This window comes from Netta rufina (genome assembly GCF_964035555.1).
Source record: "Netta rufina genome assembly, chromosome: 2".
Lineage (NCBI taxonomy): Eukaryota > Metazoa > Chordata > Aves > Anseriformes > Anatidae > Netta > Netta rufina.
Genome location: NC_140124.1, coordinates 20,766,373 through 21,204,693, shown reverse-complemented (window position 1 = coordinate 21,204,693; position 438,321 = coordinate 20,766,373). Strand labels below are relative to the sequence as shown.

The 438,321-nt window shown below is 36.6% G+C and overlaps 4 protein-coding genes across 11 annotated transcripts; 3 read left to right on the top strand and 1 right to left on the bottom strand.

The window, feature by feature from the left end:
* Positions 1–10,522: 10,522 nt before the first annotated feature.
* On the top strand, positions 10,523–43,055 carry SLC39A12 (solute carrier family 39 member 12; the record flags this gene model as incomplete). Its single annotated transcript, XM_084283140.1, has 12 exons — positions 10,523–10,792; positions 14,801–15,082; positions 18,343–18,550; positions 20,674–20,876; positions 25,271–25,442; positions 27,654–27,826; positions 29,178–29,330; positions 30,512–30,619; positions 33,063–33,126; positions 35,861–36,019; positions 37,363–37,550; positions 42,927–43,055. The coding sequence occupies 12 exons, from the start codon at positions 10,523–10,525 to the stop codon at positions 43,053–43,055; spliced, it is 2,109 nt and encodes a 702-aa protein (XP_084139266.1).
* Positions 43,056–74,236: 31,181 nt separating this feature from the next.
* CACNB2 (calcium voltage-gated channel auxiliary subunit beta 2) lies at positions 74,237–314,271 on the top strand (the record flags this gene model as incomplete). 8 transcript variants are annotated; one of them, XM_084281287.1, is made up of 14 exons in its annotated part: positions 74,237–74,496; positions 85,554–85,646; positions 237,179–237,298; positions 277,959–278,081; positions 282,064–282,200; positions 283,897–283,973; positions 288,502–288,578; positions 291,310–291,390; positions 291,712–291,770; positions 294,093–294,202; positions 306,506–306,657; positions 307,469–307,564; positions 308,930–309,115; positions 313,786–314,271. In XM_084281287.1, 14 exons carry the CDS (start codon positions 74,401–74,403, stop codon positions 314,269–314,271), a joined length of 1,893 nt encoding a protein of 630 aa, XP_084137413.1. The 8 variants fall into 8 exon arrangements, with proteins under 8 accessions (XP_084137413.1, XP_084137415.1, XP_084137412.1 ...); XM_084281289.1 differs by lacking the exon at positions 288,502–288,578 and adding an exon at positions 288,049–288,068; XM_084281286.1 differs by lacking the exon at positions 288,502–288,578 and adding an exon at positions 287,770–287,903.
* A 7,406-nt stretch (positions 314,272–321,677) lies between these two features.
* Positions 321,678–342,314, bottom strand: NSUN6 (NOP2/Sun RNA methyltransferase 6). Its single transcript, XM_084283265.1, has 13 exons — positions 342,231–342,314; positions 341,832–341,998; positions 340,929–341,037; positions 340,025–340,180; positions 338,287–338,366; positions 337,362–337,471; positions 334,566–334,719; positions 332,839–332,920; positions 330,221–330,340; positions 329,160–329,304; positions 327,199–327,347; positions 325,139–325,264; positions 321,678–322,196 (listed from the first exon to the last, which is right to left on the bottom strand). The coding sequence occupies exons 3-13, from the start codon at positions 341,001–341,003 to the stop codon at positions 321,984–321,986; spliced, it is 1,410 nt and encodes a 469-aa protein (XP_084139391.1). The 5' UTR covers positions 341,004–341,037; positions 341,832–341,998; positions 342,231–342,314; the 3' UTR covers positions 321,678–321,983.
* A 346-nt stretch (positions 342,315–342,660) lies between these two features.
* On the top strand, positions 342,661–358,565 carry ARL5B (ARF like GTPase 5B). The gene is made up of 6 exons (XM_084283093.1): positions 342,661–342,777; positions 349,830–349,890; positions 351,173–351,320; positions 354,154–354,237; positions 355,445–355,596; positions 356,641–358,565. The coding sequence occupies exons 1-6, from the start codon at positions 342,732–342,734 to the stop codon at positions 356,687–356,689; spliced, it is 540 nt and encodes a 179-aa protein (XP_084139219.1). The 5' UTR covers positions 342,661–342,731; the 3' UTR covers positions 356,690–358,565.
* Positions 358,566–438,321: the final 79,756 nt, after the last annotated feature.

The window sequence follows — 438,321 nt, the reverse complement described above, 5'->3', positions numbered from 1 at the left end:
TGTTTAACTAGTCAACAGATTAATCCATATTTATACGTTATTGTCATGTCAGCAGCAAGAGGCAGCTCCCTTTAGCTTCTATTGCAATGAACTGGCTGTAGGACTGCACTCTTGGAAATAAAGGTATGTTTTTTCCTGCCCTCAGCTTCTCTAGTCATAAGCTTCAGTGTAAGTCAATACTATATTCATCTACCGCCCCAACCTCAATACACATTTTACTTGTGTTGATTTTTAGAAGCAAGTACCTTGAAGAATGTATATGAGAATGATATAAACTGCTTCAGACTACTGCCTTTATGCATCACTACCAAAGTTAAGATGACCTACAAAACAATATAATGATTCCAGGAACTAACTAAATCAAATGTCTGCTACCAGTAGTCACTAAGAAATACATAAGGAGAAGAAAGGGTTCTGCTAGTTCTGCTAAAATCTGATCAAGAAAATTCTGTTTCAGCTATGCCAGACTGGGGTACTATCCTCATCTTGAGTATTTTCTGAAGTTGTGGTTGGTCTCCACATCTCAGAAGTACATGGGCTTAAAATAGGTACAAAGATTAAGGGATAGAGCAACTGTCTTAAGAAACTGAAAGAAAAATACATAATTATAGTCTGGAAAAAAATGATGAGGTATATTGTTGGTGGCTGAAAAACTATTAAGGTTGTGTATAAAATGGATGCACAACTGTTATCGTTCCAATTTTATAATATATGAACTGAAACTAGGAGATTGTGGTTTAAAAGGGAATTTAAAGGGAACAGACCATGGTGCTAGGCTTGCATGCACTAATAACATCATCTGTTGTTGATACAGAATAGTGAAATAGATAAAGCATTTCCTCAGAGCCAGTGGGACATTTCTTAGCCTTTATGGTTCTCTTTCTAGGTGTCTTTTTGGTTATTTCTTTCATTTCACTTCCATCCTTCTCTTCACAAGGTTCATCTCGCATTTTGATTCTCAATCCAGCCAAAAAGTCATGTATTAAATAGAATAAAAATAACTAATGTCATGGACTTTAGAAGGGTTTTCAACAAAACCATAAATCCTTCTGAAAATCTAAGGGTAGAAAGAGAATTTGCTCGAAAAGTGTCTCATATTTGTGATTGTGGCTAACTTACTGATGAAGCTAAGCTAAGCTTCATGCTGGAAAACCAAAACACTTTATAGTTTTTTGTTTCTGTTAAGAATATGTGACAAGCATCATGTAGGTGTCTATGGCTTTCATTGCTAAATACAAGGGTGGTTTGATGTGTACCTATTTGAGGGTGTCCTTCCAAAGGTATATTACCTCATGAGGTAAGTCATTCTTCTTTGCAAAACAAATTTGAGAATATATTTCTTCTATATAATAAAACTAATATTGGCTTTGGTAACAATTTTAAGTTGTACTTTCACATTCTTCTGTTGCCAGAACTTTAATTGAACGTTAAAGGAATGAACAAAAGCAATCTTGTCATATACATTTGAATATCTGCCTCTAACACTAATCAGTCACCAGCTTTGTAGGAAATACATGCACTTGGAAATTGTTCCATACAGCAGAGGGCAGCAGTGGTAAAATGGCATGTCAAGTAGTGATTACTGTATGTCTACTTTTATCATCTTTAATATGACTATTAGTTCCACAGTTCCAAGATTGTTTTATTACATCCTAGTAGGCAATATCCCATTAGAATTCACTAATTTAAAAGAAGTATTTCTCATAAGTATAAAAATAATTGGAAATCCATTAAAAATTAATCAAACGCCAAATCTAATGAATATTGATTTTGTCAAATGGATTATTTTCTTTGGATTCTTTGTTTTGAATAAGCTGGTTTCTGGCATTCATAACACTGCTCTTCCATTTCTTTCATGTCTATAGCTGAGTTTGCAGCTTTCAGATATGAAGACTTTAGTAGAGTATTCCATCTACCCCTTGGTTTTGCACAAAACTTGCAGAAATGAAATATCTTTGAGCATTCTACTACTCCATCAAATATATTTGAAATGGGAAAAATTGTTCAAGACTTACTGTGGTGGAAGAAGAGGGGGAATTCGTACAGAGGCATGGAGGGGTTCAGCTGGCAAAATGTAGTTCCATGGTACAGATGTCTACAACAGAGACAAGCCCTACAGGCTCTCTTAATTTTAAAGGAAGCTATATATATGAATATATAACACTTCTTTTGTAATTTATGTAAAAATATATAAATACAATCTCTGACTGCAGAGTGCAATTCCCCTCTTCCAAAAGTAGACTATCAGAATAGGCCAGATAAAGTCTGTCTTACATCTGTTTCTTCCAACGACTAGCCCAGACATAGACTTCTACATACACCAAATTTAAATAAGGCTAATCCTGCTTGATCTTTACTGCTTAAGCATCACTTCCTTTTTTCAATGTGGGAAATCACACTGAGAAAAGAAACAACCCTTCCCCCCCCCCCCCCCCCCCTTTAAATGAGGAAGAAATGGAAACAGAATAAGAAAAATACAATAAGGAAAAAAGGTAAATAATTGAGACTATGCTCATATATATATATAAAATAAATGTAGGATTTTATTATTTTATTTTATTTTTACAAAAAGGTGAAAGAGTTAATGAGCCTTATGCGTATAATACAAAGGCTCTCTGGAACAGCATATTAGCTTTTTGGGGAAACATTCAGATCAAAGACAAAAGAGTAGCAAGCATGGTAAGAGTGGCAGCTTTACTGTAAAGTTTGACTTTTTAAAAAAAATGGTTAATTGACATACACCTACATATTTTCATTCTGAAAGATTTGATTTGGCTTTATGGCTGTATTAAAGAAAAGATGATATAAAGGAACATGCCAAGAGGGATCATGGAATATTTTCTTCTCTCTTGTATGCATATACTTCCCTCTCGCACAATGTCAATAAAGACAGTCTTTGGAGGGTGTATCTCTTTTTTATTATTATTTTTTTTTTTTTTCTGCAGTAAGAGAGCAAACTAATACATAGCCAGTTATCCCAGCTTGCAGACAGTCATTCTCTTTGTTTATGTTTATTCCCTTTAGTAGGTAAGATTTCCTAGTAGGACAGTTCCATGTCACTCAAAAGGATGAAGAGAAGCAATGCAAGGAGACTCATCACTGAGAAGATAGGGATGCATCCAGTACATTGGATGCATCCATTCTCCAGACTTTTGTCTGAAGGTACATGCAGAGTATGGGTTCTTAAACCCAGAACTCCCACCTCCCTTTTTAAACCTTGCCACTGGTTTAAAAGGAACCTTAGTTTTCCTGATGTTAAAGAAATTTGCATCAGCTTACTCTAGTTCTTGTGAGGATTTCGGGGGGGGGGGGGGGGGGGGGGGGGGGAAGAGAGAGAGAACTCTAGGTAAAAAGAAAACCAGACCTCTTTATAAAGAGTTAATTAAAAATTTAACCTCAATGTGCTAACGCTCTGCATACTAATCCACACGCTTTCTTTGTCCAGCTAACAACTGCCAGGCACTGACTCGTTCTACTAGGCTACTTTGAACTTTACACTGTGCTGCAGATTGTATGTTGTTAATTGTAAGTAACTGTATCTAATGGTTAATAAATACACATCTTAAGCTCAGCTAAATTGTGAAAAGTGAGATTATACTTTGCATTTATGATTTTCCGGACTCATGTGGTTCTGTATGTGTGCATGCATGCAGTACTTCAAAAAGTACTGTAATGCTGGAAACAACACTGAGCAAAACTAAATGAGTAGAGTTTTAAAAAAATTAAAATGTGAGTAATTATTGATAACTAAGAAGGCTGTATTAAACAGAAATAGCACAAATTCTGCAATTAATAAAAAGGTCAAATTTGACTTAAGAAGTATTAGTATGGGAGAATGCAATAAAAATTGTAACAAAAATTTAGAAAGGCAATCACATATTTTGTTTTATCATTTTTTGAACATTGTAAGGTAATTTGTACTGTGTCTTCTCCTCTTCCAGTTGTACTTCTGTACAGAAAAGTATAAATATAATGCCATCAAATAATGTATAAAATAAGATGGAAAAAAGAATGGTTGATGGGAATGTAAACAAGTAAATAAACACAGTCATCATTTATGATAAAAAGAGAAAAAAAGAAGAGCACAAATATGAAAGAAAAAAAAAAAAAGCTATCAAATGCTAAGGTTAAGGACAAAGAAAGGTTTAATACTGTATCAAAACCAAAGTAACCAGTATGAAATCAAAGTAATCAGTAGTAAGTATGAAGAGGTATATCAAAGCCAAAGTAAATTCTAGCCCAAGTGTAAGGTTTAGATAAGTCTGTTTAAAAGTGTATGTAAAGTACATATAAGTATATTGATATTCTACCTTTCAAAAGAAATAATGTAGTGCCTTATTCTGATATGAAGGTGTTTTCTACTCTATCATAAGCAAGCAATTATTTGAGTTAAATATTTCTGCATCTGCCAGACAGGATAGCATACTCTTAACCAGCAGCACTGGTCACAGAGAATTATGAAACATTAATGTTGCTTTTTAATAAATTTGTTAATATGTTCAGAAGCATGGAGAAATTTCAAAGAATGGAATAAAATCTTAAATGTTTTCAATATTTTAAAAGGGGTAAACAGGATGAGAGGGTAACAGTAGGCTATTTCACCAGATGTCAATCCCAGCCAACAGCAGAGAAGGGCACTGTAGAATGTAAGGAGTTTAAAGATGGTAAAATAGTTAATATTAGTCAAGATGATTTTATGGGAAATAGATCTGGAAAAACAAACTGTGATAATTCTCTTCTAAAATTATAAATTTGTATGAAAGAGTTAACAAGGCAGAAGCCGAGGCTTCTATGAGGCTTTCACCTGATTCCTGAATGATTCTGCAATTTAAAATTACTTTGTGGGATCCCATAAAGCAATATTGACTCAGTTAAACAAATAGTGAATGGTGAGTTAGCAAAACAGGTTTTCAGAAGGGTCTTTTTGATCCATTGCCATTCAATATTTCTCTCAGCACTGAGAAAGTATAAAACAGCTGAGGGCAAAATTTATAGACAAGGCAGAAATTCATAGGGTTGTGAGCAATGGTGGAACATTGTAAGAGGAATTCATTGAACAGTCATAACCTTAGCAAGCTTCCAAACTCAGAAAAAAATTGGGTCATCATCCCAGATACTCTTATCTCCATGGACCAAGTTACTGTAGTCTTTTTATTTATTTTATTTTTTGTTTTCCTGACCAGAAAGTCATCAACAGAAAAGTTGTATGAGGGGCAAATTCCTTGTAAAATGAAGGCATTAGATTGCACTTTCCATATAAATGAACATTTTGTTAACCAAATAAAAGCTTTCATGCCAGGACAGGAACATCTTAAAACAATAAATGTCACAGATTAATTCTTCAGTATTTGAAAAAAAATACTTTGGAAGGTATTTTTTGCAAAACGTGAAGCTTCACTTACCCATAGTCAAAATAATCCATGAATTCTTTTCTTCTAGTATAAATAGATTTGCAATTCTTGCTCAGGAACCTTTCTGTAACAGGTGAATTTTGCAATCTTAAAGTAATACAAGGCTTGTTCCAGAGACATATATTAATATATAAAACTGTATTAATGTCTGGCTCTGTTCATTTCAATAGCATTCATTTATTTTAATTCATTGGTGCTCAATATATGTGATATTGTGAGGATTGGCATGTGAAGCCAATGAAGCTGAATAGACTGTGGTAATTTTAAAGTACTGACATTTTTTATTACAGCACTGTGGCATTAATTCTTTGGCAAGTATATTTTATATAAAGAAATTCTACATAAATTACATGCAAAATATAGTCTTTTCGCATGTCAGTATGCTGCCTATGGCTGTAATTATAGTAATGTGCACACTTCACATTAATAACATGGAGGAAATTTGCAGTACTACGGGATTCTCTTCTATTTGCCAAAATTTCTGTGATTAGTAAAAGGGCAAAAAATACATTTGCTTAGTCCATCAAAACAAGTAATAGACTAGTTAAAGAAAAAAAAAAAAAAGTTATATGGCTGCATTTCTCAGTAAGCTGTGAAGTTCATCAAGGGGTCTTGCAAAAATGATGTTTGCATTGCCTCCCATTCTGTTGCACGAAAAAATAAAATAAATAAAAAAAATATTAAGTGGTTTGCCTGGTTGATAGAACTCATAGGAATGTCCTTGTCATCTCTGAGTGAGTTCTCTAAAGAGTTTTCCTATTCCCACATAATTTTATTCACTGATCTTTTGAAAACCAGTAAATTGCAGAGTGCAGTTATTCATGGCATTTGTGAATGGGCAACTTGCTTTTGTTCTCGCAGCAGGTGCGTAGGTGGGAGAAACAACAAGACAAGCTGCGGTAAGTCGTATTGGCTCACTTAAAGTGAAAATCAAATAAATAAAAATCCTGTAACCAAAGATGGCTTGCTGCATGTATTAATGTTCTGTGTCTGGTATGCTATTGGGAAATTGCCTTTACTCCTACTCACTAAAAGTCATAAAAGATTGCATTTGTATGTGAAGATGATTTGCTATAGAGTTGTCTGAGATCATGATACCAAACATTAAATAAAATATGAATTCTGAGAAGTTCCTTTTCTTTTTTTCTCCCCACTCTTTTCCATTACTCACTTTCCTCCAACACTCAGCAGTTTCTGTCAGCAATCAGTTACTCTTTCAAGTATCTCTCCATGGTATATGTTCAAATTGATTTAAAATAGTGGTTTATCTCTGCAGATTCTTGACCTCATGTCCTTGCTTGAGCATGCCAAGGTTGTTAACTAAGTGTAGAATAGATTAAAAAACAAAACAAAACAAATAAAATCATTTCATTTACTTATTTAATCAGGAAGTTTACCTTACCTCTGGTTCTGATACATATTTGTTGTCGTGTTAGAATGGCAAGCTATGTGGATTTGAGTTACCCCAGTTCTGCAGTACCTGAGGGCTTTTTCTTCCATACACACTATCACTCTACAACAAGCAGAGACTTACTGGATTATGTGCATTGTGCAGACTTTCTGCTCACCCTTCCCCCCTTATTAAAAATCACCAAAAGACACGCAATCACTTTCAAGCCAAAATGGCAGAGACTGTTACAACTAATGAAAGAACGATGTTAATGAGAGGTACTCTGTGAGGTTTTGAGCCGTTTTTGAACTGTATCATTGAATCTCTCTATCTCAGCAAACTTACAATAGGCATCTACATAGCTCTGTTGTTATCAATATCCCATTTTATCAGGTGAATGGTGTCAGCATGGGTGGGTTGTAGGGGAGCAATGCTATTACAGAAAGGTTTCAAAAAAGGAGTTAGCAATTGGTTTTAGAAATTACTTTAAAAATAGTCCTCCAAGTGTTGTGCTGACAGAAAAATTATTTGATGACAGCTCATGACAGAAAGCAGAGGCAATGCCTTGTCAGGGGGTAAAGCAGAGGTGGAAGGTTGAGTCGCCATCAGTAACTTTGCCACCTCTGAGGAACTCATTTGCAAGCCAGAGAAGAAGGGTTGCAACACTTAGCCTTAAAAAGGGAAGTGAATTCTCATTTGAAATCAGTCATAGTACCCTCTACCAATTTTTATTTGTTGTTTTTTAATGCATATGATTTGTAATAATGAGCATCTCCTTTTACCATCACTCTGTAATATAAATGTTAATGTGTAAGATACTGTCAGTATTATTATGTAAATCTTCTCTCAGCAGCTTTCAATAGTTATAAATCATCAAATGTGTGATTTTTAAATGATAGCTTCTCTCAAATTGAAGCAATTCACCCTCTGTTTATACACATTAATTGGATAGAATAAATTCTTTTTTTCAATTAGTAATTACATACAAACCACCAAATTATATATGGATAAACCTATTCTATGTTTGTTTCAAGATTGAGCAATCCACAGAATTAAATGCTGGAAGCTATTCCCTCATTATCTGAGGAACTATTTTTATTAGTGGAACAAATGTGGATGTAGTTAGCTTTGTTTCACAGAGCAAATTACATAAAGGCTAGAGGAGATGTATCTTATGTGTTTCTGCTTTTCAGTCATTCATATTTAAAAAAAAAAAAAAAAAAAAAGGAGTTTGGGAAAGTAAAATAAAATGTATTTTGATATTGATGTCTGAGGGTTTATGTACTTGAGTAACTAATAGTGATTCTTAAAAATGCTCAGCTTTGATCACAAAAGAGTTTGTGCATAGTTCCATGTACTTGTACTTTGTATTTTTGAGAACATTTGTTTATATTTTGCACTTCACTCAAGCTGCTGTAGTTGGTTTCTTTTATTTTTGTTGGCAGTGTCCGTTGCCAGCTCTCAGCTTTACTAACACAGGACTGTTCCCTTTCAGCTGACCACCTTGGAAGAAGCATTAGCAGCATTTTAAAACTCAGGATTTTGTCAACATGGCTTTAAAGAGAATTACAGCATTTCTATTACTAGTAAGGTAGGCAGCCTTACTGTTTCACAGGACTTGAAGAGACAAATTTGATTCTAATTCTTCATTACCACACTGAATGTGTGGAAGGTGGGAGAATGATATGACTGCTGTACTTGTTACTATGGAAATCTGTCAGTCATGAGTTTTCACTAACTTCCAGTGCAATGACATTGTAACACCATGGTGACATATATGTCAACTTTGCAACAGCATCCCTCAGGAAAACCTGAATATGTATTTTTTTCTTTTCACCAGAGTCTGAGCTACCCGTTTTTAATTGGTGCAGTTGTGGTACAGAATGAGTTTGGATAAAAGAGCCTGTTCTTCCCAGTGTTTCCCCCCAGAAAATTGCATTTTCTTAATGGAGGTGCTTGAAAAGATTTCAGTTTCTATTCTGTTCTGGTATTTGCAAAAAGACAGAAAGTTTTGATGGAAGAAGAAATTCAGGTGCATTATGAAATTGCTCCAATAATGTGGTAAAATAGAGAACAGCTATGTTGTGCTTGCATGTATTATTCATTGTAGTGAAAGATTCTTCAATATATTTTATACATCTTGTTTGCTACAATAAAGCAGGGACCGTTTACATAAACTGATAACTACCAAAGTATGAGAAATACATTTAATAATGTGATGCTTAGAACTTGCCAAGAAGAACATGTACTAATTCCTATCCACCTCCATTGTTACCTTAAGAGCAGCTCTCTCCATAGCAACTGAAAACTTTTCAAGGCAGCAATAAACTAATCCTCTCCAGCTTCCAGAGCACCATCAAGAATTTTAAAAACATTGGACTTCCAGCAGCTAAATACTTCTGAGGATTCAAAAGGCCACAAAGCTAGATACACAAGCATTCTTTTTCCCTTCAGAAGGTAAGGAAATAATGTTTAGAAATCAATGTATCCCCATAACAATGATACATATTCATAAATGTTAACAGTAAAATATAACTAAATATAAATATATCAAAAGATTTCCTAGAATCTAAAACATACTAACCTTTAGTTAGTGAATTAATGTTGGTTTGAATTCGGCAGTCTTTTATATATATATATATATATATATATATATATATATACATATATATATATATATATATTTTTTTAATTTTTTCTTTTTAAATACTGATTTAGCAGAGTTTCCTCTAAAATAAACCACGCATGTATCGTATTGCATTTAAAAGATGATGATTGTGTTTGTGGTTGTTTAACACATGCGCATTATCATCTGTAAATGTATATTGCTGCCAGCATCAAGAGAGTGAAAATGTCCTTTTTGAGAACATAATTGAAACTCTTTTTATTTTTCTTCTACATTGGGATAGATTATTATTAAAGCAAAGATAATGATGTATTAGGAAAGATAGTGTCAAGACAGATTTACAGTGCAAAATGTCTTTTGTATCTAGAGTTTTAAAAAGTTGAACTTGTTGCTTGTGATGTGATTTTCTTGTTTGTTCACTGAGTTCTATGAATGAAATTATGTCAGTCTTGAAACTTTCCTCTGATCATAAAATAGCACTAATCTTTAAGTACATCCTGCTCATTCTTGTTTTGTGTTGTATAGCTGGAGTTTGGTAACGTTGATAAAGTGTTTTGAAAATAAAACCTGCTCTATATTGCTGCTTTGTAATATAATTACTATGCAGTTGTATCAGAAATAGACTAGTAATCTTTATTTACAGCTATTTTGCTACTAAAAAGCTGTTTCATAATGGAATGAAAGTGAAAGCTACAGTATTTTCCTTTTCTTACTGAAGAGGATTATTAGTGAATGCAATAACATAACACTGAAATGAAAACCATACACTTTACTTTTATGAGGAGGGAAGGGCAGTTTGAGTCAACCTCTTTTTGGTAATTCTACAGAAATTTTAAGGCCATGGTTGTCTTAGTTTCCTGCTGTTCTGGGCTGTAAACCCTTACAGGCTCCCTGTTGTTCAAAAACAGCTTGTCACTGCAAATCAGCTTAGCCGACCAATTAATAAATCCTTTCAAACATATTGCATTCACACTAATTAAGGGGTTGGTTTTTTTTTCCCCTTTACTATTCAGATTCCTCAGGTTTCAAGTTTAAGCTGGAAGTGCAAACAACAGTCCAACATTCAGTGCATATCACTCACTGCAGGAAGAGGAGATGCATTCTCTGACCAAGCATCCAGCTCTTGGGGTGGTATGTTCTGCTTTCATATTCAGCGTGCTCATTGCTGAAGGACAGCTTGGGAAAGAGCATGGGCAGGATGGCAGCTATGCTCCCAGCCGAGGCAATCTGATGGAAGTTTTACGCGTTCTTTCAGCTGACAACACTGAGCTCCACATGAACCACTCACAACAACTGATCAAAATGTTACTGGAGAGAACTGAGTGCCCACAGCGGATTTATGGCATGCAAGAGGATTGTAATCTGGTTAGTGCTTCAATTAATGAGGGTATATCTTTACAGGATTGTCAGTGAGTTCTAAAATTGTTTATTAGAGTAAAACCCTCCTAAATACAAAACCTAAAGATGTAAAAGACGTGTTGTTGCAGCCAAAAATTGATAGTCCCCATTTTAATTGTTTCATTGTAAATTATTAATGTTAATTGTTTGATCTTGTAAAAAGGAGATATTCCAGACACGACAAGTATGCCTTAAAAAGCCCATGGTTCAGTCACATAACAGTAATAATTTTCCTTTAAAGTTTTCAACTCTTTATTTTCCAGCAAGGTTTTTCTATTTTAATTCTTACCTAACTATTAAGTCATGAGTTTGAATTTGGGGTACAGATTTCCACTGTGGAAAGACATAGGTAAAAGCTAGGCTCCAGCTCTGTCACTTTTTGTTGTTGTAGTAGATTTAGTTCATAAAAATAAAACCCAGACAGGATTCTCACAGATTCATCTGCCAATTCACTGAAATGTTGAAAATTCAGGGAAAGTTTTGGTAAGCAGTTCAGGTCAAGGAAAATCAAAGACAGAACAATGAATCTGCAAATCCAAATTGAAACTGGAAATAGTCCAAGGTACAGTTTCACAGAACGTTTGACTGTCTAGTTGAATTGAGACTATTTTCAGAACTGATTCCTGATTTGACAAGAAAAGGAACAAAAGTAATAAGATCATAGGTTCTGGTAGGAGGGAGACAGTGACAAGTGAGCGACTTAGCTGAAAGTAAGTACAAAGGGCTTGGTCAGTCTTGGCTTTGATTAATGTTATTCTAGCTCTGGCTTGGTTCAGTGACCTACATGCAGCTGACTGTCTCTTTACATCAGAATTACAAGGATGCTCATAAAGGTGATTGCTTTGAGAATATACTATTCTTGTCAATCAGATTAGCCAATGAAATTGAGATATTTTTCTCCTGTGCAGAAGAAAACTACTCACTTCATTGTCTCTTCCTTCAAATGTTCTCCTTTTTTATATGATACCCAATGTGAAATTTTGTACATAAATAATATAGGTGTCAGTTATTCCCTGTGGGTATTTGTTATAAAAGAATTGAGGCAGGAGCTTTTCCTCAGTTTACATATAATTCTCAGTTACAATATGGACCCAGATCAAAATCTGGGAAAGTATTAACTGGTAATGGATATAGATGTCTCCTAAACTTCACAAAACAGGGGTCTAGGCTTTCTTGTTCTCCCTCTTTGTCTTGCTTCTTTGGGTTGCCATAGTTTTTCTTCTATTGGTGATCTTTTTTTTTGTGGAGAGCATAACCACTGTGTCCCTGAATGGAAGAAATTGAAGTGAAACTTGTCTGGGGCTTACTTTAGTTAGGACTTCCATGCTCTTTAGGCTTCTTCTTGAAACATTTGTGTGGGAAAAACATGAAGAATTTCACCATTTCCAGTACTTCTCAGTGTTGGATGTACCAGTAATACTGCACACATCCTTCAGTGCCACATGAACACAGTTCACAATAGAAAAACCATGAGAGAGACAGACGGAATCTTCAGTCACATGCAACCCGCACGGAGCTGTGTTGAAGTATTTCAATATGTTTTAACAACATTGGGTAAGCCGAGATAGCAAAAGCTGTGTGAGAAGTCCTGTCTTTCAAGATCTCCAAAACTTGAAACAGAATGCCCCACCTTACGTTGGCATTTTCTTTCTCATGCTCGTTGGGAATAACTAATTGATTTCAGACAATACTTTCCCTTCTAAATCCAGGATCCTTGTCATACCAGATGACTTTGGGTTTAGATTTCTTTCCTTTTTAATGATGTCTCCAATAGATATTTAAAATGAATGAAGTTTAACACTTTTTAGATCCTCTTCTGGCTTGTCATTACATATTGGCTCCCAAGACTCTTTAGATAGGGGCTGACAGCTCTTGATTGAACATGTGACAGTCCTTTATCTCCTAAGCACACAAAGGTCAGGTATTTCCTGCAATTGTACGGGTGGTGGTTTTTTGTTGTTTGCTTTGCTTTGTTTTGTTTTTAATAAATTCTGGTCTCAAACAAAGAAAGTCAGCTCGTGGTTCCCAGTTTCAAAGATGAGCTCTTTTTTTTTTTTTTTTTTTTTTTTTTTTTTTTTTTTTGTGGCAAATAAGTTTTTCTAAACCAAGACCATGCAGGAGGAGGTTATACCTATAAAATATTTCTACAAGAAATATTTCTACTTATATTTCTAATCTTGACAGCAAGATTAGAAATGATGAACCTATTTATTTTCTCACGATATCTCCTTAACAATTACCTTTTATAGGCTGACCATATACTACGGAATAACAGCATCTTTTACAATGCACCTGATTCCTTCTAATAAGCAATTTCCTTTTTAGTTATCTTCCTTGCAAGAGCAAACAAAAGCTTCGCTTGATTAAAATTTATCCTTACTGGGTTTTGAAATGTTATAGAAACCTTTGAAAATCTTTCCACTACATTCAGGATATTTACTCTACTACTGTTGGGTATTTGAAAAGGTTAGTTAACTAACTTAAGGTCTTTACAGACAGAAAACAGAATAGCTACGTTCTCATAGCTGAAATACTAATGTTTAGAGATGTAGACTAGAAAAAGTTCAGCTTCTAGATCTTGATAAACAATTTAGGCAGGGCACAGTCGATCATATTTTAATCTAGTTTACGTATGAGTATAAATATTTAATTTGGAGATTACAGACACAGTTGTCTTTTTTTAGATTATTTGTGACAATTTTTGCTGGAATTATTTCTGTTAAAATGTGGCAGCTCTCTCGATTCCTCCAGGGAACATTGGCTTCTGAATACGACAAAGTGTGTTTGATTCTACTCTGCTTCTGTGTAGGAAAATGAACTAACATACAAGGTGAGCCACACTGCTGAACACATCATGCTTGTAGCCATAAGCAATTTAGTCTGACAAAATAGGTTCTTTCTAGGTCACATGAATTTATTTGAGTGTAATTATGGTCCTTCTGGACCTTATGGACCTTCACATGTTGTAGTGTCTTCTCATAAACATACAGTCTGTCTGCTCTGCCACAGTGGTTGAGATTAGCTGGTATGGCTATAAAATGGTTGGAAAGAGACAGTTGGGAAAAATAAATAAGTTAGCTACAGAATGAATGACAATAGTTACAGGATCTCTTCAAGAAAGACTCTTTATTCTGGAATTCACTATCTTATTTCCTGTAGCCTGACTTAGAGCCTTATTGGTCTTTTGGCCTAGTTTTAAAGGCTGACTTTAGTTTGAGCTAGCAAAAAATTCTGGAAAAATGTTTGTTGCATCAAGAACAATGGAGTTTTATATACATATTTTTATATTTTAAATCTATGACTGCTCAGATAGAAAGCCTACACACAGTGAGTGTATCAGTTCAGTCCTTCTTGAAATCCATTTAAAGGACTAAATGATGTTGAGATGACTTTCTGCACTGGACTGAATTGTTCCAGTTATCAGGATTCACTGAGAAAAAATAAAGATATGCATATGATCGTAGGGTCAGTTAAGTCTCTTAACAGTGCACTGAATATGATATAACTTCTGTTCACATACCTTGAATTAACGACAGTGCAGATATGGTCTTTTTCTCATAACAGAAACACATACAGCATGCGGAGGTGAAAATATGATTAAACTGTAGACCTTATCTAATATATTAGTAAAATCTGTTGAAGCCAGTAGAAGACTTTCAGTTCTCCACAGTGAAATTTTGATCAGAATTCTTTCTGTTTTGTAGTAAATCTTAAATCCCTTGGATGCTTAATGTTTCTTAAAAATAGAAGAGGCTCTGGAAAAAGACACAAGGCATGATCTTGCAGCAATAGAACTGCAATGACTTACACATGCCTTCCTACTGTATATCCATCAGCCTGCATCCACATAGTCTTAGGTTTGATCCCTTATATTTAAGAGATGAATTCTCCTATTACCCTCACTAATCAAATTTGCAGATGACTGGCAATGTGTTACTTGAATTGAATTTCCATTTATTTTAATTTTTTTTGCAGTGCCTTGAACCAGATGCTGTGTTACTAATAGCTGGTGGAGGTTTAGAAGACCATCTCAGTGAAGAAGTATTTGAGAGAATTTCTCTTATTCTCCTCTACTACATTCTTCATCATAAAGATGTGTGTTCTTCAGAAGTCAGCTTGAGTAATAAGGATTATAAATTTTACCTACAGAGTATGCTCAGTTTAAGGCATGATGAAGACTGCTATTATTTTTCACGGAATGAAACAGAAGATACGTTAGCTGCAGTAAAGCTACATTTTAAAACTCCTGAAACCCAGGTAAAGAAATTTAAAATAACTTCATATTTGCTACTGATAAGCCTGTAAGCTAGTTCAGATATCATGTCTATATGATGGCTCTCCAGACTACTGGTAAATAGCAGTGTGAGATCACAGGCTGAATGTTGGTCTTTTGTTGTACATGTTGCTCAATGCTAGCCTTCTTGACTTGCTTTTGTCATGTGCTACCTAACACTTCCACAGACTGCTGAGAAGTGGTTGGGGAAGTAGCATGTTAGCGACTATTCCCAGTAGATAATTTAGAAAAAATTGCTTTGCTTAAGACAGCTATAAAGAGTGTAGGTATGTTACCAATGATTGTACCTAAATGGCATAAACCAGAGCAGTTCTAAAACTGGTCTTGCTGTATAACAAAAATGATAAATCAGTCTGCTGTAATGAGATCCTTGCCAGAACATTTACTTCCATATCCATCCAAAGTAGGGTGGAATGAGGAATCTGTCCAAAGATCTTATGGCCTCCTTTAGTTGGGACACACATCTAATTATCTGTGAGAATGAATATGCCTTGCAGAGACTGATACAGATAAACTTAAATGTTAAATTTTATTATTAGTATTATTATTTTAAGTAGTCTATTGAGTATATTAAAATTAAAACATACTTTTAAAGTCAGGAAACAGGCACCAAGTTTTCTCAACACTATTTATTATTCCTTATCTCAAGTAGGACCTATAAAATAATAAGATATTATTCATGATTTCACAATCTAAAAAAAAAAAAATGTTTTCTTTGTAAAGGGCAATAAAATAAGGTTTTGCCTGATTAGATAACTCTTAAAGTACAAGTTGACCTGCTGTGAGAAGCCCGTTAGATCTGCTCATGATATATATTTAAATTTGGAAATTAAAATTGCAAACTTTGAATTTACCCTTTTTTTTTTTTTCATTCAGTTGTAATATATATCATACTGTAGTACGAGTTTCTTATGTGAGCAGAAGATGGTGAGGAGTCCTAGCTGTGCAGCAGGATGCTGAGGGCCTCCGGTCCCTTTTTCTGTGTTCTTTGTGTAATCGTTTCCCATCATAAATTATTCATTGACCCGTACTTTTGGTTCTAAGTCTTGGTGAACGTGCTGATTTCCCCCAAAAAATCCAATGGTATCTGGGCAACTGTAAAGAGACATTGGTGGGTATTTGGCATGTCAAGATAGAACAACAATCCATAAAGTGCTTTACTGTGTAGTCTGTTTGTTTGTGCTGGCAGTATATTCAATTATTAAGTCTCTTCACTATGTGGGACTTATCCGCTTACTGGCACGGGAGGGGGAGGGGAAGGAAGGGACAGAAGAGCTTGTTTGTTTGTTTTTTTGTTTTAATGAAAGGTACTCAAAACATTATAGGCTATCTAATGTTTAGAATCACAACACTTGTGTAATGGGAAAGAGCCAATAATGTAAGACAGTGATAGAAGAAAGACATTTTTAATGCCTCTTTATATGTTTTTGTCTTCACAGAAAATATCTTCAGTCATAACAGCTAATATGTTATTTATCATAGAGTCATGGAATGGTTTGGGTTGGAAGGGACCTTAAAGATAACCCGGTTCCAACCCCTGCCATGGGCAGGGACACCTCCCACCAGACCAGGCTGCTCAAAGCCACATCTCACCTGGCCTTGAACACCTCCAGAGACAGGGCATCCACAGCTTCTCTGGGCAGCCTGTGCCAGTGCCTCACCACCCCCTGAGTGAAGATTTTCTTCTTTATATCTAATCTAAATCTCCCCTCTTTTAGTTTAAAACTACTACTCCTTGTCCTATCCCTACACTCCCTGACAAAGAGTCCCTCCCCAGCTTATAAGGTTTATAGTTATATAAGTAATTAGGGCCGCTATAAGTTATAAGGCTGCTATAAGGTTTCCCCAGAGCCTTTTCTTCTCCAGGCTGAAAAAACCCCGCTCCCTCATCTTCTGTTCATAGGAGCTTGAGCCCCTTGATCATCCTCATTGCTCTCCTATGGACTCACTCTAATAGCTCCATGTCCTTATGCTGGGGATCCCAGGGCTGAATGCAGCACTCCAGGTGGGGTCTCACAAGAGCAGAGCAGAGGGGCAAAATCCCCTCCCTTGCCCAAAAGTGACCATGCTGCTTTTGATGCAGCCCAGGATACGGTTGGCTTTCTGGGCTGTAGGCGCATGTTGCCAGCTCATGTTGAGATTCTCATCAACCAACACCCTCAGGTCCTTCTCCTCAGGCCTGCTCTCAATCCAGCCTGTATTTTTGATTGGGATTGCCCTGGCCCATGTGCAGGACCTTGCACTTGGCCTTGTTGAACCTCATGAGGTTTGCACAGGCCCACCTCTCAAGCTTGCCAAGGTGAAAATTTCAAATGAGAGATGAAATTTCAGGTTCTGGAAATTAAAATGTGTAATGAAAGGACAGGAAAAAATGCCAGCCTTCTCCCCACAGTGTTTAAGGCATATATATAGACAGATGTAAAATATATGTAAAATAAATGAACACTGTATTGGCTTATCTAGCTGACTTTTCAAATTAATTTATATGGAAAAAGATAAATCAACTTTTATAATTTTCACTCAATTTTTGTTGTTGTTTCTCTCAAACCCAAAGCATTTGCAGTGCATAAACAAGAAAGGCAGAAATAGAGGAAAACAGGGATACATTTCCAGGTAAATAAGAGAGCTGTAGCCTGCTCCCTCACTTCAGACCTGCACACATCCATATACGTAGGTGTTGTATATGACTGTCTATTACATCTCTTTGATCACACAGGAGGGAAATCACCTTTTATCTGTAGAATAATTGCTTTCCGTATTGTCCTAGATAAGTGCCCTATAACAAATTATTGATTTCGTTTAATAAATAGGGAATGAAAATCACTAAGAAAATTCTTTCTGAAGTCTGAAATAGAGTTGAAATTACATTTTTTGAGTAAATGCCTTGTACCTCCACAAAAATTTCACCCTTTCCTGCCAATTTCTGGAGTTAGTTGTGGAAGCAATTGATGATGACATAGGAATAGCAGAAACAACATGAAAATACTGCTAAAGAAAAACATTTTTCAAGCCTTTTTTATTTTATCACCATTCTCCTGAAACTGTTCTCTGTTCCTTATTTGCTGTCCTGCTGTCAACTGCAGCTTTAATCCTAGTATTTTTTATTTTTTTTTTTTTACCCTGGTTGCTTGTGAAAATGTTCTCTCCAGTTTCTTCTCCTGTCACTCATTATTTAAATGGAGGTGACCAGGACTGTCTTTATGCTGTTTTGTCCTGATTTCAGTGTGTTGATGTGAGTACTCTGGAGAAAAATGCTGATATAATGGACAGAGATGGCGCTGATGAAAACACTCTTCCACGCCTGGCTGCTTTAATCATTACTCTGGCTCTCCAAGGAGTCTGTATGGGGAAAGCAAATTTGCCCTCTCCAGAATTCTTTATGAAATACATTTTCAATTCTTTAAACAGTACCACTGAGCTTCAAGTGACAGGTAAGCTATTTATTCATCTTTAGGTGCCTTTCACAACACACATTTTATGTAAACTATGTTTAAATGCCTAAAGGACTTTCTGCACTTCATTTTAGCCTTTTCATCAAATGCCATTTCATTTGTTAGCTGTTAAGTAGACCCTTCTAAATTTAGAAAATAAACTCTTTGATAATTCTCTGGGAGATATAAAATAGTGTTACTGTGGTAAGTACTGTCATCAGAATTTATGAGTTAGTTTCTCAGTGTAGTCTGAACTCCAAGGGTGGCACTCTAGCTGTGAGGGCAAAGTTTGCTGAGGCTTCATTTACATTGCTTCTTTATGCAGTTCATTATGCTACTGCAACTATATCACAAGATTAATCTTGGCGTAGAGGGGATAATTCATGTATCGTAGCCAGGTTAGGCACTTTAGTCCCTCACACTTCACCGCAGACATACCCCCAGAGGAGAAGTAGATGCAGTCCACTCTTATTTGAGCAAATATATATCTGCCTGATATATATATCTCTCTGATATCTGCCCACTGTAACTTAAAACGTCTTTATGGTTTGTGTTTCCCTACCTGGAAACACAAGGACCCATTTTCTTCAGGAGTTCTATTGCTAGACATATTAGAAATGCTACTTGACCATAAATAAATAGATGCATTTGAGATTTCTAAGTGGTCCAATAAAATAAAATAAAATAAAATAAAATAATGGAAGCATCAAGCTCTCAGTAGCTGCTACTAAGTCCTGTAAAAGATTCTGGATGCTTAGCAGTTTACGAAGCTAAACCATCAACTTGAGCCTACTAGGGGTTTAGAAGGCTATTATAAGATACCTACTTTGTGGTAATTACTAAAAGCAACACTTACAAGATATTCAAAGCACTTTTTTAAAGTTACATTAAATAAGTGTTAAAACAGTTAAAAAAGGTTTAATTAAGCGTAGGTAAACATGTTTTACCACTCTTAGAGTGCAAAGAACTTTATTGAATCACATAAGTAAATCATAAAGCAAAGAACAAAATTCTCAGTCCTAAACCTAGATTGCATTTGCATAAACTAGTTTTGCAGCAAAACCATTCCTTTAAAATTGCCAGTGTAGATCTTATAAAATAGTTGACTCACAAGAATGGATGGAGCCAGCTGGGTAGAGTGCTTCTAAATAGCTATATATGGTAAAATCCAGTCCCCAGTGAAGACAATAGAAAGACTTCCCTTATGGTTAGTAGAGTTAGAATGCCATTCAGAGAAGCTGAAAAATACTCTTAACTGGTTTGTTACAGTGTAAGAATATTTTAAGCTTAAGCTAATTAAATTGTTCCTTTAAATTTATTTAAATTCATAATAGAAACTGGAGAAAAAAAGCAAGAAATGAGCAGTGTGGGAAAAAAAAATAGAGTTGACTACATTTAGAAAACAAATGCAGCTTGAGCTGTGTTCAGATCTGTTTGTTTAAGACAAAGAAAGTAGACAGATAACTGAGCACAAGCCTTTTTATAAGATTTACTATTAAGATTATATCATTTGCTCTTTCTGAATGATAACATTAAAAACAGAGGATTATCACATGGAAACATTTTTAATCTGATTGATCTAAATTCCTTTGAAATTTTGTGGACTGCTTATGTTCTTAATGAACAAACTTGGATTTACAGAAACAATCATAATGACTTCATCCTGAAAATGAAGGGGGGAAGGAAAGTAACCAGACTGAAAATAATGGAAGGGAAAAATAAGGAATGATGGACCATGCTCCTCATAAAACTAAGCATTTCATTAGCAGACACATCCATTGCACTCAGTTATGTCTTTGGTAGAGGAATATGAACTGCTTTTCAGTCACATCTCTTTTCCTCCGAGATAGCCATAGGCAAAATATTATCAGTGTGGTACCGTAAAGGTGGAAATGCTGAATATGTAGTGGCTTCTAGAGGTGTTAAACTGAAATTATATGCGGTACCAAACTGAGGAAAGAAAAATATTAGAATGAGGAATCAAATTAATAGTAAGGTTTATATAATTATATAATTAAGGTTTATAACCTTAATGTATAAAGTTTTGTCTGTTTAAATGTGTGTTTTCCCATTGTAACATTTCCTTTTATTTATTTATTTATTTATTTTTTATAAATAACAAGATCTAGAACAACTCCTGAATGTGCTTACAGCCAGAAAGACCTGCACTGTAAATGGACAATTCCACAGTCACAAAAGACGACGTTATAGTATGACAGGTAGAGATATTGGAACCAGAAATATTTCAGTCAAAGCAAATTATACAAAAGAAGACTACCTGAAAGGTTATTTTGAAGATCACGAAAGTAACACAGATTGGGATCAGGTTATTTTATTTTTATGTTTTTATAATGTTAGTGACATAATGTCAGTGATAAAAATTGAAGTTTTGTTGTTGTTGTTGTTTTTAGTTATGAATTTCAGAAAGTCACATAGTTATCAAATTATATTTTAATTATTTATATTTATTTAAACGTTAATAGGCAGAAGAACTTTATGACTGCTGAGTATATAATGAACATATGTTGTAAACTGTTAGGAGGGGCTAAGAGAATGATGAGTATTAGATAGAATCAACTGCTCCTTCAAGACAGAGGACTGTGGCTTCAATATTTTCACATATTTTTTTCATTCTTATATCTCAGAGTTTATAGGGCCCCTTTGTAGAAAGAAAACTGGTTATGTACAAAGTAAAATATATCACAGAATCACAGAATCATCTAGGTTGGAAGAGACCTCCAAGATCACCGAGTCCAACCTCTGACCTAACACTAACAGGTCCTCCACTAAACCATATCACTAAGCTTTACATCTAAATGTCTTTTAAAGACCTCCAGGGATGGTGACTCAACCACTTCCTTGGGCAGCCTATTCCAATGCCTAACAATCCTTTCAGTAACAAAGTTCTTCCTAAACTTCCCCTTGTTCTATATGACTTCTTTTTTTTAAAAAAGGTCTTTGTAAACTGAAGTATATTTCCAAACACTTTTGTTATCCACCTATGGTGTCCAGAAGCTCCGTTTAGAAAACGTGTGAAGTCTGTAAGACAAAACTTTAGCTGACAGCCAGTACCCTAGTTGAGGAGTTTGAAGGACAGTGGTTCATTACAGATGACATCATCCTTATCCTAAAAATTAAATAATAAATAATTGTTGCTTATAACAGCGATTAAGATTGTAATTTACTTCCATCCTTTAAACTGAAAGACATTCCTTGGACAGAAACAGGAGACTTCAAAGTATATATACTCTGTATATATTTTGAAGTATACATTTGAAATATATGTTTCAAATAATATGTTTCCATTGTTTTTCACTCTTTATACTTTAGCTTAACTCAAAGGCAATTTTTCTTCTCCCTGGAGATGTGCAGTTGTCTTTTGCTGAATGGTCATTTTGTGATGTGGAACTGAGACAAATGGCATCTGGTTAAATACCATTCTGATAGATGTTTATCTGCATAATTTTATTGTATTTGGGAGTAAATAGCCTTTCAAGCATTTAACAGGGTCTCAAAATAACTTTAAATGAAGGCCACTTTAAGTCTATTTCCTATTAATTTTAAATTATAAAGCTCAGATATCAATAATATTTGTACAAGAAGCAAAGTCATTCCCCAGTAATAGAAGAATTTATAAAACAGAAGTTCTGATTTCTTGAACTTCTGAGAAAATAAGACTATAGAAAGATAGTTGTGCAAGGGAGTTATTTGAGGCTTCGGAGTCAAACTGAGAGCCAAATACTCTGTACAGATGCTGAGAAATCACGAAGGAACATCTGGACAGAAAATACTTTTTTCTTTATTGATTCCTAGCTTTTATTTTTTATTCCATTCCTCTTCCTTTTAGATATATCTATTTTCTTTGACATATCATTCTATCAGGGAGCTTTTTGTCTCAGTGTTGTTGCTAATTTTGTCTCTTGTTTTCTGCACATATCTGTGATAGCCATTGTGCTCCATGATTAACAGATGCTGCTACATATGAGACATTGACTGGTTTACAGCTTCTGTTTACTAACTAGATTAAGATCTGTAATTTGATTTTTAGATAGGAATTATATTTTGAAACATCATTCCAAAAAAATAAAGGTCACTGCTTTCTTTTTTAAACCATCATTGTCTCTACAGATTTTAAAAATGCATTTAAAACAAATAAGTAGTAGAAGGTCAAATAACAGCAATAATATTAAGTTCCATTAAACTATATCACAACAGCTGTGGATTCATTTATGATTCCTCATTAAAGAAACATTTTGGGGTGGAAACAAATCCATCCATCCATGTAGCCAGCTTTTCATATGACTGCAAATTCTGTTTTCATGTTTATTCACTATCACTCTCCTTATGTCTTGCTCCCTATGTTATAAAGTTTAAAAAGCTGGCAACTGGAAAAGCTGCACGTCCTTATGCCCCAAGACTCACAAGAACACTTTACTAAATGAGTATTAAGGATTATTTATGTTTGTGCATGTGTGTATTTTCCAGATGAGATTTTTTTTTTTCATTTAATATTTGTCATCATAAAATGACATGAAAATTTATGATAATATAGGTTCCTCTAACCTTCTCAAAACAGGGTCAACATCAAAGTCAAATCAGGTTTCACAGGGCCATGTCCAGTTGAATTCAGAATGTCTCTAAAGATGGTTTCTGGGAAACTTGCACAAGTGATTTATTGCCTTTTTTTTATTAATTAAATATAATTGGAATTTCACATGCTGCATCTAATACCTATTTCCTCTCACCCTTTTGCTGTACACCTCTGAGAAGGCTGTCTCTCCATCTACTATATAACCCCCATTAAGTAGGTGAAGATCTCCTGCATGACGTCTCTCCTGCAAAGAGAAAAAACCCACTAACCCACTGTCCTCAGCCTCTCCTTGCTGCTGCTCCCTGGTTGTCCTGGTGGCCTTCCCCTGTTCGCCAGTATCTTTCTCCTTCTGCTGGTTATTAGACTGGGAATAGTCCATATGTGAGCTCACATGTGCTACTTAGAAGGCAGTAATCATTCTCCACTACCTGTTGGCTATGCTCTTGCTAATGCAGCCCAGTATGCAGTTATCCTTCATTGCCACAAGGGCCCACTGGTGACTCATTCAAATTGCCAGTTGGGACCCCAGGGACTTTTTTTTTTTTTTTTTGGTGCCATAAGGTTGTCCTTGCTAATCTTCATGAAGGGCTTGTCAGCCTTTGGTGTGTCAAGATACTTGTGAATGGCAGCCATACCTGTCACCATATTGGCTACTTCTCTCTACAGGGTTTCATGAGTGTGTATGATGCACTCTGTTCCACCACTCATGTCACTGACGAAGGCATTAAATTATACCACTATTAACCTTTGAGGAATACTGTTCATAATCACCTACTCTTCCAAGTGTTGATACCACTCATTGGTGTTGCACGCGTTTAGTCAAAAAACGTTTAGAACAGACAAACTGACCTATACTTCTAATTCAGTAGTTCCTGAATTCTCTAATTCTCTTCCTGCTGTCCTTGTTCTTGAAGGCAGGACAGAATAAATCCAGGCAGCAAGATCACCTACTGCCCTGAAGGGGTATTAAGGGGTATCAGATTAAATGTACCAGTACTCAATTCATTCAACTTAGTGAGCAACCAGCCATATTTTAATTTACAAAGATGAACAAAGGCAGGAAGACTTTGCTCTTCAAATAGGTCGTTTAAAAGTAAGGATAATCATTATTATTATTATTATTTAAATAATATTTTTTCTTAAAAACAAATAATAAAAAAAAAAACACCAACCAACCAACCAAAAAATATCTAAGCATTTTACAAGCTCCAGTGACTAAAAAAAGTAATATTTAGGAATTGTTTGATTCTCAGTTGCAGACTATTTTAAGTGAAAGAAACAAAACAGGTGGCATTAAGAAATGAAGACTTTTCCTATAAGTGAGATAACATATTTGATATGAACTTCTTTCTAAAAGTTCTTAAAGAATTTTTCACTGGAACTATTTTAATGTTAACTGTTCATGTTTTAACCAGGAGTTTCAACCTGTAGATGAAAAAACAATTATTCATGAAAATATTTCAAAATAAATCTTCACAAGAAAACTTTCAATTTTCACAGAGACTTTATAAAAAGAACAAAAAGTAGATAAAGTTCTTGTGTGCCTCTAATAATAAAATTAAGTAGTCTTTAAACCGAATCTAGAGTATGTAGCATCTAGTGTACTGACCCTGAAGTGATATGCCATTGTTAAAACAATTTGAAAACCATCTTAGTCCCATACCTTACTAAAAATACAAGCATGTAGCTTGGAAAAAATTCAGTACTGCATTGATACAGAGCAAGACATTCATTTTTACACTAATAGCAAAGAACATGATTTGTGTTAGCATTAAAATATTTTTGTTAGCATGTACGATAATAAAACATTTAGAGATACTATTGTGTCAGATCCTCAGGTGCTATTAATAGGCTTCAGTAGAAATTGTGCTTCATACCAAAGATTCTGAAATATCTATATATCTATCTGAAATATCTATTTGAAATATAAAATAGTATCAAGTTTAAATTGGGAAAAAGAAGAATTAGAAGCGATTGAAGTTATTGAAATAATTTAACCTGAAGAGTGTATATGGAAAACAAAATTTTCTAGGTTGTATAACCCTCTTTCCTTCAACAATTGCATATTTCACCTCAGCATTAAATGCAAATGTGACATATTCAGTAATTTTGTATACTTTTCTATATAGGTTTGTTTCTCTGCCAATGAACTTGTGAAGATATTTTTAAAAAATAGTTCAACATCCATTTCTAAGGAGCACTTCAAGCAAATCAGTCCAGCTATCATTCAGCAACTATTAAGTTGTTCATGTCAGCTTTCTGAATCCAAACAGTCAAAGCTTCCACCAACAACTTTGGAAAGTGAGTTACATTGTTGTTATCATCATATATAGTGTTCGAACTCAGGTGAAAGGGTGCAGGGGCTTAACTTTTGGAGACATTTCAGTCATTATTAACCTTAAACCAAAACAGGATGAGGTTCTCTGTAATTTCTCACTCTGATTTCATAGCATACGTGTCAGATAATAACACTATACTGAGAAGTGAAGGAATCAAAATGTTTCAATTTTATATTAGACAGAATTCTTTTTTAATGTGTGACGGGTTTGGTGGTGATTTTTTTTCCTTTTTTTTTTTTTTTTTTTTCCCATTTCATAGAGGACTGCAGATGAGCCATAGGAGGCCCTCATCAGTGTGTTGCTGGGCAGTGATTTTGCACAATTTCCACCAAGTTTATACTGGAATCATTACACTAATTATGTGGTTAGAAACATAGGTATGCTGATGCAATGGCAGGGAACATTAATTTCTGGAAGGGGATTTGGGAGCCAGGGATGAGCAACAGGGTTGAGTACCTAGCAATAATCAGCTATACTGAGAGCATCTCTTTTGATGCTCCTAGAAAAGTTTTGTGGGCTACAAATCAGTGCCTTCGTTACCTTTACCTTATTACCTACATTGCTAACTCTAGATGACTAGATCCATTAGGAAGTAGTAAACTTTCCTCATATCCTAGCTGGCCAATGATCCTTAGTTAGTTTATGGGAATGAGCTGAGCTATCATTCTGTGGTGTGCAAATTAATTGAATTTATGAACATGAATTAAAATAGATTAGATAAGGACGTGGAAGACATTCATGTATATCCCAAGAACAGTTACAGGAGTAAGAAACATGCAAAATAGGGTGAATCATTAAATCTCCCCAGAAGGTGACTGTCCTTTCTTGTTATATCTCTTCTCATTACCTGAACACCTTGCAATCTTAACTGCTTTTATATGCCTGTTTTTCAGATGGGGAATCAAGGGACAAAGTAAAGAACTTATCCAGGTCATATACAAGTTTCATAGCAGATTCACAGTTAGAGTGAGAGTCTCCCAACTCTAAGACTATCAGCCCAATCATCAATATTTTAGTAATCTCATAAAGGTGAGAGATCTGTGTAGATGAGAAAAACGGAACTATTCAAATACATAGTGGAAGGAGTAAGAGCTCTTTCTACAGCCTTTTTCCCATGCTGTTTGGTTAAGGAAGGTTTCCATGACCACAGAGATTTTCTGGCTTGAGACAGACAAAGGGCTTCGTGTTTGACCTACATGTGACATAATGACCTGAGCATAGTCTCATTAATTTTATTCTCAGTTCTATTTTACTGACATGCTGTGCTGTTTTGGATAAGTCACCAAGGCTTGACCTTTCATGAGTATCTACTATAACCTTGTATTTGGATGTGCAGTCTGTGAAATTTACTGTCTGATTTTATGAGGTGCTGAGCACTTGCAGTGCTATTAAAGTGTGAAACATTAAGTGACGCTTTGGAATATTTTGGCATTAGTTCCTTAATGTCTGTTTTTCATCAGTTTTACCTCCATCATAAGACTCCCATACAGATTAATCAGGATTCATATTGTGCAAAAGGCTGGAAACGTGAGCAGCATATAACTTTCAAGAATTTTAAAAGAAACCTTTCAAAAATCCCAGTAAACTGGGAAAAATAGGTTGCTGGTCCTGATGCGATAACTAAAGGGATATATTCTCACAACACACTAGTAAACAATGTTCTGACCAGACATTTTATGCTTAGATCCTAAACAAAATGCTTACATTCATTTGAGGTTTTAGGTCTCAGTCTGTTTACTGAATATAGTTTGGTTAATAATGTGGTGTTGACTGTAAAAATACACAGGTGATGACATAAGATAACAAGCACAAATCTGTTGAGACAGGGAACAAATGCAGACCAGCATTCACTGTGCTGCTTTAAGTGTCTCTAATCTGTACAGTTACAGTCTACTTAAGGCCTGAAATTTGAAGATATTGGAATGTATTACCTGTAAAATCTGAAAAAAAGTTAATTTTTTTAGGCTTCCAACTCTGTCATTTGAATCACACATGACTAACAAAATGTATGTAGAACAGTGATTTACTTCTCTGTGTGCTTGTAGACAGAGGTGGTAAAGCAGCCTCAAAAGCAAAAACAAATACAAAACAAAGACTCAAATACAAACACAAATACAGATACTGAAGGTACCAAAGGTGCCCTTGGTTTATTTTGTTTCCTTTTTCCCTACAGAATATGGTTACAGCACTGTTGCAGTTTTACTTATTACTATTGGATCTATGTTTGGTACAACCCTCATTTTATTTAACTCCTGTCAAGAAATCTATACACTCATTTTACAGCTGTTTGTTGGTTTGGCTGTTGGGACTCTTTCTGGAGATGCATTGCTACACCTTATTCCTCAGGTAGGTAATACACTCTTTTATGTTTTTGAGATCTTCACACAAGCACTTACACACACACAGTCACACACATGCACACACATTCACACATGGAGGAAAGTTTCATTTAAACTTGGCTAATGATAATCTGTTTAAAAATAACGCTTTCCACGAAATCTGTGAATCAACTATCAACATTCAAATTACATCTGCAATTTGTAGTTCAGAGAGAAATTCCAAGTAATCAGAAGCAGAATTCAATAAATGATTAATACAGAGAAAATAAGGTATCTATTTTCACAAACAAACAAACAAACAAACAAACAAACAAACACCTTTTCAGATAACCCAGAAGTTGTGTGAAAGTCAGGTTCTCTAAAAATTCTTTCCTGAGGGAGTTTCTTTAACACATGTTGGGAAAAATTGTTCATATGTTCTACAAAGCATCAACAGTTCCCTCAAATACTTCCAGAGGTCTAGGGGCTCTCAGCCAAGTTAATACTGCTGCCTTAAACTGTAATAACATGAATGGTACATTTTTTTTCCTAAATTCATAGAATAAATTCTAAGAATAGGATAGCATGAAAAACAGAACCATATTTTCCATTGTGTATTCATTTATTTTTGACTGAGTCTCCTCTGATATGACACAACTATTACAAGGAGACTTCCACTGGTCCTGTAAAGAGATCTTCACACCTTCACACGAGATTCTGGTCAAAATGTTCTTTGTACTCTATACATGATCTCTGGAAGATGGACTGAGAGAGTGGTTTGAGGAAGGCAATTCTCAGTGAACATCAGACAAATAACTCCCTTTAATAAACACCTTTTAAGTTTGAAGGCAGTCTTCACCACTTTTAAGTGATATATCCAGTAGCTTTTAAAGTTACTCCTTCCAGAAAGGATGCAAAGAAAGGCTACTACGCCCTTCTGCTGGGGAAAAAATTGAAGCATGCTCATCTTCTGCTGGGGAAAAAATGGAAGCATGCTCTTCAGCAGAAAGCCTTAAAGATTATTTTCAGAATGACTTCTGAAGATGAAGTAACTTTTTAGATTGTAAAGATCAAGTAACAGCCAAGTAACTTTTTAGATTGTAAAGATCAATATACTCCAAAAATATATACTCAAAAATGTATAAACGACAATTTCATAAAACTGTTTCTGAAAATAATAGAGCTTTCAACACTGAAAGATGATGAAGTGTAGTAGAAACTCATGATAATTCATTTAATCCATCTATTATTCAGCTGATTAGCTCAAAACAATTTAAAAAGGTGGCAAATTTGGGGAAGAAAATGAATTAATATTCACGATGCATTATTCTAGGAAAAGCACTTTGATTTTAAATGTTTTGCTTTATCTGTTTTTTTAGACTCTTGGTTTGCATAAACATGAAGTACAAGAGGTAGAACATTTCTATGAGGGGAAAGAATATATATGGAAACTTTTGGGAATAATTGGAGGAATTCATGGATTTTTTCTGATAGAAAAGTGTTTCTTTCTTTTGGTAACACCACATGACCAGGTACAATTTTGTACATTTTATCCTTTTACAAATCAATTCTATTTAGAGATTTTACAGTTTGAAAAGTGTTAAGTGTTAAGTGTGGAAAACAGTTATCACTTGTATGAGTGAAATGAAGCTTTCTAAACTATTCCTACCGGACTGACCTTCAATTTCTATTTTGCTTTGCTCCATAGATTTTTTATGCTCTGTGAATGTGCTCCATATATTTGTAACTCAAAAAATTAATTGAATGTGGTCTGTAAGCATACTTTATGGCTAGCAGTGGAACAGGGGAAGAGTCTTTGTCCATATGAAATGGATCATAATCATTTACTCTAGTCTAGGTTTGAAGAGGAGAAAGACATAGATGTAAGCACAAGATGTTTTAAAGATATCTTAATTTTTCCAAATGGTTTTTGACCCCTATCCCAATGTTTTTGAAAATCCAATATAAATGTTGCGGTCAGTGGAACCCAATCTTATATTAATAATACCTCCCTGCTCAGTTCCATGCTTATAGTAATTCTCTTATTTTATTTCAATGTGGCTGATGTCTGAAAATATAACTATGCACAAGGATATAATGTAACACAGTGTGATGGCTCGTTAAGTTTCTCAGCATGGGAGATTATGTTAATGTCTCTTAAGAAGGCTAAGCCTCTGCTTGTTTTGTTTTACAGAGTGTTTAATGACTGGCCCGATTTATATATTTAGTACTGAGTCCCTGGTCCCCCTGTCTTCGAGTTTTCCATAAGCATAATATGAAAAATTAATAGAATGAGAATGTTTTGATAATATTGATATTCACTTTGGTAAAAATAATAGTTATTATGTTACATACTTGGAGAGAATTATGTATCATCATCCCACAATTTTTTTAAACATGTTTAAAACATATTTAAATGTGTAACATATTTAAAATGTGTAAACATTTAAACAATTTTAATCTTCAGCTTTAAAATGAAATAAATTTCAACAAACCATTATGGTCATTTATGATCTCTTTGATTCGACTTTTTTTTTTTTTAAACCAAATAAAGATTAGGAGATGCAGATGCCAACCAACAATCTTTTTTTTAATAGTTGTTTTGAAAAAAAAATAATTCTTATAAATGCCAAACTTTCACAAAAGTCTGAGAAAGACTGCATCTGTGTTCATTGGGTTTCGGAACTAATTGCAAAGCATCTTCATTCAGCAGGGCCTTTCTTTAGTTAATGGGCACTGGGAACATTCCCATGATCTTCCAGTGGAATCTGAATTAAATGAACATTCAGTCAGAGGCAAATCTACTTCAACCATACAGTTGGTAGGTTACCAATGTGAAATACTTCCCTATTTTTATATCCTTCTTTCTCTGCTCCTCAACAAAATGAACCAAATAAATATAATAATCAATATTATTTTTCAGTCTTTATTGATTTGTCTTTTATTATATGACATGATTGAAAGGAATCTATAGATTTTGGAGCTTAAAATAAGCTTTTACAGAGACTTTTCAAACACAAATTTTTCCAATGACTTCTCTTAAGTGTTTCAGATTAATATAACAATACACTTCCCGTACTACCTTTTGTTGAGAATTTGTACCAAATTCTTGAAGATTTCACTCCTCTCTTCTTTTCAAAAACATCCTATATATAAGGGCAGACTCTCCCATGGGAAAAACTTTAGGATTTTCTGCAGTGAGAGCTAAGTTTACAGTTACTGAACAGAGGAAATCTTGGAATGTTCTTGAATATTTTTTCCACAAATTTGAAGAGTAATACAAACAAGCTGGATATCTGGGAAGAGTGCTTGCCTATAAGAAATTACGTAATTTCCTCTCCATCTGTGGAGAGTGTATGGACAGATGTATCTTTGCAAAGTAAAGTGACTCATACCTTTTAACCTGTTTTCTCTTTTTCCAACCAACCTCTTCAGTTTATATGTAATACTTTGATGCATAGGTTTCTGCTTATTTAAGTCAAAGATCATCCATAGTGTTAACTCCATTTTAACAAAGCACTTGTGATGGGTAAGAGTCTCATATCTCTGAAGCATGGTTGGGAAATTGTCAAGTGAATGCAGAGCAAACAGCCTAGAGAAGAATGTTTACTAATTTGTGAGCCCTGTCATAGCTTCCTGTTTATGGTAATGAACAATCTAGTCATTCCTTTCAGCTGCAAGATCACCCTAAAGTTATGTATATCACATGAACTAGCCTGACTTAGCTAGTTTGTGCAAGAGCAGCCAATTTTTCAGAACCATGTGAGTAACAGTAAGAAAAACACTGATCAACTAAGAAAAGCTTATAAATCCTTCAGGTCAGTGATTAGTCTTGCAGTTTTGACTCAGAGTTCAAAGAAGTGGCATGTGAATAAATATTATAGGAGAAGTGAAACAGTTACTGGAATTCATATGACTGGCTGCAATCATGGGAATTAAAGACTTTTATTTTTCCTTTAAAATCTAGAATTTAAAAAACAAATCCTTTCTTTTCCCTCCTCATGCCTCTACAGCACAAATCCCACTTCTCAACCAACCTAGTACCAGCCAAGAAACATGTTCTGTTTTGCAGCCAGTACGCTATAGTTTTTGGAGTGCTTCTTGCTGACCCTAACAAAGCACTTTTCTGTGCTGTTGTCCGTTGTTGACTCTTCACTAGCTGCCAAGCTGTAGCTTTTTTTTTTTTTTGGAGGGGAGGGAGGGGGGAAGAGAGAAGATAGTGATTAGAACTAAGCCCCAGGAATCTAAGGGGTCAGAGGGAGAGATTCCTCACCTTCTTTCTTCTCTTTCAACAATCTCTCAGTCTTTGTTAATTAAACATTAGGGCTGATGCATCAGTTTAACTATCTGGGGTAGGGACAAAACTACTGTCTCTTTCCTCACATGAAATAAGGCTAATTTTCATTCCTCATAGTGGACTGTACTCATAAGCTATTATGCTTGACCAGGGATGCCTGGTGCCAAGACAAAGACAAACTGACAGGCCAAGAGGCAGGGCACTGGAGGTTGTGCCACTCTGAAGGGAAAAAAAAAAAAAAAATACCCCCCCTTTTAATTTTTTTTCCCTATTTTCTGAAAGTGTTACAAGAGTTCTGTTTGACAGAACAGTTTTCAGTCTCAATGTAAACAAAACACATCCTGATGGACTACAGTTTAATAATTGCATATGCTGTGTTTTCTGCTTTTAAAATAAAAGCCTTACAAACAACAGGAAGAGCAGGGAAGGAGGACTCAGCTACAGTGCTTGCAGCTATTATGAAACCTACCTATGATCATCTTTTTTAGTCTTGTGTTTTCACAGAGCAAATGTGAAGAACATGGAATACCAAGGATATTCTGATATATACACATTTTTCCTTGGAAATCCCATAGACACACTGTCCACCAGGAAACTACAATCATCCTGTTACGAAAAAATTGAAAGATAAAGTTTGAATTAAGATGTTCTTTTTAGTTCTGCATTTGGCTTGGATTTTTGTGTATTAAAACAGAAACATGATTTTTGGGGGTTACAACAGTGCTTATGAATGTCTTTCTTCTTACTTTAATTAGACTGTAATCTTTTCTGATCAAGGGAGGTTTCTTTTTTATGTCTCTGCAGTATCACATTGTCAGCACTCAATAAATAATCCTAATGATATCTATGCAAAAAGTAGCAGCTATCTTTATAAATATAAATGCATGAATTTATTTGATATTTTCCTATATTTGTAGCATCAGCTGGAAGAGCCCCGTAACACTGTTCATCTTTTCCTTTTTATTAGAGAAGCCCAGAAGATTCTGAGGCTACTGAAGTTCCTCCTGACAGTAAGGTGATCAGCACAAAAAGTTAGTATCAATAAAAAGGCTAGGCAAGCAATAAGAGAAGTCTTAAGACCTAAGATGGAATTGAAAGTGTGAAGTTGGCTTAGCTCAGTGTTTGCTATGTGCACACCACATCTGATGGTGCTTGGCGACATAATTAAATCTCTGCTTAAAGACCTTTACAGCTGCCAACTCTGTAATTGTGAAGTTCATTAATCTTACAATGTCCATGCTTTAGTGTTTGTTTACTCACCGTTCCAAACTACTTTTTCTAAATCCTTTGCTTAAAAAGAAACATTCAAAATTTAATATAAACCAAATAGTTATAATTGAAAACTTTGATGGGGTCTTTACTTTTAAAGGTAGTGTAGTTATTTTGTTTTGTTTTTCTTTTTTTTTCCTTTTTATTTTTTTTTCTTCTTTTTCTTCTTTTCTTTTCTGCTCATTATACTAATATAATTCTGTTTCCTTCTTCTCTTACATGGTAAAGCAATAGCCCCTTTAAACTAGAAGCGGTTTATTACACATATAGAATTCTGCACTCAGAATGGCTCTCTGGCTCTGTTTTAGGATAACCAGTGTTCTTCAGAGAGTTTCAAAGTAATTCTTATATTCTCTGTTTTGGTGATATTGATAAGTATTTGCTTTAAACTCTTATTCAAAACTTAAAAAGCATTGGTGGGAGTCCTGCACCTATTAGCTTTATGAAAATTATGGAAGAGAATTTGCTATGAGTATCAACCCTCTTATTAAAGCAGAGAAAATAAAGTTAGGATTGTTTAAGAAGAGGCTTTGTAGAAATAGTTATGGTAGTAATTTGATAGTTAATAGTTAGACTTGCAGCAACATAATTCAGTGAGATAATTGCTAGTAGCAAAGTTGCTTTAAAATAGGCTGAAAGTAAACGAAGAAAAGCATTCAGATTTGTTTATATATGAATCTTAACTTTCAGTCAAGTAAGTTCACTATGCTTACATTTGTAATTGCTCTATCATGTTAACCTGACCCCTCTGTTATATTATAGACAATGCACTGGAAAGACTTCCAGTAATTATACTATGTCTTTTTCAACAATCACCTACTTGAGTAAAAAAGACTAATAATATCTCAGGGCAGACCCTGATTTCATCTTCACCGGTGCTTATTACAAGTCACAAACTTAATGTAGTGCAGCAATCTATTACTTCTCTGTAACTCACGTTCTGCACTATTGATTATAAACTGCCTATAGTGTTTAGAAAGAACTGTGCAAACTGGGGACATCCATGTCTGGCTCTGTAAGCTGGCAGGAAAATCTAACAAGCCTGCCAATTTTTCTGAACCCACAGAGCTCACAGGCAACTGGGCAGGATTTTCTGAATACAGTTGTTAGGCTTTTATGTGCAGTGTGTTGGTTTTTCTTTTTTCTTTTTATTTTCTTTTTATTATTTTTTTATAATAGCCTGAAAGCTTCAGTTCTAGCCAGTCTGTGTAAGAAAAACATCTCCCCCATCACCATAAAATTGTCATATCTGGAAAAACATTGCTGAAGTAAAACCTTGTAATAACAACAGAGCTGGTTCTGCATACATCCTTAGACTGTCATATTATGTCTGTGTGGGACCAGGAAAAAACGTGATGCTTAAGATCCAAATTGTGACCCTGCTTTTTCAGTCATAAAAGTAACCCTCTGCAAAGTGTGCTGTCTATTCTGCATAGAGGTAAGGTGGATGAGTTTCCTGGGAGGCATTAGAAAGCCCTGCTTTTAGGATTGCGGATAAAATAGCGGTGCCTATGAAACGTGTTGCAAAGCCTAGACATTGAGCCTAAATATTGAGCTTCATTGCTACTTGAAGAGATATAATCCCTCCCCATGAATCCACTCAGCATGCTACCCAACTGTCTGGATTACAGGCTAGACAGAGAGACTGTCCAATTCCCTAGCTTGATTTTAGTACTTGTATCACCAGTAGCGCCTTTCCTCTCAAGAAGTCTGGTTTGATGTTGTGAGCATCAAATGTGCTGTTCCACACTAAGCTCACAGAACAGTATGGGAAGGAAAAACAGCCATCTGTGTCCAAGAGTGATGCTGTAGACAGGAATACTATGAGCCTAACTGCTATTAATTGATTGGAACAAAAGTTAGAAATGAGCATGCTGTGATACTGAGCTAATAGTGACACTCTGGGGCTTATTGCCTTTCATCTCTATTTTTCCACTTAATACAATCTCATAAAAAACAGACCCTGAAAAACTCAGTATTGAAATGCTTTACAGTATCAAAACAGTCAGCTGCATGAGACTTCATCTTCATTGCAGTTGTGCAATTCTGAGAGTGATGGTGGAAAAGCTCCCAATTTTAAGGAAAAAAAAATAATGTAGGATGCAGGAAAATTTGTGTGAATTTCACCAACCAAAAAAAGAGTATGGAAACCCTTAGGGTTTATCACAAGATTGGACTCAAACTGAACTCTAGCTTTTAGTCCAAAGAGTTGACCTAAAAAAAGAAAAAATAAAATAAAAAAAATATCTTCCTGGTATTTTAATTTCTGAATTGTTCTACAATCTCCCTTTTCATTTCAAGTGTATTGAAGGAAGTACAATTTCAAGGACATAACAGATAAGCACAATTGTCTTCTAACTGTTGTGACTTTTCATGATGTTATATGTGAATTCATAAATAAATAAATAAATTTTAACCTAGCAAAAATTACAATACTTTTTTATGTTTAAACTTCTGGGCTTTTTTTGTTGTTTGATTCTTTTTCCTTTTTCCTAGGTAAGAAAATTAGCTTGTTAGCAATAATGGTTCTGGTAGGTGACAGTCTTCACAATTTTGCTGATGGTTTGGTAATAGGAGCAGCTTTCTCATCCTCAACAGAAACAGGTGTGACAACGACTATTGCTATATTATGCCATGAAATTCCTCATGAAATGGGTAAGAAATATGTATGTGTATTTTTCCTATTTCCTGATTGGCTTTGTAGTTACAGCTTTTCCACACAATTCTTTCCTGTATGATGTCAGTAGAAATTGCTTATAGCGTCATGAACTTTAATGGGTGAGGTGGAATGTATCAGATGGGTATATGAAGAGGTTATGCACTTCTCTTTCCCCTCCACAAAAAGAAGAGGAGACTTCTGCCATAATTCTTGGCTACCGTCTCATCTCACCTTCTTCAGATGTAAATGGTGTCAGACCTGACTGACCCTTTATTCTCATGTCTATAGAAACAAAAAGATAGTAAGTTGTGAGAAAGAGCCATGTGTGCAAAAATGGGCATTCCTGACACAATGGGCTATCTGAGTTTTCATATACAGCAGAGCTATTTAACAATGCAACCTTTGTGCTACCCTCATTCCTGCTACTAATCAAGAATACCAAGATAACAAAAGAAGATGTATGACCTATTTTACTAGCAGACAGGACAGTAAGATAGTTCTGTTGAAAAATTTCCCCAATTATCGCCTTACTGTAAATCTTTCAACATGGCTGAAGTTCCTGATATTGTGCTGATGAACATATATATAATGGCAAGACTGAGTTGAGAATTTTAGGTTCTCCTTCCTTCCTCTCCCCCTCCCTCCCTTCCCCTCTCTCTCTCCTTTCCTCCCTCCCTTCCCTTGTAAAAGTACTGAATACCTAACTCCAAAGCCAGACTTTAATTCTGGTGCAATGGTACCACAGTGTCTAAGTCATATTTCCACATGGATACAGAAAAAAAAAAATAAATCTATTGCTGTGGACCCCTGATAAGATCATTTAATTTACAAGGAAAAATATGGAATAGGATTCTGATATATAGTTTAAAAAATCTAAAATCAGTGCAATCAATCAGTGAACTCAATCTGGAATCGGGCAGACGTAGTTTTTTTCTGACTTGCAGCACCTGTAAAACACTCAAAGACCTTGTAAATATACTCACATGATTTAACTGGCAAGTTCCCAATCAAAAAAAGATTTAGAAACTCTGGGAAAGCATGTGACTTCACTTTTGCATGTATCCAAGTTGGAAATATCACAGAACATCAAGAACTAACAGAAGCCACTCCTGTATACTGTATGCTATCTTTAGGAACAGCTAAACAAATACTTTTTTTTTTTTTTTTTTTGGTTGAGTTCATAACCAATTCTATAGAAATCTAAGGGCAATCCTCCATCCTTCACTGTCTTCTTTGTACATATCTTAATTATTTTACTTCATGTTTTATTACAAAGAATCCTACAAATACATTTATGAGCTAAATAATAATTTTTCTGTCTTATTTTTTCTCTTTGCAGGAGATTTTGCTGTGCTACTAAGTACTGGGCTCCCCACAAAGATTGCAATTTTGATGAATTTTATAAGTGCACTAACAGCATTCTTAGGGCTCTATATTGGCCTTTCTGTTTCAACTGACCCATGCATTCAAAACTGGATTTTTACAGTTACCGCTGGAATGTTCTTGTATTTATCTTTAGCAGAAATGGTGAGAAATTCTGTCTATTGTTATACTTTCCATTTAACATATCCACATTACAGATGAGTGTCAGATGAACTTAGAGGGAAAAAAATATTCACATAGGCTTCTTGGGAAGAACACATCTGCCATGTATGTGTACAGGGCTTAGATCAATAGTCTGGTTTTATTTGGTGTCACTGCCATTACAGGTGTGATTAGTAATAAAAAGGTGAAATAAAAGCTATAAAAAGAGTAATATATGAGAAAGGCACAGAGGACTTTTAAAAGAGGATTTATATATTGATATAAATCGATATATATTTAGGTCTGGAAGAATTGCTTAAAGGTAAATTAAAATAACATTTTAAAAAATTGAACCTGTACTTTTTTTTTTGCCCTTTTTTTTTTTTTTTTTAAAATCTTATATAACTATAAGATTTAGATAGTTATATAACTATAAAATTTAACTTGTATATAACTTATATATCTATAACTTTGTTATATTTGGTCACATTTTTCTTGGTACTTTTTTTTTTTTTTCCCTCCGTATATTATTCACCCATTATTTCAACATGAATTTGTAGTTTCTGAACTAAAATACAAGATGCTTATCCTGTGCTCTCTGAGGCCTGCCTTTCTATCTCAGAGAGGTTTGGATGAGTTCCTAAGCAATTAAAAACCTGTTATATTGTCTATTTTTTCATATTTTCCATCACTTTTTATAATGCCAGTTCAATAACAATGATCAAACTATAGAAAATAAAATCTGAAGACAAAAAAAAAAAAATTGGGAGAGAGAATTGGGAGAGGTCTAAGGGCTGTGGAAGAACATAGTGGAGTCACTCATGCCTCTGGACACATCATTTATTGAAGAGATGCCTAAATGTTACACTCATAACAACACAGACATTAATTACCTTGCCAGATTATTATAATTTTAAGTGTCACAAGGCTCTTTAACTAATGTTTGTTAAGATAAATTTGTTTTCAAGCTTCTGAACAAAGACTGAGTATATTGAGTCATTAGGTCCAGAGGTTGAAAAAAAATAAATGAAAAAAAAAAATAAGAGGTTTCTCTCCTCATAAACTGTTACCATGCCTTTCCCAAGTCTGGCTGTCTCTGTTTTGTTTACTACCACCCCTCATCTCATGCCTATGATATCATTTCCCAGGTTCAGAAACTATACTTGAAACCTCATATGCCATGTCAGTATTATAACCCATTAAAAAATCTACTTGTAATCATTGGCCTTAGACCTTGGGTGTTTTATGGTCCATTTTTTTCCTCCTGTAACATAAGTAATGTGAATATAAAATGCACCTAAGAGCTTATGAAGGAACTGACTGAGGACTGTGGATGTGTCAACTGTCCTGACTGAGGTTGTGAATAGCAGACAAGAACATTGTGTACCAAGATACCATTGTGTATCTTCTTCTGACACAGAGAAATTTGGAGGTGAGGTTGCCTTCCTATTGAATAATAGACATGGATTTATTAACTTGGTTAAGGACTTAGTCATATCTTTCCTTCAGAGAAGGATCAGGAGGATAAAGTTCCCAGAACAACACCACATTTTTTTCCCAAGTCTTCAAAACAATGTGCCAGCTGTAAAGCCCAAGAAAATACACGAATTTACGCAGAAAGAGAGCGCACATTTTTTTCTTGTTCTCAGGTCAACACTGTAACCTTGTTCTTGATGTGAGGAGAAGGAGAAGGAGAGAAAGAGAAAGATCTTGCTTCTCTCACCTCCCTGCTATGAACAGTAGGGTTTCCAATCAACTTTTGAAAAGTTCTTTTCACTTTGTGAAAAGAACTGCTATTGGGTTGTTCATCTCTTTGCCAGAAGTGCAAGTACTAAGTATCACAGATATTTTATTTCAAAAAATTCCTCTGGCATGGCAGGAATCTATAGATCTGAAAAAAATCATATGTTTGTATAGTACATCTCAAAAGATAATCAGCCATGCTTTATATATTTTTCAATTTTCTGCATGCAAATAACTTTCACTTTCTGTTGCATTCTCATCTACAAACAGCAATCATCAGTGTTCCTTCCAAAGGTGCACAAATACCTAAGGGTGTGCAAAGCATAACAATAATTTTCAGAATCTGTTTTATGGACTTTCACATACTTCCATGTTAGTTAAATAAGACTGAACAGTTTCACTGATCTCTGCATTGTGGAACATTGAGGGATATGAGATGGAGGTTCAGTCACAAGACAGCACTGTGAGATTGCTGCACAATCAAGATTGCACAAAAGTACTTTTGTGCTTAACTAAATAATTTTCATTCTTAAAAATGGCATTCTAGTTCCATTAATAAGCAGCATAGACTAATCATTTTAAAAATCTGAGGGGAAGGACAGTGGATAAAATGATTTATAGCCTTCATCATTTTTCCCCAAGGAATTTTGCAAAATTTTTCATCTTCCTAGCAATTAGGGAAGGTAGAATGGAGGAATGTTTTGATTTGCAAATGTGTATGCACAGGTGAAATATTACAATGTGAACTGATTGTTGGCTTCAAGATATGCATGTAAGTAAAAGCCCGTAATAATCTTGTCTTTAGATTCTGTTTAACCAAAATTAAATCCCCTGAAAAGCAGCTTTTTTATGAAAAGTATAATGAGATTTTTATGTTTGCCCTCTGTTTAGAGGTCATAACTATAATCATATCATTGCACTATTTCCAAAGATGTTTTCATCAAAAGCATATCTTTTCTTTAACATTCATTTAATCTGAAACAAAACTTGAGACACCTATACATGTAACAGAACAGACCAACTCACTCCTAATGAATTGTTTCTTTGATAAAACATGTCCTCTTTTCCTCTTGAGAAACAAACCTGCAAATCCTTAATCAGTCTTTAAAATGAGTATCTATGAAGTAATCATTATGGATAAATATTTATGAAATCACTTGCATTGTATTAAACCCTAAGGGCTAGGAGATCATTTCTGAGTGATTGCTCAAATCCTATAGGATTATATAGTTACTGACCAAAAAGACTTACTGTCTAATTTGAAAGGTGGAAGATAGAAGCAAGAAAGAGAATAAAGGTATCAAAGTAGTGTGAGCTAGCCAACCACTCCATGAGGTACCTAATTGAAGTATTCTCTGACTAACCTTAAACTTATCTTTTGGATTTTGGCGTCAAAGGAGTATTTTCAAAGAGGCTTATTGTGCTGTTGTGGCACAGCAGCACAGCTGTACCATATGTGCCCCAGCTTGGCAGAACTCATGTTTAACCAGCCCATGGCTTAGAGCCCTCATTCCTTCATTCAGAATGGTGCTTGCTGATTCTTCCTGTACTCACGGATAAAAATATAAGCTGAAGTAGGAATAAAGTAGTCCTTCAGTTAACAGTGACTCTTTGGCCTCAAACAGATTTCAAGCTTTAGCAAGTGTGATGGCATCCAACATCTTGGTTATGGTGCTATTAAATTCTGGTGTTGTGCATCTGCCAATTGAATAGTCTTATGCTCCCCAACTGGAAGCACTTCCCTGCTGTGCCACACACATTCTGTGCATGCAAGTTCACAAAGAATAGGGGAACCATCAATGATACTGTGGCAGCAGTTGGCTTTTATTTTCAAAGAGATAAAGAGGGATGTCACACTAGGTAAGGCTATAAAAATTATCTGTGCATTTGGTAATAAGCACATAGGTTAGGTGGAGGGAGTAGAGATCTACACTGGACACAGGAATGATACAGCCTGTGGAGAATTACTTTTTTAAACTTTCTTAGCAACTTATTTTACCCTGTGTATACCATAACTCAGCAGTGACACCAATAACAGAAAATAGTGACTTTTGCAGTGGAAGGGGGAAAAGTTTCCTCTTGTACACGGTCAGAGAACTTGTTCATCCATGTACTGGGGAAGAAAATAAAATAGACTGATTATAAAGATAAATTAGAAAGAACAAAGGTCTGGACTGAAAGCCTGGATTCAGGCCTAAGCTGTAATTAACCATTTTAATTTATATACAAAACAAAAACCACATGCTCTGAACACTTACAAGATGACAGTTTAGATTTTGATTTACATCAGAATTCTGAGGTGTTTACATTTGCTCTAGGTTAAATGCTTCTGAAGCCCCTTAAATATAAATTAAATATAACTACATGAGTTTTTAAGATGCACATTTGTAACATAATTTAAACTGCTGCCCAGTAGTTTCAAAGATCTAGGGCTTCTGCATTTGCCTGTTATTTTTATGCAAAATGTTAAAGTGTGGGCAGACTTTTCACTCCAATGCCTTCATCTGGGCTCACTCCTCTTTCCAGAGAAAGAGGAGTGCCAAAGAAGCAGACCCAGAGACCCCACTCTGAAATAGGTGTAAATGTGCCCCATCAGCCTCCTTGCTCAGCACCACTCCACTGTCTCCCAGTGGCTGATGTTACAACGTGTGTGAGGAGACTCTAAAAGAGCAAAGGAAATAAGTGGCTTCATTCCAGCACAGGCTGTGAGTGGAGCAGGAAGGCAAGGCAATGGGAGAGTGCCAGGACAACTCACTCATTTTTTTGCATATTTTGTTTTGAAGTTCTCAAAAAAACAGACAAAAACAAACAAACAGCAACAGCAAAATAAAAATTAAAAAGTGCAGTGCCAGGCTGTTACTCTATCTTTATTTCCAAAATGGATGTGAAAATAGCAGCAGTTGTTGGTATCTCCCTTGGTGTCCACAATACACAAAGCATGAATACTAAGAGAGTCTGAGCCCGAGGCATTATTTTCACAGGCTCTATTGAGACATACTTTTTGTTTAAAACTTTGATAAAAGATCATGTATGGTGGAAGGTCAACGTGTAAGTAGCTTCTAATATGATTATAAACAGATGCTGCTCTTTTACTTGATTGAAAACTTTCATAGAAAAATATTAAAGGTATTTTCTTTCTAGCATATTAAAAAAAAATAAAAAATCTGCTTTCTACTTATGTACTTACCAAAGCCCAAGTAAATAGGAGCTCTGCCAGTTATTTCAGCAAGAGCAGGATTGACCCTATATATAGTACAGAAACAAAATAACTCAAACTCATTTATTCCCACAAAAGGGAATCACTAATTTTACTAAATAAGAATTTCCTTACAGACAGCTGTATAAAATTACTAAAAACTATTGAGAAGTTAAGAAATTTTGTAATCTCATTTATATTTCTTTTTGGTATTAGTAAAAGAACCAAAATGGGTAGAATTTTATTAAATTAAATATTTCACTGTCAAGATCTGTGTCATTACAATGTACAGAACATGTAACAGATTAATAGCTATATTCAGAAGCGCAGTATTTTGAAACTCTTTTTTTTTAATGAAGTTTGTCTTGTTTTCCCATAAGACTTTTTTCCCAGAGATGAATATATCTGGCTCTCATTCTGGTGTCTTATTCTTTTTTTAGCTTCCTGAAATGACTCATATTCAGACACGGCGACCCTGGTTGATGTTTCTCCTACAGAACCTTGGATTACTATTAGGCTGGCTCTGCCTCTTACTTTTGGCTGTATATGAACAGAAAATTAAAATATGAGTTTTCCATCGGAAATCTTGAAGTACCACTTACGACAGTGGATAGCATTATTCACAGTTTTGTCATGTCTGTTATAGTGATATATAAATTAAGTTGTTGGTATTTTTATATCTGAACAGTAGATAACTATTTTACTTTATTAACTTATTGTTCAGATTTTTTTTTTTTTTTTTTTTTTGTAGACATGAATGTTTAGAATTATGTTTCATTTGTTACTGAGTTTACCAGATCCCATGCTCAAACTCACAGGAGCTTTTGATTAGTTTTTATTAAGACTGTTCTAGCTGAATGCTCTAAGTGATCTCTGCCAGTCTGATTGAAGAAAGAATAAAACACTTTTATATGCAATAATTAAAGTGGACTAACCATATTTGAATAATTTGAAACAGAAAAGTTTGTTGCCTCATAGTATAAGGAATAAATGTATTTACATAAAGCTAAAACGCATAACAAAACTAAACTGTTAAATGCATACAGCAATCTCTGTATAGTATATTCATTATTTATTTTGCCATCATAATGATCCTTGGTAGTCATATCTCACTGGTCCACTGTAGTAGGTACAAAATTTTGAGTGTAAGTGCTTTTCTGACTGTTGCATAGTTTGTCATACATGTGATGGAACTGTGACACTCAAGCACTGGACCATAATAACTGTCATAGTAACCACTTTCTGCATTATCCTACTCCTGACAGATGTTTGAGGAAGATTTTAAGAAAAGTTGAAAGGATTTCTTCACGAATATCCCTTCCAGCCTTCTCAAATCAAGGGATTCCTTGAGCCAGATGTTGCTTTTGAGCCATCATGTTTAATAAACTCCAATAGTGCCTTCCAGCCAGCAATTAGCTTATTCATACAAATACGATGTGCATAGTGGAAAGAGCTTTTTCAATTGTCTAAAGTGTATATAGTTGTGCTCTCTTAGGGTCTGATTCCTCCTAACTGAGTGATTTTTGTGTAATTAGTCCTCTTGATTTTATGGGAATTCTACGTAAGTTACAGATGACTCATTTAATTTTGTGTTACAGAATCAAGCCTGAAACAAATATATAGATTCTGTCCTGATTCTGAGGTGCTGAGCAGCTTCCAGGAGGAACTGAGCAGCACTCAGCTCTGTGATTTCTATTATTAAGATGCCATTTTTTGGCATAAGGAATCCTCCCCTACCTAATTTACGCTTTTATTGGAAAGTTGAGGTGCATTCTTTCTCCCTTCCTTCATGTGTGTTAATAAGGAGAGCAAGTTACAGAACAAACCTATATTCTTTATTCAAAAGGGTGCATACTTTTCTTCTTTGTCTTAATTAATCCTGAAAAACAGCTACATTGTGATACTTTTTGACTCTCAAAATGTTTTTTGCATGTATTTGGCAGCTTCTATTGAAGGTACAATATTCTCATATTACAGAGATCATACTCTATACTAGAGCGTTGTCAGTTCTTAAAGGCTTCATGGGCACCACACTACCTTAACATCAAAATTTAAAATAAGTGTGATTTTTATCATTTAGAACAGCCTGGGTTTGTGGGCTTGTGGACTTCTGGTCCGTCACAGGCCACCCTTAGGAAAAACACAAAAATCATTTTAAAGGTAGCTATGCACTCATTTTCAGTGCCTGTAAATTATGGGAATCTCTAGCAAATACCCTAATGCACATCTAAGTGTACATACACATACCTTCAAAAACCTTGTCACAAACAATTTATCCAAGGTCACACAGGAAGTTTCTGTGTGGCTAGGGAAATGAACCAAGCTGTTTAAAGTCCCAAAGTAAAATACAAACCTGTTTTATGTAGGTGTGCAAATATTATGACTGCTTTTTTCTGTGAGTTTAACTTTGAAAGCTGCCTAGTCAGCTAAGGAGTCCTAGCTAATGCTTCTCTTTTCAAAGGTTTCATTTTTCAGGAGTTTGTGCTTGTTTGTAGGAAGGTAAGATTTTTTTTATTTTTTTTTAATGTTTTTCCAGTATTTCATCTGTTTGTATTGGCATGAATTCAATGACCTTCAGCTGCAGCAGTCAATTCAAGCAATAGAAGGACACCACTGGACGTAAGCAAAATCTATTCTTGTATCAGATGGTGCAAATGAATATTGGAAACTTGTTATTTCAAAGAGCAGAATTACTGTGCTTTGTTTATATATGCTTAATGCTCACTAGAACAGGAAACAAGATTACCAACATGATCATGTTTTGGCAATATTATTATATTCTGAAATATTTTTTTATCATCAATGTGTCAGAGAGAGGTCAAGTAATTTCTGGCAGTGTGTTCTTTACAGTTGCATACAAGCATAGGTTCACGTCCTGAGGAGATCTGGGAGCATACTGCATTTACATAAATCCATTCAGAAAATACTATCTTTTGTGTATATGTATATATATTTATCAGATTTTTTCATCACACTTAACAAGCAAGTATATTCATACAGCTTCCACCTCATACACAAATGCATCAATCAGAATGCCAGTTACTCTATTTCTGTTGCAGAGTTCTCACGTTTCCGTGGTGTTTATCAGTATGTGAGCAATTTGGTCACCATTTTGACTTGGTACCAAGTCTGAATACCCAGTCTCATTAGCCCACAGATGTTTGAATTCTTACGATACCTATGAGAGAACTTTTGCTTCTGCTTAAAGTTGGTTACTCTGCTTTTATTCTCCTGGCATTAGTATGTTTAAAATTGGATACTGAAGATGGAGCATTACCAGACATAAAGCAAAACTAGATTGTATTTCAGGAACAATGCATTTTACAGAGTATTGGAAACTATTTTATAGGTCACTGAATTTGAAAACTAGATCAGTTTAAATCTGAAGAATTCATCTTTTTGTCAATGGTCTCTGGAAAGCCCAAGAAAAAAGAGAGAATATGGTTTTGTGTCCTCACAAGAGGAAAGGTGGTACAAAAGTATTCCTACGATGCATTCTCTTTTTGTTTGTTTTAAATGCTGTAGAGTTTATTCATACAGATTTCAAACAAGTCTCTATTTAAAGCCAGATATTTCTTTCTGTTCCTCCAAACCTAACAGACAAAGAGCATAATATGCCAATGTTTTCATTGAGTCAAATCCTGAGTAAGGGCTGCAGAACTTCATCACTTGCAGCCTCTAAATCATGGCTGGGTATCTCTCTAAGAGGTATGCAATTACTCAAACAGATGTTATGTGCTTGATGGAGAGATTACTTGGTGAGGTTTTACAGCCTGTCAGGCAGTTCTGACTAGATAATCATAATGTTCCTTTGAAACCCTAAAATACATGAATCTATAGATACAGGATTTTTTTCTGCAAGAAGAGGGTTAGTATTTCTCTCTTTCATCTATTCTTAGTTTTCAGACACTCTCATGATGAAAAAAAAAAAAAAATTGCTTTCCTACATACACAGAAAATGAGATAAGAAGAAAAGTTGAAAGAATTTGTTTGCTACAGTATCTTTTCCTGGAAGTAAAGTGGTAGAAGGCCTCGTAAAAAATGCTTCCAACTCCAAATTATAAGGGATCCTAAGCATAAGAGAGTTGACTTTGTACCTCTCTCTCTCTTTTTTTTTTTTTTTTTTTTTTTTTTGTATATGTTACACATTACCCAGTGACTCTTAAGATAAATAGTACCTTCTTTGCAGCCAGCTATCCCAATGCCCTTAGAAAGTTTCTGGAGCTCATCTGCATGTTTTAAATACTGCCATCTATTCCACTGTTGTATTTTATGCTTTAAACAGGAAGGTGGCATTTCTCCAGAGACAAAAAAATGCCGTTTTTAATGTAGGAGAACATGGTTGCTTTTGATATAGCAACCCTTAGCAAATACATTTGGATTGTTTTTCTTTTACCTTGCCATTGCATGGGAGAAAGTGTATTATCATTGTAACAATGTTTGGCCTGCATCTGGAAACCAACAACAGATTTACTTCAAAGTGAGGATTAGGGATGATAATTTTATAATAAGGGATTACTTTGTCAATGTTATTAGCTTCTCTTGCTTTACTGTAACCTGTTGTCCAGTCTTATCTTAAAAATAAGCTGCCTTCTATTGTGATTGCAGCCTTAGGAATGTGAATGCAGAAAATACAAGCAGTAGTTACACAACGGCTTTAATCAAAACAAAAACTCCTGTAATTTATTTTACTAGGGCTACCTTCATTCCCTTCTCCCCAGAGAAGCAAAAGATCCACACGCAGCGCTGCTGCTGCGGGTCACACAGGGGAATGTAAGAAGTGCCTTCTTCCTTTTATGTCTCTGATAACGGGCCGGAGCACAACAGGAGACGCCGTAGAGCAGCCCCATCGTATTGAAGTCACTGCCAAGCTCCCATTGCTGGCAGTGCAGAACAACATCCTGGAGCTAGTGGGGGTGAGGGAATCGTAGAGGGCTGGTGCTGCTTCCTCTGCAGAGATGACAGGAGACAGAGCAGGCAGGGTGGCTCCTCAGCTCTCCCTGAGAGGCCTTCCTGCAGCTCCCCCGTACTGCAGCGGGCATTTTGACAGCTGCAGAGAAAGGATCAAAGGTTTTATAGCCGTCTCTGCGGCGTCCTGAAGGGGCTCACTTCAGGGCAAATTCTCAGACGGTACGTGTAGTCTTGGCTTTGGATGCCAAGGATATCATGAAAGCGATCTGGCTGATAACCCTGTGAGTGCAGGCTCAGGCTGTGCACTCCACAGCACTCCAGTGATCCAGTGCTTTAGACATGTCTGTATGTGACATCATTTTCATCCCACTGAAGCTGGCTTGGGAATCCTTCCTCATCCTTTTCCCTGGGGTCAGCAGAGACTATCCTGGCCTATCCCATAACAGAGAGGAGGTGGGTATAAGTGACTAGAGTAGGCAATTTTTGTGACACATCTCAGTCTTAATTTAAGACCACAGTGATTTCTGCTCTCTTTTCATGGCCTCTACACTGAAGTGGAATCATCAGGACAATGTCTGCACTGGTCTGTTGGGTAGGTGCCCAGGTTTCCCTCACCAAGGTAGGTGGTGGACAAGTAGAACCCATGTCCCAGGCCAGACAACTGTTTCAGAGTATCCCAGGTGTCTCTGTCATTGCCTACCAGGCACAACATCCACCAGCACACCACCTCTCACAAAAACTCTTCTCTGACAAGGACTTTCTAGAATTTGCCATATCACCTTGTCTCTGGTATACAAATATCACAATCCATAAAATAGTCCTATATATGTGCTCTTACCTGTCATTCTCTTTCAACATCCATACTGATGGTTTTGGAGCTATGTGTTGCACATACTTGTGACTTCTGAATTTCAGAAAGAGCAATACAACACTGGAAATTTCACTGAGAACTATACAGAAGTAGAGATTATTATCTACACCACGGTACCAGCAATTTGATTCTTCTTATTCGAGAGACACTGCTATGAGTACTAGATATAAGGACAAGTCCTTTTTTTGTTTCTGTGCTGAAGTGTGTTGGTTTAGCCTTGGTGGTCTTGGGTGGTTTTATCAGTAGCAACTATACTGTGTCCTAATTTCAAGCCTTCAAAGTCATTTTCATATTTCTGTGCAAATGTTTAGTTTTAGCTCTGGAGCAAGAGCACACCTACTTTCTGGATGCTGTCCTAATCCAAAAGGGTATGGGCATTGCATTTGTGAAGTTCACACACAGAAGTCACCTATACGCATGATACAGCAGTTCAAAAGCAAGTAGCTGTAATCATCAGCAAGTTCAGAAGGGCATAATTGGACAGTATACATCTGTTTAATATGTCCAGGACAGCATAGCAGCATAGATAGAAAATGACACTGCTGAGCTAAAGGAAGAATGCAATTCATTCTGTAAGTACTATACACATGAGGAGTCCAACAAGTACTAGAACCATTCTGTCATTCTCCAGGACCTCACTAATGATATTTCTAGTGCACCTTGAATAAGGCTTCAGAAGGAAAGATGCAATGGAAAATAAGTCTGCTTCTTTAATTTGGTGAAGAAATGAATGCAAGTGGTGATGCACTCTAAATTGCATTGTGATTCATCATCGTGTACAAATGCAAAGCATCTCCTTTTCCACTTGGAGACAAACAAGGCAAAACAGATACATACCAGAAAAGCCAGAACAAGGAAACGTCTAAGGAGAAAGTTCTTGTAGTTGATAGGGTAAATGCCAAAAGAAACAACAAATATATAAAGCAAATCAGCTCCTCCGCATTGTAGTTCATTCTCTTTGGCAAACATTAAACCCACACAATTCTCTACAAATATTGCTTGAAAATATCGTGTCTAAGAAGTAGAGTTTCAACACTGGAAATAGTTTAAATATTACAAAACAGATGACTTTTAATAACTCTCAAACTTGAGACATGCATTGCAAATATGATCCATATGTTCATAGCCATATATTTTGGAAAATACATATTCATAGTTGATTAAATCAGTACAATTTCATTTGCAAGATTTAAATTCCATCTGAAGTAATGAGAAATGAAAAACTTATGAAAGCATGGTCCATCTTCTAACATTTCCTACTACCAAACCCCCTACTTCTTAATTTGGCTTGTTGTGCTTGTAATTAACATGAATATGCTGTTTGTCTAGACAACAGAGTAGCTGACTGTCTGGCATAGTGTTATGTGGCATTATTAGAGTGTACTAAGAAAGCACATGACTGTTGAAAATTCTTTTCCAGTACGTAATATTTTTATATGCCATCAAAATTCTTAGGTTGAATTGTACTTAAATAACACTCCACCCTCGACCTTGATTCTCCTTTATGGAGAAATAATTACATGCACTTTACTGAAGGGCTATAGAAGGGCTATAGTGTCTTCCTTCCTTCCTTCCTTCCTTCCTTCCTTCCTTCCTTCCTTCCTTCCTTCCTTCCTTCCTTCCTTCCTTCCTTCCTTCCTTCCTTCCTTCCTTCCTTCCTTCCTTTCTTTCTTTCTTTCTTTCTCTTTCCCTTCCTCTCCTTGCCTCTCTTCCCCCAGAATAAGCTCTGCTATGTGTTAAATTTCAGTATTGTGGACAAAACCTAATTTGTTAGATCTTTTTCCAGACATTTCATAATTACAGCATGTGTAGGATTAGGGGCTGGAGGGACCTCAGAAAGGATGCTCTGAATTCTGAGGAAGCATAACTAGAGCTAGAGCAGTTCCTACCCACTTTCTGTTGATATCAGAAAACACATTCCAGCTTTCTGAGCATACCTAACAAAAGAAAAATAAGAAGATTTAATTGACGGTACAAATACCAGCACTGGTATTCAGCAGTAAGTTTACATCAGAATGCAAAAGATCAGAACTCCTGCACTTCTTCAATCACTGTTTTTTTGAAGTCTTTGCTTCCCAGATGAGATTTATAAGCTGACAATGGATATGTGCCTAATCTTTTTTTTAATTATTTCTCTGCAAAACAATAACTAACCACTTTCACTTTTACAGCATGCTAGCATTATATGAAGATTATATGAAGACATAGAAAAACAGTTTTTAATAATGGATAGTCATCTGATTTGAGTGATGTGAACTGGAAATTGCTGATGACCTGAAGTAGCTACTAATGAACCTACAATACAGTCTTGCAGCTTACAATTTTGGCATGAATGTAAACCATAGCCTTAACAAGAGACTCTTTAATTCTCTTGTATCTCTCATATATGATATATTTCATATCTTTCTCTCTTTCTCTAGGATTTACAACACAAAAGGTATCCCAGGTTCAAGACAATAAGAACAAACCTATAGGTCCATAGTTTACTAGAGAACTACTTGTCTGTATGTTCAAAATGGATATTTTAATAGTAAAAAGTCCTCTTCCTTTTTTCTGCACTTATTTATGCCCTATTTATGTCAGAAGTGGCTGCATTTGACAACAAATTGTCAAGTTTGTTCCCCAGCGTGGAACAAGCTCAGCTTCGTGGTTTGCATGGTAAGAAACAGAAAGCCTTGGCAGAAGAGACATTCACATTCACTGTATATATGTTTATAAAATAGCCTTAGATTCAGGGTTCACTCTCTAACCATTTTAATAATCAGTGAGAATTACTGAGAATTATAGTGTGTAAGTGCATAAACCACTTCTGAGTTCTCATGTCATTTTTTTACTGGTGAAACATTACTAAAAGTGGTAATTTCTGCTTTGTACTATTTGAAACAAAAGCAAACATACGCTTTTTCATGTCTTTGTAACAACAACAACAAAATAAATAAATAAAAAACATAAGTCCACAGAGAGCCTCTATTGCTGTGATCTACATGATAAGGAGATCATCTGAAATACAGCCGACAGCCAGTACGGTTTCTCAAGCACTGAAAGTTCCTAGGCAGTATGTTTGATGAAAAACACATTGCATGTTCATTTATCCCCTATGTCTATTTAAAATGTAAGATATAAACATCTTTTCTATGAACACACTCAACAAACCTGTATCTGGTTTGCATCCTTCAGTCACTACAATGACATTTCATTAGCTAATCCACTGTGGAACTGATTTTTAGCAAAATAGAAGCAAACTCAATTTGTTAAGTTTAACCTGATCATATAATACCCTTCCAGTAAGTCTACCACTGTAATTTTGCCTGCCTTATGTTATTGCATTCTGGTGACAGATAGGCTGATGCAAATACTTCTTCCCTAATTAATCTTTTCCAAGAGGAAGGAAGGAAGGAAGGAAGGAAGGAAGGAAGGAAGGAAGGAAGGAAGGAAGGAAGGAAGGAAGGAAGGAAGGAAGGAAGGAAGGAAGGAAGGAAGGAAGGAAGGAAGGAAGGAAGGAAGGAAGGAAGGAAGTTAGTTGAAAGTAATGTTCTAAATGCATGGTATTACACCTTGTATTGTAAAAGGGTCCTTGTGACTTTTAGCTCTATGAAGATCAAATAAGAAAATACAAAACCCCTTGCAATGAAAGAGAAAAGCAGTGCTTGATATCTCTGTGACTATGTGTCTACTAAATAATTATCATGAGTGACAGCATAATGATTTTGGCACTACATTGCTTTTCTTTACCTGTTGGCTACATGCTCACATACCGCTATCACTCTAATTATACAGTTTTTTTTTATTTACCTACTTAAATGATAAAGAAATTAATCAAGCTCTTTCAGGGAAAATCTAATGAAGAGGGAAGCTCCTCCCCAAGACAGATTTTTCCATGACTTTTCAGTCATATTATCCTATCAGCTGAACTCTGGATCTAGTAAACTGGATATAAATCTCTCCTGAGGATATTCATCTTATCTTTCAAAGATCTGAACAAAGTTACTCTTCTCTTCTAGAGGCTGTCTGAAGGAGTTTTTTCTACCAAATTTTATAAATCAGCATGACAAATTAGAATGCTCACCAGTTAGGGGGATTCTAGTCCCAACACCAGAGATTTCTTATGCGTTTTCTCTGAGGAGTATGCAACATAACAAACAGAAACTGTTATTGGAGCAGACTAGAGTCTAGACACAAGTCTAGACACCTGAGAAACAAAGTGGAGTCAGGTCTGGAGGTTGACTAGTCCAATCCATTTGCTCAGAGCATTCTCAGCTACAGCAAATTACTCAAGGTTTTGTCAAGTTCAATTTTGAGAATTTCTGAGGATGATAACTGTATACCCTCTCTGGGCAATGTGTGTTCAGTTACCTTCATAGCAAAAATTTTTTTTTTTCTTATGCTTAATTAAAATTTCCTGTATTTCCAGGATGACATATCTTGTCACTAGATACCACTGAGAATAGTCTGGCTCCATCACCTTTTCTCTTTCATGTCTAGGATAGGATAGGATAGGACAGGACAGGACAGGACAGAATAGGACAGGACAGGACAGAGCAGGACAGTTGGAAAAGACATACAAAAATCAAGTCCTGCTGCCTGACCCCTTCAAGGCTGACCATAAGCTGAAACATCACTGAGGACATTGTCCAAGCATCCCTTGATGCTTGATGGGCAAGGGGCACCACCTGCCTTTCCAGGATGCCTGTCCCGGTGTGTGACCACCCTCATGGCACTGACATTTCTCCTCATGCCCAGCCTGGCCCTCTCCTGACACAGCTCTGTGCTCTTTCCACCTCCTGCCATTCCTCACCAGGGAGCAGAGGCCAGCACCTCCCTTTGTGCCTCCCTTCCTCAGGAGGCTGCTCAGAACCATGAGGCTGCCTCTTGGCCTCCTCTTCTCCACACCAGACAACCCAGGTGACCTCAGCTTCTCCTCACAGGACAGACCTTCTAATCCTTTTACCAGCTTTGGTGTCCTACTGTGGATTCATTCAAGTAATTTAACATCCTGTTTATATTGGGAAGCACAGAACTCATGCGATATTCAAGGTGAGGCTACACCATTGCCAGATATAGTGGAATAATCACCAATTTCCTATTCATGGATAAGATCCCCTGAAACCTTCTTTTCTCTGTGTTGAACAGTCCCAAGCCTCTCAGTTTCTCCTTGTACAGCAGATGCTCCAAGCCCTTCACCACCTATGTGGCTTTTCTATGAGCTTGCTCCAGACTGTCTATGTGTCTATTTTCCTGGGGAGCCCAGCAGTGGGCACAGTAGTCCAGGTGTGTCTCAGCACTGATTAGAAGAAGGGAAGCGTGACGTTGCTCAACCTGCTAGCAATGAATGATCTTTCTAATGTAGCCTGGGAGGCTTTTGGCTTTCTTTGATGCAAGGATATGTTTCTGGCTGACGTCCAATTTGTTGTACAACAACATCCCCAAAGGCTTTGCTGTAAAGCTGCAAAGATGCTTTCCATCTAGTCCCCAGCCTGTGCATGAGGTAATTTCTCCCCAGAGGCAGGATTTAGCATTTACTTTTGTTGAGCTTCATGAGATTCCTTTTTGCCTGTTTCTCCAGCCTGTCAAGATCTCTAAATGCGAGCACAACCCCTAGGAGTACCACCCTTCCCAATCTGTACCATGTTAGTCCTATTCCTTCATTGCCTTCTCTCTGGCCTACTACCTTAAATCAATCTTTATGGAGTGTTAATGGGAATATAGAAGCACCATTCCTTAGAATGGCCAATAAGCTTGATGTAGTGCAGCACAGTCCTTTGAGGAGTAAGAGACGGGGATTTCAACCTCCTCCTAATGAAAACAACAACCCATTATCCCCAGCAAAATTCTCCAGTTCTCCTTCTCCCCAAAGGCATTAGACACCTTGCATAAGGAAGGGGATCTGTGTTTCTCTCAACTATCTCTAGAAAAGATAGCAACCACACTTACTTATTTAGAGGCCAGCTCACACATTGGCCTCTTCAAACTTGAAAAGTTTGATGCATGTCTTCACTGGGCCCTACAGAAAATGCTTAGTTTCTAGATCCTGAATCCTTAAGAGGTACTTTCTGATTTGCTCAGACTGTGAAGAAAACAAACAAACAAACAAACAAACAAAAACCAACACCCACTCGCCCACTTTATGAAGCTTACAATTCAAATTAGAGCTATTCATTACACTTATGTACCTCCAGAGATTATTCATTAATTGAGTGGATGCTCCAGTGTTGCAACTTTTAAACTAGGTGCCTGAATTCTGCTTAACTCCTGCTCCAACCATCTTAATAGTTTAGGAGCTCTGGCATTACAGAAACAAAACCAAATCTTGCAAGCTTTTGGTCCAAGGTCATGACATACAGGAACTTTCCCCCCACCTTTTTCCTTTTCATCCAGCATTGTACAGCTCCCCCAGTGTACAATATTCACTGTATACTGCTATAGATTATAGAGAAAGGAGAATGAGAGATGAAATGGACTGCAAACATGTAGTTATTTCATCTTTTCTAACACACCCAACCAGTCCACAACCCTGAAAATTGGTACAGTTTATGCTGTACAAAGAGTATTAGAACTACAGATTGTTATGTTTAAAAGTTTAAACAAGTAAGCCTTTTTGAAAAACAAAAATTGCAAATTGTACCTACTATCAACTCCAGTGATATCCGTTTCTACCAAAGCTACACAAACAAGAGAATGAACCAAAAATCAGTTCATTAATATGCTTGTTTGGAAATCTGAAGTTCAAAAAATAACATCTTATTTTCAAAAGTTAACAATTTAATTGCTATCAATAAACTTCTTCAGTTTCCTGCACTGCACAGTTCTAACTGTGCTGTGAGCTTTCCATGCTTTTGTTAATCCTCAGATGTGCCCATCAGATAAAGTTTTCTATTTGGATAGCACTTCTTGTCTTTCCAAAGTTGTTCATAACTCTGGAACCTATGCTTAAAAATGCCAAGTTGCTAAGATGTCTCTTTATCTGAGTGAATGCATCCTCAGTTAAAGCAATAGTCCCCAGTATTTCAAAGATTGCCTTGAGAGAAAACAAGAAGAAATTGAAGATAAACATGAATAATGAAATACAATAGTGAAACTAATATATCTCAAAGGTGAGCTTAATGCAATTTAATTGTTTAATTTAATTTAATACAATTTTTATAAACACCAGACCTTTAGATTAGAACAGCTTTCAGAGTGCCTGGATCAGTCCTGTAACAGTTTCAGGCCTGACATCTATGTGAAGTCTTTGAATTTCATCTGTATAAAGCAATGCTAGAACCCTGGAGGGACTCAAGGGGATTGTTTCAACTGAAAAAAAACAACACAGCTGGAAGACATCAGGGCTCCCCTGGTGTCCTCCAGGGTCCTAATATAAGATGAGAAATCTGTACTCACTGAAGAGAAATGTTTTAGTACAATGAGATGATGTGTACAACTGTGATTCTTTCAGAAGACCTGTAGATATCTGTGAGTGGAATTAAAGCAGCATTTTTGCCTTATTTAGTATGTCATCAGTGCAGAAAATAACCAGTACTCAGGTAAAATATGGGACATGAGAAGACTAAAGACTGAGACATTGGCCAAGAAGGTCAATAGTATCCTGGCCTGTATTAGAAATAGTGTGGCCAACAGGAACAGAGAGGTGATTGTCCCCCAGTACTCTGCTCTGGTGAGGCTGTACCTCAAGTACTGTGTTCAGCTTTGGACCCCTCACTACAAGCAGGACATTGAGGCCCTGGAGCATGTCCATAGAAGGGCAACAAAACTGGTGAGGGGTCTAGAGCACAAGTCTTACAAGGCGTGGCTGAGGGAGTTGAGATTATTTAGTCTGGAGAAGAGGAGGCTCAGGGGAGACCTCATTGCACTCTACAACTTCCTGAAGGGAGGTTGTGATGAGGAGGAGGTCAGCCTCTTCTCCCAGACAGCTAATGATAGGACTCCAGGAAATGCCCAGAAGTTAAGCCTGGGGAGATTTAGATTAGATATCAAGAAAAACATTTTCTCTCAGAGTGGTCAGGCACTGGAATGGACTGCCCAGGGAGGTGGTGGAGTCATCATCCCTTGTAGTGTTCAAGAAGCGTCTGGGTAAGGTGCTATGAGATATGATTTAGTAGTTTAGTGTGTATCATTGGTGATAGGAGGATGCTTGGACTGGATGATCTCATAAGTCCTATCCAACATTGTGTTTCTATGATTTTATGACTCTATGATTCTAAAAGGTGCTTAACAAGGCAGACTATACATGAGAAAATGGCTCTCTAACAAGCAAAAGCTTCTGTACCTGCAGAATTAACTGACTGTGACTTTGTTACTTACACAAGCATTTTTCTGTTGTTTCAAGTACTTCTAATACTTCAATCACATATTTTCTCAAAGATTTTCCAGGTGACTACAACTAGTTAGCACTTCACAAAGGTGTTAAAAGTTAAAGTGGAGGACATTCAGTTGGTTTACTGCATCAGTGTTTGCTCCTGTTATTCTTTTAACAAAATGTTCAACATTCAGCTACTCATGAAGAGCTTTTGGTCACCTTCAGACTCAATCATATTTTGCTGTGGTAAAATGAAATATAATTTCTTTCATATGATGTAAACAACTACAGAACTGCAAACAATTCTAAGTACTCAAAGGAATGTTAAGTTTCAGTAATACTTAAATCCCTAATAAATATATCAAAAGATTTATTTAAAGTGAAATATTTAAAACACTATTTCCATACGAAGCATAACCCCTACCCTTTTCATGACAGGATAGAGGGTTTAGCATGAAATCCATTATAATCTCACTGGTTTGTAATCCCCTCTGATTTCACCATGGAATTTTTCAGATATTGTTTCCTAACATCTATTAAATATAGGGAAATAAATCAGAAGCTGATGCTATGGCTTCTATAAAGAAACAAATATCTATTTCTCAAATGTAATTCCTTCAATACATGGCACTCATAAATTCACAGCAAACAATATTTGATGTCACAAACCAAGTGAAAATACTAACTTTTTTTGTAAAGTGACCCCTACCTGTATATTGCATGTTTACCCACAGAACGCATTTACAGTCTGGAAAATCTGGAGCTAATGAAAATGGTAGTAAATGCATTCTTAGGAATACTCTATACTTCATGCTAACCATTTGTTTATGATGTGGGCCAGATCCAAGATAGTAGAAAAGAAAATTAATAGCTATTTTCTGGCAGGAGAACTTACTCCATTATTATGCACTGGATATCACAACAAAGAAGGCCTGTTTCTATTTGGGATCTCCCAATGAATTGACAAGACATTTGGCTGTCATCCTCAGGATTTTTAGATATACAGAGCCAGACTTTGCAATAAATATTTACATTCGTTGTTTCATGTAAAGCACTGTGCCAAGACCAAATGAGAAAACGGCTTTAAACCTTCAAAAATGTTGAAGTAATATTTAGTTTTTTTTTTTTTTTTTTTTTTTTATTGTAAAACATTCTTTTCTTTTAACTGTATTTGTGCTTTTCATTTGGGAATTCCTTGCAAGATCAAATTGCCTGAGGCTTTTAAGATAATGGAAGAGAAAATTTGGAAGTTGTGTGGCAAATGGGTTATTATCCTGCAAATTTGTTTTCTACCCAATATTATATAGAGGTTTGGAATCTTAAATAGATATTTCAAACCTCTACAATTTTTTTTTTAATTATTTTTTTTTTGTAAGGAGATAATAATATCTATCTGATATGCTCTTATTTTAGGATTTACATAATTTAAATAAAGGTTGCTACAAAATCTTTAAAGATTTTTTTTCCTTAGAGGATCACAGCCTAAGTAAGCTAAGCTGCATTCACATGAAGTTACTATAGAGAAATGGGGAAAAAAAAAAAAAAAAAGACAGTAAATGTACCTGTACTATTTCCTGCTTTGTCCTTCAACCTGCAATATAACAGAATATTGGGGTGAGGGTGGTGGATTTCCCTGGAGTACCCAGATCAGACAGGTAGGGCACTGCTACTTTACTGTCCCAGATTTAAAGTTTCCACCAGTTGTGACTGTACAAGTAAGTTATATAAGGTAGGAATGAGATAAATGTATCACTCAGGCTTGTTGATTATAAGCCAAACTTTGGTTCTTTAGTACTGTAGTATGACGTTATTACATCCATAAAGGCAAACAATGTCGACTCAATACCTCAACCTGTTTTTCAGGCTACTGCACGAAAAGGGCTGTTTAATAGTCAATGTTATAAATTATCTGAAGAACAATAGTTCCAGCAAATATAGAGAAATGAACAATAAACCAGCTTCATTTTATGGTAATTTTAATACAGATTTTTCTGCCTAATCACTTCATAGAAGCCCAGAGCACTGGAACAATCACGCTCTAAAAATCTGATCTCCTTTCTGGAGTGACTGATCTGGTAATGCTCAGAGAACCTGACCTAATTTTCAGCAACCCTACTTGCACTCGTGCTAATATGAAATGTGACAAGAGCACTTAAAAACCATTGCTGATAAAATCTAAGGGGCAAAAGGTGGCTTGTGTCTGTATCCTATCTCATTACCCCAGCAGGCAACTATACAAACTGATCTGTCTTAGCTGGAATCCAAGTGACTCATTACTTTAAAGCCAATTGCAATGCTAGCATATATTTAAAGCAGGCATTCTATAGTAGCTTGAAACATTCCCTATGACCTGTAAAGGAGATGACAATTTAGAAAGAGTGAATGTTTACATCATTAATGTTTTATCTTTCTCTTAAAGATTTATGATAACCTTTCCAAAATAGTTCATCTATATAGAATATATGAGGGATTTGACAAGAATTGATTGTTCTAAATGACTGTTAAAATAGTTAGAACTTGGATAGTCTCTGCCTCAATTCAGAGCTTTTCTACAGGAGTTTATCAGTGGAAATAACAAGATATCACAAATAGATTTTATTGAGCTGGCCTACTTGTAAAGGTGTAGTCATTCCAAGACAGCTGAATTCACAGAAAGTTTGTTTGTTTGTTTTCTTTTTTTAATTAGTAATATTTTTGTATGGTCAACTCAGATATAATTTATTAAGCTTGATTTGAGTTTTTGGATATGAAATAAAGACCACCTTTTCAAAAAGTTATTTCTACACCTGTTACAGCATGGTGTGATCATCCATCAGTATCAGCTAGAAACACAACCACTGGTAACATGGGTATGATGGTTACAAGTCTCTCAGGAGAGTTTTGTTGCTTATGAGTAACACTACTGAAATGTTATTTTTGGAAATGTTACCATGTGTAGTGTTTTTAATAGCATCATTCTCGCTCAGCATAGTGTTGTTAGAAGTGTGTTCACAGCATTGTAGTTAATCTGAGAAGGTTATGACTGCTAAAACCCATCTACATTTAAAACAATCACAATGAAAATTCTCTAAAGCTCTAGTAACAACACGCACACACTGGTGAAAGAGCACTGATAACAAAAATTAAAGTGAGATTAAATACCAGAGCACATGAACATGGAAGAGCGTGTAAAAACATAGAGCAACAGAGATACTGTTGGTTTGATGAAAAGGCAAGAGCCACCACTGAGTTGACTGCAGTATTTAACCTCAAGAAAATGACCAGACTCATTAGGCAACAAATTATATTTTCACTCTGTAAGGTCTCCTTCTATGTTTGATGGCTTCAGCAGCTATTGGATCAGTGTTTCCAACATGCTGCACTTGATTGGGTGTTACTCAATATACCAACTTGGTGGGTGTGTATAAGCAACTGTCAAATAAATTTCAAACTCTTAAATGGAGAATAACTAATCTGTGTCAATGAGCCTTGTTCTTTGATGCTGTTCCCCTTATAGCTATTTTTTTTTCCATGATATATATCAGCAGAATGTAGCTTTTTGACATTTTGGCCCTTTCTAAATGGGATGTATAGCTCTCACTATGTTTTCCTTTTAAAGTTCTTGCTGTAGAGGCAAAGGTCTTTTGGCATATGCATAATATTTTGCTAGAGTGAAAGGGAATTAGTCATGTAAGCCAACATTTAAAAAATCTTTCCAAACTAAGATTAATTGTCAGATGTTCCAGGAACTTTATCATCAATCCAGTCAGTCCTGATGTCCTTGCTTTGTGGTATATGTGGTAGTTGCTTTTTTGGCACAGTATATTACTTCCTAAACAGCTTCAAGAGCTGTAGTTACATGGCTTTTTGAGTGAACTGATTTTGCTGTATGCATTTTTAGGCTGCAGGAAATGTGACAATTCTGTACGGATTCTCTTGATTATAGTACAATCTGGAAAGTACCACCACAGGAGTCTAATCTGTCTTTGCTCTAAATGCATGCAGATTAGTGCTAACAGAAGTTGCGTGTCAGACTCACTCATAATATCCAGAGAATACACTCTTTAACAAGCATCACTTCCCATTCATGAAATCCTGATATATTTATTTCAGGCATTTTGGCCTCATAGTTTCCGTGTATGTAGTCATAGCCACAGGGAGAAATCTTCAGTTAAACCAACTCCCCTTGAAAACAAAAAGGAAAATATACAGAAGAAATGTTAGAGGTAGCATGTAGTCACTACAACCAGAGATCACACAGGCTACAACCATAAATCAGAGATGGTTTTTAAATAGCTGGCCAGCATAGAAGAAGCATACTTGTAGCAGGACAGAGCACAGTCCCTACCAGACACCTGAGCACTACCAGCCTGGGCAGGATTTACAGCCCTAGCTGTGCCCCATTGCTTTTTATTATCTGAGCTGGATCTCTTTGCCTGTTTGCAGTACAGTCTTCCTTCTACTGCTGAAGGGGCCTTCCTGAGACACCTTCACTCACACAGTCAAATCATCTTGTCACAGGACAACTGCTGTTCCACAGCAGGCTTTCATTTACCCTTGGCTTCATAAATCTTTGTGGATCAGCAGTGCTGTTTCAAAATCGTTTTGAAACAGGGAAGAATGTGATGAAATAATTTGGATTTCTAATTTGCAACAATTTGCTTTCAGTGAAGCCACTTACTGACAAATATTTAACAATTTATGGTTGTTTTTTTTTCTTCTTTTTTTTTTCTTTTTTCTTTTTTCCCTAGAAATGTGAAGATGCAATCCATCTGAAGTTGTAATTTATTAGAAGTACTAATAGCATATTGGGGTATTTTTACAAAGATCAATATAAGTCCATGCAGGGATTATGAAAATGCCTCTTGACAAGGCTGACAGCTGTTAATCACAGATGCCATGGAGAACTGTAGGTTCTGATTGACAAAAATACAAAGAAATTTCACAGATCACACGGTCGACGTTGTCAGACTCTGATTGGTTCACATGTTAACAATCTGATTTATTTGTTGCTAGCTTGGATGGTTAAATAAAGACTAAAACTATTTGGAAAATGTTTTATATTCTATAGAAAACAATAACTTTTCATCAAAATCTCATTTAAACTCAATTTGAATGGGGAAAGGGATAAAACCGGGCTTAACAGAGACAAGCCTTGGGGTGATATAAGAATGGTTATATGATGGTGTGCAAGGTCCATCAGTCTGCTGCCCCTGCGGTAGGGGATGGACAGCAATGCAGCAGCAAAGGCACAAGGGACATTGATGGGTTAGAAGTCACCAAAGTGCCTGGGAATGGTCATGCAGTAACTGGGGCTTCTCACCCCAAAAATGTGGCAGGATCGCCACCCTAACTGAAGTACATCTATGCCAATGCACACAGCATGGGCAACAACCTGGAGGAGCTGGAAGCTGCTGTGCAGCAGGAAAACGATGACATAGTTGCCATCACAGAAACAAGGTGGGATAGCTTGCATGACTGAAGGGCTCCAATGGATGGCTACAAACTCTCCAGAAGAGATAGGCTAGGAAGGAGAGGTAGTGGAGTAGCCCCGTGTGTTAGGTGTGTTTGGATTGTCTTGAGATTAATAATGGTGATGACTGGGTTGAATGTTTATGGGTAAGAATTGAGGGGAAGGCCAGTGAGGCAGATGTCCTGGTGGGACAGGCCTAACCATGCCAAAGAGACAGTTGAAACATTCTACAAGCAGCTGGGAGAAGTCTCGCAATCACTAGCCCTTGTTGAAGTCTTGTGAGGGACTTCAACTTACCAGATGTCTCATGGAAATACAACACAGCAGAGAGGAAATGGTCTAGGAGGTTTCTGGAATGTGTGGAAGACAACTTTCTGACACAGCTGGTGAATGAGGCAACAAAGGGCAGTGCCCTGCTGGACCTTTTGCTTGTAAATAGAGAAGGACTTGTGGGTGATGTGAAGGTTGGATGCCATCTCGGTCACAGTGGTCATGAATTAATACAGTTCTCAATTCTTAGAAAAGTCGGGGGTTGTTTTGATGTTGGCAGAACTACCATCTTGGACGTCCAGAGGGCAGACTTTGTCCTGTTAAGGATAGTGGTTGATTGAGTCCCTTGGGAGGCAGTCCTGAAGGGCAAAAGAATCCAGGAAGGCTGGACACTCTTCAAGAAAGAAATCCTAAATGCATAGGACCAGACTGTCCTCACATTTTGAAAAATGAGCCAGTATGGAAGAGCACCGGCTGAACAGAGTGCTGTGGCTAGAGCTCAGGGAGAAAAAGAGGGTTTATGACCCTTGGAAGTACTAGAAGGAGTACTACAAAGATGTCATGAGGCTGTGCAAGGTGAAAATTAGAAGGGCTAAAGCCCATCTGAAGCTCGATCTGGCTACTGCTGTTATAGACAATAAAAAATGCTTTTATAAATACATAAACAAGAAAATGAGGTCTAAGGAGAATCTTCATCCTTTATTGTATGTGGTGTCCCCCAGGGCCAGAGCCAGTCACTGGGGCCAGTTTTCTTCAATATCTTTATCAATGATCTGGATGAAGGAATCCAGTGCACCCTCAATAAGGTTGGGCTCTTCTCCCAAGCAATAAGCAATAGGACAAGAGGAAATAGCCTCAAGTTCCCCAAACAGGGATTTGGATCACAAAGAGCGTAACCTGGGTTAAGTTTTACAGGTAGGTTTTGCTGTATGCTTTTGTTAATAAAGTTGGCCAGTCAAACCTAGTTCTCTCTTTTTTTTTTTTTTTTTTTTTTTTTTTTCAAATATAATAAGCACAGCGATTAATTGCATCTAATTATTCTAAATATGTTTGAGTCCACCTGTTTGTGTGATGACAATAGTTAGGCAGTAAATAAATTTAAGAAACTAACCCTTATAATAAAGTGGTTGTTGTTTTGTTTTGTTTTGTTTTATATAAACTTCTTTATAAAGGAATTTGTCCTTTACACTTGTTGAATATGGCTCCAAATCTGATCCCTAACTTTGAATGTAATGAAATGGTACTTGTAATGCATCAGTCTTCCCTTTCATAGTGTTGTATCTGTTATTCTTAAGTATTTTGCTTACAGAAGCTTATGCTTAGTTGTGGAAATGTTAGTCAATACAGTATGTTACCTTACATTGATGGTTTGCAATACATCATTTTACCTCCTGGACATTGTTTTTTTTTTTTTTTAAGAATTGTTTCTGGAAACGGAATTATTTTTTTAAATATTTTCAGATATAATGTTGGTACTTGCACACTACATTTACAAGGAAACTACACTACATTTACAAAAAATCTGTATTTTTAATATTTATGTTGCTCATCAGTAAAAATGTATATTTGCACAGACAAACTAGATATACAGTAACTGTATTAATAGAGTTTTCTTTCTGTTTTTAAGGATTTTTTGGTTTCTATTCTGACAATTGTTTTACCCCCCAAAAAAACACAAAGGGGCATTCTAAGGAATGCAATATCAGTTTTGTGTTTTATGTTTTCCATGCTCTTTGTCTTATTTTTCTGCTTGGAGATGGATTTTTTTTGTTTTGTTTTATTTGACAATCATAATGGATTTCCTCTAAAAGATGTCATGTAGTATTTCTGCAATTTAATCTAATTCTACAAGATAAAGTTTGATCTAAAATTGGACTATGCACATTTAATGTGATCTAAAGTGTATTGAGGTTGCACAATACTAAAATGCAAACCTGAAAAGCTCTGCTGGGGTGCCAAGTGGTCTCAGAAGCACTAAACTCAAATCTATATTTCCTTTTAGGGTTGCACTTGTGAGTAAGGTAACTTTTTAATTTTTATTTTATTTTTTTTCTCTCTAAGAAACACCTCTACAGATGCTTAGATCTACAGTCTTTATCTGTCAGCAGAATCCTGTAACCATCAAGAGTAGTCTCTTCTGCAAAAAAAGGCTCCTTGGGACCAGGGATGAGGGGAAGAATAAATATTAGTTTTTAATCTAATGGTTAAATATTCCAAGAAGACAAAAATCTGGAGATCTGATTCCTGTCATTAAGGACATTTTAATTTATTCAATGCCTGTTTTGGTTAAAATACAGGAACGAGCTCACCTTAGAAACATTTAACTGCTCTGTACTTCTGTTTCCTGATCTGCAAGTTGTAATTTAACTGGCTTATTATACTATTATTTCTAATCAACATTTGACATCTGTGAATGGTTTCTTTCTGTTCAAGAAACCATAAATAAAAATGCTTGAAAAAAGATTGCATTTAAATTATACAGTGCAAGACAATTAGAAAAATCAGAAATTCAGTGTAATGAAAGCATTAAATGTGCCGGAATACATACTCTTTCTGCATATAAGACACTTATCTTGAAGTTGTTTTTCTCTTTCTGATTGAAGCATGGTAGCAAGTGTAGAAGACTGGTGAATTTTCTTACAACACAGAATTTTGGTATGCAAATGAAGAGATATATAAACACTGTTCTGGTTTATGGTAAACAAACTTTTATTGCAGTTGCAAACAGCACCATGAACGCTAATTAAATAGAGTTTATAGACTGTTATTGCACAATAGCATATGTGCAATCCAAAAAAAAACAGAGCAGAGACTCAGATACATAGTGAAGTGAGAGTACGGTGTGGAGTAGCATGCGTTTTTACAGCAGCACTTTATGAAGAGTACTTATATGCAGCACATGGTTTTGAAATCTCTGAACTACAGGCATATAAGAAGTTTCTTTCTCCTGTGTGATCTTCACTTTCTCCCTTATAGATTGATATGCACTCTTTTTGCATTATTGTCAGGTAAGAAAAGCGAGTAAGAGTCCTTATTACAACTTTAAGCTTTCTTATTTAGAAAAAGAAAGAAAAAAGATTGTATGTTGTATACATACACTGGTGAAAGTTTCTATGGGGTTCTTTTAGTTTATAGTAGTGGCTGAACAAGTACTGCAGTCAAAACAATACTTTCTCCTGAAAGAGCCATGCAGCCTTTGAAGTTGGAGGGGCTGAATGGGTGACCGTCCTCAGATGTCTGCTTTAGGACATTGCTGCCTTTGCCAAAAGAGTGAACAAATAGACACTTTTATGGTTTGAGAACTATTGCACTCAACATATGAGTGAGAAACAAAAATTAGTCTTGGTTTATATTACTGTGCTGGATTTGAAACAGCAGGAGTCCAGGAGTTGATTCATGAACAATAGTTTGGCTGCAAAAAGCTGAAATTTCTATCCTGACTATCTCACTCTGTCTACTGTCATTGTTTCCTCTATGCTGGGTGACATATATAGCAAAACTGAATTAAGCAGTATTGTTTTTGGTAAAAGCACGTGGTAGAGATTTTTCTCAAAGAGAACAACCTCACAGTGGACCAAACTGCAAATCCCTGAGCAGATAGTCATATGATTCACTTTGATAAGTAATTTTTATGACATTGGCCATACTACTTATGTAAGTAACATTCACCAATGTATTATTCAATTGTTAGGAAACTTACCCTAGTACACAGTGTTGCTTTTTTCAAGTGCATTTTATCTATTCTGAATGTTCTGTGTCAACCTGTAGAAAGGATAACATATTTTTACTATGCGTTTAATAGTAGATGAGCTTTTAGAAGATATCAAAATATTTGCTACAGTAAATATTTAATTAGTTTGTATAAAGTGCTTTGGAATACTTGTATGAAGGAAGAATTGTGTTACTGTTTATAAGCCATAGTGAATTATATCCAATAGAAGAGAAAACTCATTGTTTGGCATTCTGGCATCCAATTAAAAACTGGTGTATAGCACATTGTAACTTATGAAGAGTTCTGTGAAACTAATGAAACTACTTACATGAATGATTTACAAGAATCCTTTTGGTACTAATTTATATACAGCTCATTCACAAATCAGGAATACTCAAACTGTAGAAACATCCAGTGCTCAATTAATAGATAAACATGAATTATTCTCTTTTTTGATGCTTCTGTATTTGGGTGAACATGAACATTTCCACTGCAGTCAGTAGGGCCAGGCTTCAGGATTCCATCCAAACATGCTTTTCTTAGCCACTAGAACATGGCTAACTTTGGGATTCTCCCCAAGTTTATCTGGCCAAATCTGGATGCCAGCAAATGAAAGATCAGGTGATCCTGTTGAAAGATCAGCTAAGAAGCCAACAGGATTCATTTGGAAAATATTTGACTTCATCAACCTTCAGAAAATTCTTTCGTGTTACTCAAACTAGGTTATTTTAGAGTAATATCAATGTTGAGCCTTACTTAAGGAAGCTATGATATAAAATTGTCTCTGACTAGGTATTTTGAGGATCTTAAATATATCCATCTCACTGAAACCACATTAAAAGAAAATAAAACACATTGATGATTGAGTTTCTTAGCTTTCATGGGCTCCACAGTGATTCACTCATGGGGAAACATGGGTTAATGTATGTTACTATCAAATCTGCAACAACTGATTTAAAGCCATTTATTTTTGTGGTGGGGTAATGGGAGTGTCAAATCTAAAATGTTAAGATTTGTCTTATGCAACAAACTCTTTCTTAATGTTGGCTTTGGTTAATGTGATATTAAAAAATATCTGTTTTCAATGACTCCTTGAACAAAAATAGTCCCCTCATGCTGGTCTAGGAATACATGACTGACACTCTCCTTCTAGCAATTCCTAGTTCAGGACTTCTTAAGTTGAGAGTAAATAAACAGATGCACACTGAGGATATTTAAGAAAATGAAAAGAATCAAGACAACTGTATTAAGTTGATTTGAATGTTGCCCAAATAAAGACTGTAAAATCTCATCCCAAAATAATTTTGTTCTCAGAAAAAAAAAAAAAAAAATCGTTTAGTGTACAGAAAACTTACTAATTACCAAAGACTGTGATCATCTTCCAGTCTTGAGAAGGAGATTATCAAGACTTTGCTTTCTATCACTATCTGAAATTAGATTTCCTTCCTGTTTTGCTAAAAGGGAAAGCCCACCTGGCTCTAACTTCCACTCATGCACAGAAGTTAATTAAACCTGGCAGTAACACGTCTTCAGTGACCATTTGCACCACAGAATATCATAAAGAATGTAAACAGAAGCAAGTTCTACAGAAGCAATTTTCCTATTAAGGGACATTTTAAAGCAAAATTAAAGATTTATTTTTGTGTTGCATGCTTTGTTGCATGGATAACCTAACACTCCGTCACCGAAGAAACAATGCTTCAAGGCTCTTATTTTCTCTCCTTTGAGAATTATTCATTGAGGAAACTAATCAAAGAGAGAATGTGGATGGGTTTAATGGCTTTCACCATGAGCAGCAGTTCCTGTTGTACCCAGCAGGGGTAGTACTGTCTTGCTAGATTTGGCATGTCATGTGTGGTACAGGCTTACACACCATTAAGAATCAACATTAGCTGTTGATTCTTAATGGAATCCTAATTTTAAAAGTTGACCCATCCTATCACTTTTGTCAGTGCAATTCAATAATGGGACAAAAAAAGGTTGTTTCAAAAGAAGGTATATTTATTTCAAGCTGTTTCTCCTATAAAATGGAAACAAGAACAAAATTGATTTTGTTTTGTTTTGTTTTAGCTTCTAATAATTTTAAGAAACCATTCAGATTTGAGAAAAGTGTCATGAAAAGTATTTGAAAGAGTGTTATAGAATACATGATTTCAAAATAGTTTTAAAAAATATATTAAGCTACAAAATGTAGAGCTTGATGCTTGCCAGTTTGTTTTATTTTCATGTGACAAGGAATATAATACTACTGTTAGACTTCTAGTAATTTTATTTTTTTTTCTACTAAAGTCATAGGGTATCCCATAGTGATAGGGACAAGATATAGGACAAGAGGAAATGTCCTCATTTGCACCAGGGGTTGGAGATTTAGGTTGGATATTAGGAAAGATTTCTTCACTGGAAGGGTTGCGAGGCTTTGGAGCAGGCTGTCCAGGGAAGTGGTTGTCTTACCCCTGGAGGAATTCAAAAGATGTGTAGATGCAGTGCTTAGGGACATGGTTTAGCAGTGCTATATTAACAGTTAGACTAGATGATCTTGCAGGTCTTTTCTAATCTAAATGATTCTATGATTCTATGATGTTCTAATAAAAACTATCATCTCAGCCCAATCTTTAATTTTTAAGCTTTTGAAGGACACTTTAAGGACAGTTATCCTAACAAAATATAACAGGCTTGGTATGGCTCATACTAAATCAGTGCTTTTGATTTAATGTAGGATGTTGGAGCAGGATAGCACAGAATCAGAGGGGAGAATGGCAAGGTCTTATGCACTGTTTCATGTTTCAGGCAGACAAAAGTTTCTCTCAACATTTTACTTTGGAAATGCATAAGTAAAGATGAGTTTAATGGCAACTAATTGACTGTGGCCAATACAGAATATACATCATGGCATTAATGTGACTGCTGATACCTTCTTTTCCAGAATCACTTTTCTTATGAAACTTGAAGGCTGGTAAAGATTTATTTGCTTTCTCACAAAATGAGAAAATTGCTTTCTCACAAAATGAGAAAACTTCAATTTTGGTCAGGATAGTGGGGCAACTGAGTAAAAGAAGTTTAGCAATAGGGGAGAAAAAAAGAGGCACAAATAAAAGCTTTAAGACTTGTCTTCCTCCCCCTCATTTTGCTGCATAAACTCTAAGTGCTTACCAAATATTACTTTTCAGAAGCCAAAGCAACGTTATTCTGCAGTAATGTTTTCAAAATTGACCCTGTTTGCAGCTTGATGTTTATAGCTGAGCTGTTCTCAGGACTGGTGTGCTGCCAGGAAGGAATTCCTGCAGCCCTGCTTGGAGTGCTGTGCTCCTGCTGCCCCCCCTGCTCCACCCGGCAGCTGCACTTATCTGACAGTATGATGGCTCATGAAGATAGAGCAGCAGAGAATTAACCATATGGAAAGGTAATTCATTTTCTGCTATATTTTAATTTCAGTTCCTGAACGGAGTGCTTCATGCTGGGAGAAGCACAATGGTGTGCAGTGGAGAATCAGGTTAGCACAACCAAGGTGAAGAGTGAGGGAAGCAACTTCTGGCAAACGCCAGGCGTTGAAGTCAGCTCGATGCTACTGTGCAGCTGTGCCACCAGTGACCTGTGCTTCAGATCCATGAAGTATAAATCTGCAAGCTCTGAGGCATATTAACTCTGCTAACTATCTTGGTAGCAATGAGTTAACTGTCAGCCATGTTGATGGTTTTGCAATCCTCATATAGATTAGAGGCTGTCATTGTCTTTTCTTACACCATTCATTGTGAATGAAGTCCTGCTTTGCTGTCACAAATTAGTGATTGTTGGGTGGGGAACAACAAAAAAGAAAGTCCTCCCTAAAACAGAAAAACCCAAGCTGAGCATGGGGCTCAATGAAGGGTAGAGGAAAGGCCAACACTACAGAGCTGAGAAGAGCTCAGATGCTTGCTGTCCTTGGACACAGTCCGCATGGTCTATTAAAAGCTGTCTCTCATGTTAGTAACTCACATGGGCTCAGCATATTTGTGGGTGAGAGTGTTATAAAGCCTTTTTGTGCTCTTGTGATTCAAGTATTTAATAATAAGAGAGCAATAACACTATAAATAGGAACACCATAGTTGGTAAGGACTGGAGATACAAAGGAGATATGTGGTCTTAGTTATGACAGGAGGGCGAAGAAAAAGGAAAGAAAATATTAACGGAATCAAGCAACTTCTGCAGAAGTGCTTCATCAAACACGAGCTTTGTACACAACCCATTGACAACAAAATTGCCGTTTGTAAAATGAACAGCTAGCGAGCAGGAGCGTGCCTTTTTTGGTCACGTTTTGAAAAGGGTTGAAAAATATGTGCTTAGTAGGTGTTGTGGCTGTTGCAAGTGTTGCGAGCCTTCTTGTGCATTAAGAACATTTTTGCCAGTATCTTGCTCATATATTCCATCATGGAGAAAACTGGCTCCTCCTAATACTGTCCTATGTCCTGTTCCCCCCTTTCCCCTTACCCCAAATATACCAAATGTATCATAACCATATAAATGAAGGTTTTGTTGCATATCACCTATACCCCACAGACTAAAGCACAGTGAACGCAAGCTGGAAGGACAGATCCACTCATTAAATTCTGCCAGCCAGTGTTGTGTCTTGAGACAGACTGATAATAGATTCATAAGTAAGCTTGTCTGGACATTAGCTGAGTGCTTTTGTTCAGACTTGTTGTGGGAAAGATAAAGTACAAAAATAAGGAGAATCTCTTTAGTTTGCACTTCTGACAGCCAGCTTGCAATTTATCGCCAGAGAAGATGGACTGTGTCTGTTCCGAGATATTAAATCCAGGTAACCAATTGAATTTGTGTTTTCACAGTATTGAATTTACTAGCTACAATGCATTTTAAGCAGAAAGTAGCACAGAGTAATAGGTAGCCAGCACTTCTTTTTAACTGATACTCCTAATGAATTTGTTGTATCAGGGCTTTAAACACACATTCATTTACAAGCATTTTAGTAGTTTCATAGCAGTCATTCTAAGCTCACAGGCCTATATGCAAGTTTTTAATCACCTCCCTTGGGCCTAAGCATTTAGCTTTTAGCTGCATTTACAGAAATATCAGAAAACCATTCTAGGCCTATTTGTACACACTCGGGTGATTGCTATAGATAATATCAATCCTGCACATGCATGCATAGTTACCTATAGAACACAATGCTGGACACCGACATTCTTGTACTGGTGGCAAAGGACAGTTACATGTGCAACGTGAAATACTCCTTGCTGTAGAACAACATCTAATTTCAAACAGTAAGAACAATTTTCTAATTTTTTTATTTTTTTTTGGGGGGGGGGGGGAGAGGGTTATCTTCTCTGCCAGCCTAAGGTTTTGTTGTTGTCGTTGTTGTTTCCCAACAACCCCCCCCCCCCCCCGACAAACAGCTTATTTTTTCTTCTGGTGTCCTAAAATTTGCATGTTTAAAAAAGTCCAAATAAGCATGCACAACACCTCTCCATTGCAGATAAAAGTCTAAAAGAGAAATGCAGCAGAGTGATTTTCTGCTGAGAAGTGGTTAGGCATAGCAGGTTGTTTTCCCCTTGAGAAAGACTAGCAATTTGGGATCTCTGCATATTGTTTTTACACTTTGACCCTTATCCTGGAGCAGATGTGGCCAAAAACAGCATGCAGAGGGATGACAGCATGGGTATGTGTTCAGCTGAAGGATTTTCATTGCACATTTCAAGGTTAGAGAACTCCGTTCAACTGCTAAACAGAAGGGGTGGAACAGTTATTTTTTGAGGTTAACTGTGGCCATTCACTGCATCAAGGCAATAAATGATAATTATTGTTAAAGAATAGTTAGGTAGAATATCAGGACGAAAAATGAAATAAACTTACTAGAAATTTGTAGATGATTGATATTTTTTGTTGTGTTGTTGCTGTTTCATTTTGGTATACAGCATAACTCTCTGTATTTATCTTTATCTATAGTTACTGAGTCCCTGTTTTCTGCAGCCCTTGTATGTCTGTATATAAACAAAGTAAATCATTTTTATATTTTATAAAGGAAAGAAAAGAAGAAAAAGCAATCATAAAAGATATAGCCCTTAGAAGAAAAGTGAATTTCATTTGATATACTCCAGCTTTAATTTATGAGGAAGTGAAAAAACTTTTTCAACACAAATGTACAATTTACGCTTTCAGAAACTGTAATGCTTTCAAAACAATCTGTTACTCTTAAAGAAATGGTATACTTTAAAGGAAAAAAAATGGGATACCCTGCATGTAGTGAAAAATTCAGAGAACAATATGAAGGACAACTGCTACATGAATAAATAAATACCACTCCCTTCTTTGTGTGAGAGGAGGCTGACTTTGAAGGATGCCTGAAAATCCACCAAGTCCAGGCTGTATGGAGTCACATTGGATCATGAGCCGTTCATACAGAATGTTTTGAAATAGAAGGATAAATGGTTCTGAAGCTATAAAGGTGTTAGAAATAAAAGCCAACATCGTTCAATAAAAGCACTCTGCTTAGCAATCATAAACAGGAATATTGTGTTAGGTTCTTCTGTAAATATTTGCTTATGATCTATGCCATTATGATCTATGCTTATGATCTATGCCCTTCTTTAATTGTTGAGGTGGTCACAAAAAGTAACTCCATTAAAACAATCTAATTTGGAAGCGACAAAGAAATAATTACTGCAAGGCCTATGTTAGAAGATGAAATGTGCATTCTTCTCACCAAAAGTGTAAAGAGAAAACATCTTTTTGCTTATGGTCATCAAGAGAACATCTGGAAGCAGCCCAGGCTCTAGCACCTTTATAGTTTCAAGATACAGCAGCCTCTCTATTTAGCTATTTGAATGACATGTAAACACATCAGACATATTTTTCACTTATACTTAAGGTTCTGTTCTGCCATACACAACAACTTGTACAAAAGTACTTTTTGAAAATACTATGACAACTTTTCAAAACAAAACAAAACAAACACATGCACACACAAAAAAAACCTTTTTGGTTTGTGAAACTTTTTGGACAAGTGGAGTATCTGAAGCTTCTTCAGATCTCAGAGCTCTTCCATTTGGAGGGAAAGCCAATTCCCTCACAAAAAGTAGGTGGTTTCTGCAGGATATTTTCATATAAGAAAATCTGCAGGGCTAAGCTTATTCGCAGAGGAAGTTTATTGCTGCTATGAAAAAAGAGATAACCCCACAGTTGGGAAAAAGCTTGAAAGTGTTTCTTGAAGTTGAACTAGCTTTTGTGCTGTTTTTGGTTTGTTGGCTCTTTTTCCTGCACATGACTATTATGTTACTCTTAGTTATTGTGATTGTAAATATAAGGTGCCATAGGCCATAGGCCGTAAAAAGTTTATTTACTGATTGTTCATTGTTTTCAATGAACTGATAAGAGACTTCATGAATGCAAAGCGGTATCAGAAAGACCAGCTTCTCTCTTGTGCTGTCTGGAGCTTCGCCTGGTCCAGTCCAAAGACAACGAGGAGATGTAACAAGTCTTCCTCTACAAAACATGCTCTGCCTGTGGGAGTTGTGTTGTGTGCTGATGTGCTCAGACGCTGCATCTCTCCAGCCCAGTCGTCATCTCGGGTGTGCGTTTTTTTTTTTTTTTCCTGGTTTTGAAGAGATCTTTCAACCACCTGCCACGAGGAACACGATAACTACATTGAAATTTCCCTACTGTAGGCAGCGGGCTCCATCTCACCTGCCAGCTAGGAATTCCACCTCCCTTGTCGAGGTATGCGTGGAGATGTCCGAGGACGGGAAGAAGGAGTACCCTCGGGGCAGGGGACCAAGAGTTTCGGAGGAGCTCTGTGAGCAGCACAGCCCCAGCTGTGGCAGGGGGGCGAGAGCGCTGAGAGGGGGGTCGGGGGAGGGCGGGCAACCGACCCCCAGCAAGCCTGCGGGAAGGTGCTGCCGTCCCGGAGGCTCCATGAGCACCTCACCAACGGCTCGCCCACCACCTCGAGGGGAAACCACAGCGCCCGCATCCCTCTCCCCCCGCTTCACCCCCGGGGCCCAACTTCTCCGCCCGCCCCCGCGGCGCCCGGCGGGGAGGCAGGCGCCGCCCCGCTGCCGCCGCCCGGTAGGTGCCGGGAGGGAGATGTTCGCTGTCACTTTCCCTCTCCCCCACGCACCGCCCCCTGCCCTCCCTCCATCCCTCCCTCTCTCCCTCCCTCCCTTCCTCGCCCGCCGCCGGCGGTGCCCCGTCCCCCGGCGCCGCGCTGCGCGCTCCCCGCCGGCTGCAGGCAGGGCCGCGCCGCCGCCCGCTTCCCCCCCAAAAAGAAAAAAAAAAAAAAAAAAAAAAAAAAAAAAAAAAAAAGGGGAAAAAAAAAAAATCCTACTCCGGGCATGGCCGGGCGCTGAGGGGCGCCCCCCCGGCTCGGCTCGGCTCTGCCCCGCCGAGGGGGCTCGGCAGGCAGCTCCACTCCAATGGTGCAGAGCGACATGTCCAAATCGCCCCCCAGCCCGGCGCAGGAGGTGCAGATGGAGCTGCTGGACAACCCCCCGCCCGCGGCGGCGGCACAGGTAGGGCCGGGGGTGGCACGGCTCGGCCGGAACCCCGGGGCTGCGGAGGCAGCGGGGAGGGCTCGGGGCGCTGCCGGCCAGGCAAGGGGGTGACTGCCCGGGGGGGTACCGGAGCGCCCGGCCCTTCAACTTGCCCCCCCCCCGCTGGCACAACAAAGTTTGATGCCTCTGCTCGGCCGCCCCCCTCCCCTAAAGGGCGTTTGGGTAAGGCGTCCGGCGGGATGCTCGGCGCCGCAGACCCAAGAAGCCTGCGGTTTGGTTACCCGTTGGTTAGGTGCGTAGGGATGTGCTGCCGCTGGGATGTTCGCGGTGCACGTATAAATCACGGCTGAGGTTCTGCAGGGACCTGTTGTGCCTCTACCTGATGCTCGCCCCGCGCTGCTGCCGTGGCCCCATCGGGTACCCAGGCTGGGAACAGCCTCTGTGGTTGGGGGAAGGATCCCTGCTGCTGGCCCAGCACCACTGCCAGGTGGCCGGAGGTGCTGAGCACGCTGCAAATTTCAGCTGCTTGATTACCGTGCCGAAGGTGGTTGTACAGTCAGCTCGGAGATTTTAACAACTCAGGCCAAGCACACTGCCTTCATGTGGAGGGGTATGGAGAAGGAGACAGGGAGGGGATGTCAGCGTGCCTGGTGAAAGCTCTATTTTGAAAGGTGGTTCCTGTTTAATATACAAACGTTGCATAATATCTTCGAGTTTGCAATAGTTGGCTACAAAGACTTTCGGTGCTATTTTTAAACCCAGTAAAAGGGTGGTAAAATCTGATTGCGTGCGTTTTAAATTACAAACATGCTTGTTCTCGTTTGGACGGAGTTTTTTCCCTTTTGGGGTGGCAGTTTTATTTGCTGCTGCCAAAGCTATCCCTGATGCTTTATTTTATTTGAAAAGGCAGTCCAGTGTCATCACAGGAGTGCTTGATTGCCACAGGAAAATGCTGACAGTCTCAAAGGAATCACTGAGTGATCTTTAGGTACTGGGGATTGGTGACAGACGAACAAAATCCAAGCATTGAAACAGAGGCTAGATTAAGCTGAAAAAGTGTCTCTTTGGATGTGAATTTGACTGCAGTCTCCAAGCGCAGAACAGATATTGCAGTAGGGCCATATGCTTTGCCAGCTTCTCCAGAAGTGGTGGCAAGGGAACTAATTTCTGACCTACAAATAGCCCCCTTTTTATATCTTTTCAGCCCTAAGCACAGATTGGTGACTGTGAAATCATATGGTGCCTCGCTACTATGGATACGTGTCAAATACTGATCATAAAATTGGTTTTCACCCCTCCTTTTAACTAGGTATAAAGAACCTCTGTTTAGAGAGGAAGGATAGTTTGTGAACACCTACAGTATTTGTGTTTCAGATAAAGTACTTCTAATTTATAGAATTGGTTTCTGAACACTTACAGCCAAAAAGATCCACTTTTTAAGAGAGTGGTAATGCAGCTTTTTGGCTCAGTGGGTAATTTTCAGGTTTTGGAACCAAAGTCTATCAGGCAAAACAAGAATCACATCTTCTCCATATATACATATTCCAGTTGTACATAAACCTTTGGTGTGGAAGGAATAAGATTATGGAAACAAAAGAGCTTTTTGTCTGAATAATAACGTTCAGTTAATTCCATAGCACGCACTGCACTGAGACAATTACTTTGATTTGGGTTTTTGCTCCATTAACGTGATTTCCAGAAAATCAATATGGTAAGATCTTGCTGCTTTAGAAAATGCTCACAGTGAGAAGGAGAAGCTTAATGACTGCATGTGAATCATTAAGTAGATTGCCTACAGGTCCTTCAGTTATGCCCACTGCTATCTTTTTCACTGAGGAACATGAGTATCAATCCTAGAAACATTTCATGCCAAGTAAGTAATGCATCTGGAAGAAAAAAAGCATGCAAGCTTACAGAGTGATATCACTCCTAAAAGTGTTCACTCCGAAGTACTACTTCTGGTAATTAGGATTTAGCAAAATATAATTAAAGAGCCTTTGTATACTTGTAACAAGCCTCAAAATTTCTTTTATCTAAGAATTTTACTTTTGCGAAGCTGAGGATTTCTTTTAATCTGGCTGTACATCATGGTTGATATCTTGGAGTATATCAAGGCTGTCCATAGATTTTGGCCAAACTTGTCACTGCTTGGCAGGGGCACAAATATAGTTAACATTCTGAAAGCAATTTCTCTGAAAAGATTCTTAAATATGTGAGCTATTCCTGGATAGTCTTTGAAAAAAATCTATTTCTTATTTTTATAATGTATTTTTTCTAATAACATCTGCAAACAAATAAAATCCCTATAGGTGTTGATCCTGGCAGTAACACCATACTTTTCCAGAGAACTTCTTTGCCATAGAATACCTTGGGGACAAAGTATTTATGTTTCTTTCTGTATTACCTAGAATAGGTAATAGAAAAGGTGGCTTTTAGTTCTATATTACTATAAATATATAGTTCTAGGTACTCTCTGTGATTTGAGTCCATACAGGGCTTGTGATATACCTTTAGATGCCCGCTTTTGTCCACATGTCTGCACTTGCTAACAGTTACACTGCTCACAACATCCGTGCATATGTCAGTGCAACGTAGTAGTTTTAGGTGTGACCCTTCTGTAATACACTCAGCAATTGCTTTTCAAAAATCACAAAACAAGCAAACAGTTGAAATATATTAGTGTGGTGATCTATATCTGATTTTTAAAAAATCAAATTAATTGCCTTATTTAAATCTTTATTTCAAGTACCTCTCAAACGTAGAAGTCTGAATTACTAGAATATTCAAATTAGTCATTTTAATTAACGGAGATGGTATGCTGATTTGTTTATAAGATGTTACAGCATAGCGTATTAATTCCTTTCATGGTAATTCTTGGTTCCTCTTCTCCTTTCCTCCCCTCATATTTATTTATATTTATTTTCTGATCCTACTTCAGACTCCATCAATTCCCAGAAATCATTGGATTCAATTTCTATTTTCTCATCCTACAGCTTCCCGGGTTGTGTCATAGGAATGGTCAAAGCAAGTCAGATCAGGAAATTACATGGGATATTTCAAAGAAAATATAATGAAACCTTGTACCAGGCAACTATAGGCTACCTTGCTGAGGGAGGAGGTAGCCTTCCCTGGATGAATTCCTCCCTATTCCCCATTATCATTTTCCTCCTGTTCTTTTCCTTGCCTTGTTATCTATCATCTGTCAATGCAGGTCGTAACAACCTGACACATTTTAAATGAAAACAGTTCCCTTCTTGATTGTTTTCCTCAGCGCCTTCACTTGCATTTAGATTTCTCCTATGCTCTGATACTGTTCCATGTCAGAGTCTGAAGGCTTCCCTTCCCAGTCTAAAGGAGCACTTGCTTGTGGCACGTGGAGGCTGCCCTCTGCCCTGATCCCAGCTGCAGCTGAAGCTTGCATTGCTGAAGGTGAACTGCAGTCATGGGGTTAGAGATGGGCTTGCTCATTTTTCATTCTGTATTGACCACAACTGATGCTGACATGAATTTTAGAGCAGCGTGCATGCTGGTGGCTCCAGAACATCAGCTTAGTTATTTGGCCCTGGCTATGGCTGTTTTCCTTCCTGGACCTCCAGCTGTCTTTTCAGTTGCATAGCACCATCCCCTCCCTGCCTGTCTTGTGGTAATGAGAAATAAAGGGAATAACCAGAGATTTATTCTCCACAGATTAATCACAGTGCCCTCTGCTGCTCTGTTCCAGCTAAGCTGATTTATCACAATTCACACCCTGTTTACCTGTTCTTCAAATAAACATTTTGCAATAACATATTTCCCAGTACTAACTTGTGAGAATACATTGTAAGTGATAAACAAACAAAATTTATATCCCTTTTCTTATTTAAACAATAACAATAGCCATTTATTATGGAGGCATGGAAGGTTTTACTCTCTTCTGGCAGCATTCCTACAAGCCAGATACAATCTTGCTGGAGCCTAACAGAGCATATACAAATGAAGAAGAGATGAAGTCAAACTCCCATTAATTGGACTTTCTCATGGTCCTAGGCAAGAGGTAGTGTTTTCTCTCCCAACGTGTTAACCTCCTTTCGGCATCGTAGTCCTTGCTGACAAAAATACATTTTATTAGTCTTTGACTAAAGAAAGCCCTCCAAGTTTCAGCTGTTACTTTTCTGATGATTCTTCTTAGCTCTGAGGGGTTGATTTATATTGTCCCAAACTTCACCAATAATAGGTAGGGCTCTTGTGTGGTCATCTCTTCCAGAAACATTTACTTGCCACTTGGGTATTGCACATTATCAGCATATGTGGGTTACAGTTATTGTTCTTTACATTTTTCTAGACTGTGAAATCCCTCTGAAACAATTCAGCAGCTTCACTCCTAACTTGTTTGAGTATGTTAGCCATTTTCTAGAGGCAATCTCTGTTTTTGTCTTGTTTTGTCTCTGGGTTTATAATTTCAAACTGTTATGGATGAAAAGTTCCTGTATGCTTCCAAGCTTGGCTTCTCTGGAGTCTCAGATACTTTTACTTTTGCTTCTTTTTCTCAGTTCTTTTCTGTGCCAGGATAGAAGAGTTTCAAAATAACACAAAGCAACTGAAATCAACCTTCCTGCCCTCCAAGGGCTTGTCTTAGTCTCTGTCAGCAAGGCAGGGGGAAGCTTCCCTGTAGCTGGCTATGCTTCCCTGAAAATCTCTTTCTGTCACAGAGTCAGATCTTTTCTGCTGTTTACTTGTGTAAGAGAAATACAGAAATCCCTGGAGAGCACACGGGGAGGAGCAGGCACGTGGCCTACAACTATAGCATCCAACCTTAAGAAGCTGCAGGAGGCACAGTGGGACTTGTATATGATCTCCAATGCCTAGTGATGTTATCTGCTCCTGTTTTGCCAAGTGAGGAGCAGACATCTTCATCATTGATTTAATGGGGGGACGGGCAGCAGATTTTGACCAAGGTGGTTTTTTGGGTTACTGGGGAGGAGGAGAGCAGGCCAGGTCTGGTGGAGTAGAAAATATGGGTGACCTGGCCTGGGGCCAGGGCAAGAGCACTGGGAGATGGCTCAGAAGCATAGAGCCTGGTGAGGATCGGGCTATTTCTAGTTGCATTGTTGGCAAGCCAGCACCAGTCAGCAGAGAGGAGCATCGAAGGTTTCTCAGCAGATTTGTGTGTGTGTGTGTTTCTTTTGTTTTATTTTGGTTTGTTTGTTTGATTGATGTAGGTATAAGATTTTAAAGGACTGTGGAATGGACTTAGCAGACTCAGCACTGTAGCTCGTGTGAACTCAATGACTGTATATGGAGATCCTCACCTTGATAGTATTTCTCAAGGGAACCCATTGTCTTCTCTGAACTGTGTTATAGCAAATGGTGTTTGCTTGAAGAAACACCTTTGCTTGAAGGTTAGGTTTTGACACCTAACCTTGGGATTTTTCCCTGCTATAGGAACATGAGTCTATGCTCCTCAGGCAATTTCTTCACTGAAGGTATGTCACGGGGCTGAGTACCTATCACAGGGCTGAACTATAGTTGGGTGCATAGGGTGACCTGAAACCCCAGCCTTGAGACAGAGGCAAGCCGGGATATGTTTCTATGCCAATCATTTCCTTATTGTCCCCATTCTTATTGTGGAATGGAGCTGTGGAGTCCTGGGAAGCTTATCACTGATGTCTGTGTACGTCTTTCAACATTCAGCTGTACTGTCTGAAGGCTGACCACCCATCCTTTATGAAACTAGTGAGATTTGAGGTGCAAAGATGAGAAATATTCATGCCTCTTTCTGTAGTTGACCCATTATACCTAAAGACTTGATATATATATATATATATATATTATTTATATATAAGATACATATTTTTTAAGTGATAAGTGTGAGGTTTTACAGTTACTCACCAGATGACTATGCCATCCAGTCACTGAACGGTGTTGTTCCTGAGTGGTGGCATGCCTGGCTGTTGACCAGAGCATGGTCAACAGTTCAGGAGCACTGCAGGACCTACAGGACTGTTGCCATATCACAAGGAACTGATTGAAATAGCTAATGATTGTTTTTTCTAAGAGATGAATAGAGATGAACGTACATATTCTGCACTGACTTGGGATACTATTCTTCAACTGGGACATGGGCATTTTAAAATATCTTTCAAAGTTTTTGCACAGGAAGGAAAAACACACATTAATTTCTCACTTTTCTAGAAATTCTTTATTCTTTCATGAGGTCAATCAATTCCCTTACCTCTAGGTATTCTATTAATCCTTGTAATTGATCATTTGTTCATCTGAGATCATGTAAGCTTCATTCCAGCACTGGATTTTATTTTTTATTTTCTAGTTTTGTTCTCTCCAGTTACTTCCTTGCATCATCTGCTGTTTCAAGACCGGAATCCAATTTGATTTTGATGCGTAAATCTTCCACACCTTCTTTTATTCTTCAAATAGGACCAGTGGGCTAGTTTTTTAACAGTTCATCTTTGCCACTAACCATGGTATCAGTATCAATGACTGACGCTATTCTATCCATTGTAGTTAGTAAAGGTTCAGGCTTACCCTGTGTATACTTCCCTTTGTATAAAATACCATTGGAGTGGTTGCTTGGGAAGGGCATTTTTAAGACTTTCACTGAAGATCAGTTCCTTAGATGTAGATAGTTGGTCATTTGAAATGTTTTATTACCTCTTCCAGATGATAGTATTTTGCTGTAGTGATAAACCATGCCTCCTGCTTGTCATGTGTGTTAGAGGATTAAATGTAACAGATGGATGCTTTTCATGTGTTGAGGCAGAACCTCATTAAAATTAAAGGGTTTCACTGAGCAACACTAATCTCATCTGTTTGCAATAACTTGAGGTAGTTGTATATGAAACTGTTAATTATCAGGAAACTGCTGTGCATGCCTTTAATACTTCATATGATTCCCATATTTTGTTTGATCACATGGGACGAATAAAAGTTGCACAATGTACTTTCATGTCAGAGTTGGAAAGCTTTGCTTCGTTAAGGCTCTGTTGATGAAATGTTTTTTGCAAGATGACTTTGGTAGAATTTGTTTGTTTGTTTTTGTTTGTTTGATTTTAAGGCTTCACATATTCTGCTAGATACTTTAAGAAGCTGTAGAACATAAATGCATGTATTGTGTTTCTCTGGCAACTCCACCAATTTTAAAAGAACTTCACACATCTGATAAGCCATGCTACAGTTCTGATCTTCTAAACACATGTATACATAAGTTCATTTGTGTAAGAAGTTATGTTGAAATCCAGTCAGAATGTTTTCATCAGCAAACTTTCTATGTAAACAGTCTTGTTTATAGGGCTGAAATCTGTTGTATTAAAATTAGCTGAGTCAAGTTACAGGATGGCATAGGCAGCTGGTTGTGCAGGGTTTATGGCTGTTCTGGTAGGCAGGACTACTGTGTAGTTTAAGGAAGGCTGCCCCAGGTTGCTGCTTTTGCTGGCCAATGTCCGCACGTCGTGATTCAGCCCTTTATTTTTAGCTACCTAATTACAGCCAACTGCTGCACAGAACATAGATAAGGCAACTAATTTTAATATGAAAATCACAGTAACATAATGGGTTCATTGTGGATTTTTTTTTCCAGAATTGTAAGTAACTGTAAGATTTTTATTTTTTTATTATTATTATTATTTTGGTATAAAGGTCTTCTTCTTGCAATAAGCACTTATGGATTAAAAAAAAAAAAGCAAAACATAATGAATATGAGACAATGACTATTCATGATTTTCCATATGACAGAGATGTTTAATCATTTTTTAAAACCTGTTTGTTTGTGGAAGACTCATCATATGCTTAGAACAAAGTTTCAGACATTTCTGACTTTGGAAAATAACTTGGAAGGCCTAGAAGACAAATATAATCCCAGATTGCTAACCTTTAAAATAACAAAACCAGCTGTCAAGTCACATATGCTGAAATTGACCTCCTTTCCTCTAATTCAGAATCAGTCCATGCAAAAAAGCAGCTGTTAGAACAACCGTCCCTACACCCTGTAGACATGGCCTGCCATCCTGTCAAACATTTCTTCTGTGTGAAGTTAGCATTCAGTTTGTGTCCTTGAATAGTCTTCACTTAAATAAGGCTAGAACAAAAATGTGCAGGCTGCTGTGCACACAAAATAAAGTAAATAAATAATTAAATAAATAAAAACCAGCAACTGAAAAATCAAGGTAAGCACAAGTTTGAGGTGGATTTGCACTGTGATGTTGCCTGAAATAAATCTTCTTAGTCGTTGCTACACAGGTAGAGAAGTAGTTTGTCTGTGCTTGTAATGCATTTTTATTCAGGTCTTTTTTATTTTACCCTCATAACTCTAGATACAGTCTCTGTTTTGCCATTGTAGTAATATTTTGCATTATAAAACTTGTAATATGATTCTATAAGTATATATTGAAGAAACTAGGTACAAATACAGGAATGTGACTGTAAAAGAGAATATATGTACATTTTTTCTATTATCTCCTTGGGGATTACACAATATTATAGTGTACATTATGAAATTGCCTAGATACTGTGATCTTTATGTAGTTTCTTTATACTCCTGAACTGCTATGTGGATGTTTTGAATTCTTCTTTTTTTTTTTTCTTAAAATATTTTAGTATCCTTCCACAAAAAATGGAGAAAAGATGGTCAGAATGTTGACAAGTAACTGTGCCATCATTGTCACTTCAGTAGTAGCAATTTTTAATAACTGGTAAATTTTTATTAAAATCAGTTGTTTTATTTAAAGACCATCAATGTCAAAGATTTTTTTTTTTAATATTTTACGTACCTTAGTATTCTGTACCTTAGTATTCTTGTATTGTGTAGAAAAAGACAGTACTCTAAGAACTGTCTATTCTAACAGTAATTGGAAAATAATTTGAATAATGTTCTGTTAACAGTGCTTCCAATCTACTTTTTATTCTTACAGATCTATGAAGCCCTTTGTATTAGCAAAATGTTCTTCTGTTGTCAAAGAGCCCTTTTAGAAATGCAACCATGTGAAATCATTCCTCATTCAATTTTCATTTTACATTTTGTGACTTACTTGACTCATCAGCAAGCCATATTTTCATCCCGATAATGTGCAGCATGCTGATTTTTGTATAGTTCTGCCTTAAACAACATGTATATAGTATGAAATCACGTGCAGTTAGTTTTCACAGAATAACAGAGTGGTTGAGACTGGAAGGGACTGCTTGAGGTCATCTGGTCCAGCCCACTGCTCAAGCAGGGACACCAAGGCTGCTCAGATGTCTAGATGGCTTCTGTAGACCTCCAAGGACAGAGATTCCACAACCTCTCTTTTTAAAAAATCATTAATTTGGCAAAATAGCTTGGCTATAAATCCATGTTTTTGGGAAAATTGTTTCTCTTAAGTTATCTGTTATGCTACTGAAATAGCAATATTAAGTTATTTTATTGACAATCAGTGTCAGGTTGACAGATCTATTGTTACTTGAGTCATTCTTTTGAAAATATTGGTATAATACTAGAGTTCAGCCAGTGCTCTGGAGTCCCCCAGAGTCAACATTAATGGTTCACATACAGCCTGAGATCGTTCTGTTGCATCTCTTGGAGACAAGTTATCTGCATTTATTGATTTGAAAAATTATCTTAAGTTAGTAGTGGCTATTTGTCCTCCTTCACAGTTATTTCTAGACTCCAAACTATTCTGTCATATTTATCATGTGTTAGCTATGAGTTAAAGCTCAGATTTTGAGGTCATGATCTTAGAAATCTGCCAGTATGAGATTTTAAGAGTGCCTCCAAGCCTGCACAGGAACCCATCCTTCCCTGTTATGAAAACTGATGGGACTCATGCCTGAAACTCAGCATGGTGCTCTGAAGATTGCCCAAACTCAGGGAAGAACATTCTTGATGCACCCAAGCAGAGTTTTATCCTGGGGTTTGCTGTCTCAGAGCCAGCTTGCCAGGAGTGTTGTGTTGTAATACATTCATAGGCATGTTCACCAATAAGCTGATCATATTTTCTTATGGTGCCTAAATGCAGGACCAATAGCAGCAGCTTAGGGCCAAAGACAGAAACAGGATGTGAATTCATGGACTTGGAATTCTAGGAAATAATAACGGATAAATAATGGATAAATAGTATAACTAATTAGTATATTGTTGTGGAGATATCAGCACACTAGCACACTCTTATCAAGAGGATTTTTTGTTGTTGTTATGTTTTAAGGAGAACAATGAGATTTCTGTAAAGGAATTTTTATTCTTGGGAGAAGGATTGTGAGATAGTCTGGGGGAAGATATGAAACAATTCACTGAAAATTTAGCATGTAGGTGATGAAGGCTGGTAGTTGTTTTTTGTTTGATTGTTTGGTTGGTTTTGTTTTCTCCCTGACTTATTGTAGAACTTGAAAGTTCAGTGCTGAATGCAAGATGAGAGCTAAGATTGGGAATAAGCCAAGGCAGACCTTGAAAGTGAAGACAAAGACCCTATTTATTGCAGGGAACTGTGGGAGGTATTTAAAGACAGGAGACGTGATCTAGAGAGATGGATTAGTAAAATGACCTTTACAGCAGAGTGATGAGCGAGACAAAATTGCGTTTATCAGTCTCGAGGAAAATAATATTTGAAGTAGTCAAGACATGGTTTTATTGCAAATTTAGATGAAGTTAAGAAACATGACTAGATACAAAGGGGTGTATCTCAATGTAGTTGTGCAGAATCAATCTTTGGAATTTTGCTTTACCTGGAAGGCTCGTAGCTGTGGTGTACTGGAGACTGGTCCAGTATCACCTTTCCTAGTTTGTGTATTTAAGCTAGCTGCAAAACAAACTGTGTTTTTTAATCGTTATGACTTGTGTGAATAATACTACAAGTCTACACGTCTATAAATGGTCCTTCAAACCTGAATGTGAAAAATAAACATTCACAGCTCAATTGGCCAAACCTAGTTGTGTTAGTGAGTACTTACGCACGTAGTCCCATCAGTTACTGAATGCGTGCTTATTAATTGGCACAAAGCTGATCATTTGAATCCCTGCTAGCCTAGCAGACGTCAATAATGCTTGTACTGAGAGCTGTCTGTGTAACATAAACTAACTCATATCTCTTTTTTTTTTTTTCTTTTAACAGTCTTACAGTAAAGGGGCAAGAAGAAAAAATCGATTTAAAGGTTCAGATGGGAGTACATCTTCTGACACTACCTCTAACAGTTTTGTACGCCAGGTATGTGTTTTTCAGCTTCTTAGACTGGAAGACTTGCTGATGTTAATGTTCAAATTATTTTCTTTTACAAATTGTAAAATCAAAGAGTGATACTGTAGCCTGAGAAATAGCAAAGGTCTCTGCCAAGACAAGGAAAAATACTTGGTTGCTATTGTTTTGATCTTGGCAGAAAAATACTTTTTTATTTCTTATTCATTTCCATGTATAGTAGTTTTCTATTACTTTTATTTCTGTAATGCTGTCAGGTGATTAAGGCTGGAGAAGGAGGAGGTGGAGTCTGATGGAAGCGCCTAAAGTTGCAACATTTGGGAGAAAGCATCAAAACCCTACCAGTCCTAGGGATTTCCTGCTTAAAATAGTGCTGTGCAAGGCAGTGTTAACTTCAAAGTTTTCCACCTACATGCCAGTGTTATTTTAAGACATGGGTTGGAGGGGAAATCCCTGGCAGCATTGTGCCCATTGTAAGGATGCTGAAAGGCCTGTGGAGGATGGAGGGGTGCTATAGGCTCCCATAGCCTGTGCCTATTCATGTGTGTTTGGGGTGCTCCCTCACACAGAGCCTCATGGACCCACCCAGAACTGTGTGGGTGCTTGGAGAACAGATCAAGCAGGTAAACAGAGGTGATGAAAAATGCAGTGAAGAGCACCCAGAGCCTGGTGTGGTCTTTGGCTGCAGGCCAGTGCTACTGAGGCTGTGTTTGCATGGAAGGAAATTGAATTTCTGAATGCTTATGTTGGAGAAAAACCTGAAGAGCGTGAAAGGTACTCTGACCATGCTTGTCCAAAGAGAAATACAGGTTTTCATGCCCTCCTGATTTAAGCTGTGGTTTTACAAGTGTAGACTTTGTCATCTTTTTTTGAGGGTTTCTGGAATTCAGGAGGTTTCATTGCAGAGTTTTTGGTTTTACCATAAGGAGACACCAGACTTACTTCTCACTGGCTTGCCTTCTTGTGTTTCTCCAGCTCATTCAGTGACTCCACTGCTGTTGCACTGGTTGTTTCAGTATGCATCTTCTGTTTACAAAATATTTCTGATTTTTCCTGCTGCAGTCATGCTGGCAGGTTTTGTGATAGGCTGTGGATTTGATAAAGGCAGGTCCCTATTAAATTTCAATGTCTGTTGGACATAGGTTTGAAATGTTACTTGATCATGAGAATTCATCAGTGGCAATAAAAAACATGAAGGTAGAAACCCTGGTTCAATAAATTATTAATATATACTAATATATACTAATAATATATTTAAAATACTCTGAAAAACAAACAAAAAAAAACAACAGTCAAAGTAGCGTTTAGGGGTGGCAGCAGATCTCTCTGTCCCAAGCATTCTTTGTAAGGAAATCTGTGTTGCTGTTTTCCTTAGCCTCCTCATGAATGTTGAGCTCAGCTTGGAACATTTTTAGCAGACTACGAGTGTTTATTTTACACCAGCTGCACACAGTTCTTTGCCTTTCTCGTTTACTTAAATGAGTTCTGAAATTGGTCTTAAATATCCCTTGTTGCTGTCATTCATGGGAGCAGGACAAGGAGGATGGATGATCAAACTCCATATAGATGTTGAGGTGGATTCCTGTAGCCAATGGCGATCTGACAGACTCTATAGAGTGTGGGGCATGATTAATCAAATCTTTGAAAGCAAACTTACAAATCAGGGTAAGTGAGCTACAGTCTAAAAGTGTCTGTATCTTTTCCACTGCTACGAGGGGAACATAGACCATGACTATGTCAAGCACAGATTTTTAGAGAGGAGATTTATATATTTCCATGAAGTAAATCTAAGTTTAGTAGTTAAAGTGATATAATACAAATGACTGAAGGGTGAAATGAGCTTCAGGGAACAATCAGATTTAATAGATTGCTGAAGCAAAGCTCGGTATTGAGATGGTACCGTGACTGAAGATAACGAAGGGATGTTAACAGATAAATGTTGTTATTTTGCATTGTCCAAAAATTATATATATATATATAAATACAAAACATTCCTAGTAAATCACATACAGGTACAGATTGAGTTGAAGCAGGTGTATAGGAGAAGTGCATCTTCACAGTTGAGTTTATTTCAGAGCTTAGATTGCGTCTTCAAGAGGCTTACCTGCTCTGATCCTCCCCCCGGGACAGCTTGCTTTTCTCCTGTATTAATGAAGATGTGCCACCAGCCACTGCGTAGAGTCACTTGCTGCTGTCTCAGCTGCTCCGCCCTTCCCTCAGTGCTGCATATTGGATGGATGTGTCTGTCTTCCTTGGAGGATATTTTACATGCTATAAGTGAATGTAATTGTGGAAAAAGTGAGTGCAAGACATTGCTGTTTCTACTGAGATGGGTGAATTTTGCAGAAAAGCAGCAGAAAAATAATCCACAAGCCAGTAGAATCAATGATGCATCCATTTAGTTTACTTTTATTTTATTTTAGTGTTACCTTAAAACTGGAAAGTAATTTTTTTGCATGGAGAGATGTTTGCAGTTTTTTTTTGCAGTTGCTGTGATCTATACATGGTTACACACAACCTCTTTGTTTTAGCAGTGCTCATGATGCCTATAGCTGCCTTTTTTTCCTCCACTTTTTTCCTTCCCCCTCACTTCCTGTCTCCTTTTACATTTACTTTGAACTTGTCCTGCAACTTTTATATGCATCTCTACAAATACTCCCTTCTGCAGTCAAGAAGGAATCCTGATTGTCCTGAACATTTATTGCTAAGGGCTGTCTACATTACTCATAAAGAAGGAGGTATGTCTGGAAGGCGTTTTTGCGTCTTCTTTAGCTGATCTTAAACTAGGAGAGATGGGAAAGTCGTGCAGGTTCTTGTTGCAGGAATTGATGGGAAATGGTGCTGGAAGAGAGAAGTATGTCTAGTCCTGAAAGAATGTTCTGTATGTGTAAGGCAGTGGAGATGCTGTGCAAGAACAAGTTGTGTATAGGATTCAGTCATCTGAATCCAGGGAAGCACTGGCCATTTAAGTTAAAGCTGCTGCAAGGGAAGGGAGTTGGTGTCTATTACTTACATTGACAAAGCTTTGTTGTGTTTGCATTTTATTATTTCCTTAAGGACATATGCACCTCTGGCTCCAATATGTGCACCTGGCAATTTTCTTGCAATGCATACTAAATGCTATGCAGTAAAAGCTATGCCAACTTAGTTTTATTTGAATGACGAAGAACAAAGTGACATTTTATTCAAATTGCTTGAAAATTCCTGCTGTTGTATAAGGAGTATGAAATGCACCCTGCACAACTGTATGCACAATGATCTTTTCCATTTAAATTTGTTTTTCAAAGTACTGAAATAGGGAAGAGCCTTATATAAAAGAAGCATTAAACTGAAACAAGAGCAAATTTTAAAATGGTTCTGTTCCATCCAATTGAATCTCATCTGTACTGTGAATTTTATCTGTTACAGATTTTTATTTCTATTTTTCTCGTGATACTGAAAATCTATAAGGTTTTAGGATAATGCTTTGGATTATGTCCCAATCTGTTAATATTAGCAGAATTATTTGTTTAGTTTTGTCTCCAGAATGTTATTTATGAAGTTGGAGCTTAAGAAAATAACAACTTGGCGTTCCTTCCACTTGCAAGCAGCTCCTGCTTGACTTTTCAGTAGCAGGAGAGGGAGAGGGAGGGAAGCAATTTTTTTTTCCTTGTGTCGTGTTGTGAACTCGTATCGGCAATTACGCAGTGTATTTGGAAAGGAGAAGCCTCACTGCACACCACGCTTTAATCAGCTCCTAACTAACTTTAATCAGTTGTCTTCAGGGAGATAAAGAACATTGTGTTACATAGTTTTCATCATCTTTTCTGAGCTTTGGAGTGATAAGCAGCTTGTTCTTGGGGTTAGCTATGAAAGACTGAATTGAATCTGATCTGTACTTGCTGCCATTTTGACTGATGCATGGTAATGATTTTGTTCCCAAGGGTTTTTCAAAATACGGATCAGACAAAATATTTTGCAGACAACACTGTGGCACTTCCCAGCAACATTATTTTAAGCAAATTGCATGTTCTGATAGCATTACATATTTTGTGGTTGCACTTCAGGACCTGTATTTGTCAAGGTTTTATTTTAAATCCTAATGATTAATCACAGAGGCAGTCTGAGTTGTTGGGATTTCTATGTATTGCAAAAACAGATTAGGTTGTGAAATAGACTGTGGACTATGGACTTGCTTACTGAAATATTTAACGTTTTACAAATCTATTTTTTTTTCCCTTTAAATATTGGCTTGATGCCTGTTACACTGTGTTCACTCAAAAACACAGCTATAAATAATTATGTAGGGAATTCATTATTCTGCTACTTTCCTCTAAGGACATGTGCCTAGCTGTGTAATTACCTATTGAATTTTATGAATGGTAAAACTAAGATTTGCACTGAAAAACTATTTGAAAATATTGACTAAGTTTTGCTCATAAACAAGCCTCTTAGTCTTGAGTTCACCAGAGATTTGGGCTGTGTCAGAAATTTCTTCCCATTCTTTTAATTGATTTTCTTCCAGATATAGAGCTTAGCTTTGATTTTCCTTTTTTGCGAGTGGAAGAGCTGTTATATTCAGATCGTACATGCAGCCTGCCAGTCTGTGCATTTACAGGCTGAGCCACAAAGAGGTAGTGCAGCCTGGGGACAGGTGTTAGCTTTGGTCTTACTGCCTAGGACTAGCAGTTGTCTGCTGAAAAACTGCATGTGCTTTTTCTGCTAGCACTATCCTTGCTTCATGAAGACTGTGTGTGAACAAGATAGATATTCTGGCTAGCCAGAATATCTAAATTTAAAAAGGCTCATTTGCAATTAAATATATTCTTACTGTCTTTGTGTGCCTTTAATTATGAGATATGTTTGGCTTGTAGAGAAAAAAGGAGCTTTTCAGGCTTGCCTGTAGCTTTTATACATAACAAAATGATGTGTGTCAGAACTTTCTAGAGGTATTGTGCAAACACTGATTCTAATACACGAAAACATATACCTACTGCTCTGCTTAATTTTTATCATCTTTTATTCCTGAAACTTCTGTCTGGGAATATTTTGTTAAGTTCATCGTGTTTCTGGTCTGACTTATATTGATTCACTGAAGGCAATGCCAGTGATGCCTGTGGCCTGTACTTGCTATTGTGGCTGCAGTGAAGCTGTACATGACACACACTACAGCATCTGCTCATTTGAAACAGATTAAAACCTTTTGTGGTTTTGTGGGTTTTAAATTTGATGGAATTGCAGTATCTTATGTTTTTCACTGTGAAATACAACGTTTTGAAGGGAATGTATTGAACTTGGACAAAGCCACCTTAAGTCATGGTTTGTATATAGAGTGTGATTTTGGTACAGCTTTGTTCTTTTGGCAGTAGTGGGAGCTGGCAAGCTTCGCTGTTAAGGCCAGCATGCGACCATAAATCATGGTCAGGCAGTGTTGTTTCAGAGTGATGTGCGTTTTGTGTCAAGCAATATTAATTTGTCTTTAGTCAAATCTAGTGATTCTCTATTTGTTATGATACGAAATTAGATAATGTCTCTAAAAGTAGTGCTGGTATAGGAAATACAGTATATTTTATGTATTTCTTGTCATATGAAACATACCAGGTTGATAAAAGAAGAGTGGGTAAAGCATTTAGAGCAATGTAGGGATTCATAAGAATATGTCATTTCAGCTGTTGATTTAGGGTTTCATTCATGGCTGATAAATCACTTCCTCTGTCATGTGGTAAAAGGTAGCTAGACGGGGAGTAGTAGGAGGAAAGATTCGAGGAAAGGAATGGATTGGGAGTGTGTGGCTGGAGGAAGGAAGTGGGGAGGGAGGAGGAAGGCACTTTCCTTTTCGTGGCAGTTGTGAAACTGCACTCTGTGTAGTACTCTGTGTACATGGGAAAACTTCAGTAGGCTCATTGGGCTATACATTTCCTCATCTGTAGTAAGGGTTTGAAAAGTCTCCTTTTTTGGCCTGGAGAGAATAGAACAGATGCCCCTATAAAGCATGGGATTTTGGCATGCGTGACTGGAGGGGACATGGCTGAGAAAAAAAAAAACAGCGGAAAGGAAGTTCATCTGCGGCCTTCAATTCTTTCATGGGCCCTTTTTGCCTCAAATGGTTACTAAGAATAGAAATCAAACTGCTGCCATGTGTTTAAAAAAATAACAACAAACACACACACACATAAAAACACACCCTCTAACCAAAACAAACAGGCAAGACATCATAAAAAGTCTTCTTATACATCTGTTTACTCTTTCCATAGTTATAGCAGGGTATGAGAAAATTACAGGGGAGAACAACTAAATATAATATTTTATTAAAAACTGAAGGCTATGAGTCTTTCTTATTGCCTTGAACTGACGTACATGTTTGATATTACTTTGCAAACAGCTGAAGTCAACATATCCTTTTCCAAGCAGCAGTGAGAATGATGAAATTTTGAAGATGGGGCTTACACTTGTTGGCTGCTGAGATGATTGCCAGAGCTGCTTTTCAGATTGCTGAGGTGATGAGGGAGTGTTCAGAGGCATCTGAGAGGATGTATATGGCCCCCTGTGAGAGGACATGGGGAGATGTGAGCTTGAGGTGAGAGATGACACCTGCGTGGGTGGCAGCTATTGGACCTGCTGTCATGTCTGTGTCTTCAGTGCTCCCATTGCTGCCATCTTATGCATGCCTCCTGGCTCTGTGCTTTTCCTCTGTGTATGCCAGGGTGAGAAGAAATGTCTTTTGCTGGCTGCTCAGGGTATACCACAGCTGGCACCCAAATTTGGCAGCATCGCATGCATCCCTTTGTAGCAAGACATTTGAAGGACATGACAGGACTTGTGTGTCCCAGAGATTTCTGCAGGTGAGATTTCTGCAGGTGACAGGGCTGCCTCTGTGCCATGGGCACGGCTGCTCAGGCAGATGTGAGGTGTTTTAAGCAGTTAGGCAAACTGGGAGACAGTTGCATCATCTTTGCAACGTTGCTGAATGTACAGTTGGAGATTTCCATCATAATGAACTGTATAGGGAAAGGCTTCAAATGTCTTCATGAATGGTGATTAGTCTCTGGCTGTCTCTTTTGCAGTTTTACATTAATTGCAGTGTATTTTTGCATGACCTAAACGTACAAAAGCCTTACAGCTGCTCTGAGAACCTCCTTGCCTCTGTTTGTTGATCCTTTGGATGCAGGAGCTATGAGAAAAAACTGCACAGTTGTAAAGAGTTATGAACAAAATTAGGAAAAGGATTGAACAAGAATCAAGTGTTTTGTTTATTTTGTCCCCTGGTTCTCCCAGGAAATTCACTGTGGTTTCTGGTTCTCATGTGCAGCATTGTCTTACTTGAAATAATAATTTTGAACATTGTGGTTAGATGTAAGGTTCTATTATATGCTATCATAGCTGTCTTCTACTTATAATAAACAGACTTACAAAATATCTGCAATAGGATGAGATTTCCACTGCATATGTTTAACTATATTTAATGCAAAACCTGTCAAAAATAAGTTATGAAGTTAAATTTTGACATTCTTACAGGCCTATTTAGTTGGAGTGGATTTGTTTTGGGGTTGTTTTTCTGATTTATTTATTTATGTTAATGGAGCAGGCCACTATAAAAAGAACATTTTTAACACTTTTTTTTTTTTTATTTTTTTGAGAAATAAAGTATTATAAGCCACTTTTAAAATTCAAGCTTATACTTATATGTTAATGTGTAGTAAATGTAGCTGCTGACTTAATTCTTTTCACAGAAAAGTAAATTTGAAATTGTTTTTGTTATTTTAAATATTACATTGATTTTCAGGACTTGCGTTTGTGCTCTATGGTTTTGATTGGGAACAAATATTTAATGCAAAGAAACAGTTTGTCCTTCGGTAAAGCAAATGTCAGCTTAGACTCCAAAATACAAGCAATTTCAAGGAAAAATGAACCCTGGTTGGATGCTGTGCAGCAAGCTGCTTCACATTCACTTCAGCAAGGAGCAGAGCCCATCCTAGTCACTGTCAGGGCTCAGGGAGTGAAGAAATGCACTTTGCAATTAGCCAGAGGGATCTACTGAGTCTTTTGCCTTTCACAATGCCAGTGCATTCCTGCTCAAACTCTGGAGTGCTTGTTTTCATATGTCACTAAGGAGGTACATTACAAGGTATACAAGTGACATCTCTGTCCAATTACAAAGTTACCAGCTTTATGGGCAGTAGCAGCAGAGAGCTATCTTCTCCTGGCCTATTTATTCAGACAGTACTTCCAACACTGATTATATGTTTCTGTAGATTTGTATGTTGCTTTTTTCATCTGATCGCACTCAGCCTTTTCTTTGCTGGAACAGCAGTTGCATAGAAAAGCTTTGTGTTCCACTGCTGCTAAAAGTAACTGCAAATCTTCAAATGAATTTATAGTAAAAGGTTTCCTGGGCATTGAATTGAGGAATGACATCCATGTGTGCACAATTAGTGCATGTCCTTTCACTACTAGGCACGTAATATTTTAGTTCCCAAATACGATTGACATGAAAAATTGTAAGACCTGAAGCTATCCTGTGTATGTGAAAAACTGGAAAGCTGCCCTTCCTTACCATTCGATCTTGTGGAATATCTGAGTTGTTTGATCTCTTTTCAAATGCATAGCGTTAATTCTAAGCTTCATATAAACTGGTAGCCGCCTAAGTGATAAATGATTGTCATTAAATGGTTTACTCACAGAATAACCAAGCCTTGGGTAGGAAAGTGAAGTGGTTCTTGCAGATGAGTAGGGAGCTGAAAGAAGGAGTGAGGGGTGAAGTGAGGGGAGAAATATATCTGTATCTGCCTTTTATATCTTTCTTCTTATTGTCTCCAGTGGTATTTCTGAATTTTCAGTTATTTTGCAGAATGAACCTGAAAATATTTGTGAAATTTGGAAAGGCTGTTACATCATGATAACTAGACTTCTGGTTCTACACTGAAGGAGATTGCTATCTCTTTTGTGACAGAAATTCAGCTGTAAGCCACTGTTGATCAGTTGGCTTTCAAAGGGCTGTATATCACATCCTGCTTTTGGAGGCATTGACCTGAAGTCAGACACCAGTGAACAACTTCACCTAGAAAGTGAAGTGTGGCTAGTTGACATTACTTTTTCCTACAAACTATTAAAATTACAGTACATATCAGTAATGTCCCCTTACTACATTTCAACACGTTACTTGTATGCATACCTCTCTGAAAAACAAATATTTTTTTCCACCTTTTTTTACATTAGGAAGAAATTCTTTTGAAAACAGTAGTGTGTCAAGAAAATGTTTGGTTATAATAAGAAAAGATCAAAGCTTACTTCAGCCTTGTTCTGGAAGTAGTTTCAGAGGAAACAGCCAGAGTTAGTAACAGAGCATAATCAGAAATCAGTTGGTTTTACACAGCTCGTCCTGATATTAATTACAATTTATCCATCATATCCCATTTATACTGAAATGGAAAAACATTTTCCGAAGTGGCTTGTGTTGTTACAATAACAGGCCAAAGTGAAATGATAAAATTTCACAGAATCACAGGATCATCTAGGTTGGAAGAGACCTCCAAGATCACCTAATCCAACTCATGAGCTAACACTAACGAGTCCTCAAATAAACCATATCACTAGGCTATACATCTAAATGTCTTTTGCAGACCTCCAGGGGCAGTGACTCAACCACTTCCCTGGGCAGCCCACTTCAATGCCTAACAACCCTTTTGGTAAAGAAGTTTTTCATAATATCCAACCTAAATCTCCCCTGGCACAACGTTAGCACATTCCCCCTTATCCTGTCTTCAGGCATGTGGGAGAATAAATCAATCCCCACCTCACTACAGCCTCCTTTAAGGTACCTGTAGAGAGCGGTAAGTTCGCCCCTGAGCCTCCTTTTCTCCAGGCTGAACAACCCCAGCTCCCTCAGCTACTCCTTGTAAGACTTGCTCTCCAGACCCCTCACCAGCTTCATAGTCCTTCTCTGGACATGCTCTAGGGCCTCGATGTCCTTCTTGTAGTGAGGTGCCCAAAACTGAACACAGTACTCAAGGTGTGGCCTCACCAGAGCTGAGTACAGGGGATAATCACTTCCCTAGACCTGCTGGCCACACTGTTTCTTATACAAGCCAGGATGCTGCTGGCCTTCTTGGCCACCTGAGCACACTGCTGGCTCATATTCAGCCGACTATCAACCAATACTCCCAGGCCCTTCTCTTCCAGGCAGCTTTCTAACCGCTCTCCCAAACTGCAGCACTGCTTGGGGTTGTTTTGTCCCAAGTACAGGACCTGGCACTTGGCCTTGTTGAATTTCATACAGTTGGCCTCAGCCCATCAGTCCAGCCTATCCAGATCATCCTGCAGAGCCTTCGTACCCTTGAGCAGAACAACACATGCACCTAACTTCGTGTCATCTGCAAACTTACTGAGGGTGCACTTGATCCCCTCATCCAGATCATTGATAAAGACATTAAAGAGAACTGGCCCTAGTACTGAGCCCCAGGGGACGCCAGTACTGACCAGACTCCAACTGGATTTAAGTCCACTCTCCATGACTCTTTGGGCCCAGAAACCCAGCCAGTTTTTAGCCCAACAAAGCATACGCCAGTCCAAGCCATGAGCAGACAGTTTCTTCAGGAGAATGCCATGGGAATGTTGTGTCTGTATTTCCCATACTTAATATTTGCTCAAAGTTCATCAGCAGTTTGAAGATATCAAAGGGTAAAATTTGCAAAGTGTTTATGTTCTTGTTATTTTCCAAGAAAAGTGAACAGTATTTAAGCTGCTGTTAGCAAAAAGACAAAGAAATGAAAGCACAGTAACAGATTTGACCAATTCAAATGTCGTTATACTTTGCAATCTGAATGTAGAAAATGAGTTAACACCTTACATAAATGTGGTGATAAAGTATGTTTTTAAGATAAAGCCTCTGAGTCAGATGATACAACCAAGAGGAAGAGATACAGCTTTGGTTTAAGGCCTAGGAAGCAGTGATTCATTGGAAGTAGTCTGGAAAAATTGGCAGTGTGCTGCGTGCTTTTTTTTACTTTTTTTTTTTTTTGTGGAAATGACTTAACCCTTGAAGGTTTAAGATTTTTCTGATTGTTTGATCAATTGTTCATAAGCAAGGGCTACTTAAAACGATACTTACATCTTATACACATTGTTCAGCCTGCACGCAATATTTATTTCTTTTAGAAAGCCTGCATGCAGTGTAAAGTAATTCGAATTTGCATTGCTAGGTAAAATATTGCTAAGGGTTTGGAATTGAGAAACCTCTTAAAGGCTATAATGCTGTGTCGAGACCTGCAGAAAATCTGGGGACTGCCTCCCATAGCTATTACTATTATTATAAGAGATAATCATAAGAAATTTATTTCTAGCTGGGAAAATCTTTTACAATAAGATACTTGGGCTGTTTCTATCCTCCCTCAAACTAACTTTCTCTGTAGTAGAAAGAAATATTCAGGTAAATTGCAGCTTCTCTTATAACTTCCATGTTTTCTGCAGATAAATATTTGAATCTTGCTAATACATCACATCTGTTGGATTTCAGAGCTTTGAGACTCTTTCAAGAAAGTTCAAAACAATGTATACATTTTTCTGGAATTTCTTCCAGAACTAGTTTAAAATGTTACAGATTTTTTTTTTCCAGTTTAATGTATCTGCTTTAATAGCCTCTCAAATAGACAAAACTACCGTAAATCCTGTAGAAACCCTATGAACAGATTATGTGATTTGTTCTGTGTTGAAAAAGAGCCAAGAAATGTAATTTTTCTTCCAGTGGGGCTAGATTATTTTATTCTCACTCACAGATAGGATCTCTCAGGGCACAGTTGAAAATGAATAATCTAAGCTACAATTTAAATATATAACAAAAGATTGAGAAGCAAAACATATTTTTGTACACTGCCTGTAAATCCTAAATGTAGTTTCCCTTATATGCAAATAACACCTGTTAACTTATATGAGCCACAGTCACATTTCTTATAAGACTCTGAAGACAGGTGCTCCTTAAGTTAAAATAATTTATTAAAGTTTTGTTAACTGATGGTTCTTGAATGATGAAAAAAATACTTTTCAAAGTTTACATCTAAGGTTTCTGCAAATCTGTTTGATTTATGGATTGCACGTTAACTCATGAACTCCCGATCATAATGTGTAGTAAGTTTTGTGGAGTTCATGGATGTGGCACTGACCAAGAGGTTAAAGACACTGTGATGGTCTTTGTCTGGGCAGGTGAGTGAATACAGAGTTCTCTCAAGCCCTTCAGATTGGTTTGAAGATCTATGAACTATGCTTTATTCCATCAAAGTCACTCTTACAAAGAAATATATTATCTAAGCTTTCTCATATATCCTTCCTATTCTTGTATTATGTATCCCTGGCAGGCCACTTTTGTTTTTTAATTTCTTGGAACTTGGCAGAGTTTACTAGAAGGAAATAGTAATTTTAGAAAAGATAGTAATAATTCCTTTGTTGTCTGCTTTTAGGTTGTCACTTAACAGGATTTCCATCCCTTATTTCTGTCAGTCAGTTAACTTTCTTCAAGTGTCTATACTGTCATTGTCTCGGTCTAATGGATATGAGATAAAATTACAATGGGATAGTTCACATACACCTACCTATTTCAATCTCTTCTTGCATACTTTCTGAAAAACCCATATCTCAAAGACTGATACCATAAATAATTACAATATATTTCCAAGAGAAAGATTTTTAATTTAAACACTGACTCCTTCCAAAAGAAGAAAAAGCAGATAGCAGTCAACTCAGACCAAGGATTTGAATCTTTTTGTGACAAAATAAAACTCTATGGTTACGTTTACATTTATAATTCTCTAAAATGTGGAAACTTATTCTGGATTCGTCAGGGCTGTGCACTTACAAAAATTGATAATTCTAGAAATTTTACATACTTATAGTTTGATCATGAACACTTAAAGTGTTTTAACTTTTCATCCTTCCAGCAAATTTTTGCTTTTCAGAGTGCAAATCAGAATTTACTTCATTTGGTCCCCATTCTATGCTTGACAGTCAATGTGGTGAAATCCTATTTAACATCACTTGAGAATTTGGCATTTATTCTGGTATTCTTCTTTCTGTCAGTAGTTGGCTTTCTACCTTGGCAAGTTTTGTCATGTCAGTCTGGAGCTAAATACTTACACCATACTCAGAAAATCCTTTGGTCTCCTTTGGCATGTGATGTCATGCACTTTTTGTTATTCTACAGCTTGTACTTTCTGTCAAAGCAGGGTCAGCTAAATCTAGGGTTTATTTTCAGCATTCATCAACTGCGCTTTGGAGAAATCCTACCAGTTCTTACTTTCAGAAATGGCTAAAGGAGACCAGTAACTTAAAAAAAAATAAAATATCTGTACCTTTTGTACTTCATCTCATGATAGTAAATCTAGCTATGGTAGTTTCATTGCTGATGTGTGGAAGCACTTGCGGGTGAGGTATATTTGGCTGAGTTACTAGTCACCAAGGGAAACAGAAAGATGTGTTAATAATAACGAAAAACTCTGTTTCAGTATTTCCTTGATTAAATAAGAGGAAAAGTTCATCCACAGGAAAAAGTAGGGTCTGAAATGTCATGATTTTAGCATATCTTTACTTAATTTGTGTTTTTCTCACTTCCACAAAACAACTGATAGGCAAAAAGTGCACAGCTTCCCTCATTGCCCCCTGTCTGGAATAGGAGTTGGTCCTCTCTGTAGTGTTTCCCCTGGGGTTGCTTTGAGCTGTACCTATTTGTACTGCACTGCTGGCTTAACACTGAAGCATGGTGTTCAGATGGTGGCATTGATCTCCTTGTTTGTTTGTTTGTTTCTAATCTTTGGGCTGCAAAATACTAGCCCATTTAGGCTTACCAGTTCTGTTGATCATGCAGGCCATCTACTAGTATATATAGAACTGGGCTGTATGAAATTATTAATTTTGCTGTTTCCAAGGTAGTTTTAATTTTCCATCAATGCAAAATTTGTCAGCATATGTCAGTGTATGATTCTGGGTCAATTTTCACATTTGAGAAGGAGAAACATTGAATTGTCATTTAGACATTGAATCCTTTGCTGTTATTGCCTGTTGGTAGATGGCTTTGGACTTGGGGAAATCCCATTCCTAGTTTACACAAATCTTAAATAGTAAGTTTTTAGGCAGATTTTCCTGGCAGCATACAGAAGATTTGTGTTTGTGTGTGTGTTATAAATGTTCACTGTATTTATAAGAACAGTATTATTCATGGTTATTCAGAACACATACTTGAAGTCAAGCAGCTGCATCTTACACTTAATCTGGCAAACATTTACCTCTCTGTTTACTTAGAGCATAATCCTGTGATTTTTCTCTTCTAGCTCTTTATAAGGCTTTATTTTAGAGATCTCACTAATGTGGTTCTGCCAGTTATGCAGAATATTAGGGCAACCTGATCTAGGGGGTGGTATTCTTTCCCATGGCAGGGGGGTGGAATTGGATGATCTTTAAGGTCCCTTCCAACACAAGCCATTCTATGATTCTATGGGACAGGACCGTAACTTGGTCTTAGTTGTACTAACAGACCTTACTTTCAAATCTGTTTAACTTTGTATGCGTTGATACATACTCTGTGAAAGTGGTATTTTAATGGTCTCTCAAGAATTAGAAATACAATAGCTCTTCAGTTTCCAGTAGAACTGAATCACTCTCCAATCGTCAAGCATTGGAATGGGCTGCTCAAGGAAGTGATGAGTCCTCATTCCAGGAGGGATTTAAGAGACATGTGGACATGGCACTAAGGGATATGGCTTAGTGGTTGGACTTCATAGGTCAGGCTGATGATTGGACTTGGTGATCTTGAAGGTCTTTTCCAACCTACATGATTCTGTGAACTTGGGGCACCTCAGTCCCTCTTGTTTTAGCCAAACTGTGGGAAAACCCAGGGTTTGGAGTACACCTTACTTGCACGCAGGCAGGAAGAGGTGTGCATGGACATCATCACCTCATGTGCCCGTGAAGGAAACTGGAGTTTGCAAGGCATACACAATCTGCTGTGTACTTCCAGAAGGTTCTGAGATTAGCCAGCGAAGGTACCACTCTCTGACGCTGAAGGGTGTTCCACACATTTATGTTTGTCTTGTTGGCGTGTGTGTCCCCATCTACGAAAAGGAGAAATCCAACCCTGTTTTGAAAGAGAGTTTTGACCATAAATAAATAAATAAATAAATAAATAAATATATATGTAAAGAAACAGCATTGTAAATTGTGAGGTAAGCAGGTGATAACATAGTTTTGGAAACAGAAATGGAAATTAAGTTAATGTGTCAATACAGAGATTAATTCCAGCCTTTGTGAACAGAAGACCAAGAATATTAGGCTGAATGAAGTGAAATTTTCCCACTGCAACTACAAACATATTATATTGCCCAGTTACTGTATAGAGTATGTGATTTCTAGATAGAAATGATTTATCTTACTGCTAGCAGTCTGTAGTTTGTTGAGTCTCTAGGTACCTTTATGGTTGTGATTATTCACCTTTATGAAGGTGACTAAAGCATTTGGGTAAATGTTGCTTCTTCTGTTTAGGGTACATCCTTACCATCTAAGAGAGTGTCTATTAATTATTATCTACATTGAAAAACTTGCTTGCTTTTTTCATGAAACAATAGGATACAATTTGTACTAGCCTGTTTTAGACTTTTAAACTTTTTTTTTTTTCTTTTTGCTTGTTTTTATCTTGCTTTAGGAGAAAAGGTACAAAGTCAAACCTCACTGTTGCTTATCACAATTTGTATATCTTCAGTGGATGCTGTTGGGAATAGTCAAGGCAGAAAGTGCCACTTCAGCTCTCACCCCAGCTAGCAGGACTCCTGCTTGTGCTTGACAGTCATGGTGAAAGACTAGTTCCTCCAGAAGTTGATTTGTATTACCTAAATTAATCTTCTGCTATGAATTATGCTCCAGAAGAGGGTAATTTTAGTTAAACTGGTACAGGAGGAACATCAGCAAACCAGCTATCTCATTTGTCTGCCTTTGGTTGGTGGTTGTGAATGGCCTCTTTTGTTCATACCTGTATCTGATGGTCAGGCTCTCTTCTCAGCTGATGTTGCTGCAGCTGTTTAGCATTAGTTTTATCTCTGAGTACAGATTCAGCACACATTGCTACAGTGTTTTCTGTGTCTATGTAGCTTACTTATTTCTATGGGACATTTCTGCATCTGTTCTACTATATTGAAATCATATGGTCTTTACCTACAGAGTGTAGAATACAGCAGCACATAAGCTGTTTTTAATTTTATTGCTGTTTTGCATTTAGGAATGACTCATGACTCTGGAGATTGAGTTGATAAAACATTTGCACATCTCATTAATCTAATACTGTAATTCCCAAGAAACATTACAGTGAAAAAGCCTATTGTTCAGATGTTGCATGTTGAGCTTTACTTTATTGATAATACCATGGTCCACATATAACAATCCTAGGTGTAATTTTCTAACAAATGAAAATACAATGCAAGGACTCCATTACAGAATCCAAAAAATGATGTCTTGGAACTCAGACCTCAGGGAGCATTGGATCAAGAGTTTTAAAAGGCTGCACTTTAATTTGGTTACTCATACCATTCATTGTCATTAATATCAACCTTGGTGCTTTTCTGAGCAGTGATATTTTTCTTTCTTTTTTTCACTACAAAGCTTGGAAATTGGTGACAGCTACCTGATTTAGCAAGAGATTGGTTTGAAAGCTATTTTAACACTCTTATTTTATGTAATGGTAGTCTATAATGTTATGCAGAATAATAAAACAAATGGAAAACCTCATACAGCCTTGCTTCCCTGTAGTTTTATGATTCTCATTTAGACAAGAATTTTAATGTATAGCATAGCTAGTGAGCTACTTTTAAATTTTGAGGACTAGATTCAATTATATTCTTGTTTGGCTGTCTATGTCTTTCTACTTTGTCTTGGAGTATAATGTCTCCTGTCTCCCCTGCTTCCCTTCCTGTCCAAAAAATCACCCCAAAACTCCAAAGAGAGCTAGTGAATGATCTATATATAGTCTGGTGTTTTTGTTTTTTGCAGTATAAGAGAATCTGAAAGTGAGGAGAAACAGAAGTTAATGTGGACCCTGGCAAACAATCATTCCCAATATTAATTGCAATGGAATGTGCCTACTGCAGATACAAGTAAAAAGTAGGAAACAAAATCAGTGGAGAGTCTACTAGGAGAGACTTGGCCATAACTGGGATTCAAATCTCTCCCTTCAGAGACAGTAGGTTTAGGCCAGGTTTAGGAGCATCCTGTTTTTGTATATGTGTGTGTGTATATATCTTATTTGATTTTTTTTTTTTTTTCCTCTGGAGGACATAAAAATATATCTCTTGTCTTGAAAGTTCCAGTAAGGCTGGTGGGCAACTGATGTGTGAATTTGCCCCACAGTTGCTGGAGGGCAATGTTCCCTGACCTGCAGTGAGTTTTTGGGGGGCTCGTGTAAACGACATTTGCTCTGTTCAACATTGTATGCATTCCAGGGACTTTCTGTTTATTGCAAGTACAAGACTGGGCACAGACATTCCAGTTTAAGAAATACTTCTTAAACATCCTATAAGTTCAGATTTTGACTTCCAGTTTAGGTTGCAGATCAAGCCTACAAGCAATGAAATCTAATGCATAGTATTATCACGTCTTTGCTATAGCAAATGTAAAAAGAAACATAAAAGAGCAACTGAGCAACAGGTAAACTGTATGAACAAATGTGCATATAATTAATATGTATTAAGTTACCTGAGATCTATGGACGACCTTGGATATTTTCCCTGTAGTCAGTCTTCCTTATCTGCATGGATTTCTTATGATAAATGCCGAAAAGTCACCTTTTTTTCATTTTGATGATTTTGCCTTTTATTCTTTTATTGTGACTTAAGACATAGTGTTGGTCTGTGGATAAACTCTAGTAAGGGTTTTCCTCAATAAAATGGGAATTTTATCAGAATGTTATGTCCCAAATACTATCAGATTTACAGTAAAAATGATGCATACGTGACTATACCTTTCTGAAATTAATAGCCAGATAATCTTTGTAAGACTAAATAACGGTATGTTTGTAACATATGTTCAAAAATGCAGTTTTATCTTAGCTTTATTGTTTTTAAATTTCTGTAGAAGTTTTTTTTTTTTTTTTTTTAGCTTTTAATAGCAACATTCACTATGTGCTGCAGGCAATAAAACAGAGTAAATAATCTTTTTAGAATGTGTTGGACACACTTTCACATCACTGCTCTCTAAAATATTTACATGAATTACAATAGGTTGTTTTCTTTTTCTTTTTTTGAAAGTACATCTTCTTGGACCTTTTATTTCCTTTTTTATCCTTTAACAAAAAATAATAATTAAAAAAACATTGTATATTATGTAAATGATTAAAATGTGAATTGAATATCCTTTGATCTAGAAGCAGCTTTGGTTGAGGCCCCTACATGAGGCAGACGCTTAGGAGCAAGGGAAGTTGGAAGAATAATTAGAGGGAGCCAGAACATGATGAAAACTTGATGAGGTGCTGAGACAAGTGCTTCAGAGCCAGGACTCATCTCACGATTTGCTGGATTTGGGGAGAATCTCAACAGCTGCTAGACCAGGCAGTGTGAAGAAGGTGAGGAGCAGCGCCATGAGTGGGCAGGGAGTGAGGACAAGGAGGAGAGCAGAACCCTGAGCAGCTCCTGGTGTCCCACGTGGGCCCTTCTTTCCCCTGGGGCCTCATGAAGGCTTTGGAAAGGTGCCTTGTCTTTAAGCAGTGAGCGAGTGGAAAAAAATGGTGGAAGAGAAGGTTATTGGGGGTGAAAATCTCAAACATTGAGGAAATGCACCTCCTTGTGATTTCTTTGATGTGTGGGGCCAGCTCTGTGAAGAATGAGCTGTGGATGGTTGTCCAAGCAAAGCAAATGTATGCTGTGTTTTGTTTTTTATCTTGAAAAGCAAACAGCAGTGATTTTTTCTTCACAGCCTCTGTCAGCATATGGGCAAGGCGTATGTGTCAGGCTGTAGTATCGCTGTGTGAGCGGAAGCAGGGCGTCCCTTTTATACATGACCCTTTCTATTGTGGTGCATGGGCGGAAGGGAGGGAAAAATGTGAAGTGCTTGAACAGCTGACAGTATTTAATATCCTTATCTGCTCAGAAATTTAAGCACTAAAGAGGCACGATCTGTAACAGCCATTTTCCCCTCTTGGAGCTGTCATCTGGACTGTAAGTAATGGATTATTTTGAGGGGAAAAATGCCACGAAGACGCAACTTGCTGCCCTCACAAATGACTTAATATCTTTTTTTTTTTTTCTTTTCCACATATGTTTGAATTATTTATATCAGAGATTCTGAAATACTGCCCTGGCACAGAAGTTGTAGGAGAGTATTGGAAGAGCTGGTTGGTTTTGCATTCTGGAGAGTGACTTGCCCTGATCTTGATGAAATGCAGACTTGATAACCACTGATGAGCACTACAGTGTCTTGGAGAAAAAGCCCGTGCCCCCTTGGAGCAGAGGTAGCTCATGCCATGCAACGGCTGTGGTTGCAGTCCTGTGTGGGCTTTGTGTAAGCATTCAGTCAAATGGGGGAGATGTAGAGGCAGTGATTGGCAAACTATTACTTTCTACTATTACACTTTCTTTTGGAGGTCTGTTTCATAATGTTTTCAGCCATTGGTGCTTTTGACTTAGAATACAGTTATTACTGTGTTAACAGCAGCAGAACAAGAAGCATCCATCATTCAAAATCTTTACATCTAAAATTTTATGCATTGCAATTAATTTATTGATTAATAAATAAATGTGTTATTCAAAATAATATGAAACATTTTGGTTTTATTTAGCAGTACTGTCCAATGATTTTGTATCAGGCTTTAAACCTTGTCCGTCAGTGGGCTTCCCCTTGTTGGTGCCATACCATGTTGTGTTGTCCACCTGTTTCTTTAATTGACAATTTTATTATTTATGTGTGAGCATACACCTATTCACAGAATATTGAGTGTAATAATGCTATTGAAATACACTTCACATTTAATTATTATTATTTATAATAATAATAATAATAATAATAATAATAATAATAATAATAATAATAATAATTTTCCCTTTTCATCATTCCAGGCTTATGCTAGTTCTTTTATTCATTTAGCCTGTGGGATGATAGGCACTTTCTGCTCCTGTCTAAGGGCACTGACTGTCATGGTAGTCTAACAAAGGCTACCGCTACTTTCTAAAGATGATTGCTAAAGTTTAAAATACTTCATTGCTTTTCCTTTTGTATTTTTCCTTTTTTTGTTGTTGTTGTTTTGTTCTTAGATATGCAGACTGGCTCCAGTCATGATGTTTTTAAATTTATGCTTTTGTTTCTACCTTAAGTTAAAGGAAACCAAACTCTCTAACAAAATAAAATGTTTTCTCTTTGCTGAGATCAAGATGTAGTAGATCTACTATATCATGCAGAAATCTGTACTTTGTTTTCCAAGTTGTTCCCAGTTGTTTCCAAAAGTAAGCAAAACTAGATATGGGAAGAACAAAGAACAACAACAAAAACACCACCACCAACAACAAAAACACCTTGAACAGGAAGTGAATCAGGAATTTTAAATTTTTCTTGCCAATGTCGGAAGTTAACATCATAAGTGTCTGTTTCTAGATAAGGGAGAAATCACCAAAAGTACGTTTTGATGTCATCACTGTTTAGAAGTCCAGGTGGCATTGTGCCTTGGTCCTTGCAGATAAAAAAGAATAGATCTCAGATATTTAACTGTCTGGACGATTCATGAAAAGCAATGAGACATGCATGATGATTCAAAGAAGTGATCATGGACTTGCTAAAACTTAACCCATGTTAGCCTATTGTTTTATTCACATTTTAAGTAATAAAAAACAAATTGCAGTATCTTATTAATTGTTAGTCTTTGTGCATTGTTTAATATGATACCAGATGTTTCCTCTTCTAATTAATCCTACAGGAAAAATATTTGAGCTCTATTAACAATATTATTAACTGACAATCCTGACTCTATAAAGCTTCCATCAATACTTTGATAAAGACAGTTCATTTATGTAATCTGTTTTTAATATATTTTAAGATACACTTTTAGCTAAAGAGTTGTGACAAAAGTGGGTTTTTGTTTTGTTTTGTTTTGTTTTTCCCCTAGAGATTCAAATGATACCCATTTTTACTGCAATTCAGGTAGCTCAGTAAGATGTTAATTAAGTACACCCAATTGACTGAAGATGTAGTGACATTTTCCCCTTTGCCCTTTCCATTTGCCCTTTTCATTCTTCTTTTCTAATATTATGTATTTGATCTTACACTTTAAATTGGCAATCCCCTTAGCAGAATCTTGCATCATCTTCTACTTAAACTGGATAAATCTAATCAGCAAATTCCTGCTCCAGCAGCTCATGTTTGATATAACACTAAATTGAACACAAACTGGATAACTCTTGTTCGTGTTATTTATGTATGAGTGTGAGAGCTCCAATGCTGTTGCTGGTTCCATTACACTGGGCAGAGTTTGGTACAAGGGAGGCATTTCCTTTCCCTCTGCTCTCCGTGTTATCCTGATACTTGCACAGTGGAAGAAGTTTGTTCTCGGTTCTGTTCCTGACCCACTTTTGGTATTACTTTAAGCTGTAGGGCTGGTTACTGACTGCTTAAAACACACTCCTCAGAGCACACAGGTATCAATAAACCTGCATGACTGGCCTCAGTTTTGACTCTGTATCGCCACTGCAATGCCTAGAGCTTGCTTCCTGTAGGACACTGTGCTATTTGTTACCCATAATCTGCTTTTAAAATAATTCCTTCAGGTAAAATTAAATCTAATCTTTAATAGATACAGCTCATGAATATAGTAAGAGATTGCTAGTTTAGCATTTTAAAATACAACTACTTTAAAACAGAAGGGTTTATTGTTTTATTTACTTGCTAGGAGGAGATCTCAGGTGTCTGTAATCTGTCCCTGCCAGAGCTGATGCTATCATTACCAGGTTGCTTCTGCAAGGAGCACACCTCCTTTCACCATGCTAGGGCAGGCGATGGAAGCATCTCTTGCAGAAGAGACACGGGGCCCAACGCCTGACAGTCTGAAGGAATCAAATAGTTCAGACTTCCCAGAGGAAAGTCCAAATCTTAGACCTGAGCATGAGCTGGAAGCAAATCCTGTGGAAGAAATTCAAGACCTCGAACCAGAGAACTTGCAGGAGTTTGCTGCTGCTGAAACTACACAGGACACTAAACCTGAGAACGGGCAGGTACAGCAAGGGGATACTTTAGGTTAAAGGCTTTTGGCATGTTTTTATGGTAACAATAATGCCTTTCTTCACAATTGTAAACTGATTGTTTTCTGAATTGTACTTGAGAAAGCTTACCTGAATTTCATAGACTTAGTGTGTTATTTCCATAGGGTTAGGAACTGTGAAGCCCCAGAAAAGACTGTGGTGCAGAATTGGTCAGTGCATGCGATGCAGACCTTCTTTAGTCTTTGCTAGGCAGTAAACATCAGTGTATGCTGCTAACATTTTCAAATGCTTGGATGGAATTAAGGTCTCTTCATAAGCTGACCAGTATACCTAACACATAGGTGTAACGCTGGACACTATCCATAGTGGATAAATTGAAGTTGTTCTAATGTAAGATGGACTTTTGTGTGCAATTTGAAATTATGTGCCTCTTTTCAGATTAAGGCTAAAAAGGCCTTTTTTTCTATCTGCAACATAGTTTGTATGTGGTGGTGTCTGTGTCTTTCTGCAGAAAGTTGCACTCCACCCTGCCATAGCACAGCTCAAGGAGATACATGTATATTGGGACTTAAAGCAGAGCAGATGAAAAATAATCTTTCTACATCAGAACAAACTTAAGGTCTTATTTAGTGTCATTCCTAACAAAGAAAAAATAAAAAAATATCAGGAATGAGAGACAGGCCTTGGTGAAGAGTCCTGGTGATCAGATCCTTTGCTCTGAGTCATTGTTCTCCTGCATTGGTGGAAGCAGATGTGTCCTAAACACTAGGACTGCTCTTCCCCAGAAATTTGCTCCTCTTCATGTTTCTTTCCCATTTGTGTGAAGTGTTCATCACTCGCTGCAGCAGGCACATATTCCCCATCGTATGAGAAATGTGGGCTAGTAGGTCTGTATCTTTTCCTCCAAGTCAGTAGTCCAAATCTAGCAGAAGCTAGGTAACAGCCTGCTTATGCACAACCTGCATGGGTGTCATCCTGTTCCTTGAATGCCTGAATGCCTGTTTTGTGATGAGGGCTTTGTCTTGTTTTTTTTTTTTTTTTTTTTCTTTACTTTAAATTTTCATCAGCTGTCCTATCCTGAACTTGAAAATTCTGTCCCAAATACATTTTGTTAAAAATAGAATATTGCAAAAAGTCAGCACGGACAGATTGACTGCTTTTATCTGAAGGATTGTTCTTTTCAGAAACTCCTAATCTAGAAATGTTAGGAAGAATTCCGTGTCACAAAGAAAAGATGACTGGCTCCTGGATGAAAGAATACTTACTAATACGACAAAAAAATTAACAAGTGTCTAACATTATAACAATTCAGGAATCTAAAACCGTCTTTTTACAGAATGCTTTGATGCTCTGTCAGAAAAACCTTAACTTCTGATGTTCAGAGGGTTTTCTTTTCACTTGATGAGGATTTTTCTGTGCTTTAGAGAAAAAAAAAAAAAAAAAAGGATCAGGATGGGACAGCAGTCCTCTTAGTAAGGAACTGTTTGAACCACCTCAGTGTGACCTCCAGAAGCTTGTTTAGGTATTACAATTTTGAAAAATTGACTACTCTTAAAAAGGGACTTTGTTTTTACTTATGAAAATTTTGTCTTAGTATGAGCAGACTTCATTATAAATCTCAGTATTTAATATTTGATTCTCCTGTTTATCAATATTCTTACTCTCTACTAAATTACAATATTATTTCATCTATAAAGTTGAAGTGTGAAGAAATTCACAGAATCATCTAGGTTGGAAAAGACCTCCAGGATCACCTAGTCCAACCTCTGACTAACAAGTCCTCCACTAAACCGTATCACTAATCTCTAAATCTAAACATCTTTTAAAGACCTTTAGCAGCCCATCTTTTCTATCTTTCATCTAGGTAAAATTTCTATAAAGCTTTAATGATGAAATACGAAAACATTTGTTCATTATTTTAACAGTCAGCTATTTTTTGTTGTTGTTGTTGCCAGAATCAGGTGCTCACCTGATAGATTTCTCCATTTGCATGCAATTCTGCAGTTTCCACCAGAATTTCATCTGCAGTAATTCAAAGAAGCACATGTGCCATTGTTGGTGCTCTTTTTTGGTATGACATATACCACATGCTACCACATGTTTGTGCTTAGCGTTGCAGAATCTAACAGCGTGCTTGATTAATGAGCAGTTGTGATCTTATTACATGTGTCCTACATTCTCTAGGCTGGTTTCTAAAGTAGCAATTGACAGGAAATCAGCCCTGATGGGTGTCCTCCAGTATGTTAGTCAGAAAAGGACAATGGCTATTTTCAAAACCTGGCCATTAAATCTTGGCATAGTTTATTACTTTGCTTTGGCACAGCTAAACGTACAGTTTTAAAACATTCGTAATGCAGAGCATAGGAGTAAAGCTCCATGAAAGCACTCACCCCTTTTCTTTGTCTAATAGCTGGGAACAGTTCTTGCTGTTAGTTCTGTAATGTTTTCTGAGTTCATTTTACTGTTGCTGACTATGTGTGTGGGACCTCATATGTTACGGGGTTCTATGTGGACATGGTCCCTTTCAAAATGAAACAATTAATCATGTTGATAAAGTTGCAAAAATCTTGGAGCATTTACAGGACTTCTTTGCTTATGTTCAGAAGCTCTTTTTATTGTTTTTAAAATTTGTCTGAAGTGCATCCCAATGCTTCTTTAAATTCTCTAGTGAACATTTTAATTAGCTGAAGAAAAAAGGGATTCACTAGAAAATAAGATCACTCTTAGGAAATTTCTTAGTCTTAATACTTTGAATTTGATATAAATAAGATTAGGAGTGATTTCCATTAGTGTTTTGATGTGACGTAAATAAAAATAAAGAGCCATTTATAAAGAACTAAAGAATGCTATTGTTAGTAATGATACAGAATGCTCAATCTATGCTTTTAAAAATATTTCTGCCTTTTTAGGAATGTCAAGAGGCAAACTTTCAGTGTATTCTGGAAACTAAGTACTTGCATTATATAATGATGTGTGTGTAGTTCTTGAACTTTTAAAATAATGTTTAGTTTATGAACTTTTCAACTTGAGATACAGCAGATTCTGCCTGGTGACAGAAAGTAAACAAAAGTTACAACCTGCAGTTTCATTAGATGCCTGGACTAAATACAGTTTGTTTTCTAACACATCAGTATGAATGCCATTCATTCCCCAGCCTTTATATTCAGGGATGTCTGGTAGATTTATGGACCTTGAGTGTCTTTTTCTTTTGGTCTCTTTGTCTCTCTCTCCTTCTCTCCCTCCCTTCCTCCCTCCCTCCCCTTCTTTTCTGGCATCATTTTGTAATGATTCAGATATTCCACTATTATTCTCTCTTTAAAGTGAAAGTACTGCTTGTAAGAAGTGCCAGACAAAAGGGGTAGGAAATTCTGTTTTCTTGTATCTAGAACCATTACAGGATAGGCAGTGGCCAGCCCTACCTCCTCATCCAGATGAGAAAGCCACCATTTCCCATCAGTCTCGGTCTATGAGTGGGGAGTCCTCAGTAGTAAATGAGAGAAGATTGTTTTCTCTGAAGGTTGTGTTTGTCCTTGTAAAATGTGCTTACAAGTGAAGTGCTTACCCAAGTATTTGGGTAACCCAGAAGGGTTTGAAGACTTGCTTGGCCATATCAGCCATCTGGCACTGTGCTCCATGGGCATACTCCTGGTGCAGTGTAACTCTCGGTGATACTCAGCACCTTACCTGATCACTCTTTTACGTTTTGTTCTGTTTGCTCTGCTCCTTATCTTCATGAAAATAACTTTGATGGCTGGACCATGTGGTGGATAAGGAATTCGCTGGATGGTTGCACTCAAGGAGTTGCAGTCAATGGCTCAATGTCCAAGTGGAGATCAGTGACAAGTGGTGTTCCTCAGGGGTTGGTATTGGGACAGGCACTGCTTAACATCATTGTCAGTAACATGGACAGTGGGATGAAGTATACCCTAAGCAAGTTTGCCAATGACCCCAAACTGTGTGTTTATGTCAACATGCTGGAGGGAAGGGATGCCATCCAGAAGGACCTGGGCAAGCTTGAGAGGTGGGCCTGTGCGAACCTGAAGAGGTTCAACAAGGTCAAGTACAAGGTCCTGCACCTGGGCTGGGGCAATCCCAAGCATAAATACAGGCTGGATAGAGAATGGATTGAGAGCAGCCCCGAGGAGAAGGCCCTGGGGGTGTTGGTTGGAGAGTCTCAACATGAGCTAGCAACATGCGCTTGCATCCTAGAAAGCCAACTGTATCCTGGGGTGCATCAAAAGCAGCATAGCTAGCAGGGTGAGGGAGGGGATTTTCCCCCTCTGCTCTGCTCTTGTGAGACCCCACCTGGAGTGCTGCATTCAGCTCTGGGGCACCCAGCACAAGGACATGGAACTGTTGGAGTGAGTCCAGAGGAAGGCCACGAGGGCTGCAGAATTTTTCCTGTGAAGACAGGCTGAGGGATCTGGGGATGTTCAGCCTGGAGAAGAGAAAGATCTGAGGAGACCTTATAGTGGCCTGCCCCTAAAGGGGGCCTACAGGAAAGCTGGGAAGGGACTCTTTGTCATGGAGTATAGTGATAGGACAAGTAATGGCTTTAAATGAAAAGTGGGGAGATTAAGCTTAGATAAAAGGAAGGAAGAAGTTCTTTATTCAGTGGGTGGTGAGGTACTGGAGCTGGTTGCCCAGAGAAGCTGTGGATGCCCCATCCCTGGAAGAGTTCAAGGCCAAATTGGATGGGGCTTTGAGCAATCTGTTCTAGTGCGGGTCTAGATGACCTTCAAGGTCCTTTCTAATCCAAACCATTCTATAATTCTACCTTCACTGGTTACCCCAAGTTTGTTCAATAGGTCTCACACAAAAAACCATTAGTTTGCCTCTGACTGGCTCCTTGTTTTAACGTATGAATTCATACCAGTAGTTTCTTCTGTCTATGTTATCTTCAGATGCAAACAAAAATTAGCCTGAAAAGGACCTGTAGACTGCACCATTGTCTCATTCCCAACATTTGTTACATCATACCTTCTTCGGGGAGTGAAATCACGTCATCTTCACACATGTTCAGAGTACATTAGAATGAGTAGATATTCTTCCCCAAAAGAATATGAAGCTCTTGTTTCTTTCTGTGATCAAGACCATGTTAAGATTGATAATACCCTTGGGGGAAGGCAAAATATATTCACAGTCAGGGATTTGAAGCAGCCTGATGTCTGTTTTCTATTCTTAATAGCATCTTATTTGTTAGAATTTACAGTGCCTGTGGTGGTTCATGTCTAACTTTTGTCAGATTGCCTAATGCTTAGTGAGTTTTCTGTGAATTCTTTTAATTGTATTTGAGATAGCTCCCCTGATCTTTGTCTTTTCGTATGGTCTGTATTAGTTGCTGTACTGGGGTTCACAGTGTGTTCCCCTGCATCTGAATGTGTCCTGTTTTATAAATGTGTAACTTGCTGAATCTGAACCAGCAAATTAAAATAAGTTTGACTTGTTCAAGCTGGTCCACGGTTTATTGGCACGTATTTGAACCTATGTAAGCTATTAGTTTCAAAACAGATTATTGCATTAGAAAGCTAATGCTTCTTTCAAGCTAAATTTTGCTGTCTATACTCCTGAGCATTGGTAAGCTGGTGCTAAAACAGTTGAAGCAAGTGCCCTGCATTACTTACCGTACCATGCAGAAAACCCTTTATGATCACAGCCTGCCCAAGGTCCTATGTGAAGCCTGGGTGAGCAGCTGGAGAATTATGAATCACTAGCCATAATGAGGAGCCATCACTTAGGCAAATATAAGTGGTGACTCAAGGGGCCCTGTGAACTGTGAAAACAGACCACAGCAGATTGGTTTCAGAGGGGCAGGTAGCTGAATGCCCAGCAACCTCGCTTCAGCAAACCAAGTAGTGAAAATGAGACTTAGCGTTAAATGCCAAGTGATCCAAAACACAAACATGAATTCTGTGTGTGATATCAGATTCTAAATGAAAATTGGAAGCTTTCATAAATCAATAACAAGTTTTTAGGAGGAAAAGAAAGCATGAGGTTAAGCTTGGTTTTATAAAAGGCTTCTTTAGAGAGTATAGCATTGAGAATCATATTTATTATTGTCTCTCAAAAAAAAGTAATTTAGGCCTCACATTGCCTAAACTACTTAAACACATCAATGGGTGATATATTTCTCTACATTCCAGTATTTTTGGGTTAACGGTGTTCATTGCAAATGTCTTCTGTACTTTTTAATGCTAAAAAAAACCCACCATCTAACATCTTTCTTCTTCTTCTTCCCCTTTCCTTCTCCCTCCCCTCAAATAGCCTTTTCTATCAAAAAAAAATATAAATAGTTCCACCTTTATTCTTGAAAGGCTGTTCAACATTCAGTTACTTTTACCTAATTTGTCTAGCTTTGGTTACTAATCCTTTGCTTTTGTTGTGACTTTTTCTAGGAGATGAAGGAACTGTTTACTGTTAGGAGCCTTTCCGGCTCTAGCTGACATGTAGTCCTTGTTTAAGTCATTTCTTAACTTTCTCACTGAAATAAACAGACTCAACTGCTTTAACATGGCTGAAGTCATTTTTCTAGCACTTCTCTAAACTTTTAGAGCTTTCATCAGCCAGCCTAAAGGATGTTTGGACACATATTACCTCAATAATCTTGCTAATACTGTAATACTACCTACCTGCCTTCTCTGGACATTTCTTTTATAGGTTAAAAGACCAGGTTGATCTTCTAAGCTACAGGCTGGTAGAGTTTGTGTGAACTGCCATTGTTCAGCATCCATAAGTACTTCCTAGGTTGCTGCTTTCCTAGGTACATTATTACCCACTGCCCCTTTTTAAATATTTCTGGGTTAAATTAACTTATTTTAAGCACACCAGATTCCATGTGAGTTGTCCATCATTGTTTATTTGTTCCCGAGTTTTTCAGATGACCCCACCAGCGAAGTAGGTTTTATGCAGAGACACTTTTCTTCCACTTTGTTGAATAGCTTTTTCTTGCAATCTTGCTGGCTCATTTCAATGAAGTTGGCAGAACAGTGGAGGTCATTATGTGAGCATACAGGTGAAATCTGGCCTTTGCCCACTCAGTATTTCAATAACTGGACAGTTAGTAAATGTGAAGCTTGTGGAGGGCCAACAAATATGTGCATAGCATCAGAAAAGACTCTGCCTTCTGCATCTTGCTCTTGCAAAGACGGGATAGGCTACAGGAGAGCAGCAGAGCTGCTGACAGTAGGGATTTGGCATGACGGAGACAGGAGACAGTGGGATGGCATGGTGGTTGTGGTAGGGAAACATTTGAGGATGTAAAATGGACAAATGTAGTTTTTGCTGGTTTAGGCTTCCATTAACTTCACTGAGCCAGTCTGATCCCATGCACCCATGGTTGCACTCACTGCTCCCAGAAGAATGTTATGAATATCTTGCTGTAAATGTGTTCACAAAATAACATAGGGGCTAGGTTAGATGTCTTGTGTGTGTTAGCTGTGTATTTAGCTTGAAACGTAATTGCTTGCACTTTGCTTTCCTGTTGAACATTGCTTATTTGTCAGAGTAGTAAACACCCAACTATATCTGAGAAGAATGTTTTTATTTAGGATAAAAATGATTGTACTATCCTACTTCTTCACAGGGATAAAGTTCAAACAGGACATAGCTGTGGCTGGAAGCACTAAGTGAATATTTTTAAAACAGCAGAAGAAACCTAGCATTGCATTAGTTCAGGTACCATGTGACAAAACTAATTATAGTTCTGTGTGAGACCTAGCCTGTGTTTTTGAAGATAAATCCTACATGGTTACGCAGCTGATGCATTATTCATGTGATTCCAGGGAGAGGTATAGATTTCTACTGATAGTTACATATGGATGGCCAGAACAGTAGTAGATAGTCTTGCTTGCTGTTGCTTGCTTGTGGCAAGATGAGTAGGCAGGCATCCTGCTGTTACTAGGCATTTTAGAATATATCCTCTGCTGTATAGAAAGCCACCAGACTATACAATACAAAGGGCTCAGTAAAAAGAAGAACACTTTTCAATGAATTTTTCAGTGACATTGATTCAGTTTCAACTAATATCTTTTAACAATGGTGTGCTTGTGTATTTGATATTTTTGGTCTAATTTATATTTTCTTTCTTAAAAATACCCTAGTAGAAATGTGTGTAAGCACGTAAAAAGAGAAGAAATATTAAATGGCATTCAATCATATTTTTCAGAAGAAATTTTAAAAAAAGTTTTCAGGTTTTCAGGCCAGATTACTTGAGTTTATATGTGTTACTTTCTCTTGCCCCTCCCCCCCCTTTTTTTTGATTAATAGCTTCTAAATAATAATACATTCTGATATAAATATAGAAGTTAACTCATGTTGCCTGTCCTTTTTAAATTATTTGCCCATTGAATTTGCTCTACCAAAGCTATCTGTTATAAATATTTTGCTGGTGTCCAAGCACTGTTCAAATAAACTTTGTAATAACGTCTCTCAAGTCTGACATAGCAGGAGATTTGTTTTGGTTATATAAAGGTGGAACTTGACAAGATTAAGACACTGGGCCATGGAGCATTTGAATTTGAAGTTCAAATGTTCAGTTTGAGTGGAGTGTATACAATTACTTTGTACCACTGAAAACACTTTCTGTAATGGTAGGTTTCACTTATAATAAAATTACTATGAAATCAGGTCATGGTGGAGTATTTTATTTATACTGAAGATTGTGCTTCTCTTAATGGGATGGAAATTGGGTTAGTCATATCTCCCCAACCTTCTGTGATCCACTGATACCTAATTAAGCTTTAAATATCTACTCTCTTTTACCCTATAGGTGTCCACTCCCATATAGACTTAATGTTGTTCTCTGTAGAAATACCAGGAACAGTTCTGATTATGAGACCATTGAGGCCAGTATTGTATTATATACATCTGTGTAGTGCCTGTGATGTTTGTTAAAGTCTATGCATGGCATTTGAGGCTGAATTTTTACTATGCCTACTATTGGCAATAACTGGTTGGAGTGTGAGCTAATATTTTTCAATTTTATTAATAGAGATGTTTTGTTTTATTTTTTTTTTTTTTGTCAAGACCTTTTGTTACAGAATGCTGTTTTGTCTAAGGAGTTTAATGAGAAATATATTTTCTCCTAGTAGTTTTCACTTTATTTTCTTCTTCCTCCCCCCCCCCCCCCCCCTTCTTTGGTGTTATTGAGAAAATTCCTTTGCCTGCTTGGAAAAGCACATCAAGTCCATTGGGTGGTCTACAAAGGGGCTGCCATCAGCTGCTTCTACAGTTCAAATAATCAGATTCTGAAGATCAGTGCACACAGAGCCACTCTTTTCTTTGCTTGTTTCAGAAGGTTTTGTGATCATATATAAGGAAAATACTTTAATAAATAAATAATAATAAAGCAACAAGCACATTTGAAAATGGGCAGTGAAATTTAATGTGAGTTCATTTCTGTGAATGGCAATTAATTCACCAGAATTCACATTTCATTTCTTGTCAAATACAAACACACTGAGTGTAAACTTGACGAAGTTGATCTAAAACTTCAATTAGTGTCTTCTGGAAATCATGCTGAATGATAAAAAGTGCTTAAAAGTGCTATTGAATGTCACGAAGACAGAGAAGGAAGTAATATTCCAAATGTGTGAGCATGATAGATTCATATGTTGAATATAAAGTTCAATAAAATGTGTTTTTGTTTTTTTTTGATCAAGATATTAAATAGGTTATTTTATATATATATATATGTATATGTGTATATAAATGTATAAATATGTTTTTAAAATAAATCTTTGGTTAACCTGAATTATTTTAATTCTTGTGGCTGCAAATATAATCAACTATGTTAATTACTGTAACTGAAGATATGTGACTGAGCAATCAAGCAAAAGAGGATAAAAAGTCATCATCACTTAGGTAATAGTTGGGCAAAACATACTGCAAATGCAAAATATAGTCCAAACAGGGGTGCATATGGAGATATTTTAGAGATGCTGTTTGAAATGGGTGCTGTAACTCTGTCTGATCACTGCTGAAATACGGTTATGTGTCCACGTGTTTATCACACAAGGGATAGCACTTTGTGGTCGTTATTGCCTATGACTTAGAAGCTATTTACAGGGTAAAGTGGCATTAAATTTTTACACTATGTATCATAATAGTAAATAAAAAAGATTCAGAATATAGTAATAAGTACTAATGTTCTTCTGCCAACTACAGTGTTGTTGTTTTTTTTTTTTTTTAATGGTATTAGCAATGTTTATTCAGGTAAACAGGAAAAATATAGTCATCGATAGTTTCTAAAATATAAATTGCTGATAGAAAAACTTACAATACATGTATAATCTATGTAACTTTTAATAACTGTGCAGAGGCATGTTTATTCATTTAAATAAAACTAAAACATTTTTGAATAGTAAATTGCAGGATTTCTTTGCAAAATAAGTTTGTTATTTTTTATGCTCAGCAATCAGACTTAGGTCCCTTTGAGTGTAGTTTATCTTTGTCATTTTTGCACTACAGCAGCACAGAGATAAATGTGATAGAACTGAGATTACTACACGCTGCCAGTACGTGTGTATTTCTTTTTCCTAATATTTATTCTGTTGTACGTACTGATCAGCAGCCTGTGTGTGTTTCCTCTTTTTGTGTTTTCATATACGCTTGAGTAAAAATCCTTTGCTGTGTGTAATTGTAATCTTCAGTAATATTCTGTCAGTAACATCGAATGTTAAGTTTTGTCATGATTGTAGTGTTGCTACCAGCTTAAGGGATGTCTAAGGTTAAGGACACAAATAGATAAAAATGTGCTTCCAGAATTCCAATTTTGTCCTTTGTATTTTAATATTTTGTAAAGATTCTTAGTACAGTGAAAAACAAAGCATGGCAGTTATACAGTTCTATTTGAATTAGGCTGCAAGTACCTCTAGAGCTTAGTGTACTAAATCACTGTTGCAAAATGGTTTTAGAACGTCATGTCAGTTGTATTGACTGATTGATTCTCTGATGAAATGAAAACTGATGTTGCCTACAATGCAAATGTATTGTGTGTTTTAAATTTTGCAGTTGCAAGTCAACAACATATGTGAAGTTTTATTAATGACTGTTGAAAACAGCCCTTTATGTTATTTAAAACAATTTAAATTAATTACAATAAAGACTTAATGTGCAGAAGCCGTTGTTAAATTGTTATTTAGCATACTCAAGGAGGAGATGAAGAAGAATAGTTTATCTTTTGTATACTTGCATAGTCTGTTTTGGAATTTAAAGAGTTACAGTAAAAAAGCAACTTTAAGAAATCATATTACAGTCATAAACATCCCAACAAGGAATTCATGCTTTCCGTCAGCTTCCATGTAATTATATGCAAGTTCTAGGTGAAATGTAAGTACAATCAGAAGATGAATAGTGAACTGGTTAATATTTGTGGATTTATATTCTTGGATACAGAACTGTTGCTCTTTTGTTGGTGTGGAAAATTAAATTCCATTTTTTATTTCTAAATATATGGCTGTTCCTCCTGCTCTCTGAATTTTATATTTAGTCCAATACACATGACATGGATACTAAGTTTACCTAAAACAAGTATCAATCTTGCCAGCCTTGACAAGGTTAGGGGAATTGTTCTGACCTTTTGCAGTGTCATATAAAATGGGATATATCTCATGATAGAGTTTTGCAGATGTCAGAGATGAAGTAAAACTTTCTGATAAGAACAGTTTTGATTTCATCTTTTAGTTCACCATCCTGTGGTAGAAGTAGATCTCTGTTCCAACAGAATTATCTGTGGCTAAAACTGATACATTTTATTTTTCACATTTTCATAGGTTTTAATTTCTCTGGTAGTGCACATATATTTATGATGCATACAGTCCCAAAGCAATTAAGTCATAATGGATAAAGCAATATAGAATTCTCAGATATCATAAATTTGATGTTATTTACACAACTGCAGGGAAGAAATCCTGTTGTACTGTGAACATCTGAGAATATAATTAGTATTTATTAATGATGGTCATTAACTCAGTAAGAAAAATATTTTGAAAATATGAAGCAAATTGCAGTAAACTATTTTGTCACTATATGAAATGTTTTCATATTAATTTTACGAAGGTTGGTTTAAATCTATTAGTTTTGTTTGTTTGTTTGTTTGTTTATTATCCCCCCAAATAGTCTGTTTGCTCTCATGTTCCCACTTTTGCTGTGAGATTTGAACACATCAGAAATCAAAACTAAACAGAACTCATGAATTTCCATGACTTGGTTCTGAAAATTTTCACATCATTTTATTAGAAATATAAATGAACTCTAGTTTACTGTGAGATTTGAGGGTTTTGGTTTTTTTTATATATTCAGAGTATTAAAAAAAAAAAAAAAAAAAAAGGTTACAGAATGATTTTGGTAGGCATCATAGGCATGGTAGTCCTTAACTAGGAATTTAAAGTGGACACTGCACTCCAGGTGTGTCCCAAAATGTTCCCCAATATTTTATAGGGCCAGAAGGGTCAAAATAATGACCGGAAATATTTTACCTAGGGGACCAGACTACATCTGGTCTGAAATAAAAACATTTCTATGTACAGTGGAAGCAGGTAGGGGCTTTGACATGAACTTCTTTGAACTACTGAATGGCTCCCATTAGCTAATATAGACACAGCCAAGAATATAACCTCCTGTGGATGTTACTGGCTTCCTCAGATAAACCGTTGCAAGACTCCTCCTTAGCATCCCACAACCTCCCCAGTTCTTGTTTGTATAAGTGCTATCACATTTTGTTAAACCTATTATCGGAGTTAATTAAAAGTTAATATTATTTTGTTAGACTTTGATTCCTTATACAGTGTACAAACCTATTGGAATATATGTTCTTGCTTTGACTTTTGGATAAAAAAGAATAAGGGTTGTTAGCAGTATGAGGCTCTTGTAAAGCCTTTGCTGGAAGTAAAGGATCTCAATCTTTTTGTTGTTTTATTCCCATTGCACCTAGATGTCTGGGTGTGTCCATGTTCCTTTTTTGTATGGTGTGAGAAGACAAGATACTGTGGAGCTTTTGTGCCCCCTGGGAGACAAACTGTCCCCAGTCGCTAGATTTTCTCATGGGCCATTCCCTGTGGTGTCTGAAGAAAGGATGGTGGCAGGGCATATGCAGTCATTGCCACAGCAATTCACCTAGCCTGTGCATTTTTTCCAGTGCTCATTGGATGTGGGCAAGGAGTAGGTTTTCAGGAGTGGTAAATATTTGGCCATAATTCTTTTCTCTTGGCTGCCATCTTGTATGGAGGTTTTTGATTGTTTGTTTGTTTGTTTTCTCATCTCAGTCCCTCAGGCTTTGCAGAGAAGGATGGTGTGTGCTGGAGCAGTCACCAGCACTGCAGTCCAGCCACCTTGCTCCCAGGGAAGTGAGTCGGGGGATGCACAGACCATAGCGGTAGTAGGCTAAGAATCCGTGTTTTAGTTCATCCAGATGGTGAGGAAATGGGCTTAAGCAGCTGTCATGCAAGCTCTGGGACAAGTGTCATGCAAGAACAAATATCTGTCAATGTCAGATCCCTGTGTTGGTTTCTATAGTGCCCTTTCCCCATACTGGGGAGGTGGTTTTACAGTTATTCCAGGCTGCCCCCTTTCTAATTCATATGAACCCAGAGGGCTGTAAATACCTGCCCTCATCATAAGTGATGTTCTACAAATCAGCATCTTACCATGCCAAACAAATACTGCAATCATTTTTTTTTTCCACTGATTTCTGGTTCTACAAGTTATTAAAGCCTATTTATAGGCAGTTAATTTCCACCCAAAATCACTTGTAATAGAAAAGTATTTTCCCACCTGAGTATAATGGTTTCTCTGATTTTCTCAAGATTTAAAATACTGAAAGGTAAAAATACTGAAAGGTAAAGATACATTCCCTTGATAACATTTAATTTACCTTTTGTTTGTGTGTGCTGTGCCTTAATACAGTAATATTCTGTTCAGTGCACGAACTGCGCCACACAGGTATCTCTGTGGTTATAGAGGAAAATGTATCTTAGTGAAGTGTTTTTTTTTGTTTGTCTGTTTGTTTTTATCCTTTGTTGTTTTCTCATATCCTAATTTCTTTGGCTTACAGAACCCAATTTTCAAAAGCCAAACAAGCCTTTATATTTTAGAAACAGGCTGGCTAAATATTGCTGTCTGAAATTATATGATGTTCTAAAGCAGTTCTGCAAAGTAAACAATAAGAAATGTTATACTAGTAACTCTCAGAATATTTCAGTTTCAAACTAAAATAGTAACCAAATATTTTATTAGCATATGGGTTATGCATCACAAGGGTTATATATATTTGGTGTCTAAAAAAACATTGCTGATTTTTATGTGTCATTTGTGTTTAGGGATATAGAACTGGCAAATTTTAATTAGTGTTCTATTAAGTAAAGATTTTTTTTTCAGCAGTTTATGTAGATTTCTTGCATTTAAATATTATTTTAACACTAGAGTTGAGCATGAAGCTGCAATGCATTAGTCTCCCACTACGCTGAACCCCCCATTTTGTTTCCCGTGCTACAATTCCTTTTGATTACAGATGGTCTGTGTGATAGTTGCTATAGGAACCAGACCGTTTTACTTCAATCTCTTCCCGTTGCTATGGTGTGTAGGGAGCTGCTATGTGTAAGGTGTCATTTAGATGTTTCGTGATAGTCCCTGTAATAGTCAACTCACAATCAATATTCTCTAACAGCAGATAGACTAATGTGGCACACTAATACTTTCTACCACCAACTGTTGGACACAACAGAAATTACTTGCAAAGTTAGTTTAATGACTTCTGCAGATACAGCCTTCTTTAAATGCTTGGCATCGGGAAACAACATAAAAATAACAACAAACATCTAAACACCTCAGTTAACTCACTGTTAGGCAGAATTATTTTTCTTGCCATAGTGAATTCCCTAACCAGGCACAAGGCACCCAGAAACTCTGAAGGAGAACCTGCAGCTGCGAGGCTGTTGCTGATGGCAGCTCCAGTTAGGACTGCAGAGTGGGAAGGGGAAGGGGGCAGCACTGCACCCACCCTGCCCTCCCACCAGCACCTGTCTGCCACCCTAAAGAGGCAAACCCCTGCAGAGCTGCTTGTGACGCTCCTAACACTACCATGTTGCTGCTTTCCTTGTTGGATTTGGCACCTAAAAATCAAAAACCAGTTTCTGTTGGATTTCAAAAATTAGATTTTCAGGAAATGAGTTAAGGATGGCATGAGAGAGTCCTTAGTGAAACTGAAGAAGCTATATTGTACTGAAAGAATAATAAATCATCGTCATTACTGTGAGATGATCAGGTTCTTTTTCATGCAGAACAGCTGTATCCAGAACAAAAGCCTCTGAAGCAGGTTAGGGAGGATGTCTGAATCCCATTGCAGATTTTCACTAATTACTTGCCTGCCATGATCGTCATTCCACTTTTCCTGCATCACTGCAGTAATGAATATCAAGGAGATTGGTGGATATTAGTTTTGTCCTGAAGCTTGCTCAACCAGCTGCTCTGCAGTTCTGTGTCTAGTAGTGGAAAATGGTACCGTTGGAGCACATCCGCATGCAGCTTTGTTTAAAGGGAGTTGTTTCAAGGGAGAGCCTTTGAGTTATGAAGTGGAAGTCATTCTGAGAAAGGAAAACTTGACAGTAGTCCCTTCTGACATGTAAAATGTTCTTTAATGTTATTTAACTGCTGGTAAAGGGGAGTGAAGAGAAATTCTTTGTTCTGGGGAAATTCTGTTTGTTCTTTGGAAACATAAGGAGCTAGACCTTTGCAAACATTTGGATTCCACTGTCAGTCTATGTATTATGCACTATTTATACATTAGTATAACTCCTCTGATTGTGGTTAATTGTTCAGATTAAGTCTACTATAAGTTCAATCAGAATTCTTCTCCAGCACAGCCAACTGCCTCACAGCTCACACTTCATCTTGTTTTACATTTTGCAAGGCATTTGCATAATAAATATATGGAGTTAAATGTGGTGAATTGAATTTTTTCTTAATCTGACTTGCAGTGCTAACATTGAGTAGCAGATGTGCCTATTACCTACCATCTGAGCAGCTGAATCAGTCACAGCACGTACACTTCCCACTGTTTTTTATCACTTCTCTTCCTGTTTGTTCTTGTGACTCAGCTTAAAATGAAATAACTGAAACTTTTGATTTAGGTCCCATGCCTTTGTTCAGGAAAAAAAAAAAAAGTATCTTCAAAAAAAAAACACTGGGTCACATAGCTATGATTACAAAGCACACTTCTTATACTTCTTGGTTCTTTGTCAGAGTTATGCATTTATCATGTTTTATTAACCGGTTCTAAATTTTACCCTTTCCAACACACAAATGTGTACAAGCCTTGCACTTGCAAGGTTTATATTTCACATACATGCTTCTGTGTGAGAAGGGGAACCTTCTGTCAAAGCCTGTGTGGATCTTAGGTTTGGGCCCATTAAAAGAATCGCCACTGTCTTATGATATAGCATGTCATGCTATAATAATATAGATTTTTATAGTCTTAATACTTTTTTAATATTTGCAAAGGAAAGGATAAACTCTATTAAAGAGTCAATACTGTACTGGCCCTCTACTGGTAAAATAGGTGCACATTTCAACATGATTCTTCATATTAAAAGTTAAATAGTCTGCTTAATTAAAATTTAAATCACCCAAGATACTTCAGCATAGAGAAAATCTGAAGCTGTTGCTGTAATAGTCAAAATAGGAAAGAAAAGAAAAAAAAACAACCACAAACAAAAACACCAACCAGCATATATTTTACCCTCCATTTCAATCTAATTCATTCTTTTTGTTGTTGTTACTGTAGCATGTGAGCTAATGAAAACGGAAGACCACTATTCCTGATAATTGAGCCTAGTCATTCAAGAGGCAATATCTGACATCTGATTCATTAAGATATCTGACATCTGGAACCATTAAGATATGTTAATTAATTTCAAGTGTTTGTGTTTTAAAAGACACTGTAAAGAGTGCTGTGCTGTATTTATGCTTTGGTTTATTTCCCAAATCAATCTCTATCTTAAAACATTTGTTTGTATGAATGGTACCAAAGGCAGGTAGGCAGGTGAATACATAGGGACAGAATCTTTTTTTTTTTTAATTCCGGTGCTGGACTGTTCATCTGGCTTTGGTTCTCTCAAAGAAATGCTGGATTTAAAAGTTATAGCATAACAGTCTCAATTTTACCTTTTATTTTTCTATTTTTTTGTATTATTTATTTCTATTTTTGTTTTATTTTATTTAGAAGGAAGTTCCAGTGACGTATTTGGTATCATATAAAATGTACTCCAGAGCTTGCTCTTAAAACATGATTATTATTATTATTTTTATTTTGTAATGTATTATGTAATATATTATGTTATTGTATATGTTTATTATATATGCATATATGTTTATATATTGTAAACTATGTAAATTATGTATCACATCAAAGCAAAAAATAAGTCACAACTTATTACCACTGTATTACATTACATTGTAGTTTATGTGCATAGGTCTGTCCATTTCTATCTTAATCTATCTTCAGCAAAAGAGAGATCATGACACCTCTTGCTTCTTTAATTGTGTACTTGTTTGGTTTGTAAAAAAAAAAAAAAAAAAAAAAAAAAAGGAATGTTGCCTTGAGGTTGTAGAAATGCAGAATATGAAGGAGATGTAATGAAGAGTGCCATGTGAGATAAGGAGCAAGAGAAGCTTATTTGTGCCATTTCAGGGAGAGACACTTATTGTCCAGTTGCAAGTTCTTTAAACTTCTTTACCGAAAGGGTTGTTAGGCATTGGAACAGGCTGCCCAGGGAAGTGGTGGAGTCACCATCCCTGGAAGTCTTTAAAAGACGTTTAGATGTAGAGCTTAGGGATATGGTTTAGTGGGGACTGCTAGCGTTAGGTCAGAGGTTGGACTCGATGATCTTGAGGTCTCTTCCAACCTAGAAATTCTGTGATTCTGTGAAGTTAGTGTGGAAATAGGCTGTGTGCATATAGTTATTTATTTATTAAATTATTTATTTATCTTAAAAGATGTTTAGATTCAAAATAGGACATGGAAAGCAAAACCACAAAGTCATGCCTGTGTGTTTTGTGGGGTTTACGTCAGTTTTACTGTAGGCAATGTATTACCAGGAACATATCTTTTTTTTTTTTTTTTTTTTTTTTTTTTCTTTTCAAGAGATGTTTGATACTTGATACAATAGTGCTTTATGGTTTACCAAAGAGGTAGTTTTTTCTAACACTTGTCTCAGTAGAAAAACAGTCATAGCATGGTTATTGGATGTTCTTATATTTCTAGAAGTGAAGTTTACCTCAGTTAAAGAGTTGAGACAAAATGAAAAGAAGTTTCCTCTGTGATCATGATGTTTGTTGCTTCTTTGCTGAGAATGGCCATAGATTTAAATCTATCTTTTTTTTTTTTTTTTTTTTTTTGTATGTGTGGAATTGACTTTAATGACTCAACATGCTGTGAATATTAAGTAAACATTCATTGTATTGGTTTGTCAACCAAAGTGTTTTATGTATTATTAGCACTAGAGTTCTTGTTGGTTTAATGAATGTCTTTCCTCTGTCCTCATGCTTTTATTTTCTCTTTATGATACTTTTAAAAATTGTATGGTAATCTCTTTGGAACCCATGTTTGCTCTGTTTGAGTTCTGTCAAGTACTTATGGTTGGACTTGGTCTTTTCTAACCTCAATGATTCTATAAAAGCAGACAAGATAAAACTAAGATTTAAGTAAATAAAATGGAAAAAATATACATAAAACTTAGGGAAAAAAAGAAAAGCAAAGTAAAAATTATCTTTATCTGTTTCCTCCCAGAATTCGGGAGACATTTTGGTCTATAACTTTATTACTCCTACTGCTGCTCAGCTTTTGCAATTTGTTTGTGAGATATGGCAGGTAGAATAACTTATGAAAGAAATTTGTAGGAAGCACAATTTACTTCAATAAATAAATAAATAAATATACTATTGAGGCCCCTAGTGATGATCAAATCTACACAATCTGATAGAGCACAATATAAGTAATCCATCTTTGACAATTTCTTCATTCAAGAGAAAACTCCCTCCTCTTTTGTTTCATGTAAATCATTCTGTGTCTATTGTATATTTGGCAGCAGCTGTATAAAAAGATTTCCTATACTGTGAATGTAGTCGATTGCTACAGCTGTCATTTCCCTTGGTGGAAGAAACAAAATAAATCAAAACAAAACATGCCATCTGAAGGGGAAAATTAAAAAACAAACAAACAGAAAAACAACAACAACAAAAAGGATCTTCAGGATTTGAATTGTAATTGTGGATTTGTTTTCTCTATTCTTTGTCAAAGTAGCTGGGTACTGAAAAGATAAACCTGTCATTGAGATTGAAAGTGGCTCTGGTACTGGAAGGTTGCTATCCTATTGATTAATGCAATGCCAACAACATGACATCTGTGAAAGCTGTACCAGCTACCCGTCTCAATGAGTCACTTACTGGTATGACTGTTCTTGGTTATTCTAAGACATAGGACTGTGTTGAGAAATGTCTTCCCTTTTCATGAACAGGGTGGACCTGTTTGCCACTTATGCCTTTAATTTTGCTGAGGGAAGAAACAGCCTGGTGTACAAGACACATCCTCCTTCACCTACCTTAAAAAGTAGTCATGCAGTTCAAAAGTGAAAGATGTACTGAGCTCTTTCTTCTCTTCTGCCATTTACCCCACTTGTCTGAAGATTAGGCTACTGCCTGATTATATTAACGTATAGATTTTAGCCTATAACTTTGATTTTGTTCATTTTTTTCTGCATTTGCTCCATATAAAATAACCATAACAGGTAGTTGTGTAAAACATGACAGTTTTTATGTTGATTATTATGATTCCATTTAGAAACAACAGGTGCGTTTTGAAGGGGAAATAGTTGTAAATGCAGAACCAGTTTCAGTTCCTGGTATAAAAAGATTTAAGTTAAAAATATTTAAATTTTAAAATATTTTAATAATTCCCTTTCTGGATGTTATTTTTCTTTTTTTTATCTGATTACTCAAAAATAATCTCATTATCTTGTTCGGTCACAGTGGCATGTTATGGACAAACTCGAGAGTCTGGCTAAGTGTAAGATGTACAAATTCTCCTGTGTCCTGGCAGCAATCATCTCTCTTGTAACGGAGTGTCCTAAAAGGAATGAATTATGTCACAGGATGGAAGAAAGCAAGATTAATGTAACTACTTTTAGTGACCTGTTAAAACTGTGATGAAGGAAAGTAAAGGCTGTATTGCTTTTAAAAAGAGCTATAGCCTACTCTTATAGAAGAGATCATCCTTAAATAAAGATAAAACAGTCCTGAAATAGAAGCAGTTAGGATTGTTATGCATTGTGAAGAGTAGGTGAGAGACTGGAAGGGATAACAGACCATCTTTTTGCATAAAGATGTGTTCTCTTTTGACTTTTATGAAGCTGTAAATTGGAATACCAGCTCTGCATTCCCAGCACTCATGTATTCTCTAGCAGTGTGAAAGGGTATGATGTACTCACTTTGCAACATTTTTTAGCTATTTAAGACCAAACCTAGTGGTGTTGAATAGGAATGACATTAGACATTCTGGGGCCTCCCCAGGCCTTCTCCAGATTCTGCAGGGATAATTTAAACTGAGCAAACTGGGCCATCAGGGCAGCTGCTGGGAGCAGATTTCAGGTCCAGAGATGTTCTTGTAGGCTGCACTACAGAGCCTAGGACTAGTCCAGGCTGTGCGTGGTCAGGGGGAGATGGCTCCTGTTCCCAGCTCTCTGGTAACACTGGTGGCTGCTTAGCAGCCAGGCTGGACTGCTGGAGCATGCAGGAAGGTTCATGTTTGTTTTACTATGAGCAAGGCTGGGGGAGATTCCCAGCCTTCTCTGTGAAGGAGGCAGTGGGCAGTGGGGAAGCATGGGGCCAGCAGCCAACATGGTCCTGCAGAAAGCTAAGCTACAATACAAATTGCTTAACTAGGTGAAGTGGAACTAAAAATGTATACATTCAGTGATTTCAGAATACAGAAACTAAACATTTCATTGAAGATGAAATGAAAGACTTGGGGTCATGTTTATGTCAATGTATACAACCTGATTTTTCTTTTATTGGAACCCAATTTACCTTCTTCATCTGCGACTGTATGGAGATTATTTTCTTGGAGAATATCTTTAAATGTGTGTAATCCTTTTAGCTTTTCATTCTCTTAGAATGGAGTTGCTGCTTTCCTGTTATGGTGGATGGTGACTCCACCACTTCCCTAGGCAGCCCATTCCAATGTCTAACAACCCTTTTGGTAAAGAAGTTCTTCCTAATATCCAACCTAACACACCCCTGGTGCAACTTTAGCCCATTCCCCCTCGTCCTGTCACCAGGCACGTGGGAGAACAGATCAACCCCCACCTCACTACAGCCTCCTTTAAGGTACCTGTAGAGAGCAGTATGGTCACCCCCGAGCCTCCTTTTCTCCAGGCTGAACAAACCCAGCTCCCTCAGCCACTCCTTGTAGGAAAAAACATGGAAGCCAGGATTACTCAGACAAGTAATTTTGTGCACAATCTGTTAGGTGGCAAAAACTTTCTGACACCACATCAGGTTTAAAGCAAAGTAGGGCTGCAAAGTTTAAAATGTTTTCAAGTGAAATGCTTTGGTACCAACTGAATTTGTCCAGGCAACAAGTAGCTGGAGGAAGTAGAAATTTCATTACTTAATACCCCAGGGATGTCTTATTTGAGTTCACAAGATGTGCCATCTGGAAATTCTTGTTCATTCACATGATGCAGCCTTTTTTGGACACTAAAGAGCTCCAAGGTGCTTGGTTTGAGTTGGTTTGGGAGAGTCCAAATAAAATGGAGAGAAATATTTGAAAGTCTTAACAAACAAACAAAAAAAAGTTTCCATCTGAGTTGCCCAGGTTGCTGTCCATGAAGCTCGTCCAAACTTTGCTGCTGCATGTTGCTATTCCCCAAGTGCTGCCTCTTTTCTTTCTCCTACTTTTCAACCAGTTATCACTCTGAGTTCATCAGAGGTCACCGACAGCAGGGTATCTTTCTCTTTCCCCATCTCTTTTTTTCTTCACTCAAAACTTTCAGCCACCAGAGGCTGTGGCAGGATCCCTATGGACTGTGGGTCCTCTGCCAACTCCAGCTGAGCACGCTCAGCACAGTCATTATGACACCCTAAAGTAATGTGGGCATCCTTTTTGGGTCTTGTGTCAGGTTGGAGAAGACTTTAATGTTCTGAAGGATGCCAAAATTTTAATAATAAAGCAGGATTTATTTTTCTTATTAAAAAGTATTGTTATCCACTTAGCCTCTAGTTTCTAAGGATTTTTGTCTTAATATTGAGGCTCTTTGTGACTTGTTTTAGTGATGGGTGTGTTTATCCCTCAATGTTTCCTACAGAATTTATAGTTTCTTTTTACTTGGCTACTTATTTAAGCAAATCTGTAAGAAATTAATTTTATTGACATTCTTTTCAGTGAACCACTACCAAAACTGGCAAATGAGCCCGGTACTTAATGATGGAAGGAGTCAGGTAGCCATGAATGGTGAAATGTTTTATTTCTTTAGGACACTGGGCTACAAGTCAATTATTTTCTTATTTCCGTTTGATTAGAAACTTGACTTTTGTCAGCAAATAATAAAGTCTTCATTATGTGCAGAAACTCCAGTGACTACTTTTACCTTACTAGATTGTTTATTGTTTGTTTTAAGGAGAAGTGTGTTTTATACAAGCAATGATATATATATATATATATTTATATATATATATATAAAAGTGTTTTCTAGTTTAGGAAGAAAGAAATATGATGTTTCGCTGAGTAGTCTGAACCTCTTAAAAAATGTGTTTTATGCTGCATTTGAACTCCTCACTTCCTTATGTTATGGTTTGCCGACCAATATAAGAAAATTCTGTAGAAATACTTTAGACAGCTATTTTTTAAGAGTCCAGCAAGTTTTTTTAATCATTCAGGGAATAGTTGAAGTAGGCTTTGGAAGATACTGTAACTACTGTAAAAGAAAAGTTTTGTTGGATTTTTATCTTTGTATTTTATGTTTATTTTTTACATTGTAGCTTATGTTTACTTTTTTTCATAGCAGAGCAGTACATTCTTGAAAATTTCCAGTCATCTTAATAGCTAAAAAAGCTTGGCCAAATAATTGTAAAACATCATGTAGTAATTATTTTTTTTTTTGAATGCATTTCTTCTTGAATTAGTAATAATGACAGGTTTAGAGACAGACTTTTTTTCAATAAAATTAAAGAGCTTATGTCCTTTCTTATTATTTATAATGTATAATTAGTAGAGAATTACTTTCCCATTGTTTTCTATACACTGTATGTTAAGTATTATAAGGAATGGAGATTGACAATTGTTTCTTTAAACAAGAAGGCTACTGCAAGTTAAGTTTGGCTAAAACCTCTGTGGAATTTTACATATTTTGTGTTCATAGAATCAAAGAACGGTGCCCATGGGAAGGCACCTTTGGAAATCATCAAGTCCAACCCACTGCGCAGAGCAAGCTCAGCTACAGAAGGTGGCTCACAGCCATATCCAATTTGATTTTGAGTATCTGCAAGGACAGAGACTTGCACACCCTCTCTGGGCAACCTATGGCAGTACTTGATCACCATCACAATAAAATAATTTTCTTATATTTAATTGGGATTGCCTGTATTTCAATTTGTACCCATAGTTTCTTGTCCTGTCCATGGACACTACTGAGAAGAGTCAGGCTCCATCTTCTTTACTTCTTTTCTTCAGATACTTATAGACCCGGATCAGATCCTCTGAGCCTTCTCTTTTCCAGTCCAAACAGTCCCACCTCTCTCAGCCTCTCCTTGCATGTCAAATGCCCTTCTTCAATTTAATGGCTTTTGGCTAGACTCACTCTGGTGTGACTCAACCTCTCTTGATGTGTGTGTGTTTTTGTAGGAAAGAAGACTTGCAAGATTGTACCCTGTTGGAGATATGTGGTGAGCTACCTGAGAGAGTATCTGTCTCTTGTCTGCTCTAGAAACTGGACTTTCTAAATGTGCTTAGTAGGTGGTGTGTCTTTTGTTCCTCTGGGTCACCCTCCTGCAGTGCCCTCTGGAAACTGCAAGATGTGGTTAGAGAGCTGCAGCAGTTTAAGTTAAAATCTTTACAGTTTGAGCTAGGGTTAAGGTAGGATTCTGCCAATGTGGTTCTGTCTGTTTATTTTAACCTCTCCTGTGACACAGAAACTCATAGATTTTATAGATACGTCACTGCAATCAGCAGTTTACTGACATGTTAAGTGACACAGATCTAGGAATGGGAGTGGATGCTACTGGGCAAAAATACATTCCACATCTACTGCGTGTAGCTGGTAACTTTCCAACTGGGCAGTGCAAATTGCTTTGGAATGACTCGTTCTCAGTCTGGTTTATTCTGTTCTCTTTCCTCCTTTCATCCTTCTGAGTGGGATGATTTTTATTGACTTTCACTTAGAGAAAAAAAAAAAAAAAAAACAAAAACAAAACCACACACACACAAAACAACTAAATAGTGTCAATACTCAGCATTAGCATTAGTTTTTTCCACTTTACTGTAAAGAGTACAATCAAAACTGCCAAGCACCTAATATCTGCAGTAGTTGGTTCCTCTTTGATGCTCGCATTCCCTCTTCTCTCGTCTTGGTCCCTTGATGCAGTGATGCTCTAGCCCCAGTGACTATTAAAGACTTTGAACTGGGTACAAGAAGAGGATGTGGTTTGCACTTGACATACTGCTGGTACACAAACACACAGTAAGCCCAGTAAGACTATCATTTTATGAGTGGGTAAATTGCTTAGTACTGTTGTTCACCGTACTCATGCCTTGGAGCTAGCCAAATTTGTCCTGAAAAAAAAAATAAATAAAATAAAAACACCCAAAAAACTCAGGATCCTCTGAATCCTCAGGATACTGCTTGGGCACTTCTTGCTACTGGCCCATGAATTTATTGGAAATGAGAGTATATATTATAATATTGAGAACAGATATTTGGAAAGTGATTGTTTAGTAGATCTATGACGATTGAGGGACTAGAAATCCTTTCTTTCACATGTTCCTGAAAGTCAGATGGGGTTTGGTCTGCAGTATATTTGCAGTGAGTTTATGAACGTGAGTCAACAAACAGATGTGCAGAAATAAAGGAGAAAAAATAAGAATATCAAGAAAAGGTTAAAGAAAATGAAGAACTGCAAGAAAAGGTTAAAAAACTGGCTGTCTTTCTAAAATATTTGCTAGAATTTAACCATATGGAGGAAAAGCATGCTTATGTTTCTCCTTGAGAGACATAAGGGGTGTTATGTCCTCTACCGTCAAAAGATAGCATTAAAAGAGAATCATCATGCCTGGTGTCAAGACACAAGACAGCATATGTGTTCATAGGTATTCTTTTCTAAACTTAAAATTTTTATTCAATATTTTCATTGTTTCCTAGTGCAGTAATTTCTCCATGTGTTTCAAACATATTAGCTAAAAACATTTTGCTTTCAGTGTTTTGAGACTTTTTTTGAGATAAATGAAGTAGTTAAATAATATTTACAGATAATCTCATAAAAATAAGTGTATGATTATTGACTTTTTATTATTTCACACAGGTTTTACTTTCTGGGGCATTTTATTTGAAACACTGTATTCAACTATAAAGATGCAAAGTCTAGTTTCAAGTCGCTTAGTTACTGGTAATTGTTCTTTGGCCAACTTTGCCACCTAGTGGCTGTAATTAAACAGAACATTTCTTCGATTTCTTCGATTAAAAAAAAAAAAAAAAAAAAAAAAAAAAAGTAATATAGCACGGTACTGCTATATTTTTTCCTTTGCATTGAATCTTCTGTCACTTGTGTATTTGCATAACTTTCTGATGCATCTGAAACATCTCAAAATATTTCTGTGATAATCAACACTTTTTTTCTAATACTTTTAAAAGCTTAGTAAATGAGTGACTGCAAATATAGAGAAGTTCAACACTATACAATTTTTTATTTTATTTTATTTTTTAAGGAAGGAAACTTCTCATAATAGTATCAAAAGAAAAATTCTGAGCCCATTTAAAATCCCACATGAGAAAGACAATTTTAGGTCTACTTTTATATCTACTACAGAATGATTTTCCTCTAATACCCTTGAAAGATATGTAAAATATATCATCCTTTTTCAGAGACAGCCACTAAAAAGTAGAGAAAGGAAAAACCTGTGTCAGTAATGCTTTTGCTTCAGTATGCTATAAAGATATCCTTGGAGGCTGGTACATCCATGAATGGAGGAATAAAGACTATAAATATTGTTTTTTTCTCCCCTTCAGTGTGCTCCTAGTTTTGATGTAAAAACAGATCAAAGAACAATAAATTACTAGAGCCCTAAATTGCACTTTAGTATGTTGTAGTACCCTTATTTCTATGAAATACAATTAAGATAGAAACTCTGCAACAATTGTTTTCTCAGCATCCTGGTATCCTGTGATGGTGTACATGCTGTGAGCAACTGCGGTAGACAAGAAGTGGTGGGGCACTGATGAACCCTAAAACCTTTGGGCAATAATCCAGCTGCCATCTCACCTCTGGGCTACATCAAGCTACTGTCAAGGCAGCTATCCAGTCTGTAAATTTAATATAATATTTTTATTTTCTTTTTATATACACACACACATATATATAAATATGTGTGTTTTTTACCTTAACATATATATAAATATGTGTGTTTTTCACCCTTTTTTACCTTAATCAAGTGTTTGCAGCTGGCTTTCTTTAATACATTTTCTGTAAATTATAAATGAAACGTTGAGGGGAAAACAATTCTTTCAACAAGAAAAAGACATCTTTACGCCATAATATGGGCATTTTAAATTAACAGAGATATTTAATGTTGGAAAATGTTATGACCATGGTTGCAGGAAGCTGTTTTTTGTATATGGGTTATCTTCTTTCAATCTCTTTGAGATTCCAAAGCAAAAAAAGTTCTTGTTCTCTTAGCAGAAGAGTTACAGAAGCTTGATTTCCTTTTGATATAAGTACTTTTTTTTTTCTTTTACTTATCCTTGTGACAATAATGATTTCTAGGCAAGGGACAGTAAGCTCTGTTACTGATCAAATTTATATGTATGATGGTTGGCCAAACATATAGGCATGACACAGTTTAATTGCCTTGGCACAGCATGTGATGTTTGTTTATAATTTAAGCTTTTTCTCAATAATTTGGTAATTAACAGGGTTTTGGGTGTTTCTTATTTTATCCGTCTTGAAACTTCCACTTTTGAAACCAATTTAAAATGGAATGGCATGCAGAAACTGAGATGGTGAAAGGAAGGAGGATCTGCTAGGTGAAAAGAAAGAACAAGCAATCACATAAAGCTTTGTTCCCTAAGAAACGTGAGATAAAAATTTACAGAAAAGGCCATCACGCATCAATATGGCCTAGAGAGCATTCTCCACATAAAAAGAAACTAAAATAGCATAGTCATCTTGCTAATGTTGTCATAATAATATTCATATTATCAGATTCAATATATTAAATTATGTAACTGCTGGAAAACGTTCAATAAATCCCTAAACTAGAGGAATGAGTAAACATAGCAACAGGAAAAAAAGAGGGGAGGTCATACAGAATTTGCTTGTAATGAGAAAGAAGCGAGTCCCTGATTTCTGAGTTGAAGATTAAGGAGAGAGATTGTTAGTCTCTGAGATGCCATTCAAGATGACCTTAACGATGAAGGAGAAAACTAAGATGATTATATGTAGAAGCTGACAAATGTGTGTTGTTAATGAGATTTCTGATAACATCTGTGTATGCATGGTATGATCTGAACTCCTGGCAGAACATGCCTGAGAGTTCTCAGTGGAAACAGTGGGATTGTACACAAATTGAAGGAAAGAAGAGAGGATACTGCATAGAAATGTGGTGTGTTCAAAAACCATCAGACAGGAAAATCTGAAAAGCAGGCTGACAATAGATGATGAATACAGGTAGAGGATCACAAGAGAAAGCAGTCTGGTGAGAACTGGGATAATGAAGAGATTTAGCATGTTAGCTAACTAGTTAGGATATGATAGGATATTTAGCACTAGTTAGGACATGAGAAAGGCTGTTGGCTTTATGAGGTCCCTTGTCCTATGACTACATTCACAACCGTTGTGTTTTGTTAGATGGTAGATCCCTAACTATTTGCATTTGTATCAGTTTATGGATCTGCTCTTCTTGAATTTGCCCAGTCTCCTGTTCCCTTGGTAGTGTTCTTAATACCACCAGCGGTAGCAAATTCCAGAAGTTTATGTTGCTGTCATAAAAAGTATTTTGTTTAACTTTGTTTACTTCATCACTGATCTAGGAAATTAAAACTATGACATGCTGATTACAATTTGCTGACAGATCTATATGAGGACAACTGCGCTTCTAGACAGATCATGAGGAATTTGGCTAAAATGAACACTATCCTGGTCTGTATGAAGCTGTCAAGCTACCACACTATCTTGGAGACCTTTTAACATGTTGCAAAATGATCTTGCAAAAATTTTGTTTTGCAAAAATTTCAGTTTGTGTTATCTCTCTAGATTAACAGGCACAATAAGAATTTTATGTATTGCTTCTTTCAGGATCAAATATGGTAACAATGAAGGATTGCATTATTAGAAGATAATTTGATTGCCTTATTAAAAGATAATTTGAAAATTGTTTTTCAGCAATTATGTATGAATACAAGATATAAACACGAAGGTTTTAAATATTGCTAATTAATATATGCTAACTACCAAAAATAGCATAGTGATCACTAAATTAAAAGATTTGAGTCTAAATGTGCTTTGTACATTTAGTACACTCAGTGTATATTGAGAAATAGTTGTCTGCAGCTTCAGCATCTATATAAAAAATAGAAAAAAGAAAAGAGCAGTAACGCTCTGAAGTAAAGCCAAACAACATGAAACCCTTTTAATGAAAATGAAGACTCCTTAGTGCTAATATTCTTTTCCAGAGAAGGGCTGGCAGAGAAGAAGACATTTATAACATTAATAGAAAGTCAACAACATTCATTTCTGGTGGAAGACAGGAAGGTGGGAGCCATAGCTGGCAAAAGCTCATTGTCAATGATTAAATCAGCAAACTGTTAAGAATGTTAACTGAATACAGAAGCCCTGAACTAGTATTGCATATATATATTTTTAATTAAATTTAGTTGCTTAGATATTTCCTGGATGATACAGATCATATATGTATGATGCAGTAGAGGTTATCCATTTGGAATACCATAAATAAGTAGTTGAGAGAATGGCATTGTGCTGTTCCAAGTGGTGGGAGAGTTTCTGAACATCAACAAAAGTAGATTCTCGGAAAGCCTTGAGACAGTCCAGTATGTGATCAATAATACATCCCATACAGAAAGATGACACTGCTGGAAAGATGTCATATTATTAAGGTTATTTTCAGCAGTTTCCAAGAACCCTATTTTTCATACTAATCTTTTGTGTGTGTGTGCAATATATTGCATAATTTTTATCAAACGTTTTGTAAAAATATGACTTGGCCTATTTTTGAGAATTTTATATAAGGTTTATAGCTCCATTTTTGTAGGCAAAAGGTTTTGTTTTGTCTTTGATTTTTTGAAGGGGAGGGCCTGCATCTCTTTTTCTACAAATCATAAAATATAGACAAAATCAAGGGTTTCAGAAACATCTTATTCTGCCAAAAAGTCTTAGATGTATTTGTCACAATTTCTCTGTCACCATAGACCCATCATACAGTTTTCCGTGGATGCTTAATATGCTTTATTTATATATAGCTGACTGACTTAAAATATCTCCAAATGAGTTTCTCTGAAGTTCTACATGGAAAGAATGTTAAATAGTACCGAGTAAATTCATCCATTTAACAACTGGAAAATAAGCCAAAAATCTTTAGCTAAAAATAATATGTTATTTCATAAATGCTGACTCTGATAAACTATCTAATGGATCTGAAAAGCTTTATAAGAACGATTACAGTTAGAAGCAAATTAAACATTTTGATGTGAATTTAAGAATGCTTTCAAGTACTTGAAGTTGTTATGATGTAACTGAGAAAATCAGACCTAAATATTTGTGTGTATAAATTCTAGGGAGAAAAGCCTTTCTGAGTATCTATACCACTAAGCTGAGGTCCTAGAAAAACAGCTCTCAATCTCTGGAGTGTCACGGGGATTGACCAAGATATGTGAGTGGGGGAAGCAAATTTAACCACAGTGTTCAGGAGGGACAAAAAGTAGGATCTGGGGAGCTACAAGCTGTCTAGCCTCACTTCCATGCCTGTGAGGATGATGGAGCAAATCCTTTTGGTAACCATTACCAAGCATATGAAAGACAAGTAGGTGACTGGGAGTAGTCAGCGTAGATTTATGAAGGGCATACGAGACTGGACCAACTTTACAGCTTTTACAAGGAGATGATTGGCTCAGAGGACAAGGGATGTCCTTGTCAAGGACAAGGACACACAGCGGATGTTATTTATCTCATTGTTGGCAAAGTTTTCAAGACTGTTTCCAGGTCATCCTCACAGACAAAATGATGGACTAAATAAGGGCATAGTGAACTGTCAGCCTCAAATGGTTGTGATCAGCATCAGGAAGTTCATCCCAGCTGGAGGGCAGTCATTAGTGCTGTGCCCTAGGAGTAGATCTTGGGGCTAGTACAGTTTCATATTTAGTCTTACAGTTTCATCAGTGGTATGGATGATGGGGCAGAGTGTACCCTCTGCAATTTTTACAGATACTACAAATTTGGGAGGACTGGCTGATAACACCAGAGGGTTGTGCTGCCATCCAGAGGAACCTTGACAACCTGGAGAACCTGACAGGAACCTCATGAATTTCAACAAAATCCTGCATCTGGGAAACAATAACCCCATGCACCAATACAGTCTGGGGCTGACCATATGGAAAGCAGCTTTGCAGAAAAGGTACTGGGTGGACTCTAAGTGAACATGAGGCAGAGGTATGTCCTTGCAGCAAATGCCAACAGTCTCCTGGACTGTGTTACAAAGGGCAGTGCCAGCAGGTCAAGGAGGGTGATTACCTCCATTCTAGTCAGCACAGGGCGAGACACATCTGGAGTGCTTGGTTCAGTTCTGGGCTCCCCAGGATAAGAGATATGGACCTACTGCAGCAAGTATAGCCAAGGAACACAGATTTGATTAAGAGCTTGAAGCATGTGTCATATGAGGACAGGCTGAGAGCTGGGACTGTTCAGACTTGAGAAAGAGAAGTCTCACGTGGATCTCATCCAGGTGTATGAATACTTGAAGGAAAGAAATAGAGAAGTAAACAAGATGGAACAAGACTCCTCTTAGTGGTGTCCAGGGACAGGACAAGGGGCAACAGGCGTAAATTGAAATACAGGCAATCCTAATTAAATGTGAGAAAAATATTTTTATTGTGACAGTGGGCAAGCACTGCAACAGGTTTCTGAGACGGTGTGCAAATTTCTGTCATTGGATATACTCAGAACCAATCTGGACAAGGCTACTAGCTACCTGCTGTAGCTGAGCCTGCTCTGATCAGTGGCTTGGACTTGATGATTTCCAACAGTGCCTTCCCACCTCCACCATTCTGTGATGCTATGGATAAATCAAAATAAAAATTTAATGAAACTTTTTAATAAAGGATCCTAAAGGTAGCAATAGGACAGTCATTTTTCTGTGACTTGTCAACATTTTTATTTTTTTTTTAACTCAGAAAAAGTATTCTGTCACTGCTCTCATTTGAACTGATGTGATGCCATTTGAGGTAGTTGAGGCAGCTTGCACTTGCTGGCACTGAACATTTCAGATCCATCTCATTAGCTCTAGGCAGTCACTTGATCAGATTATGGAAAGTCTGGCAGGAGCTTTGAGTGACCATGAGCTGGCAGAGGCCTTATCCAGATAGTGCTGGTTAGCTGAGGAAGCCAATCAAAGTAAATGATAACAATTTTCTGACAGTCTCTTTTACTTTTCCCACCTTTCAGTTTATATAACATGCAAAATTTAGCACTTGAGGAGAATACAAATAGCTGTATCACTCATTTACCCTCTAAGGGTTCATTCCTACTCAACCTTTCATGCCAGCCTGTTCATTTAATTTCAGTTAAAAACATTTGTCCTTTCTTTCATGCTGCTTCAAAATGTTGGAGAAGCCTTCTCTAGACATTTGAAAATCAGCCTCATGGATTAGTTTAAAACAGTTCTAAATTTCCTTCTTTTTAATGTACAAGTTGTTATATTTAACATCATTGTGTTACTGTTTCTTCCTGCTCCTCAAATGTCTGTACTAGCCTTTTGAATATTTCTTTATTATCTGCTAACCTCCTTTTTTGGAGGTGCTATCTCTTTGACCTCCATGTAAAGCCAAAATTATTCCCTGAGAATATTAACATTTGTATTGTCTCAATGATAATAGCTAACTAGAAGTTCATTTAAAAACACATTTCACAAGAAACCCAAAATTAGAAGGCTTAATTTGTTCATAGAGCTATCATTTTTAATGTTAGAGAATGGAAAAAATATCTTTCACTAGCTTGGTAGTATTTTGTCTTTTAGTGGTGTTTCCCAAGTTTTAGTTATTCTGGGATTAGATCTCTTCTTGCATCTTCAAGTTAAGGTAGCGTGGAAGTATTTTTGTTTGTTTGTTTGTTTTAGACATAGTTAAGAAGTTAGGATTATTATTATTATTATTATTATTATTATTATTATTATTATTATTATTATTATTATTATTATGGTTGCAGACATGCCAAGAATCATAAGATTAGATTGTTGCGGTTTGCCTAAGGACTAAGCTCGCTCAGAACGTATAAGAAGGAGAGTGATAAAAATTGCTGCCTGACTAGTCATCATTAAGTAAACACATCATGCAATAAACACTATTTTAAAATCATAGATGTGGTAATGAGAAAGGGGAAGACTATCAGCCACAAAAGAAAGTAAAATCCAGTGTGTGTGTGTGTTGAAGTAAATTTAACAGATAATGTATATGGTATGCTTTTGTATTCACTACATTTTCTTATGGGAACTGTAAACAAAGTCATATTTGCAGAATATAAAATTTTACTGGGTTTCAATTACAGATAAATTTGACTTGGACATGCTTACGTTTCTTCTATTCCCCAAATATTCCTCCCTCTCCCACCCCTCCATAAAAGGCAACTTAGACTCATGTTAAAAAAAAAAAAAACAACAAAACAACAGAAGTTTTTGTCATGGCAGTACTTTAGATGATAACCAAAGTATTCTAATCATTTGGGAGAAGGGGTCAGAGGGGCAACGAAATGATTTTTCCTGTGTTGAAAGTAGAGATTTCATGGTTGGATTATGTAGCTTTTTTTTTTTTTTTTTTTTTTGAGAATACATGCAGATGCACAGCAATTTCAGTAAGAGTTGTAGTACTGCTTTTTTAAGGGATGCTTCTGGATGCTCTGGGTAGTAATGATGAATTTTAGGAAGAGTTAGAAACATAGATGCATTTATCTACTTCAGAAAAAATTGAAACTTCAAAAATAATTTCTGCTTATTCATATTCTCGGCCTTAAGAATTCAAGAAACATATATGCAAAACCTGTATTATTATTGATAATTTCCAAACTTAACTTAAAAAAAAAGAAAGAAAGAAAGAAAGAAAGAAGTAAGTAAAGTATATAAAATTTAAGTGAACTGTGGTTTTCATACTGATATTAATTTATGTATGGGTCTCCCATAAGAGAAGAAAATGATAATTAAAATATAGAGAATGAATTGTTATGTGTATGTATACAACTGCTATATTATTCTTTCTAGCTTTAGATTAGTTGCTTTGAACAAATAATTCTTTTTTATGGTAATGTTCAGTATGTCTTGACTTCCAAAAGCTTTTTTCTTCCCAGTATTTGTTAGTATTGCTATATTATTGCTAATGGCTTTGTTAAAATCACTCTAAGCAGTCCTGATCTGAAGAGTTGCATAGTCTGCATTGTTTGTTGGACTGATAAATTGCTTTTGGACTGTGAAATGGTTATGAGGATACTTTCTTTTGTGTCTCTGTGAACTACCAACTTCTGTCATCCTGCTAAAAATAGCTTATTGCCTATATGACTGCTTGTTAGGATGTAAAACAAAGCTTACATGTAGGTTTGGGTGTATAGATGAGGTCCCTACATCCACAGTTTCCTAGTTTTAATTATATTAGTCTGATTACATATATTCTTAAGATCCTGTGAGCATCTGCAGATCCAGCTGAGATGAGTTAGTAGCCATACATTTTCTCTCTAACTGTGGCTTTACATCAAAATTACATTGGGCTTAGAGAGGCCAGTCAACCCACTGGTGTACATGGGAGCTGCTGCTGGTTGTTAGATGGTCTGGGGAAAGGAAAAAAAAAAAAAAAGGAGAGAGACAAAATATGCTAAATATGCATTTATATCCCCCAAATGCATAGATACTTAACACTTACTGATTTATTTATTTATTCAGAGTTGGACAGAATACTTGAAAAAGGTACTTGACATTGGCAGGTGTTAGTTGCATAAATGAAGTTGTGGCCAGTTTTTGGCTTCTAAAAGTTAACTTTTTTTGGTTACTTTATTTACTTGATAGCAGCACTGAGTCAGAGTACTTCTTTCTGATGTGGGCAGATCTTCATTATCTTTAGCTAGAAGAAAACTCCTGACTGTTCAGCTAGTTTAGGTTCTTGATGCCATTTTACCTACATACAGATAGCATCCTTGGCATCTTCACTATCAAGCTGGGGAGCCAAACTAATCTCCAAGAGGCACAACCTTCTTTTCCTCTACTCTTTTGAAGATGCTTCAAAAGAATTTTCTTGGCCATCATGACACAGCCTACATAAAAGTGAGATAGAAATATCACATAATATATGTAATTTTTCCATTGTAGATTTTAATAATAAATTCAGTCATGAAATTCAAATGAAAAATATATACTTTTAAAAAGTAATATACTGGTCCCCTGTTTAATTATGTTGAGGATATTGTATATCCTATTTTCCAGCTAAGTGTTAGTGGTGAAAGAGTTAAGTTTGTGTCAGTGTTTAAAAAAAAAAAAAAAAAGTAAGTGAATCATGTATTCATCTGACCGGAGATGTACAGTTCTGGAGATGTTTGAGACTCTTAGACCACTGCCATAAAGTACTAAAAGATTTAATTTTAAGATATAATATTGCTATTAAGCCTTTTCAGTACTGGAATATTCAGTCACTCCCAGAAGGACTGCCTAAATGATGACCTGTGACCATAAACAGGTTAATTGAATCTGACCTGATTTCAGATGTATGCCCTTATTGCTTTAAGGATAATAATTTGTCATGATTTTTATATTTGCCAAAACATTATCTCAATTATCCAAGTATTTAATTAGCTCTGTTAGTGTTTTAGGGAAAAAAAAAAAAAAAAAAGGTGGTGCTGGTGGGGGGGGTGTTAATCACAAAGTATAAGTGTATATTCTGAGTTTTGATCTTCTCTCAAGTTCTTTTTGTATCAGCAAAAGAGCCTATGCCTCTGATGTGAATCAGGTAGTAAGGACACTCAGCAGTCCTGCCTACAATTCATGTGAAACACGTATTGCCAGACAAAGCATCTGACTATTTGGAGGGTGGTTCTGTAGTCCTGAGAATCCAGAGTGAATTAAAGTCTAGACTTCGTCATTTTTTCAGGCTGTTGGGAAGGGATAAATAACAAATCAAATATGCCCAAAATAGAACAGAGGTAACACTGAAGCAAGGATGCTCTTCCTAGGCTGTGCATTGGGAAAAAAGCTGTAGTAGCAGCAGCAGCAATAACAACAGCAGCAGCAGCAGCAGCAGCAGCAAGAGACCTTCGGAAAGCCGTGTGTTGCAGTAGTCTGAGATATAAAGATCCTGTTACATCTGTCTTTCCTAAGTTCAGAATGGTTGATACAAACCTTACGCCACGTGTAGTAAAAGATGTATATGAACTCGGAATTTGCTTTGTAATAACTGGATGCTGAGGAAATAAAGACGTGCCTCTGTTTTTGTTGTCGGGGTTTTTTTCTGCCTTTTTTTTTTTTTTTTTTTTCATCTGAAAAAGAAGAGCTTGATTTACTCAGAGAAAGTAAGTTTCATCCGTCTTCAAGATAATTTAAAAGGACAGCTTTGGAGATGGAGGGTGACTGCTTTTCTACCTGTTTCCTTGCACCTGGGGCTGAAAAGTGAGGAGAGATGGACAGTGTCTCAGAGGAGACAGGAGTGACCGAAGCTTGGTGAAACCATACACTGATTGTTGCCTGCTGTCCTCTTCATGCAGTGCTGTGGGCTGGTGCACCGACGGCGAGTACGGGTTTCCTATGTAAGTTTTTATTTGTATTGGAATGATGCTAACCTGTATGTTCAACTCCTAATATATTAGATGGTGTGGTATGTCTCAGTCAGGTATTTTAATGTATATCTGAGTGACCAGTTGGTGCACTAAACATCTGTGAAATAAGTGTTTACAGCACAGAGACACAAGAATTATTTTCACAGGTATGAGTGTTATCTATTTTTTCAGAACTTGTTCGTACCAAGAATTAATTTTATTTCAAAATAACCTGAAGTGTTAACAGACTGCAAGTCTGACCCTTCTGACTTTTTGTTTGTTTGTTTAACTGTGTATTTTTTTCTTTGTAATAGCCTGTGTAAGTGGAGTCATTAGAATAGGTCATCTGTGTTTACCCATATATGATAACTGAAAATCAATGTAAGTTATAAAGAATGATAGGCTGGCACACACACACACACACAAAATGTACAAAAGACCATGAGTAACATAAAAATCCTGTTGTGAGGTAGTTCTTTTGAAAAAGAGCAGTAGCACAGTGGCAGAGGTATGGCCTGATGCTTTGCATGGTTTGTTTGCTTTCCAGAACAGGGTATTTCAATACTCTGGTGTGATAAGACTGCTCTGTATTGCAAAATGGCTGTCTCTAATAAATTCCACAAGGAAGGCTAGCGCCAAAGCTTAAGTATTAGTAATGAAAAAGATTGGCTATTAGCTGAAATATGTCTGAACTATACTCAGCTGACATGATAATCTCCTAATTCATTTATGTTTTAACATTCCTTTTCTATTCTGCTATTCAGTTGTCAGATAGATGTGATAAGAAGCAGGAGGTTCAAACGATGTGGCTAAGCTGCAAATTGAAATTGCTGAGTATTTGCAACAAGCAGCTTGTAGCATGTTGCACAAGAGCAAATGTATCAGGAGAAATAGTTCTGCTGTCAGGAGAAATACCCAGTGTGTTTCTCTGTCATATAGAAAGCTCTTATACAGAATGTTTAAAATAACCACAGAACAAGCAGGGTCATAAATAGGTGTGATCTAAATCAAGATTTGCATAGGGGATTGATGGAGAGAGTAAAATTACTGGAAACACTTTGCTCCTGTGGATCATATTTCAGAGACGTAAACAATTGGAAAGGTGAATGTGGCCATAGTAGTTTTGCATGGCTAACTTGACTTTGGATATATTTTTTTCTTTCAGATGCAACAGATGATACTGTTCTGTAAAAAAAAAAAAAAAAAAAAAAAAGTCAGGCAGAAGAATGGAGATTAAAATAAAATTTTTGGCCAATAGTAGAACATAAACAGCACAATATTTTGCATGAAATATGCACAATCCGATGTGTAGTTCATTTTAACAATCAATCAATATAAAATCAAAAGTTGGATGTTTGTTATACAGCTATTTATTTGATGTATAGCTAGTCCCGCTGTTAAGCAGAAATTGAAATATGAATAAATTAAAAGCACTTATTTGTTAGTTCTCAGGCCAGTGGAGGTTGGACCATGTGAAAATAATGACATCTTGAGATGCATCACCCATCCTTTCATTTTTACTTATTACTTTTATTTAGCAGTAACACCAACCATTGTGAATAACATTATCTGGACAGAATAAAATATTTACCTGTTTGTAAAGTATGTTTCACAATCTGAAAGCGTCAGAATGCTCATTTGTAAACCACAATGACATCTACTCATGTTTAGTCTCATACTAAACACATTAAAGTCCATGAACTCAAAACATCGCTTTTTGAGTGTTTGTGGGTAATGGGGAGAAACATGCTTGGTGATTGTCTTATAAAATACTTAGGTTTCTACCTTACTTGTTATAGCTGTTGTATAACAATTACTGCGCATATGCTGCTAGGCCTTGGGGGTATTCTGAGTATCTTTAGCACCATTTATTGCTAACTGTATACAGAAATGGTACTTCGTCTTGGTTAGGATAAGTGAAATAGAATTTGCCCTTGATCTTTTTGGTCTTTACATGAAAGATGACCGTGTTCTCAAATGACTTAATTACAATGGAGATTATCTCTGTTTTTTTGAATCCTTGATTATCCAAACCCGTTATTATTGAATTTTTTGGTGGTCCCCATGGCATTGGGCTAATTGAGGTTATATTGTAAGATTCTTTTGGGATGAAAGCACTGAAATTAAAGTGAGCTAAGATATGACCCTTTTTATTAATGTCTGGTTCACTGGGGAAAAACACCAGACTTGTATTCTGGGTTATTAGTTTACAGTTCTTAAGTTGGCTATGGTTGGAGTGGTGAATGATCCAGCTTAGAAGATTTTGGTTTATTTTAGAGGGTGGTTAGGCATTCTTTAGGCATTCAGAAATGTAGGATCAAGTCTAACTATTGTTTTATGACTAATTCAGCTCTTGCTGGTCCAGACCCTATAAAGTTGGGCAGATTTTGGGCATAATCAATCCCTTTGATTGGCTTTTGATTGGCTTTTCAGAAATGGACAGATCACTGCAATTAGTTATGTTGTTTGCATTGTTTGGAGGAGCAGCATTATGGTAGGAGGAGATGGTTATATTCTTACATGGCTCCTTTCTGTGGTCTCCGTGTTAGACTAATGCGCAAGGAGATTAGTCCTGCACCTATGTGCAAAGATAAAATTGAAGGCCTGAGTAGAATGTATCCATCCTCAACTTCTGTTCACTCAACACCACCAAAACATGATGTGCGGACAACACAACATTGACAAGATTAAATCAGTGTTAGGTGTCCTGGGGCTTTCCTGCTCTTTCTTCTGCTTAGCTCCATGTACAACCTGCATCCACATGTTTACAGTCTTTCTGTTCCTGTTTTGACAATTTCTCACTGTGGGTCAATAATCAGAGCATGGGGGAAGCTGTCATCCATTTAATACTCTGTGGCATAATCTGCAGCTCCTAAAGGTAGGGTGTATCATGTGGACATTATAGCTGTGTGTAAACACTCAATTCAAGAAATAAAAACTCTTATACTGAACATTTTCATGGTGAAATATGGAGATAATTCTGAATAACATCTTAACATTATGCCTTTAGTTGTGTCTTTGAGGTGGGACAATGACATTTATGTTGGATATTGGGAGAAATTTCTTTACTGAAAGAATTGTGCAGCTGTAGTTGAAAGAGTTGTGCAGTTGTGCATTTGGAATAGGCTACTCAGGGAAGTGGTTGAGTCACCAGCCCTGGAGGTCTCCAAGAAATGTGTAAATTTTGAACTAAGTAGCATGGTTTAGCACTGAGCTTCAGTACTAGGTTAAAGGCTGGACTAGATGATCTTAGAGATCTTTTCCTGCCTGAATGATTACAGAATCACAGAATTTCTAGGTTGGAAGAGACCTCAAGATCATCGAGTCCAACCTCTGACCTAACACTAACAGTCCCCACTAAACCATATCCCTAAGCTCTACTATGAATCTAAATGGGATCCATTTTAGGTAGTATGGAGGAGCAGTTGCGTGGAACTTTTCCAGCAGACAATCTCATCTCCTTCAGGAGCATGGAGTCTAAAACATTAGTACTAATTATATGTTGCCCAAAAATGTTTTCACAACTCTCACTGCCAGCATGTTGGTGAGCATCTAACTGCACTGAAACCTAAAGACTAGCTAGTATATTCTACCTTTCAAACTTTAGTCCAGTCTGCCCATCTGTTGCTCCAGCCTTCAGGAGAAGTTGCAATCTGGTGGAAGTTACTTAAAAATTCTGAGCTGTCTTCAGCACTCAGCTGTTCTCCTAGAAAGGCACCATGAAGGCTGTTCAAATGCAGAGTCCAAGATGTTTCCTGGACATTTCTGGATAGACCTACTAGTTGTCAACCAATTTGCCTTTCTGTACATACTCCATCCTTTTTCTGCTGTGAGAGTGGTCTTATTTCCAGTGGTACAACATTCCTGTCCTACAGAAAAAGAAATGCTTATCAGGCAACAAGGTAGTAGTTGAGTATAAACTGGCATGTGAAAACACTGATAGGTATAGGAGAAGGGTCTGCATACTTTCTTGAAAAGTTCTTCAAAATGGTGAACTTGGAAGTGATGCAATGCATAGGTGGAAGCAACCTACTGGATCATATAAGACTGGCAAATCCAAATGCACAGAACACATTACTATGCTACAAAGCATACCTGGGCTGCCTGGATTCTCAGAGGGCATTTGATGCCTCTCTTAGAACTGTACAACAATTAGGGGATTGTAGCCAGGGACGACCAACATGTTTTTCTGGATAGACAAGCCACAGGCTGGACTCCAGTTGTATTTTTAATAACAGCTTAAAATCCTCTGTTTTCTATTCTTCCCAATGTTATATTTAATACTTATTCAGTAATAGTTTGAAAAGTAGTAGTTTGAAAACTCATCTTGTTCACTTTTTTTTTTTATTATTTTTTTATTTTTTTTAGAATTATAAAATGAGATTTTTGCTTAGCTGAAAGGACCATTCAGAATAAGTTTGAGTAAATGTTTTAAAGATTTTTCTCAGATACAGAACTAATTTGATAAAGGATGGAGATGATGTCTGGAAGGCAAATACTCATTATTATGACTAAAATCCTTTCCAAAAAACCGTTACAACTTGATATTAAACCAACCAACCAAAACTAAACAACCTTAAAAAATGCATTCCAAAACAATAGAAACTTTATTGAAAGATTGGAAGTGAAATTTATGATATGGCTTGCACTGTGTGTTTTAGTTTAATGTAATTAAGGAGCTTAGTACTGTTGTGTTTTAAGATGCTTCTTTTCTAATGGTGGGGACTGTAATTGGAGAGCATTCTGCCTGCAGCAGCAAGCAGGATACAGACAGCAGGCTTTTTGTGCCTGTGTCTGGAGGATATGTTAGACTTCCTGAGGGAATGTTCTCTTTTGGTTTTGTTAGGTTTTGACCAGTGTTTTTTGTCTGTTCCCTTGATACTGTAATCTTATCCATCTATCACTTAATCACGTTTCTCAACAGACCACTCTGTATCATAGCAGATTCTGTCCTTCTCCTTCTTCCTTTTGTTCACTGCCTCTATATCTCTTCTTCACTGCTGATTTATAGTGTGTTTTTTTTTTTTCCACATTTAACTACTTTTTTTTTTTTTTCTTTTTACCACCACACACTCTCTGTGATTTTGACAAGCAGAAACCTTGCTTCACGTTTGCAAAATTTTCTGTTGACTTTAGTCAGAGTCTTGTATTTTCTCTTCATGGGACTGCACCTGCCAGGGCTAATCTGTGACCCTTTCTGCTCTCATACCATCCACCTTAGCCTTCCATCTATCCCACTCTTCTCTGTTGCTCTTGTAGTGGAAACCACATCTATTCTCAAGCAGAAGTTGCAGGCTATGGCAGTTATTATTATGAAGATTTTCCTCCATGTTTCTTTACTATGTGTATTATAGAAAGAAAACCAAACTGTTGGGAAGGAGGAAAGGAAGAACAGAGAAATTGTGGTTTTCGGATAGATAATGAGACTGAAGTGACATCTTTTATCATTACCATGGAATATCTACACCTTAAAGGAGTTGGCTGGACTAGCAAAAATAGCTTTAGCTTTTTATGTGATTGGATTATATTTGGTTCTGTGTGGGTCTGACTGACATAAAACTGTCTAGGAGCAATTTATAATCTCTGGATTCAAGGGAAAGTGTGCATTTTAAATATCTATTGGAAGTTCTTTAGCTTTATTTTTTTCTGCAGCCTACTTTTATAATATTTTACTTTGGTAATATGGGAAGAAAACAGTAAATGAATAAATTGGAGTAAACTAGTGTGGAAATATTTAAAGGGAAAATGATGTGAATCAAGACTCTGTGCCAGTCATTGTATACTAGCCAGAACAAGGACAAATGTTGCACTGTCCAAATTAAATGGAAATAAGTGTCCTTCATAAGTGTGAACCCCAACCCTCCCACCTCCATTTACATAAAGATGTCTGCAAGACTATTATGGTTATGTTGTGGATTATTACTGAAGCTAAACTGTTTTTGTTGTAGCTCCAGTTCTTTCAAGTGAAATTTCACACACCTTTTCTAATTAGCTTTTTGTTGTTATTATTTTTTAATCTATTTTATATAGTAGGTGGTCCTAATTTCTTATTTTTGACTCCTGTGGCTGCATTTAAATGACTGTTCCATTTTTCCAGCTTAGAGTTGAACAAAATAAGAATACATTTTCCTGTGCCCCTTCTTTAAATTCTTCTTTCTGCATTCCCAAGGTACGACCTTTGAATTTAATTTACTAGTGAAATGAGCTTCTTTTGAAAAACTTCTTACATTTACAAGTATTAAATGGAACATTTATAGCTCATTATGCATTCTGAAGTAAAATTATATAACAATATAGCTGATAGATAAAATATTGTGACAATAAGGGCCTGCTCTCTTTCATTCTGCATGTAACATAACTGTGCTTGAATAATAGATTAAAAATGTTTAAAATGTCAAGTCATCAGCAATATCATAGTTTTAAATACACTGAAATAGAGAACTCCTCTTTACTTATGTTCCTCTATCCTCATCTGTTAAAGATTAATTCATATTTCTACTAGTAATACTATAACTTACTGCTAAACTGGATCATCCCTCCACTAATTTGGAAATATAAAAGTAATGACATTGTTTGCATTGCTCCCGGCAATCTGTGTTACATTCTTGACAATAATTTACCAATTTGCAGCTATAAGTCGTACACTTATAGTATAGTATAGTATTGTGTGCTCTACTGCTAGTGTCTTAGAGATAACAAGTGGGAATCAGGATATGTAACCCCTGTCTCTAGACCTGTCAGTGATTCATCCCGTGACTGGGGACAAACCAGGTAAAAAGAGGCCCGAGGTGCGTGCTTTCCATAAAGCTGTGATTCTTTGACGGAAGGAGAATCCTGCTACTTAAGTATATGTGTAGAAGTACACTGTTGTATACAAAACCTGAATAAATTAGTATTAAAAATGGACACAAGTATTTTAAGAGATTGTTACAAGTAAGATGTTTCTTACTTGTCATCCTTCACCCTTTTCATCCTTCCTAGCTGCACAATACCTCTTTACAGCTCAAAATCTGTTTACCCTCTGCCTTTTCCCCCACACTCTACACAGTGGGTTTTGGTAAAAATACTTACTTGGGAAAAATATTTTTCACCTTTCTTCTTAGCCATTAATTGCTTTTTACTTATTTATTTATACTCTCCTGCTTTTGCCCTGCTTCTATTGGCTATGATTTTTTATTTATTTATTTATTTATTTATTTATTTATTTTTATCTTTTATCTATTTTCTCATTCTCTTGTTCCCTGCTTCCTGATTTCAGTTGTGGAGGAAAAACATAAGTATTCTTGTCAATTTTAATACTTTTTTTTTTTGATAAGTTGGCATTCCATAACAATTTTATGAGGCTGTGAAGTAATGATAAATCACCTGTCTGTCTTATAATGCTTATTGAGACTCCTGACTTCTCTGAGGACAGATGCCATCTTTAATGTCTTTGCTGATATCTTTATATCAAACCAGAATAGCAAAGTGAATAAATTACTAAAGGGAAATGAGAGAAAAATAAATAAATAATACTTTTAGATTTGAATCGTAAAATAGATTTGGTAAAGTGTTGAACACAGCAAGGCTGCTTCTACGAGTAGAAACTTATCTGCAAAAGTCTTGAAATGGTTCTGATACGATCAAATATCCCCTTTCAGCAGGGATGTTGAAAGAAAAGGTACCTGTTGGCTAGTGAATGAGAGAAGAAATGCAGAGTCAGGGTACGCATACCTAGGCTGGAACGGGCAGATTAAGATGACTGGAAAGAGATCAGTTCTTTCTTCTTCATAAGAGCTGAAAGAACATTTTGTTTAATTAACGGCTTAACACTGAACTTTTATGTATAGTAAAAAAAGAAACTTTCTACTTTTGTGGAATCTTTTAAATGTTTGATAGTGAAGGCAAGAAGAAACGAAATTAGGGCTGAGAGTTTTGATTTGCATTTATTTGAACTGTTCATAGGACTATGACATGAGGCTCTTTATCCCAGTTGTGCTGTGTTAATAGTTTTTGCCTATTCTTTATTTAAAACCTAGTAGTCATCAGAGACTAGTAGTTTTTACACGCTCTTCCTCTAGATGGAACCACACTGCTGCTTCACTTGGCTGAAATACTGTAATAGCTGAAGAAAATGCTGCAACATGTTCTTACAATTGTGCATCTATGTTGAAGTGCACATGCCTGGCTAGGAGCATACAGTGTGGCATTAGAGGCATGATGCAAAAGAAGGAATACTCTTGGGTTTTGCATTGTTTCTGGAAATAACTAATTTGAAGGTAGTATTTGCAAATTTTGATCTATTATAGAGTAGTGAACATGATTATCTTTATGGGAATATTGCCCTCCTTATTCTGCATCTGGCAAAATGCAGTCAGATTCTTCATACTGTCCCTGGTTTCTGTAAACTCTATTTCAGAGTTTATAACCAGACTGTTAGCAATAACATTCACCATCCTCACATTTTATAACCTTTTCTGCTTATGGGCTTCTGCACAGAACCAGGTCTACTATACCAGGCATTGCTTCATTTGAACATCTTGCTTCTTTTATTGTTTCTCTATTTCCTTTTTTTTTTTTTTTTTTTACCAATAACTGTTCTTGTTAATATAGCTTTCATTTTCTTTACTAATGTTTTTTTCCCATATTTGTGATTATGTGTTTTTTCAGTAAATTGCATATGTTTGTTTTCATCTGACTTTGAAATAGTGAAGGATGTTCAACTCATATCTTCCTAGTTGTAAATGTGAGCTAAATGTATTACATAGTATGCTTTCCATGTGTTTTTATTGAATTAATTTGGCGGCACAAGATTTTACTGAAACTGGATCTTTTACTATTTCTAAGAAAAGCATTTTTGAACAAGAAGTAGCCCATTGCGGGCCATTTAAAAGATTCAGAAAATAAACTAGTTTGGTTAGTTATCTGCCTAATCAGAATTAAAAGTAGTAAAAGATTACCCAAAAGAGAAGAAGAGAAAAAAGGTCTACTAGAGTTAATCTCATGTTTTCAGTCCTGTTCTCCTGGAACATTGAAGATATTCCAAAATAGTGTGGCCCCACATAAAACCAGCACCAGTAAATAAATATAAGAAGGTGGTTCTTGGGCCCCAGCAGTTAAAGAAAGAAAGGCTTAGTCATATGATTGCTTTAGGACAGTATAAATTGATTGATGTTACCCTATTTGTTTTGTGAGCCAAAAGAAATGAGGCAATGGATTATCATCCATTTCATTGAATGTCTATTACCACATAATAATATTGAAATAACAAGTGATTAAATGTTGTTACAGGCTATAGATTTGTAGAAAATAAAATACTACTTAGCAGTGATATGACTACTATTCATGTATCTTTACTTTTCCAAATTTTGGTAAAAAAAAAATATATATATATACCTAAGGAATGCCAATATTCATATATCATTATATTACAAAAACTCATCCAAAAATGTTCAAACGTGGGGCTAGAAGTGAGTGTAGTCTAGACTCTGTTTGTGTGAAATAATAAAACTCTTCAAATGAAGACAATTAGAGAAAGGATAAAAGAAACATTTGGAAAGGATGCCAAACAAGAATTCAGGAGACACTGAGAAGGAATGTCATGTACAGAAAAACTAAATGAAGAGAGGTCACATATGTGGAACCTTCTGGTATGAAAGAAATTGTTACTATTTTTATGAGTTCATTTCATTTAAGATATATGTATTAAATATTAACAAAAAGTACAATTCAAGTAATGTGAACTACTGATTTTTTTTTTTTTTTACACTTTTTAGTTAAATGATATTGTCTAAAAACTGCTGGTGGTCATTAAGTGTTGCCATGTTTGATATACTGAGCCAGCTGTATGCCATGATTCATTAATCCCATCTATATGCATTTCATTAATCAGTTTAAAAAGTAATGCAATATTTGTCTATTTTTACTAATAGTTGACCTATACATATGATAATGTATTTGTGTGGATTATGTATAAACTGAAATACAAACCTTAGGAGAAGACACAAATTCATCAAATGGCAGGAGAAGGAAATAAATGTTTCCCTGAGTGAGGTAAAGAAATGCTCATTAAACCAGGCAACTACATGAGATAATATCTCTGAGAAGGAGATATTTACATCTCAGAGGAAATGAAACAGCATTTATTTTAATAAGAAGAATGACCATGCAGTTCTGTAAATCAAGAGGCAATAAATTCTCAATGACAAAGATGGAAGGGGGTTTCAATGATTGGAGTGGTTATGGAAGCTAAGTGCTTCACCAAAAAGAGGTGCTCAGTGAGGGCTGTGGCCTGAGGGCTAAGAGATGCAGAAAGAGGAAGAGTGGAGTAGAAACACAGGAAAGTCTGTGGAAAGTTTGCTGGAGAAAAAATGTCTTCATAAATGTTTTTAACTGTTGTTTGCTTCCAAAGTTGTAAGGAAGAATTTTTCTATTTGTTTTTACCTTAACCTGGCTTGTATTAGCTGTTGGAAAGTGCCTGAGTCAAAGCATGGGCAAACTCAAGCCTATCGTGAGTCAAACATCCCAATGTATTTACCACATATTTTGAAATATATTCTCTTTGTCCAAAATATCCAGATTGTGCAAGAATAATAAAAGTGTGACCTAGAAAAGCTTCCGGACAGTAAGTGTGTCCCAGAATCAAGTGGGTCTGCAAGTCCAAGGTGCTGGTAGGAACCAACACAGCAAAGTATGAACAGATCTTCATGATCTTCAATGACTTTGACACAAACCATTTCAGAACTGTTTTGCATTTTATGATCTATGGTGATACGCTTGCCATTGCTGAGCTCCTGCCAGCCCTGGGCACAGGAGTTACTGTGACCCTTCCTCCAGGCATTTGCAAATGTGTTGTTCAGGCCAAACATTCTCTCCTTATTTTATACTTGGTTTTGAAACTGCTTTGCATTCAAAGAGATATGGCATCACCTAATAGTTTTTTTTTTTATGCTAGTACTTACAGTTAAGGGGTTGACCTCAATCATACCATCATTTTTAAGGTGGATGGAGTGATCCTTGTAAATTTAAAAGAACCCTAGAGCCCCATATATTGAAATGTATTTGAAACACGAAATGCAATATCTTTTTCTTAAAAGAGAATAATTAAAAGTAGAACAGAGAAGATAGAAAACCTTTCCAGAAATAGTGATCTTAGTTGTCTAGGCTGAGGTCCCTGAAGTGTGTTCTGTTCTGTGAACTCTCTGCAGTCACTCATGGCCAAGCACTGACCAGATTCAAAGGAAATCTCTGCCTTCATATGCAAAGCTTTGTCACAGTAACAGTTCTTATTGTGAGACTCTATCACAGGAACACTGAACAAAAATGCTTTATGTACCCTTTGAGGAATGGCATAATTATAGGGGAAAAAAAAAAAAAACTTTGCTTTTCTAGGATTCCATAAAAGTACCAGAAGAATAGGGCAGATGTTTTGCATTAAGGAAGTCATATATATTGGGGGGGGGGGGGAGGGGGGAAGGGGGAAGGAACTTTCAGATGGAGAATATGGATGATTGGTGATACAGAAGAGGATTTTTTTCATTGACTATTACATCAAAAAAAAAAAAAATACTGTCCAAGAACAGTTAAACCAGCTGTAAATAAAATTTTTGTTAAACTGCCGAGGTCAGAGACCCAAAGCAGTTTACTAGTTTACTGATAAAGTGGTGGTCATGTGTTCTTTAGTCTGTGGTTTGCATTGAACTTATATACTTCCATGCTTCAAAGTTAAAAGCATGCTAAAAAAACAAAACAAATTAGACTACAAAATAAAACTTGAATTTGCAGTCATTTCTTTAGAAGTTGTATCTTTTTTTATGTGTGTACCTGGCAAGTTTCTGGGGTGCTCTCCCAGTCCAAAGTTGTGTGAATTGCAAATGGATTTGAAAGTAACTTTTATGTCACTTTCATGTCATGTAAAATGTGAATTTCTGGTCTAGAAGGTAAAAAGGTGTTTTATTTTATTTTTTATATAAATGATTACTTTCTTTATCCTTGATTCAATCTAGCAAATTAGATAAACATTAGAGAAATAATATAAGCAATTAATTTACTCATGTATAAACTCATACCACAATTTCAATAGATTATCTTTTTCAGTTCAATCTTCAGAGATTCTTAAGCATATTTCCTAAACTGAATATGTATAACATGCTGTTGTTATCATAGCATCACACTGTGTTATATAATTTGTCCAGTTGGTAGGATTGGCATGACACAGTGAACATTAGGACCTAGGAAAAACTGATTTGTAAGAAATTCCTTCTATCTGGAATGGAGAATTGTTTAGATTTCTTAATAAGAATTGGATAAGAAAGTAAAACATACGAGTTACTCACAGCTCAGGAGGATAAGATCTCTTGCTCAAGACAAGCAAGCAGATTAATTTAAGGCCTGTTTGAGGGAATATAATGGAGTATTGCTTGCCAAAGCTAGATAGACAACAAGCTGGAGAATATGTGCTTGGGACTGTTTTTAGTCCATTTTTAGCTTGTTCAAAGCTGGCATCTGTAACTGGCCAGCAGCAGGGATGTTGGTACACACCAAAAGGAGTACCTAGTAAGCTGTGGGTCTCTACTGTGCAAGGGAGACCCATCTCCAAATGTACATCATTCTCAAGTCTTGGAGATTGAATCAAATATCAGAGTTCATGCAATTTATTAAAATGAAGTTTCCCAGTGTTGCTGATGCTGCCATTGTGGTTTCACATTTCTGTGAAGGAGGATAGAGGAGATACTTTGGAAGAGGCCACCAGCCCCACAACTTCTGCCTACCTCTTGTTGCCCTACTTCCCAACGTTACCCATGTTGCAGGCAAAGGTCGGAGTATTCTCTTCTATAAGAAGAGGTGACCTGAAAAAAATGAGTTTGCTAGTGTTTGTGAAGGCTAAGTAGACTTCAAATGGAGGGGTCTTGCATGAGCTAGGGCATAGCCTAAATTTAAGATATATTGCAGTCCCAGTGTTATGTATTGTGCATATTGTTGGGTAGAAATGTTTGTGTTAAATTATGGAGTTTACAAGAATCTGTCCTGTTTTTTCTTTACCTTTCCATTTTCCAGAGGTGTTTGGTCCCACTTACTATCATTTCAGCTCAGGAGTATGCACTCTGTGATGCCATGCACAACTCAACAGTCCTGTTAGCAGGACATATAAATTGCTGAACATTGCTCTACCACATGCTAGTCCCAATTGCTTTCATCCATCAAACCCTGAGACACGCTCCTGAGCTAGCTCTGCTAGCAGAACATTTATTTCAGTGCATGAAGGATGATGCAATTTGTGGCCTTTTTCCAATACAATACTTCGGATTATATTGGATTGTGTTTGGCAGCCCAGAAGTATAATATATGTATGTAATATACAAATATTACCTGGACAAACTGAACTTTATTTAATTACCTTTATTTTTATTTATTTATTTTTTTCCTTTCCCTTCCCTCAGTTTTGCCTCTTCTCTTCAGAGCCTTTCTTGTTGACTTCAATTACAACTATGCTTTTAACCAGCACTAGGTGTTTTCCCTCAATCTTTTCAGGTCTGGCTGCTCCTACACTTCCTGTCTTCTCTGCCTGTAGATGCTTAAATACGAGAAGCAGAAATACAGACCCATCATATCATTTCATTTACAGCAAACACAAATAAGGATGAGTAAAGATGAGGTTAAAAAAGAAAAGATACAAGCCAGTATCATTCTTAACACACAGATGCCAAATGCTGTCATCTTTAAGAGCATGCTGTCATCTAAGAGCATGCTTTAGAGTGTTTTTGTTTTTAAATTCTTGCCTCATAGTATGTTGCTTGTCCTTAAGGAGAAATATAACATGGTTGAACAGATTCTAATTTATACAGGCTGATATACGCTGATAATTTCATTGATTTAAATACAACACTGTTTAAAATGAAATTCTTTTCTCAAAGACTTGCACAGTTCAAGTAGTGATTTTGAGTATCTCCAAGCTTTGTTGCCCGGTTTTAGCAATTTGGGTTTGAGTATTTTACAAAGTTGTGCAATAACAACAGAGAAGAAAATCCTACCAGTGGCAGAAAGGCTTGAATTCATCAATGCTATCTACTGGTATATATATACATATGTATCAGTATATATAATAAAAGTTAAAAGTTGAATAAATTCAGTATGTAGTCCTTTAAAACTTGGGGTGTGTTTAAAAGTTTCATAATCTTGGTTATTGCTGTAGTCTAGGTTATCTGGCTTTTCAGTCAGTGAAATTTCAATCAATACAAGACATGGCCAGAGGACATCAATATCAGCTGAGGGTGTATTTAATAGTGTTAGAAATAAAGCCAAAGTTAAAATACTTTCATGGCTTTGCTTATGTGTGTAGAATGTTCCTGTTGTTCTATTATATCTAAAATAAATGAAATTGGCTTATCTTCTATTTCTTATGTGTGTGCTCTAAAGTAAATGTTGGAGTAGTCGTAAGGCAAATAACAGAAAAATAAAAAGGAAAATATTCAAGGAATTATGCCAGTAAGTCATAGTAAAGGATATTGCCCTACTATTTAAATAAATGCAGTGAAAAGCATTTACTTAACATATATATAATTCATGTGAAATCCATACAAAAGATGCATACAAATATCTCTTCCCATACACATTGGCTCTGAAAACCCATAACTTGGAAGTTTACTAAACATCTGGAAGAGAGCAGAGTGGAGGCACGAAGCTGATCCATGCAGTCACAAGTCACTTGGTAGAGGGAGGAGATGATTACCGAGATATGGAGCTGGCAGGGACAGCAGGAGGAGGAAGAGGAGTGACCACTGTCTGAGCTGCACTATATTTCTGGCATCAGAAAGAAGACCATGTGCCTTGCCTTTTTTGAGGGCCTGCCCTATGTAAAGAATAACAAGTAGCATTTGGCAGCCCATGGCACAGGTTCCTATGTTATGCCTGTGAAAGCTTTACTGTAATGATTTTCTCTGAGTGTTGCAGTCCTGTATAATGTTCAACTAATTGCTTCAGAAACTTTGATGAGAAAATTAACAATACTTTTTTTTTTCAATGTTACGTTGTCATTTCTGTTTTATATCTGGAGAGCAGAGGTTAATTTCAGTGCCTGCTTAGTTTGAGGAGCCAAAGTGAAATGACTCTGGCAATGTGCTCCTGTTTCAGACAGCTCTGAACTGGGGACAGTTGCAGACAGCCTCCTGAAGTATCTTGCAATCAGAAGTATTCCATGCATTTATATGTTTTGTTTGTTTATTTTTTTTTCCTGCTTGTGATAGTGCTAGGAATTTTATTAAAACCTATAAATTAAAAAAAAAAAAAAAGGCAAAAAACACTGCATTAGGTGTTTGGATAAGGAAATCAGTTATTGGAAAACTGAAATACGTTAGAGCTGTATGAATATATACTGCAATACAGTATTTAAAGATCAAGAACTGCATTCTGATTTTCCAAACATACCAGCTACATACACAATAGGATGGCTGATACTTAAAAAAGAAAATGCAGTTCTCTTTATATGAGGCTACAGCCTCACTTTGTTGGTGGAGCAGAAGCTTAGTAAAGCGAGCATAAGACAAGAAGAGAGACGATGGTCTAATGATGAACACATGCAGAGTATGTCTATGTTTATTGTTCAGTGGAGTTCATCAGCTGAGGACCTCCTGTTTTCTGTAAAGAAATTCATGTCCTTTTCGAAAATAAAATAAAGATTCCACCACAGGTACCTACAACAGGGCTAATTTCTGGACTTTCCAGTCATGTCAACATGTGTCAACCTCTGTGTCCATTAATTCGTTATTTTTTCAAGCAGGAATTTGTAATGCACTCTGATGGCATTAAAATTAGCTGCTTTACATAAAGTTCAGTAAAGCCTTCTGTGTGAGGGAATAAATTTAGTTCATTTTACTTGAGCACATCTCGCAAGCCATCAGCAGCTGCGGCTCTAAAATTCTGTGAACTAGGTTAATATTAAGAAGGAAGAAACTCAAATGCCAGCTGTTTTCCAACTCGTTTGTATGGGATGAAGTTTATGTTTAATAGCAGAATATATAGGGTCATGTCTGATCAGTCGCTTAATCTCTTTTACTAGTGACAGGGTAGCTTTGTGTTAGGTACAAATGTGAAAAGCTATATTTATATCCTTTGACTTTCAGAATGGAATAAAGTCATCAATTTCTCTGTGAAATATTTTTTTCTTCTTTAATATGTCTAGACATGGTGCATTTGAAAGAGAACTGCTTCTAATAACTGCTTAACATCTCACTGGGAATCTTTCTTGTACTTTTAAGTGCTTCACTGTGGAAAATTGCCACGCTGCTGTAGGGATGTCTATCCAACCTTTTACTTCACCAGTCCAACTATTACAATTTGAACCTCTGGGTACTTATTGGAGGTAATGATCAAGTTTCATTTGAACCCAAATCATTCAAAAATTAAACATAGCTTTACAGACAGAATTCTTCCCAAGGAAGCTATTGCCCTTCTGCTGCAGGACCAGACCAAGAGCCTGGTCTGTAGAGTAACCACTGTGCTGAGGTCTGTGGATGTTGCAATGCACTTGGACGCTGCGAAAAGCCATGTTAGCTTTCTACTGTGTTAGTGGTGACTCACTTCACATTTTTAAATTGGCATCTAATTGAGTCTCTAACAGTTTGTTTCATTGGGGACATATGTATCATATTAAAATCACAGAAACTGTATAAATTCAACTGGGAAGTAGAAATTTATGCTTTTATGAGTACACAAATGTATGTTTATACTGTTTGCATCTGTGCAAGAATGCAGTACGTAGATGCATTCTATTAGCATTCTGAGAAGCCCAGAAGCTCTGAGCTTTTTAATTTATTTGCAGGTAATTTTGTTAGGTGGAACTGAGATTACCCTGGTGACATACTCAATTATGTAAGACGACCTTATTTATGTTAATGTTTCTTTTGGTTTATGTATACTGGTTTGTGCCATTCCTTCCTTTTTCCAGGCTCAAGTAGGACTTGTACTCTTCAGCGCCTGCTCTTTCCAGAACCTGGCTGCAGACAGATTTGTCTCAGCCTAGTCCTTTATCAGATATAGTTTGACTGTAGTGGGGATTCAGCAAGAATCACAAAACCACAGGTTCAAGCCTGCTTAAGGATGCTCCAGGTTGCTCTTGCTTACATCAACCTATTAGTTTCAATGAATTGGGATTACAGGGATTATAGAGAATAACTGGAAATAATAATGAAACAAGTGTTATGAGTTTAATGTATCTGTTCGATTCTCAACCAGTGGAAAGAAAATTAGTTTCTGAGGTTTTTTATCCTATGTTAAAAACTAACTTGCTGCAGAATGGCACTGAAAGTATCTCCTATGCATTTATTTTCTATAACTTTCATCTGTTTTATTCGTCCCAGTATTAACTCCTTTTGTTTGTTTTTTTGGCTTTTTTTTTTTTTTTAATTATTATTGTTATTACTTTAATGTTTCCTCTTTTTATGGTCAAAGTCACAATAAGGGGAAATAATAATTTGATATCAAAGTATATGGAAATTGTGTTGTGGTATTTGCCTGTTACATATGTATAAAGAAATGTTCATGCGTACAATAAATATCTTATGTAAGAGAAGATTTGTCACCATAACAAGAGAATGTTAACGGCAGTTTCCTACTGCTATTAAAACTGTATTATGAGATGAAACAATGCATTCATCTCACACAAGTAATTTATGTTTTACTAGAGCTCTATTCCAGTGATGTTAAGAGAGAATGAAGATGTGTAGCACACAGTTATTCATAAAATACATACTTTTTTGCTTTTGGTGAGGATCACATGATAGATTATAAATGTTTCAAAAGAAATGAATGGGTAAAAATACAACGGTCTTCACTGGTACTGAAACAGAATCCCATGAGCTTCAGCACAGGCCTCTAACAGACACAAAAGCACGGCCTAAAAAGCTTCCTATGATGAGGTGTCACCGATGAGTGAAAGGCAGCCACAACCAGTAAACCATGCTAAAGTGTTCAAGATTGGCTTGTACTTTTATTGTTTCCAGGCAATTTTACCTTGTAGGCTTCTACTCACGGCATTTTATGTTCGGAAAACTATCGCTTGCGCGTTGCCATCTGTGGATAATCTCTTCCTCTCTCTCTCTCTTTCTCTCTCTCTCTTTTTCTCTCTCTCTCTCTCTCTCACACTCTCTGGAGAGGCTTTTGTTTGGCCATCTTAATTACATTGATAGTCTAGAGAATTTTTCCAGAAGTTTTTTTTTTACTGTTTCTGCCTTTCAGTGTTAGTTTTTAAAGTTGATGGTTTCTTTCTCAAGATGAGTGATATATATCTTTTCTGGTTGAAAAGATAAAATATTATCAGCATGGAGTACTCCTGTGGTTAGGACTGAACAAGAAGTATATCCTCTGACTTGTTTCAGCCAGCTCTGAATATCATGTCAGATATTTGAATGATCCTTCTCCTTGTGATGCAACAGCTTGTCCAGACAGGGGAAAATCATCGCTGGAAAAGTGCATAAATCCTGAGCTTCTGTTTGTCATTGTGCATCTGTTAACTTTGTATATCATGACGGATTGGTTCATGGTCTGCTTGCAAATGATTCTGTGGTCAGCATTAATAGCAAAGGGGATGATATGTGATTCATTTAAGAATGAATACAAGAAGAATGATCCTTAAAAATGAATGCCAGAGTTGTTCTAAGACTGAGCAAAGTTATTCCATATGCCACATGAGAGAACAGTTAAAGATTTTGGATAGTCTGTATCCCAGAAGGGATGCATAGTTTATCAGAATATAGGTGTTCCTCTGCCTACACATGCATCTTCAAACTATTTTACCTAATTGGGTTATACAGTTATTAGCAACAGGTTATAAATGAGCTTCTGTTTTAACATTGATCTGTATAGGTTTCATTGAAACTTTCAAATGTATACATTTCATAAGTGGTCTACTTGTTCAAAGGATGATGTGGAATGTATTAGTGAAATTTAGGGCTACATTGTGTATTTTCCTGTTATTGCTGTGATTGACATGATCTGTCATGATGTAAGGCAGCCAACATATAGTACACCAATTTTCAAAACTTTTCTGTACCTCGTTATTTTTGATATACTTTTTTTTTGTTTTTCAAAATACAGTCAACATTCAATAGCTGCATTCTTTGCATATTATGTATATATATTTAAATTGAGTTACAGTTTCCTTAACTCCAGCAGAATTTCTGCTGGTTGGATTATACTTCAACATCTACAGGATAAAAATTATGTTCCTCTTAAAGAAAAAAACACAACCAAACAAACAAACCTACTGTTAAACTGCCCAATGATTCATACTGGGAAATTATGAATTATGTACTATATACTATATATACTGTGAAATTATGAATTATTATTATGCAATAATTCATACAGATAGGTGTGGTTCTGCCTCATGAACTTCTAGACTCTACCAGCTGCTGATTTCCTAAATAGCAGTCAAGGCCCTCTGATTCTCCTAGTTAAAGCTGCTGATGAGCTGGTGATGAGTACTGTTTCAGCTCCGTGAAATTGAACGGACTTATTGAAAGAGGAGGGATCCACTAAAAATCTGCATATCCCCCTTCATTCTAGCATATGTAAAACAGAGTGTACCAAACTTTTGCTAGTTATTTTCAGTATGGACAACAAATTTCTAGAAGACAATAATTGTTTTGAAATCAGATGATTATCTCAACTGGAAAATAAATGTTTGCTTTTCTGTCTGCCCCAGTCAGTGTAAGCAGTTTCTAAGGCTTCTTTTAACAACAACAACAAAAATGTTTATGCTGCTGTCTTTGAAAGGTGTTAATAATACATTAAGAATCCTCCACAATAAATGGACAATTCATAAACTAAATTTATGGAATCACGGACTCCTTGCATTTATACAAGTACATTAAATAATGAGTGTAAAGTGGCAGATGATGGCTGAGCATAATTTAGGTCTGTATCACATGTAGGTAATATTATTAAGCTAGGAAGTCCTAGAAAAATGGTATTCAGTAATGCATACTACACCTGTGTATCACATTCATGGTGTCCTTCAGCTGAACTTAAACGATTTTTTTTTTTTTTAATTTATTTCATTGTCTCAGCCTCTTGTTCTGTTTGACCAATCTCCTTTTATATGTTAAGTTTTGTTTTCTTCTTTTCAAGATTCCCTACCACAGATAGGAGGCACAATTAGAGGTGGCACTATAATTTTTGTAATACGTACTACCTTTGTACTTGGTAGCCTGAGTTTGTATTTAAATAACTAACTGAATATTCATATTTAAGTATAGTAAGGTCACTGTCTCATACGTTTAATGATATGCTTTTGGAAAGAGCACATTTGAATGTTTGTGAGTTGTATAGATACCAGCAGCAAGCTTCTGCAGGCTTTACCCTGGGAAAGGATGATGCTTCTCACGCATTCGGTGCTCAGATGCCACACACATACTTTTGCATGGAATCCACATTTGAGCAGCAGTGACCAGGTACACAGAGCACTTTAGGTACATAACACTGCTCTCTGCTATACCATGCTGTCTGGGTAATCTGTGAGACCCCAGTGAACTCTTCCATCTGGAAATGGTTTGAAACATTTCCCTATAAATTCATGCAGCTATGAAAAGCAGGATACTTTTTCCTTTTTTTTTTTTTTTTTTTTTTTTTTTTTCCCTCTTTAATGAATGTGCAGCCTCGTTTGTTTTTGCTGCACCATTTCTCTTAAAATGGACTGCTCCAAATGCTTTGATCCTGTGCGGTGAAGCGTAAGTATTTTGCAAATGGTGCTGGCCTGAGTGCTGAGTGAGAAGGCAGAGGTCCTCTTGTATAATCCGATTTCAATCAACTCACTCTAATCACTACTGATAGTTGCAAAATTTAGCCTGGATCTGCTCTGGTAATCTAGATTGACAGGAGGTAAAAGTAAAGGGACAGAAGGACAGAGGAACAAAGAGAAACGAGCAGGGAGGGTGATTTTTTGCTCTTGCGTGAGCTCCTGGGACGCCTGGCTGTGCACGCACATCACCACGGCAGAGGTGAAGCGACAGCAGGTGCCTGCTCAGAGTGGCAGTCCCCATCCTGCACCCAGGTGCCACACTGCCCAGAAGCATGCCTTGTGTACTGACACGGGTCCTGACTCGTTTTGTTACTCGGAAGATCCTGGGGTTGTGAAATATTCAGACAGCAGCAGTTAAACAGCACCAGCGGGCTCTTTGACATCCTCTGCACATGCATTGCTCCCAGCATTGGGCATAATTCTCCTGCAAGCTCCAGGGCTGGAGCTTTAGGAAAGCTGGGTGAGTAGCCAGTACTGTGTTTTCCTGGTGTGTAAGTGAAGTGTCTGGGAGACTGAGTCCTTCTGAATTTCAGTTCTAACTTTTTCCAAGAGGAGAGCCAACTTTGGGTTTCATGGATATACAGAAATACAGCCAGCTTCTGCTGAAGACATATATTTCACAAAGATCTGCTTTTTTCTGACTGGACTATACATCAGGAAGAAAAAATGACTTTTTTTATTGTTACCTGACCACATGCTCAGTGTGCCTGTGCTATTCAGGCACAGGGACTCCGTACACGGGGGTACAGAGGCACTGGGACTATCCCTCCATCCGACTTTCCATGCTGGTGGGGCTGCTGTTGGTCATCTCAGCCTTGCATGTTGCCATGCTAAAAACACCCAAGGCTAAAAATGTGTCCTGGGTAAGTACAGAAGGATGAACAAAATTCCCTTAAATATATGTATTTCTTGTAGGAATTACTTGTAGAAAAGTACACTTCTCTCTCAAAACATAAATAGATCATTGTAGATGGTAGATTAAAAAGTAACGAGTGATTAAATACCATAATTATTTCTTATTTCTAAGAATTAAGAGCAATAAAAATACATAAATTGGAGCATTGATATTTTGAAGGATCTTTTTTAGGAAAATTTTTAAATGGTAGGCTTTCAACTTGCTTGTTTTTGATGTATAATTTTCATTTCTGCTAGTAAAGGTTTTGTGCTACTTCTAAATCAATTGCAAAACCAGTATGGCTTTCAGTATACAAGGTCAAGGCCTAAGAGTAAGGTTTAAAAACTTTTTTTTTTTTGAGGGATTAATGATTTTAGTTATATTTTAATTTCTATTTTTATATATTTCAATGGTTTGTGGCTGTGGACATTCTCATATGTAATATGATACAGATCTTTAAATGCTATTGAAAAAGCCCTAGGAGTTGTTTCCAAATGATCGATATGTTGTAATAAGTTGTAACACACAGTGGGATAAAGCAGACTGCGTTCAGTATATTTTTGTTGATTTTCTTCATCTTTACTAAGAAAGTACATTGCTGTTTTGTCCTTGTGCATTATTTCTGTGTCAGATAGCCAGATTCCCTGCTGGGGAATAAAGTAACACATGAAATATAATTCCAGAGTAAGTAACAGTGGCCTTTCCTAACCCCATTGCATATGATTATATAATGCTGCCAGGGTACAGCCTGCTGGACCCAACTAGCAGAATATCAAACTGTGGCTCCATGCAGAAAGCTGGACACACAGGCAGCTGCTCAGTGGATGGCTTTAGGGCTTCTTCTGTGAGCATACTGAGCCTCAAATCTTGCCTCAATAGTGTTGCCTGCAACTATATGACCTTGTCCAGAGAGTAGGGGTTATTCAGGAATAAAAGGACATATCTGCCAGGTACAGTGTTACAGATATCTTCTTCTCCCTGCTCAGTGATTAGAATCTATGAAAATGTGTTAAGTCTCAGACAACTTAGAAATATGTGTCCCCATGATGTATTTAATCATAGTTGTATTTGTATTCCACAACTTAAGTACTGGGGCATAAACTACTAACATTTATGGTGTTTCCTCCTGGAGGGAGAGATCTCCCATCTTTTCAGCTGTGATTGTCACCAGGTTTAGACATTTTGTATACTATTTCTGTTGGTTGTGTTGAGATCACCAAGGTCCTTGGTCTTACCTGGAGTTTTGCACTGTGGAAAAATCACCAAGAATAAAATAAATATGAACTGTCTCCCTCTTGATACTTTCATTACTGATTTGCATACAAAAGGAAATATTGTATGGTGTCATGGAAGTAGTAAATTTTGGTACTCTGTTCAGTTGAACAATTGATCCAGGGTGTACCTATGATAGCATATCCCTGTGCTGTAAATATTAATGGCCTTTAGTTGTCTCACTAAAACCATAAACATGCATGTGAAATTGAACGACAATTTATGTGATTTGACAAATCTAGTGTAAAAATTGCTGGAATGACTTACAGGTCTGGAACTGAGTGCTACATAAAGAAATATATTCATCATCCAAGCCACTGTAGCTTTCAGAATTACTTCTACTTTATGTAACGTTTTCCCCCTTCATAAATAAATAAATAAAACTGCAAGAGTTATTCTTGAGGAGTTTTGATTTAATTTGAATTCAGTGTGTTCTAGTAGTAGTTGCTGGATATTTGAGATAGAAAGAGCAAAAGGAAGAAATTCAAAGTTTTATAAAAAGATGAAATTGTTTTATGCAACTCTGTTGCATTCACCTTATTTTCTGTGCTCATTCCCCTTAGTTTTCTTGATTTATTTTTTGTTGTTATTGTCTTGTTTTAAATTCCTTTCTCCATCTTCGGAAATAAAACTCACTCATTGCTAAGAAATGGAAGGTATAATTTTCATAGTAAGTCTAAAGATAATTTTATGACCAGTATTTTAAATGAGAATAAGTTTACCATAGGTATTACAATGAGGATGTTTAAAACAATTAATGAGAATTTTCAGTATGTAATGGTGATTATTTTTTTAGTGCTATAATGTATTGAAAACCTGAGGTAGCCTGCAGTGAGGCATAAAGGCACCTTACAGAATCAGATTTGTGGTCGAAGTATCTCTTGGTTTAAATCCCAACAAGTGGAGATTATCTTCAACTCCTGAAAATCTGGAATTTGACTTTGGAAGTTTTACCTATCTGGTGATTTCATCTTGACTTTTATCCATATTCAGTGGAAATATGAGGGCTGAAAACTAAATAATGAGTGTAAGAAAAAATTTTGGCTATAGTCGAGCAAAGCATTTCAACGTCTGCTGAAATTTCAGCATATTACCCACCTGCTTAAAACTTAAGCCTGTGGTCAATGCTTTTCCAAACCAGGGTGTTTCATAAATTTACGTTATTCTATAATTAAAGCTGGTGTTTGATCCCTGTGTCTTTAGAATACAAGTTTCTAAGGACAGGAAACATGCTGTGCTTGTGTATCATTGTACAAATGATTGCTACCTACACAAGTCATATTTCTCATGTAGAGTTTCAGACTGCCTACCTGGGTGCCTTCCCCTGGGAAAAACAAAACAAAAAACAGGCCAAACCAAAACTTTCTACAGTGTTTAAAAGCTAGGAGGTTCCTAAGATCTTTGCCAAAATTTAGCACCAACACGTCTGACAGAACCCTGACTGATGTAAGATGTAAGGACCATCACTTCAGAAATCACAAGACCGAGAAGTGAAAGTCTCATGGCTTTCAAGAGCTGAGGTACTGACAACTTTTAGTGTTTTTTTTTTTTTTTTTTTTTTCCATGCTACAGAAACCTTTCACATACCATTTGATAGATCTGCATGATTTCAGTAAGGCTGCAGGGTTTCCAGATGCAAGCCTTGGTTTCATGTATGTGGTCTTGAGGAATGCTTTGGTCACTGCTGCATATGATGTGTGACATTCTTTAAAGTTCATTAAATGGTCATGAAGGAGATGTGGTGACTTCAGTTTTAAGTTATATACAGAATATTTTTACTCTATCTCTAAAGGATGGTGCTGACACATGTGAATGCTTTTGAAAAGTCACTGGGAAGATCTGAGTCTGTCTAGACAACATGACTGTAAAATCTGTTTGTCATCTAATGCCTTGTGGTTGATTTTTGTTGTTGTTTTGTTTTGTTTTAATTTATTCTGTAAAATGCATCCATTTAATTATCCCTAAGGAGATCATTTTATTGAACTGTCTTCTATCGACATGTATTTCATTTTTATTGGACAGTGTAAGCGTTTTTATTATTTGTTACTTTATGTCCATAGAAGAAATCTACAACCTACACCTGTGAAAAAGCCACTAGATTGCAATCTTGAGACAAAATAAAATGCAGGACATGGTGGATTTTTTTAAACCATGTTTTTGACCTGCGCAGCAGATGATGGGGAGAATTTAAAGAAACTTTTAATTTTGAAGTACCACAGGGTGTTCAAAATAATGTTTTATGCCTGTTAATGAAATATTCCTCTCTGTATTTCTTTTAAAATATTTGGCCAGTCTATTATACTAGAATATTACAAAAAGTAAACACCTTTTAGTATTTTGTGACAGGCACTTAATTTTGTACCTTATGTCATTTTCAATGGTAGCATTCATTTTACAGAGTTCCACATACAACTTTTTTTTCCCCAACCAAATGTCCTTTGGCCTTTGGAGCCACGCAAGCCCTGCTGGAGGGCTGCAGGCTTTGACTCAGTGAGCAGAAAGGTCATCGAGCCACAGAAACCCCTAAATAAATTCCAGTTCTGTAGCTGAAAGCCTCCTGCCATACTTTGCTGTCAGTAGTTGTAGATCATGGTGTCCATTGCAAAACAAGTCAAGTCTGTGTGCCACAATGTTAGAGTAACCCTCCTTCCTTGGAAGACGGGTTTGGGTGGGTAGAAAATTTGCTGCATTGCTATTACCATAAGTAGGATGCTTGAAAGTGCATAGACAGTATGTTTCTGCTTTTATTAATATTTAAATTGAGTTGTCACTGTTGGTATTTAAGAGAGAAATCTTCTTGACTGCAAATTATCTATTATATCTGTCCTCTTACTTATTAGCACTCTTTGTCACACATCTCTTACCACTCAAATTCAAAGGAGTGGAATTTACAGAGAAGGAAGACTGACTTTATGTAATTAACTAAATTACAATTCCTGATGAATTCCCTGAGCTAATAAAAGTGAGTGATACTTCTATCTCACTTTATTACTTAAGAAGTTATATGATGGTGCATGTAGATTTGCAATGGTAAAGACAGTGATGAATGAAGGAGGAAAGATAGGATATAAATAATGAAATATGCTTTTTCCAGCTCAGAATGTTTCAATGGTGGATGGGACATCTGTGGTAAATATACAGAATACAAATTCAGTTATACTGATTACTGATCCAGAAACTTGCAATATACAGTATCTTGAGGGGAAAAAAAAAAAAAAAAGTAAGAGAAAATGGAGATAAAGAAAATGACAAATTAGAGTTTTGAATGTTAAGAAAAGTGATAGTGTTAGAAAGGAAAGATTAAACAAATATGGAAATACAAGGAGGAAAGTGCAACTACAGTAGGAGTTCTATTTTTGTGTCTGCATTTTGGGTCAGTTTGGAAATAGGAATTTATATAAGTTTTTTGAAGAACAGACAGTGGAAAAACGTGAAAAGAATTGAAAAATTATCTGAGCACAGATTCTACTCTAAAACATGGAGGATAATGAGAAGAGAAATTTGCTGTACTCTTCCTAAGAGAAAGGACAAAAGATTCCCTCAGAGGGGTTCTTTTTGCATGAGGTACATGGAAGAGAGAAGCTTGGAGAGAAGCAGTCACTATTTACCGGCATGCTGTTGTTCTGGATGGATTAGTATTGATCTCATGAGGAGATTGCTTATAGCTACAAAAGTGGGTGAAGTGAGGAAATATTAGATTTCCATCTATATATAACATGGACCAGTAATAAAGCTGTTGCTCATTTCAAGGGTTTTTAAGATGTTATTGAAAGAGACTAGGCAAAGATCTGATAGAAGTTCTAAGTTCTAAGACTGCTGAGTGCAGCAGTATCTCTGTGGGCTTGAAGATCTGGCTGTGCAATAATCAGAGCAGTCCATGGCAATTGATTTCTCAACTCTGGCTTGCACAGAGACTTTATCCTTTGATAAACCATGGCCAATGTCATTAGAAGATTGAGATAGCTCAAACAGCTGCAGATATTTTTGGCTGAAATGCACCACTGTCAGCAAAACAAGAACAAACAAGAACCACAAAAACAAAACCAACCAACCAAAAACATTCTTACATTTGTTACATTGCTTATAAAGAGGTGTTTCTTTCCAGTGAATCAATAGGCTACTGGTTTGGTTCTGTCTTGTCCAGGCTTAATGTGCGCTAATGTGATACTAAATCTGTCAAATAACCATGGACTAAAACGACATTGTCATTTGCTTTCCTTCCAGTTGTTATCAAGTCCTCCTTATTTGTTGGTGACAGCTCTTAGCATTCTTGCAAGATAGAGCAAGCTTCCTCGGCAAAGCTCTGATTAGGACTTTGGCTCTGGCTGCCAGTAGTCCAAGTTTTCTATTAATAGAGACAGGCTTGGGCTGGCTCCACGCTTCAAACACAAACCTGTGGGAAAGCTGCTGTGGCCACCAGGTTGTCTCTCCTTGCTTGCACAGACTCAGTGGTGCAGTGCAGAAAGTTTGGGAGATTTGAAGCATTAGGAAACAAAAGTTTACTTCCATACTACTGCCTCCTCTATTTTTTTCTTATTTCTTGGTGTAATCACCACTGATTTTGGTTGGAATTAGATGCATAATCCAGTTAGCATGAAGGCTGTCTGCACACGCAGAACATCAAGTGGTCTGTCAGCTGGTGGACTTGCTTCCCTGGAAATTTCTTAAAGTTTTGCCATGGATAAAGGAAGCTAGGATTCTGCACACATCCCCACAGCCTGTGTGTGGGGATGTGTGCATGTGGGCAGGACCTGTCTGCATATGTTGCAGGCTGGTGTTTGGGCTCAGCAGTGGGATGTGGCTGGTGTCAGGGATACCCTCCTGCTGATAAACATTCCCGGAGTACTTTTTCTCAATATCATATAATAGCAAGTATATAGCATATATCACAGAACCTAATTGCTACTTCTAATCTCTACAGACTTCGAAATCACATAGATACAGAAGGGAAAGTCAGAGAGATGTTTTTCCCTTTATAAGAAGTAAACTTTGGTTTGTTTTTCAGTATCAAGAGTTAACAAAAAGACAGAAGAAGTTACCGGTTGCCACAGTCACAATCAATTTGAGTTGACCTAAACTGTCTAGATTAAGAGATTTAATTTTATTTTTTTTCCTTGGTTTATTCTGTTTATTCTGGGATAGAGAGAGCACAGGAAAAAGTATACTCCTGTCTTTGAAGGTAATGTTGTCTGAAATGAAATAAAAAGTGAAGTAACAGAAGCTTCTGTGGATAAAAGGGAATTATGCCTGTTTCTCTCGGTGGTATTTGACATTCAGTTCTGGACAGAGGAATGCCAGTGTATATTCCACTGGGTTAGTTATTTCTGTTGTCACTTCTCCTTTTCTTTTCTTTGCAGCTGCTAAAATCAGAGAAGCTCATGATATAAATTTGCAATGTAATTTTCCTCTATTTGAATTGCAAAGTATAAGGTTGACTGAGGTCTGCCTGTTACTTAAATTTATGACAAATTGCCAGATACATCTTGCATTTCTCTAGGCATAAGTGGACCCAGAGAGTTTAAAGTTTAAATGGTTTATTTTTCCACTGATGCATGACAAATTTAAACATGTAACTGCATAAGCATTTATGAGGTCTTCACTCAAATCTTTAGTGCATTAGTGGGAGAATTATTCCTAAAAATGTGGTAGCCAAGGGAAATAAAAAGGGAGAGTAGAGACCAGCTACTGGGTATTTAGGACTGAGAACATACTGTATTAGGAAGGTTCCAGAAATATAGAAGATGGGGAAGCATTTCCTCTTCATATTCAAATATATTATTCATATATATTCATCCCCTTCATATATTATAGATGACATAGATCTGTTATGTTGTCTGAGACTAGCCCTGGATGTTATGGTCTTAAAGTTTTCTGCTTGGATTCATCTTGCTCCCTTTCTCAAATCTTTGTGCTGGTCATAGTTGCCAAACTTCAACTGGAATCCTGGATTTTGTAATGTCCTGCAGTTATTTTATACCATCAAGTTATTTTGCCCTTCAAATAATGTGTGATGCCATAAAAAAATAAAAAATAAAAATAAAAAAGCATAAAATAAGAAGGGCTCATGAGAAATATTCAAGAAATGTGTCCATATTTTAGTCATAAACTTTTGGATACAGTTGGCCAGAATTTCGTGGAAATTTAGTAATTGTATTCTCGGGCTTTTGTGCTTTTGTGTATCTGTTTATTTCTTGCTGTCTATACTCATTCATAAGAGGATATTTATATTTAACTTTGAATTCATAGGGGATGTCAGTTCCCTTGAAAGCCTTCCTAAGTTCCATTTTCATTAGGTAGTCTGTTCTTGAAGAAAACTAAAGACAGTTTTTCCCATGTGGAAATTATTTCTGAGTATTTAGACCTAATCTGAATGTCTGTCTGTGCAGACAACGAAAGCAAGCAAAGTATGCATTTATATTATCAATGTTGTAGAAATAACTTTTTTAAAATTTCCATGATTAAAACAAAACAAAATGAAAAAAAACACACACACACACAAAACAAACAAACAAACAAAAACAAACAAAAAACAAACAAACAAACAAAAAACAGTTACCATAGCTTCTCTGAATGATCATGAGGAATACAATTACAAAGATACTAAGAAATGTTTATTTCTTGCCTCTTAAAGGGACGTTGGTTAGAAGGCTTCAAAAGTGGGGTGAAAACTGTATTGTCACTTGTTAACACAGAATATAACTGTTAATTGCTAGACTAGATACATCTGGGCAAACTGCCATCAGCTCAGTTACATTTTTGGTGTTGTCATATAAGAGTAAGAAATTATCTCAGAATGTTTATTTAAAGTCAGTAAATTCATACAAAAGTATGTCATGCAGAGAATGTATATGTACAAATAATGTGCAAACAGTTACCTGTGTGGAAGTATGTGTTCCATTCACATGAAGGCCTTTGGCAATGTGGATGTATTTCTTTTTCATTATACAACTCCTAAATACTTTCAGTCACAAGTGAAAGCATCTTGGAAATGAGAGGAGAGATTCAAAATCATTAACAATTCAAAGTAATTTGCCCTAGGAAAAAACAAAGAAAAAAAAAAAAAAGCATAAAACAGCAGAGAAGTAAATACAGCTCAAAAAGCTTTAGGGTTCAAGAATTCAAAAATCCAGACCTTTGCTTGAAGTCTTTCGACATGCCTTCTCAGCAGAGTCCTAAAGAGTTACCATTCTGTCTGACTTCCCACTGTCTCTGCTTCCTAATTTCCTTACCTTCATGTTGGCTTTGGTAAATAAGTATTTGGCTACTCTAATGGATTCAGTTCTATACAGCATATTTATTTTTTGCCCTATTTCCATGCCAAATGCTGTTTTCTCATTTTAGCATGTCCTTGGCCACTCTTCAGGCCAAATCCCTCTCCTTTATGCTCCTGCTATGTTCTTGAATGCAAAATATTAGTAGTCAACTGTGTGAGAATTCATTAAGTAAATTTGATGAACTTCAATAGGCACTTTGATAGTTACTGTAATATATTGTTATCTTTAGATTTTTTAGAAACTAATACTCAAGAGATGCTTTGAAAGAAACACAAATCTTTAAATATTCAACATTTCAAATCAATACTGTATTCTTCAGGTCTGAATTACTTTTTATTGCAGGGCTCATCTATGTTCAGTGTGTTCAGATTTTACTGTCTTTTTTTTTTGTTTTATCTTCCACTGGAAGACTTACTTCCAATTTGAAATCTACCCTGTGGCAAAGAGTGAATTGCACTTCTTTTTTTACTATGATTTCCCTTGAGCCATCCAGTCATTTTGAGGTTTTACTGTCAGATTTCCCTCTACATCTACCCTGTGTTGAATAAAAAATACATATTCACCATAGGAGAAAATGACTCAAGCAAAAGAGAAGGCATAAGGAAAGATGTTATTTTACAGATTCTTGTAATTGCTGCACACCTCAGTGTGGTTTCCAATTGTTAAACTACAAAGGCTGTCTTACTCTTTCTTTGGCTATCAAAGTGCATGAACATCTAAAAATATTAAGGAAAAGATTATGAAATGCACAAAGGGAACAGAGAAATTGCACTGATGTTATCTCAGTTGTTGATATCTACCTCTCTATTTATTTCTCACTGGGAGGTATGGGTCAGATATGACACCTTATGACAAACTGCTTCCTCTTCATAAATCATCATCTCAGTCTGCTCCTAGAACTGTTCCTTTTGTTTTTGTTTTGTTTTTGTTTTTTATTTTTGTGTGTGTGTGTGTAAATAGGATGTTACTGGAATGGCTTAGCGTATTTATGGCCTCTATTGGTCATCAAAAACTTAGAGCACTAGCTAAATACACTTCACTTTTATTCAGAATCATCTTAACATACAGGAGAAACTTCAGAGGACAACCTCCAGTTTTAGGGACTTGGGGCTTCTTCTCCATAAAGCCCTGATTTGCAGCCTTGGTAGTTAGTCTTGTACCATGACTTGCTTCTCTCAAAGCAGACAACTGATTTGTTTGGTATTTGGTTGACCACTTAGGACAGAGTGTACTTTTCACTTTTGCTGTAATCTCTATTTTAAGTGATTGAAAAACAAACAAACACACACTGTAACTAATAATTATTTAGTCTGTTTCTGAACACTTGCAAAACATGAATGCACAAGTACTCAGAGTGCATAAGTGGATTCTATACTAGACCTGGAAGACATTAATACATGGTGAATTCTTTGGAGTCACCAACCATTGATATAAAATAGGAGCTAATGAGGCAAAACATAACTAGAGAATGGACATTAATTTTATTCTAAAATAGCATATTTTGGAGCAGATTTTTATTTTATTTTATTTTATTTTATTTTATTTTATTTTATTTTATTTTATTTTATTTTTTATTTTGGGGGTAAAATATTTCTTAGTATCCCAGAGACTCATGTGAAGAGATTTTTCCCATTGTAAATAGAAAATAAAACAAGCTGCATGCCAGTTATTTCAATGCTGACAATTGGACTCTTGCAAGGTCACTTTCAAAAGCCCATAAACTTAATTAAGTTCTATTGTGAGGTTTGAAATGAAGAGTAAGTTGAAAAATGTTGGACTGCCAGAAATTTTGAACTGTTCCCAGTACTGCAGCCAACAAAACTGCAGTAGAGAGGACAGGGCAGAACACGGCTATGATCCTTAGTTCCTGGCAAAATGACATAGAGATAGAGCAAAATCTCTTAAGTGACTTTCCAACTTTCTTTTGAACAGACTGTTCTCTCAAGTAGAGTTTTGAATGCCATCAGCTCAGTTACATTTTTGGTGTTGTCATATAAGAGTAAGAAATTATCTCAGAATGTTTATTTAAAGTCAGTAAATTCATTCTGATTTAAACTCAGCATGCTTTGTAACAGTGCGAGGAAAATACTTGATATAATATGATTATACTGTATTTCTGATTAATAAAATAAAATCATTCACACAACTTCCTTCTGCACTATCATCAGAACAGGCATGCAGGTATGCATCTTTTCACCTGCACAGAGCATGTGGGCTGCACTGGACAAGTCCGTTAGTGGGACCGTCTTTCTCCATCAGCTTTGCAGTCAATCACCTCTTTGAACTGTTGGACTGGCATCCTTTATAAGCAACCCTCTGAATGTCCTGCCTTTCAAAAACCAATGGGAAGCTTTTTTCAGATCAACAAATCCAGTGACCAGCTCTTGATAGTCATGGTCCTGGGACTGGGACTGGCTGGTGTGGCGGGGGAGCATTAAGGTTCAGGGGCTGAAAGGAAACCCAGGGCTCCAGCTGGGATGTGACGTTTAGCTGCTGTGCTTCCATGGAGTGAGCTTGGTGTGATGAGGGAAGTTATTTACCTGTCTGAGGCAAAGCCAGTAATAGACTTCCCCTAATTACCTTTATTCCCCATCTGTCCCAAGATTGGTATGTCTGACAGTGTCGACCAGGTTATCTTGGCCTTGTATCCATTGTTGATATGGTTGCTGGCATCAGGTTATGTGCATGAGCAGTACAGAGGTCACAGAAATGGATCCATCATGCATAAGTGAGGCAGTGGTATCTCTGTAACTCTTGCTGCTAGTGGGAAAGAAGTGTGCTAAGTGATCAGATCCAGGTAAGCATGTGGATTTTAATTTGGACTGTTTCTGTGGGTGATTTGAGCACTCATTAAGAAATAGCTGCTCTTTTTTTTTGGAGCCATAATCAGAATTTATCTTCAGCATGAGATTATTTTATTTCTTTAAAAAAACGCAGAAAGTCAGGGCACTTTTTTTGGATGACGAGCAGTTGTGAAACTTCTATGTGTGTATGTAACTGCATCAGAGAGGGAAGGAGAGGGAGAGAGCTTTTCAATTGCAGACTTTACTGTAAATTTCCCTTAACACGTTGGTAAATTTGAAAGAGGTTACTTTAAGAGATGTTTGTAGGTTACCTCTTCCAAGGAACAACACATCTGGTGTGTTCTTAAAGTACCTCCTCTGACTTTGTGTTTGCAACTAAAATCATACAAATGTTCACATTGCCTCCTTTAAAAAATAAATGAGTCACTTAAGTTGAAATCTAAACCCAATTGGTCTAAACTACTGGAGTCATTTCTTCATTTTTAGGAGCTGAGCAGTGTTAGACTAATTCATGGTAGTGAATTAAGGACTTTTTTCACTTGCAGCCAATACTTTTAACTACTCCCTTGTATCTTTTTCCGTAGATTTATTGTTGCTAAGGGAAATTCTTTGAATCCTCTGAGAAATGTGGTATGTTCCCACACTAATGGAAACTACTGTATTCTTGTAGTATACAGTTTTCAAGGAACTCCTCATGCTGTGAGTTACATCATGAGTCATGAACGCGTTGGCTCTGGGAACGGGTGTTCTCCTAGTGACGGTGTAAACTCACTGGTGTAAATATTGCATTTTTAAGAAAAACGAAGGAAAAAGCTCTTCAGCATCAACCTATATATTCCAGATTAGTTAATTGTGATGCTGGATGGCAGGCTTTGAATTCAGTCTCTTCCTGAAGTACTAGTACTTGTTCTATTGTAGTACAGTCCTACCAGTGGGCTTAAGCAATGTGATTTTATAGCTCTACAGCTGTTGGACAGTTATAGTAACAGTCAAATAGTATCCACATTGCATGGCATTACATATCTGAAACTGCATAGAAAATTGGGCTATTGAAGATTTGGGGATAAAGTGTGTGGAAAAGGAGGGCAGTCAACTTAGTACAGATCTTTCATGTATAATGTGCAAAGATGATAAATGTTAAATACTGTAATAATGTTGAAGCATATTTTGAAAAAAAAAAAAAAAAGGATAAAGTATCTCTGAAGTGTGTTGTGTTTTGTCGTCTATCCATCATTAACAATGGCACTGTTATAATTGTAGTTTAGGTTGAAATTTTCAAGACTTACCAAATTTAATAATTTGTAAAATCCGTAGATAATTCTTCACTTCCAGACAGTAAAACCTCTTCAGTGTTTCATGCTGTCAGTGTCTTTAAAAACAGACTAGGAACGTGCTCATAATTAACTGCTTAATGACCTTGCAAAGAGGTCAGAGGTGTTCATCTCTCTTTTGCATCCCCCAGTGCATCCATGACTAGCAGAGGTGTCCCACTTGAGCTAGGTGTTGAGCTGATGCCAAGCCCATGGAGGCACAGAATAGCCTTCCTGTGGTCATCAGGGGAAATGTTCTGCACTCAGTAAGCAACTGGGGCATGTTCTTGGATGCTGAGTGTCACAGAGATCACAGATTCACTGTGATTCAGTGAATCACATTAGTGTGGCCACTAAACATTTTAGGTTATAGCTTCTCCATATAGCTTCTCTATAGCTTCTTCCATAGTAAATGGTTAGAATCGAGGCTTAACTTTTAAGACTGGGGAAGACAACACAACCTTGGTCTGATCCCACACTCTTTGAGACAGCAACCAATTCCAGTTACGAGTTAGTTTAAGGGTGGAAAAATAGGTATAATAAAGCTCTGAGCTTTTCCTCCTTATCCCTGCCTGTTAAGTAATTGCAGTTGGGATTAGAGTAGTAACATAAATGTAAAACTCAACTTTAGCAATCATAAAAAATATCTCTTCCTTGCTAGCAGAAAACCACCTAGAAGTGGTTAAGAAGTGGCTAAGACTGTAGAGCAAAAACATTAAAAAAAAAAAAAAAAAAAAAAAAGCTGAATTACAAAATAATTCAGCCATAGAAATAGAATTCTTATACGTTATTTATTGGTAGTTTTAAGGCCATTATCAATTTCTACTTGTACATTTATTTTCAGGGATACTTTGTACAGGTTTTTGTCACAGTTTATTTGAAGAATGCATTCAATAAAGATTAAACATAGAATGAGCAGGTGTTGTAATATTTTCTGATCATGGACTTCAAGTTATTTACAATAATTTGTGCTACTTTTGCAATTCTGTGCCTAAGGTTATTTTATTCTTCCATTAATGCATTCTTAATCCTTTGAAGTGTGACTGAGTGGATCTGTTACATGAAGTGTAAAACTGAGACATTATCCAGAACATCCTGTAAGAAACAGGTTCCTATTTTAAAGGTACTCATGGCACTTTCATCCCTTGCAGGCAATGTTTGTGTTTTGTTACTGGTCCAGTATTATTAGGGAGCTGATCAGTTCTCTAACTAAGTGGGTGCAACTTCTCTGCACCATTACTGACAAATTCTGCTCTCTGTTTATGAGGTTTCTAGTTTTTAATTTGCATGAATAAGCATCGTTTCATCTGTTTACAGCTGTCAATTAGAACAGTTGAATGCTTTTGTTTTCACAGAACTGAGCAAATGCCGGTTATCCACGGGTATTTATCATGGCATAGAGGATGGGGTTTGGGACTGTTGACTGCATCCACCAGTTCTCCCCAGGTGAACTCCTCAGACAGTCAGCCCAGCCGTGGGGTTTTGGGTGTTGAGTGGGAAAATCTTCCGTCATGGATGGTCAATCCATGGTCAAAAAGGGGAGTCAGAACTTTAAATCTGATAATTTTGCAGAGTTCTTAGGTGTGGTCACTCCTGACAAAATGTTAGTAAATATCATCCATCTTTTCAGTGTGTCTCATCCTGTTGAAAGATAACCTCCAGGTCCAGAAGCACTTTAGCTTCATGTATTTGTGAATGTCAGCTGAGGACTCTGTTGATCCAAAGGAAGGATGTGAGAAATAACTTCAACAAGACTGGTTTCTGGAATTTTTTAGACATAAAGTCAGCATATTAACAGGGGCTATATTTTTAGCCAACATTGCTTCCTAGCAACAGACCATTTACTGTACTATGGGCTTAAAATGTATTAAATAATTTTAGCTTTCCTACTTTAACCTCTGTGGATTACAGTAATGCCTCAAGGCTCTTTTCCTGTGCTGTTCTATATGCCTTCCGGTACAAGGCAACAAACTACAGTCAAGGCCATATTGTACTTAACCCCAAATGCTGTTAAACTTTTTTTTTTTTTTTTTTTTTTTTTTTTTTTTAGCATCAGGGTGATGACATTTTTTCTGCTACCTTCTTACTAAGCAGCTAGCTAAGTAAATATTTAGGAACTCAGAGAGACTGTTATCCAAAAGCTGTCCTGGTTTATGTTCAACACATTTTCAAAATATAAAAAATAGCAAGTCATTCTGTAAAAGTTGTGAGTAAGAATGAAAGATATAATAAGAATGGGGGTGGTCTGATAATTTTTCAAATTGTGTAGTTATTTCCACGGGATAATGAAGGAATATATTTCTTCTAAAATAATAATTATTAATAATTATTAATATTTCTAAATACTTCTAAATATTTCTAAATACTTCTAAATATTTCAGACTTATCACTGAGTGATTTTCACATTATGGTTTATTTTTATATTCAAGTTACCATATTGTTTTGCAGAACTAACTCTAAATAGTTTTGATTTTCATCTGTAACCAAAGTGCATATTATGCTGAAGGCAAGTTGGAAACCTGTCTCGCTTGAGCAGCTTATTGCCTAAATAAAGACTGTACTGTTTAAAGAGGATACTTTGACTGAAGTATTTAAATGGTCTAGACCTGATAGTGCAAGAAGGCAAAGGTCATTAAAGTCATTTTCTCATTATCCTCTAGCCTTCTAAGTGCTGATTAAATCTGAAGAAAATCATCACCTCCAGTGAGGAACCTGCCTTTCCATCACCACAGTGCAACCACTGAGGTTAAAGCAAAAAATACTTTTCCATTCAACTTAAATGGATAGGAATGGCTATAGAAAGAAGAAAATAATAATCCTTCACCAAGTTCAGGACAAGGATGGCTATTCATTGTAGACTTCTCAAAGTAACTGAAAGTCTAACTGAAGAATAGATTAGCCAAAGTCTTTTGAAATGCTTTAATTACTGTACAGTTCTAAAAGTATTTTGAAATGTTTAAATTTGGTATTTAATTGATTTAAATATATATATATGTTTGAAAGATGTTAATATTTTCCAAATACACAAATACTTGGATATTTGAAATATTCTAAACTTCCAAATACATTTTTAATTACTTTTTACCGTTTGAAAGAAATATACATTGATTTAGCCCATGTAACTGTAGTTCTGTCCCACTCAGCAATGAATTCACAAGGTACTAAACTCCGGAGGTTTAGGAGTTTCATGTTGTTGATTTATTTTCATCTTTTGACCTGTTTTATTTGCTAGTGTAAACTTTAAGAGATACCTTTTAACACGAGATTTCTGGCAAATTATCTTAACTTAAATCAACTTGTGATTTTGTTTGTTTGTTTGATTTATTAGATCTAAGCTAAGTGCTTTTCCAGTATTCCTGGAAGTTATAACCTTCTCCTTTACCCTTTCAGAATTCCTATGTAAAATGTGAAGTACAATCCTTGGGGTAATTTTGTTGTTATTTATGCATGGGTAAAGAAAATTACAGCTGTCAGGCTTTGAGCACACCATGGAAGATGTTTATGCAAATCACTGAGTTATTCTGCATGCTTAATATTATTTTGCATATAATCAAACACTTCCATTTGAAAAATAGAGGTGCTGACGGAAAATGGCTATTCACTCTAGTTGGTAAAGTCTTTTATTTTATATAAATAGGGTATATAAAAAGTAAACATATTGCCTTATTGCCACATCTCAGTTATTGCCTGGTAGAAATAAAAAGGATATTTTTGTCTTGTTTCTCTGTTTCAGGTGCTTTTCTGTTTGATTACCAATTAATATTAACTGTGCTAATGACTATGTAGTATGGAAGTTGAAACTGAGATCTCGGCTGTTGGGCAGATCTTTAACTGTTACTGAGGAAAGGAAAATCAGCAGTGCGTTCATGACCTACGTCCAAATAAGTGTAAATTTCTGATGAGTGGCTGTACAAATAGCATACATTCTTAATTCATAAATCTCATAAAACTGAGTCCTGTATCAGATATCAATTTTTAAAATGCTAATCTTGTGAGTGCATTTTTCATTTTGTACTTGCACTTCAGTAAAAGTAAACTGGAAAAAAAAAAAAAAAAAGTGTATTCCTGGTATTGTACAAGATATTACGTAATGTTACAATACATTGATTTGGCCCCTGCTTCCAAAAATGAATTATTCAAGTAGCTCTGATTAGGAATGATAGAGCACGATCATTAACATTGCTTTCTCAGTTTTCAGGCTGACAGAGCAGGTGCTTGAAGTCCACTAGTTTTCTGTACTTTTCATGTAGCAACATGTCATTATTTTTATTTTGTTAACCTTTGTCTCCATTTGGGTCTTAATATCTCACAAGTTTACATCTTGTTTCAGTAGCTCACTCCTGTTTGTGCATACTCTGAAGCTGCCAGATGAAATCTGGCAGGAGAACGAGGCAGAGATATTCTGGGATCAAAATGTTAGGAGCTGAGCTCTTGTGTCAAGATCAAGATACTTCTTTCCCATAAGAAATTCTGGAGTCTTGAAGGACAGAGCTTTCAGGGTTGAAACACTGAGTTTGGACTCTGTCTTCTTTCTGGGTCCTTTTCTGGATCTGGTGCTTCTCACCCATCCATCATGAGCAGGTGGTACCCACCAGGCACTTCTAGGTGTGGATATAACCTGAAGGCAGTCAAGGAGGGCTGCTCAAAATTCAACCAGGAGCAATGCTGTGATACTCCCCTTGTGTGTTACTCTGAATACACAGCTCAATGTAAATGTGCCCATATTTAATCAATACCATTTAAGGAAAGGTTGGACATGGTGCTTAGGGACATGGTTTAGTGGGTGACATTGGTAGTAGGGTGATGGTTGGAGCAGATGATCTTGGAAGTCTTTTCCAATCTTAATGATTCTATGATGGAAGATTATGCAGATCAGTTCTCTAGTGTTGTCCCTGAATTTTGCTTTTTTTTCAATCTAAAAATGCTGTATAACAAATGTTAGGATTGTACTAAGCTTGAAACATTATGTAGTGTTTTCTATATTGTGCCAGAAGGATGTCAACCCATATAAAAGCTATAGTTACTTAATGTAAATTATGTGTTGACTTTCTGATTTTCTCGTTTGTGTGTAATTTGACATAAGAAAAGATGAAATCATCAGATTTATTTCAAAACAAAAAGGAATAGAGAAATGAAGTGTCCATAATGATATGGTGATGGGACATCAGTGTGAGAACTGTGAGTGATGAGCTAAAAAACAGTTTGGAAAGTCTAAGGTTGTATTTTTCAGGTGCTATGTTTTCCGAGAGAGATGTTTTGACTGCAGTTTTCTATAGGCTTGAAGAATCTAAACTGTTCCTTGTGCAGCTGAGATGCAGCCTGCCCAGGCTGGTGGCTGCTGTGTGCTGGGAGGGGCAGAGCTCCTTACTCTGCTGCTTGCTTCTGCCACGTACAAAATCCTGACATGAAGTGAGTTTATGCTGTTGACAGCACTTGGTGTTTTTATCCTTCCATATTTTGTTTTGTTCCAGTTACAAGGTGAATTCTAGCAAGATTGTAGTAAAAACATGTCTTTTAAATTTAATTTAGTAAATCTAAATAGAGTACTCTGAATCATACATAAAAAATCTAGTAGTATTAAGATCCCAAGGATGAAGCATCACCTTGAGTTTCACTGAAAAGTAGCCTTGCCTGCTTTGTTAAAATAACCTTCTTAATGCCCACTTCTTTCTCTGCTCTAAAGCATTTTCTTATTCTACTGCACACAATCTTCACTTACCTGACCCCTCTCTAAGGATTTTGGTGAACTTCAGAAATGTTTGTAGTGGGCACTGTTTTATGATAAGCTATTATCATTCTGATGGTATAGGAAGACCTCCATGTTCCCCAGTCTTTTAAGACTGTCTGATACGATATGTTTTGTGGGGAGGAACGTGCAGAACTTTTTCAATGTTTCTGTGTCAATATAGTTAGTCAGATTGTGTTCTTATATCATTCTTGGTTCCTAACACTGTATTACTATTAAAGCAGAACTTAGACAATTATTTTTCAACTGAATGTAATTTATTTACCAAGATAAATTTTAAAAAATATTGGTCAATGGTGAATATGAAATAGTTGAATGCTCATCAGAATCTCTGTTGTTGCACATACACCTAAGCATTTGTTTGGAAATGAGTCTGACTTGAAGAAAGCTACATACTTAAATCAGTTGACATTGATTTTTCATACTAAAATTGTCTTCAAGGAAATGTGAGGGAGTATAGAGTGCTGGGAAGCAGTTACAAATTTTCTTATGCTGCTGTAATTCATACTTCAAGGTTTTATATATTACTGCTTTGCTAATAAAAAAAATAAATCAGTGTGGTAGTCTCATAAGTGGAAGAGTTAAAAAAAGTTTTATCAAAAATACTAACTTTGAGTACTTTACACAAGGCAAGAGAAAACAGGGAAAAAAAAAAAAGTGAAATAAAAAAATAAGATGTAACAAAATCAATGATCTTTAAATGATACCAAGGTGTGCCAAGGAGACAACAATGAAAAGGAATAGAAGAAAAAATGTCATGGCACTTAGACAATAAGGACACGTATATCCTGAAAAGTATAGTTATTGGTGTAATGCTCCTGGCTTCAATATCAGGCATAGCAGTGCCTCCTTTTAGCCTTGCTGGGCCCTCCCCTTTTTGTAGAGATGCAGATGTGAAGAAGTAACAAGTGCACCAGGGTCAGCTCTTCTTGTGCTGCATGGATGGTAGGATGGTGCACTGGACCTCATGCAGAAGCTAACCCTGTTGAATGGCATAATTAGAGACTGAATTTAGAGTATGGGAATGATGGTACTCTCCCCTGAGGCTGCAGCACTGCAGATGTCACTTTATTCCATGCAGGTTACAGCAAAGAGCTGAACTTGGATATATTTGTAAGAGTGGTCTTAATTTAGTAAAGACCTATTTGTTTGCAGGATCTGGTTTTATTTATATCATAAAGCTTAGTTTCCTGTGCTAAACCCTCAGCTTTATATCCAGGGTTAGAGATAATGAGCCCTAAGTGCAGCTCAGGCAAGGAGGTGCAAAATGGCCCTAAGCCTGATGGCCTCGGGACAATGACGTGACCTAATCTCAACTTTCCCCAGCTCTGCTCCAGTAGCCAGTGGGATGCTCAGTGCAACTCTTCTCCCTATGCCCCCCTGCCCTCGCTGGCCACTTTTCTGGGAGCCAGAAGGCAAATACTGCTGAAACAGCTGCTCTGTTCTAGCTGAGCCAGAGTTTCATTTTTATGCAGTCTGGAGACGCTAAACAAAATTATTACTTTTATCTTAAGCATTAGGTTGTATGCTTTCTGTCTGATACTCCCCTCCCCAATGTTGTGCTTGCATTTTATAATTAGTAATGCATTTTGTAAACATACAACAAATGAGTGAAGATGCTGCCCTTGCAAAGACTGGGTTTGGAATAAATGCTGAAACATAAAGGCTAAAATACTCATCTTTTTGACTTTTTTTCTCAAAAAAAGATATTGTTACTATTTGTATGTTGTAATACAAGCACAGTCAAGTGGAAAAGGTTTGGAAAATAAATTATAGCACTAGACAAACTGATTCAGTAGCATTGAAATGTCATTTCTAGAATTATCCGGCTTACTGGGGAGTGTTTCAAGGAATAACCTTCTGGCATGGCAGAATACAGTACAGGGATTAGACAGGGCTTGCTTGGTGGGCCAGATTCTGCCCTGTGTTAATTAGGATTGTGTGAGCATAAGTGAAGACAAGAACTGTGCTACCAATTGCTTTGTTATTTTTGATCTGTGTGGTATGTTTGGGACATTATTTTTACCTGTTAGGAGTGGTATCAGGGAAGGGAAGGGAAGAGGGAAGGGAAGAGGGAAGGGAAGAGGGAAGGGAAGAGGGAAGGGAAGGGAAGGGAAGGGAAGGGAAGGGAAGGGAAGGGAAGGGAAGGGAAGGGAAGGGAAGGGAAGGGAAGGGAAGGGAAGGGAAGGGAAGGGAAGGGAAGGGAAGGGAAGGGAAGGGAAGGGAAGGGAAGGGAAGGGAAGGGAAGGGAATCAGATGATGTGCTCACACAATTGTTTTACTAAGTCACAGTTACGGTTTAGTTTACAGAAATCTAGTGTATGTTTAGAACCCTGCTTTCCAGAGAAATGTGTTTGATTTTGACTTTGTCTAAGAAATGCTTCAATAATATCCTGTGAGCAGAACTTGGATTTTTGAAGGTTTTTGAAAACGTCCTTACAGCATGATAGGATGCTTTTACAGAGATTTTGCAGAAAAGCAAGAAGGCTCCTAAGGAAGACACAGAATGAAAAATAGTTGTTCAGCATCTGGGATAGGCTACCTGATATAACAACCATCCCTGCTTGGGGTTGAAGGAAGGGAATAGAAAGTCAGAGCTAGACTTCTGGATTCGACTCCCAAGATGTGAGCAGAATAACATGAGAAGTTAAGATGGGCAAGCTTGACTCCAGAAGGTTAGCATGGGGCTTTGCACGCCTCCCTGATTGCTACTGAACAGTGTCAGAATGAAATACTCAGGCACAGCTTTTTTGACTTTTGAATCAGTCCAAATGTAGAATACAGTATGCAGCACACTGCCTTGCACTTCGAGAGGCTGGAAGAAATTGGAGCTGATTATATAGCATTAATACTGTTATTTTCAATAATGTGCTTTTGATCTAGGAGTCTTTGCTATTTTTAAGAAATTAGATCAGAAGTTCAAGTGCTAAGAGGTACTATAATTGTGATAAGCTTCTAACATCATGAACTCAACTTTTGGAAGTGTTGCTAAAAGGATTAATGCAACTGAGCTAATGGTGTTCGGTGGGAGCTACCAAACAGCTTATTTAAAGGAGGATCTAGGACATAGAAGAAATACTCACATTTAAATTATTTTATGAAAAAATAAGAGAATATATGAACTATATTTTACCCATTTCATTTCTACCTGAAGAAACGCCCTTCCGTGATGTTGGCAAATGGTGTGTGGATGGGAGTGAGGAAGAGAAATGCACCCAGCCCTGCCACTGAGCTAATGAGTGGCAGGTCATTTGGAGAGCAAACTGCTAATTTCCTGCTGATTTCCTGAAGTTTGTTGTGGGAATGATTGGGCCAGTTTTTAAAGAATTCATAATTCAATTTTGTAATTGTCTGGTTGGCAAGTATGTATTGAACATAACCAGATTTAAAAAACAAAAGCTATTGCTTGTAAAAACAAGCTTATTTTGTCTTGATATTGTGATCTGAAACAACTAATTTCAAGTTATTTTATAATTATTATTCATTTCTTCGCTGAAAAAAGGTGATATGAAAAGACTTAAAGCCAGATGTGTGTACTATTTTCAGCCATAGTTCTGCAAATACATTAGATATATATAATCCATGGAATTATAGAATAATTTATGAGTTAGGTTATACCAGTTTCCTTGTTGAGATAGTTGGAGAAATTTAATGATTAGCTATGCTTACTCTGTTTATGTTTATGTTTATTTTTTTATTTTTATTTTTTGGTACTCTATATGTAATTCTGTGTTAATTCTAAACATTTAATATTGTTATTCATAAGAATTCACATTTTATGTCCATCTTTATGGTATTTTTAAATAGTTTTTCTACTGGGAAAAAATGAGGACCTTTAAAATGGGTCCTATGATTAAAGTACAGGATTAGGTTGTATGTTTAAAAGTAGCAAATACACCAGAAATGACTAACTTTGATAATTTTTGCCAGCCGCCCATGCACCCTGAGATCATCAAGGAAGGTGCTGGCAGCTGTTTGTGTTAAGAGAGGATGGCATTTATGTCTCTTGTTAAATCCTTGATTGACGCAAACTGCCTAAATCTCTTTAGGAAGAAACAAGCACTGTGAGGCATGTTGGGATGGGTGGGCAGGAGACTTCTCTCATACACAGAGCAGTGCCAGGACAAATGTGTGTCGTATGTTGCCTGCATGTATCTGAGGTGTTTTGCTGAAGGAGATGTCTGAGGAGTTGCAATCAATCCACTGTACACTGCCTTGGCCAAGCAGGCTGGATGGCTTGTGCAAGGGAGTAAACTTTGGCTCTAAAGGATTTCTTAAAATGTGATTGTACCTGAATTTGCTTACACAGTAAGATAAGGAGTAAGTTGTAAAAATGACAACTGAAATGGAAAATTATTTTTTTCTGATCTCTGTAGGAATTTCCTTTGATGGATCAATGATCCCAGGAAATTTGTTGTTTCTGAATGGCATTGAAGCATTGTGCTTTCTTTAAGTAAGCTGACCGTGTGCAAAGGGGAAAAACTGAAATCACATTTCTTAACAGCAAGAATATCTTTCTGTTTCTGTTTAAAGATAATGGATCATGACCCAAAGTGATACCTGGCTCTTGTCACTCTTTTGTGCATCCTTCCTCACTGAGGGGTGGGCTTGCCAGCTCAGCAATCTGTCAGCAAGGGGAGAGGATGGCTCTGAACACCTCCGTCAGAAGGGACCTGTCAAAAACATCCCACAAAGCAGATGTAAAACAAAGATGTTAGAGATGCAGCAGCTTCCAAATGAACCTGAGTTTTCCAAGTACTTAAATGTTTTATATTCTCCATTGCAAATTAGTTATTTTTTGTCTGGTTTTATCTAATTGATTTACTATTGAAGTAATTTCACAAGTAGCTAGTCTGTCTTTAGTGGACAGGATTTCATAAGAAAACAAGGATTAAGATATATATTAAAGTGAATTATGTTGCCTGAAAGATCTCTGGAGAGGTTTCAGGTATTTAACAGAACAGGTCTGGTACTGTCAGTTAGTGCTTCTCCTTTCTCTTTGGTTAGTTTCTTACTGCCTGGGTGTTTTGAGAAAGTAGGATCTGGAGATGAGGTTTCCTTGCAGGGTTTTGTTTGTCTGGCTGGCTTTTGTGGAGTACCAATATAGAAAAATAATAAGAAAAAGTAAAACACTACTGGAAGGAAAATAAAATTAATTAGTAAATAAAAATTCAAAATACAATGCGAACAGCAAGAGATGCAGAGAGAGAAGAGGATGATGTGAGTGAGTGACAGAAGATGGAAGCAGAGAGAAGACAGAGAAAGGAATTAATCCAGAGTTGAAGGTGAGCTGTTAAACCAGCTTGAGTAACAGCTGCTATTGAAAACATGTGACATTAGAAATAAGCAGTTGTCATTTTAATCAGAAGTAATCTGAATGATCTAATTCTTAAAAAATCATTTTAAGACTTACAGATATTTGTTTGAGGTGATGTGGTTGAGAACTTAATGTTTTGAGATGTACCAAACTGAGATTTGGGATTCTAATAATAAGCTACCACTGAATAACAGTTCTGTAAAAAAAATAAATAAAAATCTGTAACTCGGGGTTCAGTGTTGTAACTCAGGGCTCACTGTTGTCAGACACCATGAAACTGAACTTCTGCTTTCCTGCACTGCCAGTAGCATGTGCAGAGTGCATGGAAAACAACACAACACAAACGAGTGCTTCATATCTGATTTCTATCTACTATCAATGAAAGAAAATGTAACTCAAAATTCAAAACCAATATTTAGATAAGTATTTATTTAGTTAAATTCTCAGTAGGTATTTCCAAACATCTACTGAAGATGTCTTCAGTGTCTATTGAAATCAAAAAGTTGAATTCCCTATTTCTTTCCCATCCAGGAGCTGAAAAAAGGGGGTCTCTCCAACCCCTTCTGCCTCAGCTTGGAGGCAGGCAGAAGATTTTGGATGGGCAGAAGGGTACAGAGCATGCCGCAGCCTCACAAAGGCTCAGGGATGCAGAGTGATGTGATTTTCAGACTTTTCTGTGTCTCTCTCAAGCCTATGAATTTTCTCCAGAAAGAATAAGTGTAGAAGATAGCTGCTAGTTATCTATATATTTTTTTTTCTATGTATTTTTCTTTTTGCTTAGTCCTTTGTTTCAGATTCAAAAATGTTTCTGTAGGAAAATGTGTTCTTTTAAATACCCTTGTGTTTTACTTTATTCTCTTTTCTTCCTTAATCCCTTTCCCTTCTTTTATTTCTTTTACACAAGTAGCTTAATTGCATTTAGAATTCACAGCATTTCTTTTCTAGAGAGTACACCTCTACATCAGGAGTAAAACCTGGAATATCTGTTTTGTACCAGAAATAGCAAATGGAAATTACATTTTTGTTGTTTGTGTTTGTTTGTTTTTTTCTTTTTCTAGAAGCTTCTTTCTAGCAGCCTCTTGTCTAAATGTTGCCCAGCAATCCTGCGGCATTCACCAGATCTGGGACACAAAATCATTCTCTTAATTCCCGCCTCTGATTACTTTCTGCTTCTGACTGTGCTCTGGAGCTGATGCACGCAGATTTAGTAGGTTTGATTTGCTGCACCACTGAAACCTTTTATCGGCCAAGAATAATAAAATAAAATTAAACAACAAAAAGCCTGTTCTCTCAGCAAATTGCAGACTCAGAGCAGCCCTGTGTTGAGGGGTGCAGTTACCTGCTTTGCAGGTCCACTGGTGGCCAGCAGCTTCCCCTCCAGGAGAAAGCATGGTCATCTGGAAGCCTCAAAACTTGAAATCCTGTCCAGGTGACTCAAAGGCAATGTATGCCTTTATTTGTATTATAACATAGTGATCTGAATATTGACTGTGTTTACAAGGGGAATTAAACTATGTGTGGAAAGGTGAGAAAGGGAACAGTGATTGGCAAGTGTCAGTGTCACAAGAGGTTCATGGAAATAACACCAATTACAATGAAATGTGTTCATTTTTTTTTTTTTTTGATTGTTTTGTGTCTTTTGTTTCTTTGTTTGTTTGTTTTTTTGTAAGGTGCCTGCGAGTGTAGCAGATGTGTGTGGTAACCCAGGCCTTAAACCACCATCACCTGCATTAAACTAACCAGGCATCTAAACATCAGTGCTGTGTCCAGCACAGTTTGGTTTTCTAAATCTCTTTCCACACACTTTACCAAAGCTTTATAGAATTAATTAACTGAACTGAGTTAAGGTGGACAGGGAAGAAGATTCAGAAGGAAAACACTGGGATAGCAGCGGTGCTCAAATCAGAGGGGAGGTTTCCCAGGCTGTGAGAGCAGTGTGAGGTGCTCAGTGCACAGCTGCTGGCCTCCCCTGCCTCCTGAGGCTGGCTGCCAGAGATGGAGGGCAGTCTCTGAGGAGAAGGCAGGGAGGTTCACCAGAAAGGCAGGTGTCTGGGCTGATGTTGTGCAGTGCCAGCTGGAAGGAAAGCTCTAGACAAACAGGTGAGGTTATAAAATGAAAATACTCCAGTTGGCTTAGGATCGATGGTGAAACGATCATCTGAGTGCACCTTAAAATATATTTGTGGCCATAAATGAGGCTTTGCTTTGCCTTTAGGAGTTGCTGAAGCTGTCTGGCACTCAGGCTGCTTCGGTCCTCGAGAGAGGAGGAGCATCAGGCACAGGTTCCTGCCACAGCTCGACCATTGTTGAGTTGTCAGAGTGGTCCCCGGTGTGTGGTTGGCCTGGGCTACCCTGCAGTCTTCCAGACAGCTCTTTGGCATCATCTGTGAGGCAGCACAGGCCAGGTAGTATTTCTGTGAGGCAGTTTGGCTTCAGCCATCCTCTTCTGAAGGGAAAGAGCATTAGTTTAATACCATGGACTTTGCAACTCCAAGCCAGTTGGCTTTGGTTTGAGAGAATGGTTCAGGCACATTGGATTTATTGGTCTCCAGCATGAGGAGCCAGAAGTAGTGTCCTATATTGTAGTCACTGATTTATCTTCTGGGGCCTTGTAAGTGTGCTGCTGACTGCTAGGAGTGGATCAGGAGCTGAAGGAGCCAGGAGAAAAGTCCTGGTCTTCCTCCAGCCCTTGGAGGTCCCCTCATGTTCATTGAGAAAGTGCGACTGTTTTCACCCTTCTATAAATGACAGGCATTTGCATGGTAGAGATTACATTTTAGCAATCACTTGTAAGTCATGTTGTGCTTGATATTTTACAGAGCAGCAGCTTTTTTTGCTGTGTAATTTTCTTGGTTTACTCTATAGCTACTCTGAAATGCATTACCTAATTCCACTGTGTTTAAAAAAATAAGACTCTTTTGGTTAGATTGTTTTCCATATTCTTCTGCTTTTTAAAAATAATACTTTCTGCAGATATGTTGTGTACTGAAAGTGAAACTTTTCAAACAAAATACCAAAATTGGCTATATAACAATGTTTAATAGGAAGTGCAGTGTCTACTATTACTTCTGGTTACAGGCAAAATCAGGTTTAAAGCAGGGTATGTTATGTCCTTGGCTCTTGGAGAATATTAAGGAAGTAATCATGGGAAATAAATGGACTGAATTATATTAGGAGGGAAAATAAAATAACACTATCAGCTGAAGTCTCTATTTGCAGAGATAATGTAACCTTCTGAGCAGCTCCTGCTGTTGTGGGCTGTCCCTCTGCAGCTTGGTTCGTTGTGGAAAGCACTGTTTAATGCTCCAGGGAAAACTCCTTCCCATAACCTGGTATTTGACATGACTACCATTCGTATTGACCCATGTAGTTTAATAGAAATGCATACTAGTTCCTTGAATGTCCTTTTTAGTTTGTTTGGTTTTGCCCTCCTGTGTACAGTCATCTAAAGGGATTGCTCTAATACAACAAAAGGTGGCTTGTGGCTTTTTATTTTACCAGAGGGACAGGTAATTCAGTCCTTGATCACAAAACCAGAACCAGAGTTAAAAAAGAAAACATAAAAGCAATGAAAAGGAAACTTTAAGTATATTTAACACCAGCCTCCTTTCCTGGAATTCATTCAAGATTTTGCAGAGGCATCTCAGTCCTAAAGCCTTAGGGGCAGCTTAGCACCACTGAACGTCCTGGGAGCTAAGTTTCAAATTACCCTTTAAGCTAATTTTGGAAGCTGGAAAACTCCTTTTCTGTGCTTCTTCTTTTCTTCTTTCTTTTTTCCTTTTTTTTTTTTTTTTTTTTTTTTTTTTCCCCTCATCAATGTAATTTAGCATTTGACATAAAATAAGCTCTACCAAGTTAGACAAAGGACTTACCTTGCGGTTTCCAACAGTAGGCAGTAGGAGAAATACAAAGAAATAAAAGCACAAAGCAAGCATCTAGTGATGCCCTTCCACAGTACAGTTTATTCCCCATGAAATATGGCAGAACTGGAATGGTGGTACTATTAAGTTAGGTACTACTAAAGATTTATTTCATGTGTACTCAGTGGTTCTCTATGCATTTGTATTGCAAGAACATGTTCACCTGGTTTTTGGGTTAATTTCTGTCATTTGTATGTTATTTACTCAAGAGAAATATAGTTTCTGAACTTTCACTGCAGATGGTTGTGATGCCTCAAGGTCTTTCCTGTGCTGTTCTGTGGGACTGATCAAAATGCAACAGTAAGAACACTTCTGCCTTGAGGAGTTTATCTGCATCTAAATTCTGTTTTATCCATTAATTACCACCTTTATTCTACTGTAAAAAAGCTTTCAACAATTTGAAAGATTGCAACACTTTGAAGATTGTTATAGTGCTGTGAAATCACTTATCAAAAGAAGTATTCTATGTACCTACTGAATTTCTGGTTCCTCAATCCTTTCCTTTCCTCTCATGCAGAGACTGTGATAAACTGTGCAAAAGAGGGATTTCAGCACTCTAAATGCCAGCTTTAACAACTTTCCCTTGATCCTATGTCGGTTTGAGGACTTGGCTATCCTGAGACAGAGGAGGTGCGATTTGTTCAACTGAAAGATGCTTCTGATCTTGTTTCCATATAAAACTTGCTATGCAGCAGAGGGGAAAACTGCAGGAAAGTCCTGACAATCTGGATAGACGTGGTCATATTGAAAGTGAGTGACATATTGTGCATATCTTACAAAGATGTCAGGCCTTTGTAGGGGGGTCTCTCACAGCTATCAATTACTTTGATGCAGTAGTAAATAGGGAAAAAATGGGAAAAATTACCCCTTCATCCTCCGGTGCTGGTACATTGTGAAGATAAATTCTTTTTGAAGATATGGTAGTGATGAGCATCTCAGAAAATTCAAAGAACAAGTTAACAGTCTTCAGAACAATAAAAGAGGCCTGGGGCCCAAACACTGAGGAGAACAAAGAGAGAAAAAAAAATATATATATATATATAAAGTAGCAGTTCAGTAAACATTCTCTGCACTGAAAAGTTTAGGAGTTGTCCGGAAATCAAAATATGATTAGGTAGGTGAGGAAAAGAGAATTCAATTAAAGCTGACCGAATGGTTAATTGCTTTATTTTGCAGTCTCACTAATCTTCTTTCAAAGTTAGCTCTGTGTATAATATATTTTAGCTTAACCTTGGTGTGAATGTTTTTTGTCATTCTTTTCCCACTTTAAAATGAAAACAAACAAAAAAAAACATTAGACTGTTTATTATTATTAAAAGGAATGTTATTTGTTGTTGTTGTTGTTTTCTGTGTTACTTTCTGTTTTCTTGATCCTATTTGTATGTCTTAATTGGCAAGTAATTGCTTTCCTAATCCGGATAAGTAGTGTTGAGCTGTGAACTGCAAAGTCACAGTCTTTTAGATTGATATGTGGAGACTCTGCTATTGGAGCAATGTCTGAGAAGGATCAATGAATATTCTGAACTGCCAGATGAATTAGCTATAACTCCTATTGGTATAGAAAGATAATCTCAGATATCTGTGGGCTGTAGCATTTCATGATAAATGTTTCTTCAACAGAGAATGTGAAATACCTGAAATAGAAGGAAATAGATAGGAGTGTGAATAATCCACTCTTAATGCATTGATAAAAAAAAATAAAAATAATTTAGAAATAATTTGTCTTTAGTCACTTCAAGGAATTGTACTCTTTTTCTCAAGAAACTCTCAGAGGACGTAATCTGAAGACTGTTCTCTGATTCACAGTAACCAGTGCATACTACTAGATAGTAGTTCTGGCATATCTAACTACTCAGAGAGACTAAATCAACAATACTTTTCTGCAATAGGAATACTGAATTCTTCAGAAGGACCTAGTGGTAATCTTGCTAATATTTTATTGTTTGTGTAGTTACCTAGTTACCACGATTCATATAGATATCCTTTTGTGATATTTTTATTGCTGGTAGGAAAAAAAAAAAAAAAAAAAAAGTAGCAACTTAACAAGAAATTATAATTGCTCTTTACTTCGGGGAAAAGTATGATTAATAAGAAAGATTATAACAGTTCACCATGCTTCTTCATTACATTTAGCTGAACTGTCTATTTTATGAAGAATTTTCACTGATTTATAGCAATCCCTTCCAACTTATATTCACATATTCACAACTGCATAACGTGGGCTATGCTATGGTAGTTTAGCTTTTATACCTTAGCATTAGGTAGCCCCTGAGCAAAAACACAAATTAGTCTAGAATTTGTACAGTACAGGGAATAATGTAGGAGAAGCGTACTGACCTTGGACCTTTTCCCTCCCAGTAGTTCCAGAAGCAGCAATAATGATCTGCTGTGTTTTTTATCCCCTGTTCAGAGATGGACATGAACTTGTTGAGCACAGAAATAAAAAATACACTGGAATACATTAAAGATATAGAAGATTGCATTATTTATTTCATTATTTTTTGGGAGAATATGTACTATATTTTCAGTTGAACTGAATTGTGTATCAGCTCTACTTTTCTGAAACACATGCTTCTGTTAAACAGAAATGAATTTATACATGCAGAAATTGTGTCTGTTTGAACTTGCAAAGTAGAAAAGGGCCCCAGATGTTACAGTTATGTAAGGGCCTAATCTAAAGCCAAGCAAAGAGCGCCTCGTGAGCTTCATATCATGCCAATAAGAATGTTTTCGGGAGAATTAACATCAAAGGAGATTTCAGTGAGCTGACATTGTCCATAGCTATTGTAAATGTAAAATCAAAATGTGTGCATGGACAGTGTGCCTTTATTCACTGTGGCTGGAGTTAAATTTATACTTTAGTGGGGGAAATGTGACATGACTTACCTTTAATATAAACATGCTTCATTTAGATGTTAAGTACAACTGTCTGTTTCTTAAAGCTTTTTTTTATTTTTTTTTTATTTTTTGTATATACTTTGGTAAAACTTACAATTTCTGTTTTTAAAATTGGAAGAAAAGGAGAAACAGAAGAATCCACGTTTATATCAGATTTAGACATATGGATTGACAAGTTACCAGGCTTTATCTAGTCATGTATTTTTCCATCAGCAAATGCCAGATAACATAATCCTTTATGAGGCAGTATTACAATAAATTCTCTTAATTTGTTTGCCATATGCTAAGAGTGCCCACATGTCTACATATAGATCAGTTGATGATGAGAAAAATTACTCATATTTCTAAAGTTTTATTACTTCTGAGATATTGCCTATTGTGATCTCTAGCAACTCGTTATCTGGTTTGTCAACAAGGATTTTTTTAGATAGGTATTCATTTTCAGCTTGGGGCAGAAAGAGTCCAAATACATCATTTTATCAATTAAAGAAGTAAAATAAAAATAGTACAATAAAATAAAATCAGACATCCACTAATGAGTTTCTTTTAGACTGAGTATTTAGGCTTTCAGTGCTTCTACTGACTTGTTTGGTCTATAATCCAAACATATAGTAAAATTTCATAAGGTTGTATTTAAAATTGATAGAAAGTTCTGATGAAAACACTGTGTAAATAGACAATATTGATATTTATTGTTAAAGCTACTTCTCTTCTCCATGAGTGCCATACAGGATTAAACAATAAAGGAAAATAGTAGTCATTGGATGAATTGTGTCCCTATTCTATTAATAAAGACCTTACATTTTTCTGTAAGTGACTGAGGATCACTCACTTTTGTTCTAAGGCACTTTAATTAATTTGTCAGGAAATGCACAGCACACAGCTTTTAATAGACCTGGTACTTCCCAGGTGACAATTCACCCTCTTCGGCAAGAAAGGGCAGAAGTCAGCTGGCATTTTTCCTCTCTAGTTTTGTTACAATCTGTTGCTCAGAAGTTTTTTTTTTTTTTTTTTTTTGTTTTTTTTTTTTTTTTTGTTTTTTTTTTTTTTAAGTATTTCCTATTCTGTGTCTAGAAGATTTAGGGAGATTAGGGAGATTTTGAAACTTTATGATCAGTACCAGGGAATTTCTTTGTTACTTTGTCTACAGTTTAAGTTATCTTTTTACTGTGTTTTCTAGTACAAAGTTCTTATGTTTCAGTATTGTGATGCTGAAATTTGCCATAATTACAGCCTGGTCTTGAAAGCTTGGTTTTGGTGTTCTGTAAAATCTGCTGAAGGACAGAAAGTACGCCTCTGGAATCAGGGCTGCCCTGTACTAAATGTGATATTCCAGCTGGGACTATGATTGTGTATTCAGAACAGTTCTGATTTGCCCCAAAGTATTTCTGTCCCACAGCATGTGTTTAAACTCTTTAAGGATGTTGATTTTGCCAAAAAGCTAGCTCAGTAATTGTACTTAAAAAAAAACAAACAAACAAACAAACAAACAAAAAAAAACTTTATAACTTTATTAATATAGTATTGCATCAGAAATTGCTATACTTCTCACAGCCTTCTAAAATTGTAGCTTGGAGTTTTCTGTTTGGTTCCTCTGAAAAACAGTAGTGGTTTCAACATTTCCAGTTTAATAATGCAGCCTAGAAGTGCCTCCTGGAAGTCAAATTAAATTATACAAGCATTTGTTGATCTTCTGCGTATTTGTTATGTTTTCCTGAATCAATTTCACGTAAATAGAAGTATCTATTTCATGAGAAATAAATCTTTGGCTATCATATATATATGATAGGTCTCTGCTGATTTAATTCTACTGTTTTAATTTAATTTGCCATCTCAACATCTAAGATGAATATTGGCATCTGAAACTGTGGTAAGATTTTAACAATCTTCCCAGACTCTACCTTCCAAAAAACAACAAATGAGTAATCGTGTATAAACTAAAAACCAGATCTAGCTTCAGTGAGTTCGAATTTTTAATAATGTGGTATGCAGCTGTTGTAAATAATAAATAAATAAATAAATCACATCTACAGTGATTTTTGTTGGGGGAAAGTAAAGAGGATAACTTTATATTGACCTTGGTACACCTTAGAAGTGACTGTATAAAAATATATGTAGAAACCAATTAATATAAATGGAAATCATTCTGAAGTCCTTATCTCTCTATATATCTATATCTTATCTATATCTATATCTACATCTATATCTATATCTATCTATCTACCTATATATATATGCTTTGATTCTTGTAGTGAGAGAAGTAGGTGTCCCTCTCCAACTACCTTAGACTTTATAGAGTCTCCTTACAAAGTCAGTATTATGGGTTTGGCCTTTGGAAATGCAAAATGTTTTCAGCTCTCACAGACCAGTTTTGACTTGATGAGACTTTGCTTCACATACTAAAAGTCTGTCTCCAAGTACAATCAGAAGAGATTGCCTGGCTCACTGAGCAGCTGGAGCCCTCCAAAATGGTTGTGCTTCTGCTACTCTCAGGAGTCGCTGCCTTGTCATTTATTGTCTTGGTGGTAGCAGGGGCAGAAAGCTGGCTCCCTGCAGTTCTTTGTTCATACCTGTTGCTCCCTGTACCTTATTCCTCTTTGCTACACCTTTGGAAGCCTCTGAATAAATACAGACATTTATTCTTCTTTCTTCTTATTTACATTTACCCTATACTCTTAATTTAAGCTGGTTGACCCTAATCCTGCAAACTCTTAAACGCATTAAGGGCCAATAATGGCATGTATGGAAGTTTTCCTGACACTTTGAGTGGACCAGCTAATGCATGGAAGTACTAGAATATGGATGTGGTAATATTTTATTTTATTTTATTTTATTTTATTTTATTTTATTTTATTTTATTTTATTTCATTTTATTTTATTTTATTTTATTTTATTTTATTTTATTTTTATTTTTTGGAATGGTAGCTTTTATAAGCAACCATAGTTGAGGTTCATTAAAATGTATCATCTGCTTAATTGTAGTCAAGCTTAATTTTCCTTTTACTTGGGAGATTTCCCACCTGACTTGAGATTTCCAACCTGACATACTAGTGCCTAAAATCTCTGTTCAGAAAGGGGAGAAAAAAAGTAAAAAAAAAATCCATATCCACAAACATAAATAAATCTGATTATCTGTTTTTCACATTCAGACACTTCTCCGTGAGTTGTTTATTACTGCATAGCTAGTTGTTGGACGTTAACAGGAGTCCATGTGCGCTGCAAGGCATGCATCTGAGATTAATAAAACGTTGTATTACTCCAGCAAGCGTGCAGGCTTCTTTCCTAAAGCGTCAGACGTTGCTGGGAGCACAGAGCCCTCCCACTCCTACTTGTTAATTGCTGGTGACGGGTTCTCTGCTGAGCTGTAACCTAACATAGGAACTGAATCAGATCAACAGCTGAGAGAAATCTCCAACAAAGAGTATCACTTTGTATAGGCAAAAGCTTGGCATTTTAAACCAGGCCTTAGGAGGAGAAGAAACTCAAATGTTGGTTAATGCAGGCTGATTTGCTGGAGTTTTTGCCAGTTTGTTGCTCTGTTTTGGAGATTTCGCTCCTGGAGGAAGTGTTGCTGCTGCTGGAAGGGCTGGCCCACTTGGAGCAAGCCTGACATGCTCGACAGACGCCTGATGGCTCCTCAAGCTAAGCACGTTATGCTGGGGGTAAGCATATGCTGAAGGAGTGCAGGCCAGATGCTGGGGAGAGCTTTAATTTTAATATGAAGTGTACAGGCTGGCTAACAAATTAACTTAATTGCAATTAAATTGTTTCACTTTGCTCTCATCTAGCCAATAAATAGTGTTTAAAAATGTGCCTGCCATACAGTGGAAGTCCAAATTATACTTTTGAGCTTGTTTTTTTTTTTTTTTTTCTCTTTTTAAACAGGTACTAAATTGCTGTCTTTCTGAAAAACTACAACTACTGGAGTTGAGCAGAAGTGAAAGCCTGGCTGCTGCTGCGAGCGCTTCTGCCTGTAACCCTGTTAACCATAGCTGAAATGAAGTAGCTTGCTGTTTGTCCTGTGCTCTTAGGATTGCGCTAAACGATTGTTTTCTCCTCAATTTGAGAGCAATGGGACTCTCTGCTGGCAGTACTTTGAAGTACATTCTCTGGACAGGCACAAGTGTTATGCTCTGATATTTCTGCTTTGGGTTGGGTTGTACAGCTGTCACAAGTGTCGGTTTGGCAGCATCTTCCCAGGTGTGTGTCCCTAGTGCCAGGGAATGATACCAGCAGGTATCCCAGCACCAGCAGTGCTTCTGAAATAAATTATAAATGGACAACAAATATGTTTTAAAAATTGTAATTGGGTGTGCATGGTTTTCCTTTTTGTGCCATAGGAAACAGAGGATGGAGATTTAAAATAGTAGAAATAACGTATTTCTGTAATAGTAAAAACAAACTTTAGCCAAATGCTTGGATCAAAAACTTGCTATATGAGAGATTTGAATATGGTTGCAGTGAAGAAGTATACCAGAGGCATGATGGTCACTTTTCAGAGTTATTCCAACAAAGCTCAGGGACAGTGCCTTGTGTAACAGCTGTGCTGCATCTCTCTTCCTGATGGAAAACAACTCTGAATTGTTCCTTTCTCTGGATTATTTGGGGATCTCCAAGTGGAAAGCGGAGTGATTATTGCTAACTTCCCTTCTGTCCACCCATGGACAACTGCTCTTCACTCAGGATCTAAATCCACACCTATGTTTGGGGGACAGAGGGGACTAATTCATCAGTGGGTTTTATAGGCATGTCGTGATGTAGGAAGGTATACAACTGTTGTCTACAGCTACGCAGAACTGTTTTTGGCATAGATGTTCAGGATAGTGGAAATCAGCTATTACACTTGTAACTGTACCTGCCTTTTGCATCTTCTAATATTATTAACATAGTTAAATGCTTAATTCTTTAGGTCTTAATATATCTTTTCCAATCACTTCTTAAAAATTGTGATGAATGAGTGTCTTTTGGCATTCTCCTACAATCCCAGTACAGTTACAAATGGAGAAAATCTGGGAGATTAATTCTGTATGGCAGCATGAAGCAGTCTTGAGCTCTACCTGGCACCATCATAGAGGTGCTGGTGGAAGGAGGAGAGCCACTGCTTGAAAGGGCGAGGGGGCCCAGGGGGCTATGCTGTGGATGTACAGGACTTGTGTAGCAAGAAAGCTGGATAGGTAAAACGGAAGACAGGTGGAAAGGAATGAAACTTGACTAAAGCAATTCATCAACATTCATCGTGCGGATTTCAACTTCATGGCAGACCCTTATTAAGGAGAATGGACTGGGGAAAGGAAGAAAAAAAAAAAAAAAAGAGGCAGTTTTATCTGTGCAGCTTAATCTGCGTTTCTGAACATTTGGTCAACCCTTCTTTCAAAATGACAGTTGAGGACTCTTCTTTTCCTGTTCCCTCAGTTTTTCTCCTAGTTTTTGGATATGTTTTGAGAGGGAGTGGACTGTTTAGCTTGGCTGATATGAATTTTGGCTATAGTCACTCATTGTTCAGAAGCATTTTATAGAAAACTGTGCTGGCGAATTAGCTTCTTTTCAGCAGTAACAGTCTGCAAACACTACATAACTGAAAAATGTATTGTTTAGGTGGATAAGTAGAAATCAATGGGAGGATTGGGAAGATTAAAAGATACAGCCTGATTTCTCTTTCATATTTTTGACATGTATAATTAAGTACAGTGACTACTGGTGATAGTCTCTTAATGACAGATGTCCCTTGTAACAAGTTAACCACTGAGGTATTCTAGTCAAAATGTTACAATAAGATAAAATAATACTTATTGCATAACCACTGACATGTTTTCACCACCAACACAGTCCTTGTGACACAAAATTCTACAATATGGAAAGTTCTGTAACTGCCAGAAACTGTAAGCACATCAGGCGCAGTAATTCCTTATGGTCTGCTGAGGCTGTCATTGCATCGCGGGTGAGGTGAGGACACAGTGAAGTGATATCCTGACTTTTGTCAATTTATCCCAATATTCCTGAATTTGTTTTCAGCATCAGTGGTGTATGAAATTTCTGCTGCTGTTTTTAGTTCAAATTGTAATGAACAAGCCTGGAAATTCATAAAATCAAACAGGTTAGTTTTGTTATTTTCTTACTAGGATGGACAGTGCAGAAATGCAGAATAAAAAGGGTGTGAAAGAAGGGGAGGTAAAGGGCCTTTAAACTTCCATTACATTAAGGTTTACATTTAAACCTCAATGTTTACATTACATTGAGGTTACATTTACATTACCCAGTGGCTGTTGAGCCACTGGGCTGCTCTCTTGTAAAGTGATTTTTTGCTATGAGATAAAATGCAGAAGATATAATTGTGAAAACAGGTTTTCTAGTTACATATGCACATGTGATTTTTGCAGTCTCTTTATTACTGATCCCTACAATCCAATCCAAATGTAAAATTTACATTTTTACGTAAAGAAATACGTAAAGTACGGTATTTCTTTACGTATTTTAATGCTCCACTGTTTCTGTGCATGCACTGCATGAAACCATGCTTACATTATGCTTGCAACTGCTTAATAACAGCAATCAATGTTCTGAGAAAAGAGTATAAAAAAAGTATATTTGTTTACATTGTTGCTCATGCAGCATTTTACATTTAAACAAGCTTCTGAGTATTAAAGCGTATGGACAGTCTTTGTGTAACAGCTCTGAATTTTAGGTTGGTTCCCTATAACAAGATTTATGCGATCCCACTTTCCATCTGTTAGTTGTGCTTCTCTGTAACTTCAGTCCAATGGCCAATTTAAATAAGTCTTACAGAAGTCTCAGAGTTACTGAGACCTTCTTGGGGGACTGGCTGAAGCTGCTAAAGCTATTTGCTCCACATGCCAGTGTTTAAGTCAAGGCTCTCTCTGGGGGTCTTCTGGCATCTAAAAGATAGCATCCTGCCAGCTGATTAGCACAAACTAATTTAACTCCAGAGTAGCTAAACCAAATGCTGCGTCTTGTTCAACCAGTAACTCATGGAAAGAGAAGTGAAGTTTGGTGAGGGGAGGGGAACTGAGTGTGCAGAGCATGTGGTGTGTAGGGAAATGAGAGCGAGCTAAAGGTATTGTGGAGGTGTGAGTGGGAAACCAGGCTTCATTACTTCTGCTGTTCACAAAACAACTTGTTTTTCTGCAGCTCGTCATTAATGATACATTGCATTTTGCAGTCTTTTAATGGATTTTTTTTTTCTCTGAATCGTTTGAGGCTGCTGAAAAGATGCTGACAGATTGACAAGTTAGAATACTCGTTGCTTAAAAATTATTAATTTGACAGTAAACTAAATTTGTAGACTATTAGTATCAGAAAATCATTTTTTAAGATATGATAACAATTCTTGGTAAAAGTTAAATTTCCTTTTGAATGGGCTTGTTCTTATCCAGGTGTGTCATTGGTAGGACTTGCTCCCATTGCGATAGTTTTCACTCAGCATCTTCTCAGTCTGACAAAGTCCTCAGTAAAGTAAGCATCATCATTTCCATGCAATTTGTACTTGGTCAAAGCTTTTCTTTGCAAATTTGTGAGACCCAGACATGCATAGGCTTTGTTTTTCACCTTATGAAGAGACTATGATTTTGCTTACTTAAGCACCACTCAGTAGCTATGTTTCATTTGAAAAATTTTGGTGGTTTCTCTTTGTCATATCCACATACACTTTATTATTATATGATAATAAAATAGGCATATATTTCCTTTTTTTTCCTTTCTAATATCGTAACAATGGAAAAAAAATGGATTTGAAAGAGTAATCTCGTCAGTATTTGCTCTCTAAAAACTAATAGATTGTAATATAAGGTATTCAAAAATGTAAGATTTGAAGTCTAAGTATTGCTTTTCAACGTTATTTCCAGCTCATCTTGGAAGCAGGATCACTGTGTACAAGGAATGAGTTACCAATGTGCTTAATTAGGTAACAGTTTCAGGAGCTCATGCTACAGTGGAATGCTATAAAAGTCAATTTCAAGCTAAGCACTTTGAGAACTTTCTGCCAGATTTCAAGTAAATTGGTGAGTTCCCAGAACATTGCGATATTTCTGGCTTTCATATTTTCTGGCTGGATATTTTCTGTTAAGAAAATATGAGCAGCTTCTATTGCTGTGCTTTCAAATGAGTCTCAGCTTTGTTATAATTTGTATAGACTTCGTGTAACTAGCAGCATAATTGCAGAAATCTTTTGTTTCAGGTGGAGAAGCTTAAGGTTTCTGAAGTGAACTGCTTGAGAGAATCTTTTTCTTAAGTTTTAAAAGCAACTCTGCATTGATGCTGGCTTAGTGTAAATCCATTATTCAGGTCATCTCATGCCCAACATGATAAACTCCTTAGGTTCAGTTTTGTGATGATAGGAGAGGAGAAATTAATGTAGCTTGGGATTAAAATAATGTTTTTATAGGTTACTACCATATTAAGATAAACAATTATGTATTTGATTAGAATCTTATGATATTCACTTTTTGTTGTCATTGTAGTAAATCAATTGTTTAGTAAACTTTTTGTACTCAGTAGGAGTTTCTTGGTGACTGCAGAAGTCGTCACCAAACTCACCTTAGTGTCACATATCTGAACCTGAAAAATGTGTGGAGATGTCTGCTGAAACACCAGAAGGTTCACCTTTAAAAGACCAGCTGAGGTGTACAAAGTTCAAAAGCCTCTCTCAGAGGATCATGACCTTGCAGTCTCAGGTTAAGAAGGCAAACCCAGTAGAGAAATATAGTTTGAGGTACACATTTTGAATTCTCAGCAATGACAACACTGAAGAACCAGGATGTTTGAAGCACTTATTTAATCAATGTTAACTGTGAATTGTAGCAACAGGGAATTAAAAAAATGTACAAACCAGAAAATTGTAGTTTAAAAATCACAAATTTATTCTGATCTAAAAGAATATAACTGACTTGGAAACAATATATATATTTTCAGTGTAGGAGAGAAAAGACTCTGGAACCCTATCCCTTATATTCAGGATCTAACACTTTTACTCCCTGCCAATGAGATTTCTGTTAATTAGGGTGGACAGGGCAGCAGGACTGCAAGTATATTACCTGCTGCATTTCATCAGGGGAGTTCTGAAAATGCCTTTCTCACATATTGCATTAAATCTGTGCATGGTATAACTTAACTATTCAAATTATCTCCATTACCTTACTAACTTCTCGCTTCACTTAGCAGACTGCTTCTTCTGACTGTTTTCACCGCAACACACTGAGAGTTATAGTTACTGCTCCTATTAGCCAGGGTTATGCTTCTGGCTCCCTGCTCATTAAACTGAAGTATGTTTCTGCAGTGCCAGGGTGACATTCATACTCAGAGGTGCGAGAGGTCATTACAACAGCACATATGCTGCCTAAATTCCACTTAATTCCTATTCTGAGCTCTGAAGTGGGTCTCAAGTGATACATAGTCCTTTCTGCCGAGCAGAGCTTTTCCAGCTTTTGCATTGCACCAGAACTCATTTCACTGGAACTCGTTAAATTGTACAAACCAGTTCTCACAAAAATTAAACATAATTAATAACGCTTCTAGGGGTGCCAAAAATGCAGGCACCAGAAATATTACAAATGTAGTAAAAATTAGGAATGGGAACTGAGATTTGAAGACATGATGAGGCCAAAGAAACCACATTTGGTGAGAATCAATAACTTAAATTGATGGAAATATGGAATGATGGCTTGTGCCAAAAATGAATAAACAAAAGCAAATTGAGCCAAAATGCCTTCTGTGGCCTGCTGTTATAGCTCTGCTAATCAGATATGCTTTCGCTTCTGAAATAAGAACAGAATGCAGAGTTATCAATAGCTCAAGTTTTACATGGACTTTTATAAATATGACTTTAAGGTATGATTGGGTTTGGTATATGAATTAGTGCCTCATTTTAAAAAACAAAACAGTTTTAAAGGACCCAGCACTTGGACTGTTCCACTGTGAAATATCACTTGATAAATGAATGTCCTGAGGACCCAGAGGACAACCTCTAACTTTAGCATAATTTTCAGGATGTGGAGATGTGGCAGAGGTAGTTAATATCCATGGCAGTTCATGGTGGCTTCTGTACAAGGCTACAAGCCGAAGGGATTCCCACAGTCGCTTCTCAGTCACTAGTGCTGGGAGGTCAGTGTTTGGTGATCATCAAGTTGCCTGAGGCACTTGAAATATAGTGCGCACCCATGAGCAGACATGTTCCATATATGAGAGTTGAAAGCCTCTCACTGGGAATAAATCCCAGTTTTAATTTAATGTAGCATTTGATGTAGCAGATCACCAGCATGTACTGGTGACTTTAAAGAGTTAAATTGCTATTTTTTCAGTGGAAATCTGTATTTTCTAAGGAACATTAGCCATCACAGGCTATTTTTTCCAAGTTGTATAGATTTTATATATTTTACTTCAAAGATTGGTTCTTATTATTGCTGTTCTTGTGCTCCAAAGCATATACATTTCTCTTCTTGCAATTATTTTTTTCCCCAGCCTCATAAAGCTCTGAGAAAGGTTACAGCTGTTTCAGAAATGTTTGGCTACACTTTGAGTTGCACGTGTCTTAGACCAGGAAGGGCATGTTGACCACTTGACTTGCTCCTCAAGTTTGTATCCCCATTCTCTATGCTTCACTGCTGCAAGAGTGAAAGAATATGATATTCCCCATGACTGCACTATATTAAAACAAACAGACAAAACCATACAAATAAATCTTGCCCACACATGGGAACAATCACCTGTGGACCAATCTTTCACCTTCATAACACCTCTCCAATATCAGGGTGATGCAGAGGACCTATAATAAACTAAAATGGTACCAAAACTTTGCTATGTTCCTCCTGACTCTCATTGCAAGTTGGGTTAAATGTTTTAGTATTTGACTGCAAGAATGACAGCCACATGTAGCTTGTTATTTCTGTGACACTTTGAGAACATGCTCATGTTATCTTCTAATGCAGGAGGAGATAGCATGTGCCCTGAATGTATGTATATTTGCAAGATGAGAAGTCTAGTCTGCTGTTAATGTTATCACTGCTGTAGCCTGAAATAGAAAACTGCAGGCAGATTGGATTGTGTTAGAGAATGGTAACCATAATAACCAATAACAATCTGCAAATGATAAGCAGCTTCAGTGTTTAAAAATAAAATTGAAATGGCTTTCCAATAGTTCCATGGGCATACTTTCAAACTTTATTATTCATCAATTGTAAGGTTGTTATGAGGATCTAAGATGTGACAATAATCTTAAAGAGGTCTTTAATTATGGCATCTTCATTTAGTTGCCATTGTTTAGTAATATACCTGAATGAAATAGTATCTCATCAAATAAAATGTTACTTATCAACACTTTTTCAGATGTACACCATATGTAGAACATTAAAAATATCCTATGTAGTGTATGGACTTTTATGTAAGGAGTGAACTTTAAATTTATGTATATGTAATACAATACACTGAAAAGAAATACAAAGTCTTCTGGATTTGAATGCAGAGCATCTCTGTGGTTTGGAGTTTGCATCATATTCTGGGATGCTGCCCAACACTTCTGAAATGAAAATCTAAGAAAAAACAATATCCAGTGAACCTTTTAATTGATTTAAACTATGTATTTTCAGGAGGTGCTTTAAAAAGAAAGGAAGGTGTTATCCAAGAGAACTGGAAGAAGAGGTCTGTGTCAAGTTGTCCTCCCCTCCCACCATAATTTACAGATAGGAACATTTAGCAGGGGCTGAATTATATACTGGTAGTGAAAGGATATGAGCCTTCGTGCAGCAGCGTGGTTCTCTGACCAATTCTAACTCTTCTGGGTTAGTTTGCTTCCAGTCTCCTTTGCTGAGAGAGTCCGATCTACTTCCATAAAGTACTCAGATATTTCTTAGAACATAGTCTCATTTGCTTGTTGCTTTAACTACTGGAACACTGATTGCTTTGGTAGTTCATTCAAGAAGTAACTGGCTATAGGAGTTGAAGAAGACCCATTCTTCAAAACATTCCTAAGGACAGGAACACACAGGCTTCAGTTTCTTTTGGTAGCTCTTTCATGGATCAATAACACTTCTGGAGATGCAATTGGGCACAGTTTATGCCAATGTAAATGCAGTGCCCACAGTTTTAGTGAGCACCATAGGAGAAAATGAATGGGACAGCTAAATTGCTAAATTTCATTGGAAAAAATGAAAAAATTACTTGCTAATTATCGTTTTCCAATTTAAGTAGCACTGTTAAACACCTATGTAGTATTGATGCAGGAGAGGATAGTTTGGAAGGCAGGTAATTGAAGAGAAATAGCTCTTGTTCTTCAGTCTTGTATGTGAAAGGGAATGAATTTTCTGGAGTTTTCTGCCACAGGTAAATGAAAAATGAAAATAGGAACATTGCCAACATTCCCTTAAGCACGAAGCACTCCTTGTGTTTACAAGAAAATTCTTATTGCTAGCTGTGCAAAAGAAAGTTACAAGCTATTGATGCTCTTCACTGGGATTTGAATGTGAATCTGAATTAGGTAAGAGGGAGTCAATTGCTTTCCATTAGAGTTCTTGAAGGAAAAAATAGTTGTTACTACTGGATGCAAGTTGAAAGATTTGTGTTTATCAAGGAGCGTCTGTTTAGTCTATTAACCTTGACAACCGTGTCAGCAGTTTTTTCTGTTTGTTTTCCCAAAGGCACTATGTTGAAGTAGTATGATATACAAGGTTATTTATAGTGGAGACGATTCATAGCTATGCTTAAAAGACATGGGTCAGAGTTTAAATACTGGAGTTGAATGCTGTCCTAGACAATTTGAAAAGTCATTATGTTTAATCTTTCAAAAGTAAAATCAAGGGGTGGAATCAATAACATCTCAGCATGAACTAGATTTTATTTATTTTTTTTTTAATATATACAAGTTTGTTATGGTTTCACAGGTTTCTTGAGGTAGGAAGGCACCTCTTGAGATAAGCTAGTCCAATTGCCTGCCTGGAGCAAGGTCAGCTAGGGCTGGTTGCCCAAGATCAGATCCAGGCAGCTTCTGAGTATTTCCAAAGATGGAGACTCCACAACCTCTCCAGACAACCTGTTCTAGTGCTCAGTCACACTTACAGTAAGAGGAAAAATATAATATTTTTTTTCCTGGTGTTGCATCTGAATTTCTTGTATTTTAATCTGCACCCATTGCTTCTTGCCCTGTCACTGGGAATCACTGAGAAGAGTCTGGCTCTGTCTTTTTTTACTCCTTCCCATTAGGGATTATACACATGAATAGATTTGTATGAAAGGAACAAAATTTACAAAAACAAACAGAGCAAACAGTCCACATTCATTGACACACCTATGGTTTAGATTGCTTACCTTTATTAACAGATGTTTCATATTGCTACTGCTGTCCTTGATTCCATGGATGAGTAAGGACTACTCTACAAGTAACTGAACACATTAGAACACTTAAGAGATAATTTCTTTTATTCTTGTGATTTACTCATCATTTCAGACTATAGTCTTGACTCTCATGGCCAAGCCTTCAGGTAGCTTGTTTTTCTTTAGTCTGAAGGCTGAATCTTAAGGTGCAGTCTGAATCAAGTTGTGTTTGTTTTCCTGTGTAGCTCTTTGTCACACATACTTAAAAGCATGTGTCATGCTGGAAGGTACCAGTGGAAGAGAGGAGTAATTCCACACTGTGGCAGACTCTTTTGCTTTGTTTCCACATTCTTTCTTTGCAGAGCTGTTGTTTGTTTGCAGAACTGTCCTTTTGTCACTCTGTGTTTATTCCAGCTCCATTGATATCTTAAACTTGCTTTCTTGCTGAATTCTCTATCCTATAGGATTTTAGGTAGTCCCTAATTGGTTGATCAGGCAGTTCTCCTCGGGCATCCCAGTTCTGGGTCAGCATCTTTCTGAGCTGCTCCACGGTATTCCCCTGTTCCCTGGTTATCCTAGCCTGGCTTTAGGCTAGTCAGCTAGCTATGCAGGTCTTTCCAAATCCTATTGGATTCCATGCCCTACCTTGAACACTTTTATCAGTCAATCTTCATATGTCTGCTGGCCTAGCTTTTAGTGTGTCCTTCCTGTAGGGCACGCTGCTTACTTTCCTAGTTCTGCACTTTTTTTTTTTCTTTTTTTACCTTCCCATTCCCACTACTGCTGCTGTCCCATCACTGCCTGATTCCCATTTCCAACCCACTCCTCTCTCTGCCATTTCCACTTCTGTGTTTACTCTTTCTACACTGATCCTGAGATTTTTCATCTGTACTGCCTTGTGGCAAGGATCAGTACTGGAGAGACACTGTCCTTCAAGTGCTGTCCAGTCCCATGCTACACTGAGCCACCAGAGAAGGGATGCACAGAGAAAATCCACTGCTGTCACTTAGCCATGGACTAGGAGTGGAGGCCATTCACATGTTGTTATAAGTTTAAACATCCTCAACAGGGGTGACATTTTTGCAGACTTTAACTCTTGAACCATAAAAGCTATATACAGACTTGCTTTCTGGAGCCCTAAGATAGACTTGGGTACCTGTCATGATGTTTCAGTTCAAGAGAGCAATGAGCAATTCAGCTTATTTACCGTCCAAGCTGCCAGACTCTGGCTGCTTGTACTGTCGGTAGTGAGAATTGCTTGTGACATGTAAGTCACTTATGGTGACAGTCTGAATAAAGCCCTTAGTCTCTGCTGAGTGTATGTGAACTGTAATCCCCCCTGCCCCCTGATTTCATATTCATGCCCTAAGTACAGGAGCTGATGAAACTGTTCAGAAAAAGATCACCACAATTGTTTAATACATGGAGAGCAATATGCTTTCCTTATTCTTGATAGTAGGAACACTTGTGACAGTTCTGTTGGTTTTTTTTTTTTTTTTTTCTGTGTTTATTTGGTTTTTGTTGTTCTGTTTTGTTTTGTTTTGTTTTTCAATTGCTTATAAGAGCTGTATGAGACAAGTAAAGTAATAGGCGATGACACTACCTTTGCCTAGTATTGACAGGTGTGGTTTCACATTAAGAAGCTGTGCAGTAAAGCTGAGACAATTATGTTCAAATTAATAAGCGTATGTAACCATGCTCTTTCAGCATCAGTAGTGGCAACTGTCTTGGATGAGTGATAATTGCATTCTGTTAACAGTGTTTTATAGCTGTTATTTACCTTGATGCAGGAATGGTGCATGTTTTGTTTATTTGTGGCAACACGATATTATGATATTCCTTGTTTGAAGCATAATTCGCAATTGATATAATGTGAAGTGACCAGTTTGGCTGACAGATTAAACTACTGCTATTTTGTAAACATATGGCTGGAGGATAGTGAAAGGAAAGAAAATTAATATCTTTTGATCTCTAATTTGCTCTTTCCAAGAGTACCTAGCTTGGTTTTAACTCTGCATTTGAATATATACACTAACTTAAATCATAATTTATGAATCATGTCACATACAGTCAACAGAGGCCCAAAGGTCTGTTTTGACAGCGAAGGCAGATTGAGAGAAGAGTATTGTAACTCATGCAAAGAAACTGAGATAGTCAAGATCTGTTTAAAATAAGCAGGGGGCTGGGGGAGGAAGAATGGGGAAGATGTCTACACCATACTTGAAGTGCATCATTTGGTGTTTTTCTTAGGGAAGAGCTCTGGTCCTCTTTTCTATGTGGAAGACAAAGAAGTTAAGCAAGACAAACTGTTTTTCAGTGCTGTGTGTGTTCATGGTGTCTTATCATGGTACATTGTGTGTTACACTCATATAATAGATATATATATATGGGTAAGTATACACACACATCTATTTTCTTCAGGTATTACATGCTCACAACACTAGTAATTTTTCCTAGAGCTTATGTATAGTCCTGAGTACAGGATATAATGCCAGCAGCACTATGAGCTCTAAGGAAGAGCTCATATCAGAGGGTTGAGCAGGGAGGATATGGGTTTCCTAGTGCTGCTTTAAAGCTGTTACTCGATGCCAACTGGTGGCCTCTTCCCAGCTGTGGAGGTCAGCCTCTAACAGTGGGCAATTCCGTATACCTGACTTATTTTGTATTCCTAAACCAGTTTTAATGAGATACATTTTTAAAGTGCTGTTTTAGTATGATATTTGGAATGCTGGCAGTGAATCAGTCTCCGAGGACTTTTAGTCTCTGGTGTTTTACCCTGCTCTTTGGCTGCTTCTCCCCTTTCTTGCCTGCCTTTCCTCGGGCATTCCTCTCTACCTGGTTTGGAGCTAGGGCAGGAGCCAGGTGTGGCCTCAGGTGTCCCTGCCACGGGCAGCAGGGATCGCTGGAGCCACGTCCTGTACCAGGAGGGTGCTGGGCACAGGTTGTCTGGTACCTGAGTGCCATCATGCTACAGAGATTAAGTTGCACCACGCTTCTCTAGCAGAGCAATCTGGGATTAATCAGCAGAAGGAAGCGATGGAGTGAAACATAGCAACGGAAAACAATCCTGGAGTGATTTTTTTTTTTTTTTTTTATGAGAGAAACAGCGGGACAGATACCTCCCAGGCTTTCTGCAGAGCCTTCAGAGGACTCAGAGCAACCTTTAGGTGAGCTCGGGAATCCAGACCCGATTTCCACCTCCTGCGACTTCAAGCAGTCGCTGTGGCTCACAGGGCGATTCGCTTCACTTCGCTTCACTTCGCTTTGCTTCACTTCGTCTCTCTCCCCCCTGCCGCGGCCGCCCCGCCGCCATCTCCCCGAGGGCTCTGCCCTCACCACAGCGGGGCCCGGGGGGCTCTGCCCCTCCACAGGCCGCAGCCGCGGAGCCAGTCGGCGCCTGACAGGCGGCAGGAGTTCGCCGGGCCGCCCCGGTCCCGATCCCGATCGCGATCCGGGTCCCGGTCCTGATCCCGATCCCGGCCCCCGGCGCCGCGGGGCTCCGGGCAGCGCCTCCCCGGCCGCTCGCAGCGAGGAGCTGCAGCTGCGCGGCGGCACAGGCAGGGGCAGCGAGGGGCAGAGCCCGCCTGGCTGAGGCGGAGAAGTTGGAGATGCAGCCGGAGCCGGTGCCGTAGGCGGTCGGGGCGGCCGGGAAGGGGTAGCGATGTACCTTTTTGGCAGCGAGGAATACGAAGCGGTAAGAGAACGCGTGGATTTTCTTCTTAAGGTTTCTTGTAACGCTGGATTTACCGGGCAGCTTTGAAATTCTGCTGGTGCTCTGCTTTCTGTGGTTGGACTTAGTACTCGCCAGTTTGCTTTGCAAAGTGGCATTGCTCTGCAAGTCCTTCAAGTAGCGAGGTAGCTAAAACTGAATTTCCTTTCCTTGTCACGTTTATTGATGCTGAAAATACCAAAATACTGGCTGTTATGAGGCTAGCCAGACTTTGGGCTGCATTTCCAGATAATTGAGAATTCTTCTCAGACTTTGCACTCTAGATGGACTACAAGTAGGTTGCAGAGCTGACCTTAATTGTATATTTGTGGGAGCGTTGCCAAGCCATTTCTTTTGTCCAGTTCATAACATGCCATTGTAATGTAATGTTACGTCCATCATAAGAGCTAGCTTAACAAAAACCCACAGCACACCCGTGTTAAGATCTGACGCTGTTTTTACTCCAGCATTAGTGTAAAATGACACTTTAAATTAGTTGGTGATGTAAGAGGAGATGAGAAGAAAACCGCAAATAACTCCGCATTGTTGCATAGCATTGGTATCTGACATAAAAGTTGCAGTTTTGCAGCCTGAGGCTCAAGCGCTGTGTTGTAAGCGGCGTGGATGGATTCTTCCACCCCCACACAACTCGTGACCAAGGCACGACCTGAGGAGCTATGGAGAAAAATAATGAGACCAAAGGAATTGTTTATGAACTTTGCTATAGGAAAGCAAAGCAAATTTTGCATGTTAAAAAGCGGCACATTCTTTGCATACAACTTGCAGTTGCAAATGTTTTGTTTTGATTATTGAAATTGTTCTTTGAAGTATGAAAGCGCCTTTTATGGCGTTCTGGGTTCTCCAACACATTTCAAGGAATTAATTTAGTTACTTTGGATTTTTTCCCCCTTGTTTTGTAATGCCAAACAGCTCTGTTTTTGAGATGCAGGAAACGTAGAAGAAGTTGTTGAGGAAAATAATTTAAATGCAGCTGTCTGCACATTGAACTCATTTGTGTGTGCAAGTCACACAAACTTTCACAGACCAAGCAAGGAAACTGAAAAGAGCTTGGTTTCTTCAAAGCAGTAAACAACATGGCATTACAGCAATTATGTTGCAGATTCACTGATTGTTTAAAAAAGTAGACAAGCAAGAAAGTTTCCAACTATAAGCTTTTAATAGACTGTTTTTCTTTACTCCATTGCATTGTTGTAGTTATGTGTAAAGGGTTGCAAATCTGTATTGGTTGTTTTTGTTTTGTTTTGCAGTCTCAGTGTTCCTCTACACCTTTTGCAGTTACTGTTTAGTAAAGGGAGTGGGAGCTTTGGGTCTGAAATATTCAAGTACATTGAAAGTCACCTAAATAGCTGAAGAATGGTGCTAGGGCTGTGGAGCCCAGTGCATCGCTCAATCGCTTGTCCTGATACTGTTTCAACTTTATTAAAAATATAGAAGTTCTCTGTCATAGAAAATAGTTTAATGCTTAAGACACCTGTCCCAGGCGGGTGGGACATCGCATTCCAGTTCTTCCACGTAATTAAGCAAAGTGAAGTGGCATCAGTAGAAAAATGTAGGAAGTCCACAATGAATTGCATGGGTTTTGGTGTGTGTATGTTTGTTTTACCTTCAGTATCTCTAGAGGTCCATGAAACCAAAGTTTATTGCTTTGCCCAAACAAAATGTTTCATTAAGTCCATACCAAAATATCTTTTTTTCTCTCTTTTAAGCAAGATTATTCTGGGGAAAATATGGGTCTGCTTTTTTTAGTGTTATTTTGGCAGCCAAACTTACCAAGATGTTTGTTTACTCAGTGATAAGATTGTAATGGGGCTATTCTTAAAATCACCAAAAATAGAAAAGGTGGCCTATGAAAGCTTGAAGAACAGTTTTATTGTTCAATAAAACCTAGAATCAATGGAAAATTTCTCTTTGTACAGATCTGTAGTTCATGAAGCCATATGCTCTGTGCTGTGGAAAAGGCATTTGTTTTATCTTCCCACACAAACAATTACTTATGAATCACTGAAGGACAAAGACAGTGAAAAGAATGACAATGAAGAATCTTGAGATTTTGTTTAAAGTTCACTATAAATTTCAGACAATTTAAAATGAGTGTGAGACATTCTAGCTGTGAAAGTAAAATGTAACTTTTGTCCTAGAAAGATTACTAATAAAATTAAACATTGCATGATTAAACTCTCTCTTAAAGGAATTCAATAAAGCCCTCTTAGAAGCCCAGCCCTTGAATAACTCTCTCTTTGACCACTGTGTGTTTCATATGCACACCTGTATATCTATGTGTGTACACGTTTGAAGCAACAGGAGCACGTGAAGTGATATTCCAACTCAGTTAACTTCAACAGCATAACTTTAGCTATTTAGACTGGTACATCCAGGTTTTGCATGTGGTTTTGAAAACCTCATTGGTTTTCTTTTTATTGCAGTGCATAAACAAACATCCACTATTATTTAATTCTGAGTGCATAATAAGTCTAGATACCTGTCAGCACTGATACTCAATTTGTGTACTACCCGCAAACCTTGGATAAACAAAGATAATGTTACTTAAAGATCAGATATCAAAGGCAATGCTGGGGTTTAGAACGACTCAAAATTCAGAAAAAAAATTGCTCATATCATGAAATAGAAATATTTTTTTAAAATGACTTGATAGAACCATGTGGCTATTGTCCTCTCCTGTTTGAATGCTTATTTTTTCATAAATGCTGACTCGGGATATTAAATGTCTTTAGCATTGCATTTTAGCACTTTAGGTAAAATGCGTAACCTCTTAAGAACTGATGGAATAAACATTTTTTTTGTGCCATAAACTGGAAATGCTGAAATGTTCGAGTCTAGCAAGCAATTTTATTTCATAAATAGAGGAATCCATAAAAAGCTATAGGCCAAGCTATCTTATTTGTGGCTACAACTTTTTTTTTTGTGTAGGGATTTCCTGTTTGCAAAATAAACTTCTGGAACAGAACAGAATTGGAATAGCTCGTCAAAACCAATGAAGAGTGGGAACTCCTTTTCATGGCTGTCTGGTAAATCATACTCAGCATTAACCTCCCAGAGCAAAAACATTTGAAAATTACTCCAGACAGCCTTTTTAGTCACTACATAAAGGATAAGGGAAATGTAGGGTTGCTTGGCTCTCACTATGGACTGCGTTTGGCCCAGCAGGGCTTTTCCCACAGCCACAGATCCTCTGCTCCTGCTGTTGGGTGAGCTTTGTGCGGGCCGTAGGTTATCTGCAGCCGTGTCCCACCACTGCCGTCTTCCTAGGCCCCCGGGTTGAGGTGCACAAACCAAGACTGTCAGGGGTTGCTTGTCTGTCTGTCATCGGGTCTGGGACATGTCGGTGTCTCCCTGCATCCCTCTGGGGTAGAGATATTGGGCTGTCTGCTAGCAGGATGTTCAGGCACCATGTTTGGATTAATTCAGATTTCTTCTGAAGACAGGTTGACTGTTGAAAAGGTGTTTTGTAGCAGCGTATTTCTGAAGTAGGGAGGAGTTTTCTCAGTAATTTCTCATTTAATGAAAATCACTGAATTTCCTTCCCTTTTGGTTTCATATGTCCTTCCTGAGGTCAATTAGGTGAATTTATATTTATTTACATGTAAATATTCATTAAATTTATAGCCAATCTAAAATGAAATGACAAAGGGAAGGGTATGTGCTAGTTTAGGAGAAAGCGTGGTGGTCTGGGAAAAGATTTAACTCCTCAGAACTGCAGTTCATTTTAACTACTCCAAAACCTCTGCAGTTGAGATAAAGTGCTGATAACTGAATTCACAGTTTAAAACACTATCCTTCTCTGTCCCCATTAATCGCATTAACCCTTTGAACCCAACTTAGAGGGGGTTTGAACTGTATCTGTTGAACTTCCCGCTACAAAATGGTAGGCATGCAAGTTTCTTCTTTGTCTTCAGAAATAATTTGAAGTGAAAGGCTCTAATAGTCTATTGCTACAACAGAATTTGTCCCAAAGGAGCAGTATCAACACTTGGAGTGTGTGTTTGCAGGCACCTTGCTTTCTTTTTCTGCACCAATGAGTCTTTATTATTACTTACTATTACTTCTACCCAGTGGAAAAAAATCAATACAAAAGTTGAAAAGTCCTGCAGCCCCAGAATAGCCTGGTGGGATGAGGGAGATGGCAAACACAAAAGATCTCCATCAGAAGAAAAGCTAGGCCTGTAAATGTAAAGGGAAAGGGCAGTGCAGCTCAGAGGACTGAATAACCTGCACAAACAGGGAAATGGAAAACACTTTCACCACTTGGCACTGCAGTGCCTACAGTTTGCTTCTTGCTCTTCTTTAGTTGCCTATCTAAAGATTGACCAAGATCTAATGAGTAAAACTGCTGGTAAATTTGATGATTACTTCTTTGTTAGTAAACACTATTTCTAGAAATTTTAGAAGTATCACAAAAATGAAATACTCATAATTTCTTGCAATTAGAGATAAATGGTGTTTTGACAAAGGTGACAGGCCATCTATATACCATCTATATTACTTTATATTATGAGCCTGTTGGGGGAGAAGGGGGGTAGAAACACCAGAAAAACATCTGATAGCTTTCTAATTCTTTTTTGGAGTAATAGTGGTTTGTTTACTCAAGTTTTTGTAAAATACATGCCAGGTGATGGAGCATATAGGTACAGGATCATGCTTTTAAGAAATTATATCTGGTGTTCAGTACTTTGAACAGTATTCTCCTTTACATTTTTTTTCCTTTTAACTTTTAGCTACACTACTACTGAAATACATTTTCTCAAATATCACATGCAACTTCCAAACTTTTGCAGAAAAATAGCTGTTTTTTAACTGAATAAACTCAAAATTTGATTCTCAAAATCATTTACTCTTCCTAGATTTCTCTATGAAAATATCTGTAGGAGAAATGTAAAAACCTCCTTATAATTTTGGTGATGTGTTCGTGAGGTCCAGAGCAAGTGTTCTGTTTGTCTTATAAATCCAGCATTTGTCACTTGAATTCTCCAAGCAAAAGTTTTGAAGTTGTCAATTTAAATTAAATCTTCAGTTCCCTGGAGTTTGCTTATGTCCTTTTGCAGGATGGAGCACTTTGCGTAGAATATTAAGGATGATGTTGACAGATGCCAGTTATGGTTCCTGCAGGGCAGCCTGATCTGCTAAGAAGTATGAAAGTCTGTCTGCTACATTTCTGAAGGAGTGGAAGGTCTTGCAGCAGTCTAATATTCCAACTGAGAATAGGTGCTTTTTGAGTGCTATTAGTGAATCAGTCAAACCCTGATTCCATTTGCAGCAGGCATACTGCTTACAGGGCTAATTTTGCTATAAAAAGGGGAAAAAAAAAACACACCTATTCTAGAAACTTGCTATTGTAAGTCCTAGAAATCGGTCAGGCAAACACATTTATGCATTTTCAGTGTTTATTCTGAGTCATTGTTAATTACCTTATTTCATAAACTGAGTAAAGGGAGAAAGGATAATCAGGGTATTGTTACGAATGGAAAGAGTCACATATCAGTGTTGAGCAATGTTGTGTTTGTTGGTTTTTAAATTATATTGCAGATTTACACAGGACCATGCCATGTCTACAAATCATACATCAGGATTGCATGTTTGGGAAACTCACTCACTCGAATTGCAAGCACGGTTCTGCAAATTACCTGTGGGAGAATACTTAAAATGAAACCCTGAGATTTGGAAAGACTTTTGTTGTTTATCTTAGGTCAGCCTAAGGCAGCAACATCTTGTGTCAGGTGAATATGTCATGAGGCACACGTGAGAGTAACTTGGAGGGCAGACTTGAAAGGACAGAAAACTGAACTTGTGATTTGTCTATCCTCATACAAATCACTTGACATTTTGGTTTGCTGCCTTTAAACTTTAGACGATATTTGGTTCTCTTCGCTTAATGATAGAGGTTTAACCTGTTAAGGCTGGTAAGTTGCTTTAAAGTTACTGGCCTTACACATATCAAATGCTGATATTTGATTAAGTTGCAACTGCAAATGATGTATGCATGTACTAGGAATGAAGTTAGTTATTCATGCCTAAAACAGGGTGTTTAGTGAGAAGAACGCTACGTGAAAGATGTGTTCACAGCCAGAGCTGGATGTGGGTTTGTGAAATAGATGCACTTAGCAGCCCTTTGCACGTGGATCCTCTGCAGCAGCCAAAGTGGAGAAGCAATACAGTTTTTCTTTCCTAAATTGGAAAAATAAGGGTCATTCTGCATGGCATCATTCCCCACAGCTAGCTTGGAGATGTCTCAGCTGCGCTTTAGGCATTGCATGTGAGCTCTGGGATTCCCCCAAGGGAGAGCTGTGGGCTCTAAGCATGCACTGGGACAGCCCCTGAACTGGTGTCAGCTGCTACAGTGAAATGCTGAGGAGGAAAACTGTGCTAAACTCATGCACAGAGAGGTCATGGTCACTTCTGTGTTACTGCCAGGGTGCACAGCATGCTTTCCAGTTAATGATCTGTGCAATTGTACTGAAAATATTTTTTCCCCAGAGTCAAACAAGTGTTTAACCTCCTGTAGTGCCAAATTAGATATTTTTTTTTATTAATGACAGCAATCTTCGTATATTTTTCTTGTCTCCTTTCTTTAATTTGATTCTTACTGACTGAAAATGGAGCCATTCTGATTATTGATAGTGTATTAGAATAGAATAGTATCACAGAATCATTCAGGTTGGAAAAGACCTCTGAAATCATTTAGTCCAACCTTTAACCTAGTACTGACAAGTCCACCACTAAACCATGCTACTACATTCTACATCTTCATGTTTCTTGAAGACCTCCAGGGATGGTGACTTAACCACCTCCCTGGGCAGCCTCTTCCAATGCTGTACAACCCTTTCAGTAATGATTTTTTTCCTAATATCCAACCTAAACCTCCCCTGGTGCAACTTGAGACTATTTCTCCTCATTGTACCACTTGGTGCTCGGGAAAAGAGCCCAATTCTCACCTCACTATAGCCTCCTTTAAGGTAATTGTACAGAGCCTCCCCTGAGGACCCCGTATAAGGTGTCACCTGAGCCTCCTTTTCTCCAGGCTAAACAACCCTAGCTCCCTCAGATGCTCCTTGTAAGACTTGTTCTTAAGACCCTTCACCAAATATTAGAGGGATGCACACTGTGTCTGGCCTTCCCCTCCCTCCATCTCCCCATCATGACACACATGCCAGCCTGTCGACTGTAGCTCAGCCATCCCTCACGTGGAATGTAACTCATTTGTTTCTAAGTGTGGTGTCTTGGAGTATGCTCTGCTCTCTGAAACTTAATACGAGGATCTGCAATTAACTTATAGTAACAGGGATTTCTGACAGTGAATATGAGGCAAATTGATGGCAAAAATTAACCCAGACCTTTTCATACCAGGTTAATGCTGAGTGTCTGAAGGCAATGAATGTACCTCTTGCTGTGGAAATGAGACACAAGTAGCTCACCATAGCTGAGAAACAGGTTTGTAACCGAGGCATGCACAGGAGGGAGCCATGGGAAGTGAAGAAGGCCAAGTGGTTTCTGGCATTTAGAAACCAGCCATGCTGCCCAACTCCAGATGATCCAGTAGCAAGGGAGAAGTTGTATCCTTCCTCCTTCAAGGACTAGAAAATATGAGTTTTTGGAGGCGAGAGGAAGAGATGAAGAGTGTGCAGGCTGGCCTGGGTTGGCAGGAATAGTGCAGTTCATTTCACAGTTATGAAGGAAAAAACAATGAAATGAAACCAAGTATTTTCAAGTTGCACACACAGATAACTATGGGTGAGCATCCTCATGTTGTTTTCATAGCTCCCTCATTTGCTTCTCACTTTTTTCTCCCAGTTTGTACTAAGTGCTCATGGGGAAAAAAACCCACAAGGACTGCACATGAGTGCAGAGCCCCGTCTCTGTGTTCCCTCCATCAAACTGCACGAGGTAGCCCTGTACCTCGCATCTCCTTTTCCATGTCTCAGATAGCATCAGGAAGGACGGGAGGAAGCCTTGCTCAGGACCTGGTTAAAGGAGAAGCTAATATTAGATCTAAGCCTGTAATTTGTTCCATTTTTTTTTTTTTTGTGAGAATTTACTAATACGGAAAAGTACAAATCTGTGTGTGTGTAAAATACAGAACTATTTTTCTTTAGCAAGTTTATTTAAGACAGTATCAAATACTTTTTTTTTTTTTTTAAGTGAAATATCCTACTGCAGCTGATCTCATAAAGAATTTACTGTTTTTACGTGTTAGATGAAACCACACGGTCTCTGACTTCCTTCATAATTAACAATAGATCTGTATACAAGTGAAAACAAAGGAACAGAAAACTAAAGTAAATTCTCAGTGTCCCAGATCTCTGATAAGGCAAACCAGGCCAGCCAAAACCAAGTGCATGAGCTCACAACAAAACAGAGGTGTTCCAGAAAGCCTGTCATGACTAGGGGCAGGTATTGAAAACACTTATTCAGTTGTGATTGTGTAGATTTGTTTTCAGAAATGTGGTATGAATGTATGATAAAGTAGCATTACCTTTGAGTAATTCAGTGATATTCCTTGTACTTTTAGGAAGAATATTTACTGATTTGTTCAGTGGTTCTGTGGTGTCTTGAAATCTGGCAAAGCACTGCTCAACATCTCTTTCTGGACAGTTTACCTCAGTGAAGTCAACCAGCATGAACTTTTACAAGAAAACACAAGCAAACATAGAAACATAGAATGGTTTGGTTTGGAAGGGAACTTAAAGATCACCCAGTTCCAACCCCCTGCCATGGGCAATGATACCTCCCACCAGACCAGGTTGCTCAAAGCCACAGCCAACCTGTCCTTGAATATAACTTCATGATTAGGAATAACTGAGTTTTTCCCTTCTGTATTGTCATCTGTTGTACAGGTCTCGCTATTTAAAAAATGGCTATTTTTCAGTGACAAATTTGAATGGAGTGTAACATAGCCAAAACAAACATTAGCAGGAGAGGCACCAAGCTGGCTACAGCAGCACAGAACTAATGATGAGCTAATTCCTTGTGCTTCTCTGATTTAGGTAGCTACAACAATGCAGAATTGGCTTGGATTTCCCTGCACACATCTGTGTATGTGTGTGTATATAGGTCCGCAGGCTTTTGGGAATTATTTACAACTTGCTCCCTGTTACGCCACATACATTCATACTTCATATTTAATTAGATGTCAGGAGACATCTCTAGTTAGAGAAGTCTTGTGGGTAAGAGATATTAATGTCACACCTGTTTTAAGTCATTAATTTATAACTCTCATGGTGGAACCCTATGCAGAAAAGTCACAGCTATTTAGAAGCAGGCAACCTGAATGTCTCTTGTTAAAGAAATGGGACTTGTATGTGCTGTGCATGGATATGATACAAGAAATTTCCAGAATTTGCAGGGGCCCCAGTGTGGTGTTTCTAAAAATAGAGTTATTTTAAAGTCTGTTCTCCAGTTAAGTATTTGTGACATGCATTTTGATTTCTGTGTTTTTTAGTCCACGGATAGATGGGAGTTAGCGAAAGGGGTACACATATAACCTGTTTTATGTGAAAAATTGAAATCGTGACTCCCCTGCAGCACATACGGGAAGTTAAAGTCACAAAGGCATGTTCATGCTGTCTGCCGTACGTGCCCGGCTGCCTGCTGTGGCAGACTGCCTGGTTTAGATGCTCTATCTCGGGTGGTGCAGCTCTGTTTCTCCCATCTACAGTGTATGATGCTGTGTCTGGCAGCCTAGATCGCTCGTTGCTCCCTTGACCTTTCAACACCACAGTAGTTATGACAGTTAGATTAAACACTCCTGGCAGGCGGGCTGAATATAGTCTGACATCATTTTGATAGGAACCTTCCACACAGGTGAATCAAAAGCCAGAAAAATCTGTTTCAGATCATGCGATCTGGAAGTTCACCCCTTTCAGGCACAATTCCCTTTATTTCTTTTCTTCTTTTGCAGTTGAGTTTGTGTGTTCATGCCTGGATGGAAATAGAATTTTGTTTTCCAATCGGTTATGCTAAGTAGGTCTGATGAACCAGTTCCGAACAACTTATCAGATTAAACTTATTACTTACTTTTCTTCAATACTGGCTGTCAGGAAGTCTATCTTAGAAAAATCTATCCAGCTGTTTAACAAAGCTGTGGGCATCTGTCTTTATGAAGATTTGCCTTCTCTAAATAATAAACAAGCTCTGAACAATTGGGTTGACAAAATGAAGCACTGTTTGTTTACTCAGGCTACGTGTTACTTCCCAGATAGCAACTTCAGCTGATGAATAGGAATAACAAAATGCCGGGGATAGTTACTGCATTTTCTATAAGAATCACTAATTCTTCTTTCAGCAAATCTTTTATTTATGTAGAAACAGGTAATGCTAACCATGACAAGCTTGTTTATTATTTTGTGCGTGTCTGACCATATTAATAACTAGGATTTTTTGCAGGGGAAAATTTAGTGAAACTTGGGTGTTTTGACAACTGTAATTACAGGACTGTAAAAACCAGCAATTTTAGAAGCTTTTCTCTGAGGAATGAATGAATGAAAGCCCTGAAAAGTTCTGAGTGTGTTTCTTTCTCATTTGTAACACAATGTGAATCTACATATTTTAACTTAGCAATACATGATTGCATATCCATACAGTTTTAGGCATTTACAGTTCTAGGATAATGTACTGTCTTCTTTTATGATATGCAGTATAGTTTTATTGCTCTGATAAAAGTTGCAAACAAGTCAAATGGACTTAATAAGCATAATTTTTAATACAGTTTTGTCCTTTTTTAAGTCAGTTGCTGTGTTTTGTTCCAAATATCTCAGCAAATATTCTTATTAAAAAGAATTTGTTCAAATCAGAGTATTTGTGTTTTAGTGCAAGCAAAGTAATGCTGTTGCACAGGTCCAAAAAAAAAAAAAGTTTCCTACTAATATGAATTCTTAAGTCTAAGGTCAGTTAGACCATTACAGGAATTTTAAGCAGAGGGAAAAATAGTAGATGGTTCATAGAAGCAAAGCTGACACATGTATAACTATTATTAGTGTATTATGTTATAATAATATGACTGTATTCCTTTAAGGAACAGCTCAAGATTGAAAGGAAAAGGTCCTTGCATGTCTTGTTATAATCTATATTTGCCCAAAAGTACATGAGATATTTACTTTCCTTACTGGAAGTGACTGCTTTTTCTATGTGATGAAGCTGGCTTTAATGAAAGTGGCTGTGTTGAACTCAATGCAGTTGTATTTCTTTGCATGTGCAAGCTGCTCAGCAAGATAAATTGTGAGGCTAAATGTCATTTAACTTCATAAATTATTATTTTAAGATGCTAGATTACTTTTAGAGTTCATTTATATATATATTTTTGGTATAGGAGGTTAACAAGGAAAATTATGTATTAAGTTGCAAAATTTCCACCCAGGGAGATTTTCAAAACTCAACTAGACAAGGCCCTGAGCAGCCTAACCTAGATTTCAATATGGCCCTGCCTTGAGCAGGAGGTTGGACTAGATGTCCTCCAGAGGTCCTCTCCAGCCTAATTTCTCATGTGATTCTCTTCAGAGCATATAGGCTATAGAGAAATATTGATGGCATTGAAATGGAAATTCCCATGTTTTATGGTATGAATAAAAACTCAGTCACAGAAGTCAGCAATTGCCAATGATTTAGTTCCCATTGCTGAAAGATGCCTTATATAGGTCTGAGACTGTAGACATTTGATCTGTAATTAATCCTAATTCTTTTGTCTTCGTATGCATTCTATATAAACATGGTTATGCACCTATACAGAGAGAATTGAAGGACAGGGGTATTAGGTTGTTGCTCAAATATAGTCAATTTATCATATATATCATATTGTGGTTTACCACTTATATTTAAGAAAGTTGTGTTCTGCTTTCCTTAATTATCTTGTGGTCTTTCTAAGATGGAATAATTCTTATTGTTCACTATAATTCTGTTGTTTGTTATACAGGCATCCTGGCAGGAACATGGGTGGCCTTCAGAGATGCTTAAATAAAATCATAAGGCTCATTGTACAAGACTCTAATACCATATGTGAAATTATGCTTTTGCTGATTGACTTTCCACTAAAATTTAACAGCAAGAAAATGATTTTTTAATCTAGTTATCACATACACTTATTTGTCGATACCAGCTAATAATTTAACCTGCTTTGCCTTCTGGTTATGAGTTTTGCCGTGCATGCATGGATGCTATTGCCCTCTCCCCATCAGTTATGTAAATTTTAAGAAAAAATGAATAATTTTGCTCAGCCATATCTTATTAGTACAAAAGAATTCTCAGATCAACTTGTATTCAGAGGTTTGATGGATTTCACAGAGAAGAACATCTGGGAAATGGTCAAGATAGGGCTCTTCTTAGTGTATTGAGGGAGAAAATACAGTCCAAGTGATACCATTTCCTCCAACCATTGTGGCCTTGTCAGCATAGGACTAGGAAGATTTGAGCACTTTCTGTAATCAAATGCCTCCCAGTTATAAGCATACATTAAAAAAAAGGCAAATTAAAAAAAGGAAAAAAAAATGGTAAAAAAAATAACCATGAGTTATGCTGTTTTGCTTACGGCTATTTTAAATAAACCTGGACATCTGTGTTTGTAAGTGTGGTGGGAGAGATTAGTCCTGCCGGTTACACAACATGTTTTGTGGATCAGCTTGCCTTGTGACAATTGACAGCGTTGTCCCTGCAATTCTGTGGTAGATTTTATGGCGTGAATAAAATGCTATTCCATTTAAATGAGATCTTTTTTACTGTGATCAAAGGGGGAACAAGAAGGACCTACTCTTGAGATCATTGGCTATCCTGATTGTGAAAACAAACAGAGCTTTAAAATACATGATGCCTTTTGAAATCACAAAAGGATCCAAGCCTGCAGACAGCCAACAGAACACGAAAGGTTATAAAAGAGCACATTTGTGTTACTGTGCCAAGTTCAGCAACAAGCGTTTCCTTTTATTCTCCATGAAGAGAGAAATAATAGACTGTAATTTTTGTTTCACCCCCTGTGAACTCAGAAACTTTAAGAGTTAAGGGGATGCTAAGTGTATGAGTTACCACTGATTACAGACTGAATTAACTCTTGCAGAAGGAAGGATGGAAGAAGGAAAGCTCATGTCTGGAGGGAGAAGTTCTGGTTTTCTAAATAAAAAGTTACAATACTTTGTAACAACTGCTTTAGCTTTATTTAAATCAGTTAAGGAAAAATGTAAAATAATAAATAAATGAGTTACTAAATTCCTTTTTCCAAAACAGAGATGAACTGGAATGCATCTTGCATTTATTGGTGACTTCTGGATTTAACCTGACCAAGGAAGCCAGCTTTGTGTCTCTGGAGAATATTCCAGGGGGGTTGAGTGTGAAGATACCTGAGTTGTGGCCTAGCAACACATATACTATGCGTCCACTGAGGTTTTGGTGGCAATTTTTTAAGCAGAAACTGGAGGAAACTTATAAAACTCCCTCATAAACTGAAGGAAATAATGAATTTTAAATCAGCATAACCAAATGTATTTAATTTCGTTTCTGAACAATAGAGCAAGAGAAAAAGGCGGCCTTTGCCCAGTGCAGCTCCAGAAGGCCAAAAATTGGCAGGGAGGACATGGACTTGTTTTAATTTCTTTGGTGAGAGTTAGCACAACATGTTTTGAGACCTGGGATTTCCATTCTTGAGTTTGTCATCATTGCAGGTGCTGAAGGCTGTCTTGTCCTCTGTGACCAGCGGCCGGGTAGGGATGTGGTGTTCCAAAGTTGCTTGATGCTAGTAACATATTAGTGATGTTACTTTACAGTGATGTGTAGCATTGTTAATCTTAACATTTTTAAATGAGCTGATTATTGTGTAGCACAGCTAGAAATACAGGCTTGCCACGGTGCAAGTTCTGCAAGGAGTATTTTGTTAGATTTCCAAAGCTGCAGATTCATCTAAAATCCTGAGCTCCTGAATACAGCATCTTGTGCAGTAAGCACAGGTGCTACATCCAGGGGAATTATCACCCCACTCTGCTCATTACACCATAGACTACATCTGGATTAGTGTGACCAATTTTGATGCCCCCCAAAAAGAAAAATATGTACAAACTGGGATGGACTCAGCAGAGGGCTCCTGGAAGGTTGGAGCTCGAGCCCTCGTGCTGCAATGAGAGGCTGAGGGACCAGGATTTGTTCAGCTTGGAGATGAGATGGCTTCTTGGGGGCAGGTTGGACTTCAGATGTCCTGAGGCCCCTTTCTGCCTGAAATACCTTGTGGCCTTGAGAATAAGATGGAGTATGTTAAGTCTCTGACACCGGAGAGAGCTCATGCAGGTGTTTTAGTCCTCGGGCGTTCTTTCTGAGAATTTTGGATTTGTGAGCAAATCAAGCATATTTTGTATGCTTGATATTCAGTATTGTATGCTTTGTATGCTTTGTATTCAGTTTTGTATTCAGTTTTGTATGCTTTGATATTCAGTATTGCAGCAGTAGATAAAAGAGCAACCACTGGTTCACAATTTGTTGCTTCCTCTCAAGGAGGAAATAGCTTGGAGAGGGATATGATGTAATGTGCTCTCTTGACCCAGACAAAGTCTGTTCTGAATCAGAAAGAAGTCTGGTCCTGATGTTTCTCATATGTCTGAAAGAGAGAAAATGTTTGGTCTTGTAGGTCAAATCTAGAGTTCACTTATTATCCTGGAAAGTGGCTGTTGTGTTCTACAAAACTTTGAACATTCTGGAGTATGAAAAATATTTCAACATTGAGTTCAAAAAGATCACAATATCTTGTGATTTTTTTAATGATTTCCTTTAAATTTTCTGTTGCAATTCATTTATGTTTTATTTTCCTTCAGGTTAGCATCTAATCATTGTCTCCAGTAGCTGATACATTTCTGTTACCAGGTTGCCTCAAATATTTATTCCTCTTCTAACCCTTCCATTTTTATTTAAATGGTCATATCTCAGGGATGCTACTACAAATCCAAAGTACAAGATCTGTTTTAGCAGTAATAAAAATGCACATAGATTTGTTCATTATTAGAGAACATATATTATCAGGTGGCACACTTTCTACCCTCACCCTTTCTGTGTGGGTGCGCTGGGCTAGATACAGATTAGAGTTAAATCTGAAAGAGCCAACAAATGTGAACCTTTGACATGATGCAATCCATACATCAGCTGGTATATTTTGGATTTAGAACAATAATGTTAAAGGTAGGAAATGCTGGAGAGATACAATTTTCCAAGATTATTTCGGTATATGATAGGCAAGAGGGGCAGGAAGTCTTTCCAGAGAGACTTCTGCATTGCGGTTAAAGTATTATGCGCTGTTGAATTCTTGAAATCCGATGAGATTAATTATTAGAAATCTGGTAATATCTAAATAGTGTAAGGAGCCTCATCGTCTCAAAAAACTGCAAGCGGTTTGTTTTGCCTTATGCTAGACCTGGAGGATAGGTAATGGGTGTGAAGCACCAGTCCTGATGTTTCCCAAGCAGCACACACAAGGGTGAAAGCTGGAGCTAACACCTGAAACCACAAGGACCCACGTGGCTCAGGATACACTTGGAAACTGAGCTTACAATTAGCCCACCGATGAGGCTATTTGTATTGTAGGTAGTGTTTATGGCTTGGAATAAATGGTGCCACGCAGTGTGTAAGCAGCTCACTTGGTGTTTCTGGCACTAATGGAGAGAGCAAAGCTGCAGATGCTTAAAGGACAGTCATGCCTGCTAGCGATACCTGGGCTGAGTCACAGCCAGCCAGACAGACCGCTGGTTGACAAGTTTTAAGTGAGCCTGAGTTAGCGAACACTTCATTAATTATTTCATTAGTCTTCACTGTGTGTAATTTGACAACGGGGTTGAGAAGAAAAGCCCTCCTAATATAAGCAGTGAGCAAATTGCAGTGTTTTATGTCATGACAGTTGCTGATTACTGTTAACAAAAGATCATGACTGGAAGAATCAAGATTTCAGCAGTAGAAGGTGAGCTGGAAAATAAACTTGTCAGAGGTAGAAAAATGTTGTTTCTGACAACTAATCTATGACAGCAGCTTCTTCAGAGTGCACACTTGCCAAACTAACTTGAGTAGATATATGGAAATAAAATAATTAGTTAAACAGATGAGTATGTTTACAGTAGAGAAAGGAAGGGTAGCAAGCATAAATACGTATTCAAAACAGCTGTTGCATTTGAAATAGAATATGGAAGACTTCACTCTATATGCTTAATTTCAACGTTTTTAAAAATTAAAAAAAAACAAACCCAAACCTTCCGTTAGTTATCTGGAGTAGATTTAAAATATTAAATTAGAAAACCAAGTAGGGCTTGTATATAGAGAGATAATTTGGTGAAATGCAAAGGCAATATTTTTTTCTTCAAAATTCTCCATTGCTAACAGCATTTCATGCTAAATTTTATAGGAAGTTATTTTTAAGTATGCAGAAAATCTTAATGACTTGAACCAAAATCCCAGATAAAAATATACTGAAGATCTGGAACAGAGAATCTAAATTGGCACTTTTAACTGAGCTGAGACAAATTGAGATGATGGTTGCCATGCTTTTCTGTAAATTCTTTCCTTTTCTAGTTGTCTTTCTGTTTCCTTGGTGTCATCTCAGATGTGTTCTCCATTTTTTCTCTTTTTAATTGAGAGCCCTTGCGATTTTGTATCTGACCTAATTTTTTTCTCTCTCTCTGTTCTTTCTTGTATATCATCTCATACCATTTTATATTTTAAATCCTTCTTTTTCTGTGTTGTCTTTCTGCAATTTAAAATCCTTCCTTTGTGATATCAGCTGTTGATTAATGCAGTCAAAATCGGTATTTTTTTTCTTTCCTGAAAACCTTATTTATTTTTTTTTTACCTGTTTCTGTCTTAGTAAACAACACCACAATGGAACTTGTTATTACTAATAATCTTGGTTTACCTTTGCCTAGGGGCTTGCACATATGGGTAAGTTACCATAGCTTTAAAAAGTTGTCACGAGTCAACCAAGTTGTGCTCAGATCCCTGTGTGTGCTGGCAGTCTGAGACAAAAGTGAGATGATTCAAGTTCAAGCAGCTTGCAATCATGTCCTTGGTGTATTTTTGTTACTCTGACACCTCTCTCTGAGTTGTTCCACTGGCAACATCTTACCTCTGTCGGTGTTCTGGCTTTTTCTTACAGCTCAAAATCATCGATAATTTAATGTCATCCTTTATATCCAATTAATTGTCTCAATGAAAACTCAAATTATATTTTTTTAAAAAAACAAAACAAACTAAAGTTTTTGACTATGTGATTATTGTTGATAAACCCTATTTTGGTGAGCTAGGAGACCTCCTTGGTTTCCTATCATTGCCCTCTTCCTAAAAAGCACTCTAAACTTTCTCTTCTCTCATAAGTGGGAGAATCTCTCTGTCAGAATATACAGAGCTACCAGATTATCCTCCTTCAGAGGCTTTCACAGAACTAATCTCTGCCATAATACATATAGAAAACTTGCTTAAACAACAACCCACCATGGTTATGCAATGATGAGTCATAATGCTGTTACTGAATGGTTAAAATTGCTTTTTCTATTGCGCTTGTTACCTTGATCCCTTTCTTACTCCCATTTTTTTCTGCTGACATCCTTCAGACTGCAGATTCTTTTAAGCAGGGTATGTCATTCACTTCACGACTGTACAATGCTTAGTACAACGGGGCCTCCAAGTTGTCTCTTTTAGTTGGTTTTTGCAAAATATGGTAAACTGTAACACACCAGAACATCCCACAGATTTGGGAAAGTTTGGCTTTGGTTGAGGGGTCTATGTGTTTGTTTGATCACTGTTCTAAGGTCCGCAGCTGCCCTTTTGGAAACAGTTTGCATGTTGCCAATAGTTTTCCAAGGAGTAGCCACAAAAAGCCAATCAGTCCTCTAAACATACGAACTCATGCTACTTTCTCTTAACAAAGCAACAACAGAAAGGCAAACATTTAGGCTAGTATTGTGAAAATGTTAGTGCAAATGTGTGCCTTTTTTGGGTGTGTGTGTGTGATTTTTATGGTTTTTCGTTTGTTTGCTTGATAAAGTACCTGATACAACTGTTTCCCTGGTCTAAGAATGCCAAAATCTATCTAGGTTTCTGCAAAGCTAAGGTCTGTTTTTAAAAAACTCTTTCATCCAGCTGTTGATTGGATTAGCATCCTGGAAACCTGTTAATGTCCAGCTGGGTGCTGCGATTAAGCTTGCCAAAGTCATGTTAAGGGTAAAGAGAAGACTGGTTTTCTATATAATCTCCTTTTTAATCACATTGCCACCCTAAAGCTCCCAGCTGTTCTAAAATTTCACTCCTCCTGCTATATGAATGTCCCCTGTGGATGTAGATTCTGCTGCAATGCCCAATTTGCTGTAAACCAAAAAATAAAGAAAAATTCTAATCACTGTTGCTTTTGTTCTTAAATGCAAGCAAAGCATGTCAGTGACTGTTCTAAGAGTTGTTTGCATTGCCTATATGGTGCCTGTGGGAGAGCAGCTTTACAGCATTTAAGTGGAAATGGGCGTGTGGTGGGCAAACGGCCAGCCTCCGCTTGTGCCAAGGACTGGAGAGGGCACGAGGACTGACTAGCCTTTGAGCCTGCCAGGCTGTGAAGTGTCCATGGCCCTTACCCAAAGAGTCAAAAATTCCTGCCTCATATCCCCTTAATGAATGCATGCTCGCCTTCCTTTTCCAAAATATGTTTCATATTGCACGTACCACAGGTACATGCCAAACAATCAGAATTACTTTGGTATTTCCTTAAAAATACAACCCTTGAGTAATTAATTTTCCAATCTGTACAACATTGTATAGCACTTTTGGAATCAAGCCGTGTTTTGGGCTTTGAAGAACATCTTTCAAAATAATGACATTGCTTAGAGGTCTAGAGAAATCTCCCTAAATAAGAAATTTTCACATTTGCCATCTCTGGCCATTGTGCCAGACTGAGGTACCCGTTGTATTGGTGGTGTTTTTCTAATTGTATGGCCCACAGATTGCAGGTTGGTCAGTCTGTGAGGAAACATGACAATCTGTGTTCATTGTTAGCATGTTATAATTGAAATTTGCCCATGTCAGCAGTTTCACTTCATGCTAGATCTTAATATTTCACATTTTGCTTGTGTTTTGCATCACTTTTAAAGATTTTTAAATTAACTGAAAATTTTACAGAAATAACCTTTCAACATTTTCTTTTATGTTAACTTATTTTTGGCATTCCAGATGTAGTAGTGCATCAGATACATGGTGTATCATCTCAAATCATGCCCTAACCTAGTGAGACCTAGCTCAGGTCTCACTGTGCAAACAAAGAATAATTAAAAGTATGAAGGCATACAGATCTTTCTCCTTTTGGATTTAAAATTCTCTTCAACATGAAATAAGTGAAGAGATGAAAAATAGATCTGAGAGGAAATCCTAGCATTATAAATGAGGACTGTGTCTGCATTCACATGTACTCCTTTTTTCTTGTAAAAGCTTGTATGTTTGCACACTGTTTCATGTCTTCATTTAATAAATAATGCCATAAAAAGTCCCTACCTGAAGGAACTTGTTTGATAATTCTAACAAGATAATTATTTGAGAATTTTCAGGAGTTTGGAAAGTTACCTGTCCTAATGATATTCAATTCATAACTGGATTACCAAGCTAAAGAAAAACCCTGTGTTCTCAAAGGACCACTTTTATTTTTCATGAGAAAGGCGTAATATAAAGTCCATGACTGAATTTGCAAGTCTAATTATAGCTGTATTAATCCGGGGAGAATTACAGAAAATCCAGTAACAGACCAAACACATCAGATTTTGCACTATGAACGTAACCTTGCAGACAAAATCTGTGCCTAGGCTCCCACTGTACTGACCAAAGTTACAGGTGGGTAAAGAAAATTAGCATGAAAAATAAGATCTCTAGAGGCACCACCTCATTTAACTAAGGAATTTCTACCTACAAGTAAAGGAAAATAACAACAAAAATAATCTTTACTGAGCAGCGTTTTTTTACCTGGGAGACACGGTCTTAAGAAAATGATATACCCTTACTACAAAATGTAAGATGTTTGGTCTTGAGGAAAAAGGACCTCAAATATGATCACATGATTTTACACTAAGGGTGTGAAAAGTATGGCTTCGTAGTAAAAAAATACCTTATAGAAGCTACTCTAGTAGAATAAGTGATAAGATAGTTGGTAAATATTTGTCAAGCATGTCATTAAAACAGGGAATGATTTTTAAAACAAACACATTTTATAAACCTGCCATGCAAGGAGAAGAAGAAAAGGGAAAAAAGAGTAAATAGATGGGATAATTATTAACATAAGATATCTCACTTTTCTTAGACAGCTTTCCATGAAAGATGAGGAACTGGGGGCTACAGCAGCATGTATTATTGCAGCTCTCTTATATGCAGTGGAATAAGATGAATACCTGCAGGAACACAAAATTTCAGAAGCACTTAGGAAAAGTCTCTGCTAGTCTCCAGAGCAAGCCCTAAAACTTAGTATAACCGAGGGAGGTGGTGCAGTTTCCTTACCTGTAATGAATGGACAATAAGCATCCATGTAGCAATATTTTCCTTGAATAGTCGGGGTACTTCCAAGTTAGATTTAAAAAACTTAAAAAAAAAAAAAAAGTGAAACTAAAGTGAACTACGTTTTTTTGTTTTGTTTTGTTTGTTTGTTTGTTTGTTTGTTTGTTTTTTTTTCACATGAAAGTAGTTGAAAGCATTCCTAGTTTGTATAAAAATAGTCACTAGCTTATAAAATGAATTAATTGTATGATCCTCCTTTTCTGGATTGCCCTGATGTCAGACTTCCAATTTTTTTCTGTGCTCAGGAATTTACATGACCATGTCGGTCCCAGTGGGGAAATAAAATCAATGTTGAGTTTGATACATGTGATTTGTCAATATAATTAAAATAAATTGAATCATTATTATTATTTTTGAATGTATGTTGGGTTTGCAGCCAACACGAGACATGACCAGCACTACAAATGATCTCTGCAGCTGGAAAGATAAAATTCCAGTTTTAATAATGCTGACCTAACATCTGGCTTCTCTAGGGCCACAGGAATTACTTTTCTGTGCTTTGTGCCTTTTTTATAGTCTGAGGACCAGTTAGGCAGCATCCCTTCTGGACAGCAGGATGAAGGACAGTAAAAGTGGTGCCATGCCACTTCGTCAGTGGAAAATGTGATGCATTCACTGTGGAACCACTGTAGAAAGCTAACACCCCCAGTGTCAGTTGTGTGATTGCGGTGTCAGGCTTGCTCATTGGTTTTCCTCTTGCTTAAAGACAGTATTGCCTAGGGGTTGATCTGTGACCAGGTGCCCTGCTCTGCTTCAGAGGAGCACCATGGAGCTGCAGAGCTGGGGAAGGGTTTGGAGGTGCCATCATTGCTGCAATGAATGGGTGCTGGGGGACCCTGGAGTGTTGGGGGCTGGGACTCTGTGGGTGTGGCTTTGTCATAGTCTCAGCTTTTGTTACTGCTTGATAATATCAATGGTTTTGACCAATGGTCACTATTGTGTTAACCGTAATAGCCTTTAATGTCTAGGCTAAACTTCTGGCCACTTGTTGCTGCTGTCCTTTGCCACTGTTACCCCCAGCTCCACTGGTGCAGTCACAATAAAAGGGAAATTTAAACAATAGGCACCTTTGAAATGTGCTTACAACGACTGGGCATTTCCCTAATGGACAAGATCTTTTAAAAATTCCAAGGAAAGTTTATTTTATTGTTTTATTCTGTTGCTTTAGCTCACTTGGCATTTTAGTTTTAGAAGATCACTGTAACATAGTAGATGTATTTGGACTCCTGTAAGCCCTTAATTTTCTTAATGTAATTTCCTTGATGTCTGTTCAAGGACAGGTTATTAAACTTTTAGCTGTAACTGATCTTTTTTATTTTATTTTATTTTATTTTATTTTATTTTATTTTATTTTATTTTATTTTATTTTATTTTGACAAGAATTCTGCATATCTGCCAGGGAACTGTAAATGTTCAGGATAATCATGTTTATGATTCAGTTTATGAAAGGATGGAAGGTGGCTCTGGAAAGCAGAATGTGGAAATGAAACGTTTCCTTTTGTTTTAGTCCTATTAGCATCTAATATTTATGCAGTAAGCGGTACATTGCAGCGTCCTTCCTTTTCTCATCTGTCAATGTCAGAAAAATGCAAGCAGTGACTAGGGGGTTAAATTCCGGTTCAACAGGCACATTTGGGGCTTTATGTCTCTGCAAGGGAGCTCGGTGCCTTACAGTGACGGGAAGCTCTGCGTGACAGGAGCAGGGCTTGCAGCAGACACGCATGACAGCAGCGAGACACTGTACCAGCTATTCCAGCTTTGCAGGGACCTCACGTTTTCCAGCTGTTTACCCTTGAGATGTAAAATGGCAATTTGGCATAGGCTACCAGCCTGGTGTGATGTGAGCATCTGCGTAAAAGGCTGCACATATGGAGCATGCCCAGTGCTCTGAACAGCCTGTTACCCCACCCCCAGCCAATCTAGGAAGAGATGAAATGAACTTTGCACTTGCAAATGTCACTGAATACATTTTGCACAGGATTTTAAAAGGTTCTCTTATAAGCACTATTTTTAACAGCCAAATCCGCCCCCCCAAACGCAAAGGAAAAAGCCCTAGGTATTTTTCTGTGGTCGATCTCAGTTATCATCAATTGAAGCCTCTCTCACAACATCTACCTGAAGTCTGGCTTATTTTACCTTTTTATCATTCAAGTCGATTTTTTTTTTTTTTTGGAGGTGGTGTGGATTTTTATTTTTTTATTTTTTTGCCTTTTTACTGGCATGAGAAAATTTGAGAATTTAATTGCACTAGAATACTTGGAAGCAGTGAGGCTGCAAGCTTGAAAGGCAGAGGGAAGAGAAGGAAGGCTCTCACAGCAGAGCATGGATAGGAAAGGAGCCGTGATTCTGCGGTGCTCAGTGTGCACATGTTTTATGAGATCAGTGCCGGGCGCTGCAGCTGCGGACAATAACTGAGCTGTCTGGCTAATGAAGGCCACCTGGATCAGGCTTCTGAAAAGAGCCAAAGGAGGACGTCTGAAGAATTCTGATATCTGTGTAAGCCCTATGTTTTCATTACTGGCATATATTATATGTATTGCAGAGAGGGAGGAAAAAAAATACAGTGAGGAGAGTACAGTTGTTTTCTGATTGAATTAGCAGAACTCTGTTTTGTATGCAGGGAGATGCAGGGGGAAATCAGAGCTGTCATTATTTATAGAGCTGTTCTGGCATTGTGACTGCTTCCATTGTGGCGATACGTGGACGTGTGTTGAGTCCAGACAGATTTTATTAGTTGGAAGTTGATTTGTGGTCATTTACATGTTTTGCTGAGGGGCAGAGATGGATATGAGCCATTTGCAGTTCTGATGGGGAAAGTGTGTCAGGTAAAGAGGTTGCCCTAAAACAAAAATGGATAGCAGAGTTTAAATCTGCTAGCAGGGATATTGTGTAATGGTAATTATTGATACTGAAGTTACATCTTGGGTATAAAAATCTGTTTCCTTGCTAATAATGTCATTGCTTAGAGTTTACATCTATATGGAGCCATCGTTGAAGCTGCTGTGTGTCCTTCAGCCCTGCACTGCACCACTGCTGTAACTCTACAGAGCAACTGGCTCTGCTTACTAAAATGCATATGAATAAGGACAGAGGCATAGTGCAGGAAATATAACACTGGGGAAGACACCTGCACTTTTGCAAAGTGTCCAGAAGAAAATATTTACTTAGATGTAATTTTACTAAGTGATTTTCCCTTTTTGGCAGTTATTCTCTTTTCAGGGATACAGATTTAATAGGAAAGGCAAGGTGCGTAGCCACTTGTGCTTTTTTTGAACACTGAAACGACTTGTGACATTATTTTTCCTTTCATTGTGCAGGGTTCGGCGGACTCCTACACCAGCCGTCCATCCGATTCAGATGTATCTCTGGAAGAAGACAGGGAAGCAGTGCGGAGAGAGGCAGAGCGACAGGCCCAGGCACAGCTGGAAAAAGCAAAGGTAAGGTGTTATTTCCCCTTATAAAATTCATAAAGAATAAGATTCATAAAATGTTCTGCTTTAAAGAGCTGTCATCTCATCCATTACTGGTACAAATGTTTATAATGTGTTAACATACACTGTAAGACCTGTTATAAAGATTTTCCAGACAACAGTAGGAATTATGTTTTTCAGGAAAAATCACTTAGAATCTGAATTTGCCATAAAAGGCATTCAGTTACTATAATCAGTAAGAATAATCTTATTTAAATGTGTACACTTTTTTTTTTTCTGAATATACTTATTAATTTTTAATGCATGTGCTCAAAGCTTAGAGTTTTTACTGAAGATGCTCATGGAAGTTTGCCTGTGGATCCCTATGACACTTAAAACTTAGAGTTCTAGAAATCAGCCCTCAAACATCCTGTTCACTTGAGCAAAGGATTGGTCCCTAAAAGTCATGTGTAAATAGAGTCTGTTGGAAAGATTTTTTTATTTTTTTCTTCTGAAGATTTCACTGGCTTCACTGGCTTTCTTTACAGTTTGAGTGTTAAATGACCCTGTGAGTAATATGCTCTAGGACTTGTTAAGATTTCTGCTTCTAACTCCATACTCCTGGCAGATAGTGACAGATTAGTAAGAAAATGCTAAATGAGCTTCAGATTCTTTCTGTGTGTTTAGTTAGGACTGTAAGGCTTTTAGCAGTAATACAATGAAAGAGCATGGGCTTGTCTTTCTCTCATATGTACTATATATTTAAATATTATTGCACCTGTAAAAATGGGGCTCATCTTGTTTGTTATTATTCATTTATCACTTCATTCTGATCTTTCCTTTTGTGTGCTGCCAGTCAAATCTTGCTGCATTGTTGTTTTCCAAGATCTGTTTTTCAATATAATTTCTCATATTTATATACTAAAATGCACTATTGAGATTCCTCCTCAGATGTATACCTTTTTTTCCTCTTGTGTTCTCTGTGTTTCTCTCCGATTCCCCTCCTCCATTTTGCCTCGTTTTTTATTTCCTTATCTCTGATCTATCTCCTGTTCTGTTTCCTTCTCCGCTGCCCATTTACGCCACCTGTTTTACAAGGTTTCCTCATAAATTCAGAAGTCCACATCACTGAGGTATTCATCTGATTGTTTAGCAAGGGCCAGCTCCATAAATAAAACAATAGTGTAATCCACAAGCAGACAACCTGAATAGGGAAGCTGAAGATGTTTTTTGGAAAATGAAGTTGATGACCTATATTTGATAAGAGTTCCTAATGCAGCTTTTTGATGTGCTGCTGGAACTTGCCAACCACAGGAGATGCTGAACATCTCTTTGAAGTCGGGTCCTGCTGCCCTGGAATCGGTACAGCAGAAATACCCCCAAATCAGCCTGTTACTTCCCTTTCCCTTTGTATCCCACAGCTATTGCCATTTGCAATCAGGATTGCTTTTAGTTATTTTTTTTCCTGTTAGGAAAGATGATAAAGACTGCTCTGAAATTTGGGTTAAATGTGGAATTTTATCAGTAAATGCACAATCTTTAAAAGAAGAGTTGAAGTAATAATATCCTGCAGACTAATCAGGGTAGCACTACAGCACTTACTGCTGAACTGATGCATCTCAGTGATGAGTAAATCTATGCGAGTGTTGCTATGGGAATTTGGCTTACTGATGCTGGCTTGAATGCATGGACAGCCCTTATGTAATATTCATGACCTCTAGCACAGCTGCCATTGTAGTTCATAGAGAAAAATGCTACCAGATCCTGAGTTTTTAAAACTGTATTTCTATACATCAAGGCAATGTTCTCACTCCAGCTGGCATAAGATACAGTCTCTAGGTCTAACACCGTCTGAGACTATAAGACAACTTGTGAACAGTCAAAGTAGCAAAGGCAACTGCCAAAATCAGCCTGCTATAACAATGGGTAGTTCTAGCAGTATATAAAACACAAAATGAATTATTTAAAACTCTTGTGTTTTGAAATAGATTAAAGCTCAAACTGTATGAGCAGTTTTGTTCCTTAAGCCAAGTGTTAAAAAAATAAAATAAAAACATTCCAGGCTATAATGCATGGAAATAACTTTATTTAGTGGCTATTGCCATGCAAAATGTAGTGTAAGTACTAAAACTTAATAATATTAAATAAAATGTTACACCTATTTGTCAGTTTCATTTGAAATAAATGTTTTAAAAGACTTAAATTAAACCTAACCCAGTAGCTCTGAAATATTATAGGGTGTGCTTTTCTGTCTTTGCTGGTGATTCAATTCTTCACCTCCCTGAAACACAGTGAAATCAATGGAGCAGTAACTTCTGCTGGCGCTGCCTGGCTCCTGCGTGCACCCAGACTTGTTCCCCGCAGGCAGCAGCTCCCTGGCTGCCTCGCCATCACCATCACCAGCTATCAGGCAGAGCCAAGTGACACAGCTGCTTTAACTTTTCACCTTTTAATACTATGAGTGGAAATGTTGATCCTAAATAAAGTCATTATAATTCTGTTTGTCACAAGAATTAGAAAAGGCTGACATACATGAATAATGCAGCAGTGGAGAGAAAATGATAGTGAATTAAGGGTAGATTAAAAAAAAAACTGTTGAACTGTGTCACGCACTCGGTGAAAACACTTTAATGACATCCATTTTCCTTTCTTACAGCTAGGGAAAACACCTAAACTGTAGAGGAAAACTATACTAATAAAGCACACAATGGCAAATTGTTAGGTAGATTGTAGGGTTTTTAATTTTGACTTTTTCTGTATTCTAATATCACATCCAATACGCACCCAGATAGGGTAATAAATAAAACAAATAAAAACTAAAAAGACTGTAAGAAAATATGCATTCTGGCACCTGGATTTTTAAAAGCATTGCTTCTCTAGAAAGTGGTTAAGCAGATTTTGCTGACTCACTTTGGCATGAGATTTACTGTAAGGAAGCAGGGGGCACGATGCATCTACGGAATCATCCAGGGATGGAAAATGAAGAGGCAACAGATGAGGGTACCTGTGGGCCAGCAGCTATTCCCAGGGGAAACAATTCTCCAAATGAAGCTGTTAAGCCTGAAGATAAAACGTTCTTGGTTAGAACAGTTTTACAATGCAAATTCTGAAAGGTGGATTATTTATTTATTTATTTATTTATTTATTTATTTATTTATTTATTTATTTATTTATTTTGGTGTGGACTCCAGTCTGTATCATGAGTGCTAGGTTAAAGTAGATGTGTGCTGTGGCTGATGATGGCACCCTAACGATGCTGTGATCTAAGGACTTCTTCTGATGCTCTTTCCGAATTTCATACTTACATAAAAATTAGGATCTTATGCATTGCTAAGTCAAAAAATAAGTTAGCCTGATGACACTACTTGCTTTTTAGTGATTATATTTTTAAAAATGGTCATTTCTACAGTCAGTAATTGTGTCCAGAATAGGAAATCTCAGTTCCTCTCAACTCTACTTTGTTTGCAAGCCACCAACTAATCTACTGCCAGCATCCTTTTAGGAGTTTGTTAAAACTTGAAATATCCGTAATCCTGGTTTAAAAATTAATTTTGATCATTTTTACACTAGGACTGTGAACCACTAAAATTTTGGTACCAGGTATCCCTTTGCTGACTTTTAGGCAAAAATACAGAGCAATAATGAAAGCTGACGTGTTGCTTTCTTGATGTGTGCTGTAGTAGTTGTGAGGGCTTGTGACTGTAATAGTGCAACATCTTAATGTGCAACACATTGCCCCGTGCATGGTTTGGGGACCATTGCTTTGAAATATCTAGAAGGCTGGGATAATGCCTACATATCCCTTCAAAGCTGAAGGCATGAAAAAGATTGTCAGATGTAATTATCCAGTGCAGTGTGCCAAGACTAGTTATTTAAGTATTTATTCACTCTCAGGCAGGTTTCACAGCCTCTGAATGACCCCACGCTGCTAGCAGGCAGCTGCAAAGCTAGTTAAGGTATGTCTACTTAAGCTGCAGCAGCACTTTTGACAGACCAGAAGTGCCCATCATCTTGATGTGTGTCCTTATATTATGTCAGCATGTTACAGCATAGAGACCCTTTCCATTCTCTCTTAATTATGAGGACGCTGTGGTGCTGAACAGCATCCAAAGCCATAGCAACATAGGGTAGTGCTTTGTGTCAGCTGTTGTGTATGGTAATATTTCTTCATTGATTTCTTCTCATTTGCCATTTTGTTTTAGAATACTTCCACTGCATGTTATCATTTAGACAGCTAATGTTGCGTATCAGAGTTGCTGGGATTACATGTGAGCTGGCACAGTAGTCTAGCTAGGAATAAATGAGTTGTTGATCTAAAAGTACAGTTGCAAATCTGGTTGTTGCTTAGCTGGGGGCGAGTTCTGCATTGCTGGATCTACTTGAATCAGGCTGCAGATACTTATTTTTTTCTTCTTCATTTTCTTCAGTCATTTCTGCTACTTTTTCTTAAGATTGTGACACTGGGGCATCAAGCGGTTCTCTTTACACTGCTGTCTGTGACCTATAGTTTTCTTTTTGTCTCTGTTCCTGACCTATTTTTTTCTTCAACTTCAGTGCATAAGCTTGTTTTACATTAGTGCCTGTCATTGTGGGGATTATTTCCCTGAACGTTTTATCCATTCTCACTGTTTGACTGCATTGTTTTGGGGACTAGAATAGTTTCTTCCAGTGGGGTCTCATGTAACCTGGAACCAAGTGCTCCAGAAATAGTACCGTCTCTAAAAAACATCTGTCACATCCCATTCATACTGTGATTACAGAGTGATTGAATCTGTTTCATAAGTATCCTTTCCTCTTCTGCTTCTTGAAGCTGAGTAGGGAAAAAAGTGCGGTGATACATTAATGCAGCCTAAATTTAGATACCTAACTTGAGATAGATCTTTTAGTATCCTGCAGCTCCTTGAATAATCAACAGAAAGAGATGGATTGTCTCTGAGGAACAGAGACAGTTCTAAGAAAGTCCTGAGACAAGTATAGCTCATAGCTCTCTGCCAGCAGTTCACCTGCTGCTTTCGCACACTCCTGCTCTCTTAAGTAAGGATGCTTGGACCAGCCCTTGGTGTGGTTCAAGTGGCTGTGACCAGGGGTTCCAGGTGTGGGGCCAGATGCTGGTGTGTGCCTCAGCAGAGGCTGCACAGGCTTGTTGTGGGAATCATAGGAGAGGATGAGAAGTGTATTTGGGGACACTATCTGTGGCTGGTGCAGAGTGAGTGTGTTTGATGAGGCATGGGAAAGGAGGAATTAAGATATGCCTTTGCATGCTGTTCAGGCTGGCACAAAGCTGAGCAGTTCCGCTGATACAGATGTAGGTAGATGCTTCTGGTGGTTCCAAACAAAGTAATTTCCAGTTAAGACATATATTACCTGGTTCATTAACTTTCTTGAGGTTTATTTTAGTGTCTGACTTACATCTCAGACAGTATGCCATATTCCAGAACTTGACTCTTCTCAGCAGATGGTCCAGCTATCTCATGCCATTGTTTGTTTGTTTGTTTTTGAGAAGTTAACATATGCCTTTTTTACTTAGAGATTACTGTCTCAAAAATAGAGGGGAAAATAAGATTGCAAGACATAGGCCATTGTTAAAGGTAACTAAAATGTTTGTAATCACCTTAAGATAAATGTTGAGATCTTGTATCTGTATTATCTATTTTCGGGACAATTTATATAATTTTGTCTTTTGTACTCTAAATGAGTGATGTGTATTTCATACTTCAGCTCCAGCTTAATGTAAAATCTATCTGGAGATTTTATCTTTTGTCTTTTATCTTTTAAAAACTACTTTTAAAAAGTATGTACATACAAAATATATTCAAGTTAGGCATTATTGATGCAGCCTTATAGTAGCTGTATACACTTATACATATATTTTTGCATTTTATACATTCATGTACAAATACATGTGTGTATATATTTTTGCATGTATTAGGTAAACAGAACAGGTGACTTGAGTTGGCCATATTCTACAGTTGGTAACTTTCAGTTATAAAGTATTTATTTTGTACACAAGGAGGACTGTTGTACTAAAGGATAAACTTCTGATGAAGTAGAAGTGTTTTATCAGAAAACAAAGTTTTCCTGTAATCAAAGCTGACAAGGGACTGCCAGGGGATTTATGGGAGCAGGAATGAGATGGAGAAAGGACTTCAGTGTAGCTGCAGGTAGATCACCATGCAGAGGTGCCCCAGCTTGCACTGCTGGAAATGATGAGGTTCTGTGTCTTGGAGAATAGTACAGTGGCGGAAAACAAAAACTTTAGTTGTCTAACCTAGCCAAAGTGCACATTTTTCAGCCCCCAAATATGGTTCTTGAGTCCTTGGCAAAGATCTGTCAAATCTCCCCTTCCTCCTCTTTTAAAAAAAAAAAAAAAAAAAAAAAAGTTTTTGTGGGGGTGGGGAGAGAATTATCTATTTCTGTTTTTATGCTTAATCAGGGGAAAAATGGTTAGAAGGTTGAAAAATAAGTTTTGTTGTGTTTTTTTTTTCTTCACAATTACATCTTGTTTTATAACATTATACATAAGATGCCAATGAGTTCTAACTATAGGTAGCAGTAGAGTGTTTTGGTACAAAATTAGACTGACATCAGATGCTAATTCAAAAGTGTTTTCTTAGGAAACTTTAATTACATAAACTAGTTGTTGGCTGTGTAAAATCTAAAGAGAAAATCAGTAGGAGCCCAATGTAAACCAATGATACCTGGGAGGAAGATGTATTCCCAGGTTAGGAACATCTTAAGTGCAAGACTCAGCTTGAACTGTGAACAGTGTCTGGTTTCCACATTATTCATAGTATGACAAAAATTCATCAAAAACATTTGAAGATTCAGAGAAGGCCCCAGTGAAGAACTTCTGGTTGTTTTCCTGTCATCTTTTCTTCTATATTCTATGTAAAACCAGTGCATACCCTAGAGAGAGAGAAAAACAACAACAATAACAAAAAACACACAGCCATGGTATAAACTTATCCTAACATTCACTTGTGGAGCCTATACAAACCTCAGAATACCTTCTCTGTACCTCCAATCCTGCATTGACATTTTCCTCCGGGATTTCATATTCACCTGGCAATCAAATACTTTTATTGGATCTGATATGAAATCTTAAATAACTTCTAGGTGGTATTCTCTAGCTTTATCTGAGAAAGATATCCACTGAAATATTAATTGTTGCACTCATTTTTCTTGAAAACTCTTCTTTATATAGTTAGCAAGGAGGAGATGATAATTTCATCCAGGATTTTATTTTAAATCCAGCATTATTGATAGCATCACATGTGCAAATGCTACCTAAGTTTTAAAACGTGGTACAATGATGATCAATACAGCTGTGCAGACAACTAAGGTGCTACTGATAGTGGTTGAGAGAATACTATGATTTCTTCCATTTTCATTTTCCTTACAATATCCAGCTGTACTGTACGTGGTCTCCTCCCTGTCCATATCAGGAAAATTGTACCATGCTGTAATTGTTATATTACTTTTTTATTCTTTCAGTTGCCTCCAACTATTGGCATGAAATAATGAATTTCTGGTTTCTTTATTATTCTTAGAGATGAGACTCCATTCTTGCTTCTTTCTAACTCTTACAAAATTCTCTTTCCCTGTGAACAATTAACCCATTTTTTTCTTATGATCATAAAATTTGTTCTTTTTGTTCCTGGAAAAATATCATACTATCGTACATCAGCGACAAATTACAATATTTAAGATAAATGTATGACTGAAATACATATCAAAAAGATTGTCCTTTATTCTTTTTTTGGGAGTCTTATCGGGTAGATGCCTATTTTCAAGGTGACCTGCTGTTTATTATATTTGGAATCCAAAATACAGTTTGAAACTCCAGCCTTGTTTGCAGTACTTTGAACTGATCTGCATTTGACGAGTATGGAAAGCAGGGATCCACCCCCTGGTTTGGGCTTTTATTTTGCAAGTATTCTTGTGTTATTGATCTGCAAACTGTCCTTTTTTCAGTTACTGAAGGAAAAGTGAAGGCAAAAAACATCTTTAAAGGGAAGATGAAGGCTCAAGCTGCAGCTGCTTTGATTATTTTGACTAGAGATGTCAGAATGTTGAAGTAAGGGAAGAGATGCGCTTGCTGCTTTTTGACTCCATCTTTTCTGCCAATTATTTGTAAATTGAGTTTTAAAATGCTGCTGGCTTCTAATATTTTACTTGAAATGAAATGGATGAACAAAAGCACTTGGGGTTCCTATAACTCCAGGTCAGCTCTGTCTGTCATGAAAGAGATGCTTCCTGACTGAAATAAAAATGAGGAGAAATGCCGAGTACCTGCCATCTTGAGACTCAGCTGTACATGTTGCTTTTAGTAATCATCAGTAATAAATGGCAGTAATTGGAAAGGGAAATACATTTCTGACTTTCAATAATAGTCAAATTACAGTTGAAAGTATCCCTCCCAGAGGAGCTGTAAGGAAGCTCACTACATTTATCACAGTTTGTTGTTTTTTTTTTTTCATTATTTTGACTCCTTACTCCCTTTTTTTTTGCAGCAAGTCAAATGACTCATACACAAAAGAGCATACTTTCTTTAGTTCTCCCCCGGTGTTAATCCAGCAACTGTGGTATTGCTTGATATTTTCTGCCCTTAACAGCAGGTCTCGTGTGCTCCGTGGACTTGAACTTGTGTGGCTGCCCCCTGTCTGGTGGGGCTAAGCATGGGCCTACCTCGTCTTGTTGCCTTTCCTGGCACTTGAGTTGTCAAATGCAGGATCAAGGAGCATAGAATCATAGAGATTGGAAAAGCCCTCCGAGATCATCTGGTCCAACTACCACCAATATTGCACACTAAACCATGTCCCTGAGTACCACATCCAACCTTTCCTTAAGTGCCCCCAGCAATGGTGACTCCACCGCCTCCCTGGGTAAACAGTTCTAACATCTAACCACTCTTTCTGAGAAGAAATTTCTCCTAATTTCCAGCCTAAACCTCTCCTGCAACAACTTGAGGCTATTCCTATTCCCTCTAGTCCTATTGCTAGTTACCTGTGAGAAGAGGCGGACCCCCAGCTCCCAACACCTTCCTTTCAGTAAGATATAGAGAGCAATAAGGATCCCCTGAGCCTCATCTTCTCCAGACTGAACAACCCCAGTTTTCTCAGGCACTCCCCATAAAACATATGCTCCAGGTCCTTTACCAGCTTCATAGCCCTTGTCTGGACATGTTCCAGGGCCTCGATGTCTTTCCTGTAGTGAGGGGCACAAAACTGAACACAGTACTTGAGGTGCAGCCTCACCAGAGCTGAGTACAAGGGGATAATCACCTCCCTGGTCCCGCTGGCTACACTATGTGTCATCATAAGCTGCTGAAGGACTATTGACAGAGCTCCCCATCTATTGGATGATGGGCAGTATTGCCGCACCACTTCGTAGTTTTCAGATAATAATAAGTACCAACTCAAAGACATTTAGACATCTCTAACCACTCTCAAAACTCCTTTATTCCAGAAGAGAGATTTGCAGCAAATAGTCCATTCCAACCATCTTAGGTGTTGCACAGAGTCCTTATCCTTGGTTCCCTGACAGGAGGATGAGGAAGAGTTGTGTTTCCAGTGTTTGTTCCTGTTCTGCTGGGAGTGACTTTAGGAATGGGATGGCTCCAAAAGCCTGTGACAAAGGAGGTTGGTGCCTCCTTCTTGCAAGGGTAAAGCTGTGGAGCTGTGCTGCCATAGATGTGTTGTGCGTGTGTGAACTCACAGAGGGACAGATTCCCTACTCCTACTTTTAAACTCCCTCAACATAAAATCTTCCAGAGCAATAACTCATCTTGGAATTTGGCTTAGTGCTAGGTAAAAGCTTCAAGGCAATCTCTCAAACCGAGTTTCACTAGAAAGCCTGTGACTGAGTTGCAGGCCTGAGAATGAGTGATGGGCAAACAAGGCAAAATATTTTTTGGAAAGAAATACGGACATAATGTGGATTGATTCATGCAGATTTGTTCTGTGCTTCAATTTGAAGATCTGAGGAAAGGAGGAGATGGAAAGAATTGAGCATTGACGTTCTTGACCAATGTTCAGATTTGGGAGACTCAATTTTATTTTGCATTTCTCAGACTTGACTGTCTTTCCATCACACTTTTTGGTCGTGCTTTGTCTCTGTCAATGTGGTTTTATGACAGCATCTTTGTTCAGCAGCTGTTCTGATCATTTATTTCAGTAGTGTTATTTCATAGTTGTGTCAGTGGACCACACTGATGGTCAGCTGACCATGATGGAGCCTCACAGGCAGCAATGTGCAGTAGCATGGGAATGTGGACTGAGACTGAAAGCTCCATATGACAACAACTGGAAAAAAACAAAACAAAACAAACAAAACAAAACAAAAACTGTTCAGCTGATGACAGGAGCCCAGACAAATATAAATCAACAGTTGGAACATATGCATACCGTTCTGCATGCATCTTTCATGTCACTGCAGAGAGACTGATTTCTGTTTATTCATGACTGGGGTCTTGAAGCCATGATCATTAATCCTAGGCACAGTGAATATGTGTCCTGGTACACGACTTCCCACAGATTTTCCCTGTATGTTTTAATCCTGATTTGAAGCTCTCACCACAGTGGTCTTTTATCAGGAGGGGGAAAAAAAAAAAAAAAAAAAAAAAAAAAAAAGGCGCTAGATGTAATAAACCATGCCCACAAAAGCAAACTCCTTTATAAGAGCCTGGAATTGCCAAGATGAAAAGCTGCTGAATATGCCATAACATCTTCAAACGTTTGAAAAAAATAAAATTCATCATACTGTGCATCAGTAGTATAATTTAGTATACTAGTAATAATTGTGGACACAGGAAATAGTTCCCTTTCTGAAAAGTAATAATTAATTCCTTACTGATACTGTCAGATTTCATATGCACATATGTAAAACAAAATTTCTTCATGTTTTAAATCAGTTTCTTTGAGATGTTGCATCAAGCACATTTTTCTGAGATGGATCATTTACATGGTCATATGAAGTGTTCAGTGACAGTATTGCTATGATGTTGTATATTTATATTGTTTATCTTTCTAAATAATCATAGCATCAAGCTCTAGAAATTATAAAATATACTATTCCAAATCTTGAATTTCATCAATAAACTCACTTCTTTTCATGACCTTCTGTAAACTAGAACTAATTCAAAAACCTCGGTGAAAAGACCTAAACAATTGTTTTCTTTGTTATTAAAATGGGTATTTTTGTTTTGAATGTTTTAAGTAGAAGTAAAAGAAATTAAGTGATAACATAAACACAAGCATTTATGCAGCTAGAGAAAAGAAAATGCACTGAGCCCACCTCTAATTCAGGGCTAAGAAATATCTTAGTATTTATTAGAAATATTGGAGAAATGGGTTGGATTCCATTTCTCATCATTTATAGCAAACACTTCAGTTTGTCTATCTTGCTCATTTCCATTTTTCCATCTTTTATTTTAAAGACATTCTGCTTGGATAAAATATGTTTATAGAAACAAGTCATCTACTTTGAATGTCCTGACATTCTTTCTTTCTTTAACTTGGTTGACACATTTTCTAACAAGCTGAAAGTTAGGTGGAAATAAAAGGGGGAGGATGTCTTATCAAATTACTGAAATCTGTTGATGCTCTTTTGAGTGGAATAACTTTGAATGGGAATAGCAGATAACATGTTGGGGGCAGTTCAGAGCATATTGTTTGAATTTAACTGGTAAATTAAGCAGTTACTCAAGGTTTAAGAACCCAAATTTATCTTGTTCAAAGAATATAAATTAATTCAGCATTGTGGTCACACATATTACTTTAAGAGTGTCAAAATATATTTTTGCAGTTTTTTATCACTTATTGCAGAATTCTAAACCTTAAAAATGTATTCTTTAAGTTCTCCTTATTGTAGATTTTTGCTCAGCTAAAGAGGTTTTCAGTTACTTTTTGATTGTCATTCTCATTTTGGACTTAGTTTTTTCATGCTTTATATAAGGTTTGAGTTTTTTAGTACAGTAGAAGGAAATGAAGTTGTTAAAAATCCAGCAAATTAAGTGCATGATTCCTTTTAGCAGCAGCTGAATAGCTGCTGTGTGTTGCTTTAACTATATTAAGGACAGTAACAGCTTCAGTACATGCTGGGTCCTGTGTGAAATCAGTATCAAATATGCACAGGAAAAAAACCTTTTGCAGAGGTGGGGGATGCACATGCTCTTGCATAACACTGTCAAATTTAGCAGTGAGTTGAATAACACCCAAAGAAATTTCAAGTGTAGAGAGTAAAACTTCTCTAAGTATCTGTAAAATGACAAATGATGACTATGAAACTATGTATTTTAGCAACAAGCATCTCTGCTCCAATGCATCAGTCACTGTTTATCCTATGAAAGAGTGTTGGGTGTGTGAGGTCGGTGGTGTTGCAGGGTGTTACAGAGCTCTTCTGAAGCTCAGGCTCCTGGTCTAGTGGGAGGTGTCCCTGTCTATGGCAGGGGGTTGAAACTGGGTGATCTTTAAGATCTCTTCCAGCCCAAACTGTTCTGTGATTTTATTTCTGCACTTTGGCTATTGCCAAATATCCTTTTGAGTGTCAACTGTCTCTAGCCGGGCTGTCTGAAACATATATTCTGATTTTGGGTGACCTTCATCAAAATGAGATGACAAGAAAATATGGGAAAATAGCCACTGTCTATGCCATATCTCTGTTGCATAAAATGCACTTGTAATGGAAGTATTAACACTTCTGCCTTGCTTATTCTTTTCATAAATTTTCTTTACGCATTTGCCTTCTTTGAATTTTTCAAAGTAGGTAGACTTGTCTGTATGTCTGTTGGTACATGTTTTGTAATAGCTTTTGTTCAGTTATGTTTATGGTGTCTTTTGATGCCAAATTCTTGTTTGACATCATATGTAAACATGCTAAATACTTGCGGTTCACTGTACATTGTCTATCATTACATAAAGTTACTTCATTTTGGGAAGTGACATAAAATAAAAGGTAAAATCTCACAATTTTTCAGTGAACATTCTGTAAGTATTTCTAATGCCTTTCTCATTTTTTATTCCCTTCTGAGTCCCAACATGCATTTCCTGAGCATCTCCCCTCCTGGGATGACCAACAGAAGCTTTAACAGCTTTTAGAGTCTGCTTTTAGAGATGGAAACGATTAAGGTTGCTTCCACTCCCTGACCATCAGTTCAAAGATTTTAACAACCTTGCTAAAAGCCAGCTCAGGCTGGTGTGCTGGAAGCCAGCTGTGGCTAGTGGGTAGTATTTAGACCCACACTGACACTGTCCTGCTTCCAGTAACCTGCTTTGAAACCTGATTTCAGCACAATCAGAAGGAAAATTCATTGGATTGACTTCATTGCAAAGCACATTTAATAGATTTGTTTAGTGACACATAGATAATGCTTAAATGATTATTTCATCTTAGGGTCACAGTTGGATGAATAGGAGAAACATATATTTTAGTGTTATTCTAGAACTTGAAGGGAAAAAAAATATCTGTCATATATTAAATGGCCTCTAAATCACTCCTACTTTCCCTAACATGGAAAGGTGGTAGGTAGGCTGCATGTGCAGAAAGCCAGTTTTGAGTAACATATTTTGTTTACTGTTGAACTTTTAAATTGTAATATAAATCTGTATTCAAGCCTGGGATTAGTCATTAAATTTAGCCTAGTTAAAGTAGAAGGCAGCAGATAGAATTTAGCAATTTATTTTTAATGACTCCAATCAGCTCAGAATGTCTATCAGTGCTGGCATTTATTACGTTTATAATGTATGTATGCAAATGATAGATACAGGTAAAGAAATGAGCCTACCTTGATTGTGGAAGAACTCTAAAAGTGGCCACTCATGTTTTTACTAGCAAATTGTCAAATCAGCTTCAAAAAAGAAGCTGAATTCACATGAAAGAAATGGAAAGTTTCATTTTTATAGCAGAAGAGAAATCTAGACTTTAAATTTCACCAGTAAATGTCTTAAAACTTTTTTCATTTGTCTGGATTCCCTGTCAAGGCATGGACCTCATTTTCCAGGATTCATGTAAGACTTTGCGGGCTCTGGATACTCTGCATGCTCACCAAACAGGAAGTCAATGAAGTGGACTTTTGGCCTTAGCCTTTGAAATGATTGCTATTTCTTTATTCCCCATGTTGTTTCCCTATATTCTCATGTTCTTTAAGTAGTATTTTGTTTTTGTTGTTTTTCTTTGCTTTTTTCTTTTACATCTACCTTTGGTACTTAAATCTTCCTGAGCATGCATTTTTTGCCATGCTGGAATGGTTAACATGAGTAGGCATTGTAATGTATGATTTTTGTGTTCCATTTTTCAATTTTTTTTGTATGTATCTGTAGTTTTCCTGTGTTTTTTTTTTTGTTTGTTTGTTTGTTTTTTCCCCAAAATAAAATATCCTAGTTTGAATTAATGGTCATGTCTAGTGCAACATATGTAACATATTCAGTGGAGACTTTTAAGTGAATTTGCTGTATCTGGATAGAGCCAAGCAGAGTGACCAGTGCTCTTAATTCCTTCCCATGTACTGTACAACAACTCTGCCTCCCTCTCATTCAAGCCTTGTTTCTCTTGAATTTCGTTTGCAAACTTCTTATGTTCTTTATGCAAACTTTCTTATGTTCTGCTGTTCTTTAAAAATGCTGTATTATTTTGTTTATTATTTTTAATACTCTTCGATATTGTAGCTTGTGGAAATAAAATGTCAAAATGGTTACCTTTTGCTTAGTACCTTGGTTAACATTTTCTGGCAATCCTGTATCCCTTATGTCAATGTACTGTATAAACAGGGTGAGATGCAGCTGTTTTTTCTTTACTAAACTTGTTCTTCAAGATTGACAAAGACTCTTACATGATTACATGTATTACTGAGTTGTCCCCCTGCCATGCTTGCAGTTGTTCTTCTGGTCATTTTTAAAACAGGGAATCAGTGGTGACATTGGCAATATTGCTTACATTTGTGAGCAATAATAACTGTGAGAGAATAAGTCACAGTTGAGTTATTCTCTCATGCTAAAACATGGAAGCCTCAAAATGATGAAAGCCTTGTGGTCCTGATTTTGGCACCTCTCTTTCATTATGTACCATCCACTTAATATCGAATGTGTTCAAAATCCACTTTGGATGTTTCTCAAGAACTTCGTAGCTTCTTCAAGATTTGGAAGTTGTGAATAGATTTCTACTTGTATTATTTATTTTTATAGTTTGTGGAAGTTCAGCTGTTTTAAAGTCTTCTAATGTCAGATACTTCTTTCCTTGAAGATAACCACTGTTCCACAGTGTCTGAGTGTCATGTTACTGTTGCTTCATTATTTTGTCGGTTGGTTTCTTTCCTTCTTTGCTTTCTTGCTTAAAGTTGAAACATCTCCTGCTCTCCAATTAGTGCCTTATGATGGCAAAGACTTCAGGGTATGCATAATACCGGTAAATGCAACTGCCCGCAGGACTATCAAATGGAAAAGGCCATATCTATAGTTGATAGCTTTTAAATGACAATGCTCTTTTGTGCTGATGAAAAATCACAAAAGCTTAGCTTTCCCGTATTTTAAGGTGGTATAGTGTTAATGTTTGGTGTATAGAGGTAGAATGGAATGTTCATAATTTTTTGAAGAATGTAGAATCAGAAAGTGCGCGCTTCTAAATTTTGCATTTAGGTAAAAAAAAAAAAAAAAAAGGGTTACGGCATTTTGAGGCAAAAATGGGTTATGGACATGGTGCTGGAAGCTGCAAGCTTTCTTGAATATGAGATAGCATGTATAGCATCCATTACTTAATTAATGTAACCTCTTTCTGGGAATTATCCTGTGACAAAATTGCTTCAGAATTTTTAGAAACTTGTTGAAGACATTAGCAGTGATTTGCCAGTACAGATAATGCCACCTCAGCTATCTCTGTTGCATTTGATTTCCTTACAATGAATTTCCCTTGGCATTCTCCCTTAGCATATAGTTCTTAATAAGGGAGGAATATTGTCTTTCTGTGGAAAGTAGGTGTAATGATTGAAAATCTGCTGGTCTGGGTGTTATTGAACTGTGGATAATGTTCATACATGAAGCACATTTATATGTATCTCCCTTTCAACGTGACTATGTAAAGGCTCATTGGATAATAAACGTTGGATCTCTGAGCTTGCAAAGGTACTTAATGTCTTCCTTCAGCAAACATATTCTCTAAGTTTATGTAATAGTGGGCAGTAGCTTGCAAATCAGGAACACTGAAAGGGCTGTTCTCTTTACTGCAAAAGAGAATTTGCAAACACTAAAATCAGACAAAATTACAGTTATCAGCATTATGCATGAAAAGGATAAAGGCAGCGACAATATTTGCCTCGAATTCTGGATGTGACTCTATCTTTATTCTTCTGTTTAGGAACGTTTCGTACTTTTAAGAGCTAAATACAGCTCTTAACAATGTAAAACTGAACATTTTTACCCAAAAGATTCCTCTTATTCTTGTCCTTTCCAGATATGTGAGTGTGCACAGGAGAAAAAAAAAAAAAAAATCTGATTGAAAATCTGATTTACAGTCTTGCGGGGGCAGAATTTGTTACATGTTTGCCTTATTTATTTTTTTTTTGATGTAGCTTGGTTTGAAATTTCAGGAGACCAAGGAAAAGTTTAACTGCAATGTCTACCTGCTTGGAAAAAACATGCAGCATTTCAAACCTAACTTTGTATAGAAGAAAACTGGTGCAGCATGATCGGATCTATTCCTGTTTTCTTTGCTTTACCTCTGCATTTAGTAATTTGTTTTAAGAAGTACAACTTCAACAGTTTGCCCACATTTCCACAAATGAAGTTTCTCTTTATAACAGAAAAATGCATAAATCCAGTAAACTTTGGGTTTGGGTTATTTATTAGTTTTAGTAATTAAAAATGAATGCATTGCAAATCCTGAACCTTGAAAAGAGTTGAACGAAAATATGAGAAGTATGACTTTAAAAAGACCCGTCTGGATCATTCTTAGACAACTTCAAAGCAAATAATTTGAGTGATATGGGGAAAAAGCAACCCCACACCCCACTCCACCCTACCCCCCATGCAAAAAAAAAAAAAAAAAAGTCCCACAGTGAATTAATGCTGTCCATTTGTTAAGCTCGGTTTTGCTAGCAACATGCATTTTTCAAGGAGGCAAAAAATGTTGAGCTTTTGCTATTGTAATCTGTAGGAAAAATGAGCCAGATTTTTCTTTTCCCTACCAATACCAACATGATTTAGGTGGACTGACCTTTTGGGAGGCAGTCCTGATGTTCCAGCTGCTTTCATACAGGGATGTTTTCTCAGAAAGGATGTTCTTTTTATCACATTTTTTTTTCTTGTTATCAATTTGTTGCATCTCAGTTACAGAATAGGTTGGTTGAATTATGACCAATTTATGGCTCACAGATTGGCTTTGGAGAAAAGAAAGCTTTATTGTTTGGAAAGCCAAGAATGCATTGCTAGCTCAATGAATTAACTATTATTTCAATTTCAAAAGTTTCAAATTACATGGAATTACATTATAGATACACAAACTTTCTAATATCTATCCTATTCCTCTTTTTTTTTTTTTTTTTTTTTTTTTTTCCCTCCCCAGTGCACCTCTGGGTCCCAGCACTGAAGGGAACAGCTGGGATTAGGGTTGGGATACAGGGATCAGCATTGGGTCTTGTGACAGGAGGAGTATGGTGCTGATGTTGGTGCTTTCTTCTTCCTCAGCATAGCATCCATCTTGGGTTGTACTCTGTCAGCGCGCTTTGTGGTTTTCACTTCCTTTGTTGGGCTGTAACTCCACTTTACATCCAAAGATGCTATTTTATGCTGGATACTGGTTCTTTGCTCTATTTTTACCCCTAAGACTATGTATATGGGTTGTGATGGATGGGTTGCATCTACATGTAGGTTGCTTCTAGCCATTGGACTTCCATGGTTGTCCTGTGCCTGCACATTCAGGGCTCTGCCTTCCTCCTGTGTCTGTACTGTCTGCTGCATTTTATTCTAAAGTCATACCCTGTGTAGAGCGCACTGCCTAATTCCTTGTTATTACTATCTATAAGTTGCAGAAGTATATTTAATAGGCATTCTACAACACAGTTGTAAAAAGCTAAGAGAAAGGTAAAGCCAACTATTTGTGCCAGTCACCTGAATACTAGGTAATTTCTGTTACAAGCTAAAGCAAGTCTCCAGACATGGCAAGTTAAGATCCTCATGTCTGTGTTACTAACATGCAGTCTGTGGCCTGTTACAAGAAACAACAGCGCTTTATCTGCCCTGTTGTAAGGCTGGATAGCATTTCTCCTATTTTCTCTCCTAAGCTGCTGAAAGCAGTAGCTTTGCACAGATACCACACAGGTGTCATGGTAGCACAGAGTTCTTGAGGGGCTGGGCAGAATTTTGTGCAGTTCCTCCTGACAGAGTTAGATGAGGAGAGAGCATGTGGCAAGTGCCTGTTGAAAGAGGGGAGGGAGAAAACCCCAAGATACTTCAAAGCAAAAAAGCAAAACATAGGACATCTGAGAACCATAGTTGGTGATGATGAATCAGCCATGAAGGGAAGAAAAGTAATGGGAAAAAAGATCAGAGAAGTAAATGCAATTTCCCTGTTTAGTTGCAGACCTCAAGAAGTCACAAGCTGAACACTGAAAACAATGTCATTTATGAAATTCACTCCAAAGTTTCTGAGCCTTTAGGCAAGGTTTGGGAAATATCTTCAAACCTTCTTTCACAATTGCAAGGACTGGAATACTAGCTTTTTTTTAATTTTATTTTTAAATGAAAGCTGACATTCTAGCTAAATCATATTTTTTTTTTTAAGACTACAGGCTATAAGAATAAGGACTAAATAATCCAGCACTTATAAAATTATGCATATGGCAATACTACTTGCTTACTTTCAGAAAGCTAACAGGGAGGATTGAGAAATGCAAACGTTCTGTTTGTTTCACCCTTGAAAACTCTTGCCCAGGCGATGCAGCCATCTGTACATCTCCTGCTCGATTTTTTTCATCCTGCTCTTTTTTGTTTTAAATCTTAAAAGCTGAATAACTGCAGCAAGTAACTTAGCCAGCCTTAGATACTTCAGCACGTTAGGGACTTCTTGAGTTCAAGTGTTCTGGGAATAAATGGAGTTGGTGAAGATAATAGATGAAACACTAAGAGATTTCTGACATTTAGAAAGATGATAGTATCTGTTTATATTTTGTGACAAAGGCTATAGATAGATCTCTCCTTTTTCTCTCTCTCTCTTTTTTTTTTTTCTTCCCCCCCTACAGTGCGTTTGTATCTCTAAAACCATTTTGAAAATCATATTTAAAATGTACAAATGCCTTGATGGGAGACTAAATTACCAAAAAGGAAACCAGTTTTCTTGTGAGAAACCTTAATGCTGTCTGTCCAGTGACTGTAGTCAGATTTAAGTGAAGAACCTCACAGAAGAACCATAAAGCATCTAGATTTAGTCACTGCTGTCATATTTCTATATTTAATCAAGAGTTATTATAGAAATACTCCTTTTAAAGTAGTAACAGTGTCATATGAGGATTATCTCAGAGGACTGCTTGTATCTCTTATGGTTATGACCTAAATTATCTATATCTAGAGCACACCACAGATCTTAATACCTGTGATTTCACGGTTTCTACTGGGCACTTCAAGGTTTAGTCAGTCCTGCATATGTGCAAGTAGCAACATAAGCTTCCTTACTGTGGCTTTTTAGGCCTGTGCAGCATCTTGCCATGCTTCCATTCTTCAAATTGGCTATCCTGCAGAGGAAGAACAAAGACAAAACTGTTTGACACCATCTTAATCTATGTATGCTTTGTAGTTATCCTTGTTTTGTTTCAAAAAAAATGGTAGGGTTAGTAAGTTTGTGTTCTTAAAGAGGAGATTTACCTTTTCCTCCAAAGAAAACAAATGACTTGAGATTGCTTTTTCACCAGCTTCCCCTCTGACACTGTTTCTTCAATGTAATATTTTTTGCACTAGAGGTGCAAAAAGATATAATTTATTAACTACCCTATGTGATGATTGGTCATTTTTTTTCTCCAGGATTAATGTTGAATGAAAAGTCATTTATAATCATTGCATTCAATTAATAGCTCTCACAACAGATATGTTCTTGTATATTAGTTATAAATGTTGCTAATGGAAATAGTAACGTTGAGTGGAGGACACTAACCCTGCTAAATTGATATGGAGTATACAGTTATATAATTGGAGAGCTAATTGAGAATCAAGGATATTGTAGTAAATGCAAGATTGTTGGTGGCCATTCAGTGAAAGAAGAGACTTTGTTTTGAGCACTCACTTGATTAGCGTATCTTTATAAAACATAATTTTATATTACATTAACAATAGATAAGATTTCAAAATGGCTGGTTTATCACATTTCTAAAATAGTTGATTAGTTACTTATGTTCTGTTGTCACAATGGTACACTGTAGGATACTTTATTTTAGATTTTTATCCAATAGGTTATTTTGTCTTGATTAGTTGTTCTTCTAATTGTATTGAAACTTTCTGACACATATGAAAGTTTTCTGACAGTGTTTACAGGTAAAACTGAATGTCTGCTTTCTAACAGGTTTGTGTGAAGCTACATAAAGAAATAAAATTATGTTTCCCTATCGTTTCACTGAAAGGTTGAGAACTTTCCCTAGAATAGAATAACTTCTGGAAAGGTGTTGTTATTGTTCATATTTTTTCTTATTTAACTTACTTAAAACTATTCTTACACTTCTCTAAAACTCATTTACTATTAATTTGATTTGAACTCATTAACCCCTAATCCAAATGAATTTTTAATCATCGTTTGAGGTGAGTGTATACCTTAAGATCAATACAGCTTAGTTGCATATTGGAACAAGAAAATGAAGTAAAAATTTGCAGCCCATATTACAATTATTTCACTTCTTATTACCTATTTATTTTTTTTCCCTGTGTTTCTTTGTGAAAATTCTCCTGTCCTTCAGTGGAAATAGTTGTCTTTGGTTTTGTTTTCTGTTTGCTTGTTTGTTTGTTTCTGTCTCCAATATCTTTTATAGCAATGAAATTTTGGAAGACTTTCATCTATCTAAACAGAAAATAAACCTCCAGTGTGAATATTGATGACTTTTCAAAAGGCAGTAACAGACTTATGCCAGTGTCATCTAGTAGAAGAGTTTTGAAAAAGAACAGAAAAGGTGAAATCTTGAGAAACAGCTCATGAAATGTTGAAGGGAGAGAAATAACGAGGTCGAGGCTTCTAGTAGTTTGGGAGGTTATGGGATGAGAAAGCCAGTAAGCTACCATTACCCTTGGGTTGACCACTTTGATACAGTGAACAGAAAGGGTGAAGGTTTTATGTTGTTTGCTCCTTCCCTCTTCCTTCTGGGAATAGTGCATCCCTTTTCTTGGCTTGGTCAGCAGTAATCTCCTGACCTCAAGAGGCATTTTCCCAGGAATTGAAGTCTCCTCCCTCTCTTCATTCCCCTCCCATGTCTCATGGGATGGTGCTTGTCTCGGCAGCCTGACTAAATATCCCCCTCGGAGAAGAAGGATACATCTTCCAAGGTCTTTTCATTGTGGTGGTGGGATTTTCTCTTCCCAGAGAGGAAACTGTTTATGATGGAGGATCTGCTAGGTGCTTGTCTGCTATGCTTTTAAAGGCTCTAAGCTTGTCCTAAGCCTCTCAAGGATTACTGGGTCAGCTACGGCTTCTGCTTCCTGAGGAATTCATTGGTTGCTTTCAGTGCTAATGGTTCAAATCTGGTATAATGTGATTTAGCCAGTGCCAGCAGCATGCTCATCACTGCTTGCTTGTAGCATAGGGCAGAAAAACACTCCTGCAGGTTGCTCAAAAGAACACAGCTTTTTCACAGAATGTCTAGACGTTTCCTTTTGTTGAGTTTACTACCTAACTTGATTTGCATTTAGGGTAGCAAATGTAGTTTGTAAACCCTAGATCCTTTTTCATACTGGATTTCTCTTTGCTGAGGCTGTCATTTTACCATGCTACCATCAAAACAGAGAAGTTCTCCAGCACTAGAATTAAATATTCTTTTTCTATGACTTTGAATTTTGATTGATTGCAAAGTATAGTTGACATTTGTACATTAGTGGCACTGTTATATACTTGTAGTGTTTTTTTTTTGTTGTTGTTGTTGTGTGGTTTGTTTTTTTTTTTTTTTTTGATTTGCTTTTGCTTGCTCACCTATCATAAAACTTAAAAGAACTTACTTTGTGTAGATTTTTACCCTATCTATCAAATTTGTGTGAAAGATTGGAAACTTACTGGGAGAAGGGGTCATGGTGTGTGGGATGGCAAGCCAAGGAAGCACCAGAACACAGTCATGCACAGCCACTATTTTAATGCTGTGAGTTCATTCCGTTGCTTATGCATTGTCTCAGAAACACCTTGGGTCTGTGCAGCTGGCTTAATTCCAGTGCTTCTGGATTTCAGAAGCAAAGGAAAATACAGTCTTGATACAAACACCAATATAAAAACAATACCCTCTCATTGTGAATTAAGAAATGGCTAATGTGATCCTGTGTAAGGAAAAAAAAAAAAAAAGTGGAATAAAAATGAAACAAATAATATTGATGCTAGTAAATCAGAAAGGGTTGGAGCTCTAGGGCTTTTATAAGAACAATCAGTTACATGGACAGAATAGGTAATACAGTGCTAGATTGAAGAAAAGGGGGAATAAATTAGCTATTTCTGCCCTAAAAACTGTTTGTATCTTTTGTCTTGTTACATAAAATAAGAATAAATGATAGGAGACAACTTAGAATAATAGTTGATAAGGAAAGTTAAATGGTGATGGCTTTGTACCTTTAGTTGCAAAAGTGCGAATGTCTGGAAAAGATATGATTTGTACTGGATTTTTTATTTTATTTTTAATACTATAGCAACAAACAAACCAACCAACCAAAAACCACAGGCAGGGTGGTAGAATTTCTAATCCCAAGCCCAGAGCCAGCATTAACTCCTCTGCAGTTAGTGCTGTCTCAGGCTGAGCAGCAGTTATAGCACACAGGCCTTGGTCAACTTTCCTTGTAGAGCAGTCTGCCTGCAGTACACAAGGGTTTGTTTGCTTCTCCTTTCTGGTGAGTCCATTCCATAGTCCATTCCATAGTCTATCCTTGTGGTGACAAAGAGCGGAGCAAAACAGAGATCTTTCTCATTTTTCAGCGTGCCTGAGATCTGCTCAAAACTCCCTAAAAACTTAAACTAGAACAATGAACTTCATGAAACTGAGAAGACTGGAAATGAGAAAGATGACTTCTGCCCTGAGTACAGATGGTCTTTTTTTTTTAAGGGTTGTTTTCTGCCCAAGAACTTAGTAGCTTCCTGAGTTGTTATAAACTCCATCTCGTCTGTTTTGGGATCCAAGAAAAAAATCTTTCCTTCTGTCACTTTGGGTCTTTCATTTTTTTTATTCATCTTTCTCGGCCTGCATATTGCCACTGCAAACTGCATATGAATGCTTTTTGAATTTTTGTGTGGCATTTAGATGCCACATAATAAACACATGAGAAGCTTGTTGATTATCAGAGATAATCAGAGAATCAACTTAACTAACCTCTATATATTCATATAGAGTCTGTCTGTTTGCTTTGGAAACAAAACCAAAAAAAAAAAAAAAATCACTAGTAATATCTCTGTTTTGATAAAACAATATTATGAGATATGCAAGAGCAAAGAGATTAGCTTTTCTGGTGACTCCATGAAGTCCAGCATGTGTTTGACTGGGTGAGTGGAAGTAGCAAAACAGAGAAATTTTGACTGTTTTGTGACTATTAAGTTCTACAGTCCATTGCCTGGTAGTTAAAGTAATCTTTATTGTTTGTTTGTTTGTTTGTTTTGGTAAAGATTTAAATAGTGGCAAATGATCCCACTTTTGACATAATAGCTGGCCAAGACTGGAGATTAAAATATATATTTACATTTAAATGGGTTTAATGAGGTTGATATTTTATTTTTTAAAATAAACCCATGTAAATGTGAGAGTTTAGGTTAAAATGAAGTGAAGACTTAAAGGGTTTTCAGAAGATCCTCAGGAAGTCTGTTCTCCATCAGTTCAGTATGAGTTGTACCTAAACAATTCCTGGTAAGTATTTGTGTAACTCATTCTTAAAACTTCTGACAGTTAGCAGAGAACGTTCTTATATTCTGTTTTCTACAACTCTATAATCATCTTTGCTGTTCCTGTCCAAACCAATTCTGTTCTCATACACCCTATGGAAGCACTATGCACAAGGTTGGGCAGCACATGTTTCTTGTTGCCCCAACCCTCTCAAATCACATGGAAGAATTGTTCTGTCCCCTTCAGGCTGTATTCTTGCCTACTCATCCTCCACAGGGTACTGCCTCTCACGTGTGTCTGACCATCATTTCTAATTGTGATCCAGTCCTTAGATCCTGTTGTTAGGACAACTGTCAAGTCAGTTATATATTTAGCAGTCGCCAACTCTACAAATATGAAGCCTGCTCATCTGCTGTGCTCCTGATTAAATTGTGGCCTATTTTTAATTTGAATAATTCAGAAAGACAATTTTTGAATTCTTGTCCTTTCTTACACTTTTTTGTTGTTGTTGTTTCTCCCAGTTTGCTATCATCTGTAGACCTAAAAAGGACTTTCTGTATCCTATCATCTAAATAGTTAAATACTGACTAGAAATGGACAAAGGACACAAAGCTGCAGAAAATCAATTAACCCGTCTTCCATATTTGATGTCAACCTACCATCAGCTTTTCCAATCCATTGAGCAGTCCCCTTACTTAAGCACTTTTAGAGCTTGCTTGTTTAGACTGTTTCAGGTGCAAAGTTCAGAGTATCAATCAGAGCAGCAGAGAGAGAATCCTCACTATCTGCGTGTTCTCCTACAGAAAGAAGTTAGGACTACGTGGACTTGTTAAAGATGTTTTTCTTGTTATCTTCCAGCATTTTCTGCATAACCTTTTCATTTGAATTACGTTTTTCTAGAAACTGAACATAGCCTTATTGTTCTTCTGGTGGTCCTTTATCCCCTCTTCCTATGGATCAAAGATTGCCTGAGAAAGATATACTGTAGCTTGAGTGCTATTAAACCTCTGTCTCTCACCTGTGTTTTTCCTTCCCTATCCTTAATTTTTTATTCATTTGCTAGCAGGGTGTTTGTTTCATTACTGCATTTTTAAAATTATTAAATATGCAGGAGTAGAGAACTTTTAAAAAATTGAAGACTAAACCAGAAATGCATTGTGTTTCTGCTTTGTTAGGAACATTGGGTTTTAATGTTTGTTGTTTGTTTATTTATTTATTTTTTACTTTGGGTGAGAGCTCTCTCTTCTTGATCATCCTTTTACTATTAATACACATTACAAGTAGGAGGAAAAATGTCTGAATATTCCTAACTAATTGTATATAATTTTATGCTGCCTTTTTGTAAAAACAAAACAAAACAAAACAAAAAAACAACAACAACAACAACAACAACAAAAAACCACTTATCTGTTGTTTTTGTGTTATTCACGTTTTCATATTAGTTTTACCCTTTAGTATTCTTTCCTAAATTTCAGGTTATGTACCTGCTATCTTTTTTCATATAGGTTAGTTTGTGCTTCTGCCCTTAATATTATTTCACTAAGGACCTGTCACTTTCCTGAACTAATTTTTCCTTGAGATCTGCTTCCCGTGGGAAGCAGTTTTACTTGAGAATATACTGAAAGTATATTAAAATCTACTTTCCCAGAGATCATTGCATTTGTTCTTCTATTATCATTCTTTCCTCACTGTTGGTGAGTTTCTTCATTTTATGAGAACTGCAACATCTCTCCCTTCCCTTTCTTAGACAGTTTGTAGCATTTGGTTAGAAACAAATGTAGAAGATCCCCCTCTATGTTGTTTTCCCTACTTGGGTTTTCCAGAATGTTCAAAGGCATTACTCTGTATCGTCGTTTGCTCCATTCTCAGTAAATCTTTGTTTTAATGGCATATTTAAACTACTTTTATATGATTTGTATTAATTCAAATAAAATTGTCATCAATCACTTCCTTCTCCAGACTTGATAACATCTCTTCCATTTCACTTCTCTTGTTTTATTTTTTCCATTTTATCCTTAAATCAGGTACTTTAAGTGAGCTATCTCAGTCTCCATTTTGAACCCTAGAGGAGGTCCATGTGTTTGTTATGCTAGACAGCATCTTGCTTTTCCTTTCCAGAAAATGTTCATGTGAATTCTAATTATGCAAATTGTTATCACACAATAATTTTTGTTAATTAAGACATAATTTTGGTTACATAGTGGACTTCCAGTTCGTTTCACTTCCCATATTGGTGACATTGCAAAGTGACAACACAAGATGTATGCAGTTTGTTGTGATGAATAAACTGATGAGTTAGTCTTCTTCAGTTCTTAACAAATGGAAGGATGCTACTTAATTTGGTACACAGTCTGCACTGTTTCATGTGAAACCAATCTTTGTATCATCATGATGTGCTATATTAAATAACAATGTTTTACAATGAATATTTTAAAAATCAAGCTGGTTGTGTGTTAAAGTCATAAAAATTACAAAGCTATGTAATGTTAGTATTGTATTCATTGATTGATTCATTTTAAGTAGTTTTTATTCCTATTGTGCACAAAAGGATTCAGTTTATATGTAAGCTGGTAAACAATACTTTTGTCTTCTAATGTGGCCTCAAAAATGAGCAAAGTCATAGGAATAAATGAAAGGAATCTTGCGTTTGATAACAAATAACCAACAGGTTTAAATAATCTTCTTTGCCAATGTGAACACCTGTTCACTTTGGGGAAGAAATACAAAGATAAAATTAGAAGAAAATATATTAAATTATGCCTACAGATTTTTTGTTGTTGTTCGCTCTCCATTCTCCATAGTTTATAAACAGTTTTTTTTTTCACAGAAATAGACTGTTTTAACGGTATTGTGGGTTAATATCCTCCCTTTAAGTTTGACTACAGTCTCCTAATTTCTTTAAGTAAATTGAGAAACACAATATCACTACTAATAAAATTAACTTAAATTAAATACATAATTAAAAAGCAGAAATCTACCATCTGTTTCCCTGCATCCCTAGTATTACCGTGTACACATGAATTGTGCCACAATGGCCATTTCCAAATGGCACTAATGCACAAAGGGTGCTGAGTCAGACCTGCGTACACAAGGCCTTATCACCAGGTCCATAGGCGATGACCTAGATCAACTCTTTCTAGCAAAAGGTACTTGTGGAAGGAAAAAAATAACACACGCACAAAAAAAAAGCCAGAAGTGAGGGACAGAGGAGGCAGAGGAAACAAAACAAAACAAAAAACAAACAAACAAAAAAAGGACATCTGTTGGCCAGCTGGAAAAAGAAGTAAAGAAGTGATGGGGTCCCCAGATGAATGTCCTCCTCTGGGCATCCCCCCAGTGCATCTGTTGGTGATAACAAATAATGTGGTTTCCCTAAGGTAAACTCTGTGTAGAGCAGCAGCTGTATCGTACAAGGGTATTATCCTACTCAGGCTCATTCTCTGGTAAGACTGTGTGTGGTCTGCTCCACTTGCTTTGGTTCAGTCCAAGGAACTACCTCCCAGCATACCCACAGAAAATGTAGTCCACTGAGGAATGTAAAGAATAGTGTAAATTAATTATTTCAAGAAACCCAAATTGGATTTGTCACCACTTTCCATTTTGATGCCATGCCTCTTTCTTATGAAGAATGCAATTCTGTGTCGCTCTGTTTCATGCTTTTGTAGTAACTCTTGCTGCATGCAACCTGGAATTAAACACTAGCAGTTCTACATCTATAAGAGGAAGGTTTATTGCCAGCCAGTGTTTCATCTGCTGGTTTGATGACTAGCTGTGCACCAGCTGTATAATATATTCTGTAAGGATAGCGTCATCACCGCATTTCACTCTTGGATCTCATACACCCACCAGGAAACCTGTTTTATCTTGTGCTGGGAGCAAAGAATCCAAATGAGATGTTATAAGGAAAAGGATTTTAGGAATGTTAGGAAATACTAAAGAGAAGTAAATCCATTTCTAGTATGTTACTTTGAGGGATTGTTTTTGGAATGGGATGAGAGCTCTTTTAAATCTTTAGGCCCTGATTAGGGGCTGCTCTTGGCACAGCTTAGATGAAGAATGGCCCAGATCCTGGCTTTTAGCCACTCTTATGTTGGCTTCTCCCCAGCACGATTCTGACTAGTTCCTGGCTTATGTCAGAGAAGTCTTAATGTTGCTCTGACTTAATTCTCAATCTCCAGGGGTCTTTTCTGGCAGAAAGGGATCACCAGAACATATGGGTAAGGCCGTGACCCTGCTATAAAAGGGCAGGAGAACTGCAGTGCAACAGCAGCTCTGCTGGTGCTCAGCTTCGCAGAAACTCTTCTATGCAAGGAGAAGGAGTAGGGAGGGATGAGTGTTCACAGGTGTTCCCAGGTGTGCATGGCCACAGCGATGGCTGGTCTGAGGACCTGAGATCATGGGTCTCACCTGAGGGTTGAAATTATTAGTTGATTATAATAGCTACAGGAGGACAAATAAACAAATAAACTTTACAGCAGATAAAGCTGGTGTCACAGAATCTATTTTGTTTTTGTTTGTCATTCTGCCAAAATTAAGATATTTGCCCTAATATTTTTTTGTGCTTCATGTTGCCTTCAGCTGAATATTATTTAAAATATATATAAAGATCATATAAAACTATGTGTTTCTGATTAGCTTTGCTTTAAATAGCTCTAGTTCCCAAGTCTCACAGTTGTTCTGCTTTCAGCAAATATTTGAAAAGATCACAGCCAAAGCAGGCCTCAACTCTGTGTAGGGCTATTCCTATTACAGAGCTGTAAACCATTTGCGGTCTGTTAATTCTGCAGTTGGAGTTGCAAGGAGTTTTTGGCAATGAATATAAAGATTTTAGTTGTCCTGTCAATAAATGCAAATGTCAACACAACACTAAAATGTATTATTAGTTCAGGGATCTTTTTGTTGTTTGTTTTATTTAAACATAGAAAATTGTGCACTGGCCAAAACAAAACAACAAATACATAAATAAGCATTATCGGGTGTTCTAAAACTAGAAAATTGAGGTGGTTTGTGTTAGCTTAACTTTCCTTCTAGTGTGAATATATAATGCTATAGTTTTTACCATGTAGTTTGATCATATTTAACACACAGTTGTTGATTATTTTTGGTTTTCTTTCTTGTTGTGGCCCAATGTTGTATGTATTGCATATTGAGAATAGGGAAGTACTGATTTCTGTAACATTTTCTAGTTTTTGTGGGGCCTTACTGAGAAGCTGAATGTTATGTGAACAATGATTTATCTTTATAGGATAGCAGTTGGGCAGCTAAATCTCAGCTCGAGATCAAAAGTTTCCATTAATACTGAGTGTCAAATTCAAGAAACCTTTCAATCATAACACTGAGTACTGGGTAGGGTTTCATATGCTTTGACAGCTAAGGATTGGTGCTTTAGTTCACTAGTTGGGGAAGAAAGAAGCAAAATGTGATTTGTGCTATTTTTAAAGATAAACCACTCCTTACTGACTGCTTACCTCTTTTTGTTGGACTCGGTAAGCCCAACTCTTTAGCCACAGTTAATCCCTCAGAGGAATTTAGGATGCTATAGATAGGCCTTTACGTTTCATATATTTTTGATCTATCTATCCCAAGGGGAGATCCATCCTGCATGCAAATAAGATATACTAGGGTGGAAGACAGCATATCATTATGAAGTTAATGGCTGTACCATAATAATGTACAAAATTAGAGCTTTGTTAAAGATACCACTGTTTGCCTAAGTTAAAAGCAACTCCATTTTGACTTTTCCAAGGTCTGGAATGCTTAACTTTCAACTTTAAGAAATGTTCTTTCAGCAGAACTTTAAATGTATGTGTCATGCTATAATTTCTGTAATCTGTATCTAGGCTGTCATGGAGACTTGGAGTAGAGATTCCATTTGAATTTAGATATGGAAAGTATCTCAGATAGTGCAGGATTTAAGAAACTGCACTTAGTTGATGAGTGGGATAACATAAGCTATGCACATAAATTGTAATCATTTGAAAGGCCCACTGAATGAGATGTAGAGTTTACCATCTTCTGAAATAACTTCTAAGTTTTTGTTCGGTGTACTAAGAGCTAATATGACATTTGACTTTTCAAGCTCTAAAATATCACCCCTTAAACTTATATTCATATCACTTCTGTAAATAGGGCAGTCTAGCTATGAAATGTATGTTTCTAACCAAGAAAGAATTTTTTAGAATAGTTTTTTTAAAAATGCATGCTTAACATATCATGTAAAAATAAAATGTTTTAATAACATTAACCTTTGACTCTAGTGGTCATACAGATTTTCTGATCCAATTGAAAAAGAATGAAGTGTGAAATTATTTAAATACTGGAACTAGCAATAAAATTTGCAAGCATAATACTGAATTAAGAAACATTTTCAATTCTGTACCTCTTTCAGAAGGTTTTGAAAATAGCATCTTAATTTTTAACAGCCATTGCATTATTGATTTATTTAGTGTTTGCTTTAGTTTGCTGTGTCACAGATTTATGCTTTTCCTGGACAATTTTCTGTTTGTGAATCGTCTGAAAATGCTAATGCAGATCTTTTCTCTGTGTGAACCTTGGTTTAGCCAACATGCTAAGATTACTAAAATGCTGTCTCATAAGCTTAAAATGTCTCATAAGCATAAAATGTCCTCACTTGTGACATTGAAAAAAGAACTTGAAATCCCAGCACAGTATTTTTATTGCAAATGACAGCTTTCATCTGCTGGATTTTGCTGCCAGAATAAGCATGTTTTCAGTAAGCACAAACAGACTTCAGCTGTGCTGTTTCCAGTTGTTCCCATCGGCTCCCCATGAGGGTTGTACGGCAGATCCACCTTTCTGGCATACTTACATGCAAACAACACCATGCCACCGATGAGTTTTGACTGATGGCATTATGCTCTAACAAAAAAAGACCCAGCTCATATGAAAAAGCTTTGTGTGCGTCACTAAAGCTATTTCAGTCTTTGCTGCCTCCTGAGCTGAATGTAAACCGACATCGGTGACTCTCTATTCAAATATGATTTCGTAAAAGGAAGTAGGAAGCATGACTTTCAAGCTGTATGTGAAGAGGAGCTAAAATAGTAACAAATGTATCTCTAGAGAGTATGAGAGGACAAAAAATTCTCTTAAGCATACCTATTGTTAAGAAAAAAAAAAAAAAGATCTGGCAGACTCTTTTGTGCCAGCTGGATGTGTTAAACTTTCCTTCCTTTCTTTGAGAATGGGCCTCCCAGTCGCAGACAGCCTCAGTAACCGAAAGGATTCAGAGATTTCCTCAGTGGATTTCAACGGTGGGCCTCGATCCTAAGGACAATCACACTTAAGCTTTAAAAACTCAGTTTCCATGTTGTTCCCTTACAGCCTGTTTGGAGAGGCCAAAAAGGCTGATGGCAGCTGTGGCTTGTGTAATGGGGGTATCTCCTCACTTGCTGCTCTCCTGTCAGGGTGCACAAGCTCCTAGGTGAGAATTTGGCAAGTCAGCCTGCTGTAAGATGGCAGTGCAAGCACCAGTAACAGCTGCCCATAGTTCACGTTGCCTTTGTCTGGAAAATATGTGATAAAATACACTCAGATCCAATTACTGACTTGGACACTGAGAAATGATGAAAGTTGGCTCCAGAATGAAATGTTCTGGCTGACTGTCTCCCAGGTCCCTCAAGACAGATCCATAATATCAAAAGTCTTAATAATTCAAGAGTTTGAATCTCATTATACAGTAGCTATACTTAGGCGGCTTCTTGTTAACTACAATTTTGTTGTGTTTTGTTCTCCCAGCATATTTTTGTTTTTCAGCTTTGTAAGAAGTGCTGAGTACAGCACCTTGCACTGGGAGGCACAAATTCAAGAGCTGAGCCTCAGGCATTAGATAAGTTATGGAAGCACTGCTGTCTGCTGTAGTGAAGTAATAAAATTGCTGTGTTAACCTGAAATAATACCCCCTCGCCCTCCAATACCCACGTAATGGTGGTAATAATAATAATAATAATAAATGTATATATTTTTAAATATTCGTTTTAGGCCACTTGCAATTAAAACTGGAAAATGGTGATTTCCACTTGTAATACTGCTTGATTTTCCTTGTAGTGCAGCATAAAATCCAGTATTTGTGATCCATTAGTGATTTTACATCCTTAATCATAAATATGTGGCTACTTTATGGTCTTTTTCTTAGCAAGAGGGTGGTCAAATACTACAGCAGGATGCACAGAGAGGTGCTGGTGTCTCTGTCCTTGCAGGCACTTAAGACTCACCTGTACACAGCCCTGAGCAGCATGGTCTAAGCAGACCTACTTGGTCAGAGGGATGGATTGGACAACTCCAGAGGCTGCTTCCAATCAAAGTTACTCAGTGATTCTGTCTTGTTACCAGCTTTGTCTGATGCATACACCCACACAAATAAAAGAGGGCTGAGTCTTTGCTGGGAAGTTATATTATTGATCGCTACTTTTACAACAGGTTTACTCTGATTTTCCATTGGGACATCCATGAACTGTTGTTGATTCCTTAGCAATGAGGTTGCTGAGCAGAGGTTGGGCGATTATTTAACCGTAATGTGGCTCCAACAATAATCAGTGTTTAGGATGTAAATTTGTGAATTGTATGTATACTCAGGTGATTTTGATTTGTTTCTTTTGTTACAGCATTATAAATTATTACCAAATAATGAATTTAAAAGCTAAAAGTTCTTTTGTTAGTTTTATTTTTCCATTCTTCACTTGAGCTACTTTTGTTTACCATGTTTATTTCATAACATGGCAAACTCCCTTAAAGTAATTGAGTTGTTCACAAAAATCTTGTAATTCTCTAAAACATTTGGCTTTTGCACTATATGTTTGACTCTCAGCCATCAGCAGGGCAAAACAAAATGACGTATTTTAAGACTGCAGCTATTGCACTGTCACATTCCTATTGATCTTTGTCCTATGTGGTGTATAAGTTTCGTTTATGGCACAAACAGTATGTATGGGGTTGTTCTGCAGAAATAGTGCCAAATGTAGGTCATCGCTTGACATATTTACTCCTGACCAAGACTACTAAAGAGAAGTTTGGGAGTAGTATCATCTTTCCTTAGCTGAAAAAAAAAAAAAAAAAAAAAAAAAGTGTTTTTTTAAATTTTCATGAGTGCAAACCTGGTAGTGTTTCAAGTGAGACCCATTATATTCATTACCCAAGAGAAAAATAACTCGTTGCTTTCAAGCTAAAGTTACAGGCATCCATGAAAAGTGGATATGAAAGATGCATAACATTATATATAAATAGCAAGGGAGGTGACTTGCTTTAAGATGAATTTTCTGAACTTTAACACAGATGCCAACATCAACAAGCACTTCGTCAAAATTATAACTGAAGTCGTTTTCTGAGTCATTTCTGGACTTAACTGGCATTATCTTCATAAAACATGCAGTCTGATCAGCATTCAGTTTTCATTTAAGCTTGTGTAAATGCAGCATACCTCTACTCTGGGTACAATGAAGTAAAGTGAGAAATGAGATGGATCTGAGACCCTAGATTCTCATCACCTACTGCTGAAAAAAGGAAAGGCAGCTTTAATTCCTGCTTGTGTTCCTTCAACATTGCTTTGTGTAGGACAGCCTCAGGTGTAAATGAAAATGTCTTGGAGAATGCTTTAACCAGGGAATGGAGATACCTTGATTATCAAGCACCTTTCCCAAAATTAGTGACCATGAGGGAGATGACCTGTTCTGTGAGCAAATTCTGCGTCAGAAAATTTACCTACTTGGCGAGGATCCCTAGGGGCTGCATGCACTGGGTTTATGGCACAGTATAAAAAATCTAAAATGAGTTATCGGAAAAAGATGGTCCTGTCATGTTTTAAGTACTTTACTAGAAAACAGGTTGTATTTTTTAGGGTGTAATATTTCTCAAGTACAGATTGAGCCAAGCAGGTGCTAATTTGCTTAAATCAACAGAGTGAGATAGATACTGTGCAAATGCTTGTGTACGTATTGAATGCAAGTTAGTCATAAAACAGATGATAAGGAATATAAGTAGTAGAGTATAATAATACTGTAAATAGTATTGACTTAATAGTGAGAGTTTGCACAAAGATGTTTAAAAGTGAATATAGTTTGTGAACGAAAAGGAAGAAATGAGATCCAGACAGGAAAAAAAAAAAAAAAAAAAAAATACTAAGTCAGGTCCCCCTAGTCCCACTTTAATTTATTTCTGTTACAAAAAACTCCTCAGCCAAAGTTTGCTTAACAGTTGGTGAATATGGTTTCATTGATTTACGTTCTGCATTTAAATCAGAAGCTGAAACTGGTTTGTGAAGAATGCCACACCAGAGTATGCCACCTGCTGCCCCAGTGGTACAGATTATGGTGATGTTAACAGACTAGCTATTGTTCTCCTTGTGGGTTATTCTGTCTGTTGAGGGAAAAATAAAAAGAAGTCACAAATCTTCATTTTGAAGATGTGTACATTTTCAAGCTGCGTTATTCCTTTCAGGAGAGAGAAAATTTTAGTGTTGAACATCTAGGAATATCTGTCCCTGCAGTCCTGCCTGTGGATTAAGTGAGTGCTAAACTACCATCACATTTTCCTGGAGATTTGGAGAATGAACTGAAAGTACTTAACTGTTTTGACCAAGTTTAATTTTAGAACTGTACAATATGTAGGCAAATGCTAGATATATTTTAAAACATACATATGTGTATGTTTCAAAAAAAAGTTTTTTTTGTTGTTTTGTTTTGTTTTTAATTTTATTTAATATAAGGTCCTATATATTTTTTTGAGATCCTTAGGAAAGTAAGGAATTGCATAACAGACTTGGATTATTTTACTCCAAGACAGTAGAGTTAAAGAAAAGAAAAGGCACTGAATTCTACAGTTCTGTGGAAGTTTCAGAATTATTTATCTATGTAAAAAAGCTAGCATTTAAATTTTATGAATTAATTAGTTTTAAATGTTCGGCAAGGTTAATTATTGTTGTCTAATCCCATGGTAATTTAGTCTCCCTTTGTACCAGTATGATGAGTGTCTAAAATGGGACATGAACTGTTTTGGAAGCTAAATGTTCTGCTTTGCTTTCTACTTACATTTTCACATTAATTTTTCAATTGCAGAAAATGAAAAAGGATTTTTTTTTTTCCTGCTACTTAACTTTCATGTTCAGATGGGTATGGAGTAGTTTTCATTTTTTCTTTTTTTCTTGAGTAGCCTCTAATAGGAAATTTTAGAATACTGAGAAGTATGTCAAGGACATTAGCTTGCTGAAGTTGTCTGTTTGTTGCAATGCAGCAGAGATTTTAAAGTCTTTAGTCAGCCTAAAGTCCTTCATCCACTGATACTATTAGAAGTAAGTCACAATACTCTGCTGAGCATTCTTTTATATTTGCTAGAGGATATAGGAAATGTGAGATAGGATAAGTAAGTGTATTATCCCCCCTACCAGTGTTTGGCAGAGATTGTTCCTTAATATTTTCATTCTTGTTCTGAGTTACAGAACAAGAATGCAGAACAAGCTTTGCAGAAAACTTGTTCTTTGTAACAATGAATGATATGTTCAATTCTCTGCTATTCAATGATAATGTATTATTTAGGAGATTTGACAACTTAATGCTTACTCATATCCATATTTTCCGATATTGAAATGAATAATAGCATATAAAGCATCAACTCTGTTAGTGTAGAATTTTTATATTGAAGAAAGTTGTGAAGTTTTCTATGAATATGTATATTTAAAAAAAAAAAAAAAGGAACCGATAATTTGTGTTGGCTTTTATTTTTAAGGAAGATACTTGATACCAGTGAATTCAGTATCTATATGACTACTTTTTTTCTTTCTGGCATACTTAATTCTACCATCTCATAGATACTTAGCTATCTGTGGCATAGGAACTGAGTGCTTGTTGAAACTAAGAATGTTAGAGGAATTGAATCAGATATGATGTTGGGTTGCTAGGAATCGGACATCCGTGTTGCATCAACACTGTAATGTTTTTAAATTGTTATGGAGGAATCGCCAAATTTTATTTTGTGGATGATCATTCTCATAAATGCCCATTTTCAGAAATGTATTCATGAATGCATAGTCATGTTTTGATGCCCTTCTAACAGTTCATCTGTTTAATGACAAGGTGAACTTATTAAAGGACCTGGGTGTCTAGCTTTTACATACATCTCACTTGTACTGGAATCCAGAAATCCTGTTAGGTGTCCTTCTGCATCAAAATGGAATAGTTCAGGATATTAAAAAGTTGCAAAGCAAAATAAGCATCTGCTCATTTTTGATTGTGTTGTTATATGTATATATTATATATATATGTATATATATATATAATGTATATTTACATATAATTGTTTATATGCAAATAATGTTTATCATTGTGGCTATCATTCTCTAATATAGGGTGGTATCTAATAAGAACATCTAGTAAAATAATCTTAATCAATCAGTTCCCTTGCCATACATATTTTGCTACAAATTTCCTGTTAATGGATGAATTTGATCAGAATAATGTAACCAGTGTGTCCACGTATGTTTTAAATGTAAATTCTGATTTGAGCTTTATTCTGTTGCACAATGCAAATGCAGTCAAGCTTTTCATATAATTTACCTCCTGACTAGCATCTCTAACGTGTTCCAACAGCAATAGGATTTTTCTCATTGAAAGAAGACTTAGATATTTTAAATTATTGGCTATTTGATTGTTGCTTTTTGCATAGTACTCTACTTTTTTTTTTCTAGTTTGTTAATTTTTGTTTAAAAATTTATGTTGTTGTTTCAACAACACTTGAAGAAGTGATCTCCAAAAAAGCAATTAAGTGTTTGTAATATTCTAACTGTAGCTAAACAAGAAATACAATGAACTGTTGGGATGTGTTATTTTGAAAGCTGGGAGGCAAGCAGAAAATATAGGCAGTGGTTCATAGCCACAGTATATATGATGCATAATACATACCTAAATTCACAGGCAAAGAGAACCAGAGTAGGAAAAATAAATAAATAAATAAATAGTTTTTCTGAGAAGATAAAGAAGCACTAAGATGTACTGCATGAAAAGTCTGAATAATGTGATGTCAATACACAAGTGCCAAAACTTACTCTTTAATTATTTCCATGTGTGTTTGTTGTTGTTGTTTATTATAACGTATGACTTATCTCCAAAGAAAACATGTTTTTGATTTGTGTATTAAAGGAGGTCCCTTAAGGAAAAAGAAGTCCTAAAACATTCCATTTTCCCTTAAAAGCAAGAGAAAAACAGAGTCACTTCCCTATTTTCATCTCTATCCGTTTTGCTATTTGTAACTAAAAGCACGTGAGGATTTGTGGAGTTTATTCTGAACTTGTTGCTGATATGGAAGGTAAATTGTAAATTGTCTTTTGCCAGACAATCACATGGGTTGGGATAAGTGTTACTTTCTGTCCATAATACTATCTGAAAGTGAATTTTTAGGCTTCTGGAAGAATATGCAAAGATGGTTTAAGTAGGTTTTTGTTAATTAATGTCCCATTGCACAAGGAAAAAAAAAAAAAAAAAAAAAGAAAGAAAAAACCAAACAACTTTTTTTCTCCAGAAAGTTTCAGGAAACTGTACTGAGCAGATTTGTTTTCAACTATAATTGTTTTCCATGTTTAAGTGTGGCTTCTGTAATAACATAATCCTGCGGTCATGTGTAAGAATTATGTTGAAATGATCACTTATTTTTCACTCAGGTGACTGATATAACAGTTTTTTAAAACCTCAGATCTAGTCATCAACTCCTTTTAGACACTGAGATGGGGAGGAGAGGAATTAGTAGCAGAACAATCACAGCCAGGTAACTCATAAATATGTTCAGCCTCACAGTTTAAATGGTGCCAGTTTCAGCCTGGAGAGCCCTTCATCCATAGCCTTTACAATTTTTCCACTAACTCTCAAAGAATGAACAGAATTGATAAAGGCTTTTTCTGATAGTTTCCTGAGGATCTCTTTGTACAAATGCCTATTTAGATTTTAAATACCACATAAATATGAAGCCCATGCCTATTTAGATTTTAAATACCACATAAATATGAAGCCCATTCCACAACTTATTGCTAGTGAAACTGTTTCATTTTTGGACACTGAGACAATCTTGACCCAATGTTATGAAAAAGCATACTATTTCTCCTTCTAAATTAAAAATCCTCCCTAGAATATGCACTTAGATGTAAATTGTTTGACTGCGGCAGTTCATTCAAATACAGGCCTATTTAAGCGGTTTTAAAATGTGCTTTATTGGAACCCCATGGCTTTTATAGCACATTAGACCTAAATTAAGCAGCAGGGAACCTTTTCCCCCTGTCATTTCCAACTGTCCTTTCCAGGCCAGGTAGCATGATATTGTTTTTAGAATTATTTATATGTCTCCATCACTATTTTATCATGGTTTTAAATGCTGCAGATTTCTGACCTCTAGCATGGTGCAAGTTGTCAGAATCAACCTGGGTGGAACAGTCAAGGATTTTTGGTAATCAGAAAAATATTGCATGATTCTTGGTCTCAGGCTTTTGGGTCTTCATTCATGAAGTATGCAATGTGTTTTCATATCTTCCTTCTCAAGAAGAAATGTAAGCAATTCCTTACATAGGAAATGAGGTGGTTGTTATTGTTGTTTTCACCTTGTCATCTTAGCAAAATATCGTACTCTTTACCCAAACCATAAAATGATGACCCGTATCAACTATGTCTGCTCTTGGTTGTATTCAAATTGGTATCAATGAAATCATTACGAATAAAACTAAAACTGTTGTCTGGCAAAAGTTCTAATATATTTTGAGATGAAAAGTTTTGTCACACCCTCCTCAACCAGTTGTGAGCACCCGTGGGTCTCAGTTCACAAAGATATACCAGCCATAATGTGTGGAGCCTTTAGACCAGACCTGGCAAGCAGTGTGGAGGATTTGGGGTGGGACAACGGTGGGTCCTAGGAATGCTGTGCTTCGTATCCTCTGCCAGGAGAGCAAGCTCAAGGCATTTTTGGGGGGAGAATAAACCACAGTGGAGGTTTTTCTCCTGTGTTCTGGTTGCAGCTCCAAGAGGAGGAAGCCCTCTATATAGGCTTGTATAGGCTGCACTGAACTGGATAGCAGCTCTTGCTACCTGCTTAACCCTTCCTGTGCAGAAAGGCTTTCAGCCTCAGTGTGGGCCCACAGGACCCACTGGCTGTTCCTGCAACTGCTTCTTGAAAATAAAACTTGAAAAAATCCTGTAACCTACCGATACTGACTACCGGTATAGGTATGAGTTACGGGAATCAACCAGTCTCTCTGTGGCCAGTATTTGGTGATGGCCTGACATAACCCACACTCTCAGAATGCCTCTGCAGCGAGGCACCTTGCTCAGGGTCCCTGATGGGTGCTGGATCCTCCTCATTGTGGAGTTTCCTGAAGGCTGTGTTGGGGCTGACATGGGACTCTTCATAGTGCAAGGTAGCTGTAGGCAAGCATGGCAACAGAACTGCAAGCAGACTTTCATCTCAGCTGAGGAGGAAGTGCTCAACTTCTGTTTTAGTGCTGGGGATAGGTAACAGATTAGTGCTGCTGATGAAATCTCAGGACTCCATTTGGCTTCCTTAAAAATAAATGTAAATGTGCCTCATACTTCTTATTCTTCCTTCCATTGCTGATGTGAGTGGGATTACAGTGTGTAGGCAGTGGAGCCAAATTACAATAGGTTTGGCCATAACCATGTTTGAATTTCATGACTTATATTGTGTATATCTAAATTCTCATTATTATATACATTTTAATTGTATTTCTATGTATATTAGCAAAACATAGTAAACCATTGCAATTTAAACTTCAAGAACCAAGTACTAGGCAAACCTGAAGTCTGACTCCCTTGTTCTAATTCCCTTCTGAAGTCAACAGGGGCCTTGTAATTGCTTTGAAAGCAGAATAAATGTTGCATGCAAGTGCAAGCACACCTATTAAATATACTGCAATGCAAGTGAGATGCATGACCACTTCAGTACAGAACTATGGTTAGAAATCTCCAATAAATCTCAGCCAAATGAAGATCTATTGTGCAATTCCATCATAACTGAGCATAGTATATGGCTTGCCAACTGTTTTATGATTCTAATTCCTGATTTGGTTTAACCCAAATGAGTTCAGAGTGCTAGTAGCTAGAAAAAAAAATCTTGCAATCCATAAAATGTGTTGATATTAAATAACAAAGGTAAGTAAACATGACCCTTCATAATGTTTTAAATGGATAGTTTATAGCATAAAGCATTTTGAGCTTCTCTGTTTAACAACAGGAAAAAAAATTATGCTGTCCTTTAGTTCCTAGTGTGATTTGTAGAATGTTGATTTTTCACAACATGTTGATCCAGCGTACATTTAATATGGACTTTCGCTCTGAGTTTTCCATGGCAACTAGAGATTTTAGGTGCTTCAGTCTTTCTGTGTTCTCAGTTGCTAGTAACTTTTGAAGACTTTGACCTTCTGGATGAGCCTAACACAAGCATTCCTGATGATTCAGTTGCTTTGGAACAAAGCGTCAGCCATTTGCCTCACATAAATTGACTGTCATATGATCAGCAAATATTTTGAGAAGAACAGCATATGTTTTGAAAGTTCCTTGTCATTTTTATTATTTTAAAAAGACAACTTACAGAAATCATCTTCTGTGTGTACAATTGTATATATGCACATTTGTGAGGGAAATCCTTATGGTTTTTTTCTTTACTTTGCAGACAAAACCTGTTGCGTTTGCAGTTCGGACAAATGTTGGTTACAGTGCAGCTCATGATGACGATGTTCCAGTCCCAGGCATGGCCATCTCATTTGAGGCTAAAGATTTTCTTCACGTTAAAGAAGTAAGTAAAACTTAAGGAGTAAGTGAATCTCTTTAAAGATCTGTTTGAGTAACAGTGCTACCATTTCTTAATGGTTAGATTAACCTCCCAAATCTTCAGGTCCTGTTTTTCATGAAAGTTATTTCCCTGACACAGAAAATATTTTATTGTTAAGAGCTACATACTGAAGAATTGAAGTCATAAATTTCAAGATATACATATCAATTGTCAAAAAACGTACTTTGAGTTTGCTGCATTGCTTTTCTTTTTCTGTAGTTTTTCTTTGAAAATTTTCAGGTTTTGTGGACTTTCAAACACTTAAACTCTTGTTCTTTCTCTCCTCCTTGCAAGATAATTAAAACTTGGTAACTTTCCTTTACAAACCTTCCTAAGCACCCTACTGCTCTATTTTGAATGATTTCATTTTACCAGATCTCCCAGGTTCTGGTCATATTCCATTGTATTTTGCCACAAAGTGGTCCATCCGACAACAGAGATTTGTAGCAGAAGAACTGGAAAATTTGCTTGAGGAGAACAGCTTAGTCATACACTTGAAATTATATGTTAGACCCATTTTAGATTATCCAGTTTTTTGATGCTGAAAAAATCCCTCAGTCACTACAATTCATGATGCATAGCAATTTCTGCTGGACAGGTATTTTGTAGAAGCAAGAAGCTTTCCCTAATACACAGACAGAAATGCAGGTGGACAAATACAAAGGAAACACGAGAAGTGGACTTTTAGTACCCTGATGATTAGTGATCAGCATTTTCCATATATATGAAACACATAGAAAAAAAGGATGATTTGGATTCCAAGCAAGTGTATATAGCAAAGACAATGTTTGAAGTCTGATGATAGTGCAAAAAAGAATTGCTTTACTTCTTATGACAGAAGTAGGGATGAGCAGGCACAGTCTTGGCAAAAGAAAGCCATCAGCATTTTCTGATTAATCTGGTGTAGTTTGGTTAGATTCAATGATTTTGTATGATTATCTATTCCATCTATATGTCAAATGAGCTGGTAGTCGCTGACTTCACATCAAGCCTTTCCCCTGTTTCCATGTGAACCAGAAACAGGCTGTCAGCATATTTCTGTTAGAATATATATTTTTTTCCTCATAGCTGAACTTAGTCTTTGGTGTAAAAATACATGGAAGATAATGAGGAAGACAGAGTTTCCCGAACTATTCCTAATCTTCAGAAATACCTTGAAAGGAAGCTTAACTCAGCTGAGGTGTTATATTGTCTGTGGGTGGGTGCATGTAGCGCTGTGGAATGAAAAACAAGATGAGACTGCAGTTCTTTATGCAGCTTCAGGTGTAATACAACAAGCACTCTGCACTAATTGCCTTTAAAAATCAAAAACCTTTTTTCCCCTCTGAGCAGTTCAGGGAATTTGGCTGTCTAGTGATGTTAGGCCAGAGCAGGGATGTGGCTGGGACCCTGCGCCCCAGGTCAGGCTCACTGCCAGGCTGGGAGCCCAAGGAATCAGACTCATTGGGCAGTGGCTGCTGCTTCTGGGGGGCTCCGACCTCTTCTGGAGGGTGCTCAAGCAGCACCCCTTCCTCAGCCTACGCATTCCCCTGTGGTGGCCCTCGCGTACTTGCTCTCCAAGGCTCTGTAACCAACCAGACATCTCTCCTTCATTCATTTTGGTGCTCTCTAGAGTTAATGTAGGGAGAACTGAAATCTCTAAAATTTAATTATTTCTGCAGATGAAAGTAAAAAATATCATATTATATACACTGCTATAAAATGTAGCGTTGCTTTTCACATCACAAATATTTAAGAAAAACAGCAACAACAACAACAAACAGCAGTACGACAATCTCTTGTGATGTTTGACTGCACAGCAATACCATATAGGATTGATGTTGTCCTGTTCTTATCTGTGAGGAGTTTTCTCCAATTTATGCTGCTAAGAGGGCTCAAGCAAGGAAAACCTCATTTTTTTCTTGAGGGCTGCACTGATTAAATATGAGGGAAATTTGTTTTTATTATTAAGTTAGAGTCATTAAAGCTCAGTATATATAAAGATGACAGATTGCGTCCTGCGTCACAGTCAATACTGAATTTTTCAGGGCTTAAATGCATGGCCATAATTCTACTTTGCATTTAATTCCTCTTTGTATTTCACTTGGCTCTCCAAGCTCTCCAAGTCTTAAAGAGAATCACTGATCCCATCCAGCACCCTGAGAGCTGGTCACATCACTACCAAAATTCCCGCTATTGCTTTGTAATATTAGGAAGTGTTATTTGTGGTATTACTTTCTCATAAAACTACCTTATCCTCCTTTTCATATACTGACAACAGCAGTTAGCGTTGAGACTTTGCAAGTATGACTGCTTTTATTTTTGTAAGAAGAAAAATTCCTATAGATTTAGTACTTCTATTAAATTCAGAATCGCAGAATCACAAATTAAGACTAGTTTTGTCTGTTGTTTGATAGGAAAGTTTTAATAAGTACTGACTGTTCAGATTTTAATATAATGGTGTTGTTTTTTTTTGTTTTGTTTCGTTTTTTGATTATCTGTCTCTTCCTTTTACCAAGCTAAGCAATACTACTTCTGCAGATTTTGTGTATAACGTAGGCCAGATCCGTATAATGGCAACCTCTGTTGACTCAATTACTATAGTCTTCCTCCACCTATATTGTCTTACAGAGTATTTGAAATACACATGCATGTCTTTAATTAGCATGTTGTAGCAAAAAGTTATAATTTTAATAAGATGTTTGAACTAACACAGCTTTCAGAAAAGTCTGCTCCTAAGGGGCCTCTGCATAGGCCACAGCCTCCTCCAGGCCACATCCACCTGCTCCACAGAGGGCTCCTCCACGCGCTGCAGCGTGGAGATCTGCTCCATGTGGGACCCATGGGCTGCAGGGGGACAGCCTACTCCACCAGGGGCCTTTCCACAGGCTGCAGGGGAACTGCTGCTGCATGCCTGGAGCACCTCCTGCCTTCCTGCTACGCTGACCCTGGAGTCAACAGTGTTGGCTCTCACCCCTCTCTCCAAGCTGCTGTTGCACAGCAGTTTGTATTTTTTCCCCCCATTCCTTAAATCTGCTTTCCCAGAGGCCCACCCGGTGTTGCACTCTGGCTCAGCTCTGGCTAGCGGTAGGTCCCTTCTGGAGCCAGCTGGAGGTGGCTCTTCTCTGACATGGGGCAGCTGCTGGGCTGTGCTCACAGAGACTATGCCTGCAGCCTTCTGCTACCAAACCATTGCCACATAAGCCCAATACAATGTATGAATAAATATTATTAAATTGGAGCACTCATTATCTCATACTTAAATGGCTGAAATTCAGTTAATTGAAATATGTGCATATGTATAACTGTAATTTTTTTTAGTTGTCCAAAGATATCCATTCCTTGTGGATCTGTCACTGTCTGCTTAACATACAGATCACATGAGCGGTATTTAGGTAGGTAGTAGAAGATATATAGGAAGTGGAATGTTTTCATATTTCAGAAGGTAGTAGTGAGTTCAGAGAAGCAGTAGAGTTTAAGAAGTGGTATTTTATTTAAAGTATAGAACTGATTTTAATACAGTAAGAAAAAAATAGATTGTAAAAATTGTTCAATAAGAACAGATCAGAAGAAATCTCAGGTGTCCACTGAGGAGAAAGATCAAGGGAGAACAAAAGAAACTCTAATGTATGAAGAGAAAAGACTGTGAAGCAGGAAGAAATAAAGATGGTGAAATGGGTGGAATTAACAGCCAGGGAGAATCATGATGTTTTGTGAGAGAAAGTTTCTGCTTAAGTACTGTAGCATTTTAATAATTTGGAAGGTATAATTATTTTAATGTATTTCTGAACATTACCACTATTCTTCATTGCCATAATAACATAGTACAATGATTAACTGCAGGGAAGAATTACATAAAATAACTTAGCTGCAAGTTAAAAATAATAACAAAATGATCACAAATACAGTAATTTCATAGTACATGACTTTTTCTTTCTTTTTTTTTTTTTTTTTTTTTTTTTTGTAGAAATTTAATAATGACTGGTGGATAGGACGGTTGGTAAAAGAAGGCTGTGAAATAGGATTCATACCAAGCCCAGTCAAACTAGAAAACATGAGGCTGCAGCATGAACAAAAGGCAAAGCAAGGGAAATTCTACTCCAGGTAACAACAACAAAACATTAGAAGTAGTAGCACTCCTTGTAGCAGTTATTTTGGAAATCAATGCTGTGTATGCTGTAGATCTTTTTAATTGTTAAAATTGATGGTTTCAAAAATTATGAGTCAATTAAAAAAGTAGTATTTATGTATACGATTAATAATGTCATTGCCATTGCAGAGTGCAAGTGGGTGCTTAGGTTGGTGGCCTGTGATGGCCTGTGATTTTGATTCTGGTTTAGTTTCATACAGTATTTGTAGATACACATTGCAGTTAGTACATTCGTTATGTGCAAGCACAATTTTTGAGCTAAAAATCAATCCCCCTAAGTTCTATAACATTTTTTTTTTCACAATACTATATGTACTATACTAAACTATTTTAAAGATGATTTCAGAAATTTCAGAGGATGTTAATATGATTTTTTTTTTTCATAAAGCGAAGCCCGTGGCTGTTATCTAGCTCTCAGAGAAAAATGTTTTGGTCTGTCTCATTTGTTGTGTCTGACTGCAGCCATAATGACATAAAAATACAGATTCAGTATCTAACCGTATTGTACAATAATGTAAGATCTAATACCGTGATCTTTCTGTGGAATTCTTAATACAGTATTTTTCCATCAAAAGGTAACACATAGAAACAAATGCCATTTGCTTCTCCTTGATTATATAGGATACAGAAATATTTCTATTATGTTTGAGTGGGATGGAGCTGGAGCTGAGAAAACATCTGGGAAACATTTGGGAAGTAAGAAAGGCTTTTCTGCTCCAATGGGAAGGGCAGCAGTGTCTGAAGAGCAAGTCAACATGAGGAGGAGACCAGGATGCTGCAGCGTCAGCTGTCTTTACTGGCTGGGAAATGCTTTCCCTGAGTGTCCCATCCTCAGCAGGAGGAATCTGGTTCCTTACTTGTCTCCTGGCCTTTCTGATGCAGCCACATCTGACCCAATGATTTGGTCACTTCCCAAATTGTAAAACCTTCTGTTCACCAGAACTTCTCGCTGGAGATAACACTGTCCTACACTACAAATGAATTTACTTAGTGATTATAAATATTTTTAGATAGAGAAAGTATCAACTAGTACTGCCGCATTAATTGTTTGAAGAGAGAAATATACATTCTTACCTTCATTTCAGTGCTTTTCTAGTTACAGTAACAAAAATAAAGTTGCTAAAAATATTTTTCCATTTGAAACACTTGGGTAGGCTTTCACAAAGCCTGACAAAATCTTAGGCTGTTTTGTCTTCATTGGACGGGCTTCTTTTACCGAAGTGCTACCTTGTACCAAGACAGCAAACAAATTTGTAGCTTAATTAAATTGAAAAGACGCTAGACAAACACACTGTCACTTTCATTAGGACGCTCTTAATAATTATTCTGTTAAACAGATATTCTTATTGGTTTAAAAATTATGTATAGTAATAATATTAATTGTCAGTAATGATCAGATCACATTAAGATCACAGTAAGAGCATATGTAGCAGAATGAAGTTGCACAGAGCAAGGAGCGTGATTGGTGTTTGCACTTCCTCAGTCTTAAAAATGTACATGCGTTTAGTGTAAGATGTATATTTTATACCACTGTCAGAAATACTGTTTGCTTCTGGTCTAGCAGCTCATTTATAAAACAAGTAATAAATAGGCTAGAATAAATACTGATAAAGCTATAAAACTTCAAACTAATTTGTTGCTTTACTCCAGTAAATCAGGAGGAAACTCTTCATCCAGTCTGGGTGATATAGTTCCTAGTTCCAGAAAATCGACGCCTCCATCATCTGGTGAGTAGGTCATGAACCCTCCAGATTACAGAATCAGGCATTTCATCTGCTAAAATTTATATTACTTTTAGTTCTGTTTTTCTTATTTCCAGTGTGTTTGTGTTGCCCTCTTGGTCTGATTTGGGTTCATTTGAAGTAGTAGAGTTAATGTCTGCAAGGGTAGGCAATGATAGGCTCTTAGCAATCCACAGAGTTCCTTCTTTGCTTCTCCTGCAAGGTTTTATAGCAGAGGAATAGTCAAGTGGTGATATAGTCTTGCGATGAGATAGTTAAAGACTTGGTCTGGGGAATCCTGCTGAACAAGAAATATATTCTGGTAGAGGAGGAAAAACAGCAATAAGAATAAAAATGCTCATGAAGTCTCTGCCATAGCATCAACAACGACTTTTTTTTTTTTTAACAGGAGTTTTCAGTTTCACAGTTCTGATAATGAAAATCTGCTTCACATAACTATAGCATACTGGTTATCTTTTTTTTCTTTTCTGACAGAAGACTTTTTTCATGAGTATTGTTTTGAATTTAGAGCATCAACAGACTTAACTTTGGTTATGTTAGATTTAAGAAGTATGAAGCAAATTCTTCATGAGTTCATGTAGGACACTGGCGTGTAATCTTTTTCTCCTCAGAGAAAAAAAGGACAGTTGGAATACTTGAAATCACAAAAAAATAGTGAATATTGCTAGCACCTTGCCTACAGAGACAAAGATGAGTGTTTTCATGTCACGTTAGTTTATATGGAGCTGGCATACAGAGCAGGCATCTTAAAATGGTCCTGAAGATTTTAAAGCATTTACATGGACATTAAGAGAGAGACAGGAGTTCAGTCAAGTTATGATAGTAGCTTCATGTGGTTAAATTAATTGAAAAATGTATCTGTCCTTGTGAAATCATAAATTTGTTTGTAATGACCAACTTTATTACAGTTGTGGTTTGTTTATCAAAATTCCACTTATGTTCCCTATCTGCCATTTTTGTAAGAAAATACGTAGTTTGCTAATATGTGTCTGTCACAAGTTGGTAGAACACACTTTAATCTTTTGTGGCTTTACAAAGGCCTTTAACTGTCCTATTTACTGCTAAGGCCCCTTTTTCAATGACTGCGTTTTTGCAGTAGAAAGTGTCCATAGACCTATATTGTAATTTTCTAATTAGAGCATCTGAAATGTTATAATATTTTTATATACTAAACCCACTTAGATAGCAGTGCATATGAAATTTTCAGAATGTTGCACAGAATTTAAAGGTAAGGGAACAGATAGCATAATTAGGTTGCCCACTCACTGATTGCTAGTGATGCTGTAATTTTCATTGCATTGAGTCATTTCTTCAGACAGTAGTTTTCAGAAACATAGTTTTCTGGAGAAAGAAGAAAATGTATTTAAGTTGTTTCAGTTACATTGCAAATTTGGAGAGTATTTATGAGTAGATTGTGTTTGCTTATACTATGATCTTTATATTTGGGATCTGCAGTATTTTGTTGCTTATCTTAAAACATACCAAGGGTGAAAGAAGCATAATTTGTAACTAACGAACTCAAAAGTCAAGAACTCACTTGACTTTGAAGTGCAGTTCGATTCTGACCTGGTCCATTTCTGCTATTCCCAGGCCTCCTCTTTGTGAAAGTGTAGTAAATGGCAAACACATCAATTATTTAATAATTTGAAGAAAAGATAACAAAAATAAGGTAACTTCATGTTTTGACTTTGAGTTAGGGTTTGTTTTTTTCCCCAATATAAACTAGTGCCACAAAAGCATGGAACACAGTGAAGAAAGACTGAAAACAGGTAAATAAATCAACCCATACAGTCCTCACTGACTACCAAGCAGGATGTGGATAATTGGGAAAATGAGTTTGGGAAAAAAAAGAAAAAAAAAGACACAAAAAATCAGCTAACTAAAAATAATTGACAATTAAAAAAAAAACAACACACCTGTCACAGATGTTATGTAATGGGAAAACTGAGAATGAAAAATGAAGATATTGATAGCTGATCAAATGCTGCATTTCTCTTTTACAGGAAAAACTTAACAATCCCAATTTTCTTTACAGATGATTTTAGTGGAGGTGTTCTAATATGTCTTATTATGAGGGGTTTATATAGCGGCTGTGCTGGCCTGTATTCAAGAAAAGATAATATGTTCTTTTTATAATTATGAAGAGGATGAAGGAACAGCTTTGCTAGAAGAAAATGTTACGTGATTTCTGTGGCTGTTTTTAGGAGCAGAAGTATAGAAACAGGCTGCAGATCTGCTCATGGGCTTTCCTGGCAAGGTCAGCCTCAAAGGGAGAGGTATAAACTCAAGGCATGTCAGGGATTGTGGCATTAGATGTGTAGACAATTCAAATGGGAAAATATACTCCTCTCAAACGGAGGAGATCACTGTCCCAAGTGTCCCTTAAATCAGCAGTTGCACATAGCCTTGACAGAAATATTTGTGTGTTGCATAATTTATTGGCACAGGCTGCTGTATTAATTGATGTCCCACTCATCAAACAGCTGAAAGCAGGTCACTAAGGTGGTTTCATAATAGTTTACACTGATTAATTATAGTTTTGGATAAAGTCTATGCAAACGATACTGCTTACAGATTATTTAGGGTTACATTCAATGCATGATAATGGCAGGAGATGATGGGCCTGTTACCAGCAGGTGTCAAGAGATGGGTAAGATCTTTTCACGCAAGGGTGATGTTGTACAGCATGTTTGTGGATCACTTTTGTGTATGTACTTGCTTTATGAAAACAATGGTAATACAGTACCTAAGATCAGGATTGGGTGCTGTAAACAAGAAGGCGTATAAGCTGTCTGATTTTTTGGTTGTCAGGTATTCATTGGGCTTTGCCTTCAGGATGGCCTTGCATTTTGAAGATGTGTTTCTTTCTGAGTCTCTGATGATACTTTGCAAGCTAGTTACTTGCTAAAGAGGGTAGCTATTTTATATTTATGGTACAGGCTTTGAGTGCTGTTTATTCCCTTGGGAAAGGTTGAAAGAGGTTTGTTGTATTCAGCTCCATTTTGCTCTGCCTATATCCTCACTCTTCATACAGGATCCAGGTCTCTGAGATAACTTGGATCTATTTTCTCTCTTCTGATACCTCTTTTTTTTTAGTTTTCATTATCAGTAGGTCTGTTTATATTATTTTTAATAAATGTATCTTATGCCTACTGTGCATTTTTAGTTAAGGTGACTTAAAAATGCCAACTGTAGTATGCCCTAAGATAAATGTTTGTATTACTGTACCACTATTAGGCTGATTTTTATTTTTTTGGCTCCAAAAATTATTATTATTATTATTATTTTGATTTCCAAGTACACACCGGTAACATTTCAAATTTCAATTGATGATGCACATTTTTTATTTAGTGTTTATCACTATAAAACAATGCAAATATTGTTGGCCAAATGTTGTTGGTCAGATTCTGTTTTTTACTTTTGTGCAAGTCTCGTTTATTCCAGTGAATTAGTTTGGATTTACACTGGTATAACAAAAAAACTTGGCCACTCCTCTGTTTTCTAAGAGTAATTATGTGTATGTCTGATTTAATTCTGTAATAAGGGATCAGAGGAAAATGTTACAGTAGCTGTTACAGACTGCCTCGTGTTTTCTAATCCTAATGTACTGCACCTTAAATTTTTTCCCATTGTTTTATTGTGTTTTGTATTCATGGTTGGTTTTTTAAATTTTTATTTTACTCTGGACAGGATTTTTCTTTATTTTTTTTTTATTTCCTTTTTAACCTTTTTTTTACTTTCCCTGTCATCTGATAATTCTGAATTGTTTGTCTGTATATAGCTATAGACATAGATGCCACTGGCTTAGATGCAGAAGAAAATGATATTCCAGCAAACCATCGCTCCCCCAAACCCAGTGCAAACAGTGTAACATCACCCCACTCCAAAGAGAAAAGAATGCCCTTCTTTAAGAAGGTAACACCAACTTCCAAGCTCCCATTTGTCCACCTGCTCACCTGCACTGCGTCACATTTCTAGTCCTGTTAATTGTCTGCGTCCTTTGACAAGCCAATAACATGCATGCTTTGTTGTTCTTTGTTTCTTTTCCATGCTGCTGTAGCTAAGCAGAAGCAGAAATCGGTAAGTTTATATCAGCATTACCTATGTTTATCCTGCCACTGGCATCATTAGCATTATTACCCCAGTTTAACAATGCAGCTATCCTAAACTGAAAGAAGAGATTAATCAAGCTATTAGAGGATTCAGTACACTAAAAGATAAAGTCCTAAGTTCAGTGAGCATCCATGAAACCCTGCTACAGTACTTATCCTTTTTGATGGAATGAATAGACACACTTAGAAGGCCTTCTAAATCTCTGAGGAATTTATTTCTTATAAATATATATAATACACCCCTCTAGTGCATGCTTGTTCTTTCTATCTCTTTTTCAGAGTATTTTTTTTTTCATTAGAACTCAGTCTATTGAAATAATTCTTGGAATCTAATCAGATACTCAGATTGGATTTACACAACAAATAGTCAGAATCCTTGAATTTTTTACTTAGTATTTCAGCTTCTAATTTACTTGTTGCAAAATCTGCAGATGAACAAGACCAGTGGAAAACTGCAGACTTGTTTTGGCAGCTTACTGTGAGTTTATCCTATTGTCATGTATAAATTACTAGACAAACGTTCTTGCTTTCCATCGGTCAGATTTTTTTAGTATCTCAGCTATTGGAAATGGTACTGATGGCTCACAGGAGAGCCAATGTCTCCCCATATACAGCCCAAAGCACTGCAGAATTAGGCCATTGGCAACCTGTTACAGCAAACTGTGCCATATGCTTCTAGGATCTTTGCTGGAATATGTTATCAAGACACTAGCTAGCAGCCAAACTATGAAACTGGATATTACATTTCTACTTTTGTTTTAAATCTTCTAATTCTTCATAGCTCTTCTTCATTTGTTTTAACCACTCACATCTAAAGTAACAACAGACTATATATGGTGCTTAGAAACAGTACCAAGTGACACTGGTGCCAGTGCTATTGGATGCTCTCCTGTTTAGCTGAATAAAGCATTTTATTCTCTCATGAGCTCCTTTACATACTATATCCTTCTCATCTTCAGTCACTAGTATTTTCTTCAGTAGGGTGTGTTAAGTACCATGTCATTCACAGCCCACTGTGGAACTTAACAGCAGTTTCTTGCTTCTGAATAATTTATTCATTAATCGTATTTCTAACCAAGTATAAATGCTAAGGAAGCATGTTGATGTATATTAGATGCTAATCTGCATAATGCATCTTTAGAAGATGTGTTTTGTGGACAAAAAAGCATGTTGCTGGCTAGTGACAAATTCTATCTCTCTTAACTGTGTGGGGCCTCTTTTCTTCCATATCACAGTCTTTACTGGTTATAGTTGCTTTTCTAATGCTGCCATTTACAGTAAAAACTGAATGGGCATCCCAAACTAGTCATTCATGGTCAAACCACTAAGGTATATAATCTGAACTACATTAGTTTTTATTCCAGGTTCGTGTTTGAACTTGACTCTGCAAGTGAAAACTGTATAGCTTAGTGCCAGGCCCTTAGAATATTAAATTCACTAGTACTGAATTACTTAGGCGCTTCTATTAGATTGCTTAGTCAATTTTCTGCTGATATCTTTGTTACTTCAAGCTGCAAAAATTAAAAATAATATTAATAAAGCCTGTTTCAGCAGAACAGATCTTAAATATAACCCATATTCCATCAAATAAGATAGCTTCTGTACTTTTCCTAATTTTCAAATAGCTGGTTAAGTTCTAGTATGAATATCTTCAGTTGAGTTTGCTGCATTAAAATAAAGATCTGTTGCATCAGGACACTCATACTATAAGCACTGTCACATCTGTAACTGTTTTCTCTTAGGAGCTGACTCTAATACATTTATCAGATTATTAGTAATATCAGCAAGAACGTTGGAGGGCTGCATTTTAATACTGGAATGGTGTAATTGCAGGGTTTTGCTTTGAAATGTGTTGAGTTAGATTCTGCCCTGTTTAAGATAAGTTCATTTGACATGCTTATGATGCCTTGGGCACCGGTATTCATTCTTATGTTACTAATTATCTGGTGAAGCTACAGGTAACAAAAAAGAAGATAAACTATATTTAAAAACATTCGCAAAAATGTTTTCCATGTTTTAGACTGCTTTAGACTGCTGCTTGTGTAGCATTTTGTGCTGTCATTGTATTAATGTCTGTCTGTGTTTTTGTGTTTGGAATGTATATACTTTAATGTTATTGTGAAACATCTTGGGATATGTTGAGTACTGAAACAATGAACAATGACTGTCTTCTACAGTCTTGACTGATGTATTTGTACTATGTAAGCATCTGAAAAATGGATCTGGTATACCATCTTTCTGTATCACCCACAGGCTCCTGGGTTTGGATTTGAAACATTTTTCCCCTAGACAAAGATAAACCAAACGCTTTCTGAAAAACAAAAAGCCATTTCTGATAAGACAACATTAGTCATTCTTGGATATATATATATTGGATAGCCATTTATTAAAGAAAATAAAATTTTAATCTGCTTATATTTTGTTTCAATAACAATATAAAAATGTTGGCAGTCTTTGGAAACAGGCAATCTTTTTTACATTTCTAATTCAAAATGTTTTTTTGTAAATCATGCATGATACATCAGTAAGTAGTTTGGTGGATATTGTACTAACATAATCCACTCTTGGGTGGTTATGGAAACTTCCTAAAGTGGAAGTATTGCTATCCCAAGTTCTGTTTATGAAATTTTTCTGTAAATACTAACTTGATCAGTCATTATTTTGTTTTCTTTTGGAAGTGAATTGTGGATGCAAATGTTGAAGTCAGATTATGAGTGCTTCCATTAGAATTTGCAGTGGTGTCATGATGTTTTGCAAAGCGGTACGCAGATTGGAGCGCAAAGGATATGTTAGACTTCTCTCCTCCCTTCTTGTTTTATTTTTCTCTTCTGTAATTTGCCTAATAAAATTTGTTGGGAAAACAGATGTCACCTCTCTAGAGTCAATCGTATCAAGTCATTAACTATTGGAAATAACATTTTCAATTAACCAGTCAGGAATTATGGGGTGGCACATCCACACATCTCCAGAATAACAGTTTTCGAGCTACCCAGAGCAAACATGAAAATAGTAAGAAAACTGAAAGTCAGTTAAAAGCTTCTTCAAAAGAAATCCCTGAACCTGTGAACTTGTACCAGTTTTCACGAAAAGTTAATGAATTCACAGTTCCTCAGTTGGTGACATCACTGGAAATTCAGAGTTCCTAATATTGAAAGTAATGAGCATTCTACCTAGGTGCTGCAATGCTGAGAGCTTTTTCTGTTTTACAGACAGAGCACATCCCTCCCTATGATGTAGTGCCTTCTATGCGACCAGTAGTTTTAGTGGGGCCTTCTTTGAAGGGATATGAGGTAAGTGATTGTTGGGAATAGTTATATTTTGCCAAAAATATTTTGCTTTACGTGAATTTAAATGTTCAAAATTAATTAAACTGAATCACATATTTTTTTTCATAGATAAATATATACAGCTTACACTTTTACTAGATACCTGGTCACATGTATTTTATTTCATATCCAATTTCAAATAAATAATTAATTACTTATATTCCTATCATGTTGTTCAGATACAAGATTTGCTGTCAACTTTAATTACAGGTTTTTCCAAATTAATAACATCAAGTATTATCAGTTTCATATGAGAATATTAAATTGCTGTTTGTTTGCTTTTAGGTAACAGATATGATGCAGAAAGCATTATTTGATTTTTTAAAACATAGATTCGAAGGGCGGTAAGTACTTTGCATTGCAAATTTACTGGAGTTCAGGTTCTACTTAGGCACTAATTAGTTTTTAAGAAATAATGGTGTATGTACCCTTTGTTTGGAGAGTGGGCTATTTTTTGTTGTTGTTTTATCAGTCAAGGGAAGGAATTGTCCCATGCTACTCTGCGCTGGTGCTGGCTCACCTCAAGTACTGCATGCAGTTTTTAGCACCACAATATGAGAACATAAAACTATTAGAGAGTGTCCAAAGGAGGGCTACAAAGATGGTAAAGGGTCTAGAGGGGAAGATTTATGAGGAGCAGCTGAGGGCCCTGGGTTTGTTCAGCCCAGAGCAGAGCAGGCTGAGGGGAGGCCTCATGGCGGCCTGCAGCTCCCTCACGAGGGGAGTGGAGGGGCAGGCGCTGAGCTCTGCTCTCTGGGGACGGTGACAGGACTTGAGGGAACGGCATGGAGCTGGGACAGGGGAGGGTCAGGCTGGGGTTAGGGAAAGGTTCTGCACCCAGAGGGTGGTCGGGCACTGGGACAGGCTCCCCAGGGATGTGGTCACGGCACTGAGCCTGCCGGAGTTCAAGAAGCATTTGGACAATGCTCTCAGACACGTGGTCTTGTTTTTGGGTGGTCCTGTGTGGAGCCAGAAGTTGGACTAAAGGATCCTTGTGGTTCCCTTCCAACTCAGGATGTTCTATTCTATATTCGATCACCTATCAGGTGATTCCATGATATATCTCAAAAGATATTAAAATGACCTTAAAAAGTTGTTAACAGATCTTAAAAAAAAAAAAAAAAAAAAAAAAAAAAAGTCATTTTTACTGATAACTCTTTCTTTAATACTGCATAATTGAGTTTGAAAAAGGGGATTTTTTTCCCTGTAGCAGGTAGGAAGGAAAAAAAATGGAAAATTTGGTACTGTTCATCAATTAGCAAATAAAGATAACTAACCAGTAGCACAGACAACATGCTGGATTTCATTTTAAGGCTAATGGGATTATCTGTGAGGAGCTGTGCCAGAAATAGCACTTGATTATGTTTTTAGCTTAAGTTAAATCATGCCTAAATTTTCAAAATAATATTGCTGATCAGTATTTTGAAAATAATTCTGCTTTTCTGTATTAACATCTGGGTTTGTTACGTTTTATAGGGCTTTACAAAAAATATACACATGTTGAACTCATTGGGAAATGACTTCTTTGGTTACATTTCAGCTGAATAGCATTTGAGTGTGCTTTCTAGAGAGGAGCTCTCCCTGTTCTTAGCAAATCCACTTCCTCCTTTTAAATTGCAAATAAAATCATACAAGGAAGAACAAGGGAATACCATCAGTCTGATTTAACCCTCAGCACTGGAAAAACGTGACCTCTAAATCTCATTCGACCAGAGTTTAAAGGGGAATTTAGACAAAGGGTGTATTTTGACCCTGGAAAGCAAAACAAACTGGGTTAATCATTTTCCTAGGAAGAAGAATATCCAGAAGGTTATGTACCAGCTCCGCACAAACAGCTGGAAGTAACCACTTTTTTCTTGGCTTATGTTTTCTCCTAAACACAAAACTGAGCTTACTAGAGATACTTAGCCCAGAGTTTTCGTTTGCTTCCTCACTACTGTGGTTTGCTTCTCTGTGTTGCAGTCTCCATTTATAGGAGGCCAGCATATTTCTTGATCTTTCTGGAAAAATAGGTAGCTCTTGCACTCAGTTTAAAAATCAAAATATATGCTAGTAAACTGAACAATAAAGATCAGAGTTGCATGGCTGTATTAGTTTGTCTGTGGAGCTTTACCTTCACCTATTAACTCTGCATATCCCTACATTTCTTCTACATATGGTTGAGGTAAGCCAGGTTGTAAATCTTTGAAAAGATTTAATCAAAATGAGGGAAACAAGAAAGCAGACTATTTAGTCGGAGACAAATTACATCTCCTTTCAGTGAATGGGGAGTTTTAGAGCCCTGAAACTCTGTAGAGTTGATGCTGGGCACACTGGGTGCAAGGTCTCACCACAGCAAGCCTGGAGTCCCCAGGGAGGACAAGTGCGTCTTCTGCAGCATGTCTCTGCCCTGCCCATGCCTCCACTCTTGCAGATCCATGTAGCTTTGCAGTCCATGGTCAAAATGCAGTAGCATTTTGGTGCTATGCAGAAGGGAAGGTGTCTTTACAATAGTTCTTGTAACAACAGTAGTTTAAAATATCTTCTTTTTTGTTTTCTTTGTTCAAAGCATACTGTAGCAATGAGAACTTGTTTTCCTTTAGTCTTAGACATCTTCTAATATTAGACAAATCTCTTTTCTCCCCACAAGATAAATAACGTTGTTCTATTTTGTTTTATTTCTTCAGTATATCAATTACACGAGTCACAGCAGACATCTCGCTTGCCAAACGCTCAGTATTAAATAACCCCAGTAAGCATGCGATAATAGAGCGATCTAACACGAGATCAAGCTTAGGTAAGTAAATGATGCTATCTAACAAATGGCTGTATAGTGCACTACTCTCAATTCATACGTGTAAGCTAAAAATAGCCTTCTCTCTGCTGTGAAACAATCATGATTCTTGTATTTCAGAAATCCTGTCTCTGGAAGTCATTTTTAAATCATTACCAGATAAACTTCATGTAGTGCTGATTTTGATTTATCCTGCTTATGTTCACTTTTCATGTTTGTTCTTTGCCTTGGTGGGAAGAAGTAACTGTCCATAAGCTAAATAAAATCTAAGCAGATGTTCTTCTGGTTATACAGAGGTGACAGTATCAGAATGTCTCAAACTATATAGATGTTATTGATTTTATGCATTATCTTTGGTGAGGTTCCAAGTAGTGATGTCTACTGATATCTTAGACCTGAAAAAAAGTGTTGAAGTACACATTTTATGATTTCTTATTAAGAGACAAAGATAGGGCTTTCTTTACAAGACTGTATTTCTCTTAGAAGTTTTTGAGAGAAATTAATTTCTCCTGGACACCGCATCATGTTTTGAAATCTTATAATTTTGTGGAACTGGAAACAGTATCATTCAGCCTTCTGAATGTGTTCCTTATCATATCTTATAACAGAATTTCTGAGCACATCTGAGCATTGACTATTTCACATTTGCATAAAATAACTGTCTTTTGTAGAGTACTTTTCTGCCTTATAAAGTTTGACTTCCCTTTCTTGAAGGCATATTTCAGAAAACCCTTGTTTTCAGCTATGTGAATCTTCACTTAGAAATAATCTGATGGCTTCCATGTTTGTCTTAATTTGAGTGTTTTCAAATATAAAACGTACTGTAATGTAACAATATAATGAATATCTTTATATGCAAGAATATTCTTTAGTGTGAATTTCAATTTTGTGTCCAAAGCCTGTTAAACAGTGTAGTAAAAAGATGAAGTGCTACTGTTTTTTATTAATAGAATTGAAAATTAGTAATAAAGATGGAGGTCACCTAGTCATGAAACATGAGCAGAAAGCATGGGAATTAATTTCCCAGACTGAACATCAAAGCATGAGGTTACACTGCTGTACAATATATGCAGTAATAAAAAGAATATCATCTACTCCCCATGCTAAAATATTTTCATACATGTAAAATAGAAAATAGGTATCACTGTTCACCTTTATCTCATGCAAAACCATACCTTAAGTCTATCAACATCTTAGAGTTATTTAAGATGGAAGTGCTGACAGAATCTCAGTTGGAAACATCCAAAACATGGCTGATTATGTATAAATGTTTATAGGCAGGTATGTCTGTCTATTTGTTGAACTGATGCCTGTTATTATTAGCCAATATTTCCTGCTATAGATCTGTTTTTCAGTTGCTTATAACTGTTCTAAAATTTAACTGATTTATAAAATTGTTTTAAATTATCTTGGGAAATACTAGATCAACCAGGTCACTTTTAACACAGTAGGACAAAAATTAATTTTACCTGTGTTAAAAAAATTCTCAAAACCTTTTATTTCAGAAGCTCCAATACTCCCATACACTTAATAATCTAGCAAGGTTTTGAAATTTGTGAGCTGAAATGTATTCCAGTTACGTGCTCCTGGGTATTTTTATGAAAATAATGAGAAACCATGACCAAGTTCCTATAAGCATTAGTAGAAGCCACAGTTAATGCATGCCAAGCTTTGTATCTGGATTACTTAAAGACTTGGCAAAAAAGACAAGGTCCTTGACTTAAAGACAAGGTCCAGCGATGATGCTGAGCAGAATCTGCCCCCAGTGGGGCAGAAAAACAGAATGAAACAGGAAGGTACTTGTGTTTAAGCTTTCATTATCTACTGTGCTGTGCAGAATGGAGCAAAAAGATGTTTAATTTAAAGGTGTTCAACTGGAGGAGTAGGGAGAAAGAAAAGCTTGTGAGAGACTGTTACAGAAAAGGTTGGAGTTACCGAGTAGAAGCTAGGAAGGTTGAAGCTGCTGGTGAAGCACTCCTAGGGGCTGTGCTCCAGACTTGGGGGAAACCATGGGAAGAGCAAAACCAGTCAGGAAGGAAGCCAGAAAGGGAAATGATGATGGCGGGGCAGTGGATTGGGAGGAAAACTAAGATGGGATAAAATAACTGGAGTCAGAAAATAGAACTGTTTTTGTAAGTCAGTGGGAAAACCTTTGTGCAAGGGCAAAAAAAAAAAAAAAAAAAAAAGGAAAGAAAATAAAAAACAGAAAAAATACAAGGAGTGTTACAGTCTGTTCCCTTGCTTGCTGCAATGTACATCAAGGTAGAATTAGAATCAGAATCCAAAAGTATCATTGTAGCCTGTCTTTAGGTGGCCTGTTCTAGCAGTGGTTCACAAAGAATATGACAGCATATCACTGCTGTGAGTGCTTAGCTGACTCAGGTAGCAGAGGTGAGTGGCAATCTCATACCAAACAGTGGAATTTTTATTTTCAGTTTACGTGATGAATCTGCTATACTTGTAAGTCACCAAAAATCCATTACAAGAACATTACTAGATTTTCAAATTAAGCTTGTGCAAAATAAAGCTTAGGAAGCAATAGTATAAAGGTTAACTATTCAGCTTAATACCACAACTTATGTACTCTGCAGTTTAGTCTTTGGTTGTGTGTTTATGGTCTAGTTTTCCATCAGTTCTCTGCCTTAGTTTTTCTTATTTTCTGAAAAATGTATGAATTTGTAATGGGAAACCAGAACTGCTCAGAAACAAGTCAGCAACTGTTTCACTTCCTATTAAGTTTGCATAATACATAGGGCAAAAAACTTCAGGAAGGCAAAGGAAGGTCTCTAAAAGTACAATAGGGCATTTTCAATTTAAGTTTATGGCAGGCCAGAAAATACTGATTTGAACAAAAACACTTGTGGCGGTATATCTGCTAGTTTTGACAGAGAAGATTTGTTGGAACCAAAATAAGGTAAAATTATTTTCATAAAGAGGAATATTCATCATCACCCATCTTCTACATTCAAAGCAGCTCATACCCCAGTAATTAAAACATTTTTGAGCTATACAACACCCAGAGTCAAGCTTCTGCTGCATCTGGTGTGGAAGAGGGATCACAATTTCAGTGTTAAGTATACTGAGCACTGATCTCTCTCTTTTTGTTCAGCAGACGTTGATTCTCTGTTCAAAAATGGGACTGCTCCAGTGGGAGAGGTCTGCTGCCTACAACCCGGTAGTCTGTAAGCTACAGCACAATGTGCCATGAGCATCTGTTTTGAATTTCAGCAGCCTGCACTCCTCACCCAGAGCCTACAAGTAGCTGGCAGTGGCATCTTGTAAAGCTCACCAAGGGAGCTCAGAGCATTCTGTGCTTGCATCATGGTGACCACCCATGCCTAGAGCCAGGCTTGGTGCTGATGGAGCCTGGAGGAAGGTGCAGGGGAAGGGGCATCCCCTTGGTCCCCTTCCTGACGGGCCCCTTTGCTGCACCAATGGCAATTCGGGCTCACCAAGTCGGAGGTGAGATGCAGTGTACAAGGAGTGGAAAGGCAGGCTCTTTTTTGACCAAACTAGCAGTAGTGGCTCATGCTGTTTCTGATACAGAGTTTCTCATATGGCATTGGACTAGTTGTTTACGGGCTCTTTATAGATGGCAATTCCCACCACCACCCCTGTACCTTTCTGCATTCCTCAAGCATGATTTATAGAGGTACTAAGTATTGTGGCTACAACTGAGATTTGGGCTTTGAACACATCAAAAGATAATGTGTGTCATCAAAATCAGCATTTTACATGGTAGCATACTGATTTTAAAAATGCAGATGGAAACCAGGCAGTATTTTATGAGCTGCTGGAGCTACTGTTGGGTACCTTGCCAAATACCAGGTTTACGATGCTTTGTTCCTCAGAAGTCCTCTTACTTTAGACTCTTTCCCTGCAGTCATTCAGCTGGGGAGATATTCTTTTCATGCCCTACCTAGCTCAAAGAAGTTTTCTCTTCTCTCAGGTCAGTACTGATGTCATGTGCTGACAGTACACAGTAGCATCAGGAATGTCCTGAGTCTTAGTACTGACTTTTAAAAGAAGCTTCAAGGTTATGTTCTATTTTGGAAGAAAGAATCCCCAGAACTCAGAGTTTCCTGTAGGATGGCTTCCATCTTCCTAGTTTGAAATTAATTTTTAATATAGTAATTGCTCTGAAGAATCAGGTACTGTATTTCCAAAATTGAACCCCACTCCCCGCCCCTGAAATGAGTGATAATATGGTTATTTTCTGACATCCAATTTTATATCTGGAAAATAGAAATAATTCCAGTTTTTCACTGAACTGGGATGCTTTATTGGATTTTATTGGAGCAGTGAAATACCACCACAGTAAGTTCCATAAGCTAGCTCACAAACAAGTTATTCTTTCAATTTTCAGAGAAGTGTTTGAACAATGTGCTCTAAATGAGACGTGTAACACACATTTGACGATGAAGGGGAAGTAAATGATTCAATAGCTGCTTATCAGTTGACGGTGTATGGAGTTGTGTGCTGGTTAAGACAGTAGCCTTACAGAAATGTTACTATGTGTTCTTGAGAATGTTGTCTTATATTACAGACCACAAAAGGTTTGATTTAAGACAGCTATCTTGTCATTTCCTAACTTCTAAGTGTTAGCTTTGCAGCCAATACATATGCAACACATATTAATACATATATATATGCTCTGTACCAGTATGTATTACTAAAAGTATCTCAGTAAATATATTATTAAAAACATCAGTCATAAATAAATCATTAAGTCAGGACTCAGGTTACCTTAGTTCTTTTCTAGCATCTACTACAGGTCTGCTGATGGGTTCTGGGAAGTAAGTTTTTTCACCTATATTTTCCCTTTTGAATTATAAGAATAATAGGGCTGGTTTTTTTTTCCAAGTTACCTCAAGAAAAAGACAGAATTTTTGCCAACACTGTATTTGTGGCTGTTTTTGTTCAGTACATCTACAATGACTTAATTCTGGTCTGATGTATAGAAATAATATTTATTGCAATGAAATTTGATCTTGCTAATGAAGAAAGAGTTGGGATGGGCTTGCTCTGAATGGGGTTGCTGGCTCCATGGCTATGGGACAAGAGGCATGAGTTGCTCTTGGTCTCCTCCTTGAACAGCCAGCAGTGCATGAATTGAAACCCATGTGCCTATTTCCACATCCAGTATAATTTAAAAATGTCTTTGTATTATGGCAAATGCAGCTTCCCCAGAACTGCTCTGTGTTCATTCAGATCCCTTCCAGTTTCAATGGGAAATGTTCGCTTTCTCACCCACCTTCATGTAGCTCAACAGTTAACTTGACTAATTTTTGGCTAAATTATGCTCACATTTGTGAGCAGCTGTTGTAACTGCAGCAGAGAAGGCTATTTTGTAGACCTTTGAAAATAAATCCTTTTTTTTTTAATGTAAGTATTATTTTAATATATGGCTCTTGTTCTAGAAATGAATGAGTATGGTACAGAGGTAATGTGCTTAATACATCAATACCAAATACAGTTGCCTGATAATTCAATGAGCACCTCTTCCCGTATCCCTCAGTATAGGTTTGCAGTATGGTGCATATTGTTCATAAATGTTCATAGCACAGTAAACAGCTGAGTGAGTTGCTACTATTTGGAACCGATTTAATAAATAAAATAATTAATTTCAAGGAGGCATACACAAACAACATGGTAATGAGGAGTAGGAATTAGCATGAGGAACCATCTTCACAGGATTATAGGGAAGTCTCAATGGACTTAATTGACACCTGTTGACTGAAAGTTTGCTTCTATAAAGTAATCCGGTAAAAATACACCTGAGGATTTGATTCATTGGAAACCAAGGCTACCGTTAAATATTTATGATTCTCTGAGTATTCTATTGTAAAGTTAATGTCTCCAAGAATCTTATTAAAATATAGTGACTGACTCAAAGATTTAGTAGGAAAGTACAGTTTTATTCCTCTCCTATATAAATGCTTGTTCTGTACGTTAAAGGGAAATGTTTGCTTGTCAATACTGCTATCTGTGTAACATGTGAAATGCTAGAATTAAATTTAAGGAAAGGGCAATTGGTTCATTTCTTTAAAAGAACATAAAAAAATCTATTATTTTTAAAAAGACTTTACTCTCTAAGCAGGTACAGTAGATGGTTAAATCTCATTCACATGAAAAGCAGTCCCAATTGGCTTAGTTAAATTTCCGTATGTGTACATGCCATTTGCAGAACTGCTGAACCAGCTTTGTGTTTTTGCTGCATTTCTTTGTCAAAATGGTCCGAACCTTTTTCTTCTTGTTTCTGTGTATGTTACACTTGTTATAACCTTGCCTCATGCTGTATGCTTTGTACAAGAACCTGATTGTCTTGGCTTTTTCCATTCTTTGCTTCATTAATGCTCTCCCTTTCCAGATGTTTTGGGTATGTATACAAGCTTGCAAATTACTTTTCCTGCTGTTTTGTGTTCAATGCTTTATTGTACCTCACAAAACCACTTGTGTTTCTAGTAAGTGACTCACTGATAGACAAAAGCCAGTGCTGTACTGTGTTGCTAAATTTGTTTTTGTTTTATCCAAAAATCCTTCATTAAGCAATTCTAAAAATAAAGATGAGATTGACAAGTAAACACTTAAAGATTAGGTTTTCCACTATAAACTTCTAAGGTGTCTGTACCTAATCTGCATATTCTAACACACATACGTGAATGCTGATCTAAGATGTCATTGTGTGTATAGTAAATAGATTGCAGTCCAAAGGCTGTAAATCTGTTTATTTACTATTGTACCTAACCGTATGCACATATGCCATAAGGCGTTATTATATGCACCTAGTTTGCATGTTCACTAGAGTGTGTCCTTTGGAAATTTGTCTCAAGACAAATATAAAGCTCCCATTCACATCATTTCATTGATATTGCAGAGTTTTGTCTTCTGAAAATGAAACATAAATGCTTGAAGAAATAGTAATGGATTATCAGTGCAAATTTCAGCCTTGTATTTTTAGTTTCTTGATGTATATGAAAAAAAAAACAACAGTTCAATGTTTGAAACTATGGTAACAGTTTACACACACCTTATGTATATATGATAATATTGTTACGTATTCTGTTTGATGATTTAATGACAGGTGTTGTATATATATGATGTTTCTAGTAAATACTGGCCTGATAATAGTGGGGTTGGGAGGGAAGCCTAAAAGAGTGCTAGTTAAACCTCAGAAGACTCCTTCCCTACTTACAGAGGACATGGAACACAAATGCAAAAATTTGTCTAAGGGTGTATTAGTCTAAGGGAATCTAATATAGTTCAAAGAAAAAAAAAAGTGTTCAATTTGTTAAGGAAAATTTTGTTTGTCTCTTTATAATGTATCTTAAAAATAGCTGGGATGAAGGTCTAGAAGTATCAGTTGAAGGCATTAAATCCTCAGATTTGGTAAAGTAATATGCTAAACCACAAGCTGCTTTGAGCCAGAAGAAGCCACGAGCCTTTGGGTTATCCTGGGGACAGGGCTACACTTCTTTTAACAGAGGGGTGGGAAAGAGTGGCATGAAGACCCTACACTTGTTATAATTTATATGTCTGAACATATAAAATGTTATATTATATGCCTTATATGTCTGAACATGCTCATCCATCCTTCTGGGCCAGCCCTGTTGTTTTTTTTTTTGCTTTGTTTTAACATTTAATATCAGTGTTTCTCTAATGAATTCTCCAGTTAGTTTTGTGACAGAACTTTGATGCTCACTTTTCCACTATTCTAACTTACAAATGCTTTTCTTGATACAGTGTTGGCAAAGTATTTTAATGAAATTTTCTGCATGCTTCCAAAGGACATATGAGAAAAAAAAAATCTTGATTTCTGTAAATTAGAGAGAGCTCTCAGCAGTATGTCACTGTATTTGCCTATGGTATTGCATTGAAATACGTATGATTGATAACTGTAGTGAAACAAAGCATGTTTTAGAGACAAAGCAGAGACAAATGGAAGAATATTTTTAAGGTCATAGGTATGTCTGTAATAACTAAGGTACCTGGATAGGTGAATTAAATATTTTTAATAATCTATTTGTTTGCTTCCCTGAAAACTTTTCACACCAGGAGTTTATATTGATCCAGTATTTTTTCTTTGTCCTAGGCTTATGGAACTGGTAAAAAGTTGGTGTCTGTGCCCAAGAGTAAGGGTTTAGGTTGTTCTACCAGAATGCAAAGAAGTCTGGGTTTCCTTTCTGTTCATCTCTGCTAACAGAGATATTAGCTCATAACTCCCATCCCCATGACAGGGCTATGATCACCTTTATGAAGGTTGTCAGTCGCTCCTGCTGAGTCTTATGCACTTCGCATAATAATTTAACTTTCCCTGGAGAAAGGCCTGGAATCCAGGTCCTCCCACTCTAAGCATCAGGCTACTATGTTGGTATCTCTCCCACTCAGTGAATGCATAAATTTTTTAAGAGCAGTATAGCATCAGCAGAGGAGATTGAATAGCCATCAGTGGGGTGGCTCCCTATCCTATCTGGGAGGAAGACTGTATGTTTTTATTTATGTCTATTCTGAATAAAACAACAAACCTAGGGACCACTTACTTAGTGTCTAAGGACCATATCTGTAAGCCAAGTAATGAGGCATGGTGCAGAAGTATCCAAGTTAGTGGCAGCCTGATACGGCCACATCTATCATGATCAACGAGGAGACGCTTGGTCTCCTGAGCAAAATAATTGTTGGACTGGTTCCTTGCAGTCTTTACTACCCATGTACTCACTAACAGAGTGTAGGGGAGCTTAGTGATGGGTACACAGCCCCTTCTGAGCACCTGCAGTTGTGCTAGAGTCATTGCCATGCAGCTTTCCCCTGTGTTCAGTGTGCTGTGTCCATTTATCTTTCTGCTGCCATCCACTGATTTCAAGCTCCTTTGTTCATAGGCCACTAAACTTTACTTCCAGTTCAATCTTGGCAAAAGAATCATCATTCCATGAATGCTTTTGTTCATGCTGAGCCTCAGCAAACAGAAAGCAGAAAGCCCCATTTTCCTGCAGCACCTCGCCTGGTGGCTTCCCAGATGTGAGCGTCCAGCGAAGCAGCAGCAGACGCCCGGTCTTGCTGCTGCTCCTCTCCCTTCTGCCTTGGGCCTTGCAGCGACTCTAGCTCTTGAGCATGAGTAATGCACACTGCCACTTCCCTGAAGTATAGTCATCCACCTTCCCACACACCCCCCCTTTTTTATGAAACATGCTGGTGGTTAAGGACTTAGTGGACACCAGGGAAATGTAACTGTATTCACAAAAAATTCTTTTATGTCAGAAGTCACATTAAAACACCTGTAGTCCAAGTATCTTCTGTCCCATTGCCTGAAGACTCAGCTAGAGTGGTTATTCCCTCTTACTTGCTTACATTCCCATCTAAGACTTTTTCCTTCTTAGCTGGCTATGCTAATGGGGCATAGAAGCTGCCTAGCCTTGCTACCAGTATGGGGCAGGAGATCGAGGGGAAATGGGTGGTGAAAGATATTCATGGAGATGGGAAGCTGCTAACCTATTACAGTGCTGCTGAAGATTCCACACTGTCACTGTTCTTTGGTCTCAGCTCTCTATTTTAACTACCAGTGACATTTATGTTTCATGAAAATTAGTCTTTGCTTACTTTGGTCAAAAGTCAGAGAGAAAATCTGTGTTAAGTATCTTGTTGGGAAGGAATCTTCAGAGGTACAGAATTTGCGTTCTGAGAGATGTGACAAAAGAAAGATGGAAAATAAAAAAAGCTAAAAAGAGAAGCTATTAGTACTTTAGTAGTTGCAGCCATCTTACATGTAGTGAAAAGGTGGAATACAAGGAAGATTTTAAGAAAAATGCAGGCATTTCCAGAAGCTGGAGAAGTACTCCAAGGGACAGGTGATCAGGACCTATTTGGCAACACTCTTAGCATTTTTTCCATCCATTCTTGGTTTGAGAGGTTGAAGCACAACATGTTAGTTCAGCAGCCATGCAGTGTAGGTCCTTGAACTTTTCTTTTGTACCGGAGTTGAGAAATATAAATACTGAAGTGCTCTTTAGTTGATGGAGAAGATATCTTTCCACCTCAAGACTCAGGTGGAAACTGTTAGTTCATAGGACCACAGTTACCTGCAATTATTGCCCTGAGTATGCTTCACAAAAGAAGATAGTGAGGCATCCTCTGCCCTAGCAAAGGGTTGATTCAAAAAGTATAGCAGGAAATCTAGTATACAGGGATGTATCCAACTGACAGAAAATTGCTTCCAGCAGTGTAGCAAATGCTACTTCTCCAGCCAAAATTATGATACACTGGAAAAAGGCTGGATTTTGCTGGTACAATTTGTCTTGAACAAGTGTTTTCAGCAGTCTGGAATGGTCTTAAAAATGATGCATTAGTTGTTATTATTATATTGACTGAAGTGTTGAGCCTGGTTTGAAATTGCAGGAAGGCAATTCAAACTCATCATCAGAACAGTATGACAAATTGTCTCTGATCTATTTATTCTAGTTGCCACTTGGACTTTAATTAGGGATAGACTATTGACTATCGTCTACTAAATCACAGAGACAATGGTATTGAATCATTCCAACAATATTTATATGCAATGAAGTTGCGGAAAATGTTACCGTGAGTGTGCCAAGAACCATCAGAAGTCCTGTCTTCAAAAATGTTGGCCTCATTCAGACAGCAGCTGGGCCATAGTGCTTTTATTGACAAGCAGGAAAGCAAGCAACAATGCTGTCTGTACCAGAACACCACGCACATCTCACAATCTTCTCTGCTGTAACAGACTGATGGGCATATACACAGCTACAACTGCAGATGGATGGAGGTGATCTCTAACAGATCCAATACAATGTAAACCTCCTCCAGTAGAGAACATCATATATAGATTTTTTGGTGGCCATTCAAGTTACTATTTAGTTTATAAAACAATCATAGTAGTCATCTATTGACTTGGAGCAAAAGACTCAGCTAAATGGAGACTAGCTGATCTTTCTTGGAAAATTTGCAATCTTATCATGCTGCCTACTTTATTCAGTTTCTGTTCTAAGACAAAAAAATAATCTCCTAATGCCCTTGAAAGGGACATCTGTCTTTGGAGAGAGAGATGCTTCTTTTGTGAATGGCTCTTCAGGTAGCCAGACCAGGTAGGTTGTATTTTCCAGCAAATAATGCTTGTCACCAGCACAATAGATAGCATGCTGATAGTGTAGTTTAAATAAAATCTCTAATAAGTAAGTATTTGATAGCTCTTGCTGACATTGTCTGTTGAGTATCTTCTAATATTTAATTTAAACTATATAGGTATCAAATATGGTTTTGGTTCATGGAGTGTGCATAGTCTTATAAGGAGAACCCATATGAATTACAATTTTGTTGGGTTCACATAGACATGTGAAAATCACCCAACTTGTTTAATTTCTTAGCAGACATATGAAGATAGAAGTAGAGATATGGCAAGAGTTGAGCAGGAAGATGTCATTCCATTTCAAGAATTATTTTGCTATTTAATCATTTAGTTTTGTTTCCATTGGAAATTAAGCCAGTTTCTATATCACTTGTGAAAGTGGACACAGTACATCTGCCATGGAGAGATTTCCCCTGGAAGCTATTCCCATAAGGCAGGGTGCTAGGGAGCTGGAAGCATGAGTTAGTAGAAGACAAGATGATTTTCTGTGAGAAAATCACCTTTCCAGAAATCATAGGATTGTGAAGTTGATACTGTAGTACAAGTTACATTATTGATTTATTTGTTCTTAAAAGTGTTTTACATGTGCTAACCAAATATTTAATCTGGCACCATACGGAGGCCAGTATGTGAAGGAAACCCTGTTTTCTGGAGCTTTGGTAAGTTGAAGTAAATGGAAAAAGAGAAGCTTCTGCTGACATAGACACCTCAGTACAACTTACAGCTTATCCTGGGTGCTCCAGTTTGAGCAAATTTATTGCTGTGTGGAATTAATGCCTGAAATGAAATTATGTACATGTAGAGAATGAATGGCATAGGGATTGGCATGTGTACAGCAGGTGTACTTACCCCATTTTTTCCTGTGTACATGCGTAGGGTCATACAGGAACATGTTAACAGTGTCTCTCCAGGTTGGAATCACACAAAGTGGTGGAGGCTGAGAGGGCAGGGAGTACCCCTTCCCTCAAAGGAAGCAAACTGGGCAAAACGCTCTGGCTAATGGTGCCATAGCGTTTCCCTAGTGTGCCAGTGACATGGGCGGTTAATGGCTACTGCCACTCTCCTCATGCCTCGGTGGAGCAACACATCAACCTACCCCAGTTTTTACATTTCTTACTACTAACTGCCTTTTAACATTTCCATAACTCTAATTCTCTACTTATCTGCAGCTGAAGTTCAAAGTGAAATTGAGAGGATTTTTGAATTAGCAAGGACACTGCAGTTGGTAGTGCTTGATGCTGATACCATTAATCACCCAGCACAACTGAGCAAAACCTCTCTGGCGCCCATTATAGTATACGTAAAGATTTCTTCTCCTAAGGTAAATATTTTTTTCTGTTATTTGTGCTGTGTTCTTTTTGTTTTGCATCATTAAATGCAGATGGTCATATGTCCTTACTAAAGTTCAAAGAGTTATATGTTGCTATTACTTTCCTTTGAATACTATTAATCAACAAATATCTTAAGTGTTGGGTTACCAAAAACCATTTTGGAAAAGATGCTGTAGCTCCAATCTGTTTGTAGTTTGGGATCATGCTGTATGTGTTCGTCTGTCCTTTAGTATCAACCACGTAAGTAGTGCTTACAGTTTGTTCAATCAGAATAATAAAGAAAGGAAAGAAAGATTTTAACATACTGAGTATCAGAATGATTGGTGAACTCTTAACACCTCCTGGTTATGTACTTTCATTCTCCAAAAAAACCTACACAGACCTTGTGAAGAGGTACTTGGAAGAGAAGATCAAATGGTTGGAAGATGGAAGAGGAAAGCAATTAAAGAGTTTCAAATTAGAGACAGACGACAATAGACACAGCAGAGGAGAACAGGAAGGGAACTTTTTACTGTTGATAACAGAAAATTAAATGCTGGGGAGTATGTGAACATTAGCTTGTCCTACATGTAAGCAGCATGAGAGATGCTCCTGAAGCCAGCAAATGAAGAATTTGATCTGCTCAAGTGGACAGCTAAAAGCATGAACATTTTGAGTGGCTATAGATGTACATTAAGTCCAAAGCTCTTCACAGGCCACTGACTGAAAAAAACTTTCTAAAAATTAGTGGGAGAAGGATCAAACCTTTTTCTTTTTGTCTCCTCTACCAACATACTTTTGTTAACGTCTTATTTTCCACAGGTTTTACAGAGGTTAATAAAATCTCGAGGGAAATCTCAGGCCAAACACCTTAATGTTCAGATGGTGGCAGCTGATAAACTGGCACAGTGTCCTCCTGTGAGTTATGTTAATTTATGTCTTGTTCAGTTGAGAACATCTGATTCCTGTTCAAAGGTGCCTTTACTTTCAGGCATTTAATTATGTAATTTCTGTACTTTCTAGGAATGTTTGCCCCCTTCTGGCCATATTTCACTATTGCTTTTTTTGCAGAATGCCTCCTGTCTGGGTTCTTCACAAGGGTACAGGGAAAAAAAAGCACTCATTGTCATAATTACTTGGATGTGTGCTGAACACATACACTGCTAGAACAAAACGAGTTTTTGTTCTACCTTTTCCTTTTTTTTTTTTTTTTTTGGGTGGTGGTGGTGGTGATGGTATTTGTCTGAAAATGGACTAATGATCTCTCTTGATGACTGTGCAGTTTAGGATGAGGCAGGTGGTAGCTCTCTGTGCATATGTTACCACAGCTCATCACTGCTTATGTTCTTGGTCACAATTTAGGCAAAGACCTCTGGGGTACCATGTAGCTGAGAAGCTCTATGGTTCTTCTGTTGATGTGCATTTATGCAAATTCTCTCAACTTCCACATATAAAGTGAAGGTGATGAGACCCCAGATGTGTGCAAAATGTGGCAAGCATTGTTATCTGCATACTCAGCTCCCAAGAGTATGTTAAGAACACAGAATATTCAATTCAATTGAAGTCCAGTTCAATTGCAGATGTGGAAATTTCATCATTTAAGTTCAAGCACCTCCGTTAAGAGACTAATCTCAGCTCTTCAAGAAGGCAACGAACAATGCTAGAAACATGCATAAGGTCTCAGAGATGCTTTCAGGAGAACTTCCGTCTCCCTGACCAAGGAGAAAACGCTCCTCCTAACTGTAGATGGTTGTAACTAATCTTACACATAATATTTGCATGGAACTTGGAAACTAGATGCTCTTTCTTAATCCTGTTTATTACTATTATAAGTTATTTGTCTCAGTTTGCCTTCATTTTGACTGAGTTATTCTAGGTGTGGAGGTTGAATTCTTTTTCTTCACGTTCCATTTTGTTCCAGTAGCTTTGAAGCTTTAATATTCAATAATAAAATTATTTAATATTATAAAATTCAATTAATATTTTTTTCTGAATATTTGAGTTTTAAAATTTGTTCAAGCAGCTTTTTCTCATCTTTATTGACTATTGGTGCTACTAAGTGGAAGTCACGAGGAATTGCTTTGGCAAGTATAACGTTAGCAGTATTTATGATTGCTGTCGTTTGTATCACTTGCACAAAAAAAAAAAAAAAAAGTAAAATATCTTAACACAAGTGTTATAAATGTGGTTCATTTTTGATGAATGGAGAGTGTGATAATCAATGTCTCTAGCTGATCTCCCTTAATCAGGTGGTTATTCTCACTAAAACCTTTCCTTTATTAGGAAATGTTTGATGTAATTCTTGATGAGAACCAGCTGGAAGATGCTTGTGAGCACCTTGCTGACTATTTGGAAGCCTACTGGAAGGCCACACATCCACCTAGCAGCAATCCTCCTAACCAGCTTCTCACTCGCACACTTGCAACAGCTACTCTTCCTATTAGTCCAGGTCCAAATATTAATTTACAGGTACAGTTTTTATGTAATCTCTTCTTTTTTTTTCCCTGTCGACTTCCCCTTCCAAAGCACAGTGTTGGTCTGATACTAGAATATGCTGAATACGTCTTACAGCTGGTGATAGAGTAAGTAGTTTTTCAGAAGACAGTTGCCCATTTTTTGTATAAAAGCCAAACACAAACACATTATGGTTACCACTGCTATATTCACAGTAGCATGTGTTAGCATATTGACTAGTGGGCTGTTTTTGATGCCAAAGGCTAAGCAAACTTGATTGAAAACATATTGTGATTTGTAGTGGAATACTTAAGGTTTCATTGTGCCCAGAACGCCACTGTGCCTGTAACGTGTACCAGCCACAAGCATTTTTATAACTGGTTGTATGGAATCTAGTCATAGTAATGAAACTGGGCTAATGCTTTGCATTTTCCTGCCTCTGGTAAATCTCTAACTGATAGGCACGCTATCTCTACTAGGCAAATTCCAGCCCCAGAGGCCCTCCGTGACAAACTGGCTTAAGTACAGAGCAGATCCACAAAGGGTAGGGGGAATCTGTGCTTATCAGTTGTACAGTTGTAGAGGTTTAAAATGGCTAACTGAGTTAGTGACGTCTCAAGGTCAAGGTGGCCTTGGTGGTTTCGTTTGCTCTTTTATTCGTTGGCCATTGCTATGAAAAGTACCTATTTCCTTCAAGCCAAACTCTGATATAAAAACAGAGTCCTGCCACATATTGCACAGACAGACCTCGAGAGGCAGTCTTCTCTGAACCCACAAGCTGGGAAATTCATTTTTTTCTCACCTCTGCACTGACCTGCCTGTTGTTATTGGACATAGTGTCCTCTCTCTTCTCTCTTCACTTTTGCTTTATTTAATCATATCAAGATATTCAGCATAAAGAGAGCCTTTCCTCTGTATATGTGTTGCGTGACTTGAAATGAGGACTTTAAAGATGCTACTCCATTATAAACAGTGAGTGACACCTTGAGGTCGAGATTACAGTGGAGATTAAAATGCATCTGTTCCAGCTCTAGGAATGTCTTATTATATCTGAATTTCCACCTAAGTAACAAATTTACACCAATATTGTGTACCTATATATTAGAATTCATGACTTTGGCTAAGAAAAATACGTCCTTTTAGAAAATGAAGGAACAAAAAAAGTCTCTGCACCCAAGCTGATATGCTGAACATTTGTTTTTTAAATCGCTCTTTGTTGTTATGGTCTTGCAAAACAATTGTGTGTGTGTGTTGAAGAATTTATTTCCCATTAGAAGGCCACAGACTTATCAGGTTCTCTCTTTCATGAGGAATATTGCTTTACCAACCTTACAGGGTATCTCCTTCTGCTTTCAGAAGCAGTTGCAAGAAAAGAGAGACTGTAAGCTGTAGCTCATTTCTGCCTTTTTTTCTGTCCTCAGAGCTGAAACACCCTGAAAAAATTGTGAGCTGGAAGAATTTCTGAGTATGAAATTCAGTGTCATTGTGTGCAGACTTGCTAGATAAACTTCCTTTGCTTTGTAGATCTGTTAATTATTTTGCTCAAGATTTTTATCTTTTGGGTGTGGATTTATAATTCACTTACTCATAATATTAACCACCTGCCCTGGAGGAGTTATACAGAGGTTAATAACACCTTTTTGAATGTTGTGTTATCTGTATCTCCTTACAAATTAACAACTTTTTATTTTAAAGACTAAAAACAAGAGTGTACTTGTAGCTTCACGGTTTGTTAATCCAAAAGGCCTGTTAATCCAAAAGTGTGGAGCAATGGGGGTCCCTTGTGGAATGTAGAACTTAATGTTCCTTTTGTTTCATTTTCCTATGACACACCTTCAGCTGACATCTCAAACCTGCCTATGTCAAGGTCTTGGAATAGAGTGGGTTTACAGTAGCTGAAACCATTCTCTCAATAATGTTGAGACCCTCTAGTAGGAGAATTTAAAGTGTGTGCCTTGTACTATTTTTATGAACTGTTCTAGAGAGAAAAACCTTGCCACCAGCCATTTGGACTGGTAGGCCCATATCTGCACTGGAAAGCATTCTCCTCTGGGTCCAATGTGGCACCCCTTTGCCATGAGACGTAATTGTTTTTTGTATTTTTGATAGACCCAGGTCTATATTGTAATGACAGATTTGTGTTGCCAGCTGCCAGAGTGGTATTTTTGTAGCACAATGCTGACAGTGTGCGTTGCATGGCATGAGGTGCTTGAGGAATGCGCTGGTAAACACCATATCCCACCTGCCTATCTGATGGGCTGCACTTCGGAGCCAAGTGTCCTGATAACTGACGTCTGTTCTCAGATTTCCTTTTGTAGGGAAATAGCTGGCGAATTCCAAAAAGGAGACTGGGATCAAGCACATGGTGTAGGTGATTAGGGGCCCTCCAGATGGAAATAGAGAACAAGTCTAATTGAGTGTGTGGACACAGACTTTTCTCTCTCATTTCAACGCTGCTTAGGCTTCTTTTCAAGAACCCCTACTTCTTTGCAATTACAACCTGAGTAATGAAACGAGTTTGTCTCAAACTTTCTCCATTTTAGATGAAAACCTTATGAGATTGGGCCATGAAATTTCTGCACTGCAAAATCTAATCCAGTTCAGAGCCCTAATTTGTCTGTGAACCACAAAGCCAGATCTTAATCCATACTCAAACTGTACCAGCTCAGTGTCCCTGTAATACTTAGTTTCAATGAATTTGCTTATAAATGCCAGTAGCCCCAACACTATTCTGCACTTGCAGGGTAATAAGAGTATTGGTTCTAAATGTGTTGACTGTGCTCCTGCTCACAGCTCATTACAGCAGAGGAGTTGCATCTGAGTTTCTAAACCAGCATTCTCTTCAAAGCAGGTTCAGATCTTGCATTTGTTCTCAAACCACAGCAATGACAGATTTTATTAGTCACAGTTGTATAGAGGTGCCTGCATATTCGGCATTTGGCCATATGAGAATTAAAGGGTTTTCATGTGTGTATCCAGTTTGTGTGTCTTAAAAAGTCATGGTTACAAACTAATAAAAATGTGTTTACACATCCAAAGCAGACATTGCTTTACTCTTTAGCCTTTCACTTGATTCCATTTATAGTTCACCTCCACAGAATCAATTCAATTCACCTTGAACACATCTACTAATGTTTACAATTACTACGTTCTTTTTCCAGCAAATCGCAATCATCCTGGTAATCATAAAAACAAGAACAAAAAACCTGTATCACCATTTCTGGCACCTTGTTCTCATATATGCTGTTTGTTTCAAATGAGGAACACATGGAGCAGTGCAGTTAGTTACTGGGAAGTTTATAGTACAAAATACTGTCTGAGAAATGTCAAATATGTCAAATTTCTGATTTGAAATATGTTGCTTTTGATAAAATCGTGATAAAATACAGTTTTTTTCCTGTCCAATTTCCTGTAATTTTACTTGTTGGGTTGCTAGGAAACCCACCTGCCAGAATCTGTGGCTGAAGGACAACATTTCTTCCTTCTACCAGCTCTTTTCCACTACATACAAAAACAGAAAATACGTCTGTGAGCTGCCTTAGAGGCAATCTTATTTTCAGAGATACGAACATACGAGGACAAACTTTAGACTAACTTTGGTAACTACAGTACAGTCTCACAAACAAATGACTGTATAACTCCGTTAAAACCAACTTTTAATTTTGTGCCAGTAGCAATGATTTTGTCTTGAAGTTCTTAAGCTAATGTGAGAAGGGTAATTCAATTTCACCATAAACTATTTAAGATTTGGCAATTAAACTTGAAAAACCTTTGGCTGTGGTTTGGGAATAAAAGTGGGTTAATGTAATGAAACCCCAAATTGAGTTAAATAATGCCACTTGTTCATTTTGCAGTGATTTCAAAGCATTATGCTGGCGAAGAGTAGGTTTGATATTACCTGGTAATTTTTATTTTAGTTTTTTAATAGCAGTGGTGTGTTAGGAAGTTCTTTAGGTGATAATATCACTGTCCTTCTGCTTTCCTTGGCAATGGTTTGTATTTTTGGACTCTTAAAATTATGAAGTTAATGTTTTAATTTTTCATTACTATGAGGAAATCAAATTATTGCTGAGAAAAACAGGAGGTCAGTGATACTATTAGTATCATAATACAAACTTTATTGATTCCAAATCCGATTGCATTTGTATCTTAAAAAAAAAAAAAAAAAAAAAAGAGAGAGAGAGAGAGAAAGAAGCTACTACAAAAGAGCCAAGGTTTTGTACTTTGGTTCTCTTCCGGAGTCTCCTAAGCCCTTTGTAATCGCTTTCTATTAGTGTCTGTTTCCAAGCAGGCATTTGTAAACTCTAAACTGATATGTGCCCTCTCCTGGCATGATGTGTCTTTAATTTTTCTGCAGTTTGTCCTGCTTCTGCATGCTCTCTTTTTGTCTGGATAACAATTATGGCTAACTGACACAGTCAAAACACAGGTGACAAGTCAGTGTCACAGACACTGCATGCCACCCTCCTTTCTGATTAGAGTGAAAAGAATTGTTTGTATTATAATACTGAATTTTCAGTAAAAGTTGAATTCAAATGTTTTTCTTTTATAGTTTAGATCCAAAGTGGAGTGTTGTGTACTTAAATTTCACTTGTTTCTTGATGCTTTCTAGTTTAATATGGTATTGGGGAAAGTTTTAAAATGTATACTCACGTATGTGAACTCATTGGTGGTTGTGACAGCAGGGATCTCAAGGAGACCAGAGGAATGACCATTCAGTCCCTGAACGCAGCGGTTCACAAATTGAAGAGGAAGCACGGGTTGAACCCATCAAGAAATCCCAGCATCGCTCTTCAACCCAACACCATAACCATCGCAGTGGTGTTAGAGGCCTTTCTAGGCAAGAAACTTTTGACTCAGAAACACAAGATAGCAGAGATTCAGCTTACATAGAGCCAAAGGAGGACTACTCACATGAGCATGGTGACCACTATGATTCTTACAGGGATCACAATCACAGAGACGAGTCCCATGGGAGCAGTGATCACAGACATAGAGAATCAAGGCATCGCTCAAAGGAGAGGGACCGGGAGCAGGACCACAATGAATGCAACAAACAACGTAGTCGTCATAAATCGAGGGACCAATATTGTGACAAGGATGGAGAAGTGATATCTAAAAAACGTAACGACGCGGGAGAATGGAACAGGGATGTTTACATCCGTCAGTAACTTTTGCCTCTGGCACTCTTGTGTTTCTTTGAAGTCTTGTAACAATGCCCCTTGAAAATATCTTTGGGTTGTTCATTGCAGAACATATGGTATCCTTCTGTATGCTGATTTGTATTGCTGTTGCTTGCATAGCAATAGCATGAAATAGAATATTCATATACTTATTTTTTTGGTTAGTGCTATATGAATTAGCGTAGTACAACTGCAGAGTTCCTGATGTTGTACTATGCTGTTTTTCAAGCTGTTTTTTGGTAGCTGCCACTTGAACAATATCTGTTGCCATCAAGGTGTTGTTAGTGTTTTTTAAAAAAGAAAAAGGTACATTTGATGTTAAATAACTTCCCGTGTATTCAGCAAGCAAGAATCAGCACATAAAAATCTAAAACTTTTTGTCTGCTCTGATTTTTAATTTGTAATGCACTTGATTTGCATATTGATTTAAAAGCCACTGTCTGTTGCTTGTACCTCTGGTGGTCTCCATTTGAGGACGGAATTCAGTCTTGCCTTACACACAGGGGATCATAAAGTCAAAATCAATTTTCTATGTATTGGTACTGTGTACTGTATATACAGTTTATAAATGTTCTTTCTGCCGACACCTTCTTACTATATAAGTTTGATCACACTGTTTTAGAGTCCTAATGCCAAGTCAGCAGATTTGCTTTTGAATTACTGGCAACTGGAACTAGCCTCATTTAGGAAATCTGTAACAGTGTTCAATCTAAATACTTTTTTCTTCTGTAGCAGAAAGCTTATACTTCTGTAAATACAAATGAGTGCTTGAGACAGAGGATCTAACCAATTCTTATACGTTATGCTGTCCTTGCAAACCCAACTTTGCATTTTAAATTTTTGGTAAAGATAACTAATTTACCACTATATATATAATTCTTCTCCGTAGAGGTCACAAAATTGCAATGGACACTACCTAATTTTTGTTCTGTTTTCAGAATAATAGAGAGCACACGTGATGGAGGTGTGTATGTGATTGGGTGGACAATGGATGGACAAATGTGTGCATGTGCACATCAGGCAGCAAAGTGTGAAAATCTACTGAAGAAAACAAAGGTTACTCAAAAGCCCAATGTGTTTGTTTCTTCACTCTATTGTTGATTTAAAAATCCAAATTGCAGTCAGGGAATATGAGGGAGTTTACTGACCCAGGTAATTGAGAAAGCATAAATCTGCTGGCTCTTGTTCAGACTTCAAGAGAGTAAAAACAGGCAAATGTTACTGTGAGTGTTTCACTGGAAATGTAAAATCTTTGTGTTTTAGAGTATTTGTTTTAGTAAGAAAAGTTTACACAGCTTGTGGAGAATTATTTTGTTGGAAAATAAATTTTTGTAGCTTCTCCACTTTTTCTACACTTGCCAATTCCTCTGCATTCCCACTTTGCAGCCAGCTCACTGCTTTGTGCTGCCAGTGAGAGCTTAGAAAAACGTGACAAAGTACTCTGTTGCGAGCTTACTAGAGAAAATGCATTGAAATCAAAAGGAGTGAAAACAGTTTGTTTTGCATTGAACACCTGTTGCACTGGTAAGTGGGGGGAAATTCATAATTATCGTTGGCTACAGGTTCCATACCCTTGCCTAGTGTAAAGGCTGTTCTGCATCACGTATAGTCTTTGTAGTAATTGTATGAATGAAATACTTTTTGTATTTCACTGTAAATATCACATTATATAAAGACTGTAGTGGGATAATAATTCATTTAGCTGGAATTTCTTTTTATTTATTATTTTAATTCTGGGAATATCAGCATTGCCTGATTTTTGAATATCATTTTAGTGAAATGGAGGTGCATGCTTTCTCTAGCATCCAAGCAGTTCAGTTTGACTCTCTTACACATACCTTGCTCTCCCTCATGCTTTATATGCATTTTTTACAACTCAAGAGTGTGAAATTCTGCTGTCAGATATCTTGACGTTTCTGCTAGTGCTGCTGACCGTTGTGGTTATTCAAGGGTAGTAGTTGGTTCAAAGCATGAACTGTGGGGAACACAAGGGTATATTTTCTAGAAAGAAATTTCTCAGCATTTCTCTAAACATCTAAATGACTTTGTAGACAAAGGAAGCATAGGTAAGTAGACCTGTTGTATTACTCAATGGATATATAAGAATATATAAAAAAGTGGCTTTTGATATGAGGGAATTGTCAGGGTATCAGTGGAGAAAAACATTGAGTTTGTTATTTGAATCATATCAGATCGCATTTTAATGCAAAAAAAAAAAAAAATATTGTCTTGCTTTCTATATAGCCTGGCTTTAGGTATTTTACCAGCTTCAGAAACTGCTGTTGCTCCCCACAACTGTTACACAATGGTTTTGTCTTGCAAGAAGTGATGTATAGATTCCACTACAATACCTTGAATGTTTTTTTGTTCTTTTCTTTTTTAAAATTTGCTACAGGAGGTATTAATTTCCCACCTTTCTTAAATTATTTTGAAGGAATGTTTGGCAGAATTTCAAAGCACTGAACAGTATATTAAAACCATGGATTAAGGTAACCATGTACAGACAAATAAAGAGAAAATAAAGAGCACAGTCCAAGCCCTAATATTTAAGTATGGCCTAGATATTGATTTATGGAATATAAATATCTTACCAAGAAAGGCATGTCCCCGTCCAGTTAATGAATAATCTTTTGTATACTTCAACTAACAATGTGTAGGCAACATACTAACGCATTTCTTAGGCAGACAGTAGGTTTATTTTAGCCTTGCTAAGGTATTTTTCTTCAGTTATTAAGAGTGACAAATCAGTTGTAATGTGAGCTTGTACTACAGATTTTGCACAATACCACCTGCCTGCTGAACACTACTTTGAAAAGCACTTTAACAGAATTATTTCAACAAGAAGCTTTAAAAATACTCCAGCTGGAGGACATATCAAAGGTTATTGTGATGAAATGTCTTTGCAGAGTTTTGCAAATAGAAAGTTTAATATTGTTTGCATTAGGATACTAATGAGTTCATATTTCTGTATCTGGTTTCAGGAGCTTTGAATCTGAGGAATGCTAGAGGTCCCAGTGAGCTCCAGTCTTCTTATATGTGTGTGGTACAAAATAACCTGTAAAATTTCTATTCAAATGAATCAGAAAGATGATAAAACCAATGAGTGAGAAGGGAGGAAACTAAAACAGTTGAGTGATACATAGGTCTTGTCAGCTCTACTCTATATTTTTCTAAAGGATTACAGTATACGGAAGGAATGTGATACAATTTAACATTTCTGTGTATATATGTTAGGTGTTAACTTTTTTTGTATGTCTTTTCAAATGAGTACACATCAGTGTTTTTGAGCAGCTCAAGTCTATCAGTTTAGTATCACAGACATCACAGAAGAAAGGATTCTTGAGGAGGGGTTAGAAGGAGGTGGGAGTAACAGTCTCCAGACCTGTAAAGGAACAGGACAGTGAGGACAAATAAGCAACAGGTTTATACACAATTAGCATCACTAGGTGTTAAGAGTTGGTTAAGTGTTAAGAGAAGAAACTATTTGAAATAGGTCCATAAATTTTATCCACTGACTAGGAATTGAAAAATGAATTTGCAGATGGGAGAAAAAAAAAAAAAAAAGAAAAACTTTTCTAGAGTAATTGTGAATTCATAGTCTGATATCAGGAGTTTAGAATTTCAGAGTCTTTGACAATTTATGCTTCTCAATGTGTAAAATATAAATAGTGACTCCTAAAAATTTGGCCCTAAATAATGAAGGCAGGTTTTAAAGCTACAGTTTAAGTGGAGTTTGTTAAATGGAGGATAAAGAAATTCAGTTCTACTCAACAAATCAATATAGATACCTAGTTTCACTTTTCTCTGCATTTGCATGCAGATCTTTTGCATCCTATCCCCGAAGTTCCTGCTCAGTTCAAGTATCCTGCCCCTTTAACTTACTATCTTTTGTGAAATTGTTAGTAATCATCATTTTTAAGCTCCATTGGTTTGTAAAGTAATATTCATGTTCTGTGACAACTGCAGAGGGTTTAAGGTGACGTATCAGCATTCCCCGTAGCTGGAATGCAGTGAGTGGTCCCGATGGCTTTTCGGCAGTGTCTGTCCAAAAAGTACAAGGTTACAGTAAACCACCTCCTGTGGCATTACTGACGCCTCCTCAAGATGCATTTTTGTTTCTGGTTACATTTGACCTCTGATTGCTTTGATGCATCAGGCTGTTTCCCAAATGCTCGTTCTGATGAACCTGTTTTTTGTTCTTACAATTTTGACTTTAATTGTATTCCCTCTGTGAAAATAGCACACTGCAAACAACTATTACACAGTCTGGACAAAGACCAGAGAAATTCATTTTCAGAATGTAATATAATATTTCTGGTGTACATTTATGTATATTTATTACTTTACTGCAGATTGTTCACCAAAATTTTAGCTGTTCTATCATCTTTAAAATACATGGATGACATTATATTGTGAATATTTTTATTCAAATGTTATTCAGTCAGATTTACTGTTCGGCAATTTGTCTATAATTTATTTCCCTACTTTTTATATAACAAACTATGTTAAATATGTGCTTACAGTAGTTTTATGGACAGTTTCTTTTTATAGCCTATCACCCTAGAGATGTGTTCCTACGCAGCCCCAAAAAAGATTTGTATCAGATATAATAGAGATTCAGCTGGTTCTTCTATATTATCTGTCTCCTTTGTTACTTTATTCTTACCAATTATCTATCAGGCATCCTACTTGGCAGTAAATTCTAACACTAGAAACTGGATTTGTTCATAAAGCTTTAGCAGTGAACAACAAAACATAAAAAAGAAGGCTTTTTATTTTAAATTACCAACTCCAAAGTTATTACTTGTCAATCATCTTGACTAGCCTGTTTGTTACTAAAGCATTCCCTCTTCCTTAAAGAGCACATGAAACCCTCTGATCTAAAAGTTGTTGGGCTCTATGACACATGAATAATAATACATCATACTATCCTAGGCTGTCAATTTTCATATTTTTATATTGACCAAGATAAATATTTAGATTTGGCACCATTACTAATAATCTATTTCTGCAAATAGGGAAAGGTACTTTTCGGATTCAATTTTTTTTTTTCCAGACAGGATCTGATTGTATGCCTAATCTGTTTTGTAGGGTTTATCTTTCATTAAAATTACAATAACTTTTTTTTTTTCTTAATTTAATATATAATATCTCACAGTGTGAGATATATATACGTATGTATTATATATATGTATTTCAATTGTTTTTCAGCACCAGACACTGAAGCATGATTCAGTCTGCAAAGCATTATCAGGAAAATAACCACATCTGGTATTAAAAAATACATATACACCATACATTAAGATTTGTGAAAAGTACTATAATTCCTGTACTTTTAGTTAAAATTACAGTCACACTGGAAAGATAAACAAGAACATCTATCCAGCTTTAGACATGTAACTTAGCAAGCTTTGACCACAGTCAAAATGAGGCTGGCTCCTTCCAGTGATGATTTAAAGCATCTCAATTAAGTTCCTGTTCTGAACTGCCTGATGGAGAAATCTTTTTCTCTCTCCCCTTGTGTTATCCCCTCTCCCTAAATTACCAGCAGAGAGGTGGTCCAGGGGAGACAGCTGAGGCTTAGCTCTTTAATATACTGACTGCTTATTCAAGTCTATCAGTGACTTTTGCAGAAACAACTCTAATAGTTAGAAGTTCAGATATCAGCAGTGTTTTTTCTTCCATGTTAAGTCTGGTTTGCAATTACACTGGAATCAAATGTAAGTCATTTGCTTTTTTTTTTTTTTTTTTTTGGGGGGGGGAAGGGTTAAGAAATTTCTCATATAAAATCAAGATCACCTTCTTGAAAAGACTGTTTATAACTAATAAATATGATAACTTCTCAAATTTTCGCAAAGAATTCAGCATTGCACAGATCCTGCTACTGAAACTGGAGGCAAAAATTCCTCCCTTTATAGGTATCTGCAAATTTCAATATATAGTCTATGTATGCTGATTAATGTTTACAGAGTTTATATATTCTGAAAAAAAAATGCTTTTTTACTAGCACCAAGTTAAAGATTTCAACATGTACTTACAGTAAAGGACTAATACATTTTGTTACCAAGTAGTTATTGTAGTCATATTTTGACTAAAAAGACTGTAATTTATAATACAAGTGATTACAATTGTAAATGGGTTATCTTACCTACTACTGATGAATCAAGATGACTTTAAATCTTCTTTTGGCATGTCACGGTTAACAGCAAGGAGTGAGCTACCAAAGTAAGCAAGAGTTCCCTCCTTCTAGTCTGCTAGGATAGGCCTAATAGAGTACGTACTAAGCAGCCTTAGCAGAACAGAAGAGGAGACATTTGATTTATTCAAGAATAGTACAAAACATATATCAAAACATTTATAGCAAATATAAGTACACAGCCAGACTAGTGACAGAGTTTTATAAATTGTTTTGAATAAATGCAAAAGCACTTCTGACAGTACGAAAGCAAACTAGAAATGTCACTCTTTAATCCAACCAAATAATCGTGTGCAAAATAAGGTATTTTTTTCCAGATAATGCTTTGAAAATCAGTGGGAAAACAGCAACAACAACAAAAAAGCCCACAACAAAACATAGACGTCAGTTTAGGTTTTTGAACCATGCTTATTTTTTCCCTCCGATTTTCGTGCTATTTCCAGCAGTACAAAAGAGAACACTATTCAGACAGAGAACACCTCTGTAACTGAAGCAGAATTTTTCAAATACATACGACACATTTAAGAAATTTAGATTATTAAAACTTTAAGCAGTGTATTAAGTCAGTTCTCATTAGCATGCTTCCCCAGTTTAAATTTTCATATGATTTTAGTCGTTGATGCTTTCTAACCAGTAGAGTTAATATTCTTAGTTGTTTGAAAGGTGATTTGCAACATTTCAGATGATATTATGCATTGTTTTCTGTCTTTTGATATATTTATCACAGCTGTAGCCCCTTCAACTGCAAATGTTTGATTTTAAAATTGTCACTTGTCAGCCAGTCCAATAGGCTGTTTGGGAACCAATACAGTTTATGCATGGGAAGTTTGATGTTGAAACAATATTTATTTACATTCCCAGAGTGAGATGGTTTAATATATTCATGCTGCTATAAAAGACATGCTACAAAGCCTAATCGTATTTTGTGTATATACTATGTGTACAGAGAATCTTGCTTGTATTAAAATAAAAGAGAAATGAGGTTCTAAGTATCAATTTATAAAAGTTATTTGTAAAAATGTTACAGCGTTTCCTGAAGCACTACTTAACAAAGCATTAACAATCAGTAAATCTCCACTGAAACTGCTTTTTTTCCAAAATCCACAGTAATAGTTCCCACCTATTGATGATTGCATTTTCTAAAGGACCTTACCTCCCCAGTTCCCCTCCAAAAAAAAGAAAAAAAAAAAAAAAACACACCCTGTTCCTGCATTTCCTGCACTAGCCAAGCTGCTCGCATGGCGAGAGCCAACAGACTGAAGTGTGATTGAACATGCTTGTCATTCAAGCAGTGACCTGCTGTCTGTCACAGGAAAGCAAACTGACCCCAAATGACCGTGCCCTTCCCCCAGCCCGCAGCCCTTTCCCAGCAGAGCAGCTGGCAGCTTTTCTGGCTGCCACAGCAACCCTGCCGTCAGCCTGTTGGCTTGGCAACGGCGCAGCATCAAGAGCCATACTTCAGCCTCACAGAGGTATTTTTTTTTCAGGTTGTATTGCTGCATGCTTATTTACCATTCCTTTTAATAAATTTTGCAATAAAAAATCCTATGCAGTCCTTATTTGCCAGTGAAATCAAATCATCTTCCTGGGAATCTTGCAAAGCTTTAATATCCATTCCTTGCACAGTTGCAGCAGATGGATCAAATCTCTGCAGCAGCTTCAGCTGATCAAGTGCCAGTCCAGCTCCCCTCATGCCTTCTCCTCCGATATGAGGTTCCTTTGCAAGTGACACAGAAAAGCAAATTACTGCATCAGTGAAAAGTTCCTGGTTTCCTACACGTACTCCTCTAAGGCTATGCAGAGCTGCCTGCCTCTTAATGCGGCCGAGCTAGGTTTGTATCCATCACACTGGGGGAAAAGTTGGAAATCATGCAGCCCTGCTTTTCTTGTCTTAATGTGGCAGCTGTGTGCATGGGTACATGCACCAGACCCACAGACCGCTGAAGAGGTGGTGGTGCAGTCAAGCGCTTTTAGCCCAGTAGTTTAGTCATTAGGGCACTTACAGAGGACAGGTACATACACAGATCCAAATCATTTCATCACCCAAGAGGGAAATCACCTACATCACAAAAAAGCTGTTATCACCAGCCAATATGTCTGAAAGGTTTTAGTTTTTTTTTTTATCTTTCCACTATTAAGTAAGTGTTGAAGCTCTTCTGTATACTAATAGCTTTAAGTTGTCAGAAACAGTGATCCCTTAGTCAGTTACTAACATACTTAGTACCAGTAGTAGAAATAACTGGATTCTTTACCTTATAAACTTCAACTGGAGAGACTGAAAGTGCCACTCCAGAACTCTGCCTAAAGAGGCATCATTTTGGAAGATGATGATGCTGCAGAAAAAAGTTTGAGCTTTGGGTTTTCTTTGTTATGTAATTAGACTAATGGGTAAATGAAAATACTGTAACTACCCCATACGTGTATACATGTATATGACAGAGAAAGAAAGAAAGGAACAACTTTAGTGTTCTTCAATTTAGGAGAGGACATTTAGCATCAAAATCCTAGAAAGGAGCTGTGTTTAAAGTCACAGCCCTCTTCTGATGATGTTTTTTATTTAATAAATATGGTGATTTGTGGAAAAATCTAATTCTTAGCTGGGTAATTCCTCCAGTGCATTAAAGAGAAAAAAAAAAAAAAAAGCCGGAATTGTAATGGCAAAAGAACAAACTCCTTTGTAAATCTAGTCTGGTATAGTCTGTAATGCAGCAGAGAATTTTTGAGCCCTCAGACTTTGCTGACACACGAGCTCACCCAGACAGCACGTGATGCGAGCTAATTGCTTAATCATGTACTGTGTGCTCTAAAGCTGGGCAGCCGAGAGGCTGCAGACTGAGTCTTCTCTTGCTTTCCCTCAATATGATTTCAATGCTTTCCAGGTAAGAGACAAAAGGAGGTACCTGTAGCAAATTGAGAAAAAAATAATACACAAAGGAAGAAAAGAGGTAGTGACTTAAGCAATGAAATTGAAGGATGGAAAGGTAAAAGACTACTGAAAATATTACACAAGGTGAAGTGACTTGCTCGCTCAAAGACCAATTTCTTTTCCTCTACCTTCTCCTTTTCCCTTCCAGTTCAGTTACTGCATTTAAGCTGATACACAATATACCCTGTGTGTAAATCCCTAAGAGGCAGTAAGTCTGCACAAACGATCGGCTGCCATGCAGTAACCTCCACCTATGAGATCAACACCGACGGCTCCATCTCCTGTTTTGCCTTGCACAACATGATTCCAGGACCCATTGCAAAAGTGAGAACACGGGAAACAGTGGACTGGGTGTAAAGCAGGTGTCCACTGAGAGACTACAGAACATGGGAAATAAATGAAGGACCATAAGGTAAGTCAGCCCTAGGCTCTAGCTTCCTGTTCATTGCAAAAGATCACCTTAGTTTACATTACTGGGGATCTGGTTGTAAAATACTATAATCTGTAGGTAAACAAGCCAGTATCTTATTTAAAATACACAATACACAAAAGTTTCATTTTTATATAGATGCCATTTTTTTGTGTGAAAACTCAAGACATACTGCTGGTGAGAGATCAAGTCTATGAAATCAAAATCTTGCATTTAAGTTAAAAGGGCTTGTGTTTTGATTTGTCATTCTATTGAGTATGATTTTCTATCCTGTTAGGTAAAACGTGCAATCTCAGCTGAAACAGATTGAATTGAAAAATACAGAGAAGATGGAAATAGATGGGATGTTTAGAGTTGTACCAACAGGTAGAAGAACCCTGACAAACAAAATGTTTTAATAAAAGCTTCAGTTCTCTTAAATCTTTAGCAGCCTTCTTATAATTTCTCGTGTATCTCTTGCGCATCAGATGCATCTAAACTTCTTAAGACAAGTCATTACAGAAAGTACAAGTTAAACAAGTACCAGATCTAAGCGTTTCCCCAAAGCCATGATTATTAACACTAACCCGCTCCAACATGTCACATCAGCAAAGAAGAAGAGAGCCACATATGGTCTGATGATAAAGTATTTTTGAGGTACTAATAAAAGTGATATATTTTTGAAATGCACGCATCATACATACAAATTCTAGTATCTCCCTATATACTACCTACGTAGACACCTTTATGTTAGACATTGGCTCCAGAAAAGACAAGGTACAGTCTTGGGACACTGAGCCTGAAATAAATTTATTCCCTCATTCTTAAAGTAATACAAAAATGGTTCTCATACATATAAAATCTTCCTTTCTCAAAGTACCCTGTTCTTCCAATTTATTTCCCACTCTTTTTTTTTTTTTTAAAGTCTTCACTACTTCAGAAGCTTCAATAAAAACTTGTTCACCTTTGCTATTAATGTGCAGAAAAACAGAGTAAAATATATTAATATAAAGTAAGAATAGCAAGAGAAATTTTAACCCGTCTGAACTATTTTTTACCCCTCTTGTGTTTTAAATGACTGTTGTACAAATCAAAACAACCATAGTACACAGTGAGAAACTACTTAATGTTCCCTAAGTGAAGCTCAATTAAACATGAATATAGGTTTAGAAGAGTCTCAGAAGTCCCTGCATTATTTCTATCCCGAGCTGTTAGAATTCTCTCCAGTAAAAACGATATTTATTGACAGTAAATACACTGCACAATTTTACAGTGCCAAAACAAGCTCATTGGCTTGTGTGAAGTATGCTGTAAATAGCAGTACCTGTCCCTGAAGCTGGAGACATGGAAAAGTTTCTAGGGCCCATGCAACTTGCTCCTCATTTTCAGAAAGTGTAATCGTACACGTACTATACACTAGAACACCTCCTGGCTTCAGCAATTTCACTGCCTGCAGAGAAAAAACAACAGTTTATATTTAAATGTAAAAAAGCTGCATATTAAGCAACATTAACCAATAAATCAATTAAGCTATATTATTAAAACTTAACGCTTAATTAACTCAAATCTTTCTGTCTAAGATAGACATTAGGATGCTATTTCTTCTCAGGGACTACATTAAAGGATCCCATGGCATAGAATGGCTTTTCTTTCAAAATCAGCATTATAGCTCATGCAGTTTATTAATGCTACTGATATGATTCACCTTGTAAGATTTGTTATTTGTACAGCTCTGCCTATCTCAGACAGTCGCATTCTGTTTTCATTACCTGTTGCCAAGCATCAATATACAGTATTTTTATCAGTGATATTATATGTCAGCTATTTCCACATATTTGGCATGAAGTTATATCTATGCTGCTTTTCAAGCTGTGATTCACTTTGAATACATATAATTCAAATGTAGGCAAGAATCATGGAATCTTGTCCTTCAGCATCAGCCCAACCACTCTCTTACTAGCAAGGGAAGTTGTAATATGGCCTCCCAGCTTTGTACTCCCTCACATATCCCATATAGTACCTTACAGCACCACTGCAGGGAAGTTATATGCAGTGAAGTTGCAAGAGTCCATGCTGCTGCACAGAAAATATTTTAACCTGCTCTGTGACTTATATTCTTCCAACTATTATAAACAGAAATGGATGAAACTGAAAGATTAAAAAAAATAAAAACAAATACAAAAATTTTTATATATGTCTTACACGTATCTTTCCCATGCTTCAATGAATTGACTTTACCCAGTAGCAGATATGATAGAGCTGAAAGACTAATTGAATTATATCTTTACTTAAAGGAGGGATTTTATGAAAGACTGGAGAGCACTGTCTTGTTTTATAAATATTTAAACAGTCATAAATGATTTCAAATTTCCTCCTTCTCTTTTGACTTCATCAGCTATGAAAGAGAGAAAACAAAGCTGACCAAATGGCCTAAGTTCTTTAACTTGTTCTCCACAACACCAGATGCAAGAGGAAAATAAATCCCCAAAGATCTAACATCTTGAAAGAACACCAAGTGATTTGTTTTTTTGGGAATTCCTCAGTCTCTGTAGCTATCAGAAAACAAAGTCTTAGATGATGTTGGGTTTAGTTCTAAAACAGGAAATTCCAAATTTACAGATACATTAAACACTACTTCCTCTAAGAAAAAAAAAAAAAATTTGGAAATCTTTTGGTGTACAGAGAATAGGAAACTGAAAACTAGGTAGATTTCAATTTATGAAAGTTACTCAGATACTTGAGCTTCAAAGGACAGGCTGCACCCTAAGAGACATCTGCAGAAGAACAAGCGTTCTGGGAACTACTGGTCCCCAAGGACTATGATAGCACAAGATCTCCTGGGAAATCAGGCAAGATGCATAAGCTTCAGTATTCTTCAAACAAGTTTAGGGATAAGCTAAAAACTGCTGATGACTTTGTGACAGAAAAAATTTTAGTTGGGAAAGCAAAGAAAGAAGAAAAGCTTAGCAAAGATATCCTCCGATAAAGAAGAAATGTCAGTACTTAAAGCTTTGCAGTATTATATTATAGCAAATAAGAATAGAATCTAAAAGCAGCTAAGAACTGCAACTAGGAATGAAAGAAAGTGGACCTAGAAAAGGGCAAAGAATGAACATGAAACTTATATTCAGAAAGAGGGACATACAAAGAGGGAATGGCAAATAGTTTCATGGATTTTTTCATGGAACTCTGGCAATCCATTTGCCTTGAATAGAAAGAACTTTGAAATTTTTGGCTCCGGACAATTACATCCCAACACCTAACCCCTGAAAATATAGGGAAGATGAGGCATCATTTGGGGGGGGGGAGGGAGGGGAAATAAGTTTTACCCTGCAAAACTATTGATGTTCAATTTAATTTAGCTACTCAATGATTAATACGTACCACAGTGAAAAGCTTGCGCTGCAGTGGCTGATAAGACATCACTTCCTTTAAAGTTGAGGAATAAGACATGGTTGGTCTCTGCCCCATCCCACTACATGGAGCATCAAGAAGAATCCGATCAAATGACTCTGGTAAGAACGGAGGTCCTTCTGTGAAAACAGCAATGTAAAATGTGGTTGTCTTTCCTTGAGATTTCACTACAGATAATGACAAGCTGTTAGTGCTTGCTTGACATAAAACATTTAAGTGCTATAGATGGTTTCTGCAAAAGTGATTGCAGTTAGAGACAAGCATCAGCACTGCCTGTGGTAGATTTCATCTCACAGAATTTTTAGCATTTTGGGAGCTCAAACAATACACGATCGCTTTAGACAGCAATATTTTTCAACTTTAATATTTTGAAAGTAAAATGTAAAAATCAAATCTGTTGAAATACGATTGGTCAGAGGTGCTAGGTAACCAGCTGTACATACAGGTTGTTATGAACCACAGACAGCTCATAACTGAATTAAAAAGTGTGTGAATCTTCAGTGAGAGAAACCTTACGACTATTTAACTATTAAGACTGCCTGAAGTAACATAATTGGACTATCTAGATAATAACTGTGATGCATATAGAACATAAAGAGCTTCATAATAATGTGAAATATTACAAGTTCTAATGTAATACACATGCTTCCTCCACAGCAGAACAATTTAATAAACAGTGATTGTGAAGACAAGAACTAATTTTGAATACTGCCTGTACAGATAAGGGAATATGCAACTTCTAGATGCAGAACCTATCCTTTCAACTTTCCAAATCCCACTGGCTCAACAGCCCAAAAGTTTCTGTTGTCTTAGTGCTGGAAAAACTTTTCAGCTCAGGATTACCAAAACAGAAGTCTAGGCTCCATATGTGTATCTGTGAGTAACCAACAAGGAAGAGTTTTGCCTCCTTTTCTCCTTCTGTCCCTCAGATATGCAAGCTAGGTCACAAGTGAAAACCAGTGGGTGACTTCACACTACTGCTGCCTAGCTTGTTCCAGCACTGCAGAAATGAGTCTATTTTGGCACTACCAATTTATCTACCTCTGATTCATTACTACAACATTCAAAATATGTCATAATTGCAGGGCTGTACAGAAAAGCTTTCATGATCTCTCAGTATTATAGCTAGCTCTTGTTCATCTGTGTAAGTGCTACAAACCACCTACAATATTTTATGCTCATAGATGATTAAGAAAAATACCTTTAAGAACAAACTAGAAGGACAAGGAAGGTGAATTATGCAACCTGATCCCTACTTAGGCTAACCAGTGACTGGGATGAGATAGAGTGAGAAAGAACAGCATACTTTGCACAACAAACTAAAAATAATCTAGACAGCAGATACTGTTCAAATCATTTCATCATGGGAACAGAACCAGTATCATAAATATGGTACCACAGAAAAGCAAATGAAATGAACTCAAAATAATACACTGTGCTTCTATAGAACTTTCCCGTAAACAGCTGAACAAACATTAATGAGCTAAACATTGCAATACACCCGGGAGCTAGGTATTAATAACCCCATTTTACAGATGAGGCTTCTGAGGCAGGAAAACCAAACAATTCTGCAGAAGTAATTTATTTCTCAGGCTAAGCCAAACAATTCAGAGTATGGGGTTAAACATCTTCATGAAAGAAGGTTTAAAGCTTCATCAATCTTTGATAGTATCTGGAATGCATTTCTTTTGAGCATATTAGGTTATGATAAGGACAGTTAGTCTGAGCTTTGTATTTACTTTATGGAGAAGCTGATAATCACAACAGAGTAGAAAATAATAGGACATCCACAGTGCCGAAGCAACCTAGCTATCTGCCAAGATTTCAAAACTTGTGGACTCGTGGCAGGTTTAATACTATTGATTAAAAAAAAAAAAAAAAAGATTATTACTTATTCTAAATACTACTACTACCCAAGTTGTTTACTTTACCTTGTTCATCCTCTCTCTTCTCAACTGAAAGTGCCTTTGTTCCATCATAGCAAAATGCCTTAATACAATTCAACTGCAGTAATTCAGCGTTCTGCTTAATTTTTTTGACCTTGTTAGCTATCTTGTCCATTGCTATTACTTCACCCTGAAAAAAAAGTTTTTTTTAAAATCAAAAACATAGTGATTAAGTGGATGTGCAATTCCTGATTTTTTTTCCCTTTCAAGCAATGTAATGAATGAAGCTTATTTTTCCCTAAATAATGTTATTATTCTTAAATCTACACGCCAGTAGTCCTCGTTCTCCAAAGCCAAATCAGTAGTCCTCGTTCTTGTGAGCCAAATCACCCCTTGTACAAGCACTCGATGACCTGGTGCCACTGCTTCTTCCCTATCACCATTCAACATACTGCACATGCACATTAACATCTGATGGTGCTTGAAAGTTGTTACGTCTGTTGCTAAAACAGTGGATTTACTGCACATGTGCTGTACTGTGGATATACAGAGATAATTCCCTCTCTTTAGAGTCTCTCAGGAACAAGAACACAGACTGAAACAGGTCTTCCCCATCTGGCCCATTCCAGCCACTACTGGAACTATTTCCTGAAAGACATCTGGATAAAATGGTCTGGGCTTTAGACAGTGTTTTCTATACTGTTTTCCAATTCCTATTTTAAAGCTGTACACTCTTTCAGCACACAGCAGTAAGCCACAATTTCCAAACATCATCAGTTTCATGAATCCAGCATATTCCTGAGTTGCATTCAAGGAAAGCAAATTTTTCCATTATAAATAAGTCTCTAACATTCAAAAAGTGACCTGTTGAAATGTCTGATTTCAATTTGCAGCAAATAAAGTTTTAAATGGGACAATGAGTATTTGTTAGTTTGTGCCCATTTCAGTAATAAACAAAATACACTGGTAAGCAGAATGTTCAAATATTAGCTTGCTGTTCTAAGTTATCTGTGCATTCTCACAGAGGTAAGTGAAGTACACTATTAAAACGAAAAATGGTCAGACTTTCTTTATTGAGACAGAAAATGCCTAATGACTCCTCTTACCTGATCATGCATTAATGTTGCGAGATGGGTTGTTTTTCCTCCAGGTGCAGCACACATGTCCAAAATTCTCTCTCCTGGTTGAGGGTTTAAAACATGGCTCACAACCACTGAAGGCAAGTTCTATCAAAAACAAAAATGGGACCATTTAGATCTTATGGTCTGTACCAAAACCTGTATTAAGAAATGATGAATATGTTTAAAAAAGTAATTAATCTGTGAAGATACTTAAGATATTGCTGTCAGTTCCTTAAGAGAAAATTAAATATTGTGATTTTTGTATAAAAGAAACAATAGATGTCTGAAATCACCAGTGGCTTTTTTTTTTTTATATATTTTTATTTAAAGCTGCATCCAAGAGTATCCATGACTGAAATTTAAATATTCATGACTAGGGAGACACCACTGCTAAAAACAAAGATAAAACAAACTGATACTACTGCAGACATAGAGTGGCTTTGCATATTACAAGTATTTTATGTTAACCTGGTATATTGGAACATTTACTCCATGAATATATTGGTGTAGTTTAGTATCAAGCAACCAGATTAACAGGCAGGAGTTTAAACTTGATCAATTAAGGTACTGAGAAACTGTGCTACTAATTGTATTAACTGAACAGATACACTGAAGAGAAGTAATATGCAGTGTGAACAAATAAAAAAATGCATTGTACAAAATAAGGAAATACTTCAAAAATTATTTTATAATATGGTTGAACACAAAGGTACAAGGTACATCTTTTAAGGATGACCTTACTACATGTTCTCTTTGCTTAGCAAATTTTCAAGCTCCATGCCACAGCATTCAAGAAAATGAACAATAATTAATTCTATCATACACTATCATACATGGGCCTTCATCTCACACACTGCAAATTCCTGTCAGACAAGCCAGTCTCAAAGGGTTGTGATCAGTGGCAACAAGTCCAGATGGACAGTCAATAGTGGTGTACCCCAGTGGCCAACACTGGGGCCAATGCCATCTAACCTCTTCAGTAGGGACATGGGTGATGGAACAGAGTGCACTCTAAGCTAATTTGCAGAGGATAAAAAATTGGGAAGAGTAGTTAATAAACTGGAAGGTTATGTTGTCTTCCAGCATAACCCTTCCAGAGGTCCCTTGGAAGATTAATGGACTAACAGGAACCTCATAAAGCTCAACAAACATGAATGCTAAATCCTGCACCTGGGAAGGAATAACCCCATGCACCAGCACAGGCTGGAGTCTGACTGGAAGGCAGCTTTGCAGAGATGGCCTTGGGGATGCTGGTGGACAAGAATTTGAATATGATCCAGGAACACGCCTTCCTGGCAAAGAAGGCTGACAGCCTCCAGGGCTCTGTTAGGAAAAGCATTGCCAGCAGTTCAAGGGAGGTGATCCTTCCCCTCTACTCAGCACGGGTGAAGCATATCTGGAGTGCTGTGTCCCCAGTACATGGATATACTGGGGTAGGTCCACCTAAGGGCCACAAAAATACTTAAGGGATTGGAGAACCCGGCATGAAAGGAGAGGCTGAGAGAGCTGAGACTGTTTAGCATGTTGTCTAAAAACCTTGCCACGTAAACCCACTACATATGTAGAAGTCTCAGGGGGATCTTATCCATATGTATATAAATAACAGTTGGAAGAAAGTAAAGAAGATCAAGCCAGACTGTTCTCTGTGTTATCCAGTGACAGGACATGAGGCAATGAGCACAAATTGAAGTACAGGAAATTCCATTTAAAAACAAGAAAAAGTATTTTATTTATTTATTTTTAACTGTGAGTGTGATCAAACACTGAAACAGGTTGCCCAGAAAGTCTTCATCCTTGGAGGCATTCAAACCTAACTGACTGTGGCCATGATATGACCATGATATGTGGATTTATTTGACATAGAATTTACATTTGCTTTATGGATTGGAACCACTTCTTTGAGGGCTGGATGGCTTGCTTTTTCTTTTTTTTTTTTAACCCAAGGAACGTTCATACTTACAGTAAAAAAAAAAAAACACAACAATTATTGGCATAGCCTCAGACATCTACTTGAAGTGTTCTTTTTATTATTATTATTATTTCAACAAACTGAAATTAAGAAATTTACCTGATCTAAGAAAACTAGAAAGTTCCATGATTTCATCGTCCTACATTTCAACATAGCACAGGTGGCCCATTGTCATGTTTGCATATTTTAATCAGATTTGTTGTGGGTGGGAAAAGTAGCATTAAAGCTGCAAAAGAAAAAGCTGTCTTGAATGAAGTTCAAGTTCTCTTAAGCTTAAAGTCAATGGAATATTTGGAGATTTTCCTCATTATCTACAGAATGATGTACCCTGAAAGAAGCTCGTATTTTGTAGTTCATAAGCCAATTCCAAAAAGCTAAAAGTTCTGTGGAATATCTGTGCAAAAAGAATTTTTGCTTTTTAAACTATCTCTTAAGTCACTTTGAAGTCCCTTCTAATATCTCAGAATCAGTGTGGTTAAACTAGCTTCATGTAGATACTACGTTCATTTTCAGTGCTTTGTTTTCTTTCAAGCCAAATAGTGAATTAGGTTCCATAATACATAATCAATGGGTTATTAGAGGATATTCATTATTCTGTGAATAGTAGAGATTTTTATTTTTGTTAAAAACATACCTGTAAAAACAAATGACTAGGGAGCACATTGTCAAAGGACGGACTGAGGTAGACTGGCTCTATCATTCTGATGCCCATTCCACTGAAAAGCATGAAACAAATTGTTTCAAGAACTCAGATTTATCATTTTAACAGTATTAAATTAAAATCATTGTGCTTATTACAGAAATTTGAAAGAAAATCTTGCAAAAATAAAAGCGTTTATAAACTGACTAAGAAACATACTTTTATAATTTAGCAATCTGATATTCTTTAAGATGACATCATTAAGTTGGGTAAACTGTAACACAAAATCTACTACATTATAAAGTGGAATGATATGTAAAAAATTGCATAAGGAAAAGTTACGTGCTTTATACATAAGACAAATGGATATCTAATCCAAGCCTTGACAATACAAGAAAATGCAGAAAAACAGATTAAAATATGTTAATTTCAATCCATAACTGCTTTTGGCTAGCCAGGTATGCATTAGGGCACTAGCACTTAAATCTTCCTCTGTTTTTCTAGACTGAGATTTCATTCAAATAACTACAGAAAATCTTTTTCAAAACACTTATTTACCTGCAAAACAAAGGTTTAAACTTAGAAGCAAACAGAAGTTTCAAATACGGATGAAGTTATGACATAACTTTGTTATGTTAGGATAGGTTTACAAGAGAGTGGACGACAATAAAAAGAAAATCACAAAACACACAAAACTGAGTCTGAAAACAATAATGTTCTGAAGATAAAAAGAATATTATTTTGTATATGCACTGCACAGTCCTACAACAAGGAGGAAGGATATGAGGAAGCAAACTCGCAGACTACAGATTTTACATACTGCCAGTCTATGTCAACAATGCCACAAGAATATAATACATTTACTACATTTAAGCTCTAATACACCAAAAATCCCCTAACAGTGTGATCTTTGTTACTATATCTTTTGCAGTTTGTTCTTATGATGTAAAGCTTCAGTCATCAGTTTGATGTCACACTCTTCATACACTGCTTTTTGTACACATTTTAGACAACAGAAGAAGAACAAGCCATATGCTTTGGATACAAAACAGAGAAGCAAGTAATCCTTAATTAGATAACTACCGTGGCAGATGCTGTTATATTTTTAAAGATATATGACCTGCTCCCTTCACCCTCCAAAAAAAAAAAAAACCAAAAAAAAAACAACTTGCAAATATTTTTAGGAGATAGAGAAATGGGCAAGGCTACAGCTCTGTTCCATCCAAATAAGAGAAGAATTTACCAAAATATAATTTTACCAGATTGTTCTGTACTAACATTTTTTCGTTCTATATTAATATCTGTTCTATATTAATGAAGTCATATGCTAAGCAAATTTTGAAAAGCACTCCATTTACTTCCTCCTGTCTTTCAAGTAAATTGGTATCTGGATTCCATTACGCAACTAAATGTGTTATCTGCTAATATTGACTGTAGAATTTTAATCATAATTTGGATTTCCTTCGCATGCTGCCACACAGAGTCATTGTATTGCTACCACCTTAGCTGTGAAGTGACAAGACAGCAGAAGGGACAACACTATTATATTCTCAAAAGCTAATGCTTCCCCCAAAATAGTGAAATACCTACCTGCCACACAGGTCTCAGTCAAAGCCAACTTTGACTTTCATACAGGGTACAGAACATTTTTAAATGCCTTCTCATCTTCTCCCTTCCCTTGGAAAAGCTGTAGGTAAAGATTGCAGTTACTAAGCACTTACTTCATTGGGCCATGTGAGCTGAAGATTTCACTGCGACTCAGTTCTGAAATCCCATTTCCAAGGAAAACCTTGACTCCTTCAAATTCTTTGGCTCCTCTTTTACATTTCCCTTCAATATCCGAATATACTGAGACCAAATCTCCAGCTTTCATAACTGAGAAAGAAATTTTGAGATTAATCTTATACTTGACAAGACAGTAGTGACCAAATATTTTAGGATTTTCAGTAGATTACTTCAACTCCTATATCACAGCATAATTTAGATTTTCTTAGTGTAATAAAAAACAAAACAAAACAAAACAAAAAACACTAACTGACATCAGGCTTGAAAGTGTACGTGGTGAATAGCTATCAACTAGCTAGAGGTATTGAGAGCCACTAGATTACAAATCAGACAGCTTGACTTGTTTCTTAGAGGCTAGACAAACCTTCACTTTATTTTTGTCACCACATGGTCACCCAGGAGTTTTAAGCATGCTCTTCAGGATTCAGTCTTCTGTGTACTCCAGGCACAGAAGTACTTCAAACCACACTGGCTCATACCCAGAGAGACAATTATTTCACAAAGGCAGTAATACTAAATTTGTCTAATGAACTTCCAGTAGCTATGTAGAACATAACTACAGCTGCTTATCCCCAACAGTTGCTTTAATACACAAGATTATATATTCCTGTTAACATAAATTTTCCACTTTGGCTCTCTTTCCTCTACAGCAACTGCTGTTCTCAGTAATCCTATAAAAGTTTTACTTCTCCAATTAAAAGATTTTAGGTATACAAAAAACTCCAGGTCTAGGGACTTAAATGAGCTTTCTGAGCTGGAATAAAAAAATAGATGGGAAAGGGGGGTGGTTTAGGTGATTTTGTAGAATAGTGAGAAAGCTCTATGCTTGGGTAAAAACATGCTTAAAAATAAAGGTCACCACTAACTGCAATAAACAATTTTCTGAAATGACACTTCTAAGGTAGCTGACTGGCTGGTGAAACCAGAAGATACAACAATTCGGCTTCCCAAGAATTCTGTGAGTTGCATTTGGGAATCTTTTCTTCTACTTTTCAAGTAGCCTTCTGAATTTTTAAATGGTAGTATCTGCTGGATGGCCACTGAACATTCCTTTGTGTGTGTGTGTTTATGCGTAGCTTCCTTTTATGCATGACACAAAACATTATGTGAAATGTGTAACAGTAACTTTTGTTACTGTCTGTTTAATTTTCACAGAACAAAAATTTGCAGCAATTTAACCCATCCAACAAGCACAGTATTTACCTTTTTTTTTTTCAGTATTCAAGCAAAAAGGATTTTAATTCACTCTCTGTTGATAATTGCCCTTTCTGTTAACTTGGGTAGCTTATACTGGTACTTCACAAACATGAAACTTAGAATTTGTACAGTTAAATTAAACTCTCCTTCCCTTTCCCCCCTTGATAATTAGTTTATTCTCATTTGGGTTGCTAGTTCAGTGATTAAATGTCTGTTCTTGCTGTATTCTGTTTTCCCTAGTTAAAACTATCTGTGCTTAATATGGCCTTATTATATTTGGCCTGCAGGAGCATGCATTTTATTTTCAAATCTGCAGTTCTCCTGAAGTGTTGCTAAAGTTTTAGTTATAATATCGTTTATTTTCTTTGAATTTGATGTTTTATGCAAAACTACATGCAGCAATTATGATAAATCACTACTGACTCGAAGAAGGATTTTAATATTTATGAAGTTGTCAAAATAAGCATTTTCAACAACTGCTACACAAATATGCTTATTTCTTTAGCAAGTCCTAGATTAACAAACATTCCTGTTCAGTGAACTGGACTTACGCACATGCTTAAAACTTCTTGAATGTGTTCTTTGGCAAAAGAATTAAGTTAAGTGGATAGAAAAAGGCTTTCCTGAATCACTTTGTTTAATAATAAAGACTATGATCATCAGTACATCTCATCACAATAGAATAATGAGGTGAATCATTCAAAATTATACTAGTTTCACATAAAGTTAATTTGACCTTTAAATAAAAAATAAATAGGCTTGTCTAACAGGCATTGATAGATGGAAAAACACAAATTTCTATTTCTTAAGAACCTGGCATTACAATTGAAGGTTTTTTTCATCTAGAAGTTTCTACTAGATCTCCTAGATCTCTCAAATCAAAAGAGATGAATGGTAAGAAAAAAATTACCAATGGAAAAAAACATCAATTTTTGTAACTTGGAATATGAGAGGATCATAAAGGCAAATGCCTTCATGGCTTCATGAAGAGAGAACACATCTTCAAGTACTGTTTACTAAATTATCACCTTACATTCACCTACCATCCAGATGCATCGGTTGTGGAAATATTTTTAATTTTTTTTTCCACAACATTGGAAAGCATCACTAGTAAAAAAAACACAAACAAAACAAACAAAAAAAAGCCAGCCAGGTTTTACTTTAAACATGACTTAAATAAATATAAGAAATTTAAATTTTATAAAAAATATAATTTTTTAAATAAATATAAGAAACTGAAATCTTTGAGAACTAATACTTCAGCTAGGAATTATGTATTGTAAAGAACTTGTAACAATGCAAGTGAGAAATAATTACATATAATTTATTGTAAGTATAGCACAACAATACTGAAATTTTCTAGCAAAAGCTAAATAAACTTAAAATGTGTATTTACACTATAATACAACTATAAGATTCATTTCAACTGTGAATAGAAGAAAAAAAAGAATGGCACTATTTATCTGAAATTCATCAGGGTGATATTTTTTCCTTCCTATTTAAATCTTAACTAGATGTATTTAGAGATCTCTTACATTTTGAGGTAGATATGATTCCAGGAACATAAACATGTGCTCCTCGAAGTACTGCGTACCCACACTGTGCTCCAACAATGACTTCAGATTCATGTTTTTTTAAATCCTGCCTGAAAACAAGATATAGTTAAGTCAAAAAAAAACAAAATACTGAAATACATATATATCTCCCTCGAATAATCTATGTGGTTCATAACTTTTTTGTGTGTCAGTTACATATTTTTTCTTCTATATTATCATGTATTCAATGTAAATGTTTCATTTTACTTCCAAGAGGTAAACTGAAGTATGTTAGTTTTCACAAAGGAAATACTTTAAATAAAATGTTCATCAATTAATTCAATAAAATGATAAAAAAAACTCCGAGGGGCAAACAGAGATGCAACAAGGGAAATACTCCAATATAGCTTAAGAAAGAAGAATGAATAGTCATTTTGTAGGGGATAAAACTTATTCAAGAGTCCTCTCAGCATTATTGATTCCAGTCTCCCTACCCCTTGCTCTGGAGTTGATCCCGGGGGAAGAAAACACTGCATTAAGCTATTTGTTTATAACAAACAAACTTTCTATTCTAAAACTATATCCAGTAATTCTCTACATCCTTCCTGTCGTCTCACCCCCCCCCCCCCCCCAAAAAAAAAAAAGTTTTATTCTTTACTCTGCCACCTACCTGGCTTTCCAGAGAGGATGCAGTTATGTTATATTTTCCCTATAAAAACTTTATCTCATAAGGAAAAAAACGTCTCTATGCTTTCTTTTAAGGACTAAAACTCTCACCCAATTTGACTGTCCAATAGGTCTTAATATAAAAGAAGTTTTATTTGTAGCAAATTAGTTAACTGTTTAACAAGAAATACGTAAATACGTGGGTATATGTAAAGTATATATTGTGACATTTTACAGTTAAAGACTGAAAATTTCAAACCTGGGTCCAATGGCAGGAATTAATAAGATGTCCTGGAGTTCTGGGTGCTCAAGAACTGGAACACATATTCCTTTAAATTGCTGTTAAAATTAAAAAAAAAATAAATTAAAAAAAAAACACATACACTTGTTAAGAATGAAATGTAGTACTGAAGTAGTTAAGTAGACTGAAAACTATTTTTCCACCCAGAATTTAAAGCTGTAGAGTACAAAAAAAAATTAGTGAAAACAGTTGAGAGAGATTGGGAAATGCTATGTTGGAAGGGACACTCCATAATAAAAACACCAAATAATGAACAAATAGAGAAGTATCAAGGCTGTAAAGGGATTCACTGAGAGAACTGACTTCAGGGACTGGGGTGGTGTCCTGACACTCATAACCCTACCACTGGTTTTTACTCTCTTGTGGAGGAAAGTTGTGTCATGTTATCACCAGGTCACAATAACACCACCAGGGAAACTTGGGTCTAATCTGTGTTATTATTTTGATGCTATTAATTATAAATTACAGTAAAAATCAACTTCTGTATTTTCTGTTGTACTACACATGCCATGCTAGAACACGTTTTATTTATTTTAACAATGTAACTTTGATTGGATACTGAGAGCTGAGCTGTGTGTATAGTTGCAAAATAAAAAATGAGAGGTTGCCAATTTAAAACTACTCCTGGACTTTAAAAGGAGGATGTCTCCTTGTGTAAGGCTTTTGAAATACAAGCCCAAAACACGCAAAACCATAAATTAGTTTGCATCTGATAAATAACTATTTTCTCTTAAGAAAGAATACAATCAATGCGCACAATTTTATTAATAACTGTTGTGCCATTTCCCTTTCTAATATAACCATAATTGAAAATATAAAAAGTTTACAAAAAGCCTTTTTTTTTAAATTCAGCTTTCAGCAAAGCATGTTCCCTCAAAGTAAAATATCAATTTCCAGATTTCTAAAATCAAGCTAAAATTAGCATAACTCGTTACCATTCTAGCCAACAGAATACTGTCAACTGCCTCTGCATCACAGAAACATCTTGGCTCCTGTCATCCAATAGCTCCCCATACACCCACTAGCATTAATAATTTACTCAAATAACTGGATCTTTTTAAGACAGAGTAAAGACCTAGGATAGCGTTTCCAAATAATCTGCTTCTTAAACATTATTGCTTACATATTATCACATAAAGAAACGTTTAATTAAGTAGAAATGAAAAACATGTAAAGATTAAAAAACAGGAAAAAAATCATGGCAGCTGCTGGGCATCACTCTAGCAAGATTCTTCAACATGTAGATTGTCTCAATTTCTTAAACAGTTTGTGCAGGGAAACATTCATCCAATCTCCTTTAATCTTTATTAAAAATAAGTTCTAAACATGCTAGTTTAGACACAGTATATTGAACTACAGTTTTCAACTGTTTCTAACATCTTCTCTAGAATTAGATGTTTATTACGTAAGTATTCCAATCCTATCTAAAGTCTGTATCTGCCATCTACAAAAAGACTTGGTTGTCTTTTTCCTTCTCGTCTTGCTTTTTGTGGATGTATTAGCTGCTGAATCCTGCTAGACAATGAATTTTCATTTAACATTTAATGCTGACAGGAAATCAATATGACTGCATAATGTTAATAGCTGTCGACACGTATTAAGTTAAGGAATAGTTTCCAGTAATGAAAAGCTCTCTTAATCAGGCAAAAGATGAAAAATCTTGTTATTTTTGCTGTAACAAAGAAATTGCACAAACCTTTTGGATCTCTTCAAACAGCATTTTTTTCATGTGTTTCACTGAGGACAAGTGGGTGTTGACTCTAACAGTTGTGAAAGCTGGTGGATGAGATAGATGACTTAACAGAGATTGATATTTACTCTCTGCTTCCTTTGCACCTAAAGCAGTTGTAAGCTAAGAGGGAAAGAAGAAAAATTTTAAAAGTATTAACAAGATTCACCCAGCAGCTAGCCTCTTGCTCTGTAAAAACAACATAAAATAAACATTAGGTAGAAATGTAAGAGCAATGGTTGTGTGGTTTGCAGTAGTGAGGAATGTCTATGCAACAGAGGTCTAATCCCAGAAATAACCTCATAGATTTCTTGAAAAGGACTTGTTCAAAAATGGTCTTATTAGCAAGATGATTCCAAAAAGGCTGCAGCAAATACCAAAGGCAACTGCTAATGAGCTTTGTGATACTGAAGAAAGAATACGCCAGAGATGGACAACCAGATTCAAAATTATCAATTGATAACTCTTAAACCGATATAAAAAACATCATGTTTGTGTCCCTTGACATTAGTAATTCATAACTTGTCTATAGTATTTTTGATTTTGGGCAAGACTGGGGCAAGAAAGCTTTTCTCCTTAATATTATGGATTAATATGTGGTTAATTTCCATTGTGACCATTCTTCAGCAGGATCCAAAACTGAAGCTTCAGATTTACTGTTTAGTTTAAATATTTCATGTCACTTTGACCCACCAGTCCTAAAGAATAATTTTATATTCTAAACTGAACTACATTTAAAAATCTGTGACTAATATGAAGATAATACCTTGTTGTAAGGCATTAGTCAAACAAAATATTAAATTGAAGGAATGTTAACAGTGTTCAATGTGTATATTTGCTGATGAATAGTAGCAGCATCTGTTTCACATACCTCATTATTTCTGAATACTTTGGTGAGATATTCTTCAACTTCACAATGGAAAGATATTTTGGGGAAAAAAGACATCTTCCTTCAGTGTTTAAATTCTCCTGGCAGAGATCTGAAATAAGCAACATATTTTCTTAGCAGTTTTTATCAGAATCTCTAAGTTTACAAATGTAATGTAAAACGTATGTAACAAAGTAAGCTGCACTACCCTTCTGATTCTTCTGTTCAGACAATGCAATTTTACTTTTTTGAGTAAAATAGGTATCAATCAGATTATGACTGTAATGTTATTGTTAATTAGATTTCAGCACAGGTTAAGTAAAGGGTTTAGCATTTGCAGTGTAGAACACACTCATTGCAATGACGTTACCAGTTTCCTTGTCATACCCTTTTCAGCCCTACCTTCTAAGGTAGGGCTGAAAAGGGTATGACAAGGAATGAAAAGGGTATGACAAGGAATACTTTCCAGTATCACTGTCTGAAACCTGAATGTGTCACCACCTCTAAATACTGTCCTATTACTCCTCCTTATGGCAACTTGCCATCTACTCTGAGGATTCACTCACAAGGGCTCCTCATAGAATTCAGCTTTGACTTCTGAGTCCCAACTTTGAAACTTTTATCCTATTACATCATCATATCTACTCTTTTTTAGAGTATCTTCTATTTTTTCCCTGTCAGATTTCTGTTCTCAAGCTGAACTTTTTAGGCTTCCTCCATAGTCCAAATGATTCAAATTTCATAACCGGCAACATGCACATGACTAGGGACAAAGATTTTTTTCCATATAGACTTCAAAAATTACAAAAGCGCTGTAAGTCACAGTTCTCTGTATTTACAGTATGTATTTAATTCAGAGGAGGACTAGTGAAGAATTAATGCAACAGAAGATCTGCTGAACCTTACCAGAAAATCTTCAAGCTGTCTGGTGAATGTTTACATAGTTAGCAGATACAGGATGTTTCTAGATGCTGCTTTAATTCCTTCTGCAAAGTCCAACTATTAAGTCCCTATTGTAGCTCAGCCTCAAGGCACCTTTTACTTCCTTACAGTTTTTCTCTGCGGTAATAAATCTGTGTAGTAAAAAACAAAACTGTGCAATAAAAAAACAAAACAAAACCACTGTGTAATTAAACACAGCTATCTTCCCAAAATTGTGTCTGCCCATCCCTTCGTGGTTTGTATTTTTACAGATTGCACGCGTTTTAGTCTGAAATGAAAATACCTACGAATTCAGTAGTTTATTTAAAACTGTTTAAATGGCATGAAAGCCCACACACTCAGTGAGGTTCATTCTGTCCGTACCAAAGCAATGTGGGTATGCCATCCTCCTAAACCGCTCGGGGCTGGATTCGGAGCCCCGGGGGTCCCGAATGAGGCTCAGGCTCCACGTTTTTCCCCCCAGGAGGACAAACCCGGGCTGGTTTGGGGAAGCAGGGCCCGGGCTCCCTCCCTGAGCCCCCCCGTTGCTAAGGGAGGGACCCGGAGGGCCCCGCGCCCCCTCCTCAGGCCCTTCCCGCTCCCCCCCGGCCCCCACCTGCCGCCGCGCCGGTGCCGCAGGAAGTCCCGCCCCTGCGGCCGCCGCGGATTGGCTGGAACCCCTCCGGGCGGCGGCGGAGGCGCGGCTGTTGCCATGGCAACCGGGAGCAAGAAACCGCGGCCTCCCCCGCCCCGTCTGTTCGCTCCCGTGAGCGGTGACGCACGCGGCGCCGTGACGTGGCAGCCGTTAGGGGCGGGGTTAACGCTCGCTCCCCGCCCGCTCCGCCCCGGGGCCGCTGCGGGCCGAGCCGAGCCCCGGGGCCAGGCATGGGCCTCGTCTTCGCTAAGCTCTGGAGCCTCTTCGGGAACCAAGGTGGGCGCGGGGCGCTCCGGGCTGGGTTGGGCTGGGCTGGGTTTCTCTCAGCGCGGGGCTCCCCGGCAGCTCAGCTCGCCCCTTCCCCGCCGCTCCGTCCCGGGCGGCCTCGGGGCCTGTGAGGGGGGGGCTCGAGCGGTGCTGGAGGCGGTGTGGGGACCCCAGAAAGCCGCCTCTGAGCCCAACGGAGCGACGGGTCCTTCCCGGTGCGCCCCGCGGAAAGGGCTCGTGCCGAGCTCGGCGGCTGCGGCTGCCACTAGCTCGGTTACCATAAATTAAAATACGCTCCTTCATACCCGCTTATTGTATTGTAATTAATCTCGTTCCCCCAGCCTCCGTTGGTTAGGGGATGGAGTGCTCGAGCAGCTCCTCGTGTGTGCTGTTTTTCCTTGAGGCCCGGCCAGGGCGGTGGAGGTATTGTTCTCCTCAGGCTGCCAGTGCCGGCTCCGTGCCCACTCTCCATCTGTTGCCTCCCGCAGCGGGGTTACTGCGGCTTTGTGGCTCGATCTCAGCACGATTTCACAAGTTGTGGGAGCAGAGCACACCCGGTGCCCCTTTAATGGCCTTGTCACCAGGAGTGAACTTCTTGGAGTCTGTAAATAGCAGAGCCGTGTCTCCGTGTCGTGCTTAGTACCATCCGACCCTCTCATACCATTTTCTCACCCCGTGGGAGTGAGGAGTAAGAGCCAAACTGTTTATCTTCCCCTCCACTCACACGCTGTGTCCTCGCATCGTTCGTGAAGCCTTCTATCAAAGTGTTCAGAATGATTACTTTCCATCTATTTGATGATTCTTGTTTTTCTCAAGTGAAAAAAAAACATTTGAAAGGATTCAGGGTCCCCCTTACTCTCCAGAAATCTGTGAAATACTTCTTCGGTGTTTATTAAACATTGCAGTCTGCTGCTCCCTTCCTTCCCTCAAGGACTCCACCAAGATGTGGTGGAGTTCTCTGTGTGCAGAGATCTGATTAGAACATAACTTCTGGTGGCTTTTATTGCTGGTGTGTACTGTCCCCTATGATGGCAACATTTATTTTCAGGAAGGGAGTAAGAGTTACAGTTTCATTGTTTTGGTTTCTTTCTTTGTTAGTATGTGACATCACTGAGTTATGTCGATTCCGTTTTGTTAGTGGGGGAAAAGTCTTTTTTACTGTATATTTATTTCTAAAAGTTATTTTTAATGTGTTCAAAATACTAACTGTTAGTATGACGTTATTGTGGATGAGGCAGTACCATGAAATGCTTACTATTCACCTTTTATCCCAATGGGAGGGTTCATGGGGTGAGTTTTAATCATTTTTGTTTTGTTCTCCCCATTGTGGCAACTGCAGAGAGTAAAGTGAGTTTCTTTTCATGGCCAAGATTGAAATTCCACCGTAGAAAACCTCTCTTCAACAATAAATTTGTGGCCAATCTACTAGGATCCTCTAAATGCACGGTTATTTTTCCCATAATGATGATGTTAATTATAAAGGCAGTAATTACTGATTTGTTTTTGTTGTTCTTCTAGTTATGTTAAATCTAGACTTTTTTGGGGGAGATGAGTTTGCAGAATGATTCATGGACTGACCCATGAGACTCCTAGTTGAGTGGACTGGTGTGGTTAAAATCATTGTGTTTGCAAATGAGAGGGAATATTTCAAATATAAAACAGACCCAGATGTGTGTGGAGCATGTCATCAATCAGTTCATCACAGCTAGCACGATTTGTGCTGATAGTCTGAGGTGCTTGATACTAGCAAAATGAAAGATCCAACAAAGTGAAGACTTAGAAAGTGCCATGTGGCTTCCATCGAGGAGAGCGTGGCAGAGGAATTGTGCCAAAGTGCTAGAAGATACAGCTCAGGAAGTCATGGCCATTTCGCTCTGGTATTAATTACACAGTGCGGTTTTACTTTATGTAAAGGTTAATAGCAGCTGAGTTGAAAATGCCAAATTTGAAAGGCATTTAATCAATAGTATCTAGACAGCTAAATACATTAAGGAAATATCAGCTGGTGAGCTAATGCTGTTAACTTACAGGAAAGAGGTAGTCAAGTAGCTTTCTCAAAAACTTGCATCTTAAGATACTAACATCTTAAAATAAGCCCCAGGCATTTTTGTGCCTCTGGTTTAAGCACAGTTAAAGTAAATGCGTGATGTACAGAAAGTTGATTTCATTCGGAATGATTTCTGCAAAGCGAAAAAAGACTCATAACGGAGACACTTCATATCCTACTAAAGCAGTGAACATCACTATTAATTTACATGTCTTCCACTTCTCTGGCAATTTGTTTCTCTTACCATTCTTTCCAATAATAAGGATGAGGTACTGGAGAAAAGGCGGAGAGACTTGATCTAACATGTTCCTATAGGCATCCAGTGATACTCTAATCTCTTCTACTGACCTCTTCTGGCAGCATTTTTCTCTTTGTATTTAACTGGTTTAGCCCTTTGTTGAGGTAGCATCTGAGTGTTTGTTTCTGCCAGGGAGCTGAACCTGTCTGTTCTGTTCCAACTCGCCACACTTGCAATAGAGACTGTACCAGGTGGTTCACCCTATTTTGTTTGTGGTTTGGTTTGGCAAATCTGTACTGGCCCGTGATGGAAAAAAAAATAGTTAAAATGGTGCTAAGTGACAACGGCCAATGATGGAAAGTTTTAGATAGGGAAAGCTTTCTTGCTTTCTCCTACTCCCCTTGCAGAATGTGCTTTCACTTCTATCACAGTGCATCAGCTACTCACCAAAACCAGTATGTAGGATTTTGGAACAAGACAAGGTGCAGTGCAGATAAGCTTATGGAATTCGAGTGATGCCTGTGCTGATCTGTGTCTGGATGACTACGAAAGAGGAAATCTAAGAGTGTCTGCCCTTAGAACAGTCTGTCAGGGAACATGTATTGTGCTGTTGTGTTTAGTAGGGTTTGTTTCCAGACTTTTTGGCAGTAGCCTTTGGACAGTGGCTTTTTTATTATTATTGTTTGTTTGGTGGTAGTAGGAATGATCAAAAGTGGTCCAGGGCCTTATTTAATCTTTTTTTATTTTTAATGTTTTCCTGTGTTCATGCCTTTACAGTACAAACTGAAAATGGACGATTAAACATTTCTGAGCTTTTCAGCTCTCAATATGTTGGCTCTTAATCGAGGAGTAATTGAACGATGCAAACTGATGTGTAGGTATTTCTCTTATAAGAGAAACAATTGGTGTAAAAATAGATTGTTATCTTTGTTCTAGGTGACTTACTGATGGCTTCCTGATTCTTTTTCCGTGTTTTTAAAATTGTCAAAAAACATTGCCTGAGTATTGTTTTCACCTAAAATATTGTTGCCTACAGCCAATTCAAATCTAGTTATAAATTATTGTAAGTTCAAGTTGGACTTTTATTTTTAAACTCATTTTTAAAAGATATACTTTTAAAAATTAGACTTTAAGTCTTTCTTAAGCTATGATTAAGAAAGCAAATAACACAGTCTGCTAAGCAACATGTGGAGATATGAATAAATGGTGGAGCAACTAACTTAATGCCTGTGTCAGGACATATCTGGATAAAACTTGCTTGACTTATTCATCATTATTTGTGTAACTCTTAATGGAGGTACAAGGAAAAGAGAAGTGAGTATAGCGACCTCGATAAAGGCAACTTTTGACTCTTGCAGTACCTTATTCCTTGTGTGCATGTGTGAGTGCAGTTTTTAAGAAGTTCACATCTGTATTTTAGTTGTTTCAAATGATAGCTGCTCATAATCTTCTAGGTTGCTCTGAATAAATGCTATAGATTAAAAAATAAATAAATAAATAGAAAATGCTGCTATAAGAAAAATAATGGTTGGCTCTAAATCAAGGTGGTAGAACTTCTGTAACTCCATGGGTTACTTCATTTAGGCTTGCTGGCAGTCCCCGGACCATACAGTTAGGCTAGCAGAGATCATTATCTGGAAATCCATCTGGGGTTTGATTCCGGTTACTAATGAAGTTTATAGCCAATTTTTCATTCTTGTTAGTAAGTCTGTAAATACAAGATCTATTGTAAATACAAGAGAACTGCTTGAATACAAGATTCAAAGGCAGCTTTTCACTTAGTGTGCATAATGCATTCTTATGCTGAAAATTTCTGGTAAAATTCTGTTCCTCCTGCCTTCTCTTTAGCAAACTTCCATCTGCCTTCTGTTTTGAAGCCTCTAAGATGTTTTTTTCTTAGCAACTGGACAGTGCTGTTTGGTGCCTGATAATGATCAGTACTCTTTCCCTCACTGATTTCTTCCAAATACAGAATCTTGCCCATCACTAAAGTATTTAGCCTTTTGTTTTTCTTTGTGGTTTTATTTTTTTTCAAGTTAGAGGAAGAGGCAAAAACACTAACAGAATCTTCAGTTTCAGATCCTTTTACAAAACCCTTATGTAGGGGAATATATAAGAATAAGTGAAGAGAAGAGCATATTATGTCTGTCTTCTGACATCTGCAAGATCATAACTTTCCTGTTATGTTGTAATATTGAACTGTCAGCATTTTTTTTTTTAACAATACCACTTAGATACATTTTTTAACAACTGCCCAAGAAAGGTTAATAATAACGGAATTCTTTGGATTCTTTCAAGTAGCCTGTCTTTTTCTTTTTTTTTTTTTAATGTTTGCTTTCTTCTTCTAATTTCTACTGCATTTTTTTCCTCTTTCTACCTGACTTATAAAGACTCTGCTCTTCTACTGTGGCAACTATCTTAGGGATTTTCTTCTTCCATTGCCAAGACCATAGTGAACTGGGAAGATATTCAGGAGTACAGCCCAAACTGATACCAATACCAGCCAGTATAAGAAACTTGGGTTAGTCTCGAAGTACAAAACACAAAGAGCATAAATCGGAGCCTGTGATTTACCCCATAATCATCCTTCCTCTTAAATGAAGCATCTGCCTTCAACTTGTTGCTCTTGTAAACAAGTACTTGTTAAAGCTTTGTTTTGTCTTAGTATAACAATTTTTAAGGTCATGTGTTTATCTGTTAATGTATGCGTACAAGTAAAAGTTGTTATCTAACCAAACTAGACAGAAATTCAACTTCTCTGTTTGTAAGTGAAGAGATTTTTGTTAGCATAGATGACAGTTCTGAAAGCAATGAGTTGTTCCAATTTTAATAAAAGGTGGAGACAGCTATTTGCATAAGATATTGATGCTTTAATCTCATTAATTTTATCCTCACCTCATTAATTAATACTTGTATGACTTCCTTGTATGTGGATGTTGAGTTACTGTATAAAATGCTATTTGACTACAGAGCTAAGCTGTGCGTGTCATCATGCTCCCCCCCCCAGCCATCCCTTTCCCAATTAGAGTTGAATCATTTGCATATTGGTGGCTTTTAAAAAATCATCTGATTGGGGAAAAATACTTTTTATTTTTTTCTTTCTTTCAGTAGGCTGGTACCATTTAATCATTCCTAAGCGAGGCTCTGGATTCTGATGTGAATGTGGGAAAGAGCAGATGTAATGTTACTAAATTTTTGTTTTGTTTTCGTTTTCTGGTTGGTTGGTTTCTTTTCCTTCTTGAAAGTAATGCAAACAGAGTGTTGCGAAATTAGTCATATTCCAGACAATAGTTGAAAAATATGGTTGTTTTGAAAACAACAGATGGGTATTTCTGTGTTTAAACTTTGAAAGCCCTTTTAACTGTACTGAATTTGGAGAAGAAAAGGAGAGTCTAGCTATGTGGAATGTTTTATTAACGTTGAAAGCAGAGAGGATTTCATACTACTTATATATCAAGGAAGATTATTAATCAGTTGTGCTGCTTTTTCTGGTTGTATTGCTGGACTTAAGGCTAGGGTAAGGTATTTCCTTAGGATACGTTGGCAGGATGTAACAGTACAGAAATCAATACGGGGAAGTATGTTTCAACGTGTGTTAGGGTCATGTCTCTTAACAAAACTTCTAAAAGTCCAAAGGAATTTACTAAAATCCCTTTCAGTATGAAAAACCGGAATATACATTAATAGATCTACATCTTAACAAATTCCTTATTCTTCCTTAGACTAATCACTTGTGGATAAAAAAAACTACCACCTTGATATTTGATAGACCTTTTAGTAATTTGTGGTAAGTCTTGTAGATTTGAAAATGGTGTTTTAGAGGAAATCTCTGAGCTGTTAAGCAAGTTTTATTTTGGAATAAGTGCTTTTAGAATTTTAAATATGACCCCTTGTGAGTGAGCCTGTTTACAAGCTTTTTGTGTGAGTTTTGCTTCTGGTATCTATTTGTAGCTTCTCTCTGCTCTCAAGTGATTTGCATCTTTTGTCAGTAGGCAAATTGGTATCTTCTGACTTCTGGCATGTATCAAAAAAAAAACATGTTGTAATTGACTGGGCTGTTGTATTTGAAATTCTAAAAAGGATTAGATACAGAGAAATGGATAAGTTCTGGAGTTAGTTTGTTTGTTACCCCAATGCTTGGAAAAATAACATTGCAGCATTTGGGAGATAGCTGTTATATAAGCAGAACTTTTCAGCTCAGAACTTGAGTGTTGGAATTTGTGATCTATTGGAAATAGAGCTTCCTCTTTGTACCACAAAAATGATGGTGGTGTGGTCCCTTAACTAATGGTTATTGTTTAGCCTTGTGTTTTAGGCTAATGTTTTCTGCACACTTTGGATTTGCTTTGCATCATTGAGAAACAGACTCATATTCTGTAGAAAACTAGCTCTTTATTCTCAATAACTGGTGGTTTGCTAAGATTTGGCTTTGATGTACTGTAAATTTTATTTTGGATGTTTGCTCATCTTCGTAAGAGAAGATACTGATACGAGTTAAATTATTTTCCTCGTATTTTTCATTCTTTCCTTTTTTTAATGGAGTCATGCTAGTAATTCTTCCTTTATGAAGACTTCCAATACTGACTTGTCCTTAAACTGTAGTCTTAAGAGAAGATGAAGCTTTGTCGATTTTTTTTTTCCCTAAAAGCCATCACAATGTATTTAGACAAAAAAGCCGTTACTTTCTTAAGTAAGAAAAAGTGATTAACCAGAATTGTAATTATTGCTGTTTCTGCTAGTTTATTCTTGTCTTTTTTTTTTTTTCTGTGTATGCAGAGCACAAAGTAATCATAGTGGGACTTGATAATGCTGGAAAGACTACAATTCTTTACCAGTTGTAAGTATACAAATTACTCTGTTTTTTTTTTGTTTTACTAGTTGTCATTGATTTAATAATTGAAAATTCAGGTTTGGAACCTGGCAGAAAGTCTAGGGGTGCGGTAGGTTGCAGTTTGTATGTGAATGGTGTTAGTTCTTCTAAACATACCTAGATTTAGTATTGAAATGCTAAGTGGAAGAACTGAAATATTTTAAAACTGAATTGTAAATCAATTGAATAACAAAATTTCACATACAAGCACATGTAAAATTCATGCACATGTAAAGTATCAAAGCCTATTTTTATTGGTAAACTTTGAAAAAATAATTTGACTGAGAACGGCAGAGAAGAAAGTGATTTTTATGTTAATGGGAGTTCTAGCCACTGTGCAAAATCCATAAATGTTTCCAAAGGTTTTCTTGTTCCAGTGGCTGAAATCTGTGATGGAAGTTTTCCTCAGAATAGTATTTCAACTTGCCTAGGTCCAACCATAAACTTTTTAAATAGCATCATTGCAATGTATCATATCACCCTCAAATCTTGCAAGCGTTGCAGGAGTGTCTATGATAAATACAAGAATATTGACAGGTACATAGTTAACGTTGTAATTATGGAGAAGGAGGAGTGCATAATGAAATGACTATCTATATATTTAGATATGAAAGTAGCAAAGGTTATTTTCCCAAAAAACACTTTAAACTCTTTGTCAATATTTAACGGTAGCTGAAAATTTCTCAGTTCTAAGTAAACAAGCAGTCCTTCAGAATTTATTTAGTTATCAAATTGCTAAGTTGAATGCTCTTCTAAAATTATATCCTGGTTTGCATTTTGCATGGTTAATTGCTCTCCTTATTTGTGATCTTCAGAAAGGTGACTTCTCATTTTGAAATTAGAGCATTTTAAGAACCTAATTTATCTAAAAAGTTATTTGAAAAATGTCTTATTAAAAAAGATGACACTGTTAAAATGCATATGCTTATACTTAGTTATAAACGTTTTATATGCTTATTTTGTATTGTTGATCTCTACAATCTGCTACAAAAACAAGTACATTTGAATTTTGTCAACCACTAAATTCATATTAGTGAAAAAAAGGTTAGTTTAAATAACAGCTCTTAAATATTTTATTTCCATAGAAATTCATATGTATAGATTGTTGGGAAGTGACTTTTTTTTTTTAAGTTTTCATCAGAGCTAGAAATATTTAGTTTTTTCTGCAACAAATTTGTTGTGATTGAGCTGTGACAAGCCTTGTGAATTTTATTGGCTGGTCTTCATGATGTTATATTGTTTCCTTTAGCTTAATGAATGAAGTGGTTCATACTTCTCCAACCATAGGAAGCAATGTAGAAGAAATAGTGGTGAAAAACACCCATTTCTTAATGTGGGATATTGGAGGACAAGAATCGTTACGGTCATCGTGGAATACCTATTATTCAAACACAGAGGTATGAGAAGCTACTTTTAAGTATGCAAATTTAATAAGCTTAAAATTATTTTTTTTTAAGAGAAACATTGGTAGATTTTTATCAAGTTTGTAGTTGTATTGTTTAAGTCTAATATGTTTGGTATGCAGCCAATTTCCTGGTAATATTTTAAGTATTTTTCATGTTTACTTTAATGTTGTTTGATCTGTGGTATAAACTGTGGAGTTAGACTTCTGTCATAGGCAATCGAAAAATTAAGGAAAAAAAAAACACAAAAAAATAAATTGAGTTATTGCATATTTTTTGAGTGGATTTTAAAGCAAATTTTTCCATGTACTTGTCAAGTTCAGTGAGGGTATGCAATGGTTAACCTGGCTTCTGTACATCCAGGCTGAAGTGGTTCTGAAGTAATGATAACTAAAGATAAAGAGCAAAATTTTATCTAGGCAGCAGTATTTAAAGTTCGTCAGCTTGTGGCTTTTATCCAAAGGATAAAGGAAAACCTAACTGCAGTACTCATGAGGTATTGATAAAGCTGCTATTGCTTGAAAGGATGGAGTAGAATTCATCAACTGCTGTTTCTTTGCCAAAAGGTTATGAACACAACATGCACTTATATAGTAAGGCTACAGAAATTTTACCATGATGTAAAGGGTTTTAAACTTTTTTTTTTTTACCATTTCTACTAACAAAATAGAGATGCTTTGTAGATGTTATGTAAACCTTACGTGAAAATAAGTGTAGTGTTTTTTTTTGCTGTATCCCCCTCTTTGAGAGAGGAGAGGTTAGAGTGATCCAATCCAGATGTTCAGAAACTTTTCGTGTATTAAAAGCCTGGTGATAACATCTCAATCTTCAGCTTTAGTATTTTAAGCTAGCTTTTAATTTTATCTGGAAAAGTATGGGTACATGTCATACAAATACGCAAGAGGGCGAAGAACATCTGTGAGTAATATCTGGCAGATAAGTTTTTGACATTTGTTCATTGAATATTCTTTGATTTTTGGAATTTGAGTAGACCTGTGTCTTAGTTCCTTTTTTGATCCTTTTGGAGATGCTCTCCATTATGTTCTGCATAGTAAGCGTGTGAAATCCAACACTTTCTAGTGTTTGGAAAGAATTTATCAGCTTTGTCAGCTGGAAACAGCTGAAGAAAAGGGTCTGTTTGGTATGCTAATCCTAGCATCCCTGTTATGAATAATTGCTATACTGTTCCTCCTCATCTGCTAGACATCTCAAAGCCACAGCAGCATTAAATTGACTTAGTATTTCATAGTTTGTGGTCATTTTCAATGGGCAATGAATCTTCTTATTTTTTTTTAAGGCACAGTGATTTGGAGCATATGTTGGAGAATTGTAACGGTGACTTCTAGTCCTCCTTTTTTGTTACCGACTCACGTGCAGCTTTTATGTGTCTTTTCTCTCTTATTCAGCAATTGAAGCAATCTAAAGGAAATCTTTGGAATGGTGGAAAAAATTGTAGAGCATACCTATTATTTAGTTTCAACTTAACTTGATTGATTCTGCAATTCTATTTTAAGAGAGAGCCCAGGATTTGCAGGGAGCTCTCATGGATAAGTTATTCGCGGGGAGAAAAGCAAAAGGAAAGACAGTAGAAGAGAAAAAGGGATGGCAAAATATTCCCAGTGGAGAGCTGGGAAGGGAAGCAATAGAGACTCTCAGATGAATGTCATCTCCTGTGTTTCCTCTCCAGTGCAGCATGTGTTCCCTGTAATTCTTTTATTACAGTAGCTGTATAATTTTTATAAGATTCCCTCTTGATCTCCTTACTGGTTGCTGCAACCTGTGAGGCTATTTGAGCAGCTCAGCGTGTACTCTGGTCAGGGCAAGTGCTGAACACTGATCAGTTGTTACAGTTCGTGTATGCACACTATTGCATAATGCTTACAAGCTGTTTAAGTGTATCTAACTTACTATGTAACACTATTTTTTTTTTCCTCTTCTAGTGTAAGTATATAAGTATATAGCCTTTTAGTATAAGGCTGTGAATTAAAATACACCAAAAAAAAAAAAAAGGAAAGAAACTGGGGTTAAAAGAGTCATTTTCACACTAGTGACAATTGCCTCCCATGGCAAATTTGATGTGCCAGACCTAGCAGTGTTAAAGGATTCACAAGTGCCTGACCATGAGAATAATGCCACTTGGAAGAACATTAAGGGTCAAATCAGTGCCATAGCTGTCTCCAAATGCCTAGGTAGAAGGGTGCAAAGTTGTGAGAGGCCAACTTTGCATTACAGAGGTTAAGGTGTTGCACTGTAATGCTAAGCCCTCCAGGTACATAGCTTTCTGAGGTCTGATGTAGGACTTTGAAATAAGTTCTCTTAAGCCTTGTGAGGGTGGTGATGGTAGATTGTTAAAAGTCTTTTTTGGTTTTTTAAATATGGAGTTTCGATTTCAGTTTTGTTTTCCTGAGTACAGGAGCAGTAGTAGACGTAGCTGTTTTCATTGATAACTTTGTAGCAATTTTGTAATCCATGTTTTAAGTGTGATCCATGATCTGCAGGTACTTTTGGTACCTACATCACTGTTTTGTGTATGATGTGGGGGCTGAAAATCAAGCCTGGTGATTTAAGTGTGGTACATAAAAGTAGAGCTTAATAGCAGTGCTGAAATGTATAAGCAATATATGTTTTTTTTAAAAAAAACTATAATCTATATATAGGATTCCTGGGGCACTGACAAAAGGCTGTAACAATAAACTTCTCTATTTTTTTAATGTGCTCTGAAAGTGTGTGTCTTGCATACAAAGACGTGGTAGTGATCACTTGAAAATGTACTTTCTATAACTTACGCTTTGTACTTTACATATTATACTATTGTTTTTTTCCCTAGTTCATCATTCTGGTTGTTGACAGCATTGACAGAGAGCGACTTTCTATTACAAAAGAGGAACTTTATAGAATGCTGGCTCATGAGGTAAAGTAGGGGGTTGGGATAATTGTTTCCCTTTGTTGTGATCAGTCAAATAGCACTACATGCTTCCTATATTTACAGAAGTTACACTGTCACAGAAAAGTTGAGCTTAAATGTGCATGCATGTTGACTGTTTTGAAACCATATGAATTATAAATGAACAGTGAAAGCTATCACGAAGCACTCTAGTAATAGTAGGGCTTGCTTGATTGTAATAAAAAATTTGAGTGATTTACAATGTTTCAAATGAATGTGTTTTTACTTTAAAGTTCATTAATCTGGTTTGGATTTGGTAGTAAGGAGCAAACATATTACCTAAAAAGAAGGAAATGAGACTTCTTGCGGTGAAATTTTTTTTTGTAATTAGTTTCCAGTCTTATAAGATCAGAAGATTGTGAACTATTATCTCTTGAAAACAATCAGTAGGCCTCAAATGTAATAAGTACTACTTGTGAGTTTTCATCTTTGGATCCTAAAGGTTTATTGTTTTTCTCTTAATGGAGAAATTGTCTCCAAATTTAATATACAATTTAAATACGTTAAACACTTTAATTAAATCTGCCAGCTGCCTGCATTTTGGATTTGTTTTCCCTCTTCTACTCCTAAAACCATGCAGCCCAGTTTGTTTCATTGCATTGTGGAATCCTAATTTCCATACAGAAACAAAACAACTTTTTATTAGCTTCTGTTTTTCCTGAAGCTGCTGCGGCATTATTAGAGCTCCCTTTTTGGAACAGCAGTAAAGTTTTTTTTTTTAATTGTTACCGTTTTAATTACTACAGAAATTGCTTAATGAAGTGGAAAGTAATTTCAAGGGAATGATATCTAGCAGGGTTTTCCATTTGAGTAGCATCTAATACATTTTCTTGAATGTTTATCCAGTAATAAATCCACTGTCTGGATGGTTTAGAGCTCTGTGAAGTGATGTTAACAAGACTTTCTTTAGTTAACATAACGAACATATGGACAAAACCAAAAGGGTAGTAGTATAATACATTATAATTTGATTCCCTGTGGTGAACACTTCTAAATAAATTGGTCTCTTCAGTATTAATGTAATTGTTTTTTAATGCCGTAAGGCTGTTAAAACTACCTGTTACTGTGTAATTGCATACAAGCTAATCTACTTTTTTTTGAGACATTCAGTTAACGCAATAGCCTGTTAGTTCTATATAATAACTTTTTTATGAATACTTTGAACTACTTCTAGGATTTACGGAAAGCTGCAGTTCTCATCTTTGCAAACAAGCAGGACATGAAAGGCTGCATGACAGCTGCTGAGATATCTACATACCTCACCCTTAGCTCCATAAAGGATCACCCATGGCACATTCAGTCCTGTTGTGCTTTGACAGGAGAAGGGTAAATGTTTACTGTTTAAGTACAATAATATATGGTAAATGAAAACACGCATTTTTCATTGTCTTTTAAAGCAGTATTCTAGTATTTTTTTACCAGTATTCCAGTGTTTTTCTAGTGTTTTTCATTTTTTTCAGCTGTGCTATATATACAGCCTTTACAATAATATAACATTTTTGTGGCATCACCAATTATTTCACGAACATCAGTTCAGAAACGTTAGTCGTCCTAGGCTGCTTCTTTTTTTTTTTTTTTTTCCATAAGAAACCTTGAATAATTAGAACTCCTAAAACTCATTGAGACCAACTTATCCAAACAAACAAAGGAAAACACAATAAATGACTAAGAGTAAAATCACTGAGTGATCCTCTTCAGGATGAACTGAGAATAATCTAAGGAGATTAGCACCATGACAGGAAAGCTGGCCTTCTTGGGTAAATCATAATTTACTTTAAAAAGGTGAAGTTAAAGGTGGTGTAGACTAGGTAATTGAATCCCTAGCAAATCAAAGGGAATCCTGTCTTTTGAAATGGAAGGCCTTTAAATAGAGATGCAAAAGGAGTGAGCAAGCAAATTAGATCCCATGTGATCCTGTTGTTCATTATAGACATGCTTACAGGTTTTTTAATGGTATTGTGGAATTCATGATACACTGCCTTTTTTTTTTTTTTTTGATCCAATTCAGTCTGGGTAACTTGAGCTTTTGTCTTTTAGTCTTGGAGTGAAAAGATCTAGTGTTCAGTTAGGCAGTTTCTCATGATTTGGTTCTATGTACTTCTGAGTAAGCAAATTAAAAGTAGCATGTTCTAGATTTAGAACAAACATTGAAAAAGTGCCAAGCTTCGATAAAATAGCATGTTTGACCAGCTTCTTATGGCTAAAGCCTAAGTGGACTTAATTTAAAACACTGTGTATTCTGTTCATGTTTCATTACCCATTCCAGATGATTTTTAATTTTAAGCAAATGATTTTAGCTGTAAGAGAAGTAGAAAACACTTTTAAGATGTTGCAAGATCTAGTACTATATAATATCTCTTTATTTTTCAGATTATGCCAAGGCTTGGAGTGGATGACCTCCCGTATTGGAGTGAGATAGCTTTTTTCCAAAAGAAGAGACTTCTATTTATCCTGTGAACATGTACATTTTTCTGTACTTCTGGCTGCTGAGCCAGTGACCATGTTTAATTTATATCAGCCAATCTCCAAGCTGTACTTGAATCAAGTGCAGTTGAACTTGAAACACAAAGTATTTTCTTAACCTTTTTTTAATACACTAATCTTCAACTGGATGGACATATATGAATCTGTTTTTAAGCATTTAAATTCCTCTATGTATTCTAACTTTTTCAATGATAGCTTTATAAAATCTGTTTTGTCATTGTCAAAATTTCATACTTCCTCTTTCTAAAAAGTTTCTATAACTTACTAACATAATAAATCAACATAGTTTGTTTAATAATGAAAAAGTAGTGAGTAGTTTGACTGTACTCTGGCATAGTTTTTAGTCTCCAAGGATAACCATGGGGGACTAAAAAACATTCAGTTGGGCTTCCTGGAACATCGACAGAGTTGTAGCCAGCACTAGCTATGAATGCAAAAATTTAAATACTGAATGAGTTAGTTATAGTCAATAATTAAAGTAGCTTTTAACCTAGTATATAATTGAATTTCTGCCTTAAAAGAAATCTGTCCTTCTCATTTTGTCTAAGTAATTCTAGGTTATGACTCTTTCACCTGAAAACAGATCTCTGCACAGTGGTTAACATTCTTTTGTTATTAAGTGTTGGTTTATTCATTTAGACTTCAAATACCATTTTTAAAAATAAACCTCTTGGTAATTAAATTTGGAATCATGGCAGACAGTGTTATGCGTAATCTGTTAAAATTTTAAATGCTGTACATACATGAGCCTTCCTCACCTTTTATTGAGAGTGCTGTTTTCTAAATGAATGTAAAATCAAAAGGGAAGCCAGATTTATAAACAGAACAGAATCATGGTGCTGTATCTGTGGATTTGAGAATGAAGCTGAACTTGAGCTTATTTACATACTATCAAATCTAAATGTTTTTAGATTCCATTGCATGGAAAATATTTTGCCTTATATTTGTTTTTACTGTTATTTGCAGGATTAGAGACCTTCTGATTTTTGTGGTTTGAGTTACTCATTCACCTTAACTTTATGAACTGGAAGCAGAAAAAGTCGAGAACTTCCAGTTAAAAAAAAAAAAAAGTGGTAAAAGATTGGACCTAGTAACTTGTAATTCAATTTGAAGATGATGATAGATCTGGAAAGAGAATCTGAAACAACAGATTCTGTGTTAATTGATCATATTGGACACACAAAATGCAAATTGGGGGGGGGATCAATACTAGACATCCATTTCCAAGAGAAATCCAGCTAGCAATGAGATGTCTAACCTACATAAATGCTTAAAGTACACAAAAGCACCTTTCTGCGCTTCTATATGTGTGAACATGGGGCATGGTCACTAGGAAAAAATTCTAATTGACTACAGTCCTTTAATGACAAAATGTTTTTGATGAATTTTGTTTTAATAATTCAAGCACACTGAGTTTTTAATAAAATTTTAAGTTTTGTAAATTTTCAATATGATTCTGTTTTTATTTGAACAAAGCTTAATGAAATGTTAATGATGCCATCAAATATAAGTGTTTAAAAAGATTTTGAATACAAGTTGAATCAACGATTGGTTGCTACATATTACTGTTGGCTAGCAAAAGTCACATTTAAAGGAGAGACTACGTTGAGTGTCAAGTCAAAATGCTCAGAAAATATTACAAACCAAAACTAATACTTAAAAAGAGAATGCAAAACAAAGTTAAACTCTGATACTAAAGCTTATTGCTGTGATGTTCATGCTAACAACTGTTCTAATTTGTGAAAATAAGTTTTGTTTTGTTCCTTGGGAAGTAAATTATAAATGAAAAAATAAATGATACTGTGAATGAGGTTTCTTGTGTGGTGACAATTTCTGTTTGTAATTTAAATTTATTTTCAACTTTATGTAATTTAAGATGTGATCCTGAATATGTTTGTTTATATATATATATATATATATATATATATATATATCATCATCTGGATATACAGCCCTTGAACTGATAGAGCTTTTTTTTTTTTTTAAACAGAGGTTTTTATATTAGAATTAACAAAATATTTTAATACCTTATTGTCTCCTTTACAGAAAAACGATTCTTGACAAGAGCAATTATTTTGATGAGCTTACTAAATTTACTACAACAGTTTTCCATTTATGATATCCATTTGTTAATAGCACAGCTGGTGTGTTGTGGCTTTTGAAAAAGGCTTTGTGTGGAATCTTCAGGTTCATATTCTTCATCACCTTCAGAGCCTATTAGAGGAAAAGTGGTTCAATTGGGGTGCTTTAGAGCATTATAGCTTTTTTTACTGCCAAACGTTCCCCCCCCCCCCCAAAAAAAAAAAAAAAAAAAAATTCTTATTTCTGTGAAGAAGGCTAACAGTATTATTGGCTACGTTGTGGAAGGTATTGTATGTCTGCTCTGCTCAACAATGGTCAGGCTGTATCTGGAGAACTGTGTCCGCATCTGAGCCCCCTAGTACAAGAGAGAGATAGACATAGTGAAAAGAGCCAGGCAGAAGGTTACCAAAGGTCATCAAGGGACTAGAACACCTCTCTGCTGAGAGAGTTGGGTCTGGAGAAGAGGAAGCTCAGAGGAATCTTGTTAATGCGAAAAAATACCTGAAAGGAAGATGGAGCCAGGCACTTTTCAGGGGCACAGTGCCAGGACAAGAGGTAATGAGTGCAAACAAACATAGGAGGTTCTATCTAAATATAAGGAAGCATTTTTTTTTTATTTCTTTTTGCTGTGCAGGTGACCGGAGTGGCCCTGCTTGAGGAGGGAGCTTGGACCAGATGGCCTCCCTTGCTTTCTTACAGCCTCAACCACTGGTATTCTGTGATATTGAAAACACTTTAGCTCATCAACCAACACCTCCAGGGCCTTCTCATCAGGGCTGCTCTCAATCCATTCTCCACCCAGCCTGTATTTGAGATGGAGATTGCCCCAGCCCTGTTGCAGGACCTTGCACTTGGCCTTGTGGCCTCAGGAGGTTTGCACAGACCCCTGTCCAGGTCCCTCTGGATGCCATCCCTTCCCTCTTGCAGAAGGCTCAGGGGAATCTTGTAAATGTCTGAAGGGAGAGTACAAGGAAGATGGAGCCAGGCTCTCTTCAGTGATACAGTGCTAGGGCAAGAGCTAGCGAGTGCAAACAAACACACGAGGTTCTGCTGAAACATCAGATAGTGATTCTTTACTGTGAGGTGATGGAGCACTGGCACAGGTTGCTCAGGTGGTGGACTCTTCCCTCCTTGTAGATCCTCAGAAGCAACCTTTACTTGGTCCTGGGGCAAGCTGTTCTAGGTGGCCCTACTTGAGGAGGGTGTTGGACCTCGAGCAGTTTCTTCCAGCTTCAACTATTCTGTAATTCTCTGAAACACTGCATGATTTTTGTTTGTATGTATATGTAGATAGTAAATATATGATAGGATGTTTTGCACTTTGAAAATGCTCCGCGCTTAATGTACTATTGAGAAAGCTGTTAATCATCTTGTCAAAAATTACAAATGTAAGCAAACATTAGAAACATTCTCAGGATACTGTGAGCACTTTTTCCTGAATCCAATTTACTCAAAATACAGGATGTTGCAATACAGCAATTGATAAACATGTTATAGTTCATAAGATCATACCCGTTGTGCTAAAACTGTATTTCATTATGAGAGAAGTAGTTTTGATTTATCAGCTTCTATGAGCAAGCACCTTTGAGCAATATTCATCATGCTTGGTTGAGGTTAGAAGGATCAGCTTTTTTGAAAGTAGTCTTTCAAGAATTGGAAGTTTCTTTTACTTAAATTGAATTTACTTTATTTGAAATGTAATCACATTTTAAAATGACTGCCCTGATGTGTTCCCCCTTTGAGCCAGCTGTTTTTATTTAAATAGTTTATATGAGAAACTGACATCATCGACCTGGACTTGTGCAAAGCATTTGACAGTGTCCGCCATGATATCCTTGTCTCTAAATTGGAGAGACATGGATTTGATGGATGGACCACTCGGTGGGTAAGGAATTGGCTGGGTGGTTGCATTCAAAGTGTTACGGTCAATGTCTCAATGTCCCATTGGAGATCAGTAATGAATGGTGTTCCTCATGCTTTGGGACTGGGACTTGCACTGGTTAACATCTTTGTCAGTGACGTGGATGGTGGGATTGAGTGCACCCTCAGCAAGTTTGCCAATGACACCAAGCTGTGTGGTGGTGTTGACATGCAGGAGGGAAGGGATGGCATCCAGAGGGACCTGGACAGGCTTGAGAGGTGGGTCTGTGTGAACCTCCTGAGGTTCAACAAGGCCAAGTGCAAGGTCCTGCATCAGGGCTGGGGCAATCCTCAGCTCAAATACAGGCTGGGTGGAGAATGGATTGAGAGCAGCCTTGAGGAGAAGGCCCTGGGGGTGTTGGTTGATGAGAAGGTCAACATGAGCTAAAGTGTTTTCAATATCACAGAATACCAGTGGTTGAGGCTGCAAGAAAGCATGTGAGGCTGAAGATACAGACAAAAGCCTATGAGGTAAGTAAAAAAAAAAAAAAAATAATAAAAAAAAATAGTTCCATGTATACCAAGTAAGCTGCATTTTCATCATACCTACAGCTCTCTTGTCTCAACACCACCACCAATACCCCTTAAGTAAGTATCTTCTGTTTCTTTGTGTTCATGGTTATCCTCCAACACCAAGCAGTCTTCATTTTTTCAAGAGAAGTGATGTCATTGCGATCTCATCTGGGGACTTAAAAAGTTCCATAACTGGATATTCTTAAAAAAAAATAAAAAATTAAAAAAAATGGGACAGCAGTTTCTAGTACAGGGGCATAGATTTCCCAAAGTATAGCCCGCCTGACTGAACTAACACTCAGAATCCACGTCACAGCTTGTTTTGATACCTATGGGCGCTAGCAGTTTCTAGTTTTAATCTTTCCAATTTCTTCTGTATCAAATTTAAAAATTGCCATTAACTACTGAGATTCTTCTTCTGAAATGTGCACTGTTCAAGAAATAACAGTGATTTAAACAGATTTATATTATACTGCTCTAAATTGTTTGGCGCCATGGCTTTTACACAGTTTTACACAGTTTTTGTATGCAGTTGTGATCCCTGTCAAAGTTTTCGTCTCAGTCTTTTCCTACAAGTTGTTTATTTTTTTGCAATTTCTTGCCTATTTGGAGAAGCACTTCAATATTTCTAAACCAATATTTTTTTTATCTGTTTAAACACACTGCATACAGTAATAGGAAGAGAATTTGAGCAGAGATACTCAAAATATTTTTATCAAAATAAAAGTAATTGAAGAGTTCTTCTGTACATTTTTAGGGAAAACATTTAATCTTCCATCCTTACCCTGGGTTGGAATCGAGGCTTACATTTTTCCTAAATGTAGTCAGTTCACAAAACATCTTGGTTGGACACCTGCTTCCTTTTGTCCCAGGGGAAGCTCCAGCTTTGCTCCTGATGAGACTTTCACATCATTTCAGCCATGGGAAGTACGGGTCTTTGTTTGTTTTCATGAAGGGTGTTTGTTTTACTGTTGCCTTTCAAAGTAAGAGGAAAACAAATCGAAATGGAAAAGCAGGAAATAAACTTGTTTGGATTTTTGTGTGTGCACTTGACTGCTGAGTTTGCTCTTTTGTGTAGTCTGCCATGTGAAACAGACAAGCAGACTACAGCAAAGAGGGCAGATAATGATAAACATGATCATGATGCCTACACTAGCAATGAGAACCTGCATCTGGGAATGACCTTTAACTTATTTTATTTTTATTTGTAATTAACTTGATGATGTTATGATGTTGAAAATTTTTATATTTTGTTTCGGTTAAGAAAGGTGCACAGGCTGCATGGTGTGTGGAAGGGGGTCAGTGCTAAGTTTCTGCCCTGCCTGCCATGAGGCAGGAGCATGAGGTGCTGAAAAAGCATATTTGGAAAGCAGGTTCTGGCACTGAACTGAATTTTTATAATATCAAGTGTAGTACGAGTATTTTTTTTTTTCCTAACTTTCTCAGTTTCTGGGATCACAGATATCTTGATCCTTTCTTTTTACTCTCTCTACTGGGTGTTGATAATCACACACTGTTTATTGCAGCATAGATCTTGCTCCTGTTCTTCCATATGTGCACGGCATATCCTCTAGATGGCAGGAGAGGATCGCTTTAACCATGCCAGACCTGCAACACTCGTGTGCTTCAGTGTGGCCATAAGGGATTTTTAAAATACCTCATTAGAAAAGAGTGGTTGTGTGTATCAGCTAAATTGTGGGAACCGCGCTTAGATACAAAGGAGAAAGCACAGAGGAGAGGACAGCTGAATCCCTTCTGTTGCAAAGCTTTCTGTGAGTTCTGAAGAATTCTGAATCTCATTTCTATAACTTGAAAACATTTTGTCTCTCATCTATGGCTAAAATTATTTGCGCTATTGCAAATTATTACCTTTTATTGTAGCTACATCTGAGAATAAAGACAATTAAAAAATACTGTTATGAAGATGGTATTTCATTTTTATGATAATATCTGCCTGCTGTCCATGACATACCAAAATTCAAAAAAATAGTGTTATTTGCTCCTCTATGGCTCTCCCAATTTACACAACTACCCAGAAATTGCAAGGCAAATGTGGCATTCTACAATGTTTTAGATCTATAACATTTGAACCTTCAGTTCTACTTCTAAAATTATGAAGATACTTTGCTGTGTGTTTAACCATGATGATGATTTTATAGTTTTTCCTATAAACTGAATGCATATAAAGGCTAAAATGAAAGAACACAGCAGTTTTGTTGTCATTATTAATAATGAGCAGTGCTGAAAATAACAACGGTCCCAATGTGCAGTACCACCAACAGTCTTTCATTGCCCATCTCATTTCTGTTGCAGAAGAAGTAATGTATGTCTCCTGTGAATTGGCAGTAATTCTTGCTATTCTGTACTATTGGTTGTAATTGATTCAGTATTTATCAAAATATCTGAAATGAGAGAGGTAAGGAATGTGGATTTGTACCAAACGTTACAAGGTTCATGAAAATAAATGAAAGCATCTGAGACGCTTTGGTGCCTGCAAGAATTTTCTTTCTTTGAAATTCAGGTAAGGGTGAGAGGAGAGACTAGAGCAGAAGTGTAGTGCTGAAATACTGCTTCTGGCTGAAGAAAGGTTGGAATGGAGTGGGAAAGCACAGTATGGTGACATGTCATGCTATTAGTTCTCCAGTAGTTATGTAGTTATGGAAAGCTGTATGAATTTGCCTTAAATTTGACAATTCATAATAAGAAAAAAAATGCAGTCTTAAAACAAACAAACAAACAAACAAAACAGGATGACAACTTCTACCAAAGAGTGCCTTATTGATGACTTTGATGAAAACAGTGGAATTTTGCCAATCTGAATTTTACCTAAGGCATGGTTGCCAGTATGAATTATTATGTGCATTCACAACCATGTCCTTATGGTGGTGAAATTAGGATCTTTGACCTTGCTTCTTGTATAAAGCAGAATTTGAAATAAAAAAAAAAATTTTTTTTTTTTTTTAACCAACAGGGCACTTCAGACACAGAAAAATACTTTTTCCCTGACTAACCCAGAATAGGTAATAATATATTACATCTGCCTCTCTAGCATCCCCCTGTTTGGCACTTAGGGCTAGACAGCAAAATAACTCTCCTTCTGTCCCTGCTAAATCTTTCCTTCGTGACTTTGCAAAGCCCAGTGTCATCATATTTAATCATAGAACTGAATTCAATCCTCATCTGTGCAGCACATTTACAGAATTTAAAATCATTTCCTGTAAAATACTTTGAAATATGCACAAGAGGAAAACACAGTGTTATATAAAACTAAATGTGAATGCATAATTCCTCTTTTTATATTTCATGGCCTCATAATTTATGTATTTATACAGATGTTGTTTTCCAAACTACTTACATTATTACTATTGACAGGAGAATTGCCTAATACTTGGCACTTCAAGTGATGTCCACCACAAGAGTTACTGCTGGCCAATCTTCATTACAAGTGGAATTGACTTGTATGGTCTTAAAAGCTTAGCCTCCTTACTGGGAAAGAAATGAAGTGGTGAACAGTGTGGAGCACTTGGAGAATCAAGTCTAAAAAGACCATAATTTACTTAAGCTTTTCTCTAAGGATATTCTTTAATAAAGTAGTAAGCCAAAAAAAAAAACTTGAAACTCACGTTCTATGTGTTTTTGCAGCATGCCTTTCACAGCTAGTTGTGAAAGTGTTTCATGCATAAAAGTTCAGACAAATCTATAGGGGTGAGTGTAAGCAGTCATGACCTATCCCCCTCTGTGCTCTGAGTCTGTAGGAAGAGATATGACTCTGTTCACAAATCTGCTCAGATAAATGTACTAGCACAAGCACAGGATTGTATTAAAAACACACACACTTCAAGAACTGAACGTGCTTTCTGAGAAAGTTGAGATCTCCACACCTTGATTTCACCTGTATACCCCTTCTGTGGCTGGATTGTCCAGCCCTCAGAAGCTGTCTCCAAAGTCTATACAGAGACTCCTGTGCTGCACAGTGGTGCATGAAGTGCACTCTGCATCCACAAAGCTCTACCTCCAGAGATGGCTTTGGTTTCACTGCACTGTTTTCCAGAAAAGATCATGATTACCAGTGAAGACACTGACAGCTGAAATGGAAGGCGCAAAGAGATAAAATGGAGTGAAGTAAGAGCTAAAATTTTGAGATGTGATGTAACCACTGATCTTTTGGGATCAAAGACCAAAAGGATCCCGTTGGTCAGGAAAAAGTCTACTGAATTCTCTTAAAGAATCTCAGAAGACATGTTGCAAAAATAGAGGTGATAAAGCTGACAATTACTTCGATAAGTCTTGGTAACTTGCTAACACTGGTCAAAATCTTTTACAACAGTAAAAAAAATATAGCCATTTTCTTTGCAAACAAACGAACGAACAAACTCTGGCTTTGGGCCTCCTTTATTGTTCAAGATTGTGTCCTGTAAGAAATGTTTTCACTGATTCATTTGAATGCTTTTAATTTTTACATCAGCTACTCCCAAATCTCCTTGGATTATTATTTTGTTGTTGTTATTCTGTAGACAACAGAACTAAAGCCAACAATTCAAAAATTCACCCACTTTATTGAAGTCATAAAGGAAGCTGCTGTTTGAAGACGTTGTGCTTGGATGTTTGGTATCTTAATCTTATATTGAGAAAAAAAAATTTTGGTCAAGCTTTAAAATTTGACAACAAAAATCTTCAGCCACCAACAACATCCACATTCCAGTGTTGAGGTAAAAAATATATCATATATATATATAATATTTCTAACTATACATATATATATATATATATATGATATATATTGTTATATGTTATATTGTTATATGATATATGATATATCATATATATATATAACATATATATAACATATATAATTTATATATATATATTTATATAATATATATATGTTATATATATGTTATATATATATTATATGTTATATGTTATATATGTTATATATATATAACATATATAATCTAACAATATATATACAATATATATATACACAATATTTATATACACATATATACATATATAGTTAGACATTTGCTATAGATGTCAGCTGAGTATACTACAATTAGACAAAGGCTGGCTGAAGAAGCCAAACTTGTAGGAGAATAAGAATGACTAATTTTTGAAGATTTATTATATTTTTCTCTTATATATAAAAAAAGATGCCCATTCTTACCCTCCTCTGTCCAGAGAATATTGAACAAAATTGGTATTGATCTTACAAAGGCCTGAACGCTGCTCTCAGCTCTGGCAACTGCTTTTCCCATCAAATGATTACTATTGGACTCTGCACATTAGAAAGATGAATACAAACTCAAAATATTTTCTGCTGGTCTTTTTCAGTAAATTTCAAGATAGCAGATACTTGATCAAATCAATTTTTGTTTTAGTAGAAAAGCTAATCTGCCTTTGCTCTAGAGGAAAATTGGGAATTAATTACTGCAGAATTAAATCCTATGCTTCTGTGAGAATAAACATACTACAGGAAATATCCATACTTCAAGTATGGACTTGGAATACGGTATGTAATCCAGCAGCACTTCTTCTTTATAGGACTATCTAATTAGAAGGTAATGAACACAATATTGGACTGTTTGGAATTTCATATACTGATTCTCTTTAAATGTTGTAGAAAGTTTCTTTCACTTCCTATGATTTTATTTTTTTCCCTTTTTAGTTGCAATGAGAAGGGGCTCTTACTTTAATGTTATTTGTGTATATATGGATAATAACCAATCCAATTCAGCTTAATTCAGCTGTTGTTCTGATTGTCTCTTCTGTGCAGTCATTACTGTACAGTTAATATTTCATTAAAAATAATAATAAATAAATAAATAAAACAAGGTAACTATGATCAAGTTAAAACAAGGAGGGGGTAAAAGCACTCTCATTCTAAGGTCAGGGTTTTTTTTACCTTATCAGAATCTGTGTCCACATTCTGCTGTGTGACTAATTTGGAAGGTTCTTTGGGAGTAAAAGGATCTTGAGTTTTTGTTTGGTTTTGTTTTAATTGTACTGAACAAGTAAAAAACAAGGGGTTCATGTGCAAGCCATTGGCTTTACATTACAATCTTTATCTTTTCAACTGTTCTATTGACTTCTTGTCAGCTGGGATTTTTCAGCACTGAACACAAAATCTGTAGCATTCTTGGGCAGAGACTATGCTGGTGACAGAGTAGTAAACCATGGCATACTGCTGTGCCCTGTTTTCCCTCTGCCAGGATTTCTGGTTTAAACCAAAGACCCATAGACTCTCCCCACAAATTATAGACATGGATTTAGGCTAAAAGTTGTCCATAACACTTATATAACATGTCAAGTAAAAATTAGCCATTGAACCTATAAATCTCCTTCAACATGCATACTAATGAATTCAGGGTTATGAAAAATTGACTTACAAGATTCATAAATAATTGATTGCTTTGAGACACAGATGTCAGTTGGCTTTATTTTTAAAGCCTAATACTGAAATACTAAATTGCTGAAATTATGTTAAACACCATTGAAACTTCAGGCAAAACAGATCCAACTTAGGCAAATAAATCTATTTTGTTTCAAAGGAACAAAGCAATAAAACCCCTGAAGCAGGCATTACCTGAAGGTAATTGACTGCATCTATGAGTTAAATGTACCAAGGAAGAGAGAAGACTACTTCTAGCTGACAAGGTCAATTCTCCCATTGTTGTGTCCTTTCTGGGTGATACTGGTATTCTGAACACATCTGAAATTGTTAAATAAAACTTTTGAGAGCAGGATGATGTCCATTTTAAAATAAAAGATCTATTTGTTATTTTTAAATATACAGCCAATAAAGAAATTTCCGGTAGAGTAATGCATAGAAATTGTACTAATGCTATATATAGTAGCTAAATACCTGTCATCACTTGTGGTTGCATGCAATGCTAATGATTTTTTTAAATATGTATATATTTAATATATATTTATTTATTTATAAACATTGACTGTAAAATGACATTGTGTGATAAACTCAGCAGTTAAACGTTTGCATATATTTTCTGTAATTGAACATCCCTGTAACCTCTATTTCTACTGTGGATGGAATCCTGATGAAGAAGAAAAATTAAATATATTGGTGCCAAACTGGGCAGTGATGAATGAAGCTTGGTAAGACGCTTGTCTGCTGGTTCTGAAACCATTAGGTAGTGAGAAATTGGACATATCTGCTTTGTTTCAGATGTCCAAATTCAGCTGGTGAATCCTACACACAAGAAAACATTATGTTCGCTGAGCCTGAGGAACATGAAATAGATGGGCTTTCTCAAGCCTTCACCTTAAGAAACATCCTCAAACTCTTTCTGTAGCTATTTTGGTTTGATGCCTCTCATATCAGCACTCCCTAGTGGAGAAGCAGATGTCAGGACACATCTTTCATGATATTTGACATTTTTTCCTCTTTCTGCTAATACTGTATATAGATTGTACCTTTTGTATTGCATTAGTTTACTGTTCATTAAATTAAGAAGCTTCACCAGCTTAGAGTAAAATCTTTACTATAACATTTGAGTTTCTTCTGTTTACCTGCAGATTTTCTCTCAAGAGCAACAATTACCATGACCTGATAACACCAGATTGTTCACCTGCATCCAATTTGAAATAAACACTCTGCTTTCCTGAAAATTGATGGCCCATTCACTTTTTACAGCAATGTTGTTCATTTCCTCCAATATGTTAATAATGTTGTTTCCAGTTTTGCTCATGCTGCTTATGGTTTGCTAACACTTGCATTTTCTGATAAAATCATGGGAGCCACTTTATTGTTTCAGTTACATTTCCAAGTATTGGTCATATTCTCGGTTTGTGACTCTGCCACACTTTATTGCTCTGTGTGACTTTTTTTTTTTTTTTTTTTTTTTTTTTGCCTTGACTCCATTGTTAACATCTGAATGTCCTTCTGCTTCATTTCTCTCACTTTTCTTTTTGTTTGTTTGTTTTTGGTAACATTTTGTTTTGCTTTGTCATGGTAGCGTTATATGCTGTTCTGTATGTAATACATGTAAATATAACTTCTACTTTAGTGATATTTGTCTGGAAAATTTGTTATTATTTATTTAAAAAATAATTCTGGCTCTAGTTACTTAATATTTTTCCTACTTTCTGTTTTTTATTTGATTCCATTTACATAATCTCTGAAAATCACAAGTTTGTCTTTTCAGCCTTTAGTTGCAGACTCTTTCTGCCTTAACTTATTCCTTATATTGTCTATTTAAAAGTGTCCATCAGCTATTTCAGAACTAGCTTCTGTCTGCAGAAATAGAGAATCCTATGGCTGTCTTCCTTCCTTGAACTGACTCATAGTAACCAGAAATTGAAATTGCTTTAAACATTCTTCATTGTCACTGTGAATCACGGAGCTGTTTTGGCTAAAAGTCAACCTTTAAATGACTTCAAGAGAAATAATAACAACAGTTAACAGGGCCCCTCTCCTGGCTCTTCTTCCTGAAGAAAGTGAGGTAGAGGAATGTGGAGAAAAAGGATGACTTCTCAGTAAATGCAAAAACTGTCCCTTCCCACCCCGCCTCTCAACACACACACACAACTTCTTACACTTCAGCACATGAGAAATTTTGTCAATGTAAATCATGTTTTGGAAGATCAGGGAACACAACCAGGATCCATTGACTTATTTCTACTTCCCAAAATAAAATTCAAAAATGCAAAAGTACACTTCTCAGCAATGTATCAAATTCAGGATCCATAAAAAAACAAACAAACAAACAAAAAAAACAGCCTTTGCTGCAATTTTATCAAAGATCAATGATGCAGCATGCAGCACTATTCCAATTCTAAGTGGAACTGGTGTGAGAAATACATGTAAAATCAAAACCCTGGTGCTTACTAAACAAACAAAAACCTCACAGACTCACAGAAACTTCCTGTCCCAGATCTTGCTCCTTTTTTTTTTTTTTTTTTTTTTTTCCCTAGCATAAAGTTAAGTTCAATAACAGCCTCTGGGAGATCTGGACTTGTAATGGAAAGCTGTCACATTCTGTCTGATTCTACGTGCAAATCTGCTAACTCTAACAGCAATTCAGTGCTTTATACTGTTTACAAATAATCTTAAGATGTTTTTTTGTTGTACAGCATCAGGTTTTTGAAGTACATAGCATGATAATAAGACAACCAAATTTCATGGAGATCAAGTTCTCGTATAGTAATTTGAATTCAAAAAACAGCTCTAGGTCAGAGATTTACGCCTGTTATTTAAATCCTTGTTCTTTTTCCTCTCAACAAGGACAATGCAGCCAAAGAAAATGGGATTTGGCAAAAGGGAAAGCTTAGGTACAGCTGAGTTATACAAGGTGATATTCTAGAGATAGCATGTAAAAAAATATAATAAGGAGAAGAAAAAAGAATGAATATTTTATCTATGGTTTCTTTGTTTCTATCTTTTCCTTCCCTGGCTTCTAAGTGAAGCTTCAGCTCAGAAAATTTTGAGTTTTCTTTTCAAGATTTGTATATTACAGTGGATAAGGTTAATAAATTGGGTTACCCAAATAACATTTAGAGTATTATAACTGTGAATGACATTCTTATATAACTAATATTTTGTATGTACTGCACACCTTTTTCACTCGAATATAAACATAAAATACCACTTAATAACCTGAGATAAGTGCAAATGCGGATAATATGTCTTTTAAATTCTTCCTGCATACAACAGTCCTACCACCAAATACTAGCTGAAGTCTAAAGAAGATTGACATGTGATGTAAAAGGCCTTTTTTATTTATTTTTTTCCCCTAAGATTTAAACTTGTTTATTCAGTAATGTTTTCCATAATCTTATTTGATCTTGGTAGCTTCCTCTAGAGATCAAAGAAACATAGTTCCTTTTCATCATTTTCTTTCCTCCAATATACTATACCACGCAATGCTGCCCAGCTTCATTGTGATTTTAAAGTTCAACGTCTTAAAGATATTTCATAAGTTCCCTATATGTGAATTTAATATCACCAGCCTGCTTTTTCCAGCTCAGTTTTCCTTCATTTGCCATCAAAATAGAGGAAGCATATTTAACAGAACTATTATAAACTAGCTTCCTGGAAGAAGAGATCTCTGTGTAAAATATAATTTTACAATATAACAAGTGGCCTCTGATGCAGATTGGTTCAGACCACATTCTGTACAGAAATGTTTGGTTGCAAATGGCAAGAGTAAAAAAATAAAAATAAAAATTATCTCAGACTTCTGAAATATTATACTGATAAAATAACATGGCAATTGTGTGATTTCTATTTTCACTCACGACTTAAAGAAAATTAAAAATATTAATGTAATTGGAAATGCGACTGAAAATGAAGTTAATGGTAGATCTCTATTTTCTCAATGTATTTATGACAGCAAAATGTTCTTTGAATACATAGGACACAATATATGTCCTACAAAGCTACAAAAGAAAGGTCCTTAAAATGATCGGTGATTTAGACTCAATACAGCTTCAAACCCGCAAGTTGGAAGTTGGAAAATTTTGGGATTTAATATCTTGGAGGCAGTAAAAGTTAAATGCTAGAAGAACGACGTATTAACTGCTACAAACCATGAAAATTACAGATTATCAATTGCCTGTAAAAGATATTCACACCACTGTAGAACAAGGATTGAACGCATGAGTGACTGATATGCAGAGTCAGCTCCTCTTTCAGCTGAGGATGAATTAATCATTCAGCAGATACCCTGACAACATCTGCAGTTGTGTAATGAGATTTCTGACAGAATTTGCATGGTTTATTCTGTGTGTATGCAATATTTCAATTTAATAATCTAAAATTCCTTCTATTCTGATGAACCTTCCACTGAAGCATTAGATTTCTACCCAAGATACTGATCAGTACTGATCAGTGATCTTCCATGGTACTCAGTGCATCACTTGTTAGCTAATCATATCTTGTGCTCTATACTGGATTATTCAAACTGCAGAGGTCTTACATAAGACCGTCTGTTTATCACCATCCACTTAAATAAACTTCAGTGAAGAGGAAACAATGCAATTACACCAAACCCATGAAGATAGCACAATGTAGTTTTCCATCACTTGTTGAAAAAATTTGGTCATGTGGTAACCTGTGAAAAGTAAATACGCTGTATCACTTCTAATATCCTATATATGCTTTACTGAGTTTGTAAGAAGTTATCAGTCTTAAAATTCTCAAGGTTCTGCTAAAGAGAACAGAAACAAAAAACTTTGCATGTGTGTTTTGACACTGAGAGTTAGCAAAAGTACTGCATCAGACTTAGAAGCATGAAACATGAGAGCCATTTAAACTGTCAAAACATTGAACATGTATTTTTAAACACAAAGTAGATGTTAAATAATAAAACCTGTTGTATTTTCATTGTATATGTCACTTAATGTATAACGAATGGCTTTAATGCTCTCCAGTCAGTCTGCTTAATTGGGGTGCATCCTGTAAAAAGAGCTTCATCTGAAATGTGTATTGGCTTGAACTATGTGCAGCTGTGCTGAGCTTTTTGGGACTGTAGAGTTTGCTATCCGTAAGGATAATATCTTATTAAAAATACATTATGCATAAAATTTAAATAGTAATTAAAAATGAAAAAATCATGAACAAACACAGCTGTGTTTGTGTGTATTCTTTGTCACTCTCTCTCCCCGTAAGTTTATATCTTCACTCCATTAAAAAAAAAAAAAAAAGAAAAAAAAAAGAAAAAAAGATTAAAAAAAAAAAAAGATAAAAAAAGGAGATACAGTTGTAAAGATTTTTTTTTTAATACCTTAAAAATTCCTCTACTTTCTGTTAGCAAATTAAGACTTTTTGTCTTTATTAAACCCAATTTAAAAAATTGACCTAGTCAAAAAATAAAAAAATAAATAAAAATATTGCATTAAGGGAAGGTATTAGTGGTGGTGAAAGTATTGCAATGGAATGTCTCTAAAATGACTCAGGTATCTCCTAAATATTTAAGCTAGAGCCAGCACATCAATATATTCATTGCTACTTACGTTTGGAGTCTGTGCAGGGATGTGTATTTCATAAAGACATTAGCAGGTAATCCCTACTCCGAGGAGAGAACCATCTTAATGTAACCATTACCTGCTAAGTGAGAGCTGGGACAAGGAGAAATAGACTAGAATGATGATGTTGTCATTCTTACTCAGGAACTCATGAACAAATATTGATAGTTCAGTTCATTTTCTTTTCCCAGTTTGGCCACTTACTCTTCCATTCACTTGTTACAGTGAAGTGTTTATTCAAACATTTCCCTACACTAGAGAATATTATATGAAAGAATGTGGAGCAAATACCATGTGAAAGGCCTGAAGATATAACTTATGCATCAGAAAGCTTTAGGTCATTTAGGAACTATTTGCAGACACAGCTATCCAAGGCTTAAAAGACCTCACTGATGTGACTGTAATTATCTGCTCCGAGGAGTCTGGGGAAGAATTGCATATGAGGAGAGCCCCACAAAGGCTTTCCTATTTTTTTTATATTCAGGTACCAACTTGGATTGAGATCTGTCTTGGGTCACAAGTTAAAGTGTGTTTGCACACTTGTTCCCCTGGGACATTTATTTATATGCCAATGCCACCCTGTAGTTTGACACTGCAGGAGCATGAAAAAGATTTCCTAGTGGCTGTGTTCCTTGTATGTACCTCTGCCATAAAACCAGTTCCTAGTGAACAGTGAATGTGTTATTCACCATTAGTATGAAATATTAAGAAATAAAAAAGTAAATAAAAGAACTTTTGCCTAAGATAAATCATAGATTTTTGTTCAAAGTGGTCTAATTATTTAAATATGGTGATGATGGTGTTTACTTTTTTTTTTTTAACCTTTATTATTAAGCAAATAACTTGGAAAACCATTCAAGAAGGAACAGTAAGATAGAAGTGTTCTATCTCTCTCTCATCTTACTCTGATCTTGTACATTAATTTTTTACATTTAAATATATATTTCAAAAAGTTATGTAAAATAAGGAAGTAACAATCAGTTTTGTCCTGAGAGTTTACTTTTATTTCAGATATAATCCAAAACCAACTGGTTTCATAGATTGCATAGCTAATACAGGTATTTGAAAAGCATCATTTAAAATACACCTTTAACCAGATCTACAGCACTTTATAAGTTTGTTCAAATATTATTTAGTCTGTTGTCTTTGCCAACCAGATGAATTTCAGAAGCAAAGTAATGTGTCAGACAATTACAGCATCTGGTGCTATATTATGTAGAAGTAGCTGTTGTGCCTGGAGCATGTCCCATTGCCAATGTTCATAATATGGATGGATTCTCACCCCTTTCCCATATCTGGTCACAGCACAGTTGTGTCAGACCAGAAAACTACTCTCCTTCACCCAACCAAGTGAGATGTGTTCTAGCCATCTAGCCCTGAGAGATTCAGGCATGCCAATATGTTTGCAACATGCTAATAAAATAATTCAGTACCTCACTACCCATCCTTCATCTTTTATCCACTCCTGGTTCCAGACTTCCTCTCAGAGGTGCCCATCTCCTTCTTGCCTCCAAAACAGCCATTATCTTCCTGCTTAGGAGGGTCAGAAAAAAAGCAAATGCAATGAGAAATGAAGATTGCATGCCAAGAACATCCTCTGAGCACTGGCCAGCCAAAGAAGAGACAAGCCAATTACAAGTGCAGTAGAGCAGAGCACCTGTAGTTACATTCCTGCAAAACAAATTTTCATCATTCTGAGTCCTCCCACAACTTAAACCTGTGTATTTGTCTCTTAGATTGCAAGAGTAACATCCTTTTTCTTTTTTTTTTCTTTTTTTTTTTTTTTCTCAAGATTATGTTGCTTTTCATCATTCCCTGGCTTCAAAAAAAAAAAAAAAAAAAAAAAAAGAGAGAGAGAGAAAATCATTATTTTCTTCAGCATCTCCATGCTGTTGTATTCTACAAAACATAACATAACTCATAGCCCTAAGTTCAGCTGTTTTGCATTTAATGATTTTTTTTTTCCCAATTATCTTGAATGAGTGCAAACAGGAGAATGGAGGCAGAGAATGCGAGATGTGTTTCCAAAAGATGGAGTTCACTGGCACTTTCTGAGCCGCCTTTATTACTCCCGAGGAAACATTGCCTCAATACTTTCTAAAACTACTCTTACTTATTTCCTGAAAGTTACTTGTCATAGAGATAACTGATATATATTGCTGTACACTGGATTTTTTTTTTCACTGTTACTTGTTATAGATTACAGAGGTGCTGAAAATGGAGATACTAAATAAAAAGTCTCTCAGCTGACTAACTTTTCTCTTACAAACAGGTGATAAATGTTTCTGAAAATGAGACATAAGGAATTAATACAAGAAAATATAATTATATGGGAAACTGAGATTAGGGAAAAATGACCAATAAATGAATTATTTAAATCTTCTTGCTAAAAAGAAAAGCACCAGCAAGCTACTTAATTATTCAAAGGGAAAAAGGGACCCATTAAGTGGACTTGGCACAGTTTAAAATGCATATATGATAAAACCTTTATGATATTTTTATTTGCTTACTTGAAACAGTTTTGGTCAAAGCTCCATTCAACTATTTTTTTTTTTTTTTTAATTTTTTTTTTTTTAATTGGATTCACTGGCTCCTGAGGAGGGAGTGGTGCATTATTTTGTAAGCCTTTTGTTAAACAGGATGGGATACGTGCCTAAGAGATATGCATTGCTGCCACCGTTCAATGTAGCTCTGGTCAAGCACAGCAGGGTTGTTTCATGCTACAAGAGAGCTACAGCAGAGTGCACAGAAAGCTTTCAAACATGAAACTGGAAACGTATACCAGTATACCAGTATACCAGTGTATTGTGGGGTCTTGCAAGACAACTTTTTAAAATTGGAGATGTAGAAGGAGCTGATGATTGGGTCTTTGTGAGTTGTCTGAAGGAGTTTTTAGCAGATGTCAGAATGATGGAGGAAACTGTGAAAGGGAAGAGGCCTGTCACTTGAGGAACAGGCTGAAGAGGTGAACATGAAGAGGCTGCTGAGCACTTTGTAACAGACTTAACCTCATAACAGATCTCATAACAGACTTTTGGCTTTGCTGTCTCCAAGTTTCCTTCCTAGAATGGACCTACTGTATAGTTACTCTGTCAAGGTTGTTGAGATACCCTAGAATCTCTGCACAACTGTAAGCAATCATAGTAGACCTGACAGAACTGTGGGACATATTTAATAACACTGGGACGTTTGGAAGTTCTATCCTCATAAGCTACAGAAGAGGCTTAAGGTTCAGATCCTGCATGCTGATGTAGTTTCCATATTGCTTTCTGTTTGTTTCCACTTGCTTGGATCAGCATTTCCTGCAACTGATCCTTCACAACAGCCCTTTCTTCAAGATCACACTAGAAAAAGTATGTCCCCACAGATGTAGAATTAACCCATGTTGTGTTTTGGTCTTTGTATAGGTACAAAGTTTTAAATTACCCTGTATAACTACTGATCCATTCCAGAATCAGTGACCTGTCCGAATAAAGTTGTTAACATTAAAACAGTGGTTGTCATATTCTCTAAAGGAGAGAAAGCTCAGTCCTCTTATTGGCTCAGGTCTGCAGTGTAAGACATTTTCTGAGGAAAATAATTATTACGCTCACACATCCAGTCTTTCCCAGGCAACAATTGCTTTCCCTTCCCTGCCCCACCCCTTCCCCCTTGGAATCAATTACTGAAGGATCTACCTCACCACTACTGTTAATAAAACTCAGCCATCATTTTTGTGGGTGGTGAATAGGCTTTTAATATTCATTTTGTTCATTTATAATGAAAATAATTTTTTAACTATTCTCAAGTTTTATTTTAATTTTATTTTTTTCTCTTTGCAATCCAAGATGTAACATTGGTCAAATATCAAAGTTTAGATGCACCCTTTTGTCATGGAGAAGTTTGTTGTGGCAGCTTTTACAACCTTGGGTGTATCTTTTCCCAAGTTTTATTCCTGGACATTTAATAACCAATGGGAAAAATGCTCAGAAGCAGGAACAAAGCAGCCTTTTCCTTCTGACAGCTGTTAGATCATGGGTACTTTTCCACACAGCTCTTCAGAGGGACATGTTGACAGCAGTACTGATTGCAGAACTATAAATTTCCTTCAGATCTTTAAAGTGTAGTAGGATATGGGAACATCATTACCTCAGAGAAAGTCTTACTGACCGTCTGTGACTACAGTCAGCCCTGAGGGCATCCTTTGTAGAAGTATTGTCTGAAGAACATCCAAAAAATCTTGTAGAAGTTTGCAGCACTAGTGATATTAAAATGCCTATAGGTCTTTCTGCTTGTAGCAGGAGAATCAGGGTCAGAGGAGCACTGGAAAGAAGGCTTATACTCAGAAAGAAGATAACAGAAATTGTATAAATGTATATAGAACTTTAAAGGCGCTGAAATCTACATGTATTAGTTGTCTTTGTGACCCTGAGGCACTTGCAAGTTTTTTTTACAGCTTTTGGTGAAACAAAAGATATCAACTTATTTTCCTGTTTATCTATTTCTTCCCCTGTCTTGATATGAACAGGTTTATTTTATTGGAAAGCAAGTCACTGGATAAGAGACAAAATGATAATCTCCATTCCCTATCTTCACTGTCTTTCATGATGGCTTAGCTCTCCTGCTGGACCATGCCTGGGAAGCAGTGCAAGGTCTGCTCCCTTCTACCTAAGTACTAAGTGCTAAGTACTAAAGTACCTAAGTACTAAGTGCTCCCTACTACCAAAGTACTGCTTGGGGCTAGGATGCAACAGCCTGAATGAGACTGCTGGAAGCTCCAGGCACACATCTTTCTCTTCCCAGAGACGAAGGAAGAGGTGGCATATGCAACAGCAACAGCCCTCGTCTTTGCATGTTGGATGTGATCCTGGTCCTCGGAAGTTCTGGATGTTCAGTGACATAATTCAGTTGCCTAATGCCTCTCTATCTTCAGTCTTCAGATTGCGACTCAAAATCAATGAGAATTGATTGCAAGTCTAGTGCTGCTAGAAGTTACTTTTGTTTGTTTCTTTTATCATGAAGAGAGAGAGGTGTCAGTGAGAATTCTTATTGGCTTAACAGACTACTGAATAGCTTTGACCAATATAACACTAAAATTACTTTTTGTTCATGATGATAGGAAAAAATAATCCTGAATAACATGCTGTTATATATGCCTGCCTCTTGAGCTTACTCTACAGATATTTCTCCAAAACTAACATCAGCTATGTATGTGAAAAAGAGAAATTCAATTCAATTTGGCTTAACAAAGAATTTTCACATTCCTTATCATGTTTCAGTTTTCTTGTCTATTTTTAACAGATGCTACTACATTAAATCATTCAAAGACATCACAGGAAGACACAAAGAACTGATAAAAGTTTCAGGTATCCTTATTATACTCTGCTGCAGGTTTTATATCCTAATCTCTGTAGCATGCAATAAAAAATCAAAGTTTTAGAACATTTCTAAAAACACAGAGAATAAATAAAGAAAAAAGTAAATGCGGATTATTTATTTTCCATTTTAACGCTTAATGTTATTGTATGTTGTTATCTAGATGACAGGAAATGTTAACAAAAATTAAGTAGACCTGATATTTTCTTCCATTATACAGTTCCATTTGGATTAAAATTCTTGTTTCTTTAATTAGGAGGAAAGAATAAAAAGAAAATAATTATAATTCTCCATTGTGGACTTACTCAGGAAAAACATGTCAGCAGCTGCTCTTTGACTAGAGTTCTTTGGCTAACATCTACCCTGTTATTTTTTAAACTGATAAATTATGGGAGAAGGAACATGGGCTTGGTACCTCTCTTGTTGGAATAGAAATGTCTTATTTGGAACCAATGGAGTTGGGCTTTCTTCTCATGATGTGCACTATGCATAGAATTAAAATTATATATATTTATTCTGATGTTTGATTAAATCATACCTTTCCTAAAATAGAGAGACAGATTTAGCTTTACCCTGTTTCATATCATTTAGTGGGGAGTATCAAGCAACATCTTCTTTGAGAACTACAGCTCTCATCTTATCTTGCTGAATAAGATAAGATGGATTTTATTTTATTTTAGTTTAGTTTAGTTTAGTTTTATTTATTCTTTCAAAAATGAAATAATTTGTTTTTTCTTGAAATTATGATGTTTATTATGATTGTAACTACTTCCTTCATTTGGCTGGAATACTCCTTTGAACTAAGTGCAGCTCAGTGTGTGAGAGGAGGTGAAGCCCTACTCAGAGAGGACTCAACCATCTTTTTCACTGCTGCCTGTCTCAGAGGGTCTCTGTCCTCCTTCAGGGAAAAGGAGGAAAAGTTATTTTTAGTAGTCATGGACTGCTTTTGTAAAGTTAAGCTTAAACTGCCTCTTTCTTTTTCCTTCTTTCTTTCTTTCTTTCTTTCTTTCTTTCTTTCTTTCTTTCTTTCTTTCTTTCTTTCTTTCTTTCTTTCTTTCTTTCTTTCTTTCTTTCTTTCTCTCTCTCTCTCTCTCTCTCTCTCTCTCTCTCTCTCTCTCTCTGTCTCTCTCTCTCTTTCTTTCTCTCTCTCTCTCTCTCTCTCTTTCTCTTTTTCTCTCTTTCTCTCTTTCTCTCTCTCTTTCTCTCTTTCTCTTTACCCATGAGGGAAAAATCCCAAACCACTTCCAGTGTTTTAGTGCTTTGCAACATGCAAAGTGGGGCACTGGAAAGTACTTTGCAACATGCAACTAGTGGGGCACTGGAAAAACTGGTGTCTGTACAATATCTGGGTGGGGTAGATGTCTCTTGGACTGATTACAAAACAAACAAACAAGCAAACAAAAACAAAAAAAAATGGAATTTTTTATTTCAACTAGAAGCTTGAAAAATTAGAATACAATATTTTGCATACGTTTTTGCTATTGCTTGTTTCAGCCTACTCTTACTGGGTGCATTAATATGCTTAAGATAGTTATGATCATTACACCCACACTTATCATCAGTGTACACCCATACCCTTGTTTTTGTCCACTGATTTTTTATTACTTGAAAGTAATAAAAATTTTGTATTTTGATTTTGTATTATTTTTGATTTTGTATTACTTGAAGCAAATCTCAGTTTTAGAGACATCTCGAGAGTGCTGTGATTTAAGTAATAGTTTAAACTTCTATTTCAGCAAAATATGAAGTTCTTTCTGCAGGAAATAGCTATGTGCTATTTGAAATCCAGAGGGCAAACTCTGTGCTGTTTTATCTATCATTCATCCCACGCTTTTAAAGTTAAAGATCCAGGCATGAGGGAGTAGCAAAATTCTGCAGAAATGGGAAATGTCAAGCACTGATGATCTGTGGCAAGCATGAGTTTTAGCACAACTGAAATTTTCACTTTGAGTCCATCAATCCTTAATTGCAACCACACATTTGGACACTGAGACCTCTGCAACAGACTGGATAAATTAATCAACCAAAAGAAACAAACAAAAATGCCTGGTAGACATTGTGGATGAGATTCATGGCTCCTAAATTTAGACAATTAAATATATAAATTTTCATATATATTTCCTTAAATATATACAGTTCCTTAAGATAAATCAGAGCAGTTGGGACATTTTGTATATAAAACCATTGGCTCATACTGTATTGATAAGAACTATGAAAAATTCAGGAAATTAAATTAATATAATAGGTCATGATTTGAAATTGAAAGCTTATAAATCTACACATTTAAATCAAGGCATAGTGTGTTTCTGTGTATCTGATTTTAAAACCTGGGTTTTATTAAGACAGAGAACTACCTTATAAATATTTTATTAGTAGCGTTAATATTCTATTGTTTAGTACCAAGATAGGGTACTAAACCCAAAAATTTGGTAACTGCTCTGCAAATCAGCTTTGGTACCACTGAGGGATATATTTAGCAGACATGCTTTTATAATTAAAATGAAAATTAAAGTAAATCTAATTAAAATGCAACTATCTCCTTCCTTCCTTCCTTCCTTCCTTCCTTCCTTCCTTCCTTCCTTCCTTCCTTCCTTCCTTCCTTCCTTCCTTCCTTCCTTCCTTCCTTCCTTCCTTCCTTCCTTCCTTCCTTCCTTCCTTCCTTCCTTCCTTCCTTCCTTCCTTCTTTCCTTTTACCTGTCTTTAGCATGACAAATATCAATGATATTTTGTTAGGTAGTTAGACAATTCAGAACATTACAATCTGTCTCTAAATCTCTAAATCTTCAGTGATAATTTTATTATCTTTGAAATTTTGTGACGTACTAACAATAATGACTAAATAAAACAGTTGTTAATGCTATACACCAATACTTCAGCTTATCTGCTTGTATTAATGAAAGATATAAATGGATTTAATGTGGAACTCTTTTTTTTTTTTTTTTTTTTTTCCCTCTTTCCTTCATTGCTACCACATACCATTGAAATAAATGTCCTGAAATAAATTCTGAGATCTATAGTTCACCACATTTATGATTTATCTTTTAAATATGCCTGAAATACAGGCTGCATAGAAATAGCGTGCTAAGTTGCAAGTGTTAAAAGATGCACATCTTTGTTCAAGGATTTTTTCTAATACAAGCAAATGGTTACTTATAAAAACATGAAGATAGTAGTGAAGAAAAAATATCTCCTGATGGCTTTCCTAGATACTAAACCAAAAGGCTTATAAATCCAGTCTAGCAAAACTTCATTGAAAAATATGAAATCTGAAAAGAAGGAAAAAGGTCTGAACTTCAGGTATAAAACATCAGTGCGGTGTAAATACTTTTTTTTTTTTTTTTTTTTTTTGATACATTGGTCCAGCTCTTTTGTCTTCAGTGTACGAATAAGATGTATTAACAAAATGCTAAACTTCAGTCTAAACTGACAGGCCTGTAGTTCTTGCTCTTTTTGAAGACTGGCATGACATTGGCCTTCTTCCAGTCCTCAGGCACCTCTCCTGTTCTCCATGACTTTTCAAAGATGAAGGAGAGTGGCCTAGCAATAACATCTGCCAGCTCTCTCAGCACCTGTGAGTATATGGCTCACTAAACCTCTGAAAAGCCACAATATTGGGAAAATCCATTGGTGCAGGGTTCTGTTGCAGAAGGGACTGTGTCATTTTTCCTCTGAGTGTTCAAGTACTGCTCTGAAGACAGAGGCCTGCTGCTCATTCTATCATCCAATATAAAGAAGAGCCAGAAGCCCATGAAGATGCTAGAGGAACAGAATGCAAGCTATATTCCATGCTTATCACAACTTTTTGTAAGATGATCAATAGTAGCTGCCCCACTCCTTAAAAGACTGTATCAGCTACAAATTTATGGGTCATCTGTGGCTAAAAGAATCTTCTTTGAGTTCTAGATAACTAATTGGCACTTAAATAGCTATGCCGATCTTTATGTTTGCCTAGCAATTATCTTCTACTTTTGTTATTTTCTTCTGCAGTAATTTACAGCTGACTGTATTTTTTTCATCCTTTCTTTTACTATTTCTTTCTTATAAATAATTTATCTCTACTTTGCATGGTCGTAGAAGAGATAAGTTAGTCACTTTTTTTCTTACATTAAGGGGTAGCATAATCTCACTGGTTATTTTTGTTCATGGAGGCTTCTGCTCACACCAGATCTTAATAATTCTTTTGAAGCCCCTGAACTTCCATGTAATATAAAGTCTAGTCATTTTATTTTTTTAACTTCATGCCATCATACTTAATCTTTTTACGGATAATTTTTTTTATCCACTTTGGTAATGGGCACGCCAGTCTTCATTCATGACAATATGTGTTATTAGCTCTCCTCTCCTGTGCTCATGATTGATTCATCATAGTTTCTTCTTTTATCTTATAAGCAATCTGCCTTTTCCACTTTTTATAATATATAAAGCCATTTGGCTATTTTTACCTTGCATTTAATCACTAAATGGGATAGCTGGCAGATCGCAATAGATTAGTATTTCATTTGATGGTGTTGCATTTAGAAGACTGAAGAACTAAAAATAGTTGTTATTCCTTATAGAAAAGTACTCATATAAAAAGAGAAACTGAGCTGAAACCCAGATAGAGCAATGCTAGGTAGCTAGAAATATGAAACAACTCTGTAATATAAAAAAGGAAAATGGTTGTTCTGCTATTTCTCTAGCTTCCATATATATATATATATGCTGTGCCGTAAGAAGAGTTGTTAGTTATCCTCTCATTCAGATGGGAAATATTTAGGGCTCCTCAGATTTCTTTCTTATTTGACATAATAAATATTTCTTCTCTTTTAAGCCTGGTTTTGTAGAGAAACAAGAGACATATATTCACACTACCAGTTGCCAAAACAAGCGATGTCATTTTTGGTACCTTAACACTTCTCATTTGCCTTCTAGTTGCCAGTTCAAAAGTCCAGTAGGTCCTGGGTGACATCTGCTAATCCTGTGTCTTGAGTGTTCAGGGTATAAAAACGGCACTAAAAAGAATGTTTAGGTGGTTGAATCCATTGCTGTCTGTTAACCTGTCATTTCTTGCCAAATTGCATTGGAGCTTATTCCCTTTCCAACAAATTGTCAGAGTGATGAAAACCTTATAGGTATCACCTTTTCTGTGACTCCTGTGAAAGCTGTCATCCACCTAGAGGCTGAGACCCAGAACTGTCTCCTGACCAAAGGAAAGACCATTGCACCTCAAGCTTCGGTCAGCACCCAGTGCTCCTCATCAGCTGAAGCTCACAGATGGTGGGGACACAGGCAGGATCTGAGGGGTGTTTGCAAAATTTTAAGATACCTTCTGCTGAAGTGAGAAGGGGATCAGTTTCACTCCAAAACTCTTAATAAATCAAGGAGTGTATTTTGTTTGAAGATGAATAGAGTTGCTCTTAAACAAATCTTCCTTGAGATAAGGTGTTAGAATTGATTTCCTGAATTTCATTTTTTTTTTTTCCTCACTTCAAATGTTTTATAAGAGGATAACTGCAGCTTGCAAAGTATGTCCAAATCTGATCTGAAATTGCAAATTGAAGCTTGTTCACAATATGTACACTCTCTGACCTTTCTTTTCATACATTTTATTTTTACATATGAACTTCTCGTGTACTTTTTTTTTTTCCTCTAGTACACTTTCAAGTTCCCTGTCGCTCTTGCTGAATAGAATACATAAACCTGTCTGCTATAATTTACATAATAGTCTGAGGCACCAGAGCATTATTTTTCAGCTATGTATCTGTTGTCTCATTTTTTTTTTCTGCTCTCTACTTTGGACTTGATTTCAACTTCTATTATTTGTAATTTAATTTCTATGAAGCAGATTCTTGTGATATAATCTATCAGCAAACTGTTCCTAAATTTTAGGTAACATGCAAGTGTTGCTTTTACCCTTTGTGGACAGAGCAGTTTCAATGTCCACAGACTTAAATTCAATGTTTTACCATTGTTAAGACACTGTATAGTGGAAAACTTGTAATGTCTTGTATGCATCAAATACTTATGCATGAATATGAAATATTTGCTTTTGTTAATGTGCCTTTAATATAGGCAGATAATTGTATTCAACATGTTGGTGGATTGACAGACTTAATATTTATCCTGAAACCCGTATTAATCATACAAATTCTAATCCTTGAGCCCACTGCAAAACATGACATAAAATATTGATCTGAACGGCTTGCTTGCACATAGCTACTGGAAAATTCAGTAGTGAAATCTCTTGTTTGATCCTTTTTCCACTTTAACTTGATTCTGTATTATGTTTCATTGGCTGCTGGCAAAACAGAAGATTAATTATAGGTGTTTGACTGCAAGATTTCTATAGGTTTTAAATTCCTGAATGTCTCTCTTTAAGTCTGTTATAGGAACTATAAACCTTTTCACTGGATTTAAAAGGAGTTGGACAACATTCCAAATACATTCATTCCTCAAATAGTTTCTCTTTATAAATACATATACACTGTCTTAGATGTGGCAGAAGTTATTGCACAACTAAATATAACTAAATTCTTTAATGGAAGTTGAACTGGAAAGACCAGTATTAAGGACCCAGCTTGAAGATCCAGCTAAAGTTTCTTGTGTGATTTGCTGGAAGTCAAAAGTTACATGGCTATCAGTGGGTAAATTAATTTGGCCTGTATTTTTTGGTTTATTTCTAAACTTAGTGTGGGCAGTCATGTTTAAAAATAAAAATAATAATAAAAAAAATTGGTAGCTACTCAGGCTACATTCCAAGAAAAGTTCTTATACAGAATCACATTACAAAAAGACAATGCATTTTTCAGCTTTGGCATAGTTGAAAAATAGAAAAATGGTAAATTTCTGCCACTAATCCTGATTATATATTGCCCCATTTGGGACAATGGCTTCTTGTTATCACACAGGGGTCTCACACTATTATCTTTAGCACTGAAGAAAAAGTAGGAGCTATAATAGGATCTTAATAGTGTTTATTTATTTATTTATTTATTTATTTATTTCAGAAACCAGGTTTCCACAAAAATGTTTATAACGTGAAACAAAAAAATAATTTTATCTTAATACATTCACACATTTTCTCTTTGGAGAAGCATTTTCTGCTAGGAAAAAAAAAAAAAGTTGCTCATACTGAAATTATAATTATCATAATTATCAGTTGTTTAACAACTTCTTTACTGACAGTAGTGCCATGATGGAATTTTTAGGTACAGAATGTCAGTGGCTTTTTTCCTGTTAGTACACAAATTTTACAAAAGTAAAACATTTTCTACCTTTTTTTATGCCCCTGGTTTCTTTGCTTATTGTGGACTGGACTCTCACAGTACTACAGGATCTTGCTTATTATTGCTGATGTAAATTTTGGCACCAGCATCATATATGCTTTACTTCTGTATTTGATGATGCAAATTCATCTAATTTTTTCAAAGAAAGAAAAGAAAAAGGGAAACATATGAATGCACTACTTAAAGAGGATGTTTCTTTTGCTGTGCGATATATCTTCTGATGTTCTGCATAGAGTTTCTGTTAATATTTGATGCCAGTGCTTTTGATCTAAAAGCATACTATCTGTATGAAAAATAGGTTGTAATGTTCTTTTTCTGACTTTAAAAACAGTCATTAAAGTAAGTTTCAAATTCAGTGTTGATGCTGCTCAAATCAGAGGTTATGCTAGGTGACAAGCTTATGATCCTATGATGCTATCTCTACCAAAGGTAAGTTGTCACAGAAAAGCAAATATTTTGGTTTTGTTATAAAGCAAGTGCTAAGTGGCAGGATCTACTTCATCTTCATCCGTGCTCTCCTTTCTCTTCAGGTTTAGGTGGCAGTGAGTAAAATCCCCTGCTGTATGAAGTTGTCAGTCCTGTCAACTTCACTTACTGTTTGGTAAATTAATCTTTTAAGTTGAAGTTTAACACTAGCTTTATTACACCTTCCTTTATTACAGGACAGATTCTTTGCTTTATAAATTGGAGAAGGTTAGTAGTTTCCTTCTGACACTGTCTCTACATGCATATTTTGCAAATAGTTATATTCCTCTCTGTGGGCTTTACTAGTGGGATCATTTTCTAGCACTTCATTGCTAGAATGCTGGCAGATACATCATTGTCTACCTGCTATTTAAAAGGATACAAAAATATGACTAGATAAACTTCATAAATAATTTTAGAATTGTTTGAGGTCAAGATTGTCAATTCTCTTGTTTTTACTTAAATCAGTTTTTATTCTTAAATCTAAAAAATATGTAGGTACTTTATAAGACAACATTTACAAGTTACCAGAACTCCATCTTTACACACAGAGACAGTTATCTCAACAAATAAACAAGCAAACAAACAAAAACAAAACAAAACAAAACAAACAAAAACCAAACAAAACAAACAAACAAACAAACAAACAAAAAAAAAACAGGAACAGCTCTTCAGATTGAAGTATTTTAAGACATTTTAAAATGCTGTTTAGAATACAGAAGTGGAAAAGGTCAGGAAAATGTAAATTAAGGTAGAAACAGAAGGATCATAGTTTTCATCAACAATCTAATTCAGACTAGAATAAGACTAGTTCATTAGTCTTAAAACTTGAAAAATTCCCCCCCCCAACACCCCAAATCAGCTCAGTCAATCTCAGATGCATTGATCATATTTATCTGCTCAATAGGAGAGAAGATATATCATTAATATATATTTAGTGATTAGTGATATATCACTTATATCATTAATTTATGCCCTCAGCTTCTAACTGCAATAATCAACATTGCAAAGCTGAAGTATCAGTACTTTAAAATTAACATCAATAAACCTAGCACCATGAGGTTTAAAATAAAAAAATACATGTAATAAATAGATATAATTCTCTTTGCCCTCAATGTTTTGATTCTTCTTAACTTACTCAGTTTTGTCACCTTTCATGTAGGAAAAAAAGTGTAAGTATTTATTTTTGATGCATGTATTTTTAATAACTGGAATTCACATTTGATTCTCTAAAAGAACCTTAAGAATTGTCAGAGTAATGACAAAATCTGGAAGTTGATAAAGGAAGAAAGTTTTATTTTATTTTATTTTATTTTATTTTATTTTATTTTATTTTATTTTATTTTATTTTATTTTATTTTATTTTATTATTTTATTATTTTATTTTATTTTATTTTATTTTATTTTATTTTATTTTATTTTTTTTTATTTTATTTTATTTTATTTTATTTTATTCCAAGAAGCTGTAAGAAAAAATCTTTCAAGGGTCAGTCCCTAGGCCATTGATGTTCTGTTATGTCTGACAAGGGTGTGGGATAATGGCTTCTGAAATCATTCTGCCTTTTGAAAATAGGTATTAGAAAACTGTTGATGGAGCAAAAACACTTCCAGTATTCTAAAGGAAGTTATATATGCTTATGAATAATTGTTTCATTACTCACATATAAAATTAGCTTTAAAAAATACCACTGTAACCTCAGAATAATCCTAAATGCTGAGTTATAAAGTGTCTTGTGCCGAAGGCCTCTAGGCATTTCCTGCAGTGGTGTTCACACCAACAACTAGACTGTTACTTCTCAGAAGCAAGAACAAATTTTCTACCATGACTTTTACATATTCCACTCAGTTAAGTGTGAAGTTCAGAATTACAAAATGTTTTTCACAAAGGCAGGCTCATCTGACTGTGAAGAGATGAAAAACTGATTAGGCACAACTCACATGTTCTCTTTTGTGTAACTACATAACCATAGTGGCACAAAAATACTTCTTTACGTCATGAGAATCAGTGTTGGTTCTCAAGTGTGTGCAGTCATTATGCATGAACTTGTCTTGATCTTTAACAAAAGCCAAAAGGGAAAAGAATATATTAAACAAAAAGAAAATATGGCCAACTTGGCAGAGTCCAGGTACTGAATCACTATTCCTTTACTTCCAAGTGAAAATGATTGATGTGTTGTGATGTGGACTCAGCCCAACTGCTGTAGCTTGGCCTACATCAGCTCCTTCTGAAGGGAGCAAGAGCTGGTTCACTCTAGCCATAGGCGGCACAGTTCTCTGAAGTGAGTGTTCATGAAAGCATATGGAAATTAAAAAGGGAATAAATTAATTAGCTGGTATGGAACTCACTTAGCATTAAGGATGCGAGAGAAAACACAGCCAAAAAAAATGGTGAGAAATGTGTAAGTCAAGTAGAAGCAGAAATATCTATGCATTTTATCTTAACTTCTGTCCCCTTTTTTTATTTTGCATTTTCCTTGATCCTACCTCCAATCTGCTGTATGGAATTAGATCGAAAATTCTCCCAGCCAAGTATCCTATTTGTCATAAGGAACTGATGCCTAGCAAGGAGAAAGAGAGCTGAACAAGTATAGACTGCATTTCCCTCCTATGCTCCTCCACTTTCCAGCGGTCTTCAGGTCTCAGAAAATTATCTTGCTTTCCAGAATGTTTCCACCTAGAACATTAGAATTTCCATGAAGCAGCATACAAAAAGCAGATGTTGACAAGTAACATGCTTAATTTTTGGGACTTCATACTTACATTCTTCTTCTTAGAAGACAGTGTCTACTGACCTTCTTTTCTACCATTCTGATTGTCTTTGGTGCACGTCAGTAACAGCAGAAGAGCTGGGATGAGCTTCAGGCCCCAAACTGGGCTGATAAAACACAAGGAAAAAATATCTGAATAAGTAGGAGAAAGATAATCTTATTAGAAAAACAAGCTGTGAAACTACAGGAAGATCAGAGGGAAGAAGGGATAAAAAGTTTTATGTCTTGTGTTATGTGGAGAATCTTGTACAACTGTCTATGTCCCAAGAAAAAATAGGTTAGATTAGTGATTTAACTGCAATTTAAGAAAAGATGAAGACTTACGAATACTGCAGATAAACAATTTTATTCCCTCTTGGTCCAAATACTAGTATTATTAAGAGAGGCAGAAGTTTAATATCAAATTAATTTGATATTAATTCATAATTCTATATTAGCATATTAAGGCCAATAATCCATCTCTCATCTTTCCCCTTCTACTCAAACTTCTACTGCACTCTCTCCTTCTCTTCTTTCTTTCTTTCTTTTTTTTTTTTTTTTTGTTGTAATTCACAAAGAGGACTAAGGCTTTTTTTTAAGTTGCATTAAATAGACTTTTTTTTTTTTTTTTTTTTTTTTTTTTTTTTAGTCTAAAATAGCTTTCCCAAACCTGGACTAGTTCTTGTAGCTCTTTTCTGATTGCTTTCCAGTTTGCCAAGTTCTACTTTAAAGCATCAGCAGAAACAGAATGTGTTATCTCCATGGAAAGGCTCATTAGTGTTTCAGATGGTAATTTAAACTTCTCTCTCTAGTCTTCCCAATTTACAGTATAAATATATAGTGAATAGCATAATGGGACAAGATTGCAGGTGCTACTATAGAATAATAATAATAATAAAAATACAAGGAGATTTTTAAACATTTTTGTGATAAAATTCTCTGAGACTCCCTGAAAAGTAGGAGAAAAAGGCTTTAGCTTTAGGTTTTGATGTAGGCTACTCTTCACTAGATGAAGGGACCATCCTGTACTTAAAAATAAAAAATAAAATAAAATAAAATAAAATAAAATAAAATAAAATAAAATAAAATAAAATAAAATAAAATAAAATAAAATCAGTTTTATGATTTGGAGCCTTTAAGAAGTACCTTTTTTCTCTCAGGATTTTTAAAAAATACTTTAAGTAGGAATGTCAGAACATATAATTTGCTGTACAGTAGAAACATAGTATCATCTTTACACATTATCTAAACACTTGTGTAGACAGATAAGCACTTCTTACTTATACATCCATCAGCCAGATGTGCTAAGGACTGTTTTCACATCTTATAGTAGCTGATCTTTCTACTGAAAGGTTGTGAAAACACCAGGACTTTTTATTTCCTCTTAGCAGTAACTTTTTCCACAATTTAAGAGGAAAATTAATCCCTTCTTACACCTCTATGGATTTCTGTTTTATTATTCAGTGTGTGTTTGTTTTTATGTCCATTGTTGTACCTGTATTACCTTCAGTGGGAAGTCTCCAGATGATGCTAGAGAACAGGGACATTTGTGGTCACGGGCTGTCAATGGAGCAGTGTGATGTCTCAGGGATACAGATGATGGCGGAGAAGAGGAGAAATTCATGAATTCCACAGATACTAACTTGTTTGGATGAAAAATGTCTATCCATAGTAAATTTATGCATGTGGCACTGTTTCCACCCCAGCTATATTGTAGAATATCTACACAGAATCTACTCACCTGCACAGATACGTGACATGCTCTAGGTCTGTTAGCAGTGGAACATGAAGTGAATAGCATTATATCTAATTGACATAAGAAGGGGAATTAATTTCCCCTTCATAAATTTGTAATTTCATAAATTACATTTAGAATATAATTTAAAGCTGTTTTAATTTTCTTTTGGTTAGGTTAGAAAATGTCCTGTCTGCAAAAGCAAGATCATAGCAGATAAAATAGAGGTGATAGACTGCTTACATTACAGAAAATGTTTCTGTGGATATCTTCAATCAGATTGTATCAGAAAAAGTCATTGAGTTATGCTGTTTATATTAGTTTGCCTGTACAATTAAATCTTGATGATTTTAAAACTTAGTAAGGTAAAGTTTCTTTCTAGCAATTTATAAGTGCTCTTTTATTCTAATACTAAATTCTATTAAAAACAAAACAAAAAAATCTTTGGAAAAAACAAGAAATCTTTGGAAAACCAGAGCACTAATTTTCTTGGCAACCACTGAATTTAAGGTTCTGTCATTTCAGTTGTTGTATATTAGCTTTTCATAAGCTTCAGTAATTCTATAATTACTGAAGTATAAGTAGTTCTTTCAGGTGAAGTTAAGAGGTTTAATAAAGGTTATTATATAAATGATCAGTTACTAAATGCTTAATTCTTTTTTTTTTTTTTCTTCTCATTATCTCTGAGTAAATTTTAATGGCAAAAATATAAAGTTTATCAAAAGTCAATAATATCACTTAGCATAAGGCAAAGAATATATTGAGCTGATCATGCTTACTGCAAAATCTTGTCTGAATACTAATTTGTATATTACTTTATAGTTTTGTCCAAGTATTGGAAATCTGAGAGGCTTTAATCACAAACAGATCATATGACATTCTCTTTGTCTCTGTTATAAACGTCCTCAACATACCTTTTATATGAGATTTCTGGCATAAACATAGTGTTAAAAATGAAGATAGCTCTTGGTGGCTAGTCCCCCAATTTTTCAATTAATCTTTCAGTGTCCATTTGGGGAGATCAAGCAAGTGTTTCTAAAACCAGTGAAAGCTGTGCATATCAGAAAAGGGCTTTTGAATAGCTCTATTTGTTGTACAGTCAGTATAGACAATTAAGTAGTAATAATCTGATGCATTTATGGTGACCTCTGACACTTAGCAGACAGCCACGGTATTTAAGACCAGTTACTGCTATTTCTGGGCTTTCTTAGCTATAAGCTATAGTCATCAGCACTGACTGATCAGATCATGAATGAAGCATGATTGAATGTATATAAAATACTGGGGACAACCTTCTATCCAGAGGAAGATGACCATAACTATAAAGGGAATGAAAAGTAGTAAAGATTCAGAATGAATACTAAGTCTGAAGTTTTACTTTATGTGACATTGGTAAAAAACAAAAATAAATAAAAATAAATAAAAATAAAAAAGACTTTTCTTTTTCTTTTTTTTTCATGCCTGTCTGTTTTGGTATTTCATCTTCAACTAGATGTTAAACAGCATGGTCTGGTGGAAGGGTGAAAGTAAGGAACAGGCTGGAATATGTTGTCCCTCATATTTAATATAACTAGATATTTGGATGAGTTTCCCTGATGTCTTAGTGGTTTCCCTACAGAAGATCTTGAAAATGAAATACAAATTAGCCAAGCTTTGTATTTAGTTTGCAATGGTTATTCACTATTTCTCTTTACCTCTAAAACAAGATTAACCTGTTGGCTGCTATTAACACTAATGGCAATTCTGGTCTGGTGTTCCACCATGAATAAAGAGATTATCTGTGAGTGCAATACAGTACTCTGTGCATCTCATTTGATTTGATTGGGTGTGCTTGAGGAAAATGGATGCCCAACTACTGTAGCAGAGTTCCTGTAGACTTCTCACTTTTGTATTATTCTGTAAATGAATCTAGGCAGTGAGAAGCTAGTTACTGGCTACCTGTGATGCTTTCTTTAGAGGTGTTTGTCAGCATGTTTAATGATAGATTTTTCCTTTTGAAGAACAGATGTTTTATTTGATAAAGGCTCTAACCGTGATCAGAGGTGGAGCAGTTGCAAACATTCAGCCCACAACACAAACTCACTTTTCCCAATATATGATGTTCCCATCTAGACTGCAAATATACAGTTCCTTGCCATGGAAGACGGTGTGTGGGTGAAGGACTTCTTGATCATCTTACTCTGATATGGAGTTGGTATTTTGTTAGAACACAGTGAAAAGAACCTGAAAACATTCTTGAGTCTGATAATGTAGACAGGGCTCCAATAATACAGATGTAGCCTGATATGTTCCCACAAAAGCTATCTTGAAAAATAAACTAAATTATTTTTGGCATCTGCTACCCCTGATATCCACTAAAGCATTTTGTGGAGATGAAACAAAAGTTCCTGAAGGAAAATGTTGACTTCTCATGAAACTAAGAGACTAAAAAAAATCAGAACCTACAAAGGACACTATCTCTTTGAGCCTTTTAGGGTAGCAAACTACATATATGAAAATAGTTTGAGGGCAGTATTTTTCTGTTATCTACCTATTATTGATTTTTTTTTCTAAGACTTTTCAGAACTCTCTTTGTCTGTTCACATGGCTGACATGAAGAGAAGACTTTGGTACTGCGTGACTGTTAGGTTTTGCTAGTCTTTTGACTTTCCGATTACTTGGAGTGATTCAGTATTACAATTTGATATTGATATATCTATGTCATTTTAAGGGCTTCCAGCTTCTTCTTTAGAATGAAGAACAAAGCTAGTTTTGTAAAAGAACCAGATAATGGTTTGACCATTGATTTTCTTTATATTCGCGTATAGATCAGAGAAAGATGAGTGTATCTCTGGGAAATTAATGTGACACCACATATTCTTTTCTTGCAGCATAGGTCTTAGTTTTGGAAGGCTGCAGTATTTTGTGTAAGTATTAGAGTTTTTGATCAGTACTTAAAGAGTTACAACATATAAAAAGTCAGATTAGCTAGTCCAGTGATTCCATTTTAAGTTATTTTCTATCAAAGTAGTGAAAGATATGTTATAATTAATATTATTATAAAATTCAGGAATTTTATTTTATCATTAATGTTGTTATTTGTGAGATTTTTGTTTGTTTGTTTGTTTTGGTGGGGAAAAGCACCAGTGCAAATCAGGGATTTCTAGTAGTAATTACATCCTATCATCACATACAGATGTGCAGATGTTTATGCTCTAACTCTGGGAAAAAGATTTCTATGTTTACATTTTCAGTCCTAACTGATTTATAAAAACTTGGTTTTTAAGTGTATTTCTGTTAACAGAAAATGTAAGGATCTGCCACCAGATGGAGTATTGACTCTGGATTTCACATATGCCTTTAATAACAAGAGACATAGCTCATGCCTATAAAACGTTAGAGTGAAAATTACAAGACAGAATCTAAATTATTTATTTCCGTGTTCAAGTAGGTGGGCAACATGGGAAACTAGAAGCTGAAGACAGTCAAAGGTGATATTGCCTTATATTGGAATCATTTGTTTATCTGTTCTATTCAATTTGTGATTAGTTTCAAGCAGAAATGAGTGGCTAAATTTGTTTATTCATTTTTTTTATAGATTATAATGTAGTACAAAACATTTTCTTAGAGTTGTAGTTTAACCCTGTCAGGCAGCTCAGCACCACACAGCCATTTGCTAAATCTCACCAGGTAGGATGGGGGAGAGAATCAGGAATGTAAAAGAGCAAGAACTCGTGAGTTGAGATTAAGGCAGTTTACCAGGTAAAGTAAAAGCTTTGTGCACAAGCAAGGCAAAGCAAGGAATTAATTCTCTGCTTCCCATTGGTAGGCAGGTGTCAGCCACTCCCAGGAAAGCAGGGCCCATCACACTTAACAGTTTCTTGGGAAGACAAACACCATCATAGAATTGTTAAGGTTGGAAAAGACCTCCAAGATCATCTGGTCCAACTGTACCAATATTGTACCATTAATATTACACACTAAACCATGTCCCTGAGTACCCCATCCAACACCTCTGGGCAACCTGTTCCAGATGTTCCCTCTCCTCTCCCCCAGCTGTTATTGCTGAGCCTGACGCCCCGTGAGGTGGGTGGGACACCTCTTTGGGCAGCCTGGGACAGCTGTTCCAGCTGTGTCCCCTCCCAGCTCCTGGTGCACCCCCAGCCCCTCACTGGTTGGGCAGCATGTGGAGTAGGAGAGGCCTTGGCTCTGGGTGAGCACTGCCCAGCCACAAACACATCAGTGTGTTGCCAGCATTATTTTCATCAAAAATCTAAAACACAGCATCACATGATCCTCTACAGAGAAAATTAACTGTCCCAGACAAAACCATGACACTTGGTAATTGGCAACTTGGTAAAGGCTCTAGCACAGTTCATATTGTCAGCTTTAGCAACACCATAGCCTCCATAGAAGGAGGAATGGCTTCCTTGTCTGACCATCCTCAGCAAAACCCTACCAGATTCCTCACTTGCCTAGATCTGTACATTGTAACAGTCAGTACAAAGGATGCCATGGATTTTGGTCTGTTCCTCATTTGCAAAAGAAATGTGCATTCTTTGCAAAGAATTTTTCTCACTGTCTGTATTGATGGAGATATGTGCCCGTCTACCAAGATGCATCCTGGAGCACTGGTCTGCCTGCCCACAACTGTTAGTAATAAAGAAGAACTGAGAAGAACTCAGCATCCACTAAGACAGATTTTTAAGAAGATATTCTTCAGCTTGGAAGCAAAGCAGACATAGGAAAGAGACCACAGCAATCTTCAGTGCTGTCTGGGGCTCCACAGGTTGCAGCTGAAGCTCCCTGTATCTGCAAATCTGCGTTTTTTTCAGGCTTTTCTCTTTTGCTTCACTGCTCCATGCCACTGGGGGCAAATGAACATGCTGGAACCCACACAACAGAAACTAACACAAGTTTTTGGTTCTCTCTTCTCATTCATTTCTAGATGGTATACAGGCCATAAACAATACATTAGTATGTTGGACAGATTCCTCTGCAGTTGTTTAGCTAGTAACTCAGCCAACTCAATGTGTGTCCTGGTAAAAATCACAGCTTTTTTTTTTTCATAATGAACTATTATGTATAGTATATGTATATTATATATACTGCCAAATATTCAGCACCTACCTTTCTCAACAGAAAGTGTATGTTATAGTTTTGCAGTGCAATGATCAGATGCTCTGCCTTGTGCTGTATATTGGTATTAATGGAAATAGGGCTCTTACAGAGACCTATTGCTTGTCTCTAGTCCCCTTCAGCACCATTGATTTAATATTAATACTTCCTGCTAGGAATCACTCATGTTCACAAGGTAGTTTTTTTTTTTTTTTTTTTGTGATAGAAATAGTAGAAATTCTTCTTAGGTGAAATTCAGTCCTATAAGTTTGTTCTGATGAGATTTGTATAATGCTTCTCCAAGGGCAAATTCAAAACTACATTTTAAAACTGTCATTTTTCTATGAGTGCATTGAATAAAATGGTTTAAATAATGGTAAAGGGAATAAAAGAGAAAACAATTTCCTGGTATGGCATGACAGTGGCCCCTTTTGTATCATCTCTTCAGTATATAAATGGAGCTTTAATTCTTATTTTGCAAAAGTTTACACTTCTGCTTTCAATTCCACCTACAGTTTTTTGTTTGTTTGTTTGTTTTTGTTTTGATATGTCTCTGCCTTTGCTGTCACACTTTTTGTTTTTGCCAAACAACTGTACTTTGTAAGTACAGTTGGCTGTACTTTGGGCGCTTTGATGATTTATGTATTACAGAATCTTTCATGAATTTTGACATGGAATACAGAGAAATTTTATACTATAATCATCTAGCTTTCCTGATGTGTTTGTAACAACCCATAAACATTTCAGATTCATGGTTCAAATACCTGAGATGTCTCATGGGTTCTAACATCTGCCAGTTTTTAAAATTCAGTTGGGATTTCTACTTAGCCTGTCCATAAGAAATAAGCACTTTCATATTATCTTGTAAAGATGGAAGCAGGTACTGTGTTTGTTTTATTTTCTTATTTGTCTCAGCAGTAGAGATCCAAATCTTTTTAAGTATTAGAAAAGCTGGTAGTTCAACACTGTATTACCCTGTTTTCCACTCCATATAATTTTGATTTTTAAAGTGCGAAGTGAGATTTAGCATGATAATTAAAAAGACATAATTTGCAATTACAAAGAACTTGATAAAACTAGTACAGTAAGGTTAGCTTCATAAAACTTGTCTATTCCTTTTAAATGTACTTCTTTTTTCTGCATCATCACATCTTGCTGTTTTCCATGTTCCAGTATTTTCTAGAATTTAAAGAAGTCTGATGGTACCACCTCTGTAGCACAGGCATATTGTTTTCTTTATTGTATTCTTTCCTGTTTGGACAATAGTTTGCTTCAGTGATTACCAGTTTCCTTTGTCTGGGGTTGTGTTCCAAATAACTTTTACCTTGATTTCTCATCTGGATAATCATAAGCTAAGCCACAAATCTTTTTATTTATTATTTATTCATTTTATTAATTTAATTTAATTTAATTTAATTTAATTTAATTTAATTTAATTTAATATTTATTTAATTTAATATTTGTTTTATTATTTTATTTTATTTATCTAATTATTTAGTTATTTTATGTATTTATTTACTTTTCTGATGTCTAGAAGAAACCATGGAAGATGATATAAAATGGCTTCCACTTTGTGTTATGTGGTTTTAGGATTTGGTTGTGCCATCAGTTGCACAAGTAGTGGATTTTCAAATAACTGGACAAAATTTGGACAGTTCTCAAACGTAGGACTCTTGTTAGTTTCAGTCAAAGTTCTAGGTACTAATTACTTTTAAAAATTTGTTAGATAATTGTGCTTTTGAAAGCTCTATTCCACTTATTGTAAAAATCTGAGTCTACTTTTTTCTTTTTGTTTTTCTGGGGGAAAGATTTCCAATGATTGACCTTTGGCAATTGTGAAGACATAGGAAGCAAAAATTCACACCTTTTTATGTCCTGCAAAGTGCTAGCTTAATTCTAAGGATTAATAGCACCAGTAAAAAAGTGAATGTGAAATAGAGTTGTCTGCAGAAGCAAATTTGCACCCTTCAGTTCCCCATTGTGGTGTATATGATTTCTTTCTCTTATAGTGTGATTGTTTCTTATACCTGGAGAAAGGATGATATTGATAAAAATACATACAAATATATTTGTATATAACTTTTAAGAATTTTCATATATGATATATAACATACATGTGTGTATGCCCATGTACATATAATACACTACATTATTATATAGTATTTTATATGATATACACATATATATCATTGTTTAGCGTAAATAGCTGATCATGTCTAAACTTTAAAGAACAGACAGTGTCCTGAGTTAGGGAAAAGTAAGAATAGGTACCAGCCTGCTCTAAGGCTGTCTCTCAAACTTTGTCTCCTTGAGCATTAAGGTTTTCCAGACTAAAAACTGTCGGTTATTGCTGAATGTTTTCCCTTAGACACACCAGCTGAAAGGGAGAAATAGCCATGGTATCTAAGGTAAAAACACCATTCTCGTGACATATATTCTACATATTAATTGCATACGTTTTATCAGTATAATCGCAAATTTGGTGAACATGTCACCCGTGACAATTTGAGAATTCACTTATCGCAATGAGTAGTCTCCCTGGGCATGACCTGGAAGTATTGACATTTAGACCTGGTGAGAGTGGGGAACTTTGTAAGAAATAATTTCATAAGATCACCTATAAGATGGATTTCCATTTTTAAGTACCAACTCAAATTCTATTTCAGATTTGTGTTGGAAAACAAGATAGTTGCCTGAATTTTAAGAGTAGGTACTGATGGACTTTGTATGCTTCAGGGGTAGCTGCAGCTATGAACAAGATGGTTCATATCTTCTGGTCTAGACCAGGACAACTACAGATTTGGCTAGCAAATAAAATACCTAAGACATTAGAAGAAAAAAATCTTTTGAGATGAATGAACACTCCTTAACATGCAGTGCAGATTACTTAACTCTGAAAGCTTTAAGATTCTGATGGAGAGCTTCTGCAGGATCCCCACTTATGTTCAAGTAGTGAGAGAAAAAAAAAATGAAAAGAAACTTGACTATATGATTTTCAGGAAGAACAAAATTATTTAGAAAAGTGATATTCAAGTCTAGAACTAGTGAGAATCATGTCTCCAATGACGTCTAACCTGCCTGTGGCCTACAGGAGAAAGAATGATAATATGGCATACATGCAGGGCTGCACGCCATGGTGCACATGATGTAATCTCCTTCTGTAATTTCTGTTGAAAAATCCATATATGTAACTGTGAGGTTATGAAACAAAGCAATCTGTCTGATCATGTAAGCTGTAAAGAACTTGTAGTTAGAAATACATGTAGTTTCTTCTGCCTGTAAATAAAACTACCAAAACCATCAAACAATTCAGTAAATTGTTTTGTTTCAGTGGGGACAATACCATTTAGTGTTAGACATTTTTGGAGCCTGCAAAGCCTAGACACTATTGCCACTTCTGCAGTAGAAGGAAGTGAAGAATTAGAAACAATGCACTAAGTCAAGTGGAAATTTTTATTATAACTCTGCATGCTTCCGAATGCTGATATCTTCTTATTCAAAGGATTTCTATTCCCAAGTCTTTCTGTGTCAGGCTGATAGAGAGCTACTTGATTGGTTGCTTAGAGGCTAATCTTGGGAACTGTAAACAGAGGCTTGTTAAAAACAGAAGACATCTATTTCAGAGCATATGAAAAACAACCTAGGAAAAATGTTTGTTCTCTTTGCAGTGTCCCTGTCCACTTTGTAGATTGCTTTTTTTCTTTATTAACCTGTCTCAAACAAAGATTTTATTTAGATAGGCAGCATAAAACTGTCAAAATGTGGTCACAAACATTTTTGTTTTTATCCAGTCAGTTCTTCCATGTACATTGATGACCAGAATGAAAATCTGTACCCTACAATCTATGCTGGCCTGCTGATAAATTGGCTGGAAAGATTCTAAAATTTGCTTTGCTTATTTCTGCCTGTAGAGCCATAATGACAATCCTTTTTTATACCCTGTATCTCTGACAGACCAAAGAGTTATTGCAAACTTTAGATTTTTGCAGCCCTGAAAGACAGCTATTGAACTGTGAAAAAATTGTTGCTTCATGTATATATGCAGTATGTAGTCTGATATGCTGATGTTTCTTCCTACAAACACTTTTAGAATGTTGTTTGTAAGAAAACAACCCATAAACAAATAAATAATAATAGCAAAGAAACCAAACCACTCCCAAAGAGCAAACTACCCTTTCTTCAGAAAAACATCTTCAAAAACTGCTGATGATACATGTTCTCTAAAGGAGCAGATTGGTGTGGTCACTGAACTGGAAGGTCTACACAGGAAAAGTACAAAAATAAGCATGTTTTCACACTTTATCTTAGCCTGGTTACATGCTATGAAACATGAAAGTATTGTCTTCTTCTACAACAGCTTTACTTTCATTTCTATTCTTCATGAATACAGAGAACAATCTATGGAAGTGCTATTACCAGTAAAGCTGAGCAAGTGTCGTTTGGTTAGAAGAGCCTTTACTAGTAGGACTGATGTGGAAAAACAGCACAGAGAAACTTCAGCTATTGGTTATTAGAACATTTTTCTTCTTGGTTGAAAGCTCCTAAAGCATGAAAGAGAGTAATTGAAACACAAGCAAAAGGGGATCCCCTGAAGATACATTCACCATTGATTCTTAAAGAACAATCTCCTTCTGGATTTTTTGTCACCTTATAGTTCAGTGTGCAAGCAGTTTCTGTTTATTATCTCTTTGGTAACCAAATTAAACTGGATAGAACATGGTTTTCAGAGGACGAATGTTTTTACTTTTCTTTGCTGCATCTGTCCTGGCAGTCTTCATTTTCCCAGTATTGTATTTAATACGTTTTAGCCCTCCTTTGTTTCTTATAATGCTATTTATACTCTTTTTGAGAACATCCTGGGAGGGGAGCTATTTTAATTTCTCATAGTTATCTTTGCTCCTTGGATGCTAACTCATCTTTAAATTAATTATCTGATGAGTAGTTAGAATGCTTTTATTAGAGTATTAATTTAGCTGAGCTTGAACTTCTGTTACTCTAAGAGAAATTCACTCAAAATTTCCAACTTTATTTGCTTATGGATATGAAGACATAAACCAGCTGAGAATCACTCTGAGCTGGGCTCAGCATAACTTACTGGAAATTAATGAAGTTCTATTCACAAAAAAAATATCCACCTGACAGCTGTGGAGTGGTAAATCAGTGTGCCATCTCTGAAAGATAGATACTAAAGTATTTATAAAATTTATTATTTCAGTAACTGCTGCAAAATGAAAGTTTCATTGAACAACAAGATAACATAGTGAAGCACATTAAAATTGCCTAGGTATGCAGCTTGATATGATAGAAGGATAATTAGACTTAGTAGTACTTGAATAAACAGCCACAACAGACTTCATTCAGGAAAATTACAATTAAATACTATGCAAATCTCAATGCATTCTTTTTTATATGATATGATAGGTTGATAAAATTCTAAATGCCTACCACTGAAATCATCTCTGTTAATAAGACTGTGCTTAAAGTGGAATTAGAGAAATCTTTCAAAGCATTAATGAAGCAATTTTTGATGTGACCCTAATATGATGTGACAATCATGTACTTAGCAAAATTACTCATGGGAGTCTGAGCTGTTGCTGTGGAAGAAACTTTCTTTAGTGCTTTCAATAGTATTAATGAGTTCTGAGACCTTTACAGTAAATAAGGTAGAGAAGATGTCAAATGTAGCCTGAACAGCTACCTTGTGTTTTTCCTATTTAATTCCCAGTTTGTTTGGCATTCAGTTTGAAGTGGCTACCTTACTCCTAGGAAAATTTTTCCCATTGTCTAATTATTCCTGCTAAAAGTTTTTCCCTTTGTGAAATCCAAATTTCCATTTCCTTTTTCCTTATCTTTTCCACACATTTATTTTTCCACCTTACTTGGGTTTTTATGCCTTTGATTTTCATTTGTTCTCCCCCCCCCCCTTTTTTTTTTTTTGTTATTATTATTTTCCCTTCTTCTTTCTGTTCTGTTGTCTTCCTCCTCTCTGTTCTTTGCCTCATTCACTTATAATTTCCATTGCTGTCTTTTATGGACTTCCCTAAGTCGAATGATTCTTCTAGGTTAAGCAGGACCAGACTCACCTAAGCCTAATTCTAATTTCCATTTGGAAATGCCACTTTTTAATTTCACAATGCAGAGCACATATCTCCATCTGTCAACTGAGGATGATGACTCTCATCATGAATTGTGTGGTTCAATCATTAATGTTTAAAAGACATGCAGACTTCTCTTTCAGACTATAAAACTGAGCTTGCAGTTTCAATTTTACTGTATAACTTCATTTAGAATTGCTAACTAATTTATTTTCCCACTTTGGTCTGGATAACTGTTGTGTCAGATAGTTTTCTCTGCCTAATTCTGACTATTTTTTTTTGACATAGAAGCTACTAGAGTCACTGATTTCTTTCCCCTACACTTTGGCACCTCTTTAGCTGTGAATTTCCTTGTCTTGTGTATAAGATTAGTGCTATAAAAGGGAAAAAATATATCTACCTTGTACACTTACTGGCCCCAAAATAGTAGCTAGTCACAACAACATTTTCACTGCAGCATTGTTAGGTGTCATCCAAAGAAACAGGTGAAGCAGGATTGCTTTGCTTAACTTTCAAGTCATGCATGCTTTGCTTAACTCTCTCATTAATTTATGTCATTAATATTCTGAACTTTTAAAACTGGTAGCAGCAGAAATAAGTCACTCCACTAATATAATGTTGGAAATTATGAGCTTTGTTCCAAGTGCTCATAAATGCCAATCATGACATAGAGTCCCTTTGAATCTAAAAGTGTGTAGGCAAAGCTGTTGAGAATGCCTTTACTGAAATCCCCATATCACCTGTGAAGTCTCCTTAACAGTCACGGTTAAACTATTATTTACAAAGATAGGTATGATGTCTCACCATCTTAACTATCTCAAAAAGCCAGTCATGTGACCATACATGGAACAATGGATTATCTGAAACCTGTAAATGTGAACAACTCAAGCAAAATGTGAGCCTACCACCACCCAGTTTTTCCTCCAGCTGTCATTTCAATAGTTTTTATTATATGTGTTTTAAATTGTCTTTCCTTCCTTCCTTCTTTCTTTCCTTCCTTCCTTCCTTGAATAAATGAATTCAATCATATACTTGCATATAGCATAATTCCACTAATAAATTGGTGACATGGACACAAAATAAGGTTCTACTGTAACAGAATCTTCCTTACCATCAAGGATTTGAATAAAATACTTTAATCCAAATACTTTTTGATTCTAGGCTAGCAAAACAAGTTTTTGTTAGTAATTTGATAAAATATATGTCTGTCTTTCAGTCTAGTTTATTTATCTATGTCTAAAAATCATGATAAGATAGATACAAACATTTAAACTCCAAACTCTCTTGTATATGTTATAAAAGTAGATTTATTAAAAAAAAAAAAAAAAAAATTCATATATTCATTGGACGAGAAGTGAAATCATCTTATGAATATGATTGATATGAAGCTGTGTTTCTGTTCAGTTGTTCTTCCAAGGTAGGAATTCTTAAATCCTCTAAGGGCCAGAAAGTTCTCAGCCTCGTGCAAACTGCTTTCCTAGAGACAATCACCTAAGTTGCATTCTGACTGCCATAGTTTTTGATTCTCTAACTACACAAATTGAAGTCTTTCTAATAATCCTCCTGTGTATATAATTTTCAGGGGACTGCAGTGATATAAACTATTTTGGTTTCTGGATTAGTGCAGACACATTGCAGTGGTGTTGCTTAAGACTACTTTTTGAATAACCATTGAGACGTAAAAAGAAAATACAGGGAACATTGTATTAAGGAATTTAACTTAATGTAGTCATAGATTCTAATCCAGTGATATTTTTATTTTTATTTTTTGTAAAGTTTTATATCAGCCTTCCTTTCTGTATTGACAGTCCCTCTTTTTTACATGTGACTGGTTCTGTTTGCAAAGTGTTACCTTGTTTGAAAATAATCAAATGTGCCAGAAAGCTTATCTCAGAAGGAAATTGTTTTTCAGTGAGAAAAAGGAAACTATAAGATAGAAAGTGGCAAGAAAAAAACACTATGAAAGTGATGAAAAGAAAATGCTAAGCTCTTTATCAGCTTTAAATTGGTACTTCTCTCAAAGTCTACAGAATTATGCCAATTATAGAACCAAAAATTCAGCAGATCAGTAAGCTAAAAAGTTTTTAAATGAAAATATATATTATTTGCTAGCATTTTGTTTTACAACAGATTTTATTTGAAAAAGAAACCTGTATTTCAAATAAAAGCAATATATTCTAACATATGTGGTAAGCCACATTTTCCTTATCTCAGTTATACATTTATTTTTCTTTCTCTTCTTCTGTCTCCTTTTTTAAAAGATAAATGTGCAAGTTACGGTCTCCTTCCCTCTCCCCGCCTTCCTCCCTTCCCTCCCCTCACCACCCACTGAAATCCTGACAGTTAGCTGATTTTTATGGATACACACACACACACACACACACAAAATGTGTTTATCTTAACTAATGGAATATTTTAAAAATTGATTTAATTAAAGCAAACAAAAAAAAATGATTTTACATTAAGGTACAGACAAACAAGTTAGTTTGAAATACATCAATTCATCCTTGATAAATTGATAATTTATGCACTCTTTGAATATGATAAGTATTGAGTTAAGCCTACTTAAGTCACAGTTCAACAAAAATAAAGTGAATAACATGGCTTCTTTTTGCTGTAGGGTTGGAGTGGACAGATTACCTTAGTCTTGTTAGGCTGTGTCAACTTGATCAGATGTCTGAGTCTCTGGTAGTTTGAGACATATTTTAAACTAAACTTAAATATTCTTTGTGTATACTTCATCAAATTAAAATAGAATACAGATTCCATAATATCATTTTGACTGATTTAACCCAATAGGAACTTAAATCAAATTAAAATTAAAACAGTTTAAGACCTAATTTGGCCATCCAGAACAAAGATAAGGTCAGAATACTCCCAATGCTAGAGGTGAGTCATTTGAGGGGGAAATGCTGCACATTAAGCTTCAGAAGAGGGAACTGGACCCACATGAGCTTAAAGGAACCTAAAATCATAAACCAATCCTATAACGGAAGCCTCAATTGAAATTCAAATAAAAAGCAATTGGAAAATGCAATTTAATTATCAAAACAAGAAACAATAGTCACTAAGACATTTGTGTCTGGTCTTAACAATTATTTTATGTGTTTACTTCTAAATTACATCTAAATGCATTCTAAGTGTTCTGAGTGTTCCTGTAAGTGCCTTATTATGGAATTTGAACACTCATTTAATAAATAGCAATATATTGGATAAAAAAAATAAATTACAGACTTTCTATTTGTAGGAGCTACATGTTAGACTTGCAGGCAATTAGTTAGCTAACTCCATGAAATGAAGTTTTTTTTTTTTTTTTTTTTTCTATAAATCTAGGAGTGGTATGTTTGTTTTTCACTAGTTGAAATAATGATCAACTTCAAGTCAAGAATATCAGGTTAGCTGTTACAGTAAGTTAGTCTTCAACCATTTCATAGAGGCAAGTATTTTCTAGGTAAAGCAATATTATGCACATTTAAAAAATCTTCCATTTTTTTGTGAATAAGTATCCATAGATGGTCGTAATTTTAAAACATAATTGTAAGTTTGCTATCCACAGAGGAATTCAAATCTCATTGTGATAAGATAAATGTTTACACTGATCTTTGTTAGAAGGGGTCTCTGTTGGCTTTAAGTGAATTTGTTGTGCCACTTCAAAATTTACTATGTCTTAACATTGACCTAAAGCTGAACTATAAGAACCAGAAGGAGTTTTTAAATGCAGGAAGGAAGGAGTTCAGAATGGCTGTGTCCAGGGTGGAAGTTCAGATATGCCTGTTTGCTTCATTGCATACTCTAAAGACACAGACATGCCTAAGAATGTGTGTCTGAGGCCTGTTAATTGACCTCATTCTCCTTTTCATTGATTGATTCAATTTTTCATTATGTTTAATCAAATCAACAAGAACAAGATAATTTAATTTGTAATTAATATAGCTTTCTCTTTAATATTGATGAGCTTCCTATTTGGACAATTCAATCACTGATGCCTAAACAAAAAAAAAATCTGTAATGTTAGCAGAAAATCTTTTTTTTTTTTTTTTTTTCTTTCTCCTATAAGCTTTTGCATAATTATCTTTTACACAATTCATAGATTTCCCTTACAGGTTACAGGTTTATATTTGTAACAGTGATCTAACTGATGTGGTAAGACCTGTATTGCTTGCATAGTCTATCTATCTCTTTCAAAACAATGGAAACATATTTTCATTATTACAACTTTGTCTACCTCCAGACTGATATTTCTGGGTTGTAAATCAGATCCAGGAAATTCCACATAATGTTTATAACTTCAGTTATGCAGAAGTTTAGACCAGATAAACCTAACAGCCCATTTTGTGCCTGAAACCTATGAAATAATAAATATTTTTTCCTGCACATGGCCAAATTACCTTGTAGTATAACCTCATACATTCTTTTCAGTGACCTTAATGGTCTTCTTGTCTTTTGATTTTTGTATCTATCATTCAACTACTGCCTCATACATAGTCACTATAATCTTTATTTATGTGCTTGTGTGCATTTATATAAGGGTGTATATGTGTTGTTATTGATTAAGAAGTAATATATTATAAAAAAGAAGATGGCCTCAGACATTGTTTTTGTGGACTTTCAGGCATTCATCTCAAGTCACCTGAAAACAGTGAAAATTACGCACTTGGGCCTGCAGACTCCGAAATGTCTGGGCTTCCAAGAAAGCTTTTTAGCTCTATGATATGTAGCATGAAAGTGAATGCTGTAAGCCAGAAAGTCCTGACTAAATCAAGGCAGAATTTTTAACTGGAGATTTTTCTTCTCACAAAAAGAATCAAAAAAAATTATTGTTATGCATACTGATTTTGATGAAACTTCCTTTAGAACATCTCTAGGTTTTATAAATGGGAACCTCATCTCCCTGTAGCCACAGTGTAAGAAATCAGGTCCTAAGCCTGCCTTGTAGAGGAGAACACACCTGAGCAGTTCTGCACAAGTAAAGGCTGTAGCCACTCTTCTGTATATCCTAACTCTCTTTCAAACAATATTTTCATTTAAAAAATCATGAAAAAAAAAAATGTTTTCTCCTTGTGTATAACATAAGCAAAATGGTTCCACCTTTACAAGTAAAGTGACATATTTTGATAAGAAACAAACATCATTATTGAAAATTTTAAATGAATTCCTTTTCATTCTGTTCCCATCATCTTCCCTTTTCTCTGGAAGAAGTGGGAATTATTTGCTCAGGCATCAGTTACACTCTGAACAGTAGAAAGGCTCCTTCTCTGCCTGTGCCTGCTATAACACCCAACCGAAGGAGGCTGGGGAGGTGATGAGCAAGTGTGCTGCTTGCATCCTTGTAGTCCAGAGGAGCCCTGAGTTGCCCCAGCATCACTTCCTCATTATGCAGAAAGTAGGGATTTTGAAGCAGAAATTTGCATCCCAGACCTGTAACTTGGAGAAAAGCAGAAAATTTACTTCAAACAGTGTAATTAATATGCCACTAATATTACAGCAGTTGGATGGGTTTTAATATTGAGTAATTTTCACAGCACAATCACATGTATATGTAATATATATGCAGCAACCTGCATTAGTGCTTTTTTGCTTTTGTACAGTTGGGGCTGCTGCTACCATCCCATGTCTGTACTCTCTTGGCCTCTGCTCTCTTCCCGTGCTAGTCTTCTACACTGCAATAACACTGTTTTTCTCCAGCAACCTTCAGGATGTGTCTTCCTGGTAGCTAATGTTATGTCATCAAGGACTAGTCACACACACATTCTTGTTTTAGGGACATATGGAGTGGTTCACTCCATAAAAATAATATCCATTAGAAGATATTTAAATACATGTATGGCTGCAGAAGAACCCAGCTGTTTCAGAGGCACCTTTATGTCAGTCAGACAAGTGGAAGTTGCCACACTTTTCCTACATGTTGCTTTTCCTACATGTTGTTTTATTGCTATCAAAGGGAAGCATATTTTTAGTGCTTGCATTTGATCTGGTGTTTCTGTTTGTTTATTTATGCTGACTGCAAGGCTTGGTTACAACATGGACACCACAAAAGTCATGGGAAACAGGACAGAAGTATTGATACTCACATACTTTATTTTAGCTCCCCTTTACAAACTCAGTTCTTTAGCTGTTTTTTGTGCACACTAACTATTTGGGAAACATGTGACACACTGTAGCTGCTGTTATTTGAGAGTTTTGCATCTTTCTTTTTTACAATGTCAGGCTTTCTGCCTCTGGTGCTCTCTGACGAACTTGCACTTAAATTCTATTGTAACAGTTGATACCAAGTATAAAGAGCCCCTCTCCCTTCAAAGGAGGAGCTTGTAATTTAGTAAATTACTCTACCCTTACTCTTTGTGTCAAAACAATAGGTGATTATCCCCCCCTTTTACTATACTGTGTCTCTTCTGCTGCCCTATCCAGCTTCTTTACGGAAACCGATGTTCCTGTGTAGTTGTGCACACTAGTGGAAGAAATTCGTTACACTTAACTCCTGCTGAAGGCTTGCCACATTTGCACTGCCTGGGGTTCCTCAGATGAATCACTATGAACTAGTGCCTCTAGAGCACCAATTGCTCCATATATCTGCTTTTTTTTTTTTTTTTTTTTTTTTTTTTTTTTTTTTTTTTTTTTTCCCCAAAGCAGTACAACAGCCATTAATAATTTAGCACAAAGGTAAAAAATGACTCGGTAAAGTACCTCCCATTGGTAGGAGACAGACACCACAACCACAAATGCAGTGCAGTATTTAGTCTTCCATTCTCATAATTTCTGAGTGTATCATAGCTTGTTCCATCATTGCTGTGACTGAGGATGGGGTAAGTTCCCATTCAGCCTCAGCCTCCAGATCTGTAATAGATCTCATTTATGCCATTAGCTATTTGAAACCCTCAGTTGTCCCATACTTCCTTCCTGCTATGGCTCATCTTTGTCTATACTGATGCAGTTACTGAGTACCAACTATATTTAATTTCCTTGCTCTCATACAAAATGGGGCAGAAACATTAATCAAAGCTCCAGAGTATTCAGCAGATAAGTTTCCATTCAAAAACAAATGAACAAACAAACAAAAAACCACCCTATCCTTTTACAACAGTGTAAGTGGCTCATAATTTATGTCAAGGGAGAAGTAATGGAAGCAGCAGACAGCAATTTCCTTCCAGTGGTCCATGCAAAGGGAAGACACATTATTTGTTTAGAGGTCTAGTGACAGGTGCTGTTGCCTCACCATTCCTACAAAATGCAACAAAACAGAAAGGGATTGTGGAGAGCTATAAAGCATGAAGTTGTTTTTGGAATCTTTAGCTTGATTTTACACTTTGTAACAAATAGTAACTGGATTAGATTATAATTTTTGTTTGTTTGTTTTTGTTTTGAGCCACTTGATACGTAAAATAGTCTTGATTATGAAATTTATCCTCTAATTCCAACAAGGAATGAGGGAGTCTCTGGTGACTGGAAAAACTGAAACATCACTCCCATTTTTGAAAAGGTTAGAAAGGAAAATCCAGGAAACTACAAATTGGTGAACCTCACCTCTGTGCCTGGTAAGATCATGGAATGGATCCTCCTAGAAGGAGGCACATAAAGGACAAGAAGGTGACCTAGGACAGCCAGTGCAGCTTTACCAGGGACAAATCCTGCCTGACTAATCTAGTGGTCTTCTATCATGGAATGACTGCATCAGTTGAGAAAGACTGACCAATATTATCTATCTGTACTTCTGTAAGGCTTTTGACATGGTCCCACATGACATCTTAACCTCTAAATTGGATGTGGACCATCTGCTGGATAAGGAATTTGTTCAATGGCTGCACCCAGAGAGTAGTGGTCGATGTCTCTATGTCCAAGTGGAGGCCAGTGACAAGTAGTGTCCCTCAAAGGTCTGGTGCTTTTCAGTATCTTCATCAATGACATAGACAGTGGGATCAAGAGCACACACAGTAAATGTGCTGTTGACACCAAGCTGAATGGTGGAGTTGATAACAGAGGGAAGGGATGACATCCAAAGGGATCTGAATAAGCTTGAGAAGTAGACCTACTGCATCCACACTTAGGACCCCCATCACAAGAAAGATGTGGAGCTGTTAGAGTGAGGGTCCTCAAAGAACTGTCCACAGGAGGGCCACAAAGATGATCAGAGGGCTAGAGCACTTTTCTTATGAAAAAAAGGCTAAGAGAGATGGGGATGTTCAGCCTGAAGAAGAGAAGGCTCCAAGGAGACCTCATTGTGGTCTTTCAATACTTAAAAGGGGCTTATAAAAAGGATGGAGTGGGACTCTTTGGCAGATAATGATAAGACAAGGGGTAATGATCTTAAACTAGAAGAGGGTAGACTTAGAGTAGACATTAGGCAGAAATTCTTCACTATAAGGGTAGTAAGGCACTGGAACAGGTTGCCCAGAGAGGCTGTGGATGCCCCATCCATGGAGCTGTTCAAGGCTGGGCTGGATGGGGCCTTGGCCAACCTGGGTGGCATCCCTGTCTGTGGCGGGGGGTTGGAACTGGATGATATTTAAGGTCCCTTTCAAGCTAAGCCATTCTATGGTTCTATGATCATTCTTTCAGATAAGTTATAGATTGTTCTTTCAAAACCAACATTCTAGAAATTTTGATTTAATTCTACAATCTTACAATTTACTGATAGTTCTCGGTAATAGTAGTATCTTCATATCATTGTCAATTAGAGCAGGAGTCCAGGGAGAGCTTTTCAAAGTGTTGTTATGTTTTAAACTATTGCTTGTCAAAGCAATGTAATTAAAGAAAACAGTTACATTGCTATATAGATACAGACCTGTGTTAGGTGAAATAAAAAGGAAAAAAAAGAGGTTTTTACTAAACAATATTCACTATGCTTCAAAGACTAGGAATAGATTTTTAAAAATCTAATGAACATTTAAAAAATGCATTTTTTTCAGGAAAAACAAAACAAATCAAAAACAAATGAACAAAATAAAAAACCTCCCAAAGAACTCCAGGAATCTTGAATTCAGTATCTGAAACAAATCCTCCCTTATCTTATTAAAAATAACAGCTTGATGTCCATGCTCAGACAGATAAGCAATAGGAAGGAATGAATTATTTTTCCTTGCTTCTTTGGACCAAACATTTATTCCCACTGACTGATGTGTCATTTCCGATGAAAAGTTTTGGTCTTGAGTGATCAAAGTTTTCTAATGAAAAAAATGCCGGAAATGTTCTCATCATAAATTGCTCTTTAGATATTGTTCTCGGTTGTCATTTAGATTAGGAGACATATCCTCTGCCCTTTTCTACTCCTGTGTTTGGTGACAAGAAGAGAAAAATCTCCAGCTTATACCACCTGTAAGATCAGTAGGGCTTCTGTGATGGCTGGCACTTGTACAATCTTGATGAAAGACCTGAACGGGATGTGAAGAACAGAACTGACATGGTAAAGCTGGGAGGCAAACCACAGTCCTCCCATGTATATTGGGTAGATAATTAGGAAGGTAGTTGTTTCTCTGATTGCATACCTGGATCCTTCCTCATCATGTTTCACCTTACCACAGATATGACAAAATAGAACTTCAGCTATGGGGCTGTAATACTGCTGGTTCACTAAAGCTGCAGCTTTCTGGACTTGAGAGAGGATTGGCACCCCACCTCATGTACAGCAAAACTTTCTGAAGGAGATGTGTGTATGGGTTTGCTCTAGCATATCAGTAATACAGGAGTATTTCACATATTCCTGGGGTTCTGCATTCCTTTTGCATTCCTTAGGTTCTGTCAATAGATCAGCATTTTGTTGGCTGACCTTTCTGCTTCTCTCTTGTTTAGCCTCATTAACCTTTGAGGAATGAAGTGGATGGGACTGCAGGTAATCAAAACACTGAAAACACAAGAAGGTCACTGTAATGCCATGTGCTGCTGGACTTCACATAATAAGAAGGTTCACATTTTCCTGCCTTGCTGTCACATTCTTCTCTCTAATATTTCTTAAGGGAGGAAGCACATCACATCGATGATGTCTATGCTGGTCTTCAGGAGCACTGCCCATTTCCTTAGCCCATAAGGGCTTTTGCCATGGCTTGACTGTATCTCTTGATATCTATTCACCATATCTTTGTACCAGTGGGAGAGCATTTTGGGCACACAAGCCAGATAGGAGTTGTAGTTTGCTCTGACAGACCCTCCATTCTGGACAATGTTGTGAACCACAGCTACACAGTATTGTGTGTGCTTACCTGTTCACACAGACATCATTGCTGCTAATATTTCCTGTCTAAGAAACACCCATAGTCTTGGCCCTGATACAGTTATCTGGGTCTCAGAGGCTGAAGAACACTAAGTATTCTCTTGGGGGGTGCTGTAAAGCTGTAAAAGCCAGGTCTGGCCCACTATGACAATGTGGTTAGTGCAAAATAAATACAGAAATACAGGGGGCAAGTTAGTATCATAGCTTCATGGGTGTGAGGATAATAGTGATTTCAGTTTTATTTATTTATTTATTTATTTTCAATCATGTGCTGCTTCCTTAGGGCACCCACCCATCTCCTGAGCAGTGTGTTCTGGATAACACTGGGCCACACAACTGGTGTAACTGAAGTTGTTGCATCAGAGCCAGAATGAGTGAAACAGAATGAACTGCTGATGATGTGGGGAAGATGCAGAAATTGCTACAATATGATCTTTTGCATATGGTTGATTTTAACACCTGTAGACAGAATTTTTAGATTGAACAATCTAAAGCAAAGCAAAGCAAAAGAAAGCAAACAAACAAAAGCCTACAGACATTTGTTGTTGATTTTTATTCCAACAGACGTAATTTTTTTTAGAGAGGAAAGAATGATTTGAAAATGTAGTTTTTGTGAAATATCAGGTTAACTGTTAGAAATTGGAGCTTGTCCAAGGGAAATTTATACCAGTTTTTTTTTTTTTTAAAAAAAAAAGTTCAGTTTAACTGGAGCAACCTGTCTACTATTGTGGATACTCTAATTTCTCTTCCAAATATATTACTTTGTAAAAATAAAAGGAAAAAACCTGTCCCTCCATGTACAGAGAGATGAAGGCAGCAGCACCCAGCCAGCAGCAATGACAAGCAGCTGAGAGTGGCAATGTCTTCATTGCACATCTTGATCTGGGGAAGATACCTTTCCTGGCCAACAAAGAAATGAGGACAAAAGAACCCTGAAATCCTATATTTACCCAGAGCTATGTTAGAAATTTGCAGCAGCTTGAACTAATGGATAGTCAATATGTTATCATGTTTAACTTGCACAACTGAAACATCTTATATGGATTCTCTGTTAATGCTTGTTTCTGGGCACGTCTGGTGAGCATCTACACAATACTTAATTTTAAGTACATGCATGGTGGATGTAGACCAGTGTGATTTAAGAAGTGTAGCAGCTAATTTATAAAAACCTAATATAAGTGAGAAAGTGAACAATAATTAGGACTGCATTTTGAAGAACAGGTTTAATATGAAAACCAGAAAACTCCTATTTTATTATTGCTAAAACAAACAAACAACAACAACAACAAAACAAACAAACAAAACGAAACAACAAAATGTCTAGAAACCTTAATGATTTCTTATTACCCTGTGTAGGTCTTTACCTATGACAGGGTAGTCACAACCTTGGATGAGACCCAGTGTCTTATCAAAGTTTTAAAATATAGCAAAAGATAAACAAAGCATACTTAACAGGTAGTCGTAATTTTGTAAACATCTTTAAAATGTTTATTCTTTTGTAACAAAGAGATAAAAAAATAATAAAAACGAATGATTTTTATATTAAGAGGGGGAAAATACTGTTAATAATGTTATTTCTAAATGGCTTGTACAAAGCTTGTAGTTCTAAAAGCTTTGTACATACATGAAGTCACATTTATCTAGTTAAAGTACATATGTTAGTTTGGAAAGCCATGACAGGGCTATTGTATTTAGCTTGAGCATTTTCTCTGATATTAGTAACACTGCTTCTAAGGACAAGAGATGCAGGAATTGGTGCTCTGATCTATGCTGTGGCTGTATTATATTGGATATTGTTGTATCTCCCATTTCCTGCTTATACAGAATTATATAGCATGGCCAAAAATACACTATTATGGTGTCAGTCCAGAGTCTGAGAACTCACTGGCATTACTGATGTGCTTTGAGTTAAGCATATGCTTTCCTAGATCCAGGCTGGAAACTGACAGTCTTGGTAAAAGGCAACATCATTCTGATTGAAAATCTTCATTTCTTCAAACAAACAAACAAACAAACAAACACTCTATTCAACAAATTAAAAAAAAAAAAAAAAAAAAAAAAAAAAAGATATAGGATGAGCAGTTCACTTCAAAGCCATCATGAGCTTTATGAAGCCAGAAAGTGTTTTTCATAGTGTGTGTAATTTAGTACTGCTGGGACTGTAGCAGGCTGTCAGACAGGAGACGAAACAAACGTGAGCTACTGAGCCCTGTTCTTGCAGCAGCTCTCTCATAGCTGATGGTGGCATCTGTACCAGCAGCACTGAAGTGTGTAAATAAGGAGGTGACCCAAACAAAATTAGCCATTTCTGCTGCAGTAAATACAAAATGGAATAACGGTCTGCTGAGTAAGGAAAATAGTCTTTTGTTGTTATTTTTTCATTGCTTTATTTTCTAGTTTATCTTTATGTGCATATGGCATGTCTGAGAGAGCTCTAAGCCCTAGAAAGCAACAAAAAAGCTTCCTCCAAACTCAAGTAGAAAAAGAAGTGTGAGAGAGGAATGAGAAAACCTTGTTCTATCTGCATTTGGACTTAGCTTAATGAAGAAGGTTTAAGTAGTAATGATAATATTTGTGTCACTGGCTTTATAGTTTCTCTACTGTGTTTAGATTTTTCATTTAGTGATGGCATTATGTGACTTCAGCTGAAACACTTTTATGCTACCCATGTCACTGTTGTGGACTTAAATAATTTGCAGAACTGAAGCTCTCAGAATGTAAATTGTGCCTACTCTGGCACTGTTGTGCCTGCAGCTGACCCAGCTGACAGGGGTAGGACTGATGCCCTCTCTGTGACTGGCCCATGCTACAAAGGAGATAGGGTACAGCCTCTTTAGCTCTCCTGGCAGGGCTATGGCTGGAGCCCATTACACAAGTGTGGTGTAATGTTTTTAAGGGCATTTTGGTTTGCTTACTTGCACATAGAACTATCCTGAAATTTGTCAAATTTGTATTCTGTCAAATAGCAAAACAGTGTTAGAAAAAATAAAGACCATGTTTCTCAGGCTCACAGATCTGTTTGGATGTCTGATTCATGGGAGTCCTTCATACCCTGTGAATTACACTTTTTCTTTTTTCCTTTTTTACATGTGCTAAAAAGGAATATGAATTTCACATGCAAGGCACATTTTAAATAACTTTCTTAAGTTGTTCATCTTTTCCTGTTTATGTTCTTCCCATTGCTAGGAAGAAAGTGTCCTCCAGGACTATGGAACAGTTCATGCTGGCAGAGTGCAAAAGGCAAAGATTATGCCATCTTCTGTAAGACAAAGAGAGATGTGAGTTTCCTTTACTTACTGATGGAGGTGAACAGGTAGTCTGATCTTCAAAGCTGAAGAAGACGAGAGAAAAAGGAGAAAAGGTATATAGCTCCTCACTGCTATTTGAGGACTCTGTAGACTTTATCAAATGACCATTTCAGATTCAGTTGTACAAGGTAGATCAGAGGCAAGAGGAACACACGGAACTTTAAAACTAGCTGAAATGAAGTAAAAATGCAAGTGGTATTCTTCTAAAATGAAAAATAAATAATAAAATAAAATAAAATAAAATAAAATAAAATAAAATAAAATAAATAAAATAAAATAAAATAAAGACACCTGTAAAATATCTGTAGTGTTATCTATCAGTAGCTTTACTTGAATATTTGCATCTTCGGTACTCATTTTTCAAGTTATTTTTTCACTACAGAAAGTGGCCTTTCTCCTTTTTACTGTTTGTTCCCTCACAACCTCATGACATCTTTGCAGGATGAAACAACAGCAGCCTCAGACATAATGACATGAATTCTGCCTGTCCTTTAGCCCTGCCTCTTTATTTCCCTTGTATCTCCTTTCCTCCCATAGACATATGATATATCCAGTAAAGCAGATAATACAGGGCATTTGGAGATATATATATATATATATATTTATTTTATTATTTTTTTTTCAGTACCACTCTTTTCCCTGAAGCATTCCTGGGTTAAATCTGTGCATCTTCTATGCAGCATGCTGGGACCATCTAATTTCAAGATGTATCTCTAAATATTGTCTTGAAATATTCTGTGGTGGTTTTGTGTGTGTCTGTGTGTTGGTTTTATTTCCGCTGAAAAATAATTGAACATACATCATAAAGATAAAATATTTTGAGCTTAGAAAGCCAGATGATCTTATTCTTATTGTCATCATTTGAATAATTTTGTGTAGGGAGAGCATTGCAATGATGCCATCTCTGTATTTGAAAGCTAGAACTGTGGGGGAATGGATAGATGGTGGGTGATCTCTGTTTCTCCTGCTCAGACAAGAATACCTGCTCTCTATTTTTACAGTAAAAATGTCAGAGATAATAAAAATATCATACTGAGAAATTGTTTTCATTTTAAAAGCTTAGGACAAGATGCATATTCAACCAGCTGATTTGATGCCTGCCATTGAGCTGTCTGTTCATGTAACCTAGTTTCAGGCACCTAATTAAAGGGAACCATTTTTCTCTGACTCCTAAAAAATTGCTGGGGAGAATATAAGGGGATTTTAAGTACTCTCTGAAGGAGTTTACCCATCCTGTGTATTCACAGTGACTAGCTTCCGTAGCTAAATTATAAATCTTAGGTTAGGTAAAGTGAGTATCTCTGATGCAATTTAAACTATATCTAGTGAGAATAAGGGAGTAAATGCTGCTAAGTGAGATGAAAACAGGATGCCATAAAGTGTACAATGGAGGTATCCAAAGTTACAAAACATTGTGTATTTTGCTGGGCTGCAATAAATAAATAAATAAATAAATAAATAAATAAATAAATAAATAAATAAAGGTATGGGAACTGGCGTACATTGTATATGCAATTTGATTCAGAGCATAAACTCTTCCCCTTCAAAAAAGCTTACAGGAAATCGTTTCAGATGTACTGATGGTATATCCCTCAGTTAGGAAGATCAGTCACAGACATATGGAGAGTTCTCACTTATTGAGTGTACTGCAGTTTTTGAGATCTGGTTGATTATGTTTCCCATATGAACAAGACAAATGTATAATCTTATACAACTTTGTGAAAATTTAGGGTACAGAAAAATATAGTAATAGATTTTCAGAAAATACTTGCCATACTTTCTGCTTTCATATTTTGATATCCTTAATAGATATTTTTTTGCTTTAATTCTCAGGCCACATGAATTTGTGATTTTTCTTTCATTTATGATATTCCAGTCCAAACCTTTAATTTGTTTTCTTTTTCAGTGGAGGACTATTTTCATTGTGGCAAACAATGGCTCGTAGTATGTAACGAAGGAGCAATGTAGGAACATGATCAGGAACACGACAAGGCTGAGGAGGTGGTTCCCCAATACACTGTACCACTTTCAAACTACAGCTCAAAGGTTATTCCAGTTGTCATTACTTTGTGTTTAGAAGGCCTTAACAGATTTTATTTTTTTTTCAATGAATGGATCTAGTTAATTCTGAAGTCAAGTAAACTTTTAACATCCTCAGCAGCTTGAGACAATGAGTCATACAGTTTACCTCCTATTTATATGAAGCAGGTATTCTATTTTTTATTTGGAACTGCCACCCGCTACTTGCATTTGGTGTCTTCAGCAAAGGTGGCAAGAGGCTTGCATGGTTCAACAAAATGTTCCTAACTGAAAATCAGGTGTGGAAAGGAAGCAATCAAGACAGAGCGGGGACTCAAAGAAATGTACAGACACTGACTGTGCATGCAGAAACAGGGTTAGAGAAGCCAAAGTACATCCGAATTGAGTCTGATGAAGGCAGTAAAGAAAAAAAAGATAGCCTTCTACAAGCATATCAGATGCAAGGGAAGACTAGTGAAAATGTGACCCACTGCTCAATGTGGCAGAGAACCAGGAGGCAAAGGATGAAGAAATAGCTGAAATACTCAACATTTTCCTCACATCTGTCTTTACTGATAAGACTGGCTTTCAGAAATCCCAGGTTCCTGAAACCAGTTTAAGAGTTTGGAGCAAGTGAGATTTTCCCTTGGTGGAGATGGCTCTGTTTAGGGGATATTTAAACAAACTTGACATATAGAGATGCATGGGACCTGATGGGATGTACCCAGAAGTGCTGAGGCAGCTGGCTGATGCCATTGTGAGGCCACTGTTGATCATCTCTGAAAGTTCATGGTGACTGCAGAGGTTGTGTGAGGACTGGAAGAAAGCATCCTCAGTAACTTGCTTCTGTTGTCCTACTTTGAACAGAGGGTTGGACTATCTCTGGACAATCTCCAGAGGTGTCTTCCAGCCTCAATGATTCTGTGTTTCATTGTTTCTGTAATTTTTCCAGTTTCTTAGTGCACAGTATTCTCAGTGCAGAGGTCTGAAACAGTTTTCAATATTTTACAATGAGAGTCTTTCAAAAATTGATGGCTTTTTTGGCTATATTTCATTCATATGGTACTAACACAGTTTAAAAGCACACTGTTTAGCAGCATGGTTAATAATCATGAAACTTTATTTCAAATTTTCAGAACTTTTTCTGATATAAGAATTGTGTCTTCACTTTCAGTAGCTTTCTAAAGCTTCTGCTAGTGGCACTCTTATCTGAGACAGATTCTTCAGTCTATTCCAAGTAAAGAAAGTTTCAGTTATGAGAACTTTTCTACATCTGTTTAGTGACTAAAGTTATAAATGGATTGAAGACCTCTTTACTTTAAGATGTTCTTTTATACTTTCATTTTCTACTGACCTCACAACCTCTTCACCTCTAATTTTGGAATACTTAAAGAAGAAACATTTATTATTATCTCTTATGTCATTAGTTGTTATGTGTTTGATTAGGTATTACAGTCCACAGACTATTTTGTGTATAAAAGTATACATCAGCCATGCATCATGTTTATTTATACTTGGGAAAAAAAATACTCTTTATCCAAAACTATGATTTGGGGATATGAAGAAGTTGTACCCTTTTTTTTCCATCTCACTCTATAGTGTTCAGAATTTATAGATAATGACTTTGACCCCATCAGGACCTCTTCAGGTAATAGATAACCAGAATGATGTGTATGCCTGAAGAAGACTGTGTCAGGTCAAGAAGTTCAATTTCCACAAGGTCTTTAGGGGATAAAGCTAAAGATTTTTAAGGAGATCACTAGGCAGTAGTGCAGTGATATTGAATTTTAATGAATATAGCTGTATCTGTTGTATAGTCCCTGTCCTAGTTTATGGCTATGAATTATGTTTTAAGTAATGTTTGCTTTATCTTCTCTAGGTTATTAGTACATCTTTGTGCACACTGTTATTTATAGTAGCTACTCATTTTCACTTCATCAGAGTTCTCATTTTTTGCATTATTTGCATTATTGGATGCATTTATATTGGGTGCCAATATATATACATATAGGTATTACTTATTGGAACCATTATGGTCTACATGTATCAAAGGTGAGAATGCTCATTCAATATTTCCTTAAGAAACTGAATTTTGAGATTATATATTTTAAAATATATTTTCCCCTCAATACAGTGACCAAGAAAGGAGTAAGAAAAGATGAAATAATGAAAGACAGCACATTTTTTAGTCAGTATCAGAGCAAACTGGAATAAAAAACTCCACGAATGACCTCTATGGAGAAATGTTTGGCAATTATAAATTAATTTCTGTGGGCGTTAAATAAATATACAGTCTGCCAGAAGTTACAGAACAGATAAATTAATGCCAGTATTCCTCTGAAAAACACAATTCATAAAGTGTTTGCCAGAAGTTAATTTGTTCATAAACCCTGCTCAAAGATGAGTTCAAAGATGAGAATGTTAATTCCTGTGGTATATTATCTTATTTTAAAGAAATATATATTTTTTAATTTATTTCATTTCATGCAGAATATAGATATAAAATTATATGAATTCAGACTGATTCTTTGCATTACTGTCTGTAAGATAAATCTGCCCCTGAAGAATGGTATAACTCCTTTGTTCTTCAAGAAAGAGAACTTGATTTGCGCTATATGCTACCCAAAATCCATGGCTGCGGTAAAAGGACTGTTTGGAAAATGATGTGCAGCCATATATGCTGCTGAAAAACACCATGTCTGTGTTAGACCTTCTGTCTTTTATCTTGTGATAAATGCAGAGACTCACTGCAAACTGTGACCAATTTTCGACACAGTATAGTATGGATCAGTATCCAGATGTAATTTCATCTTATCTTTAGACAGCAAGAACTCTGAAGTCATGTTAAGAAGCTGTCTTGTCTTCAAGGAAGTAGACCAATTGCACATTATGCTGCATTGCTGGTACAATTCTAACCAAATCAGTGCTTTAAGTTAAAATCTAAAATCCAATTACTTTATTTATGAGAATAAGAATGGGTATTGAAATAGGAGACAGTTCACTAGGGATGGTTATGTTGTCCCCTTGCATTAGCATATGGGAAAAGAGTGCTAAGAAAAATGGGTTTTAAGTGTACAGACTTAAGTGTATAGATTTGAATACACTGAATCCTAAAGGAAAAAGACTAGAAGAAATAGCATAGATGAAGAACAGCTGAAATATGTTCTTGACAACATAATGCACTAAGCAGACTGTATTCTGAAGACTTTCTTCTACATTGCTTTGGGAGAGTAATTCCTTGTACCCATCATTGATCCCTCTGTACTTAAGATCAGCACTGCTCTCATTGAATATGCACTGTCACTCAAATTTGAATTAATTTAAACAGGTATACAGACAGTAGTCTTGTCTATAAATGAAAAGAAATGGTGTCAGAATCAAATAATCCAATAAAAACAGAAGTGCTCCTACTGAGCAGAAATGAAAAGACATACAAAATTACTGATATACCTGGACTTCTGGAATTATAGATACGATAAAAATTCAAAATCATCTGCAAATCTAATGATTGGATGCTTTATTATTGACTGAATTATATGAATAATTGTATATTTTGAAGGTTGTAAGAGGGTCTTGTTTGTTTGTATGGGAAGCTGTTCTCAGAATGGAATTTGATCTGTAATAGACTATTTTTTTACTATTTCTCACCTTAAGTCAAGGTTATGTTTCTCTTTTCATAGAATCTGATAATTAAATTCATTAAAATTGCTTAAAAAAATCCAGATTGAATTTGACCAACAGTTCACCTTTTATATAAAAAATAGTATTTAATGAAAAAATAGTGTTTAAATGAAGTTTAGTGTTTAATTTTTTTAGAAGCAACAGCCCATATTCCAGTTCATAAAACTTCATTATTTTTCAGTTCCTAAAAATGCCAAGAAAAAATAACAATTTAATTTAAGATGTTGAGGAAACAATATATCCAGTCTATATGCTTCTTAATACCATAACACCTTACAATGGTGTTGATGGGCCGTGCTGCAACTTTCTTTATATTGTGTCTGACAAGATATTAGATCCAACTTTTGAAACAGGAATAATCAGTAATTGAGAACACAATCCTATTATCTTTGTCAGATGTATTCACACTGTCATAATGGAGAAACCTCTCAGGTTCCTGGGGCTGTGTGACATCTGCCTCCTTTATGGCTGTTCAGTGTTGCGAAGGGATACAGAACAAAGTCTTGGAAAGCATGTTTCATGTCATCTAAGGGGGACAATCACTTTCCACAACCTACTGGCCATGCCTCTGTTGTTGCAGCTCAGGATACTGTTGGCTTTCTGGGCAGTAAGCACACACTTCTGACTCATGTTTCATCCACCCCTAAGTCCTTCTCAACAGGGCTGCTCTCAATGAATTTTCCACCAGTTTGTACTCATGTCTGGGATTGCCCTAACCCAGGAGGATTGCCCTGACTTCTCCTTGTAGAACTTCATGAGATTCCTGTCAGCCTATTTCTTCAGACTTTTGAGGTCTTTCTGGATGGCAACACTATTCTCTGCTGTACCCACCACTCTTCACAGTTATGTATTGCCTACATCACTTCTAAGTGATGATTGACAGCTTCCCTAGTTGTTGCTAGTCGTGAAGTCACAGACACAGAATTGGGATAGACACAGACACAGAATTTCTAGGTTGGAAGAGACCTCAAGATCACTGAGTCCAACCTCCGACCTAATGCTAGCAGTCCCCACTAAACCATATCCCTAAGCTCTACATCTAAACGTCTTTTGAAGATTTCCAGGGATGGTGACTCCACCACTTCCCTGGGCAGCCTGTTCCAATGCCTCACAACCCTTTCAGTGAAGAAGTTCTTCCTAACATCTAACCTAAAACTCCGCTGGCTCAACTTAAGCCCATTCCCCCTCGTCCTGTCACCAGGCACGTGGGAGAACAGACCAACCCCCACCTCGCTACAGCCTCCCTTGAGGTACCCATAGAGAGCGATAAGGTCGCCCCTGAGCCTCCTCTTCTCCAGGCTGAACAAGCCCAGCTCCCTCAGCCGCTCCTCGTAGGACTTGTTCTCCAGGCCCCTCACCATCTTCGTCGCCCTTCTCTGCACCCGCTCAAGCACCTCGATGTCCTTCTTGTAGCGAGGGGCCCAAAACTGAACACAGTACTCGAGGTGCGGCCTCACCAGAGCTGAGTACAGGGGGGCGATCACCTCCCTAGCCCTGATGGTCACACTGTTCCTGATACAAGCCAGGATGCCGTTGGCCTTCTTGGCCACCTGAGCACACTGCTGGCTCATATTCAGCCGACTATCCACCATCACTCCCAGGTCCTTCTCTGCCAGGAAGCTCTCCAACCATTCCTCTCCCAGCCTATAGCTCTGCTTGGGGTTATTGCACCCCACGTGCAGGACCCGGCACTTGGCCTTGTTAAACTTCATGCAGTTGACCTCAGCCCATCGGTGCAGCCTATCCAGATCCTCCTGCAGAGCTTTCCTACCCTCAAGCAGATCGACACATGCGCATAGCTTGGTGTCATCTGCAAACTTACTGAGGGTGCACTCAATGCCCTCGTCCAGATCATCAATGAAGATATTAAAGAGGACCGGCCCCAGCACCGAGCCCTGGGGGATGCCACTAGTGACTGGCCTCCAACTGGACTTGGCTCCATTCACCACGACTCTTTGGGCCCGGCTATCCAGCCAGTTTCTAACCCAACGAAGCGTGCGCCAGTCCAAGCCTAGGGCAGCCAGTTTCTTGAGGAGAATGCTGTGGGAGATGGTGTCAAAAGCCTTGCTGAAGTCAAGGTAGACCACATCCACAGCCTTTCTCTCATCCACCCAGCGCGTCACTTTGTCATAGAAGGAGATCAGGTTCGTCAAGCAGGACCTGCCTTTCATAAACCCATGCTGACTGGGCCTGATCGCCTGCTTGCCCTGCAAGTGCTGCGTGATGACTCTCAGGAGGATCTGCTCCATGAGCTTCCCTGGCACTGAGGTCAAACTGACAGGCCTGTAGTTTCCCGGGTCAGTCCTCCGGCCCTTCTTGTAGATGGGCGTCACATTTGCTAGCCGCCAGTCAACTGGGACCTCCCCCGATAGCCAGGACTGCTGATAAATGATGGATAGTGGCTTGGCCAGCTCCTCTGCCAGTTCTCTCAGTACCCTTGGGTGGATCCCATCCGGCCTCATCGACTTGTGCACATCTAAGTGCCATAGCAGGTCACCAACCAGTTCTTCATGGATAGTGAGGGCCACATCCTGCTCCCCATCCCCTTCCACCAGCTCAGGGTACTGAGTATCCAGAGAACAACCGGTATTGCCGCTAAAGACTGAGGCAAAGAAGGCATTGAGCACCTCCGCCTTTTCCTCATCTCTTGTAACTAAGTTTCCCCCCGCATCCAGTAAAGGATGGAGATTCTCCTTAGTCCTCCTTTTTGTGTTGATGTATTTATAGAAACGTTTTTTGTTATCTTTAATGGCAGTATCCAGATTGAGCTCCAGATGAGCTTTAGCCTTCCTAATTTTGTCCCTGCACAGCCTCGCTACATCCTTAGAGTCCTCCCTAGTGGCCTGCCCACTTTTCCAAAGCTTATAAACCCTCTTTTTTCTCCTAAGATCAAGCCACAATTCTCTGTTGAGCCAGGCCGGTCTTCTTCCCCGCCAGCTCATCTTTGGGCACTTGGGGACAGACTGTTCCTGCGCCATTAAGATTTCCCTCTTGAAGAGCGCCCAGCCTTCCTGGACCCCTCTGCCCTTCAGAACCGCCTCCCAAGGGACTCCACCAACTAGTGTCCTGAGCAGCTCAAAGTCAGCCCTCCGAAAGTCCAATACAGTGGTTTTACTGGTCCCCTTCCTGGCCTCGCCAAGAATAGTGAACTCCACCATTGCGTGGTCACTCTGCCCAAGACAGCTCCCAACAATCACATCCTCCACCAGTCCTTCTCTGTTTGTGAAGAGAAGGTCTAGCGGGGCACCACCCCTGGTAGGTTCACTAACCAGCTGCGTCAGGAAGCTATCTTCCACGCTCTCCAGAAACCTCCTAGACTGCTTTCTCAGGGCTGTGTTGTGCTTCCAGGATATGTCAGGGAAGTTGAAGTCCCCCACGAGTACAAGAGCTGATGATTTTGCAACTTCTGTCAGCTGCCTGTAGAGTTCCTCATCCGTCTCCTCATCCTGGTTCGGCGGTCTATAGCAGACCCCGACCAGGACACTAGCCTTGTTGTCCCTGCCGATCTTAACCCAAAGGGACTCGACCTTGTCGTTCCCAGCCTCGAGTTCTACAACCTCGAAAGACTCTCTAATATAGAGAGCCACACCACCACCCCTTCTGTGCTGCCTGTCCCTTCTAAAGAGCTTATAGCCAGGCATTGCAGCACTCCAGTCATGAGACTGGTCCCACCACGTCTCCGTGATGGCAACCAAGTCGTAGCCTGCCTGCCGCACGATGGCTTCCAGCTCCTCCTGTTTGTTACCCATGCTGCGTGCATTGGTGTAGATGCACTTCAGCTGGGCCATTGTCTTATCCTTCGGCCTTGCCATCGTTCCCCCTGGCACAGCCCCAACAATCCTAGCTTCAGCCCCGTCCACATTTTCATCCACATTTTTAAATTTTTACATGATTCTACTTCCCAAATTTAAAATAGAAATTTTTATTGAGCATTTCACTCTGATTTTTACATGTTTCTAGTGTTGTTATCATTACCATCTCCACCTGATGATGATAAAAATGTTGAAATGTTGCTAGATGTTGTTCCAATATGGTTAAAAGGCTTTTTTTTTTTTTTTTTTTTTTTTTTTTTTTTTTTGTGTGTGTGTGTGTGTGTGTGTATGTGTGTGTCTTTTGCTCTAACAATAATTGTTTTTCCCCAACATATTTATTATCCCTTGTCACTCCTATATGCCTCATAACTTCTAATCTACTTTAATTTCCATTTTATTTTTTCCTCGGTCTTCTATTTCTAATTGCTTTCTTATTGCTGTCTTAGCTTTTCCACTGAAAAGAGAATGGGCTTCTAGCCAAAGATGATTAGTATATACATGGCAGTGAAAAAATTAAGGCAACTTAGAGACTAAGAGGAAAACTGACATGAATAAGTTAAATTCAGGAGTGTCATCTGTACAATAACAAATCAAATAGCCTGAAATCGGTAAAGATTTATTTGTCAAGACTGGAGAAAAAGGAACACCTGAAATGGACATGTGTGTGTATGAATGTCAAGGAAAGCCCATGCCTAGTTTGAATAAAAGGAGACAAATCTGGTGGCAAAGAAAGATCTGAAATTCCTAGCAAAGTGGTGGTTGCTGAAGCTGTGCTTGCAGTGAGCATCATAAATAAAAAGGTGGAGAGAAGACTGGGGAAGAATATGGATTTGTTGATTCAAATAAACTGTCTTTGAGATTCACTGGTTTGCTGGGTTATTCAGCGGGTGGTGAGGAATTGGCACAAGCTGCCCGGAGAAGCTGTGGATGCCCCATCCCTGGAGGTGTTCAAGGACAGGCTGGATGGGGCAATCTGATCTAGTGGGAGGTATCTCTGCTCATGGCAGAGGGGTTGGAACTTTCATGATCTTTAAGGTCCCTTCCAACCCAAGTCATTCCATGATTCTATGATTCCTACACACACACACACACATACACACACACACACACACACACACACAAATAAATAAAAAATTAGTCTGTACCCTTGAAAGAGAGGCAAAATGTGATGAAAGTGGGCAGAATGGTGGACAATTTCTGTAGCCAGTGGTGCAAAATTACTCATATGACTAATCTCATTTCATCTCAGTACTGATTAATATGGACAAATTTAGTGATATTGTTACTACATGTTTTAATATTACTGCAGCTAGTTCCCTTCAGACCTATTTAAGCCATGTTGAGGATTTGAAACTCAGAGTGTTAGTGGGCAGAAATGCCCATTGCATGGTGGCTTTGGCATAAGTCTATATTTAGTGAACCAACACAAGCCTTTCCAGACTGCTGCTGAGGGATACACCAGATCTTACTGAAGCTTTTGCTCGATAGATGAGTAAAATTGCTCACTGATTTACCTCATTTGCTTACTCATTTACTTCTCCATGCCCTCATAGTGTGTAGTCTCAACATGCTGAGTTATACAAGGAAGCTTTTTCCTTTGATGGATAACAAAGTCTCCAGTCTCCTCTGCAAAACTTCTATATATGTAGCAATAAAGATATGAGTCCCTACCAACTCATTTATGCATTTTGTATCAAGGTTGCTATGCCCAAAATGTACATCATTTACATTACTGTTAGAAGTCTGACGTTGGTAATTGTGAGATTACAACTTTCCACAACTTCGTAAGAATGCTGAAATTAGAGGTTAGAATTTAGAATTAAATTCTGAAATGTTATTGCTGGGCCTAAAAAGCACATTGCACAAAGACAATGTGTAGCAAGGTTACTTCCGTTGATGCTGCTCTATTACTTCTGTGCAACAAAGGTTTTAGGGGGATGGATGGTGCCAGGAAAAAATGTAAAGAATGGATTTATGGTCTTTTTTTTTCAGTGATTCATCTCTCAAGATGATTGGCTGCCAAACAATTCTGAGTACAATTTACCTTATAAAGATAACATAAATGAAGTGGGCAAGTTCAAGTAAATCCACTCTCTTCTGTTCCATTTATCTATAATGAATAGAAACAGGCACTTCTATAAAGCATGTAATAGTGTAGGTGAAAAATTTTTTATACTTAGTTTTCTAAGAAAGGATGAATGTCACAGATTTTTGCTTGTTTGTTTGTTTTCTTTGGTCCCAGGCCTCTTATCAGCTACAGAAAGGTACACCTCTGATGGCATAGTGCCATCAGCTGATCTTCATACAGATGTAAAGAGCCAACACTTTTTTCCATGGCAGAGTTGTGTCTATGGTTTGTATAAATAATAGTCTTTCTTCTGAAATATAATACATTATAGCAATTGGACTGCAGAAAACTTCAAGTTTGCATTTAGGCTTTGATAAAGACCTCTCCTGTTATTTAATTTTTAAAAAGGCTGAAACACACAATGTAAACATATTTTACATCAAAACATGTCAATGGAACATAGCTCAGTAATTCAGCTTATTTCTTATTCTGTATGGCAGCAACGTTTTGTTGTACCTTGGATTAATTTCTTTCTACTTACATAGTGCAGTATATTTAAAACTGGATCCTCCCTGAATTGTTTTGAAAATTATTATTTACTAATCATGACAACAAAAACGCTATCACATTAGCATATCTTGGAGTTAAAAATAGAAGTGATGGAAAGCTAATTCAGCCAGCATGTGCATTATTTCTCTCAGCATCATGTAATTCAATCCACTGAAAATGAAGATACATTGCTCTTAAAGCAGCATCAGGCAATATTTTGGTCAAGTTGACCCTATCCATAATGTACTGCTAAGGAAAAAAAAAAAAAAAAGAGTTTCTTAAGAGGTATTAATTGCTGTAAACTTTGAGGCCTTTTAGAAGTTATATTGGAGAACATCAGGGTAAAATGACTTAGTCCTCACTTGTCATGATAATGAAATTGTGGAACATTGCTTTAATTTTGCCTCATTTTATGTGCACGTTATAGAATGATAATGTATCCTGGTAGGCAAATATTCTTCATGCAATCAAGTTGCTATAAAGGTGACTATTTGATTTGAAAATATGAAGATAAATCTTCATAGTGATATTATGTCATGAAAGCAAATGACATTTGTTTTAGGTGAAGCGTGTGAAGGAATGAAAATAAGATAATCACTACACTTTTTTAGAACAGGATGGGTTTTGTTCATGAGAAATATTCCACAGAAAAGTGATGGGTCTTGATAAGCATGGGCTTCCAATTCAGCTGAGGATATATCATTTAAGTTTTAGAATAAATCCATCTAGAGGAAGTAAATTTGCATTATCTTATCATTATTTCTTTGTGTTAAGTGAGGTTAATAATGCTTTGAGTTGGTGAAGCAACTGATTATGGGAGCAGTTCTTGATATGAAAAAAAATACTATTTTAATTCTACTTTTATATGCAGATAAGTCTTGATTTTTATTGTTGTCTGATAATTACTTATGTGAATAATTTAACCAGTATTAAGACTTTTTAAGCTTTGTTTAAAATCTGAATTTTTCATACGGAACAATGTTAATGGATTCATTAACAGTTAATGACAAACATTTATTTATTTATTTATTTAACACCTTTTTAGCTACTTAAATTATATCCATGTGTGATCTCTGATATTAGGACCTATCTGATTTCTCTAGCCTGTTTAAGTGATACTATGAATAGGAAAAGGGGCGTGGATCTCAGCTGTTATATTTCCCAAACATCCTATTTTTTTTCTTAACCTCTAATAAATTCAAAGTTAAAATCAAGATTGGATAGATACTTTTTCCATGATTCCTGTGCACATACATGCACACATATATTTGTCTTGTAGGACATGGCTATAATCACAGTGAGATTTATTATGAGTTCAGACAAACTTTTTGGCATTTTCACTGTGTAAGACACAATGAATGCTAGCAAAATAAAAGCAGGCAATTCAAAGGCAATTAATGTTTTAGCCATTTCTCACCCTACATTCAATTATGCTGTTTCATTTAATGCTCCCTACAGTGCTTATCATCCCTATATAAATAAGTTGTTATGCCACAGAGCGTTATAGCAGGCTGCAGACAAGGACATGTACCATCTTTAATCTAAAGAAAGTAATTCTGTCTGATTAAAATGCTGTTCCATTAGTCCTTGACATGCCACATGCAATTTGTAGCACAGCTTTGAAAGAACATGTTGCTTGAGGGAAGGAGATCCATTAAATAATTAAAATATATATTAATAAAGTATCTTTTTGTTTCATGGTAATGTAAACAGTAGGGGGACAGATTGAAGAATGCTTAGATTTTGAAAAAGAGGTGGTAATACACCTAGAAGCTTATATTCTTTCACTGGTACTATAATAATTCACCTTACTTCCCTATTAAAAAGAAGCTGTTACACCTGTAAACTAATTGTGGGCATTATAATCAAATCATTTATCTTCTTACATTGATAACAAGTCCAATTAAGACACATCAGACTATGATGTCTCATTAAAAAATATTCCAATTTTACCTTGGATAACCACAAATGGTTATTTGTTTGATACCAGAAAGCAAAAAGGAGAGATTAAAATAATGTATACCTTATGTCTATATATATAGATAGATAGATACAGATAAATAGAGATATATAGAGATATATATCTCTATATATCTGTATATCTGTATATAGATACAGATATAGATATAGAATGAAGTGAACATGAATTCAAAATATACATTGGAACTTCACTATAGTTATACATCCAGTATACCTTTTATCTATACATCTATATCTATATCTACATCTATCTCTATCTCTATCTATATCTGTATCTATATCTATATATCTATATAGATATCTCTATATTTATATTTATATTTATATTTATATTTATATTTATATTTATATTTATATTTATATTTATATATATTTGGGAAATATATATATGTATATATATATACAGATATATATAGATATATAGATACAGATACAGATATAGATAGAGATAGAGATAGATATAGATAAAAGGTATACTGGAAGTATAACTATAGTGAAGTTCCAATATATATTTTGAATTCATGTTCACTTCATTCTGCTCAGTCTTCACGGATCTTATTTACAGTAATTACTTTTCCTGTTGCTATTTTCTTGGACAAATAAATAAGTCTATTGTAAGGCATGTACTGAGAAAACTTAGGATCTTGGGATCTTTGTGCTTGTCCTATGAGGCACCTGTGATTTATTTATTTATTCTAAGAAGAGTAATATCTTTAAAAGAATTATACGGTTTCCTTTAGATGTTGTAGAGAACATTTGTTGTAGAGAACATAATGTTGTTGACATTAGTCTGACAGATTACATTGGCGTTTTTATTAACTAGGTGATTGGACCAGAATTGACTTTGAATTAGTGACAAAGATGAGAATAAAAATGGTAGTCCTGTCTTTGAGATAGAGCCATAGAGCCATTAAGCATTTGGCTACGTGGTCTTGCAGCTATGTAAATTTATAGAAAATCTCCAGTGGTTGGTATCATTTTGGTCACACCAGCAGTGTGAGGGAGTTTCACCATCTTTTTTTTTATTTTTATTTTTATTTTTATTTTTATTTTTATTTTTATTTTTATTTTTATTTTTATTTTTATTTTTATTTTTATTTTTATTTTTTTTTCCCCTTGGAAAACTGGATTCATTTTTAATCTTAGATCTTTGAGAATTAATCATTTGAATAAATATTATTTTTTTGAATCGGCAAACACTATATACAGCATATAAGTATCAGCAGTAGAAGATCAGTATATATTTACTAGTTTTTGTGTATACAGTTTAACATTCCTGAAGTCTAAGTTCTCTGGAGAACATAGTCATCTGCATAGTCAGTATTTTGATTTTTCTTCTTTATAATATCAGTATCAATAATAATCATCATAATATAATATATCATAATATATCATAATATATCATCATAATATGATATAATAATACCAATAATAATATAATATAATCATATCAATAATATTCATCATAATATGCTACATTGTTGTCTTCAGTCCTGTCTTTCAGTAACATTAGGATTTTTAATGAGAAAACCTTCCTTTATTCTTCAACTAGAATACTTGGAAAACTTTACTTTTTGAAAAATTTTCACTTGTATCTTGGAAAATGGGATGAAAATTGACCTCCTGGGCTACTTCCAGGGCCAGTTCCCTGCAGTTTCAGACAATCACACACTATATTGCATTTGCTTAGCTGATCAACTTCAGATTGTGTGTTCAGTTTGTATTCCAGAACTCCAATGCATTGTATGTTAGAAATCTTTATTAGTTCTGTATATTTTATGCCTTTGTTTGTTTGTTTGTTTTCTCCCAACACTCTCTTATTTTAAGTATCTTCTTTCAATGAGGTGTATTTATCCTCCTGCTTGCTAATGTAATTATGGAAAGCAGTTGTGTCTCTTGCCTTGATTTGTCAGCTTGTTTTGTAAGGTTATCCCTTCATGCCTCTTCTCAGTCTAGGTAATTTTTGATTATTCCTGTAATTGAACTTTTTTTTTTTTTTTTTTTTTTTTTAAGTGAAGGACTAATTCTGCACAAATTATCTGTAATGCAGTTTCACCAGTGCTTTGGACAATGGAGATCCTGCTTGGGATACTCTCAGTTCATATTTGCTTCTTATCTAAGTGACATTGTTTGTTGATAGTAAGTTTCTCTCCTCTGTCATCATAAGGGGTTTCCAGAAATAGGTTGTGAATGACCAGGGTTTTGAGGATTTCAAACTTGAAAAGGCTTGCATACATTCTGCCTAAATTTCATTATATATGTTTGGATAGGACTATTTTGGATTTGAGCCCTAATATCTATGTTTCAAGTCTCCATTCTGAAAAGCCTGAAGACACTCTTTTACACAGCAGAGTTGTTATGGACAGAAATTCATTCATGACTATGTAGTGCTTGAAAGTGACAAAACAAAGATGTACAGATGAAATCGGAGCCAGAAGCAAACAGGAAGCATTTTTCTCCTACTGTCCCTGTCATTTCTGGACACTCAGTCTGTCAAGCAGTTGCCAGGTAGTGGGTTCAATTCTTTATTTTCCTTTTGCTCTGTCCTCTTCAGTGAAACCCATGATAATTTTGTTTTGCCCTTAATGGCTCATTGTTTCCTAATCAAGGTTCTTATCTGGCATTTTACTTCTTACCAAAAATTCTTGCTAAAGGGAAAGCTAAAAGGAAGTCAGATAAGAGAAACGTGACTATCGAGGATACGCTCTCCATACCTCTCCTGATATGCTGGAACACATTGATTCTCAACAATTATTGATTGCCTTTCTTACAAAAAGTTAAGAAATTCCCCTGTAAAGCACTAAGGATATTGTCTCTTCACCACAACATGTTAACGTTAAGCATCAGCATAGTCCCCTCTTCAGTGGGAATATATGAAAACATAAAATAAAGCCAGTATTTTAATGCTGTGCTGATGCACAACACCTGGCAGAATTTTCACAATACTATGATCTATTTCTTTACGTGACCCTTTGCAAAATTCACATCCAACCACAAAATAAACACGTCAGTGTTACTGCGTATCTCTTAATGGATATCAATTAATCTAGGTATCATTTAGCATTTGGTATTAGTTCTATTAAATATGCAGATTTATTAATATTTCACTGCATCATTTAGTTGGATGTTTAAAAAAAGATTTTATGAATCTATTATTTAAATGAGATAAAGGATTATATGGTTCTTTATGCAGAAAATATATCTCATCTCTCTTACTTTATTATCTCATTTGGTTTTAGATGAAGGATGTCGGATTGCATAATGAGGGAACGAGATCTCATTTTCACCAAGGCTGCTCAAACTTAATGCATGGTCTTCAAGCTTCACTGTTCTTCTAAAGTAATAAGACTCTATATGTCATACTTTTTTTGCTTGCAAAATGTGGAGTAGCGCATTGTGAAGTTTCTAATTCCATGGTGATCAACTGCCTGTGACATTATTAATTGAAAAGGCTACAGTATATTATCGCTTTCTGGGTTACTGTTTTTTCATCCTTTTAATATGCATGGCTTTGTTCCTTCAGGGCTTTCTGAAGACAGAAGAGTGTGGTCAAAGAATATCTAGCAATTATGCATCAGTGATGTTCTCTTATGTACACGATGTACATTTCAGATGCTTTCTGAAAACATAAAAACAAGCATGAATGCATTTCAGAGGTAAAGGAGAGTCAGCAGCCAAATAACTTTTTAATATTATTTGGTTTAAAACTGACTGCAGAACAACTCTGATGATCATCTTCCATCCTTGGATTCTCCAAGGTTCTTATTAGAAGACCCAATGATTTTTGTTACTCTGAGATACCCAGGGTAGGTCTGATGATTCAAAATTCATCATAAATCATACATCACAAATCAAATGGACTAGTTCCATTTGTTGGTCTAAGTCTAATTGAATATTATGAAATAGTCTAAGTCTAATAAAATCTTAGATATCAGCTGAAATCTGGAAGAGAGACAAGAAAAATGTTCTAATTTTCTTGCTTTACTCTCTGGGTCAAGGCCAGCAATGTTCAATCTCACATGCACTGGCAAGTCCAAATGAAAAGAGTACAGTTTGCAATAAACTTTGATGACGTTTATGAATTTTACTTTGCCACAGGAATGCGAAGCCAAGATGTTTAAAGACTATCCAGCCACAATTCATGGAATTATAATTTGAGTATAAACTATGACAATTTGCGAGGGTTCATAGGCATAGAAAAATAATTTCTAAAATGTAAGACCAGTGTAACAGCACTTGCTAAATAACTACTGGGAAGTTAGGCTTTCTGATATCTCTCTTCTCCCATTTTCAAAGGAAGAGGAGCCAGTTAGACTTTCCTACAGGTATTGCTGAAGACCTGCAGGAAGGAGAAGCATGATCAAGAGCTAAAGTGAGATCATAATTGCTGCGAGGTATGGGTATATCAAGAAAGTATAATATTGCTTAAAAGAGAAATTGGCAGGTATGGAAAAATGGAACTGTCCGCTTTATCTCAAAACATTTCACATAATTAATTCAATACATTTGTAAATTCACTGCTAGGTTTGGTGCAAAAAAAATCATCATGAATTATCCCTTAATTTTTTGCTGTGCTATTATTAAAGTTGGATGTCATGTATATTGATGTGGCTAACCACGGAACACTTAGCTTATTTTTTGTTGATTCCAGAGACTTTATTTCATTTCATATCTGTAAAAACATTCTTCCCATACTGTCAACTCAGCATTTACGCTTCTGCACTGCCATCTTTATACTTTTTAAGGTGAAGATACCAAGTAACAGTAAGTTGTTCTCAGTAGGTCACTGCTTACTCTGTAAACAAATAAACTTGAATTGCTATTCTCATATTCAGCAATGAAACAGGTCCAAGTTCCAGAGTCGGATAACAGAGATAATTGTTGTCAAATTTGGAAGCAATACTGCTAGGCTTTAACATATTTTTTTTCTAAAATTAGTAAAGAAACTACTACTGCAGCCTGCAATCAAAGAGAAGATAAATAATCTAAAGGCATGCCATCATGGCAGATCACATTTATTAGGCTATTCTGTCTATGATAGCTCTCCAGATGGTTCCCACAGTTATATTTAATAGCTAACTTAAATGTCAGATAGAAACTTTAAAATGAGCTGCTGAAATCACTAAAGGCAAAATCTCACTTGGTGATGCATACAGCAATTGTCATTCCAATATGGACCTTTATTGCTACTGTTATATTGTTTCCAAATATTGAATGGCATGAACAGAAACTTCAATGAGCATTACTCAAACAATAATCAAATACTTATTATTTTATGAATAGTTATTTTGCAGGAAGTATTGTTATGTTAGTGAGTCTGCCATTGAAATATGAATGATTTAACCCTCACAAAATGCTTTTGATGCATGCTCCAAAATTATCTGATCCTACCTTCCATCAGGCCTCTCTAGAAGAGAGAAGTTGAGTGTCATTTTTAAGATCCTGAAATAGGAAAAAAAAAAAAAAGAAAAAAAAAAAAGCCCTGAGCTATTAGCCCAATCTTTTGGTAGATATGTATAGGTAAAATGACCTTTATAACATAGAAATATGAAAGTCTGTGAAATGGAATTACCAAATCTGTGATTCTGTGATTCAATCTGAGCTAAGGGTTCCAACATACAAAACTGCATTATAACTCTATCCAGATTTTCTCCTTGACGTGTCTGGAGTATACTTGTACCCAAGTGTACTTCAAGTGGAGTACACTTGAAGGTGTACATAGGAGAAGCAACATGGGTATGAAAACGACTCATCAGAATTGGCTTTTTGACCACTAGAAAGAAACGACAAATTAGGAAACTGACATAAAGAATATGCATTGTAAATGTCCATAACCTTGTAGCATACCTATTTAACTAACCTGGTGTCAAATTCTTTTTAAAGACTCTCCAGATATCTTTATTCCCTTAAATAAATACGAAAGTTTTAGGAAAAGAATTTTAATTCATTTATACTCGTTTCTCATTTATTTTTTTCAGTTGTCTGATCTGACATCATCCACACTGTTTAGAATTTCACACGGCTCATATATGTTGTATCTTCACATCTACTTTCATAGGCTAGAGATAAAAAATAGACATTCAGAGGGCTCTTAAAATCCAAACTGGTCAGCCTGGATCAATAAAGTAAAGCTAATTCAGACCTGTTCAGGTTATTCCCCATTGCCAAAAGTGTTGTCTTCTTTCTATCTTTGTCCTATTTTTATTTATTTATGTATTTTAATTTATACAAAAGAGGAACGTATCAATCTTTAAAATGCACAGATGCCATTTTTGTTCTTCAAATTTCAGCCTTGTGGTAAAATGTGTTATTTTGTAACAATAGCCCATAAGACCTTCAATACTGAAACTCAGCTGACATGATTACTAATGCATTACCAAAACTTAAATTGATATAAAACAAAAACCATTCTATTTCAGTGGTTATGCCTGTATTCAAAAACACCAAAGGTAAATCGTATTATTATTGTTTCTCTAAAGTTTTTTCACAACTTTCCCTTGTTATAAATTATATATATTTCTGCTTTAAAAATTCAAGGTTAGCCATTTTATTGTTTTGATTGGTAAGTTGTTCTTGTCCATAATGACTACATGAGCATGAAATTATTTTTGAGCATAATGACTACATGAGCATGTTAGTATGCTCATGTAGTCATTATGCTCAAAAATAATTTCTAGGAGTTATGAGAATAACTCCTATAAAAATATGCATTTTAGAATGCATCTTCAAATTTAGTGGAGTCAGTATTATCCAATGCAAACAACAGAATATAATATAAAAATATGCTAGAGAGAATATTAGAAAAGGAGAGCCCTTGGATTATGAAAGCATTGTTCTTATATCTCATGAAGACTGTAAGAGAATAAGCATTCTTAAGATGAATTTCTATACCAGCACACTCAACTTGAGATCTTCAGATTCAACTGTTCTTCTCTGTTCTGCATCACATGGAATCTGTTCACATTGTTGTTTTGGATAAGTCATGTTCTGCATTTAGCTACACAAATACAAGTCATTTGATGTCATAAGTCCTAAATACCTCAAATTCTGGCTAACTGTAATGAATATAAGCAAGATGAACTTTCACAAAAAAAAACATTCATCTGCTTTGATTTACATATCTGTCCATGAATTCAGGTACAAAGGTTTGTTCAAACTTAAAATTCTTCTTGAAAGATCTCTAAGCTGAAGAATGTAATATTTTAATTGTTCACTTAACAGTATTAGATGTAATAGAAGTGTTTGAAAATTTGTTAGCATTTAAAAGTACATTAAATAAAGTTGCAAAAAGACACTGACATTCCTGTACATCATTTCTGAAACAAACTCTAGCTTTCTCCACATTGGAAACTTGTATCAACCCTTCTTTCTTCCAGAACTCCTGTACACATTTTTAAAAAGATTATTGTGTGAACTTCCTACCTTCTTTTCCAATATCAAGCTAAGTTTTTTCTCTACCTACTTAAGCCCCCACATCAAACAGGAGTTCTTTCAATGAGTGTAAGAATATTTACTTTCTCTACATCACCTCTACGTTTCACTAGTAAATGAATAATTTAATACCTTCATATTAGTATTCATGCACAGCCTCATCATTTAGTGATGACAGTGAATCAAAGCTGAAAATATGTCTGTTTACAGAAAAATTAACATAGTTCGTATACTGTATGCAAATTCTATGCAACTTTTGTTATTTCCTTGAAGGCAGAATGCACATTCTTCTGACACTCTTAATTGCTTCCGTATCCGAGTTTGACTTGTTGATGAGATATATTTGTTTGTTTCTCTACTGTATTTGGAGTCTTATTCCTGTCTATGAATTCGGTATACTGATTCCAAGCTGCGTCATCTTTAAAGACCCTGTCATTTTAAGCATGGTAAATTAACACAAAGGGAAAAGAACATTACTGGAAGTTGAACAAATGACAACAGTCAAAATTTAAACATAAATATCTGTTCTATTGTTCATTGTATCTTGGTTAAATTATTGCAAGTTCTTTTTAATTAATTATGTTCCCCCTCATTCAAGAAGAAAATATTCTTTTATCAGACATTTAATTGCAAACCTACTATGTAAGACTGAACAGTGAAACTTACTGCTAATATTTTCTTTGCTAGTAACTCATGTTTTTCCATTACTTCATTCAGTAGTCTTCCACCTCATAAAAATTACGTAATATATGATAATATGTAATATGATAATTAGAAATGTGTTCTTTGCCCTAAGTATATACTTTAGCTTACAAACCATTCATTAAGAACATATGCACTCACCCAGTTATGTCCTAAGGGATTAGTGGTTTTACCTGGACACATCCATGACAAGTTTTTTCTTTTACAGCTTTCATTAGCTTATGTTCACATGTTACATAAAGAAATTCTAATTAAGCACTTAAGAAATATAAGACTAACAGATATGCACTTATAAAATTATTTATCTACCCAAAGTATAACAATTAGAGCAACAATCAGTTCCTCAGAATAATGGTTTTAATGTTGTATGATATTTGTGCTTGCTGTGTATTAATGGAAAATGCTGCCATAATTGGGGTTGTTAGAGAGACAAAGGTAGCACATTCAGATTTTACCAGTAAAGTGCAGTGGTTCTAAAAAGATTTTGAACAAAATATAGTAATTTCTAGCTGTTTGTTGAATTAACCAATATGAGCAAGGCTATCTACAGTATCGAT

What these genes read in the sequence shown, in the direction of transcription:
- NSUN6 (XM_084283265.1), bottom strand. Translation starts at nt 341,003, where the DNA reads ATGTCTTTTTTCCCCAAAATATCTTTCCATTGTGAAGTTGAAGAATAT. An exon ending in ATTCCTGCCATTGGACCCAG is followed by an intron (nt 337,472 to 338,286) that starts GTTTGAAATTTT and finishes TCTTGTTTTCAG; the next exon opens with GCAGGATTTAAAAAAACATG. An exon ending in AGCTCACATGGCCCAATGAA is followed by an intron (nt 332,921 to 334,565) that starts GTAAGTGCTTAG and finishes CATGCTTTTCAG; the next exon opens with TGGAATGGGCATCAGAATGA.
- ARL5B (XM_084283093.1), top strand. Translation starts at nt 342,732, where the DNA reads ATGGGCCTCGTCTTCGCTAAGCTCTGGAGCCTCTTCGGGAACCAAG. An exon ending in GAGCCTCTTCGGGAACCAAG is followed by an intron (nt 342,778 to 349,829) that starts GTGGGCGCGGGG and finishes CTGTGTATGCAG; the next exon opens with AGCACAAAGTAATCATAGTG. An exon ending in ACTACAATTCTTTACCAGTT is followed by an intron (nt 349,891 to 351,172) that starts GTAAGTATACAA and finishes TGTTTCCTTTAG; the next exon opens with CTTAATGAATGAAGTGGTTC.